The sequence below is a fragment of the Panthera tigris genome, chromosome A2, assembly GCF_018350195.1.
Source record: "Panthera tigris isolate Pti1 chromosome A2, P.tigris_Pti1_mat1.1, whole genome shotgun sequence".
Lineage (NCBI taxonomy): Eukaryota > Metazoa > Chordata > Mammalia > Carnivora > Felidae > Panthera > Panthera tigris.
Genome location: NC_056661.1, coordinates 46,201,661 through 46,745,087, shown reverse-complemented (window position 1 = coordinate 46,745,087; position 543,427 = coordinate 46,201,661). Strand labels below are relative to the sequence as shown.

At 42.1% G+C, this 543,427-nt stretch overlaps 2 protein-coding genes and 1 pseudogene across 3 annotated transcripts; all 3 read right to left on the bottom strand.

Annotated features, from left to right (window-relative positions):
- Positions 1–39,183: 39,183 nt before the first annotated feature.
- Positions 39,184–42,286, bottom strand: LOC102965561 (annotated as a pseudogene).
- Positions 42,287–104,901: 62,615 nt separating this feature from the next.
- On the bottom strand, positions 104,902–110,784 carry BHLHE40 (basic helix-loop-helix family member e40). The gene is made up of 5 exons (XM_007076614.2): positions 110,412–110,784; positions 110,175–110,244; positions 109,809–109,916; positions 108,654–108,777; positions 104,902–107,369 (listed from the first exon to the last, which is right to left on the bottom strand). The coding sequence occupies exons 1-5, from the start codon at positions 110,489–110,491 to the stop codon at positions 106,513–106,515; spliced, it is 1,239 nt and encodes a 412-aa protein (XP_007076676.1). The 5' UTR covers positions 110,492–110,784; the 3' UTR covers positions 104,902–106,512.
- A 99,511-nt stretch (positions 110,785–210,295) lies between these two features.
- Positions 210,296–536,467, bottom strand: ITPR1 (inositol 1,4,5-trisphosphate receptor type 1). 2 transcript variants are annotated; one of them, XM_007076615.3, is made up of 59 exons: positions 536,279–536,467; positions 535,417–535,487; positions 513,830–513,937; positions 508,883–508,953; positions 418,041–418,156; positions 408,484–408,570; positions 406,078–406,236; positions 404,094–404,192; positions 402,988–403,071; positions 402,733–402,879; positions 398,574–398,669; positions 397,042–397,086; positions 392,986–393,140; positions 385,101–385,200; positions 383,519–383,679; positions 382,877–383,018; positions 380,790–380,948; positions 378,503–378,675; positions 377,179–377,298; positions 375,470–375,664; positions 372,633–372,884; positions 371,593–371,734; positions 370,352–370,505; positions 369,165–369,352; positions 365,900–366,038; positions 365,172–365,226; positions 362,891–363,056; positions 362,631–362,801; positions 362,066–362,131; positions 360,545–360,682; positions 356,991–357,116; positions 354,443–354,643; positions 352,125–352,376; positions 350,634–350,759; positions 348,280–348,408; positions 343,898–344,018; positions 341,259–341,443; positions 337,070–337,218; positions 335,966–336,077; positions 315,944–316,076; positions 313,778–313,968; positions 283,987–284,167; positions 281,792–282,045; positions 275,681–275,881; positions 274,031–274,141; positions 271,789–271,884; positions 269,160–269,282; positions 267,977–268,081; positions 264,935–265,127; positions 258,315–258,437; positions 252,294–252,469; positions 247,972–248,136; positions 243,114–243,309; positions 241,673–241,765; positions 240,330–240,469; positions 239,602–239,767; positions 236,544–236,704; positions 218,581–218,742; positions 210,296–211,626 (listed from the first exon to the last, which is right to left on the bottom strand). In XM_007076615.3, exons 3-59 carry the CDS (start codon positions 513,919–513,921, stop codon positions 211,540–211,542), a joined length of 8,130 nt encoding a protein of 2,709 aa, XP_007076677.1. In that variant the 5' UTR covers positions 513,922–513,937; positions 535,417–535,487; positions 536,279–536,467; the 3' UTR covers positions 210,296–211,539. The 2 variants fall into 2 exon arrangements, with proteins under 2 accessions (XP_007076677.1, XP_015390542.1); XM_015535056.2 differs by lacking the exon at positions 397,042–397,086.
- Between the last annotated feature and the right edge of the window lie 6,960 nt (positions 536,468–543,427).

The window sequence follows — 543,427 nt, the reverse complement described above, 5'->3', positions numbered from 1 at the left end:
ATAGGCAAGTCCAGGGAAAGAAGAAGAGGCATGCTTTTTGGGGAGAAAAGGGGTAAATTGGGAAGGCTGTTATGAACTAAAAGTCCATTGGTGTAAACTGGGAGTTCACAGTATGGTAGCTTCACACTGGCAGAGCTGTTGCCCAGGGAGATGAGGAAAGTTTCTCATGCTCTGGCTGGAATAGTAGAGTAGCCTCCATATGTAAGGTCAAGTCCATGTAAGGTCAAGCCCATCTCTCCCTGTTGGGTCTGCAATTGACTATGCGTGGTAGTGTATGAGAGCTCCCCCTGCCCAAATCTCAGGACTTCATGTGAATGGCTTTCGTTTTCTTTTTTTTCAAGGTTTATTTTTGAGAGAATGTAAAGGTTGGGGGGGTGGGATTTTGAAGGGAACAGAGGATCCAAAGCAGGCTCTGCGCTGACAGCAGGGAGCCCAATATGGGGCCCAAACTAACGAGCCTCAAGATCAGGACCTGAGCCGAAGTTGGACGCTTGACCGACTGAACCACACAGGTGCCCCATTAATGACTTCCCATTACCAATTTTCACAGGTCAAATAAGTTCATAGTATCTCTGTTGCAAAATCTGTCAGCAAGAAAATTAGCTTGAGATGATGGCTGACTTTGTCTAATAACTCATGAAGTTTTTGTGAGTAGTCTAAACAATTATTGGAAGGGAATGATTTAGATAGATGTAAGTGGGATAAGAGTTTTTAGGTGCGATAATTAAGTTTATGGTATATGTCTTTAAAAATAGCTTCCAAAAATCTTTTTGTGTAGGATGTCCCAATCGGATGGAGGGCTAGCAAATGTGAGGCATCCTAACTGTTTGGGAGCCAGTGGTGGGGGCAGTTAAAGAATTCACCCAAGGCAGAAAAAAGGAGAAGTTTATAGAATACACCGCAAGGGAGCCATGGACAGGACAGCAAAGGAGAGACTGTCTGCCACAAGGCGGTGGTTAAAGGCCGCAGTTATAGGGTGGAGTGAGGAAGTATGGGAACATATGGGATTTTCCCTTTTTTGGTAATCTTAGAAACTGTGACTTGCTGTAATTGGTCAGTTAGAGCCTGTGGCTCTTTCGAGGTGGGTCTCGTAATGAGCCTGTTGGTATCCAGCTGGGTGGTCACTGTGGGCTTACTCTGGTATTCACTGCTAAAGCCTATTGCCTAAAAGTGGCCTTTACAACCAACGAAATGGGAAAAGATATTTGCAAATGACATATTGGACAAAGGGCTAGTATCCAAAATCTATAAAGAGCTCACCAAGCTCCACACCCGAAAAACAAATAATCCAGTGAAGAAATGGGCAGAAAACATGAATAGACGCTTCTCTAAAGAAGACATCCAGATGGCCAACAGGCACATGAAAAGATGCTCAATGTCACTCCTCATCAGGGAAATACAAACCAAAACCACACTCAGATACCACCTCACGCCAGTCAGAATGGCCAAAATGAACAAATCAGGAGACTATAGATGCTGGAGAGGATGTGGAGAAACGGGAACTCTCTTGCACTGTTGGTGGAAAATAGTGTGGAGGTTCCTCAAAAAATTAAAAATAGACCTACCCTATGACCCAGCAGTAGCACTGCTAGGAATTTACCCAAGGGATACAGGAGTACTGATGCATAGGGGCACTTGTACCCCAATGTTTATAGCAGCACTCTCAACAATAGCCAAATTATGGAAAGAGCCTAAATGTCCATCCGCTGATGAATGGATAAAGAAATTGTGGTTTATATACACAATGGAGTACTACGTGGCAATGAGAAAGAATGAAATATGGCCTTTTGTAGCAACGTGGATGGAACTGGAGAGTGTTATGCTAAGTGAAATAAGTTATAGAGAGAAAGACAGATACCATATGTTTTCACTCTTATGTGGATCCTGAGAAACTTAACAGAAGACCATGGGGGAGGTGAAGGGGAAAAAAAGTTAGAGTGGGAAGGAGGTAAACCATAAGAGACTCTTAAAAACTGAGAACAAACTGAGGGTTGATGGGGAGTGGGAGGGAAGGGAGGCTGGGCGATGGGTATTGAGGAGAGCACCTGTTGGAATGAGCACTGGGTGTTGTATGGAAACCAATTTGACAATAAATTTCATATTTAAAAAATAAAAAAATAAAAAATAAATAAAATAAAATCATGAATGGATGTTTAAAAAAATAAGTAAATAAAAGTGGCCTTTAGATCTTGGTAACTTGAAACCTTTGAGTTTTGCTAAGTTGAATGATGTCAATTCATTGACTATCTAAATCATTTCCAAATAGAACATGAATTACTAAGCATAGATTTGCCTACTTTTGTCTTGTTACAGAGAAACTAAAGATAAATTTGACTCTGTTAGGAAACATGTTTTGTGCCATGTGAAAAGATTCTATGACAAAGAAGCATACGCTTTGAGAAATTATAAAATGTATCCCCTAATTTGTCAATCTAAAGAATATTGGTGTAAGAGTTCACAATAGCTTGCTTCTTAGTTTTCACAAGAAAGTAAGGTTTCTAAGGGTTAAGAGTTCTAATTAAGGTACATAATTAAAGCTATCAGAAATAATAAAGGAAGAAAGGCACCTGGGTGTCTCAGTCAATTAAAGGTCTGACTCTTGGTTTCACTGGGGTCATGATCTCATGGTTTGTGAGTCTGATCTCCATGTTGGTCTCCGCACTGACAGCATGGAGCCTCCTTGGAGTGCTCCCTCTCTCCCCCCTACCCCATCTCTCTCTCTGCCCCTCCCCCACTCTCATTTTTTCCTCTCTCTCTCTCAAAAAAAAAAAAAGGAAACTGTATGCAAGGGAGGTAGGATGTGTTTTGGGGTAAGAAAAGATATGAAATATGATGATGCATTTTGGCTACAGGGAGAGTAAGTTAATTTGCTATCCAGGTCATAATTGCTTTTTTGGCGGTTTTGATTATTAGCTGGTATTATGATTTCTTAGGTAAAAGTATGCATTTTGGAATCAAACAGGTATGTGTTTGCATCCTATTTCTCTCACTTCTGACTTTTGGCAAATTACTTCACCTCCCTGAGCCTAAAATGGCAACTATAATATCTACCCCTCAGGGTTGTCATGAGAGTCAAATGCACTGATATACTAAAATCTCTTAGCACAGTACTCTGCTCATAGAAAGTGCTCATTAAATGCCAATATTTTTACTTCTCACATCCAAGATTCCAATGCCTAATGTGGACATTCCCTTCTGGGTGTTGCTGTGACAGGCATGCTACCCAGAAAATGACTGATATAGTCCCCTCTTGCTAAGAGCTCATATTCTATAACAGCACGTCCTGGGAATCCTTGCTGGAATGTTCTCACAATCACTTCAGGAGCACATAGTATACTTCGGGTGGTTGCAGTGTGAAGGCCAGGGTTTCTGAACCTCAGCACTACTGGCATTTAGGACCGGATAATTCTGTGTTATGGACAGCCATCCTGTGCAGTGTAGAATCTTTCGCACCATCCCTGGCCTCCATCCACTAGGTGTCAGTAGGACACCCTGGCCCCCAGTTACGACAACCAAAAGGGTCTCCAGACATTGCCAGATATCTCTGGGTGGCAAAAATTGCCTCCAGTTGAAAACCACTGGATTCAACAATAGTTTTGTTTTGTTTTGCTATTTCTCACTGTCTTGTCCTTTAAACCCACTCTAGGGCAATAGCATATACCAAGGTGGGAGTGGTCCCCGACCTCCCGTGCAGAAGGAGAGTTTTATCACTGACTTTGTTCGAGATTGCCAGCACGGGGGTAATAAAAAGCAGATAAACTGTTATTGGTTTATTATTGTGTTTACCTTCTCTACACACAATGTACCCCTTTAACCAGTGTCCCCTTGGTATGCCATTCTTCCCCTGCCCCTGTCACTCTTATGTAACAAAAACATCCTGCTGTCCCCTTAAATCACTGCACATACTCCAATATGCCAAGTCTTAAGAACCCGAAAAACAATTTATTTCAGTCTGAGCCAGTGCACACTAGACCTCTGGAAAGGGGCACAGGGCAAGATTGGCTACTTCTCTTTCCTGGTGTATTTGCTTCCTAGGGCTGCCATAAATGAAGGACCACAGACTGAGTGGCTTAAACTGCAGAAACGTATAATTTCACAGCCTCGAGGCTAGAAGTCTGAGACCTAGGTGTCAGCAGGCTGGTTCCTTCCGTGGACTGTGACAGAGACTCTGTTCCAGGCCTCTCCCCTAGCTTCCGGGGATTTGCTAGCCGTCTTTGGTGTTGTGTGGCTTGTAGAGGCATCACCCCATTCCTGTCTTCATCTTCACATGCCTTCATTCTCCTTGTGTATGTGTCTATCTCTGTGTCCAAATTCTTCCTTTTTATAAGGACCCCACCCTAATGACTGCATTTTCACTTGATTACTTCCTCAAATTTCTTATTTTCGAATATGGTTACATTCTGAGGCATTGGAGATTAAAGCGTTAACATATCACTTTGCCGGGAAGACAAAATTCAATCCATAACACCTGCTTAAGTGGCTACCCCTATTCTTCCATCAGTATGATGAACATGTAATTTATCTTCCAAAACGAGACCCTTTTGAAAGTGAAAGGGTGCTGTTGATAATTATACCAAGAGTTCAGATGTAAATCAGAACTGTCCTGGTCAAACTGTGCTACATTGTCTCTCAACCCATGAAGTATCAGACCTAGTGGAGGTGGAGAGTGGGGTATGTGAGCCAGAAAGTTCTGACTCGACCATCATTGCCATGATAGATGCTGGCACTTTCTGGGTGTGGCAGATGTTTCACGCTGACTCTTACTCTCATGGAGCACTGGCAATATCTCACCAATTCGCTGGATTGGGGCCAACCCATCTCTATTCCAGCAGGTGGCTTGAGGATTCCTTCCTTTGGGATCGGAGTAGCCAGGAGTCTATTTTCTGCCGAGGTCTCCTCATACCATGAGGAAGCATCCACGGATGAAACCTTAGCGCCACTCCAGTTCTCTCCATAGATAATCCACATCTGGTCCCCTGGAAACACTCACCATACTTGGCCTCACAAACCATGGGCACAAAACTGCCCCTAGTGTCCTCAGTCAGAACAGCTAGCCAACTCCTGTGCCACATGTCTTAGATTACAGAGGCAGGAGTCCACTTTATTGCCCAGCTTCTCCAAGGGGTTCATTGAAAGCCCCTTTCCCTAGCTTTAAGGTGAGGAGTAGTACCCCCACAAACTCCTTCACTGCAGGTGAGGGTGAAGGAAGGGCTATCCTCACATCAGCTTTCTCCAAACACTCTTTTCCTTTAATCTGACCCCCCCTCCCCCGCCCTGGGCCCCTTTACTACCCTCTTTGGGGTGAAAGGCTCAGCATCTCAAAGCCATCCCTTTTACAAGTCCTCCAAGGCGATCTCACCCATCACGTTGACATGCGACATTTAAAATTTTGGCACTTCAGGGGCACTTGGGTGGCCCAGTCAGTTAAGGGTCTCACTTCCGCTCAGGTCATGATCTCCCAGTTAGTGTGTTCCAGCCCCATGTCCGGCTCTATACTGACAGCTCAGAGCTTGAGCCCGCTTCAGCTTCTGTGTCTCCCTCTCTCTCTCTCCACCCCTCCCCCACCTCTCAAAAATCAAAATAAACGTTAAAAAAAAATTTAAATTTTGGCACTTCAACCAAAGGCAGAACAAAATGGTTTCATCATAACCATCTTTTACCCGTGACTTGGCGCAGGTATTGTCTTAGTCAACCTGGCATTCCCAGCGCTAGCTCCAGGTCTGACTGACATCTGGTAGGGAGGTCTGTAAGTGTTTCCCAATGAATGAAGTAACCGCCAGATTACATTCATCTCAACATTGTGATCTCCCTCCGTTAACAGTATTTCAGTTGGTTTTATTAAACCCCTAAATCAACCTTTGATAATGAAATAAAGAGACAGGGGTAGAAAAGCGAGATGTACGTGAACTTCTGCCTAGCTTGGGAAAGGACGCCTCTCATTTCCGCAGGTTGGCTTGCGCAGGCCTTGAGCGGGACGGAAGGGATGCGCCCCCCGCTGCGAGGCTTCCCACGGTCCCGCGCCGGCGCCACAGCCTTTTAGCTCCAGCTGGCGGCTGCAGGGCGCACTGCAGGGGCTCCTCCTGGCAGCAAGAAGCAGAAGCAATGTTCTGACGCGCAGCGGGATCGTCTGGGAGGCTGGGAAAGGTTTTCATCCTCTGCCAAGCCAAGTTCAAAGGCGGCCTGCAAGCTTTCAGGATAGACACGTCGGTCCAAAATACCCCAGGCGTTGACCAGGCCTAGGCAGGTGGTCTGCTCTGCCGATGTTCTGGGGGAGGACTGAATCAGGGCATCCAAAGAAAACTTTGTTAATAACATCGGGTTCTGCACACTGCTCTGGGGCCGAAAATATGCTATGGAACAGAAGCACTTAAATAGACATTTAAGATTTATTTTAAAAGTCCATTATTATTTTACTAGTTGCTTGTAGGGGGAGATAAAGGCAGTGGGAAAAAAAATTTTGGCATGAGAGGTATTTTTTATAAAAATAATTTACATAATACATATCAGAAGTAATGTCTGATTGGTATAAAATACTTCCAACAACTCAGATGTATGTGAGTAGGAAATACAATCACCATCCCTTCCCTCATCACCCCTCAGCTTCGCTTCCTAGAGGTAATTGCTCTTGACAGTTGGGTTACTTTTCTTTAGTGATAGTAGTATCAGTGATAATAATCATAATAGCAAAAATGGACCAAGGACTCATTTCTGCGCCAGGCACTGTGCTAGATGCTTCACCTAGACTGAATCGTCATATCCTTTCCATGTCGTGAATACTTTTAGTACTCCTGCTTATAGATGTAAAAACCAAGGCTTAAAGAGAAGGGAGGTAACTGAGATTGCTCAGCTTTCTGCATATTTTCCACATGTGTTTACGAACATCTATTATGCGAGTACATATGTATGGGCTAATGTATGCTTTCTGTTATATAACATTCTTTTATGGAACTTGCCTTTTTTGCACTGAACCTATTATGCACTTTTATATCAGGATTTATGACTCTGCCTCCTTCCACTGAGCAAGACAATCTCTCTAAACCTCAATTTCCCTGTTATTATCAGCACAAAAGTTAACCCATGTATGTGAAATAGTTGGCTGGCACATAATAGGTCCTCAAGAAATTACAACTATTAATATAATGATTAGTGTTACTAGTTAATGTTCAAGTGGACCACCATTAAAGGAGGTGTTTTTTGTTTGTTTTAATTTAATGTGATCATCCTAATGCAACTAAAATCTACCGAATTTAAATGACCTGCCGGTTGTTTCTGGGTGTTTTGCCTGGACGGTTTGGTTGCCTGGAGGGTTCAGAAAGAAAACGGAAAAAAAATAAACAGTTGGGAATGAATGTTTAAGGGACTGTTTAATGAGGCTCAGAGAAGCAAGCGAAAAATGCAAAACAAACAAAATCTCAGGAAAAAAAAAACTCCGACATCAGGAGATCAAGCCTGGAGGCTCTCCCCTCACCCAAATCCCTCTGGCTACTTGAGATCAGCTCCTGGGTCTGGGTGAGGTCTGCTTAGGACCTATCACCAGGTGAGCCTTTAATGGAAGCCTCTCTCACAGAGCTCAGTTACCAAGAATAATGTGGACACATTCTCTTTTTGTCCTATCTTTAGTGTGCTATTCTTTCATGAAATAGTAAATTACAGTTGGCCTCAAGCAGGGGTTGCAAATTAAAACCACTGATTTTTAAGTTCCAAAGGAGGTTACCATTGTCATAAGGGGTAGGGAGGGATTCTGGATGCTGCTGCTTCCAGGTAGAAAATAGATTTGATATCTCCTGCTAATTTCTTCTTGCTTCTGCTGAAACAAAACAACAAATTAAAAATCCTCTGAAATTGTAGTTTCACTCAACAAACATGTATAGAGCACCTGCTATGTTCCAGGCATTATTATAGGCAATGAGATATCAGGGAACAAAACAGAAAAAAAGAAAACCCCCCTGGAGTGTCCATTCTAGTGGTCTGAATCTCCAACGGGCCAAGAAAACCACAGTTCCTGATCTGTTTTCAGTAACACAACAACCCATCTATGGCATACATAGTAATTTAATTCTTTATGCTTATTTAACCAATACAAGTTGCCTCATGATCTCCAGGTTAGTAGTGATTTTATGCCTTTGAATTGGGACCAGCTCACAGCCTTACATGTCAAGATTAAAAGGAAGTCTGGGGGTTCCTGGGTGGCTCAGTGGTTGAGTGTCCCACTTTCGATTTCGACTTAGGTCATGATCCTAGAGTCTTTGGGCATGGAGCCTGCTTAAGATTCTTTCACTCCCTCTGCCTCCCTCCCCTGCTCGCTTGAGCTTTCTCTCTTCCTAAAAATAAATTAAAAAGGGAGTCTGGTATCTGTCTCTTGTGGTGTTGTCTCTACCGTGGCATGTCAGGATTCCATAAGGGACCTCAGAGTTGAAGAAGGAGGTCTGCTATAATTCCAATGGGAAGCATCCTGAATTCTCAGTTCAGAGTTTACCCGGGCTGCTAATGTTCCAAACTACCATTTGATATTATTGTCAGAAACAAGTCACCTGCCACAGATGTGACCTAAAATATTAAACCGTCTGTGTAACATGGGCACCAACCAATCAGAAGAGAGGCCAGCTATAGTGCCCATGCAGGGTGCTGGAACCTTCACCATGCCTAGCATTCGCCTTTGATTACTAGATCATGGACACCAGGGGGAGGGAACCTGGTGAGAAGGTCAGGTAAAGGGAACACTTGAGGGGAAGGGGGATTAAGGCAACAGCTACTGAACAACCATTACAAAAGCATTTCTTTGTGTTGACTCCTCATATAGCCATACCTGTACATATAGTTAAATGGCTTGCTTGTCTGTCAAGTGGGTCTGCTTACTATGGGAGTGGATTCTTACCTGCCAATTTCATGCCCTACAATGGGTCCTTTGAAGAAAGGTGGACCATGACTGTTCTTTTCCTTTGATGCCAACCTTGGCCTAAGGAGCCCTTTACTACACTACAATATTTGAACCCAGTTCTTACAAACATCCTCCCATGAGGTAATCCCTCCTCAAAAGGGCTGCCCCATGTAGGCTTAGCAGGAATTTGCTGATTTCACTCTCCTTTCTAGGCAATATCATTGGCCCCACCACAAAAAACCCTTGACACATAGACTGTGCATGTGCCCTACACACATGCACACACACACACACACACACACACACAGGCTACATGTATTACAAGGGTTCTCAAACTTCAGTGCACATAAGGAGCAGCTGAGGAAACTTCAAATGCAGATATCAAGGGATTTCCTGTCTACACCCCTAGAGTTTCTAATTAATTAGGCATTGAGTGGGACAGATTTTTGTATTTTATTTTATTTTTCTTTTAATTTTTTTTAACATTTATTTATTTTTGAGAGATGGAGAGACAGAGCACAAGTGGGGGAGGGGCAGAGAGAGAATGAGACACAGAATCCAAATCAGGCTCCAGGCTCTGAGCCGATGCAGGGCTCGAACTCACAAACCATGAGATCATGACCCGAACCAAAGTCGGTTGCCCAACCGACTGAGCCACCCAGGCGCCCCAGAGTTTTGTATTTTATTTTTTATTTTTTTAATTTTTTTTAACGTTTATTTATTTTTGAGACAGAGAGAGACAGAGCATGAACGGGGGAGGGGCAGAGAGAGAGGGAGACACAGAATCGGAAGCAGGCTCCAGGCTCCAAGCTGTCAGCACAGAGCCCAACGTGGGGCTCGAACTCACGGACCGCGAGATCGTGACCTGAGCTGAAGTCGGACGCTCAACCAACTGAGCCAACCAGGCGCCCCAGCAGAGTTTTGTATTTTAAACAAAATGTCCTCTCAATAGGTAGATGTTGATGCAGATGATAAGACAGAAACAAACACCAGTTGGTCATTAGCAAGCACTTTAGCTCCATTCATAAATCACTTTGTGTTTTGCAAAGCAATGACAGATGTGTTGCCCTTTCCATAGCCCTAATACTGAACAGAGAAGTAAATTATAAACTCTGACTTGGGTTAGGTCTCATTCTATTAGTCTTTTTCCTTTAAGTCATCTGTGGCAAACATGCCCAGGGATTTATTATGAGATTGGAAGTTACTGCCAGGATACAGTGGAACTAGAAGTAGCATGGTACATTTCCCCAGCCGTGTAATCTCTCTACCTCATGCTCCTTTGATCGATAGTCATGGAGAGACTTGAGGCACAGGAGATAGCCTGATTCAAGTACCCATCCTTATGTTTATGCATTTAGGACATATATTTCCTACAAAAGAGGTTATAATTGGTCAGCTCCCTACCACACAAAGTGGAATGCCTCTTCTGAACAGTTTCATGCCCCACACAGCCTCAGAGGGTCGAAGTGCTTATGTTCAGATGATTTGGGCACCATCTCTGATCTGATGGGACATGGCTTGAGATGTGAGTTGATTTTTCAAGTTATGCGACAGCTCTTGGAAGAAGGCCTCTCATGGGGATATTCTCTTCAGAAAGAGCTAAGAACCAGGCAGTCTTTTGAAGATTCATGGAGACCTCCTGACTTCTCCAAGTGTTCTTCCATTGACTGGGGCATGTGGTATATACATGCAATGGAATGGTATTCAGCTTTTATTTTATTTTTTTCAATTCATGTATTTATCTAAGTAATGTCTATACCCAACATGGGTCTCTAACTCGTGACTCTGAGATTGAGTTGCATGTTCTTCCAGGTGCCCCCTGTTCAACCCTTAAAGAGAAGGGAACACTACCCATATGTGACAACATGGATAAAACTGGAGGACATGATACTAAGTGAAATAACCAGTCACAGATGGACAAGCACTACATGATTTCACTTATATGAGGTATCTAAAACAAGTCAAAATCAGAAAATCAGACATTGGAATAGTGGTTACCAGGGGATGGGGGATGGGGAAATGGGGACTTATTTATCAATAGTCATTAAGTTTCAGTTAAGTAAGATGCATAAACTCTAGAGATCTATCGTACAACATTGTACTGGTGTCAACAAGACACCAGTTGACTTAAAATTTGCTAAGAGGAAAGGAGATTTTTCACACCTAAACCTTGCTTTTCATCACATTGATTGTTTACTTCTCTCACTTCTCCTCCAGGAACTTCAAAATTCATTACTTGTGATTTACAAAAAAAGTGTCTTCATTAAATTATTTCATTCCCCTTCTTCCACTCAGATTTTTTCTTCAATTTTGAAAACATGTGTGTGTGTGTGTGTGTGTGTGTGTGTGTGTGTGTTACTTTTTTAAGTCATCTGGTCAAATGAGCACAGGATTTGGTCTTCCAACACCTATTGAAATGACAAAAAAGACAAAAAACGTGAGTTGGGTTTGTTTTTTTTTTTAAATACCACTGAAAATAAAACTATGAAGGAAAACAAAATAAGGGAGCCAGGAGCAGAGCTAAAATTTGGGGAAATTCTAAAAGGTAGAATTTGGTGGATGGAGAAAAGAGTGGAGGGAAAGTATTTGAATAAAGAACAATCCTTCCCAAGGAGAAAGAAGCTTGAGAGTGAACGTCTTTAGGAGAGGGCAGTTTGGATGCCATGGCTACAATCAAGAGCCGTGTTCTGGTTATCTATTGGTTGTTACAAACTATCAAAAACTTAAAACAATGACTATTTATTTGGCTTGCAAATCAGCAGTTTAGGCAGCATTCAGCAGGGACAGTTTACGTCTGCTCCTCTCAGCCCTGGAGTAATTCAATTTTTTAAAAATGTTTATTTATTTTGAGAGAGACAGAGAGAGAGCAAGAGGGAGCACGAGTGGAGGAGCGGCAGAGAGAAAGAGTGAGAATCTGAAGCAGGCTCCAGGCTCTGAGCTGTCAGCACAGAGCCTGAAGCAGGGCTAGAACTCATAAACTGTGAGATCATGACCTGAGCCAAAGTTGGCTTTTCAACCATCTGAGCCACCCAGGCGCTCCAGCAAAGGAGTAACTCAATGGGGGAGCTCCATCCCCAAGGTCTTCCTGGGCATCTCTATCTCCATGTGGTTTCTCTAGATGGTCCCTCCAGTGTGGTGGCTTCAGGACAGCTAGGCTTATTACATGGCAGCTGAGGGCTCCAAAGGGGCATGTTCTGAGAGACAGCCAGGCAGAAACTGTATTGCTCTTATGACTTACCTTTGTGAATTCACTTCTACTATAGACAGATCTTCCCCAACTCAAGGAGAGGTAACATAGATCCCACCTCTTGATGAAACCATGTCAACATCATGTTATAAGAAGAGTATTTTTGAAATATCCAAACTTCCATCTTTGAAAAATCTAAATTAGCCATCTTTGAAATATCCAACCTGCCACAAAGAGTCTTAAGACTAACTGGACCAGGTAATTAAGGAAAACCAAAAACAATGAAGAGAAGGATCAAGATGAATAAAAAACTGACCTGAGAAAAAAGAAAAAAATATCTAGGGAACACAGAATCAATTTTTTAATAAGAGCTAACTGGTGTCATCAAAATTATTTGTGAATATTTTATACCTATAAAATAATTTAGGTTGATATGAGAAAGAAATCATCAGAATAAAAGAATCTGATCAAAATAGTCAAAATTAAATATTGAATGGACTGACTGAATACTAGAACAGATGAGGTGAGGAGTGAGACATTAACCAAAAGATAAGCTTTGACAACATGAAGAAAAATGAACCTCGAATGCTTTCTTACACCATACACAAAAATAAACTCAAAACGGATGTAAGACCTAAAGGTAAGACAGGAAGCCATCAAAATCCTAGAGGAGAAAGCAGGCAAAAACCTCTTTGACCTTGGCCTCAGCAACTTCTTATTCAACACGTCTCCAGAGGCAAGGGAAACAAAAGCAAAAATGAACTATTGGGATCTCATCAGAATAAAAAGCTTTTGCACAGCAAAGGAAACAGTCAGCAAAATTAAAAGGCACCCACAGGAATGGGAGGAGATATTTATAAGTGCCATATCAGATAAAGGGTTAGTATCCAAAATCGATAAAGAACTTATCAAACTCAACAAACAATCCAGTGAAGAAATGGGCAAAAGACATGAATAGACACTTTTCCAAAGAAGACATCCAGATGGCTAACAGACACATGAAAAATGCTCAACATCACTCATCATCAGGGAAATACAAAGCAAAACCACAATGAGATACCACCCCACACCTGTCAGAATGGCTTACATTAACAACTCAGGCAACAACAGATGTTGGCAAGGATGCATTGAAAGAGGAACTCTTTTGCACTGCTGGTGGAAATGCAAACTGGTGCAGCCACTCTGGAAAACAGTGTGGAGGTTCCTCAAATGGTTAAAAATAGAACTACCCTACAACCCAGCCATTGCACTACTAGCCATATATCCAGGGGATACAGGTTTGCTGTTTGGAAGGAACACATGCACCCCAATGTTGATAGCAACGCTCTCGACAATAACCAAAGTATAGAAAGACCCCAAATGTCCATCGACAGAAATAAGTCAGTCAGAGAAAGACAAATCTACCGAATCACTGGAATCTACTCCTGAAATCGTTATTGCACTCTAAGTTAACTAATTTGGATGTAATTAAAAAAGAAAACAAGAGTATTCTAAAACTTCAAAAAAAAAAAAAGATAAGCTTTGAATAAATCTCCTATGATGTAGAGCAAAAACAAAGAGGTGAAAAATACCTTTTTAAAGTTAAAGCTGGTATTTACCCAAAAGAATTAAAAACTTATATCCACACAAAAACTTGCATATAGATGTTTACAGAAGTTTTCTTTATGATTGCCCAAATTTTTAAGCAACCAAAGTGTCCTTCAGTAGGTAAATGGGTAAGTAAACTGTGGTACATCCAACAATGGAATATTTTTCAGCACTCAAAACAAATGAGCTATCAAGCCATTAGAAGATATGGAGGAAACTTGAATGCATATTACTAAGTGAAAAAATCCAATCTGAAAAGGCTACTCATTGTATGATTCCAATACTATGACATTGTGGAAAAGGCAAAACTACAGAGATAATAAAAAGACCAGTGGTTGCAATGAGTTCGGGGGTAGGAGGAGGTATAAATTGGCAGAGCACAGGGGATTTTTAGGGTAATGAAAATAGTCTGCATGATATTATAATGGTAGATACATGCTCTTGTATGTTTGTCCAGACCCACAGAATGTACAACACAAGGAATGAACCCTAAGGTAGACTGTCAGTCATTATGGTATGTCAATGTAGGTTCATCCTTGGTTAAAAAAAAAAAAAGAAAAATCAGTCACATTCTGGTGAGTGATGTTGATGATGTGGGATGCTGTACAAAAAGAGGGGGGAAAATGTAACATACAAGAAAAGTCCACTGGGTCCCAACTTCTGTGTAGCAGGACTATCAGAAACAGATAACAGAGACAACAGAGAGGAGGACTTAATTTCCCCAAATAGAAAAAATATCCTTCATCCTCAAGATGAAGAAAGGTGTGGCCCTTTGGGAGTCCAAAAGATCTCTGAGTACTAAATTGGAAGAATTAAAACAGGTTCATGAATAGAAAGATACCACTGAATTTTCAGAATTCTAAGGATAAAATAAAAAGTTACTCAAGAAACATCCATACTCTTTGTATCACAAAGGCTAAATAGGTTACCTACAAAACAAAGAACCACACTGGCGCTAAACTTCTGTTCAGCAAAAATGGATTCCAGAAGTCAGTGAAGTAATGTTTTCTAATTATGAATGAAAAAGTTTTTGGCCCTAGTTTTTGACCCTAGACAGCCAACATAAATCGAACAACAGGAAGATACATTCATATACACTAAGGTGCATGTAGTCCCAGTTTCAAAAGTAAGATTCAAGGGGGGCCTGGGTGGCTCAGTCAGTTAAGCCTCCGACTCTTGATTTCAGCTCAGGTCATGATCTAGCAGTTCCTGAGTTCGAGCCCCATGTGGGGCTTGCACTGACAGTGCAGAGCACAGTGCAGAGCCTGCTCGGGATTCTCTCTCTCTCCCCCTCTCTCTCTGCCTCTCCCCCGCTTGTGCTCTCTCTCTTCAACACAAATAAACTTTAAAAACAATCTGTCTTAAATAAATAAATAAACGTAAAATTCTAAAAGAAATATTCAACTACAAGAAGATACTGTTATACACACGCCAGAATGGCCAACACGAAAAAGACTAAAACTCTCAAGTGTTGGTGAAGATGTGGATCAGCTGGAACTCTCATACATTGCTGATGACAGTGCAAAATGATACAGCCACAACAGAAAAACTGTGTGGCATCTTTTTCTAAAGTCCAACATGTACTTACTCTATAACCTAGCAAATAGCACTCCTAGGCACATACACAAGAGAAATAAAAGCATATGTGCACAGAAAGATTTGTACACAAAGGTTTATAGTAGCTTTATCCATAAGAGTCAAAATCTAGGAAAAAATTTTTTAAAAAATAAACTCAACAGAAGAATGGAAAAACATGAAACTCACTTGTAGAAAAAAATAAAGTACCAATCCTCACAACAATATGGATAAATCTTTAATACATTATGTTGAGCAAAAGAAGCCGGACAGTAGAGAAAACAGGTCTGGCTCCATTTAAAAGGAGTTCTAGAAGGGCGCCTGAGTGGCTCAGTCTGTTGAGTGTCTGACTTCGGCTCAGGTCATGATCTCACAGCTCGTGGGTTCGAGCCCCGCTTTGGGCTCTGTGCTGACAGCTTGGAGCCTGGAGCTGCTTCGGATTCCGTGCCTTTCTTTCTCTGCCCCAACCCACTCGCATTCTGTCTCTGTCTCTCTCAAGAATAAATAAACATTTAAAAAATATTTAAAAAATAAATAAAAGGAGTTCTAGAACAGGCAAAAATAAACAGTGGTGAACAAAGTCAGACCAGTGGTATTAGGAGGGGGAGGGGCACATTTGACTAGAAAGGAGCAAAAGGGAGCTTTCTAGAGCTATAAGAACATTGTATATCTTGATCTTGATGGTGTATACATATTTAAAAAGGCTAATTAGCGGTACACTTAAGATTTTTACATTTTCCTATATGTAAACTATACCTCCATGAAGTACTGTTAAAAGAAAAAAAATCAGGAGATAAAATTCATTAGTTTTTCTTTCAATGTTTATTTATTTTTGAGATAGAGAGACAGAGTGTGAGTGGGGAGGGGCAGAGAGAGAGGGAGAAACAGAATTTGAAGCAGGATCCAAGCTGTCAGTACAGAGCCTGACATGGACCTAGGAGCCTAGGTGGCTCAGTTGGTTAAACATCCGACTTCGGCTCAGGTCACGATCTCATGGTTCGTGGGTTTGAACCCTGTGTCGGGCTCTGTGCTGACAGCTCAGAGCCTGGAACCCGCTTCAGATTCTGTGTCTGCCCCTCTCCTGCTCGCACTCTGTCTCTTTCTCTCAAAATAAATAAGGCATTAAAAATTCTAAAAAAAATAATTGGCTGTAAAAAAGGGGATTGAAGGGAGAGCCAAGTTTGACACTTGAAGGTGATTCTCAGGAATGCTTGGTGCTGTCAGCTGTGATGGAGAATAAAGGACCAGGAGCAAGGCTCTGAGAGCTGGGGTTCTCTGTCAGTAACACAGGATGGCAGGATAGGCTCTGTTGCAAGTAATGCCTTACCACCAATATCTACCAAAGTTGTAAATGGCATGTTTTAATATCTTTAAGCCAGTAGTTATGACTTTTCTACCATGAGGGCATTAAAAAAATTTTTTTAATGTTCATTTATTTTTGGAGAGATAGAGAGACAGAGTATAAACAGGGGAGGGACAGAGAGAGTAGGAGACCCAGAAGCCGAAGCAGACTCCAGGCTCTGACCTGTCAGCACAGAGCCCAAGGCAGGGCTTGAACCCACAAGTCATGAGATCAAGACCTGAATTGAAATCGGACACTTAACTGACTGAGCCACCCAGGCGCCCCTACTGTGAGGGCATTTTAAATACTTACATTCCAATGTATAATCTCTGATGGGGAATCAAGGAGTGAAGTTCAGACAGCAAAATAGGAATGTGAATCACCTATAGTTTATCTATGCCAGAATGACCTGTCAAGGAGATTAAAGTATTCACATGCTTACAGGACACCTTTATGGTTACTATGCAATAAAATAAACCAAAATACAGAACAACAAAGTAAGTGACAATAAGACATTCAAGCAAAATGAGAAAGAAATTCAGGAAGAAGCTAGGGTAAGATGAAAAGAAGCAGTGGTAGTTAAGTATGTCTCAGAAGAAGAGGAATCTAAAAAGTACTGAAGGGAGATAGCCCTGAGCACTGAGGCTCAAGACATCTCCTGCCAAGTGGCTGAAGGTTAAGGGCACAGTACTACATTTTCTTCTCTATGGATCCAATCAGGCTAATTAGTTCTGTGATAAATAGTGATTACTTATGGTAATATTATAATAGTTTTCTTCAGTTTACAATTTTAGGTGAGTACTAGGGGCCCTTGGGTGGCTCAGTCAATTAAGTGTCTAACTTCGGTTCAGGTCATGATCTCGCAGTGTGTGGGTTCAAGCCCGCATGGGGCTCTGTGCTGACAGCTCAGAGCCTGGAACCTGCTTTGGATTCTGTGTTTCCCTCTCTGTCTGACCCTCCCCTGCTCACGCACTCACTTTATCAAAAATAAATAAACATAAAAATATTTTTAATTTTAGGTAAATAATAAAAGAACTATAATCCTGCCAGTAAAAAAATAAAAATAAAGAAAATTGGAAAAAACAGTGGAGGTAAGAACTGGGCGAAAATGCTAATGTGCTAATTTCCACTTCTTTCCCTGGGGAGCATCGAGAGAAAACTGTCTAAATTCCAAAAATAAATCAAGATAGGATTACATTATTTTAGGTCATAAATATCACCACTGTAAGAATTAAGAATAATACTTAAGGGGGAAGGAAGAGTGTTGGATACACAGGTGATAGAGAAGCCCCACTGAGTTCTTTGTAACTCACAGTGTGAAGGCAACGGAATCCAACGACAGTTGATGAAACAGGATATAAATATACTATTTGAAAGAAATATTAACTACTTACAAGTGGTTAAAAATGGTCGTCTTTAGGAGTGAGTGATGGATTCAGGATGGGAACGTCAGTTGGAAACGTTAACTTTTTAGTCCCTTTTCGGCGGCTAAAATCAGGAACATCATGGGGCAGACATTTACCTTTATTTTTTGTTTGTTTAGAGTGGCTGATGGGAAATGCAAAGCCTTCCTGCACCTGACCCCCCAGGCTTCCCCTGGGTGTCTTCCAGGCCTGCCCTCTCCCTTTGCTTTAGCTTTCATGAGCCTTGTCAGGATTCAAAGCACCAAGTTTCTCATGTGACTGTCCTGAGATCACATATGAGAACTACCACTTGGAGGGCTTAAAAGGGGTTACAGTCAAATCTGAATGCTGGTTGACGGCCTACATTAATACTCCTGACATTTCTTGTCAGAGATGCCAGTTAGGGAGTAGAAGGAGGCCAGCTTACATCACTATCATTGTAAAAATTTACTTAAGGGGCTCCTGGGTGGCTCAGTTGGTTGAACGTCCGACTCTTGGTTTCCACTCTGGTCATGATCTCACAGTTCTTGAGTTTGAGCCCTGTGTCGGGCTCAGCACTGATGGCGCTGAGCCGGCTTGGGATCCTCTATCTCCTTCTCTCTCTGCCCACCCCTCCCTCACTGCTCTCTCTCCCAAAAATAAATAAATGTTTTTATTTTCACTTTTGTTAATGTTTATGTATTTTTGAGAGAGATAGTGGGGGAAGGGCAGAGAGGGAGGGAGATAGAGGATCCCAGGCAGGCTTCGTGCTAACAGCAGAGAACCTGATGTGGGGCTCGGACCTGCAAACCGTGACATCATGACCTGAACCGAAGTTGGACACTTAACGGACTGAACCACCTGTGTGCCCCCGAAATAAATAAACATTTTTAAAAAGAGAGAGGGGGCACCTGGGTGGCTTGGTTGGTTAAGCATCTGACTTCGGCTCAGGTCATGATCTCACGGTCCATGAGTTCGAGCCCCGCGTCGGGCTCTGTGCTGACAGCTCAGAGCCTGGAGCCTGTTTCAGATTCTGGGTCTCCCTCTCTCTCTGCTCCTCCCCTGTTCATGCTCTGTCTCTCTCTGTCTCAAAAATAAATAAACGTTAAAAAAAATTAAAAAAAAAGAGAGAGAAAAAGTTATTTTAAAAATTTACAGCTAAGGTGGGGCACCTGGGTGGTTCAGTCCGTTAAGCGTCCAACTTTGGCTCAGGTCATGATCTCAAAGTTTATGTGTTGAAGCCCCGAGTTAGGATCTGTGTGGACAGCTCAGAGCCTAGAGCCTGCTTCAAATTCTGAGTCTCCCTCTCTCTCTGCCCCCTCCTGCTCACACTCTGTCTCTGTCTCTCTCAAAAATGAGTAAACATTAAAAAAGATTTTTAAAAAATTTACAGCTAAGAGAAAGTTACTAGTAACAAAGGCATTCATGTTAGCAAGGAACTTCCACGTCTTCCCTCTCCCATTTGCTCCCTCTCCCCTCCCCAAACACACAGAGCCTTCCTCCTTCCATAAAGGAGCTTCCTCTCAAGCAAGGTTCTCAACCCTGAAGGGTAAAGAGGTGCACTTGGACATACATGGGCATAATGTTGGTTATTAAATAACCTACAATTCAAGGATATTAAAGCTCTTACAATTTATAGGACAGTTCAACCAAGAACTGACCTGCCCAACATATCAGTGGCAACCATTAAGAAACACCTCACTAGGGTGACACCCCTGCCTCTGTCCCTCTCCTTCCCAGTCTCAGGGAAGGAGTAACTTCTTTAACTGATGGCTTTGGGAGGAGGACAGAGCAGGGTCGCTCTGGTCTGATGGGATCTAGTCTCCTGGGGATCTGCCAGCCTGAAGAGGGGCTGAATTGGGGCCTGCTTCTCACTGGGTAGTAGGCTGCCCAGGAGGCTCTGGTGGAGTGAGAAGCTCTGGAATCCGTTCATATCACTGTCTGGGTGGGAAAAGCTGCTAATTCCAGCAGAATGTTAGCAAGCCCTTCGGAACGCGGTTCTGAAGTCATGGTCTGCAGTTACCTTTATCAGTAATAAAATTGACTTTTTAAATCTCCATTTATCCATCTCTTGTGTCTTATTTCCTAATAGTTTTGAACTGGGAAGGGAATCAAGAAATGCTGTTTATTGGCTTCAAGATTAAAAAACAAAAGTTTGAGAGACTTATGAGAAAATACTGAGGGATGTAAATGTCAATATTCTTTGGATTCTTCAGTTATTTTGAATTTAGAAATGTCTATCACTTGGCATGATTTCTGCTACTCAGGTGGATGTCAGAATGCTGAAATAGTATTTTTATTTTTAAAATTACACCCAGCCTAACTCTAAAACAGACTTGAGGCTGCTTGTTAAAAAAATACACACAATTGCATAAGATTTGATTTCATGTTTATTTTTTTATTTTTTATTTTTTTGTTTTTTTGTTTTTTTATTTTTTTAATGTTTCTTTATTTTTGAGAGAGAGAGAGTGAGTGAGTGAGCATGAGCGGGAGAGGGCAGAGAGACAGGGAGACCCAGAATCGGATGCAGGCTCCAGGCTCCGAGCTGTCAGCACAGAGCCCGATGCGGGGCTCGAACCCACGAACTGTGAGATCATGACCTGAGCCGAAGTCGGTCGCTCAACCACCTGAGCCACCCAGGCGCCCTGATTTTATGTTTAAAAATATAAGAATGGGCATTAAGGAATCTACTCCTGAAACCATTGTTGCACTATATGCTCACTAACTTGGATGTAAATTTAAAAATAAACTAATTAAAAATAAATAAATAAATAAAAATATAAGAATATAGGGAAAAATCAGAGTCCAATAACAAGCTGAAGCTATGAAGCACATGCTCTCCAGTGTTGTGTGATTATTCAAGGTAGACAGGAAATACAGCACTAAACTTTCAGGTAGCCAGAACAAAAAGGAGTGTATGACTCTTTTCTTTTTTTTTTTTTTTTAGTTTTTTAAGTTTATTTATTTATTTTTGAGAGAGACAGAGACAGGGAATTAGGGAAGGGCAGAGAGAGAGGAAGAGAGAGAATCCCAGCATGCTCCACACTTTCAGTGCAGAGCCAGATGCAGGGCTCAAACTCACAAACTATGAGATCATGACCTGAACCAAAAGCAAGAGCCGGACACTCAACCGACTGAGCCACCCATGTGCACGGTATACAATTATTTTCAAGACTGATTTTGCCCAGTGAATATAATATTAAATTTATTTTAGCTGACACACACACTATGTACATACACACACACACACACACACACACACACACACAGTGACTTTCAGAAAAGAGTCAGAATTACTGGCACTGACTGCAAGAACTTTCTTCAGAAGTCCTCATAAAAGGGGTACCGGCTGATGTAATGGAGATATCTCCAACAAGATCTCTGAAGAAAATATAACCGTAAATTGCTTTCAGCTTTTCTTATGGTTTCCTTCAATGCAAGGCATGAACATTATGCCAAACCATAATTTAATAAATGGGCTCTTTCAGGGATGAAGACAACTCAAGAAAACTGCTCTCTGATGGTCTGGCTTGATGCCCAAATTTACAAGAGATAGACTGTTTCATCATTTATAAATATTTTTGAATAGCAGCTATTATCTCCTGTATGTGATAAAAGTTCAAATTCTATACTACCATTATGCCATCATCCTTGCAAGGACATAAATCGTTCCAAATCTTGGACTTTGTTTTTTATTAAAAAGCATTTGAAAACCTAAATGTTTTTTGCTTAGGATTACACTGCTTGGATTTTTTTTTTCAACACTAACAATGTACTCCCTCTGTTATCTTTTTCTTGGTTGTCTATACTCTCTGATCTTCAAAGTATAAATTCATCACACAATGTTTGGTATGGAAGAATGTTCACTGAGGTGAGATGACAAGCCATTATAACTTCCTATTTATATGTAGGGAAAAAAAGAAAGGAAAGAAGGAGGAAAGGGAAGGAGGGAGGGAAAGAAGATAAGGAGGGAGAAAGGATCAATCAATCAAGCTTAACCTCACACAATATTCAAATGACTCTCTGGAAACATGGTATGAGAGGCACTCTTTGGGGTTCATCTGCTCTATTGGACACCTCCTATGTGCTACTTCAAAATCCCCTGGCCCCCCCAAGATGTAAGGGGTGAGTTCCATCGCTCTGTGGAACTAATATCATGGCTTGCCCTGTGGATATCTTTCTTCTTGTTCTTTGGGTACCTCCTCTCCACAGTCCAGAAAAGTGTGGGTGTTTTTGGCCACAAAGCCACTCTTGACCAGGGCAGGACAAGAGCCAATGGCTAAGTGAGTCTCTTTTGTCCCACAGGCACACAGCTCTGAAATGAACTCCATAAGACTTCCCACAAGGTCGAGGTGAGATGAAGTACCCACTTCCCTTAACCAGCACAGTGGGAGGGGCAACTTGGTAAGAGATTCTTGTACTGGTTTTCCCTCCTTTTCACTTCCCAATATTGCCTCGCTGTTCCCTGGGACCATATTCCCAAATGCACTAGCTGAAGCAAGACTTTGTACCAGGCTCTCCATCTGGGGGTAACCAGCAAGACATCTGCTTCTAGAGTATTTTACTGTGTTCTCATTTATATGGATTTATAGATTTTGTCCTTCAATCTTCCACATAATGAATAAATACCTTTAAAAGATTCCTGTGGCAAAGGTACTGACTGAAGACAAACCAAGAATGCAAACACAAGACAACAAGAAAATAGCAAAGCTGAGTCCTCCTTACTGTATGAATTCCCTATCAGACCCAGAGGAGAAAAAATCAATTTTAGCCTTAATAATAAATACAAATAAATAATTTGAAATATGCTTATCTTTGTTTCATTATTTTAAAACTCCAGGGAACAGCATGGAAGTTTTTTTGTGACTTGAGTCCATGAAATACAGTCAGATCAACACAAAACCATCCTGCACACCTAGAAAACTAATTTGAGGATTAACACAACAATCTGCACAGCCTGAACCACAGAACTCAGCAGGCATGTGACAGAGAGGTGAACTGGGGGAGAAGCTGCAGAGGGCAGGGAGCTGTTTTTGCTTGTGGAGAGAGGATGGAGATGGGGAGGAGAGTATAAGGAAAGCACCCCCCCCCAAAAGCAGCTGGAGAGAAAATGGAAAAGTGGAAACAGCCACAGGGACTGAACTAAAAAGGGAGAAAGTAGAAAGAAGAGGGTTTAAATTCCATGAAGACTGTAAACAGGGGGAACACAGAGTCTGAAACTCTGCAGCTTGATACCTGGTGGTGCTCTGGTGGGAAGGGTGAATCTCCAGGAGCAGACTGAAGTCTGGGGGACTCTTCAGGCCACACAGGGAGAGGAGGTTCCCCTGCTGGGGGGACTCCCCCACAGGCAAAGGTGGCAGCAGACCCTGAAGAACAACCACATTTGCTGGTGCTTGAACAAGGTTGTTAAGGGTGAAGCCTGGTGCCAGATGTGTGTTGTGATTTGACATAGTCCCTGAAAAGCTGCTGCTACACTATCTTAGGAATTTTCTGGGGCAGCTGGCACCGAGCCGTAGTCTCTGGGCAATGGCAGCAACATGGTCCCACAAATGTTCCTGGGTGCGGCTGGCAGCTGGCCATTGTTTGGTGAGACCCTCCCGCAGAGAGGCAGAACAGGTCAAAGCCGAGGTCCCTCAGAAATAAGGGGTTGGGAAACACAGCCGCATCTGAGATAAAACTCAGGAGGGAGGTGCTGCCTGGCAATCTGACCGCTTGGTCGTGGACAGTGTAAAAGTGGGAAGTGGACAGAAGCTGAAGACAAAGGACAGGTGCACAACTGCTGATCAGGGAAAACAGACTTAGGATACTAGAGAATGGGTAGCTGGGTGACGTCATTTTCACAGCTCCCACTCATGCCATGCATTCCTACAAGCGCCACAACAATCCACCCCAGTAAGCTAAGCAGCGCCATCTAGTGGAGAATGGAACTGTTGCACTAAGCCCTGCCCAACTGGGCTGACCTCGCTCTTCAGGATCACAAGTCTCTCTGCCTGCTTAGTTTACGGACTATAAAGTGCTTCATAGGTTGACTTCCAGGGGAAAACAATGTAATTTCAATCATATTTCAGTCTGTTCTCTGGTCCATCTATTCAATTTTCTTTTTTCTTTCTTTTTCATTTCTTTTATTTTTCTTGAACACAGAAAGAGAAAAAAATAATTTTTATTTTCAATTTTTACTAAAAATATTTTTAATTTTTTTCTACTATATTTTTTACTTTTTTGTAAATTTTTCAAATTCTATTTTACTTTCATCATTTCATTTTATTCTATTTCATTATATTCATTTTTTCAAATTTTCAAACGTTTTCCTTTTTTTCCCTTTCTTTTCCCCTTTGTTCTCTAATCTATTAAGTCCCTTTCAACCCCCAGACCAAAACACACCTAGTATCTAGCATCATTTATTTGATTTGTGTGTGTGTGTGTGTGTGTGTTGTTTTTAATTTTTTAATTTTAATTTTTTAAATTTAATTTCTTTTTACCTCATCAATTCCTTTTCTTCCTTCAAAATGAGGAAACAAAGGAATTCACCCAGAAAGAAAGAACAGGAAGAAATCTTTGGTGCTAGAATGCTCTAAATATCTTGATTTGAGTCATTATACATACTTCCTATTTGTGTAGCAAGGTTATACCTCAATGAAAAGTTTTACAAGATAAATTAGATATGCTCCTGCCCTCAAGAATATTATACTCTAGCTGGAAAAGTAAGGCATGCGAAAATGAACCACAATAGAAGGCAAGATATCTTAAAAGTGGTGGATCTAGGGAACATTATGGCTAAGAGTTAGGGGTGTAGGACTCCACATCAGCAGGTCTTGGATTTGAAACCAGCTCCTCATTTGCCAATTTTGTGAGCTTGGGTCTGTCACTTCATTTCTGTGAGTTCATTTGTGTGAACTCATTAGAGTTTCCTTCTCTATGAAGTGTGAGTCATGGTACCCGCCTGCCAGGTTCACAGTGAGGATATGACAAGATCCCTTACACAAAGCACTTAGCACAGGGCCTGGTACACAGAAAGTCCAGCAAGTTTCAGCTCACATTGTAATTATTCTTAAAAATTATCACAATATGCTAAGTATAAATTCTCATAGCCACATTAGCCCACAAGCCACATGTGAACCTTTCTTTATTTGTCCACACTTCCACTTAGCCTCCACCCAGCCCTTGTTCTGCTCCCTGGCCAAAACCCCCAAATCTCGGTTCTAGGTTTTCTCAGTGATTTCGGCTATAAGCCTAGTCACTTCATCTTTTCTATTTCCCAGATGGGGAGGGGCTTTAGGGTGTGTCACTGCACCAGGGCCATGGCTGGTCCATGCTGACATCCAATGTGATCTCACTTATTCCATCAGAATCCTGTCCTCAAGGGCCTGTCAATGGCACCCCTCCACACTGTCCCTGACCCCCCAGCCCTTAGACTTCAGCCATCTGTCTACTGGATGCATTATCACCACAGTGGAAGATGTGGCCATGGTTTAGCTTGGCAGGAGCTAAATGCTGTCATCACTTAATGCAGACAATAGATGTGGTGAACCTATTGTAATGCATATAATTATTGCACCATTATGTTGTACCCCTGAAACTAACGCAATATTATATGTAACTCTATTTCAATTGAAAAATAAAATAAACAATAGACATTTTAAATAATGGAAAATGCTAGGTCCCACAAAGCTAACCAAACTCCCACCACCATGGGACACTTCTAAATTGCTGTTCTACGACTTTTTTTTTTGCCACTAATCTCTCTCTGGTTACCCAGTGTTTCCATCCTCCAAAACCAGCTATCAAGAGACTTACGAATCTAGGGAAAAAAAAAATCACAAACTGGATTAGCACATCACTAAAGTACTTCATTTTTCATATAAACAGAATCAAAAGAATGAGTGGGCAAGGCAGACATGGGGAGGTAAGGAGAGAGGATGATGATGATAATGGTGATAAAAGATGTATTTGTTATATGCTAGCTACTGTGCTAAGAACTTTCTTTTTTTAAAAAAAATGGGATTTTTTTTTTACTTTTGGTATTGCCTCATATAATTTCTATATTTTTTTCCTTTAATGGGAAATCACAGCAGATTACAGGAGAAAATATTCTAGTTCTAGTTCTCTTAGCACAATCAGCCGTGGTGCTATTCAGTCCAAAGCAGGATTTCCCCCTTGCTCAGGAAGTTCTCATACGTTAATTAGCTCATTGAATTCTTCCTAATACCAAATGACTAAGTACTATAATCATCTCCACTTTAAAGATGAGAGCAGAGAAGATTTTACATGAGAAAGAAATGCACTGCTCCTGGTTAAGCCTCCATTCTTTTGGGTATCTCACATCCAAACCTAATACTGAGACAGTCATTAGCTGTCTTGTTTTTACTACCTAGGCCTGTGTCCTTCTTTATCTCTGTTCTCATGATGCCATTATCATGATGTTCTCATGATACTCACTGTATACCTAACAGGTATACAGCAGTCATGGAAAGAGCACGCTCAACTGGAATTTTTTTTTAATTAATAGATTTTACTTTTTGAAGCAGTTTTAGGCTCACAGAAAAATGGAGTGGAAAGAAGAGGGAGTTCCCTTATATCCCCTGCCCTCGCAGACCCACAGCCTCTCCCATTATCATTATCCTAACACCAGAGTGGTGTCTTAGTTACAATTGATGAAACTGCATTGACACACCATTATCACCCAAAGTCCATAGTTCACATCAGGGCCCACTCTTAGTATTGTACATTCTATGGGTTTGGACAAATGTATGATGATATTCCTATAATTAAAAAGAAGTCTCCATTTTCTATGGAAAAACCATAAAGCCAGACATCGGAGTTACTAATTTTAATAGCCACTTATCATTTTTATAGGGTGCTCAATAACAGAATTTTCTATTCCATATTCCAGAGAAGCCTGTTTCAGGTGATATTAATAGGTGCCTGCAATAAAAGGGGATTTTTTAAAGCTTTTATATTTATATTTATATTACTTGTAAAAAAAATCTCTACCTATCGATCTATCAAGTTTGGGAAACAATTCATACGCTCTCCTCACAGATGTTCTACTCACCTGCCTACCACAGTCTCGGTAGAATATTAAAGATAATAAGAAATCATGCAAGAGAGTAACGGGCCTAACTGGGCTTAGCAACTCTTTTGGAGACACCCCTGTTGAACACATCTCTCTCTGTACAGACCTAGTCGATTGAATCCTGCCCGATACCAGGTTGGCTTGGTTCTTCTCAGTGAGTGTAGCGCCCTTACTTTACAGACGAGGATGGTGGCTGCTTAAATTGCCCAGCTGGCTGGCAGCCCCTGTTAGGATCCTAAGTCAGGCCTCCTGACAACTTTTACAGAAATCCTTGTGATAAAACTGGCTGAGTTTTCAGTCAGTTCAGGTCACAAGGTAACTTTGTGGATTGGGGTGAAGCATTCAGTCTCCAGTGAGAACCAGTAGCAAACACAGCCTTTTATAAGGAGAATAGTTATTGTCAGAGGATGATACAGCTTATTGTCTGGATCCTAAGATTCTCTGCTGTGAATCACCTATGGGGGCCTGTGAACAGTTCCAAATATCTCTCTGCAGTAGACATTTCAAGCACCATCCCATCAGCTGTCTCATCATGTTATATGGTCTTCTTATGTTCTAGGCCCTGCATAAGACTGACAGATTTGGGGGTTACACAGCAGTGAATGGGTTAGGCATAAGGATTTGGAGCCTGGCAATAGGCCACAACCAACATGCTTGCTAAAGGCAAAGGAAATATGGAATGGGTAGAAGAAAGCAGTTATAAATATCACCTATGACCATGTGATCAGTTGCAAAAACCAAGGGTGTGATAGTTATGAGCCTTCTACCTTATTTCGACATGAATATAGTTGTTAATATACCGACCAATTTTCCCTTCTTCCATTGCTCTATCATCTAACATAAGATGTATTAATAGTCGTAAACCTTATTTTCAGTATTTAAGCTACTGGGCAGACACTTGGCATGTTTTTGAGTAAGAGAGACAAATTGTACTGTTTCCAACCACAGCATTTCCCATTGGTTAGGTTTTCAGCTATCAAAGAAGTACTGAATGTGAAATGGGAACAAAATTCAAAGGAGTCTAATTCAGCTAGTACTCATATAACTTAGAAATAATATTGCCAAAAAAAAAAAAAAAAGAATATTGCCTTGGGGTGCCTGGGTGGCTCAGTCGGTTGAGCATCTTGATTTCGTCTCAGGTCATGATCTCAAGATTCAGCTCCACACCAGGCTCTGTGCTGACAGCGCAGTCTCCTTGGATTTCTCTCACTCCCTCTCTCTCTGCCCCTCCCCTGCTCACTCACAGGAGCATATGCCCCTTCTCGCTCTCTCAAAATAAATAAATAAATTTTTAAAAAAGAAATAATACTGTCTTTGTCCACGCGACATAATTCTGCATCCTTTGAAAACCAAATGTACAACAAGGTTCAAGGAAATCGGTGTCTTTGCATTGGAGAATAAATAATGAAATGCCACTTGGGGGAACTCGTGTTCTCAGCCTTCTTAGAACTTACAAGCAGAAGAGACTTTTCGTTGATACCAAGAGATGGGTTGTGGTGGGGGGACGTTCTATGCAGAAATGGTTTTCAGTGCCAGGTGACTCATTTTTAAACAACTCTACATTTGGCAGATGGTGATAATGCCAGCACTTAACGACAGAACTGAGTAAATCAGGACGGCATGTTTCCACACTTCTCAGTTGCTTATTTCTAAACATTATGTAAAAACCATGTCTTTGAGTACCTCTCTCCAGTGAGTCACAGAGCCCAAGCAAGGCTGCTGCTTCCGGAGTCCATGTTGCCCTCCTGTTGAAATGCTGTAATGGACCACACTGACTGGAACAGGGGGAAAGGTCCAGATGCTTGCTGCAGATGCTGAAAACATCAGGCCATGGAGTATATTTACCACAAAGATTTTCTGTCTTGATCATTTCTCACATGAATACTGTCATATTAACAAGACCTTCAAGTCTTCATCACATTTTCAGGTATTACAGACAAATTGAATTATAAATCCATAGAACCTATGGGATAGAAGGAGCTTATAGTCACTGAGGCTGGGACAGAAGGTAACTAACTTTTTACCAAACGTTTTATGCTCCCTCTTCCATGGGGCAGAGTTGATGCTAAGAAATGGCTTAGCATCCCAGGGAGGCAATGCATTTCCCACACCCTTTCATTTGTGAAAGGCCATGTGCCTAGTATTGGCCAATAGAATGTGAGCAAAAAGTGATGTGTGTCACTTCTGGGCAAGGCAGGTAAGAAGAGGGTGTGCCATTTCTTCTCTTTCCCCTCCCTTCTGGAGGCAGAGGCCTCCATGTCTCTAAGAAGTGACAGAGCCATGAGATGAGATAAGCCTGGGTCCCTGAATCACCTCATGGAGGGAAGCCACCAGGAACGCTTTTTATCAGATTGCTATATGAGCAACGAAGACATTTTTACTGTATTAAACCACTGAAATTGGGGGGGGGGCGGGATTTGGTCATTCTAGTAGCTAACCTAACACAGAGGCCAACTTCCATCTCTGTGTTTAATTCTCTTTATAACTCATAGGAAGATGAGTGGGAATACCCACAAGGAGCGTGTATAACGTCAAGATGATGGACATTAGTGTCAGGTAGACTAGGTCCTGAATTCCATTTTTAAGGCTAAACTATGTGCTCTTGGAAAGCTCAATGAACTTTTCAGGGCCTTGGTTTCCTAATCTGTAAAATAGGCATAGTAACAGTACTTATGTCATAATGTTGCTGAAAGAAATAAACTTGTTCATTCTTGTAAGACACTAAGCATTCAAAAAATGAAGGCTTTTGCTCTTATTGGCATCATCCTGTGAGTGACCATCCTACTTACGATGGTGGTAATTTTAAAGAGACCAATTTGCAAGTTTTTGTTGTAATCAGTCACTTTCTAGAGGGCCAGAGGAGCTTAGGGACACAAGTGGCTTCCCTAACTAGATACCAGAACCTTAGAAAACTGGTTGGGGTAGTAGAATTGGAACATAAGGTCCTAGCAGACTCAGGCACCAGGAACCCAGAGAATAAACATCAAAGTTCTTAACAATGCCCATGGTCCTTTAGTGCAGAGGAGATGGGAGCCGCTGTTTCCAAGATGTACAGGTGAGGTTGTCTGGGGTGTGAGGACATGCGTTGAGGGGCTCTCAGCACAGGGCTGTTCTCTGGCTGGGCCTCAGGAAATGGGATCCTCTACTAAGGCCTCTCAGGAAACCCCAGAGATGTTCTCGGTGACACTGAAAAGAGGAAGCACCAATACTGGGAGAAAGCTTGTGAGGAAAGCAGCAAAGGACAGGGCTAGTCAGAAGTCCACATTCCCTGAAACAATCAATAGTTTCCTGCCTTCAGTTCCTTTATCTGCTCCTTCAGCTCTGCTTTGATCCCTGGGGCCCTCTCTCTTTGTCCTTTTAGCACAAGTCTAGAGCACAGACTCTCTGCTGACCCCCCTGTCACCCATGGCCTCAGGGCACTCCTCATTTGGCATCAAGAGTCTGAAGGAAAACTTCCCTTCCCTTGTTTTGCCTAGATGCCAGGGTTGGAAGAGCAAAAGCAGATGTTTGACCCAAAACTGCTACAAAGATGAGAACAGCCTGGTTCCTGTCTCCCTTGGGAGTGATAATGGGAAGAGTGATAATTCAGATCCTGTCTCTGTCTGATTCCAAGATCCCTCGGGCCAAGCTGGCCTTCATGAACCTGGAACCACCCACTGCTTCAGACCCACTTCCTGAAGACAAAGGAGGGAATAAAAGAAAAAAAGAGAAACATAAGCTCCTGTTCAGCACCTTAGGCAAGTGACACTGCTGGCCCAGGCTAACTTCTCTATCTGGCTTTCTTTTTCTCCTGTTTTTGTATAGCTGTTGTAATTTACAAGTTCGTATTGAATTTGAACAGAGTAACCCTGGTGGGGCTGGGAGACAGTGGGGGAAGGGTCTCCAGAATGTGAGGGACAACCAAAAAAATTTCAAAACAATGTATTTTCCAGATTCCTGTCTTTATAACAAAATGAAGAATTGACCCTCAAAAGAAGGCAGGCAGGAAGGAAGGAAGGAAGGAAGGAAAAGAGAAGGAGCTCTTCAGAGTAAATAGTAATTTATCTTGTGCTTACCTTGCATTCTGGTTTTCAGCACCTGCAAGACTGATAACCTCGAAGAAAATGAAGCTATGAAATTAGCAGGTAAGTGACCCTTCCCCGCCAAAACACACACCTGAGGCAGCCCATTCCAGCTCTGGACCATTCTATTAAAAATTTTCCTTTACACTGAGACAAAATCTATGTGCTGGTATTTTCCACCCCTGGTCTTCTCCCCTGTCTTGGATCCACACAGAACAAGTCTAAACTTGCCTTCACATGTGAAAGTCCAGAGTGAAGGCCTGTCCATGCAATGATAGAGGGAAAGAGTGGCCTTTGTGGAGGGTTAGTTCTCCGGGGACAGGTGTCTCCTTTGGAGCAGTAACAGGCAACTTTATCCACATCTTTATTTGAGAAATACTAAAGGACTCTCAACCCCAAGTCTTCCTTCCAAACTCCAGTATTGGCCTCTTTTAGCATTACCTTATTCTTCCTCAGTGTCCCCTTATGTGTATCATAAGCTAGAGGGAACTGGACTCAAGATAGTTAGGTTTGGAGATGAAGGCATGAGAGGTGACTCAGTTTGTGTCGGAATGCAGCTAGAGAGCCCCCCAAATACCAGAGATGCTTATATCCAATCAACACAAAGCACAGCTGCTCCATCATCACGAGGGCACTCAGCTAGGACAGGAACAGGAAGCCAGGAACACCTCCTCCTACTCATCATGTTCTGACATTTATTTCTCAGCCCAGCTTTCCCTGTCCCACTCACCTCTGTCTACTGTCTTCTTTTCTAGAATGCGCCTTCCAAAAACTGCTGCAGATGCTAAGGGAGATAAGAGATTTGAGACAAAAGAGAGGATATTTATTTATTCAGGACCTAAATGCCTTAAAGTCTACTCATTGTTAATCCTCCTTAGTAGAACTTATTCTCTGATTTCGTCATTGTTTTACTCATATCTTCCCCAAATGACAAATATTGTTTACTGATTTGTCACCACCCATCCTTTCCTTTCTCAGGGTAAAAGCTTTCTGAGTTTCCTCTGATGGGCCACCCTTCTCAGTCCATATGGTTCTTTGAAGACTGACCACACACAACTTACCATCCCCGGGGTGAACTGAAGACGATGGCCTGACCAACCAGAGTCATGGTGATTGGCTTCAGGGTGGAAACATAGTGGGAGTCAGCCCAAGGAGAGTGTGCACTGGGGCTTTTGCTGGAACTAGTAGCAAAAACGTGCTGAATTTGCTAAGTTAATTGAACATAAACCTGGAGCAGCTGGTGGTCATTCTGGGGAAAGCTGAGCATGAAGAAAACACTGAGGGGAGAAGGAACAAGAAATGAAGAAACACAGGTATTGGCTTGTGGCTGCTTGAGTTGCATATCTCTCTGGCATCCAAAAGAATTCTGAGGAATACTTGACCCCAGCAAGTCTCAAATTTTTGGGTCTCAAGACCCCTTTGCACTTCTGAAATTTATTAATGACCCCAAAGAGCTTATACTTATGTGAATTATTTGTATTGATATTTATCAGCCTGGGAATGAAAATTGGAAAATTTTAAAAATTGCTACTTCATAAAACTAATAACAAACCCATGACATGTTAATAGAAATAATGTTTTATGAAAAATAACTATGTTTTTCAAAACAATATCTTTAGTGAGGAGTATGGCTCCGTTTTACATTTTTTCGATTCCCTTACCATGTCTGGCTTATTAGGATATACCTGAATTCTCATACATGCTTCTACATTAATGTATTGCCATATGTTGTTTTGGTTAAATTGCTTAAAGAAGACCCAGCTCACAGAGATATGTATCATTGGAAAAGAGAGGGATATTTTAATAAACTTTTCAGGGAGTTGTGAATACTCTTTTTTGCTATCACTCCAAAACTTGACAAGGGGTACTTTCTTAAAGATTAGTTAACAATGTGGAATCTGAAACTACAAAATGAACTTTTTTTATTTTTTTTTTTAAGTAGGCTCTATGTCCAGCATGGAACCCAACGTGGGGCTTGAGCTCACAACCCTGAGATCAAGACCTGAGCTGAGATCAAGGTTCTGACACTTAACCAACTGAGCCACCCAAGTGGCCTGGACTTCTCATATTCTGTACACTCATGAGAGAATGGGAGTGACAGAAGGAAAAATAATATCTTAGAATAAGAGGAAAATAGTTTTGATTTTGTGGCCCTTCTGAAGGAGTTTCAGGGACCTCCAGGGGTCCCAGGACCATACTTTGAGAACTGCTGCTCCAGCCTAATCCTTACCAACTCTGACTCTATATGCATTTTTCTAACATAAACTTCTAAAGAAACAGGACTGATTTGGCTCATTCAGCCGCCATTCAGTAAGATCCATGGTAGTTACTCAACAAATACTACTGGGTACTCCCTGTGCTCCAAGCATCATGCTAAGAACTTAGAATACAGAGGTGAGCAAAACAGAACTGGAGCCTACTCTCACATTGCTGACAGCCTGGTGCAGCACGCAGACATTAATCAAACAATAGAAGTTTACTATAACCATATTGTAAAGTTGGTTACCACAACATAACCATATTGTCAGGTGACAATACTGGCATCAGTGTCATGAAGGAAGCTACAAAGAGCATCAAGTCAGAGAGTTGCAAGGGATTGGTTCTTTAGTGAAGTGACTTTCAGGAGAGAAAAGGACAAGTAGTCACTTGCTGACAGGGGTTGGGGGTGATGGTGTAGGAATGTGGCTTGCTTCAGAGAAGAAATAGTATGTGAAGTGTCTTAGGGAGGGAGAAGCTTCAGGAAGCCAGCATGACTGGAAAGGGAAGGTGGAGAAGAGCACATTGCGAGAAGAGTCTGGAGAGGCAGACAGACGCCATCTGTGAGAGCACTTGCAAAACACCATCTTCTCAGGCCACTGGCCGACCTATAAAGGACTGCCTTTCAGTCAGGCGCTTGTCACTGGTCCAGTCACCAGGAACTACAGATGCAGGGTGGTAGCCCATGCCTAAGGGACCACTCAAAGGGGACTGTCCAAGTGGGGTCACGGTCTCCTCCAAAAACGGATTCCATGTCTCATTGCTTCACGGTTGCCTGATGCACACCCTTCCTCCAATTTGGAAGCCTTGAAGATCTTCTATATTTGCTGGTTCATCCATGTTTGATGTTCAGTAGGGACACTATCACAGGTGGGGCTGTCAATGGGGCAGATTCTGAGATAGAGATTAGCAGCAAGATGTTAATCAGGTAGTGCTCTTGGAAAGGAAACCACAGAAGTAGGAGTGGACAGAGGGAGAACTGACAGGCAAGGCAGACTCAACAAAGGTCTCAGCCAATCTCATGGGCTCTGAAGTCCTTCTGAATTGTCTCGAGTTACAGCAACTCCCAAGGGAGGCATGACCTAGGAAGTAAGCATGACAAGGCAAGGCTGTTTTCCTTAGTTAATGCGATCTCCAGTGTGGGCTGACGACAGAAGGCTGTCTTTGAGCATCATTGCCAGCTCCTGAGGGAGTAATCCTTCTTCCCTGAAGGAAGATCGGTGCATCAGAGCCTGCCACAATCATGAATCCACTCAACAAGAATCATGATGGTGTTTATAAGGACAGTGGTGGCCAAGAGGTCATAGGGACTGAGTTCTAGGCTGGCTTTCCATAAATCAATCTCACATAAAAACTTGTAGCTGATGGACTGGATCCACTCTGTTTTGTATCCCCACTTTATCTCACGTCTTTTCTCTCTCACGAACCCGCTCCATCCATACAGGCCTTCATTCTAGTCTCTCAATGCTCCAAGCTCAGGGCTACTTTGGGGCTTTTGCACTGTTGATAGGGATTATCTTATTTGCACATTACACTAGAATACATGACCCAGGAGTGTAGGGACCTTGTTCTTTGTGACCTCAGAGCCTGGAACACAGTAGGCATCAAAGTATTTGCTGAGAAGACCAACAAGGGGCACAAAGCAAAGTGGGCATATTGGGCTGATAGAGTTGCCATAACCAAGTATCACAGAGCAGGTGGCTTCAACAACAGATGTGTATCCTCTCACAGTTCTGCAGGCTAGAAGTCTGAAACCAGTGTCAGGAGGGTGAGTTTCTTCTGAGGACTGTTTCCTTGGTTTGCAAATGGCTGTCTTCTTCCTCTGCCTTCACATGGTTCTCTGTGCAGATGCGTGTCCAAATTTCCTCATCTTAGAAGGACACCAGTTATGCTAGATAAGGGTCCACTCAATTGATCTCATTTTGCCTTAATTACCTCCTTAAAGACCCCATTTCCAAACACAGTCACATGCTGAGGTGCTGGGGGATTAGGATTCAATATACAAATTTGGGAGGAGGGGAGTATGTCACAGTGCAGTCCATAACAGTGGGGGACACAAAAAGGCTATGTTATGGATTTTCTCTCTTAGAAGCATAGCTATATTCCAAACAAGAGGTGACAAAACACTAGCCAGCATTTTTTGAGTCCTTACGACATACCAGGTACTGTACAGGTACTTTACAGGCATTCTCTTATTTCCCCTCACAAACACCTGTTGAAGTGGGTAGTATTACATCCAGTTTACTGACAAGAAGACAGGGGCTCAGAGATCTTAAGTACTTGCTCAAGGTCACAGAGTGGGCCAGAGGAGAAGCTGGAACTTGAATGTAGATCTCCTGACCCTAAGCCTACACAATTTACCATTTCTAGAGAATACTTGTTGTTTATCCTCACAGCCTCCTAACCGCAAGATTTAAATTGCTAACATCCTGCATCAACAGAGCTATAATCAGTTTAATTACATGGTATTTTGTGATGTTCTCTCTAAGTCACCTGTAGCCCTCCCCAAGGAGAAGGGAATCATCCGGGAAAAAAACCAGAAGCCCAGATGTTGCCCACAGTCAGGGTAGAGGAGCATCAACAAACATCTTCTTTGCTCCCAGCATTGTCAAGGCTAATGCTTTGGTTCTCTCCCTGAAACTTAAACCAAAATCAGAACTTACTTCATTCTCTGTTTCATTAGCTTGGAATAGGCCCAAGATAAGGTTAAAAATCAAAGAGTCTGAGAAAACTGCAACCAATTACCCTGAAAAATATGCTAAGCCTGAACAGATTTATTCAACGTTGCTTAGTGGGTGGCTTCACAGCATGGAGGCCAAGATTTATCATCTGCTTGGCTTTGCCTTTGATTATTCATTGACTGGGATGGCTTTCTTACCATAAGCTGATACAGTCTCCCGTCTCAGAAAAAGGGGGGGAAATACATAACACCACACTGGCTGATTCATTTCAAACAGAATGTTTTTTAAGAGAGACAGACCTGTGGTACTAATGAATATTCCCTGTTTTTCCTTTTGAATTCACAGCAGGAGATAAATGAAAATTTTAGCAATGGGTGGAGGGGTGCTGGTAGAATGTTCTACTGATTCCATTGGGTGTATATCCAAACAAACATTATAACTGCATGTCATAAGCCACACACTGTGCTAGATATTGTCCCAAATGATCTCCTTTTGCTTTTGCATAAAACCTCACAGGTAGCTGTTGTCATCCTCATTGTATAGATGAGGAAACTGAGTCTTTAGAACTGCATTGTCCAGGTGTGCCTCGGTGGCTCAGTAGGTTAAGCGTCCAACTTTGGCTCAGGTCATGATCTCGCAGTTCACGGGTTTGAGCCCCCCATCCGGTTCAGTGCTGATAGCTCAGAGCCTGGATCCGGCTTTGGATTCTGTGTGTATGTGTCTCTCTCTCTGCCCTTCCCCTGCTTGTGCTCTGTCTCTCTCTTTCTCTCAAAAATAAATAAATATTAAAAAAAAAACTGCATTGTCCAATATGGTAGTCACTAGCCACGGATGGCTATTGAAGTTTTAAAAGTCAGTTCTTTATTTACAACAGCCACATTTTAAGTGCTCAACAGCATATGTGGCTAGTGGCTACCACATGGCATGGCACAGATATAGAACATTTTCATCATCACAGAAAGTTTTACTGGACACACTCCTCTAGGATCTACAGGCAAAGAGACTTGATATTTGCTTAAGCAAAGACAAGATTCCAATCTAGTCCTCTCTGCTCCAAGTCCAGGTTCTTCCCACTATTGCAACACACCCATGCCATCTGTGATCTTCCTTCGCAGTAGGGGAACGATCAGCGACCCAGGGGCAGCAACACTGACCCCGATTTCTTTGGTAATCCCATGAACTAAAAAATTTTTTCTGCCCTAAAGGGTGTGTTGGGAAATGCTAAGAAATGGCCAGCAGATGGTGTGTGTGTCCCATGTCTCATAACGTGCACCATCTCAAGGCCCTGCTAAAAAAGGTGTTTGCAAAAGCCAAAAACTTGTTTGTTTGGATAAAGGACTTGAATAGATATTTCACCAAAGACAGATATATAAATTGCCAATAAGCTTATGAAAAAAATATTCAATGTCATTAACCTTTGGGGAAATGCAAATCAAAATCACAATGAGATACCACTTCATAGTCATTAGAATGGCTATAGAAAAAAGGAAGATGGAAGGGAGGAGAGGAGAGTGGAGAGAAGAGGAGAGGAGAGGAGAGGAGAGGAGAGGAGAGGAGGAGAGGGGAGGGGAGGGGTGGGAAGGGGGGAGGAGAGGAAAGGAGAGGAAAGGAAAGGAAAGGAGGAAGGAAAAAAAGAAAAAGAGGAAGGAAGGGAAGGAAATACTTCTGCTTGTTAGCAGAAAGTAACAAGTGTTGGTGAGGAAGTGAAGAAATTGGAATCCTTGCACATTGTTCAAAGAAATGTAAAATAACACAGCCGCTGTGGAAAACAGTGTGGCAGTTCCTCCAGAAATTAAACAGGAATTGCCATAAGATACAGCAATTCCAGGGGCGCCTGGGTGGCTCAGTCGGTTAAGCGTCCGACTTCGGCTCAGGTCATGATCTCACGGTCCATGAGTTTGAGCCCTGCATCGGGCTCTGTGCTGACAGCTCAGAGCCTGGAGCCTGCTTCAGATTCTGTGTCTCCCTCTCTCTCTGACCCTCCCCCGTTCATGCTCTGTCTCTCTCTGTCTCAAAAATAAACATTAAAAAAAAATTAAAAAAAAAAAAAGATACAGCAATTCCAGGTGTAGGGATGTACCCAAAGGAATTGGAAGCAGGGAGTTGGAGAGCTAACTGCACACCAATGTCCATAGCCATATTACTCACAATAGCCAAAAGGTGGAAACAACCCAAATGTCAATCGATGGATGAACAGATAAACAAAATGTGATACATCCATACAGTGAAATATTTTTTGGCCTTTAAAAGGGATCGAAGTCTGATACATGCTATATGTGGATAAATCTTGAAAACATGCTAAGTGAAATAAACCCGGAAAAATAGGATTAATATTACATGACTGGACTTACAGGAGGTACCCAGAGCAGTCAAATTAATAGAAAACAGAATGTCAGTTATCAGGTACTATAGGGAAAGGATAGAGAAGAGTTAATGTTTAATGGGTACAACAGTTTCAATTTGGGAAGATGAAAAAGTCTTGTAGATGAATAGTAGTGTTGGTTATGCAACCGTGTGAATGGACTTAATGCCACTGAGTTGTATACCTAGAAACGGTTAAAATAGTAAATTTTATGTTATGCGTATCTTTCACAATACAATTTTTTAAAAATTACAACAAGTTGGGGGTGCCTGGGTGGCTCAGTCAGGTAAGTGGCCGACGTCAGCTCAGTTATGGTCTCACAGTTCGTGGTTTCGAGCCCCACGTCGGGCTCGGTGCTGACAGCTGAGAGCCTGGAGCCTGCTGTGGATTCTGTGTCTCCTTCTCTCTCTGCCCCTCCCCCTCGCATGCTCTCTGTCCATCTCTGAAAAATAAACATTTAAAAAATACTTATAAAAAATAAAACAAGGATAGGGCACCTGCGTGGCTCAGTTGGTTAAGTGTCTGACTCTTGGTTTCAGCTCAGGTCATGATCTCACGGGTTCCTGAGACATGGTCTCCATCCTCTCAGTGGGGAGCTTGCTTGGGATTCTCTCTCTGCCCCTCCCCACTCTCTCAAAATAGGTAAATAAACTTTAAAAAATAATAAAATAAATAATAAATAGGATAAATAAGTAGTAAATAGGATAAAAATCTTTCTTCTTGCAGTTTTCTAGTTGGGGTTTGGTTGCTAGGTAGGGAGAATCCTGCACAGTACAGAAAAAAAGGGAAGGGCCACAACCTCAGTGCCATGCCTGGCTTTTCCCACGTTACGCACAAAGAAAGATGATCCAGACATTAGTCTAGCATCCTTACATCATGTCTTTGATGGCCAAGTGCAACTTCACTTGCAAAGATACCTTCTTTTCCCAAGATGTGGGCCTTCCAGGAGCTCAGAAAATATGTGGGACAACAGATGTCCATTGCCCATCTCCAGAAATGCTGCTGTGAAGTGAGACACGGCCTTTAAGAATTATTCTGTCTATCCCCTCCCATGATTAATAGGCATGAGAGTTAACTGCTCCCCACTCAGGCCTACCTGTTTGTGATATCTCCCTCTCCATTCCCTTCGCCAAGATCCAGTCCAAAATTCATGTGTTCTGGGGTGTTGCCACAAAGCTGGTGATGCAGCTCCTGTGAGGTGTAGTGTAGGACATGGGGGGAATGGGTGGCCAGAGAGGTTCCACCTAGGGTCCCACTTTCTATCACAAAAAACAGAGGGCTGTCTCTCAGAAAGTTGTTCTTGTCCATCCTCCTTGTCTGAGTTCTTGAAAGTTTCCACATAGCAAAGCACCTGCAAAGGATTTTGATCACTGTGGTCCTAGACTTGTAGGAACCAAGTGGTTCCCCAGCTCATATCTGTCTCCACAGATCCCAGAGCGAGGCCACAGGAAGTGGGGGAGCTTACTTTCCAGAATCACCATGGTGACCAGACCTGAGCCCTCCAAAGCTTGTCCCACTCATGGGCCACCTGTCAGTGTGTCATCCTTCATGGTGATGAACAGGTGGAGCATAAGCAGTGTGGCGATGATGGCAAAGGCAAAGTAGTCCATGCCAAACACAAAGGGCAAGCTCACTTCATAGTTGGAAGGCCCATCAATGATGGTGAGGAAAAGTTGAAAAGTGCTGAAGAGTGCCATGGGATAGTCGTGGAATTGCCCCCAGACTTGTTAGGTCCTCTGTCTGGAAAATGACATAGAATGCGGAGGCAAATCCCAGAAAAAACTAAGCCATCAGCTGACAGAAAGGCATTAGGTCTTCAAAAATCATCAGCCAGGGGCACCTGGCTGGCTCAGTCTGTAGAGCATGTGACTCTTGATCTCCAGGTTATGAGTTTGACCCCCACACTGAGTTAGAGATTACTTAAAAAAAAATAAAGGGTTGCCTGAGTGGCTCAGTCGGTTGAGTATCCAACTCTTGATTTCGACTCAGGTCATGATCTCACAGTTGGTGGGATTTGAGCTCCCTGTTGGGCTCTGCACTGAAAGTGCAGAGCCTGCTTGGGATTCTCTCTCTGTCTCTCTCTACCCCTCCCTTGTGCACTCTCTCTCTCTTTCTCTTTAGAAATAAGTAAATGAACATTTAAAAAAAGAAAAATGATATGCTTGAGAAGAATGTTTGAGTCACTTCCGTTGTTTTTAATTAAATAAATAATATAAATGAATGAATGAATGAATAAATAAATAAATAAATAAATAAATAAATAAAATGAGTGGGTGGCTCAGTCAGTTAAGCATCCAACTTTGGCTCCGATCATGGTCTTACAGTTCATGAGTTCGAGCCCTGTTTCAGGCTTTCTGCTGTCAGCATGGAGCCTGCTTCAGATCCTCTGTCCCCTTCTTTCTCTGCACCTACCCCACTCATGCTCTCTCTCTCTCTCTCTGTCAAAAATAAACGAACATTAAAAAAAATAAAAACAAAAACAAAAATCATCTTCTGGATCATGATATTGAAAGCACAGAGGATTCCAGATGAAATGCTCAAGTGAAGTACGTAACACCACACAAGCCCAGCATCAGGGTGACGGACATGGGTGCCACCACCTCCCCATCCATGTGGGACAGCTGCATCCCCATGTTCACTGGTACTATGTAGGCATCAGTGACGATAAGGACATGGAATGGCCCCCAGAGGACAGTCTGTCTAAAATAGCAATAGGCACCAACCCTGAAGACACTCAGGGTCTCTGGGAGCAGGTTGATGACAACCTTGGTATTGGTCACCAACTCCCCCATGAGCCAGATTTTGTCCTGGTGAGTCACATAGGCCTCCTGGAGTGGTCTCTGTTGGAAAATGGTGTTATCTCAGGAATCTGTGCAGTTGCCAATTCAGAACTTGAGGGGGCAGTAGACATAGCAGATCATATAGAGCAGGTACAAGGCACCCAGAACATAAAACAACCACTGACCATATTTCTTCCACTTGAAGCTCGCTAGTTGCTTCACTGGGGTCCGTTCTAGGATCTGGTGAGTCACCTGCTTCTTGGGGGAGACCATGAGCTCTAGAAAGGATGTGTCCTCTCCCCAGGAGTTGGTCTCTGTGAGATCATAGAGAGTGGAGGTCAGCGGTTCATATGTCCACTGGATACGCTTCTACTTCTACATCAGGTGCTACAACATCACAATGTGGCCCTCCACTCTTGCTGGCTTGAAGGGGGTGAGACCTCCGTGAGTGGGCATGGGGTCCAAGGACTGCAGGAGGTCCCAGCTCCCATCATAGGACAGGACCAGGTTATGTATCTGGCAGGCAAAGATTTTGTTGGGCTGGAGGATGAGAATGTGCAAGATGATGTTTCCCAGGGAGTCCTGGGCCTGGATGCTGGCTCCGGGCTCGATGAGCAACCTCACAAAAGACAGAGGATACTCCCAAAGTAGATGAGGTTTGCAGGGGCCCTGGTGGAAAGCTGTGCCTGTAGCTCTTACAGAGATGCCAGTCCCATGGGCAGGCAAGGCTCACACCAAGTTCATGTTCTGGTTCACAATGGTTATGTGCAGAGCTGTCCAACCTACAGATGGCTCACACATGGGGAGCTCTGTGACCGTCTCTGGGCAGTCTCTGCCAGCACCGTGGCATTGTCGCAGAGGGCTGCTATAGGCAGCACCATCTCCCCCAGGCCTCCTCTTCATCCAAAGTCACAGGTTTATTCCAGTGAAAGTTTCTTCGGGAAACACAGGTGATTTTCCTTGGCTGCCTGAAGCAGTGGAGACTCTTGAACACTCTTTTGTTGCAGCATACAGGCTTTGTCCAGATGCTGATCCCAGCCCTGCTCCCTGACCAGCCAGGAGGCCAGAAGTCTGGGGTTGGATCCAGAACTGCCTTCTGCCTTTGGCAGAAGGGGCCCCCATGCCTTCTCCTTTCAGGCACTGGCAGGTTACGAAAGTTCGGTACAAGTAACGGGTCTAGGACTCAGCAGCAGCTGAGGAGGAGGCAGGGTCTGGGGTTGGGACTGAGCGTGAGTATATCTTTCACGTGACTTGTGTATGCAGCTTGTAGTTTGTGGCTGTGGGGTGTGTGTGTGTGTTTGTGTGTGTGTACGTGTGTGTGTGTGACCAAACACTTGTTTTGTTGCAAAACATAGCCAAGAGATACCATTGGCATTGTGCACTCTTTATCTTACTCTCTCTCCCCTCCCTGCTCTCTTTATGTTCTTCTTATCACTCAGAAACTGCAGTAAAGATGTTTACAAACTGGAAAATACAGCCAGCCACCTTCCAATGTCAGTTCCCTTGGCTTTAAATATATCCATTTGTGGACAGACCCATCCCTGAAACTGTATTTATCTATCTGTCTGCTTGATATCACACTTGAACACCAAAGAGGCATTTCAAAATGAATGTGACCAAAACAGGATTCTCACTTCCCTGACCCCTCTGCCTCCCAAACATGTTCTTTGCCCGTCTTCCCTATTTCTATAAATAACACCATCATTCACATAGTTATTGAGGCCCAAACCCTAGGCATTGGTCCTTTAGTGATCCCTTTCTCTCTCTCTCTCTCTCTCTCTCTCTCTCTCTCTCTCTCTCTCTCTCTCTTTCTTTTTCACACACACACACACACACACGTGCATGAGCACATGCGCACCACATCACTTCATCTGCAAAGCCTAGTGGTTCTACCTCAGAAAGGAATCTCAAACCTACTTACTTCTCCCCATTTCCACAGCACCTCCCTCATCTAAGCTGTCGTCTTCTTTGGCCTGGGTAGCCGCAATGGCTTTTAAGTGGTCTCTGTGCTTTGACCTTTGTCCTTCTCTAAAACCAAATCGGAACAAGTCACTCTGTTTAGAATAAAACCGACTCCTACAGTTCTTGTAGGCCTACAAGACCCTACAAGGTCTGGCCCCTGCTTGCTTGTACAATCTCACCTCCTAGGACTCTCCTGGTTGGTCACTTATCTGTTGTTCCTCATGTGGCACCTCAAGCACCCTAAGCCCATTCCTACCTCAGGACCTTTGCATGATCTCTGGTCTTGATTCAGGGGTCCTCACCACAGAGAGACCTTCCCTGGTGACTCTATCTAAAGTGATCTTCTTGTTCCAGTCTTTAAACCATCACACTATTTCTATCCTCCAGAACATGCACCCCAGGGGTGCCTGGGTGGCTCAGTCAGTTGGGGGTCCAACTCTTGATCTTGGCTCGGGTCTTGATATCAGGCTTGTGATTTCAAGCCCTGCAGTGGATGTGAAGCTTACTTAAGAGAAGAAGAAGAAGAAGAAGAAGAAGATCATGCACCCCAATTTTAAATGATACAGATGCTGTTTCCTTACTTGTTCCTTGGCTTGGTGTTGGTCTCCCACACTAGACTCTAAGCTCTTCTTCCCCACTGGAATTTGAACTCAAATCAAACCAACTCCAAAGTTCCAGTGCATTTCAAAAGAGAAGGAAAAATGCATCCATAAGAACTCATCTATATGAAAGCATATTATTTTCCTTTAAAATTGCCCTCATGTCTTCCTATCGTCAAAACCCCTTTGGCACTCTTGCTCTAGATTTTTTTTCAGAGCCAAGCTACTCAAACACTTGATCACAACATGGTTCTAAATGGGCTGTGATACAGTTCGTGGGTTTGAGCCCCACATCGGGCTCCACCCTGGCAGCCTGCTTGGGATTCTCTCTCTCTGCCTCTCTCTCTGCCCCTCCCCTGTTTGCTCTGGGTCTCTCTCTCAAAATAAATAAACTTAAGAATTTTTTAAATGGGCTGTGATACAAGAAGCGGAAAAGAACACATTTTAGAACAGTGTCAATTTAATCCTTTTTTTATTAAAAAATTTTAAAGTTTATTTATTTTGAGAGAAAAAGAGAGAGCACACGAACTAGTGGGAGAGGGGCAAAGAGAGAGGGAAAGATAATCCCAAGTAGGCTCCTTGCAATCAGCACAGACATGGGGCTCGCAGTCACGAACCATGAGATCACAACTTGAGCTGAAATCAAGAGTCGGATCCTTAACCTACGGAGCCACCCAGATGCCCTTAATCTCTTTCCTCTGAATTGAAGGCATTCATAAAAATATTTCTGACTCTCCATGAACATACCCACTTCACACACGCATACACCTTCCATGGATGTATTTTAAGTCTGGAAGGAGAATCACTCAATTGTTAACAGTGTTCGCTATAAGGAGAGGGGAACTTTCAAAACACACTATTACTCCTCTAACAGTTGCTTCAGGGAAGAGAGATTCCCAAACCGAGTGAGAGGGAGGAGCAAGGCTAATTTTCAACTGGAATGTACCAGTGTGGGCACTGGTCACAGCCAGCCTTCACTTTTATTGGACTGTGCTCGTGCCACACCATCTTTTCTTTTTTTTTTTTAATATAATTTATTGGCAAGTTAGCTAACATACAGTGCACACAGTGTGCTCTTGGCTTCGGGGAAAGGGAAAGCTTCTTGCACTGTTGGTGGGAATGCAAACTGGTGCAGCCACTCTGGAAAACAATGTGGAAGTTCCTCAAAAAATTAAAAATAGAACTACCCTATGACTAACAATAGCACTAATTTATCCAAAGGATACATGCCATCTTTTAAATGTTTTCACTGATATCCAGAGGAGGTTTTGCTTTGTTGTACAACACACTTATATATAATTTAAATTCAGTACTATGCACATGCATTGATTCAATCCTCTTACCTCAAGCTCACATCACGTACTTGACAAAATTCAGCTCAACCCAATACTGAGCATCTATTGGGAGCCATAAGTGCTGTGGAGAGGCAAAGATGGATAAAACACAATCTCTGCCCCAAGCCTCACGGTCCGTGACCGAAAATATCATCACCCGGTTTGATCACTGACCTTGACCTCAAAAATTTAGTCTGACAACCTGTTGGCTCTTTTCAAAAAACAAAACCTTTTTCAACAAGCAAAACCCTAGAAAATTCTCAAGGAGGGGAGGAAAAAGAAAATCCTGCCTTGCCTCTGAAAATAATTCCAAGAGAAGAATACCCAAAGTCTTTGGAGAAAACGTAGCCAATAAAATAAGTCCTTAGTTCCCAAAAAGGTTTGAACAGGACTATCATTTATCTGGTGTATAAATTCTGGCACCAAAAACATGCATACACACACACACACACACACAACTCAGCCAAACAAACAAAAAACCCTCATTCCATTTCCTGAAAACTGGAGTTTTTAGTTCTATCACAACTCCTTTTTATTAAAACAAATGTTTCTGGGGGATGCCTGGATGGCTCAGTTGATTAAACATCTGGCTTCTGCTTTCAGCTCAGGTAGTGAGATCAAGCCCCAAATTGGGGCTTAAGATTCTTTCTCTGTCCCTATGCCCTTTCCCCCCACTAGAACACTTTCTCTCTCTCTCTCTCTCTCTCTCTCTCTCTTTCAAATAAAAAATTTAAAAAAATATTTCTGTAACATTGCCTTTGCTATCCTGAACTGAAATTCTACCCACAAAACATTTCTAAAAATCAGTATATTGCTCTAAATGTCATATAAGGAAGAAATAAAAGATATGATTTAAAGTACAATGTGCATTTCAATATAAGAGTGCTCAGATGATTCAAGAAGACAGTGACAAGTCCAATGTTTGCACCTACTTTTAATGAATACGTGTGCATTTCAGAAGAGTGAGACAATACTCAACAGAGAGTTGGCCATTTTGCTTTATATGTGCTATTTCCAAATAAGGGCTGAATAGACATACATAAAATTTCCACAAATGAGACAGCTATTAGTAAGGACTGATGCAGTTGTGTGGCTCTAGTGATTCAGGTCCCGAGGGTGGTACTGCCGTTAATGACGTCATTCTCCAAAATGGCGGACAACTCTTAGTAAAGTGATAGAAGGTTGCTTTCATGTATACAGTAGTAGCATTCCTCAGAATGCTTGGTGACTATTAAAACCATACTGGGGCCACCTGGGTGGCTTATCCGGTTGAGCCTCCAACTTTGGCCAGGTCATGATCTCAGGGTTTGTGAGTTTGAGTCCTACGTTGGGCTCTGTGCTGAGAGCTCAGAGCCTGGAGCTTACTTTGTTTGTTTGTTTGTTTGTTTGTTTTTAAATTTTTTAATGTTTATTTATTTTTGACAGAGAGAGAGAGAGACAGAGCATGAGTGGGGGAGGGGCAGAGAGAGAGGGAGACAGAATCTGAAACAGGCTCCAGGCTCCCAGCTGTCAGCACAGGGCCCTATGCGGGGCTGGAACTCACAGACTGCGACGTCATGACCTGAGCCGAAGTCGGAGGCTCAACCGACTGAGCCACCCAAGCGCCCCGGAGCTTACTTTGGATTCTGTGTCTCCCTCTCTCTCTCTGGCCTTCCCCACTTATACTCTGTCTGTCTCTATCTCTCAAAAATAAATAAACATTTTAGAAACTTTAAAAAATAAAGCAAATTTTAAAAATACTGGTATTTGTGTTTATATGGAAAAAATAGGGAGGATCTATGTTAACATAATGAAAAATAAGTTCTCACCTGTGTATATGTCCAGTGGAACGTTTCAAATCCTGAAGGGACACACTTCCACTCTTTGTGCCACAGGCCTGTCTCTCACTGGCTCCCAAAGCCAGTGGGACATGGGACCCCTCCATCTTCACCCCCACACCCCTACAACCCTTATGTAAACCAAAAGCACCTTCACAAGGAAACATTCCCTGAGGATGGTGCCACCCCTTTGAGAAGGACTTCCTTGAAGTCACAGCTCTTAGGAGAACCTCTGGTCTTTCAGTCATTTTGGGGGTTTTACTGCAATGCAGGATGCTATCACCCAGCTGGGAATCCAAGAGGTAGCAGCAGAAGAAATGATATTAGCTCCAGAAAAGAAAAAACCTGCCCTTTTGGGTGATGGTCTAAACCTCAGGCAGTTGGTGAAACTCCAGCTCCAAAGAGCACACAATACTGGGGAAACACATCGTGACAGGAAGAAACTAGGCCAACAGATGACAGGGACAGGCTCTGCAAGACATGATAGGGCATGTAAGAACAGGAAAGTGAGCTCGCTGTAGCCACAGAGAAACTTGGGGCTGTAGAGCAGGATTCCACCCACAGGACAAGGCCCCCGTTGTTGAAGAATCACATTGTGTAAGGACTTCTTTAGAAATTCAGAGACAGAGTGGTAAGAATAGAGGGTATTTGCTAAGAATGTGAGCTTTAGGGGACACCTGGGTGGCTCAGCCAGTTAAGCGTCTGACTCTTGATTCTGGCTCAGGTCCTGATCTCATGGTTTGTGGGTTCGAGCCCTGCGTTGGGCTCTGCACTGGCGACATGGAGCCTGCTTGGGATTCTCTTTTTCCCTCTTTCTCTGCCCCTCTCCCACTAGCACAGGTGTGCTTTCTGTCTCTCAGAAAAAAGAAAAATGTGTGTCTTAAGATTAGGCACACTCAAATGCCAGCCCCTCCACTGATAAGTGTGACCTTGGGGCGGTTATATGATCTCCCTTTGATTCAGTTTCCTCATCTATGAAATGGGCACTAATGATAGCCCTATCGCATGGGGTTGTTTGGGGGTGAGAGGAGATCATAGGTAAGGTGCTTAGCATGCTGCCTGGGGGGCCTGTGAGCTGCTCAAGAGTGAGATTATCTAGTTCTGTTCCCTTTTATCCCTGGGAGTACTTGGCGCTAAGCAGGCACAGATCAACCCTATTTGCATGAACTGACCGGGAAATCCCTGTAAAAGGTACCATTCTCATTATCAAGAATGATATAGAGAAAAGGAACCAGATACTGGAGCCCGGGTAGGAAGTGGGTACTTGGTTTGTACTGGGATGCAAGATCGCAGGCAGTATCCGTCACAAGAAGAGGAAATCACCCTTGTAACTGAACCAAGGCTCCTGAAACTACTGGTCTCAGTGCCTGGGGGCTGTTGAGATCCTCCGAAAAAGCCATGCAGGCCCACGATGGGGGCACTGAACAGCCGCTGGGCACCACGGTGCACAGGGAGGAGGCCTCCACCAGACCCAGGGGAGCACTCTGCTGGCCCGCAGACCTGTGGCCCCATAACAGGAAGGGCGGACCTGTCTTCTCCCCTCTAGGAACTGGACATAGCAAAACTCACCGGGAGTCACGCACAGCAAGAGGAAAGTAGGCCAGCCCTGGCTCCTTCCCCCTTACCGGCTCCATATCACGTCACTCTTCCCTTTGTGTTCTGAGCTCCAGTCGCACTGGCCATTTCCTTGTTTCTCGAAAATGCTAAGCTTCCCCACCCACATCCCCACCACCCACTCTTTGCCTGGCTGATTTCTGCTCGCCCTTCAGGTCTCAGTTCAAACATCACTTCCTCAGACAGGCTGTCCCTGAACCCCCAGAATAGGTGTGGGGCCCTCCCACCTAGTCTCATCCTTATCAGTTTCTAGCCTTTTGTGTCTTCACATCTCATGCAATTGCAATTATTGTTGGTATAGGAATCTGCTCCGTGTTCATCTCTCCCACTAGGGTGGACACTCCTGAGGGCAGACATGACATCGAGTCTGTTAACCCATGTCCTTTGATATGTAGCCCAGTGCCTGGTACAGGGTTAGCCTTCAGTAGATGTCAGTTGGAGAAGAAATTGGATGGGAAGGGGGAACGAACTGCAAAACTCAGAGTGGGGTTACTGGGTTTGTCCTAAAAGATAATCAGATCAGAGACTAACTCAACTCTTAAGAAAACCAGGCCACCGACATTCCTGATTGAATATTCATTTTGCAGCAATTTCTCACCCTATTTCAAGACCTAGCTCCCAGTGAAGATTTATGTCATCCTCTCCTCTCAGACGCAAATGGCTGTGGGAGCAAATACTTTGATTTATTTCCCTCTCCTCCCTGCTGTCCAGCAAGATGCCATGAGCAATGTCAGGTGTCCCATCCCTTTGATCTTGCTGGTGAGAAAATGCATTCGCTACAAAGTCCCAGGCAGAAACGAAGGCTGAAAAACAGATTCCTCTCTAGCTAGGTGCATCCTCCACTATCCCACCACCACACAAACAAACCCCCGCCAAGCATTTTAAAATCTGCCAAGTGAGACACCTGGGCACCATTTTCTGGCTCATGGGCAAGAAATCACAGTTTATTTCTAGAGATTTCTTCATTGCTTTTTTTTTTTTTCCTCCTGCATCATCACTTTGGGAAGTTCAGGTCCTTTTAGGTGCTTACAGGGTGCAGGCAGAGAACAGTTGGCCCTAAAAGTCCAGCTCTTGTTAAAGGCACAGAAATGGCAATTTCCCAGCATTTGGCTTCTGATATCTAATTATCATCTCCAATCACTGAACTCTCCTGTTTAATCCTCCCAACAGCTCTGTGGAACAGGTACTATTATTGTATCCATTTTACAGATGACAAAAACTGAGGCAAGTTGAGGTAACTTCCTAGACCCACATGACCAGCCAGAGGTGACAGTACCTGTCAAACCCAGGTCTCTGCCTCTGCGGCCTGGTCTCTTAAGTGCCACACTTTGTTGCAAGAATAATTGCTACTTCTAGAGTACTTTGATGGTCAAATTGGTTAATTAATGGAATAGCAGTAGCAACAATACCAATGAGAATAATCATAGCTAAGTGTTCAATGACTGTTACCTGCTATTGTTATTGTTGTTATGTTATGATCCCTGATTTTAAAATATCATCTTAAAGTGAGGGAGAGGCCATCCCTCTGAAGACACTTCTCTACTCTTTGGCCTCTGCCTGGGGTCTGGTCACAGAGGCAGGTGTGTGTGTGTGTGTGTGTGTGTGTGTGTGTGTGTGTGACTGAGCCATCTGACTGTTGAGGTGGCCGTGACCCAATTGTTCAGTTCCCCCTGGGTCAAGGGGGCACCATCACATGGGCCCCAGAAACACCCAAGTGGGATTTGAGATGCACCCATGAAGGTGACAAACCCCAGCTTCTATTACCAGTTCCTAGAACTAGGCTGTTTCCCCACGTACCGTCCTGTTATGATTCATATGCAGTGAGAGCTGAATGACAAGTTCAAGTCTTTCTTTTTTTAAATATGCTGACCTGAAGAGACCTGGAAAAATGGATGGGGCATTTTTCATAGCAGAAGACTCCTTTAGAAAACCTGGAGTGATTTCAAAGAGAAATAATTTATATACATACATATCTCAAAACCAGTGTATAATGGCAAACATAATCCTTTCTTTCATGATTTTTAAAATATGGCAATTCTCTATTGTAAAGAAGATGGCTATCTAGGCGGAAGCTCAGTCAGGAATGGGAATGCTAGGATCAGCGGCTCACGCACAGGGGAGGCAATTCATGAATGCAGGGAGCTCTGGGTGTGGGACCATTCAGACCTGGCTTCAAATCTTGGCTCCACTACTTAATAAGTAGTTATTAATAATAAGTAGCTCTAAAACTTGAGGCAAGTTTTTTGTAATTTCTCTAAACTAAATAGGATAGTCATATCCATATCTACCTGGTAGACTTCTCATGGGAGAGTTAAAAAAAAAATCCAGTCCTTCAAGTGAACAGAGGAAGTATGATTTAGCAGTGAAGGCCCTTAAGTCTGCAACCAGACCTGAGATAAAATCCAAGTTCAACCACCTCATTGTGACCTTGGATGGGTGGCTCAGGCTTAGCTTCCTTGAGCTTCATCCATGGGAAAGCCACCTCCCTCCAAGAGTTGGAGTGAGAATTATGTGTGATGTAGTGCTTAACTCAGTGCTGGTACTTTAGGAGGGTCTCCAAAAAAGGTAGGGCCACCTATTAGGCATGGGCAGGTCCAGACCCTGGGCTTGTTTATGATCTGGCCAGAGGCTTGAAGTGAACTGCCCAGGCAGGATTGGGCTGCAGTTGAGGGCAGGCTGCGAGATCCAACATGGAAGAGGGCAGGCTTCGAGGTCCAACATGGAAGAAGGAATAGCATGTTGGTGGGCACTTGTCTGCTCTACCCTGCGACCCTCCTAAGACCTGCTTCTCCATTTCTCCACACCACGAATTGGATTCTCATGTTTGGACGCTTAGGATATTTATCAGTGTGTCTATCAGCAAAGGCTGAGGGAAGGGCTGAATTCTAAATTGATGCCAATATTCCTTATGGAGATGAGGTTAAAAAATCTGGTGGCCTGAGAGTCCTAAGACATTTTGCTTTGACCCTAGAATAATGGAGAGTTGCTTCAAAGACAATTTGGCGTCATTCCTTGTCTAGGTAAATTTAGCCCTGGATATAGTTGCAGATTAGTACACCTGCTCTTTTTTCCTTGTCACAAAGTGGGCGCTCTTCCTAGTTTTCACAAAGGGATCTTCGGTTGACGTCAGAAAGGGATTCAGCAATTAGCCAATTGGATCATGGAAATCCTATTTGTACCAGGGCTGATTGATGTTGAACCTCTTCTTCTTTTGCCTTCCCCAAAGGACTTAAAAAAAAAATAATTCTCACATTCCACTCTGTAACTGTACTTGATGGATAAACAGGCAGTGTAGTAAAGTAATACTTGGGAGTCTGATGTATATCTAATGCCACATTTCTTATCTGTGAAACAAGACAGGAAAACCTACCTCATAAGTTTAATGTGAAGATTCAGAACAGTTATCCCTTTCACCTCCTCCCACTGACCTCTCCCTTCCTGGAGCCTGGGCCACCAGGCACTGTTAGTTTTCTACTCAGCTATGATTCCATACTCCTATCTCAGAAACAAGATCCCAATTTGGTTCACTCTCCTTTAAGTGGCCATGTTATTTATTTGGGGGGACAGGAAGAACTGGTCCCTTCGGCAGTCCTAGGGAGTGAATCTTGCTTCGTTTAAGCCAGTCCTGGCAATCTTGATCTCCTGTCCAGCAGGTAGTTTAGACAAGAGTGCAGGATACAGTTCGGCCAATGAAACGGGAAAGTCTGCCCAGGAGCCTCCGGAAAGGTTTTTGTTGTTTTAAAAGAGGGATACAGGGGTGCTTGGGTGGCTCAGTCGGTTGAGCATCCGACTTTGGCTCCGGTCATGATCTCGCGGTCCTTGGGTTCGAGCCCCGCTCCGGGCTCTGTGCTGACAGCTCAGAGCCTGGAGCCTGTTTCAAACTCTGTGTCTCCCTCTTTCTCTGACCCTCCCCTGTTCATGTTCTCTCTCTGTCTCAAAAATAAATAAATGTTAAAAAAATTTTTTTAAATAAAAAAATAAAAGAGGGTTACAAGACAGGTATGTTTCCCTTTCTATCTCTGAATGTTGTCATCTGTCTGAATGAAGGCAGCCATCTTCAGACCATGAGGAGAGCCATCCTACAACGTTCAGGCAAAAAACTGAGAATGGCAGGGCAGAAAACAAAATTCATTTACTTTTTTGATCAGTGAATGAATTAAGCCAGAAACTCCCTGATATTTGGGCTCCTTGCTATATAAAACAATAAATATCTTCATTGTTTTACCCATTTGTGAACCGTTACTAATGGTCAAAGGTGTCCTCCATGGTGGTTATCAGGAGGACTGTTTGCAATTATTTGCATTCTCTGTCTCTAGGCACATGATACCTTTGACAAAAGGTATAAATATTTGGCTTGCTTTGGTCAATGAAACATGAGTGGAAGTGCTGTGTGTCACTTCTAGTTGAAGGCTAGTATGTGCCATATGATTTTCCACACTCTCTTGACATGCTTGGGCCATCAACGAAATATAGATGAAGCCTCTACCAATCCGAGTTCCCCAGTGACTGATAAGCAAAGACTCCTGCAGCCAGCATTACACATGTAGCATGAGCAAGAAAGAGACTTGATTGTGTTAAGCCAATGAGGTTTGGAGGGTGCTTGTTGCTGAAACACAGTCTAGATTTTCCTGACTGCTACAAACTGATACATTCAAATAAAAGAATCTGGCAGGGAAGGTGATAGGAGGTAAAGAGATCCACCAACAGAAGGTTAATCTTTGTGCTTTGAAAAGTCTGATTCGTTTCTAGATAATTCATTCTAAGACCAGACTATTATACAAAATTCTTATCCCCTGGCCATGTTGCCTTTAAGAATCGGGCTCCATCCCTCAGGAATACTAGACAGAGAAGCCACACTAGGGAGTAAATGAAAGAAAAGGCTAGACCCTGGGTGGAAGCATGGGACCATGACACTGAATGATGCAGGGAGCTTGGGTAATGGAGATAAGAAGAAGAAAGGTTTGGGGAGGTCCTATTGGGCTCCTAGAGTGTTGAGACCCAAGGTTTACTCAAGTGGTTGGACATGGATTGACTAGAGGAGAGAAATTACCCCTAAATTCCTCTGTCCTCGCTTAGAATTAGCCACTCAAACCTAAAGCAAACTCTTCTAGTTACAATGTATGAAGTTTGGCTAAGAGTAAGTCGATCACTAATAAATGATGTATTAGTTTGCTAGGGCTGCTATAACAAAATGTTACAGACTGAGCAGCTTAAATAACACAATTTTTATTTTCTCAGAGTCCTAGAAGAAGTTCAAGATCAATGAAGGGAGACGTTCAAGATCAATGTGCCAGCAGGAGTGGTTTCTTCTGAGGCCTCTCTTTTTGGCTTGTGGTCGGCCACCTTCTCTCTGTGGGTGACATGGTCTCCCCTCTGTGTTTACCTGTGTCCAGTCTCCTCTTCTTATAAGGACATCAGTCATTTTGGATTACAGCCCACTCATATGACCTCATTTTATCTTAATCAGTTCTTGAATGGTTCTATCTCCAAACACAGTCACGTCCTGAGTTACTAGGGATTGGACTTCACCATATGAATCCAAGGCTGGGAGGAGGGACACAATTCAGTGCATAAGAGACCATAACATCTTTCCTTTTCACAATAAGAGTAATAGTGCAAAGATCATATACGTAAGGTGCCTGGCACTCAGTCATTCCAGTGAAAGGTAATTATTAATACTGTTGGGTTGTTTGACTCTCTACAGGGCTGTGTGCCTTCTGGTTGCTCTAAGGGAGAATCTGTATTCTTGCTTACAGAGGCCATCCACATTCCTTGGTTCATGACACCTTTCCTTATGTATTTATTTATTTATTTATTTATTTAGAGAGACAGCATGTGCACATGAGTGGGGCAGGGGCAGAGAGAGGGAGAGAGAGAGAGAGAGAGAGAGAATCTTAAGCAGGCTCCACTCTCAGCACAGAGCCTGACACATAGCTTCATCCCACGATCCTGGGATCATGACCTGAGCCGAAATCAATAATCAGATGCTCATTTGGCTGAGCCACCCAGGCATCCCACCTTGCCATCCAGCAAATGCATTTCCCCGACCTATACCTCTGTCATGACATCTCTTTCTCTGACCCTGTCTCCCCTGTGTCTGTCTTTCACATATAAGGACGCTCGCAACTACAGTGAGATAACCCAGAGTAAACTCCCATGTCTGTGCCAACTGACTAGCAACCTTAATTCCATCTGCAACCTTAAAACCTCTTTGCCATGTAACTTAACATATTCCAGGTTCTAAGGAGGGGATGTGGATATGGCTGGGGCTCTTTGTTTTGCCTACTGTATTACCTCTCAGAATTGTGAAGGCCAAATGAAATCATATATGCAAAGTGTTTAAGACTGTGTTTGGCACAATGAATAATCAATAAACAATGTTCTTTGCTTCTTAAGATTTCATTCCATGCAAAAAAAATAATAATTCATTCCATGCAATTATTCATTGAAGGTCAATATAATTTGGGAAAATATGTACTGGTGCAAATGAGTTACTTTAAAATTCAGGCAGAATTTGTTTTGGTGTAGTTATGTCCAGGATCATAGCATCTTCAAGCAAAAAAAAAAAAAAAAAAAAAAAAAAAAGATGCAATAAATCATCAGAGTCAACTCTCTAATTTTACTAAAGAGCCCACTGAAGGGCTGAAGGTGCCTATAAGTGGCAGAATAAGGACTAAAAGCTAAATTTTTGGTATGACACAATAGTTTAATGTGTAATCAGGAGGCTATATATTTTTTTTAATTTAAGTTTATTTTATTTGAGAGAAAGAGAGAGAGAGAAGGAGCAGGGGAGAGGAAGAGAGAGGGCAAGAGAAAATCCCAAGCAGGCTCCACACTGTCAGCACAGAGCCCGATGCGGGTCTTGAACTCATGAACCATGAGATCATGACCTGAACTGAAACCAAGAGTCAGACACTTAACCAGACACCACAGGAGGCAATATTTTAACAGTTATTTTTACTACCATTCCTCTTCCTAATCCAGGAACACTATAACCTGGATAGTGGGCCAGATCTGTCAGCAAAATCATAATTTCTTGCATTTAAATAGCATTATTCTCCTAGTGAAGTTAAAAAACCTTACACCATGGCACTTCCTCTAGAAATAAGAGGCCTGGTTAATCATGGATAGTGACCTTATTTTTTTGCCCTGATCAGTGGTATTTCCTTTGGGTTCTACTCTCCAACTCATTCCATGATAAACCACTCAGTCCATTGTCTCCAACCTCCTCTTCTGGGTGGCCAAATGACCCAGGCTTGGCGAGGCAGAGGCCTCCCTGGGATTTTTACAAGAGCCATTGGAGATCTCTGTCTTTCGGAGCGCCACCTTGGGGCCACCAGCAGCCATCTGATTTATTACATAAAGAAAGAAGCATAATGAAATTGTCTGAAAGCCAAACACCCAAAGACGCGTTTTCATAAGGTTCATAAAAATAAACCTTTTTATTTTTTTGCTTAAACCAGTTTCACCTGAATATCTGCAACTTGTGTTTGAAAGAGTCCTCATTTTTTACATTTTTAATTGAAGTATAGTTGACATAAGATGTTATATTAGTTTCAGGTGTACAACTTAGTGATTTGACAATTGCATATACTACAAAATGCTCACCACAAGAAGTGTATTTATCATCTGTCATCATACAAATTACTACAGTGTTATTGACTATATTCCCTATGCTGTACTTTTCATACCTGTGACTTATTTATCTTATAACTAGAAGTTTGTTTTTTTTTTTTTGCTTTTTTGTTTTTTTGGTTTTTTTTTTTTTTTGGGACAGAGAGAGACAGAGCATGAACGGGGGAGGGGCAGAGAGAGAGGGAGACACAGAATCAGAAACAGGCTCCAGGCTCCGAGCCATCAGCCCAGAGCCTGACTCGGGGCTCGAACTCACGGACCGCGACATCGTGACCTGGCTGAAGTCGGACGCTTAACCGACTGCACCACCCAGGCGCCCCTAGAAGTTTGTATTTCTTAATCTCGTTACCCTATTTTGCCTATACCCCCCCTCACTAACACAACTGTTATCAATGTAAAGCCTTTTTTTAAAATGTAATCTCTAATGGAAAATGACTTATAAATTGGAAAGTTTCAGTTCTTAGTAAGTGACTTATGAAACAATACCAAAAGGATTTAGAGAACCATTCATTTTTAAAACTTTAAGTGTGGCAATCCTTGGAAAATTAAAGAAATCTATTTTTGGGGCATCTGGATAGTTCAGCTGGGTGAGCATCTGATTTCAGCTCAAGTCCTGATCTTATGGTTCATGAGTTCGAGCCCCGCATAGGGCTCGCTGCTGACAGTGTGGAGCCCGCTTGGGATCCTCTGTCCCCTTCTCTCTCTGCCCCTCCCCCACTCATGCTCTCTCAAAAATAAATAAACATTAAAACAAAGAAAGAAATATGTTAATTAACTTGGATTTAGATTTTTTTAAAGTGGAAAAAAAAATAAGTTACAAGGCACAAAAAGGAAAGACAGAAAGAGAGAAAGAAAGAAAGAAAGAAAGAAAGAAAGAAAGAAGAAAGAAAGAAAGAAAGAAATTTTGATGTGACTAAAGTCTCCTAAATTGTATAAGCTAGGAATATGAGTGTACATTCAGTTATTCTAAAAATACTTACTGTGTACTTACTATATGCCAGGTACCACTAAGAGCAGGAAAACAATCAAGGTTCATTTTCCTTCTTTTTACATAAGTAATTTATGTTTATAGTGGCAATTTGGAAAATACAGGCACGAAGAAAGTAAACTAAAATTATGTAAAATTCAATCATCCAGAAGTTATTACTACTATTTTAATGTACACTGACCCAGACTTTTTTCTCCACACAGGTAATAATAACTATTATTTACCGAGTGCCTCATCCATGCTAAGCATTAGGCTCAATGCCTTATGTGGATCATTATTTCCTTGATTCCCACAATAATTCAATGGAGCAGTGACTTTCATTATCCCGACTTTATAGTTTGGTAAACCGAGACACCACAAAGTTAAGGCACTTGTACAGGATCACATGGCTAGTAAACAGTAGTGTGGAGTTGAATGAAATAGTCTTACTATTTTAATACAAAAAAAAATACCATCATACTTTTTCATATCTTGCTTTCTTTGCTCAAAAGCATATCTTAAAGATGTTTCCACGCAATAAATCTACCACTGCATTTTGAAACACTGAACTTCAAATCACTCAACCAAATGCTAATGTGGACTGCAGGCTCATTCTAACTTTCCCACAACTGTGGTGCTCATAGTCCAGGAGAGGCCTGGTGATTTCCATGAGCCTCATTTGCCAACCAGAAATACACAGGACTTCGTAATCTGCCACTCACCTCTCCCTACACTGTGAGATCTATCTTCTAACCACCCTGAACTGCTGGCCTTCTCCTGATAAGGCGTGACCTTTCACATGGCTGCATCTTTAACCAAAGTGCTTCTGTTCTTCTTCTGCCAGCTATTCCCAATCCTTAAATGTCACCCATCCCATTTGCTGATCCCTGGCCTGGTGCTTTATCACCTGGGCCAGCCACTTGGGACACCAACATTATAAATAGACAAGGGCCACACTGCTACTGTGTCTAGCACAGTATACTACCATTATTCTCAGATGTGTTTCTAAAGTGCAAGGCATTTCTTGTTCATCTTGGAAACCCCAAGCCCTACCAGTGTACTTGGCACTTAGGTCAACAATTATTATAACTGAATTATTAATAATAGCAACCGCAACAGTGGTGATAGCTGCTTTCTATTGGGCTTTTACTCTTTTCTAGGCACTGTGGCTAGTTGCCTCATGTGTGCTGTTTTAGTTAACACATGCCTATCTAAAGTAGTATTCTTATAGTCTCCTTTTCTGGATAGGGAAACTGAATCTCTCAGAAGGCAATTAACTCATCAAGATTACTATAAATAAAAGAACTAGGATTTGAGTACGGTCCAAGCACAAAGCCCATACCCTTAATTATCATACGCGAAGTCTCCTGCATCACTATGACTTATATCCATCCATTCTTCGAACAAATATTTACTGAGCACCTGCTATATGCTGGCCCTGGATGTAGAGCAAGATACACACAGTCCTTGCCTTCCAGAAACTGATGATCTAATGAATCAAATGAAATTTGAGTAAGCATCAGAATCACCTGGAGTGCACATTGAAAGTGCAGATTGCCTAGCTTTGGAGATTCTGATTCAAGCTATCTGGGAAAGAGCTCAGGAATCTATATTTACATTAGGTCCCAGGCAGAGCTGACATTCAGCCAGTAGACTGGCATGGCCCCGCTGGTTGTTAAAATATTGACATTATTTCCAAACCAGTTGCTAAACATACATGGCTCCTGAGTGTAGGTGACCAACTGTCCTCGGTTTGCCTGGGAATGTTCCAGTTTCAGCAATGAACACCCTGGGGAAAACAGGACACTTGTTTATCACATCTGAGTGTCTCCTGCCACTCTAGTTAACCCTGATTTTTCCCAGATCTGCCATGGCTGAGAGACTACAGGGTTAAAGCCTGGCATAGTATGGGTCCCTCTGATCGTAAAGGCTGTCAGTTCTGATTAGTGGAGGTCCTTGCCTTTTCTGCTGTTACATAGTTTGAATATCACCTCTGGCCCAAGTGATTCTGTTGCAGGCGGCCCACAGACCACTCTTTGAGAAATACTACTCCAGTTGCCTGATGCCAGAGTAGGCATTGAGAAGATTTTTGAAAATGTAATGCTAGAAACCTTTGTAAGATGTTTCATATGGGCCGGGAACCATAAGAACTCTACACAAATTAGCTCATCCAATCCTCACTACGATGCTAAGGAGATACTGTTACCATCCCCATTTTATAGATGCAGTAACTGAGGCCCAAAGAGGTTCAGCAATGTGCACAAGATCACATAGCTACGGAGGGGCAAAGCCAGGATGGAATACGGCCTGGCTCCAGAGTCTGACCAGCAAGCAAGCCAAACCAAGTGCTCACACATGGCAGACCTAGGCTCTTTGTTACAGCCAAAGCCCCAGAAGACCCTGTCCCTCTGCAGCACACCTGGAGCCACCATCTTGCTCTGAGCCTCCAGTGTCCAGATTGGAGCCAAGGACACACGGTGCAAAGGCTCCGGGGCCCAAAAGGCAGCACTGCGTTCTTCCTTCTGATAATTGCTCCTGGAGAAGCTGTTTTCAGTCCTCCCAGAGGCTCTCCTCACATGGCAGCAAACCCCGGGTATCAACCATATTTAGGAGCGAGGGATTGAAACATATGTCAGAGCCAGAGAGAGGAACCAAGTGACAGCCTTCTTCTGGGAAGGAGTGTGAGTTTTTTACAGGCAGGGCTGCTTTTTCAGTGAACTTCTCCTCTTCATTTTCGAGTCCACCTGTTACCAGACCAGATGGCCCCCGCTAGCCTTTTCTTTTACAGGCTTCAAATAAAACGCAACACCCTCTGAGATTTAACCGAATTCCACCCACTGACGCTAGCTCCCTCTTTACCCAGGTGCTCTTAAAGTCAGAAAATTTGACACGTACACAAGCTGACATTCACGATGGGGTAGAGGAGGCCCAGGTGGGTGCTCAGACTTTCAGGGAGCCCTTCGATAACTGCTTCCTGGGCTCTCACTGTGCACCGAGCACCGTGCTAGGTTTGCGGGTACAGATGAGGGAGGCGGCAACCCCCTCTGCCCCTCCTGGAGTTTGCAGGCCAGTGGCCACCAAAATAGCATCATTCACTTTTGTTGAGAGAGGTGCTCTGAAGACATGAGTGTGACCTGAGGGTGTTGGCCAGAGCAGGGCGATCTATTGGTGATCAGGAGGAGCCTTCACCTAAAAGGTGATGCATAAAAGCTGCTGCAACCAGAAGGAAAAAAAGTAGGCGCTGGCTCAGAATGGGGGAAGGGAAAAGATATTCCGAATACAAGGGTCTGTGTTCGCAAGAAGGCCCAAAACCTGTAACAGACCGTCCGAGTCATGAGGGGACAGGGGCACAGATCCGCTGCGGAGGAAGGCAGACGTGCCGGGACTCGCTGGCTTAGTGAAACATGTGGCCGTTGTCCCGAGGGTACAGCAGCATTCCAAACAGCGGAATGACACGGGGAGAGCTGCATTTTTAAAAGACTTCCTTTTGACCTACAGCTAATCAGCAGCGGAGGCAGAGCTGGGCCCTGAATTCAAGTCTCTCCTCTCCCTGTGCGGTATTCTTTCTCACCAGCCCAGATGGATTTGTGTTCGAGGAACCTTGTTCCATTTATGTCCAAACACGTTACCAACGTCTGCATCTTCTGCATCGTCAGAGCGAAGGAGAGCTCAAAATGCAGGCCCACACAGATGGCCTGAGCTACACCCCGGCTCTCTTACTTCGAGCTGTGTGGTCTTGAGCAAGTTAATGAACACTTTGGGCCTCAGTTTCTCATCTGGAAAATGAAAATAAAAATCCAGTTCAAATCACTGTTATGTAAATTGAAAATGGTAATGCATATAATGTGTTTGACCTAAAATCCATACTCAGTAAATAGGAACTCTTCTAATTGGAACTCCTGGGCTCCTGGGTGGTTCAGTTGGTTAAGCATCTGACTCTTGATTTCAGATCAGGTCATGATCTCACAGTTCGTGAGTTTGAGCCCCCCACATTGGGCTTTGCACTAACAATATGGATCCTGCTGGGATTCTCTCTCTCCTCTGTCTCTGCTCCTCCCCCACTAGCACACGCACTTTCTCTCTCTCTCTCTCTCTCTCTCTCTCTCTCTTTCCCTCCCTCTCAAAATAAATAAACTAATTTTAAAAAACTGGAACTCCCTTCTCTGAAGGGAGCCAACAATTTTTCCTGAAGTTTTCTACACATGTTTTCTTAAGGTCTTCCAAGATGAAAGTCACCACTGCGTTTTGTTTTCCCAGCGAGCCTTCTTTAGTCCGGTAAGGCTCATTGCTGCTCTGGTTGCAGGGAGTAATCCAGGCCTGGCCAATCATAGTGCTTCATCCCCATTATGGACTGGGTTATTGATTCAAAGAGGATCAGTGATAATCATGGCCTGGCCAGGGTCCGTATACAGATGCCGTGAGCACAAAGTTCTCTTTCTCACAGTTGAGGCTTCTGGCAACCATGTTAACCAGAGGCCAACACACAGAGAGAAATTAGAAAAGCGGATCCGAGAGTCAGATGAACAGAGAGGGAGTTTGGGCAGCACTGAGTTGCTGGGTCTAGCCCCTGAGGTCATGGTTGTCACAGCTGTGTATGTGCATGGTTTTTTTTTTTTTTTTTTTTTTTTTTTTATCAGTTCTGTGAACTACCTCAACCACCCTGCAAGTTTCTCAAGTCACCGAATCCCCATCTTGCTTTAAACCAAATTGAGAGGAGTTTTGACACTTTCAACCAAAAGAGTTCTGACAAACTGTCTATCAGTCAGGGTCACAGGCAATTCTGAATCATCGACTTAAAGTCCCAATGTTCAAAAAGACCTCAAAAGGTCATCCAGGACAGAGGCTTCAAAAAAAAACAAAACAACACACAACTCTGGTTTTCAGCAGCAAAATCTTCTTGTCAATCTTTAGGAACCCAAAAATATAAAACAAATAAAAGAGGAAGTACTTTGTAGCTGCGAGAGGGTGCAGGGTACCCTTAGCCCTGTCTATCATCTCCTGATTCTGTCCACCTCGCCTGTATCCATCTGAAAGCTAATCAACTGGCCCAACTTGCGACATCAGGGATCACCTTGACCGCATCTTTGACACCTGGTACTCAAGCCTCAACTGAACACGTCCACAGCAGGCAGCTGAGGAAGCCTCAAGGCAATCCATTTCCTTTTGCAGACTTCTCTGATAGCAACATGGTTCCTCATCTGCCTCCTGGTGATACTCACCCATGGCCCTGAGTCCTCTGGGGTGAAAGAGGGCTAATTAAACACACCTTTCCTATGGCAGTTCTTCCTGAAGACAATTTTTATGTCCCACTTAGTTCCTGTCTTATGCATCCTTGGTTCCTTCTGACTATTCCTTGTGGGACCTCATGTCCAGCTGGTGAGATGCCTAAAATAGGCAGACTGCTGTACAAGGTGTGATTTAAGGAGGGACAGAGAGACAGAAGGTTTAGAGAAAGTGTTTATTGAAACACAGACACACACACACACACACACACACACAAAGTTTATGGCACCCCCATTACTTCTCCTGTGTGGCATTCTCCCTGTGTTGGGCACTGTGCACAGGGCTGTGCACACCTCCTCTTTCTCCTTCAACCCTCACAACACATCCATGAATTTAGGGATTATTTTAATGTTAAAAGACAAGGCCTAGAGGAATTAAAGTACCTGGCTCAAGTTCAAGAGCTAATATTTGGTAGGACTGGGATTTGAATTCAGGTCTCACCTGACTCCAAAGCTGGGGGTTTTAGGAGTATTTTTCTTTTTCTTTTTTTTTCTTTTTTTTTTTAAGTTGATTTATTTTTGACAGAGACAGAGTGCGAGCATGAGCTGGGGACATGCAGAGAGAGAGGGAGACACAGAATCCGAAGTAGGCCCCAAGCTCCAAGCTGTCAGCACAGACCTGACGCGGGGCTCGAACTCACAAACTGCAAGATCATGACCTGGGCCGAAGTCAGACGCTTAACTGACTTAGCCACCCAGGTGCCCCAGGAGTATTTCTATTAGAAGACATGGCTCTCTATGCTATTAACCATCCAGTCCTGGAAGATGAAAAAATGGAGCACTGAAAGGATAGCATAGTGCAGATAAATTTTGCAGGCTTTATATCACTGTGGTTGGGACACAAGGCAGACACCTCCCTTGCAGGTAAACCTTGGAGAAAATTCTCTTTTTTAATTTATGGGTTTTTTTAATGTGTATTTTTGAGACAGAGAGACAGAGACAGAGTACCAGCAGAGGAAGGGCACAGAGAGAGGGAGACACAGAATCTGAAGGAGGCTCCAGGCTCTGAGCTGTCAGCACAGAGCCTGATGCGGGCCTCGAACCCACGAACCATGAGATCATGACCTGAACCGAAGTCGGACACTTAAACGACTGAGCCAACCAGGTGCACCTAAATTATGTTTTTAACTGAAATGTAACTGACATACAATAGCCTATTCGTTTTGGGTGTGCATCATAATGATTTGATATTTTTATTCATAATGAAATGATCCCCATGGTAAGTCTAGTTACCACCTATCACCATACAAAGTTATTTCTAAATTATTGACTATATTCCCCATGCTGCACGTTACATCCCGTGACTTATTTATTTTTATAACTAGAAGTTTGTATCTCCTAATCCCCTTCACCTATTTTAACACTCTCCCAAACCCCCTCTCTGGTAACCAACAGTTTGTTTTCTGTATCTATGAGTCTGTTTCTGTTTTGTTTGGGCATTCATTTTGTCGTTTAGATTCCACACGTGAATGAAATCATATAGTACTTGTCTTTTGGAGACACTTGTATTTAAACATAAGATAGTCATTGCATGTTAGAGATGATTTAATCTGTTATTTGAGCAAGTCATCAAAGAAGGTGTGGGGTTCTGGGGTTGGAATGACAAGGCGTGACTGTCTACGTGACCAAACTGATCCCAGTTAACCCAGCTTCCCTTTTTTCTTGCCCATAGAGAATCTTTAAGGTCTTTCCTACCACGAACCCCACTTTAGTACCACCATGCTCAAGGAAGAGAATCTGGGGAGCAGAGAACTGGCTTTCTCCACTTTGGAGCCCCTGGTTTCACCAGTAAGGAACTCGGTCTCTGCTTCCTGCTTCCTGGCTTCAGGGTCGCATCAGCCTTCCCTGGTTGTGTCTGGTGCTCTTTTAAAACACATCTTGGGGGGCGTCTGGGTGGCTCAGTTGGTTAAGTGTCTGACTTCGGCTCAGGTCATGATCTCACAGTCCGTGAGTTTGAGCCCCGCATCGGGCTCTGTGCTGACAGCTCAGAGCCTGGAGCCCGTTTCAGATTCTGTGTCTCCCTCTCTCTCTGCCCCTCCCCTGTTCATGCTCTGTTTCTCTCTGTCTCAAAAAGAAATAAACGTTAAAAAAATTTAAATAAATAAATAAATAAATAAAACACATCTTGGGGCGCCTGACTGGCTCAGTTGGTAGAGCACGTGACTCTTGATCTTGGAGTCGTGAATTCAAGCCCCACACTGGGTGTAGAGATTACTTAAGGAAGCTTAAAAAAAATGAAACTCAAAAATTTAAAAACCAAAAAGCCCCCCAAAATTAAAAAAAAAATTGAAGTGCCAGGTGTGAACCCTAAGAGTAATAGTAGCAATACTACTCTTAATGACTTTTCTTGAGCAATTGCTGGGCCCAGGCACACACATCCTCTCCTTGAACACTCACAACGTGCTTACCAAGCAGATACTGCTATGATCCCCTTTTGACAGACATGGTCATTGAGGTCTGGGGAAGGGTAGGTAATACAGTGAGGTTTCTCACCCCAGGTTGTCCATTTGTTAATGGCATGGCTGATATTCGAATTCTGATTTTGATCTAAAGACAGCTATCTCTCGATAGTACGTGGGGAAGAAAAGGTTTCAAAACAGTATAGAACTTTATTCAGCAATGAAAGGAACAGAGCATGTTACATGCCACAGCAGGGATGAATGTCACGATAATTATGCTGGGTAAAGGAAGCTAGATGAAAATGTACACACTTTATGATTAAATTGACTTGACACATTCAATTGATAGAATTCTAGAAAACAGACTGATAGAGAGTAACAGAAAGCAAATCAGCAGTCGCCAGTGGCTGGAAGGGACAGGAGGGAGACGGGATCCATTCTCTTGACTCTCTGGGTTGTGGTGGTTTTCCAGCTATATAGAAATGTCAAAACTATGGGGCGCCTGGCTGGCTCAGTTGGTGGCGCACACGACTCTTGATATCAGGTAGGGAGCTCGAGTCCCACATTGGGTGTAGAGATAACTTTAAAATAAAATCTTAAAAAAACAGAAAGAAATGTCAAATCCATCAATGTGTACAGTTTAAATGCATGTAGTTTATTGTATGGCAATTATATCTTGATAACGCTTTAAAAACTCAATTAGGCATGATACTGGTTTGACTTTTTAAAAATTTTTTTAACATTTATTCATTTTTGGGAGACAGAGAGAGAAAGCATGAGTGGGGAAGGGGTAGAGGGAGGGAGACACAGAATCCGAAGCAGGCTCCAGGCTCTGAGATGTCAGCACAGGGCCCAATGTGGGGCTTGAACTCACAAATTGTGAGATCATGACCTGAGCCGAAGTCAGACGCTCACCCGACTGAACCACCCAGGCGCCCCAGATTCTGGTTTGATTTTTAAGGGGAAAATGAAAACATATACAATGCATATGTATATAGATATGTTAATATATGACTTCACATGACTCACAAGGCCCTGTGTCATCTGGTCCCTGACCCTCTCCCCAGCATCATTTCTCACCACCCACCTTCCTGCCCTCCATCTCCCAAGCATTCTCTCACCTCCTGGCTTTCTCACTTGTTTTTATGCCCTCTGCCTGGGACACTGTCTCAACTCCTTGCCTTTCCTTGGTTAACTCCTTTTGACTTTTTAGGCCTCAGCTAAGATGGCCTCACCTCCCTCAGACCAAATCACTTCCTTTTTGCACCTGGTGTTATAATGGTTTAAGCCTTTTCTCTGAAGTTACCCTGCAAGTTCTGTGAAGGCAAGAGACTGTCTTTGGTTTGTGGAGGTATTCTTAATAAGTAGCACCAAGCCTGGCACACAGTAGGTATTCGCCAGATATGTGCTTGAATGAATGACCAAAACGGTACTTTAAAATCTTAGTGAATAAGAACCATTTCTATATACTAACCTAACAGTTTGTCAAAGCACATGTGATTGATATTCTCCAATCCGCAGGCCAGCATAATGTTAGCAGTGATTATCAAAATAACATGCTCACAGAGCAGTTAAGAATATAACATTAAGAGTCATTCAGGCCTAGTTCTACCAGTTGCCAGCTAAGTAACCTTGGGCAAGTTAGTTTATCTCTCTGAACCTCTGTTTATTTCCACACATAACAGGGATAGAGATATTCTGCCATTGTTATGAAGTTTCAAGCAGATAATGCATGGGAACCGCTTAGTGAAACCTGCACACAGTCGGTGCTCAGTTACTATTGCACCAGCATTGCTGCTCAGACCAGCTGAATACCATCTGTCAACAAATGCCTCACACTCATTCTGACTCTCTTCTTTTACGGAGCATTTCTTGTATGCTACCTCAGCTGCCCCTACGGGAACCTTGCAAGGAGGTGACACAGTTGTTATTATTACCCATTTTGTTATTTTTTAAAAATGTTTATTCACTTTTGAGAGACAGAGAGTGCGAGCAGGGGTGGGGCAGAGAGAGAGGGAGACACAGAATCCAAGGCAGGCTCCAGGCTCCGAGCTGTCGGCACAGAGCCCGACACAGGGCTCAAACTCACAGACCGGCAGATCATGACCTGAGCTGAAGTCAGACGCTTAACTGACTGAGCCATCCAGGCACCCCATTTACAATCCATTTGAAAGGGAAGCTAAGGGACACCTGTGTGGCTCAGTCACTTGAGCATCCAACTCTTTAGGCTCAGGTCATGATCCCAGGGTCTTGGGACTGTGCCCTGTGTCGGGCTGGAGATTCTCTCTCTCTCTCTCTCTCTCTCTCTCTCTCTCTCTCTCCTTCCCCTCTCCCCTTCTCATGCTCTCTTTCTCTCTCTCTCAAAAAAAAAAAAAAATTAAAAGCAAAATAATGGGAAGCTGAGGCCCAGAATCGATAAATAGCTTTACCAAAATTATAGATAAGGCAAACAGAGGCACCAAGGGCCAATCCTGTAACAGTTTAGCATCCTACAGAGGCTAGCTGCTGGGGTCTTGTCTGCTCCTTGGACATAAAAGTGACTGAAGGCCCCTATCTACCTCCCTCCTGAGGCAAGCTCAAGTTTGTCTGCAAGTTCCTGGGACTCTGTGTTCTCTCAGCCACCAGGCTGAATCCTGTTCCTACCATTTTATCTCAGTTGCATCTCACCTCAGGCAGCTGATAACTTCTGTCTGCTCAGCTCCAACGGCAGGTGGAGCATCGCCTCCCTTCCTCAGTCCTTATGCTAAACTCTTCCCAAACTCCCTCACCTAACATCCCTACCCCCCGGCCTGTACACCATTTCTCCCCCTTGCTCCCTTACACTTGCGGCTTCTCCGTTCCCCAAGACTGCCCTCCCTCTGGGCTCTTCCTTTCCCACAAAAACACCGAAATATCCCCATTTGATTAGGCAAGACACTTCACGTTCACACACACACACACACACACCCTCCTCAGATATCATCTACCTTGAAGCTCAGGGCTCAGCCAAAAAAAAAAAAAAAAAAAAAAAAAAAAAAAAAAAGGCCCACCTAAGCTGGCTCCCACCTCATTTATCTCAGAGTTTGGAAGATTTGCCTTGTTTGGCTGAACACAAAAGCCTGTTCAGTGGTGTATCCAACTTAATTTTTTTCCTGTTATTAAAAAAATGGATACATTTCACATAAAACCCTGGTTTCAGGCTTTTTTTTTTTCAAAAAAATGGGAAGCTACGACAACACGGGGGGCCCCCACTCCAACATGGCAGCAATAAGCTGAAGTGGAGTGATGGCTGCCCCCCTGGCCAGGAAAGACCTCCACACTTCACCAGAATCCACCTGGCTCCTGGGTTTGTGTGAATCAAAAGTCTGGCCTCTGGAAGCATTTGAGTTGTAATCCCTTCTCTGGTGATATAACCCAACTGGCAGAGGTTTTACGTCAGTCTTCTTCCTTCCCTTCTGTAAGTGGAAAGACCCAGTATAGAGATATTCATTTTTCCACTGATGTAAATTATACTACCACCCCAAATTAGATAGCAGAAACAGTTACATGCAGTTTGGTTTTAAATATATTTTCCACCCCAATGCAAAAATGTTATACAGCATATTTAGAATCTTTCCCCCTCTCACAGTAAAGGTTTTTTTCATGACAACTAAAATTCCCATTATTCAACTGTCTACCATGTGCTTTCAGATTTGGGGATGATTCTAGCTGATTCCAGAATTGTAACTGAAGAAGCATCATTTCTATCTTGTCAGTAGTCTGCAACAATGCAGCCCCTAGCATGTTTGATTCAATGCACATTAACTGAATTGTTCTTCACTGTTCAAAGCTCAATGCATGTTTTCCAAAGCAGCTCCCATCCCTCTTAGACCTGACTCTGATTTTGCTACCTCTCCCAATTTACAAGTTAGCTGACCCTCAATTTCTTCCAACCGGCCTTAGCCTGCAGCAGAGATAAGCTGGTCCTGTGTAAACTTTCTCTCTCACTGCTGACATCGACTATCCATCTGATTTGTTTTCACCTGAGGAGTGCCCCACAAACACGCTCTGAAAGGGCAGAACAAACCCTAAAGCAGCAGTTCTCAAAGTGCAGATCCCTGGGCCAGCCGCATAGGCAGCACTTGGGAACTTGCTGGAAACTCAGACTCTCGGCTCCACCCCAGAACTACTGAATACAGATCTGAATTTTAACAAAATCCCCAGTTGATTCTTAAATAAATAAATTTCTTTAGTGAAGAAGACAGTGAAGTAAATAAAAGAGAGGGTGATACCACAGCGGCTAGGGAGAGGCCGCTTTACAGCTTTACATACAGCAGCTGTTCTCAAACTTTTTTGGTCTCAGGAGCCATTTACACTCTTAAAGATTGTTGAGGACCCTAATGAACTTTCTCTTTTTTTTAAGTTTATTTTGAGAGAGAGAGCGCGCACCGTGGGAGGCACGGGGGGGGGGGGGAGAGACAGAGAGAGAGAGAGAGAGAGAGAGAGAGAGAGAGAGAATCCCAAGCAGCTTCCACACTGCCATAGTGTAGAGCCTTGAATTCACAAACCGGGAGATCACCACCCCAGCTGAAATCAAGAGTCAGCTGCTTTAATCGACTGAGCCACCCAGGCGCCCCCACCCTGATGAGCTTTTTAAACGTAAGCTATATATCTGTGGGTACTTGCCATTTTAGAAATTAAAATACTTTTTAAAAGTATTGTTGATGCGTTGAAAAATAGTAAACATTACATATTAACATATATTTTATGAAAGTAGCTCTATCTTCTAAAACCAATAGAATTAATGAGAAGAGGGGCAGTGTTTTTACGTCTTTGCAAATCTCTTTGGATGTCTCCCTTAATAGAAGACAGCTGGGTCCTCCTATCTGCTCTCTTGCAGCATCACGTGTCGTGTGGTCTTTGAAACACTCTACTGCACCCTTGGGAGAGAAACAGTGAAAATGGCAAATATTGTCCGAATATTGTTATGAAAACAGTTTTGGCTTTGCATAACCCTGAAAGGGTAGAAGTCCCCAGACCACTGGAATCGGTGACGTGAGGCGGTGATGGAGAAAGGCCTCACAGCTCAGCGGCATATAAAGCAAGTTCTCAGTGATGGGTCCTTTGTGGGAAGACTTTTCATTTTAAACAACAGAGGCTGTGCGGCAAGGGTGTCAATGTGACTGCGGGTCCCACCTTGGTCCTGGAGTGGCTGCGGGACGATGGATAGTTCCCTTGCCCTCTCTGAGCCTCAGTTTCCCGGTCTGTTTTACGAGGAGCGCGATCTCTAAAATTCCAGCCCCGTCGCAGCTCCCCACCCCCACCCCAAGTGTGTGGGAGGTCCCAGCGGGAACTGTGGAGTAACTGCGTCGTTTGCCCAGCAGAGGGCGATGGAGACCAGCCCTGGCTGGACACCTTACACTCCACCGGCCCTTCGCCGCCTCCCCGCCCAGACATAAGATCGCCTCGTGATCAGGGCGGTTTCCTTGGCACCAGTTGGCAGCGGCTATCTCAGGCAACCTGGGCCATCTCCGGGTAGCGGCTGGGAGCCTGAGAGCCCTTCACATTGACCCACACGTGGTCAGGTTGGGATGCTCTGATTCCCCCAGGAGGTCTGGGAAGAGCCGAAGGGAAGAAGTGGTGGAGGCAGACACATTGACACATTTTTTTTCCCCTTCTGGGCCTTTCGGTGAGGAACCACCCAGGAGCTGTTGACTCCTCACTGGGAAAACCGGGCGCGGTGGCCGGAAGGGAACAAGACGGAGCGCTGTGCCAGCTCTCCCAGGGGGCTGCGTGCCTGCAGGCGCGGGGCTGTGCTTGCATCAGCACTGCCAGGGCTGGGGCAGTGGCCGCCAGCGACGTCAGCCGCCTTCCCAGAAGAATTCCACTGCCTGCGGCCAGAGGCCCGGGCGGTGTGGGGGCGGGGGCTTTTGGTTTCGGAGGATGACACCACTTGCTAGCTGCGTCTCCACTGTTGTCATGGAGACGACGGCATCCCGACAGCCTTGGTGAGGCCATCCTGCCTGTGACCCGGACCTACTCAGGAAACCACGAGTTCTACGGGCGCTGACCCAATGAGATGGTCCTGCCGGTCCTGGTTCTTCCCTGGGGACGCCCTGCTGGACATCCTTCCTTATTATACAGCATTATCCAGACTCGAAGCACTCTTAGAAACAACCCCCACCCCCAGAAAATCGAAGCCCAAAGAAGAGCAGAAGAGCCCTAACACAGGATGTGCCTGGCAAAACAGACTTTTCAATCCTCTCAATTCGTGTGTGTGTGTGTGTGTGTGTGTTATCTTTATTTCTATGAAGCAGTTTCTTACGATTCTCTCAAAACATCAACTAAAATGGTGGATATGACCCTTGGTCTCCAGAATTGATGCATTTTACTGCCCTGAGACTATGCATTTAGTCTTCAATTATGTGTTAAAAACGATTGAGAAGATCAGAGCAAAAATAATCCTAAAGAAGGAATAAGAAATAGATGATAATTATTTAAATGCAGCTGGGGCGCCTGGGTGGCTCAGTCTGTTAAGCATCTGACTTGAGCTCAGGTCATGATCTCGGACTCTGTGCTGACAGCTCAGAGCCTGGATCCTGCTTCAGATTCTGTATCTCCCTCTCTCTTTCTGCCCCTTCCCTTCTCACAGTCTGTCTATCTCAAAAATAAACACACATGAAAAAAAAATTTTAATAATAATAATTTAAATGCAGCTAACATTGAATGCCCACTATAGGTCAGGCACTGTGCTAAACCCTGTACAGTCATTACCACATTTGGTATTCACCACCTCTCTGAGGTGGGTTTTATTGTTTTGATCCACACTTTGCAGAAAAAGGAACTGAGGCACAAGGTAAAGTAACTTGTACATGTCCTACAGCTAGTAGTTTAATATTTAGTAATTAATAGAATCATACCCTGATCTGTAGTAGGCATTCAACACAATTGCACTCTGCTTTGGAAAGATTGGAAGGAGGGTAGTGAACACAAACATCCCAAGAAAACCTCATTCATTCGTACTGTTTCCATCTAAGATTTCTTACAATTTGAAAGCAGGCTAGGGGAGGGTTCCTATTTTCTCCATGGGAAAAAAAGTTGCTAAGCAAGTATTATAAACCAAGTGAGGATATTTTCATAGGACACTTTGGAGTTTAGAAAGCCCTTTGCTACCAAAGATTTAACTTCATCTTCACAACACTCCTGAGGAGTAGTAAGAACTGGTCATCTGAGCCCCATTTACAGGGAATTTTTGCTTTTCACAGAAAACCTTTTAACCACTAAATATAAAAGTGGTCTTCAGGGACACAAGCCTAGACCACACATAATAGCCAAAAAGTAGAAACAACCCAAATGTCCATCAACTGATGAATGAATAAATAAAATATGGTATATACATCTAATGGAATATTATTCAGCCTTAAAAGTAAATAAATATTCTGACACATGTCACAACATGGAAGAACCTTGAAGACATTATGGTCGGTGAAATAAACCAGTCACAAAAGGGAAAATTTTGTAGGATTTCACTTTTATGAGGTACCTAGAATAGACAGTTTTACAGAGACAGAAAGTAAAATAGAGGTTATCAGGGGCTGGAGCGGGGGAGGGATGGGAATTGTTTAATGGCCATACAGTTTCCGTTTGGGAGAGCGAAAAAGTATAGAAATTGATGGTGGTGATAGTTGCACAACACTGTAAATGTACTAGATGCCACACAATCGTCTACTTAAAGATGGTCAAAATGATAAATTTTGTTATGTATATTTTGCCACAGTGAAAAAAAAAATAAAGAAAACCAAGCACGTCAGTGCTCTCCATTCTTATTCTACTTTGTCTTTTAAAGGGGGATTCTCATGTGTTTATTCAAGCAGGAGCAGCTCTAACCTAAGACCCACTTCTTGACTTTGCAGGGTTGTGCCTCCGCTTGAAAGTAAGAAAACGTCACACCTTTAAAAATAGCTCACAATCGTGTGTTTTCACTAAATACAGGAGACTGGTATTCCCCTCAGGTATTCCAAATGAGCAAGATCTGGTAGGGCAGGGGGAGGATTGGGGTGAGTCACTGGTTTGGCAGGTGAGGTCATCATGGGGTGACCGTCTGCATGCAGCAGGCTCCCCACCTCCCACACCTCCCATCTTCCCCCCTCAGGGGTGGCTAAGTCAACAGCCAGCTTAGCTGGGAGTCTGGCTGCTCTGGTGTGAAGTTCAGTGGGAAACATTCCTCCTTATGACTCCGTGACTCAACACCCCAACATATGGGTTCACGAAGGCTCTGGTAACCAAAGCCAACTCCGAGGTCGAGACTCTGGACTGCCAAGTCATGGTCTATAAGCAGAAGAGGGGAGACATACATCCTTGGGAAGGGAGAGGAGAGAGCTTGCTTGTTGGAATGCTAAATATCTAAGAAATGATGGAACTGTTCTACTTATCTTGATTATCCCGATTAAGACAACTTAAGAGAGTGGCACACGGAAGTGGACAGTAAATATTTGCTGAATGATTCTTACTTTGGAGGAGTTCAACCACTAGAACAATTCTAAAGTACTAGTAAAACATATATAGTGTTAGGTGTTTATCAACTCTTGTTTTCTCAAAGAGGCACCAGAATTAGAGCTTGATATGTTTTTGTGGAATTGACACAGGTTTCACGTGGACACCGATGGTACCAATACAAAGAACCATGATGTTTATTATGTAGGTGACTAGGTTATAAATAAGTGGTAATGTGAGGGGACTTTCTTGGACATGTTTGTACACTCATCTAGCAACCATTAGCAAAGATACCATGCGTGTAAGATGAAAGAGAGTGAGAAAGAGAAAGTTTTTGATTTATTTGTTTTGTCTTTTTCCTCTTTGGTCTCTAAAATGTTGAGTCAATCTGGTATGGTTTAAGGTACACGAGCCTTAGTGTAAGGCAAGCCTTGTATTAGGCAGGGGCTCTAGGTAGCAAGGGGCATAGAATGGATTCAAATTAGCTGGGGGGGGGGGGGGACCAAATGATGGCTTCAGGCACAGCTATATCTAGGTGCCCAAATGATAGTGTTAAGGATCTGTTGTTCTACGTCTCTCAACTCTGCCTTCATAAGCATACATGATGGCCAAAAATCTTCCCAGTAGCTCTGGGCTTACATTCTGTAGGCCTAAGAAGCCTCATTAAAAAGAAATCTTCCTTCCCAACAAAATTATCTCACAGACTAAGAACCTCACACACTGAGAAAGAGGTAGATGCTGTTTCCATAATAAAAGGTAGTGGTTGCTGGGCAGGCAAAAATAATAGGTGTCTACTCCCTGGGCATAAATGTATATGTGTGGGAGAGAGGGTTTATCGTTTAGGTGTCACTTGCCTAGTTTGTGGGTGAGTCAATCTGGGGGGGGGGGGAGGGGGCGGTGAAAGTTTTGTGCCCTGGACTCAGCAGCCCCAGGTCAAAACTCTGGCTTTCCACTAGCTCTGTGGCCTCCAGCAATTCACTTAAAAGAGATTGTAGCTAATAACTACCGTGTTTTGAACATGAGATAGTTGCTAAGCATTAGGTGCATTATCTCATTTACTTGACAGTTCTGCAAAGTATTATTATTGTTGCATTTTATAGATGAGGAAGCTGAGGTCCAGAAGGATTAAGTGACCCACCCAAGGTCACAAAGCTAGTAGGGGTCGTTCCAGCTCAAGTCACTCTGACTCAAAGTACGTTCTCTGGGTCTCACTCTCCTTGCCTGCAAAACAGGCATGAGATGGAGGAGAAGAAGGAGGTAGAGAAAGATGAAGAAGAAAAGGAGGAATAACAGTAAAATGCCCATAAGAAATTAAGTATGCAATAAATCTAGTTCTCTTCATCTGTTTCTTCCACTCTCTTCTTCCCTTGCTTCCTGTCTGTTTTTTTTCTTCTCTTTTCTTTCTTTCTTTCTTTCTTTCTTCTTTCTTTCTTTTTCTTTCTTTTCTTTCTTTCATACTGTCCTGACTTCTCCTTCCTTCCTCCCTCCTTCCCTCCCATCCTTCCCCCTTTCCTTCCTTCTCCCCCCACCTCCCCCCACTTCTTTTTTCCTTTTTCTAACCTCTTTTCAGAGTCCTAGCCTGGTTTAGGGTGCTATTTATGAATCACAATGGAGGCAGGACAAATACTGGGGCTTTATTCATTACTGCACACATCCTCACAAATATGGCACCTCTAGAGGAACCCACAGCCATGAACCCCAGTGCAGCACTGTGGTTTGCACAAGATCGAGTTCTAGTTCTGGGAACTAGAACCAAGGCGAATGGCATTCCTTCAAAGCCCACCTCATGCCTCCATACTGGCGGATCTTTGCTTGAAACCTCTGCTAATTTGTTTAATTTGAACTACTCTGGCCGAGGTCAGGCACTGGCAGGAACACCCTCTCTCACTGGTTTTGGCTTCAGCCCTTGCCTGACCTCTTGAGCCCGCCTGGAGGCCCCGTGAAAGGGAAAGGAAGTGAGGGCCAAGTGAAGACCGCCTTGGGGCTTTGAGATAAGCACCTTTCATTTGGACGTGTTGTAACTAGAAATCAAGAAGAGTTGACATTCAGCAGAGAGAGCTGGACTGTACCCGGATGCTGGGCTGCTGGGGGTGGGCGCTGGGTCTCCCAGGCAGAGGCAGGGGTGACACCTAGGATGAGGCCTTTCTGAGGAAAGCCAGGTGGTAGGGGAGGGGAGAGGACTTGGAAAACAATAACCCTCTAGCTCCTTAATAACCATTTTATAGAGTTCAGGCCCTGGGGACAGGAAGTCCACAGAGGTGGGGCAGAGGTAAGGGCTTTGTCTCCCCACAACATCCCCCAAAACTCCATCACTCCCAGACTCCCCCACAAAAGCTCATGGAATGTGTGTGAGTGTGCGAGCCATTCTGCACATGCCCACAAGCCCACACCCAAGACCCTCGGGTCATTCGGGTTCCCCACTTGGGTGCGCCCTGCCCTTGGGTTCACCCTCTCCCCTCTTGGGGTGCCACACTAGCAGCAGAAATTGCCTCCTACTCACCCCTCTCCAGCCTAGGGGGAAAGGCTCTTGTGAAGTGGAGTGAGGGTTGAGGAAAGGGGGTCCAGGGCAGCTCACACTTAGGACAGCTCAACCCTGACACAGAGCACTTGTAATCCCCATTTCTGTAGATGAGGAAACTGAGACCCAGGGGTTAGCTAATAGGAACACGCAGTGTCTGCTAGCTGATTTCTTTTAATTCATAGATTTCCATCACCCTCAAGATGCCGGGCACCTGGCACCGTGATTTCCTCACTAGCACTTCTCACGTTTTAATGTGCACATACATTACCTGGGGAGCTCATTAAAATGCAGATTCTGATTCAGCAGGTCGGGGAGGGGCCTGAGATCCTGCATTTCTGACCGGACAGAGGACACCACTGCTGCTCTGGGACCACACTCTGAGTAGCAAGCCTCTGTTTTCAGCTGCCTTTGTCATGAGCCTGGAGAGGAGTACATTTAAGCTCGGCATTCAAGTAGCAGCCAGCGATGGGAGGGCTAGTGCTGTGCTATATGAATTGAGATGTGCTGTGAGTATAAAATATACACCAGATTTTGAAGATTTAGTGAGGATAAAGTGATGTAAAATGTCTCTTCAAAAACTTTTTTTGTATTGGGGCGCCTGGGTGGCTCAGTCGGTTAAGTGTCTGACTCTTGATTTTGGCTCAGGTCATGATCTCCGGTTCACAAGTTCCAGCCCCACATTGGGCTCTGCGCTGAGAGTGCAAGACCTGCTTGAGATTCTCTCTCTCTCCCTCTCTCCCTGTTCCTCCCCTGCTTATGCTCTCTCTCAAAAAAAAAAAAAAAAAAAAAAAAAAAAATATATATATATATATATATATATATATAAACTTAAAAAACTTTTTGTGTTATTACATGTTACAATGATAGTATTTTAGATATACTGGGTAAATAGAATATATTCTAAAACTTATTCCACCTGTATCTTTTTTTCTTTTTTAACGTGGGTACTAGAAAATTTTAAATTGTGCACATGGCTTGCATCATATTTTCACTGAATAACTCTGGTCTAACGCAGTGGTTCTCAACCAGGCAGGAGCGATTTTGCGCCCCCCAGGGAATATTTGGTGATGTCTGGGACATTTTCGGTTGTCATAAATAAGGGTGTTGTTGCTGGCATCTAATGGGCAGGGGCCACAGATGCAAAGCATCCTACGATGCATAGGACAGGCCTTCACAACCAAGAATTCTCCAGCCTAAAATGTCAATCCTGCCAATGTTGCAAGATTCTGGTCTAGAATCATCTGTACTGTCTCTGAAATTATTTATTTTATTACTTGTCCATTCATGGCTTTTGTCACCTCTGCTAGCATGAGTCCCATGAGATCAGGGACGTCGCCTGCCCATGGATCCTAGAAAAGTGCCTGCTGTGAGGCACACCCATTCTGTAATATACACGGAGACTCCAACCAGGAGTCTACACCTGAGTAATATACACCTGAGCCAACCAGGTGGTTTCAATTCATCCATGCAAATTAGCAGGGCTCAGCAGCCATGGGCATCGGGCATCCTCCGAGTACAGTGAGATGGCTCCACCCTGAAATCAAGCTAGGACAAGACAGACTCTGAACGTCTTGGCTGGATTGCCCTCCCAACTGCATATTAATCAATCTATCAGCAGCAGGCATTAACCCAGGGAGCAGAGATAGGAATTGTCTCTGAAAGGCTGTCGGTCTTTGCCTGCCTGCCCAGCCACACCCTGGCAGGCCTTTCACAGATCAGACTGCATCGGTTTCCAGGGACTTTGGGTTTCAAAGGGCTGGCTCCAGCCCATCTGATCTACCGCCTTTCCTTAGCTGCTGTGCCTGAGGAAGCCCAGACCCAGGATTTCTAAGGAAGAGTCATCTCTCAGACTCTCCCTTCACAAGAGGCCGGTGGGTGGGGAGGGTGAGGCCAGAAGAACAACTTGGGTCCACCCAGGGCGTGCAAGGGAACAGAACCAGGGCAGATTAATTTCTCTTGTTCAGATAACTCTTTAATCTTTGGTGTAAAGTATTGAAAGCCAGGGTTCTGGGCCTTCTCCTTTCCTACTCATCACTCCCCAAGGTGGGGCCCTGTCCTGGTGGGAGTCCAGAGCCCAGGTCTGGCCCCAGAGGTGGCCTGTATGACCTTGGTAAGTGAGGAAGATGCTCGAGGTCTCAGAGTTCTCTTCTGTAAGATGGAGGGAGGGGAGTGGGGGCATGAGTTGTGCTGATCTTTACATTTTCTAGCATTTTGGGGCACCTGGGTGGCTCAGTCGGTTGAGTGTCTGACTTCGGCTCAGGTCATGATCTTACCGTTCATGGGTTCGAGCCCCACATAGGCCTTGCTGCTGTCAACACACAGTCTGCTGGGGATACTTGTCCCCCTCTCTCTGCCCCTCCCCCATTCTCTCTCTCTGTCTCTCTCTTAAAAATAAATAAACATTTAAAATAAAAAAAAAAAATAAAACAGAGGAGCCTGGGTGGCTCAGTCGGTTAAGTGTCTGACTTCGGCTCAGGTCACACTCTCACAGTTCATGGGTTCGAGCCCTGCATCCAGCTCTGTACTGACCGCTCAGAGCCTGGAGCCTGCTTTGGATTCTGTGTCTCCCTCTCTCTGCTCCTCCCCCACTCACAGTCTCTCTCTCTCTCTCTCTCTCTCTCTCTCAAAAATAAATAAACAGTAAAAAAAATAAATAAGATACAAAAAATAAAACAAATCTTCTAGCATTTTGCTTTAGTCTTCAAGGAGGAGTCCGGGCTCCTTAGCAGAACCAAGTTTTACTCCTGTCAGCCTCCTGTGTCCCAGCCTGCATCCATGTCTTGCCTCATGTTATAGATGCGTCCCCAGCTCCAGCTGCAATGGTGCACCTTCAGTTTCATTAGCGTGTCTTGCTCCCTCTTGCCTTCCAGGCTTTGCACCTGTTATTCGGCTTGCTCTTCTGCGGAGTCTTCTCTCGAGTAGGGCTTGAAAGGATGTGCTGTGGGTCACATAGCATGCGTTGACTGTGTGCCCTTCAGCGAGTTCCTTTCTCTGTGTCTCGGTCTCTTCTGGGAAAGGAGAATAAGCTACCTGATTTATAGGGTTGTTGCGCTGGTTAAGTGAGGCGACTCTTGTGGAGTTGTTAGCAACAGTGCCAAACACCTCGAAAGCAACAGGGGGAAAAACTCCAGTCATCGTTACTATCATTTCTGGAAACTGTTCCCACTCATGTCTCAGGAATCAGCTCAGTGGTCACCTCTTGGAGGAAGCATTCCCTGATTCCTACCTGCCAGCTGAGGGAGCTGCCCCTGCTCTGGGTTCTGACTCACCCCGGACTCACCTCAGTCACCACCCTTATCGCCTGTGTGCTAACTGCCTGTTTACTCGTCTTGCTCCCTCAATGGACTGTCACTTCCTTTAGTAGAGGTTGGAAATGGACTACCTGCCAGCCGAAACCACAGGTGTGCTTTAACCAGACTACATGGGAATTTGGAAACATTTTTTATTTATTTATTTTTGAGAGAGAGAGAAAGACCACAAGTCGGGGAGGGGCAGAGAGAGAGAGAGAGAGAGAGAGACGGGGAGACACAGATTCCTAGGGAGGCTCCAGGCTCTGAGCTGTCAGTGCAGAGCCTGACTCAGGGCTCGAACTCATGAACCCCTAGATCATAACCTGAGGTGATGTCAGACGCTTAACCCACTGAGCCACCCAGGCGTCTCTGGAAACATTTTAATGGAATGCTGAACTTTGAAAATAGGGTGATTCTTTTAAAAATAAGATCTATTTTAAAAATCTGCAGGGCACCTGGGTGGCTCAGTCGGTTAAGCATCTGACTTCAGCCCGGGTCATGATCTAGCTCTCCATGAGGTCCAGCCCCATGTCAGTCTCTGTGCTGACAGCTTGGAGCCTGGAGCCTACTTCCGATTCTGTGACTCTCTCTCTGTCCCTACCCTGCTCATGCTCTGTCTCTCAAAAATAAATAAACATTAAACTAAATAAATAAAAATTTAAAATTAAAAAAAAATATAAGGTCTGCTACAAAAAAAAAAAAAAAAAACACCAGGATGATTTTACATAAAAACCCAGATTTCCGGCTTTGCTTGGAAAATTAGAAACTGCACTAACCCAAGCCACCATCATCACCTGCACCTACAGGAATGTCACCTTCAGCGGGCTTGCACTGTTGTTTGCTGCAGGCCCAACCCAGCCCAATTAGCTCACACCCTCTGCCCCAGAAATCCAGTAAGATAAGCCTGTCCTCTTAATCTGGGCATTTCTGAGAGTAAAAGGGGGATTTTATTCATAACCACAAATCAACGGGACAGGTCAGGAAAAACTGGACCACATACTACCACCACCCCCAACTACAGGCCAGGGGCCTGGGGTGTCTTTGGGTCCCACACCACATACTTCCTGCCACATAAATGCTCAGTAAATGGTAATAACAACCACTGGTGTTCCTGACCATTTGTTACATGTGTTAACGCATGGCGGTTCTCCCCAGCACCTTGTGAGGTAGGAACTATTGTCTGCATTTTGCAGTTGAGGAAACTGAGGCATGATAAATTAGTCATCTCTCTCAACTGCACAATTAGGAAGTGGGGAACCAAGGCAGTCTGGGGTCTAGAAGCATACTATGTGTTGGCCAAATCAAGAAACAACTCTCAAAGTTCCTCTCAGCTATAAAAATCTGTGGTTCTTTCTGGTTGTTGGTTTTTTGGGTTGTTTTTTTTTTTTTTTTTTCCTGTTATTCTCTCCTCTGCCCACCCCCTCCCAAGGCTCTCTCTCCTTTTCTCCTGTCCTTTCCCTGACTTGTATATTCCCTTGGCTCTCGCAGTTTCTCCCTCTGTGTCTTTTCTCAGTCTTGTTTGGCCTCCGTCACCATGTCTCCTGTGTTTGCTCCTGAGCATAGTTTCTGTCTGTATTTCTCACGCTCCTTCTCTCTTTGGACTCTCTCGCCGTCTCTCTTACCATGTCCCTGCTCTCCTTTTTTCTCTTCTCCTCCTCCTCTTCCTCTCCCTCTTGCTCTCATGCATTCTTACCAACCATGACTAAACAAACACTTTTGTGGTAGTGGAATATGTTTTCAGTAACTCCCCGTTGGTCTTGGCTTTTGCAGGAATCCGACAAGCCAGGCTCTGTGCCTTCTCCACGCTTTGTGGAGAACTGTGGACAGAGCTACAGGAGCCTGCAGCTGGGAGACCCAGACTTCAGGGGACGTGCCAGTCACTACCCACCCACCCCCCACACCCCCCGCCGCCCCCATCACTTCCAGCCTGTGCCTCTGTCCCCGTAGGAATAGTGGCTGAGATCTTCACGCCTTTCAGCAGACAGTCTGCAGAAAGGGAAGCTGGTCTGGGCTCAGGTCTTCCTTTCCAACGGACTGACAGGTAAGTAGGATTAATGCCGTGCCTTTCTGTCTGGCGAGAGCAAGACAACCAGAGTACCTTTGCCACAAAAACAATCCCTCCAATGAATGTGATCAATGCACATGAAACAAATGTCTTTTGAAGGGAGAAGACAGTCTTGGAAAATTATCTTGAAGGCAAGAAAAAAAGGCAACTTTTCTTTCCTTTTCTTTTCTTTTCTTTTTTTTACAAACAAGCAAGGAGAAAAGGTATGGGGTGGGAGAAAGTGGTTCTCCTCGCCAGCAGCCAGCAAGAAGAATGAAGGGGAAGGCACTGCAGAGGGGAAAGAGGGGAAGGGAAATTAAACAGGAGTCAGTGGGCGGCAGTCAGAGGAGGAGAGGTTGAGAGAGGGGGAAGAAAGGGGCAGGGGTGACAGATTTTTAAAAATTCAAGGTGACCCTTCAGCAGCGTCAGGCTGAGGCAGCCGCCTGGTTGGCTCTGCTCGAATGAACACGCATTTGCTGCGGAAGGAAGGAGGAGGAGACGCCAGAGAAAGACCACACAGATGTAGATGCCCAGGCTGGAATCCCAGACTGGGCTCCGCCCTCTTTTCACCTTGGTTTCCAAATGGGTGTTCTGGCGTGCTGGAGGGGAAGTGTTCAGACAGAGCTCGGTTGGTGGCGGTGAGTCAAGGCCCCACCCAGCCCGCTGCCGGCCCCAGGGGGCCTCTCGCCTGCAGGTTGGCAGCTGCTGGATGTTATCAGGACAGAGCCAGGCAGCAGGGGCATGGCAGGCCATTCGAGTTCACTCCCAATGATCTGTGGCCACAGGGTCTAGCTCCAGAGCTCTGTCGTGTGGGTGGCTCCATCCATTCTGGCAAGTAATGGTGAGCTGGCTGCTGAGCCTTTGTGATTTCAATGTGAGCAGTGCAAGGCAAACAGCCTTGTGGAGTGGCATCAGCCTAGCTGCAAAGATCTGTCGCCCAACAGTTTATTACTCACCCACCTCTTCAACGGTAAGCCCCGAGAGGGCAGGAACACTGTTGTGGACCCCACTTCAAAAGGGCACTTGACATGCCGGCTGGTATACAGTAGGAGCTCAAAACTGAATGCATGAATCAGGGTGCGTTCAAATCTCCCTCTGCTCCCCTTCCTACTGGTTGTGGGTGACTCTGTTCAGTCCCTTAACCTCCCCAGCTGCCACTTCCCTCGCCAGTACATTGGGATAGGACTGGTCAAAGTGTAGACTATATGTCTCACTGCCCCTCCTCAACTTAGTGAAGTCAGGCAGTGGGGGGCGGGGAGGCACGCCATCTATCACTGTGGCTCGTATATGGCAGGCATGCAAACAGAGGAGATACTTTACAGTGTGGAAAATCTGCAGCTTCTGTTGCTGGTAGTTCCAGGTATGTCATACAGATGTTACTTTTCAGGAAGACGGTGTGGCGATGTGGTTAAGAGCTCATGCTCTGGAGGCCCATGACTTGGGTTCAAGTCCTGTCTGCACTGCTCACTCCCTGTGTGATTCTGGGCAAGCATGTATGTACAATAGAGTTGCCGTGCGTCCTAAATGAGATAAATCCCATGCGGTCCCTGGCATGTAGTAGGTGCTCAATTTGTGTTAGTCATTATCACTGGTTTCCACTACCAAAACCTGTGAGGTGGACGACCAGACCGTCCCCAGGGTGCAAAAGAGGAAACCCTAGCTGGCCAGGTGGAGAGGCGTGCCTGCCGGCCAAACCAGAACTAGACGTCTCCTGCCCCCAAGGCCCACCACAGCTGCCAGAAATAAGGTGGCGTATCACAGTGCCTGCCTCCACCCCTCACCCTGGTGGAGAAGTGAAACACAAACCCGCCAGTGTCAGAAAGAAGAGAAGGAACCAACTGAGGTGAAGAGAGTAGAGCGGCCCCCAAATCCTGTCAAAAGGACAGTCCAGGACAAGGTCAAGCCCAGGGCGGCGAGAGGGTGGAGGCAGGGGGAGGATAGTGTGACAAGAAGAGGTCTGGTGGCTGAGTCGGCCAGGGGCAAGGGGTGCAAAGCTGATCCTGAGAATGCGGAAGGAAGCCCTTTTATCAGCATTAACAAGAACAGAGAGGGAAGTTGTTTGCATCTGGCCAGATACCTCGGCTCTGACCTCCTGTCTCTAAGAAAAGGGTCCCTGCAACTTTGTTTTCAAGTCTCTTGGGAGAAAACACATGGCCCGGATTCTTAGAAGCTGCCCTCACCCTCACTCTCAGTGGCTTTTTGACCAGCTCCGAGGAATGGGCCTTCTGCCTGCTGTATCTTCAGCCTCTGATGAGAGTTGACATTTCTGAGGCTTTCAGCCTATCTATTTTACAGGTGAAAACTGAGGCTGGAACCTGGCCTCTCTGGCCCTCGTGACCAGAGAAGACCTTAGTGGCTTCACCTGCCGGGCCTCAGTTTTCCCATCTGCAAAGTGGAGGTGTGTAGGCTACATTTTCCTTTCAGCCCTTCCTCTTCCTCTCTCTCCAGAGCAAAGGATATGGAATTTGAAGGCAAAAGTCACCCTGATCAAATGGTATATGGATTACTCAATAACACAGCACTGAGGTCAGCCTCTGGAAGCAATTGAAGATGGCCCCGGGGATCTGAGATTCCAAACCCCACAGGCAAGCAGAAGTGTTCCCTCCCACACTGGGCCACCTCCCTTCCTGAGCAATTCTGCCCCGATTCTGTGGGTAAAAGCAGCTGTGCTTTCTGCAGAGTTCCGACAGAGGCCAAGCACATTGTAGGTCTTATACCAGGGAGGATGCTCCATCTATACGGAGCGCCCACTGAGTGAGAGGCCAGAGTCACCGTGTCTTTCCTCCTCGCAACAACCCTAGGTGAGACACACATGCTTACTATGCACATTTGGTATCCATGGAAGCTGAGGCCCACAGAGGCACCTTGCCCGGGGTCATACACAGGTGACAAAGCAGAGACGAAACCCAACCTGATTCTTTCTGACGGAGCCAGTCCGTTGAAATCAACACCAGGTGATTAGAAGAAGATGTGTAATTTTCTTTCTTTCTTTTTTTTTTTAAATATAAAGCATTTCCCTCATATAATGAAGACGGATTACTCGCATTTTAAAAGGGAGCAACCAGGGGCACCTGGGTGGCTCAGTCGGTTAAGTGGCCAACTTCAGCTCAGGTCATGATCTCACTGCTCCTGAGTTTGAGCCCCGCGTCAGGCTCTGTGCTGACAGCTCGGAGCCCAGAGCCACTTTGGATTCTGTGTGTCCCTCTTCCTCTTTACCCCTCCCCTACTCATGCTCTGTCTCCCTCTGTCTCAAAAATAAATAAACATTAAAAAAGATTTTTTTAAAGGGAGCAACTAATCAAAGCATAACATGATATATTGTCTGGAATTTGATCTACACGAATCCAGTTTGGGGGGAAATAGGAATAAAGCAACATTGTGCAGGCATTGATATTTCTTGAAGCTGGGTATTGGGTGGGAGTTTGTTTACACCGTTCTTTCCCATTGTGAACATGTTTGAGGACGTCCCTGATCATTTAAAAACGTAATTTACACTTAACATGTAAAAAGTAATTAATTCAGGATAAAGGAACTAGCCCTGGAAAGGCCCTGTCCCCTAGGGGTGGGGGTAGGGCATGGCCCCGCCCCACAGCTGAAAGCACTTTAAGGGTGCCTTGAGAAGGTATTCATTATGGCCTCCTGGTTCTGCTCTGCCCGGACCACAAGGGCCCTCTCTGCATCCAAGAGAATAATCTTCCCCAAACTGCCAGCCAAGTGCAGATGCATGTTAGGGTTCCTGAAGCCGCACTGCGGTCTTGTGAGGGAGTTTGGAACCATATGTGGCTCATGTTCACTCAGGCAGGAGATTTGGGGAGTCTCTTGTAAATGTGCCAACAAAGGCACAGAGGCTGTGCACGTCCCGGGACAGTCTGGAACTTGGGCAAGACAAGATCACCGACTTCCAAATGATGGCCAAGTGTCTGGGAGTGGCCCCTCTCCACAGGCCCCGAAGGTCTAGTGCATTCTGCAACCTTCACTCGGTGTGCTCTCGGGGCTTGTCCTTCCGGACTCCCCAGAAACAAGGATACCTCCTGTTTACAACCGTCCTTGTCTGCAACTGTTCCCTCCTCACACAAGTGGAATTCACTTCTCTGTTGGCCTTCATTATGTTAAGGTATTTATTCAATAATTCTTTACTGAACACCAACTATATGCACTGGGGTTATAGCACATAGCAAGCAGGTAGGTAGGTAGATGATAGATGGCATAGATAACATAGGTACCTATCTCCAAGAGCTTCTGATTTTCTAAGAGAGAAAGGCAATAATTAACTATTAATACAATTAATCATTGGATTAGAATTCTGACAAGTGCTTTAGAGAAGTGCAGGGGCTGTGGGGCATCATAAGGAAAAATAATATCTAATGGGGTGGGGGCGTGCAGAGGATTCAAAGAAGGCTTCTTGGAGAGAGTAGCGTCTAAACTGGAGATCTGAGGCATTCGCTGGCCCAACAGGGAAAAGGGGTTATTCCTGACGGAGGAAACAGCATGTGCAAAGGCCAGAAGCATGGCTTGTTGAAGGAAGTAAAGGAACGCAGTATGGACTATGTAGTCCTTTTATTTTTTTTTAAGTTCATTTATTTATTTTGAGATAGAGAAAGAGAGAGAGAGGACACGTGCGCTCACGCTAGTGGGGGAGGGGCAGAGACAGACTCCCAAGCAGGCTCCAGGGGCTGCCACTGCCCAGCTCACTTGACTCGGGGCTCATACTCACTAACCATGAGATCCTGTGACCTGAGCTGAGATGAAGAGACAGAAGCTTAATCGGCTGAGCCACCGAGGCCCCCTGTCTTAAGGAGTACAAGGGAGGAGAAGATGCTTGAGAAGGAGCTGGTGGCAGAGAGCAAAAGAGCTTGAAAGTCAAGTTAAGGATGATGAGGTTCTCATGAGGTTGTGTGTGTATGCAAACATTGTTCTTTTAAACCTAAAGTGATTACTGTGGTTGAAGGGGGCTGAATGGCTCAGAGCAGGGCAAATGTGGATGCTGCAGGGCCTGGGCTAGCTCATGTGGCACATTTGTGAGAGTTAGGAGAAAGCACCCTTCAAGGAAGACACAGCCCTCTAGACTCATGCTTGGGAAATGGAGCCTAGCCTGAATTTCAGCATCTTTTAGCTCTGAGCCTATACACTTGTGCAGTGAACAACCTGTACAACTGTACACAATAGACATGCATTCTGGGAAGTAGAGAAATCAGAATGCTGTAGAACATTTGTTGTCACATCTGCTTCCTCCACTTTCAGTACCTTGAATTCTGAGTTCTTGAGCTCCATATTCATCTTTGTAACCCCAGTGTACATAGGACATGCTCCAAATGTTTGCTGAATGGATCCTTCTTTGGTCACCTTTTTTTTCCTTTAGACTTTCTGTTCTCTTGTTCTTTTCTACTTAATTCATAATGGCTTCTTTTTAATGCACACCTGCTAGGTGTTAGGAAGCACTGTGTTAGACACTTTGCCTTTTTAGTCTTCCAAATATCTTATCCACTGTCCATTTGATAGTGACTAGGGCCATGGTCACTTCTTGGTGACCCACTTCTTAGGTGGGCAGGGAGCAGGTCATACTGTGTGTGAATCTTTCAAGTCCTCAGGGCATGGAGAGGGGGTGGGGGACAGCATACCTCCTGGTAAAGATTCTTGTGGTTGAGTCTCTAAACTTTGAACTCTGGAACGTCAGAGCTGAAATGGACCATTTGGGACTTCATTTTACAGATGGGTCACTGAGGCCCAGAGAAAGGCTGGAAATTGCTCCGAGTCACTAAGTCAGAGGCAGAGCAGGACTCAAAACCAGGTCCCTTGACAGGTTTGGATGAAGTAGACAGATATCAGGAGTGGAGATTAGAAGAGACAGACCAATGGGGGAAACAGCTCTCTCCAGATGGTATCTGGCTATGATAGTTATCAGGCTGCCAGGGTTAGGGCAGGACACCGGAGAGTCCTTGGAGACTATCTAAAGGGGAAGAGAAGGTAGAGAAAACAGGACTTCCTGAAGGAACGGGTGGGTCTCTAAACTGGAATCCATCTGGATCCACCCGGCCGTGAAGTTTCCAGACACAAAGTACAATTTCTTGTTTTGGTCCTGGTCAACCTAGAGACCCTTGACCACCAGCCTGCACAGTCTTCACCGACAGCGAGCCACTGACCGCCTGCTCTTCGGGTAGAGGGGGAAGGCAGAGAGGAGACCCGGTTCCCTGTTCCCAGGGCCTCCCGCCGCAGGCGCTCTCGGTGGGGGCCCGCACCCCGGTTCTCTGTTGGTGCCGGCTCAGGGGTTTTCCTGGTTCTGAGTCTGCATCACAGCTCCTCTTATGTCACATTGCCTCGGGTCCCACCAGCATTGCCCTGAGCTGGAAAATCCCTCAGAGCCCGAGCAGCCCGTGACCATAAAGGCAGGAAGCTGTGACACGGAGGCACGCAGGGTGTGAGGTTTATTCTTGGTGTGTGGTTGGAAAGGGCGGGGCTGAGCAGGGGTGGAGTGGGATGGGATAGTCAGGAGAGAGCAGAGGAATCCAAAAAGAAGGAACCCCAGAGAATTTCAGGCTAGTTTTCCTTCCCAGAGCATCCCCTTTGCTTCTGGCTCCCAGGACTGTCTCCCTACCTTGAGACTCCACAGCAACACCTCTTGGGGGACATCTCGGGATCTAGGGTCCAACTTCTCAATTCAGGGAGCCTGATCTATGGGGCTGGGGAGTAGTAGCAATGGTAGTAATGCAAGTAACAGTTGTCATTAATCACATACGTTCTAGATGCCAGTACAGTGCCTGACACACAGGTAGCCCTCAATAAATGCAGCCTTGTTTTAATCCACATATCTACTTAAGAAGTAGGTATCAATCCCATTTTTCAGATGGGATAGCTGAGGCTCAAAGTGCATAAATTTCCCATTTCCCAAATGTCACACAGCTATTCATTTGTCCATGCAATCAGCCATACTTACTGATCCCACCCATGCAGTGGCTATAGTCCTAGATGAGAGGAATAGAGCCCTGAGAGCAGTTCCTGTCACCAAGTTTATTCGTGTATGTTCTAGAGACGGGTGAATAAATAAGCAAGTCAACAAGGACAGTAATTGCAGATTGGGATAGGAGGCAAGCTAGGTGAGGAAACAGAGAGTATGAATGTGATGGTGTTTTAGAAAAAAGGTTAAGGGAAGGCTTTTTTTCAGAGGTGCGGTACGAACTATGGTTGGGTGGGTGAGGACCCTGGGAAAGGTTGTTCTCAGCAGGACTAACTGTGAGAGCAAAGGTCCTGGGGTGGGAAAGAACCCAGTGGGTTTCCAGGATGTCCAAGGAGGGACTGAGGTGTGAAGGGAGAAGCATGGAGTGGGGGGTGGGCAGCAGGGCCTGGGTCACAACATCTTATAGACCACGGGAAAGGGATCGGTTTGTCAGGGACTGTCAGTATCAGAGGCTGGATTTTAATCCATAATTTTAGGCCTCCATGGCCAGCACAGGCTCTGCCCCTTTGGCCCAGGCCTCGGTCCTCATTCCCCTAGGTCACCTCCACTCGCAGAGGGTCATAGGGTGGACACAGACATGCCCATTGCCCAGCGCAGGAGCCTCCCAGGTCTGCTGGTTCCCCACTGAACAACAGGAACAAACTCGAATTATCAGACAATCAGACCTAAGGAAGTTGTTCCAACCCAAGACTCTCCCTGCAGACTTCTGGGTCTCCTCTCTGCCTCCACTTACCAGTCCGTCACAGTGGTGTCAAGATTGGCCTGACCTGGGTTCAGATCCTACCCTCATTACCAGTGGGACAGCGGACAAGTGGTTTAATTGCCTCTCTGAGCCCCCCTTCCCTCACCTGTGAAGTGGGCTAATACCTGTCTGCTCTCACAGGAATGTGGGTGAACAGACAAGATAGGAGTAGCGTCAGAAAACATGGAGAGCCTGCTCTGGGTCAAGCATGTGCTCGTTGCTTTACGGGCATTAACTCACTTTATCCTTGTATCAACAACGTGGGATCGGTATTGTTAGCAGATCCAGCTTCGTGGGCATGTGGCCCATGCAGTCACGCAGGGCCACCCTGCACGTCAAAGGGCCCCTCATTTGGTTTCATGTTGCCATGCCATGCCATGAAATTCTTAATTTTTCAACAAGGGTCCCACATTGTCATTTTTACTCTGAACCCTACAAGTTATGCAGCTGGCCCTGATTATTTTATATTCATCCATAAATTCAAGAGCTATTTATTAAGCCAGGCATGGTTTAAGGCCCTGAGGAGACAGGAGTGAACAAACAGAATTTCTCACCCTCACGGAGCTTACTTTGTGTCATTTGCCAGAGAGAACCCATGTTCAGAGAAGGTTAGTACCTGCTTAAGGTCACACAGGGAGCAAGGGGGTGCCCAGGTTCCAACTCAGAGCATAAACCGCAATAGCGTCCGTCCCCACCCCTGCCTGGCCTGCCCCAGCATAAGGCTGGAAAGTGTTTAACAGGGTGCCTGGTAAAGAAATAGGGAATACTGTTGTTCTAAGAGCTTTAAATGTACTAACGCATTTAGTCACAACCCCAGTTTACAGACAAGGAAATGGAGTCTTAGAATAATTTAAATAATTTGCCCAGAGTCGCTGGTAATACACAGGGCTGAGATTAGGAACCCAAGTAGACTGGCCTAGAGCCATGCTCCTAGCCTCTCCAGCATATTGTCTTTTGAAGTAATCATTCAGAAAATGATGCGTTTTATAATTATTTTATCATCACCATTTTCATTTTTGTCTCTGGGGCCCCGTGCACACATGACCCAAATCACTTTGTGCAGAATGAAAGGTTGACACATGAATGAGCAGATTCATTCAACATGTGTGGCACCCTGCCACAGCACCCCAACCATTGGTCCTTCACTCCCAGCCTTTCTGTCTTGCCTTGAGCCAGTGATGAAATCTCTCAGTGCTCAGGATGTAGAAAACAGGGTCGTGCCTTCCAGTAAACAGGCCAGGGCTTGAAGGGAGGGGGTGCTGTGGGGAGGAGTTCACAGCGATGTTTATCACTGAGTAAAAGCCTTCCTTTTCCTCCCTTTGGGATGACGTGATGATGGGGCTCCTGTAGCAGAGGTTCCCTCCCCTAGAGGCTGTCACTGCTCAGAGGGTCTCATCTCCCATGCTTGGGCTGATTGAAGGACTGTATCAGGCAGACAGGCTGTAAGCACTGGGTGGTTTCTAGAGCTCTGGAAGAGACTACTGCCCAGACTTCACATCATGCTCACTGATGCCGGACATCCCCTGTTATTCATTCATTATTCAGCAAGTAGTTATTGCATGCCTACTATGTGTCAAACACTTTTCTACAAACTGGGAAATAAAACAGACAAAAAAAAAAAAACAAAACAAAACAACAAAACCCTTGCCCTCAGGGAGCTTATATTCTTGTCAAAGATATTTCCACTGGAAATTCTTTTGAATGGATGGCAGACATTGGGAAATTTACCTTGTTGGTTGCTGGATATTTTTTCACTCATAAATATAATTGAGTTTTGTCTAGGACATAGATGAGGCTTTTTTTTTTTAATTGTTTCAGGTGGGAGAGTAGATCTGGGGAGAAAGGCTATAGGCCTGGGAGGAGGAAGACTGGAAAGCCCATTAGTTATTATTAGTTATTAGTTATTCATGTGAACGAACTTATAAGATCCTTTCTGAGGCGTTGTGGTAACAGGATGGGAAGCCCTCGTACACACTAGAGTAGAAGCTAGGACTCAGAAGAAAAATCCAAAATTGCTCTTGTAACCATTATTTCATTTGAACTCATCACAATCTTGCAAATCGGCCAACAAGTCAAGAGCTTCTATTTCCATTTTATAGATGAGGGAGATGAGGCTTGATTGGAGAGCTCAGATGACTGGCTAGTTAAGACTCAGGGCTACTCATGTCTCCCCTAGAGTTCCTTCCAACAAACCTTGGGTCAGGGGTCACCGTCCAGTGAGGGAGAACAAAGGGCATCGATGATCCCCAGCACTTGTGCTGACTTGGTTATTTCACACACCGCTGGCTTTGCTCCTTCTACTTCAGGTTTTTCTGAGAAAACAGCCTTGGGGCAGAAGCCAGTACAGCTCAGGTCCCCTGAGCAGCAGCCACACGGTTAGGAAGAATGTTGATTCCTTGAGGGCAGGGACCACAGCAGGGGAGACGGTGGGGGTGGGGAGCAGTACCTAGAACACAGCCTGACCCCTAGTAGGTTTTTAAGGAATATTCATTGAACAACAAGACACAAAGGAATGGATTTGGGAGTTAAATAGACAGTAATAAACACCTGCCTCAGTGACTTCATCTGTAAAATGGAAACAGAGATTCCTTGCCTTTTAATGCTATTTTTAAATTTTGTTGATGTGCTTTATGCTCCATGAGGGCAGGGTTTTTTTTTTTTTTTTCTGTTTTATTTAACTACTGGTATATCTCCAGTATCTTAAACAGTACCTGTCACATAGTAGGTCCTTAAGAAATACGTTTTGGGTGAATGGACAAGAGTGAAACATCTAGGTTTCAGTGAATGTGCCTAAACAGGATCCAGCATAGCACTACGCTTAAGAGCAGGGAATTTGAGGTCAGACCTGAGTTTGACTCCCGGCTCTACCACTTATTAGCTATATAACCTCAAAAAAAGATCTCTGAACCTCAATTTCGCGAGGATATATAGTGAGGAGAGTCATCTTGTCTGCATAAGGTGTCCTGAGGCTTAAGTGAGGTTCTATGTATAAAGTGCTTAGCTTAGTACCAGGAATACAAAAAAAAAAAAAAAAAAAAATGTTCCTAAATTATTAAAGTTTTCGTATGTCTAAGAGTGAGGGTGCATTTTTTTAAGGGCCATTTTTCTCCAAAAGGACTTTTATCCCCGAGACTACCCCCCAAAGACCCCAGAGGTTGTTCTCCTGAGTCATGAGGCTGCATGGAAAATCTCCTGTTGGCAACTTAGGAACGCCTTGACCCTACGAGGCAGCACCCCGTCATGCCTTGCACCAGCTTGCTCCTGATGCAGCTGGATTCACTGTGGGGGCGCTGGCCTCTGCTCAGTGCTCTGGTCTTCAGCAGCCTTTTGAAACTGGGATGTGCCTTCTCTTGTCTTGTTGGCCTGGCCTCAAAGCTAACAAGCAGCCTGTTCTTGCACCAGGGTGAAGTGGGTGCTCGAGAGATCACCAGTGGAGATAGTGAGTGAAATCTAGTCCCCCAGCAAAGGCAGCCAGCAGATAAAGTGACCGCTGCAGGCTCTACCGTTCCCTCTGGGGCCCGTCCATGCTCATCAATGGATCTAGTCTAATTCATAGGCCAGAGTTTTGGACTTCCTGGACTCAGCCTCTTGAGCCCATGGGCATCATAAATATTTGTCAATTTTTGCCTTCGAAACTTTGGTCATTATCAAGGAAGATTGCATGGCTTTGAAAAGAAGCCAAGGAGGCTGACCTTGCTGTAGACTGCAAGGCAGGGGAGGACTCCCAAAGGTGATTAGACAAGCCTCTGACACCAGAGGGTGAGGACTCAGAAGATAAGGTAGGAAGGGTGCTGGTCACAGAGAAAGCTCTCGACTCATGAAAGCAATTATTATGTTGATTTAAGAAGGAGATTCCAGACCTAAGTGTCCATATTTCCTTTTGACATTCAAAAGATGACCCAGGTTTGAGGCTCATTCATACCTCACTTCTTTGGAGATCTTTCCGGTGCTTAGTCTCAGGCTTCACTACTTCTCTGTGACTTTACTCCCCATCTGCTCCTCACCACTGCAAGCTCCCTTAAACACATGTGTATGTGTGCATCTGCAGCTCGCTGGTGTGCTTTCATTCATTCATTCAAAAATATGCAGTAGGGTCTAATGGTTAGGAGCACACCTGGGAGCCAGGGGGCTAGAGGTCACTCAGACACTTGCTAGCCTACCCGCTTACAAGTAATGGGTGACCTACCCACTTACTCTCTCTGCCTCAGCCCTCTCTCACCTTCAGAATGGGCATAAGAGTACCAACTTCATAAGGTTGGGTGATAGTCAGCTAAATGATTACCCACAAAGCATTAGAAAAGGGCCCGGCATAGAGTAAGCACTCAGTATACATACTGTTCTTAATCTCTAACAGCCAAGGCAAAAAGGAGAAATGAGGGGTGATGAACCTGGGGGTAAGTCATGTAAGCACAGGAAAAGCAGAAGTGCAGCCAGACCTTGGGACAGCTGAAGGGTTTTCCCATGCTGTCTCTTTCTGTCTCTCCCATCTTGTCTCTGCCTGTCAGCTTCATTCGGTCACAGCAGCCCCCTCTATATGGCAGGAAACATGGCCTCCAAAGCATCCTACTTCCTTAGAGAGAAACTAAATTTTCTACCCTAGATTCAATAATACCCCGCCCCATGCCCAGCCAAAAAAAAAAAAAAAAAAAAAAAAAAAATTCCCAGGGAAATATTCTGATTGGGCCAGTTTGGGTCATGTGTTTATTCCCCCCATACCCCTCCAATAATCAGCTTTGAGGGGAGGGAGGGAGATGGAGTTGCACAGCACTGACACAGCCACCAGGGGGCCTTTAGCCAGGTATCAGGAACCCCCTGTGAGGGAAGCCCCCACTTGAGCCCTTGAGAATATCTGATACTGTCTTCTAACCACTCCTAGCACTTTTATTGTGTACTGGCCGGAATGAATGCCATTTCCCCAAGTAAACTAGAAGTCCCATAAGAAGAAAAATGATGTTGGACACTATTTTCATTCCTTCTGTCTTCCCTCTCACCCTGCCTGTCACACACAGGATGGCAACGTGAAGCACACTGCTAGTCACATGGTCATGGAATGTCCCAGATAAGGAAAGAGGTTGAAGAACTAAGGCACAGAGACAGCAATTTGCCCAATGTCACACAGCTCAAACTAGACTCCAGTTCACTTGCCCTGTGATTTCTGATAGCTTTCCCTCTCTTCTAAGGTTAAGGCTGCAGTCCTCATCCTCACAAGGAAACTTCCACCTAGCCCAGGCACTTCCTGTCTCCCCAGGCTTATCTCATACATTCTGTACATCCCCAAGGTGGTCATTATTTGTATTATTTTTATAGTTGCCCCAGGCGCCCATACTGATCCACTTTCCTCTCATTAGAGATAAAGGGATTTGCGCCTCTGCATCCCAGCCAGAGTGGCTTTCTTTCTGAAATTTGCCTCACTCCCCTCACCTTCAGGGCTTTTGCACTTGCAGCTTCCTCTGCATGGAACACTATATTGGTTTGCTGGGGCTGCTGCAACACAGGACCACAGATCGGGTGACTTAAACAGCAGAAATTTATGTGCTCAAGTTGCGGAGGCTAGAAATCCAGAATTAAGGTCTTGGCAGGGTTGATTCCTCCTGAAGGCTTCGGGGGAGATCCTGTTCCAGGTCTCTCCGCCAGCCTCTGGTGAATTTCTGGCCATCTTTGGCATTCCTTGGCTGATAGATGCATCACTCGGTCAGAGTGCCTTCATCCTCACATGGCCTTCTCCCTGTATCATGTCTGTCTCTGTGTCCAAACTGCCCCTTTTCACTAGGACACCAGTCGTACTGGAGGAAGGCCCACCCAAACAACCTCAGATTAACTTGCTTACCTCTGTAATCACCCCATTTCCAAAGAAGGTCACATTCCGAGGTATTGGTGTGGGGACACAATTCAATCCAAAACAAGCACGCTGCTTACACTCTTCCCCACTCCAACCAGACAGCTCCTCCTTATCTATTCCATCTCAGGCAAGCCTTCTCTGGCACCAGGCCCTGCCGCCTTCTCTTGCGTACTCTTCCTTCATATTTGTCATGGATTGTTGGTATCTGCTAATGTAATTATCTGGCAAGCACCCGTGTCCCCCCTCAGACTCTCCACTTCCCAGATATAGGGACATGACTGCTGTGTGCCCTGCTACAGCCCCAAAGCCCAGAACTTGGGCTCCCAATAAAGGGTATCAGTAAATATCTCTGGCCTGAATGAATGATAGATTGAGAGAGGGGAGTCTTTGCTAGTCACAAAAATGAAAAGGAGGTGGAAGCCAGAGCCTCAGACACGGAGAGGCTAGTGTTGCCTCCAGAGAGAAAGAATTTATTCTATGAGCCACCAAGGGCCAAAACCCTGCCCACACGCACCCTTCCCACCTTTGAGGAGCAGTCATCGCCTCTCCTCTCCCAACAGGTACACTGCATAGCTGTGCAGGGAAGGCTTCGAGAACCTCAGGGAAGCTGGAGGTGAGTCAGAAGGGACTGTAAAGTGAACAGCTCTGAAACCTAACCCCTGGCCTGGAGCTGGGAGGGAGGCAGGTTCATGGAAGGTAACAGTGTTTGCTTTAAGATCCAAGGGGCCCTAGGCAGCAGCATCGTTCAGGAAAGCATTCTAGCTGGCAAGGGGCCAAGTGAGCCCCAAGCTCCAGGTACCTGGGCTCGCTGTGCCACCATGGCCTGCGAAAGGTGGCAGGATGGACTCCGCAGGGTACACCCCTTCCCCAGTGAGCCTTCCACAGGGTCACCTGTGTTGGAGATGCAGCTATAACCTTTGTGGCCTCCACTTTCTCTTGTGTAAGTGAGGGACAGTGTCATCAGTGGAAGCAACTCAGCCTATCCCCAGCAGGAGAATTCCAGCCCTCAGGCTTCCCAGGACCCCCCTGGGAGCATGCCATAGGCAATAGGATCCCAAAGGGAAAAAAATGAAGCCCTCCCAAAACCCAGCCCAGGACCAGGGCCAAGCTGGAAAAAGTGACTTCCCAGCCAGTCACCACGTTTTACCCCAGTGAAAGGCTGACTCATTGCAACAGGCCTGGGCTGGCTCTGACTCGAGCCGGTGGCTTGGAACATGCCTGGACAGTGAGCGCCTTGTCTGAGAGGCTGGTCCATGAGAAGCCACGGGTCAGGGGAGCCCAGGCCACTGCCCTGGGAAACACCCGAATGAGGCCTCAGGAGCCCCCAGGGAAGCGGTGGTCGGGGGGGACACCTCATCACACCCACAAACTCTCAGAGGCTGGCATAACACATGCTGGATAAGGTTCGGAGAGGCTCTAAGACCCCAGGGCGAGTTAAGCCCTAATGTCCTGAGGCATAAATGTCATGGTGCTCTCTCCCCACAGGAAATTCAAACAGAAAACAACACTAAACAAAATAAATGTAGAAAAACTTGACAAGGTCTTGATTTTTTTCATGAGATTGTCTCAGTAGTTTCCTCTGAAATATCAAAAACATTATTTTTCAGTACTGGGGGCAGTGGGAGAGAGCTGGGGCTGCTTCCTCAGGGCCCTTCAGTGCACCTGTGTAGTGGTTAACTCAGCACCATGCCCAGAGTGCGGCCTATCTCTGATGGATGCCCCAGACCATCTTCTCTCTTCAGGACATCGTCCATGTTGTCATCCAGGGCTCTTTGGCAAGGACTTTTGAGTCATGTGTTGGCTTAAATCCTGGCTGTGCCATCTGTTTGCCATGTGACCTTGGGTAAGTCACTTGATCTCACTGAGTCTCAGTTTCTGTACATGTAAAAATGGAAATTACACAAGGTAATGCACACGTCGTGCCGAGTATAGTACTTAGCACAGCGTCTGGTATATATACTAGATCTCTTCCAGCTTCTCCCTTTATCCCCTACAACGCTTCTTTCCGGCAAGAACGTCATCAGTCATTTACACTTTAGTACAAATAAGCTCCTATAAGTGTCATTCATTGTTTTCATTCACTTACCCAACAAATGCTTGTGCACCTTCCTTGCACCTGATTTGAGCTGGGTGCTACTACTCTGTGTACACAACTGTTTCTGTAAGATCACCAATATGCCCATTTGGTAGTGGAGGAAACTGAGGTTCGGGAAGGTGAGAGAATGTTCCCAAAGTCACACAGCAGAGTCTAAGTTCACTTGTTCATTCAGGAAACAATGACTGAAATTTCTTTCAGGATCGGTACTAGGGACACAGCAGTGAATGAGTTGGACCCCTATCTTAAGACTCTCGTGGGCTACTCTGTGTATCTTACCTTTTGTCATCGCTCTCATTGTTCAAGTCCTTTTAAAAGCTTGTGCATGTGGGAAGGGAGAGCCTTCCCCTTCTGACCAAATGACTGTTGGATGGAGTTGCCTTCTTCCTGGTGTGCAGGACTGGCCCTGCCCAAGGCTGAGCTGACAAACCAAAAGAGCCTGCTGACTTTTCTTTCCATATCTTTCTGGGGCTCTGCTGAGTGTAGATTTCCAAGACTACCTAGGAAGAATTCCATTCTTGTCCTTTTTTTGCACTTCATGATATATATCACAGACACAATACATGTTCGTTATTAAAAAAAAAAAAAAGAAAATACAGAAAAGCAAAATTTCTCAAAGTAACAATAACTCTAAGTGCTGCTAAGATGGTTAAAATTTTACTATATTGTCTGCCAGACCTTCCTCTTATGCAATTATAACACAATTAATAATGATAATAATGATGATGATAACACTAATTTTCACTAACCCTGAGCAGAACTTCCTTTGTGCCAGATACAGTTCTAAGCATCTTAGACATTTTGGCTAATTTAATCCTTACAGCAACTCAGCAGATTATTGCTGCCTTCATTTTTATGGGTACAGAAATTGAGGCAGAGAAAGAGAAAATTTTAAAGTATGGATGTTATTCTTTATTTTAAAAATAGGATCATTCTGAAGACAGTTTTGTGACCTACTTTTTCCCTTCACAATAAACATATTTTCCCAACATACTTTTTCATGGCTATTTAGTATTTCAGCATTTACACAAACCATAAATTACTCAGTTACTCAACCAGTCTTCTCTAGGTCATTTTTTGATTTTTTTTTTTTTTTACTATGACACAGAAATGTCCATCCTTGCAGCTAAGTATATGAACACCTAATTAATAACTTCCTTAGAATAACTCCTAGAGGTAGAATCACTTGGGCTGAAGATGTACATGTTCCAAGGCCTCTGACATCTTTTGCGAACTACCTCCCAGACAGGCAACTCTCCTGAGTTGCTAAAGGAATATTAACTATCACCGCTCATGGAAGACAGCTTTGCTAATACCCATCATAATGACAGCCGCTCATGCTACCAATCCAGCAATCCCGCTTCTGGGAGTTTACCCCATAAGTATTGTTGTACACATTCAAAATGATACATGTATAAAATTACTCCTTGCAGCCCTGTTGGTAATAGTAAAAGATAAGAAATAACCCAAATGTCCATAATAAGGAACTGGTCAATAAATGATAGTATAACTATGCAATGATATCCTGTGAAGTTGTGAAAAAGAATTAAAAGCCTTTCTATGTATTCATGGGGATAGCTGCCAAGATATAGTAAATTAAAAATAAGTGCAAAATGGTGTCGATAGCATGTTATTTTTTAAGTTTATTTATTTATGTTTGAGACAGGGAGAACACAGGCATGAGTGGGGGAGGAGCAAAGAGAGAGGGGTGGAGAGAGCATCCCAAGCAGGCACGGAGGCTGATGCAGGGCTTGAACTCACAAACCATGAGATCATGACCTGATCAAGAGCCAGACGCTTAACCAACTGAGCCACTTAGGCTCGCCAGCATGTTATTTTTGTATGAAGAAATGATAGCCTGCGTTCATATTTGCACCTATAAACATAAATAAGCACTAAGATAAGTTAAAACAGTGTCTAACTGCTTACTTGTAAGTGGCTTTGGTGAGACCAGGGGGACCGGATAAAAGAAGATGAATCAGGACAGGAGAGAAATTTTTTTCACTGATCACTTTTTATGTTTTTAGATTTTGAAACCATTCTGTGCTTATACTCAGACAATTAGTCTTTAAAAATTGCCTTCCAGGAGATGTCAAGTGAAGTGTGTGCATTTTTGATAACTGTGTGTTTCTGGTGACTGTACAGTTTGAAATACTGCTTTCTTTTTTATCAAGTTTTATAAAAAAAATAAAATAAATGGAAATTGTCTTCCAGTATTATTAAATTATTTTAGGTATGATAATGCTATTGTAGTAATTTTTTAAAGAATGCTTACCTTTTAGAGATATATATTAAAATATTTATAAATGAAGTTATTTAATGTCCAGATTTGCTTCTAAATAATATATAAGCAGGGGAAGCAGATCAGTACATATATTACAGATGAAATTGATGGGGCATGAATTGATGATTGTTAAAGCCAAGTGATTGATACAAAGAGGGTTCATTATGCTCTTCTATGTATTTAAAAAAAAATTAATGTTTATTTATTTATTTTTGAGACACAGAGAGACAGAGAGCATGAATGGGGGAGGGTCAGAGAGAGAAGGAGACACAGAATCCCAAGCAGACTCTAGGCTCTGAGCTGTCAGCACAGAGCCTGACATGGGGCTTGAACTCACGGACTGTGAGATCATGACCTGAGCCGAAGTCGGACGCTTAACCGACAAAGCCATCCAGGCGCCCCACTTCTGTGTATTTTTTTTAAAAATAATTTATTGAGAGGCTCCTGGGTGGCTCAGTCAGTTAAGCGACCAACTTTTGGTTTCGCCTCAGGTCATGATCTCACAACTCGTGGGTTCGAGCCCTACATTTAGCTCTGCATTGACAATGCAGAGCCTGCTTGGGATTTTCTGTCTCCCTCTGTCTCTGCCCCTCCCTCCCTCTCTCTCTCTCTATCAAAAATAAACAAATAAACATTGAAAAATAATTTATCAAGGTGAGATTCACAAAAAAATTAACCATTTTGAAGTGGACAATTCGGTGGCACTTAGCATGTTCATAAATTTGTGCAACTACCCCATCTATCTAGTTCCAAAATATCTCCATCACTTCCAACTAAAACCACTGTACCCATTAAGTATTTTTTCCCCATTTCTTCCTCCCCCAAGCCCCTGGAAGCCACCAGTCTTTGTTCTGTCACTGTGGATTTATCTAGTCTCAATATTTTATGTAAATGGAATCACACAAGGTATGACTCTTTGTCTGGCTTCTTTTACTGAGTGTAATGTTTTTGAGGCTCATCCACATTTTAAGATATATCAGTACTTCGTTCCTTTTTAGTCTAATAATACATAGAGACCACATTTTGTTTATCCATTCATCCACTGGTGAACATTTGGGCTGTTTCCACCTTTTGGCTATTGTGAGTAGTGCTGTTATGTGTGTGCATGTACATGTACTTTGTTGGAGTACCTGTTTTCAATTCTTTTGGGGACCTACCTAGGTGTGGACTTGCAGGGTTATATGGTAATTCTATATTTAACTTTTTGAGGAAGCACTAATGTGTTTCCCAAAGCAGCCGAAACATTCTACATTCCTGATAGCAGCGTATGAAGGTTCCAATTTCTCCACATCCTCGACAACACTTGTTATTTTCCGTTTTGTTTTTTCTTCATTACAACCATCCTAGTGGGTGTGAAGTGATATCTCACTGTGGTTTTGATTTGCATTTCCCTGATGACTAATGATGTTGAGCATCTTTTCATGTGCTTCTTGGCCATTTGTATATCTTCTTTAGAGAAATGTCTATTCAAGTCCTCTGCCTATTTTTAAATTGGGTCATTTTCCTTTTTGTTGTTGCTGTCTACTTTTATATATGTTTTAAATGCTCCATAGTAAAAAAAAAAAAAAAAAAAGATATAAAAGTATTAGATATTTTATTTAAAACTTTAAAAAATGTTTTTGTTTTTTTTTTCTGGAAAGAGAGTACTTTTCCCTCTTTCCCGCCCCCACATGTGAATTCCCCAGAGACCCTTGCATAATCCCTATCTCCATATACCATTCGTAATGTGATTTTAAAAAACTATTTGTTCTTCAAACAAACAAATAAATAAGCATAAGTTTCTTCCCTTTTGCCTTTTCAAGGATGAATGGGGGATGGGAGAGCAGGGCTGGGGCTTAGGAGTAACAGAGGCTGGCTGTCCCTGTCACTTTGGCCTCAGCCTGGGGCTGACCGCCCGCCCCCCCCCCCCCCCCCCCCCCCCCCCCCCGCCCTAGAAGCCTAGTAATTCATTCCCTGATGTCCCACCTCAATGTCTTTGCTAAGATTCCTCCGGGAAGGGAGGGTCCCATCTATAGCAGGAGAAACCTTCTGGGCCCAAATCCAGCCACATCACAAGACTGGATGGCCCAGCCGCGAGACAAGCATGTCAGTGGCTTCCATAGCCAATGGGAGAGGCTTCGCCCAGCTCATGTTCCCCTGTGGTAGTCGGGCCAAACAGATGGCTTGGGATAAACAGGGGGGTGGTGCTGGGCTGGGGGGGGGGGTGGAGGTGGCTTTGAGTGGCCTTAGCCTCCCTCTGGATCCTAGAGAAAGAGGCAGGGGACATGAAGGCCATGCCTGAGGAATGGGCTATCGTTTGGTGTCTTCCAAACATGCGTGTGATGTTTTTAGCAGTGGAACTCTTGTTCGGACCAATCATTAAAATATATAAGTCAGAGAAGAAGGAAAGAGGGAGCAGCTCCAGCTGAAGAGGCAGTGAGAAGCCCAGAGCCTTCTCTCCCTCCATGCCACGTGGCACCTCTGGGAATTCTGGGTCTCAGGAGAACACTCCGATCCCGTTAACACATAGTCTTTATATGAAAGCACTTGGGAACTCAACACATTCTGTCTCTTTGAACCTTGCAGTGGGCTCCAGAGCCCTGAGGAGAAACTAATAGCAAGGCAAACTCCAACCAGAGATACTGGCTCTATTCCCCAAAGTGCGGTGGCCTCTTGCTTACCCCTCACCAGCCGAGCACTGGGGAAATGGTCAAGGGCTGGAGAGACGCGCCAGGGTTTGGGTGGGCTGAAGGAAGCTGAGAGGGACAGTGGGTGCAGTGGCCTGGTCTCCAAGCCTGCTCAGGTCCCCTTCTAGGGAGAGAGGGTGGAACTCAGTCTCTGCCTCCCTCTCTCCCTCCTTCCCTCTGGCAGAGCTACCTTGGGCCCCAGGCATCTCTGCCCTACCTCTCCTAACCTTAAGAGAGATGTGAGCACACCCCTATTCCCACCACAGAAAATAGGACATAGAATTTCCTTAAACCCAGATCCTGATTCTCAGCACAATCAATCTATAGGATGCCCCTAAATGTCCCCCAATTCCTGTGGGTTTCGTTCTTTAGAGAATGGGCCCTTTTTATTTTTGTACTGCAGGATGGTATGTGGGGGCATTTGTAAGGAAACAAAGAGTTGGGCAAGTAACTTTACTCTCCCCGTTTGTTACGTCTTCTGCCCACGGGGGATCAGCGTACCTACTCCACGGGGCAGTTCTGAGGGTTACATGAGTTCATGCATATCCAAGCCCAGCAGTAGCTCAGTTTAGAAGCAGTTCCATACCAGAGAAAGGGCATGGTACTTGCTGTCTCTTCCATGAAGTGTCACCTCAGATAAGGCATTTCCTCTCTCTGAGCTTCAGTTTTCTCATCTGTAAAATGGGCATATTAATATCTACCCTTCATAGTTACCAGAGGAAATAGAGATAGTTCACACAAAGTGCTTAATATCGTGCTTGGCACAGGGAAAGTACTCAAAATATGGTAAGAACAATTGTAATTATCACTACTTTTACTTTTATTATTATTACTATCATTTCACTAGAAGGGCAATGTGGGTTAAGCACATAGACACGGGAGTCAAACTGCCTGGGTTTAAATTCCACTTCACCTCTGGAGCTGTGCTACCTTATGCAAGTTACTTAACCTCTCTGTGCCTATATTTTTAAAAACCACATAAGTGGAATAATACTCATACCTATCTCATGGAGTTGCTGCAAGAATTCAGTGATTGTATGTGGGGCGCTTTGAAGAGTGCCTGGCAAATTATAAATTCTACAAATGTGTTTGCTGTTAACAGTAGTTCTGTTATTATTATTATTATTATCAACAACCAAACTCTGAAAGTCTTCACCTTGGATCCGATTGACAGCCACAATGCAACATTAATGGTTTGGCAACTCGGAAGCTGTGTAACTTCGGGCAAATTACCTCCCCTCTCTGAGCCTGCTTTTATTTGTCTCCAAAATGCGAGTTGTAATACCACCTATAATGGTGCTTCTAGGTTGTTAGGCTTCATTAACGAGCGATGACCCGTGGGAAGCTCCTAGCTTGTAGTTAATTAGGCCCTTGTCCCAATGCCCTGACTAAATCCAGCTCCCCACCCCACCCCTGAGGGAAAGCGCTTGGATTCCTTCCTTCTGGGTGCGAAGGGGGGAGGGGGGGCTGCCCGGCACCCGCTGCCAGGCCCTATTCTGGGGGCCGAGCGATCCCGTGGCCGTGCCAAGCTTCCCCGGGGATCAGGTTTCTGCTGACGCGGTGCCAGGCACGTCTGCTTCCAGGAACCGGCAGCCGCATTTAGCCGCGGGCCGCACATGAAAGGGCTGCAGTCGGAAACGTGACGTTGTGTCAACAGGCGAGGCAGGTCAGCGCTGGGTGAGACCATCCCGGCAGGCCCGGAGGGTCACGCCCTGTCTGAAGGCGGCCAGATCCCAGGCCTGGGCTCCCCTGCCTCTCGCCACCTCTCTCCGGCTGCCTCGGAGCCCAGCACTTCACCCCCTCACACTCACACCCCTTTTAAACAGAGGCCCTCTTTGTACCCAATGGGCAAAGAACTGGGGTGGAAGCCTCTCCTCGCATCTCCCTCTGAGCTACTTGGAACCTGCTGCAACTGGGCTAGAAGGCAAGGCAAGGGCAAAGGGGGCAGAGAGACAGCTGCTACTTTTAGGGGTGTGCGATAGGGCAGGCTCGTGGGGGGGCGGATTCTGGGCTGAGGATGTGTCTGAAGCCTCAAACCCTTTCTTAGTTGAGGTTGCTCCAACCACTTCCTTCAGTCCCCACAGCTACTCCTTGAGTTATGGCCCCGGAAAGAGAGGCATGCAAAACGAGCTTGGCCCTGGTGTCAACCCCATGTTCCATCTCCAGAATAAACTTGACTTGTTTGGGTTTTTACCAAAGAAGTCTAGCCAGAAAAGCCTAGCAATTCATGGAGGCATTTCAGGGGTTTAGCAGGTAGGAGAGCTGGAGGCCCAGGCCCTAAAGAGCTAGGAGAAAGTGGGATTTCCAGAATTTGCCATCCGTCTTGCTGTAGAACATGTGAGAAGGGCTCAGGATCCTTATTTTACCTAATCAAGAATAGGCATGGAAGGGAGATGATGGGCCACCAGCTCATCTCTGGACGCCTTGTGCAGGGCTCCTTCCGTGACACCATGCTGCCTGGGGAGGACTGTGTTTTTTACAGCCTGCATTCTGCATCTCACACAGCCAGGCAACTCTCACTCTTGCCTGCTGGCTCATCAGATGGCAGGGAAGCAAAGTCCTGCCGGGCAGGTGGTGCCTTGACCTGGCTGAGAACTCCCTGGGGGCACGTTCCCCACTTAGGCTCCAGACACCCAGAGGGTTCTAGAAGACTCCTGTGCTTGGGGATCTGAAGCATGGCAAACCAGGCACTGGCCGTCAGGACATCCCTTAGAGGGAGAAGGGGGAGAAGCAAAAATACTCGACCGGGTCATTTCCCACTTCTTTTCCCGTGGAATTTTTTTTTTTTTTCTCATAAGAGTGCTTGACTAAGGAACACCGATATTCATTCACGCACAAACACACCCAATGAGAGGAAGTCCAGGAAGGATGTAGAACATAATTATGGAATGTTGCCTTCAGCAGCAATAAGGCAGGATATGGCAAATCCATTAGACATTGCTAGACTCAAAAAAGTTAGACTGGCTTGGCAGAGGTACTATCCCCAGCACCAATTATTATTGCATAATAATCCATTAAATCTTTTCTCCATGTGCCTCCCCCTCCAGCAAGCTCCCCAGACCCTAAGGCCCAACCATCCCACATTTTGATTTTCTGTCAAGTTCTTAAGGACCGTGTCAAAAACAGGCTGGGGTGGGGGACAATGTACTTTTCTTTTTGCTTAACTCTGAAAGGAGGCACAGGGTGACTATGAACCTCTAACAAGGGTTAGTTAAAAAAAACAAATTAAGTATTTACCTACAAAATTGACCAAGTTTATTCTGTCTGATTGAATATGAGGCACATTAAAAGCTGAATGAAATGATGCCAAGATTAAGTAGTTGTTGCCTACAGCCAAAAGGGGAGGGCAGGAGACAGCCATATCACACGACTGAGCTATTTTTAAAGATGCAAAAGACCATCTTTCTCTTCCACAGGAAAAGGATTATTTTATTAAGTATTTTAAAACAACTACTTAACATTGACTCATAGATAAAAATATTTACAATTTCACACCTTCAGGAAGGTTCCAAAATATAAACACTGTACCTCTCCCTAGAGAAAAAAATTATTCTTCTCTTCAAAAACAGGGATACATTCATTTTTCTCACTTTGTAGATCAAGTAATTATACAAATAAACATCTGAAACATTTTCCTTTCAATATATTTATATAATATATATTTATAACAGTTTTACAAATAAAGGCAATGACTTTATACCAAAATAAAAACAGGAAAAGAAAAAGTTAAAACACGATCGGCGATCAAGCATAGTGCATTTTGAAAAGCTGGTGCAGGGCTAGCTGGACAAGTCAGAAAACAAGTACTCTGGACCAAAAATAAAACTTCTTTGAAGGAGACAGAATCCTTTTTAGCAATAAGGACGCTCCCTATGCCGTCGGTGAGGGGAATTAGCCTGCAGAAAGGATCTTGCTGTGCCGAGAGCTGGTTAGGCCTTTAAGCTAAGCTTGGTGAAAAGCAGTTTTAAGGATAGAACTGAAACCCGAATCTAGCTCTGCTTGTTGAAGGTAGCAGTTTGTTACTTGGCTTTATGCATTTTGGGGGTACTGGAACTTAGGCACCTGCGTCTCTCAGACCCTGCTTTGGTTCTCCAGACAGCGAGATTGTTTTCTAGGTGAGACCTAGAAACAGGTGCCAGAGGCCCCAGGGACTCCTCCCTCATTCCCTGGCAGCTCAGCTTTATCAGGGGGCCCTTTTCAGTTCCTTATTAAGCTAATCACTGCGAAAGCCTGAGTAGGGAACTACATTCTCTTTATTCATCAGAGGCAGGGGTGGGGGGCAGACCTGTAGAAATCTCCCCAAACCACTACCGTGCTATGCCAGTGTCTGCTACCTCACCGCTTAGCAGAAAGCTCAGTGTGGCTGCCCTCTCCCCATTTGGTGAGTCACGGCAACAATAAAAGGGAGAAGGGTGGGGTCATAAGAGCTGGCTGGGAACTGCGCTCTGGAAAGCCCTCTTTTGAAAGTACCTTTTTCTCAAAGCCACAGACCCGGCTCCCAAAATGAAGACTGACTCATAGACCAAGAGTCTGAAGCTTTTGAATATCCAACTGATTTGTATGTTATCGGAGGGGGCTATTTTCTGGGTGGGGGAAAGTCCAGAGGTCTGCTACAATCCCCCCTATATCTCCTGATGTCAGGCAATCCTTCATATCTTCCCTATGCCAAAAGGAGCTTTAATGTTCTATACCAACCCACCAATGCACACGCGTGCATGTGCACACACATGTACCCCAAATCTTCTCTCCATGCCTCAGATTATCTCAGCATACACACTAGAACAATCTTGCTGCAGTCACACTTTGTGGGGGGGGGGTGAAGTAGGGAGGAAAGAGAGCAGAGTGGCAGGGTCCCTTAGTCTTTGGTTTCTAAGTTTAAAGGGGGGATCTGCTTCAAAGCCTGGAGCAGGGCAGAAGAGTCGATGGCTGGATGGGCTGGCAAGGGAGAAGGGAGTCTCTGGGGCATGAGCAAGGGGGCTGAGATCTTGTCTGGGTTCATGAAGCTGGTGAGGGCTGCAGCAGAGGCGTTGAGGCCTGGGTACAACACTGGGACGGAGGTGGGATACCAGCACTTCTCCAGCATGGGTAAGTAGGCGGTTGCGGATGGCGGGATCAGATAGAAGGGCAGACAGAAGGGAGGTTGGTGTGGGTGCGGGCCCAGGAACGGGGAGCTGATCAGGTCACTGCCAGTGAAATGGCCTTCATCATCTGACAGCTGCATTCTGCTCTTTTTCGTTGGTGGTTCTTCAGATTCTTGCTTAATAACACCGATCCTTTCTCCCATGGTGAACCTACGTCCGTGATCACTTTTGAAGTACGGCTGCTCACCACGTAAGTCACTCTTCTCGGACTCTCCTCCGTAGCCACTGTCTGTGTCCGTGTCACTGCCACTCTGCTCCCCACTCGAGTGAGCAAAAGTCCGCTGGATGACCGGCACACAGTTTTTCCCAGGGCCTTCGGAGCCTTTGGCTAGGGAGCTGGGTTTCTCCTTGAAGTCCATGGCTTTGGGGGCTGGGTCCGACGGCTTCCTGGAGGTACCACCCTGTAGCAGCTCTGAGACCACACGGTGAAGGTGGGTGACAAGCTGTGAAGACTTCAGGTCCCGAGTGTTCTCATGCTTGGCCAGGTACTGAAGCACCTCCCGGGCACACGTCTGGAAACCTGAGCAGAACATCTCTTGACCTGCTTCCACATTTCTCCCCGACAGCTCACCTGGATCAACACAGATCCAAAGGAAGACATTTCAGAAGGCCCTGTGGTTCAGCCGCATCCCATACCTCAAAGACTGAGAGCTTTCCTTTTTTTTTTAACAGCACCTGCTGATTTGTGTCCCTAACTCCAAAAGTAATCTCAGAAAAAATGTGGATTACACCGAGAAGTATAAATACAACAAAAATAACCCATTATCCTGCCACCCAGAGGTAAACTATGAGTTGTGATGGCTACATAATATCCCATCATAGAAACAGAACATAATTTATAGAGATGGACTATTTTCCCTCTTTTTCAATTTAGAGCTTGTTCCCGCATCCTCCTATGTTTATAACAAGAGTCATTTTACAGAACATCAACCCTACCATATTGCACAGAGACCAGTCAAAAAATGAGATGAAGAATAAAGGAACAATGTCCCCTAAGTAAGCTTATTTTCAATTATAAAAGTTACAGCCATGCTGGGATCTTTACATTTCAAAGCTATTTCAAAGCCTTTTCCATGTATTCTATCCCCAACCCCCAAGAAATTAGGTATGTTCATCTTCCTATTTTCCATGAGGGAACTGGCAGAAAAAAAGCACTTGCTAGGTTTTGGGGATTCTCATCGTACTAGTCTTGGAAAGATGGGGGAGAAGAATGGAACGAGGCAGTGGGTAGAAGAACTTCTCCCCAGTCTGTTCAGTATTATTTGGAACGGGTGAAACTAGAAGGTTACAAGGTGCCTGTGATTCTCTGGAAGTCAGTAGAAACTAATGATGAAACTTCAGTGGTTTCATTAGATTGTGCAATGCACCGAGATACCTAGTGGCTATTCAGGGAACCACATGAAATGCAGGAAAAACTCCTGCTGTCATCCTGCCAGGATCATACCACACACGGAGTGATAAGGAAGTACAGAAACAGGAAAACACTGGGGTATACCCATGATTTATTCTCCAGTGAAAGAGGACGAAGAAGACCGACTGTAAAACACCCACGATACAAATTAGAGGTGCCTTGGCATTTTAAACAGGAGGGGGAAAATGTCCCAGAACCCAGAAACCCTTAAACCAAAATGCCACAGAAATATTTTATCATTTGACTAATACCTATTCATGCCAGGTGGCACACAGCAACATTCCAAATGAAAAGTCTGACCTTTTAGGAGAGATAAAATGACATCTCCCCCAACGAATGTGCATAAGCAATTTGTTGTAGGAATGTTTTTTATACCAGATGTTGAGCCCACAGGCTATTTGCGCTACAACTCTTAGGTGATGGTAACCAGACTCGGGCACTCACCAGCTTGTAAACCGCTCTGCAGGGCAATGATTTTCTGCTGCTGCTGATCAATTAGGTTTGTTAGTGCTTTCACATGCTTCAACGTAAGTTCAAGAACCACTGCTTTTTCCAAGTGACCCAAAGTCTGGAATAAAAAGAGCCTTAGTCAGCAGTGAGCTTTGAGAAGTCCCACCTCTGGGACACTTATTAGCAATGGGAAACATCTCTAAAGGGAAAAAGAAAAAAAAAAAAGAAAGAGAAAGAAAGAAGGAAAGAAAGAAAGGAAGGAAGGAAGGAAGAAAGGAGGGAAGAAAGAAGGAAAGAAAGGAAGAAAGAAAGGAAGAAAGAAAGAAACAGCCTTTCCTGGTTGACTACATTTAGTTTTAAGTTTGGAGATGATGTTTTTAAAAAGTGTGTGTGTATACGTCAATACATATGCACACACTTCTGATTAAAGAATAAAAAAGAAGTGTCATTTATCTTTGGAGGCATTTTGGAAGAGGCAGCTACATCAGCTCTGACAGATAAATTTCTCCAGCAGCCACTGCTGACCTTAACTCAGGGGAATCCGGAGATAACATTTCTCTGCCGTGGTGTCAACCTGAGGAGGGACTTCTACCGTGTCTGGCAGCCAAGAGGCTTCCCCTAGCTTCTTTCCTGACACCCTTTCATAACTTGCAGCTCATCCAGCCTTTTACTTCCTCCTTAAACACATTTTTTTCCCCTTTCCCCAACCAAAGGCTGCCAAGCCGTTGGCTACTGACAAGAAAGGACAGGACATAGAAATCACGCACCAAAAACAAGTCCTCTTTATTTTTAAAAAGGAAAAGGTGGCGAGAAGGGGTAAATAAAATCTGTGTGTTGCTTGGTTTTACCCAAGTTAGCAAAACTAAAAAACCCTGAAAATCACCAGAAAGGAAAGGCTTAGACTCTTGAAAACGAAGGCTAGTTGGTACTGGAGCCAACTTGGAGAAGCCCAAGTGGTTCTCACTTCATTTGCTGAGGACGCCAGAAAATTCCAGGGCTGGGGAAGGGTACCCCCAAACAGAGCCACCCGCCAGCTCCGAGCCGGCCATCTGCTCTGCAGTTCCCTGAGGGGCCTGCAGGCGGCGAGTGACCCCCGCCCGCCCTCTGGGCAGAAGAGCTGCCTTGGAGAGGGGCCAGCTTCTCACTTACTGTAAGTTTGAGATGTTCGGGTAGGAGATCCTTCAGCTGGGCGATGCACTCGTTAATCCGGTCACGTCTCTTTTTCTCGATGAGCCGGTGCGGCAGTTTGTAGGTCTCCTGCGAGGCGCACGGGGAGGCGGTGGGCGCCAGACGAAGCGGGTAGTGAAGCCCCTCTCCTCCCTCACCCGGCAGCGGGATAAGAGTTGGGGCAGCGAAGTCACACCCAGAACCACTTTCTGTCCCTTCTTCTCCAAGCATTTAATAGAACCACCGATCCCACACCGTGCATACCCCCGCCAAGCTCAAAGTGAGAAAACTTTTCTTGGAAACTGCGCGCGCCAGGGGCTGGGGTCCCGAGAGGTGCGGTGTTCTTACCTTGCTGTCCTCGCTCCGCTTTATTCCCCTCTTCGATTTGAACACTTGGTACATGTGGGCAAAATCCATCCTGCAGGGAGAGGGGCCAGGTAGGGTCGTGACTTTGCGTGCGCACAGGCTGCAGGAACCCTGGCGGGTAAGAGCCCCCGGATGCGCCCGAAGCTGCTCCGAGTTGAGAACGGCGCAGAATGTAGGGTTGGAGCCGAGGCTTGAAGGCGCCAGGGAGTGCCAACTTACCCAGGTAGGTCTCCGGGCTCCAGTCCTGGAGCTTTGGGCAGGCAGGCAGGGGGCGGTTGCGCGCTGGGGATCCGCTCCATGGCGCGGCGAGCCGGGGCCACTGTGCACTCCTGTCTGCAGTAGCGGAACGTCGGGGTGAGGACTGTCCTGCAAGGGGCTTCCGGGAGGTCTCTCCGCAAGGGTTCCTCTGAGTCTGAGCTCTGAAATCCGCTGGGCTGCGGGGCGCTGCGGCTTTGAGGTGCTGCTTCAGTTGGGGGCGTGCATGGTATGGTGTCCCCGCGGCCTCTGGCTCCGGCTCTGCGCACAGACTGGCGGTGTGTGCTCCCTGCGCCGTCTGCGCGGTGCGAGCCAAGTGAATGAGAAGTGGGGCGGGCGGGGAGGCGGGAGGGAGCGCGGAGGGGGGGGGCGGTTAGGGCGGAGGGGGGTGGGGGGGCGAGCTGAGGAGTAATGGAGAGGCTGCGGGCTGGGTTAAATGGGAGCGAGTGGGTGGGTTGGAGCTACGTGTTCTACCCTGTGACTCCAGGCACGTCTGGCCGCTGCCAGGGAGGGAAGGAGCGACCTGCCCGCCCTCCCCCGGCTTCATCACATGAGTCTCACGTGTTGGACAACGCTCCCGCGGCTGCGAGGGAGCCCCCACCCCCAGTCCCGGCCCCCAGGTGTCTGCGGCTGCGGCTGCCTTTCCCCGAAGAGGGGGTGGCAGCGCGGTCCGGGTCCTGCCCAGCCGGGTGGGGGGCGCGGAAGCTGGAAGGGGCCGGGGAGTCGCTGGGGCCGGGGGGGGGGGGGTTAGTAACGTGGGCGAACCTGCCCCAGGGAAATGAAGTAAGTTCCCGTCTCCTGGGAGGGAACGGGGGAGGACGGATCCGCCCGCGTCTGACTCAAGCCGGGAGAGGAATATCCCCTCGCTCGCTCCAGCCCAACCCTCTTCCTCCTCCCCCGCCCGGCCGGCTCCGAGGAACCGGCGCGCAGCTGAGGGAGGCGCCCGGCCCCCCTGCCTTCCCCAGAGGCTGGTGTTTCTTTCCGTCCCGGCTTCCCCGCCCCCACCCCTCAGCCGGGCGTCCAGGAATTGCCCGCCGTGGGGAGGGGCCTAGGGGCGGGGCGGATGTCACCCCATGGGAAGCGGGCCGCCAGCCAAGCGCAGGGGCAGCCGAGGCCGCCGCCGAGCACGCTGCGCGCACCTGACCGCCGAGCGTGTGCGCCACGGGCCCCTCGCTCCCCCGGAGCTTCGCTCCTGGGTGCAGCCGGCGGGCACCCTCTTGCGCGTACCCCCTGGGTGTCCCAGTGCCCATCTCCATCCGACTTCGACAAGTCCAACACTTAAAGATACCGGGCGCCGTGCCCTGCGTTCCCTCCCTCCCCTGCCCTCCCTAGAGCAGAGGCTCCCGGGTCGCCTCCCCTCCGGCTGCAACGTTACACAACTGCGGCGGCGACGCCTGCCCCGCAGCAGCACGGGGCGTGACGCTTCACGTGGCCGGGGCTCGGCCTCAGGGCAGTCGACTGCGAGCCCCTCTGCGCCGGCCATGGGCCGGAGACCCCGGTGACCGGGACGCGGTGTGCCCGCCAGGGTGGGCCATCCCTCCGCCTGCCAGGAGCTTGGGCGGCGCTGTTGGCGGTCTGCACCCAGAGCGGGAGGGAAGAGAGAGACTAGGACAAACTATCTGTCCATCACATTGAAATCCTAGCATTCATTCAGTGGATACACATTTGCTGAGCCCCCTACTCTGTGCCAGGCGTTGTGCCCGTTGCTAGAGATACTGTTGGGAGTCCAATAGAGTCCACCCTTGAATTTACAGGAGCCTCTGGAAAGAGGATAAATTGGGCAATGAGGGGAAGGCAGCCCTGGGAAAATTATAGAGGTGCCAGTGGCAGAGAAAAAAAGAGAAGTTTGTTTTGTTTTCAAATTTTATTTAATACGGACCAAGATGCCTTGGAAGAGGAGGAGGGGGAAGAAGCTAACCCATTGCCCTCAGCTTGGCGCAGAAAGGCCTCCCGCAAGGGGCCCCAGACCTCTGCAATGTGCGCGGGCGGGGGCCCCCACCTACCTCCGCCGGCAAAGTCCGGTCTCTGTGACCTTCTAACTCAGCCTGGAGCAGGGAAAACAGCTGAAACTCCAAGCCCGCGGTGTGAGCCGCGCTGATGCAGTCAGAGGAGGGAGCCAGTGGAAATTCATGACTAAAATAAGGCCTGGCTGGGGATTTCACTGACCTCTGTGCTGCCCTGCCCTGCAAGTTCGGGGAGTTGAGAGATGACTGTAAGCCGTTCCCACCGCGCCTCGGGTCAGTCACCCCGCTGCTGAGTGGCCTGGCTGTGGGAAGGATTGAAAAAAAAAACGGGGTCGCCGCTGGGACTGGGTGAAGTTTAGCCTGGGGCGCAGTTTGGGGGTGTCAGTCTTAATTGGCAGTGTCCTTGACAACCTAGAGAACTGGGATTCACACTTTGACCAAACTGGGAGTGGATTTCCTCCAGGTCGCTCTGGAGAGCTCCCACTTCCTGTTTATGTTTCACAAGCGTCGAACTCATTAGCAAGTGTGAGAAATGCCTCCTTTTCTAGCTGCTAACTGGCTTGTGACCTCTTTTGGGGGCTCAGGGATCCTTCCTTCGCAGAATGTACTTTTGCTGGTTTCTGTTATCGGCCATCTTTAGGGAGGGAATGAAGGCACTCAACTTCCTGCCAGGAGGTGGGCAGCAGAGAAGGAGAAGGAGGGGACTGGCCTGCCCTGGGTTTGTGCTTTCAATCTAGGGCGACCTGCTTCATTGTGACTTTAATACGGGTGAAGAATTGTCATGACTGCATCAAAACCACAGTTCCATCAGGAAAGAAGCACTAGGGGAGGAAGGAACACTTGTCCCTGAGCTGTCATATACGCCTCGCACCCCGTGCCAGTCGTGAACTCAAACATTTGAGCTTCCAAGCCTCAGTGTCATTCTTAGATGCTTTGATGTTATCAATACTTTTTGTCCTTACCCGTTCTACAGTTGGAAATAACAAAATGTATGCATTTCCTGCTTTTTGTACCAAATGTATTCTCAAGCTTCAAGAAATATCTCAAGAAAAAAAGAAGGAAAGGGAGAGAGAGAGGTGGGGGGGAGGAGGGGAGGAGGAGAGATGGGGAGGAAGAGAAGTAGGGAGGAGGAGAAGTGGGGAGGAAGAAAGGTGGGGCGGAGGGAGGGAAGGAAGGAAGGAAGGAAGGAAGGAAGGAAGGAAGGAAGGAAGGAAGGAAGGAAGGAAAGGATCTCCACCCTACCAAAGTTTTTCTTCTCTCAATAGCTTGTGATTATTTTTTCATTAATAAACAAAATAATTCCTTCCCAGCCTGTGTCTTTACACCTTGGAAAATCTTAAACTTTCATTCTGTCAGCTTTTGTAGATACTTGTTTAATGCTGTTTTAGTTTTTAGACTGTCTGTAAAAACTTTTGTCTATGTTAATTCATTTACTCACCACCACCTTATAAGGCAGCTATTAGCTCATTCTTACATTAACACAGCTTTATTGAGAACCACTATATGGTAGGCATTGAATTATGTCCTAGGAATACGTGTGTCCTCTTAAGGAAATTGAGGCTCAGGGAGGTTAAATAACCTGCCCCAGGGGGTTAGATCTGGAATTAGACCCTAGGTTTGTTTGGCTTCAAAGCCTGTACTCTTAATCACTACATTCTTGGCTGCTTGGTAGGGTTGTATGTGTTGTGTACTGTTCAACTCTAGGGGGAGCCATTCACATCACAGTCTGTGTGAGAGCACCCTCTAGAGTTGTGCATTATAACATTGAGCAGCTGCACTGGGTAATGGTGACATTTTGTAGCTCTCCCCTCTGTTTTGTCTCTTTTACATGTAGAGAAAACATAATTTTGTACAGAGAAGGACAAGAGTCTCCTTTTATTTTCCTACTGAGACTCAGCATTTTGAAGGTCTGATGCTGTGTGTTGGGAAGAGTCTGTACTGTTACCAGGTTCCTTCCTGTGTAAGAAGTTAGAGCTCATAGCCTTCTGCATTTACCCACACCTTTTTTGCTCAGATATCATCACTTTTTGCCTATTTATGAATCCTCAAATTTTTAAAATCACATTTCACATATCACACTTTTGTACATCATGATCCAATAAACACACAAAAACACACACACTTTAAGTACAATTTAAGCATAAGGCAGCCAAGTCCAGGGCGGGGCTATAGCAATTAGTCACCACTACCCTCTCTCTCTTACTCCTGAGTAACCATTGCTAACTTAAAGAAAAACTTAAACCATTTAAGAAGAAGCCAGCTCAGTGTATTTCAGACATAAATTTTACAAAACAAAATTCCCTTGATATATGAATTCTGGTATTTGCTAGTCTACTCAATTTTATTTAAAAAGTATTCTGGTCTTTACTTAACAAATTGATTTTACAACTCACCAGCAAATCCTAACCTACAGTTTGAACCTACAGTTTGAAAACATGCTCTTTCCACTAGTGATGTATTGTAATTTTAGCTGGTTCCCATCAGAAAGAAGTCAATAGCATTTGTATATCTGAAGATCTTTCAAATCACTTGTAAAAATGTTACATAAGGCTGCTGGCCCTCGTTGAATTCAATGTTATAAATGTCTCCATTCAGGATATCTTGCCTTATGCTCAAATGTAGGAGTAAAAATATTCAGAGTTTCATCAATGCATATAATGTTATATGTTGATGAAATGTAGTTCCTTCGTTCAGTGAAGGAAGTTTTCTTCTATTGCTAGAGCTCTGTGAGAGTTTATCATGAAAGGATGTTGAATTTGTCAAATGCTTTTTCTGCATCCAATGAGAAATTCGTATGGTTTTTCTCTTTCATTTTGTTAATATCATGAATTATGATACTTTTGAAGTTGTTAAGCCAACCTTGAATTCCTGAAGAAGTCTATCCTGATCAGTGTATTATCCTTATTTTTATTTCCAGATTTGCTTTGCTTTGCTTTGCTAATATTTGCTAGGGATTTTTGTGTCTATGATTGTGAAGGATATACATCCGTAGTTTTTCTTTTCTCATAATCTTTGTCAGGTTTTAGTATCAGAGTAATGCTACCCTCATAAAATAAGTTGGGAAATATTCCTTCTCTTTTTTGTAAGACCTGATGTAGGATTGGTACTACTTCTTTCTTACATACCAGGAGAAGATTCCTGGGCCTGGAATTTTCTTTGGGGGAAGGTTTTTACTATGTATACATTTTCTATAATAACGTGTCAGATATATACTTTTTGTTTTTTCTCAGTTGGTAATTTTTGTTTTTTAAGGAATTTGTCTATTTCATTGGAATTTGTCAATATGTTGGTATAAAGTTTTATCCTTTTAACGTCTATATGATCTATAGTGATAAACACTTTTTACTCTTAAAATTTTTTTTTTGTTAATTTGTGTTTCCTTTTTTTTCTTGATCATCTTGCTAAGAGTTATATCAGTTGTATGAATCTTTACAAACATCCAAATTTTTATTTTGTTGATTTTCTCTATTGTTTGTTCATTTTATATTTGATTAATTTTCTTTCTTATTTTTCTTATTCTCTTTCTTCTAGCTATTTTGGATTTCATTTCCTCCAATTTTTCTAGTTTCTTGTGATGTAAGGTAATATCACTGATTTTAAACCTTTCTTCTTAATAAGTATTTAAAGCTAAAATTTTTCCTCTAAGCACTGCTTTCACAGAACCCCACAATAGTGGGATTTGTGTTTTACTTATCATTCAGGTGAAAATATGTTCTAATAGTTATTACCAGTCTTCTTTGACTCATAGGTTATTTAGAAGGGTATGTTTAATTCCCAAATATTTGTGAATTTTTCAGATAACTTTTTTCTTTCTCTTTTGAAGTAATTACAGAATCATGGGAAGTTACAATAATAATACAGAGAAGTTGTGTGCATCCTGCACTCATCCTGCTTGGCACCATTTTACTGTCTATAATACAATGTTAAAACAAGGAAATTAGCATGGGCACAATCTACCGACAGTTTTCAGATTTCACCCATTTTACATGCACTCACTTGTGTGTGTGTGTGTGTGTGTGTGTGTGTGTGTGCGTGTTTCTAGTTCTATGAAATTTGTATCACATGCATAGATTAATGTAACTACTGCCACCATCAAGATGCAAAACTATCCTATTACTACAAAGTCCCCTCATGCTATCCCTTTGTAGTCATACTCATTCCTTTCTCCTCCCATATCTCTAATGTTTGACAACCATTAATCTGTTCTCCATCTCTATAATATTCTCATTCTAAGAATGATACATAAATGGAATCATATAGTATTTAACCTCTGGGGTAAAATTTTTTTTCCGTTCAGCATAATCTCTTGAGATCCATCCAAGTGGTTATGTGTATCAGTAATAAGTTTTGATGAGTGGTATTTCATGATACGGCATGGATTGTTTACCCATTCACCCACGGAAGGACAGTTGACTTGTTCCCATTTTTTGTTATTATAAAACTGTGAATATTTTCTTTTTTATTTTATTTAATGTATTTTTAAAATTTACATCCAAGTTAGTTAGCATATTGTGCAACAATGATTTCAGGAGTGGATTCCTTAATGCCCCTTACCCATTTAGCCCATACAGCCCCTCCAGTAACCCTCTGTTTGTTCTCCATATTTGAGTCTCTTATGTTTTGTCCCCTTCCCTGTTTTTATATTATTTTTGCTTCCCTTCCCTTATGTTCATCTGTTTTGTATCTTAAAGTCCTCATATGAGTGAAGTCACATGATATTTGTCTCTCTCTGACTAATTTAGCTTAGCGTAATACCCTCTAGTTCCATCTATGTAGTTGCACATGGCAAGATTTCATTCTTTTTGATTACCAAGTAATACTCCATTGTATATATATACCATATCTTCTTTATCCACTCAGCCATCGATGGACATTTGGGCTCCTTCCATACTTTGGCTATTGTCGATAGTGCTGCTATAAACATTGGGGTGCACGTGCCCCTTCAAAACAGCACACCTGTATCCTTTGGATAAACATGTAGTAGTGCAATTGCTGGGTCATTGGGTAGTTCTATTTTTCATTTTTTGAGGAACCTCCAAACCGTTTTCCAGAGTGGCTGCACCAGCTTGCATTCCCACCAACAATGCAAAAGAGATCCTCTTTCTCTGCATCCTCGCCAACATCTGTTGTTGCCTGAGTTGTTAATGTTAGCCATTCTGACAGGTGTGAGGTGGTATCTCATTGTGGTTTTGACTTGTGTTTCCCTGATGATGAGTGATGTTGAGCATCTTTTCATGTGCCTGTTGGCCATCTGGATGTCTTCTTTGGAGAAGTGTCTATTCATGTCTTTTGCCCATTTCTTCACTGGATTGTTTGTATTTTGGGTGTTGAGTTTGATAAGTTCTTTATAGATTTTGGATACTAACCCTTTATCTGATATGTCATTTGCAAATATCTTCTCCCATTCCTTTGGTTCCCTTTTAGTTTTGCTGATTGTTTCCTTCGCTGTGCAGAAGCTTTTTATTTTGATGAGGTCCCCATAGTTCATTTTTGCTTTTGTTTCCCTTGCCTCTGGAGACGTGTTGAGTAAGAAGTTGCTGCGGCTGAGCTCAGAGAGGTTTTTGCCTGCTTTCTCCTCGAGGATTTTGATGGCTTCCTGTCTTACATTTAGGTCTTTCATCCATTTTGAGTTTATTTTTGTGTATGGTGTAAGAAAGTGGTCCAGGTTCATTTTTCTGCATGCCGCTGTCCAGTTTTCCCAGCACCACTTGCTGAAGAGACTGTCTTTATTCCATTGAATATTCTTTCCTGCTTTGTCAAAGATTAGTTGGCCATACGTTTGTGCTCCATTTCTGGGTTCTCTAGTCTGTTCAACTGATCTGAGTGTCTGTTTTAGTGCCAGTACCATACTGGCTTGATGATAACAGTTTTGTAATACAACTTGAAGTCCATCTACTGTGAATAATTTTCTACACATGTTTATGTGGACATAAGTTTTCTTCTCTGAGATGAATGCCCAGGAGTATAATTCCTGGGTCATATAGTAATTTATGTTTAGTTTGTAAAGAAACTGACCAACTATTTACTGGAGAGGCTATACCATTTTACCTTCACAATTGCAAGGAATGAAAGATCTAGTTTTTCTTTATCCCTACTAACATTTGCTGTTGTCACTAGTTTTAATTTTAGCTTGTCCAAATAGGTGTGTAATGCCAGATATCTTTTTTATGTTGGTTTCTACTTTATTACTATTGGGTCAGAAAACATACTCTATTAGATTTTAATTCTTTGACATTTATGAAGATGTCTTTCATTACCCAGCATATAATCTATCTTGATGAATGTTCCCTGTGGGTTTGAAAGAATGTGTATTCTGTAATTGGGTGCAATATTTTGTCAAGTCGGTATTTTATTGAGTTGGTTGACAGTGCTATTCAAGTATACCTCTCTACTGATTTTTTTTTCTCTCTGTGTCCTAAAATTACTGAGACAAGAGTATTAAAATCTCTTCAACTATGAGTGAAGATTTGTCCATTTCTGTCTTTTTTTTCTTTATACGTTTTGGAACTCTGTTATTAGTTGCAAATATGTTTAGGATTGATATGTCTTCTCAATGATTTTATTCTTATCGTTAAAATTTTTCCTCTTTTCTTCCAGTATTATTCTTATTCTGAAGTCCAGTATTATTCTTTTATCCTTGTCTGATATTAATATAATTACATAAGCTTTTTTTGTTGTTTTTTTTAAGTAGGATCCACACCCAACATGGGGCTTGAATTCATGACCCATGATCATAAGTGGCGTGCTATACAGACTAAGCCAGACAGGTGCCCCCACACTGGCTTTTTTATACTTAGTGATTGAATGATATATGTTTCTCTACCCTTATGCTTGCAATCTGTGTCTTTATAATTGAATTATATATTATTAAGCCACATGTTGCTTTTATATCAGTCTGACAATCTTTGCCTTTTTATTGCAGTATTTAATATATTCATATTAGAGGTAATCATTAATACAGTTGGGTTTAAATCTCCCATCTTGATGTTTATTTTCTATGTGCCCTATTTATTCTTTGCTTCTGTTTCTACTTTTCTACCTCCTTTGGGTTTATTGCATTTTTGAAACATTCCATTTTATCTCCTGTTTTTAAGTATACTTCTTTGTGGTATATTCTACTGGCTGTTCCTGAGCAGTGGTTCTTAAACTGTACATACTTTAGAAAACAGCTGGAGGTCTTATTAAAATATAGATTTCTGGGCCATGCCCCCAGAGTTTCTTACTCAGTGGGTCTGTGATAGAGCTCAAAATTTGCATGTCTGAAAACATAAGAGACTCTTAAATATAGTGAACTAACAGAGGGTTGCTGGAGGGGCTGTGGGAGGGAGGATGGGCTAAACGGGTAAAGGGCATTAAGGAATCTACGTCTGAAATCATTGTTGCACCATATGCTAACTAACTTGGATGTGAATTAAAAAAAAATTTTGCATGTCTGCTAAGTTCTCAGATGCCAATGACGATGTGTATCTGGGGACCATACTTTGGTAATTTCTGCTGTAGAGATTATACTCTATCTTTAAGTTATCACAATCTATGTTCAAATAACATGCTGACAAATACTATTATACAACTTTATAGATGTATAAGAATCTTACCATATAATTCTATTTATTCCTCCTCTTAACCTTCGTGCTCCTGTTATTTACATTTTACTTCTGCATAAATTATAAACCTCATAATATATTGGGGTTTTTTTCTTGAAACACTCAATAGTATTTTAAAATATCATGCATGCAGATAAATAGATATAGATGCACATATATTACTTTAAAAAGGTCTCAGGACACCTGGGTACCTCAGCCAGTTAAGTGTCTGACTTTGGCTCAGGTTATGATCTCGTGGTTTGTGAGTTCGAGCCCCATGGCGGGCTCTGTACTGACAGCTCAGAGCCTGGAGCCTCCTTCAGATTCTGTGTCTCCCTCTCTCTCTGTCCCTCCCCCACTCACACTCTGTCTCTCTCTCTCTCTCAAGAAAAACTTTTTTTTTTAAAGGTCTTTAACATTTGTTAAAGTGCATTTCTTAGCACTTTAAGGATATTCTATTGTCTTCTGGCCTCCACTAATTCCAGTGAAAAGTCACCTGTTATTCATACCATCAATTATACCTTTTATCCCCTTTCAGATTTACTGCTTACCATTGCTTTTCACCGTTTTTGCTATGATTTGTTTAGGTGTGGTTTTCCCTGTATTTATTCTGTTTGGGGTGTGCTGTTTCCTGGTTCTGTAAGTTGGTATTTTTCACCAGTTTTGATAAGTCTTAGCTAACAAAACCTCAGTGGTTTCTTCTGTCTTGTTGTCTCTCTTATTTCTGGGACACCATTTACACATTGGGTTGTTTGAAACAACAACCCCTTTTATATCAGTCTGACAATCTTTGCCTTTTTATTGCAGTGTTTAATATATTTATATATGAGGTAATCAATACAGTTGAGTTTAAATCTTCCATCTTGGTATTTTTTCTACGTATCCTATATATTCTTTGTTTCTGTTTCTACTTTTCTACCTCCTTTTGAATTTATTGAGCTTATTGTCCAATGCTCAGGTTCCTCTGCTATTGACTCTGTTACTAAGCGCAACTTCTAAGCTATTTCTGGATCTGCTTCTATTGCTTCTTTTATATATTAACCACAAGACACATTTTGTTGGTTTTCTGTAGGTCTTAGATTTTGTTTTCTTTTTAAATTTTTTTTAACATTCATTCATTCATTTTTGAGAGTGAGAGAGCATGAGCAGGGGAGAGGCAGAGAGAGTGGGAAACACAGAATCTGAAGCAGGCTCCAGGCTCTGAGTTGTCAGCACAGAGCCCGATGTGGGTCTTGAACTCATGGACCGCCAGATCATGACCTGAGCTGAAGTCCGATGCTTAGCCGACTGAGCCACCCAGGCACCCTGATAGGTCTTAGATTTTTATTGTGTGCTTCGTATTTTGTAGGAAAGCAAAGTAGAACAGAAAGTAAGTATTTACCTCCAGAAAGAGTAAGCCCCTTCTGTGAAAGGCTGAGTCAGTCTGATCTGTAATTGAGCTGGGCCAGGGCTCTGTCATAGCTTTAGTTAGATTCATTTCCCTGCTGCTTTCAAATGTTTTCAGAGTGAGATTAGGACTTCCCCTTCCGCGAAGTCTGAGATCTGAGCTCTGGTGAGAATTTTGAGATCTTACCTGTACTTCAAAACCAAGCTAACAGGTATGAGAACTGAGGGAAATCTCTCCCTGCTCTACTACCTGGATGATAACTTTCTGATTTCTCTTTGCCTTTTGCCCCCTTGTTTCTGCCCCTCTGGAGATCTCCTCCAGCCCTTTTGTGCCTCTCAGTTGTTTGCAGATCCCTGGACTTTGTGAAAGCCAAAAATTCCTCAAGGAGTGAACCAGGCCTTTTATGGCTCTGCTGTCTGCCTGAGGCCTGGGAACACCGCTGCAAGGAGGGAAGGATGGAAAAAGGACCTGTGGAGAGGGTTTGGGCAGCTCCCTAGGAGCTCAGCCAAGAGTTTGGCTTTGTACATGGAGTGGTGGCAACTGCAGAGAATATTCAAGGGGTTACAAATGAGCACCTGAATTCCCCTGCCCCCGTTTTCCTTCCAATAGCCAGGTAGATTTGTTTTCACCAAAAGAGACTTACCAATTGGAATTTTGTAGTTACGATATTAGCTATTGGTCCTATGTTTTTTACAGAACTAATTAATACCTCAGTAGAAGAGAAAATAAAATTTCCTTCAGTTTCTGAATTTAGTAATGCAGTACTAATCTCAAACAAAGATGATTACAGTCCAGATTGCCTTGTTAGGAAGAAAGCATGGAGAAATCTGGAAAATAATGATAAACCAGCTGAAGATACAGATTCAATTTAATAAAACTTTACCACTCAAAAAGATGTAGAGGGAAATAATCTAAAGTTTTGGTGACATCTAGTTAGAGAGAATTTAAGGGATTGCAGTATTTATTTAATCAAAAACATTTACTGAGAGTTTTCTATGTACCAGACACTATGTGAATAAAATTTTTATGACTTTACTCTCATGGTGCTTGTGGATGGCAATTTTATTACTTTAAAGCATGTAAGTAACTTGAACTAGGCTAACTAATTATTGCATGCTATTCCCTTGGGGCAACTGTTTAATGAGTAGACAAGAACTATTGAAAAATTACCATGATTTTTGCATACAAACAAGGGCATTTTAACTGGAAATTAATTTGTTCTCTTAAGTGCTTAAATCATATTTCTTCAGATATTATCCACCCGATTCCTTTTCTTGAGCAGTGCCCTTACCCTCTTCAATGGCAAAGATAAAGTTGAAGCTGACCTCTAGCCAGTTAGCACAGTGTTTTCAAAGAGTAAGGACTTATAAATGGTGAATGATAAAAAAGATTAAGAGGTCCAAGGGGCACCTGGGTGGTTCAGTCGGTTAAGCTGCCGACTTCGGTTCAGGTCATGATCTTTTGGTTCATGAGTTTGAGCCCCCAGTCGGGCTCTGTGCTGACAGCTCAGAGCCTGGAGCCTGCTTCGGATTCTGTGTTTCCCTCTCTCTCTGCCCCTCCCCCACTCACACTCTGTCTCAAAAATAAATAAACATTAAAAAACTTTTTTAAAAAAGAGGTCCAAGAAAGCAGAATGATATTTTTAGTAGTTAGAACCAGTGCTTTGGTGGAAGAAGACCAATGAGGATGAGAGCCTTGTGGGAGTTACTTAAAACCTCAATTTACTCTTCTGTAAGATGAGGTAACAATGGTAGCTATCTCATGGGGTCCTTGTGAGGATCAAATTAAATATGTTTAAAAGACTCTCACCGTGCTTGGCACATACTAATGACTCAATGTTTGTCAATACTATTTATTTTTATTAGTAGAATGCCAAGAATTGCTTACATATCTGAGCAGAATTTTCTCTGCGAAAGGTATTGACATTGACCTCAGATTCTAAGACTGGAAGGGTTTCGTATGCAAATTGCCCATTGCTTTTGGAACCAGCAGCAAGGTAACAATTTGGGAATCCTAAGCTTTTTGCCCAATAAAACATTGACCTTGTTGTGTTGCCCTTCCCCAGCATGGTGAAGTTTCCAGAGTAACCTAGTAAGTTTTAGTTGTTGTTGTTAATAAACAAAGCAAACCTTAAATTTTAGCTTTTAAGTATATAAAAAAATCAGTAGGGGTGCCTGGGTCATTTGGTTGGTTGACTCTTGATTTGGGCTCAGGTCACAATCCCACAACTGTAAGTTGAGTTCCTGGATTAGCGTGGAGCCTGCTTAAGATTCTCTCTCTCTCTCTCTCTCTCTCTCTCTTGCTTTGCTCCTCCCTGTGCATTCTCTCTTTCTCTCTCTCTTAAAAACAGAAATAAAAAATAAATAGATGATTCTGAGGAATATAAATTAATGTTTATAAGAATTGTGACTGAACAGAAAACAAAATGATTAGACCTATGTGAAAGTATTTTCCCTTAGAATCTAAGCAAAGTCATGGAAATTTTTAGAATTAACCTACATAAATTCATTCCACAAAGAGTCAGGCAGTTCCATGGAAGTGTTCAGAGCTCTGTGGTTTTGTCTACAGGGTGCTGAAACTTTTGAACAATTCAAACAATTGGCCAGTATTTTTTAAAAATAAAATAAAATAAAAGCTGTTTTACAGATGGGCCCAGTAAGTTAAGACATCTGATCCAATGGCCAGCTGTGCCTGGGTGGACTTTGCCTAGATGTATCTTTTTAAATAGTTTAGCAATAATAGGGATTTGTGATAAGAGTAGCAAAGAAAAATAGACAAGTTGTATTTAATAAAGCTCCTAATAAATACAGTATGAAACTCTGCCAACCCACACTTTATTTAAAAAAATCGTCCAGGACTATTCATATTACAAAATGTGGTTAACTCTTGATTATGTATAAGAGATTATATACCGGTTCATTCAACACAGATTTATTGAATGCTGAATTCATCTGCTTGGGCTGACATAATAAAATACTATAGACTGGGTAGCTCCAACAACAGAAATTTATTGTCTCATTGTTCTGGAGGCTGGAAGTGTGAGATCAAGGTGCCAGCATGGTCGGATTCTTGTGAAGACTCTCCTCCTGGCTTGCAGACAGCTGCCTTCTCACCATGTCTGTGCGTGGCAGAGAGAGAGGGAGAGAGCAAGCTCTCTGGTGTCTCCTCTTATAAGGGCACTAGTCCCATCACGAGGGCCCCACCCTTATGACCTTACTTAATATTACTTACCTTCCAAAGGCCCCAACTCCAGATATTATTACACTGGGGCTTAGGGCTTCAACATACAAATTTTGGGGGAACACAGTTTAGTCCCTAGCAAGTGCTTTCCTGTGGTTGGTACTGGAAATACAAATATTATCTCTTTCCTCCTGGAGGAGGGGAAATAGACAATAAGTGAATAAACAAGTACAGTCAATTGATTTCTGAACATGATGACTGCCATGAAGGAAATGAAGGGGGTCTCCAGAGGGAAAATAATGGAGCAAGAGATGAGGAGGCCACTGGCACTTCTGATGATGAAACATTTAAGCTGAGACGAAGCAATAAGAGGGAGCCAAACACAAGAGACCAGCCAGGAGAAGGGTATTCCATAGAAGGGACCATGAGGGCCAAAGCCCTGAGGTGGCAGGGGCTTGCCATGCTCTAGGAGTAGACACAAGGCTTTTGTGATTTAAGGGTCATGAGTGACACAAGAGGAGATTGTAGTGGTAGCGAAGGGCTGGATTATCTGATTATCTCCATTTTTTCTTTTAATTAATTAATTAATTAATCTTTAAATTTACAATAATGATTTCAGGAGTAGAATCCAGTAATTCATCCCCTACGTATAACACCCAGTGCTCATCCCAACAAGTGTCCTCCTTAATGCCCATCACCCATTTAGTCCATCCCCCCACCCAATATCCCTCCAGCAACCCTCAGTTTGTTCTGTGTATTTAGAAGTCTCTTATGGTTTGCCTTCCTCTCTGTTTTTATCTTGTTTTTCCCTCCTTTCCCTTATGTTCATCTGTTTTGTTTCTTAAATTCCACATATGAGTGAAATCATAGGATATTTGTCTTTCTCTGACTGACTAATTTCGCTTAGCATAATACACTCTAGTTCTATTCACATAGTTGCAAATGGCAAGATTTCATTCTTTTTTATTGCCGAGTAATACTCCATTATATATATATACCACATCTTCTTTATCCATTCATTCATTGATGGACATTTGGGCTCTTTCCGTACTTTGGCCATTGTGGATAGTGCTGCTATAAACATGGGGATGCATGTACCCCTTTGAAACAGCACACCTGTGTCCTTTGGATAAACATGTAGTAGTACAATTGCTGGGTCATAGGGTAGTTTTATTTTTAATTTTTTGAAGAACCTCCATACTGTTGTCCAGAGTGGCTGCCCCAGATTGTATTCCCACCAGCAGTGCAAAAGGGTTCCTGTTTCTCTGTATCCTCGCCAACATCTGTTGTTGCCTGAATTGTTAATTTTAGCCATTCTGACAGGTGTGAGTTGGTATCCCATTGTGGTTTTGACTTGTGTTTCCCTGATGATGAGTGATGTTGAGAATCTTTTCATGTGCCTGTTGGCCATCTGGATGTCTTCTTTGGAAAAGTGTCTATTCATGTCTTTTGCCTGTTTCTTCATTGGATGATTTGTTTTCTGGGTGTTGGGTTTGATAAATCTCAATAGATTTTGGATACTAACCCTTTATCTAATATGTCATTTGCAAATATCTTCTCCCATTCTGTTGGTTGCCTTTTAGTTTTGCTGATTGTTTCCTTCACCGTGCAGAAGCTTTTTTATCTTGATGAGGTCCCAATAGTTCATTTTTTGTCCAGTTTTGCTAATAATAATACCGAGGCATTTATTGGTACCTTGTTATGAGCTAAACTCAATCACCTACAATACTGTAGAATGTCTGTTAATAATTCAGCTTCCTCAATTCACTTTGCCTACACTGATAACTTTTGACCCTAAGATGCTTAACCACCTATTTAGAAAGACTTAAGTGGTGCCTGGGTGGCTCAGTTGGCCAACTCTTGACCTCAGCTCAGGCCATGATATCACGGTTCATGGGTTGGAGCCCCATGTCATTGGGCTCTGCGCTGACAGCTTGAAGCTTGCCTGGGACTCTTTCTTTCACTCTGCCCCTCTTTCTCTCAAAATGAATAAACTTTTTTAAAAAGAGTATTTAAAAAGAAAGACTCAAGATGTATAGTGTCATCACCAGCATGAGACAAGTCAAGCCCAGTCAGTTACCTGAGGCAGGTTGTCAGTCACCACACTGAGACCAGCTGGGGATAAGCAGCCATGCACAGTGGTGTGACCAATTAAACACTGACTTTGTTGGACTGGAGACTGTCCTGAGCTTAGGTGCAGTGTGACTCGCTAGAACTGAGTCAGCAAAGTAGCCCATATAGAATTAACGCCCACATGGTTTGCCTGCCTCTGTAATCAAGCTCACCCTAACCCTAACTCAACAGGTGTATTTCCCTCCTCATTTGGTACAAGACATCTTTTATCTTGGCACAAGAGCCCAAGGATCTTTGTTTACAGCCCTGATGTTATGCCAATGACATTCTTGAGAGGTAGAAACTATTTGCTTCCTTGGGCTTTTGAGAAGTTCAATAATTTTCCCTAACTGACATCACCAAGTGTTCAGGAGTAGAATTCAAGTTCCTTCTCATCCAGAAAGGTACTTTCTTCTTTTTTACTGTCTATTTATTTATTTTGATAGAGAGTGTAAGTGAGCACACAAGCAGGGGAGGGGCAGAGAGAGAGAGGGAGAGAGAGAATCCCAAACAGGTTCCACGCTGTCATCACAGAGCCCAACTCAGGGCTTGAGCTCATGGAACCATGAGATCATGACCTAAGCAGAAATCAAGAGTTGGACTCTTAATCGACTGAGCCACTGAGATGCCCCAAAAGGTAGTTTCTGTCTGCTTTCATGTGGTGTGGTGAAAGGGTTCGTGAAAAGTATGCGATGATAAAATGCAAAAGCAGCGTATAAAATTGGCTGCTTTTGACCTCCAGTGTCTGCCGTCTGGAGGGTAAGGTTTAGTGACTTTTCTGGGCTGGGTACATTGCATGGATCCTCATCAATTCAACTGCTTGATTATAGAAAGTACTGAATGTATTTACTAACATCTAAGTACTAACTGAGATGTTTAGTCATTGAGGGAAAGTGTGTATTGTTACTTAAGGGTCTGATCTAATAATGCAAATACTGAAAAGAGAAGGAATATTTGAAAATTCATGAGGGGCAGGACAAATGGATCATGTCATGTAACAATGCAGGTGTAGTCCCCATTTACACCAATGAGTGAGATGAAATCCGGAGAAACACAACAATTCTTTCAGCTTTATAGACCTGGAGTGTGGAACTTCTGATGCCAACTCTCAGGAACCAGTTATTGCCCCAGGAGTGTAGAGACATTTAGTGAATGCAGTAACCTTTTTATTTAAAAAAATTTTTTTAATGTTTATTTTTTTGGGAGACAGAGAGATACAGAGTGCAAGTGGGGGGTGGGGGCAGAGAAAGAGGGAGACACAGAATCCAGAGCAGGCTCCAGGCTCTGAGCTGGCAGCACAGAGCTCGACGCAGGGCTTGAACTCATGAACCATGAGATCATGACCGGAGCTGAAGTCAGATATTTAACTGACTGAGCCACCCAGGCGCCCCAACAGTAACCATTTTAATTCTGCAAATATGCCCTTTGTGCTTTATAATTCTTTCATGAACTGGACTATAATGTAGAACTATTAAATACCATTTGCTTGTATTAGAGTCTAATTAGATTAATAAACAACCAAATGAAGCTTTGTTTATTACCTTATATTTCAGTGTGCCATCTGAATGGGTATGGTTACCTTACGATGTGGTATTTAAAAGCCATGTACTTTGCTACATTTATTTGGATTGAGTTTACCACAAAGTGTTTTTACTTAAAAAAAAAAAAAAAACAAAAAAACACAGCCCAAGATTTAAGATGACACTGAACTCAGGAGTATATATTTCTTATTTTTTTAAACTTTATTTATTTATTTTGTGAGAGAGAAAGCACGAGCAGGGGAGGGGCAGAGAGAGAGTGAGAGAGAGAGAATCCCAAGCAGGCTCCATGGTGTCAACACAGAGCCCAGCTCCGGGCTGGAACTCATGAACTGTGAGATCATGACCTGAGCCAAATTCAGACGCTTAATGGACTGAGCCACCCTAGTGCCCCTGTACACACTTTCTTGAACAAATGATTTGTGCTTAGGCTTTTGCCCCACCCAGCCTTAGTCATTAGCTTTAAGATCAAACAGGACTTTACATTGGGAGGGATATCAATGAGGAAACCGTACAAGTGGAAAATAGCAAAGATTTCAGCAGAAAATCTGGCTCAGAAGAGAAACTCTGAAAAGAAGTGGGGGACCTCTCTCTGATTCTCACCTGTTAATCCTGTAATTCTTTCCCTGGCTTCTCTTCTATTCGTACATTCACTCACTCATTCACTCAATTTATTGAGTGCCAGACATTGTCCTTTGGGAATTGTCATTAAGGAATCTTTTATTGACTTCCTCTTAGTCTGTGTTGTTTTCAAGAATGAAAGAAACAGCAACCAGTGACTTCTGGTATGTTGAGTCCCATTTAAACTTCCTTTCCCTGAATTAGCTCAAAGGGGCAGCCTGGCTCTTTCAGAACACCAATCCATCTTCAATGCCCTTGGCCAGATATCCACAGAAGACTCTGGCTCTGGGACAGGGCCAAGAAAAGACGAGGACTCTAACGCTGAGCCAGATTCTCTACAAAATGTGTAAAAGAAGATCCGGAAATGTTTATTGCCACCTTCAAAATGATGACCCCTGACTAAATGTTGCCATTGAGGAACGGCCACAGAAAGTTTCCCAAACTGTGTTCATGGGAGATTTGTTTCAGTGGTGGTGGCAGGTGTTTCTTCTGGTCTGGGGCTGGGGTGTAGCAAGGGAGGTACCTAGGACAGAAAACCGAAGGGGACACTCACTCTTGCTCAAGTGCTTTTGTGCAAGTGGGCGCTTTCTTAAATGCTGTGTCCTACGTGCCTCCCTTGCCTAACCCTATTTCCGGCCTTGCAAGTAATTCTTTTTTTTTATTCCCCCCATTTCTTCCCCAAAGAATCCACTGGCCAATAAATTTAGAAAATATGGCTCGCCATATACAGTCTGTTCTTCAATTCTCCATCTGCATTTTCTGGTTTATACTCAGTGCACAGCTGTCTCTTACGGGCCCTGAGAACTCCTGCAGTAAAGAAATCCTATAAGCCTAGTTAACCCTGCATTTCCCCAATGTATTTGTGGAATTATTTTTGCTTTTTAAAAGGAATACTTATTAACATCTCATGGGACCTTTTGGAAGTTGGCTAAGAGCTACCTCAGAATGGTTGCATATGGAACATACTCTATTTTGAAAACTTTTCTTTGTTGAGTAATAGCTATTTTCTATTCTGGTTTTGGGTTCATTTGCAGGTTGCACTAATTCCTCCAGCATCCGAATAAGGGAAGGGTTAGAATGTTTATTCATCCCTCCCAGTTCCCAGATTATCAATTCATTTATTCAACCAACATCAGTTAGACACCTACTATCATCTAGGAATCCAAAGGTGAGTGAAATAGAGTTCTTTATCCCTGAGGGACTAAGGAGGAGTGGAATAAGTCCAAATACAGTTTGATAATTGCTATAAAAGAGCAAAAGACAAATAAGAAAAGTGGCTCACGAAAATATCCTTTTATGATTACACCACCCGACTAAATTGGCTGCTTCCTAGAGAAGAGCTATTTACAATATTTTTCGATCTTATAACACCCAGCAGGGACTATGCACATAAGAGATAATAAATATTTGTCAAGTGACAGTTGAGAAAAAAAATCTTACAATTTAATTGATGTACACTTGGTTGTAGTATCTATTAGGGATCCTTGGAAGAGGATCCCTTGCAAGAGGGATCACATTGAAAAGAAAAAAACGAAAAGTGTGTACTGACCCCTCTAAGTTTCTGTTTCCCTCTCCATAAAATAAGGATAAAGGCACTAATTTCATGGGGTTCTTGAGAGGACAAAATGAGAAGGTACAAAAAGCAGCTGTGTTCCCTGGCATGTCAATAAGCTACAGTTATATTATGACTACAATACAGTGTGCTTTTTATCCACAAAGTTGCTAAAAATGGCCCACTCTGATTTGACAGAGGTCACGTAGAGCTTTATACAGTTTCATCCATGGTCTCTCCTTGTTGAGAACACCGTTTTGAAAGGCTGGGGTAAACACATGTATCCCTGGGTAAGACTGCACACACTCAGACACACACACACACAGACACCATACCACACCCACTACCAACGCCGCACACGTACAATACACCACACACACACTTGCACAACCGAATACATAACACACACATACCCCACACCCCAGTACACACACCACACCACACATACAGCGCTGCCCCCAAATGCATACCACACACACACCACACCACACAAACAACACACACACTACAACTCACCCAACACACACATACCACACATCCAGTCATACAACATGATACATAATACACACACACCCTCCCTCCACACTCCACAATACATACACCAAACCACATACAGGGCTCTACCCCCCAAAACAGACCACACACACATTTACACAACACAATATACAATACATATACAACACACTGCTTCCACAATATATACAAAACATGCACAACCCTACCCCTAAATACACACCAGAAACACACACTGCACACACACACCTGCGTGCATATACGTACCATCCCTCCCCCCAAAGGCACTAACAGTAGCTCCCTAAATAATCTGATTTCCCCAGTCTTCAATGTAAACTTGCTGTGAAAGAGTCAGGTTGGTCGTTCCTCTGAAGGCTGTTTTGAGACACAAAGCAGGCAGGGTAACTACAAGAGGAAAGCCGTGAGCACCCATCAGCAAGACCAAGTGACACATTACTTCTGGTTAGCTTTAAATTCCTCGGCCGGCTCTCTGTAGTGTTCTCTTTGGACACCTCACTGATTTCTGCTGGATCATATAATTAGCTGAATTGACTATCATCCCCACTAGTCTACATGCTCCCTGAGAAACAGCTTTGAGCCACATTCACCATGATATCGCTGGCTACTTACCCTTGTAGTGTTTTCTAAATTGGAACAGGCATTCCAATTGCACGAGTGAGTTGAAAAAAAAGTACCGATTTTCTCCCAAATCTCAAGGAAAGGGACACAGTGAGCTCTGTTTACAAGCCTTTTTGGGAGATTTTAGGCAGCCAGTGTGGTGTTTAGGATGCATGGCCCCAGAGTGCTGTGCTCCAGGTCTTACTCATGGTTAGCTTTCATGCAAAAAAAAAAAAAAAAAAAAAAGAATAATGTATGAGAATGCAAGGACTTGACAAATAAGAAGGCGTTTTGCCGGGTGCGTAGATGGCTCAGTCTGTTAAGCATCTGATCTGTTATTTTGACTCAGGTCATGATCTCACAGTTTGTGAGATAGAGCCCCATGTTGGGCTCTGTGCTGATGGTGCAGAGCCTGCTTGGGATTCTCTCTCTCCTCTCTCTGTCCCTCCTCTTTGCTCTCTCTCAAAATAAATAAACATTAAAAAAAAAAAAAGAAGGCATTTTGAAGAGGTGTGTGTGTGTGTGTGTGTGTGTGTGTGCGTGTGTGTGCATATGTGCCACATGATTTACAAAATAGAGATTGGTCTGTAGTACAAGATGTTGCCTGTGTCCAGGACCAGGTGACCCAGAAGCCAGAAGATCACCAGGAGGAAACTGGTACCACAGGGTGGCAGTAACTTGAAGAAGCCTGAAGCAAAGTGGATCCCTCCCATTTTGCCTGAGGCTCACCCCGCAAAACAGCATAGCTACCAACTGCAATAGGCTTCATTCTTTAGGTTGCTGGTTACAGGCAGCCCCAGGTTTACATCATCCTGTCCAAAGGATCCTAGAGGAGAGTAAGAGATTTTCTCTCCAAGAATCTACAAGTAAAATATTGGGAAAGGAGCCTGATTGGTCCAGCTAAGGTCACTTACCTTTCCCTGGCCTAATCACTGTGGCCTCAAGGCTGGAGTGTATTGCTGGCCAATCCAACTTTGGCCAGGGGACAGGGTCCTGCGATTAGCAACCCTGACGGAAGCACCTGGAGGGGAGGCAGCAGTTCCTTGAAGGAATGGTGGCCACTCCCAGAAGAGCTCAAAGGGATGGCTGTGGGGATGAAATACATGTCTGCTCCCAGCCATGACTCTGATCTGCTCTAACCTCAAGCGGTCAGCTAGCTCCAAAAGGATGCAGTCCATCCCCCAGGTAAAGCTTCTTAACCCTCTCTGTTGAAGAGACTTTCACCTTCAAGTAACCTTGAAGATGGTGTGTTTTTATTTCCTTGCATCTAGAGTCAGAGCTCAAAGCAGGCATGGTCAGTCTAAACATTTTTGGAAGTCTACTGTTTCAAAGAAAATATCTTGAACTGTATTATCCCCGTTTTTTTAAATTTTTTTTTAACATTTATTTATTTTTGAGACAGAGAGAGACAGAGCATGAATGGGGGAGGGGCAGAGAGAGAGGGAGACACAGAATCCGAAACAGGCTCCAGGCTCTGAGCTGTCAGCACAGAGCCTGACGCGGGGCTCAAACTCACGGACCGCGAGATCATGACCTGAGCCGAAGTCGGCCGCTTAACCGACTGAGCCACCCAGGCGCCCCTGTATTATCCCCATTTGATGCCAAAAATTATGGTTTCCCCCTCAAATTTTTATTTTGAAAAATCTTGAACCTACAGAATACTTGAAAAAACAGTATAATCAACATCCGTTTTCCTTCAGATTTAACAACTGTTAACATTTTGTCACACCCATTTGATTTCTCTCTTTTCTCATGTGTATGTAGAAATATAGAGACCTACACAAAAATAAAAATATTTCCTTTCTTTTTTCTTAACCAGTTAAGAGATGGTTGCAGGTCAGTTACCCCTGAACACTTATATCTACAAAGAAGACATTCTCCCACATAATCTCTAGCTACTTGATATGTTCAAGAAATTGAACATGGTTGTACTATTATTACCTAACATATAGTCTATATTCAAATTCCCCCCAAGTGTCTCAGTAATGTCCTATAAAGTAATTTCCCCCAGCTCTGGGATCCAATCAAGCATGACACATTGCATTTTGTTGTCTTATTTTTTTAGTCTCCTTTTTTGTCTTTCATGTCATTGATATTTTTGGATCCCAAGCTCCAGTGGCAAATGTTCCTTAATTTGGAACTCTGAGTCTTTCCTTATGATGAGATTCAACATTTTTGGATGGAATACTATGTACTTCTCAGTGTATTCCCTCAGGGGCACATGATATCAGTGTGTGCAATTATTGGCCATGTTCACTTTGATCACTTGGTTAATCTAGTACCTGCTAAGTCTATCATTATAACAATACAGTTTCCTTGTATAATTAATAAGTGATTCACATACGATCATGTGAATACCTTGTTTTCCAACAACCTTCCACCTTATGGTGATTTTTTGTCTGAGTCCCTTATTACTATGGTGATTGTAAAATGGTTATTTTTCTATTTCTGCTATTTCTCCCACATTTATTAGTTGGTATTATTCTGTTAAAAAGAAACTTTCTCTTTACTCAATATTAATTTTTATTTTTATTAGCAAGATGGACTAGTGGATTTTTAAAATTTAATGTGTTACAATCTATTTCTATTTTTATTCATTCTGCTGCTCATAGTGTCTGAAATTTGGCCAGCGAAAGTACCTTCATGGTGGCTCCTCTGTCCTTTGGAGATACCATATCAGCTTTTGAAAGTGTCTTTAGTGTCTGGCAGAAGATGTTCCAGAATGACATTGTATTTTCTCTGCTTATCCTGGAATCGGTCATTTCTCCAAGGATCCCTGATTCTTTTTTTGGTGTTTAGAAATCAAGGTATAGGTGGTGGGTGTACCCATTACTATTGGAATGACACTGCTTCCACATTCAGTAAAATAGAACCTGGGAATACATGTATGTATATACATGCACATACACACATATACTCCCACATATCTATAGCTATTTCTATGTCTGTCTACATATATTAAAAACTGAGATCATACTGTTAGCCTCAGTTCCAAGCAAACACTACAGGATTCATTCTATTCTTCTCCCTTTCCATGTTTTACAACTCTGTTCTTGAACAGTGAAATAGATATATAGATATTTATATAGAAGATAACATTTAATCTTGCAAACACTGTGCTATATCCATAGAATGGAATTCTACTTGGTAAAATAGAGGAATGCGCTAATGCTCAATGTGGATTAATGGATGAATCTAAAAAATTATGTTGACCAAAAGAATCAGACACACAAAAATCAGACATGTATATTGGGTACATTGTATATTCCATTTATACAAAGTCCAAGAACAAGCAAAGCTCATCTATGGTGATAGAAATCAGAAAAAGTGGTTGTGTCTGGAGATAGTGGGAGAATTGACTTGAAAGAAACACAGGGGAACTTTCGAGGGTGATGGAAATGCTCTAGATCTTGTTCTGAGTGGTGGTTGCACAGGTGTATTCAATTGTCAAAATTCATTGAACTGAACACTTAAGATGTGTACAGTTTAATGTATCTAAATTATCTTGATAAAAAGACAAGTATAAAAATATGAAAAATAGCTCTTAAATGAAATGTCACTCTTAATAAGAAAATGCAAATTAAAACAGCACTGAAATACCACGTTCACTTATTCAAATGGCAAAAATAGAAACTTGACAATACACGCTGTTGGTGAGACCATGGGTAAAATGGGCAATAATATCTAAAAATTTCTGGGGCACCTGGGTGGCTCAGTCGGTTGAGCTACTGACTTTGGCTCAGGGCATGATCTCATAGTTCATGGGTTCGAGCCCCGCATCGGGCTCTGTGCGGGCAACTCGGAGCCTGGAGCCTGCTTCAGATTCTGTGTCTCCCTCTCCCTCTCCTCCTCCCTTGTTCATGCTCTCTCTCTCTCTCTCAAAAACAAATAAATATTAAAAAAATTTTTAATATCTAAAAATTCCTAATACCTAAAAGTGTCTAAAAATATTTTTAAATAGCTGTATTTGCCCTTTGCTCCATCTCACTTCTGGGAATTTATCCTGACTATATAGTCTGCTGCTAAGTTTCCATATAGACTTGAGTCTGTTTCTGGATTTCCTATTCTTTTGTGCTGGTCTGTCTATTTATGTTATAATATTATACAGTTTTAATTATAGAGGTTCATAGTAAGTTTTAATGTCCACCAGGGCTAGTCCTCCCTCCTTGCCTTTCTTTTTCAGTTTTTCTAGCTATTCTTGTGTGCTTTATATTTAAAATATGGTGAAGTTTAAAAGCAACTTGTCTAGCTCTAGAAGCAAAAGTTTAATGGTATTTATTTTTATTTCTCATTTTCTTTAAATCCAAGTTAGTTAACATACAGTTTAATAATGGTTTCAGGAATAGAATTTAGTGATTCATCACTTACATGTAACACCCAGTGTTCATTCCAACAAGGGCCTTCTGTAATGCCCATCACCCATTTAGCCCATCCCCCCACCCAACACCCCTCCAGCAACCCTCAGTTTGTTCTCTGTATTTAAGAGTCTCTTATGGTTTGCCTCCCTCTCTGTTTTTATCTTATTTTTCCTTCCCTTCCCTTATGTTCATCTGTTTTGTTTCTTAATTTCCACATATGAATGAAATCATGTGATATTTGCCTTTCTTTGACTGAATTTCACTTAACATAATACATTCTGGTCCCAACCACATTGTTGCAAATGGCAAGATTTCATTCTTTTTGATCACTGAGTAATATTCCATTGTATATATATACCACATCTCTTTTATCCATTCCTCAGTGGATGGACTTTTGGGCTCTTTCTATACTTTGGCCCTTGTTGATAATGCTACTATAAACATTGAGGTGCATGTGCCCCTTTGAATCAGCATTTTTGTATCCTTTGGATAAATACTTAGTAGTGCAATTGCTGGTTATAGGGTATTTCTATTTTTAATTTTTTGAAGAATCTCCATATTGTTGTCCAGAGTGGCTGCACCAGTTTTCATTCCCACCAGCAGTGCAAAAGTGTTCCCCTTTCTATGCATCCTCATTTACATCTGTTGTTTCCTGGGTGATTAATTTTAGCCATTCTGACAGGCACAAAGTGGTATCTTATTGTGATTTTGATTTGTATTTCCCTGATGATGAGCTATGTTGAGCATTTTTTCATGTGTCATTAGCCATCTGGATGTCTTCTTTGGAAAAGTGTCTGTTCATGTCTTTTGCCCATTTCATCACTGGATTATTTGTTTTTTGAGTGAGTTTGATAAGTTTTTTTTTTAAATAGATTTTGGATACTAACCCTTCATTTGATATGACATTTCCAAATATCTTCTTCCATTCCAGCGGTTGCCATTTAATTTTGATTGTTTCCTTCTCTGTGCAGAAACTTTTTATCTAGATGAAGTCCCAATAGTTCATTTTTGGTTTTGTTTCACTTGTTTCTGGACACATGTCTAGTAAGAAGTTGCTGTGGCCAAGGTCACAGAGGTTGTTGCCTGTTTTCTCCTCTAGGATTTCAATGGTTTCCTGTCTTACATTTAGTTCTTTCATCCATTGTGAGTTTATTTTTGTGTATGGTGTAAGACAGTGGTCCAGGTTCATTCTTCTGCATGTTGCTGTCTAGTTTTCCCAGCACCATTTGCTGAAGAGACTGTCTTTTCTCCATTAGATATTCTATCCTGCTTTGTTGAATAGTAGTTGGCCATACATTTGTGGGTCCATGTCTGGGTTCTCTATTCTGTTCCATTGGTCTATGTGTCTTTTTTTTGTGCCAGTACCATACTGTCTTGATGATTACAGCTTTGTAATACAACTTGAAGTCCATAATTGTTATGCTTCCACTTTGGTTTTCTTTTTCAACATTACTTTGGCTATTCGGGGCTTAATGGCATTTCTATTGGATTGCATTAAATTTATAATTTAGGGATAAGTGACATCTTTATAATGGGGCATACTTTCCAAAAACAAGGGATGTCTTTCCATAAAGTTTACTTTTACATCTTTCAGGAGTGTTTTAAAGATTTCCTCATAGAACTGTTACACATTTCTTGTTAATACCTAAGTATTTTAGCTTTGTTGTTGTTGCTGTTGTCATTGAGGCTTTTGTTTTCAAAATCTCTTCTAATTGGTTATTATTTGTCGATATGAAGCTATTGATTTCTGTGGGTTAGTTTTATATCCTGCTATATCATTGAATTATTTTATTATTTAAGTTTTATTATTGAATCTCTGGAGTTTTGCATATCTACTATCATATCATCTACATAGATCATTTTACTTCCACTTTTCTAATTCTTATGTCTCAAATTGCTTCCACCTGTCTAATTTCATTGGCTGATACTTCCAATATTGTGTTAAATAGTAGTAGAGATAGTTGGCATCCTTACCATACTTTAGTGGTAACATCTCTAATGTTTTCCAATTAAATAAAAAGCTGGCTTTTGGGCTTAGGTATGCTTTATTATATTAAGGAAATATCTATCTTCTTATTTTATTGAGTATTGGAATGAATATTGAATTTTATCAAAAGCCTTTGTGGCATTTAGGGAAACAATCATATAACTTTTCTTCTTTAAAAAAATGTTTAATGTTTATTTATTTTTGAAAGAGAGAGAGAGAGACAGCATGAGCAGGGGAGGGGCACAGAGAAGAGGGAGACACAGAATTCGAAGAAGGCTCCAGGTTCCAAGCTGTCAGCACAGAGCCCGATGCAGGGCTCAAACTCACAAGCTATGAGATCATGACCTGAGCCGAAGTCAAACGCTTAACGGACTGAGCCACCCAGACACCCCTAACTTTTCTTCTTATACTAATATGGTGAATTATGTTAAAGGATTTCCTAAACCAAACCATTTTTGCATTCCTAAAATAAATTCCGCTTGATCATGATATATTTTTAAATGAGGTGTTTTGTGGGTTTTTTATGCATCAATATTCATAAGTGAGTCTGATCTTTAGGTTTTTGGTGTGCGCTATATTTATTAGGTTTAAGTATAAATGCTAATCTTTATAAAAAATTTAGAAGTTTCTATTTTCTATGCTCTGGAATAATTCATATAGCATTGGGATTATTCAAATTTGAAAGTTTGATGGAAATCCCCTGTGAAATCATCTGAGTGTGGTGATTTTTTATGGGGTAGTTCTTTGAAATAGTCCTTAATACTCCTATGAAAATTTGTCTGCTTAAACATTTTCTCTCTACTAAGGTCAGTTTTGTAAAACTGTATTTCTAGGAAGTTATCCATTTCATCTAAGTTTTCAATTTTATTTGTGAAGGATTGTGAGTATGGTCTCATGATTTAAAAAATTTCCTCCCTTTTAAAACTTTTCACTTTTCTTTTTAATTTATTTATGCCTTTTTGTCTTCTTGATTAGGTTAGCTAGTGTTTTCCTCCACTTCCAAGGAAGTATTTTTTTTATTTATTAATTTGTTATACTATTTTTCTGGGGTTTTTACCCTGTTAATTAATATGTATTACTTCTTTCCTTGCACTTTCTTTTGGTTGACTTAGTTTCGGTTTTCTAGCTGTTATCAGTTGGCATTTCATTCGCTTGTTTTCTGTCTTTTATTATTATTTACATAAGTATGTAAGGCTATGAATTTTCCTCTGATCGCTGCTCTAATGTATCCTATAGTTTCTCATATGTAATACTTTCATTATTGTCATTTTTTAGAAATCCTGCTTTTGTGGTTTTTACTTCCACTTTCACGTAAGTGTTGTTTAATGGAGTGTTTTAATTTTCACCTCTAAAGGTCTTTAAAATATTTTGTAGTTTTATTGTATTGAGGTCACAATAATGTTTTAAATTACTTACTAGTTAAGACATTTTTCTCTGGAAATATTAAATTAAAATTAATATGAAGAAGATGTGCTAATTCATCTGGTGACATCTTGTAGCCCCTGGCATATGAGCACATATTTAGTATTTTTTCGTCATACTTTTTAACGGATAGAACCTTCTCATAATGTTCTAATATTACTTTCTTATCAATAAAACTATTTGATTAAAATAGTCTGGATAGGGCACCTGGGTGTCTCAGTCGGTTAAGCAACTCACTTCGGCTCAGGTCATGATCCCACGGTTTGTGGGTTCGAGCCCCACATCAGGCTCTGTGCTGACAGCTCAAAGCCTAAAGCCTGCTTCAGATTCTGTGTCTCCTGCTCCTGCTCTCTCTCTCTCTCAAAAACAAATAAAAAAATTAAAATAGTCTGGATAAATCAAGCCATATTGTCAACCTAAAATATGTATGTGTGTGTGTGTGTGTGTGTGTGTGTATATATGGTATGTGATATAATATAGTATATATATTGTATGTATTTTTTCTTATGGCTCAATATTTTTATGAGCACTAAATTCCTACCTTTTTTTTCAGTCCACTGAAAATATTTGCTGTCTGCAGTCTTTGTTTTCTGTAGGGTCAAGGTCATGTAAGGGGCTACAGTTCTACATTAAGGACAAAGTGATGGTCGTATATACCACAATCTAGCACAACGCCCAACCATTAGTGTGTTCAATAAAAATTTTAAAAATCGATGAACAAATGAATGAATATACTACATAGATTATAATTTACTTACTTTCACAAAATAATATCACTCTGATAGATCATCAAGTAGTTAAGTATGAATGCTTTGATCTTACTGCTAATAACCCCTTTCCTATCACGCTTATAATCTAGGTTTAATGGGTTGGGGTGCCTTATAACTTAAGTACAGTGTGTTGAAAAGAGCATTTTCAAGGGTGAGTACAAGAAGACTAGAGTTTTCTCAGGCTAATGAGAAGGAAGTAATTTCTCAGCCTGTCTTAAAATAACAACTCATACACTCTTTCAATTGATGATACAAAAAAACAACTCTTGAAAGGATCAGTGTTGGAGAGAAAAGATGGCTTCACAAGTCACTGAATCTTTTCCCCAGGTAAGGGTCTCTAGACAGAATATGGAAGGAAACATAGTTTTATTTTATTTTATTTTATTTTATTTTATTTTATTTTATTTTAATTTAATTTTATTTTGTTTTATTTTGTTTTATTTTATTTCATTTCACTTTATCTTATTTTACTTTATTTTATTTTGGAAGTATTTTATTTATTTCATTTCTTTTTCTTTTTTTTTTTTTTAAGTAGGCTCCATGACCAACATGAGGCTTGAACTCATGACCCTGAGATTAAGAGTCATGCTCTACTGACTGAGCCAGGCACCCCTGGAATATAGTTTTAATAAGCAAAAACCTCAGAATTATGTGGCAGTGTGTTGCATTTGATAGCCTCCAGTTAACCATGCCTTCTGATATTTATACCCTTGAATAGCTCCCTTCCTTGAATCTGAGCAGGCCCTGGGACTCACTTTAGCTGACAGAATATGGTGGAAGTGATGCTATGCAAGCTCCAGGCCTAAACTTTAGAAGGCCTGACAACTTCCACTTCACTTTTGGAACCAGACACCGTGTTGTCAACAGCCCAAGCCACATGAAGAAGAAACATAGAGGAGTACCAAGGGACTCCAGGAGCGAGCCATCTTGGATATACCACCATAGTTGAGCCTCAAAATCCTGAGTGGGCAAATTATGGCTTTCAGTCAAATGTGGCCTACCACCTGATTTTGTAAATAAAGTTTTATTGGAACATAGCCATGCCCGTTCATTTATATATCATCTGTGGCTGCTTTCTCCTTACAGTGGCAGCATCAAGAGTCACGATAGAGCCCTTACAACTTGCAAAACCTGAAATATTTTCTGTTTGACCCTTGGGAGGGAAGTTTGCTGACCCCTATCCCAGATGGTTGCAGCCCCAGCTGACATCATGTGAAGCAGAATGCCCACCTGAACCAAATCAACCTGCAGAATGCTGAGTGCTAGCCAAATGGTTTGCTGTCTGAAATCATTAAGTTTTGGGATGGTTTGTTATACAGCAACAACCGAAAAAAATGATAAAATCTGATATCTATATTTTATGAGCTTGATGATTTCATGGCTTAGCTTTTTACTTTCCTTTTTGCTTAACTTTTAGTATGTTCTATTGAAATTTTTCTAATTTGTCTCAGTCACGTGTCACTGAAACCTCTCTCACAAAGGTCAACACACTCCTTGTTACTAAATCCATTGGATGTTCTTCAGTCGTCATGTTGTTTGACTCTTGGTCAGCATTTGACACTGTTGGCTATTTCTTTCATCTTGAAACACTTCCCCTTTTATTTGTTTAAATCATAACCTCCTACCTTTCTTTTGTCTTCTATGAAGTTCTTTATCAATTTCTTTTTAGGGGAGCTGATCCTCTATCTACTACTTAATGTTATAGTTCCTCAGGATTCCTTCCCTTCTTAGACTTCATTCAGCATTTAACTAATAGATATTGAGCCTACTAAACACTAGGCACTGTTCTAAGTTCGTGGGATCTGTCAGTGAACAAAATAAACAAAAACTCCCTGCCCTGGGAGAAAATTTTAAATGTGTGCATAATAAAATACATTATTACAAAAGCTTGAATTTAATATATGCTTTAGAAAAGAAAAGAAAATGGGATTAGAGAGTATGGGGTGGGGAGGGAGGATTTAAAGAAAGGTGGTCAGAATAGAGATCTGAATCATCTAACTCAGAAAGCATCTCTTTGAGATGATGACATTTGAACAAAGCCTTTGAAAAAAAGTGGTAAAGAAACAGGCATGTGGATATATAGAGAAAGAACATTCCAGGCAGAGGGAGCAACAGTGCAAAGACAGTCAGGCAAGGAATGTGCCTGCAGTGTATGAGAACAGGTCAGATGCCCCTGTGGTGGCAATGAGCAAACAGTAGGAGATGAAGTCTGAGAGAGAATTGTCTCCAGATCCTGTAGGGCCTTGTAAGCCACTGTCAAGACCTTGTCTCTTCTCAGTGAGATGGGATGTCACTGGGGCGTTTTGAGGAGATGAATCAAGTTATCAAGGAGACCACTCTAGCTGCTCACTTGAGAGGGGAATGGGACTGGCAGTAATGGCAGCAGAGCCTCCGAGAGGGCAGACCAACAGGGTGCAAGCAGAAACCAAGAGGAGTGCTAGTGTCTTCTCACTCGACACGCTTTTCCTGGACCATCCAAGGTACTGGTGCTGCCATATTTCTAATTATCATTCATGTGCTGCTACTCCCAGGTCTATTTTTCCAGCCCAAATCTCTCTCATGAGTTTCAGACTCACATATGCAAAGACCTGCTGGCCATCTCCTCTCCCTGTATTCTGTAGGCACCTCAGACTCTATTGTTTCCTCTAAAGCCTTTGTCCCCATCTTGTTTCCTCTGCATCACCACTAAAGCCATGCAGCCACACCTTCTTGTTAAAGGCATTCTTTTTAAGAGGCCACTGCTAACACATATGTTAGTGAACAATCTTTGCTGGCCTATAAATGCTTTGGGTTCCATTAACACGTCATTATGGTTTAGTTTATCAGATTTTTCTGCCTATAATGGTGGCATGAAGGATAAGACATAGGATAGATAGGTTTTAATTGGGACAGATGATGGAATGCTCTCTTAGGAGACAGTTCAGGGCAAGGCGCCATATTGGGAGAGGGTACTAAATGCCCTGAAGACAGGATGGAACTGCAAAGGGAATTCTCTATATTTTACAATTTTGCCCAACAGAGGCACTGTCATTGTGTATTATGAAGACACATAATTCTGAAATTGTCACTTTTGTTACAAATAGTACATTTGTCACATAGCAAGAGTTGGGCTCTGTATATATCACAGACTTTTAATTTGTGAATTCAATTTTCTACCATCTCTCACAGGAATTTTTTTTGTCCACTCCCCATTATAATTTTAGAATTTAGCATTCATTCTTTTGACTTTTAGCAAAGAAACCAGTTTTGTTCTGGAAAATATTTTGTCAGAGGGTGTGTGATGCCTTTTTGCATGATCTTGTTTTTTTTTTTTTTTAATTTGTAAAGGAGCTTAAGAAATATCTTAATCTTTTCTCTTATAATTTTTTTTTGAATAACTGATACAAGGGAAGTAAGTCTTCCTAGGTTATATTTTTCCCATATTATACTTATGTGTGGGAAAGAGTCTTGTAAAAATCATTAATGTGAAACTAACTAGGCCAATGAGAGCTATTATTTTTTATTAGAAAATCAGCTGCAAAATGAATGTTTAAAGGCAAGCTTAGCATAGTTAAAAATGTAATTAAGTCTCATTTCTTGACACTTGAAAGCTCTGTCTTATTTATTCATCATATTCAACAATATTTATCAAAGACTTGCTCTGTCCCAGGCAGCATGCTTTTGCTAGGGATAGAGTATAAACAAAACAGAGAAGGAGCTTGCTACCATGGAGCTTAATTCTAGTGGGGAAGGCAGACAATAAAACAGTAAAAATAATTACTATTTGTAATAAGTGCTAGGAAGGAAATAAACAGAGTGGTGTTGGAGGAGAGAGAGAGAGAGGTGAGAGAGAGAGGTAGACCCCCCAGACAGACATGGGGAGGCTGCCTGAAGAAGGGCCTCTCTGAGATAAATGAATTTGAGTCCAGTACTGAAGGGTGAAATTGAGGCTGCCAAGAGAGCTAGGAAAGCCTCCCTGACAGAGGGCCCAACAGGAACAAAGGCCTAGAGGCCAGAAAGTCTTCGTGTTCAAGAAACAGAAAGGAGGCCACCATGGCCACAGTGAAGTGACCAAGAATGACAGAGGCACAGGACAGGCAGCAAAGAGGGGTGGGAGCCAGATTGTGCACGATATGTATGCCTTGGTAAGGAATTTGGGTTTTATTCTGAGTGTGATGGCCAGACCATGAAGAGCTTCTGCAAAGGAATGTGGTGACCAGATGCTGTTTTTCTCTTTCTAAAAAAAAAAAAAAATTGTGGCAAAACATACATCACATAAATTGTACTATTTTAGCCATTTTAAGTGGACAATGCAGTGGCATTAATGTATTCATAATGTTGTACAACCATCACCACTACTCATTTCCAGAACTTTTTCATTATCCCAAATGGAAATTTCTGTACCCATTAAAAGTTACTGTGGGCTACCTCAGTTCAGAATCATTTTTTGTTCTTTTAACTTTTCTATACCCATTATGATTTTTTTTAGGCTCTCCCTAGGTAGAGACTGTGATGGCAACTCAACAAATTCTGTCGCTAAATCTTGTCCTCAGACCTGTAGTCCAGACTGGAGCCCAGGGGAGTGCAAGCTGATGCTTCTGGTTGGGGGTGCGTGGGAAGTAGCAGCTGGATTTTAGACCAGTTCCAAGTGAATAATCTTCCTCGTGTCAAAAATCAGCCACACCACTGTGGAAAATAGTTAGGCAGTTTTTCAAAACATTAAAACATAAAACGATCATATGACCAGCAATTCCACTCCTAGGTACCTACCCAAGAGAAATGAGAACCTGTGTTCCCACAAAGACTTGCACATGGATGTTCATAGAAACTTTATTCATAATAGTCCCAAATGGAAACAACCTAAGTGTCCATTAACCATTGAAGGGAGGGACATAATGTGGCATATCCATGCAATGGACTACTTTATAGCATCCAAAAGGAACAAGCCTCCAACACGTGTTCCATCATAGAAGCTCAGAGACATGATGAGTGAAAGAAGCTGTACACAAGAAAGCACATATTGTATTTGGATGAAATATATAGAAAAGGCAAATTTATAAAGACAGGTGCTAAATGAGAACGTGTGGTTAGAACAGGGAAGGGAAATCAATAGTAAATGGGCATGAGAGATGGATCTGTCTTGGGTCAGTAAGATGAAACTATACTTAACACGGATTTATGATTATGGTTGTATCACTTGGTAAAGTTACTAAATATCATTGATACACTTGATATGGGTGAATTTTATGTATATAGTCTGATACTTAATGCTCTTTGGAAGATAAAAGATGCTCTGCTGGACCAATGTTGAGACCTTTTTTTTTTAATTTTTTAAATGTTTTATTTTATTTTTTAAGAGACAGAGAGGGACAGAGAGAGAGGGAGATACAGAATCCAAAGCAGGCTCCAGGCTCTGAGCTGTCAGCACAGAGCCAGATGCAGGGCTCAAACCCAGGAATGGGAGATCATGACCTGAGCTGAAGCTGGATGCTCAACCGACTGAGCCACCCAGGCACCAATGTTGAAACTTTTTTATTGAGCAGAGTGGGAGGGAAAACCTGTCCTAACATTGCTGACATCTTGCTTAATCTGCAAAGATCTTATTTTGAAAGGTTCTCAATCTATTTTAAAAAAGAATTAAAGCCTCTAAGGCCATTTTTTAAAATGTTTGTTTGTTTGTTTGTTTATTTATTTATTTATTTATTTATTTATTTATTTATAGTGCATGAGAGCAAGCGCATGAATGGGGTAGGGGCAGAGAGAGGGAGAGAGAGAGAGAGAGAGTCCTAGGCAGGCTCCGCACAGTCAGCACAGAGCTCCACGTGGGTTCCATTTGTTATGAGATCATGACCTGAGCTGAAATCAAGAGTCAGCCGCCTAACTGACTGAGCCACCCATGCACCCCTCTCAGGCCATTTTTTTTAAAATGTGAATTATTTCAGTTTTACCCAATAACTGCAATTCTTATTTCTGTCAGTTTTTCCTGACCAAGATTCAGGATCTGAAATAATTTCTGTTCCCTGAACTGTTTATGTTTGCTGCCATGAAAATTGGTTATCCCAAAGATTAGTGATGAAGATTTCACTGTTGGTGATATAATGGGTTTGAGGAATTTGTTTTTTAAACTTTCAGAGAGGCATTTGTTCCTCAAAAGGCTAGAAGGTTCTGACAAATACGATGAGGTGGGTAGGGGAAGCCTTCATAAGAGAACTTGACCGATGTTTGCTAAAATCCTGTGCTTGGCTGTTATTGAAAACTATCTTCAAATTAATTTTAGTTTTATAGGGTATGGTAGGAAAAGAAGGGCTATTTTACTAAAATCTTTTTGTAAAGTATCATTTTAGAAAGAATTCAAGAACAAAGGCCTATGGTGTGATCTTGGGTAAGTCTAATTATTTCCATTTTCCCTCTTTTTCATCTATACCGTGGGGACAGAATCTACCTGAAATAAGGCAACATACAGAAGCACCCAGAACAGAGATTGCCAACAGTTGTTGCAAATACAACTCTATAGTGTTTTGTTTTGTTTTGTTTTGTTTTTATTCTCATGGAAAATACTATTGGCGGTAGTTTGTGCGGTATTGATTTATTTGGCTTTTTTTTTTTTGTTCTATTTACACAGTCATTTCTTCTCAAAAAACAAACAAACAAACAAAAAACCCCAGAATGATGGGGCACCTGGGTGACTCAATCACTTAAGCGTCTGGCTCTTGATTTTGTCTCAAATTATGATCTCACGGTTTGTGAGTTTGAGCCCGGCAGTGGGTTCTGTGCTGACTGCTTGGGGCCTGCTTAGGATTCTCTGTCTCTGTCTCTCTCTCTCCCCCTTCCCTGCTTGATCTCTCTCTCTCAAAAATACATAAACCTTTAAAAAAATAGAAACAGAATGAAAACCCTTCTATACCATGGCTTTTGAAAGAACAAAGTGATAATCATCATCTGCATCATCATCACCATCAACAATAGACATTTATTTATAAATGCAGGATGGGGTTGTGGTTATGAGTGGGAGCTGGGTCAGCCTACCTGGGTTTGAATTCCCACTCTTCCATTGCTAACTCAAGTAACCTTGAACAACTCACTTAGCTTCCCTTTGCCTGCCTTCCGTTAATAAATTTGGACTCATTAAGGTACTTTTGTCATAGGACAAATATTGGAAGATACAATGTGTAAAAAGCACAACGTGGTGTAAAAATGGAACAAAAATGATGACGATGAGGAGGTACCGATCTTTAGACTCTGTATGAGACCCTCCCCTTCAGTAGCTAGCAATCTCTGTACTTTAATTCTAAATTTTATGTGACTTTAGTGAGTTTTGAACTGATAAACTTTGGGTTTCCTTGCTCATAAATGGAAACCACTATTGTAGTTTTAATGAAAGGCAGAGAAATGTATTGTCTGACTCTTCTCTCCTTTAGGTTTGAGGAGGTATGTGTAGTTGGCAGGTCCAAGGAAGACTGGAATTAGGCATTGCTTATCTTCATGTCTTGGAACCTCCTTTTAGGAGTCTTCTCTCTCTTCCCCTTCCAGACTTTTCTCTGGATGATTAGGGTCTTCTTGTTGCCTCCTGTGGATGACTGGAAAACATGACAAAAATATTTTACAGGTACTTCCATCAAAAGGTAGAGTCTATATGTCCATACTTGGGGTCTGGGCTGTTCTAGTAACTTTCACTGACCTACAGAAGTGCCCAAAGTGATAGCATGCAAATCCAGGAGTTGCAACAGGCCTTTCAGCCTCTGCCTTTGCCTCTTTGAACACTTCCGTGTGACCACCACACCATGAAGAATCCTAGCATGAAAGACCATGAGAAGAGAGAGGCCTATACATTCCAGCTTTCCCAGCTGAGTCCTTTGGAGTCCAGCCTCTTCTGATTCACCTGCTGCCTGTGGCCACATGAGTGAGCACAGATGAGACAGATGTGACCCAAAGAATTGTTAAAATAGTAAACCATAGACCATTGATTGTCCTGAGTATATTCCTAGGAGTGTAATTGCTGGGTTGTGTGATAGCTCTGTGTTTGACTACTTGAGAAATTGTGTTTTTGTTTTGTTGTTGTTGTTGTTCTGAGAGAGAGAGAGAGAGAGAGAGAGAGAGAGAGAGAGAGAGAGGGGCCATGAATGGGGGAGGGGCAGAGAGAGAATCCCAAGCAGGCTCTGCATTGTCAGTGCAGAGCCCAATGCAGGGCTCAATCTCACAAACCGTGAGATTGTGACATGACCCAAAATCAAGAGTTGCACGCCTAACCAACTGAGCCACCCAGGCACCCCACTGAGAAATTGTTAATATGTTTTCCACAGTGGCTGCACCATGTCACGATCCCACCAGCAATGTATGAAGGTTCTAATTTCTCTGCATCCTCATCAAAATGTGTTATTTTCTGTTTTTATTTGTATTTGTTTTTATAGTCTTCCTAGTGAGTGTTTATTGCTAGTGTATGGAAATACAACTGCATTTTGTATATTGATTTGGTGTTATGCAACTTTGCTGAACTGGTTTATTAGCTCTAATGGGCTTTTTGTTGGATTTTTACGGGTTTTCAATGTATAAGTCATGTTACCTGTGAATAGAGACAGTTTTACTTCTTCCTTTCCAGTCTGATTTTCATTTCTTTTTCTTGCCTAATTGTACTAGAACTTCCAGTACTATGTTGAATAGAAGTGGTAAGATCAGATATCCTTATCTTTCTCCTAATCTTAGGAGGAAAACTTTTTTTCACCATTAAGTATAGGGTTAGCTTTTGATGTTCCATAGACACAGCACAAGGGTTTTTATGTGTTCTTCCAGGGATGATTTAGTCATACATAAAATAATAGATATTAACATAACCGTTAGATGCAATGTGTAGACCTTGACTGGTTGCAGTTATAATATATAAATTATATATACATAATAAAAATATAAAATAAATAATAAAATATATAATATATATTTTCATAATATCGACTTTTTAAAGAGGCTAAGCTACTTGACTTTTGGAGTGTCCCAGACTCTAGATTTGTCTGATTGTTTCCTCATGGTATTGTTTACTGTGTGCTTTTATTCCCAGTATTTTCTGTAAGTGTGAAGGTTAATCCTAAAGGTTTGATTAGATCCAGGTTAAATATTTTTGGAAGAACATTCAGTAGGTGATTGTATATACTTATTGCATCCTATCAGGAGGCATGTGATGTCAAGTTCTAACTCTAGCCGTGAGATTAAGTTTGATCACTTAAGTGGTGTCCAATGGAACTGTCCTTTGAAAAAGTACATTTTCCCCTTTCAGGCTCTGAAATAACCACTCCTTTAACCATGAGAGAATATTGAAGACTTGGATTTGGGGGTGCGGGGGTAGGAAACCATTTGCTTTTTTTCTTCCTCATATATCCTAATTCCAACTAGTGTTCAGACAACTTTTAGGTACAAATATAAATCAAAAACATTAAAACTTTTTTTTTTTTAATTTTTAGAGAGAAAGAGCACATGAGTGCAGAGGGAGAGAAAGAGTCCCAAGCAGGAGCCATGCTCAGCACGGAGCCTGACGTGGGGCTCAATCCCACAACCCCAGAATCATGACCTGAGCCAAAATTAAGAGTCTGACGCTCAACTGACCAGGCACCCCCACAAATAGAAATTTAGAAGCAAGCATGCAATAGATCGTGTGACATTCTATAATTTGGAGTAGTAGGTCATGGTCAGTCAGCTTCTTACTCTGGGATCAGTGGAAAGGTCATTGTGTTAGAAATAAAAATCAGGGATCAAAATTCCAGTTTCTGATCTCCCACTAACTAGCCATGTGACCTGAACTCATTTAATGTCTCTGGGTTCCAGTTTCTTCATCCATGATTCAAGGTGGTCTTTAGAATCCCCTACCTTAGAGTCTTCAGAATCATGAGTTATGATTCTGTGGTTTCACTCCATTTCAATTAGTGAAAAATATTAGATCACATTTATTAGCCACACAATGTGGGAGCTTTCATTTCTCTCCAAAATTAAAACACTTGGGAATTTCAATTAATCTCATGATTAGGAACTGCCTACTCCATTTGGATACTCAGTAAATATTCTTGTGAGCCAGGTACTAGTTTTGATGAGGAGTCTATTTTGCTTTCATCATCATGTTTTATTTTAATTTTAATGTTTCCCTTTATTCTCCATGACCTAAGAAAATTGTTGGGCAGCTGGGTTACTTTTTCTCAGTCCTGCAACTTGAATTGTGTCCATGTCCTAACCCCCAGGACCTCGGAATGTGAGTTGTCTGGAAATAAGGTCATTACAGATGTAATAAATTAAGTTAAAATAAAGTTCTTAGGGTGGGCTTTAATCATATGACTGGTATCCTCATTAAAAGAGGGAAAGTTGGACACACACAAACACACACACACGGAGAATGCCACTTGAAGGTGAAGGCATAGACTGAGGTGATATATACATAAGCCAAGGAGTGCCAGATTGCTTGCAAACCTCCAAAGTTAATAGAGAGGCCTGGAACAAATTCTCCCTGATAGCTTTCAGAAAGAACCGTCTCTACTACCACCTAGACCTTGGGTTTCTAGCCTCCAGAACTGTGAGACAATACCTATCTGTTGTCTAAACCACTCAGTTTTTGGTACTGCCTATGGAAGCCCTAGCAAACTAATACACTTGCTATCTCTGATCTGGTAAGGAATCCCTTGAGGAAATGTAATACTAGCCTATGTGGAAAGTAAAGAATTCACAGGCTTTCTCTTATGTAGATGTCAGAAGCCTGACCCCAGGTTGAAAATGTCTCTTTTTTTCCTTCTTCAAATTCTATCTCAGGCCAGACATGTCTTCTGAACTGTTTGTGGTGACTTTACTGTTATTGTGTCTCTGCTACGTTTTGTGCATATGTACACAGGAGTGTGTATGTGCTTGCAGGCACATATATATGTGAACGCTAACCTTGTCCTTTCAACAGATTTTGACTTTTGATACCAAGGACACAAAGAGAGACTAGAACAGAATTTAAATATCTTAGTTGTTTTACCATACATATGGTCACATCTACAATACAAAAAAATTATAACCAGACTTTTGACTGAAAATTTCAATAATCGCTTACACTTCCTGCATGGATATATAGAAAGATTTCAGCCATAGAGAGGCACAGGGAGCCCAGCTAAGTAAAAAAGACCTCTGAAGAATACAGATGATCTAGACATTTTCATTCATTTCTAAGCTTTGCCATAATCTTAGAATGTAGGGCTCTCAATACATGTTATATTTCAGTAAGTAGTTTGAAAAGCACACAGACGCAAAAATACTTTGGTTCAGATGAGTGGCTTCAGAAAATTATATGGATCTAGTGTTTTTTTGTTTTTTGTTTTTTTGGGTTTTTTTGAGCGTTTCTTGCTTCATCTATTCTAACAGTGTAATTCAGTATGCTCTGAAAGAATTTCCTCCCTTGTGCCCTGATGATCGCTATGGTCCCTTTCATTTACAAAATGCTACCAGTCTAACATAAATAATGGCATAAGTAGTTGGTGTTAACATGGATTTTTCAAATATGACTTTTCAAGGTTGACATTCTCACTCACATAAGCCCTCATTGGTGATGTGTAACAACAAAATCATCTTGCAAATTTAACAAACAAGTCTAGGTTTTGTTATCAAAATTTTAACTGTCCGTGTCTTTGATTATGTGCTGTGGAAATAAGAGAGAACTTAACCAGAGAGCTGATGGATATGAATAAAAAAGGGACAATAATAGGATTTTTATACTTTTTCATAAGGAGAAGGTCACAAAGATCTGCATTATCTGCAGTTAATGCCCTGTGTCAATGTAAGCGAAATGTAATCGTCTGCCTGAAAAGAAGAACTCGAAAAACTTAAGGTTTTTAAAGGAATTCTGTTTTATAGAAGGTAAAGTGACTTGTGATGAATGGAGAGTTTGTGTGGAATCCCTGATCTGGTCATTAATTCCTTGAGGAAACATAATAGCCCTTAGGGAAAGTAGAAACAAAACAAAACAAAACAGCCTTTCTCTTGCATAGTTGTCAGAACCCTGATCAGGTTGAAAAAGTCTGTTTTTCCTTTTCTTTGCAAATTTTATTTCAGAATAAACACATTTTTCTGAGCTGTTCATGGGGTACTTTGCTGCTGTTGTGTCTCCAATAGGTTCTGTGCCCATGTACATGTGCACATGTGAACCTGTCTAGATGCCACAGGGCCACAACAAAACTGTAACATCTGTGATTGAGGTTAGAATGGTTTTCTCAGGGGCATCTGGATGGCTCGGTTGGTTAAGCATTGGACTCTTGGTTTCGGCTCAGGTCATGATCTCGCAGGTTCCTGAGTTCAAGCCCCACGTAGGGCTCTGTGGTGACAGTGAGGAGCCTGCTACAAATTCTCTTTCTCCCTCTCTCTCTGCCCCTCCCCTGATCATTCTCAAAAATAAAGAAATAAACTTAAAAAAAAAAATCTTCAGGGTTACCTGGGTGGCTCAGTTGGTTGAGCTTCCGACATCGGCTTGGGTCCCGATGTCACAGTTTGTGAGTTTGAGCCCGGCATTGGGCTCGCTGCTTTCAGCACAGAGCCCGCTTCAGATCTTCTGTTCCCCTCTCTCTCTCTGTCTCTCCCCCGCTCACACTCTCACACTCAAAAATAAATAAAACATTAAAAAAAATTTTTTTTAAATCTTCAAAAAAAAAAAAAAAAAAAAGAATGGTTTTCTCAGGCACACAGTAGAACGTCATTAACCAGACGTTATACACAACACTCAACTTCTCCGGTGGTATAAAAAGAACAGAGACTTCAGGTTTTCCTCTTAAGATTCATGGTGTTACAAAGACAAACGAAAACCAAAATGAACTCCTACAAGCCCAAAGGACTTTGACATAACTTTGACACCATCAGCCTAAAATACTCCCTAGTCTCGTGGAAGTTCTAATAAACTCTGGAGGAGGCATTCATCCAGGGTAAAAATTTATTCCATAAAAATTGTCTTTTCTTTAGGGATGCTTCTGGAAATACCAACACTTATCTCACGAATGGCTCCAAAAATGACTCCATAGTCCATAATTTATCTTTACAAGCATGTATCCTAAGAGTCTGGCTCCAGCAGTGTGGGGTTCAAAACCCAAAGAGGTACAAGCAGGACTGTGACTTGTAACACAAACGTGATAATAACTGGTGATCAAATGTAATCTGACCCAAGATTTTCTAATGATGATACAGGGTTACAATTTGGGGGCTTCAGCAAGGTTGTAGATAACACATTTTTAAATACCGATGTTTTTATGATCTCATTTCATATCTGTCAGTTCAGGTTTTCAGGACATCCATCAGTGTATATGGAACATTGTGCCACTGGTTTGACTTTTCCAGGATCCAAATGCTTGTTTTCAAACCTGTGCTGAGTTGGGTTCCTGAATTATGCTAGTGCATTTCTGAAAGTTCACATATCTGGCAAACAGATTATTTTTCTATTTACGAATTCACTTCTTTTGTTTTTTTCTAGGCAGTGTGGGCTACCAAACACAAATTTGGTGAGACTTTAAGAAATGTGGGAGGATTAATTATTTAATATGGTGAACTATTCCTGTTTTCTTCACAGTAACAATCTGTCTTCAGACACCCCAGGACATGCCCTGTATTCGGACTCTTTCTCCCCCAAACTCATCAGTGTTAGCAGATATTTAAGGACTCAACAAGACAATTATGGATAAAGTACTAACTAGTACTCACAAGACCTAACTAAGGCTCATATACATTTAAGCAGCTCATAATAAGAGAGGGCAGAGATGGGAATGCTTCATCTACTCAACCAAGGATGTGCTATCTACACTGGTCTTTAAGGGTCAGGTGATGCTTACAGTGTGTAAATGCATGCACCATTCTGAACCTGGTGTGAATTATCCAAATGATTTCCCCCTTTCTTCCTTCTAAACCTCAGTTTAGAAGTTCTGCTGGGAAGGCTTTCTCCACCAGCCCAATACAGGGCGTGGGTCAGGGCTACCATGTTGCCCAACTAGAAGGGTACCATTCACATTGTGTTTTCAGTGGATGGTGCCCCTGGAGTTAATGCAATGAGGCAGACCTCCCCACATGTCCCTCTTGTGTGCTATCAGAGCACCCTGGGCTTACCTCTTACTCTGACTTTACCCAGCTGGATTGCAACTGCCTGTTTCCTTGTCCATCTCCCCTCCTTAAGAGCAGGGACTGTCTTCCTTTTATAGGGCTGAACTTGACAGAGTATGCACTTTGTACAGGTTTATAAAGGACTAACGTGAGTTGTTGAATTGGGAGACTCTGGATCCTGCACTCCCCGACATCGAGCCCTGATCAGCCAGTAGGAGTGGTCTTGTTTTATTCTTTTAATTTTTATATATTAAAATTTTTTTTCATGTTTATTTATTTTTGAGAGAGAGACAGACAGAGTGTGAGCAGGGGAGGAGCAGAGAGAAAGGGAGACACAGAATCCAAAGCAGGCTCCAGCTCCAAGCTGTCAGCACAGAACCTGACCCGGGGCTTGAACTCAAAGACTGTGAGATCCTAACCTGAGTTGAAGTTGGACACCCAACCAACTGAGCCACCCAAGTGCCCCTGTGGTCTTGTTTTAGCAAAAGGTGCTACTCAATCCTTATGGCGGCTTCCTGTTCCCTGTCAGTTATGAGCATTACCTCCTGCCAGGCCCAGTGCCCTGTGGACCTTCTGAGAGAATGGGGCTGCCTGAGGGGCTGGAATGGGAGACAGGAGTTAAAGAAACCCAGGTGCTCCCTGCTTGGTTGGCAACAGGGTTTTAAACAGAAGCACTTCCACCCCCTCCTACAACCCCTTCTCTTTTCTAAGGTGGACCTGTCAATCCTAAATTCCGTTTTTGTAATGGCAGAGGATTATATAACCAGTGAAGACTGTTTTTTTTTATTTATTTAATATTTTATGAGTATATAAGTATAGATGGAAGTATCAAAATCATTGACATCAAAAAAGTTGGTTCAGCTTTGTGGAAAACAAATCCTTCTGCTGTAGTACATTTTTCCATTAAAAAAGAAAAAAAGAAAAACTGATTTTCAGAGTCCTGCCAACAACACTCTAAATGTAAGTGCTAGATTTGCAAATAGGCTTATATTCAAATTTAGAGAATATGCATATTCAGAGACTTATTATTCAGGAAATATTTGGTTATCTTCAGACTAAGTAAAACTTTTGGCTAAAAATAAAAGGGGTAACATATAAATAGTGGGGAAAGTTAGGGAGCATGCCATCACAAGAATAAAACAGAGAGAAAGAGGTAAGGAGAACTGCGTGTTGTTTGACTTGTCTTTACCACTACCTGAAATTCAATTAAATTTAACAAATATTAACTGGGTGCCTAGCATGCAGAGGGTGGGAAAATGCAGTCTTGACTCCCATGTTCTTCGAGTTGAGTAGGCAGGATATAATGGAACAATGAGACTGATTCATCCTCTCCTGCACCATTATGAAGAGCAGGTGTAATTCAGCGTTTGGACTTCATTTCCAGAGGTGGCCTCTGATTGGTTTAAGCCTATTATGGTAGCCCCACCCCCTAATCAATGATTGGTTCAGGCACTCAGCAGGCCACAGTGGTTGGTTTAGGAATGACTGTGTGACCCAGTTAAAGCCAATGAAACACCAAAGAGAGTTTTTTTCCTCAGGGTTTCAGGGAATGTTTCCTCTCCTACGACAGAGAATAGATAGTAGTCTTCCAAGAGCCCTTGTTGTATATGAATAAATGGCCCAGAATCATCGCAGCCTCTGGCCATTTGTCTGAGGATAGAAGTTGTGAGCAAAGATAGGTAGCATCAAGAAAATCAGAGAGAAATGGATGGAGAACTTTGATCAAGCCTTGCCTGAAGCTGTACTACCTACTTATTTTAGTTATGAGTCAACAGGTCTTTTTTATTGTTTAAGACAGTTGGAGTTGTCTTTTTTTTTCATACTAACTGATACAAGTGATAAGCACACTGATATTTGTAACACTGATCAAAATATATGATAAATAATGTTCAGGTTATACGAAAAGAACAAAGCAGATTCCATCAGAGATGGGATCTTGATGCTAGTAATTATAGAGTTCAATAAGAAATTTATTATCAACTAGAAATTAAACTAGGCTTATGATGATGAATTACCAGCCTACAGAACAAATAGCAAACATTAAATAAGAGAAACCTAAGTTAGAAATGAATCATAGAATTTGAGAGTTGGAAGAGATCTTAAAGCTTAGATAGGAAAGCCCCTAGGTTTCCTGTACAGAAATAGGCCCCTAGAGGTTAAGTAACTTGCCCAAAGTCACAAAACTGAATTGAGCAAGATTGAGGACCTAGTTTTCTTGAATTCCAAATGGGGTTCTTTCTGCCACAGTTTCCTCTCTAAAGATAGGAAATGAAATAGGAAAATGGTATTTTAAAATGTCAGCATTGGAAGAGGAGAGAGGAAAATTCTGCATTTTTATTTAACGGGAATTTAGGAAGCTTATAATAGAAATTTTGGATATTTTGTTTTTAAATCAGACCGTGGCCTTTAGTAAAAGGTTGAGCATATGCTACCATGTGGAACCACCTGGGGTGGCACTGTTGCTAAGCGTCCCACCTAAAGTAAGGCAGTGCTGGTTCAACTCATTCTCGACCCAAACCCTGACTCCCCTTCCCCCCCTAGAGCTGTCAGTCAGCTGGCTCTCACCAGAGTTAGACTACACATTATTTTACAAGATCGAAAGTCAGTCTATCAGGGGTCACGAGCAATAGTGTGTCCAGCCTGGTGCTGCCCCAGTATAAGTAGTAAGGGATGTTTCTCTCTCTTCCTCCACATATTGAGCAAGGTAGGAGATTCCGATAGAACTGTATTACGCTAAAACTGCAACAAAGCAGATCTCGATTTAGAACTGTGTTCTGGTCTCAGGTGTTCCATTTTAATTGCTCTAAGATCTTAGACATGTTTAATCTCTGGGCCTCCATTTCCTCATCTGTTAAATAACAACTGTGCTGCCCACCTTTCGGGGTTGCTATGAAGATCAAAAGAGCTAATGATTGTGAAAGCAGAGGGTGAATTCTACAACCCTGTTATCATGATCTGCTTCATATCCCCTCGGTTTAAAGATCAGGGGGCCAAGAGCAGCTGAGTGATTTCCTGAGGACTGTTAGTGACAGGTAGAGGTACCCCTTCCTGAGAACAGTGAGAGCCGACCTCCAGCACAGAGATTCATAATTACCTACAAAACAGCCACAAGATTTGCTAGATTTACTCAGCAACTACCTAACGAAGCTACATATGAGCACTGGATTATACCCTCTCTCTTAGAATGATGCCCCAAGTATAATTAAACATTATATACAATGTCAAGAGAGATTGGTAAGAACAGTCTAGCTGAAAGAAGCCCGTTTTAAAAACAGTTTCAGGCACTATTTTGCTTTTTAGCTAAAGAAAGGAAAAATGCTCAAAGAATGAGTAGGAAGTCTGATGAAGGAAATGAAAATGATTTCTTGTGGACTTGCATTAATATTACAGTCATCCAACAAATCATTCTCTTCTTCAAGGAAGAAGAATTTCTTCTTCAGGGAAGAATTTCCTAAATTCTCCTTCCACCCGAGTTGGTGAGCCCTCACACTTGAGGCATTTACCTATAACTTAGCTAGAGTCTCCAGAGTTAACAATTTAAACAAGTGACGTCTTGGCTTAGCCAAAAGGACTCTAAGATCTTAGGGTCTATCATATTAACATTCTTTCTATGCTCTGTCTTATGTATTTGTCTGTTTGCTGCTTTCCACAGCCGGATCTGAAGCAGTTGTTACAAATGTCTCCTCTGTCCAAGAATAAGATAAGTGGAGCGAGTATGGAGAAAGAAAAAAAAATGTGGGTAAGGAAATGTGATGAACTGCCAAGACATAGATACCCAATAGCCCACCTCAGTTGCCGGAAGTGGGGGAAAAAAAGAAAAGGAATGAAACCAACCAACCAACCAACCAACCAACAAAAAACAAAACAAAACAAAAAAAACCCAAAAAGCAAATTCTAGGCTTTCTAGAAGCCAAGAGCAAAGACAATCTTTGCTACCTGGTGATTGCCATGTGGCTCACACTCAGCGGCCTGTGTGGGGATGGTGGGCAGGGGCCGAAGGCAAGCTTGGCTTATAGCCGATGCAGTGCACTCCCGTGGCATCATACTAGTGAAAGCATTAAAGTTCACCCTGAACTCTGAATATTCACTTTTAAAACATCCATCTGCCATCCACCCACTGAACCCAGTGGAGTGGCTGCTTCACTTCTCCAGTGAGTACCCTATTTACAGATTCTCCTACCTCCAGCAAAGTGGGCACTATCCAAATTCAAAGGCTGTATTTGCTCCCAGGGAAGCCACTTGGAGAGTCTGCTAATTCACTGCCCTAGGCAACTGCTTGTTTCATCTCTGTTCTTTTCCCAGACGGAGTCTTTGTTCCAACTTATTTGTATGAGTTAATGCTTCTTGATATCCAGAGGCCTATTCCAGAGCTCACTCATTAGTCAAATCTGTTTTTTCACTCATCAATTATATTCTTTTGTAAACTCGCTAATCCAAAGGAAAGTGAGTTAGGTAATTTGGAAAAACAAACAAACAAACAAGTGTTTAAATCTTGGTATTATAATGTTTTCATGAAAAGTGCTTCTCTAAATTAGGGTCAGGGTGCATATGTGAATAATGCAAGTGGATGTGGAATTTTAGGAACAGGTCTTTATTCCTGGGTCCCATCTCCCTAGAGTTTCTCTCCTCTGATGTTCCTTTTTAACAACCATACTGTATATAAATAACTTTATTCCTTGTTGAAAAAATAGAAGTGTGAAATGATAGGACAATGGATGTGTATGGGAGGTAGGATTGAGACATTTGAAGTAGGCAAAGGATGGGCAATACGAACTGGGCAGCTTGATTTAGCTGTGTCTATAATCATTTTTTAGTGACAATTTTTTTTATCACCATCTGCCTTGCTAATCGCGGTTTAAGAACTAGGACCTTAATTCAACCTCTACAGATTGTTTTAAAGTATTTGGTCTATCTAACCACTGATGAGAAATTACCAGAACCTTTCAGAGAAAATTTTTAATTCATTTACACAGACTTGAATGTTTAAATTACATGAACATATCATCACTTTTATTTTAGTCAGTTTTCTTCTCTTGTTTTGATCTGCCGTTTGACTTTTTGCCTTGCCAACCCAGATTCAACTGTCTTCAAAGATGTCTTTAGCTATCATTTAAAAAATCAGCTCTCTTTTCTTTGGATAATTTTGCAACCTGGAGAATTCAAACAACATTGTCTAGTTGTGTTGTTGACTCATGTGCAATCTTCAAAAAAATACATCATTTTTGTGTGGCTGATTAGGTTTTGTAGCAAGGTTCTCATAAACATATGCTCTTTGGAGAGTAGCAATAATTCCGTCTGTTTTTCTTTCCTGTTCTTTGTAATATACAAGGTGGAGGATGTACAGGGTATGGAAATTTCTCAAACTCTCCATACCTTAAAAATGCATTTTAGGTTGAAAAGATTTTTGTTATTTGTGTTGAACGGTACAGTTTAGGAAAAGGAACCATAAATCTATAAAACGTATCTATTGGAATGTTTTCTATGGATTCTAGTGGGTTTTTTTTTTCTTGGCCATCTGTTGCTACAAACTAACAAATGAGAAATAGCAATTATTATGAAAGCAGAAAAACCAAAGAGTGGTTCTCTCCAGTTTTGGAATAGGTTATACTGCTTTGTATTCATCTTTATCTGAAGATGTCAAATATCAGTGGAAACCTCAATGCCTCTATGGGGCAGAAATTTTGTGTTATTTTCTAGAGAAGGATAATGATAGACTGAGAGGTTAATTAAGTCCTGAGGTCATATCGCCATAACACAAAATAAGATTTTAAAGTTCAAATTCGAGGAGCAGAAGTAGGATTGGCTATGAAACCACATCAACAGAGATCCCAGATTTTTGACACCAAGGCTATGTTTATTTGACATAAAGATAGGCAGGTCGACTGGCTAAAATTTTTCTCCATCTCTCCAGTCTTCCCTCCACCTAATCAAATAAAACATAAGCTCCTCTTGCTCTCTCCAAAGTTTTATCTGTAAAACAGGAATTGTAATACTAATACTTACCTCCTAGAGTTGTTTTCAGGAAGAAAAGAGAAAATGGAAATATCTTATTACAGACACTAGCACTTAGTAGGTACCAATGAACGTTAACTGCTATTATCGTTGTGATCAGATCATAAAGAAAATAAATGGAGGACTTCAAAACTCCTGACGGGGGGAACGTTAAAAGAATGCTTGCCTAGTTTACAAAAGAGAAAGTTTTCTATTGTTTCTTCCAAAAGATTGGCAGGGATAAAATATGCTTCTGTATCCTGTCATGCGTTATTATCTATCTAGCATCTATGTATTATTATCTATAATTTTCTGTTTTCATCTTTTATCTATTATCTATCATTACCTATGATCCTGTCTATTTTGTAAGAATAAATTTTTATCCTGTAACTCTTCATTTACCCACGACCAACTGACGAGTCAAAAACAGTATCGTTGGGATAACAAAGGAGAAATACAGAGGAGGTAGCCAGCAGCCACTTATGAAATTGCCAATATTTGATAATTTTTGACTTAAATAAGTGGCAATTTCCTAAGACTCAACCTAATAGACTCTGAATACAGTCACATCCAGGCTAAGAGTTAAAAACCAAAGAGACTATTTTCTACTGTTTCTTCTCACCTACTTCTAAAGGATATGGAACAAACAGCAGAAAACCAACAAATGAATAGGAAATAGTAATTCACCAGGATAGTACAAACTGTAGAGGATACCCAATGTCTGCTTATTGTATTTTCCATCTTCAAAAGCCATTTTAAATATAGCGAATGTTATTTTCTAAATGTAAAATATAAGCAAATATCAAATGATATATATTTTTTAATTATGGCTATTTCTACCATGAAAACCCACTATCTTTTAATGAGACAAAGATATTTTAAAAATTGACCATAGATCAGCTTCACTTTTAGAGGACAAGCCTATTTTTAATAAAATTCTCTATTGTTTTAGCCCATGTATTTTTATTATGTGTTAAATAGCTCTAATTTTGAAGAGTATTATTATAAGATAATTTTGGACCTTTCTTCTTGCTGTTTTCAGCTTCCTTAATTGGTTGCCTAGCTAACAGAAACATTAGCTAGAAACACCTAGCTATTTGAAATATTATGGCTTCGCTGTCAAAAGGGAGAAGTCAACCGGCTTCTTAAGCGTGTCTTCGAAGCTGGGACTATCACACTTCAGCAGACCCTTCTTTCATACAGGCTGAGCAACCATCCATTATAGTGTGTATGCCCTCTCCCAGGACGGACTAACTCCAGCACACCAATAAAATCATGACATGCCCTCCAACACACAGTTACATTTCGCTGAAGTTCAAGGGTTTTCAGATGTGAAATCTTTACGAGAATTTCCTATGTCAAAGTTTCACGACTCACACACTCTGGCAAATTACCAGGACACTATTCTCAGTTGGATCTCCTCAGGAGAACAGGCTGAAGTATTAACACAAGGGTTTTTGAAAGGCTCCCTATGGCACCTTTGCTGAAAAGATATTAAACCAAATAGCTGCTGATATGGAAACCGGCTGTTTGAACTGTAACTTGGTTAGATATGTTAATAGGGGAAGACTATGATGTCTGACGAACGTGACGCAGGAAATGACTAAACAATTAATGCTTATTACTTTGCAGTTTTCACGGGGCCGGGGAGGTGGTGAGGGTGGTATCGTGTGGGCACTGAACTGTAACCCAGGTCAGTGAGACTTGAAAGGGACCATTTCTTTGTTCTTTCTAGAGTTTCAGGCATTATAAATATTAACTTGTCCAAGATCCTACTTCAGAGCAATCATTGACAGGACAAATGAAACATTTTGCAACACCTTAAAAAAAACAATCCTATCAGTGTTACAGAGCTCGTTTTATTATCCTGCTTCCTAAGAAAGCCAGGAGGCCTCAATAGCTCTGGCAGAATTTCTGTAAAGGTGATGGAATTTGGCCCTTTAATGACGCAAAAAGATGTACGCATGGATTTTGCAAGTTCATGCTTCCACATAGATAAATGCTGGATTTAATCCAGGTTTTAACTGTTTGGACTTTTAAAATAACATAAATATAGATACCGTAGTATGGAATTTCACTTAAAAGTACAAAGAGTTCAGCATATAGAAATGTACTGGGGCTCTGTGCACCATTGATCTTTCACAATATTAGAAAACTGGAAGAAAGGGTTTTCCCTTACAATTACTGTCATTTTCTCACCAGTAGAAAAATGATCATTTATGCAAAATGTTTATAAATACAAAATAAGCAATTTCCAACATGATTAAGACCATTGATGATAATGCAAGAAATAATTACTAAGCCAGGGTCAGGCAAATTATGGTCTGCCAACTCACCTGGGAGCTAAGGATGTTTGTTTTTATGTTTTTATGTTTTTATTTTATTTATTTCAAAAAAGTTTTTTTAATGTTTATTTATTTTTTGAGACAGAGAGAGACAGAGCGAGCAGGGTAGGGGCACAGAGAAAGGGAGACACAGAGTCTGAAATAGGCTCCAGGCTCTGAGCTGTCAGCACAGAGCCCCATGCGGGGCTTGAACTCACGAACCACGAGATCATGACCTGAGCCTAAGTCGGACGCTTAACCGACTGAGCCACCCAAGTGTCCCTGTTTTTATGTTTTTAAAGGGTGTAACAAAGCAAAGAAGAATCAACAGTGACTATTCATAGTCGGCAGAGTCCAAAATGTTTCCTAATCTGTCTTTTACAGATTTTTACCTGTAGTAATAACCAGTTCCAAACTCTATGAGGTGAACTGCGCTTTCCATCTCAGATCATGTGTAAAGATGAATAAAACCTTCTGTGCCTGTAAGTAGTTTATAATCTACACGTCCAGGGCATAAGGCTAGTAAGTAAGCTAGACCTTGAAAGAAGATGATGTCAGATAAGGGCTTCAAAGGAACAGGCCCCAGGGTTGGTGGGAAAATAGGGAGTGGCCTCTTAGGAGGGTGATTCTTAAAATGAACCTTGAAGACAGTAGAAGATTTTGAAGGATACCGGTGGGGGGATGAAGAGGGGATCGGAGAGACCAGAATGCAGGGGTGTTTCTGTAACCAGTGGGTGATCCACTCTCAGAAGCACTTAGGTGGCTGAAGGTGGCCTACCAGAATGGAAAGTGAAGGTAAGTGTTGTGTAACAGAGGCTGTGATAAGGAGTTTGTGTGGAATGGAGAAATTCATTCTCTTAGAGACCCAAAGGACAATTCATATTTTTACTTTGGTTTCTGCTATTACTGTACTCTGTTAGGGTCACAGGGAACTGTTTTTTGATAATCAGTGAAAAGGAAGGAGATAGTCCCTCTTAGGCCTGGTGCATCTAGTAAATGAATGGCTTTTGTCTGTAGGCCATGAATAATAACATTAGTATATGCAGTTACCAAGTCGCCATTAACAAAGCAAGCAGAGTTTCAGTCTACTCATCAGAATTCTTGAAAGCCTGTTTTCAAGGCAGTTCAAATAGAGGCGAGGCAGCCCAGGTTGGTGAGGCCACCAGGAACACGGAACATGGAGTTCTGAGTTTGCCCTTGACTCAGTGCGTGACCTTCGGCAAACCACTCAACTTCTCACTATCTCAGCTTCCTTGGCAATAAAATGGGGATAACAGATCTTAGCCACCTCATAGGAGTGTGACAAAGAGTAATAAATGTCTGCAAAAAGCTTTCAAGATAAGTGCTCCTGAAAACTGGGGGAGGGAGTTGGGGAGAAGTTCTCTTTCAAGAGTTTAGGTGAAAAAATGAGATTCTTCAAAATTAAAAGAGGACACAGTTTGCAGCTTCTGAGCCAAGAGCTTTGCAAAATAGAAGGGATTACCTATGAATTGTACAGAACCCACAGACTGCTGAAGGTACATGTAAACTACCAGTAGAATTCTGTGACTGTATTTTCTAAATTAAAATCAGGAGACAAATTATTTTGGTGGGAGAGAATATTGAAAATCGGACAATACCGCCCTAGACAGGGCGGCTACATATGGCTGCTATATCTGTACTCCAAAGCTTAGAATGTTCCACTCAGTTCTCCTGCGTATTATTCCGTTACAAAGTTGCAGAGGGAAAAACATCCCTTTCTCCACTTCTTTTTCTCTTCAGACTTTTTTTTTTTAAGTTTATTTATTTATTATTAAGAGAGAGAGCACAAGCTGGGGAGGGGCAGAGAGAGGGGGCGACTCAGAATCCAAAGCAGACTGCAGGCTCTGAGCTGTCAGCCCTGAGCCCAACACAGGGCTCAAAAGGGGCTCGAACTCACGGACCGTGAGATCATGACCTGAGCTGAAGTCGGACGCTTAAGCGACTGAGCCACCTAGGCACCCGTCTCTTCAGACTTTCACAATCTGTCCTAGAGAGGGACAGTGGCAGTAGCATCTACCCTGCTGGAAAGGCTGCCTCATAGCTAACGGTCTGTCATTGGCCCTTAGAGGGCAAGGGAGATACTAAATTTCCTAAAGAAAGCTGAAGAAGCAGCCCTGAGATATGCAGCTTCTGGAGCAGACCACTGGGGATACCAGACATGCTCTGCACTGCTCTGGAAATTTTGGGTGGTGACATATTTCTTAGTATTCTTGCCTTCCCCTATCCCCACCCCTTCTTCCCTCTCCCTCCCTTCCTCTTTCTTGCTCTCTCTCTCTCTTCCTTTCTTAAGGGAATCTTTTACTTTATAGTTGGCTAAACTGGAGAGACAAGCCAAAATAGTTCAATTTGCAATTTGCTGTCTTGTTGGGAGGACAATAGCTCAAAACCACGAAGCCCTGAGTTTGACCCTAGCACTCTGTGGCTACTGTTGACTCATCCTGATAATTATCAGATTGAATCTTCTCTACTGGTTTGATAATAACAGCGAGTGGAAAAAGAACTTCAATCAAATGTTCATGCCTAATAATCGGTCTCCTGATTGCCTGTGTAGACTCTTGGTTCTCTTAATTTTCCTGGTATGTATAAGAATCTTGATTGCTATTGATGCAATCCTTGGGTGCTGCTAGGTGAAAATCTTAGGTCCACTGTTTTCGGGCCCTTGGAGAATGCTGCCTGAATAAAGAAGGGAGCAAAAAACACAGAAGTACCATCTGGAGGTGGCTGGAATAGGAGAACGTGCCCTCTGATGAAATCTTGATTTTATGTGGCTTTTCTTTATAATAGGACGGCTAAATAGGAAGTTTAGCTGGAATGTGACTGCCATGATTCTACCTTTCTTATTTTTTGGAGCTCTCATCCACTGATGCTCCCTGCCACTTATAACTTTCATCACTTTTTCCTCAAGGGAAAGAAAACGTACCTCTCTGACTCAGCAGCATGCCAAGGCCATTTGAGCCTTCCAAACGTTCCAAAGGAACATTGATTTGAATTCACCTGCTTAAACAATTAGTCTCTAAGATGGCAGCTTGCTGGGGCGCCTGGGTGGCTCAGTTGGTTAAGCGGCCGACTTCGGCTTAGGTCACGATCTCACAGTTCGTGATTTCGAGCCCCGCGTCGGGCTCTGTGCTGACAGCTCAGAGCCTGGAGCCTGTTTCAGATTCTGTGTCTCCCTCTCTCTGACCCTTCCCCGTTCATGCTCTGTCTCTCTCTGTCTCAAAAATAAATAAACGTGAAAAAAAAAATTAAAAAAAAAAAAAAAGATGGCAGCTTGCAACTTCCTTAAAGTAATGGTGTGGGTTTGGAGGGGAAGTAAGCTTGTCGGTAATTGTTTTAATTTTTCAGCTCATATTTATTCGTCTGGTTGCATGTGGTCTTTCAAGCCTGATACTCTGCTGAATTACTCTCTTTTTAAAAGTAAAATGGGAAGAAGACCAAATTTCTGTTCAGTGGAACTAATGCATTTTCTGACACTGAATCACTTGCACATCCATAGTAAAAATTACATATGGATGACCCACCATTCCACTCAACAATGTGTAATTTATATACACTTATATGTATATAACCTCTGAGTGATATATAAGTGTGTATATGTGCACCAAAGAATTACATTATTCACAGCAGCACTGGTCTTACTAGTCAAAAATTAGAGATGACCCAAATGTCTATCAACTGTAGAGTGGGTAAATAAACTGTGGCATCCTTATAAAGGGGAATGTTACATAGCAGGGAGAAAGAATGAGCTCCTTATATACACAACATAGAAGAATTTCAAAGAAAATGCTGAGCAAAAGAAGTCAGACACAAAAGAACACATACTAATGAATCCGTTTACATGAAGTCCAGAAACAGTTAAAATTAGTCTACGTTTTGTATTCTGATGGAAATCTGAATGGTGGGGTTCTTTGGGGTAGGGGATATAGTTCCTTAAGGGAAGTCCTGTAGTCTGGCGATGGTTACACAGCACTGAGCAGTACAATAGTGATTTGTAAACTTTTATGTATTTATGGTATACTATAATAATGATTTAATTAGAAATATGCAGAGTCATTATTATCAGTTTTGGTTTCATGTTATTTCACTTTTCATCAGAATGAAATTCACATTCATCAGAATGTTGTGCAAATGTTCTTAAGCTGAAAAAAACAGGAGACCCAACTTAAAATGGTTTAAACCAAGGGTTGGCAAACATTTCCTGTAAAGGAAAAAATAGTAAAGACTGTAGGTTTTGGGGGCCATGTGGCTTCTTGTGAGTACTCAGCTCTGTGTTGTAGCAGGAAAGCAGCTATAGACAATAGGTAAAGGTGAATGGCTGTGTTCTAACAAAACTCAAGTGAATGTGGGAACCGTCTTAGAATTCTGCCTTCTACGAAACAACTCTAATCTGAAACATTAAATCAGGGAATAGCACAGTAGAAAATTGCACATTTGGAAGAATTAGGCTTTATTTGGCATTCTCCTTGCTTGGAAGATTTATATTTAAAATCCAAAACAAAGCACTGAGCAGTACAATAGTGATTTGTAAACTTTTATCACAAAAGTTTACAAAAACAAAGGTAACATGAAAGTCCCATAAGATCTTTAGCTATCCACTGTAGCAAGACTGTCAAAATACCAAATTAAATACCAAAGAAAATACTCAACTGTTTACATTAAAAACAATCAAAGTGACAAGGGCTTTTTAAAAACTTTAATTATTATTTATCTATTTCTAGACTCAATAATGCCCTCACAGCGTTCACATTTCCAAAGATAAAGGGATGTGCAGAGAAAAATCTCTTTCCTAGTTGTTTCTTTTCTGGAGATAACTGATGACTGCAGCTTCTGGTTTACTTTTTACTTTGCAATAGGCCATGGAAATCGTTTCACATCAGTTCATGAAGAGCTTTCTCATCCTTTTTAACAGCTGCATAATGTTCCATCGTAGAGATGTAACCCAGTTTAACAAATTTCCTGTTGGTAAACATTTAAATTGTTGCTAATCTTTTAGATTAGATCGTTCCTAATCTTTCTTTTAGAAAGTTCCGAATCTTTTGCTACTTCAGAAAACTGTGTATTAAATAACTTAGTACCCACATTATTTAACACATGTTTGAGCACACATATAGGATAAATCATTGAAGTGAGATTGCTGCATTAAAATATAGGTAAGCTTATGATTGTGATGTCTAGTGCCAAATTGCCATAATAGTATTGTACCAATTTAAACTTTCAGCAGTAAAATTGGAGTGCTTGTTTACCATGCTTGTTTCAACAGTGAATTTTACTTGAGTTTACCCAATCTGACATGTGAAAATGATATCTTGTTATGAGTGACCTGGAACTTCCTTCTATTTATTTCTTTTTCTGCAGACTGTCTTTTTTTATTGAAATGTTGATCTTTTTTCTTATTAGTTTGTAGGAATCCTTTATCTGTTATATGAATTGCAATTTTTTTTGTTTATTTTTTTGTCTTTCAATTTTGCCAATGTTTTGTTGTCATTGTTTTGCCATATAGAAGTGTTAGGTTTCGTGTATATTTCAATTTTTTAAATGGATTCTGGCTTTTATTCTATACTTCAAAGGGCTTACCCTATTCCAAGAGTACATAAAAAGTTACCTAACAATTTATTCTGCCATACTCAGAATTTTCTCTCCCCTTCTTTATTTCTAAAAATGTTAATCCATTTGGAATTTATCATGGTGAAAGATGCAAGGTCTGAATCCAACTTTAATATTTTCCCCTCAGAGAGCTATTCAATTGCTTGAACACCATGTATTGAATGATATCATTTTATCATATACTAAATTTCTTTTGTATTTAAGTGCATTTCTGTTCCATCGAGCTACTGTCTATGCATGTAGCATGCCTTTTCAATTATTACAGCTTTACATTTTAGTACTTAATGCAGCTAGGTTAACCCTTGTTTTTTTGGGGGGGGGTGGATTTTCCTGCATACTTTGGCATGTTTATTTCTTCATATTAATGTTATTGTAAGTGTATATCATTTCCTAAAAACTTTTTAACATCGATATATATGTTTACATTTAGAGATAATTTAGGGAGAATTGACATCTTTATAAAGTCTTTTAAAATTTTTTTTTAATGTTTATTTTTGGGAAAGAGAGGGTGGGAGAGAGAGAGAGACAGAATGTGAGCAGGGGAGGAGCAGAGAGAGAGGGAGACACAGAATCCACGAAGCAGGTTCCAGGCTCTGAGCTGTCAGCACAGAGCCTGATGCAGGGATCGAACTCATGAACCGTAAGATCATGACCTGAGCCAAAGTCAGATGTTTAACTAACTGAGCCACCCAGGCGCTCCTATAAAGTCTTTTTTATATAAAAACATAAATATTCTCTGATTTGTTTAAGTGTTCTTTTTGACCCTCGGTAACTTGAAAAGTCTTCCTCGTACAGCTCTTCACTTCTCAGGTTTTTTCCTGGGAATTTAACCTTTTTGTTGCTAATGCAAATGGAGTCCTTTCTTCACTTTTATTTTCTGATTGTTGTTTCAAGGACTTTTAAAAACCAAAGAAAAAATGTATATTTAGCTAAATACATGGAATATTCTAAATCATGGTAAGTAACCATAGCCCTTGTAATTTAATTCTGTTCAAAATAGTGGAAAGGGGGAAAAAAAAACCCATTCCCAAATTCATACAAGTAGAAAGATATTAAGAATAAATTAAAATCTTTTTAAAGTTGTTTCTTAATTCACGTTTTAATCTTAAAATAGAATACATATAATTTTCTCGTTCTCACACATCACTCACTGTTCATCTTCTGCCTGGTAGGGTACACATGTTTTTACTCAGTGCTTCTCAAGGTGCTGTGCTAATTGCCTACCTCTCCCCAGGGAAAGGCTGGCAGCTCAGCTATTCTCTTCTTTCTCACCTAGATCTTAAGGGACAAATGCTGCTGGGGACTGGAGTTTACAGCTCATGCAAAGGAGCTGGCTGATGCCTCCCCCCTGCTGTCACCTGCCAGCTCCCCTCAACAATAGCCTGGGAAAGCAGTCTGTCTCCAGGAAATCCCAGCTCTACCGAGAACAGAGAACATTTCCAAGGTCAGCTGGAAAGAAGAAGGAAGTTCTCAGAGGACTTCCAGATTTGTAACCTGGGAAGATACGGGATGGACGACTAAGTTGTTCTGGGAGGGCAGCCTGGAGCTGGGAAGACACTGGGCTGTGTAGCCGTAGGGTAGTTTTTCCTTTAGTGAGTGGCCACTAAAGGTTCTCATCTTTTTTATCTTGGTTCTCAGCCTTAGAACTGAGTTAGTAGGCTCTCTGACTTTGGAAGAACCACTGATTGGGCTAGGAAAGGAGAGAGTAGGGTGCCTTCTCACCTCTCCTTTCAAGCAGGGAAAAGACTGGAAGCCATAACCTTCTCTTCCTGGCAACCAAATAGCCTTTTTACAGGCAAAACTCTACTGATCCCATTGCTTGGTTTAAATGGTAGTCTCTGTATTTCTTAGAAGGCAGTCAAGAGGTCTTTTGCATAATAATAGTAATAATAAGAAGAAAAGCTACTGTATTTGGAGTGCCATGCTCTGTCTCTGTCCCTAACGTGGATTCCCTTATTTTAATCCTCACAATGGCCCTACAAGTCAAATATTACTATATTTCTGATTCACAGATGAGGAAAGTTAGGTTGAGGGACGTTACATAACATTGCAGAAGACAGAGTTGGAATTTGAAATCAAGTGTCTGGTTTTAATGATCATGCTTTTTACTATCATACTTCAGTCTTCTGAAAATGAATGGCAAATCTCAATTTTTGAAATAAGGATGAACGAAGAGGTTAACATTTTTCTATATATTAAGTATTTCTTACTATAATTTTACACATTAATATATCCATTCTAAAAATGTAGGTTTTACTTAATACTGACAGAGCTCATGTCTGTGAGGGATGTTGTAAAGCCCATTCACAAGCATACAATATTTTTTGCTTTTAATGATAGATATACTCAGATAGACATTGAAGTATAAGTAACAGATCAGCCAGCATGTTTATTCTACAATGTTCCAAAGACTATTCTACTTGTGACTATAATTCTGTACTCATGGTTTGTAACATTCTTCCAGAGATGTCAGATGTGTGTGTATGCCTGTGTGTGTGAGTGTGTGTGTGTGTTTATGAATAATGTGATTTCCTTGTGGGTGTGAATTTCATCCTCTCTGTGATTCCTGTGCCCTAACCATATTGCTAGGCAACACAAAGCAACACACATCCCACATTCTCCTAATTCCGTTTAATGTTTCAGCAATGGACCTTTGCTTTTATATGCAACCAGAATCACACCAGTGTGTTTAGGGTTTGGATTTTTAAATACTCAGGTGTTCACTCTGATCAAACCAAATGACCATAACTATCAGAAACTGGCAGAAAAAAGGAAGAGCTGGCATAAGGCAAATACACATATTTGTTTTAAGAGTTCAGTGATAATTCATTAGTAAAATTGAATGTGATTCTTGCAGGTGGTATCAAGGAGAGAGAGAGAGAATGCCGGCTTCCTGCCAAAGTGTACCTAGGACTTGCAGGGGGATGGAACATGGAATACTCTTTCTGATATTGGTGATGTTGCACGTATATAATTTGCTAGATGAAAATGAGGTGCCCATCTCCTTTGTCAACAGAGAGACCAATATTTTCAGGTCACCTTCCAGCTTAGCAGAATACAGTGAATGTACTCGTCATTATAATTCCTTATCACAAGCTAAAGTCCCTTACAGTCCTCCTGCCCTCTGTTCCTAGAGAAAGGCCAGAGGGAGGCTTCAGTAGGCATGACGAATACTGGAACTAGGCCCACCATGGACAAACATGGATCTTCATCACTACAAAAAAGGTCCCTTGATGTTTGTTCCCCCATCCCTTCAAGCCAAACCTCAGAGAACCACAGGAAGAACTTTCAAGTCTTTATGCTGCTGATTAGCAGTACTTAAGAGGTAGCACTGCACAAGTCAGAAAGTCCTATGTTGGCACTCTGAAACTGACACTTTACCTGTAAAAGCAAACATCATATTATAACACCTAAGTTGCAGACTTAGAAGAAAGGACAACAAAATTTTTGCCAGTTGAGTGATGACAATTACATGGAAATGAGACCACTGGGAGGAACAACACATATGGGAAAGTATGATTGTATTAGTTACCTAAAGCTGTGTAACAATTTCCCCCAAAACTTAAAACAATAAGAAACGTTTATTAGTTCACACAGTTTCAGTGGGTTTAGAGCTGAAGAGTGCCTTAGCCTGTTGATTTCGTCTCATGATCTCTTACGAGTTCACAGTTAAGAGGAGAGCCCATGCTGCAGTCATTTGAAGGTTTGACTGGGGCTGGAAAATCCACTTTCAAGATGGTTTATTCGTATAATTGGTAAGTCAGTGCTGGCTGTTGGCAAGAGGATTCACTTGCTCACCATTTGGCTTCTTATGTGTCCTCAAAACATAGTATCTAGCTTCTCCAGAGTGGAAAATCCAAGAGAGAACCACACAGAAGCCACAGTGCTTCTATAAAGTAGCGTTGGAAGTCATCAGCTCCACAATATCCTATTGGTTATATAGGTCATCCCTGTTCAATGCAGCAGTGGACCACATAAGGGTGTAAACGATAGGAAGTGAGGATCATTGGGGGCTATCCTGAAGGCTGGCTACCATAATGATAGAGTTGTTTCTGAGAGGAGATTCATGGATTTGTTGAGTGTTTGATCACACTGGATCAGTGGTCTCAATACAAGCTGCAAGCAGTGCCTGTATCAGAATCACCTGAGGCACTTTAAATATTGGTCTCCCTGGCCTTTTCCCCAAATAGCCTGATTCAATCAGTGATGCTGCCCAGACTTGACAATTACTGGATTACGTGGTCTCCAAGGTCAAGTCCAACCTTAACCCTGTTCCCTAAAGTCTCTAGATCATAGGTGTTACTTAGGGAGTTCGTTTAAAATGCAGATTTCCAGGTCCTACCTCCAGTTTCCTGAATCAGAACCTCTAGGGAGGTCCCTAAAAATCTGTATTTATGCTTAAATTTTAAAAATTTTGACCAAGTCATTCAACATGATTGGAAATTCTATTTTTTTAAAGGTTTATTTATTTTTGAGAGGGAGACAGGGTGCAAGCAGGGAAGGGGCAGAGAGAGAGGGAGACACGGAATCCGAAGCAGGCTCCCGGCTCTGAGCTGTCAGCACAGAACCTGATGCAGGGCTCGAACCCATGGGTTGTGAGATCATGAGCAGTGCTGAAGTCTTATCTTAACTGACTGAGCCACCCAGGCACCCATCGAAATTCTAAAAAGCATAAAAGAATGTCATTAAAAAGTGTCTTTCCCAACTTTGTTCTCCCCAAATCCCAATTCACCTTTCTAGAGAAAGTGATCAGTATTGCTGTGTGTGTGTGTGTGTGTGTGTGTGTGTATTCTCTCAGTAAATGAATATATAAAACATATATAACATATATATGTGTATGTATGTGTGTGTGTATATATACATATATAAATCTGTATTTAAAAATTTTTTTATATTTTACTTATTTTTGAGAGAGAGAGACAGAGTACTAGCAGAGGAGGGGCAGAGGGAGAGGGAGACACAGAATCTGAAGCAGGCTGCAGGCTCCAGGCTATGAGCTGTCAACACAGAGCCCAACACAGGGCTTGAACTCGTGAACCACGAGATCATGACCTGAGCTGAAGTTGGAAGCTTAACTAACTGAGTCCCACCCAGGTGCCCCTAAATGTGTATATTTTTAATTTTTTTAAAGACAAATCAAAAATCAAAAGCATATATGGTGAAAAGCAAGTCCATTCCTGGTCCTAATCACGAGCTCTCCCCTTCAAATTCAAACAGTTTTACCAGTTTCTTGTATGTTTCTTTCTTTTTCAGAGCCAGGTCTCTGTCATTTTAATAAGTGACTTCTAATCTGGTGTGTTTGGGACACCCTAAGTCCATCGTAATAAGTTGAAGTAGCTAGAAAACTTCATTTGGCTATTCATGAGTTGTATAAAATGCATTTAGTTGGATTCTATCATGGATATTATACTTAGATTCATTCATTTAACCATCATTTACAAAGGCCTATGATGTGCGTGGCCCAGTCAGTGGTGAACAGTGAACCCAGCTCACAGAAGCTCACGGTCTAATAGAAGAAACAGCGGCTTTCAGCCCAAGTGCTGTCAGAAAGTTGTGCACAGGGTGCCACAGCAGTTCACTGGCACTGGAGGTGAGTGAAGGCTCTGGAAGAAAGGGGTTTGCCTAGTGGGGCAAGAAGGATGATAAGGTGGTGCTAATTGGGCAAATGAGGAAGTAATCCTTCCTGGCAAAGAGAAAGGAAAAATGCAAGGGGTACCAAGTTTTGATCTAGCACACTGTTCTCAGGCAACCTTAAAGTGTTTTGGCGTTTATGTGCAGGAGAGGCTCAAGGTGACAGAAGGGAGGTAAACTGAGGTCAAAATAAGAGGGCAGGACATATGATGGCTCTGAAAGTCAGGTGTTAAATTTGGGTATGATATAATCAGTGCAAAAAATGGATTTTGGGGGTGACTGGCTGGCTCAGTCAGTAGACCATGTGAGTCTTGATCACAGGGTTGGGAGTTCAAGCCCCACACTGGACATAGAGCTTACTTTAAAAAAATATACTAAAAAAATTGATTTAGATGCAAAAAAAATGTATTGGAAAGGGTAAGAGTGGGAGGTAGGCAGATGATTTAGGAGGTTGTTGTCAGAGAAGATAGGTATGGCCTGATTTAGATGGCCGTTGTAGGGATGGAAAAAATGAGAAACATTTTGAAGTTATTTGAAAGGTAGATTTAGCGGGACTTGGTGATTGATAGGGGATGGAACTGGGTCACTCCCAAATTTCTAGCATGTGCAGTTAGGTGTTTTGCCCTCTTCTGAGGGGAACACAGGTGGGAAAGCCCTTTGGGAGAAGACATTTGGGAGAATGAAGGATGAGTTTGCCATTTTGAGTTTGAGGAAGAGAGAGCAAACAGCTAAATGAAAATATAGTGTCCGACTGACAAATAAGCATTGGTTGGTGGTGGTCAGTGGCAGGACAAGCATCTCCTACTTTGTCTTTAAGCCTTGCACTTCACCTCTACCTCTGCTTTTGTCCTGCCTCCCACCCTCTCCCATCCCTTCTAAAAGCAGGCTGGTAGTACGGATGGTAGACGGATGGTCCTGCGTCATAAGCTACTGCCTTCACAAAATTCAGTGGCCGGCCAACAGTGTATTCGTTCAGTCGATCATAAATGATTACCTGATGGCTCCATGTTTACCAGAATGGTGTACAAAGCGGACTCTAAATCTTTTTTAGTTTTTAGATTACTGTGGGTACTGATGCTACCTCTTCAGTATTGCACTGGCCACCGATTGCACTGTGGATTTTTCTGAAACAAGGTAAGCCTGCAGCCATAGCTTTCTTTGCCTTTTGGAGTTATTAATTCTCATTGCCAGAATTAGTAGAGCTTACTAATTAGGGTTGAAAATGCTCACCTTTGTTTTGCGCTGTGAACAACCAGCCAGATGCATTTTAAGTTGAGAGGGTGACTAAGAAAATAAGATCTTTGCTATTGTACAGAGAAATCTGAAGAATTTTATCCATTCTTCAGTTCTTGCTAAATGGCTCATTGTATGCTATCTGTATGGTATGGGTCTAGGACAGATTTCTCTCTGAACTTCACAGCATGGGTGGAAGAGAGTAATTTGGCCTTTCCTTTTTCCTGGCAGTCGGTGCCAGTCCATTTATATGGTATGTTCACAGGAGAGCTGACAAGTGTTGAGAGGTTTTATTTGATATGCATTTTTTTTTAAGTAGAAAAAATCCATAAAAATAGGTACTTTTAAGCTAGTTTTCCTAGTTAGTCTTAAGGTCATAACCCATTCTGTTTCACTAAAAAATTCCACCTCAAACCGACCAACTCCCTATGTTAAATTCTTTGGGCTGTGTTTAATATTTATGATGAAACCATGTACTACAGGGACAGTTTTTAATGATATAAATGCAAAATCACATTATTTTTCTGTGTAACTTGTAAAAGCCATTCCTTCTAAAATGGGGCTGCTTATGCTAATTTGTTATAGTTAGTGAGTTGCAGGCAGCTCTGTGAATTTACTTTTCTTGGCAGTTCTAGAATATCCTGCCATAACACATACTGAAAAACTGTTTGACGGATTATGAAAATCTGGATGTACTAAAGGTACATCTTGTGCAAACCATAAGATAAATACATGATTACATCTTTAAAAATCTGTTATCTCATCAGGTTAAGGAAATTGTCATTATAACAACCCAAAGAAAATTAAACTGTTTTGAGTAGAAGATATACTTTCCATTTGTAATGTCTGTAAATATTTTTAATATCCAATGCTGGTTCAATTTTGCTGGTCTTTCTGAATATACTGCCTGCTGGAGGTAAAGTGTATTCCATCTAGAACCCACCTTACAGATGGGGAGCACATCATTGCTCTAGTTGATATTCTTAGTAAAGTGTAAGAAATACTAGTTGTTAGGATTATTGGTGTAAAATATATTTTGAAATCTTATCGTTACTCTTAATGAGGCCAACCAAGTCCTATTACTTCAAAGACATTGAATTACCAGGCCTGTCAATATTAGATTTGCCACTGATATGTGTTTTTCATTAATAATAAACAAAAAAAGTATATAATTTGGTTCGATTATGTATTAGCTTCATGTAACCAGCTTCTTTGAAAGAGTCTCTAACCTCTAGCACCTTGCATTTCTAACAGATGAAAAGGTGTTGGGAGAAAAAAACAAAGGCAATTCGTTTGTTCATTTGTTAAAAAAAAAAATAAAAAAAATATATATATAGAGAGAAGCTGTTATGTAAAAGGCATTCTGTTACACTTTCTTAGGGCCTGAGGAATATACCTTGATGAATAGGACAGATTTGGTTCATATCTTTGCATTCTATCAGGGAGACAATCATGAAATGACCAATTATACAATTAATTCTTTAGCAATTATGGGAAGTATTTTAGAAGATACCTATAGGGTGGGTTGAGGGCAGATAACTAGAGTGGGGAGGAGGAGCAAGCTTGTTTTAAGGGAGTTTTTAAAGTTGAAGTTGCATTTGGAATGAATTAGAATAAAATCTTCATCATGTCAATTAAAAAAAGAAGAAGAGTTCTAATATTTAAAGGTAAAAAACCGAACCATCTCTAAGAGAAATATGGTGTGGTTTGATAAGAATCTTAATACAGACAGGAAAATATTCTTGTGTGTGCTCAAGACAGCATCTTAACACTTGAAGGAATGATTTTTAACCTTACGATAAGAGTAAGATATTATATTCTACTTTAGAAGGAGGAAAAATGGGTAAGAAATGCAGATGGCCAATTAACTTCTGAGTCAAACTTTATTGCTTATGCACGTGGTAAAATATGTAAAACTTAACATAAAAAACTTTAACATGTTTATATGTTTATAAATGCTTCCAATTGATTAAAATCCTTCAGTAACAAGGTTAGTCTCCTTGATTAGTGAATGTTCTTACATATTTCGAAGCAAAATGGAATGATTTTTATCTGAAGCTGAAGCATAAGAACAGAGTTGTACAATGAGAGCCTAAACTGACTAAGAAAAGTCAGGGATGAGATTAATTTTTGCGATTAGGTAAAAATATTAATTTACCTTTAATTTTTGAATAGGTAATATATACATTATTTTTGAAATGCCAGAAATCCAGAAATTAAAGTCCCTTTCTCTCCTTCCTGTTTCCTACCTACCCTGTTCCCAACCACTCTAGACCACATATAGAAACAACCAAACACTTGAAATTATTATTACTTATGCATAAATACAGGTTACTTAGTACATACTAGCAAATCTCAAATTTAATCTCTTTTAACCCATCCACTATGGATAAGCATTTCGGGTTGTTTCCAATAAGCAGCTCTATAATGAACAACTTTGTGTGTGGTCATTTCACAAGTATCTTCACGGAGGGAGAATTGCTAGTCAAGGAATATAATCATTAATAATTTCAGTAGTTACTGCCAGAATGGCCTAGGGCTTGTACCAGTTTTCACTTCAGCAGCAATATACAAGAATGTATATTTTCTACTTGGTGTTATCCATCTTTCAGATTTTTTTTGTGAATGATTGGAGAAAATGGCATCTCATTTTCTCATTGTTTATCTCTTTTTCAGATTTTCAGTTGGGCTGTTAATTGTTTTTTTTTTTTTTTTCCTCCCTCATTTTGAAGAAGCTCTTTTATATTAGGAATGTAAGCTCTTTAGTAATATGAGCTATAAGTATTTTCATCTCACCTTATCATTTGTATTTTGATTTGCCTGTGGTGGCTTTTGCTGCAGCAGTTTTTTGTTTGTTTGTTTGTTTGTTTGTTTGTTTTGTAGTTGAATTCATCAATATTTTCTTTTATGGCTTTTGGGTTTGGCTTATAGCTAGGAAGGACAACTATCTTCAGGATTACTAAGAGAATAACTTACTTTTCTGCCAGGGCTTGAGTACTTTGTCATTGTTTGTCTTCAAATCTTTTATCCATTTCAAATTTGTCCTGGTGTAAGATATGAGTTTTCCTCCTAAAATGGTACCCAGTTATCTCAATATCCAGTACTGAATTGCTCATAGTTCCATACTCCCTTGTGATGTCATTTGTATCCCATATGTATTCGGATCAATTTCTACACTTTTATTTTTTAACATATAGATTTTTACACATTTCAACTCAAAAATATTCCCATGCTGTTTCTGTGTTTAGGCTCCTTTTAGGTAACTGGAGTATTTAATTCGTTATTTGAAGAAAAAATTTTTTTAATGTTTATTTATTTTTGAGAGAGAGAGAGACAGAGCATGAGCAGGGGAGGGGCAGAGAGAGAGGGGGACACAGAATCCGAAGCAGGGTCCAGGCTCTGAGCTGTCAGAATAGAGCCCGATGCGGGGCTTGAACCCACGGACCGCGAGATCACAACCTGAGTTGAAGTTGGATGCTTAACCGACCGAGCCACCCAGATGCCCTTTAATTTGTTATTTTAAATATGGTTTTTCCTATTAATAAACTTTGCATTTGTTGCTTCCCTTGAGCAACATCTTTAGAAAGTTACACAAAGTGAAAAAAATGTATGCACGATTATGTGAAAATATTATTCACAGCAGAGCAAATTCTACAAAGCCTGAAATCTTGTGAAAAAGAAAAACCTATTTCAAGGGAAATCCCCTCAATCCCAGGGAACCTCCATATACTCAGACCAGAAGTGTTTTTTGGTTATACATAATACATTTTAAAGAGAAAGATGGATCAGTTGGGCATTACATCTACCTCAGAATCCCTTGGTGAGGTTACTTAAAGATTTAACCCTAAATCACATTTATTGCAGGCTGGTTTTGTCGCTTTTAAAATATATTTTTAATTTGGAAACCACAGCGGGCTGGTTACATAATACATGAAATTGCAGGATTTTAGTGACAATATCAGGCTTGCAGGTTTTAGATAATCACAAGCAAAGTCATGTTGCTTCCTTCATGGAAAAGGAAGAGAAGCAGAGATATGTCTGTCTGATTATTTATTCTCTGTGGGGTGTACACAGATTATTTCTGGTGCAATTTAATCTGGAAGATTATATAGCTGAGAATAAGAGATCAAATAGATATCCTCCAGACATCAGAGTCAGTTGTAAACACGAGGCACACAGGCTGTGTCTGACACTGGACAACTCATTCAAGTTCTATTCCTGACTTTCCTTCATCAAATAAGGTCTGCTTGAAAAGCCTGAAGTTAGCATTCAGATAGACAGGGAAGTGCTGAAACCAGCTGACTTTCTGTAAATGAAATCAATAGAATGGTGACTTGGAATACTTTTTTTTCTTGGTTATTTTGCTAGGTTGTCACCATGAATGGCCCAAACCTAAGTCAGCTCTGTGACTCCTCCTGGGGTGGAGACGTCAACACTAGCCTTTTACGGTGTTTATTGAATAATTTTCAGAGCATACGGTGAATTTAATATAGACTTGGCTATTTATAAGAATACAATGACTACTTGACAATTTGGGAAGGATTCTGTAGTATGCTAGAAAAAAGAGAAGGCAGTTCCATTACTATCAGACATGGAGTGGAACTTAGTTTTAGCTGGATCCTACATACAAAATGGCAATTAAAAACATCAAAGGTATTTTTAAGTGTGTATCAGAATATCTTTCTTCTTCTGATTATTGATCCTGAAATTAAAACGAACACATCAAAAATGCAGGTCTAATCTCCTCATCAGAAACATAATACAATTACTTGAGAATCATTAACTATACACTGAATAGGTTTCTCTTAATGTTTATTTATTTATTTTGAGAGAGGGGAGTTCGCATACATGAGCAGGGGAGGGGCAGAGAGAGAGGGAGAAAGAGAAAATCCCAAGCAGGCTCCACACTGTCAGCCCAGAGTCCAACGCAGGCCTCTATTTCACCAACCATGAGATCATGACCTGAACCGAAATCAAGAGTCAGATGTTTAAGACTGAGCCACCCAGGTGCCCATAAAATGAATAGTTCTGTCTGTAAATAACAACACATAAAACATAAATACATAAAGTCAAAATTAATTTTAAAGTTGCTCAGCTCTATATTTTCCATGATCAAAAGGGAGAAAAAGTGAGCATTACTGAGAAAATGTCCGAAATCTCTTTTTAAAGACATTTTATTAAATATGAGCACCAAACTATTTTCTTGTATGAAATGATTGACCAATGTGTGATTTTTTCCCCCCAAAGATAAGGAAATAGGCAAATCAAAATTAGGATTAAGAGACTGGATGATTTAAATGCTATGTTTAATTAAATGTTCTTCATGCTCTAAAAATAGTGCTTTGTTGGGCCTGCCTGTACAATAGTGAAACCACCTACAGGTGTTAACCTGTAATAAGTAAGTATACAGTAACTATACAGTTGATAAGAAGTGAATTGATAGTTCCTATTGATGAGTAAAGAAAATACTGGAATAAGAGGGAAGAAGAGAGGAGCTGTCAAGTTGCTAGTAAGAGGCAAAGAATGGATGAAACAGTAGCTTATGGTGATTATTTTGTGGTAAAGCAATGAAGGCCAGGATTACAGGTTATATTTATTTTTATAACCTTCAGTGCCTTGTATGGCTTTCACTGTTTGCTGATTTTGTTGCCTGAGCAGCTTGAATCTCCCTGTTTGATTTCTTTTTAGTGGTTCTTCATTTAAACTTCAAATTTCTGGCATGCCTAGGTGGCTCAGTCAGTTAAGCGTCTAACTTTGGCTCAGGCCAGCATCTTGTGGTATGTAAGTTCCAGCCCCGTGTCCAGCTCTGTGCTAACAGCTCGGAGCCTGGAGCTGGCTTCAGATTCTGTGTCTCCCTCTCTCTCTGCCCCTCCCCCCAATCGTGCTCTGTCTTTCTCTCTCTCAAAAATCAATAAACATTAAACTTCAAATTCCTTTCTGATTAGTGTGTATAATAGAAAACAATTACATTTAAAATTTAAAACTCCCTCTCCTGATATTTTAGACATCCTAAGGCTTGTGGTTTTTTAATTAATGTGATTTATTAAGCACGTTCTATGCCTAAGGGGGTAAGAATTGGTCCCTACTCTGGAAGCAAATGATTTTGTCTGAGGGACATAGTTGATGCCTTCTTCCATGTAATAGTTAAGTCTATATTAAGAGTTTAAGATGATTCCAGTCACAGAATTTCAGAAATAGGAAGGCTACATGGATGATCATTTCAGGAAAGTGTCCCTGTTTCATGAAGGGATTCCTTAGGAATCCAAGAATTGGATTGTTTGTGTTTAGGAAAGAATGAAGGGTAGGACTTAAGGGATTCGAGAACTTTGTACATAAACTTGAAAAAATTGCTTACATGGGGCATTGTCACTGGGGGCACTTTGAAGGTATAGGGTATGGGAACAATACTCCCCCTGAATCATTTCTTTTCCTAGAATTTTTTCCCGAGTTTGTAGCTGAAGATGCCTTAGAGGGAGTAGAGGTGATACCAGAGAATGGATAGAATTAGATTTGAAGAAGAAAGTGGTGGTTTCAGGAGGTTCACTTCAGCTTCCGAATCTGGGAAAAGATAACCTGTCCAGGGAAGTATGAAAATGCTCTCTCTCAGGAAGCTGGCATTGGAAGGAATTTCAGTAGAACTCAGGGAAAGACAAAAAGCACCTGTGTTTTTGATAGGAATTGGAGATAGAAGCAGATAATTTGACATCATTATGGGGCTGCTTTTGTCTCTGCTTACATTCTCAGCAGGCTCCCTGGAAGGCTTTCCAGCCGACTGGGATCTTCTGGTTTTCTGTCTTAGACATCTTCCTTCCAGCAATTAATTAAAACACAGGAGCACAATTCCTGATCTGTTCATCTCTAGCAATAACCTCTTCCTTTGAAAGAGAACCCCTCACATTCAGAGTCCTGTCTCTGCTTTCTGCTCAGCTTCTATCCCAGAATGTCCCTCTGAAGTCCAAGGTACAACTCTGAATTCTAGGAATTCTCTGACCTTTGCTCTGGTTCCAGAATGAACATTTGCCTGATTCAATACTCAGGTCATTCTTTACAAATAAGTACATTCTAAACCAGCCTATGCAAACTACTATAATACTACTGGACTTTTTCTTACAGGTCTGAATTTTCTAGAAATGAATGTTTCTTCAACAATGTTAGCAAATCTACAGTCTCAAGGTGTCTGCCAAATCTTACCTCTGTTAAGTATTTTGTTGCTTAGTGAACTATTCTTTTGATTCTTTTAATCTATTTACAGCCGAAAGCTATGATAATTTGCTATGGTCCGTATGTCACCCTGACCCTCATTTAACAAATATGAGTGTTCTAATTATGTGTGTGGCACTAAAATGCTTTGTTCTTGCTCTGAGTAAAGCACTATAATGACCCTCCTTGTTTTTTGGGAAACGGGGGTTGCTGCTTATCCAACATGTTTCTGTGTTTGACTTACCATCATAATTTTTCTTCTTTTTGTTTAGAGTTTTCTGTATTTGGGGGAGTTTCTATACTGATTGTGTATATATATTTAAAATTAAATATAAAATTAAAAAATCATCTGAAACCTAAATAGAAACGTCATGCCCCCCAGACCAACAAAAATGGCACACACATACGTATGTAAACACACACACACGCACACACACAAACTGTAACTTTTAAATAAAGGTTCACAGCGAGGGAGTTTTTTTTTTTTAATTTTTTTTTAACGTTTATTTATTTTTGAGACAGAGAGAGACAAAGCATGAATGGGGGAGGGGCAGAGAGAGAGGGAGACACAGAATCCGAAGCAGGCTCCAGGCTCTGAGCCATCAGCCCAGAGCCCGACACGGGGCTCGAACTCACGGACCGCGAGATCGTGACCTGAGCTGAAGTCGGACGCTTAACCGACTAAGCCACCCAGGCGCCCCGAGGGAGTTTTAATAATAGTGATATTTGATGTTGGCCTATCATTTTACTATTCAATAGTTGTTTTCATTTCCTTATATTGGAGGTGGAATAGCTTAGTAGTTAGAGGTCAGTTCACATCTTGCCTTTGCCACATACCAGGTATGACCTGGGCAAGGCACTGAATTTTTCTAAGCCTCAGTTTGATCTCTGTACCTGTCTCGTAAAGTTATTGTGAGGATTTGGTGGAGCAAAGCATATAATGTGCCAAGAGGGTAGAGATCATAGGAAATGTTCACTTCATGTTACTTATTGTCTGACCTTTCTGTTCCCCCCACAACACTCTTGTGGACAAGTAGGCCCGGTGGGATGACCTTCATTTTACCAAGAAGAAAAAGTGTGCTCAGAGACATTAGGTGAAATGACAAGCAATTCTTCAGTTTTTAAACAGTTTAAATTGCACTATCAATGCCAGGACTGGAAAGGGCCATCAAGTGAGTTTACTGGGACCTTTCTCTAGGGTGGAGTAAACAGACAGGAAACCTGAAACTCCTGTTGAACTACTCTTGTGGGTTTCAGAGAACCCCTAAAGATCTGATACCATCAGACATTCTACATAGTCACAGAGCCAATGGCCTAAAGTTCAATTTGAGCTGAACATTTTAACAAGGCAGGTTCAAATCATTCTTCACTTTTTTTTTTTGGGGGGGGGGGTTATGCAAAGAAAGGATATTAATTTGTAACTTCCTCACTTTTATGTGAAAATTACTTGTCTTAGGATTTCTGCGAGTGCATAGTTGCTTTAAAAACTCAGCTTCGTTGGTTAACGTGGCTTTACAAAAGGGACACACACAGAGGCTTGGAACCTCAGGGTGCTGGCTGGCCCTTACCTTACTTGGCCAGGTGTGTTGATCCAGCAGCTTTATATGAGACAGGGCTCCTCTTTTTAAGCTACTTGAAAAGTAATTCATCTCATCAACTTGTGGCAAAGATGCCCTCTGTGGTTTCTTTGCAGCATTTTTATTTGTTTCACTAGATTAAAGTTACCTCCTCACAGCATACTTTTGCCATTCTTTGGCCTGTAACCCAATTTTATTTTTTTCTAACAAATACTTTCTGACACAAATTCATGCCTTTGAAAATGACCTCAAATATTAAAACATTTTAGCTAGGAACAAACTCCCCCCTCACTCAGTTGTTGTGCTGCTTGCAAAAATAATCTTGGACTGCTCAGCTTTAAGGGAGATAAACTATGTAAGTGAAAAATTCCCAATAAATAGTTAAAGGGTGACAATCGCATTATTAAAGATTTTGTTGTTGTTCAGTGACGGATTCTGTGAGTTATACACTGAATTTATAGGCATGAAATGTTAGAAGTCAGTGGACCAGCAAAATCTTTGAAATCACATTGTTGAGGAGACCATTTAAAATGCAAACATTTGATATATACCGAAGTTTTTGGCAATGTAGCTATTTGGTAAACTTGAAAATGGCATCTCCAAAGATAGTCTGCAAAGCCGATGTTAAAAAATTCATAATGGGTGCCTGGGTGGCTAGTTGGTTAAGCGTCTGACTTCAGCTCAGGTCGTGATCTCATTTGTGAGTTCGAGCCCCGCACCTGCTCTCAGCACAGAGCCTGCTTCAGATCTTCTGTCACCCTCTCTCTCTGACTACCCCCCCTCTTAAAAATAAATAAATATTTATAAAAAAAAGAATTATAAAAAGTTCATAAAATCCTATCTTCAGGTTATGATGAAAACATAGTTTAGGAAAATAACCTGAAAAAACTAGGTTAAGAGATCAGACCTCAGATAGACAGGTATTTAACATCGGTACAATAATCTGCAGAGTATACGGATATTCTTACTGGATATTTATTTTTACTCATAACAGTTTCAAAACAATTACAAAATGCCATAGAAGTATAACAGCTCTTCTCTGATTGGTACATGTCCTGTGGCATGTTTTTGCAGTAACAGAAAAGTTAGTTTTCTGCTCACACATAGCCTTCACTTTGGCTAAGTGCTAGGCACCATATGTATACCAAAATTACAGTGGGATACTGCACACTTTACTTCCTGTCCTGAGCATTTGAGTGTTGCTAGGCAACAGTTAAAAAGGCGCTGCATGCTTTTGGTGTGGCGTTGCCAGATTACAAACAAAATACCTGGTGAACTGGGTTGAGAAACTGGAAATCCCTCAGGAATAAAAGATACCGAATGAATGTGCTGTGTGCGTCCGCATTGGATGTGCGTGTAGAAATGTAAGTTATTCGCATTCATCCAAAACTGGTTATAGAGCCTACAAAACGAATTTTCTTTAAAATATGTGGTTGCCAGAGCCAGATTAAATTCATAATGTCTCAACCTTGCTATGAATACCCTACTTGTTTCAACTGTAAGCAGTGAATCTATTTTTTAAAAGAAGGGGCAGGTTTACAAAACAGCAGTAACAGTAGATTATTCACATTCCCCTTTCCCCAGTTGTCCTCCAAATCTCTGGGCAAAAAGGAGATATACTATGGCCCCCAAACATGTCCTCTATAAGGAAAATGAATTAACTCTCACAAGTATTGCAATTAGCAATAACATTCTTTTAAAACATCAGAGCTCCTGGAATTCGTCTTTCTATCAAGATTTTATTCCTAGCATGAAGTTCAGATGTGGAGTTTGGAAGCTGGGTCAGGCAAGATTGTGTTTTCCAAATATGGCAGCCCTAACCTAGCCTTTCCCACATGCTCTTCTAACAGTATGATGTTGGCACTCCTCCATCAAGGGGGGGGGGGTCCTATTTCCTTGAATATGGGTAGGCCAGTGACAGGGCAGAAAGGACATTATCTGACTTCCAAATCTAAGTCATGCAAAGTGATACAGCTTCTGCTGGGATCCTTTCCTTAGGACTGTGTCTTAGGATCACAGAACAGATATAAGAACACCAGCCAGCCTGAAGCAATTGAGCTGGGGAGACCACATGGGAAGCTCCATGGAGACAGTAATCTCAGAGAAGCCCAGCTGTTGTAGTCTCCAGCTGCTCAAGTTTCCTTCTCACCACCAATCTCCACATGGGAGAGAGCCAGCCTTCTAGTCAGCCCTACCTGATGCTGAGTATGCAGCATGACTGTCCTCATGGAGGTGTGCCCAAATTGCAAACTAGTGAGCAAGAGGAGAAAGGTTATCTTAAGCCACTAAGTTTTCTGGTGGTCTGTGATGCATCATGAGATAGCCAGAACATTAAGACCTGGACAAAATTTTGTGATAGTTAAATGGTAAGTATAAGTTAACATAACCATAGTAAGGTTGGTTGATCAGCAAATTAATATACTAATTTACACCCTCAGTGTCTGAGTTAATTTAAAGCAGAAAACCATCTTGTCTTGATAAGATACACAGAAGTGTTGGTTGACCACATTCCTTCATAAGACTTCTGAGACCTAACCGTGGTCTAATGTTCTGATTTCTTAATTATGATAATCAAGTGAACAGAATAAGGCAGAAGATGTAGCAGTCTTTCAGTTGTGTATTTCTCATGATTCTCTGGGTCAGGAATTGGGGTAGAGTTCAGTTGGGTAGGTCTTCTGCTCCATGTGATTTTGTGGGGGTAACTCATTCAGCTATGTTCAGCCTGTGGCTGGGTTGGGCTGGAAGGTCTAAGGAGGCTTCCCTCATGTCTGCTGCTCTTCCACATGTCCTCTCCATCCATGTGCTGAGGCTCATCACTCAGCAGTCAAGCCCAGCTTCGTTAAAGCATGGAGGCTGGCTTCCTAGAGCAGGAGGCAGGAGCTGCCAGACCTTTTAGGGCCTGAACTGGGAAGACCCAGAATGTTACTTGCACTGCATCCTATTGGTTAAATGAAGTCACAAACCAAGTCAAGGGGTGGGAAGAGACCACTTGTTGATGGATGCCATGTCTTGCACATCCATGGGTGAAGTGGGAGGAAACTGATGGTTATTTGGGGGATAAATGGGAAGACTAATTGTCTCTAAAGAGAGAGAGTGGTTCCCATCCTAGTTCTGCTATTCTAACTAGCTATGTGGTGTTGGCCAAGTCACCTATTAATATGCTTAACCAGTTTGCACACATGCCAGGTGAGAGGAATGAGCCATGAACTCCAAAAGTCCTTCTCATCAGGGCAGAGGCTACATTAAGCCTGAAAGGTGGGGGTGGAAGGGGATGTAAACAGAAACACAATTAATGAATTCTTCAATTGTTCTCTCCTGGGCTATTGTTAACCTGTGTTTAACCTTTAGCTGTGGTCTGGCTAACTAGTGACATCTCCCTAATCAATCATCATATGATCTCCGCTCTTGAGAGATCAAATGTTCCTGTTACAATCTACCCTCCCCTTTCTCTGCCTTCTCCTCGTCAGCCTCATGGGATGGGAAATCAAAATGCTGTTCCTTTTCACAGCTGTTATTATCTTTTACAGGGAGCAGGAGGCACTAGGGCTTCAAAGGGAGTTGGGGTAGGGATGCTGGAACAAAGATTTGACAAAATAATTTAGCCAACTTTATAAACATTGTGTTGACCAGTATGAACCCTGAAGCAAACTGAAAGATTTTTGTGTTTCTAAAAGTCTTCAACCAGGAGCTTTATAATTTTGAAATATACAGCTTCTTCAGCAAGTATTCTAGAAAAACCTTCATTTTAGGAGGATTATAGGTTGCCACAGGGACACTCCTGAACTAGATCTGGGATCATTATTTGGTGAGATGTAGTACGTATAGGATCTATGGTAGGTGTACAAGGAGCTCCTTAAGGAGCTCATCATTCAGTAAGTTATCTAGTACCTTCCAACCTAAGTTGTGGACCTAAGTTTGACGTGGCATTGGAGCCCTTACAGGCTGTATCGCTCCAGGAATTTCAGCAACAGCATCCAGATTTAGGCAGAGACCTGTGTACCTTACTCCTTCACTATAGCCATTGACTTTCAATTTGGGGGTAGGGTGGACACATTAAAACAATGTGTACTGAGGTCTAGTGGATCCCAGATTATCTTTCCAGTACTAAACTATCAAACCCTCCTTGTGTCCTTCCAACTTTATTTCCAGAACTGTCAGGACTCCTCAAATGAGGAGATGGTAATGTTTTTGATCACAATGTATGCATCTTCATGCCCAAGAATATGGCTTCTCATTACTATAAGAACATAGAATAATCTGCTAGATCTGCCACTCTATTTTTTTGTCTTCATTCTTTCTCTAAGCTCTAGTTATCTCCTCTCACCAGCATCGCCTTATCTTCCTTTCCTTGACACACATCTCCATCTCTCACACACCCTATTTCCAGGGATTCCATTCTGCCAAAATTTCAACTCAGGCTATACAATCCAAATGCAGTAAAGATATTCTTCCAAACATTATGAAGAAAGATGTGATTAAAAGCATTCACTAAAGGGGTGCCTGGATGGCTCATTTGGTTAAGTGTCTGACTCTTGATTTCAGCTCAGGTCTTGATCTCATGGTCATGGAATTGAGACCTGCAATGGGCTCTATGCTGACAGTCGGACCCTGCTTGGGATTCTCTCTCTCCTCTCCCCACCAACTGCCTGGATCACACACACACACTGTTTCTCAAAATAAATAAATGAACTTAAAAAAAAAAAAAGTCATTCGGTAAACAATGAGTTCTAAAATCTCAGGAGAAGAGGGTGGCAAAGAGGAACCAGAACATTAAGATCTCAAATCTGTGAAGGTTTTTTTATTTGTTCAAATCTCATTGTTCCTTAATCCTTCTCCCATTCTTACAACTGTCTGAAAAAATCTTCAGTAAAACTACCCACCCTAAGAGAAGATAGAAAGAAAAGCAGGAGGAGGAGCCATTCTGTATTAACAAGAAAATGACATTTGGAGGTAGAGGAGCAGATCTGGGGTCTTTGCACCCAGGTAACAACCTAAAAAAACTGTCCACGGGAACTCATAATCAAGCACAACTATATGTTGCTAGATGTGACAAATGGGGGACATATGTTCGGCTAAGTCCTATGTCAGCAGTGTCCCATTTTGCCAGAGGCCATCATGACAGCTTCGAAGCAGTGTTAAAACCAACAAAAATACTTCGTGTTCCTAAGGGGTAGGTGGCTTGGTTGAGGGACCTGTGGCTTAAGAATATACACAACTGACAGGTACGTATGTCGGGTTTTGAACACAGCAACATGGTCTAGATACAGTCTTATCTTTTCTTCATAAAACCATGCACGAGAAAGCTGCACGAGAATACCTGGAATTGCGTTAATGATAGAAGTCTGAGTGTCACTGAAGTTCTAAGGGGGCCCTGAACTAGCCTACAGAGAACGCCACTGGCCAGGTGGGTGCCTTCGAATGAGATGATCTTTATGAGCCTGCTATTCCTACTGGAAGATCAGAGACCTGGCCCACGGCGGTGCTCAATAGATGATCATTACTGGTCCACGTGTAACTACTCTAGACAGAGTTAGTGAGGGTTCAAGTAATTTAGCCATAAAATGGGAAAGCCTGGAGTTCTTTCTGACTTCCCCCAAAAGGGCGGTGTGTGCAGCCCACGACACCTACTTCCTTCCTTTTCCAGGGAACTGGCCCTTTCCCCACAAAGCACTGCCCCCACATCGCGTCTTCCCCCGCTTTCCACTAGAGCTTGTGGCCACAGTTACCTCAACCAAGTTTCAAACCCCGCCTCCCCCACCTCTACCAGCCGCGCGCGCGCGCACACACACACACACACAGCACGCAAAGAAGCGGTGCACACGCCACAGCAGGGAGGAACAAGGGCCAGCTGGGGGTCCAGCTCTCCCTCGAGGGGGTGCGGCAGCAAGGGGGCGTGGCGAACGCGAGGCCCGTTTTGCAATTGGTGGCAGCAGGGCCGCGTGGAGCCCCACGTGACCAGTGGGCTCGAGGGCCCACGGGCCTACGGGCTATGGGCCCGGGCGCGCAGGCGTGCTCAGCTGGGCTGGGACGTGGGCGGAGGTGGTAAAGGGGTAAAGGCGGAGGAGGGAGTGTCTATGAACAGGCAACACATGCCTGGCGTGGTGCCTTGCAGCTGGCGGCGGGTGGGGCCGCCGGGCGGGCCGCTGCTTTCCCCTGTCCGCGGAGGCTGCGGACGGGAAACGATCCGGGTGGGGAGCACCCCTGCCCAGACCCCTTCCTCTGAAAGTCTGCGGGATCCAGGGGCCGGGTAAGCCAGGTAGAAGCTCGGGACCGTGTTATACACGGACGTTGAGAATCGCAAAGATCAACCCTCTAGGCTTCTCTCTGCCCATTACGGACTCTGTGATCTCTGGCAAGTCAGTTAGCCCGGGCCTCAGTTTCCCCACTTTTCCAGGGGGCTTGCGACCTGACAGTGGCCATGAAGAACAGAAAGTTCACGTCACAATCACTCCTTGCCTAGTGAGTATTTAGAGCACCTAAGTCATGCCCTTGCCCTCAGGGAAACAGGTGCCTAGTTAAGGCACTGAAGACCAAAGTTTCATGGTGGTTTAGTGCCAGGGCTTTGGAGTGGGCCCCCTGGTGGGTCTTCAGCACTGCCTGTGTGAGCTTGGGCCTCAGTTTCCGTATCAGGGCACAAAACGTGCTTCAAAGACCATGAAAAGATAATGTGGGGCGGTTACTTTGTCCTGGGCACTTAGTAGTCTCCTAACACTAGTTAGAGGCTGAGGCAGCGCAAACGGCTTGTAAGTGCAGTTGCTCATTTCAAAGCCGTTGGAATGTCTGGGAATACATCACAGTGTGGGAGATGGGGGTGCACGCCCGCAGAACAGAGGTTGATTTTTGTTCTCTAGGCTAGCCAGAGTGAAGGAATGCAGTTATTAATTTATTAAGCACATTCCTATCTCTCCCTGCCTTAGAAAAAGGCTTCTGAGCCTTTCCGAATCTCTAGTTGGTAGTGTTTTAGAACTAATAAAGGAGACATTTAACTGATTTTTCTGAATTCACTCTTACATTTAGACCAGTTCTGATGATCAAGAAGGAAAATGATTCATTTGCATTTCGGGCAGTTAATAGTGTATTGTAACAATTTGGGATGAAACTGTCAGTACTTAACAGGAAAGCTGGCAAAAACAGATAGTCTTCAACTGTTACCGTGGCTCAATGTTGAAAGCTTAAAAGATATTCGTGTTCTGTACTGTGTTTACCTCTTTCTTTTGGTCTCAATAATACCCTGCCTCCCATATCTCTAGGTGGTCCTTAAAAGCTGTTATTTATTACTTTTTTGTAGGCATGCATTTTGACCTTAATCTCACCTTTTCTTACCAGTAACTACTTTCAAGATCCTGTTGCTACAAGAGTTCAGGGAAAATCCATTTGTAATATTATTTGGAGAAGGGTGACCACACCCTGACTTCAGCAGAGTGTTGAGTAAATCAAGCTACTGTTCTTTCTGGAAAAAACCTGCAGCTGAAACTGGGATTAGGGATAAAGAAACGCAGCTGGATTTTGCCTCTTGGGTGCCAGTGATAGTTTCTGTTTATGATCTGTTTATCATACAACATGCTTTGCCAGAATATGACCAGTTTTTTGTAAGCCTACCATGACTACACATAGTATGTGATGGCTTGTGTCTGAAGTATGTATAAATAGCTGATTGATCTTGACCTGTTGAGTGAATGGGAGATGTTTGCGTAAAAGCAGTAGCTTGTCTCCACATAGGTCTTTGTTGAAAAAAGTAGCCATTGATTGATGATATCTAATTGAAAGCATATGAGAGATTCCAGGATTTGACTTTTTCGTTATTTGCAATTATTCATTTTAATATTGTAAACAGTTGTAGAGTGGGCGTGTTTATGTTCCAGTTTCCTGAAATTGGCTTTAAAGAATTAGTTGTCCTTGGTCTTGCTCACTATTTCAGTTCAGCATACAGTATAGTATGCTGAATAACTGCAACAATCGTAATAAACATTTGTTGAGCATGTAGTATTTATATTGACAGTTTATATGCTTTATTTATTTATTTATTTACTTATTTATTAAGTACCCTCCAGGCCCAGAGTGGGGCTTGAACTCACGACCCTGAGATCAAGACTTAAGCTGAGACCAAGAATGGGAAGCTTAACTGACTGAACCAACTAGGTGCCCCTATATATATAGTTTATATCCATTACCTCACCATATTGGACACTTGGGAATCAAACAGTGTTTATTATATGTTCCTCCACCTCAGAAATTGTATCACCTGTTTTCTCTGTTTTTGTTTGTTTGCACTTTTTTTTTAATCTTTATTTTTGAGAGAGAGAGAGAGAGAGAGAGAGAGTGAGAGCAGGGGAGCAACAGAAAGAGAGGGAGACAGAATCCAAAGCAAGCTCCAAGCCCTGAGCTGTCAGCACAGAGCCTGATGCAAGACACGAATCCATGAACTGTGAGATCATGACCTGAGCCGGAGTTGGACACTTAACCGGCTGAGCCACCCAGGCGCCCCATGTTTGGTTGTTTTTTTAAAGAAAAAAGAATCTTCCTGAAAAGTTAGGCTTTTCAATTGTGATAGAAATCCTGGATGTTTATATTGTTTCTTTGAGAAATACTTGTCTTTAACATTTTATTTTTTTCTTTGTCTCAAATGAAATAACTAAATCTTTCAATGTTAGTGTGGGTCTTAGCCAAAACTGATTATTTTTTTACTTTAATAAAGGGATCAAGAATTTAATTTAACGCATAGCAGGTCCTTAAGAATTTACTAATAAGGTTGATATTGGCTTATAAAAGTTTTCAGACAAGAGTTTTTACTTCAGAAAAGGAAAGGTAAATTTGTTTATCCTCTGTTTCATTAAAATAAAAACAATAAATTTGAAAATGCAGGAAATTAGTTATAGAGAGCACTGACAGATGAAAATAAGGCATTAGACTTTGGGCACCATGGATTGGTTTATGAAACCTACATGTATATTTGTACATAACGATAGACGTGTTTGTATATATAGCTTTGTTGGATTTACAGAATGCTTTTACTGTGTCTCCTTTCATAATTCTCCTATATCACTTTGATAAAGATAATTGCTTAACTCATGTAAGAAATGAAAAAATTTCAGGGGTGCCTGGGTGGCTCAGTCGGTTGAGCCTCCGACTTCAGCTCAGGTCATGATCTCACGGTTTACGGGTTTGAGCCCCACGTTGGGCTCTGTGCTGACAGCTTGGAGCCTGGAGCCTACTTGGGATTCTGTGTCTCCCTCTCTCTCTGCCCCTCCCCCCTCATGCTCTGTCTCTCTCTCCTTCAAAAATAAACATTAAAAAAAGAAAAAATTTCAGAGAAGATGAAGGGAATTGCCCAATGTTTTTTGAATCCAAGTTAAATATAAAGACATGGATAGGTTAAAAGTAAAAGAGAAAAGATATACTACTCAAAACTCTAATGAAAAGAAAGATGAAGTGGCTGTATTAGTACCAAAGTAGACATCAGATCAAGAAATACTATCGGGAAAGATAAAGAGCATTGCATAATGAGTAAAGGGTCAATTCCTCAAGAATATATAACAATGAAAATGTGAATACCCTGGGGCTCCTGGGTGGCTCAGTCAGTTGAGCATCTGACTTCAGCTCAGGTCACAGTCCATGAGTTCGAGCTGCATGTTGGGCTCTGTGCTGACAGCTCAGAGCCTGGAGCCTGCTTTGGATTCTATGTCTCCTTTCTCTGCACCTCCCCTGCTCACACTGTGTCTCTCTCTCAAAAATACATAAAATTAAAGAAAAAATTAAAAAAATAAAAATAAATGTGAATACACTTAACACAAGTGAAAGAACCTAAAGGTGAAATAGACAAATACAGTTTCAGTTGGAGATGTCAACAGTCCTACTTCATTAATCCATAGAACTAGTACGTAGAAGATGAATAGGGATGTAGAAAACCTAAGCAGCTCTACCAACCAACTTGGTTGAATTGACTTTGAAAGGATACTACATCCAACAACAGCAGAATACACATTCTTTTCAAGTGCATATGGAAAATTCACAATGTTAGATATTCTGGGCCATAAAATGAACCTCAAAAAATTTAAAGAAATATGATTTCTCTGGTCCTACATGAATTAAATGAGAAATCAATAACAGTATCCCAATAATCTCCAAATATTTGTGGAGATTAAACGACGCACTTCTAAGTAACCCATGAGTCAAAGACAAAGGCATAATGGAAATTAAAAATTATTTTGAATGGCAATGAAAATGTAACACGTCAAAATGTATAGGACTAAGCTGAAGCAGTGCTTAGAGGGAAATGCATGGCATTAAAATACATTAGAAAACAAAAAATACTTCAAATCAATGCTCTCAGCCTGTACCTTAAGAAACTAAAAAACAGAAGAGCAAATTAAGCCCCAAAGAAGAAGAAACTAGGAAATAATGAAAATAAGAGCATAAATAAAGTTTGAAATAAAAATAGAGAAAATTTGAAACAAAAATAAAGTCACTAAAACCAAAAGCTGGTATTTTAAAGATAAAATTGACAAACCTTTAGCTAGACTTGTCAGGAGAAAACAGAAGATACAAATGTTAATATTACAAATGAAAAAGAGAATATTACTGTATGTTCTACAGAAATTTAATATTCCCTATTAAGATGCTAATAGGGAATATTATGAACAATTTCTGTCAGTAAACTTGATAACTTAGGTGAAATGGACAAATTCCTTGAAAGACTACTGAAGCTTACTTAAGAACTAATAAAGAATCTGAAAACCTTTCCTGCAAGATAAACTTCACTTGGGCAGTTTTACAAGTGTTTAAGGAAGAAATAATACTAATTCTGTATAAACTCTTCTAGAAATAGTAAAGGAGAGAACACTTCCCACTTAATTTTATGAGGCCAGAATTAACAACTCAGGCCCATTAGGATAGCTACTATCAAAAATGAACAAATCAATAAAAATAAGCGTTGATGAAGGGGCGCCTGGGTGGCTCAGTCGGTTAAGCGTCCGACTTCGGCTCAGGTCATGATCTCACGGTCCGTGAGTTTGAGCCCCGCGTCGGGCTCTGGGCTGATGGCTCAGAGCCTGGAGCCTGTTTCGGATTCTGTGTCTCCCTCTCTCTCTGACCCTCCCCCATTCATGCTCTGTCTCTCTCGGTCTCAAAAATAAATAAACATTAAAAAAAATTTTTTAAAAAAAAATAAAGAATAAGCGTTGATGAGGATGTGGAGAACTAGAAACCCTTGTGCCCGGTTGATGGGAATATAAAATGATAGCTGCTATGGAAAATGGTATGGTGGTTACTCAAAAAATTAAAAATGGAATTACCATATGACCCAGCAGTTTCAGTTCTGGGTTTATACCCAAAATAATTGAAACTAGGATCTTAAATATTTGTACACCTACATTCACAGCAGCATTATTCGCAGTAGCTAAAATGTGGAAACACTCCAGTGTCCATCAATGAATAAATGCATAGGCAAACTGTGGTACATACGAAAGTGGAATTTTTAAAAAATATTTTTTAAATGTTTATTTTTGAGAGAGACAGAGTGTGAGCAGGGGAGGGGCAGAGAGAGAAGGAGACCCAGAATCCAAAGCAGGCTCCAGGCTCTGAGCTGTCAGCACAGAGCCCGATGTGGGGCTCAAACCCACAAACCATGAGATCATGACCTGAGCTGAAGTCGGATGCTTAACCAACTGAGCCACCCAGGCACCCCCATACAGTGGAATATTATTTAGCCTTAAGAAGGCAGGAAATTCTCATGTATGCTACAACGTGGATAAACCTTTAGACATTATGCTAAATGAGGTAAGCTAGTCACAAAATGACAAATACTATATGAGTCTAATTTACATGAGATAGAGGAGTCAAAATCAGAGACACAAAGCAGAATGGTGGTTTGCAGGGGTCTGGGGAAGGCAGAATGGGGATTTATTGTTTATGGGTACAAAGTTTGGTTTTGCAAGATGAAAAGAGGTGTGGAGATAGATGGTGGTGATGATTGCACACATTAGGAATTTCTGTAATACTACTGAACTTTCTTAAAAATAGTTATGATGGGGGCACCTGGTTGGCTCAGTGGGTTAAATGTCTGGCTCTGGATTTCAACTTAGGTCATGATATCATGGTCGTGAGATAGAGCCTGGTGTCAGGCTCTGTGCTGGGTATGGAGCCTGCTTAAGAGTCTCTCTCTCCTGAGGCGTCTGGGTGACTCAGTTAAGCATCTGACTTTGGCTCAGGTCATGATCTCGTGGTTTGTGAGTTTGAGCCCCACATCGAGCTCTGTGCTGACAGTTCGGAGCCTGGAGCCTGCTTTGGATTCTGTGTTTCCCTCTCTCTCTGCCTGTACCCCACTTGCGCTTCATCTCTTTTTCTCTCTCAAGAATAAGTAAACGTTAAAAAAAAAAAAAAAAAAAAGTCTCCCTCTGTCCCTCCCCTGCTCACTCTCTCTCAAAATTTTTTTTTAAATGGTCACCATGGTAAATTTCATGTTATATATATTCTATCACAAAAATGATTGAAAGATCCACTGTATAAAAAGAATAATAAATACATCATGACCAAGTGGGGTTTATCACAGGATGCAAAGTTGGTTGACTATTTGTAAATCGGTCAATGCAATTTACCTTATCAACAGACTAAATAAGAAAAACCATATGATGATCATCTCAGTAGATGCAGAAATAGCATTTAACATCTATCATTCATTCATCACAAAACTCTCAGAAAAGTAGGAATAAAAGTAAACTTCCTCTACTTGATAAAGGGCATGTATGAAACATCTGTAGTAAGGATGTTGGCTCTCACCACTCCTATAGGAAATAGGTATATGGATTGGAAAGGGAGAAATAAAATGCCTTTGTTGGTAGATAGCATGGTTGTCTATGAAGAAAATTCCAAAGAATTTACAAAAAAGGTAGTGTATCTAGTAGGAAGTTTAGCCAGGTTACAAGATACAAGGTCAATATATGAAAATTAATCCTACTTTTCTGACAGAATATTTTGAACTTTAAAACTTTTAAGTGCTTTTTATAATAACATCTAAACAGTTAAAATCGTGATAAATGTAACAAAATATCTGCAAGATTTGTATGCTGAAAACTACAAAACTGATGACAAATCAAAGGAGACCTAAATTAGTGGAGCATTGGACTGTGTTCATGGATTGGAAGAATGAATATTGTCAAAATGTCATTTCTTACCGAATTGTTAAGACTGAATAGGTTCATTGAAATTATAATCACAATCTTAGTATTTTTTTTGTGGAAATTGGGCTCTTCTAAAAATTTACTTATTTTCAAATGAAATGTAGCTGACATAGAATATTCTATTAGTTTCAGGTGTACAACATGATTCAACATTTATATACATTAAGAAATGCTTAAGTATAGTTATATCTGTCCTTATACAAAGTTATTACAATATTGACTATATTCCCTATGCCATACTTCAGATCTCTGTTACTTATTTTATAACTGGCACTTTGTACATCTTAATTGCCCTCACCTATTTCACTCATCCCTCTGCTCCTCCCCTCCACTTTGGCAACCACCAGTTGGTTCTCTGTATTTGTGACTCTGTTTCTGTTTTGTTTGTTCATTTGTTTTTTAGATTTCACATACAAGTGAAAACATATGCTATTTGTCTTTCTCTAATTTATTTCACTTAGCATAATACCCTCTGGGTCCATCCATGTTTCTGCAAATGGCAAGATTTCATTTCTTTTTATGGCTGAGTAATGTTTCACATACATACATACATACAACATTTTCTTTATCCGTTCATCTGTGGGTGGACCTTTGGGTTGCTTCCATATCTTGGCTATTGTAAATACTGATTCAGGAAATGTAGGGGTGTATATATATTTTCAAATTAGTGTTTTCATTTTTTTCTGGTAAACCAGAAGTGGAATTATTGGATCATATGGTATTTGTATTTTTAATTTTTTGAGGAAACTTCATACTGTTTTTCATGGTAGCTGCACCAGTTTATATTCTCATGAATTGTATATGAAGGTTCGCTTTTCTCCACATCCTCACCAACACTTGTTATTTCTTTTTGATACTAGCCATTCTGACAGGTTTGAGGTAATACCTTGTTCTGATTTTGGTTTGCATTTCCCTGATGATTACTGATGTTGAGCATCTTTCCATGTGTCTCTTGGCCCTCTGTATGTCTTCTTTGCAAAAATGTCTATTCAGATCTTCTGCACATTTTTTAAATCAGCTTGGGTTTTTTTGTTTGTTTTGCACTGAGTTGTATAAGTTCTTTATATATTTTGGATATTAGCCTTTTCCAGATTTGTCATTTTCGAATATTTTCTCCCATTCACTAAGTTGCCTTTTCATTTTGTTGATGGTTTTCTTCACTGTACACAAAAGTTTTAGTTTGATGTAGTCCCAATAGTTCATTTTTGCTTTTGTTTCCTTGCCTCAGACAGATGCAAAAACATTGGTAAGAGCAGTGTCCAGGAGTGTACCGCCTATGTGTTTTCTTAGAAGTTTTATGGTTTCAAGTCTTATATTTAGGTCTTTAATCCATTTTCAGTTTATTTTTGTATTTAGTGTAAGAAAATGGTCCAGTTGCATTCTTTTCTGTGTAGTGGTACAGTTTTCTCAACACTATTCATTGAAGTGTTGTATATTCTTTTCCCCATTGTATATTCTTGCCTCCTTTGTCATAGATTAATTGACCACATAAGCATGGGTTTATTTCTGGACTCTGTATTCTGTTCCATTGATCTATTGGGTCTGTTTTTATGCCAATACCATACTGTTTTGACTGCTGTGGCTTTGTAGTATAGTTTGAAATCTGGCTGTGTGGTACCTCCATCTTTCTCCTTCTTTCTCACAATTATTTTGGCTCTTTGGAGTCTTTTGTAGTTCCATGCAGATTTTAGGATTATTTGTTCTAGTTTTGTGAAAAATCTATTGGTATTTTGGTGGGGATTGTGTTGAATCTGTAGATTGCTTTGGGTAGTATTGACATTTAAAAAATATTCTTCCAACCATGAGCATGGTATACCTTTCCTTTCATTTGTGTCTTACTCAATTTCTTTTATCAGTATCTTAGACTTTTCAGAGTACCGATCTTTCACCTCCTTGGTTAAATTTATTCCTAGTATTTCATTTCTCTTTGATATAAATGGAATTGTTCTCTTTTGCTAGTTTGGTATTAGTATATAGAAACACAACAGATTTCTGTGCATTAATTTGTATCCTCCAACTTTACTAACTTCATTTATTCTAAAAGTTTTTGGTGGAGTCTTTAGGGTTTTCTGTATGTAGTATATCATCTGCAAATAGTGATAATTTTAATTTTTTATTACCAATTTGGATATCTTTTATTCATTTAATTGTCTGATGCTGTGGCTACAACTTCTAGTACAGTGTTGAATAAAAGTAGTGAAAGTGAACGTCCTTGTTTTGTTCCTGTTCTTAGAAGAAAGCTTTCAGATTTTCACCATTGAGTATGATGTTAGCTTGGCTTTATCATGTATGCTGTTTATTATGTTGAGGTATGTTCCCTCCAAACCCACTTGGCTGAGAGTTTTTATCATGAAACTTAAAATTTTGTCAGATACTTTTTCTGCATCTATTGAGGTGATCATAGGTTTTTTAATCCTTATTAATCTCTTATATCACATTAATTAATTTGCAGATCTTGAACCATCCTTGCATTCCTGGCATAAATCTTACTTGATTTGGTGGTTAATGATCCTTTTAATGTATTGTTTAACTCATTTGCTAATATTTTGTTGAGTTTTGCATCTATGGTTCATCAGGGATATTTCTTTTTGGTAGTGTCTTTGGTTTTGGTAACAGAGTAATGCTGGCCTTGGAGAATGAATTTAGAAGTATTCTTTTTAATTATTTGGAATAGTTTGAGAAGGATAGGTATTAACTCTTTTTTAAATTGTAGAATTTACCTGTGAAACCATCTGTTCCTAGACTTGAATTTTTTGATTATTTATTTAATTTAATGACTTTTTACTAATTTTATTTTCAGATTTTCTATTGCTTGCTGATTTAGTCTTGGAAGATTGTATGTTTATATGGATTTATCCATTTTGTTTTTCTAGGTTGTCCAGTTTGTTGGCATATCATTTTTTGTAGTAGCCTTTTAAAATCCTTTATATTTCTGTGGTCCAACAGACTACTTGCAATATTTATATAGAGAGACAAAGAACTTACTACAACCAAAATAATTTTGAAAAAGAAAAAGCAAAATTGGAAGACTCATGCTACCTGATTTCAAGACTTACTATAGAGTTACAGTAATTAAGACCGTGTGACTTTTTTTAAACCTATGCTAAAAAATACACGTTATATGAGATCTACCTTCTGTAATTTTGTTTTGTTTCTTTTTAAGGTCTATTTATTTATTTTGAGGGGAAGAGGGGCAGAGAGGGAGAGAGAATCCCATGTGGACTCCACACTGATGATGCGGGGTTTGAACTCACAAACTGTGAGATCATGACCTGAGCTGAAATCAAGAGTCGGTTGCTTAACCAACTGAGCCATCCAGGTGCCCCTACTCTCAATAAATGTTTAACTGTACAACACAGTATTGTTAACTGTAGGCACAGTGTTATATAGCAGATCTCTAGAACTTTTCAATCTTCCATGACTGGAGGATTAATTATACTCATTGAATAGCAACTCCTTATTTCCACCTCTCCTCAGACCTTGGCAACCACTGTTGTATTTTGTGCTTTGATGACTTCAACCAGTTTAGATACCTCATATAAGTGGAATCTTGCAATGTTTGTCTATGACTAGCTTATTTCACTTAGCTTAATGTCTTCAAGTTCCATCCGTTTTCTGGCATATGACAGGATTTCCTTCCTTTTATGGCTGAATAATATTTCACTGTTTGTATATACTACATTTTCTTTATACTCTGTTTTCTTTATCCATTCATCTTTGAACATTTAGGTTGTTTCCCTCCCTTGGCTATTGTCAACAATGCTGTAGTAAACCTGGGAGTGCAGATATCTTTTTGAGAACATGTTTCAAATTTTTTTGGATTAATACCTAGAAGTGAGGTTGGTGGATCAAAAGGTAGTTTTATTTAAAATTATTTTGAGTAGCATTCATAGTGTTCTTCATAGTGGCTGCACCATTCTAAATTTCCACCAGCAGTACACAGTGGTTCCAGTTTGCCTACACGTGTTAGTTTTCTTGATAGTGCCTATCCTAATAGGTGTGAGGTGTTATCTCATTGTGGTTTTGATTTGCATCTCCCTGATGTTTAATGATGTTGAGCATCTTTTCATATATTTACTGACCATTTGTATATATTATTTGGAAAAGTCTCTATTCAAATCTCTTGCCCATTTTTAATCAAATTATTTGTGTTTTTGTGCTTTTGAGTTCTAGGAGTGCCTTACATATTTTGGATATTAATCCCTTATAAATTTGCAAAAGGTTTTTTCCCTTTGGATAGATTGCTTTTTCACTCTATTGATTTTTTTTTTTTGTACAGGAGCTTTTTAGTTTGATACAGCCTCAGTTTGTCTGTTTTTGCATCTATTGCTTATACTTTTGGTGTCACATTCAAGAAATCATTGATAAGACCGATGTCATGAAGCTTTTCCCGGGGTTTTTTTTCCTACAGTTTTTCAGTTTCGGGTCTTACATTTAAGTTTTTAATCCATTTGAGTTTATATTTATATCTGGTGTAAGATAAGGGTTCCGTTTCATTCCCTTGCATGTGGATGTCCAGTTTTCCCAACACCATTTGATGAAGAGACTGTCCTTTCACCATTGTGTATTCTTGGTGCCCTTGTTGAAGATCCATTGGCCATATATGAAGACAAGGTGATATTGGTGAAAGGATAGACACACAGGTCAATGGAACAGAGTCCAGAAAAAGACACAAACGTGGCCAAATGTGCCAAGGTAACTCATTGGAGTAAAAGATGGTCTTTTCACAAAATGGTGCTAGAAGAATTGGATGTCCATATTTTAAAAAAATGAACCTTGATCTATACTTTAAACACAGACAAAAATTAACTCAAAATGTATCATAGACCAAAATGTAAAATCAAAACTGTAACACTTCTAGAACTTCCTGTCCATATGGTAGCTACATGTGGCTATTTAAATTTAAATAATTAAAACTAAATACAATTTTAAAATTCAGCTCTTAGTTCTAGCCACATGTCAAGTCCTCAGTAGCTATGTGTGGTTAGCTATAGCTAGTGTATTGGTTAGCTTGGAGTATAGCACATTTTCATCATCACAGAAAGCTTTATTGTCTACTGCTGTTCTGGAAGAAAACAAAGGAGAAAAATCTTTGGGATCTTAGACAAAGACTTCTTAGGACACAAAAAACATGAACCACAAAAGAAAAAGATGATAAGTTCTATCAAAATTAAAAAACTTTGGATCATTGAAAAGCTGTGCTAAGAAAATAAAAAGATAAGCCATAGACCAGGAGAAAAAGTATTTGCCAAACATATATTTGATAAAGAATTGGCAACCAGAATATAAAAAATGAAACTTTAAAAATTCAGTAATAGTAAAAGAAATAAAAAGGTAAGCAAAAAATTTGTACAGACACCAAAGAAGAGATGAGGATGGCATATTTTTAAAATTTTAAAAATCTTATCCGGGTATGTATTAGCTTGTTTCCCTCCCCCATCAACAAGGAGTATTGGCTGGGAAGTTTATGGTCCAGTTTTGTTTTCTTTAAATTTAACTGGGTCTTTCTTACTTTTAAAGGGTTAGTTAATCCTCACAGTTAAACTGAGGAAAATAAGATTGTGTGTATGTGTGTGTGTGTGTGTGTGTGTGTGTGTGTGTGTGTGTCTGAAAAAGCAAACACATCTTTTTTATAGTTGCTTTTGGTTGTCCAAGAGTATCAATAGTGAAGTTAAAAGCAAGCAACATAACCATCTTAGGCGATCATACATAGCATTATCAGCTTTTATGATCGGGTTAATGAGCTGACTTTTTAGCCTATTTGGACCATAAGAAAATGTGTTCTTCCTAATTGTATTCAAATCAGTTAAGCTTGAAAACAGATGGGAGATTTGCTGTTCTACTCTTAAACCTAAGTGCTTGCCTAGATTCTGCTGAGGCATATATGGTAGGCAGAATAATGGCCGCCTTAAAGACGTCCACAACCTAATGCCCGAGCCCTATGAATATGTTATGTTCCATGGCAAAGGGTTTTTGCAGATGTGATTATGTTGAGGGATTTGACATGGGAAAACACAACTGGCCGTTTCAGGTTTGGAGACGGGAGCCGGCCACAGTGAAACTGGGGCTGCCTCTAGAAGCGACAAAGGCAAACAAGTAGATTCTCCCCTAAGGCCTCTGGAAGCAATCTGCTGAGCCATTTTAGACTTAGCCAGCCAGAAGTATAATTGTGTTGTTTAAGTCATTAAACTTTTGGTAATTTGTTATGGCAGCAATAGAAAACAAATGCGGTATAACTATAGGACTGTCCATTTGCAAGTTCTAGAACACAATTTTTTGTAAGCAGGAGCACACCTTTTTTTTTTTCTTTTAAGTCTTGTAGCCAGGCCTACAGGGCTCTCCAGTGAGCATATTTTTTTTTTTTACTCTTATGCTCCTACTCAACTCTGTCAAATGGTACTCAGTTCCCAAAGTGTGCACATTGCGTGTGCCAAAAAGGATAAAGGTCTTGTGATGCAGCCCACGCATGAGCAGTGCTTCTCAGACTACGGACTGTGGACAGCCTGCATCAGAATTACCTGGGGAGCAAATGAAAAATGCAAATTGTTGGGGCACCTGGGTGGCTCAGTCAATTGAGTGTCTGACTTCAGCTCGGGTCATGATCTGACGGTTTGTGGGTTTGAGTCCAGCATTAGTCTCAGTGCTGACAGCTCAGAAGCTGCTTCAGATTCTGTGTCTCCCCCTCTTTCTGCCCCTCCCCCAGTCATGCTCTGTCTCTCTCAAAAATAAACATTTAAAAAAATGCAAATTCTTGGACCTGGCCCTTTTACCCCTCAACCCCACCCCCCAATAGTTTTTAGAAAATTTTTGGTCAAGTTTACTGAGGTATAATTTACATATAGTAAAACTTACCCCTTTTAATAGTTCTATGAATTTTGAAAAGCTTATGTAGTCATGTAACTACTAACACATCGAAGATCTTTCTGTCACCCAATATATTTCCCTAGTGTCCCTTTGTAATAAATCTTCTTGTCATACCTCCTGTCTATGGCAACTGCTGATCCTGATTTCTGCCCCTGTCATTTTACCATTTCCAGAATGTCCTATACCTGGAATGACACATGAATGTAGCCTTTTGAATCTGACTTCATTTATTTAACGTAATGCTTTTGAGATTCATCCATGTTGTATATATGTTCATATGTAAATGAACCATAATTCTTTGTTACCTAAAATGGCCATAACTTCCTTCTGTTACCTAAATTGTGTTCTGTCTCTTCTGGGATAATCTGAGAACTGCTACAGTCCTCCACGGATTGTGGAGGGAGGGTGTCTTTTAGGGTTGTTAGAGGAGGGGGTATGGTGGAGAGAGAAGTGTGGGAGCACACGTGAGTCTGAATTTACACCTTCATGGAAAGAACACAATCACATTAACCTGTTACAAAAATTGAAAGAAGGGAAAGATGGGGTTACTTGATTTAGAGAGAGCCGTAGAAGATGGTTTAGAGGTGTGGAGCAGGACTGTTGGAGCCAAAGAGTTAAAATAAATGGTTAGTTGTAGGATTCAATGGTCAATTAGCAGTAGAAGGAGTAGTGCCTGATTGTTCTAAATAGAACACCCTTTGGGCCACTGCTAGATGTTCCTTCTTTTTTGAAAGACTCCTAGGCTCCAAAACCATCAAGCAGATTAAGTGAAGATTTGCAAAGAGTATTTCTCCCCCATCAATGTATTGAGCCCCTGTGTTAGGTGCCTGTGATTCAGAAATGAACTAGTGCAGCCCTGACCCTTAAGAACTTTTACTTCCCTTTGTGTCTTTTAGGATTTTTATCTGGTATGTGGAGCTCTTCCCCCAAACAGGTGGGCAAGGAAGAAGTGGAGGCCCCAGCATCTTCTCCGCAGGTCTGCACCTGGTGCAGTGAAGCAGGGGCATAGAGAAGAGTGTGTCTGTGATCTGCCATGGATTCCCAGGCAGATGTTTTGGTTTACCTTTCTGAATTGGTTTTTTTCTTCTATAAGATAGGGGTGTACAGGAAAGACAAAAACGCTATTTTTTAATTTTAATTTTAAAAAAATACAATTTATTGTCACATTGGCTAACATACAGTGTGTAAAGCGTGCTCTTAGTTTTGGGGGTAGATTCCTGTGGTTCATCACTTACATACAATACCTAGTGCTCATCCCAACAAAAAAAATGCTATTTTAAAAAGCTGGTTGCTTTTTGAGTTGGAATCTAAGGACAATAGAATTAGAGTCTTTTTCTTTCTTGGGGTGTTTTTTTTTTTTTCGGTTTCGTCAAGGTAAAGGGCTAATTGAGATAGGAGTGGTTAGGACCTGGGGACTAAAATTGCTCTGCATAAAGAAATAAGAACTTTTTGTTTTTAATTGAGGCTGGAGGGAAATTTTTTTATTTTGCTTTTGTTTGGGCAGGAGTGGTGAGAGAGTGGGCCCTAGCAGTAGGGTAGACCTGAGAAGTTGCTCCTCCAGTGGCGAGAAGGAAGGGGGCGTGAGCTTTGATGTCTGATTGTCTATTTTAAGTAGTTTCCTATTCGCCTTTAGAATCTTTCTCTGGTAAAGATGTGCTCGCATGACACCCAGATGTTCATGTGTTTTGGAGGCTGAATAGAGAGGGCTGCATCAGCAGTAGGGGTGAAGTGAAATAGAAGGGAGATGATGAGAATTAGGTTGCAGTTGGGGTTTAGGATCAAAAGTAACAAGGAATCATTGGGCACTTTTTAGCACCCTCCCTACGATCCTTGAAATCATTAAGGAGAGGGCTGGGTCCCAACAGTTATGTGAGAGCTGGTCTAAAATAGGCATTTGAATGTTAAATGAAAGATAGTATACTTTGGGAGCATGCAGATGTCAGGGAGAATAATCTGACCAGGGTTGGAAGGTGTAAATGTGGATGTAGGTGAAGGCACTTCATAAACTAGGGAAACACATGATCTTACACAAGATAAAACCTCTTTCCATGAAGAATATTTTGAAGTCAGATTTGAATTCAACACTGATCATGAATATAAGAATAATTATCTGGAAGTCATGAGCTATGATAGTTTTCTTTCTGTGTGAAGTTAGTTCAGACTGATAGTTAAAACACAATTTGGATGTTAGAGATACAATTTGAAAAAATGGCTCCATATGACCCAGTGTTTCATGTTAAGATATGAGATTTAGGATCCCATGGTATATCAGGCCCATTTAGTGGGAACAGAAAGCAGCTTTGGTCATTTAATATTTAGCTGAGACTATGGATAGGTATGAGAAAAAGGAAGTGATGATGTTGCAAAGCAATGGGAAAGAGCATGTATAGGATATATATACTAGACACTCAACATATATTGTCTTTAATGCTCATTCTTGTCCAAAGAAGTGGTGATACGTGCATTCTTTAGATGGGGGTGGGGGAAAGGTGACATTTACACTGATGGAAGGATTTGCTCCAAGTTATAGCGCTGAAGTGGCAGAACTCCTGCAGACTGTCACCAAGGTCAAGGTCCTTGTTATGTTCATCTCACCATGCTGCCATGTGGGCTCTGGATACATTAGTGCTTAGCCTCCAAGCCTTGTGTGCTTCCAGACTCATTGTCCCCGTTTCACACCACATCTCCATTGTTTTTCTTCCTGAGAATTTTTAAAGAAGGCTTCTGACAAGACTTGATGAGATGCTACAGCTGACAAGCATGTGAAAAAGGATGAAATAACTTGAGGTCTGGAGTGAACAGTTACATTCCTGGATTGTTGAAAGGCCCATTCTTTACATGGGATCAGCCATCTTTGGTGAGGTAATGACATAAGTGCTGGCAAACTCTTTCCATTAGTGGTTCTTGCATACAGTATGCACTTCTTATGTTGGGGGCTCTTTTTTTTGTTGTTGTTGTTGTTCAGAATTCACCTTAGGGGTTTTCTCAAACTCTGCATTCTTATTCTGTAGTGGTTTTTAGCTTTCTTTTTTCTTTCCAGGCTGGGTGGATGATGCAGTTTCACTTCTAGGTGTTAGGATTCTCTTTCACACTGGTTTGTCATGACCTTAAAGTATTTTAAGTTTCTCCTTTGTAAGTTTTTCTTCCTTGTCTTTTTTTTTTTTTTTTTAATGTAGTGCCCCAGTAAGCTAGAGATTTGTTTTACGAAATGGGTTTAAAATACCAGCGCCTGGAGAATTTATATTCCATAAGCATTGTTGGAGTTGACAAATGTCAAAACTCACCAGGAATCTGCCTTTGTATTTTATTTTGGCAGGTTTTGGGGTTCAGACTAGAAGGCTAGTTAGGGTTCTGAATTGCCTTTAGGTTGCAGGAATTGCTAATGTGATATATAATACCAAAGAAGGAAGAATGTTATCATAATGGTCTTGATTTATAGTTGCCATCATAGCTCTCCCCAGTAGGTAACTGATGAGGCCTAATAGTCGTTTTGAGCTGCAACCACCCACAAAAACCACACACATGGCATTTTACTCAAAACTCTACTTTAACCACTACTTTGTGATGCAAAACTGGTGGAATTTTGGGTACTTTCTGTAAAATTGAAATCTTGATGGGGGTTTTCCAACATTCTAGTTGATTGTTAGCAAATTATCAGTATACTGAACAAGAGCAAAGAAGGGTTTGCTAATAAACACCTGCTTCTGTGGTAAGATAGGATGCCAGTCTATATCTGAATATTTTCACTTGGAGGAAGCTACCTTCATTGAGAGAACAGATTCTCCTTTTGAAAAATGCAGTTGAGTAAGAGGTATTTACATGAGACCTATAGTTGTAAAAGAGAGATTTTAGAAGCTTCTTGTCTTTGCCACAGTTTACAGTGTTGACACAGTATTCATATTCAATACTTTCTAACTTGTAGATCCCCTTGTAAAAAAGATTTGAAAAGAAAAGCCAATCAATTTGCATTGTAGGACAAAATGCAATTCTCCCTAAGAACTCTCTGTGGAGGGAGAACTGTTAGGGGAACTGATCTCTGATGAGATACTGCGGCCCCATTCTGGAAGACAGGTAGCAAGTGGGAAGAGCACTTTGTGTGTTTGCCTAAGTCAGGAGATCTTTGTTTATTCTGGAGCTGAGTCCTTAGGCTAATTACTTTACCTAAGTCTCCATTTCTTTTTCTTTTTCTTTTTTTTGAAAATAATCTCTGTACCCAACATGGGGCTTGAACTCATGACCCTGAGATTGAGTCGCATGCTCTACTGCTTGAGCCAGCCAGGCACCCCTCTAAGTTTCAGTTTCCTGTCTTTATAATTAAAGTATCACTCTTGCTGTGTGCTTTGGTGGATACAGCATATTGTCTCAGGAGTCCTTTGTTACATCCTGTGTTATATAAAGATGACTTTTATTGCCATAAAATTTACATCTTCTATCAAGCACATATTTTTTAGAATCTGTAAAAACATTATTTTAGCAAAACCCAACTCTACTTTTAGAAGCACGTAGTTCTGCCCCTTTTGTATGTAGTAGTTTTGAAGGAGTAAATTTCCATCAGTGCAGCCCAGAAGCCAGCCTTAAAATAACTGTCAGAAACTTTCAGGCTATTTCTCATTAATACATTGTCATGCTCAGGAGGACAGAGAAATCTAAAATTGAGTTTTTAACAGGTTAATTCCTTAGTTTACTGTGAAGATCTTGATGATTTCCCACCAGCACATAAGTAAAGCTTTGTTTAGTTTGCCTCACTGCATAGACTGTGTTGCTGGTTAGCTTCCAGAAATAAAGCATGCTTGTTTTATAATTTATGTTAGGAAATATTTAAACAGGATGAAAGAACAGTTTTTATAAGACCCAACTCAAGGAATCCATTTTCAGAAAGTACAACCAAATAAAAAAAACTGGCTGAGTGAAGAACAATGAATAAGGATCATGAACTTGGAAACAAACCAATTAAGTTGAATGAAATTTGTAAAGAATGAAATAAAAGAAGTTGCATTTTGTATGTGTGTGGGGTGACTAGAACAGAGTTCTAAGAAAAATTTTATGGGATGGAATATCATTTAAAGCTTTAGGATCCAGCAAAGAGTAGAATCTTCATTTGTAGGGGGTGGGGGGAAAGAAGGTTTATCACCACGGTTTTATATACAGAAGCAGCAAAGGTCAAGATACTGTAAATGTTAGAAAAGTGTAATGGAATTTCTCAGACCCTTTGACTTAACAAATGGTTTAGTTAAGAAAATTGGCAAAATCTTGAAATTTGGATTGGGGCTATAGCAGACTTTTACATTGAAGGCCAAAAAGACTTTCTTGTGTATTAGCGCTGTATTACCACATTTGTTACTCAGCCTGATAACACCAGACAACTTTGAAGGTGACTTGGACCTCCATCATTGAAATGGAAGTGTTGAAAAAGCAACATCTGGAGAAAGGTGAAATCACAATTACACATCAAAGGCCATATAAGTTTTAACTTCAGATTTTATGTTTCAATTATACTAGCTTTGTGTTCACGCCCAAACTCCAAGGGTAGGATCTACCACATAGAGGGTGGAGTGGCATTCCAATTCCATTTATTTTCTGCTGAAGCTGGCACATTGAATGAAGATTTATATCTTAAGTGACAGGATTCAGACGAAACACGACAAACCTGTAAAATCTGCAACGTGGACGTGTCAATGCAGAACCTTCCGATGAACTGGATAGGACCAGGAAGACAAACCACACACACTGTCACGTTGTGCTAGGCAGCATGACAGATCAAAGAGAATCCCAAGGAAGAGCAAGTCCTTGCTGGCTGCAGTGCATGTAGTAGGGGGTTCAGCACAGACTGCTGTTTGGTTTACGGATTCAAGTGTGCATCTATCTTGGGCCTGCCTTTTTATGGAAAAATTTTGTGGAGATACACTGCACTGACTGGAAAATTATTCACTTGTTTTTTAATCAAATTTATCGAGTGGAAGCATTGGTCATGAAACTAGTCATTTCACTGGACTTTAATCCTGACCTAGTTGCCGACATTGGGTGGTAATTATTCTTATTTACCAAAGCATAGAGAGAATCTGTGTTAAAAGAGCAACCCAGGCAGGCACTGCCTTGAGGAGGGAACAAGTTTTACCACCTTAGGAGAGATGAATTAGTTTTGTGAAACATCTCTGCCTGTTTTGCTGAAGGACTCCAACCACTGGACATGAATGGAAGCGTGCGGCAACTTTGTACTGCAGACAGCAAGTTAAAGCCCCCCCCCCCCCCCCCATGCCCAGGAAAGCTCAGGAGTCAGGGGCCTCAGCAGAGCACACTCCTGACTTTACCACTGTGTGCCATGGTGCTCCTGACAGCCTGGTTGGCCGTCACTCATCTAGAAGAATGAATGAACCTCATATTAAGTGCTCCTTGCTGTTGGTTCAAGTAGATCTCCTCAGAGTTCTCACTAATCAGGTAAGCATCTTCTGAATTAATCTGGTGACCAAACCAGTTGTACTTTAAATTGGTCCCAAAGAAAATATGTAATTGGAATAGCTGTTAAGACACAAAGAAATGCCAAAATGAAAGCCACCAGTCTGCCACTGTATTCTGCATCATTAAATATTTATTTTTATATATGCATTTACAAACTTGACTCATTTCAGAACTCTGCTTTCAGTACATTTTTAAACTTTTTTTTTTTGCAGAGAGATTCTCTTGTAAAATGAGATCCATGTACAAAACTAGGCGACAGATATAAAAGTTTCCTTTCATACTTTTCACCCATCAAGGAAAGAAATCATGTGACAAGGAAATAAAACCAAAACGTGGCTCTTTCACGAGAATAACATGTCAGTGTTCAACTAGGAGTTCTAATGGGATAGATGATATTTCCTCTTTATATGGATGTATATACTTTAATACTTCTTAGCTACTATAGCATGTTGGTTCAGATGAAGAAGAAAATCTACTGTTTGGACTAGATAATCTAGACACCATCAATTATTCATTTCTTTATAATGTGACACCAAAATTCACCTGGGAGATGACATTGATTGGCCAGCAGTGTGCATTTTTTCCAAACGTTGCATCAAAAGTTCCTTTTAAAAAACTCATTAACTTCACAAGCTAAAGTCTGAGTTTCTAATTTAGCTCTCTTATTTAAAGAAATAGTTTAAATGATCAGTTCAGAAGCTTAAAATTATCTTTGAAACTAAAGTTGCTTTTCTCAAAATGAATGCTGACTTGGAGCACTGTCACTATGAGACAGAGGCACTAATGCCACGAGCAACGAGAAACAGTATCACCACAGGATAATTACATGGTACAAAATGCCCAGGGGCCTGAAACTCACTATTAATATGATTTTGGCAGCAGCATCTTTTGATATTTAACCATTTATTACATAGTATTAACACACCAGCTTCAAAGATGTGCACTCCCTTTAGGACACTCAGGAGTTACAAATTTATTGTGATTGCATAATTCGTATTGCACAGTTTTATAAAAAACATAAATACTGGCTATTCTAGTTTTAAATACAAAATACATGTCATATAGTTTAAATCTATAATCTGGTTCAAGTGCAAATCAGGTGCTTTCTTTAGTCCTTCCAAAAAAGGCATTTTTAATATTTTTGGCACAAATGAAATTTCATCATGCCAACAATTCTAATTACAATACATATATCCAAACCTTTAGAGTAGCAATCATATACATACAGTATAAAACTGATTATTTACAAATGTACTAAGCATTACTGTAATCTTTGTGGGTGAATCAGAACTAATTAGCCATACCCACACTAATGATCATTAAAAAAGGTAAATAAGATTCCTTAATTTCATTTGCTTATGCTGGTTGCTGTGGGTTGACATTCATATGAGGAGGATGTCCTAGAAGACCAATTCTTTGTTTCTGCTTCCTTTGTTCTGTCATCTGGAAAGTTAAAAAGTTTCATCATTAGACCCAGACACTTCCTGTACGTCAGATCATATACTGAACCATAGATTTACCTCTGTGGTTATGGTTTATACTGAAACCCACTTTCTACAAATAGTGTACCGTCACTAAATCAAACACACAGAACTTCAAAAGGGACATCTTCCTAGGCAGAATGGGGAATTCTGTGACCTAGTCATGCAATGTGGCATTCAGAACTGTTGCTATTTGTTCATAAGGAAACAAAAAACGGTAAAAGCACAGGATTCTTGATTGTTTATCAAATCCGTTTCCAAATGATTGAAAGGTTCATTGGAAATTGGTGGCTTTGTATGGTGGTGTCAGCACACCAAACTATCAAGAGAAGCAGTGTGTTGAGAATTCTAGGTTTGGCAGGATTAGATCCATGAGTTTCAAGGGTTCCTGATTCCATTACTCAATGATGCCAGAGTAAACCTGGTTTGAGAGAAAAAAATTATACAGTTCACTTTGGAAAATGAATGTCCTCACATCTCACTGAGATTCAGAGTGACTAAATGCCATAAACAGTGCTCTGGCACTCATTGGGGTCTACTCTTTGCCACCCACAGACCCAGGACTGCTTAAGGTCATGAACGACCTTTCCTAACACGGGTCAAATGAAAAAGTGCTTTCAAAACGCCAAACAAGAGGTTGTTACTATTCATTTGGCTGCTGAACTAAATCACGTCTCATATTGATGGGCAGCTAGCTCTGTTCCAGGTAGTTTAGGGCACATTTAGTTCTCTGCATTAACATTTTTCTTAACCCGGCGCGTCCTGGCTCTGGATTTGATACTGGGCATTTACAAGGAGTATTTGCAAAAAGTAGCTTTTTATAAAGAATTGAACTAGGATATTCCAGCTAGCCTCTAAAGTTTCTCTAGATGAATGACAAATCTTTTAAGTGTTATATATTCCACTACACAGATTCAGCTGAGGAAAGAGAACCTGATTTTGACACATGGGATAAATTCACAATTAGATTACAATATAATCAGTAATGCAATAATCTTACTGTCTGATACTTCACAGTATGATCCCTTAGATCCTCCCCCTCTCCCCCAAGGGAAGGGAAGGGGACGGACACACACACACACACACACACACACACACCCACACACACTTTGACTCTCCTACTCCTTCCCCTTGGCAGTTAACCCAGAGAGGGAATCCAATGTTAACAATCTCAAGCATTCTAATGGATTTAGGAATCTTGGTGGCCTCAAGCCCTATTGATGGCTACTTTATTTAAATATTTGCTTAAAGTTACTGAGGCCTTTCAACCGTGAAAGTTGGCTATTACAACTTTTTCTGTAATTTTTCTATAAATTACTTGCATTTGAGATGTTTGCATATGTGTTCATACCTGTGGGTTAAATCAGCTTTTCTTTTCAATCTGTTGGTTATTCAGTCATGCTCTTAAATATAAAAGCCTCTACAACTGTATTTCCTGTAACAGACGAGTCTTAAGCTGATGGGCACACCACCCTTCCCACTTCTGTCTACAACTATCACTTGACACCTCATTGCTGGTCCTATTCTAACTTTCTAGGTTTGCCTTCCTAAGATAATGACCACATGGCCCACCCTCCCTCTTAAACCTTAAAACTCCCTACTGGTTGTAGGTTAGTGGCCAAATTATTTACTCAGGCAGTCCTATTCCTGGTAATTTCAAGTACCTAGTATATACCTATCTAATTTTGTTTTCTGTTTCCGTAGAATACTGGTTCTTTAACTTTGGCAGGAGCCAGAATCACACAGAAGGTTTGTTAAGACACAGATCAAAGGGCCCACAAACAGAGTTTCTGATTCAGTAGGCCTAGGGTAGGACCCATGAATCTGCACTTCTCACAAGTAACAAGTGACGGTTATGTTGTTGGTCTGGGACCACACTGATGCTTCAGAAGAACTTTCCACTGGTTATCTCGGAAAGTGGCCAAAGATCACTTTAGGTGTATTTTCATATTCTTGAACATCCCCAAAAATTATTTTGGGTCCATATATCATCATTTTTCTCAAAGAAGGTTAAGATCCTAGAAAAGATTCTCTACAGTTGAGTACACAGTAGGCACACAAATTTATCTGAATTCTGTTTTGATCAACCATGGCCTTTTAAACAGAATATCTTTTAAGTGACTAATAAATGAGAAGAGGGCAACTGCTAAAGGATTTAGCCCTTGTGACAGTGGGCATAATCCAATGACGATAAAGAAACAAAACAAAGGTGTCAATCTGGCCTGTAAAAAACCAAGCTCAACACTGCTAGCCAGTTAAGTTTCCCTGGCCCATTAGTGCATATTCTCACATAACTTTTGGCTTTATGAGCTCAGTTCTACCTACCTACCTACATAATTCACACATAAACTGTTCGTGTGTGTGTATAATAATCTTTAAAGCATATTATCTGTTGTTGTTCCCTTTATCAAAGCAAATGGAAGTAATGACCAAAGTGAAACATTCATATTCTTGGAGTATCCTCTCTGGATATTTGAAGCAAAACTGACTCAATAAAAATATCCATCAGATTCTGACCTAAGGTAACCATATACACAAGGTGAATACTGAAAAATCTATTTGGGATAGCGTGAAAGATCTCATTGTGATAGATATGTTTAAAATTCTGAAGATTCCCATTTAGCGGAGGATAAACATTTGAAAGAGCCGCCTTCTTCATATCTATATGAATATAAAAACTAGCTTGAATTTTAGCATTCCTTCTTTTGACTCAGTCTAAACAAGAGGCAAAGAATATTGCAGTTTTACAAATCAGATGCAGCCAAACATCGGAAAGATCTTTCCTGAAAACACTAACTGGCCTCAACAACAGAAGGCTGGCAAGGGACTGACTGCTCACCAACAGCACGTGGATGCCACGATCTGGTTTCTAACACATCTCCTGAGTCCGAAAAACTGCTTTCCTGTCTTGGACCTGTCAAGGTCTCGGATACTCAGAGTCTAAATAGCCAGGAAACTCTAAAATCAGCCATGCTTCTAACAATGAGCCTAAAACACCGAGTAAAAAACAAAAAAAAACCGCAACGCAAGTCTCAGATGCATCTTGTTTCCCACTCTACACTGTTAGGTGTAGGAAGAGAACAGGTTGTATGCATCTTTCTAACCCCAGAACCTAGGGCGCCACCTCGCAATTCTATTTCCTAAATGGTGTTTCAAAGAATGGACTGAATTAATCAGAACACAGTGCCATTCCTGGAGCATGCCATGCGCCTTCATGCCTTTGCTCATGCTGCTTCCTTTCCCAGGAGGACCCCGACTACGTTCCTCTGTTAGCACAAAAGTCACCTACTGGTAAGACAGGAGAATCTGGAGGCTCAAGTCCTTCCTTACTCTGAGCCTCAGACAGGACTCAATGGCACTTCTCTGTGCTCCCTCAAGCTGTATTCATGTCTTGGGTGGGTCATTCCACTTTTTACGCGGTATCATTCTGTCCAGTCTATTTCTTTGTCTGTCTTGCTAGATTATAGGACCCCCTAGAGGGCAGTTGCTTTCGTGGTTCCAGAACAGTGTAAGGAACAGAGGCACTGAGTAAACTTTAATATTCCGTTTTCTAACTGTAGGCAGTTATACTCCTCTTTTGTTATTTTCCCTTCCTTAAGCAATCAATATTCACCAGATAACCCTCTGGCATGAAAAGTGCCAAACACGGTAACATGCTAATGTGATCTGAGTTTTCAAGCACTTTTTGTATTCCTAATAACAACAAATAAGGGTCATTGTCCCATACGAAGCCAGTCACATTTTCAACAAAGTGAAGCCTTCTCTCGATACTTGCTCTTTTGCATTATGAAGAAAACATGCCAAAAAAAAAAAAAAAGTAGCTTCTTACATCAGTTCTCCTCCTTGGAATAAAAATGTAAGAGAATCACATTTAGTATTCAGAACCTCTTGGGAGGGAAGCTTCAAAATGAGACGCATCATTAAAGTAATACTTAGAATAGCAATTCTAATCAACCGCTCTTGGCAAGAGTAGGATAAGTGACACGGCCAACCAGGTTTTCACTTCTATCCTTCACAAGAACTTTTTCTCCTCAAATTGGTATTTTAAGAAAAAAATCACCAAAGAGGTCAACAGCAGTATAGATTAAAACCAAAGACATTCACATTTAAACTATCATTGCTCCATTATGCCGCTTTTTGGACCAGAAGATCAAAAAAAATATCTCAGTGATGAAGCAATTTTTGTGTTTTCCAGCACTTTTACCAGTGAATGGTATTCTTTCATAGCCATTTTGAAAAGTTATCTATCACAGAGTTTCTTGCTCATTAATCATTCGTTGGACTTTATTTTTTAATTCAAAAAAATTGCTTCCCTCAGAGGGCAGGAATTCTTACAATTGCCATTTAAGAACCAACCACTCTCTAACATCTCTGCATGATTTTTTTTATGCAGAACAATTTAAAAAATCTTTGATTGCTATTTCACCAAATTTAATAAAATTCAAAATTTCTAAGTTGATTCTTAAATGGCTTAAAGGTTTGTTAGAAGTTACATAATCAAAAGAAAATGCTGACTAACTCCTTTTGAAAGAAACACATTTCCCCAATAAAAGTAGCTGTGCTGAATTTTTCCTGGGCACCTTTTTAAAACCTAAGCAGATCAATGCTCGTAAAGGCACTGGAGAATACATTACTGGTTTCCTCATACCTCTTTTTAGGTTATAATGTCTTCCAAGAAAAAACAGTTTATATTCATTCACAGGGGAAGGGCTCTCTGAGGGGTGGGTCCAACTGCCAACTTTAAAACAGAAAATATAAAAAGGGCCAAAACCAAGCAGTTTAAACCATACTGGCTTTAATGTTGCTTAATGAACCCGAGTCCATATGCAATCAAGTTCCACATATCTTGTTTAAGCTAAAATGTAGGTTTAATAGAAACAATTCTACCTCGGCTTTTAAACATGCCAAGTTTCTGCTATGCACAGCTGTGTGAAATGGCAACGCCAAGAAGTTTAAGTGTGTGATGCAGTTTCTGAAACTTTAAAGGCTTTTTTTTTTTTTTTTTTTTTTTTTTTAAGAGTAAGAATCTAAACAACCTGAAAGGCAGACAGGGTACAGTGACAAAACAAATGAAAACAAAAATATATGTGGCATACAAAAATCAAACCCAGACGGGAGGATCAGGAGTTCCAGCCTTGGCAGTGTCCTAGAGAGCCAGAGAGGCCTCCTACGAGCCTCCTGTGTGCCTCACTACCCTCCTGCGTACAAGGAGGGGAGAGGTGACAGGACAGCCATGGTCCTGGGTGCCCTCCTTCACCTCCGACACCTCCTGCTAATTCCTCGGCCCACCCCACACCTGTGATAGGAGCTCGACAGTTCCTTTATTTAAGTCTGTATTAGATCGATTTCTCTAAGGTTTTTATTTACAACAATTGATTTAACTAAGGTTCTCACAGCCACAGGTCTCGCAAAAGGGGGACAGGAACTAGAGCAAGCACTGCTGGATGTGTTAACAAGTTCGCCTCACTCTTGAGGGGGGCAAACAGGAGCAGGGGGAGCACGTTTGCTACAGCCAGTGTGGTTCTCTACAGTATTTGTCAAGTGTGTCACAGGATGGGGAGAAAGCTTGTGACATAGGAAGCAAGGGAATCGAGTTAGATCTTCCTGGTTTTACTCCTCTAGGTTATTCATTTTAGGTGGCTACCACGCTCAGCGCTAGAGACAGCTTTCACAACCAAGCCATTCTGTGGCCATTTGTCTTTTTTATTCACATCTTAACACAGGCCAAAGAAAAGAACTTTGAGGACAAATGGTGTCTGGGGGCATAGTTCGGAATAATTTAGTTGGAAAAGAAATACATTTCCAAGTAGAATTGTTAAAAGTTCTCTGCAAACCAAGTCCAAGAAGAGTTTATTTCAGACGGGGTGTTCACTGGTTGTATGCCTAAGGGTTGAAAATCACCTGTGGGTAGATCTTGCAACTTGGCTCCAGGGAAGCCTTGCCTGATCACTACTGCTGTGCAAAATTTATCATCTTGTCCGTGGAGTTGATTAAAAAGCTTTAAAAAACCTTACAGGATGCTGACCTGTTCCCACGTCTGTACTGGATTATCCCAGTCAGCTTCAGCACAGCACCTGCTCACCACCCAGGTGCAAGTCCCTGACCCACAGCTGCAGCCCATCAGTGGATAACCACTGGGTAACAGTGTGAGTGTTCATTTTAAGGGGGTCAGAAGGAGGAACAAAGTACACAGGCTTTGGAACAAATCTCCCCCTCCTCCCACTTCCTTAAAGGGACCAGTGTTTACCTTATGGATGGATGGGGAGCAGGATGGAGTAGTGCTTCTGTAGACTATTAAGCTCTGTAGGGAGCAGGGATGGGTCCATATTGTCTGTGGTTTTATCCTTAGCACCTGGCATAATGCCTGCACTGTGGTAGTCACTCAATAAGGACTTGGCCAAAAAAGGAACCAGAAGGAGCTCTACCACGACTATGGTTTATCCCAGCATGCTGAATCTAAATATCTTGGGTGAAGAGTTGATAGATTTGAAGACTAGAAAGCAAAACTAGAAACAGCTTTTAGTCTGTCAGTAAGTGAAGTAAAAAGAGTATGGCTTTGCAGGTTATGTTTTCTGTACAGCACTTCCCTGAAGTCGTTTGCATTTTCCCATTTTCTGGTTTTGTTTTTCACGTTAAAACCTTGCACTAGCAGCACTGGAAACAGTGTCAGGGGCTCATCCTGAGAAAGGGCAGTGACGGGGTGTGGAAAGGAAATGGGGAGACCAGGTGAGTTTCTTCTCCGTGGCCCGGATCCCTCTTCTACATCCACATGGTGGAAACGTCAGCACTTTAACCTGAGCACTACTGACGACTTCGCCTCGTCAAATCTGGTGTGTCTGGTAGTGAGTGGGGGTAGTGAGTGTCTGGCACACACGTGCATGTGTGTTTGCGGGCAGATGGGGTTTCTTTTCTTTACCTGATCCTTTAATTCTGACAGCTGGCCGGAAAGGTTAGTGACAAGCTTCATGGTGGACTCCAGCTTCTCCTGCAGGTTCCTCAGCTCATTCTGTTCCCCTTCAGAGTCACTGCTGACCAGGGACATGGCTCTCATCCTGGGGAACCAGTCAAGGTTTCTTTCCTAGAATCCACATTAAAAAAAAGTCATTTCCAAGAGTACAGACGAGAAAGGCGATGCTACCATGCCGTCTTGTCTCTGGGCTGTCTTTCATTAGGCTCTCTGTTCCAGGACTAATGTGCTGTGCATGTTACAACACCATTCAGTTAATACCTTTTTAATTGATTATCATTGAATCCTCAGTTCTTAGCAGTCCCTTTAGAACTAAATGCAGGGGAGAAGGTAGGTTTCCGAACAGCTTCCCCAATCTGTAAATAGGAGTGTAGCCACTGCGTGACCTGGCTAACGAGTGGTGGGTTTTAAAACTGTGGTAAAATATATAGAACATAAAAATTTCCATTTAAGTCACTTCTATCTGTACAGTTCAATGGCATTAAGTGCATTCACAGTGTTGTGTAACCGTCGTCACCCTCTACACTTCGGGAATTTCATCTTCCCCATGTGAATCTCCAGCCCCATTAAACACTCTTTCACCCCTGCCAACCACCATTCTGTTTGCCGTCTCTATGAATGTGACTGCTCTAGATACCTCACACTGTGCCGTGTATTTTTAAAAGCATTATACTTGGAAAATGATTTGCAAACACTCCGAAAGTGGAATGAATTTTGAGATCCCAAGTGTTCTGGCATTTACCGGATATGCGTATGTGCACATTTGCTTGGTAGGGAATTGTCAGGAGGCCGAAAATGGGGAAGGGGCTTCTTGTTCACTTCCCCTGTGAGCTTACGGAAATTACTCTTCTATTCTTGTTTCCTTTTCCTCCCAGCTTGACGTCATTGACAGGTGCCATTAGTTGGTATAAGAAAGGCCCATTCAGTCTCCTCTCCTGTCCATCTCCATCCTTTCTTTTGACATCTACAGCTTACACCTGAAAACAGTTTTTCTCACTGCTGGTTAACAAGTGGGCCAAGACTCCTCCTCCCACCTCTCTTCCTTCTGCCCACATAGGCCTTTCTCCTAAAAAGTATGCATCATAGATAAGTTCTGTACAGAGAGGCAGGAATGAATAGTAAAAGCTTAATCAGCACAAGATAAGGGTTGAGAAAATTGACTCAGTTCCATAACTATCTGGTGTCATTTCTGACTGAGACCATTTTGTACTTATCAAGATAAATTGTAATTGACATTCTAACACAAACCTTGCCATCCCCTCACCCCCTACCAACACACACACACACACACACACACACACACACACACACACACACACACACACAATTTGTTATTGCTGCTTTGTATACACCAGAGGTCAGCAGAATTTTTCTGTATAGTATTTTCTGATAGTAAATATCTTTGGCTCTGTGGACCATATGGTCTCTGTCACAGTTACTCTGCTGTTGTAGCCCGAAAACAGCCACAGGCAATACATAAATGAATGAGTATAGCTGTATTCCAATAAAACTTTATTTGCGAGTGTTGGTGGCAGCAGACTGGGTTTGGCCCATAGGCTGGAGTTTGCCAACCTCTGGCATATACAGAAGGCATCAGCGTACTTAGACAAAATTCCACGAGACATGTCTAAGTATCAAACAGCAACCAAGACAACTTAGCAATATTGAAGTCAAGTAAGAACGAGTTGAAAAATATTACAAAGAAGGCATACCACACTGGTAACATGGCATCACATGTCTTTGAAAATGTTTGCTTAAACATCTGGGGAGTCTGGTAAGTAGGAACTCACTAGCCCTTCAGCATCATGAGTGCAGGAACTACCTTAGTATAGTGACCAAAACATCGTAGACACTTGATAAATACTTGTGGAAGGGAGGAACGATAGACCCTCTCTGTTGCCTACATGGGCCCTCATAGCAAATGCTTTAATGGTGAGCCTCAGTGGCTGAGAAAGATTGCTGAGGAGAAAATGATCTCTACCTTACTGTACCAAACACCCTGTGATCAGCACGTCACTCACATGCAACAACATCAACCTGTGTTCATCTTCATCAGTCTCCCCCCACAGTGTTATGGGCAAAAAGACCATTCCATAAAATATTCCAAAGATGACCAGCCTAAAAATCTGAGCTGTTTCTATGTCTATAATCAGTTTTCTGTGTGTGTCTAGAGCAAAGATGAGGAGAACAGATACGTGAAAACATTTAAGCTTGGCATTGCCACTGAAAGGCAGCTAAGGTAACCTGTCACTGATTATATTCACTGCTCTGGTGTCTTTCAGACACGGCACACCTTCCTACTGAAGAAACATCCCATGTTCAGTGTCCAACTCTACATGAGGAATGAACCTAAGTGTTCAGAAAAGGGCACACATAGGACGCAGTGGCTGGTGCTTACTTACTGCCACTAGGGTGAACGAGCCTGTGGAGGGAGGAGAAGGTGTGGGCTGGGTTGATGAAACTGTGAGCCCAAATCACTAATGCAGTAAGATCACACACGTACAAGGCCAGCCCAGCTATGAGACGCCCCACGGACCCACAGTGACTGCTATAAATTTTCACACACTGATCTCCTCCCAGGAGAACAAGCTGAAGAGGAAAGATCCAACGTTCTGCTTACACTGTCAGACTCAGAGGTGCATATTGGACACACCGTCCATTGGGACATGACAGAATGTCATGCCAAGAAGGAGTTCAGAGATCACTAACACCATTGCTGTGTCTATAATGCAGCAAGCTGAGCCCTGAAAGAGAAAGTAACTTGTCCTTGGGAGCAAGGGACTTAACAAATTCCCTGTATTTCAAAGGGGACCCTGAAAATTATCTGGTGTTGATGAACTGTATACTGCTAATATTTAGTGTATTTTGAGGTGAAGTATTTGCTAGTTCTTTGGATTAAAATAAAAAGTTAAAGCATTATTTTAGTTCTCTGGAAGGACATGTTTTAAAAACAACATATTCAACCTATATTGAGTGGTCACTTATGTGCATGGTGCTGAGGGTAGAGCAGTGAGCCACATATACATGGTCACCGCCTCGTGGACCTCGTTAAAGTGGAAATGGCTTTCATACCTGAGTATGAGATAGGCTTTCTGCCATCACAGCACTTGCTATTTAATGAGCGTGGACATACACATTACAAAAGAAGAATGGGATAAAGCAGGCTATGCTCTGTCGAATGAGTGGCAGAGAGTAGGGCCAAAGTCAGAACTGACCAGCAGTGATGATGATTGGTTGGAATTCTCTTGGGCGAAGGCATGGACCTGAAGGGTCAGTGCTTGGCTAAACTAAATGCAAACATGAGGGCATTCTCAACAAAGTGGAGCTGGCCCAGGGAGGAAACCAGTTTGGATGGAAGTGGGGGCAGCTCAGACTGCAGAATACGTGATCGAGGTGTAGGACAGACCAATGCACGTAACAGGAGTAACTCGGGGCACGGAAAGAGGGCCTGGGTCAGGGGGCGGCCAAGGGAAGGAGAAGCAAAGAGGTGACCTGGAGCCCCTGTGAGCCCGCCTGCCCAGATGCGGGGAGAGGGACACGCACACACTACTTTAGCAGGTGGCAGAACTCACCTGTAGCTACTTCACTACTGACCTGCAAATTAATGTTCAACTGTGTAAACTGGTTAGAGTGTGCATCACAAGTCTGACTTGCAAATTTTTCCTATGTTCATTTGCTTAGCAAGCCCCCCACAGAATAGACAACACACATTTCCAACACACATTAATGAAGTCTTCCAAAGAATACAGAAAATCGATGCAAGAGTCTGCACACAGATTAAAGTTTAAGCAACAGTTTCTTGCTGTATTCCAACAGCAAGTGACCAAATGACTACAGATTAAAAGAAATTTTCCATTGTAGGTTCCCACCGTCTTTGGCAGATTTGATTCCTGGACTCCCACAGAAGGATTTCAGAGAAGTCTTTGAACAAATTGCAAGAGGCACAAACTTCACCTAACAACTGTTTACTGAACATGTGTCACTTCTGTGCCTGGCATAGGGCTGAGTGCTGAGGGTCTGAAGCAAGACAGGTCCCTGCCCCCAAGGTGCTGTAGTGCACAGCCTGCAGTCACGGGGCAGGTCTTAGGGCATGGTTCTTCACTTGTGAGGGACTCCAGAGCTGTGGGTGCCTAATGAGAACCTGCTGATCAAGTGAACGGGGCCGACCAGTATCAGGATGGCTGCTACTGGCATCTGTGCAACTTGTCTCCATGGTGAAGAAGATGATGGACTCAGATCCTCTTTGTTTTTGCTCTATTTGTGCTTCTGTACACGAGATACCGGTAACCCTGGAGCATGAAGGCCTTTCCCAAGGAGTACATAAAGCCACAGACAGAAAAGAATGCATCTTTCTTAGAGTGTCCGTATCATTCAATGATGAATTATGGAAAAGACTTTTATATTGAACTCAAAATTTGCCCTGCGACATAACATGAAATTAAATCAAAATTTCAAAATAAAATCTAAGATTTTAAAGAAGTGTCATATTTGCTGCCTAAGGCCACTTTGGGCCATGTGCCCTGATCCCAGGGATAAACCTTCATTCTGCATCTCAGGAGAATCCTTCATTGTAGAGCTAGGACAAGGATTTCCTGGTCTAGATAGTGACTGGTTACCTACCACCTTACAGGCTCTCCCTCGATGCCTTCCTCCAACTCTACTATCTAACAATCAAGTCTAACGTGGGGGAATCCCACTAAAATCCTAAACCAGAGGAAACAAGGTCGACTGCAGAAATTCAGGTACTCCGGATGGCATGTATTATTAGCTTTTCTGCACTGACGTACGTAAATCCCCAATTCTGAGGTTCTAGGTATTGCCAGGAATTTAATTAAAACATTACCCTGAGCTGTTAAGTCAAATCTCAAATTACCAAGGAGTACCTAGTGGCTAAAATTAGCAATTCTAGCCAAACTATTCTCTCAACTTCCATTTGCTTGGGTGCCCTGCACAGGAGGATATGCTGGGACGCAGGGTAAGGTTGCTCTCGGACACGCTCCCCCTCTGTAGACGATCTGAATCTCTGATGGAAAATGTTGAGGCTACCCCAATAACTAGTGGAGGGGCCAAGAGCACACCTGAATCCAGTTACTTTGTATTGAGCTCACACCTTCATACAAAATGCCACGCTTGCTTGCATGCTACAGGACTTCAGTGAAGCCTGTCACGCAGGGCTCTCCAGCTAGTCAGAGTCTGAAGGTCTCAAAATGTTTGCAGAATGCTACCTTTATCTGTAGTAAAGATCAGAAATATGTCTCAGTGTCCTGGCTTCTGCGCTTTTAAAGAAAATCATCTTCAACTGCAGCATTTTGTTTATACATGAATTCAGTGTGTGTGTGTGTGTGTGTGTGTGTGTGTGTGTGTGTGTGTGTGTGTATGTGTGTGCGTGCGCGCGCATGCACACGCAGGAAGGTGGGGCTGGGGGAGGCTGTTGGTTCACTGAGAGTCTGTCAGCATCATCTGTCACTCTGGGTCTGAAACATCCCTCCGTGCTTCCCTCGCTTTCCTTGCTGCTGGCATCTCACATACCAATGTCATTAGGCACTGTCTGCCCCGGTCCTTCTACAATCCAGCCCGTGCAGTTCCCGTCACAGCAAGTGCTTCCTCTGTCAGAGCAGACAAACTGACTGAAGCCACAGCCGGAAGCACGCTGACCACAAGTGCTAAAGTTCTGGTTAGTTCTTTTCTAGGTAAAGTTGGAAAAGTCCCTGCAAAGGCAAACATTGAAGTTTTAGACACGGGGGCGGTACTGACCTCTTGAAATGTCCTTGACTGGAAAGAGGGAGGGTGTGTGTGAGTGAGAGACACAGAGACAGAGAGGAGGAGGAGAGGAAGTTGGATTGTATGATGCAAATGCTAATCATTCTGAGAAGAGTTTTTTTTTTTTCCTTCTTCCCAGGTTCAACTGAAGAGGCTGTTCTAAGAAAGACTACTGAGGTAATCAGTCACCTTCCTCAGAGAAAGTCTGCTCAGGTAGTCTTGTTTAGTTTACCACGTAAACAATGGAACATTTACTGTTGAATCCTTTATTCTTTTATAGCCTGACGGGAGACTTGACATTTTTTGGTGGGGGCATGATGGAGAAAGAGACCTGGGGCTTCTCTTTCCTTCATAGTCCCCTCTGAGGAGATCAAAGAAGGTAAACACTGTCCTTTCGATCAGACGGCAAGTGTGTTTCTACTTAGCTTACCAAGCAGGAGGACACACCAGGGTTTCCCAGAATGCCTAGGGACACCGGGGATGAGAGCGCAGAGGAGGCAGGGGAGGACTGAAGATCATCCTTTAACTTTCCAAAAGCAGGAATATAGGACACTTAATAAACCTTAAATCACTTGCCCCTTTTGTAGGGAGGGGTGATTATTTTTTACTGAACAGGACTAAAATAATCTGTAGAGCTCACTTTTTTAAAATCACAGCAAAAAATAGAACCCCAAATCTGTTGCTTTCGGTGAACAACGGTGATAATGATCTCTATGCTCAATGACTCTAAAAGCTATTTATAGCAATGATTATACATTCAGAAAAAACTAAACTAAAAAATGGATCCCAGGTATGGACATGGTAAAAAGATCACGGGGTTGGGGAGAGGGAGGGATGAATAAACAGGGGGAGCACAGAGGGTTTTTAGAGCAGTGAAGCTATTCTGTTTGCTGCTGTAATGGTGGATACATGGCATTATACATGTGTCAAAACCTATAGAAAGTACAACACCAAGGGTGAATCCTAATGTAAATTCTTGTCTGTAGCTAATAATAATGTGTCATCTTGGTTCATCAATGGAAACAAACATACCACAGTAATGCAACATGTTAATAACAGGGGAAACTGGGTGGGAGTGAGGCAGGGAGGGGGGAGTGTACAGGAACTCTGTGTTTTCTGCTCTGTTTGTATGTAAACCTAAAAGTGCTATAAAAAATAAAGTCTATTAAAAACAATAGATCCCACACCTGGAATTTGTTGGCCAGTCCCAAATTCAAGGATCCACACTTCCCTCTGTTCCCAAAGTACAGTGAACTCAAACCACTTACAGTATCCCTGCATTTCACAGGTGTGTTTCTACAACAGCCTGTGACATGAGTTTGTCATCAGGAAGAGTTATAGCCTGAATCAAGAGCTCAGGACTTGAAGTCACAGTGCCGCAGTGTGTTATAGACAGTGCACCAGTGAATGGGTTGGTTAACCAACCTGGGTCTCCGTTTCTGTGTTTTGAGAAAGAGATCATGGGCTACCCCCACAGAGTTACCGTGTAAGGATCAAATGGGTGTGACAAAGTGTCCCATAAGCTGGAAAGCATTATGCAAAAGTATTCTAAATCGGTGTCATCAGCCTAAGGTCTCAAAGCTAGTGTGGAGTCAACCCTGCAATCCACATTTTGACTCCAGGTGTAGTGACTCCCTGTCAGGTTCCTTCCTTTCTACGGCATTCCATTTTAGAGATACAGAATTTCTCTTTTGGCAACACAGCCATGTGAAGGTTACCCACACGACTCCCAACTTTAGGTGTCAGAGTGGTTCTGTTCTTGAGCTCTGAATGACATTACCAAAGCAGGCCACATTATATAATCTTCAGCTGGGCTGGAGTGACCACTTACCCTTCCCAGACTCGGTTAATAGTTGTTCTTGGATGATACAGTGTAACAAAGACAGGTCCTCGCCAGCATAGAGAACCGCACCCATTTCTGATGAAATCCCTAAGAAAAGCCAGCTGCAGAATCACTGGTTTAAGTCATTGTAGACCCTCAGGTGAAGCGATTTCTGGGCCCCCACTGAGACTCTGAGAAAGCAATGCTTGCCACTCCAAGTGAGGAAGCCAGGGGCCACACAGAAGAGAAAGGTGGGGCTGGCAGACGGTGTCAGACAAGGCATGGCTGATCCACTGGAGGTTCCTAATAGAGAACACTTAGGGTAACCTGCCCCCGGTCAAGCTGGTTCATGACCCTTTGCCCCGGCAGCTTCCCCAGCATTTTCAGTTAGCTATGAAATCTAGCAGAACATTCCCAGAGGTTATGTATGGGATTTTAGCGATTTTTATTGTTTTTTTCCTGTATTCTTTTCTGGATTCCATGACTTTCTCCATAAGTCTACTTAAACAGCTTTCCAAATTTCTTTGCTGTTGTTTCAGGAAAAAATACTTGGGATTTTTGAATATACATACACATACATATACACTCATAAACCTCACTATTGTAAGGTTGTTGTATTTAAGCTGCTTTGTATACAACAATGTTCCATCGAACAGTGTTAGTCATCCTATAGGTCTACATGTTGTCAAACTCTTGCCTGAAATGGTTTTCCTTAAGGTCAGCCCTGCCTAGATAGACTCCCAGAAAAGAGAAAAATGTCATCTCCCTCACCATTGATACGACTCCAGTGAGAGCTGAGGGGCAAGTCACTGGCACTGTTACTGACATGGGAGTGGCTTGGAGGAAATGTGCCACAGAGCTCCAGCTCTTAAGAGTGAAAGAGATCACCAGCTGTGTGCAGGCTCTCTAAATTCCTCAGTCCTTTCCAAATCCCTCATTTTACTGACCTGACCCAGGCACCCTGACCCCAAAGATTTACCGGCTTGTTCACACAGGCGTCCTCTCTCCCTCCTGACACCCTCATCCCTGCTCTAGACAGAGACCCTCTTTAGTAGTTCACGGACTCCTACCACTGCTTTGCAAGTTGCTTCGCTGAATTACAATGCTAAAGACGGCCTAAGAGACCCTGATTCAACTTTCTCACTTTATATGGGGGTCACACCAAGGCCCTGAGAAGAAGTGGGTGTGTGAAAGGAGAAACTGAGAACTTTGTCCACTTGTGTAATGTGCACATACATAGGACCGTACCTAAATACTAATAACTCCTCATTCTCACATTGCTTAGTGACTTGTTAGCCGGCTTCATTATAAAGGGATATCTTAAAGAATCCTAAACGTATGTACAGCTGACGCTTGAACATCCCAGGGATTTAAGGGTGCTGACGCCCACAGGTGAAAATCTGCATATGATTTCTGACTCACCCAAAACTTAACAATTAGCCTACTGTTGCCCAGAAGCCTTACCAATAAACAGTCTATATTATTTTCTGTGTTATATGCATTACATACTGTAATTTCGTGGTCAGGTAAGCTGTATCAGGTACAGTCAGTCTTTAGATTCAGGGGAAAACTACACTCTAAGTGCAGTGAGGGCGTCTGAGACTGCAGGGGGCAAGGAAGGCAGCTCAGTGGGCGCTGTACTGGGGGAAAGAGCAGGAGGCAGCTCCAGTATGTGGAGGGGAGGAAAATACGTTTTTGCACTTCTCATGTCTGCTGAGTTGGGGGAAATATGTGAGCAAATATGTATATACAAATACAAGCGTGTACAGACACATCAATTCCTACATACATCCCTGGACTAGCTCACAATGGGGAAACTGTCACCAGTGGTGGAGGCAGTCCTCAGCTGAATGATCCAACAGTTGCTACATACCTCTCTCAGATTCTGCACAGGCTCTAAGTGAGCATAGATAATCCTTTCCGATTATGGCTCTGTTCCACTCATTCTTACCAATGGTGCCTTGCACACCCTCTATGAAGGTCAGAGTGTGGAAAATTCAGAGAGAGCTGGGAGGTCAGTGCAGACCAAGGGTCCCAATGCCAAGTGCTTCGTAAGAAGAAGCAAGCACCCGTGAAGTGCACAGCAGGGCAAGGGGTGACTTGTTAGCCTCTAGACTAGAGGGCAGAGCGTGTGATAAGCCTGGGCGGGGAATCATAGCTCAGCAACTGCTCTGTGCAGCCGCCACGGACAGAAACCCAAGCTCAAGTGCAGAGGGTGGGGCGCGAGCATGTCTGGCTGGTTGGGAGGCGAGTCCGGTGCTGCTGACACGCTGTTTCCAGCCACCGAACGGCAAATGCCAAATCCCTCTCCACTTCTCCCTTGCTCTAATATTCTCGAGCTCTGCCATGGTGTCAGCTAACTTCAGAAAGCATTCTGGGAATTGTACTGGAGCACAGCACGGGCTGTATCCACACCCACGGCAAAGGGCTTTCGGAGCCTGAGGGACATTTAATCAAGGCTTGTGGCCCCCCAGGTTAGACAGGGAAGCTGATGATGCAGCACTACCAGCACTGAAATGTCTGTCCCTGGAACTGATGAAGGCACTCTCTTCCTCTCAGCAACCTCACTGGAATCCCAGAATAAAAGTCAGAATCCGGGGCGCCTGGGTGGCTCAGTCGGTTAAGTGTCCAACTTCGGCTCAGGTCATGATCTCGCGGTCCGTGAGTTCGAGCCCCGCGTCGGGCTCTGTGCTAACCACTCAGAGCCTGGAGCCTGTTTCCGATTCTGTGTCTAGTCTCTCTCTGACCCTCCCCCGTTCAGGCTCTGTCTCTGTCTCAAAAATAAATAAACGTTAAAAAAAAAAAATTAAAAAAAAAAAAGTCGGAATCCACTACTGCACATCTGCACGAAAGCACAGGGTTTCCATGTCACTCAATCACCAGCCAGGACATGCCCGCCTGGCACGCGATGAGGCAGGTGGTTGTGGGGAGGTGGGTGCACAGCCTGCTGACCTCTTCTGGCACTGTACTCTCAGTCCTGGCTACTAGGGACTCCCCATTTCTCATTGCCTTGAGCTGAGACCCTTCGGGTTGACGTTTACGTTCACTTTTCTGCTCACAAGACCACTACCAGCATTCCCTCCCTACAGACGGACTTGCTCTTATCTGATTATGAAACACAAGTAATTCCTGGTTTCCATTTCTGTCCCGAGTTATTTCCTTTCGTCCCTTCATGGAGCTCCTCGGGCAGAAAGCTGCTGCCCTCACTTCGCCAAGTGCCCGCCTGCAGATTTTCTAGCACCAAGGCTCTCTCTTGGGTCAAGAAAGGTGCAAGACTTGGGTCATTTCCCCTCTTAAAAGAAGTCGGTGACATGTAGGTAATTCAGTTCCTATTCTGATCTTTTGCCCTTGTTAACACACTGCTTTCTGACGTGCTTGCTTCCTGTGTCTTCTTAGCTAATACAGATCAACATGATCTGCTAAGGCCAGATGCCCTATGGCTTTGAATCTTCTTACAGTATTTCCTCATCGATGTTTAGTAGTGCTTTATTTGCTAAGAGAATTTCTTTGCTTGGAAAATTTAACTGGAGGTATTTTCTAGCAAAAACATCTCCCTCTTACATGTTTTTTTAAGAGTATATTTCTTTATTTTGAGAGAGAAGGACAGACAGAGCATGTGATCGTGGGAACGAGTGGGGAAGGGGCAGAGGGAGAGAAAGAATCCCAAGCAGGCTCTGTGCGGTCAGCGTGTTGTTCCACACGGATCTTGATCTCATGAATCATGACATATGACCTGAGACTAAATCAAGGGTCGGATGCTTAACTGAGCCACCTCTTACATAGTTTTTTGATGCAAATTGAAAAGGGCTTTCAGCAAAGCATTTTCCAGGAATGGAGGCTCCTGGACTCTCTCCTCCTATGTGAAAGAAGGCACTATTTTCTAACAGCATTTCACCAGCTGCCATGACACTACTTTTGATTTAGAAGATTGTTTCTTTGCTTTTATATCCCCATACAACTAGTTTCTGAAGAGGTCAAGTGAATTAATACAAGCTGGAACAAATTGAGAAATCTCTAGTGGAATAGTATGTGAGAGCATGTGTGGGGAAGGGAGGGAGGAAGACAGAGAGAGAGGAAGAGGGAGGGAGGGAGGGACGGAGAGCGTGGTCTGTTCTCACTATGAGAAAAAGTCAGCACCAGGCTTAAAGGATGATGGATCAGACATTCTAATTATCAGGGAGTTCTAACCATTCAGATGAGTCACTTGGGTGTGGAAGCCCGTCTGTCTATGGTTCTGGTGAATTTTCCCTCCCCTTTACCTTAGACACCTCTCCCCCCTCAAATAATGGCCACGAAAGGAATGAGCATTCCCTGTTCCAGGCTCAGGTGAGGGTAAGGAGGTTGATCAGATTTTACCGAGTTAGAATTAACACGTAATTTCAGATACACCCTTCGCAAGAGTTGGCTCTGCCTTTCCTGAACTCCCGTCATTCCTATAACCCCCTGTAGTATTCGACTCAAGGGGGTTCCCTAACTAGCTGTGCTGGCGGCAGCTCAGGGAATTAACACTCATCTACTGCACAGAGCTTCTATCTCGTTGATTTATGCGTTAGCCACTCAGCATCATCCAGGGGGTCAGTCTTCCTCACCCTTCTCCCTAGCCCCATTGGGGCCTTTGCTGGGCCTTGCCTCTTTTGAAGGTGGCTAATTCAGCACCACCCGGATGGAAGGAGGCCCTTGGGGGATGAGCCAGTCCAAGGCAGGAAAACCAGATTCAGCCTGACCAACAGCTGCAGGTTCTTGACACTGAGGGCTGCGTGTCAACGCAGACGGAAACCACACTGTATATGCACAGGTCAGGACAGCCCCAGGGTGGGTTCTGTCAGCACCAGCCCTTCCTAGCAGGGTGACCCTGCAGAAGCTTCTCAACCTTTCTGGGCCCCAGTTTCCCATCTGTAAATGGTAATGGTGCTATCTACAATGCTGTTATGGGGAGTAATTGGGATCATGTGTGCAAAGCATTTATTTCAGTACGTAATGATTAAACATGGCCTGTTATCAGAGTTATTATCCAGTCTGTCTTGTTACGGCAGAGCACAGCAGAGTCCACTCCTCTGGAAGCAGCCTTTCTTAGGATACTCAGGCTGTGGTAGGAGAGGGTTCTCCCCAGCTGGCCCGGTGGTCAGTTAACATGCCATATGGGAGAAGAGAAGGGTCAGGAGCAGCTCCAGGTAGCAGGGGATGTTGAAATCAGACCCACAGCATTCTCTCTTATCACCCTGCAATTCACTCAAAAACACAACTCTGAAAGTAGAACTTATTTCTGAAGGTAGAATTCCAAGTACAGAGGGGAAATCTAGATTTCATTAATAAAATCTGTACTTGTATAGTTTAAGTTATAGTTTGGTCTTTACCAATCTTCCTTCTTAATATTCCTGGAGTTTCTAACTTTCAGGAATAACTTATTCTGCTTAAAAAAGTAAGCACTGGCTTTTCTCCTGAGGTTGACTGTCACAGAAAATTGGGCTGCTGAATCTTTGCTGGGAATCATCTATGTGATCTTTTATGTACGACATGCCCAATGTGCAGTATTTAAATTCCTTCAGGCAAAGATACAACTAATTTATCACTTATCCAGGTTAAATATATTTGATTGTGTCATTATCTATGGACTAACAAATTCTCATTTCAGTCAGCAGTGGATACAAATCAAAGAATGTTGAATTACTGAAAAAGAGCGTGTGCTACAGGAGCACCTGAGTGGCTCGGTGGGTTAAGCGTCTGACTTTGGCTGAGGTCATGATCCCATAGGTTCATGAGCTTGAGCCCTACGTCGGACTCTGTGCTGACAGCTCAGAGCCTGGAGCCTGCTTTGGAGACTGTGTCTCCCTCTTTCTCTGCCCTTCCCTGGCTAGTGCTCTCTCTCTTTCAAAAATAACTAAACCTTAAAAAAAAAAAATTTTTAAAGTGTGCGACATAAATTACTGTGAAAATTTGAATGCAGTTCAGGGCTAATAAAACTGCTTATCATAAAAGGCTATCACTAAAACTCCACATGGTAGCACAAAAATCAAGTTCCTATGGGGAGAGGAAGGAAACTCAGGGTTTTTTCTCTTGCTTTGAACTGCCAGGGCTGAGTGAGGTCATTCCGTAGTCACATTTCTCTGAAAGTACAGCTCTGTCTGGGGCCTGAGTCAACGAATCTGAGATTGCATCTCCAGAAGGAGTGACACTGGGCGATCCGTAAAGAGTCACAGGGGAGGCCTCACTTCCCCTCTGAGGCGCTGGTTACAGCCCACCTCCCATCACGTGTGTGGAGTCGAGGGACGAATCCACCAGGGAGCCAAGTCCAGTCGTGACAGAACCCAACATACCGAACTCAGGGGCCACTCCCCAAGTTACCTGAACCCCTGGTCCTGGGCTGTGAATGTGAGTGGAGGACACCTCTAGACACACAGATTGTGTGTTTAGTCACAAGTATGGAGGCCAGTTCGATGGAGAACGAATGCTACTGTCAACTTTGTCCTATCTCAACATTTAACAGCACTTAAGATGTTAAATTTAAGAGCCATGAAGAAGCCGGAATTTTCCATGGGAGGAACTTCTTGGAGTCAGGATGCCCATTCTGACTTTTCTAAGCAACAGTGTGCCAACAGCCAAGACATCTTACACAGTTGTGGAAGTGTAGGACGCGATGCTTGCGTCAGCTCTCTGTCAGCACTGCACTCTGTTTCCCTGCTGACTGCTCTGTCCGTCCATCTGGCCCTTCTGTCATCCACCCCCGGGTTCCCCACATTCATCTCATTCCCACCACCCAGTGGACCTGTGAGGTGGTGTTAACCCCACTTACAGACAGTAACTCAGCTGGTCAGGGAAGTCCCCTGACTTCCTGGAGCGACATGGCTAGGAAGGAGCAGAGTCAAAACTCACATCTTGGATTCTCTGCCTCCAAATTCAATGCTTAGGGAGGAAGGACTTCATGGGAGGTGTCAGCCTGGCCTTGGCTCTGCCAGGGATAGCCTCATCTCTACTGAAAGGAGAGAGGGCAAGGAGAGAGAAGAGAATATACAATCTTCTCTTCTGTTTAGATGAGAGTTAATTTGTGGGTGAACATGTGGGTGCTGAGTACTCTACCGTGATCTTCACACGCTCCTTCTTCCCCTCCCGAGATGGCAAGAAACACACGGTTTCCTTGTTTTTTGAGATGAAAACCTATTCGCCCTCCCTGACACCCCTGTCGGCAGGGAGCTGTTTTCAGGGCAGCTGTGAAGCTCCTCCCCCTCTGCACTGACCACCGGGGGCCTCTTCTGCTCCAGGCTTTTGGGTTGTCTATAGGCAGCTGGTACTTCACAGTTCTTAATGAGTCTCTGGGATCTTAATTCATGAGCTGAGGGAGAGCTAAAGACCCCCGGCCTCCAGCCAGTGGGCAAGAGGTGGTTTTCCTGAGAAACCCAGGTTCCAGAAGAGCCGGTCTCACTGAGATCTTTTGGGACATGAGGTAAGTGAAAGAGTACGTGAGCGGCCAGCTGACTCTTTCTTCCATCTCTGACATGGTTAGCTGCCCTTCTCTCTCCTTGATCCCAGAGTAATAGAGGTGGCTTCTCAGAGAGATCACCTGGCTTTTCCTCCCCAGGTGGAGGGCAGGATGCCTGCCTCCTCAGGGGGAATGTTCAGAGGACCTCCTCTCCTGGCTGTGGCTGCCCCGCAGGGTATGACTGAATGGGTCCACCATGTGGGCATGCCCCTCGCAGCTCTGAGTTCCCACGGACTTCCAGCCGAACACCCCCAGTACCCAACCTCCCGTGGCCAGTGTTCTCCGGGGAGTCCCTAGCAGGGATGCGTGCAACCTTAACACTAGGCACCATTGAAAATGGTGTCGGCAAAAGGCACTGCCTTTCAGCCAGGGGATCTAACGCTTTCCTGAGCCCTCGCTAAGGGCACGAAACGTCTGGTTCCTCAGCAACTCTGACATTTCAGAGTTAACAATCTTTTGATGCTACATATTTTTAGGTCTTTTGACAAGAAGTTCTTGTACAATTTAAGAATGATGTGGATGAGGAAAGCACACTGAATGCTGGATTTTTTTCAAAGCATGGCCAAGCAGTGGGCCCTGAGCAGGCTGGGCGGTGACTTCCGGCACTTAATCCTCACCAGGTGATGGCTCACAAGGCCCCTTTACATGATTGAGACAGAAACCTAAAAGCGCAACAGAATCTTCTCTGACTGTAAAGTAAGGGGATTAACAGAAAACTTTAAAACTGGACCCTAAAGACTTAAAGATAGGACACAAACACTTCTGAGAGAAGCACACAAAGTGAGGGAGAAAAAGAATGCGGGAAAGGGTAAAAACTAGAGGTCCTCTCCTCTCTGCATTACAGGACTTAATGCAAATGAAGCGACTTATGTGTGTGTGCAGACCAGTCTCTGTCAGCATCATGCTGACAGAATGTCTTCGTTTGGCAACATCAACAACTGCAGGAAAAGAAAGGCACTGAGAACTTTTTCAGTTGATGTGTCCTGACCCTGGAGACCTAACGGGAAATCTGCACTGGCGACCATCAGAATTCCTAATCTTAAAAACCAGTCCCGTCCCAGGCCAGCCCAGTGCTGCTGGCTTCCTCCTCGTCTACTGTCTAGCGTGGCTGTGGTCCCGTCCCCGATCCCTCGTTCCCTCCTTCTGGGCAAGCTACCTAACCCTGAGCGTGGCTTTCATCTGTAAGAGAGAACATCTATTGACCGCATTCTGGAACTCGCATCTTTTTCTCATTCTCTATGTTTTTTTTTTCCCCCTCCCCCACCTCTGCTAATTGGTGACTCTCTCTCTTTCAAAACCCCTTAAAAGTCATCTCCTCTATCAAGCCTCATCGATTTCTCTTGGAGAGAACCTCCAAGTTCTCTCGGATTGGTTCCCCACTTAAGGTAATTTTAATTACAAACACAGTAAAATATGTGAAAGAGCTTTACAAGACAGAAAATGCTAAATGCTTACAGAGTATGAGGAATACCTGTCCTTAGCACCCACATCACCAGTTTAGATCATTTCTCAAATCAGCATCTGTTTTGTCTCTTCAGTTAGGTTCTCACTACTCCAAGCATGACCCGCCAACCAGCAGCGTGGGCACCCCCCGGTAGCTTGCTGGAGCTGCCCCACCTCAAGTCCTGACAGTGCCTGCTGAATCACAATCAAAACTCCAAGCCTGTCTCAGATGATTTGTATGTACACTGAGTTTCAGAAGCATGGCATTAGACTTTAAGGACCGCAAAGGTACAGACGGCACAGTATCCCCAGAAAGCCTTCCAGAACCCAGAGTCCTTTGAGCTGGTGTCAAATGGGGGTTTTCAAGACTATTACCATGTGACTGCTGACCTGCCGGCAAGAAAAGAACGAACCTGGCTGCATCTACTGCATACAATGATATTTATACGAACACACATCACCTGAGATTTCTTTAGATAAAAAGCTTTGAAATCACATCTGCATAAAAAACACAGAAGGGTTCATTTAGGATAACTCATTATCAGGCTGAGTGCTTAAGTCCTTGGCAACTGGAAGGAGAGTCAACGAACTGTGTAGTCTTTCTTACGAGCTAACGGCTCCCTCTCCCCCAAGTGAGCTAGTGCAAATCACAAAGGCTCCCCAGACTTCACAGATCATGCCTCCTCACTTTACCGAGTCCCCTGAACGCTTTAACGAAGTTCAGAAACCACACGTATGAAAGAACAGCTGGCCTGGGACTCTTATGGCACACGTTTCGTGCCTCCACAAAGCCCTGACTGAGAAGAGTGCTCTAGAAACTGCAGCAGCTCCCCCTCCTCCCAGGACATGGCGGTCACGCTCCCCAACAGCAACAAGATTAATTTGGGATTCCAGTTCCTCTGTCATATGATCCCTTTATGATGATTAGCGAAGCATCTCCCAGAAAGGGTAGGCCGAGGCCACACAAACAAACCAAGCTGAATTACATAGACTGATCATTTTTAAAAGCTATCTCTTAGGGACAGGTCTTAATTTAAGGAGAAAACAGAAAAGCAGCCATAATGAAGAAAAGAGGCTGAGTACACAGAGATGGGAAATCAGGCTACAGAGTTAGATCTAGGTGAAAACTCCAGTCCCAGTTAGGTGGCTGCGCATGAACCTTTTAGAGCCTCACCGTTTCCTCCTTTGAAGTGTAGATGATACCACCTGCCCGGTGCTTCTGAAGTTCACTTGAGAGGACGCACAAAGTTCTAGAGTTTAATACCTGAACTATGATAAGAGCCCATTAAGCGTGAGATGTTATTTTCCTGCCGTATGACCTGCCCGCTGGCTCCCAGCACCAGGCCGTGAGCCGCGAGGACAGACCTGCTGTCTGGCCCCAGCGCGAGCTGCCTCCAGGAGCTTCCTGCTCACCTTGATCATTTCTGCCACATAACTCTCGGGCCCGGTGTACTCTGTAGAGTCCTTCACTTTCACCAGCACAATGAAGCACAGATAGTGCCACATGTTGTGTTCTTCCTTGATGTGCTCTTCAAAGGTGACAGTCTTGTTGTCAAACTTGTCTCTTTCCAAGCCTAAGGAGAGACAGAAAGCCCCCGGCCCCAAGTGAGCAGCCATGGTCTAGAAAAATCTGTGAGAGAACTGTCCAGAGAGGAGGCTGTGGTTCCAGCTCCCATCTTGGTGAAGAGTTGGATTCTGTTGGCCTTCTACATGCATTCCCTTTTACATCACAGCAGGAAGACACAGGATGTGAGAGAGATGGGCTTCAGTCTGAGTCCCACCTCTGCCCCTTACCAGTCACTGTTTAGTCTCCACATGCCTCAGCTGCTCTATCAGGGAACGGGGGACTGCCGTCTGCGTTCTAGGAGTGCTCAGGCTTAAATAAGCACAGGTGTGACCTGCTCATGCATAGCAGGCAACCGGTGAATGTGAGGTCCCTTCTCCCAAGGAGATGCCAAAATGTACACATGTTAAAAGGATTTTGAAGAGACGGAATGAGGACAAAAAGAACTTTAGGCACATTTTGAACTCTAGCTGGTAAGTTTGTTTTGCAGAGGTCTGGGTGAGCAATTGTGAGACTAGTTTCTGTATATTCTTGGATCGATCAAAGAACTATGTGGTATATCATGGGAGCCAGATTTCTCACTGTCAAAGAAGAGAGCACAAATATGGAAAGGGAGAGAGATAAACACCGTAATGTTGAATTGGAATTAGAGCTATGGGTATGAACTCATCCTTTTTCATATGCATATAAAATAGATACAGAAGTGTGTCGATACATATGTACGTGTATACAAACACCCAGGTGTATGCATATACATGTGTACTCCTCATCTGCACCCTAATAACCCTTCTGGGGTCTGGCAGTGGCACTCCAGCAGGAATGAGCACACCTAGATCCTAGATCTTCTAGATTTTAGCTTCCAAATACCATCCTCTGCTAAAAAGAACCAGGACTCTTTGGAGAAATGGGTGATACTACGGCTGGGTCAGGGAAGTACAAGTTAAGCTTGAAATGAACAGGTCATGGAACTAAAAATGTAAGGAAAGTACATAAAAAATTATGGTGCCATGGTAAAACAGAAACCACACTGAAGGGCCTCTCGCTGGACAAATATGGGGAAATCTGATTATTAAAGCAAATAATGATATTGAAGGATTATAATCCATTGGAATAAATATAGGAATCCATGTTGTTACAAATCTAAAAGTACTTACACATATATAGTATACATACATAATGAGAAGAGAGAGTTTTTATTTAAAAGAACAAGCCAGTTAACAAAGGCAAAAATAGTAAAATGAGAAAATCATCATTGGAGAGCCATCCTAATAAAAGACTCAGGCAGAAATAATTAGTGGACATTAAAGCTACTGGATTAATGTTTAATTTGAGGGATAGTGGGGTATTTACATGATCTCAAAGTATCTCCCCACAAAATGTTTCTTAATTACAAAGAGATAAAAACCTAACTTACTGGAGAAACCTGGCAATTATCACCTTAACCTAGTGATCAGAGTTCATGTCACTGGTTATGAGTGGGCATCTCATGCCTCCTGAAATGATGCACTGAGGAGAAAAAAAACAGATTTCTTTGATGTTCCTATAAAAAAATGCATACCCCACTTCTATTGTGAGGAAACATCAGAGAAACCAAAACCAAGGGACATTCTACACAATAAATGACCAAACTCTTAAAAAATGTCAATGGAGGCTAATGAGCCGTGACAAGTGAATGCAATGACGTGACCTGGGCTTTCATTTGCTGTACAGGACATTTCTGGGATAAAGGGTGAAATCTGAATAGGGTCTGGAGATTGAGTGATAACATGGTATTTTTGTTAATTTCCTAATTTTGATAACTATGCTGCGTGTGTGTGTGCGTGTGTCTGTGTGTATATATACAGCTATTTAGGAAATATATATTGAAATATTTAGGGATAAAGGTACATCATGCCAGCCAATCTCTGACTTTTCGGAAAAACTGTATGAGTAAAGCAGATTAGGTAAATTATTACTATTTGGGGAGTCTGGTTAACGAGTATATAGAAATTCTTTGTACTGCTCTAATCACTTTTCTGTAACTCTGGAATTATTTCAAAACAAAAGGCTTTAAGTGGTTTTCAGGGGGCAAAAAGCAAAGATTTAAGTTTTGAAATGGAAAATGCTCATTTTGTGAGCATCTGTACCAATAGGAAATTTATATATTCAGTAACTATATTATGAATAATCCTGAAATGACTACTCAGCTCCCAGATCCCTACATGATTAGTTTACATTTACATATACTTTTCTGCAGTTACAGTGACAATGGTTTCTTGGGTATCCCCTGTACCTCTCTTCTGTCACAGTTTACTACTCATCATCGAGCGCCTACAATGTGCAGGTTCTGTGCTAGCTGTGTTACATAAACTGACTCTCGTAGCCCCACAATAATGCAGAGAAGTACATACTATTGCATCCATTTCACAGATGAGCAGTTCAAGTTCAGAGAACTGAAGGGACTATACCATGATTACACGACTACTAAGCTGCAGTAACTTAATCAGAACCCAGGTCTGACTCCTGACACCTTCACCATACACTCTAAGAGGAATATTCTTTCACTTAATGCCTGATACCATCTGCAGTGAAGACATCCACAGGCTGGAACTGGACGAAGATCTCCATTCTGGTTACTTAGGACGGGACCAGGAGATGCTCGGCAGCCCAACAAACACAAGACCATAAGCCATGTTCATTTCCGATCCTGTGCGATCACATCCCTGCCACCCCACACTTCATTCCTTAAAACAAATTGGCACAGGCAACCTCTACAGGGAATCGACGAGCACTGCAAACACTGCCTGGCAGAACAGAGGCAGAACCGAAGTCCACCCGACGCCAAGGCCAGAGATGCTAGAGCAGGAGGGCAGCGCCTCTCCCACAGAAAGCCCGCGCTTCCCTGCTGAGGCTGGCTGCCACACTCACCACAGATAAAGCACGTGGTCTTTAAGATCTCCTCTTTCTTCTGCTTTTCACTCCTCAGGTCAGCAAAGGTGTCAATGATGACCCCGAAAATCAGATTAAGGACGATGATGATGACCATGAAGAAGAACAAGAGGTCATAGATTACTCTGGCAGCAAAGAGGGGCTCCTGGAAAAGAGGCGTCGCCATCAGCAACGTGACCCACTGTCCTCTGGCCCACAGAGCTCAGGGCAGAAGGAGGAGGACTTGAAGCGCCAGACATTCAGGGCTCACCCTCACCCTATTGGTCTGCTCTGTCACAAGTTAAATTGGGCATCAAACTTGAAAAGCCACAACTGTGTCCCTTTTCAAGCCCTTTGCCCAGACTGTCGGTTCTGCAAGTGTTGTGTAGCATGTGCACAAGAACAGCTTCCTGGGATCTAAGGTGTCTGGGAGATGTGCTCAGGCAGGCCAGACCCAGCCCTGCACGAGCATTTCAGTACGTGGAGTGGGCGGGGCTTTCCACAAAGAGGGTTTCCCTGCACCCTGATACTAAGGCCATGGATGGAGGGGAGAGAAGCCTCAACTGGCCAGTCCTGCACGTCTCCTCATCACTACTCCAGCTCTGCCTCTGTCTTCGGTTTCCATGCAAGCTCTCTGCGTGCTGCTCCCCACCCCCACCCAGCTCTGCCTTCCCTTCGGGATCCAGCCACCTCCCCCCACCTCTGCCTTCCCGTCAGGATCCAGCTACCTCTTTGGATGGTTTCCTGAGCACGTCTCCTACTCCGCCCCCGCTCCTCAGCCCGTGACTCAGCACCGTGACAATGCACATCAGAAGTGTCTCACACGTGTGCTCCTTGTCTTGCTCTGTCTCTTCTGTGAGGACCAGCTCTATGAATGTGGTAAGAAACAACAGATTTACAGCATGTGGGAAAAGACATACCATGATTTTGACACTGTCTTTCCTGAATGCCATCTTGCCAGCTGACAGACACACGGGAACAAGAAAGAGTAAAACTAAGGAATCAGGTATCAAATACTTTCTTTCAAAAATCTGAGGTTACCTGGGGGCAATTCTGTTTTCATCACCAACCCCTGCTAGTTTCTCAAGCCAAGTCACAAGTGCCCTTCCCTATATTAAATCTATAATATTCCCTATCCTTCTCAGATTTTAAACTCCAGTCCCAGCTCAGAACAGGTGTTTGACCTTAGATAAGTTGCTTAATACTCTGAGTCAGGAGCATCTTGTCTCTCAGCTGAGGGTAATCCCATAGGACCCAAGCTCCTCACTGGCTAGACCCAGCAACGTTTTACAGCAGGTCCTCTAGATAAATCACTTTATATTGGACGCTGTCCATTCATTCTTCATCATTTTTGGAAAAGGAACCATGTCTTGCTGCCTATCTTGTTCTTTTCTCCAGTTGCAGTGATAATGGTCTTGCTAAAAACACAGATCACTCCTGGCTTTCAACAACTTCCATTCATCCTTTGGATGTAGTTTAACCTTCTTAGCCTAACATGTAAGATCCTTCATGATCTGGCCTACTGATGACCCATCTGGCTTCATTTCTTACTACTAACTCTTCCTCATGATCATTGTATCCCTCAACATGGTATATTCTACCTCAAAGTCTTTGGACACCTTATTGCCTTTAACTGGAACACTCACTCCTCCTCCTCTGTCCAAGATTTTACCATTTTAGTTTAGCTATCACCTCCTTGGGGATACTCTTACTCCAGTATTAGGCTGGGTGCCTCTCTTCTGTATTCTGTCCTTGTTCCTAGCATTAGCATACTCTCCAGTCATCAGCAAGGTGCCTGCCTGGCTGCCTACCCCACTACACTGGTGTATCTTAGAGTATAGCACAGTCCCTGGCAACTAGAGGGCACCCAGGAAATAGTGGCTGAATCAATCAAGCAGCTATTAGACCTTCTTCCCTTTCATCCCCCTCCTCTCTCCCAGTCTTTCCTCTTTGCTACTGGCCTTACTTCTCAAGAGTAAATCTGCTTCCATCTGCTTCCAATGTCATGTGCACATCTAAGCTTCAAGAGGGGCCTGTCACTAACACGGGGCTTAAGGCTACACGTTCCTACCTTCTTTGGGTGCAGGAGAGGAACAGTTCTCCCCAGTCTCCACCCTACACACGTCAGAATACAGGAACTCGCTTGCCAAACTCTCTCCGGCTTCTGGGAGAGAGAGGAAATTTTATGATGAACAATCTGGCAGCATATGGTTAAAATGTTTGAAGTCCCCAATTCACGGCTGATTAAACAATTCTTTACATAAATAACACCCTACATTCCTGCATATAAATTCAAGGCAGAGATGCAATTTACACTTTCATTTGGTGATCTGGATGGGAAAGAAGCCAGAAATGTCAATTCCTGTAGGCTTACTAGAAATATCGCACTTAAATAGCACCTCTCCAACTTTAAAGACACACAGCTGAAACTCTTCGACAAATACTACTGAGCGTACAGACTCCAGCAAGATTTACACCAAGTCTGCACGGAAAGCATCAGCAGGCATGAGCGGAAATCCAAGGTCCAGACCAGTTTAGTTCAGAACCCTAAGATGGTTGGCAGGAAATTTCAGTCAGTGTCAACTTGGAAGCTGGAATTACATGCCAAGAATGCAGCATTTAGAAAAAGGCTGCCTGGCGCAGCCAGTGATAATAATTCTACTTTGTTCCTTGGACTCAGGGCCTCTGGTTACCTGATAAAAAACCAGTAACATTTCACTTATAACGGTGTTAAAATATTGTGATTGACACAAAGGAAGACTTGGGTATCACTCACTCAAGTATATAATCATTTTATTTCATTCTCAAAACTGTTCTTGCTCTATATAAAAATAATACACACTGTCAAACTTGTACATAGTAAACAAGCCCCAGAGACAGCCACTGCTGGGAGGGGGGGGGGTGTATATTCTTCCATATTTTAAAGGACATATGTGAGCTTTTAATTTTTAAAAATATATATGTGGATCCTATTATAGTTATTATTCTGCAGTTTCCCATATATTTGTGGGTGCTTTTCATTGAAGGATTATAAAGATGTGTCCTAACTGCAGGGCAAGCCACCCCAGAGGACTGCAGTCTAATAAAACACTTGATGTTTAGACTGCTTCCAGTTTCCCAATGGAGTCAGCATCCTTCATACACATCATTCCTGCATGCACAGGCAGAAGGCTTTTCCTTTAAGGATCAATTCCTAGAAGTAGATTTACCAAGCCAGAGGGATGCACCCTCCTACCTTTCAACATATATGGTCAAACTGTTTTTGAATAAGTCCTATTAGTTTAAAATATGACTTTAGGCAATAAAGTAAGTGTAGGCTCTGGACACTCCCACTCAGCATTCGATATATCCTACCACCCTTTGAATAAAGTGACGACTAAGCCCTCTATTCAGAATTCATGCTCTCAGTGCTGGGAGATACCTACACTGCTAAAGTCATCATTCTCTTTTAGTTCACTTACAATTAAATATTTTTTTAACATTAAAAAAAAGATGAGAAGACTCAAACTCACCTGGAAGAGCTGTTTCATTGGGCAACCTGTCTACTTCCAAGATAAAATCATCTTTGAAGAAAAGATAGCCCACTATTGAGAACAGGTAAACCAGGATCAAAGCCAGAACTGCTGTCAAGATGATGGACCGGCCATTGCGAGTGACACTTTTAATGACATTAAGCAGAGTCTCTTCTCTGTATACCAAATCAAAAAGCTTTAAAAACAAAGAAGACAATGCAATGGTTTTAGGAAACCTCTATATTAGATGTATGTATGTATGTATGTAGATTACATATCTCATAATGACAACTTGATTTATAGAGAATTTACCCTTTTAACAACTCAGAAGCATTCTACTGTTTTCTTAACACTTCATACTTGCCTGTCTTAATGAAAACTGAGATAAGGGAAATAAGCATAGGAAAGGAAGGAGGGAACCAGTTGGAATTTCAAGAGTTACTCAGACAGTTTAGAGGTGCTTGTAGAGGGAACAAATACAGAGTGGTACCAGTGAGTTTCAGCAAGCAAGGGAGAGGAAAGTGATGAGTGTGCATTCACGGAGTAGTTACTGAGCTTCTGCTAAGGGCCAGCCACTCTGGAAGCGGGAGTGGGCAAGCCCTGGTCCTTGTCCTCCCAGAGCCTCAAGGGGAAGGCCACACCCAACCGGGCAGTGCAGGCAGTGGGCACTGTGGAGTTAAGAGGTGCAAATCTTAGTTCAACCACAGGACATCACAACAGCAGGCTAGGTTCTTTCTCCTTCCCTCTGAGCCTCTGTTTCCTCATGTGCAGATGGGAGGACAGAGAGTTGTAGTGAACAAGAGCTACGTGATGTATATACTGTGTATGGTACATCCCGTATGGCCAGCCGTACGTGCTGAGTGCATCACGGTAAATGGTAATTATAATTTCCTGTTGAAGGGACTCGGCCAAGGTCCCAAAGCTCATGGCAGGATCACTGGTGGTGGTAATACAAGAGGAAGTCTAAACCTTTCCCATTTCTCTAGTGGCAGGGCGAGGCAGAGACCCCCTGAAGTACACTGTGGGTTCACAGTCTAGGCTTGCCCTCTGCTAAGAGACTTGCTCTGTGCAAGAAGTTGGCCTGTAGGTACTTCTAGGTATGGGGGGACTGATGGGTTGTTTTTTTCAGATATTTGGCTGGAGAAAGAATAAAGAGACATGGAGGAGAACTCTGTGGGCTAATTCTTGGACCTGGGGGCTAGTTTTAATCTGGCTTCTGTGCTGACATCGACTGCATTTTCTGAAGGTTCTGCCTCCCCTTGGCTTTTGGGAATGACTGCACAGCCAAGTGAGTCAGGGGACAAGGGTTTCAATCCTCACTCTGCTTTTAATTTGCAGCAAGATGTTGGCGGAGCTCTGTAACCTCTCTGGACCTCAGTTTCCTCATCTGTAAAATCAGCGGAATGAAATAGCTGATCTCTGAGTCCCTTCCAATTTATAGCTTTACATCTGAGTTCATTTTCTGGTCAATTAGCCCTTCTGCCTCCATAACGCCAATCTGTGTCCTGAGACCTGCGTGAAGGACACTGGGTAAAGGAGCATAGTCAAAAGGAAGGAAGCAAGGAAGAGGTGTTTCATCAACTGAAGAGTACAAAAGGCAAATGTTGCTATTAACGTTGGTTAAATATTTTCCAACAAGCCGCTATGAAGCAGCAAGTGAGAGCAACTTCAGACAATCAACAAATGACACTTGTTTTGGGGGGGCGGTAAGAACTCTAAGATTATATAGCCACCAAGTTCTTGAAACGACAAGTGATTTTTTTTTTCTCACTCGACTATAACTTCTGGCTTTGAAACAATGGATATGCGTTACTTTATACAGAAAAAACTGTCTTCTAATCAGTGAATTACCCGTTTAATGAAGAAAACTTTGAAAACAGAGAAAAGCACACAGAAAACCAAAAATCACCAATAACTCCACCATCTATAGACATCAACTCAAGTTCTCTCCTTCTGCCTCTATTAGAAAAAATGTAATATATATATAATATACCGTAATAGTGGCATACAGTCAGGCTCTTTCACCAAGCAATCACAAACATTTTCACGTCAAAAATAATCACCTAGAATGTCAGTATATGGAAAAACCACAGTTTACTTAACGAAAGTATTTACTTTTTTTTAAAAAACAGTCAAGATGTTTTAAATTGCATGTCATTAAAAATAATGCTGTGATGCACATTCTGTACTTGCCTCTATACATACTTGTCCAGTTATTTCTTTTTGGAGAACTTCCAGAAAGGAAATTGTTGGGCCAAATGTTGTAACAGACTATGTCGCCCCATTGTGTTCCCAAAAGGCTGTACTGCATAGTCCATGCTGTCAGAGGCCGGTGCCTGCTGTTGCACACCCACATGAGACCCGAGCATGCTCATGCCTCTGAACCTTTCCATACATCAGAGGCATAGCTCAGGATCTCATTGCTGTTTTAACTAGCAGGTATTTGTTTAGCATTGAGGATGAACAATCTTCCAGGTTTACTGACCATATGGATTTCTTCTTCTGTTACCTGTCCATCTACAAACTTCACACAATTTCATCTCAGGGTGTTAATATTTTCTACGGATTTGCCTGGATGCAAGCTTGAGACAAGGTTCAGCCAGTCTGGGGGTCCCACCCTCCCACTGTGCCTTTCTGGCCTGCTGGTGTGGTACTTTCACAGCCCTGGGACATGTGGGTTTTCCCTGCTGAAGGTCTCTTTCCAGTTCCTCTCTGTCATCAACTCACCTTACTTGTGGAATAACTTGAATGGTTTCAGTATTCTGTCTGTGATTCTCAATAAACATGTTAAATACCACTTTTGACACCAAAAGTAACAAGTCACCTGAGGTCACAGACAAGTCAAGGCCCAGAAGCACATATGAGAGGCATCTAGCCACAATCGAGTTTGATGCTAGTACATTTTCTACAAGGGAACTGAGCTCAGGTGTCCTGAGGCTCAGGGTTACTCTGTGACAGATCAGAGATGTGACAGCACGAATGCAGACTGCACTGGGAGATAAGAGATGCATGCAGCAGGGACTTCTTCACGAGCTCCAGTGAAAGGCAGTTCAGGGCTGTGCTTCAGAAGTGACTGGGCAATCAACAGAGCTAAGTTGCTATCTGGTCTGTGGCACTTCCTGGGTGACTTTGGTAAGTCACTTAACCTTGCCAACCCTCGGTTTCACCATCTGTAATTTGGAGATACCATCTACCTCCGCAGTCGCTATGAGAGACTGTATGAAAACAGCACACAGCACATGTTCAGTAAATGGCTATTATAACAATGACTTTCTGGACTGTAAGGCCTGTGAGGGAAGATAGGATATCGGTTTGGCTTACCACGACATCCCCGCACGTAGCACTGGCTGGCATTGCAAATGACCAAAAGGAGAGGACTTGAATGTATGGAGAAGTAAATGAAGCCAGTGAGACATAAAGTGTAGAATCGCCTGTCTCTTGGGAGAGATCCCTCAGTTGGGACGAGAGAGACCTGTACGTGAACTCGGCCTCCCTGCCCAGGAGGACTTGGGTGTTCCTGACTCAAATACCAGATGTTCATCCAGGGACATCGCTGCAGGAGACCAACAGGCTCAGAACTATACACAGGGCTCTCGAGATTTCTGATACACAGTGTCCAAAATAGGCCCCATAATGGCCATCACAAGTACATCCAGAGACCTCTTTGCCTAAAACCTCAAAGTCTAGCCAGACCTATTTTAAAATGAGGTAAAAGAATCCATTTCCCTCAGCCTGCCAACATATACCACTAATGGAATGAGCTAATCCTGATGACCTGAATGGTGAATTCTTTATGGTGTTTTGGATGGCAGAGGAAGTAAGCGATGACAAAGACAGTAATAATAGCTAGAATTGCTAAGCATTTCTCGTGTGGTAGTGCTATTCTAAGGCCCTGACGTGCACAGTTGCACATAATCCCTGTGACGGCCCTGTGAGGGGGACGGCTTGTTTTCATTTTGTGGATGGGGAAACTGAGGCACAGAGCAATTAAATAGCCAGTCCAGAGACCACACGGAGGACACCTCCCAGATTTTTCCTTGTTCTGCTGTTTGCAAATTAAGTCCCTCACTTTGAGTCAACATTTAGGCTTTGATCATTTTTTAACCGCACTCACAGTTTAATACTTCCAGTCGCTTTATGGATGGATTTGCTGGCAAAGAGGTCAATTTTATGCTCCCTGTCACTTGATGTAGGTATAGGCAAAGGTTTCTTATCTATAACTCTACAGGTATAGATTCCCTCTAATGACAGGAGATTGAGTAGATATTTGGTCTATAATTTAAAAACCTACTCAGGAGGAAGGAAGGTGATCGAACCAATTCATTTTACGGACTATCAAGACATTATTCCCTTGGCTCAGATTGGAACAAAATCACTTCCAATGAAAAGGTCTCCTGGACCAATAAATCTACTGAGCTCAATGTTATGAATCTAGGGACTTAGAAAATAGCTCCTACTCTTATTCTGTCACTACACGTCCTCCCTGGGAAGTGGACCCCATGAGAATTATCAGAAGATGACGGTTTCAACGACATTCTCCTCGGTAAGTGCTGGCTGAGTCCAAGAAAGAAAGACAAAGACGCAATGGAGGGAACATCCCTGATCCATACTGTAGGCACTGTCTATCACTGACAAGTAAAAGGTCCAACGTGCACCATGATCCCACACCTCCCTCTCTCCTGCTAGCTACCCTGCTCCCTGAGGAGCTTTCCTCTCCAGATCCCCAAAATGAGGCATGTGACCTCCTGTGAGACCAGACATACCAATCACGACTAAAAGGAGGGGTCTGTGATGAGACACAGGTCACAGGGCACTCCTGGTGTTCAACATGTAAGATCCTTCCACACCAGGAACTCACCAGCAAACTGTAGAAGAACTCGTGGACGAAGAGCCCCATGGCACAGATCAGCAGATACAACAAATGGTAAAGGAACTCAACATCCAGAACCATGGCTCGGTAGCCTCTGGTGAACGTTCCACAGTTGCCCACAAAGCTCATCAGAAAGATGATTTTATTGCAGACCTGAGAATAATGACAGGAACAGCCACATAAGAATGGATCATGCCGAACTTCAGACTTTGTGACAGCTGAGGGCCATTTTCACTCAAGGTATTTTAGCAACTATACCCGAGCAAAGCTTCCTTTTGCACCCAATTGCCCACCAAACACGCCAAGAACCATTTTGCAGATCTAAGTCATATCACTACTTTGCTTTTCAGGCATATTTCAAATTATGTGGTAGTCAAATAACTTCAGGAGCAACAGTAATCAAGTGGCATTTGTATATGACAAAAACAAAATTAACACATACTGAAATTATGATTTTCGAAATGAGATATGAATCATTTCTAACATTCTTATATGACTTAGTCAAACACAGAAGTGACCTCAATCTATGAACCCTGTGATCAGCATAAATATTAGCATTTTCTGAATTTGTTACATTCTAGGCATTATAAGGGTTGCAGTGTAATGAGAAGCAGTTGGTTTTTGTCTTTTATTACTCCTAATTCATAGGGGAAATAAGAATTTTCTTGAGGAAAAAAACAGTAAAGGAGACTTCAGGATGAATTGTATACCTCTGCCCCCTCTTCTGGGAATAACTTATAATTTTTCTTTGGGGATCTGTCCCTTTCCATCTATCAGTCCTTGAAATCTGGGCAGGGCTCCATCCCAGTTGATTGGAGTATACTACTTCCCGGGCAATGTGGATTGGTTCAAGGACAGTCACATGACCAAATGGAACCAATGATACCCAATGAAACCTTTTGCAGCAAAAGACAACTTTGTTCTTTCCTTCCGACCTTGAACCTGACAGAAAGTAAGCTTTGAAGCTGCTGGCATCCATCTTGCCATACCACTGAGCCTCAGGGTACAATCAATGCAGACCCAAAAGATGCAACTGGATGCTGAGGCTACTGCCTGGGCAACGGTATTCAGCTGCACCTAAAGCTAGGATCTTCCTTTCTCAGTCACATGAAACTATGCATTTTCTCCTTTGCTTAGACTGGCATGGATTAGGTTTCCCGACATTTGTAACTGGAGGTCGATCTACTCTATTATAGTCCCACCTTGAATAGAAACCCCAAGCCTAGAACGCTGTCTCTAGCAACATGTTGACAGAAAAACTCGAACCAAGAGAAGGCTGAAGAGAAAGCTTTTCAGATATATGCGGTAAAACCATCTTCTGCTGCCCTAGCTACCTTGGCTGTAGGTACTAGGGAAATTCTGCCAGTTAATCTGGTGGGTCAGTGTAAGTGAGCTTCTCAGCAATCAGATAAGAGCGAAAGCCCACACACAAAGAGAAAGTCAGGCTTTCTCAGACAGGATAAAGATTCAGTCTACCAGTTTTGTTTTTTTCTAGTATTCTAGCTGTCTGTAGTACAGGATCTTTCATAGGGTGAGGGAGTATCACTGTCTCTGGATGATCTGTGTTGATGAGGTTTGGGGAGGGCGGGGTGGGGGGTGGGGGACGGCCATGCTCTGGTTTACATTCCAGGACCTCAAACCTGCCAGGGCTCTGAACAGCTCAGCAGAGCAATTCACTTCACTTGAATCCACTCAAGCCCCTTAACAACTTCTGCCCTGGTTGCCTCTATTGCTTCAGCAGCAAATAAGGGTTCTCAGTCTTGGTCCAAGACCAGTGTCCCCACCTCCTACGGACCCTGCTTAAGGAGTCTGACATCTGGCTTCCGGCCCCACCTCCCCACTGTAGCAGCTCTGCCCCAGTCTCCAGGACTCTGCCAGGGCGCATGCAGCAGTCTGTCTGCCCTTAGCACCTAATCCCAGCGCCTGCAACATGACAGGGCTCAGCAGCCCCCCTTTCCCAGTGCCCCCCCCCGTGTCCCCCTTCCCGCCCCCCGTGCCTGGCTGTCAGGACACCACCTCGTCCAGCCCCTGCAGGCCAGCATACCTTCTCTGCCCAAAGCCACCCTTTCGTCTCCTACATACTCCACGTGATCACTTCCCTTTTTTGGTTCACTCTGAACAGTTACTTATGCTAGTTATTTCAGCTCTCCCCACTCAGCTAATGTGACTAGAAATGGCAATTAATTGTCTAATTTAAGTCTTTCCCCCAACTGATGTATGTAACAGAAGAGAGAACCACGCAATGATTAAAGCCCAGAAACACAAAACAACCAGACGGCCGATACAGGACAACCACCTCTGAACTGCTGAGTTTTCCCCTTTTTCTTTACTTGTTTATTCTGTATTTCCTTCTTAAGTGGCTTCCTCTTCCCTTCTGCAGCACTGATGAGTCTTTGTCACTCTGCTCATACATTTCCAAATGCCACAGTTAACATCAATGACTTGCTTTGTCACCTCAAGCCTAGTAAGTCGACAGTTTAAGTGCGTTTTCACCCTGAAAACTAGGTCTCCGCATGACTTCCTTTTTGTCCGTTGCCTCGTTCTTTTTCCAGTCATGTGGGATTGAAGACGTGGAGCTGGAATCGCCTCCCTCATCTCCCCGTCAAGACGGTCACACCTTCTCGGCCTGGAGAAGAGGCCCCAGCGCAAGGTGCCCCCATGGCTTTCTGGTGTAAGGCTTGGCCTCTACACCCACCGCACATTACTGTTTCCTTTACAGCTGTGGCATCAGTCCCTTCCTTCCTGCTTCCACACTATGACCAAGACTCGGGCTTGTCACGCCTACTCACAAGCTCTGCTGGGGGGTCCTAAGTGGTCCACCTGCCTCCAGTCCCTCCCACTTGAATCCACATCACATGCCACTACTTGAGGGCATTTTTCCAAGAATACTTCTTTGTATATACCATGTCTTTGCTCAGAAAAACTTGAGTCATTTCCCACTACTGGGAATAGTTTCCCAACCTATATTCTACCACACTAATTCCACGTGATACTTAAAATGTGGGCCAGTAAGTTTAGGAAACACAGATACACTGTTTCCCTTTCTTAGAGATTCATAACCCTTATCATGCATGTTAAAGTGTCTCAGAAATCCTACAGTAAAAACCCTTTCATTTTGTTTAATGCAGCCTCTCCCTCACTGATTGGATCATGGAACCCCCTTCTCACCTAAGATTTATCAACTTGAAACATGCTCTGGAAGCGCTGACCTGGAGGATGAGGCCCAAGGGCATTCTCCTCAAATGCAGCACCCTGATGACCTGTACCGGGATCAGGTCCCACGCAGCCCTCCCTGAACCACACGGAGGGGAGCTCTACTGCTGGCCACCTCTTCAGAGTGTCCTGGGCCTTCCCTACTTCTTGGGCCTGTGGGGCGTCCCGGAAAATGCTCTTCTCTACCCCTGCTTTCTGGCCCATCCTTTCCATTCTACAACAGAGCTGCAACCCTGCCTCATCCCCTGGGGCTCACTGGCTTGAAGTGGTCCCTGCTCCCCTAATGTCCTTGCTGCCTCTGCCATATGAACACACCCATTTGGGGACACTTACTGATGCAACGAATTACTACATTAGTCTTATTTTGTTACATCACTTCCATTTTTGTACAGTGACCTTAGCTTCCTTATATGACCAGGGCAGAAACCTCTGGAAAGCAGTTTCAATCCCCCCACTGCCTCACATATCCAAACTTTCTACTTCTGTTCACCAGGAAACCCCTCCGATTTAGGGTCCTGTGTCAGCTGTCTCCACTTGCTAAGAAGTCCCCCTGCAGGGTCAGTTGGCACTTATCCTTCAACTACAGTGAAGGAGCACTTTCAAACCTCACCACTGACTTCGAAATAACGGATCCTCTCCTCACCTGTATATGTGCTCCATTTCTGTTTCAGCGATTCCTCCTGCCTCTTCTCTTGGTTCTGTGTGGCCCTCACAGAACTGGGTGTGCTGTATTAATATCCGATCATTTGACGTATTATACTGGCTAAAATCTCCCGTCCCAGCAAAGCTTTGAGCTGACTGGGAGAACTAATTTACATCTCAACTGCTCTCCCTCTTCCTCCCTTACTTATGAGAGGGATTTTCCCTAAAAAGGAGACTATCAATGCCCAGATAACAGATTAAGAGGTTCGCTGGACCGTGAGAAGGTTAAGAGGGAGATGTCCACCCACACTGCTCTTGCTTCTGCTATTTTAACAGTTGACCCCAACAGTCTTTTTCTGCCCTGAAAACACAGGGCAAGATTCCGGGAACCAGAACGGAAGGTGTTCCTGTTTGCATGTCAACAAGCAAGTGGCTATGAAGGTATTCCTACTTACGTTGAAAGCTCCCAGAAGAAACAACGTGGGTTGTAACCCAACCGAAAATATCAACCGGAGAATTGTGGAGGCAATTAAGGCCCGGATGCCATGGGGCTTGGGGAGGGCAATGACAATGGCCAGAGAGATGAGCATGGCTGTCCACAGCAGTCCTGACCAGTGTGGCTCCAGTGTTCCTGGAAAGACAAGGTGGGGCTCTCAGAGATCAGCATTTCACTGAGTAAGAGGCAACAGACCAAAATGGGTATAATGACACTTTCTTCAATTAACAAATGGGCCTCATTGTCCAAATTCTCACCTCCAATTCTGTGCCCCTCGACATAACCCATCACACCCATGTCTTCTCATTGGCAAGCCTTGGCCTATGTTCGTTCTACCTGGGGAATTCTTCTCCCCTTCCTATTCATCTTAGGTCTTCACCATCAACTCATCCCCACCTCCTTCCTCTTCAGAAAACTATGCCAGGTGCCCCTCCCTCTCTGTGTTCTCATTCCCCACCCTGGTCATCCGTATATAACACTATTTTTCTGGGTGTCAGTTTACCTTTCTCTACCCTCCACCCCTACCCTAAATGCCCCCCAGCCAGGTTCCAAATTCCCTGAGGGAAGCACTGGGCACCCAGTAGGAACTAATCAGATGAATTTGTTCCATCAATAAAATCCATACATGTATCACATTTCACTCTTCAGGAAGATGAACTGGAAGCCTAAACTTCTAATTTCTATTAAAAGTATGCAAAGGAAATTGCAGGTCTCCTGCCTGAATCAGATTTCTTCAAGGGAAGGAGGAAGGCAACTTCCGTATCATTAACATCATCCTACAATTAGATTATCCTTGTAGTCAAAGAGCTTATACCAGTTTTTGTCATCTCTTGCTATTTCAAGTTCTATTTAGAGTGTCCCACGAGACGGCTTAGTTATATAACATGAGCCAACACGGCTAAAAATATAGTTCTGTAAAACACTCATTAAAAAAAATAAAACCCTATTTCAAATGCTGTCACATTTTGAGTCTCCTTCAGATGTAAACAAGCAGCACTACATGATCAAGGCCACTTATATAAAGGAGTTTCGCTTCTCCAGAACTGCTGGGATTGAAGCCCCACCCAGGAAAGAGACTCGCTTGTGAGTTACAGCTCCTCCACGAGCCTGCTGGCTGCCCTAGTTCACTCCGTCCATGTCCGCCGAGACACTTTTTCTCTAGAAACTGTTCCCCCCACTCCCAACCACTTCCCTCTTCCCTTTTGATATCCTTCAAAAGGAAAACCTGATTAGAAATGGGCACAGAGAGGCAGAAGCTTCTGGGAAATTCAGGAAGGCATGGATATTGAGGCATATGTCACTTCCTGTGCATTTAACAATGGTTAGGTATCACAGGAAGCTGTTGACACTGATCCTCATTTATTTGGTCCTCCCATCCAGCTGAACAATTGTCTTCACTGTACTCTGGAGGAAACAGAGTCTTGGTTACATGTCTTGCCCAAGGTGACAGAGCACATGGCTGGAATGTGTAAGCCTCTGAAGTTGATGGTTCTTAATGGCCAATTAAAAAAACAACAACAATGCATAAAACCAACCAATTTTAAGCTCATAATGTGATGAGTTCTGGCAGTTTATATAGTCATAGACCACAGGTAACTGCCAACACAATCAAGATGTAAGCATTTTTCCAACCCTACAGGGTTTCCTTGTGTTCTTTGCAGTTGCCCCATCTCTACCCTGACACAACCACTGACCTCCCTTCCATCACTAGGGCCTTGCATTCTCCACAATTTCATAAAAATGGAAACATAATCGTATTAGTAGGTACGCTTTTAATTCTTTCACTTAACAAATTTCTGAGATTCAGTCAGGTTATTTTGTATGTAAGTATTTTGTTCTTTCTGTCGGCGTAATATTCCATAATATGGATATACCACAATTTACTTATCCACTCAACAATTAATGGGTATTTGTTGTCTCCAGTTTGTGTTCTTATAAATAACGTTACTGGGAACATTCAAGTACACATCTTGAAATTGGCGTTAAGTTTTTATGTGGATCATAAGAATATGTTTAACTTTCTAAGACACAACCATACTGTTTTCCAGAGTGAATGCACTATTGCGTAGTACACGGGGTTCCACTTGCTCTAAGTCGGCACCAATACTTGGTGGAATCAGTGTTTCTATGTATGTATATATATAAATATGTATCTGTTTTTTCAGTATTTTCAATTGTAGCCATTCTAGTAGGTTTCTAGTGGTATGTCATTGTAGTTTTCATTCACATGTCTCTGATAACTACTGATATTGAGTATCTTTTAAAAAAATTTTTTTTAGCATTTATTTATTTTTGAAAGACACAGCATGAGCAAGGGAGGGGCAGAGAGAGAGGGAGACACAGAATGTGAAGCAGGCTCCAGGCTCTGAGTTGTCAGCACAGAGCCCGACGTGGGGCCTGAACCCATGAACAGTGAGATCGTGACCTAAGATGAAGTCGTATGCTCAACCGATTAAGCCACCCAGGCATGCTCCCCACTCTTTTAAAAAAGTTTTTTAAACATGTGATGTTGAATATCTTTTTATGTGCTATTGCCCATTCTTCTGTGAAATATCTGATCAAATCTTTTGCCCACTGTTTTAACTGAGTAGTCTTTTTATTACTGAATTGTAAGAGTTCTTTATGTATTCTGGATATTAGCCTTTGGTCAGATATATATTTTGTATATATTTTCTCCCAGTCCATGTACTCTAAGTGTCTCAGTCATTTTCTCTAAGTGTCTAATCACCATCTGGAGCACCTGGGTGGCTCAGTTGGTTAAGTGTCTGACCTTGACTCAGATCATGATCTTGTGGTGAGTTCTGAGCCCTGTGTCAGGCTCTGTGCAGACAACTCAGAGCCTGGAGCCTGCTTAGGATTCTGCATCTCCCCCTCTCTCTGCCCCTCTCCTGTTTGCACTCTTTCTCTCTCTCAGAAATAAACATTAAAAAGATTTTTTTTTTTAATTAAAAAAAATCACCATCTTAAACTGCCTAAAGATCTCAGCATAATAAATGGGACCAGTACAGTGGATGTACCTAAATCCTGAAGGGGCCAAAATAAAAACCTGTTGTCTCCCGACTATAAAAGCAGTGTTAAAAAATGCTAGATTTTAAAAAACCAATTATAGAAAGACATCTTTAAGACAATTGGAGAAACATGAATATGGACAGGCTATTACATGATTTACTGTTAGTTCTGTTAGATATGATAATGTTATGGTAATTATACATATTTTGAAATATTCTTAGAAGTTAGAGATGCACACTGAAATATTTATGGGCAAAACAACAAGATGTCTAGACTTCTTTAAAATCTTTCAAAATACAGTTGGAGAATAGATGAAATAAGATTGACAAAATGTTGGTAGTTGTTAAAGCTGGGTTAACAGATACATGGCAGTGAATTAACTGTTATTATTTGTGTATATATTTGAAACTTTCAAAAATGAAAAAGTTTAAAAGGCAGTAATACATTTGCTTCGATCATAGTAGCATGCTCACAAGTTCAGTAAACAATGTGAATCTGCCCAGGTTTCATGCTTTCCAAAGGCTGTGTGACTCATCAGTTCTAAAATAAAGGGGGAAAAGGATACTTTTGAAAAGGAGCTTTTAAGGCCACCAGTATTCTTGGCAGCCAGAGGCCTAATAAGCCACAGAGCCATATCAGCACTCATAAAAAAAAAAAGGGGGGGGGGGGGACATTCAACTGGGACATTTTGGAAATCCCGGTTTTAGGGTTCAACATGAACAAATACTGATCTCAAAGAAATACTTTCAGGTAACCAACCAGATCTTATTTCAAGGCAGGCCTAACACACCCCTCCTCTTGAAAATGGTTAATAGTGAACACAGAAGATGCCCCCAACATGTCTTACAAAAGAGAAAAATAAATCTGAGAGTGAATTGATGTGTTGGAAGTGAGCTCAGTCACTTTATAATGGAAAAGGCTTCCTGAGGTCGGATCAATCTCCTTCTTTCCTGGGAGATCTAATTATGCTTTCCATTTAATCCATCCACATGAAGTTTCTAAAGCCCACACTGCCGAAACAGAAAGTCTCAACTACTACGGATCAACCAGATCACCACTGTAGAATTGGAGGGACTTTTAACAATCATCTCCTCACTGGGTCTTGAACTTGTATGGGCGAGAAACAGGATGCCCCTGAAATCCTGACTGGGTCAACCACTATTTTTCCCTGAACCACACGGCAATTCCCCAATTCACACCAAGGTTTCCCAACTACTGGGTCAATTTAAGTACCTTTTAATAGAGAGGATAAGGATGACTAACGGAAGCTGCCTGCCCAGAGTCACGTGGTGAATGAGTGGCAGAGTCAGGCCTGGATGGTGACTCTGGACTTTGTAGATCAAGTATTCCACTGGATGAGGCTTACCACGGAAGGGGAGGGGAGCTGTCAACTGCCTCCCTTCAGACAAGGTCCTCAACGTTTCCACAAATGACCAATGAAGAAAATTGTCAAGGTGTATAATAAAAGCTAATTTTAAGTGTTGTGAAAGAAATGGGGAATAAAGGAAAACACATCCAAGGTAATGGTTGAAGAATCAGTGATGATAAGCATGACAACTTTCCTGAAATGGAAAGAGGGAAAGGCTCTTCTGTCACTCTATTTCACACTCTTATCTCTGCTGACCGGCAGCCTGGCTGAGTACATGTCCCCTCCGAGAAAACCTCGCAGCCCTGTGGATGTGCAGAATCTTTTCACACAGGGGTGTTTATGATCCCTGACATGGCACTTAAAAGGAAAATACCCCCAGACTTGTGTTTAGGTAGTGCTTTTGGGGGGGAAAAATCATTCAAACAAGGATTTCAAGGTAACTGAAGGCCTAGCAGAAAAGCTAACTCCTCAAATGGGTATGTTGGATACCTAAGCATCAGAGAACAAGTTACCACTTTCAAAATGGACCTTAAATAGACTGTAAGTATAGACATGCTGTCTCATCATGTATACCCATCTGCATTATTAGGCTCAAGAGCTAAGCCTGGAACTGCTCTACTGTTTTGGTGTCTTACTTTTGGGCTCCATTCCCTGTATTTCACAAAAGGTGGCTACTGGTCAGTTGTTACATATGTACATGAGACAATCTGCCAGGTAGGTCTGATGAAAAATGTAGCTGAGAAAGAGATCTCTCAAGAGGCTGTACAGCGTGTCAGAAAAGGGGCTATGGATGTATAACAGGAGAGGGGCTTCTGCTGGGCCCCAGAACCCCGCAAATGTAAATAACTCTAGAACACTGTCAAGCAAATGGAGGAGCCACAAAGAGAAAAATAAATGGCCCTCTTGACTTGTTTGCCTGTTCTCAGAGAAATAGGTAGAATGCACATGGCAGGGGACTGGAAAGAGAGAGGGGCTGGGGAGGATATCCATAAAGATCATGGACATGTTCTACTGCGAGAATGATGGCATAGAGCTCTTAATAGCCTAACCATCCAAGGAGGTGCAGTCTTTAGTCATTCAAGTCCCGTCTCATCAAGCCCCCTGCCAAAAAAAAAAAAAAAAAAAGAAAAAGAAAAAAAAATTCCAGACATGCCTTACAAATTCTTTAGTTTGAAATTAATTCTCTAAATATGGGATGGGGAAAATCATCTACAGGACTGAACATCAAAATGTCTATGTTCTAGGGTTAGCCTTGCCACTAGCTAGCTGTGCAGCTTTGGCTAAATCTCTCAAATTCTCTGAGACGAGAGTTTCCCAATATCTAAAACAAGGAGGCTGACTGAGACTATTTCTTACAGGTTTCAGAGTGTACAACTTCTTCTCTGTCTTTCCTGCTAGATAAATGTGGACACAAAATTTATATTGTTTTAAGTGAGATTTAAAACTAAATCTGTGGTAAAAGCTGCAATCCCATCTTGTCTGAAAATGGGTAACTGAGATCCCGTAATACTGCACCAATAGTTCCAGGGATCATATTTAAGATGCAAGTCATAACCTTCCTGCTACTTCTAGTAGTTTCTTTGAAATAGAAAATATGGGTACCTCCTCGGACTCCTTTAAATGGGTAGAAAAACGCCACAAGCAGGTTCATCAGGACAGCCAGGTTAAATGAAATGCTGCTCCAGAAAGACATGTTGCGGGCACACCAATACAGAACGGGCTGGGCTGTGAAAACAAAGACCAGACCATGTAAGGTTCGATTCAGAATGCTAGGAATCCCACTTGGCCCTTCCTCCCGCTCTGCCCCACAAGCCCACTTTTGTTTCTAGTTTTTACCACAACAGTAAGAAAAATGATCATTTGTTTTGAGGTTGACTCACAGGCTCACAACGACATCAGATTGGTTTATTTCTGTTTGGAGTACTTATTGGAACAGAAGATGTATTTGGGGTCAAGGAAGCAAAGAAAAGGAGGAAAGTTGGAACATCTAAAAACCCTGCATGCCCCAGTCAACACCACCAGTTATGAAATCTGGGGGTTGTCCAGAGTTCATGCACTGAATCCTCAATCAACCACTGAATCTGGGACCAGAGGAGATGCTCAGACAGACCCAAGAACTTAATCAGCCTTTTAGAAGTGTGGGGCTCCAGTTGGAGGGACACAGAGCATCCAGAATTGGCTGAGCTGGGCTCCAGACTAGGGTGGCTTCCATTTCCATACTCCTGTCTTGCTCAAAATCCTCCACTAACTTACAGATCCTTTGCCTGACATTGAGCCATCTGCCCTTTTCCTCAAGTCTGATGATCATGCCAGGGGCAGGGAGCTGCTGACTGGGGAAGTGAGCAGCAGAGCTCCCATTCTCAAAGGCTACCATGGAGAGAGGATGTGGTACCAAAGCCATCACTAATAGGCGAGAGACACTTTCCATACTGCTGCCATCTTATATAGGCAATATCACACTGGCTGGGCACGCTCAGTGTTAGAACAACAGGCCTCTGGCCACATTGTGTGTGGTGGTGCTTCCTTTTTCACTGAATTCTTTTCCAGTGGTGCCTTATACTTCGGATGATGCTCAAATATAGATATGGTAGGAATAATTTCAGTCTCCATGCCAGAAGCAGAGTTTCTAATAGGTAGACTCATTCAACATTATCTCCCTCCAAACAAGTATGGAGTATGGGAGAATGGGTCTCTATGGTGTGTTTCTCTTTCCCAATGAAGTCATCACTTAACTTTAGGACAGCAGCCAATGACATATTCAATGGCCCTATAATGATGCCTAGAGCAGCAGCCAAGTCTTTGAAAGCTTCTCTCCAAAATAAAGTTATGCCACAATTAAACAGAGCCCTGGGTAATTTAATAATTGCTCAATTTATGTTTGTACTTGGGAAACAGGAAATATTTCCAAAGTCTAGAGTTTTAGGGTTACAAGCACCATCTATTTTAAAAATCTCTCCTTTTACAAATGAGGGAAACTGAGGCCCAGCAGGGGGTGGAAGTTATGGAGGAGATATCATCACCCAGGTCAGTGATCCTTTGGGGCTAGTGACAAGGACAAAGGTAAGTGGCTCATTTCAACATTCAGAAGAGGAGCTGACCAGAATTCAGTCAACCTCCAGTAACACTTAACTTCTTTTTTTAAAAGCAAAGTGGTGAAACAAATTTAAGGTGACAAATCATCTGCCCTGGAAACAATAGCTACTAGTGTTTCTTCTGGGAATGAAGCCCATTTCTGATCTGGATATATAGACTCCAGAAGAGCTGGGTGGCAAGAATGGCAAAGGGTTGGTAATGGTTGAAACTGAGCCGTGGGTACGTGGGAATTTATAATGTCCTCTCCACGTTTGCGTATTTGTAAAAAGCTCTTACGGAGTAAAAGAAAAATAGGAAATGGCAAAGCTCAGTAATGGTCTATGTAAGCCAAAATTCTCTTCAGGGGGGCTCTCAATATCAAATATAAGAGCAGCCACTGTAGGATGCTTTAATTTAATTGTAATAAATGACCCTCAACTATGGCATGCAGCTCACAAATAAATCATGTATTTATAAAGCTAACACACTTGAACTGTAGTATCATTCTGAATATGATGAATATTTAGTCCTTCAAATCAACTGAGTATCTATCCAGGTTCAAAAAGATACTTAGAGACCAACCTTGACATGCACTGTCTTCTATTTACACATGAAACTGTGATCCCATTTAACTTTCCAGACTCTTTTTTCTCCTGCTTCTCTTCCCCAGATAGGCTACCTTTACATCCCAGTCTAGTGATGCTCCCTGAATGCATGTGGCACCTTGAGCCTCTGTGCAGTGTCCCTGTGCTATTTCAAAAATATGTCCCCAAAGTCTTTGATCCTCTCCTCTTCAAGGGGTGCAGCTTACCCCCTTTCCCTTGAGTGTGGGCTGGACTTAGTCACCACTTCTAAGACAGTACAGAAGTGATGGGCGTGTTTCCTGAGACTAGGTCATAAAAAGCACTGCAGCTTCCTCCTTTACCTCTCCTCAGTCATGTGCTCTGAGGAAACCAACCACCATTTTGTGTGGAACTCAAGCAGACCTACAGAGGGGCCCAGGTGTACAAGAAATGAGGCCTCCTACCAATGGCCACGAGAGTGAGCAGAGAAATGGGTCCTCCAGGTCCATCAAACCTTCAGATGAGGAGGGCCTGGCTGCCATCTTGACCACAACCTCATGAAAAACCCTGAGTCAGAACAACCCAGCTGAGCCACTCCCAAACTCTGGACACTGAGAAACTGTGAGGAAATAGATATTTATTGTTTTAAGCCACTAAGTGTTTTTGTTTTTTTCATTTTTTAATGTTTATTTAGTTTTAAGAGAGAGACAGAGTGCAAGCAGGGGGAGGGGCAGAGTGACGGAGACTCAGAATCTGAAGCAGGCTCCAGGCTCTGAGCTGTCGGCACAGAGCCCGATGTGGGGCTTGAACACAAACCAGGAGATCATGACCTGAGCCGAGGTTGGATGCTTCCCCGACTGCGCCACCCAGGCACCCCTAAGCCACTAAGTTTTGAGGTAAGTTGTCATACAGCAATATAATGCAACTAATGTACCTTGTGTGATGGGAAAATAGCAGCCCTCCCCCGCCAAGGATGTCCACATCCTCATTTTCGGAATCAATAAATATGTTACCTTTCATGGGAAAATGGACTTCACAGATGTAATACAGTTAAGGATCTGGAGATGGGGAAATTATCCTGAATTATCCAGTGGGCCCAACACAATCACAAACATGCTTACAAGCAAAGGAAGAGTGTGGGAGTGTCAGAGACAGGGTCCTGCAGTGTGAGCAGGGCTCTCCTGGCCACAGCTGGCTTTGCAGATGGAGGAAGAGGCCAAGAGCCAAACAATGCAAAAGCAGCCCCTAGAAGCTGGAAAAAGCTAGAGCCTCTAGAAGGCAGATAGTCCTGACAACACTTGATTTTTAGCCTGAGGAGAACCTTTGTAGGGTTCTGGCCTCCGGAAATGTAAGATAGTAAATGTATGTTATGGTAAGCCTCCAGGTTTGTGGTAATTTGTTACAGTAGCAATTGGAAATGAATACAACTTCCCTCTCCCCAAACTCTCAGGCTTGTGTTTATCCAAGTGCTATCTATCCTCCCAGATGCTGTTCAGATCCCGCCTTTTCTCAGAAGGCTGCCTTTCCCATACTTTCATGGCGTGTCACTGCTTAATTACAGTCCTGCTCATCATCAGGCGGCTCAATTATAGCCACTTAAAAATATGCCTGCGTTGCCTGCGCCCATCACACGGTACGTCCACACAGGAAGGAATCACAGCTTAAACACCGATGAACCCCCGCTGCTGTACTCCGTAGCATGTTTTCTACTTAGGACGGGTAAAAGTTGGCTGAGTGGATATACCTACTACCTCACAGTAAAAACACAGGATGCCACGATCCCATTTAGGCAGGTCAGTCTAAATTACTGAACCCCAGGGCATCGTGTGGTAACCCTCTTCCCCAGCCTTTGTGTCTGGGCTGTGCTCGAGGACCTGGACTCCAGAATTCCCCAGCTCTATTTGGATGGGTGTGAGAACCATGAGGGAAAACCCCACGCAGGAATACGTCAGCATATGTAACCGGGCCTCTGTTTCCTCTTTCATGATCTTCTCATTCTCTGAGCCCAGAGTTTTACTTCACTGGGGCTGGGAACTTCAGGAGAAGGTGTCAGAGAGGCACGGGTGAGAAAGGATGTGAACACATTGAATGGGCTGTGCGTGTGTGTGCGTGTGTGTGCGTGTGTGCGCGTGCGTGCATGTTCTGTGAGAGGAGCAGCGAAGAGGGCTTCAGGAGACCATAGGAATTGAGTATCATAAGATTTGCAGAAGAAATTACCAAGCAACAGCAGCCTGGGACAGACTTGACTTTACATCTGAGCCCTAGCTCCAGATGTACCAAAGCACAGGTGGTTCTGTGACACTTTCAGGAAAGGGGAAAGCAGCTTCATGAATAAAGCAGAAATTTTCTTCCTACAGATTTATTAGAAGAGAAACAGGCTACTAAGAGAGAACAGTGTTTTTCATTTTAATTGCACTTCTAACGAGGGCATTTCTCCCCTCCCTAAATACGCATATCATGTTTCATCCAGTTACTGTTTTCAATTTCTCTCTTACCAGCAGATAGCTTTGAAGCCAATTAAAATCTTTCAGTTGACAACTATAGCTGTGTTTAAGCTATACCGAAACAAAGGCAGACTAAGCAAGAGGAGACATTAGCTACAATGCAACACACATCGAAGGATGATGACGTGAGCACTCCACAATCAATGAGTCAATCAATCTTCATTCCCCACTTTGTAGGTGGGGGTCTGGGAGCAGTGAAGTCATCTGCTCAGGGCCACACAGCCAGTGGGGACCAGAAGCGGAATGGAAGTGAGATTCCCCCACCTCTTGGGGCTGAGGTCTTCCTCCTGTGCCTGCGTGAAGACAACCGTCTCATAAAGAGCGATCACAAGGTATCTATCCTCACAAGAAAAGGTGAAAACCCTTCTGTCGGTTCCCAAGCCTCCTGGAGAGCCTAGCATGTATTTCTATGTTTTCATAGGCTCCCAGAATTGTGGGAATGAATATACCTGACCAGTCTTAGTAGACCCATACACTGATCAGAGCAAAGTCACAGTTTTAGTAACTACAGTGGAGGTCTGGATACGGGGATTCAGGATTATCCCTTGATGCAGGAATCGCAGACCACCCCAGTGAGGCTAAGAGCTGAAAACACAAGAGTGCAAAGTGGATAGGGTCTATGCCTACCTTACTTTGCTATTTTTTTTCTGTGTTCACCTAAGCGTTGTGTTGTGCGGGTGTTCAAGGCTACTCATGGCGCTTGAGCTGGAGGAGCCTGGATGAAGGACACACTGATATCGGTTAGAAGTGCACTCTCAATCTTCTGAAGTCCCTACCAAGGAGAACATGCAAGCTGGTCTTCTAAAGGCCTCCTGGCCTCTTCGTCAGACACCAAGCATGGGACTGGGTAAGGAATGGGTGTGGCCAGGAAACATTTTCTTTACTTTTTCTTTCCTTCCTTCCTTTTTTAAAGATTTTGTGTATCTCTACACTCAATGTGGGGCTTGAACTCACGACCCTAAAATAAAGAATCGTATGCTCTACTGACCGAGCCAGCCAGATGCACCCCAGAAAACATTTTCTAAGTTCGAAAGTGCTGGAAGATGAGGTAGCCTTAGAGATGAGTGAGAATGTTGTGGGGTGGGGGTGTGATGAGAACAGGTCTTCTGGCTGACGTGTGTGCACAACCCTCTTGGCCACTGGCCAAACCTAGGGGTGCAGGGAGGTAGGGAGAAGACTGGTGAAGTGAAAGAAGCATGCAGTGAAGGCTGGTCCGTTCTGGCTCAAGCTGGTGGGAGGCAGGAAGAGGACAGAAGCTCCCAGAAACTGACCTCCAATTCCGCTTCCACTCCTGCAGCCCCGCCCCGCACAAAGAGCCCAAAAGATCACAACTGTAGCTGGAATCCAGGGTTTCAAATAAAAAAACCTGGCTCCTGACTAACAGACAGAAATAAAGCACAGTCCTTTCTAAGTTGGTCACAACAGTTGGTGCGGAGTGTACTGTCAGTACTGAAGGATCCCATTAAAATCCTAATGAAAACCAGGAGCTGAGAAGCCCTCTGGGACAGCCCTATAAAAGTGTTTTAGATGAGTTATTTCAGCCCGACTGGCCAGGCATCGCAGTGGGACTAGGTGGTGAGCAACGATGCGTCTTATGTGGCAAATGATTCCACTGCCTATAAAATGATTACAGTAGAGTCTAAAACCTGAGCTACACCTGTAAAAGGGAGAGACCAGTGTCTTCAGAGCAGGTGAGCTAGTAAATGAGCAGTCAAGCTGGCTGAATTTCCTGCTCAAGTGCACCATCCTGCGAGCTCAAAGCCTTGCTTTTTCTCCCTTCCTTTTATTTTCTACATCAAGATACCAAAAAACGACATTCTGAAAGTCTTCCATAGAGCTCTCCAATCAAATAAAATCAAATGGTGCATGAAGGAAGACTTTTCTGGGGAGGTGCCTCCCCAAGGCCAGAGCCCATTGATCAGCTACAAAGGTATCTAGGTCTGCCCGGCGCTCAGAGGTAGAAGTACTGTAAATTATTCTAGCTCTGGTCCGACTGGAGGCACACCCACCACCATCAAGCTGAGGTCTCTGAAACCCCAGGAGGGCATCGCTCTGACGTGTTGTGGATGCAGTGCTGACCCACCTCTCAGTTTCTTTTGCCAGTTCATTTCATTGAAGAGGTCCTCGGACCGCAGGAAGAAGTCATTGATCTTGCTGCCTTGTTCATCCCTCTCTGTAGTATAGTATATTCGTAGTTTTGACTCCTTGGTTAGGAATTCACATATGCTGGGCACAGGGAACACAATCTGTTCCATGGTTCGGTCTAATCTGACAATCTAGGGTGGAAAAATAGACGAGCTTTAATGGTCATTTTCAAAAACCTTTCACTGAGGATCTCTGCAATCGGTCATGGGCTCAGTATTCAAGACTGAATATAATACGAACCTGTTCTGGAGGCCTTCTCAGACTGGGCTGTGTCTCTCAGATTTATATAAAAAATAGTTTGGGCAAGTCTCCAAGAAGAGTTTTTGTTTGTTTTGTTTTGTTTTTTAAGCTGAGACCCATTGCTTTTACTGTGATTAACTTTTGTCTCAATTTAAACTGTGTTTTGTGCATAAAACCAAATGAGGCTCTAGACTAGGGCTGTCCAATAGAACTTTCTGTAATGATGGAATGGTTCTATATCTAAGCATCTGCCCCTTGCAAAAGGGGGCCACTAGTCACACGTGGCCATTGAGCACTGGCATATGTGGCTAGTGCAACTGACAAACTGAGTATTTAATTTTAATTAAACAGCCACACATGACTAATGATTACTATATTGGACAGTACAGCACCAGACTGTGGTGCAAACCTCTCCTAAACTTCTCTGATGGCAAAATTAGGTGTTTTCTTTTTTCTCCTAAATAGGAACTTTAAAAAAGAGAATTTTGGTTTATCCAGTTGCATTGGCCTCCTATGATGTCACAGCATCTAAGATGTACAGGGCATGAACTAGTACGGCCATTTAACACTGGCACAGCGTTCACTGTTCTTTGAACCAGCTATGTCGAGCCCTGGAGTAGACACCTTACAGGTTTTCTCTGTGCCCTTCCTAGACTGGCTCAATCTCCAGAGGAGGTAGTCTGGTCAGGATTGTGCAGATTCTAGGACACTGTATTTAGTCACCATCCTGGGGAGTTGGCATTTCAAAAGGGGTACAGGTTGTGGTACAATAGGAGCATGACCTCTCTTTATTCTTTCACCCCAGAGGCTAGAGAAGTCAGGTGAGGGCCAATGCCCTCTACAAGAAGATCTGGTTCTCACTTTTCCAACACGTTTGCTCCCTGACACAGCAAGGGAAGTGACTCAGGTCCAGTTGTAGTGGAAAACTCTCTCAGACGTGAGACAGGTTCCCACAGCCCTACCTCTATAAATTCTGGGAGGCACGATCTTTAGACCAGTGGTTCCCCAATCTAGCTGCAGATCAGGTTACAGGAAACTTCACTGTCATAATGATTCTGGTTCTTCAGTCAACCTCATTTAAATGGAATTGTGGTTTGAGGATTGGTGACTGGAACCTGCCCACAGGTGATGCTCCTATTTGGATAGGCTCAGGGACTGAGTCTGTACTGGAGTCTGCCTGTTGTGCAGTCAAGTGGCCTCTGGATCTTCCTAAGCTGAACGACTATGATGTGAGAAGTGCTTTTGTTGTCAAGAGGGAAAGGACGATGACACTGGAGGCCCCCTGACAAGAACTAAGTCCCAGACTCCAGACACACTCAGGCTAACTCCCATGATCAAAGCACTCTATGAGGAAGCCCCAGGGAGTAATGGGGAATTTTCCAGCTTTTCATAGGTAACTTCTTCAGGAAACTGGAAGAAATGGGTGGCTAGCCAAGGGTAGGATTTGAGAGTGAGGGACACCATGCCTGACCATTTTCTCCTCATCATTTCATATCTGTCCACACCTCCTTTTCAGGAGACTTACAACCGGGAGTCAGGAGAACACACTTCAATCCCTCCCCAGCTCTAACAGGCCTGGGTGACCTTGTTCATGCCTATGAACCTCATCAAGCTTCAGTCTTCTCTCCAGTGAACCAAGGAGGTCTGACATCCTACACTGCAAACACCTGAAGCCTGTCTTTTAAGGGCTCCAGAGGACAGAGCAGGGCTGCCATCAAGCTTCTCACTGTTAACAATAAATTAAGAGTATTTGCCCACATGCACTGCCATGGTCAACTCATCAGTAAAATGACACATTTTATTAGAACAGCCCAGACACCTGATACATTTGGTAAGAATATATTCTTAAAAAGTCTCCATCCTGAACATTTCATATGGCCCAAAGGAGTCTGTTAGCCCTTCAAAATCGCTGTTCCAGCAATGATCCTCAATCTGTGCACTTCTTTGTTAGCCAAACAAGGCACACCATGCCTCACTGCCTAGAGCCTGGAGACACAAGTCTGGGTTCAACGCAGGTAACAAAATGCACCCACAGGCTCTGGGGTCGGCCAGACCTGGATTACAATTGCAGTTCTGCCACTGCTAGCTGGGCAAATGACACGACCTCTCTGAGTCTTATTTCAGAGTTTCCCTCTCTGCAAAATGCCCCATTGAGTTCACAGAGGATCAGTAAGGTATGGGGGGAGTGTGTGTGTGTGTGTGTGTGTGTGTGTGTGTGTGTGTGTGTGTAATGCAGATCTGACTGTAGCATTCCTCTGTGTAAAACTCTCCCTCAGTTCTGCATGGCTCTGCCAGTAAATCCAGACTTCTCAAAAGGATGGTGGACAGGATTCTGCGGGCCCAGAGCCACTGGTCTTTCCTTTTGGACCTTGTGTTGGTCACTGGTTTCCAGCTCCCCGTCTTCCCCTAGTGTCTCCCTCCTCAGAGCCTCCACTTGTCGTTATTCCCCAGGTGTGAGAAGCTCTTCCCTCCAGGCTCTGCCTGCTTCAATCCAATTTTTCCTAAGGTCTGTGCTTAAATGCCTTTCTTCAGAAAAGGCCTCTGTGACCAGCACAGTCCATAGCAGGTCCCTCTGCTGGACTTTCTTACAATACTTTCTACTTGTCCTCATGGCCTTGTCAGAATGCATAACCAACACGTTGCTGTTCAGACGAATGACTGTGTGCCAGCCCCAGCACAGGGCAGAGCCCACTGCAGGCCCTTAACACAGGCCCGAGCCCTGAGTTCCCTCTGTTTTTACCTCTATCTGGGCTGTGTGCTTGGCATAAAACTCCAGAGCTTCATCCCCATCCACTTGGCCACCAGGTTTCAGCATGGTCTGGAGTTCTTTGTTATGCCGAGCCAACTAGAACACAAGTTCAGAAAACGGGGGGAGTCATTGTCACTTTGCGACAGGCACACGTGCGCCCCTTTCCATTGTGGGGCACAAAGAATGCATCATACACAGTGGTAAGCTGAAGGGCAAAGATGGCGGGAGGCTTGCTACGTCCTGTCAAGGTATGCTCTGCACAGCAGCTATTTTGGGAGCGTGGCACAACAGCATGGAGAAAGCTCATGCCAACATGAGGTCCCACTTTCCCCCAATTTCTTCAGCCACATGGGAGATGGGGTTTTCTGTACAGCCACACAGGTCTCCACTCAGAAAGTTCTGAAACCCACCGAGTGGCAAAACATGGGTAGAAGAGATGTGGGACAGGAGATGGTTTTCTTTTCTTCTGCCAGCACGCTGTAGCAGGGCACACCATCCCACCCAATACTGTTACTGCTTTATTCCTAAGTCCTCTAGCCCAGCGAGGTGAAAGGGACAGGAAGCACAAGCCTGCAGCAGAGTTACAAGCTGCCCACACACATCAGCGAGCTCAAGGCATATCAGCCTCCAGAAAAAGAAAGTATCTTCAAAAGCCCAGACACTTGGGAAGAGAGTTATGAAACAGGGCATTCTGGTGCCAGGGTAGGAAGAATTACTACTCCCCACCCCCCACCCCCCAAAAGCAAACACAAAGAACTCATAATGACAGGTTAGTTCCCAAAGATTTTTAAACGTGATAGGAGGCAAGGCAGCTGAAGTTTATTTCTTAGATTGTTAAGATAGACTCATCAATATTTATGAAAAGCCTAAGACTCCTTTCAACTGTCTCCAAACACAGTCATAAACTATGTAAGTGTCAAGGCTCAGTGCGAAGGCTTTTAAGAAACGTGGGGATTTCCAAGGACACGACCCTCCCATGGGAAAATGGAAGAGCCCTAGAACACGGGACATTGGGTCAGGCTGCCACAAGTACCTGTGAACCACATCACCATGAATACAAACAGCCCCAGGTTAAACCCTTAGGGGAGAACCAAGTTTAAGCGCACATTCTGCTGGGAATTCTGGCAGTGAAGGCAAACCGTGCCTGACGCGGGGACCCAGGGACAGGTCATACCTGATGAGCTAATATGTAGATGTTGTGCCCCACGTTCCTGGGGGAGGCAGCTCCGTCCTCACCATTTTCTCCATCCTCAAATTCCACTTCACCTTGCATGTAGGCTTTCTTGATCACTTCCACCTGCAAGAGTGGTCAAACAAAGGAAGCTCCTGTTTCAAGGAAGACCCACACAGGACTGCCATCTTAGAGTCTGCACTCTTGGGGCAGACAGTGCTCATCAGGCTCAGCATTTGCTTCCTACCAGGTTTGGACACAGCCTCAGAATCCTTCTTAACACGGTCACGGGCAGTCTCTACCAATCAACCTCCGCGGACATAAGAAATTAAACCCAGGTGCTATAACTAGACCAAGAGGTATTATGTCTCCTTAGAAGGGGACAATGGTTATAGAAGTTCCCTGAAACAATAAAATATGATACAAATGTAGACAAGAAGCCAGACTTTTCCTATCTCCACATTCCCTCCCACCATCTTTCTCCAACCTCCGACCTTTGCCATTTCAAGGGACAACTAGTAGGAAATCCACTAACCTTTAGCAAGAGCTAGCCAAACTGTTATCTCCAATTCCACATTTTCCCATCTACGTTTCTCTGTCCCTATTCCATGTAAAAATAACACCATTAACAAATAACATCTACTCAGGCCTTTCTACGTGCCAAGCACACTGTGTTTAGTATTTCAACATTCTTTTGGGGAATTTAATACTCATCCTCATTTTATGAAATATCAACAATTCCCAGTTATTATGGATGAGGAAACAGACTCAGGGCAGTAAAGAGGCACTCCTGAAATCATATGGCTAGTGAGCTGAGACTTGATCTCAAATGTGCTACCAGAGGACCCATGCATGTCACTGGTTTCACGCTCAGAACACATTCCCTAGTACATTTTTGTACTTGTCTACTGCTCCCACCTACCTCAGTGCCCTACCCAGTGCCCAGGGGCTGGGTCTCCTCGTTTCTCAATCCCTCCCTGGTGCCCAGAAAAACGCCATGGACAAGGTAGGGCCTGGCCAATGTTTATCAAATGAACAAATCATTCAAGATTTAATCAAAGAATAAAAACAAAATGCCTTCAACCCCTAAGTTGAACTGAAAATTAATCATTTTCTTTAATGATTCAGAAGGCATTTCAGCTTCCTGCATTGCCACAGCGCTATTACCCCGAATTATTTCTCATTATCCAAGACCAAGCATGCAGAGGGCCATACATTTCTGTACTGACACCGGGTCAGGCCCTGAAAAATAAATTTGGAGAAAAGATCCTTGAGATTCCCGCTCTCTGAGCTCGATTTCCTGTTAGTTCTAATACCAAATTGAATAGACAACATGTTGCATGGAACGAGTGCCAGAATTCACACGGATGCATACACATACGTGCAGAAGTATCCTGGACATTAGTTTCTCTTCTATGTGAATTCTTACAACCCGGCTGTTCCAGCAAGCCCTTAACTTCCTGTGAGCTGTGAATGACGTTCCCCAACCACAAGGGGGCATCCCAGGAGTCTGTGGCATGCGTGACCCTGGGGGCTGACATTAATCCCATCAAGACAGGGGGGTGTTGTTGGCCTATGAGAGTTGGAATGGGGTCTCTGAGAAGTTATTCTGTCCTACTCACGAGGGACACCTGGAGCTCCCCCCAAGCCTGTTACATAAGTTGTTATGTAAACTCAGGGAGGACATCCATCTCAGGCTGAGAACTCACTCCTGACCTCAGAGATCAAAGAGCTGGGCTCACTGTTAACTTTATTTCAAGGAATACATAAAGGGACTTTAGCCTGGCCCCCAGCGCACACAGGTCACCAGGCGAGAGAAAAGTTTTAGTGCCCTCATTTAGTTCTGTCGGTTACAGTTTATTTGTGTGGGAAGAAGTCCAAATAGAGTTCTCTCCTCAGCCCATCTCATGGTCTCTGAGAGCTGCCTGTCTCACAGGTTGTAGCACTAACCCCTGCCCTGGAAGTCACAGCCCATCGTGAATATCACCCTGCAAAAATAAGCAAGATTGGTTTTTCCTATATATATTATAAAAAAAAAAAAAAAAAAAAAAAGCCCTCAGAACATCAGCTCCCAACAAACATTCTTCTGTTGCCCAAACTATTGGCAGCCAGAAGAGATGGGGATTCTCTAGCTCTGGACACAGACAAGGTACAGAGAGCAGCAGTGAAGAACGAAGGAGGGGGAAGGAGCTACAGGTCACGGAGGGCACTGGGCTAAGGGCCTGATGCGAACTGTCTCATCTTCAACAACCCTCAGGCCTGCATGACATCATCATCTTCCTTTAAGGGATGAGGAAACTGGTGCAGAGCGGTCAGGAGCCTGCCCAAGGTGAGCCACCAGAAAGGGAGAGCCAGGCCCCCAGACTGCTCGCTGTACCATCTTGCAGGAGGGACAACGGGCAAGGGCGGCTGCCGCTGGCAGCTATACAGCAGGGAGAGGGCAGATGCCACTTATTCAAAGTAGTACTTCACTTTTCCAGCCGAGTCGTAGACCTGAATCCAATGTTGTCTTTATACTTCTGATCTGTGGCATCTTTAAGAAAGCTCAAGGAAGCAGGTTCCTTTTCTGCCACAGATGCTGTTCTGACTCTCTGCATGGAGTCATGGCTGGGAGACCAGCCATCCAACTCACCAGTTCTTTTGGCCTCATGTTGTAAAGTATCCGCTCTGCATTCTCGCTGTCGTGCCTGCTCTCCATGATGGCCAGCAGCAACTTGGAAGCATTGTTCTAATTGGACAAAGAAAGAGAGGAGGAAATGGAGAGGAGCAGCATGGGGGTGCTGGCCTGAATGTGTGTGCCACATCGGTGCAAGCCCTGCATCCTGGCTAAACGGACGTTTTATCCCATGGAAGACCTGTGGGTCTAGGACAGCAAAAACCACCTGTATGCAACAGAGAACATGCTACTACAGACCCCAAAACCATGTCCGTGGACTGTGATTTGGGTCAAAGAGGAACATAGTTGTTTGGGCATACTTTCTCCCTAATGCTACCTGATATAAGTCTTGGTGGAAATTGGAAATTTTTTTTAATGTTCATTTATTTTTGACAGGGGGGGGTGAGAGAGAGAGAGAGAGAGCGAGCGAGAGCGAGAGAGCGCACGTGCGCGCAAGTGGGGGGAGGGGCAGAGAGAGGGGAGGGGAAAGAGGAATAGAAGCGGGCTCTATGCTGACAACAGTAAGTCTGATGTGGGGCTCAAACTCATGACTCAAGCCGAAGTCAGATGCTCAACTGACTGAGCCACCCGGGTGCCCCAAAACTGGAAATTTAAGGGTCTTGTGGGTGTGTGTTGGCACTCTCATGGTGATTGTGGTTGGAAAGAATCTGCTATATAGACCCACGATGCCTTCAGGGCAGGTGTGGTTATAAACCTTGTTATTCAGCCTTGCAGGGCAGAGGAGGCAGGCAATTAAGGTAATTCCTCCCTTTTTAAAAATAATGCTATCAGCTCTCATAACCCCCAATATTATAACTGGAGCACAGCCGACAGCAATTAACAAAAGTGACCCAAAGGAACCGTATATATGCCAAACCCTAATTTCCCATTAGATCAGAGTTTTCACGTGCCCACATCCTGCACTTCTTGGCTTGACCTCATTTTAGGGACTGAGCCTAGGATAACCTGTATGGTTCTTTGTGTACAGGACTGGAAAGTTCTTGGTATGTTGTGTTAAGAGAGGGCAGTATTTTTTTCCTCCCTAAGTACAGGTCACAGCAATTCAATCAGGATGCTGTGCTACCAACTGATGGCTTTTCAGAGCACACACATTTCTATCATAATCCACAGACTACGAGATTAGCTGGAAAAGTCACTGAAACGCTGATCAGTAGCGTATGAAATTCTGGTCATTTCAGGCTCTCATTATATACATTCTGATAAATGGGAGCCCGGCACATGAGCGTGAATAATGTTCAAGTCAATTCTACAACACAATTTGTCAGAGGAAGTAAAAATAGCTCACATACAAAAAATCCATTTAAATCATACACCCAAATCAATGATCCGTTTGGACTCTCAGCTCTAAACAGTGTAGGAAAAATAAAAATAACTGTGCAATTCCTGTGGACTTCTGTGTTAACATCCTCCCTAATGACCTCTCTTTCCTATGACACTGTTTATGCAATCAATACAGATCAGCTTTAGAGCTAAACCCTGCAGTTCTAGGCTCTTCTGTGGTGATGACAAAAAGTTCCCTGTTGCATATGGGTGTAAGATAGAGGACGGATCTCAACATGACCCAACACGGGAACAGTTAAAATGGAAACGTGCTCAGGGAGGCCAACACATTTTGAAATACACTTTAGACACCAAGACAGGTTGCAAGTTTAATCTTTGGACTCTTAAAGAATCTTTGGAAGCTCTGGGTACAAATGAGGGTTTTATTTTGTTTTTTGAGGAGGATGCTTAAGAAAGCAACATCAGAAGTAGTATCCTGTCTTTTTTTTTTTTTTTAATTAAAAAAGCTTTAATATTTTATTTTTGAGAGACAGAGAGAGACAGAGCATCAGTGGGGAAAGGAAAATGAGAGAGAGAGGGAGACACAAAATCTGAAGTAGGCTCCAGGCTCTGAGCTGTTAGCACAAAGCCTGACACAGGGCTCGAATCCATGAGCCATGAGATCATGGCCTGAGCCAAAGTCAGACACTTAACCAACTAAGCCATGCAGGTGCCCCAGGAGTATCCTGTCTTAAGACTCTTATTTGGAGGGCCAGACTGAAGTTCTGCGTTTCAGTCAGAACTTACAACATGGACCATTCACTTATCTAAGAGAACTGTATTTAGTTTCCTAACACTGACCATATCACGTGCTGAGGAAAAACACAAAGTAACTATTTTCACATGCTCCTGTCTTTTGCTTTCAATTCCTACTTGCCTTCAGTTCCAATACAAGGTCCATCCTCTTCTTTCCCAAAGGATTGATGTCATTAAGGATCAGGGCTGTGATGATGTCAATGCCATTGGATTCATGGGTGGCTATGCAGTTCTGAGAAAACACGCACGCACACAAACACACACATACACAGATCTTTACACAAATGCTGGTCATAAATCAGATGTCAAAAGCCAACAGGCTCAACTGCTATTTCAACACAATGCGTGCCACTCCTAGTAATGTCTCTAGGGGAGAGCTGCAAATTTTCCGTGAGAAAGTGGTAAAAATAAAAGACAGATGAAAATCGCTAGTTTCAGAATTAACAGTAAACAGCAGGAAAGTCCCCATGCACTGTAACTGATAAATTAGTCGTGTCTAATCCAAATAGTGCAATACAGTTGGCTTTTGTTCTTAAGGGAAAATACAGTGTGTGACTGATTCTGAGTTCTGAGCCCTGTTTTCCCCTTTAAAGGTGTGTTCCATTCTCTCTACATCACTCGGCTTTCGTATTGCATACTTTTGCTTAAGACTTAAGCCTGGAAAGCAAGTTTCCTGTTTAATTCACACAATACCAAGATTAATCATCTTCCTCCAGGTAAGGTCCCCATTTGCAACAGAATCCACTCTAGTATGTTCCTTTTGACAGACCCATGTTTGGCAGAAAAGCAAACTTGAGGTTATAAGGAAATTCACTTAGATGTTAGATAAAGCCTTTTCCTTCAAGCCTGCTATAATTTTTTTTTGTTCCTTTTCATTTTAACTTTGACTATACCACCTGTCTCACCAGTGAACCAGGCGATGAAAGTGGATCCAACAACAAGCGAGCCTGGTACTTATAGCAAACTATGACCAGGTGTGTTTGAAAAACAAAAGGTTGTCCCTTTTGTAAAGCATTTTTCTCCCCTGAGTGAAGTCCCTGGACTTGCTCCCCATGTAATATAGCGTATCACACCTTCCCTGTCTACTGGATTTAGGACTGGCAATTTCCGGGTCCATCTATCCCCCAGGACAGAGCTCGGTTGAGTAAAAAATCATAATCATCCTAGTATCAATGCAAAAACTCACAAAGTTGGCAATATGTCATGGATAAAAGCAACAGTTTTACTCTAGGAACCATTGGGTTCCCCTCCAAAAATCTACTTCTTGAGAGGCCAAAATCAAGACTAATGGGTCATTCATTCTTTTCTCTGAATGTGGTGTTTAAATTTCAACCAAACATTTTCTCATACTGTTTTCAAGCTGTCTTGTGTGTAGCAAGGTTTCTCTCTCTAGGTAGGTTTCAATCTTTTTCCATTAAGTAGCTTTCCTAGTGTTCAAAATAGAGCCCAGTTCTTGTGTGTCTTAATTTAACACCAACTTCATTATTTATCTCTAGTCAGTTAAGTTTGGACATTCAAACCAAGCCAAGCCACACCATGCCAAGCATGGAGACCAAGGATAAGTCTTCCAATGCCTGTGGTTAGGTCAAATCTTGAAGCATAATAAAGCACCAAAGCTCCTTCTTGACTGCTGGAAAAAAGATCTCTAGTTGTTGCGACCTCCTAGTCCACTAGGCAAATGCTGTGTGACTTCTGAACTAGTTCCTGTCAATAACATTTCCAAAATGATGAACTTTGTTTTTTCCCCACTCCCAAATAAAAATGGAGGTACCTGGTTCTCATGGCACGGTCCTTGACAGTATTCAGTCAGACTTTCCAGGGTTTGGTTGATAAGGGCTACGTTCTTTTCGTTTATATAGAGCCCGAGAAGACCAAGACCTCCAGTAGTGCTTCCGCAAATACAGTCCAGGAACTGTAGTGTCTCACACACCAAATTGTAGTTGGTCTTGTTATTTTGACAACGAAGGAAGTTCTACAATTGGGCAGTCCCCAGCATCGGGGCAGCAAAGTAGGAGAGAAGAGGGAAAAGGTGATACATAGTGACATTTTGCTAGTATCTAATTGGTTGATGTCCAGAATTGATCAGCAGTTATGAAGAGAGATGCAGCACCGGAGAAAAGAGCCCCCAAGATGGTCAACTGTGGACTTGATCTATGGCAATGGCCACCAAACACGGGAGCTTGTTCTCCAAGGTGCTTTTCTACATGATGCTGGGGGAGGAAGGGTCCTCTTCGACAGCCCACTTCAGATGCCTAAAGCCTTTCGGAGTTCTCCTTTCTCTCTTTCCCACTCCAGCCCATGCTCCTCCCAGCAGGTATTAGGTTCAGAGGCATTTGACATTTCAAGGGGCAATGGTTATGTTTAAAAGATGATGGTGTAGTCTGGATGCTGAATGCCTACAGCTTAGTACTAGGGACGGCTCATCACAAAATAAGGTGTCATAAGCTGACCTAAGCCCACTGCCATGGCAGGAACCTAGGTTGTCATTTTTGGCTATTTCCATTAATTCTTAAAGGAAGGGGCAGGAATGAGTAAATGTTTGTGCGCTTGTGCCCAAATATATGTTCTCCAGCTAAACAGATCATGTTAACAAGAGATGTAAGAGCAGGTACTTCCTCCATAAAATCAAGTAAACCACATTCAACCACCTCACAAAGCAGAGTCTATTTTGATGAAGAGGAGATTTTTGCCAGTGACTCTTCTTAAAAAGAAGCAAAAATTAACTGCAAATATTCTTTTAAGCAAAATTATAAAAGTTACGTTTACCATAGATGACTGGTACTATATAAAAAGATATAAACAAAAGATAAAATAAACGTCAAAGATACCTTTGATGTGGTAATTCCACTTCTATAAAATAATGAATTCTATTCACAAACTATGTATTGGAAGTTCACTATAGCAGTGTTTATAATAGTCAAGAACTGGAAACAACCTAAACGCCCATCAAATGGGGAGTAGTTAAATAAATTATAGCATATCAACATCATTTACTATTACAATTTAGAAACACCAAGTGAGGTCAATACCTGCCAAAATGGAAAGATCTCTAGGACATACTGTTAAAAGTTAAAAAAACTAGAAGGTAAATAGCAAATTAATATGTATATACTGCTCCCATCCAAAAATATAGAAGGATGACTGGAAAGATACAACCAACCAGTTGGTTTGTTGTCCAAACCAACGATAGTTCTGAGTAGAGAGGTAGGGATGGGGAGAGGGACAATTCTTTTTAACTAAATACTTACTTATATCTAAACTTTTATAGAAAGACCCTATTCAAGTATTCCTTGTAAAATTAAAATATACAGATTAAAAGCTGGTAACAAAGTTTAATGCTTGACCCATCAAACTAACCGTTTCCCCCTAGCCCTCGCATAACTTTAGTCCTTTATGCTCGTCTGTCTAATTAGTCTAAAAACTGAACAATCTTCCAGGTCTGGGAGGGTGGTGGAGCAAAGGACAGATGATTTGGAACCATGTGGGCTTTCATAAGGGGATTGTTTTTCTAAGGGCCATGGAAAGCCACAGTAGGGTCCCACAGCCATTCCTCGATCCAGCTGCCCAGGGAAGGTGCTACTTGTTGGAGGGCCTAGCTGAGCCCCTTATCATGCAGAGAGGAATAGAGACGTATTCAGGAAGAGAACAGGAAACAGCCTGGCTGTCCAAGGCTGAAATTTATAGCATGGCTCTCCAGGCCATCTGCCTCTTAAACTCGTGTTTAAGAGTATTCCTCATTCTCTTTCCTCTGGGGCTTTAGCCACTTATTCTCTCTGCCTGCCACCCTGATGACTCCTCTTCCTTCAGGATGGGGTCTCAAGTCACTTGTTTCAGGCAGCCCGTCTGAGTCTCTATCCTGACTCCAACAAGATCAGAAATGGCACACACCTCTCTTGCCCCTCCTTACACTTTGTGATGTGCTTATAGAGATGTCTGTCAGCTCTGCCCAGGACCATGCTGACGGCACGGGGTGCCTGGCAGCAGGCACAGGGACCAGAACGTGCCAGGTGTTTCATCAACACTGGCTAAAATAATCTGAATTAAATTGAACGGATGGAGGAAAGGAGACCTAGGAAGTCTTCAAGGCTGTTATGTTTCAACTCCCCATGAAGATAGCTGCCTGCCCTTTCTTGAAAGCCTCTCCCATAGCTCATGGTTTTTGCAGGGTGTTGAGCCACAATCTCTCCTTCCTAGTTCAGATCCATTTCCTTTTGTCCTCTACAAAAATAGATGGGTGTCACTCACTAGGAGGCTCACAGGGACTGTTTCCATGTTCAGGGAATAGATCTCACCCTTAGTGCACAGTACCCTGCCTTGTTTAGGCTGGAGAAGACCTGTTCTTTCTGTGGGTCTTCCTTGGAGGGCAAGGGGCCAAGTCGATATGTGTGAATTAAGGAATGAAAGACTTCAAATCTGTTCTCACACAGCTGTCAGTGGCCAGAGACCTGCATTCCTTAACCCAGGTGAAAAGCAAAGCCAACCTTTCAGGGGAAGGTTCAAAAGCACAGGCAAAATGGCTCAAGAATAGTCCTTCCCATCAAGTTTCTTACTACTGTGAATGAAGCTTGCTTAAGGCAGCCACTGCCTGTTTGGCAAAGCCAAATGCAGTGGCCTTATCTCTACTGAGCATTTACCAACAGGAAAGTTAAGGTTATAAATATGACAAGCAATGCTGGGCAAATTCAAAAGGCTGGATTCCTTCTCCTCAGGGTTTTTCTCCACTTGTTTATACCAGGGAGGCAATCATTCTGTCCTCATGAGAATGTCTTCTCCTCCCTTTGGTACACAAGAAAACCGTGACCCAGAGATCCACCATCTGGTCTGGAACACAGCCAACAGGGTGGTGTTCAGAGTAGCTAAATCCCGCTCAAAACCGTAATTTTGAGAACAAGATTTCTACAAATGTAATTTTATCAACATCTCTAGATGATTCTAACCTTCATCCTTGTGAACCACTGGTTTAAGATCATTGGTTTTCCAACTGGGCCCTAGAGGACTCTGGGGGAAACCCAGAATGCCCTGCCTCTCAGGGCTCTGGTAGGTAAGGGAGAAAAGGAAAGTTCTTGTCATCTGTAGTTTCTACTCTGAACAGAGAAGTTTGGCTTTCATCTGCTTTACTTACTACATTTCTGCATAAGATCTTAAACAGAGGATTCTGTGGCCAAAACCAAAAAGTGTAACACCACTGACTTGGATAATCTTTATGATACTTTCAAAGATTAAGCTGCTAAGACTTTTTTTTTAAGTTGCTAAGACTAAAAAAAAAGAAAAAAATACACACACACACACACACACAAATATACTATATACTCCCCTTTCAGTCAATACTACTGTTTTCCATAGAGCAATGTGTTGGAGAATCAAGTGTATGAACGGACTCATTAACAGGTCCTTCTGCCCATGGGGTTCTTAGGGCCTTAGGTCAAAGCAGAGTTTCGTGACGAGCTAAGGTGAAAAATAGAAACTGTGATGACTTCCAGATGAGAAAAGGTGAACTCCAGCAATGAAAGCCTTACTCTGCTTCCACAGCGGGATGTGCATGTGCTGGTGAAGACGTGAAATCAAGAGGTGGGCAGGGGGCCGTGAGAACAGGTGTGCGAAACCAGAACCATCAGGACGGCCTCTCCAACATCTGTGGAGGGATGTTACTCAAGGTAGTCTTGTGTTAGTTCAGGACTCAGCAGATATGAGCTCCTCTGAGAAGCCTTCCTAGACCCAGCAAAGGGGGCTGGTTTGCCTGCTCTGAACCCACAAAACCCTTAAGATGACACCACGACAGCACTCAGCATGCTGCACAGCAATCTTGGGTTTCCCCGGGTGGCTCCTGCCCTAGACTCTCAGGTCTGTGAGGGAAAGGGTGAGGTCTCTATTGCCACCAATGCCAGGCACAGAGCAGGTATTCACCGAGATGATGAAATAAACATACATGCACAGGCACAGTCTCAACCCACTTCCCTCCGGAGCCTGAGGTTGGTGGAGACCAGTGACAGCAGTACAGGGGAACAGTACAGGGTTCTGACCACTCAGCTCAGCCTAGAAATAGCCCCAGCAGCAGGGAGGTCCCCCCCATCCACAAAGATGCCACAAATGACTTTGCTTTCCTGCTGGTAGGACAGCCTGGCTTTCCCTGGTGTCATTCACACTCCCATGGCCAGTCTCCCTTGTGACTAATGGTGTACGTATGGAAGGTGGAAAGGACAGAGCTGGCCTGCAGACACAAGAACACCAGCCAATGAGACAATAACCAATCCCTGCATCTTTGAGTCATGAGTACTTTGTTCAACCCGACTGAGCTACACAGTTCCCAGGCCAGTGGATCTAGGGCCAACACGGTCCAAGTCCAAAGTAGGAATATTTGAGCAACAGGCAAGGAAAAAAAAACAGCCAGGATCCCACACTCAGACACAGAGAGGGATCAAGCAGGGAAGGTCAATGGAGGAAGTGAATGAACAGCAAAATGGAAGACAATGGAGGTTAGGGAAAACTCTTTCAGTTTTAAATATGGGCCAAATCTGGCCAATTGATGATGACCTTGGATACACCTCCCTTTTCAAAGCTCAGGCTCTTCAGACCAATGTGATTAAAAATAAAAACCAGTGTAGAAGTAATTAATACTGCAGACTTCACCCAGTTACGTTTCATTATTCTGCCTTACCATGTAACAATGTAATTTCTTACTCAACTTCTCCAGGCAGAGACTCTGTGGCAAGTTTTAAGTATGAGGGATTTATGGCCCTGACCCTGAATGGTCTGGCTACAGGTGACATATGAAGGCCATCAAATCATCTGATAAAGTCAGCAATACAAATATTTTAAGACAGCACCTTTAATTTGCCACGTGTGGACTAGAATTTTCTTTTCATACCATCATTATTCAAAGAACTAAAGTATCACTGCCAACTTGTTTATTTTAGGAGAAAATATTCTATCTTAGCAGAGTTGTTCAGACACACTTTTCTTGTTAATCCTCAATCCCTTTTAGGCACAGAAGGGTGTTTTTCCCAAAAGCCAACAGCAAAACCAGGCAATGGCCAAGGACCTGGTACTCTAGCATGCTTCTCCTAAACAGTGAGGGGCTCCACAGATCTATTCCCATTCAGTAAAAAGAAACTTATCTCTGGAATCCACCCTTAGCCGTTCCATATAGGCTTCGCTGGTGGGCAAACTTTGCAAAGGAGAAAATATGCTGTCTTAACGTAGTTCTTGAACACATGAGCATTACCATCTCCCAGATGGTCTGGGTTCAAGTCCCAGCTCTGCACTCCCTAACTATGTTCCCTGAACCTCAGTTCCCTCATCTGTAAAACAAGTACAAGGGGATCAGCAACACTTAGTATCCAACATACCCTAAGTGCCTGATAAACATTGGCCATTGTTTTCTTTCCAACAATAAAAAAGTGAACAGAAGATTTCTGGAATAATCAGTTCAACACATATATTTAAACACCGATTTGTATAAACCCTGGTAGGCCACTTCATTCAACCAACCATTGCTTAAATGAATTGAAACTTTCTATGTGTCAGATTTTCTAAGTCTTGTATATTTAATCATCCATCCATCCATCCATCCATCCATCCATCCATCCATCCATCCAAGTTTTACCTGTGCCAAACAGGGGCATGCTACCACATGCAAGCACACAGAGGTACATACCCACATTTAAATATGTACGAAGTAGGCACCTGTACTGGTGAACAAGAGATTTGGTTCCTGTCCCTGAGGAGATGGTGTGGAAGACAGAGAGACAAACACCTCAGTTGCCCATATGTCAGAACCATTCTGGGTCCTCAACTCAAGGATGCTGGTGGCAGGGAGAGGAGCTGAGACGTCTGAGGCTGCCGGCAGCTCTGAGGAGCTGCAACTCCCAGGGCCCAGCCTCACCTGCAGGTCTCGGTTGTGGTTTTCACACAGGAGCTGCAGGAACCGGAGAATGGGCTGCATGATGGTGATGACTGCACTCATCTCCAGGTCATCCTTGGTCTTGTCTGCCGTAGCCTGGGCACCTTCCCCAGACGGGTAGTGATCGTCGGGGTCAGCCTCCCTCCTGAAGGTGGTGAAGGCTTTCCTCGTGGCAGCAGAGGCCTCCAGGAGCTGATCTCGGACCTCTTCTGTTATTTGTGTCGAGGGCTCTTTGGCTGGAATGCAAATGTGAGATGATCAATGCTGCTCACGCCTCAGGAGTACTATTCACTGCATGAAAGAAGAGGTTCAAATATCTAAGTTCTGGTATTCATATAAATCTTCAAGGCTGGCAAAATACTCCATGAAGTCACTTCTCTTAGTCCTTAGGATTAAAACTGAGTCAAGCCATGCCAACTTGCTCACGGCTCTGACATTTCATCTATGCTTGCTCTGTGTTTTAGAGGAAAAGCCTTAGCATCAGCTTTGTCAACCTCACAAACCTATATGGCTCTGGGCCTCAGTGTCCTCATCTGTAAAACAGGGAGAACATCAGTAAATTCTACCCGGAGAAGCTTCTGAGAGAGTCAACATATCAATGATTCCAACTGTAATTACTGCTATTGTAATGACAATTGACTGAGCCCTTTATTAAGTGCGGAGACACTGTGGTTAAGCACCTGATGTATATTATCTCATCTAATCCTCAGAGTAACCCTGTGAGGTAAATAGGCATTAGCTTTAAGAAGGTGACACACTGCACCCAGACTGCCTGGGTTTGAACGCTGGCTCTGCTGCCTACTTGCTACATAGCCTTAACAAGGACAAGTTAATCTCTGTGCCTCAGTTTCCTCATCAGTAAAATGGGGATAACAATCCTATCTATTTTACAGGGTTAACTTCAGTTATAAGCGAACTAAAGGATGTAATAAAGGACTTTGAACAGTACCTGGTTCATAGGAAGCACTTAGCAAATATTAGCCTTTCTTCTTTTCTTAATTCTGATTCTAGACCAGTGGTTATAAACTGAGGCTGATTTTCCCCCATCCCCACCCAGGGGACAATTAGCAAAATCTGGAGACACTTTCAGTTGGCAGTGGGAGCAGGCTAATGGCATCTACTGGGTAGAGTATGCTGTTTAACATATGCTGTTAAACATCCTACAGTGCACAAGACAGCCCCCTCCAGCAACGAATTCTCCAAATGCCAAATGCACTGTGGCTCAGAAACCCAGTTCTAAACATAAAAAAAAAAAAAAAAAAGAGAGACTCAGAGTGGCTAAGTCACCTGCTCACGGCCATTTTACTCCAACCCTGGTGCATCTAAGTATTATTTCTCTTTAAGTGACATCATGCATACAACTTTAGAAACTTTCAAATATTTTTTAACATAAGGGAGAATTAGCTGACAAAGGATAGACACCCAGTTTTTTTTTAATTTTTTTTTAACGTTTATTTATTTTTGAGACAGAGAGAGACAGAGAGTGAACAGGGGAGGGGCAGAGAGAGAGGGAGACAGAGAATCCGAAACAGGCTCCAGGCTCTGAGCTGTCAGCATAGAGCCCGACGCGGGGCTCGAACTCACAGACCGCGAGATCATGACCTGAGCCGAAGTCGGACACTTAACCGACAGAGCCACCCAGGCGCCCCTAGACACCCAGTTTTAAAGTGTGTATCTTCGGGGCCCCTGGGTGGCTCAGTCGGTTAAGCGTCCGACTTCGGCTCAGGTCATGATCTCATGGTCCGTGGGTTCGAGCCCCGAGTTGGGCTCTGTGCTGACGGCTCGGAGCCTGGAACCTACTTTGGATTCTGTCTCCCTCTCTCTCTGCTCCTCCCCCGTTCATGCTCTCTCTCTGTCTCAAAAATAAATAAACATTAAAAAAAAAATAAAGTGTATATCTTCATTAACATTTTGTAACATTAAATTAAAAATTACAGAGAAAATTACAAATGGATTTCCTGCCAAAAAAACCCTGTCACCAAGAAGAAGGTATGTTAATTTTTTTTTTCTTTTTATACAAGAAGAAACACCAAGGCACAGCAATTCAGCTCAGGTTATTCAGGAAGAATTAGATCATAACCAGAATGGTGTGCTTCTTTCTGAAAGCCTGAGACAGAATAAAGTTTGGAGTCTAGAAGTCCAGCTGGTGAGAGGGCCATGCGCAGGAGAGCACTTACCTTTTTTCCGTGATGGGGCATCCCTGTCTATCTCATCATCTTTCTTTTTATTCCCCAAGTCACTGGTGTTCACAGTCACTGTTGCCTTGATTTCCTGCTGGGCCACCTTCATTCGGTCATAGAAGACCTTGAAGAATTTTTCCGACTTCTTATCTTCTGTTAACCGGCAGAAAAAGGAGTGCTGCCAAAGAAAACCCACGGATTTTCAACACTGTGACAGATCAGTGATTGAATCCCACTCAGGACACCAAAACCTCATGGAGACCAGAGCCAGCCAACAAAACCTCACAAACAGTTTATAGTTCAGACCAAAGTTAAACACGGTTCTATGCACTATCATTCTCTGGATTGTATGGCCTGAGGTTTTCTAAACAGGGACCTTAAAGCAACCTGCCATGGATGTCTTTGATGGAGCAGTCATATAGGCTTGGGAAGCATGCTAAGGGGTGTTGGGGAGATTCCAGCCTACTAAGAACAAGCCCCTGCAAAACAACGCCATTAACAAAGGAAACAATGTATTTTTTTGGTAATTACTGTAGGTCCAGTCATGTGTTTAAGGACTTCCAAGAGTCCCTCCACTCTGCACAGCCTTGTGAATATACACAGATGAGTAAGATGTGCTACCTTCCCCTATAGGGCTCCATACCAGGTTAACAAGTCCCTAAGTAAGACAAAAATGTGAACATAAGAAGGGTTCTAGGAGCTACACAGACAGTTACATCACAGAAGCTCAGAGCTGGCAAGGAGGACAGTGGGCCAGAGCGATCTCAAAATCTTTGTAGAAAAGGTGATTTTCAAATCTTGTCTAGAAGGACAGGTAAAGAGTGGTTAGATGAAGAAGCTCAAAGTTAACAGGTAGCTTGCCTCTTGGATGCACATTTGTTTTTGGACCCACTGCAAGCAATCATATACACTGTTGATATAAAAACACAATATGGTGTCTCAACTTCATTTATGAGTGTTCGTTTTTCACCCCTTTGCAAACACCACGCTGTTGTGAATTATTTACATAAAAATACAATACGGTCATTTCCAGAGGAATAAAACAAAGCTCCAAACAATATATTTGCTTCTCTCAGTTGGATCTTTCTGCCAATTTCATATCCTCCCCCATTTGGAAAGATGGCATTTCCCTACAGAAGGTAGACCTAGGCTTGCAATCCTAGAAAAAAGTAAAATCTTACCAGCCTTTGCAACCCCTTAACTCCTCAATCTCTCACCCCCTCCCAACACAAACCTGCTGCCAGATTCAGCAGGCCCCGGGAAAGCCACCACATTTCCATCTGCCAGAAGGCAACTGCAGTCACCATGACCCTTCTTCTAGCCACTAGCCCATATGCTGTATTGACAAATGTCAGTCTCCTTTGCCTACAAAGCACTTCCTGATTGTGCTTTTTCCTCTCCCTCCACTGTTCTTTACTTCTGGTTGTTTCCAACATACAGCACAAGATCCATCCTTCCCACTTGTGCTTCCTGGTTCTATCTTTTCCCCTCCAACTACTCTCAAGGCCGGTACAAGTCACTGCCTGCTTACTGCTTGGTTGTACTGTGTGTCACTGAGTCCACTAAGACTCCCACACTCTCTGAATCAAGCTCAAATCTTTAGTGTCCTCAATTGCCCTTTACCACCTTGTATTTTCTTACAGGTTTCTTACTACTTCATCCATCGTTCCACTCATTTACCCCTTCATCCATGCACCTACGCATCCATCTATCTGTTCATCCATCCAGTATTTACTGTGCACCTGTCATGAGTTGGACACTACGCCCATCGCAGAAGATAACAACAGTGAACAAAAAGGGGCCTGGACCCTGCTGCCTTCCCATGAAATTGGCAGCCTGGTAAGGACAGACATAGTAATTCAATAATCGCCCTAATGATGTTTTACTAAAGTAGCCATTTATCCTTATGACCCTGACCCAAGAGAATGGGTTAATGGGCTAATACTGTGGCAGATGCTCAGTGCCACCGCCTTGCTCTTCCTTGCTTTGCATGGCTCTTCCCGTGGCTGGGTCCCCTCATTGTTTGTATCCCCAGTAACATCACCTCCTCAGTGAAGCCATCTCTGATAATCCTCCCTGAAGCAGCAACCCAGGCAACTGCTTATTCTCCCATGCTTTGTTTTATTTTCTACTTAGCAACTGGTATCTGTTGTATTTGTGCTTTACCTACTTACTGCATGTGTTAAGCAGAATGTAAGTTCCAAGAGGGTAGGTGCCTCACCTCTATGGTTCACAGCTGTCTCCAGAGCACCCAGAGGAGGCCCAGCACATAGAAGGAGCTTCCTAATTATCTGACGAAAGAATAAATACAACCCAATACTTTATGGCTCCTTTTAACTATAGCCTCCCAATCAGATCCTGCTTATATTCAGTGGCTGTGCCAGATGTGAATCCTCAACAGAGACTAATTCTAGAAAACTTAATCAAGATATGAAAAATCAAGTTCTAATCGTTCACTCCTTTGAGAGCTGATACATCCACCAACAAAAGAAGTGTGGGGATGAAGCACACAACCTACAGCCACCTACCTAACTGGGGTGACTACAGTTTCCACCAAAATGAACCAATACAGCGTCTCACCCACATGGGGTCATGGGGTGACAGCACCAGAAGGTGGCTGCTCAGGGCAATTAACTTGAGTTGCTACCCCATTAATCTTCTCGCTGTATGGAGGCAACTGAACAAAGCATCCTTTGGACAATCTGGTCACTCAGAAAAAACAAATGCACTTTAAGTAGGTGAGCAAAAAGATAAATAACTAAAGCCTTCCATCTGTCATATTTAACAGGGCAACACAGCACAGACTGACGGCCAGCTACAAACCGCACTGCTTAACGTCTAGCTGGTTAACCCAACAGATGTCAACTGATAGCGTCAGGGTAAGAAAGCCTCTTATGAAATGGGAGAAGGGCAAGTGACTGAGGATTACACACTTCTATATATGTTTTGCAATGGCCAGTATATTTATTTTACATTATTTATATCAGTCCTTAGTCTCTCAAGGATCTGAAGCAGCTTTATAAACAGAATGTGGTCAACAAAATAATAAAGTAGACACGAGGGTACAGAGGCATCAAGAAGCACAGACAACTGGAATGAAACAAGGGTGGTGCCTGGAAGATGGAAGAAATGATTCAGGGCAGTCCTAAGTCTCTGAGGTACCCGCCTATCAAGCTAAAATGGGAGGCATACTCCACCAGGGTTATCATTAAGTATCAAAAAGAAAGATGCTGCCACTGCCTCAAAGGAAGGAAAGCATTCTTTAATGACAGGGTTAGAGGGCAGGCTTTCCAGTCAGACCGCCTGGGTTCAAGTGCCGGGTCCCTCACTCACTAGCTCTGTGCAAGTTACTCACCTCTCTGGACCCACATGGAAGGGCTGCTCCCGTGTACACCAAGCGCTCACCACAGGGCCCAATGAGCGTCAGTTTTTTTGTACCGCCATCACATCAGTAGGACGTGGAAGCCCCATGGTGAAGGCATCCCCCTCAGTGGCTACGGCAGGATAGCAAAGCGTGAGCATTCTGTCTCCGGAGTCAGAGACACTTGGGTTTCAGCACTACCTCATGAGCTTGTGTCACCTTAGAAAGTGACAACATCTCTGAAACCTAAATTTTCTCATCTGAAAAATGGGCATGGTAACAGTACCTCACAGTGGTTATGAAGCTCTAATGAGATAATCACAGTAAAACGCACAAGGGCCAGTATTTCCTGACTGCTTATGAGGTGCCAGGAACTCAGAGTAAAACTTGCGTGTGGTGTCTCACCAAAAATCCTACAGAGGCAGTTATTTCTCCTTGGAGATCAGGGGACCCTAAAAGATAATGGGCATCAAGTATTTAGCACACCCCCAAGATGCCCACACCGTGACAAACGTAACCTCGCCAAGACGCTGGTGAGACCCAAGAGCTGTCGCTTCAGGTCTCCTGCCTGAGAATCTAAATAAAGATACTCTGGAAGGAAGAAGCTTGGTCTCCAAAAGGGAAGCAGTACTATCTTGTGTAAGAGGAGAAGTGAAAAGTGACAGCAGTGCAGAAGAACTAAGATACCTCCCCCACAGAGGCAGGATGTGCCACGAGAGAAACGGGGGGCTGAGGAACAGGGGCCCTCAGCCAGAGGCTCGTGGAGACAGTTACTGCCCCTCCCTGCTGGACTTGGCGAGCCCAGAGCCCTGCACACAGTTCAAAGGCCTGTTTGTTCAACCTCTTACTGTGATGCTCTGTTTGGAGGGCTTGGGAGGAAAAGGGGACACCCCCCTCTCAGGACTGTTTCCCCAGATGCAGGTTGGACCTCAGAACGGAGGCAGCGGGGTGCTCGTCCTCCCAGACCTCAGGCTCTCAAAACAGGGCCTTTCCACACGCCACGTATCCACTCCTCCGTGAACCTACGAATCACCCCTTTCTCCATCTAAGAACCAGCAGGCAGGTAGAGACTGTTTTGCTTTTGCAAAGGTTTTGCTGCACCCCACCTGGCAGATTTGAGGTAATCATTTGGTGGATGCCCCTGGAAAGTGTGAGTGGGGAGACTAAAGGGAAACAAGAAAACTTCTGGACTGAAAGAAATATCCTAATTAGGCTGGCGGTAGACAGAAAGGTGTGGTAGGAATAACAGCAGCAACAAGACAATACCTGGGACCTGTGAACAGGTCACCTTACAGGGCAAAGGGAAACAAAGTTGCAGACGGGATGGAGGTTGCTCATCAGCTGACCTTAAAATAGGGATATTATCCTAGATTGTTCAGGGAGGCAATCTAATCATAAGGGTCCTTAGAAGAGGAAGAGGAAGTCAGATGCCATATGAGAAGGACTCCATTCAGCACTGCTGGCTGCAAGGATGGAGAAAGGGGCCATGACCCAAGGAATCCAGGTGGCCTCTACTAGAAAAGGAAAGGAAACGGAGTCTCCAGGGGAGAATCCAGAAAAAAACGCAGTCTTGCCAACACGTGGATTTCAGCCCACTTAAGACTCATGTCAAACTCGTGAGATAAAAAATCTGGTTGTTTTAAATCACTAAGTTTGTAGTAATTTGTTACAGCAGCCGTAGGAAACGAGTAGAGCTATAAACATTTGTCAAATCTGATCAAACCATACACTTACCATCTATGCACATTAGAGTCTATAAATTATGTCACAACGAAAAGGGAGAGATGGTAAAAAGATGGGCTTTGTTCCCAGAAAGCTCGAGTACTAGGTAAAGTTGTCCAGAGAAGGGGCTACCCTCCGAGGCCATCCCCACCGCAGACGGATCTGTGATGCTGCCCTAAGTGCTGCCCTTTCATTACCCTCCATGTGTCTCCACAACACACGGGACCTCAAAGCCCCTTCCATGCAAGCTGTCTTGTCAGCATGTTAGGAGACTGCCAAGACAGATAACCATCATTTATAAATCCGTCACATTATATATCAAAGAGTTGGGTTAGGAGAGGTCAGGGTCTTCCCGCTCCCCCGTCCTGGGCCCTTTCTACCATCCTTCCTTTTTAAGGAACACAAGGAAGCCCGGCCCCAGTGGTTGGACAGGGAACTCAGAGGAAATGAAGGCTGCTTTGGAGGGCAGACCCACAGAACCAACTCCAACCTCACAGACAAAGGGTCTGCTTGGAGTAGCTTTAAGGAAGTCGGGGGTTGGAGCAGATGAGCAAGTGACCAGAGGCAGTAGCCACCTCCATGGCAGCTCTGGAGGGCAGTGGTGGCCACGGGGGGTGGGGGGTGGGGGCGCTAGGCGTGGCTATTGTAAGCCAAGCTGAAAGACAAGAACCACAGAAAAATACCTATCACAAAATGTTAAAGCAGGAAGCACTCTATTCCGGCAGTTTCCATTTCCAAAGCTGTTCCCAGCAGAGAAATCCCATTCCCCCCCCCTCCCTCCGCAAACACCATCTTAGGGAAAGATGCCATGTTGAAGGGAGATACACGCAGAACTGTTCAGTTTGAAGCAGGGTGGGAAGAACCGTCTCTCTGCCACTGGAACTCCTCCTTAAAACGGCAGGCCCAGGAAGTCTGTTTACAAACCACCACTTCAGTCTGGCCCCCCACATTTTACAGAGGAGGAGACTGAGGCCTAGAGGGGCAAAGGGACAGGCCAAGGACACAGAATCCTTGGCTCCTGACCATCCATGCCAGTCACTTTATGACCACGCTAGGCTGTGGCTGGGTGACACGATGGCCTGAGTGCACACTCCTGCCCTCAGATAACTGTCAGGTGGCCACAGGTGGCCCTCATTGGGCTACTTAAGCTGTAGAGGTTCTAAGGAACTGAGGTCTTAGTTTTAAATAATAATGAAAACATCGTTTTAGGTCGCTCGAAAATAGTAAGATATTGCCTTGGCAGCCACCCACTATGGCCACTTAAATCCTTGCAAAGAAATGGAACATGGTTTATGACAAGCCCACCCAGCTATTGAAATAAGAGGCACCCTGAAGTCAGAGACTTGCAGACAGTGGCAGCTATTCTAGGAACAGGCAGGCAGTGTGCAGGAGGGGGTGGGCGGACACTTTTCTTCAGGTGCAAGAGGTCACAGTCTCAATGACACTGCAGGCAGGGGGTCCCGGAGCAGAATGGGAGACAGAGGCCTTCCCTATGCTCTGGACACACACCAGGGAAGGTACGAGAATGAGCACCTTATTGAAAAGCCATCTTCCTCAGAGTTCGGAGACTTGAGGGGCAAAGACAGACTTTGTACCCCAGGACACAGAGCCAGCCAGCCTGCACCTATTGGAACATAAGGCCTTTGAGAAGGAAGCAGCCTTTATAGGTGACTTAACTCAAAGAATGGGGAATGGCAGGAAGCAGAGGCAGACGTCATCCCAGATGGAGTCTGTCAGGAGCAGGGAGAATCCGGGGGCAGCGGTAAACAGCACCAATGGGACAGCTTCAAAACTTTGATCCTGCCCCAAAGGAAAGCATTTCCATGTTGAGGTTGGCCCACCTTCTAGAAGCCCTTGTACTAGGCCTGGAGGGAATCCAGAGAATGAGCTTTTCCATTTCACTGTCTAGTACGACATGACTTGACCACCAAAGCCCATGAGGTTCCCTCTAGATGGTCAATCTTCTGTAAAATGAATTAAACTGAGTCCCACAATTTGAAGAATGTGACTGCTGAACAGATTCCTCCACATAGTCAGATTTCTCTCTTCTCACTCTACCTCTGAAACAAAAGGATCTCAGACTTGGCCTTGGGAGTCTTGGGGACTTGAGGAGACATCTCCAACCAGACCTTCCCAGTTTGAACAGATCCTCTCCGGGTGTCACAGTAACAGCAATGGCTACCTGTGGAGTTCTCTTCCTGTACCTGCGGTTAACTGAAAGTTTACCACTTCCTGGGGACCTCCTTTCTATAAACTATGCCATAGTGAATGGTAATTGAACAGTTCCTATTTTTTAAGCACTAGGTATTTTATACTTATTATCTCATTTAATCCTTACAACTATCCCATGAAGTACGTATATGTACTGTTATTAATCCCACTTTACAGATCAGGAATCTGAGGCTCAAAGAGGTTAAATAACTTGCCAAGTCACACAGCTAGGAAATGGTAGTGGTGCCCCAGGACTTAGTCCCCATTTGTCTGTTGCATCAGCCCATGCTCTAGACCACTCCGCTTTGTTAAATACCTCTCACCTGAGCAAGTCTATCAAACTCTAAACACTTTCTTTTTATAATCCAGCCCCCACCCCACCCACCCCCAGTCTCCCAGCTGCACAAACACAGACTATTCTCACAGTAAAGAATAGCTATGGTAGATATACATGTGAATGTCCCAACTTTCCTCTGAGGCTTGATGCACTTGTTAAGATGGGCTCCCAAATAAGGTCCCTCTGCTAGTTGGAAGATTTGCCAGGGCTGTGGGTTATATGTGAACAAAACCATGGCCACACAATGACAGCTATAGGTCTTGAGTCTTTTTCTTAGAAACCAAGGACAACAATCAAAACCCAAGACCATGAACCCTGAACTAGGTGATAAAGCACACGTGATTAGGCATAGCTGCTTGGAGAACTGCAGGTCTGGAAACTTAAATTTTAGCCTTCTCTCCCCACTAACCAGCTGCCTGACCTGGGCAATTTACTTAACTGCATTTATGCCCTCAGTTCCTTATCTGAACAAGGAGACTCTTACCACCTGCCTTGTCTGCATCACGTGTAAGCTAGGGGCCCATCAAGGTTGCAGCTAGGAAACATTATGTGTGAAGAACACTTTGATTACCATGGGATCCTATTCAAACCCAAGGTGCTGCTGTTATCTTTCAATTCCCCTTTCAAAGGAAGGGTATTAGAACATAAAACAGGTGGATCAACCTATGCGCTGGGTGGTACAAGATGAGCAAAGTCTAGTGTGCAAAAATCATCCAAGGATAAACAATTCTAGCTGATACTGGCAGGTCAAGATGGTCTCTAAATGGACAGCAAAAATACAGTAAATAACAATTCTCAGTAACTGTCACAATAAAGGAAGTTAAAAAAAATTCCAGCTGGTATTTTGTTAGTTACAGAAACCATTCAGATTCCTTTGTACATAAAAATAAACAATTTTCCTTCCATTTCTCAAAGTTTAATGTAACCCAAGGCACAATACAAGCTTGGTGTCAAATGCTCCTCTTAGTCCCTAATCTTTCAACACAAACAATTTTTCCTTTATTTACTTACTTATTTACTTATTTTATTTTATTTTATTTTATTTTATTTTATTTTATTTTATTTTATTTTTTTACCATTCTTGATTTGGGGAAAAGTCTGATGAATGAAAAGGGTCTAGTAATTAATAAAGCGGTCAAGAATCAAATACTCCCCTGGTATAAATGATCACTCTAAGAAGGAAATTTCTTGCAAGGTTTGAGATGGGTTTTAACCGGTAAACATCAGGAACTTTCAGCTCACCAAGCTGTGTGAGGATGTCTCCAGCTTTAATGAGTTTAGAAATAATACACATTCAAGGCATAAAATAAAGAAGTGATGAAGCAAACCAACTCTGGGTTAGAAAGATATCCACATTTCAAGTTCATTTTTCTGAGAGAAAGTTCTCCCTCATCTAAACCATATAGCTGTCTTTTGAGGACTTACACAAATGCCCTATTTCAATTACTCTGCCAGCTAGGGCTGGATGGAGGCCACCTTCTGGTACAAGGCAGACTTCTAATGCCTGAGAGAAGAGGTGGGGGACAAGGAGATCCTCACTCGAATTAGTCTGGTCACTGAGCTCCGAGTAAGGGTCTGAACTTCCAGGTCAAGGCCAAAGCAGTGGCTCTTCATGATGCTTCTTAAGCTGAATTAATTTTGGGTTTAGCAAGCAGAGAAGTCCAACCTGCTCTATAAAAACCACTTTTCTCCTGGGATGGAAAGCTTAACAACTCTCCTTTTTTTTGTCGCCCAGTGCCCACAGGAATCAGCACCTGTGAAGAAAGTCTGCCCTGTTTGGTAAGGGGGCTGGTCCCCCCTCAGTGTGGATCAAAACACTTAACAGTTTCTCAAATATTCATCAACAAACAACTAACAAAGTGTACTCCCGCCCCCAATATTTAAAGGTGCTTTCTTACAAAGTCCCTGTGTGTATAGGTAAACTGTAAGTAAACATCTCTAGCAATATTTAACAGAAATATCAAACAGTTTTCAGAAAGGCAGGTCAGGCATCCTTCTAGAGGACCTTGGACCTTTGACCAAGGGAAAAGACATTAAGGAGACTCCACATTTTCTCTGGGTTCAATTCTCAAAACCCACCATCTTTTGTGTGTGTGTGTGATGGCACTGTCTCTTCTAGCCAAAGATGGAAGAGAAAAACATAAAGTCTCCAGAGGAAAAGATGACCAATGGAATGTGAAATAGTTCCAACCCCCAAACTTGCCTGACGTCACAGTGGACTGTAGTAGGTACCTCCTCAGGAATCTTCTTCAAGGGCAAGAAGGCATCATGGTTGCTCTTCACGTCAACATGAGGCTTATAATAAGGAAAGGTGGGTGTGTATAGCAAACAAGACTTTGATTAGACTTGAAGGACTTTTGTTAAAGCACTCAGGGAGGTTTGAGAATCTGTTCCACGGACGTCTACTCAACTAAAGAAGACGATGAGAACAATCTCAAGTGCATGCCTGGGGCTGCAGGAGGGGCTCATCAGCCTTCAGGAGTGCCCTCCATGCCTGGTTCTAGGACTCAATGAAAAGTAACTTCTGGCAGTTAGGGTGCTCACAGGTCCCATTTTGGCTGCCCAAAGACTTGCCATGGCATCTGTAACACGAGTGCACAGGAGCCTTCTCGGCAAGCCTCCAACCTGCGCCATCAGGCCTGAGAAGACATGTGTTGGAAAACTCTTAACACCCCAAATTTCAACTATGCATCCACACTAGAGGGCACAGGGGGCCAAGGCTGAGTCTGTCTGTTCCCTCCCACTTCACTCAGGGTGACATCTGTGCTACTGAGAAAGAGGACTAACACACGAATTGGATGGTAAGAACTTTGGTCTTTGCTCTTCTTTCCATTCCGTGTGCTGAGGGCCATTAATCAACATTGACCGACTTTTCCTGCCCTAAAACCTACAAGGTTCCCCAGGGCATCCAACTTGAGCTCTGTATCCTTCACACACCCATTTCCCGTGTTTGCACAGAGAGCAGCAGGGTCTCCAAGGAAGGGCTCTGTATCCCTCACACTTAGCAAGGTCCAAGTGGATGGGCAGGGATGGCTGAGGAGATGGGTAGGTTGGGACAGGTCATTTGTTAGCATGCAGCCTCAGTTCCCTCACGTGTAATGGGGGAAGGAAGAGAAGTACCACCCTGCTGAGAGGCCTGCCGGATGGAGTAAAGGAGGCACCATGGATGAGAGCCTGGCAGAGGCCTGGTACGTGGTGGAGTTTTATACTGGCCACTTTCTCTTCTCTGCTCTCAACAAATCTATGACAAATCCACTCGACCATAAAATCCAAAGAAAAATAAATCCACTCCGGCCTGCCAGGGGCAAGGACACTGCTGGCAAAGAGCAAAACATCAACCAGAGTGAGGGCCTTCCTGATGGAGATTCCAGTCACCCTGAGTCCTCTGCCCAGCTCAACCAACTCTCAGGTGACAGCTCCCCTGTGGACCCCAAAGAAGAAGCTCCAGGACTTGCATCTCCCAACCCCACAGGCCCATTTCACTAGGTACTAGCCCACCATGTAGCTTCCTTGTGGCTGCAGAGAACATACTTGGGATTTGACAGTAAAATATACAGATGGCCAAGAGGATGGAGACGGCGGGATGAAATTACACAGCACTCATCTGTGTAAGTGCTGCGTAATATATTATGGCTTTGGCTTCAGTAACATGTATCCAAGCAAATGATGGCCACAGCCAACTTGGTGCCCTTTAGAAGCACTGACTAGGGGTTGGCAGGGGCCACAGAGATTACTTAATCCAGCCTCCCACCTGACGACAGGCATATTACAGGGGTCCAGCCATCATTAGATGCCCTGCTTCCCCCACCCCTCCCCGATGCTATGCTTCAACCACCTTGACCTCCTTCAGCTCTGGCAATACACCAAGCCCACACCAACCTGTCTGTCTGAACACCCTTGCCCTCTGCTCTTTACATGGCTGGTTCTCATCTGTTAGGTTTGGGCTTAAAGGGCACCTCCTTGGAGAAGCCTTTCCTGACCATCCTAAGTGGGTTCTCCTTGACATTCTACACCCTGGTTGCTTCCTTCCTCATGCTTCTCCCAGTGTGTTAATTATTTAGCTGGTTTACTAGCCATGTCTCCCACTAGACTGTAAGCTCCTAAAGGGCAAGGACTGACTACATCAAGGCCAACTCATACAATGCCTGGCACCCACTAGGTGCTCAGTGAGTATCTGCTCCCTTGAGGAATGCACAATTCTGAAGGAGATTTATTTCCAAAAACCTTAAAGTGAATCAAGCTTTGCATGACAGCAGCTAAAGTTTAACTCAATTACCCAAAGATCCCTGTCTGCGAAAGCCCAAAGTCCTGCCAAATGGAGAAAATGAAGCATTCCAAAGACCAGGTGAAGGTGGCTGATGTGGCCTTCTAGCCTCTCACAGGCTTATCAGGTTTGTACACATGCCTCTGTGATAGGCTCAGGCTACCTGAGATCCTTAATCCATCTAGTTAACTGTTAACTACTCTGGCCCCACTGACACCTGCATTAGTAACTATGGAGCGGGAAGGACAATCAATTGTGAGCCTTCCACCGACTCCCCGACATAACTACAGGCTCTTGGGCTGAACAGTTTGTGGGATTGTGTTGCAAGGAGGCTAATAAAAACATATTTCTCAAACACCGTATGGTGAGGGCAACTGAAATGCATCCTCCTCAAATGCAATCTAATTTTTTTTTTTTTTTTTTTTTTTTTTTTTTTACATCCTGAATGCAGAGGGAAGCAAACAGCTTGAAGATGTTAGATGGTTTATAGAACTACCCCTTCAGTGTCTGGGCCATCTTGATGGAAGCAAGTTTAAAACCCAGGCATAAGAAAGTGGTAGAAACATCAAGAGAGCCTTTGCCATTTTCAAAAAGGAACCTGGGGGGCCCTTAGGAAACATAAGTGGGCAGAGATTTATCAGTGAAAAGAAGGGTCGTGGCAGAAGTCCCCAAGCCAGCTGTGGAGGTCTGTTAGGTTCTGAGGCCTAGGTTCCTTACTTCTGCACCAGGTGCCTTTCCTCTCGCCAGGGCAGGATTCACACTGTTGGCAGTTTCTAACAAGAAAACTATTTTCAACCATGAAGTTAACTCTGCTGGAAGAGCTCCAAAGGGAAAGTCCCTCCAGTTACTCCAAGGAAAAAAAAATTACCTTCTTGGTCTGGAATCTGGGGATATTTTATGCAGATGTCTCTAACAGAAGTTAATAAAGGGAAGTCAGCTTGCCTTTGATTATTCAAACAGGCTACTGCTATTAAGAGTTGCACAACTCTTGGGCAAGGCAGGGGTGGGTTCTGGCCTTTTTTTTTTTTTTTAAGCCTGTCCTCATGGCAACTACTTATTCTTTTCTAAGAATATTTCATTCTAACTTCCCTACTCACATCTTTCCAATACCTCTCTTCTGGCGGGAATGTGGCCAGTAACACGAGGCCAGCTCAGAAGGCTCTGTGGTGGGCACTCCTGGGGCCTGCCACATAGGGGTTCTGAGAATGACAGTTCCATGTCCCTGCTGAGAACTGGATGGAGGAGCCACTATTCTTTTCTTTCTTTTCTTTTCTTTTTTTTTTTTTGGGTGCAGGCTGAATAATTTCAACCTGCAAGGTAACAGAAGTTGCCCAAGCTCTAGGAATTATCACTGTGGGACAAACGCGTTCTCTTATTTTCATGTGGTTCTATTTTATAATGTGCTAGGTGACACAGGAGACATCCACCCGCCTAGGGCAAGAGCACACAGGAGGATGGAGGGAAAAACAAACAGCCCTTCTCCTCTGGGGCATAGCAACTGTTCATACAACTGACAATGGAATCCACCTGGTTTGGGGGCAATCCAACAGGGAAGAGTAAATTTCTATTGGGTGAGATTAAAGATGTCTGGGATAGGTCCCTATTATGGAGGGGCTGGGTAATAAAAAAAAAAAAAAGAAAACCATGAGAAAACAGGGGAGGGTGAAAACAATATACCTTAGCGGAAACTCTTCTGATGTCCTGGAGCTACACAATGCAGAGCTCTTGGTGGGGGGTGGAGGTCGGGGGGGAAGGAAAAATATTCTGTTTCCGGAGACAGCTCCAAGAATCATGAGTAGGTGTGAGAAACAAGGAAGCTTATAGATTACAAAAAAAAAGAAGAAAGAAAAAAAAAAAAAGAAAGAAAGAAAGAAAAGGGGGGAAAGGAAGGAGTCAAGGAAGAGGGGGGTGAGATCTCTGGGAGACAGGAGAATTAAAGAACACCATGGCAACAAGTCCGTCCACCTACCCTGGCCGCCCACCCACAGCCAGATTCTTTGCTGACGCACTTGAGAACAAGCTGGTTCCTACCAGCTCAGGAAGGTGAGCAAACCCAGAGAGCTCATTAAATCCCTTCTCAGCGACTCTTGTCTGCCTGCAGATAGTGAGCAAGGAGGATATAAATAGAAGTTATATAACATCTCTTTGTTGATTCCTGTGCTTACCAAAAAAATGCAGCATGACCTTGTTTTTTCTGAAGCATTTTCCTCGGCCTACTGGTTGAGGACTTTAATCAAGTTAGGATCATCTTAAAGTTTAAATAGCAGGACATAGATTTCCAAGTTAAGGGTACTCAGGACAATCAGCCGAGTTCAGAACCCTCAGGGTCAAGTCCTCCTCAGGTATACAAAAATATCCAATAGCTATTAAAAAACTTTTTTAAAGAATTGTGTGCTTCTCCTTAGAACGTTTCCTGATGATGCTAGGGGTAATATTACTTCCCAAGAGCAAGGAACCATTAATAAATTGGCTTCTTTGGTTTTCCAAAGGAGGTCAGAGCACTTAAAAAATACAAATATATAAATGTTTAAAGCTAACTGATGGCTTCTAAATGCCTCCAGGCATAATCAGCACACCTTTCCTCTCTTAAAAGGCAAGACATTAAGGGTCCAGTGGATGTCCTCAGAGACACCTTCAAAAGTAAGCACTGAAGGAAACACAAATGTGCCCTGAAATCCAGCCCAACCTGGCCAGTCCTCCAGTGTCTGCTGGGACTTCTGAACAGACTCCTGCTTTGGCGCCTTTGCAGAGAGGTATTTAATAGGAGTGTGTGCTTACAGGATGCGCTGCAGAGCTCAGTTACTCTGATACCTCGTCTAACCTGTTGATGCCACATAACTCTTAGAAACTGTTGCCATGGGAACTTGTCCCTCTCTGGCATTCTCGTCAAGAAATGTTACAGGTGCTAGAGAATTCAATGCCTTTAGTCTCAGTAAGCTTTGTCTGAGTCTTGCAAGGTGTGGCTTCAACCAAGAGGACTTTCAAACCCATGATGGAGGGTTTTGAATACAAATGTCTTCAAAGGACAGGGGTTCACTGCACAGGGCATGGAAGGGAGGCATGTCTGTGCTGGGATAGCCTGAGAGTACATATAGGCCCCACTAAGCATTTAAATTCTATATACAGTGTTTTCAACGCATCATATCAGCTAAACAAAGATCGTGTAGGGCTCTAAGTAGCTCAGATGGTGACCCCAGCAAGAGATGCAGTGGCTGTCATCTCTGAAATGGGATTTCCTTTCTCATCAGAACTGGTGGGTGGGCAACAACACAATAATGCATAAATTCAAGCAAGGCAAGAGTCTACATCCCCGGTCGGATCTCTAGTCCAGGGACGGTCACCTGAAATGCTTCAGCCCATCTCTCAACTGAGTTGCTTTAAGCCTCCTGCCTTCTCTTCTTATAAATTCCTGCCAGAAAAACAGGATCTACCTTCTACAATATGAACAGTGCAGATCTGGTAGGAACCAACACATCTCCATGTCCCGACGCAGCAATGTTGCCAGGTAACAAATGTAGAAATATACTCAGAAAACTGTATGTGACAATATACAACCTCCGCGCTGCAGCTGATAACCGAGGGAGTGTTAAAACACCATGTTCTCTTAACACTTGGGCTTTTGGTGTGAAAATAAAATTAAACGGGATACTTCCTCTTGTAAATATAAGACAGGCATACAACTCACACATGCATCCACTAATTGGAAATAGTAGAGGGGCTTGCAACAGCCATCTGCAATGCACCCTGTCTTTCACTTCCCATTCTCCCCGCCAACATGAATTCCAGAAAACTCAAAACTGAGCAAGAGCCCTTCTTATATCAGGGAGAAGTTCACCTCTGACCACAAAAAGATACTCAATAAAGACACCAGTGGAAACTAAAGGAAGGCTCTTACATTATTATAAAATTCCTCATGTTTCCATCGTGTGGGTTTGTAAGACAACTTTTATAGTTTGTGGCCTAACCAAGCAGTGATTCCTTGCTTCTTAGATCAAAAAACCAGTACTTCCTGGCCCTAGCCCCAACGAGAACAAGACAGACACTGCGCTCTACTGTGTGTAGCCCATGAGTGGAAACAGGCTAAGCCCCTGACATTGGACTTATGTATCTCAAAGACTTTCTAGCATGGTAGAGAGTTGGGAGATTTTGGAGAGGCAGACCTGGGTTCAAATCTCAGCTGTGCTAATAGGGTGACTTTGAATAAGAGCTCTGGCTCTTTTGAGACTCATTTTCCTCACATGTAACTAGAGCTACTGGACCTAGCCCAGGGGAACTACATAACAGTACCACGTATAGCTCCTGCCCTCTTCCTTTATCTTTGCCCCCAAGTGAATACTGTCCAACCGATCAACGACTCAAATATGAAGAGAATCCAGTGCAATGAGCCTCTTTGTGCAAAATGGGTAAAACGGGAGATCTAACAAGCCTCTCATTATGCCAGAGTACATGTGCTTCTTTATATACAAGTAAAAAACAAAACTTGTTAATAATGTAACCTAACCTTTCATATAAGCCCTAATTAAATGAGCTGCCACTCTCTCCACAGAGAGGAAGTTATGCAATAGAGTTTCCTTGTCATTAACTTTCATAGACCTGGGAACGTGGAATTTGATAGAGGTGAAGCAGCATGTATAACACTTACAGTTTTTATTTAGCAAACAAGACACTAAGCCTAAAAGAAAGACTTTCACGGTTTCCTTCTCTGTCATTCACAAGCCAATATTATAACCAAAGCAAAGACACCAGCCACACGAGCTGTCTTCTCATGTGCTTCTCACAGCACCCTCCAGAGTCCATCCACCAAACGAGCAACCAAGAGTGAAGCCAAATTCTAATTTGCCTGATAGGAGGCAAGGTCCTCAAAAGGGGTCCAGAGCCCCTTTTCTTGGTCTCCAGGGAGGGGAATGTGGACCATGTCTGTGCCAGGGAAATTAATGGAGGCTTCTCATACACCATGGAAGCACCAACACAGAGGGGAGACAACTCAGGCTGTGGCAAGAAATAAACCCAGACACAACTACCAGCTACCTCAGTGGCCCTGAACAACTACCATGACCTCCTGGATCCTTTATTTCCCCTTTAGAAAAAGGGTTCATGGCAGTACCTACCCACACAGGATCACCAAAGAGAGTAACTGAGATCAAGCAGAGAAGGCATGTAGCATACCTCCTGGAACATGCACACTCATATTCTGGTACTCGTTACCATTACTACTATCTCTAGTTATTAAGAACAAGAAAACAGAGACCCTTAGTGTTTCTGGCATCATAAGGATGTTTCTCCAAAGTGACACTATATATTTCCCTTAGACTCAGATAAACCTAATTCCCTTTCACCCCTAAATTTAGATGGTGCCCCTTTATAACTGTTACAACCAGTAACAACAAATTTTCACATCCTTATGTTTATATTCAAAAAACAATAATAAGGCTAACATACCATGATGGCCACATAAGGGTCAGAACTTCTGTTCATTCAGTGGATATTTACTGAGCACCCACCATGGTCCAGGTGCTGAGGAGTAAGACAGAGGTTTGATCCTGGAAGAAATTACATTCTTGGGTGGGTGAGTGGAGAGAAAAACGTACTACTGACAAGTAACCATAAGCAATTACTGCGTGTTAAGCACCATGGTAAGCTGAGTGTCTTCCACATATTACCTCATTTGGATCTCAGAAGAAGCCTCAAGAGTAGGATTCTCTATAATGACATTATGTACAAATGAGGTTCCCTTCATCTAACACATATGAGGTGTTTTCTGTTTGTTTTTTTAATTTTTTTAATGTTTATTTTTGAGACAGAGAAAGACAGAGCACGAACGGGGGAGGGGCAGAGAGAGAGGGAGACAAAGAATCTGAAGCAGGCTCCAGGCTCTGAACTGTCAGCACAGAGCCCGACGCGGGGCTCGAACTCACAGACCGTGAGATCATGACCTGAGCCGAAGTCGGATGCTTAACCGACTGAGCCACCCAAGCGCCCCACACACAGGTCGTTTTCTATGGAACTTGGGGGTCAACACAAACTTGCTTTCTGTTCTCTCGGGTCTTACAATGAACTTTCACTTCAAGTGTGGTGATCGCTATAATGAATGAACAGCCTATCGGTGGAGACCACTACTTCTGCCTCCAGGGGATCAAGAGAAAGTTTCCAAAGCAGGAGACCTTTCAGACAGGGTTTGCTAAGTATTCCAGGCAAAGGGAAACAGGACACATCCTACATGGAGCAGAGGCATCTGAGTACACAGAAGGGACTGGCAAATGAACAGATGTAGCTCCAAGACAATGAGCGTGGGGGAGTGGGTGCAGAAACCCAGGCAGGGCCAGATCATGCAGCATACCACTGGATTCCATCATCTGCAGAAGGCTGTTAAGATAGGAAATAAGGTGGTCAGGCTTCTGTTTGGGGGACATCATTGACAGCAGCATGCAAGAGGTAAATGCCCACAGGCAGAGAGGGCTCTAAGAAGCTATCCCAGTTATCCAGGGGAGACACAATCAGGATCACAACTCGGAGAGCTGCATGGTGGTCAGCAGTAGGAATTCTAAAGCCAGAGTGACTTCCAAGCCCCACCTCCTTCCACCTCAGCTAAGCCAATTTGGGCATGTCATTTAACCTGAAGGTGCCAACTGTCTGGCTCATTACAAGTCCTAACTGAATGCTGACCACTAAACTACTGGGAGGTGGAGTGGGCACAGAATAAGTAAGAGAGGAGTGACATCCAGGTATGTCCCCTGGTCAACAGGAGGGGTGCTGGTGAGCCCCTTGACCAGGGCATGGAATACAAGAGAGCAAATGGGACAGAGGAGGGGAGGTGACAGGTGCACTTGAGGTCACTCTAACCTACAGTTAACACAGGTGGAGATGCTCAACGGGGATTCAAACAGAAACGTAGAAATCAGCAAAGAGGTGGAGCCAGGAACTACACCTTTGCGAGCTGTTGGCATAAATGGTAGCCGGAAGCCACGGGAGATGATGAGATCACCCAGTGAGTTTGGAGAAAAAGAAGACAAACAGGCTCCAACACTTCAGATATTTTAAGATTAACTGTATATGCCCCAAGGCCAGGAGGAAAACTTTGTAGGAGGCAACGAAATAGCACAGCACTGAGCCCTAAGGAAGCGACTAACTTAAAGTGTGGTGGTCTAAGGTAGGTTGGTCAGAGAGGGCCTACAGATGAAAATCCTGCAGTCCCAGGTATATGGACTCTTAAACTGCTTTAATCTGCCTTCCAAATCTGTTGAAAGGGGTTAATTAAGGGTAATGGGATATATCTGAGCAGAGATGGTGAAGGAAAGGGAAGATCCCTTCTAGGGAAAAAAAAAAAAGTCTTCTAAAACATACTCCCACTGTCCCTATACACCCCTCACACACAAAAAAAAGGAAGAAAAGTAGACACCCCTCTTTCCCTGAATTCTTTATTAAGTGAATAAGTGGCCAAAGTATCTTGGAATTTAGGATATTGGTCATCTGGTGAATAGAATAAAGAGGGAAAGACATGGTTCTTCCCCTTTGCCAGGTTAATATTTACACAGTCAAGATTCAATAAGCACACGGATTGGCCAAAATTTCAGTAAAGGGACAAATGCTAAATATTCTAGGCTTTATACGAACTCTGTTGCAACTATTCCACTCTGCCCTCACAACATGAAAGCAGCCAGAGTTAACACTAAAGAAGTAAGCATGGCTGTGTTCCAATAAAACTTTATTTACAAAAGTAGGTGACAGACTGAATTGGACCTACTGGCCAGTTTGCCAAGCCCCGGACTAACACATCACAAGCCAACAGAGGAGAATCTGGGGTCAGCTTGAAAGTTCATAAGATGCATTCATTCCCTCCTTAGAAGTCATTAAGGAAAGTTACCAAGAGCACAGACCTTTTGCTAGACCTGAAGGAAGAGAAAGAAAGGAGGAAAATCTGGACTTGTGGATTTAAAAGGATGAAATGAAATGATGGTTCAACATACAACCTCTTTCAAGTCTTCTCTTTTTTTTTTTTTCCTGTTCTTTAGTCAAATGTTGGAGACTATGGAAAACCCAATGGTTTCTTTGAAGACCCTCCTTAGAAACCAATTCCTGCTTCTAGGTTTCGCACAAAGGAAAGAGCTTAACGTTCTGCTTCCAAAGATCTTCCCTCAATGCCCAATGAATGTAATCCTCTACTGGAACAGTAGAAGAGCAGATACATGTACCTGTCCACTTCTGCTTAAACTGATGGCTTGGCTATTCAGGAAAAAGGAAAAATAACACTGGGTCTCCATTTCCTCTAAAAACATGAGCCAGGGTGCATACTTTCCCCTCAAAGCACCTCAACAGGAATGTATTTCTTTCTTTTTTAAAATTTTTTTTTTTTTTTTTTTTTTTTCAGGGAGACATAGCACAAGTAGGGGAGGGGCAGGCTCCAGGCTCTGAGCTGCTAGCAGAGAGCCCAACATGGGGCTCAGACTCACAAACTGTGAGATCATGACCTGAGCCAAAGTCAGACACGTAACCCAGTAAGCCACCGAGGCTTACTGTGCTTCTTTATACCCAAGTGAGGAGGAACGACATATGGATGTGCTGATAATCCCCGCAGTCACTTCTTGTCCTGGACTGCAAAACCAAGCCAATATGCCCATGCCTTCTCTAGTGTCCACTAACGTCTGGAGAACTGCCATGACCAGCTGTGTGGGGTGTCACCTTTTTGGAGAGTCATTCACGTCTTATGTTCTCAAGAATGGTAACTACCTTCAAGTGTTGACTTTCCACCTCAAAACCTGAATTTAGACCAAAAATCTTGAAAGACCTTTCAGTGACACATCAGTTTCGTGGGAATGGAGAAAAAGGGTAAGACGGTAAGGTACATATGTCAAAGAAGTTATCTGCACCACAAAAAAAAAGGGGGGGGGAGCAAAGTAAGCACCTAGGTCAGGGAGCACTTGAAACCACAGAGTGACTGGACTTCCCTTCACTTCCCGCTTCACGCAGAATGTCTGTCAGGAAAGGTAACCAGTACCCAAGACATGGAAGTGCCCTGACCTTATGGACCTCTACCATCATTTCAAATATATAGTCAGAGGGACTCAGGTGAACTGAGTATGAAAACAAGGTAAAACAGCACCCCCCAACCCCCGGCCCAATGGACCATAAATCGCTACACAGAAGCAAAAGCTCAGGAGTCAGCTTTTTGACAAGAAACCTAGTTTAAAAAATGAACTCCACTTTTTAAAATAATAAATGTTTATTAATAAAAAAAATCAGCATATTTTGAGATCCTTCTATGACCCTGGCAACTGTCAGAGGCACTTGGTGTGAACTACCCTGTCGCAGGAGCCCTGTGAGGTGGTCACTCTCACCATCCTGATCTCTAGCTGGCAACCACACTGACAGAGGTCAACAATTTTGCCCCATGTCCTGAAGAGGGACGTGGCAGAAGCAAGGCTCAAACCCCGGACCATCCTCATTCCACAAAACCAGTCCCCACAGCAGCAGCTCACAGGTGCGCACTGTCTATAGGGACACGCGCTTTACCCCCAATGCTACTCCATCTTATCCTCGCAACAGCTCCATAAGGAAGGGACTTAGTTTTTCTAACTCTTACTTTACAGATGAGAAAGCTGAGTTTCAAAGCGTCCTGAGAAAGTCCAAGGTCACCCCATTGGCCAAGGGCAGGGCTGGGGTTCCAACACAGGTGTTTCCACTGTGGAGGCCAAACTCCTTCCCACGTCAGAGGCTCCCCTTCTAGGCAGTGTCCCCAGAGTCTGCAACCCATTACCACCAGCTCTCAAAGGAGGGGCAGCTGTTCAGACCCTTCACAGCTTCAGCTGAAAGGCAGAGAGTCCAGGGAAGCCTGCGGGGGACAGGCCACCTGCCTCCCTCCTATTTCAAGGCCAATGGCTCCCAACTCCGCCACACTAGGGCGGGGGTTGGGGAGCCATCTTCTGATTGTGGCAGGCCACACTCATTTCCCACATGGATAAAACCTGAGGTCAGAAAACACCACTCAGAAGTGACTCATTTCTGACTTCCCTGCCAAAAACAACACCCTTTTACGTAACTTGCTCACACACCAATCTCCTCCTCCTTCTAAGGGTGAGAGCCCTGTCAAACCAAGGCTGCTTGTCCTCGCAAACTGGCCTTCTGTTTCCAGCAAAGGCAAATCAATTTGCCCTTTCTGCCCTCATCTCCCTGCTAACTGGGGTCAGAGGTAGCCAGATCAACATGATCCTCCAATGTGCCCTTCTGGTAACTCCTTCTGGAAGGGGTGGGAGATTTCATATATAATATTGGCTCTTGGGCTGATTTCTTAAGCCAACCACAAAAAATAAGTGTGTGGTGAAGGAAAGGCCCCCAAGGACTAGGGATCTCTCTCAGATGAGTTTGCAAGCCAGTTTCCCGAAGGAGCACTTCTCACATTTTCCATCTCCAGCTGCGTACGTGCAAAAAAGAAAGCCCTTTTCGGGTGTGTCTGTAGGCTAGACTTGGCATAGGAATAGCTGTGGGCAGCCATTTGATACATAAAATTCACTGTGCTTCTGCAACCAGAAGCAATTAGTCCAAAAATTTTTTTTTGTTATGTCTGTCTCCTTAACTTGCTATGAGGTCCTCTATGGTCATGTCAGCACATGTATCTCCCAACATCTGTATTTGCTTTCAAAAAACCCCAAAAAGGGGCGCCTGGGTGGCTCAGTCACTTAAGTGTCTGACTTCAGCTCAGGTCATGATCTCATGGCTTGTGAGTTTGAGCCCCATGTCAGTGATCTCATGGCTTGTGAGTTCGAGCCCCATGTCAGGCTCTGTGCTGACCACTCAGAGCCTGGAGCCTCCTTCAGATTCTGTGTCTCCCTCTCTCTCTGCTCCACCCTTGCTTGCTCTCTCTCTCTAAAATAAATAAGAAATTCTAAAAATTAAAAAAAAAAAAAAAAAAAAAAAGACAGGGGTGCCTAGGTGGCTCAGGTGGTTAAGAGTTCGACTTTGGCTCAGGTCATGATCTCACGGTTCGTGGGTTCGACCCCTGTGTCTGTCTGTGCTGACAGCTCAGGGCCTGGAGCCTGCTTTGGATTCTGTGTCTCCATCTCTCTGCCCCTCCCCGGCTCACACTCTGTCTCTCTCTCCCTCTCAAAAATAAACATTAAAAAAATAATAAAATTAAAAAAAAATTTAAAAACCCACAACACGAGATATGTTCAAAGATATACTTTACTCCTCCTCTTCTCCAGGTGAGGACAGCTTCTGCCCTCCCGCAGGGAAGAGGAAGCAGAGGGAACTTCCCCCAGGGTGCTGGTGGGAACGTCGCAGGAGGAAGGAACACAGAAATTGGCAAGGACTTGAAGGACGGATATGCAAGTGCCGTAAGGCTTGCTGAGCCCTGAGTGTGCCAAAAATTAATTCATAAGCAAATGCTTATTTTATAGTTTCCCACTTGCTACAAAACACCAAGCAGAAAGATTCCTTTTGAGAGCTGGTAGGAAGGGGGTGAAGCCGGAGTGGGGAGGTAACGTAGGGGTTGCTCAAAGAGAAGCTCGATTCCATGGTTTGACAATGTGTCATCCTACCTTGCAGAGCTGAAGGGCAGTGGTAGCATCTCCTTGTTCCTGTAAGCACAGGGTTCACCATAAAGTCTGAGCTGCTCTCAGGTCAGAGGAATTTGGAGATTAATATCTACCCCTCAGATAAGCCAGGGCACAGACAGAAGATGCTCAAAGACTTGAGGACACTGTCCCTAAGAGTCCATTATGCCAGGATGGGAAATATCCTAAATGTGTGTTCCTGTCATTTCAGGGCTTTAGGTGATGATGTGACAGATAACAAGGTTTCAGAATAAAGGAGCAAACTCTCTCTGTGAGGGTTCCTAGCAAGCACTACATGTCTTTATTTTTGGATTCCCATAATTGATTCCTCCAAGGTCTGGGCAATGAAATTCACAACTTTTGGAGAGCTAAGGGCCCCACCAACTTCATCCTAAGGACTGGGATGAATATTCACAGAACACCCAGAAAGGCAATGACATGAGTCGTCGCTTCTGCAAAGACAGGACTGAATTTTCAGGGAGAACAAAGCTCCTCTGTGGTAGACAATGGTGCCTTTTTTTTTTTTTTTTTTAACTTTAGCGCCCAACTCAGGGGTTTGACTGACCCATGATAGGTGCTCAATCGTTTATAATGCGGGGGGGGGGGGGGGCATGGAGCCAGTCTCCAAAGTTGCCCACCTCCACACAGTTCCCTCCTAATATGCACATGCCCTCATCTCAACAACAGGTGGGGCTTTTCTCACCCCCCCTCTGAAATTGGGCTGACCTTATGACAAAGCCTTATGACTGGTTTTGACCAAAAGAATGCGGCAGAAGTGACATTCGAGGAATCCCCCTCAGCCCAGGACTTACAAGGATTTGTAGCTTCCACTTTCCACTTCTTGAAACTCCACTTAGACCCCAGTCAAGATGCTCTAAGAACTCCAAACCACATGGAAAGGCCACAGGGAGGAGAACCAAAGCAATCCAAGTGACAGTCCCCAGTGAGCTCCCAGATGAGAGCCAGAACCAAGTGGCCACCGTGGCTGACTACCCAATCAAGCCCACGCCAAAATCACATGGTATAGAAGAACCACTCAGCTGAGCCCAAGCCTACAGAAGTGTGACAGCTGTCAGAACGGTCACTGCTTCAAGGCATTAAATTTTGAGAGGGCCGCTAAAGTGACAGAACTAAAACAGGGGGGTGGAGGAGACAAGAGGCACATGGCATTTAGTCTAGTTCTGTAGCTCTGAGTAAGTCAGAACCCTCACTGAACTCCTCAGACTCCAATGAGATCGCCTGAGTGGAAGGACTTTATACACAGTAAGTGCCCAAACCCAGGGAGAATGGATGCCAGTTCCACTGTCTTCACTACTGAGCTCTGCAGCCAAGAACCCACCCCTGGCCCACCTACAGCTCTGTTCCTGAAGGTGGCAAGGAGTTAAGTGGTAAGAAGGAGCAAGTCGACTTTCTCTATAAAGCACCTACTATTCTTCCTCGGACCTTTACCATCATCCTACAGAATGAAGGCATCATAGGGAATGAGGAGTTCAGAGAACCCAGCTGCCCTGGTTTAAATCTTGGCTCTGCTACTTACTTATTGTAGGATTTGGGGCAAGTTCCTTAACGTTTTTTCATTTTACTTTCCTCATGTGTTAAAAGGGGTAATTACGGCATCTACCACCTATAGAGAGAGTGAGGATTAGATGAGAGGATACACTGAAAACACTGAAGCATAGTTCCTGGCTCATAGTAAGCACTTAACTGGCTATTATCATCATCATTATGGCTTTTACTTTTGTTAATTTTTAAAATGATCATACAGTAAAACTAACTGCTTTGGTATACAGTTCTACAAACTTTCACACATGTATAGATTCACATGGCCACTACCAAAAGCAGGACACACAATAGTGTTATCACACAAAAAAGCCCTTGTGCTGTTTCTTTAGAGTAAAATTCTCCCCTCACCCCTAGTCCTGGCAAATACTGATCTGTTCTTCATCACTACAGTCCTGTCCTTTCGAGAATGTCATAGAATTAGAACCACATAGTATGCCTCCTTTTGAGATTGGCTCCTTTCTCTCAGCATAATGCCTTTAAGATGCATCCAAGTTATTGCATGGATCAATAGTTTGTTCCTTTTTATTGCTGAGTAGTATTCCATTGTATGGATCACCTGGAGTTTGTCCAATCATATTTTTCATAATTATTTTCACAAGCCAAAGTAAACTTCAGAAATGGAATCGGCCAAACATCACTGATAGATTCTAAGAATTCCTGGAAAAACATTTAATAATTGCTTACAAGTTCTGATTCAAGGTGATAAGGAACCCAGGGGTCTGCACTTAGGCCTCACACTTGATAGACACAGGCACAGAAATGCAGTAATAACTTCCTTAATCCCACACAGATCCGGACTGGAAGGTAGTACTTATTCTCCTTCTTCTCCATGTGAAACATGTTCTAAATCCTGGAAAGAGGTGCTTATAAGCATAAGGGTCCTTCTGCAGCCCTCTTTCTGAATAGGCAACACCCAGTTCCGGAACCCTTTAGCCCTCTATGCTTCCCTTTGACTGCCCTTTCTACCACCAGTCACTGAGAAACATTACTCCATGGAAGCCCACCTGACCTCAGACCAATTTCCCTTCCTGACACCACAACTGGACAATACGAACAGGAGTAACGGGCATGGAGTTGCAGTGGGACCTTAGGCCACCTTCAATGGATTACAGCATTTCAGCAATCATTAATGGTCGCAGCGACAGTGTTAACCCAACTCAGACTAACTTCCCACAGCTACTCATTTACTACTTCAACCAGCTTCTCTAAAGCAGGATGAAATTTTCAATCACTCCCCCTGGGGCTTCAAGGTTCTTAACCAGCTCCAGACACAACCTGAGTTCCACATCATTCTCTCCAGAGAAAGAAAGCTCAGGGCCAAGGGAGAGCTCACAACTCAACTCTAGGCTAGAATCAATTTTCCTGGAACCACGGGTCTCTATTGAAGCCATGGGCCAGATTCTCCCCTCCACCCTCTGAGGTCACAGAATGGGGAGGATAAGGGAGAAAGAAAGCGTGAGCATGTGTGCCCTTGGTGCTATGCCCTCCCATCCCGGCTCACCCCCTCATGAGCACACTGGCTCCCTTAAGAGAAAACATCTCCACTCCCTGCAAGGCTGAACTATTGGAACTCTATTGTGGCAGTTCATCTGGAGCCTGAGCTTATGAGTAATAAATGTGTGAAAACATGAAACTAATATTCATAATTACTTTACAAGATAAAGAACTTGAAGGAAAAACAGCTTCTGTGTGCCTTGCCATCATCATGAGGGGTACACTGTGAAAAACACGGCATCCTGCCAGAACTGCAGACTCCATCTCGCCAGCCAGCCTTAGCACCGGCGGCCCTCAGCCCCCACGAGCCCTTTCCAAGTTTCATTATTCCTTAATTAACGGTGCCTTCATGCTTCTCCTCATCCAGACGCTTTTAAGCCTCAAAGAGCCAAATGAGACCTCTGATCTTCTCATCTTCCACATCTGTTTAGGTTCCATTTTGGCCAGCATTTACCAACTATCAGTGAGTCTAGGGTCCAGTCTCAAGCAGGGAGTGTTGGAGAGTCTGCATTCGTGATATCCCGTCCCTGAGCCTGTTGCCCCACTAGGTTCAGTACCTCTTCTTCTCCCCATTTTTTTTCTACTGAAGTATAACTTATGTACAATAAAGCACACCAATTTTCATTGTATGGGCCACTGAATTTGAAACAGGTATGTACCCGTGTATTCACCCCCTAGGTGGAGACGTTAATTATCTCTAGCACCCCAAAAAGTGCCTATCCTAGAAAATACCCTCTCTCCCACATTATGACCAATTTTATCATAGAATTATTTTCAGTTTAAGTTCTTGTTAGCTTTCTCCTACGTTATTGCTAGTTAACTTACTTATTTGAACTGCCACCTTCTGGATCCTGTTCTCATGTCACCTGTCCAACACTGCCAGATCTGTAGTCCTAAATGGCAGCACCAAGGTCCTTGACAGGCTCCCCTATACTGCATACAAACTCTAACACCCACTGCCAGTCCCCGTTCACCACCCTACGCCAGCTCTGCTCAGTGTGACGGACCCAATCCCTGTTCTCCAGCACCCCTCCAGCTCCTGCACCCTGGGCCTCCTCTTCCCTCCCAAGCAGCACAAAAGAGCTGGCCCATGACCCAGTTCCACGTCATTTCCACCCTTCAGACCCACAGCCATCCTTCAAAGCCAATCTCATCAAAAAAAACCGTTCACTGGGGCACCTGGGTGGCTCAGTCGGTTGAGCGTCCGACTTCAGCTCAGGTCACGATCTCGCGCTCCGTGAGTTCGAGCCCCGCATCGGGCTCTGGGCTGATGGCTCGGAGCCTGGAGCCTGCTTCCGATTCTGTGTCTCCCTCTCTCTCTGCCCCTCCCCCGTTCATGCTCTGTCTCTGTCTCAAAAATAAATAAACGTTAAAAAAAAAATATTTAAAAAAAAAAAAAAACCGTTCACTGACTCCTCACACAGATGTCGTTACTTCTTCCTTGGAGGGTCCGTATTATCATTCTTACCTTAGATGGCATTACCATTATCCTTGAGAAAAATACATGTGTTTGCATTCTTGTATTCTTGCTAGATTTTTCAGTTTCTCTAGGACTAAGCTTCTAGGATTCTAGGATTTCTCTAATTCGTAAAGCTTTAAAAGAAAACTGCAATTTCCAAAACCTGGAAGCAATAACCTAGGGTTTCCAACTTTTTCTTTAGCCAGAGGGGGAAAAAACCTGTCACCCACTATCAAAATCTTTCCATTAAAGCAAAGACTTTGGAGCTAAAAGAAAAATTGGAGAGGATATAATATCAGAAATAAAATAGTAAGATGGTCCTTCAAATTGAATTTACTTGGTTTGTGAAAATCTCCTCCCAAGCTCTCCATTTTTTATACTTGGCTGTGCCTGGAGAACCTTCTCATAGACCAACTGGCTCCAGTGTCTACAAACCACTGCCTTATAGTTCCTACTAAAGCACTGTGTACACACAAAGCACTCAATACATGTTTAGTTCAACTGATCTAGTCAATGCAAATCAGGTGGTTGAAAAACAAGGAGTGTTTGACACTGCTTCCATTCCAACAGGGCAATAAGTGGGCCCTATTCTCAGGAGTATGACCACAGGATCCATCCACGCTCACAGTCAGACTCACATGTGACAAAATCAGCAATCCCAACTTGTCACAACTCCGGTGCAAGTGATGACTCAGGCAAGCACTGGACTTTGCCCCTGGCACAAATCTCCAGTTAGGGAAGTGCCTAATAATGAACTTCAGAATTGTGTGTTGGGGCAAGCAGGGAATGGAGGGTGAGAAGACAGGACCACCACAGTTCGCTGCACAGCGTGTTCAAGCAGCAGGGCATCTGGGAGAATGAGCAGGGGCTGAAATTCAACCTGGCCCAGGCAAACCTCCCCACAGCAAGGCATGTCCTTGGCTGGTTTGCACAAAGAACCAAGACTCCATTGATCAAGACTCTGAATTTAAGTTCAAGCCCAAGAATTTAATGTCAAATATACACATAAGGGTAAATTTTATGGCGTATTGGTATATCTCAATAAAGCTGTTAATCAAAATGTGTATACACACACACAGTGAGCAAACCCTTATTCAAGAGCCAACAAAGAAGGAAGACTGCATGATGAATGGGATAAAATATTTAAAGAAATAATTTTAATTGTCATTTCTACATGAAAATTTTAAATATATTGTTAAATTTATTAAAATTGACTTATTAAGGACTTCTGTCAAGAATTCTATCAAGTTTTTATTGTTTTAAAATATATATCCAGCTAACAAAAAATCATCTACACCTCTTTGACTAACCTCACCTGACTTTTCCCAGTTAGTACAAATTGGTGTTATTAGTTCAAATGGCTGTATTGAGCTTTTCACTTCAAAGGTAGGGAAATTTATAGCCATTATCTACAGATATAAAAATTAAATCCAAATAGCACACACAGTCTAAACTCTTTTTTAGTCATCCTCTGATGGGATCCTCTATGATCTTGGATAAAAAAAGTAAATACACTTCATTCAATCATTCATTGAACAAACATTTATGGGCATCCTACCATGCCCCAGATCTTGGACCAATTTTCTTCATACATCCTTAGCAGTTTATCATTTTGAAATGTGACTCGTGTTTTGAAACCAAGTCTAAACTATGACTGAATGACCAAGGAAGATACTGGTAGAATTCGTTTTTCAGAAGAACAGAATTTTGTACTCTAAGAACGAGGGTTCCATTGTAGAAGATCTTGGCATCACCTAGGTGCCTGGCTCCCAGAACAGATTCTCTTCCTGCTCAGTGGGGATGCCACACAGAAACCAAGCTGCCTTCTTACCTGTATAGTGGTGTTGCCTCCTTCCAGAAGGGCAATGGCCAGGAGAATGCTTTCATGAAACACTCGGTCACTGGATGCGTTCATTATGAGGTCAATGACCAGATTAGAGGCACCCTCCTTGTCGAGGTGGCACTGAACCTCAGCCAGGCTCATCTCACCCCTGCTTGTGGAGCTGGACCCAGAGCCTCCCGCTAGGAAGATGGAATATTGTTCTTATTAACCACAATTAGAGCAGCAAACGTGTATTGCATACTTACTATAGACCAACACTTAATGCACTAAACATTGTAACAGTATTATCTCCTTCAACCTTCTTAAAAAAAACCCACAAGGAAGGTACTAATTATTAGCACAGAGGTGAAGTCACTTGTCTTCAAGGGGGACACCCAGCTTGTGAGTAGCAGAGATGGTAACTGAATGTAGGCAGGTAAGATGAAGAAGGATATATTTCCAGCAAGAGACCCAAAGCCATCCAGTCAAGACTCTCCCTAGCATTAAAACACAGTGACTTAGTGCAGAATTATCAAGAACTAGTTTGAGTTCAAGAGATAAATCAAACTTATACATGTCTTAGAACACTCCTAAGAAAACAAAGACTATAACATTCACTTTAGCCCTGTTTCTAACAAACCCGCCCTAGCTAACCCCAGACTCATTCTTTCCCGTAATTTACCTGTTCATTCATTCAATCAATAGTTACTCCATGCTTGGCAAGGAGCCAAGAGCTGGGGATAGGAGAGTGGAGGAAACAAATGAAATTCCCATCCATACTGAGCTTGAGATGACATGAATAAACTTAACAATACATGGCCTGTGTCATTTAGTGGAATGGATTCCAACTGTGCTTAGAAAATGCCTATTTACGAACTTGACTGGCACTATTATTGGCAATAACTGAAACATTAATGTACATGGGGACACTGATTAATTTCAGAAAAAAGAAAATCAGCCATCAGTCCTTCCCTGCAGACCTCAATTCAAAGGCCACCTCCTTTACACTGCTTGTCTTGACTATCTGGATCCATTACATCCATAGTGCAGAGTACAAATTGGGTTGCTGATCTTCTCTTTTACAGCTTTTTAAAGCAGAATTGGTCTCTGGTGCATTTCTAAACACCCAAACACCCTCATAATGCCTCCCCAGGCCTCATATTTGTGGAGTGACCCCACTACAGAAAATAAAGTGAAATCGTTTTGAGATGTTATGTGAGGAACTTCTGCTTGAGAATCCCTGGGAACTTTCAGATGAAATGAGAAGGTCCTGTTCCTGAAATGGTCTGAAAAGTGTGTCGTCACCGAAGCTGCTCAACCCCATGAAGCGAGCAGATATGTTTCAAGTTTTTATCTGGAGAGAAACTCAAGGTTCTTTCCCAGAAATTGCTAGGATAACTTTATTAATCACCAAATATTTTGGTGCTACTTACAGAATCTGTAGTCCGTAACAGTCTTCCTTAGAGATAGGTAATCAGACAAGTCACATTTGTGCTTCAAGCAATGAGCTCCCACCCCAACCTGTAATTGTGCTTACCATGTTTTGTAACATCTTTAAGGATTTACTTTTATGCAATTCTGGACTTTTTTTTTTTTTTTTTGTAGTGGGGAGAAAAACTCTCTTAAGAGTTTGGGAGGCTTACAGCATAGGCATTAGAATTAGCTCTATCAAGGTTCAAATTATAGGCCAGTCACTAAGAAGCTTCCAATTTCTCTGTTAAAAAGGGACAGCAACACTACCCACCATAGAATGGAGAACTCGGAGGAGCAAACAAGAATGTAGAACACTTAGGAGAGCCCTGGCACTCATTTATAACATAAATGTGAGCTTTTGCCATCCTTGCTGCTAACGTCATTGTTATTTAATGGGAAGAATGATTCCTAATGACCACAAGAAAACAGGCAGTGAAATCAAGTTCCTTGAGTCATTCAAAAATCACCAAGAGGGTTGCTGTACTGGAAAGAGGGGCAAGAGTCTTAGCCAATATCTAATTGCAGGGAAATATTTTTAGCTATCACTTTGATGGTAGACCAAAGGCAAAATGAATTGCTAGAAAACACACTGGCAACCCAAATTCATCTGTCAGAGTTTCAACCTGTTAAGTAGAAACATGTAGCTCTTACGTGGCACACTCAATTCACACGTGCAGCTAATTAGCACACAACACAGCCTACCTCCTCCCCCAGGCTTGCTGGGTCCTCCTGGTGACAGCGGGCCATTGCCAAAGCTGGTGAGGCTTTCTCTTCTTCCTGAAGGTCTGATGTTTCCATAGTAACGGTTGACCAAAATTTGCCTGAGCGCCTCACCCTTAATTCAAACAGGATAATGAAATCAGGTTCTGAATTCAATGCATAACTAAGCTACTAATATTCAAAAAACACAGAGGTACTCAGTTATAATTGGCTCAGTTTCACTCAGTGAAAAAATAAATTATTAATAAAAGCATTTGGAAACTGTAAAGTTAACTTCTTCAATATTTTCTCAGGAAACCACATCATTAAAAAAAAAGCAGCAATCTAGAATACTAAATATCTCAAGTACTCTCTCTCACAGTGATAAATACAGAACATTAATTTTGAAAGGTAACTAACAATAACAAAAACAAAAAAATCCCTTGGAGTAAGCCAATAAAATTCAGACAAAAAGAGACTTTTACAGGTCACCTTTCACATAGCAATATAAAAATGTTACTCCAGGCACAGGGTTATTCATAAGATTGTAAGAGAATACTAAGACATAAAAGTAATACTGCATAATGATATGATAAGCTGAACATAAGCCTTTCTAATAGAAACAGTCAATGGGTCAAGTGGTGAAGAAAAATGCTATGGAAAATAAGTGGCAGATATCAGACACATCATTCAAAAAATAAGCACCATAGATGAAACGACATTTGACATTTGCTTTGAAATAAGGGAAGGGAATAGGTAGGGATATAAATGAGACAAAAGCAGCAAGGAGTTGATGGTTGTTGAAGCCGAGTTATGCATGTGGCTTCTTAAAAGTTTTCTGATTCTTCTCGTATGTATTTGAACATTTCTGCAATAAAATGTTTTAAAAATATAACCATCAAAAGAATCTTGGACAGAAGACATAACATCTCTTTCACACAACTCCAACCAAAAAAATAAATAAATAAAACTGTGATTTGTTCTCTAACACTGCGGGGACATTGGCAAAGCGGCACAGAGCAGCAGGATTTTATTCTCAGCTCTATTCCACTTTCAGTTATGCTAAGTGACTCCCAGGACACCTCCCAGTCTGGAAGCTTCTGAAAGTCAGAGGCTGTATGGTTCTCCCCCACACTCTTTCCCAGGGACAAAGTAGTAAGGCCTGGAGTTCCTCTGGCACATCATCAGGAGGGGTAAGTGAGAAGTCTAGCAGAGAGAAGGCGTGCTGAAATATAGCAGGTGTCTAAAATAGAGGCTCAAGAGTTCTTCTGAAGAGACCTGCAACGGTAACATGAGCCAGTAGAATTTAAAGTGATTTGTTAATTAGCTCCAAGAATAGGTCTGGAGACTTCAAGTAGGGTGTCTGCAAAATAAGATGGGATGGAGCAGACAGGAGACCAGGAAGGTCCCTGAGAGTAGCAGAGAGGCTGGGGGCCAGAGGGAGATGGGACCAGGGAACCAAGGAGAAAGGAAGAAAACTCCTTAATTCAGCGCCAAAATCACATAAGGTCTTAGGGCTACACTGCCAAATTTTTCTTCTCAATTCATGCGGTTGGTCAAAGACCCCAGGGACAAACTGGGATGGGATAAACAGGAGAGGAGGGGGTGGGCAGTACTGATTCTTAATTCAAAGCTCAGGAAATGGAAAAATCTCTATTTTCTTCTATACATTCCACCCACAAATGTCTCTCATTGTAGTTCAGCAAAGAATGGTGCTTCTATTAGCTCATAAAACTTGTTTCCCACCTTGAACAACTGTAAATACAAAATTCCAAGAGTTGCTTCCGATGGGGAAGTTATTTCTGAGATTTTCACGTACTTTTTAAATGGACTGCATTTGGTACAGTAGTCTTTAGTGGCTTAGAAAACCACATTTTTGTTATAAAGGTTTAGCTCTGCTGGTGTTTATGTCTCCAGGACCAGTACAAACACATCGATACTCTCCAAAGCAGTCACTGAGAGCATGGTGATTTGAAAGGATGACTTCATTTTTTTTTTTTTATGAAGAAAATTGAATAAGACACAAAAAAATGGAAAAACATTCCATGCTCCTGGACTGGAAGAATAAATATTGTTAAAATGTCAATACTACTGAAAGGCTGACTTCATAAGAGAAATACAAATTTCAAAGGATAGTTCAAAAAAGCCTACTCAAAAAGAAAAAGAAAAGAAAAGGTTACCTCCACATTGAAGGTAACAGGAGACTGAATATGATTTCTTTTTTTTCAACATAATGATGTATCTATTTGATTTTCTTTCAGTAACATACAGACTGAATTTCCACAATAGGGAATGGTTGACAGTAAACCACCCCAAGTCTCTAACTGGATCCCTTTGGGCAGCACAGGGACTGGGAGGTTGACAACAGAGTTGAGACCTAAGAGCTGCAATCACAGAAGACAGCCAATATAGCCTTCCTGGCAAAAGCATCTGGAGGATCGTAGGGTGGAATGGTCAAGTCACAAGCAGGGCGATTGTGACCAACTGACAAACACGCATCTTTAAGCAACTGTCAACCCCAGCCTTTGCACTATAATCCCACTTAAGGAAGGAGAGACTCAGATTTTCCATTTCTGAGTTCGAGGGGAATTAGCAAGACTATGGTCAGTTTGTAATCAAGCAAGCGGGAGGTGAAGAAAGGAGCACATGCCATCTGGGAACACGTGGACTCCAGGAACAGGAACTTCACATTTATGCAGCTTGGACGCCAACTGAAGTTACAGAGGGATCTCACATTACCATTTTGTCTCTCTTTCCACAGAAAAACCCTGGCAGTTACCATAGCAACTGATGCATCAAATGGTACATTTTTCCCCCATAAGAGAATATCATGAAATGTGCTAATTATGGAAAAACACACACACGTACATTCTACCCTATGAACTTCTATTTTTTTTCCCTTTTAATTATAAGGTTTTTGGCACATATTCACCTCACCTTCTCTACACACACACACACACACACACACACACACACACACAAAAGTTTAAGCTGCAAGGGAAAAAAAACCCACAGAGCATGTGGGATTTGCCTTTTTTCTTTTCTTTTTTAACAAGTTGAGATTTATTCCTTTTTCTGAAAGAATAAAGATTGATAATTTTAGGTAAAAAGGAAAAAAGAAAATGGACAACATTATAAAAAGTTATGCAAATCCCTAGTGTAAAAACTTAGGTTGAAGAAAAATTCTGTTTTCTGAGCCAGTGGTTTAATTTAGGAAAAATTAAAATCAGCAGAGAAAAGCCTTCCTAATCATCGTGATATAAATTACTCAAGAGCACAAAACTGTTCAGGGTACTAGGCTCAGAAACCTGACTGCAAAAAAGGAAAAACAACAACAACAACAACAACAAAACCCCCAAACTCCCCAAATAACCTTACTTCTTCAGTTTTAATATTTGGCCATGCAGCCCTTTTTAAAAAATAAGAGTAATTTTTTTCCCAGCAGTTTATACCTGTAGTACACAAACAAGTATCAGATGTTTGTCTTGGTAAGTAACTCCACACACACATTATTACCTAAGACTGAGTAAAGGCAAAGGCCAAGAGTTTCTTTTGCAGGAAGTGTGATTTTAAAACCGTAAAAATGGTAGACCAGTGATGTAGAGTAATGAAACCAAGCTCCTGCCTTGCCGTTTGCTCACACAAGTTTCATTTCTCTCAGACCAGTGGCTAAGGACAGGTGGAAATATAGCCAAGTGCTGAACAAGGCACTAAGGAGTTACCATTGCCACTTACACAGGAGAGGAAAAAGTAACCTTTTGGCTTCCCAGGTTCCAGGCACTTAAAAATCACGTGCTGCAGGAAAGATCACCCTCTCACATGAGTGGTGGGCCTTTCACATCTTAGTCAGCATTAAGGTAGTGCCTCGATTTTAACATACCTGCTTTTTGTTACTAGTGTATACCGAATCACTGAAGTGTTTCAAGCTGGAAGGTAACTACAGCAGTTAGCAACCCTTGTCATAGAGCAGTCATTGTGCTAAGTGCTTCACGTGCACACCCCAGCAGAACAGTCCTAAGGGGGCAGAGCCTATTAATGGCCCCATTTTACAGCAGAAGAAACTGAGGCCCAAATCACACTGCTAGGACTTGGCAAAGGGAGACCTAAACTTGTTTTTAATTCTAAAGCTGACATGCTTGCGCAGCATTCAACAGTGTGCCCCCTGGGAACCCAGGGTGTGAGGGACAGCTATAACGGCCTTACCAGCTACTTCTAAGGCCCATGGTAATTCTTATAGGACAGGCAAGGACAGAAAACACAGGAATGCAAGGGGCCCTCGCTCAATGAACTGCAAGAGATCCAGGATGCTGGAGAGGAAGGGTTGAATGCCAACTCTCTGGGAGCTATTCTTTGGTCATAGCCTGAGAAATTAGAATCGCAGAAGAGTGGAAAGAATTTGGGACAAAGTGGGACCGGGCAGGGGCTGGAGCGTGTGAGCAGAGCAAAGGTGCACCAGGCTGTCCCCTGATCTCAGGCCTAAGCCCTATGGACACTGAAGACCACAATTCCAAGGCAATCTTTGCAATAACTGCTTGTGTTCCAACTCCATGACTTTGAGTAAAGTACTTTATCTGCCTGTGTCTCAGTTTCCTAACGCGTGAAATGGGGATGAAGGCCGTGTCACTGGGTTAAGGTCAGCATTAATAGAAACTGATGAGTTAACGTATGTACAAGGCTTAGCACAGTCACTGGTATATGATAAATACTCAGAAGCCCAGGATATCTGCTTATCTTCCAAACATGAATAACATGAATTGGTCAGCATGCTAATGATGTATACAGGCCTTGTAGAAAATGGTTTGGCAATGCATAATCAGCACCTTAAGAAAGTGTCTATCCTTTAGCCTAAGAGTGCCCCTTCTAGGAATCTATCCAAAGTTGTACACATTTCATTTCTTCATCAAAGGGATAAAATGACAGACTACTTGCTTATTTGTGGAACTTTAGACAGCTATTAACGTTCAAAGACTTTCAAAGAAAATGACCGTATATAATATTGAATGACAAAAGGTACACAAGTTGTACACTTAGACTAATCCCAAGGACAGTGAAAATGCTCAAGGGCACACATTCACATCTGTGTAAAAAATGAGCAGAATAAATATATCGTTAGCTGTTTTTATAGCTGAGTAGTACAATTACCAAGTTTTTCACTATACTTTATTATAAATTACCCATAGTGATCATCAATGACTTACAAAAAAATATTTATGACTTCACCTAACTAGAAAGCCACTACAGAAAAATAAAAGAGGTCACAAAAAGCTTATTAGCTTGCTGGTCATTATTTGAGACTGGTCCTATAGGTAGGTAAGAGGGAGACTCTCCAGTTACCCTCACTGATACAAATGGCTGTGACTGGTCCTGAGCCAGTTAGCGCTTTAAGAATATCAACACCAACAAAAGCTGTCTTTAAATTATAGTGTATGGCTGAGGGAGGTGTTATGGTCATTAGCTCCCAACATCCAAGACTACGTACCCTTTTATGGTCTTCCAGTTGCCTCAGGGGGGGACTCGGTTCAAGTTCCTGCTAAGCATGCAGAAATTCCATTTTAAGTACAACACTAGGCAGACATGACCATCTTCAGTATCAGTCACAAATGAAACACACCAAGAGCTCAGATTGAGCAAAGAGTTACACAAAAGGATTATAGGCCCTTAAAAAAATTTTCCCAGACACATATTAATGCTCGATTACTTTGAATGCTGAACAATTGTCCTGTCCCCAACCCTGATGCACTGTTTAAAGTGAGCAGACTTATGACTTTTTTGCCATATGTTATATTATGTACTTTTACATAACAGGGCAGGTCCTCACAATTCATACATGCATTAACTGCATGGCACATGCATAAGAACATCAATGCACACACTTCTGAACAGACACATACACGGCACCTTGGCTCTCCCCGACCCACCAGTACACAGCATTCTAATCCAAGCTGCTAACAGTGACGTGCTCTGATCAGCGTATTAGAGACTGATCATTACAGAGCATCCACATTGCAACTCAGCTACCTGGTAATCGGTTTCATTTTTAAGATCTTCATTACACTTTTTTTTTTAAATATAGTGCGCTTCATTCATGCTTTACCCTACTGTGGTTTTAGAATAGTTTCTGAAAGTAAATTTTCATAGTTAGAAATATGCCGCCCCAGAAAGCATCTCTAAGACTTTAGATGCCTTAATTAATTCTAGTTCCTCATTTAACAAGGTTAGCAAGAAGAAGGGAAAGAGTGCAATGTGAAACTGACTATATTAGCAGCTTTCACCAAAACTATACATTAATATCCAGAACTTCAAATGTGCATCATCTCTGCACAGGACCCAGAATTTATTTTGTGTAACAAAAGAAAGGTCTTGACATTCCAGAGTCTCTCAAAAGAACATTTCAAGAGGGAGACAGTTTTGTGTGAAAGCCTTCACAGAGCCCTATCTCCTCACCTGGAGGGACACTTTGGTTTACCTCCAGCAACTCAGAACATTCTTTCTACAGAGAGAGCCACCTCAGTTACAGAAACCATCAGTTCCCAGCCCAGCTAGAAGACTTCCCTCCTGTATCTACCACCAGGACAGAAATTCCCCCACAACAACTCAGACACTCAACCAGGACAACTGAGAAGCACCCATATTTGCTGTCATTGCAAATATAGGTAAGCAACACACACCTCTGTGGAGTTCTCAGAATCCGGAGCTTGTGGTAGCTAGTTGGGAGTAAAACAAATCATGTTAGTTATGGCATTTGAATCTCGTGGGGTACAAAGAAGTCCAGAGACCAACACTCAAGGACAAAACACAGAAGGCAAGATCAAAGATGAGGTGACCTGGCTATACCACATCTTCAGCAACCGAGGCAGGGAGATAGATAATTTCTCTCTTAAATTGGATTAAATGTGGTCATGCTGGAAGAACAATTGGCCCGAGATAGGGAAATTTATTTGAAATAAGCAAAGAAACGAAAGACTACTAATGACCAAGGAGCAAATCTGTATTTAAAAAAAAAAAAGGATGCCAAACAAAGAACCGCTGCACACCTGTGTTTTGATCATCAAGAGAGGAAAAGCTATTCCAGGGCTATCCGCAAAGGTGCAGGGAGGGAGGAACAGGTGGGTAATGACAACAGAGGTCTCGGGGGCAGTCTCCTTCCCAGGGGTCCAAAGGTTGCCAAAGACAGCACCACCAATCTGTCCTCCACAGGGCACGCGCTCCAAGCAGGGAACTGATGTCAGATGTAACTGCCAGACCCCACCCAGACCTCCCTGGACCAAAGTCACGCACAGGGCACGGCTGGCTGGTTCAAGGTGCAGTTTGGGACTATGGAATGAGGCCAAGGCTCCTGCTGCAAGGGAGTGACCTTGGCCTGCCTTAGCAGTGCTCCAGTGACATAGCACACCTGTACTGAGGCTCGGTTGTGGCTGTTTGGTGGTGAGCCAGGGGATGTGTTGAAAGCACAGAAGGACTATACCTGTGAAGTCTGGTGGTGTCTCAATCCAGCTCAATGCTACCCACCCCCTTGGTTTGATCCCCCAGATGGAAACGATGTTTTTGATGTGAGAATGTTATTATACAACATCATGATGTATCTTGTTTTCTATTTCCAACAGGTAAAATGAAGAAAAAAAATATAGGAGATCTCTTTAAGTACAGAGATTAAAGCAATTCTCCAGGGACAGTGCGGACATATAGAGAGGGCTGCTCACTCAATAATGGACAGAAGAATTTTGAGACATGAGCACAACTCCCCTAACCTCAGGGGAAGGAAAAAATGTATCTCCAGAGCACTGAGCTTCCTGTTGGGGTGGGGATACACAGAGTGGCAGGACAGAAGGAAGGAAGTATGGCCAGGTCAGTTATAGGTCTTTTCAAGACATAAATAATATCACAACCCAAGAAAACACTTTATTGTTTTATTTGGTATGCTTTAGGCTAAAGAATTAACATTGTGTAAACATTTTTGCTATCTCAGTGCGAAAGGGACACAGAAGAAAAAGGAGAATTAAGGTAATGGCCCATACATTTTAGAGCAGTTGGAGGTATCAATGGAAAAACATGTCATCTCTGGCTACATTCTCACTAACATATCCTTTTATAGTGATCCTGTATGATTAGAACAAAAGAATTCTAGGCATGGGTTTACTGGAGGAACTCCCCAGAGCTACCGTCTTGCTCATTTTCCCAATCCAAACAAAAGTTAAAGGAAATGAAGAAGAGAGAACCTGGAAGTGGTGGGGTTTGGTTCAGTTTTGTCAATTTTCCTGTCTGACATCTCTGTGTCTGAAGAAGCATCGTGAGTACATTTAGTATGCTCATAGGGAGTATATGGCTATTTCTTAATCACTCAGGCATCAGTGGCCTCTGATAGGCTTTATGATTGTACAGTCAGTCCACTGCTTCCTTAGACCACTGTCATGCTTGTTTTGCAATTAATTTCCAAGATAAAAATGACATTAAAATTATCTTTTCTCCTTGAACATTTCATGAAGCCTTTTGAGACAACAAAGGATGTTGTGCAGCCTTGGGAATCATTATGTAAACAGAAGGACACCTTTTTAATGCTATCCGTTCATGAAACAGAATAGAAACACCCAACGTGCTCCACAGGGTCATGTGTCCAGAAGCTCATCCAGGCACCGGCTTTATGTGAACCTGAGCCAGTCACTGAACCTCTCTGGGCCTCCATGTCCTGACCTGCAGTCGAGGAGACTGTAGCACATATTCTTTAGGGTTTCCTCCAGTTAAAACATTAATCGTTGGTGTATTTTTAGTAAACTTCATTTCGTAACATTTAAGAGCCAGTCCCCTAAATAAGACAACTTGCTAGGACATAAAATGAGTTCAGGCATGGCAAAGGCCAAACTATACGTGGCATATAATTTGGTAAAAACAACAACAACAACAAAACTCCAACGGCCTTTGCCAGCACTCCCTCCTATGAGGATTTCAGTTCTATTTCCTTGAGGATGAGGTTACTTCACGGCAATTACTTGAAATTTTGAAAAATAGAAGCATATTCCTAATAAGCTACATTGTTCAAATAAGATAACAGCTACATAAATACCAAAAGCAATTGATAATGTTTAGTAAATGCATGAGGTTATTTTTCTCAGCACATTTTCATTATAAAATTAATTTTTTTTACATGAAGCATCATCCTCAATGTTAAGGAAGGATGCTGAGAGAGAGAAAACGGTCATGTCTGAATTCGGACAAGTCAGGTCTTTCCCACCCTATTCCCAGGATCAGTCACTATCTTCAGGTGCTGACATCTTCAATCAAGGCAAAGCCTCCCGAACCAGCAGATGATGCACAACAGTCTGATGCTGTGTGGTTTTCAACTTGGAAACCCACTACTGCGCCCTACTGCCTATTCTTATTTCTCTCATCTTAAGTCTTCCCGTTGCTTTTAGACAAGGTCAGCAAAATTTAAACGAATTTAAACTAAAATAGATTTTAAATGATTGGCTTTGAAAGACAAATTCAAAATCAATCTCAAGTCACTGAATCCCAAGTGTCCTTGGATGAGGCCATAAATCAAGGCATCACAACTATGGTCCTTGAGTGGTAACTACCTATGTGCTTCTAAGACACTGGCATGCTCACTTTCAATGTGCGACGTACCTAGCACTTTATAAAAGGATGAAGTTCTACTATAAATGAAGGAAATCATACCTTCTCATCTTAAAAAAAAACAAAAAAAAAAAACAGCTCTTAGTCTTCCTAGACTATACACCTATTTCCGGTGTATGTACAAGACTATCCGTTCACATACATACATACATTTCATGTATGCCTCCAACAGACTAGCAGAGACCACAGCCTTGTAAAAAAAAACAAAACAAAACCTTTTGTTTTCCGCTGCCATCAACATAAATCATCCTATTAACCTTAGGTTTCTAGAATTTTCCTTTGAAAGATGAAGTCTTTTTCCATGGACCATCCCTAGTAGAAACTGAATACAGTTTAAGAAATATAAGCGTATTATGATCCTCATTATCAGCACACCAAAGGGAATGTATGAACTCCAGTACCCCTGAATCAGCCTCTGGTTCCTCTTCACCCACTCAAAACCTCAAAGGGGGAAACCAACCAAGCAGCCAACAGTGAACAGGCTTGCAAATATGTTTGCAGGAACCTGTCCTTCATGAGCCTATGCAAACCCACCTTAAGAGACCAGAAAGCTTTAAAGAAAATTGAGCTGACATAGGTTACCTAAGCATTTTACCAGAACAATTTAAAACCATCACACTTGCTAACACAATGCCCTTTATTAATGGTATTTGTTTTTAGAAACAAAGAAGTAAAAATCATTTAGTCCCAATGACAGTTTCACCTTTACTTTACAGAACACGTTCATCGGAACTCAAATAAATTCATTTTTAAAAAACACATCTGATTTAATTATACAATTCCAGTCATTGTGGAATAATCTCACGATATTAAAAAAAAAAAACTACCAAAAAAAAAAAAACCACTAAAAAACCTCAAATCATCCAGAGATTTCTGCAACAGCTTCTGTATGCTCTGAATTGAGCTTGCTTGTTCTATGGTTGCTAGTGTCTAACAGTAAACAGCCCCAGTGCATTTATTGGCAATTGCTGCTGAAGGTCACACATCAGCAGTGAGCCTAAATTCCAGGAAAAAAAGAAGCTCTTATGTAACTGCCGCCTGAATGTTGGCAGGTGCCCAACCCAGCAGTTCACAGCAATGTAAAAAAGTAGGACACCTCCACCCTGGGTTGGACGTCATGAGAACGCCCCCTGAAGGTGAAATTTAATAATTCTTGTGTTTCTCTTCTCTTCTCCCCCACCCCCCCCCACCCTAAGTGAATCTTACAAAATTCTCCGTTGGTGGCATCCTTTGCTTGCAGAAGCAGCTCAAAGTGGGGTAAGCTGAGGGCTGACGTTAGCAGGCTGCAGCCACCCTGAACAAGTGGGCATGCCACTCTAGCTCTTCTGTTGTGATGCAGGAAGCCCAAGCTGGCACAGGTGGCTCTGCAGATTCCATGGGTCCAAGTGACAGTGATTACATGGGGATCACATCTTGAATACGAAGAAACGCAGCACGTTCCACTGAGCTATAGCACATACTTATCTAAAAACACTGTTTCCTTTCATAGACACATACGCGAAAATGAGGTGGATTACTGTTCCGCCCACGCCTCCACCTCAAGTTGGAGTATTTGATCGCAATCATGTGGTCAGTTAGCACAGCACTTTACACTTTAGAAAGGTGACTTACACGATCACCTGCTGGTGCTACCCACTTGTTGCTACCTGACCTAAGCTCTTACAAGACCTCCCTGCTCAGGTAGACGTTCCCAAACTCTATGTTCTCATGAGTCCGTGTACTTCTTCATGCTAGCAATTCTCATAGTTGACAGTTGTCACTGAACATTAATTTTAACCACTGCCTGTCTCCCCCACAGGACTGTGTACTTCAGAAGGGCAGACGCTGTGCTTATGTGAGGGCATCACCATATTCATATCCCCTTGCACTGTGCCTGGAATGTAACAGGCACTCAAATGTTACTCATATAACTCAGTGTTGTTGGCATCATTAGTGTCCATTGAAAGCCAAGAATGGGTAGACAGGAGAACTTTCTGAGGGTGATGGAAATCTCTACTACCTTGAAGTGTGTGTATACATATATAACAATTCATCACACTATAAACTTTGAGTGAGCTGAAGGAACCCAAGTATGGTGTTTCCTTTTCTCCTTCACCCAATCTATACCCTTCAACCAACACCCCAAGGAAAAGGTAAAATCAGGGGGATGAAGACTGTGCCTGTTTATTTGCCAGAAAGAAAGAAAGAAAGTAAAAAAGAAAGAAAAGAAAGAAAGAAAAGGGAAAGAAAGAAAAAAGAAAAGGAATGAGAAAAGAAAAGGAAGGAAGAAACCTTCTCTTTTCTTAGTTTCAAATGAAATTTTGTTCCACAAGACAGCTGGGAAGGCCCCATACCATGCCCTTTCCTTGCAGGGACTCCATGACTCTGACCTCATTTCACCCTGTTTTCTCAGAGCACTGACAGAGACACAGAGGCGCTGTGTTGGGGTTGTTTTGTTTTTTGTTTTTTCTTTTTTGTTTTTACGAGTCGTTCATAGCACATCTCCTTCTTTGAGATGCCCAAGTGGCCTCTATCATCAAAGGGCAGTGGCCCTTCCCCAGTCAGGGTATCATGAGATTACCACATATGCCTTACACTATTCCGGGGGCGATTCCCCACCATGTTTAGAATGGAACAGTGGTTTCCAAGTTAGGTGTGATGCCTTGTCTGTATCCTGGGCCAGCATGAACTCTCTCATTAAGCTTCTGTAGAACTCCAGCTGTGTGCTGCAGGCTTCCACCAGCACACACTGACAAAAGGCCGGGTAGAGTAGAAGCTGCAGGAGCAGTGGTGGTTTCCAGAACAGCCATTGATGATAAAGGCCAATCAGACATCTCTGCTTAGAGGACCAGATCCAACAGCCTGAGGGACTGGGGACAGAGTGTTGGTGTCCCAGGGCTCTGACGGTTGCCAGGGGTAACAACGAAGAGGGGATCCACAGTTGCTTCCTCAGGGAATTTTCAAAGAATCCAAGCGGCTGCCAGAACATTCTTCTTTTATAAACAGACAGTATTCTATTTCCTAGAGTATAATTATAAACACACCTGCTCCAACTGTGGAATCTTTCCATAAGCAAGCAATAAACTCCCAGCCAGGATACCCAAGTCCTATCTTGAGCAAGCAAACACATCAAATGATTACTATGGTGCAAAACAGTATATTAATAACATTGCAGACTCCGGTGAAGGAAGATCTTCTTTTCTGACTTCATTTGTACTTAAGCAAGTAGAAATACAACTTCAGTATTTAAGAGTAAGAGTTCAAATCAGTGAGGCATTTATAATACCAGGTAGAAAGACGAGTAACAAAAGGTGCTGACATGCTAAGTCGGCATTAGGTATTTTTCAGGGACACACCAGGAAGAGAATAAACCAGACAGGAAATGGCAAAAATATCTATGGGTAAAGTTATTAATTAACCCACCACACAGCCTTTTGTTTTTCTCCCCTTCTATTCATCCTAGAGGGTATGGCCTCCTCCTGGGTTCATGTGGGATTAATATAAGGAAAAGTCTCTGCTTACAGAGTTTACTGTGGCAGAGCAGCAAATACACCAGGTGAGGGGCTGAGGCAGCAGTGTGCTAGCCTCCATTTAGCCTATCTGGCTGTGTGAGCTAAGTCCAGTCACTTAACCTCTCTGAGCTCCATTCCTGCAGGAACACAGTGAAATTCATCATTACTTGCTTTAAGTCTATAATTCAAACTCTCCCTACATACATCTGAAACATCTCTTAATATTTTTGAAACGATGGTAGTGGATATTAGAATAGACAACATATTCTATCTGGTAGCTCTATCCTACCCAAAAATAAGGAGTTAATTAGCCTGTCAAAAGAAATAATAGGTATCTAAAAAAGTAGGCCAGGTAAGTGATTTTTAAAAGTCTAATAAAATTATTTTCCAGGGCGCTCAATTTGCCAAGTAATTAAACTCCTTCATTTATATACTTTAATTCCCCAAATTAATACATCTAGTACCATTTACCAAATGTTTATTGCAACCTAAATATACTGCAGGAAATGCTGAAAATATTCACCAAACAAAAAATATTTCAGAGATCCCCAAATCCCAAACAAAATGACTACTCATTGGTCTCCAGGATAATTCTGGGTAAGTAAAACTAATTTGATACTTAAGTATAGAAACCATCAGATGACAATTATATTTCTTGACCTTTAGGTATTTTTCCAAGATGTAAAGCCGTGGTAATAATACATTCCTAATCCCATTTCAAGTCTGTAGCTGGAAAGTCTCAATGTGTATTTTGGAATTCACAATGCACTTTGGCAAACATTTTTAGGACCCCCTCACACTCAATACCTTCCAACACGGGGACCAAGAAAATAGTGTTGTTTTTTTTCTCCTTTTACTACTTTCAAACTATATGAATGCAGTTATTTCTTTTTGTATTGGTGCTTTATGTGCAGATAGAAAAGCTCTTTATGAATATCAACACTGAGTTTAGGAATAGGTTAATAACCAGCATCAACCACAAATTCGGTTGAGATTCTAAACAGTGAATGACGGAAATCTTATCACAGTTTAGAAAATCTTTATCTAGACTCAGATGGGATCTCCAAGGACAAATGGCAAACAAACTCATGGGAAATGCTAACACAGACACAAAGGACTCAACTCACGCCCAGAAGGCACACTGCACAAAAGTCAGATACTAGACACTGCAAAGACTAAGGAACAGACCACAGTGTTCACTGGAAGGATGTCATGGAAACATCACCATGGGACATTTAAAAAAAAAAATGAAATTAGGACCTCAGCATTATCCAATTCATCAATGGAAATTAGCTGGAAAAGAAAAAAAGGGGGAGAAAAAGAAGGAAACGTTAGGAAACAAGAGCAAGCGAAGCATTAGAAACTTCGTCAGCGTGTTCTTAGCGCTGAGTTCCCCACGGTGGAGCACTGTTACATGGTGACCCTCCGAAGGGGTGCAGGCACCGGGGGCACTAACGACCACAGCTCACAGTGACATCTGCTCTCAACCCCTCTGCTCAGGAACAGACGGGCAGGATGCTGCCCCACCGTGTTCACATGCCAGGGAGCAAACCTGGCAGGTCACTTAACTAAGAGTTCAGAGGCGCACCTTCCCTCTCCCCTGCACAGGTGAAAACTTGCACTGAGCTGGGAGCAAGGGCAAACTGCCCAATCAAGAACCACAATCTTTCAGAAGAGGATGGGAAAGAGGAGAGCCAAAGACTACAGGTGACCAACTCAGCTAAGGAGAAAATTCATTCTTTCCATTCATTTTACCATTCAGGGGGGATCTGAGGCCTAAACTGCATTTGGGCTAAATCAGAACCAGATTCAATTTCAGCAAATATGAAATGACGTAGGGGCAGGCCAGCCGACATATCCTAAGACTAGAAGCCCCATATCCTGGTTACTATTATTAAAAAAGAAATGTTTTCCCCCAAAGATGATTAGAGCCAACGCAAGTGATATTAGTTAATAAGTAAGTGACTTATTAGCATCAGGTTCAAGAAAAAGAAAACAACTAGAGCATTAATCACAATTGTGCTTAAGGGGGGAGATGACCCTCGAGTTATTTATATTATGGTTCACTAATAATACATTTGCAAATTTAAGTTCCTATTAGAAATCCTGAAATACTTTATTCACCTAGACAAAAGAAGCATTAGTAAATTAACAGGTTTTGCCAATTAATATGAAATGAAAACCCTGACATTACTTGAGGTCAAAAACTCTCTGGTAGTAAAAGAGCTACTACTATCAGAAGACAAAAATTTTTTTAAATGTTTATTTATTGATTTTGAGAGAGTGAGGACAGTGAGGAGAGAGGGAGAGACGGAGGGAGGGAAGAGAGAATCCCAAGCAGGTTCCGTGTTGTCAGCACAGAGACCAACTTGGTGCTCAATCTCACAAACTGAGATCATGACCTGAGTCAAAATCAAGAGTCGGACGTTTAACCCTTTGAGCCACACAGGCACCTCAAGAAAACAGATTTTAAATAAATTCTGAGATACCCTTTCAAATTAATTCTTGGCCTCTGAATTTCTTTTCAAGCTCTTTGAACCTACAGTAGACTACAGAGGAGCCAGTATGTAACATACAACATATGTTCTAGGGGCATATGGGTCTAGGGGGCTTTTAGATGTTCTTTGAGTTAAAGAGAGATTCAGATTAAATTTTAGAGATGTTTAGCCGTGGGAAGTTTTTTGTTGTTTTTTAAAATAAAGACATTGTTTAATTTGTGGATTAAAAGCAGAATTCAGTAGGCATTGCATACAAAGAGTGGTGGTAAAGTCTTGATATGATTTTAAAGTTTATTAATTTTGAATACACAGGATAGCAAGTCATTGTAGGCACCATACAAAAACATACTCCAACATTATTTTGGTTATCATTTTTGATATGTATTTTATATTTACCACTCTATGAGACAAATACTCATTGCTGGTCCTTAGCATTTTAGAGACATAATAAAGATGATTTTTTTTTTTATTCCTAAATGATCATGATTAAATCTTTTGACAATCTTCTAGCAGTCCTGAGCTTAGCATCATACGTGATAATTCTTGGACAGGCACTTCTCAGTGAGCTGACCAAGACAAGAGGACTGACCACTGACTACTCACCGATTGGATGCTTTCTTTTGGGACCTAAGCCAAACCACAGGTTTTGGATGACTCTGAGACAATCATAATTTGTAAAGCAAGATGGCATCAAGTGGAGACTGTTTTCAATAGGTGAGAAGTCAGAACTGAGCTGAAGATTAGATATTTAAGTCCTGCTACGTGCAGCAAAGTCAGGGTCACTGCCTCAGGTCACTTACATAATGATGTAACATAATTGAAACTTAAACTTGTGGGAGAACTTCAAATGGTGTCAATCACAAATGATACAGTGGAGAAGAGCGGGGACTCTGAAGTCACGGTGTTTGCCTCAGTTTGAATTCCTGGTTCCCCATTAGCTGTGTGACCCTAGGCAAGTTTCTGAAACTTTCTGAGCCTAAGTTTTCTCCCCCAAGAATAGTTAATAACAATAATGATATTCCTGAGGCTGATCTGACAAATGGTAAGAGATGCTTAGTATAGTGGCTGGCACATAAGAAGTCAAAGAATGTTATTTTTATTTAAGACATACTTTAGGACACTAATGGGTACATATGGCATTAAAAAAATTTAAGTTGGTGTTACAGTGATTCTGTTATGTTTTAGCATATCCAGTAATATATGGGTGGCAGTACTCAATGGCTTTCTTTTCAGACAAGTAGATCCATATAAGCACACCAATGTTTCAACGTTTTTTAACAGAATAATCATGATCTCATCTTTCATTTTTATCTATGACCTTGATAATCCTAAATGTTGAATGAAAATGTAGAGATGAGGGCACCTTGGTGGCTTAGTCAGTTAAGCGTCCGACTTCGGCTCAGGTCATGATCTCATGGTTCATGGGTTCAAGCCCCACGTGGGACTCTGTGCTGATGGCTCAGAGCCTGAAGCCTGTTTCAGATTCTGTTGCCTCCCTCTTTCTCTGCCCCTCCCCTACTCGTGCTCAGTCTCTGTCTCAACAATAAACATTTAAAAAATGTTTTTGAAAAATAAAAAAGAAAATGTAGAGATGAATAAAGGCATCTATTTCTCATGATCTTTAAGGATTATGGCTTAGAAGAAAACTTGGCCCACAAACATGGTGGAAACCAGGTTGGGGGTGGGAGGAAAGGACAGGGATTCAAGACCCTGGCTTTCAGTCTTGATCCTGTCACACATTAGCCATGTGACCTTGGGAGGTCACTTCAGCTCTCTGCTATGGCCTCCTTGTGTGTGGACGGAGGGCTGGACAAAGCAATGCCAGATCAGACTATGGCCATGAAGACTCAGGACAAGGCAGAGAGGCAGAACAATTCTGCACATCCCAGAAGGGTAGTAGTCATGGGACAAATTCCACTTAAGAGACAACTAATAGGAAAACTGGGCCAGGAAGACGGAAATGACTTCACACTTGCCCTTGTGCCCTGAGCATCCAGTCCAAAGAACACCTCATTTATTTTATCAACTAAAGCCAACTGGTTTGCCTGAGAAAGGTTAGTTCTTTGGCTCTGGGTTCCTTCCACCCTTGAAAGAGCTGGCCTGCCCCTACGTCATGCATCTTTACTCAAATAGGGACAGCCAGCAAAACATCAAAACCATTTTCAACAGCCTTAATAAAATAGGACAAATTTAATACTCACTATTGGATCAGAAGAAACAGAAATAGTTTAACGTCCTCCCCCCACTCTTTTTAGTTCCATTAATGTGAAGGGTTAAGAAGCATTTTCCCACAAAGCATAGGGCCAGAAGCATTCTAAGTATGTACTATAGGCATTGAAACTGTTGACTACCATGGGTTTCTGGAATGTCTTCCTTGGTTGCATGGCATTTCCCACATTTGCCTGCAGTATTTTCACTTTCATAAAGGGGGATGACAGCCCCCAACCAGACTGGAAAGACATGCCATCTTTCCTTTAAGCCTCTCTGCCTGGGTGTGGCTAATTTCTTCACCAGCTGAAAAAAGAATGTGAGCCAGGGTTTAAGAAGCTCTTCTCAACTATTTACTTTTTCCTAACAACCTCCACCTACTGCCCTCTTAAATCCCCAGGCTTTAACATTTTCCATGAGCTTTATAACAGACAATTTTACAACATCTCAGATCCAGTATCTCCCGTGGTCTGTAATGATGTTCTCCCAGTTAGCACCAACAGGCAGGGAAAGCCAGTGGGGAAGCATACCTTCCACACAGCCCAAAGACCCTGACGTACTTGGCTGCCAAGCAACAGATTCGACTCCTAGATTTTCTACTTTCTATGGTATAAAAAAGAAAACTTCAGAGAAACGGAAATATAATCACAACTTGTAACATTTGTGGGAGTAGAGACACCAAGTTTACTATAAAAATCTCAGTCACAGAGATGAACAGATACTCTAAAGGAGAGAAAACTGGTCTCAACCTTTGAAAATCAAGTTTTATGCCCCCAAAGCTACAAATATATTCATAACTGGTTATGGCCCTTTTGGTGGATTCTATCTTATTATGAAGAGTGAATTTCTGTAACTGGAATTATATTTTTAAAAATTTCTTAAAGCTCACTCAAAGAAAAATAAAGATCTTGTGAAAAAAAATGCCGTTTGTTTGTCTGGTATTCTCTGCTGTTAGCTCCTTCCTATTCTTCTTTTTCTTTTTTTAGTGCAAGACCTACGTAGGTGCCTATACAGGTGTATGTATGAACAGGACATCTCATCATTTCTCATCTGTACAATGTTTCTTTATGTCTATCATTTGTATCTATAAACTCTTTTCTAGCAGGTTTCCACCATCAAATTCCTGAGTTATAGATACTTATTTCCTAATTAGTCAACATTCATTCACCTTTTAATTTATGTATTTTTAAAACTTAGAGTGACATTTAAAAGCCAAGTAATCTGGAGACAGCGAAGAAATATATACTGCTAAAGGGCTTGTGTACTTTGCTGTTTTATGTTTCTTATCCAAAGATTTTCATATGTGAAATTGCTCTAATATTTACGTTCGATATTGCTTAGGTTAGAAATCAGGATCCCTGCAGGCCTCTATACTTGGAATAATACAGTTGTAACTATCCACTTTCAAAAAGAAGGCTGTGATTTAATTATTAAGGCTTCTTCACAGAGATTAATCAATGAGTTACTGGGTTTTTTGACAAATCAATGACATCAGTCGATTTACCAATTCAGAAAAAGCTGCTTAAGTGGCTTGGAGATAATTAGTGACCTATTACCTTCAAATGAAAACTGGTGAGATTTTAAACTGAGGCCCAGATTTTTTTTAGTAGGGGGGCAAAGGGTGGGGGACAATGAGATTGTTGTTTTTTCCCCACGTATTGGACCAAAATTGAAACTGTGAGGGTCTCTACACATCCTTACTCACTGCCGATGCCAAGAAGTATCCTGTCGCAGGGACTGCCCATTTCCCAATCTCAGCTAGAAATGGTGTGTTTGCCTGCCTTAATTCCAGTTAGAACTGGAGGGAGTTTCTTAGTACACTGCAGGGATTGTGCAACATCTCCCCAGAAAGAAGTAAACCCACAGGTATGCTTAGCTGGATCCAAAACTCAGGAATGCATGCTGGGATACACAAGAGGTGTCTGCATTCCCGCTGGGAATGTAGATGAAAAGTCTTATTACTATTTCCCTGACATTAGATTCATTATGTAGCAAGCAGTCTATACAACAGCTAAGTATATGTGCCTTTTAAAAGAGAAGGAATATGATGTAGCTACTCTTAGTGACAAGATAATTAGCTTTAAAAAAGAAAGAAGTTAACCCCTCAGTCAATGCCTGAACTACGGTGTATTTCTAACCCACAACCCCATGTCAACTTCATTAGAAATACCCTGTTTTAACAAGAAAATAACATTCAGTACCTTTTCTCCATAGCCTCTATCTTTGGTCATCATTTCTCTGAGAGTCTGCAGGACCTTAATGCAGAGTTTCTCTTCATTCTCCTCTAGCAGCTGTTTAGTATGCTTTATTAACCTGAACGTGGTAGGAGGAAAACCATGCATTAGGTCCCTGAAAGCATATTTAAATAAGTAAGTAAGTAAGTAAATAAATAAATAAATAAATAAACTTCACAAGAAACTTATTGTAACTAGGCAGTAAACGAACAAATATTTACCAAGGACTCCCAGGTTAAACATGCTTGGCCATTCACTGTTGTGAGAACAGCCAGTTAGTGTCTCAACAGCATCTCAATGGCGACACCTGCTGGTCAGTAACCGCAAAAGGGCTCAGAGGGCAGGAGTCTACCACACGTGATAGAAAGATTATAGGAAGAGAAGAAACAGGACAGAAGTCCACTCAAACTTGTTAGTTTATACACTAACAAGTTAGTTTATACACTTTATCCACTGAGGAGTGCCCATAGCACTGTTAAAATATAAAGTATAAAAAAACCTCATGAAGATGATCGTGAAGGAGAAAAAACACCGTTCCTTTACCCATAGTCTTGTCCCTTGAGCATCCCAGAAAAGTACGAAACTCAGAGGCACAGCCGACTCTCAAGTTAAACAACCAACTAAACTTAGTGGTAAAAATCAGATGAAGATTTTTGGTCATGGAACCTGTTGTTTAGGTAATGCACCAATGCAAAACCTAAGCAACTACAAAGGTGTTAGTTGCTTAACTAACTCCTTTGTGGGGTCCTGGGAGATCTGAGCTTTTTGAGGGCAGCAGGCTCACGACTTTTCTGCATCTGTACTGCAGCCCATGGTGGGCGCTCTGTCAGTTCTTGTGGAGTGGAAGAAAAATGATGGGGTATGCAGGGAAAAGGAGAAACTCACCAAAACAAGTGTCGGGAAGAACAACCAAACCTACAAACTTACTTTGGAAAGGTCAGCACAGGACTCTAACACATGACCTTGTATGCATCAAAGTGAAAAGGCGAGCGTCTGCTTCTTCACGAGCAAGTGCTTCATCTGGTCAGCAGTGATCTGCCCCGGACCACCCCAGAGCACGAGGCTGCTTACTTGCAAATGAAGCCACCGCTTTCGCACTTTCTTCTGGCATCTGTGTTCTCTGGGAAAAGTAGCTCAGGTCGGTGGAGCACATCCACGAGCACAGATAACTCTGCCTGGACCAGGGGCCTCAGACGGTCCTCCAGGGCGGAGACAATGTCCTGGAACAGATGGACAGCTTTGGTGAGCAGCTCAGGCCAGGCTGACTACAGGAGAGTGAGAACATTCATATCTGACCTCAAAAATGACCACAAGCCAGGCTAGGTTAGAGTGCCTTTAGTAACGTCTGGTATTTATCTCAAATTATTAAACGCTGCCCCAGAGGTATCCGAAGCATTAACCCCTGATGCAGAAAACAAGGGAAGAATAGCCCCACCAGCCCTTCTTTTTAGATGATCTTTAAGCTACTCAAGGGATCATTCCACATATTTTAAAATATAATGCACAAAAGTACATTCAACCACATGGAAAAATGTCTACAATGAGTGTAAAAAAATGGTTAAACAATAGGATGGACTATATGATCTGATTTTGTATAGAAAATATCAACATCAAAGGATATATACCAAATATCATCAAAACATCACTCCTAGTTTTCTCTGGGTGGTGGGATTGCAGGTGATTCTGATTTTCTCCCACATATGAGTACTTGTAAGTATTGTCAAATTATTTCCAATGAGCATGAATTATTCATATAATAAAAAGTCATACAAAAATGAGAACACAAATGAATGAACATGCTGTATCAACATGCTAAATACATGTACCCTGATAGCATGATGGTCTTCAAATGCAAAACACATAGCTGTAGGAGAGGAAAACAGAGAGAAGTTGAAAGAGCAGCAAAACCAACACAACAAACACCATATAAAGGCAAATGGCAGAAAACAGATGAGAAGTTATCTTCAAAAGATGCTAAAGTCATCTGGATGGCTCGGTAACTCAGAACTTAACTAGAAGCTGGCTAAGGCAGGTGCTTAACACATCATGTTGGACAGTATTAGGAGGGCCTACTTAACCGAAGAGATTTGCATGGGAAAGGGCACTTGAAATGCATTCAACTCAACTGGAGATGTAAATTTCATAGGCAACGGTCATAAAGAATTGATTTATCTTTTACCCAAAAACTAAAACAGGTTTATATTATTTATTTTATATTTGACAAAATTTGTAATCACTCAATAATATTTAGGATGCAGACAGAATGCATGAATCAAATTACTTCTTGGGGGAGGCAATTTCTCCAGAAAAATTAAGAGTATACTGCAACACTCCTTAATTCATATGGACATTCACAGCATAGACAAAAAGTGGGTCGTTTTTGCAAAACTCTCCTAGCTTCTCCAACAGTTTGAAAGCTTCCCAAAGTTCTCTTCTTCAGTAGTCACTGGTCCTAACTCTGGCAAATCTTTGTCTATAGCATTTTCAGGGGATTCAAGTAGCTTCTCAACATTCTATTCATAAAATCCTGCATCTTTTGCAAGGTTTGAACTTTACATTGCAATTGATTTGCATTGTATTGTCAAATGTTTAACAGTGAGCAATCGAGAAGAGACCAACAGACAAGGATGGCAAAGCAATGGGCAGGGAAAGATGCAGGTGTTAAGTGAGGGGGATGTCTCAATGGGGATTAATTGTATAAGCAGTCCACAGGTGAATGTTCTTACATTATAACTTTGGCTGTCCTAGGCAATCTTGTAACTACCAGGGATTCATTAGATAAATCATTAGATAATGAGGACCCTTTCAGCCACTAGCCAAGCATTACATGGGCATACAGATTTTATTTTACTTCTCAAGAATATGTATAATAAATTCAAGAAGAGCACAAAAAAACTGGTTTGGCCGTAGATAATTTATTTAGTTTGAACAGACAAAAAAGTACTATGCACTCAAACAATTCTGAATCTATAATACCCTTCCCCTTTAAAAACATAGTGGAGTCAGGAAACACTCTATTTGGAACCAAATTATCTTTAAGAACTGGGTCTGTCACGGTGCGGCTAAAATTGTTTCCTTGACCTAAGAAATGCTTCCTTTTCCCCCAGCTTCATGGGCTCCAGCCACACTAACCTTCCTTTGGTCTCTGAGTGCACCACACTTTTGTCCCGTATAATGTTCTTTTCACATGCTGTTTCCCTCCCTCCTATTTCTTCCTTCAAGCAAGTCACACATTCCTCTGATCTCAGTTCAAATGTCACTCCTCCAGCAATGCCTTCCTGGATCACCATTCCAGCTGTGGACACGATTAGGTTCCTTATCATCCTTCTGTAGCACTACTCACTTCTCTGCAACATGGTCTCTCCTGCCATTTTACTTTCACCTGTATGATTAGCTGACTCACGTACCTCCCTTCCAAAACTTGAGAATCTATCTAGGCAAAGATCATTTGTGAATCTAGGCAAAGATCATTTGTGGTTTTGCTCACCATTGTATCCCAGTGCCTAGCATGAGTGGGGCTGATGAATGAATCTTTAGGCGGGCTACATAAACCTCACAGAGATTCATGTTTTATCTAATCATCATTATTACAGTCATCACAGAAGTGACAGTAACAGTAATAATCATAATAGCACTGCCATTGATCAAGCGTTCACTACGTGCCAGGCTCTGTTCTATGTGGTTTATGTGTACGCAATTTTCCAAAGATGGCCACTGCAATATATCTTATCTTACATGTTCTTCTTACACCGTGTCACTGACATTCTTCCCATCAAATGCTGGTCTATATCCCCTTCCCTTGAACCTCAAATAGACACTTGTGACTGCCTTGACCAACAGAAATTGACAGACGTGATGCTATGTGATTCCTGAAACCATGTCATAAAGGTAATACAGCCTTCATTTGTCCCTCTCTCGAGATGCTGATCTTGGAATCCAGCCGCCATGTTGTGAGAAAGGTCAGACCACATGGGGAGACTACAGGTGGGTATTTCAGTTGACAACTCCAGCTGGGGTCCCAACATCTACTGCCAAACATGTGCAAGAGTTCAAGATGAGTCCAACCACAGCTGCCATCTGACCATTACTGCATTCAAAACCCTGAGCAACAGACAACTTATTGAGCCCAGTCAACCTCTAAACAGACTAAGAGAATGAAAAAATTGGTGTTATTCATTAGGCAGGCACAGATAACCGGAACATGTAATCAATGCTCGCGATCCTCACATTAACCCTGAGGTAGGTGTTATTATTATGCTATTTTACAAATGAGGAAACTGAGGCATAGAGAAATGAGGTAACCTTCCCAAAGATACACTATTTATAAGCAGTTGAGTCAGGATTTGACCCGAGGCACTGGCCTGAGTTCATGCTTTTAACCATTCCAGCAGGCTCATTTGAAATGGCTGAGACTCTCCAACTATAGCCCATGCACTACCTGTGAGAGAATCACTTGAGTAAAGATGTTAATGTTATGATGGAAGTTTAAGTGTTTCACATGCACCAAATATTCACTACTCTCCACTTAACAAACGGATAGATCTCTTCATACGTGCAAGAAAGAAGTAAAATACAGATACAATTTAGTAATGGTTTTATCTTCTTTTGACTCATTCTGAGAGAAAACTCTTCTCTTGGACATTATAATACTTGTTTACCTGCTGATTCCAGAGGCTAAATATCCAAGAGTGATTAAAAAAAAAAAAAAAAATGGAGCACTTATGCCCTTATTCTAAGCATCCTTTTGTAATACTTAATTATTCCTTCCTAAAAAGAGCAGTCCCCATTCTTCATGAAGAAATCTGTCAATACAGGGCCACCTGGGTGGCTCAGTTGGTTAAGCGTCTGACTCTTGGATTCAGGTCAGGTCATGATCTCTTGGTTCCGTGGGTTCAAACCCACATCAGGCTCTGTGCTAACAGTGCAGAGCCTGCTTGGGATTCTTTCTCTCCTCTGTCTCTGCCCCTATCCCACTTGTGTTCTCTCAAATAAACTTAAAAAAAAAAAAAAAAAAAAAAAAAAAGGCAAAGAAAGAAATCTGTCGAAAACCTTTAAAGACCATGACTTTGCCAGAAGACTTTCTCTTCCCAAGCAGCTTTGCATTCTTGGTCCTACACACATTACTGTGCTTGACTAGCCATTCACATGCTGACATCTCTTTCTGGCCCGTTTTGGATTTTCGCTGGCTCATGGAAGCGCTGCTTTGGGGGAACCACCTCAGGCCAGGTTCAGGTTCACTCCTCTCTGGGCCTGACATTACCTGCAATCTCTCAATGATATTCCGGTAGTCTCTGGAAGCCGCCAGAACAGAGTCTCTGCGAGCCGCATTGCGGGCGGTCAGTCGCCAGTTCATGGCAGTTTTCTGCACAATGTTGTGAGACTTCAGAAAGAGGTTGTTGACTTGGCTGTCCAGGTCCACAGGAATAGCGATGGCCCGGCTCTTGGCTACACAGAAGAAACAGGACTCATGAGCCTCCAACTTGCATGGGAGACGCCTTAAAGACAGACTTAACTCCCCCCATCAACTCTTAGGCAGATTCATCCATGCCTGTAATAGGTCACTTGCATGCTTGCAACACTGAGGAACTCAAATGAACTTTGACATTGTTAGGTCAGGGCTTCTCAATATGAATTCGGGGGGGGGGGGCAGTAGCTCTGAAGTATGTTGAAATGTTTTAGGTCAAAGTTTAGGCAGGCAGGTCAAAGTTAGACCTCAATGGGTTTCCTCAATGAATGGCATCTTAAGGTCTCTCATGTTGTTCACATATTTTAAGAATTATCACAACAGGGAATTCATTTTTCCAAGAAACTATTTTTCCAAAAATTCTCTCTCAGTCGTGTTCTATACAACAATCTACAAAATGCCAATTTAAGCCAAACATAAAACAAAAGATAACATTTATAATAACATAAGCTATCCTTTCTATTTAGGCTGTTCTCTTTTCCTCTTAAAAAAACCTCCAGTCTAATCATGAGACAGATGACAGTCAAGTCCACAAGGGGGGATATTCTACAGAACACCTGACCAGCACTCTTCAAGATTATTAATGTCGTTAAAAAAAACAAGGAAAGTCTGAGAAACTGTCGCAGACCAGAAGGGACTGGGGAGGCATCACAACTAAATGCAACATGGTAGCCTAGATTGAAACCTGGAACAGATAAAGGACATTAATGGAAAAAGTGGTACCAAATCTGGAGTGTAGTTCATAGCTATGGGCCAACATCAGTTTCATAGTTTGGACAAATATACCCAGGTGATGTAAGATGTTGACAGTGGGGGAAACTGGGTGAGAGGTACATGGGGAACTGTGTGTGTTATCTTGGCAACTTCCTATAAATCTAAAATTATTCCAAAATAAAAACTTTAAACTTTTTAAAAAGGAACATAACTAACAATCCTTTTTTTCAATATGGAAAATCCAACAACCTCCAAAAAACAAGACAACTATTTCATGTCTTCAATGCTTCATAAGACCAGAAGCAAAGAAGGTGTTATATTACCTACATCTAATTCTAAAAACAACTCCAGCACCCTGGAAGAAGAAATCTGAGAAGCAAAGGTTTAAGTCCCAGTAAAAACAAAAGAAAACAAAACACAATGTGGGGCAAGAAAACATCGGCCAATTAACAAATTTCGAACAGTTTAATACAGCAAGAAATATGGGGGGGAATATGACTAATATCAAAAAGCAGGATGCACAGCATACACTCAGCTAGAAACTATGTGCCTTAGATACCCCTTTAGAAGATGAACAATGAAAACAGTGAATTTTGGGTGTGATTTCAGTCAGGAGAAGGTATTCCGCAAGGGACAGAAGTCTGAGTTCCTGGGCTGAGTGTGCTGTGCTGCTTTCATGCCCTGCCATTTTGCAGACATCAACTCCCTTTGTCTTTTCACATCACTGCCAAGACTATTGAAGCATTTCATCTCCCTAATGAGTGCTGAGCTAGCCAACTCAGCAACCTGCCCAAATTTCAACAAAGAGCTTCATGATGCACAATCCTATGTGGGTAGAGAACAGGGTTTTGGGGATACAGTCTCAGAGCCCTGGATCTAAGATATCACATCATGAACCTATAATGTACACTCTTTCAAAAGCTTCATCTCTTATTGTGAGATAGTACCGCATAAACAGTAAAAAGACACCATTACCTACCATATGAGAATCACGGAAATCAGGATGGGATGACTGAAATCAGGCAAGAAACCCTAATCAACACAATTTATGTTTGGTGGACAGCTACTTGATAATCCAAGAACCCGACTTGCCTCTGTGCTGCCTGTCTGCAGGAATGTAAAGAGATACCTTTTCTTAAATTTATGCAGGAAGAGAGCCCCTTGCTTCCCATTTATGAAGGGGAGTAGGGCTGAGTAACAGAGTCTGATAAAGTCAGGGTGAAGGGAGCAGTCATTTTCAGAGCTACCAGAGAGGTGACAATTGATAGGCAATAGGGAGCAGTGTACCTTTTCTGAGAAAGGGTGTCCCCCTGGGATTGGATGTGCACTTAGCAAGAAAAAAAGTTCCCATGTGGTTGAATACACTTACTGGAGTAAACAAATTAGTTTCTTGAGAGAGACTTCCCAGGGCCTTGAGTAAATGTGTGTGCACTGGGACCTGCCAAGAGATGCCTAACATTTAACCATGCACCTGTATTTTTCAAAGCCTCTCGCTCTTTGGGACTTACTGGCTCTTCGCTTTGGGAGATGCCAGCTTGGTAGATGAAAGAAGGCAAGGGTTAGCTATCAAGAAGACCTCCATTCCTATTCTACCTCTGCCAACTTCCTGTGTGTGCAACTCCAGAAGAGCTATAACAAGTGCTCAATAAAACTAAGTGGCCTTTACTGCTGTGAGGTAATTCATTGTCATCATGTTACTCCCAACTGCACTGATAGCTTACCTACATCAGAGAGCACCCGAATACAGCTCTCCACAGAGGCTTTTTGGCTCGGCATTAACCAGTTGCAGTGGTAAACCCTGAACACACCTTGTAGCAGTTGCACAAAGACAGGCTGGCGAGTCTGCAAGGAAGAGAGGCCAAGAGACAGGCAATATGACTTTTCTGTAGATCACTGACACACAGATCAGAAACAGACATTGTAATGAACTGTGAATTAATGGTAACGGACCCTTTGCAAGAGTGGGAAGGCGTGACTAGTTATGAGCAGGATTCCAGCAGGTGCCTCGTCAAAGGAGGAAAAAAATCTGAAGCATTTTAAGACCACGTACAAACTTGACACCATTCAAGTCTGACCATAAGAATCAACAGTGGAATCAATGTCTGAAAACTTGTATTCCTGTCCAGTTACCAACTGGCTATTTGACTTGAGGCAAATGAGCTTACATCTGAGCTTTAACTTCATCCAATACATAAAATGAGTGGATTGAGGCAGAATAACCCAAAGGTCTTTCCAGACATTGTATACTATATGTAGAACCTCTGTTTTTGATTAGCAAAAACAAACTATTAAGTGAATCTCACCAAGAATGCATACTTATTTCTAGCACTGTCTTCCATGATATAAACAGAGTAGAATTCTGATATTATACTTTATAAATATTCATTTACTAGAGATGAGTCCTGGGAAGTTAACTACATGATAGGATTTATTCTATGACAGCATAAATTTTGCTCTTTTTAAAATAAAAGAACTCAAACATTTACTTTATCAGTTTGATGGTGATTTCTGAATGCATTTCAAAGTTATAATTTTGGTCTCTATCCATAGCTACCTGGATCCAGGTAGCTTTGGACTTTAGTTTGTAGGAAGAGGAGTTGCACAGCCCCTCCAAAAAACAGCAGGAGCTAATATAGCAAAGAAAAAAAGTAGTGAAACACTGTAGAGAAGTTTCTGAGATGGAAGGAAAAAAAACCAAACATGGTGCTAAGGAGAAAATCAAGTCTATTACATGACAACACAACAGGTTAATAAGATTTCAGAACCTCTTCTATGAACAATGTTTGGATAACTTATACTTATTAAGTGTCACATATCAGGTGAAAGCTCATTGGGGGCCTCAACTAACAATCCTATAGCACATGAACTGCCTTAATGCCACAAATAAGAAATGGAGGCCCATAAAAGTTAAAAGAAAGTACCCAAAAGAACTAACAAGTGGTGCCAGAGCAGTCAGTCAACCTCAGGGCTCTCTGATGCTGACAATTTGTGCTCTTTCCACGAAGTTCACCTGCAAAGCAGAATCTTATTGCTTTCTTCAGGAAGTACTTTCTGTTCTACACCTCCCAGCTACCCTGGACAGTAAACTGCATTACTAAGAGAGGACAAGATCATAAAGAGCCTGAGAAATTGGCTGCAAAACCCTGATATTTAGCTCCTGAGCACAACGTTCCCAATGAGAGAAGCCATTTATGGAGAACACTTCCCACACGCCAAGTGCTGAGTGCTTTCTACATATCTCATGGAACCCTTACCATATGACCATAGGAAGTAAGCAGTGGTATTATCACCCACCCCACTGGGAATATGTGTTAGAGTTGGGATGGGAACCCAACACCCAAACTCAAAGAAAGAAGTATCCTTTGACTCAATTCAATTTAATCAGTATTTATTGGGTATTTGCTCTGTTCCTGTCTCACCTCTGGATAAACAAAAGAGGAATACGTTAGCCAGTGTAGCTGCTTTCTAATGACCCACTCCAATGGGCAATCTGGTGCCATCAAGTCACTCAAACTCTCAGACTAAAAAACACGGCTGCCCATCACCCTCTTCGTAAAATCCTCCCTTCTCTTATCCTGAAGCCCTGCTTGTTCCTGAATCCCACGCTGCCTGCGTGATCAAGTGAAGACCTTCCTCTGGCCTCTTTTAGATGCTATCTTTAATTACTCGTGCTCTGACCAGTCTGTTCTAGTAAAATGCTTCATTTTCCTGGCCATGACTTCAACTACCAACTGTTTATATCCGGATTCTACTACTCCACTCTCCTGAGTCTCATGGACTCATTTACTTACTCAGTGAATCAGCACCTACCAGGTCCCAAGCACAAAAAGCTACAAGGGACAGAGCAGTATCAGAAGTAACTATGCACATAAGGCATAGCTATGTCCTTCTTACTGTAGCTTATGGTGTAGCAGAGAAAGTATAGGATCATATTTACTAAGCAGCTACTCTGTGCCAGGCATTATGCTAGATGTTTCACAAATATTTTCTCTCTTGCTCACGATAGCCTACAGGATTGACATTACAGCCCTGTTACAAATATAAGAAAAGAGGTTCTGTGACCAAGCCAAGTTCACAGAGCTGATAAGGCAAAGAGTGTGAATTTGAAACCAGCTTTATCCTGCTCTGAAGCCTCCAAAATTCTATCCTTCCTCCCTAGATCCCATAGTCCCAGCTGCCTCCTGGACATTCCACTGGCAATAAGTAAATAAATAATAAAATAAATGTGACACGGCCAAACCCAAGCTCACCATTTTCCTTCCTCATATGCTTGGGTTGAAAGAAAAGAAGGAAAAAACTAAACAAACAAGGAAGGCAGCCAGGAAGGAGGTAAAAATCTAGCTGGGAAATGACGCATATACTGTTCAGCATATAAACAAAACAAGATAGGCCATGAGAACTCCAAAAATAGTATTCCTTGGAAAATACATGCTCTAGAAAGCCATAAAAACAAAACAAAACAAAAAAAAAAAACAAAAACTAAAATCCACTTTGGATTTTGTATTCTAAGTATATATGGACAACCTGAGTCTTGCTGGGACTTACAACATTTATACTGAAGATTCATGTCTCTGACCATTCTGGCTTATTAGGTGGTCCAAAAATTGGTTTCAGAGTAAGGCAATAAGAAGAGAGAGGAGTGACCAAAATGGGAAACCAAAACTCATATTCCTGTTTAATAGTTTTCTAATTAATTTGATTGACTTACTTTGACATTTTGGTTTTGCAATACTATTTCATGATCCATAGGAGAATGGGCATTGCTGTAAGGATTGTCACTTTAAACTGCAAAAGCAGCAAGTCCAATCTTAGCAACCATGGCAGCTTTCCTGGCTGGCTCTCAGCATAATAGCACTTGGTAAAGAACACATTCTGGCCTCTGGTAACTCATGCGCTTGGGATCCAACCAGTTTCTGCTCCCCAATTACTTAAGAATATATACAGACATTTGAAAGATAGCATTCAAACTTTGCAATACTTTAGCTTAACTGCTAGCTTTTATAGTTATTTCTAACCAAACAGAAGGTTACCAATAGTTCCCAGCAAATGTAACTCACTAAAAACTCCACAAGTTTCAGAATCAGAGAAAAGTAGGTTGAAATCATGGTTATGCCACTTAATGGCTGTGACCATGACTCAGCATGGTAATTAAACTTTCTGAGCCTCAGTTTATGGAGCTACAAAGATGGCAATATCATCTACCTCATAGACTATACTGAGCTTATATGAACTCTCTGCATGTTAATGAAATAGAGCAGGATGTGATAAATATACTAATGAGTATGATACTACCATGAATCACCTTTCCCTTGGAGAATTTACCTACATTAGGATTATCTGTCTATAATCCAGTAACTCTGGGCCATCCATCAACCCCAGGACAGCCTCTACCTCTTTCTATGACAAGGATGGTTACTATTTCTCTTCTGATCACTGGAGACCAAGGCCAACTTTCATCTTGTAGGCTGTACCAACGCACCTGCTGTAAGACTCCCACAGCAGTTGACCCAGACCTAAGTTATAAAAAGAGGAGTGATTTTTCCAAGTCGAAGAATGAAATTCTCTTTCAGATCCATGGATTCAAAACTTTGAAACTGTACAGTGAGAACCAGCACACAGGGCTGCTGCACTGCACACCCCAGGAGCACTGTGCACAAAGGAGTTCACATGCCCATGTTGCTGTACAATACACCAGCCCTGCTGCCATGGCTTAAAGACTTCTCACTCTTGCCATGCAGCACTTGGGATGAGCTTAAGGCACACACTTCAGGAGTTAAAATGGAGGTTTCCAAACATGTTTTTAAAAAGCCTTAATAACATGCTAGCACCTATTTGAAAGCTGCTTCTCCTAAAATTGGAAGGGAGGAATCAACAAGATTGAAGGGGGGAAGAACAGGCATTGTAAGGAAAAAAGACCAACAATCAATAGAACCATCTGGTGAAGAAAAACATCCTCAGGTGCTTATTTATCCAAGGGTATCCTGAGAAAGCAAAGGATCTTGTATCCATGAAGGCTCGTGTACAGCTGCTCACTGCCATATCAGCACCAACAGCAATTGCTGAAGCTCTGTCGGGAAAGCCCTGCACCGCTTGTGTTTCTTACCTGCAGGGTAGTACTCTGGTCTGAGAAGGGAGAACTGAAGAAGGTAGTAACGATACTCATGACGATTTCAGTAACGTACTTTTCCAAAATTGAGTCTGCATGCTTCCTGTCACTTGTGTTGTTACAGGCCTGCAAGGCAAGTGGATGCTTTAGACATCACACCAAACCTGTAGATCAGCTGTAGAATTAAGAAATCTGTAACCACTCCTGCTAATCCAACAAACGAAAATAAAGGCTTGAAATAACACCAATAAATCATGCAGCCAGAGAAACTAATCAACTTGTGTATCCCAGTATAGACTCATAAAACAAAATTGATAAGGGACCAGGGTGCGTGACTGGCTCAGTCAGTTAAGCAGTTGACTTCAGCTTAGGTCATGCATGGTCTCATGGTTTGTGGGTTTGAATCCCTTGTCAGCTCTGTGCTGAAAGCTCAGAGCTTGGAGCCTGCTTCAGATTCTGTGTCTCCCTCTCTCTCTTCCCCTCCCCCACTCACGCTCTCTCAAAAAAATAAACATTAAAAAAAAATTTTTTTAAGTCGGTATGGGACCTACAGGGCTATTGCTTCCAAATTCCTAGCCATGTGTGGCAAATCTAACACCTTAAAAGGCAACAAGAGGCATAGTAACTACAGTTGTCTGTATTTTCCCCTAAAAGTGAACTGTGCTCCTTGTTAAGCCATTCATCTGTTCTACGCTATGTTTCCTAACATATATGATCAAGAGAATCAAATATATCAGGTCCACTGTGTGTAATATTCTCCAATGCTACAACACTCTTCTATTCAATAAAAACGCTACCGTAGCATAACATATAAAGTTGTCAAATTGCTACGATGTACAGTAAAGCTAATATAACATTGTGTGTCAACTATACTTCAATTAAAAAAAAGTTACTGATATGCAGTACTGCTGAAAATAGTGGAGTTTGAGTCAAAATCATTGATTCCATAGGTCTTGAGGTGAGAGACTTCAGGTTTTACTGGCATTATACTTAATTTTGCTATTTAAAATAAGATTAGGCATTTAGAGGAAAAGATATAGAAAATACACTTTTAAAAATCAAGTTTTATTACCAAATTCATTAGTGCTGTAATTTCAGATGTAATGTTGCTTACAATAAAAATTTATGAAGGGCAAAAAAAATCATGTTTTATTAACTAATTGCCATATTGTCAGCTTAATACTGAGCAGTTTTGACACATTCAGAGAATGAAATTAGTAACTGATTTTACATTTCTGAATAATGTAATGTAGAGGTCAGCACAGTTACGTGCTGGTGGCTGCTTTTATAAATAAAGTTTTATTCGAACACAGCCATGCCCACCTATTTACCTATTGTCATGGCTGTTTTCAAACTACCAGGGCAGACTTGAGTAGTTGTGTCAGAGACCAGATGGACCACAAACCTGAACATATTAATATCTGGTCCTTTACAGAAAACTTTGTTCAGCCCTGATTAAAAAACAAACAAACAAAAAAAACCCACAAAAAACAGAGCAGGCCTTCCATTCCAATCTCCAAAACCAGATTTATGGGATTAAAAGACTAGGAGGAATTTGAGATTAAAAAAAATAGATATGTATACATTTGTCTGTGATACCAACATGTGAGTATTATTAAACACAGACCTTGATTAGAAAGAAAACAAGTTCTTGCAGGGTGTTTTACACTGTAATTTGTACCATCAAGCAGGAAGTATCACAGTGTAAGACTCTCCAAAGCACCTTTCTTATTAACATGAAGATTCCGAAATTCATCTTATAATCATTCTTTCAAGAACTTGGTTACCATCCCCTATCCCCCAAACCCACCACCACAAAACTCATCGTGAATCCATGGTGTGCCTTGTTAGGCAGTGGTCTTGCAGCTTTAGAAACAGTATTAAGCTCAGAGCAAAACCAAATCCAGAATATGAAGCCCATCCAACTGCTAGGTCAGAAAAGCAGATCCAAAGGGAAGTGCTTTGCAGAATCCTTGACACCAGACTGAAGGAGATAAATGCTCAAGCTCAGGAAGGTGTCCTTTAAGGAGAGATATCGTCAAGGAAAAGAAAACTTTCAAATGTGATTTTAGTATGTCTCAGATTATTATTCACAAATCAGTCCATAAAGGATGAAATGAAAAGCAATAACCCACCTTTCTGACATGTGATGAATAAAATCTATTCTCAGCAAGAGGTAAAAGGCATAAAGAAATGAGGCGTGTGCGAGTGTAGAGCCATATCTGCCTCCCCGTGTCACATGAGCAAGCTGAAATGACGTGAATATTTTCCTCATGCCTGCATAAGGATGTCCAGACACACGCACATACACAAACATTTCCGCTCTGCCCCTCAGTTCCAGAAAGCCTTACCCTGCAGATGTCTACAAGGAAATTCTCAAACAACTTCCACATGTGATTGCTGGTATAAATCTCCTTCATTTCCACCTCAGTATCCACGTAGCAATGATTAAGGAAGTTAATGTAGGCAATTTTAACCTGAAGACAGAAATAGATGTTTCTGAAAAACCAATTCCGTATAAATAGAAAAAGAGAAATGCAAATTAAAACTGTATCAAAACACCATTTCCATCTGTCAAATAAATAAGTCCAAAAGTCTGATAAAATGCTGTGTGGACAAGGCTGTGAGAAAAATGTGATCTTGTTTTTTTTCTCCTTTATTATAGTCATCAGTTATTAATTATCTCATTTTATTAGCATAAGCCGGTTAAACAGACATGCAAGGCAATTATAGTACATCCATATGATAAAATTTTTATGTAACTGTAAAAAAAAAAAGAATGTGGAATCTCTTTATGGACAGATATGAAAAAGAACAACAGTGTATACAGAATGTCATCTTTTGTGGTTAGGAAAAAAAACGGGGGAGGGAATGAAGAATATTTATTTACATTTGTTCATATACAGAACTCTAGAAGGATGTACAAGACCATAATAATTTTCTCTGGGGTGGGAAGGGACAGATTAGGAGATATGCCATAGTTTACTCCTTTATAGTCTCTGCTATTCGAACTTTTCATAATGTATTAACTTTTCAAAAATTCATCTAAAAACATCTATTTGATATATACTACATATACTATAAATAAAAGTATATTCAGTTTAAGATTAAGTTACCAGCATATATTTTAAACAAAGACAAAATACACACTGTATCTGCTATAAATATATGTGTATTTAGTTTAAGATATAAATTAATAGCATGTATTTTAAACATACAAAGGCAAAATATAAACTGTATGATTCACTGTTTTTGCTGTCATTATTGTTACTAGCCAACACTTATCAACAACGAAACAGAAAACTTGAAAGGAATCACTTCCAAAACCTAACAGGTATGTATGTATGTATGTATGTATTTATTTATTTATTTATTTTTAACAGGTATTTATTATGGGTGGTAGAATTATAGATTATTTTAATTTTCCTATTGGTTACCTGTAGTTTCTAAATGTTTTAAAATTGTCATTCATTCATTTTTGCAATACACATTTTCATTAAAGAATCTACTTGCAGAATAGGTCTTACGTGCACACGAACCATATCTCAAACCACTCCATCTCATTTTTCAGACATTCATTCCAAGCAAATACTCTTCACTCAACAGGCTGAATGATTAGTTTTCAAGAGCGGAAGCACAGAAGCAGATTCCCACTCTTCTCGAGGAGACATCAAGAAGGACTAAAATCCCCCCAATGTTCTTCATACACTAAACTGGCATTTGAGAAAATGTTGTTTCCTCACTACAAAATGAGTTGCAGATTTTATCGTACTGTGAGGCCGCATCGGAGCTGGCTGCAAGTCCACATGCCACATGCAGAGACATGAGAAGAGCTTGCTCACCTCGGGGATGCAATCCTCATGGGTCACTACACGGACAATGTCATCCAGTGGGAGCAGAGAGTTGCACTTTATCTCTGTATAGACGTTCTTGCCCTCAGTGCATACGGCCAAGAGCTCAACCAGGTGGATGTGGTACATGAGAGGGCTGTTCTCATCCATCCGGTCCCGCTCTGACCTCATCATCTGGATTAGGGTCTGGAAAGAGGCTCTGTCATTGTAGAACACGAGGACATCCTCTCCCGAATTAACCAGCTGCAGAAAGAATGGGGCTTGCTTATAGTATGAGCTTGCAGAGGTGGGGACATTTAAAAAATGAGGGAAAAGGGAAAAAGAGATGTTCTGTCAGCATTTGCTTTCTAAAACCAGTCTCACCTGTTTTACCAAACTCGTCTAAACTTCATTTATATTAATGATCAAGAAAATCTTCAGCAGCAGCATTTCGATCGACAGATACAGGTATAGGACAGTGGTCCTAAAGCCACTGGGGGAAGACAAGGTCTGCATACCAACATTCATGTATCAAGTGGAAATGCAGACTGTAAGCTTGCACTTTTAATTCCAAACCTAATAATTAGGCTATGATTTTTCTACTTAAAAATATTTACAGGGGCGCTTGGGTGACTCGGTTGGTTGAGTGTCCACCTGACTCTTAGTTTTGGCTCAGGACATGATCTCTTGGTTTGTGACATCGATCCCAGTGTCAGGCTCTGTGCTGATGGTACAGATTCTCTCTCTCCCCTTCTGCCACCCACCCCCAAATAAACATTTCAAAAAATGTTTCCATCTTTTTATGCCTGAAAAGCAGTATCCCTCTTACAACTCTCTCATGCAGTGCCTTCTCTCTTCACAAATTATCCAGTTCTCATTAAGATACACCTAACTTTTGGGGCGCCTGGGTGGCTCAGTCGGTTAAGCGTCCGACTTCGGCTCAGGTCACGATCTCACGGTCCGTGAGTATGAGCCCCGCGTCCAGCTCTGGGCTGATGGCTCAGAGCCTGGAGCCTGGCTCCAATTCTGTGTCTCCCTCTCTCTCTGCCCCTCCCCTGTTCATGCTCTGTCTCTCTCTGTCTCAAAAATAAATAAACGTTAAAAAAAAAAAATACACCTAACTTTCAACACTCATCAAAAAATCAAGGCTTTCCTACTTATAACTTGCCCCCAGGACTGAATGTGGCTTCTCATAAATCTACTTAAGAATAAATCAATTTCAGCACTGCATGAAATACAGAAGATCCAAAAAGGGCTGGTACAGAAGCCAAAATAAATATAGTCAGTATTATTTACACAATAACATCTAACCTTCATAGGCTCTAAGTAAGTGCCAAGTATTGTGATAAATACTTCACATGGATCACCTAACTTCATTGTGCCTCAGATTTGTCCGTAAAACTGAGAACAAAGAAGATAATGAACTCATGGTGTTGTCATGCAGATTAAATAAATGATTATATGTAAATTGCTTAGAGCCCTGACTAGGGTATGGCAGGCTTCCAAGAAATGTTAGCTATTTTTGTCATCATTATTTCAATGAGTTCACATATCAGTTCCTCAGGTGAATACGGCTACACCTTCTTTCACAAAAATGCACGCTGAGGGTTGGGGAAGTTGACACGTCACAAGCCGGTAAAGCAGTACAGCCTTCATTCATATCCTAGGTAAGTCAGTTCTTTTAATTATGCAACACTACCTTCCACTGGTATCGTATGTTCTTTATTAGATGACATTTTAAATCCAAATGGTAGGTGGATTTACTTAAGTTTTCATTTTTTTAAACAGGCAAAAGATGAAATGGAATGTATCTGAAAGTGGTGGCAGAGGGCTTTTTTGGTCAGACAGCATTCATGGGGCATTGACTTCCCACAGAGAACCAAGCAGGACTTTGTCCCAATCCCACGGTCTAGCTTCTTCTCAAGAATCATCAAGTAACAATTTTTCTAGCTAATGAAGTGAATAATTAAAGACAACTTATTCACAGGAACACAGGCTGTTCTGGCTCACTGGTTTCTATCCACATTTAATCTCTATTCATCGTATTTTTGGTTTGCTACTCCTGGTTTTATTTTCCCCCTCTCAAAAAAATCTGATCCCAAACTCCTCAAAATAAACAGATTCACTACTATGGAAAACCTGATGAGACTCTTGCCTACGTGTGTTTCTGATTTATGCTCACAAACACACTCTCTCACACAAACAAACCACAATTATGTTTTGTCCCTTCATGTGGGTCCAGGAGAGGGTGCTAGTTCATACAGAGAGTAGTAATTTAAAAATTTGTATGGAACACCAAAGGCAGGGATATAGAAATAAGCAGTTGTTACCTCAGCCATAACCATGTCTTGGCACTTTTTAATGAATTTCCCTTCCGCCTTGACAATCGTCTGCAAGAACTTGATGTACTGGACGTTCCGACCGTGAGTCTCGATGCAGTGAACAAAGTGTTGGACGACCCTCTCATTGATCTCACTGCAGAGCTGGAAGTTGTTCATGAAGATGTGCTGCATGGTTACCGCCTCCAGGATCTGACAGAAGAGTCAGAGCAGGAGCACAGGGACATCAGAGAACAAAGTGACAAAGAGTCTACCAAAACACACAAAGAAGCCTTCAAACCATTGAAGAGATGGCTCTCCCTTCTCACTTCTGTACGGCCTTCTTTTTTCATAAACCTTTTCAATCATGTGTAATAAACATATAGAAAGGGAAACAACTAGTATTCACCTCAATGAACTATGGTGGGAACCCCAGCACCCAGATCAAGAAACAAAATGTCTTACCACCCAATTTAACTCCTATTTTGATTTCTGCAACCACAGATTAGTTTTGCCTGTTTTTGAGCCTCCTGTACTGTCTTCCGCCTGCTTTCTTTTGTTTAATAGTACATTTGCAATGCTGTCAACATGTTGTTGCATGTATCAGTACATAGAATATACTGCTATGTATATTCCATGACATGAATCAACCACAGTGTGCTGATCTCTTCTATTGCTGATGGGCATTAGGGGTGTATCCAGTTTAACGGCAGGTTTTAATGGCACTACTCTTCGCACAATAGGGCTGCTCTGGGCATTCTCGAACATGTCTTCTGGTAAATTTTAATGTGTGTGCCTTTCTGTTGGCTTTATATCCAAGAGTGGAATTGCTGGGTTGCAGAATATAAATGTTTGGCTTTAAAAGTACTTCTCAACAGGGGCACCTGGATGGCTCAGTTGGTTAAGTGTCGGACTTTGGCTCAGGTCATGATCTCACCGTTAATGAGTTTGAGCCCCACAACGGGTTCTTTGCTGACAGATAGCTCAGAGCCTAGAGCCTGCTTTGGATTCTGTGTCTCCCTCTCTGCCCCTCCCCCACTCACTTTGGTGTCTCTCAAAAGTGAATGAACAGTAAAAAAAAATTTTTTTTAAAAAGTACTTCTCAACAGCTTTCAAAAGATATTAACAATTTCCATTCTACACCACAGCTTTTCCATATCCTTGCTGATTTACAGTGTTGTTGGTCTCTGAATTTAGTCATACTTTGTTTTGCCTATCTTAATTTATACTTCTCGGATGATCACCTTGTCCCAGTGACAGGCACCTGGGTATGTTCTACTACAGATTATTTCATTTTAAAGTTTTTTTTATCCATTTAAAAAATGGGTTGCCTTTTTCCTTGTTGACTTTTCTTCAGTTTATTATAAATTCTGGACATGAGCTCTTAATTGAACATATATGCAAAGCAAACGTCTTCCCCCACTCTCTGGCTTGCCTCTGGATGATCTTAATGAGCTCACCCGGTGAACGGAAGTCTTTATTTTATGTTTTCCGTTATAATTAATTCTATTTTTATACTGGGTAAGAAAACTCTGGGCGCATCTGGCTGGCTCAGTTCAAGGAGTGTATGAACCGATCTCAGGGTTGTGAGTTCGAGCCCCAGGTAAGGTGTAGAGATTACTTAAAACTTAAATTAAAAAAAAAAAACTTTGCTTTCCACAAGGTCATCAAAATATTTTCATGTTCTCTTCTAGAAGGCTTATTTTCTGTGGTTTTTACCCCGAGTTATTGAGGGATAAGTTTTATGTTTGGTATGAAGTAGGGGGCTTTCAGCTTTGTATCTTTTGTCTTTTCTCTTCCTAACATCACAATTCTAGTAGTCCTGTCCTCCAAAGCTCCAGCAGTACTAACAAATATGTCAGTGTGCATGTATTACAAGGAGGTCCTTTGTAGAATTACACAAAGCCAAAAATTAGAGCTGGCCTAAATGTCTATTAATATGCCAATGGGCTTTAAAAAGTTACAGACATACTATGGAATGCCACATAGCCATCAAAAATTCTCATCAAAAATCAGAAAAATTTATCTCTGACTTGCAAAGATAGCCACAATGTATAAAGAGAAAAAAGCTACAAGTAGAGTATGGCACCATTTATTTCTAAAAAAAATGCACTCCACGTATTTCAAAAACATATTTGACACACTAAAATATAACAATTATGTTTTATATGAATATATTGTGTATTTATATGTATCTAACGTATTATTATGTATTGTATTATGTACACAGAAAACTTTATGCAAGACCTCAGGAGGATGTGGTTGGTGAGTGAGAATTAGCAACTCACCAGCACTAAAATTTGATGTAATGAAGAACGTTAAGAAAAAATAAAAATATACCTTACCCTGTCCTACCACCTCCTCCTCCTTTCCCCTTTCTCCCCCCAAAATAAGGGGAATATTTATGTTCTCCTGAGAGATGGTCCCAACGTTCCCCTTGGAATGAATGTTGCTTTGTAACAAGTCCCCGTGGTCACAACAGCAAAAGAACCAGCTGTTGTTCCTTAGTGCTTCGCACCCTCCTCCCCTCACAGATTTCCAGATAGGCCTCAAGTCTTACCCCTGGGTTGAGAAACAGGTTTATGTGTTTGTGTAGCAATGCTTGATTCTGCTGGTTGCCAGCACAGAAATTCTGCAGAAATTCATGAGCCAGCCTCATTATCTCCTGCATCTTGGTATCTTCAGCCTGTGTGGAAGGAGGGAGATGAAAAATCAGTTGAAAACGGGCGATGCAGTAGACAACAGAAGGTCAGAGGAGACAGCACTTATCTCTAGGCCAAGAGATCACGTTCTATGATACGCTCACCACCTGCTAAGTGGGTTCCAGCCAAGGTGCTTGCCGAGAGACTGTTGTGTAAAGACACTGGGGTGCCGCGTCGCTGACGGTGAAAAGACACCAGTAACTTATTCAATTCTCCTATATTCTCTTCCACTAGCCTTGGGTAGATATAAAAAGAATTGATTCGGGAAAAATGCAATACAGAGTGGAAGCTGAGAGGAAGCCTCTGGGATTTCATTTCTAGCAATGCCTGAAACTTCTGAACACCCCACTTCTGAGAACAGAAGGATAGCGGAGCCGTGGCCGACCGCATCGCTAGCGATGAGGTCACACCGCCCAGGTCTCGGGCTCACTCTCTTTAATCCACCTCACAAATGTATGCGTTCATTTTTGGCAGGGATCACGTGACAAAGGGGGACTCTCTTTGGATTGTAAATGTGGGCAAATATACCTGCCACAATCCTTTCCTTGTCATCTCTGTCTTAGCATCTAACCTAAGAGTTAATTTTCCCATCTGCAAAATGGGGATAATACCTGCCCCAAGGCATTTCAACAGCTGATCATGCGATTCTCATTTCCTATAGTAAAAGCATATACTGTACTCAGTATTTTTAGAGAGCGTTAGATGCCCCAAGATAAGACAAATGCATAAAACCTATCACCATTTTGCCCAATTCTAAACAAGCAAAAGTTTAAATATAGTAAAAATGAAAGAATTCCAAAAATGGAATCGTCCCTCCTACTCACTTAGCCCACAACAATCTCCCTACGTCTTCTCACATACACCACCTCATTTCAAATGCCAGACTGCACAGCAGTTAGCAACGTAGACCCTGAAACCAGACTGCTCAGCTCTTACCCAGATCTACCACTCACTAGCTGTGTGACGTTGGGTAAGTTACTTAACCCTTCAGGGCTTCTGTCTCCTCATCTATAAAATGGAGATATGAAAAATGCACACTTCATACAGTTGCTGTGAAGATTAAATGAGAAAATCCAAGTCAAGGGCTTAGATAATAATTATTCAGTAAAGGTAAGCTACTGGTTCTGGTCTAGACCAAGGGTCAGACAGATACTTTGTGGCTTTGTGGATCAAAAAGCAAAAGAAAGGATGTTAGGCAGGTACTACTAAAGATGTAAGATTTAAGAATGCGTTCTTAACTACTATGCTGTATGACAACAGATGGCAGACTGGATTTGGTTCAGGTCTGCAGGTTGCCCACCCTGGTCTAGATAATAACCCTGGAAGAAAGGACGCATCTGTCAGAACAACAGACAGAAGGAATCTGAGCTACCAGCCTTGACAATCAAAAACAGAAGAGTTTAAAAGGACATTAATAGCAAATCCCATACAACATACTGGATATTACATTTGTCTCCTACTAACAGGGAAAGTGGCAAATCCTCCAGCTCTAAGAAATCAGAGGCCTTGGGACAGAGAGACCCTGCTGGTTGTCAGCAGTAATCTCCAACAGTTCTGCACTCTTTCACTTCTTCGGCTCAAAGGAGTATCTTCGGGGGTTCATTGAAACCAAAGGCTTCATCAGGTGAAACAAATTTTTACAAGACAGGTAAACTCTAAAGATACCACCTAACAAGAGAGTATCTGCTGGTAGGAATTCTTCCACTGTTCTCCCACAATGGACTATCCGTACCCATCCCAAATCAAACCAGTCTCACACACACACACACACACACAATGGTCTACCCCAATTCCAGCTGAATCGCGTTACCTGTTACTTTCACACTACTCTATGAAGAGCTGTCTTTCTTTAAGGAAACTGGTGAAATTGTCAGGCAAAGATACGGCCAGCAAACTACCTTCTCACATTCTGTATATGTAGCAAGGTTATTCAGCTTGCTGGTTCTAGTTACATGTCAGCCAAGTTTGGATGACAAGCACACTTAGATTGAAGTTATATTCAAGTCAGTTAAGTTCCTGACCTATCAGAGGGATTAAGCTTACACTTTATCTGTGGCCGCAGAAAGGCTTGACCAGGCTGAATCACATGGGCCCCATGATTGTGGCAGCGGCCTTTGCAGAGAAATTCCTGGAGCATAGGGCAGCAGGCCCAAGTGAGGTACGTGGAAGATAAGGTACAGCAAGCAGGGCCTGGGCCTCACGGGTGAGCAGATCTGGCTCTGCCATGTGTTGCTGGGCCGTACAGGCAAGGTACTGAACCTCTGGCCAGTCTTCTTATCTAAAATGGGGCTACTAATAGTAAGGGCACCTGGGTGACTCAGTCAGTTAAACGTACGACTTCAGCTCAGCTCATGATCTCACGGTTTGTGGGTTTGAGCCCCGCGTTGGGCTCGGTACTGAAAGCCCAGAGCCTGGAGCCTACTTTGGATTCTGTGTCTCCCTTTCTCTCTGCCTCTCCCTTGCTTGTGCTCTCTCACTCGATCTCAAAAGTAAATAATTGTTAAATAACATAAAATAACATGGAATAACATAAAATAACATAAAATAATAAAATGGGGCTACTGATAGTACGACCCATCTCAAGCGCTGTCTTAAGGATGAAATGAACTGGAGAATGAATATGACTCAGTGCAGTGCCCGGCACCCTCCAAGCACTAGCAGTGAGCCCTCTTTAGCCAACTCTTCACCACCAAGTCTCTCTGGAAGTCACTGGTGAACTCAAGAGACTAAATCCATTCCCTGGGACTCTCGAGTTCCCCAAGCCTCGGTCTCCTCATCTTTCAAGTGGGAACAACATGATAACTGTGCTGGATTTTAGAAGTGAATAGAGGCTTTTGAAAGTGCCCTGTCAGGCTGCATGGCACAGAGCACTGTTACCCTACTTCCCTAAATCCTATCATGGTCAATGACAAATGCTGGCATGAAAAAATGGGACAGAGAGTGTAACTTCTAACAACAGAAAAGAGGACTTGGAGCCAAGTATCCTGAAAGATCCAAATAATTTAACCAGAAATCAGCACACTACTGAGGACCTCACAAGTGGGCAGGCCCTATGTCTCCACATGCATCCAGTCACTTGCAGGGCTTACGTTGCCCAAAAGGCATTTGCAGATGACCCAGGACACAGCACATGCCCATGTGCATATATAGGTCCGTCCATCCCACCTTTGCATCCAGTGCCGCGTGGGAGCAAGTGGAGAAGCCACGGATTCTGGAGGCAGGTTACGGGTGGCTGTATTTCATGACACCCTGTCTGTTTAGCTCAAGTTGCCTACAAGTGCCTTATGTTCGCCATCGCCACGTCAGCTCCATGTGGCCACCAACACTATCCCAACGTGGAGGGTTTCGGAAAACGCGGGGACCCGCCCCGGCCCTGGGAACAGCTGCCGCCGCCAGAGGGGAACTCACTCACCTTCTCGTAGGGGATCTGCAGCAGCTCCAGCACCACTGCGTGCGCGCCCATGTTCCGGAGCAGGCGCTGCTGCTGCTTCTTGCTCTTCCTCACGGTGGCGCTCTCCTGCACGCAGAGTTTGCTGAGCCGAATCAGAATCTGTCAGAAAGAGAGACTCCAAGTGTGTACCCACGATCAGCATCCCAGTTCTGAGATCCAATGCACAGCGCGGCGGCCAACAGTCAGCGAAGGTGTGCCGTGTGCATAAAATCGGCTGACAGTAAATCTGAACTGTTCCCACCCACCCTCCAAAGAGCTTGCCATGTGAGGTGATGGACGTGTTAAGTAACCTGATTGTGATCATCACTTCACAGAGTGTCTATCAAGTTATTGCGTGTCACACTTCAGCAAGATGACAGTTTCTTTTGTCAATTTTATCTCCATAAAGCCTGAAAAAATTATTTCAAAAAAAAAATGAAAGAAATCAACTTCAGAAAACTGGGAAGCATAACTGAGAAAAAACTGTAAGCTCTGGTCATGGGCAGGGAGGCAGAAGTGATCACGACATATTAAACACAGGAGATTCCTCCCATATGTAGTATCCCTTAATCACATCAAACCGAATCTACACATGGTTAAAAACAGGCCCTTCCAGAGTATGAAGTAGGTTATGTCTTCAACCAAAAGTGGGATAGTATCAGAAAGATCTCCAGGGGTGCCTGGGTGGGTCAGTTGGTTAAGTGTCCAAATCTTGACTTTGGCTCAGGTCATGATCTTACAGTTTGTGAGATCAAACCCTGCATGAGGCTCCACACTGACCGTGCAGAGCCCACTTGCGATTCTCTCTCTCCCTCTGTCTCTGCCCCCTTCCGCTTGCATGTGTGCACACTTTCTCTCTCTAAAAATAAAGAAACTTTAAAAGGGATGAAGGGAGAAAAGGAGGGAGGGAGGAAGGAAGGAAGGAAGGAAGGAAGGAAGGAAGGATGGATGAAGGGAGAAAAGGAGGAAGGAAGGAAGGAAGGAAGGAAGGAAGGAAGGAAGGAAGGAAGGAAGGAAGGAAGATTGACCTCCTAAAATGGTGAGACTCATATCATTGCCAAGGACTTGGGAAGAGTTTACTGTGGGGTTAAAAAAAAAAAAACATACAAAGCTCCCAACCTTCCAACTGTGAACCACCCTATGCAAAGATATCTAAAGAACTAGAGCCCTCACTGGTGGACACTAAGTGCCAGTCATTGATATAAAGGCTTGACAATTCTATGAAATTAGTCCTTTGGTCAATTATAAACTTTCAGAATCACGGGTGCTGGCTGCACCTCTAAAAGGTGAGAAAATTGAGGGCACACAAATAATAAGCAGCAGAGGATGATTCGAACCCAGATATGACCCTAAAATCAATGCACTTAACCTCTGAGAGCTTTTTCTTTCCTGTTAAACTTCACATGAAGAAAAAAGATGAAGTGTTTGCATCTTCAAGTCGACTCTCACTATCTTTCCTTAGAGAATTAATACACAAGGAAAAAGGGCACTAGGACCACTCACCTCTTTGACCACCCTGTAATTGTAGCTGCTGGTGCTCTCATGCTTCTGTGACTTGTTATTCCCCTCCTAGGGACCAAAACAAACGTAAGTGTGGTTCGTCCAGCCCCTGGACTGTAAGGTATGTGTGTTCATACAGTCATTGGAGTTTAGGAAACAATGGGAGTTTTTGCAGCTTTCCTATAGTCACGGTGGGTTTAAGCCCGAGTCACGTGTTCATCCCCCTTGCGACTGACAGGATTTCCCTGATGTGAGAGAGGATGGCGGACCAGCCTACTGAGAACAGGTTCTTCCCCGGGTGGGTCTGGAAGGGAAATATGGGGCTAATCCACTCAACAGCCAAGTATTTTCCCTGTGGTCCAAAGTTACACAGGCGAGGTAGCTACCCTTCCATCCTGCAGCTTATTGCCTAGGAGAATGGCTGTTACTTTGGCTACTCAACATGCAGGTCTCTTGAGAATAAAGCTCATCCCATAATATACACTTTTATGTGAAACCAGAGTAGGATATTCACTTGTTTGAGGAGACTATCCACCTCCTCCGGCAGCATGACCTGGGTCTCACCCACCTCTGTTTTCTTATGTTCGATTTCACCAGAGACACCATCCATGGCCTCATCAGGGCCCTGCCCTTTGTACACCCAAAGCTCCGACTTTTCCACGATGGATCTCAGCTGGTCCAAGTCTTGTTTGATCTGTTTGTAGTTGTCCACATCTTGGCTGGTAACAAGCAGCTGAACCTGAGCAAATGCAACATGCCCATGTCACCATGGCCTCTTGGGCAGCTGACGACGACGATACCCCCCCCACACACACACACACACACTACCTGTTTGAAGGCCTGCAGGACCTCCTGCCTCTGACTGAAGTGCCGAAAGAGGAGCTGCAGGGCCCCTGACACCAGGGGTGGGTAGTCGTGCATTGTCAAATGCAGCAAGACTCGGAGGAAGGTTCTGCCACCATGGTCGTCCAAGTCCAGTGGTGTGTTCTCCTCACTACAGGAGTGCACAGAAGGGGAAAGGACAGATGAGCCACAAGCACCCTTCTCTCACGCACTTGGACCCAGACACACGTTAACCAGAGTTCTAACCCCGTGGTCAACCCTGGGTGACTTGAGTTTTAGTAAGTTCCTGTAATAACACAATCTTGTTTTAACTTCAACTGGACTGCGAGCAGACTATGAGGAGGTCACAACTGTCAAATTCTAAGCCAAAGTCCCTACCTTCCCCCAGTGACAGGAATTGACTTTTTATCCATATTTCCGACTCTGTGAGTGTTCTTCTGCAGGGTCTCATCTATGGTTTGAGAATGGCACACCGTTGTGTTTCTTGTAATGAGAATATTTTTTATTTAAGAGGCTGTAACTCAGCACCTACCAAAACACCTGTGGTAAAGCACCAGCTTCTTTTACTTTTACTTTACAGCTAACTGATGTCTTAGTCTATACCAGGCCCACTGATCAGGCACTTGGAGGCTGTGGCAGGGTCTAGCTGCCATAGAAGTACCCAAAATGATTACTCCCATGATCTGGACTTACCATGTCACAAACTGGTAGCAAGCAGTCTGAAGACCGCACTTTGAAGAGTGTTCTTCAAACTGGGATTAATAAGCAAATTGTCAGGGATTATCTCAGTATCTGTGATAACTGCGTGTTATTTCCGTAAAGAAAGAATTAATGACCATGTACTGGATCAAATGGCATTCTACTGCAGAACTGAGCACTGCCACTCAATTATTACATCAGTGCCTATATTGTGTTCACCATCTAAGGAACCTTCATGTGTGCAGGCTAGCAGGAAAAGCAGAGAGTATCTCCCAGGAAAATACTCTATTTGTGCTACATCCTTCAAAAGAGAAGTGAAGACAGTGTCACTGCTGTGTCAATACCAGGAAAGGTGAGATACAAGACAGCACAAAGGAGTGTCATCATACTGAACTCAACACACTCTGTTTCTGAAAAACAAGATCTTTCATCACAGTAAGTAATATGACTAACTCAAAATTCAAAGGCTTTACATTAAGTGCTGGGGTAGAACGTTAACAATGGTGGCCCCCAACAAAATAGACCCTTATGTAGGCTCCTCCCACATTGACAGTGGGCTCAGCCATGTGACTTGCTTTGACCAATAGGACATCAGCAACATGCTACAAGCAGAGGCTTAATTAGTGTTGTACACTGTTGGCCTATCCTGTTGGGAACTTTGCTCTTAGAACCAGTCACCACGCTGTGAAGAAGCCTAAGACGGTCATGCGGAGAGAGAGAGGAAGGGAGGGAGAAAGAGATGTCCCAGCCTTAGAGAGCCAGAAATGTGAGTAAAGCACCTTGGATGTACTAGCCCCAGTCACCAGCCCACCACAGTTTTACAATACACTGAACAGTGACCAGCAGACGAAATAGCCAGCTTAGCTCCAGTCAAGCCATTGAATTGTGAGAAGCAATAAAAGGCTTATTTTTTTTAATCCATTAAATTGCTGGAGTAGTTTATTATACAGCAATAGATAACTGAATCAAGGGTATATGTTAAAAGAACTAGGTGCATAAGGTATTTATATAAGCTTACAGCTATTCAAATCTGATAGGTATTTAGATCTCCTAATAATGTTTTAAATCAACAATGAGTAACCCACTCTTTTAAAAAAGGAAATCATACATTAATTCAATGTTAGGGACAGGTATATTTTTGTTGCTGTTGTTGTTGCATGGGCTCTAAAGAGCCAACGGATAAAAATGTCGGTCCATCAGCAGCAGAAGGACATGATCTTGTTAACCTCACTCTGTTTTCAATCTCCTTTTTTCCTTCAACCCTATTTTTCACCATTAAAGAAATCCTAGCATATGTGTATTTGGGGAAACCTACTTACATTCTTTCTATCCTAGGCAGGAAACACACACACACACACACACACACACACACACACACACACACACACCCAGAGCCTAGTATCATTCTGACCTGAGCACTAAAAGTTACAAAGATAGCCGTAAAATAACCTAAACCCAAAGACTAAGCATTTCCTAGAAGAATGAAGGAAAGAGCCTTTCAAAGCTATATGAAAGAAGCTTCCCAACCAGAACCACCCACAAAACTGAACACTGAAAATATACTTTCCTTCCTCCAAAGATGCCTTCTGCTTGCTCTTCAATATGTTCAAAGTCAAGAGTACCTGAAAATTTAGAGAACACAGCTTCAGGTGTAGAAAGGTCTAGAAAAACAGGATGTTGGTGAACTTTCCCAAAAATAGACTTGCCCTTGCCCATAGGTTAACCTCAAGTCTTCCAGAATCTTATATTGCAAACCTGTGAAGCCACATCAACTCAGATCACACTGTCCAGCGGCTCCGGTGTGCGATGTTCCACATTTCTGCCAATTTCCTACCCACTCGTGATCCCCTTAGTAGAGCAGAGTGATGACCTTGTGCCAAGGAAGCTCAGGCCTTGATAGGTGGGATTATGTCTACTACCCCTTATTCTTCACCACTATTTCCTGGGCAGGGGAAAACTTCCATCATGAGTAAAAGCTGCTGGTGGACGATATTTTCTTAGAGGGTTATGTTTTGTTTTTTTGGCATTTCTGTAACCACAACACTAGAACCCTAAGTGGTCCTATGATTAAGACACTCCAAGATGGAAGGAAAGAAAACCTAACCCAAAAGAGATCCGAACTCTTTTAATTATTCCTCTGCCCAAAAAGGGTAACTCCCAGGATTTTGTTCTAAATTACAGTAATATTCAAAATATTCATATTTTACCTTTTGTAGTGTGTACTGTTTGAATCCCCAGCTTTTATTAGTCCCACATCCCATTCTATGGCTGAAATCCCATTCTGAAATCACTAACCTGGTACGTTACTTGGCCCCTCTTGGCTGCTGCCTCCGGAGGATGTTTCTGAAGTCTGGGAATTGCTTTCATCAAATTCTCGCTTAAATATACACAGGAGGCAGGAGATCCTATAATCCAACCTCACATTCAAAATAAACTAAAGATTCAAGTGGAAATGGAAACAGATTGGTTACATTAGCATACCACCTGTAACACTGTGCCAACCCACCGCACTCTGGCTGGGTCTGGTATCTGCTGCATCAATTACCTTAAGCATTAAGGGAACCAAATATTTGGCTTAGACTTCAACAGTTACTTCAACAACAGACTGCCGTGGGGTCTATCAAATCTGTCTGCAGCACCTCTGCATCTAAACTTCAGCATCCCGATAATTAATTTAATAATCAGAACAATTAATCACTCACTACTTACTCCATCCTCTATAAAACATTATTTTTTGCAACTATTAAATCCCAACTCTGGTCTATGAGAACGGTGATGTTGGCCACTTTGCTTTTAAAAAATTAAGAGAGAAAAATGTTTTTACTACTAGAAATTAGCTTGGTTTTGTCTTTTTCATTTCTGATGGTTTCCTTTGATTTATATACTAACTCTTGGGTTCCTTCTTCATTCTCTCTGCCTCTCCCCTGCTTGCACTCTGTCTCTCTCGCTCTCAAAAAATAAGTATTGAAAAAAAAAAAAGAAAAGAATAGAAAATCAAAGTTCAAGACCCTGGTGATCTTACTCAATCCCAGGACAGACACTTCTCCCAGACTATACTACCTAGGCTTGCCTTCCAAGGTCTTGGGTCGTGGTTTCCTACTTACTACTGGATACCCCATTTGGTTTCTTTCCAGAGTCTGCAACTCAGTATTGTATAAAACTAACAATGTCAGTCCTGCCTGGGTTCTCTCATCCTGAATCAACCTCAGTCAATCTAACCCTCCCTCTCTGATACACACATCTCATCAGTGACGATGTCCTGTTGGCTCCACCTCTATCAAGTCTCCTGGATCTTTCCTATCATTTATCCTTGCTCACATCTTCATGATCTCCTGCCTTGCCATACCAGATCCAGCTCCCAAAGGGGCCTATTCTTAGGTCAGTCCCCTACATAAAAACTCTCAAAGGCTCACCACTGAATAAAATCCTGGCACTTTAGGCACCCGGAGTGCTTAGGCACCCAGAGTGCTCTAGAACCTGGTCTGCTCCTCCTTTCCAATCTTATTTCTGACAAGCTCCATACACTCTATGTCCTTGCCCAAGGAGAGTTGTTACTGGTCCATGTGATGTCATGCTCTGGTCTGACATGCTCCAAGTTCAAGGGGACTTGAGAAGGTCCCCTTGTTTCTATACTATAAATCCTTTTCAGGGTTAAAAGGAGAGTTAAGATCCTACCTCTTCTGTAAAAACCTTCTCTGGTGCTTACCAAATGAGATCCCATGACCCACCCTTGTGTCCCAAGAGAACATTTTCCTCACAGTTTTATTTGCATGAAGACACAGCTTCATCACATCTTATTTTCCTCTTAGACTATATAATCTCTGGTGGATACAGTCCCTGCCCAAATCATCTGTGCACTCCTGCCAGTGCCCGGCAAAGCACCTTGCATATGGGAGAGGGTCAGTAAGCATTTGATGAAACAATGAATCCACCAACCAACTGCTGTCTGTTCTCAGATGGCTACAGTGAGAGGACCTCAAGGTATCATCAAGTTTTACAACACATCACTTCTTTTTTTTTTTTTTTTTTTTTTTTTCCTTGAGAAAGACAGGGTGTGAGCAGGGATGGGGCAGAAAGTAGAGGGATACATAATCCATGGCCTAAGAAGTCCTCCACAACTTTTGTTCAGGCATAAGTTCAATGAGGTTTCTTCCTAAGTCATTCTCTACAGCCTTAAATATTTGAGGACTCTAATAGATGTTTTCAAACTACTGATACAATGTGATTCAGACTCAAGAGACAAATTAAGTCTACAAACATTTATAATCATCTACTACATGTTCTGGGGTTGGGATTAGGCAGCATGGGAGAAAGAAGTGGTAATAGTCTTCTATTCACTAAGGAACAAATAATTCTGTTGATGAATAAAAATGATGTATGAACAGAAAGAGGAAAACACAGAATGTCATGAGATCAGGAGGGTTTTCATAGCTAAGATCAAACCCTATCTTCAGGAGACTGGCTCCCGGACCTCATTTTGCCCATGTAGGGAGTTTACTCCTACAATTATCCTCTCTCTCCTGTGTCAACAACTTGTCCCTCTCTACCTGACCATTCCATTCAGGATACAAACTTGCTATAATCTCCCAACTTAAAACTTATTACAACAAAAACTTCCTGTCACCAACAATCACCCTTCAGTCACTTCCCCACTTCTCTATACATCTTTATACCAAATCTCCTCAAAGAGTTTTGTACTTACTCTCCCTGATTCATCTTCTTCCATTCCCTCTTGAACCCAACCTATTCCAAAATTTGCCAAGTGTACTCCCACCTCAGGGTCTTCTCACTGTTATTCCCTCTGCCTCAGAGAATTTTCCTAGATACTCACATATTAGGTTCCTCACTTCATTCAGGTCTCTGATCATGTTCCCTTACTAGAGAGGCCCTGTCTGACAACCCCATTGAAAGAAATATCCCTGGCCCCACCTTCGGGTGGCCTCCAAACCATCCTGACCCTCTTATATTTTAGCATCCTTACCACTTACCACTATCTGACATAGCATACCTGTTGTTTAATATGCCTATGACTCTTACCAATATGTAGGCTCTTTAGAAACAGGAAATTAATATATGCTGTTCAGCCCCGGATCGCAAATGCTTAAAAGTACTTGGCACAGAATCAATTTCAATAAATACTGAATGAATGAAAGAATTAATGAATGAATGAAAAAGGGAGGGAGGCAGTTAACTGAACCTTAAGCTGAGTTGTGAGCAATAAATAAGCAAGAAATCTGTCTTTATGGAGAAGAATACCTATGTGAGTTCTAAGCAAAGGGAGCATCTTGGGTGCAGACCTAGAGGCCAATGGTGATGGAAAGCTAAGGTAACTAGAGGAAGTTGTGTCATGGCTGGCAGGAAAAGGGCACACTGGGGAGGGGTATGAGATGACAAAAGGATGAAGACAGCTGGTTCATAAATGGCACTTAACAATGAGCTAAGAATTTGCCTCCACTCTCTTCCCAGAAAGTCTAGGGCTTTATAAAAGGAGGGACACAATCCAAAATGGTAGCCCTATGAAGTACATTCTGTCCCCACCACCTCTGGCTGAGACGGTTACCTGGAGTATTTCAATGATCTTCAACTTGGTGTCCATGACCATGATATCCTCCTTCTCTGGCTCTGTCTGCTTCACGTTGCCTTCAGGGGCAGCAGCCATAGGAGTCATGGGTAAAAAGCCTCCTCCGCGGAGCACCACCTGGGTCATCAGCTCTCCAACCCCATGGATGGACCGCATTACATTACTTCCTAGGAAGGGCCAGGACAGACCCCAGTCATGACAACACTCCGGGAGAGTACTCTGAGGCACCTGACAAGGAGCACGACTCTAAACATATTTAACAAATCTGTCCCAACACGTTCTCAGGATCCAAGGAACTGGAAAGGGTTAATACCCATCAAAAATACGGGGAAAAAAGAGTAGTGGAAAACAGATGGGCTTTGAAATCCATAAAGGAGCACTCTGGTATATTAATTCGCCTGCCAAATTTTACTGGTCACCTAGCACATGCTTGTTGCTACCCACAAAATTAGGGGCACAGGAGCTAACGAGGCACAAATTGAGTGCTGCTACAAACACTGATCTCAAGTACGCAGGATTACCTCTGAGGCTCAGTTTCTTCATGTATAAAATGAGACTAAAGGAGCTCAGAGGATGAAATGGTGAAATATATGTGAAATGATTGAGCACAGGATCTAACACAGTATTTTTCTGTTCTAGCTATAGAGACAAGGTCAACAATTATCCGTATGTGAGTACATAGTAGGTACCTAAAGCAGAAGAAAAAATAAACATATAAAAGCGGAGTTATCTATTCACAGACTGGAAATACAATACTCGATACAAGCCAGGATTTTATTTCATCATATACTAATATCATCATTGAATGCCTCATGATACATTGAAGACAAGGATAGGACATGTGTTCTTAAGAGATAAGCATTCAATTTGTTAGGTAACTTTCAAATGGTTTTGCAAAATTTCCTAAGGAGAAATACAGATAGACTCATATACGAAGGAAACAGAGCAAAATGTGAATAATCAAGGACCCATATGTATTGGTATCGGCTGTGCTATTCTTTCAGCTTTTTTGTTCAAAAACGTCCACAATAAAAAGTCAAGAAGAAAAGGACAGGACATCACAGGGAAACATGACAAGAGTAGTAACAGAAGAGGCTGGGAGGGCATGTCCCGGGTGTACAGGTGCCAGCAAATATCACTTCTCCACTTTGCCATGACATTCTTACCTTTATTCTCTTCTCCTTTCGCCATCTTACTAATGGGAAAGATGGTCGTCACATGCACACAGTCCAGTATGGCCAGGAGAATTTTGGTCAATCGTAGGAGGTCAGAGAAGTTGTAGAAACCAAAGTAGATGAGATTCCTAGCTAAATTTACAACCTATTATATTAAAACGAGAGTGAGTGAGAGAGAGATGGTATTAGGTCAACTGCATCCTTTAGTTCCGTTTTATGCTAATTTATAAATGTCTGATTCTGACCCTTCTTATGGTAAGAGGAGACATATATTTTGCTTGCATTTCTGATCAAATTCCACTTTGTTTCCTAAGGAGAAAAAATAAGAAACAAAAACCTGCAAAGCTACTGATCTGTTTTAATAACTAGTTGATAAAAAACTGACATAATCATCTGTGGAGTGTGGATGGAACTGGAGGATACTATGCTAAGTGAAATTAGTCAGAGAAAGACAAAAATCATATGACTTCACTCATATGAGGACTTTAAGAGACAAAACAGATGAACATCGGGGAAGGGAAATAAAAATAATATAAAAACAGGGAGGGGGACAAAACAGAAGAGACTCATAAATATGGAGAACAAACTAAGGGTTACGGGAGAGGTTTTGGGAGGGAGAGGATGGGATAAATGGGTAAGGGGCACTAAAGAATCTACTCCTGAAATCATTGTTGCACTATATGCTAATTTGGATGTAAATTTTTTTAAAAAATTTAAAAATTAAAAATAAATAAATAAATAAATAAATAAATAAATAAAAAAGATACTGCAGGGCAAGCCACGTTGCAGCCCAACAGGACACAGAAAACAATATTGCAATCCTTGGAAATAGACTCCTCAAAAGGAAAACTGGTCTCAAAAAGAAACATTTTAAGTCAAAGGTAATAAGGATTTGTGTCCCTCAAATGATTAATCTATGATGGATCCCAAGCATAGTCTGTTTCTTTCCTGTTGTTTTTAAGATCACGTACAGAGTATACGTAATGTTCTATCATTTTATGTGATTCAATTAACCCTGGATATTTATTCTACCAGCATAACTACCAGTAAGTCAAGCGACTGGTATTCGTTCTATTTTCTTGTGGAACAAAATTGAGCTCAATTCCCTTTTATTACAAAACCGGAGTATCATCACAGAAATCACCACATGCTAAAATATTTTCTATTTATCCCAGAGAAAAATGACCAATGAAAAGCAGGTAAAACATATAGATTATTTCATCATGAATTACCTCAAATGTAAGTTTATTTTTCTCCTTATCAGAGAAAGGAAACCTCTGACAAACCACATCTCTTAAATACTCCTCCACAAATTCCATGGTCTGAGCAAACCTCTCCTTAATTTCATCTTTGGAAGCTCCGCTACTATCATAGCTAAAAGGAAAAGAGAAAGAAAAGGAAATCAGGGGCGCCTGGGTGGCTCAGTGGGTTAAGAGCCTGACTTCAGCTCAGGTCACGATCTCATGGTTCATGGGCTCAAGTCCTGCATTGGGCTCTGTGCTGACAGCTCCAGAGCCTGGATGGAACCTGCTTTGGATTCTGTGCCTCCCTCTCTCTGCCCCTCCCCCGTTTGCACTCTGTCTCTCTCACTCTCCAAAATAAATAAATATTGGGGAAAAAAACACAAAGAAAATGAAATAAAAGTTCAAGATCCTGGGGCCCCTGGGTGGCTCGGTTAAGCGTCTGACTTCGGTTGAGATCATGATCTTGCGGTTCGTGAGTTGGAGCCCTCTATCAGGCTCTGTGCTGACAGCTCAGAGCCTGGAGTCTGCTTCAGATTCTGTGTCTCCCTCTCTCTCTTCCCTTCCCTTGCTCACACTCTCTCTGTCAAAAATAAACATTTAAAAAAATTTAACAAAAAAAAAGTTCAATATCTTCCCTGTTGAGCCTTCCCCAGCTGCTCAGCCACAAAGCCAACATCCCCTCCCCAAAATCCCCTCTCCTACCCTCTGTCCTTAATTTATTTCTCCTCCTTAGCAAGTATCACTAAGACATACAATCATTTATCTTGTTTATATCTTTTCTCCCCATCTAGTGTACAGATAGTGTTTTGGTTTGTTCACTGATACATTAGTTAAGGCTGACACAGAGACAAATATTTGTTGAATTACAAAAAAAAAGACAAGACAAAAAATAGAAGTATGCCATCTTTTGCATTCTTGAAAAAAAAATACACTTCAACTTTCATCTATGCTTTAACTAGACTGAACTTGACCATAAGTGGTCTACAGTGACACAAAACATTAATGAGGTTTTAAAGCAGCAGGCTCACTCATCAATGGCGATCTCCGAGGGAATCTCAGACCAGAGGCGGGCATATTTCACGGGAGTGACTTGTTCCTGGGGATCTCGGTCCACGTGCATATGAAGCATGAGGCGGCAGAAGGATGCCCTCAGGTCATAGGGCAGGTTCTCATCAGACATGCAGCGGAGAATGAGATCTACATCCAGCTGGCCTGATATTTCATTGATGGCCAGGTACTGGCGGTCTAGACACATCCTAGCAAAAAGGTTCAACTGATACCTGAAGAAAAGAAAAGTTATGTGAAGAAATCAGAAATCATTGAGCATAGGGGCGCCTTGGTGGCACTGTCAGTTAAACGTCCAACTTTGGCTCAGGTCCATCATCTCACAGCCTGTGAGTTCAAGCCGCATGTTAGGCTCTGTAGTGACAGCTCAGAGTCTGTAGCCTGCTTCGGATTCTGTGTCTCCCTCTCTCTCTGCCCCTCCCCTGCTCACACTCTGTCTCTCTTTCTCAAAATATGTAATAAAACATTTAAAACAAGAGAAATTATTGAGGATGAATGGCAACACACAGCAAGACCATTTGAATATCCCCAACTTTCACAGGAGTGACATTTGGCCACCTGATCTTATACATCGACACCCTTAAATTGCCTGTGTACCAAGCAAATGAAGAAACTGTTCAGGCTTTACCACCAGTCATACAAGTCCACCCTGCTGAGTTGGAGTAATTATGTGACTACTTGATTCCATTTTGTCCTTGTTTGTTTTATGAAAAAAAGGGGGGGAAATGTTATATTTAAAATGGTTGCCTATTTCCTCAGCTGTTTTTTTATACAGTACATTAAAGACCATGTAGAAAATGTTAAACATCATCTCCCATACTGAATCTCATAGAAATTTTATCATCCTCTTTGGATCTTATCTCATATCAGCCTACTCTTTGACTTCTACATGAAAAACATGTTGTGCAAAGTAGGGGACTCCTCAAACTGTTTTGTTTTCTTCCTCATCCAACTACATGTGATCTTTGTCACCTTCTGAACTGGACCATAGAAGTACCCTTTCCCATTCACCCTCAGGAGAAGATACATCAGACATTAAAAGAAAAAACAACTTGTAATGTGAAATCAAAAAGCTATAAGCTTCCAATGTGGCCAATACTGACTTCTGAATCCAAAATCCTATTTATTATTGATAACCATGAGTTGAAAATGTTCTCAATCTCACTAGATTTCAGTGGATACAGATTAAAATATGATTCTATTTCATGCTTATAAAATTACCAAAGAGTAAAAAGCATCATAATATTCACAGGTAGCAAACACCAGGAGAAACAAAATTCTCACAACTGGTGTGAGTGTGCACCACAATACCCAATCTAGGATCGCTCAGTAAAACTTGCCAATTCAACAATTCCACTCCTAATAGGAAAGACAAACTCTCACTCATACGCATACCTTTTGAATAAGGAGGTCCCCTGACATGAAAAACTAAATTGTGGCATATGATGGAATATCCAAGAGCAATGAAAACATGGCATAATAAAAGGGAATGCCATCCAGAAGTCGAAATTAGAGAAACACATCTACCACCATTAACATGAGCACATTTCAGAAACAATACAGGATAAATGAGACAAGTACAGTACCATTTACATACAGACCTAAGAACTGGCAAAATGCTATATATTTTTGATGAATACATACAAATGTAGTAAAACAGAAACACAGAGGATGTAGGAGGGTATACACTACATGCATGAATGGGAGGGAAGAGAACACAGGAGCTATCAAAGGGCACTGTAGCTGCAAAGTTTTACTTGTTAAAAAATGCCCTAAGCACTTTTCCATCTTTGCTTCTCTATTCTTTGAAAAGTTTTCCTTGGCTCTCTTGCCCCTTCATTTCCTTTCCACTGCCTTCCCTTGAGGTGGCAGGGCCAGCAGATCTTAAAGCTGGGACCTGGGAGACCCTAGGGCCAGATGAGGTAACCGGCAAAGGTGGAGAGTGAGCAAACAAGGATGCACACCAGGTAAAAGGCAGGTTTCTCTCAAGAGTAAGTTATCAATACGGAAAGGTGAAGGCTATAACAACACTATGGTGTGAGAAAGGAACTGGAAGTACAGATGGGGCTGGGACTCATGGTTTTATTCTGTATTTGTACAGGGGCACCTGGGTGGCTCAGTCGGTTAACCATCCGACTCTTAACTTAGGCTCAGGTCGTGATCTCATGGTTTGTGAGTTCAAACCCCACGTGAAACTCTGTGCTGATGGTGCAGAGCCTGCTTGGGATTCTCTCTCCCCTCCCTCTTTCTCTGCCCCTCCCCAACTTGTACTTGCTCCCACGCTCAAAAAAAATATTTGTACAGATATAGAAAGACATATATGTTATGTGTGTGTATAAACATACACACATGTATGAATACACGTATTCATGTTCTAGCTCTGTCTGCAAAATTCTATGAGGTTGGCACTACTGTCTATTTTGCAGATAAAGGAGCTGGGGCATGAAGAGGTATATGACTTGGCCAAAGGCAAAAAAACCTAGTAAGTAGAAAGGTCAGGATTTGAACACAAGCAATGTGACCACATGATATGCGCCTGTATGCTATTATTCTGTTAAGGACAAATAGTAATGAGGGGCCGATGCAAGCACTCACTGTTTCCCTACTTGGCCACATCCAGGAATCAATTTACTACCTAAGTACCAATGAAACCTTACACGCCCAAATCCTAAAATCTACATCTTTTTGCTAGATAGGTGACAACATGTGATTATGTGGAGCAATCAATAAGCAAGCAGTAAATTCCTCATCAATTCCCTCCAGGGCAGCCTGAACTGAGCCCAGCGGGACTCCCCATCACCTGTAGTAGCTGAGAACATCGCGGTCCTCCTTCTGCCCTTCTTTGGCATCTTGGGCCAGTTCCCGGACACTTTTGCTGCGAATCTCCTTGCTGCTGTCCCTCCAAAAGAGCCACACCTCTTCCTCGTCTTCTCCTGCTTCCAGAGCATTCTCTCCAGTAGAAACACCCTCAAATTCAAAACGAGAAAGAACCAGCCTGGAAAATAAGAGGAGGAGTAGTGAAAACTCCTTATGTTAGCAATACTTGCTAATCTAAGATCAACTCTAGCAATATATTGAAATCTAGCTTCACTTTCAGCATAGGGGTGCCTGGGTGGCTTAGCTGGTGAGGCGGCCGACTTTGGGTCAGGTCATGATCTCGCAGTTTGTGGGTTTGAGCCCCACATTGGGCTGTGTGCTGACAGCTCAGAGCCTGCAGCCTGCTTCGATTCTGTGTCTCCCTGTCTCTTTCTGCCCCTCCTCCACTCAGGCTCTGTCTCTCAAAATTAAAAAAAAAAATAAAAAAAAACATAAAAAACTTTTAGCATAAAAACACATAGATAACCTTTTTTTTTTTTGTCCCTCAATGGCAAAATCACAAAGAGCCAAACTCTTCATATACTTTATTCCAGTGGTGCTCAAGCAGGTGATTTTGTCTGCCCTGCACCCTCCCCAGGAGACACTGGGCAATGTCTGCAAACATTTTAACATTTTTGTTTGTCCCAACTGAGTGGGAGGGGTACAATGAGCATCTAGTGGGTAGAAGCCAAGGATGCTGCTAAACACACAGATAGTCCATCATGATTAACAGTTATTCAGGCCCAAATGCCAAAATGCTGAGAGGTTGCATTAGCCCAAACCCAAAATTAAGTTATGAGAAGCAAAAAAAACCAAAAAAACAACTAAACAAAAAAAGCAACAAACAAACAAACCCGACTAGAGCTCAGGGCATAATTCAGTTTTGGGTTTTGTTTTGGTTTCTAAACACTGGCCCTATTACTAGTACTGTACTTATCAGGAAAACTGTTCCCCTGATAAAAAATCAATCACTACTATTACCAAAATTTTTATGTACCACTAAACACATTTTCAACAGTGATAATTAAAAAGCTCTTTCCTACAGTGACCTAACATCACCATTGAATTATCTCCTTTAACTTTTAAAACTGGTGATCCTACCCAAAGAACTTTAAACTCTTAACATTAAATCAAGTATGTGCAAAATGCTCTCTGGTGAATTCACATTATTTTTAAGCCAATGTGCAAGGGGCGCATGGGTGGGTCAGATGGCTAAGTATCTGCTGATTTCAGCTCAGGTCATGATTTCACAATTTTGTGAGTTCAAGTCCCACATCAGGCTCTGTGCTGACAGTGTGGAGCCTTCTTGGGATTCTCCCTCTCTCACTCTGCCCCTCCCCTGCTTGCCTTTCTCAAAATAAAACTTAAAAAAATGTATTAAAAAAATAAATATATTCAAAAATAAATAAATAAACCAGTGTGCAAAGTGATACTATATACAGAGGAGGCCACTCTAAAGGTAAACTGAATTCCCCTATCAAAGACCTTTGCATAAGCAAGATCCCATGCCAGCTCATCTGACTTCAGACCAAGTCTAAAGAAATCAAAGTGTTAAGTTCTATTATCCTAGAGTGCAGACATCCACTAGACCACACATTCTCCATCTAAACCCCTTCCTCGTCTGTATCTTCAACCCCAATAGCCCCCACTCACTTGGTCTCAATCAGGATGTCGGCATTGGTTGGATTCAGCACAGCTTTACATATCAGTTCCTGGGTCACCGGGATCGATTTGTTCATGGAAACACAGAGGTCAGAGAGGTAATCTAAGAATCTATGGAGAAAGAGAAAGCAAACGAAATGTTTTCTGCAGCCACAGTAGAGGTTTGGCTCTCGGAGCCAGACTCCTCCTCAAGCAGACAGACCCAACGTATCTTCAACACAAGAAACTAGAGACATTTTAGGTTTTGGTGCCAGTGTCTACAGCACCAGCAGAAACCCAGCTGCGCGAAGAGAAGAAATCAAGAAAGGAGAAAAAGAAAAAAGATGGCAAGGGCCAGGGCAGATGAACAGATGATGAGATTAAAATGAAACAAACAAGACAAGGAAGACATTTGCATAAGGAAGAAATGGTGGAGATGGAGAAGGACCAGAGAGGTGAGGAAAGGCTCTGAGGCCTGAGGGCCCAAGTTGGAATCCCTGTTCTCATTAGTGATATTCTGATATGCAGTGTTACATGGGAATATGTCTTAACCTCACTTTTCTCATCTTCAGGAGAGGGTAACGTAAAACCTTGTAGGACTGTCCTGAGGATTAAATGCAATAATACATGTCAAGTGCTTATTTAGTTGACTCCCTGAACATGAGAATGCTCCACGGAACATTCTTCATCTTTATGGGGTGGGAGGAGTCACTTTATAACAACACTATCAGCTCTCATTGTGTCTCAGTGTGACCATTCACCATACCTATATTATAAACTACTTTCCACTGCTTCTGAAATGCTGTAGATCTTAATGAGGAGAAGAAAAGAGGAAAGGGGGGAGATCTATGTGAATGAGAAATGACAGAACTGTAATGTAAAATAGAAACACTCAAGTGACAACTAAGTTTGCAAAAGACTCTTACTGATGACACTTGGGGGAGGTGTTCTAAGTGATAATTAGGGGGTGCTAAACTGTGAATAAATGGCCATCACTGTGATTTCCTGTGCATCTACCAAGTGCCAGGCACTTCACGTGTATTTATTCTCATTCAATTTTCATAAACACCCATTTAGCATAGAAGAAAATTAAAGCTCAAGCGGAAAGAGAAAGTCACCCAGCTGGCCAAGTGCAGAACTAGGATTCCACTACGGGTCTATCCCAGTACCGTGTTCTTTCCACTACTCACCCAAGAGCCTCTCCAGACCAGCCTAACCGAAATCTGTCACTGGCAGCCCTCCAAAGGAAACCTCGCCAAAAGCACCCTGACTAGCTCAATGCCTGCATCTTCAAGGCACAGACACCTTCGGTGGATCAGACCCACTTCCACCTCACCTGGGCTCCCTGTTCTTTCGCACCAGACTGACAAACGTGTCGATCTCAGCAGCGGTGATGTGTTTTTCCAGGAGTTTTCGGTTATTGTGAAGCAGGGCGGTGATGGTGTCTTCGGCCAACACATCATAGCCAATCTGCTTCTGCATAAAGCCAAACTGCTTGGCTATGTACTCCTTTTAAGGATGAAAAGGGAGGTCAAGCGGGGAGAACAGAAGATTTTAAGGTTTACCCCAAACTAAGCAAAGCAGCAACCTTCCCTGGCGAGAAGGACTGTTCATAAGGGAAATCCTAGTGAGCTACCTTTCTACAACTTTCTCATCTAGGTCAACAGCTGCAAACTCCCTCACACCCTTGGTTTTACTAAACCCGCCACACAAATGTAATTAAGCAAATTACCCTGTATGTACAGATGGGCATTTTATCAAGTGCACAGTATAAATATTAATGCGGTGACTTATTTTTCTAAAAGGTCAAAAGCTGTTTTTCAGCTGTGATTTTATTGCTAATTCAAGAGGACTTAACTGTGCCTTATTGCTCTGTGCTGCTGAATAAACATACTTAAGCCTACCTAGATATTTAGAACAGTACCACCCTATTTTGTTTTCTTTATCTGGGGTGAAAATACATTTGCATAGTCAATGGGGAGCAGAATCAAGTGAGGAATACCTAAGCCAGTCAATCATATTCACAGAACGCATAAAAACATCGCTGGCTTCTCTCTTTGGGGAGCAGACATGACATTCCATAAAAAAATATATGAGAAGTCAGGGAAATCTCTTGTTGGTATTTGTTTCTATTCAGAGACGTTTCCTGCCTAAGACAGACTCAAAGTTCAAACAGCACTTGAAACTTGTTTAATGTTTCAAAATTAATTCCCAAATCCTAAAAACTACTCAGGGTGTTTACAGTGGACACTGGCCACTTTTCAGCCCATACTCAGTAAGGATGCATGTTTGGTAATTAATCAGCCTTCAGGGACAGACTGCTGCTGGGTGGCAGACAATCCATAACAACAAGCAAAGACATTCAATGTAGCAGCAACAGGTGGGACTGGTTTGGCCTTTTCATGTACAAGCAAAATGTGCTAGTACACTCTAGAGGCTCTGATGTATCCTCATTGGAAGATGGCAGAGAGGAACAGAACAAAAATCTCTTTGGCACTATTTGAGTATGGTTTTAAAGCACTAGCAGAATTAAAGTAACCAGAGCACCCAAAGGCAACCTGTCCAGGCTAATGAACAAAGCATCATAGGTATATGATACCTTCTATTTAGATAATAGCAAAGGCTAAGTCAAAAGCTTATACTTGCTAACAAGGTTATATCTAATACTTGAGAGCACTGGTGAAGTTTAACACTTTCTTCATGACAGAACAGAACAATTTTCATTACAGAGAGAAGTTTAAATTTAAAGGCCAGATGTGGTAGCAGTGCAAAGTTTACAAACAAAAGCCTTTTGTAACACAATGCAGAGAGGAGGAGTCAAGGTTATGATAAGCATCATCTGTGCACCTACACTAATTCAATGCAGTACAAGACTTCTCAGCCTCAGCACTACTGACTTTCTGGGTTGGGTAACTGTTCGTTGTTGGGGGATGTCTTGTGCATTACTGGATATTCAATAGCATCCGTGGCTTCTACCCACCAGATGCCCCCTCGCCCCGTCCCGCCCAAGTTGTGACACTCAAAAAGGTCTCCAGATATTGCCAAGTATTTCCTGGGGGACAAAATTACTCCCAGCCGAGAACTACTAAGTGTGGCAACACAGTTTCCAGGTTTCCTTACAATGGCAAGTTGATGGGAGACCCCAGAGAGGTTAGAACGTTTATCTCATGAGGACACTATATACAGTGTCATGACACAGGTAAGAACTTAGAATACCATAAAACATGAGCCACAACCAAGATAAAGTTACCAGCACAGATGGAAGATATGGAAGGGAGCAAGAAGATTCCACTCTTGCTTTAATATGAACACATGCAATCATTTCCCTGATTTTTAAGATAACGTGCCATAAAAAATACTAGAAATGTACTAACAGTATAAAAAAAAAATCTCACTGAAAGGTGGCTGCAGAAGGGGACTTCTTGGGTATCCTTCTTAAGGACTCTAGAATGTATCTTCTTCTCAGGCTTGCAAAAAATCTATTTCCTTTCTGCACACAAACCTAATGAACTATTCTCTAGCCATTAAGTAATTACAGATTTAACACTTAGAACTCATGAGGCAAGTAAATGAACTTCAGGGACAAAACTGCCCATCACTTCCCATCAATCCTAAATCCCAACCTGGTTTTTCCTGTAGTCTTGCTGAGAGTGTCTCAGGACCCTGTAGCAGAGCCGACAGATATGTCTGAAAGGAGCATGCCGCTGGTCCCCAAGCTCCTCGAGCCGCAGCATTGGGCCATCGCCACAGTCTGTGAACGGGGCTTGTAACAATTTGAAGATCTGGTTGTGAGAAGGAAGAATAAACACCATCACCATTTAGTGTGTTAATGGCTAGTCCTCTGTCGCAAACTAATAGAACCTCCTGGGAGGCAGCACTACACAGGCCACTCTCTCTACATCAATGTCAGTAACCTGAAAATTGTACACCCACTCATCACAGTCCACCTGGACCTAACTGGTCCTCAAACACTTCCCAGTACAGTATGTAGGGCTGTGGTTAAGAGTGCGGACTCTGCAATCAGCAGATTCTAGGCTGAAATCATTCACCTGCATTATTCCCTAGTGGTATAGAACACAGTCAAGGTAACCTTTGGTTTTCTCAGGAGTAAAATGGAAAGAACACTACCCAGCTCACAAGGGAGTGCTAAGGATAAAAGATTAAAAACTGTCAGTTGCATAAATATAGTGCTCAGCAAAGGCTTCTGCCACGGAATCTGATCATTTTGGCCCCTCAAGGAATTGTTATTGTGGAAATGAGCATTGGCATTGAGCCAATCTAATCTGGGAGGTCATCACCTGAAACAGCTGGACATAATTTCTTCTTGGACTAGAAAACCATGCTGAAACATGATGAAGTGTTAATAAATTTTGTCTTTCATCAACCAACAGGAAAAAGTGTTCTCAAATCCCAAGTTCCTATGGAGAACTGTAGGAGTAGTAACTAATATATTTTTCTTTGGGTTTTAGTGGCCAGGAATTTCTATGCCAAGCGTACACCCCCCATCTCTGACAGCTTTAGAGAACTATATAGTATGCATTTCTGTGCACTTCACCTACCCTTGTCACTTACCTCCCTACAATTTATCTTTACACCAGCTTACTTAAATTTATACCAGATAATAGCATCTATATATGTCCTGTAAGCCATTACTCATTCTTTGTGGTAAGATCTTGTTTTGATTTATGGAGGTCCCTGTAAGAGCTTATACAGGCCTGAGTTTACCAAATCCTCCAAATTTTCCAGTCCTATGAAATAACATTAAGAACACATGGCACTTATTATTTTTGATGAAAATGCAGTTGTCAACTGAACTCTTCTTGGAGTTCCTAACAGGTGAATTGTTACATGCTGACTCAACAAGTGTGTTGTCAATTTAACTGAGCTATGAAAGCCTGCGTGGCTCAGTTGGTTAAGTATCCAGCTTCGGCTTAGGTCATGATCTCGCATTTAGTGACTTCGAGCCCTGCATCGGGCTCTGTGCCATCAGCTCAGAGCCTGGAGACTGCTTCAGATTCTGTCTCCCTCCCTCCCTCCCTCCCTCTCTCTCTCTTTCTCTCTCTCTCTCTCTCTCTCTCTCTCAAAAGCAAACATTAAAAAAAAAATTTAACTGAGCTATGAAGCCATGAAAAGACACAGAGGAACCTTAGATGCATATTATTGAGAGAAAGGCTACATAGTGTATGATTTCAACCACATGACATTCTGGAAAAGGCAAAACGACGGAGGCAATAAAAGGATCAGTGGGTGCCAGGGGTTGAGGGCAGGGAGGGATGAACAGGCAGAGTACAGAAAGTTTTTAGGTCAGTGACAATACTCTGTATGAATCTATCATGATGGGTATGTTATTATACATTTGCCTAAATCCAGAGAATGCATACCACCAAGAGTGAACCCCAATGTCAACTCTAGATTTGGGGAAATTATGATGTGTCAATGTACGTTCAGCAATTGTAACAAATGTATCACTACAGCGGAGGATATTAATGATAGGTGAGGCTATGCATATGTAGAAGCATGAGGTATATGTGAACTCTGTGCTTTCCATGCATTACTGTTATGAACTTAGAACTGCTCTATAAAATCAAGTCTGTTTTCTTCAAAAGTCAGCTGATCAAGCCTTCCAGGTGGGAACCAGTCATGTCCCTCTGTAAGAGCAGTGATCCCACTGATTTCTTACAGAGATCCCAATATGTTGCATCTCACAGACCTGCTTGAGAATATTCTGTTCTCTCATCAGCTTCTGCCGTTCTCTGTTAGGCTTGGAGAAGACCACTTCAAGCACATCTTGACCAGAGTTAGTGCCACCAGTGACAAAGTAAACCAAGTCTTCCAGCAGCTTGGTTACAGACCTTGAGAGCAAAGAAGCTATTAGAGATGGGAAATGTTCGACGTGTAACAGGTTGAAAACTTTACCTTGAAAGACCCAGGCCTAATGAGGCACTTAAACGCAAACAAGTCCTTTCTTCCCAATTTCCTCAAAAGTGAGGACCAATGACCAAAAAGAGTAAAATACACACAACACATTATTGTCCACAAAAGGATAAACACCTTTACAAAATATGAGCCTTCAAATTTTACGTCAGAGTAACCGTGGCCCCCATCATTTATTAGAAAGTTCTAGAGGCCAAACTAGAGACTGAGGAAAAAGGTCTTTACAATTTTAGAGACTTTCAAAGAAGTGAGTGTGGTTCTTGAAAATCACAAGTTAAAGCCACATATAAATGTTAAGGCCTGACCCTCTCACACAAAGCTGTTCAGAGTTGGCATTTTCTCTTTCTGCAAACAACAGATTTAAGAGCTCCACAGTGGGTGAGGTTGAATATGTCTGGTTCTTACGTGAAGCCCTTACCTTCTTTCATTCTGAGTGATGGTGCCTTTCTCCAGCTTCCCAGCTATAGAGCCCAGCACCTTGCTGGCGTCATTGGCAAAATCCAGGTCCCGAACCTCAGCAGGAGAAACCGGAACTATAGCAAATGCTTCCTTATCCTCCTTCACAGGGGAGGTGCCAATCTGAAAAGCAAAATGGTCTTTATGGGATTGTCTCTTGGACTGAGACAGTAAAACATTAATCAAAATACTATTTATGTGACACTGGGCAATCCAAGTAGCTGGAGCTATCTCGCAGTTAGAATCAACTAGACACAGAAAAACATATGAAACGAAGTACCTCAAATCATTAACAGTTGTTACCTCTAGAGATTGTTACTGTGGGGAAAGAAGGAGGCAGAAAGGGGTCTCTGATATCATTTTACACCTTCATTTGTGAAAAGAAGTATGTTAAGACTGTTACAATTGTAAAACATGTTTATAAACACATAGGGAGGTGTGCCTGAGTGGCTCAGTGGGTTAAGCATGTGAATCTTGATTTCAGCTCAGATCAAGATCTCTTGGTTCCTGAGAATGAGCCTCACATTTGGGGCCTGTTTGGGATTCTCTCTCTCCCCCCGCCCTCCTGCCTCTCTGAGCCTCCCCGACTTGTGCGTGTGCATGCACACACGTGCTCTCTTTCAAAATAAAACATTTAAAAATAAATAAATAGGCGGGAGACTACGTGGCTCAGTTGGTTAACCATCCAACTTCAGGTTATGATCTCACATTTCATGAGTTTGAGTCTGGGTCGGGTTCTGTGCAGACAGCTCAGAGCCTGGAGCTTGCTTCGGATTCTGTGTTTCCCTCTCTCTCTGCCCTTCCTCTGCTTACGCTCTCTCTCAAAAATAAACAAACACTAATTTTTTTAATAAATAAAAATAAGTAAGCAAACACATAGGGAAAAAACAAATGAGCAAAATAATTATTGACTCAGAGTATCATATGGGCAGACACTGTACCAATCTTTTAACTTTTCTATATACTTGAAAATGTTCATAAAAATAGAAAAAAAAATTCCAGTAACCTCCCCCATCACTAAAAAAACAAACTAAGAGTATCATTTGACTTTTTCAAAACAAAATCCCTATGTGTGTGTTTTTATGTTTTATGACCCTAGAGAAGGTAGGGAAGGAGAGGTGGGCTTCAGGGAGAGAAATTAAAGGGGCTAAGAGAACTTCCAAAAAAATAAAAGTGTTTATTTAAAGACAGAGAGAAAGAAATAATAAAGATTGGGGAAAACCAACTAGGTATGTGATGTGCCTCAAGGCACAAGCAAACACTCCCCCAGCCAAAATCATCCTTCAAACAGACATGAAATCCAGACAATTGCTCAACCTTTAGGGCAAAAGCCATGGAATAAAAGGTTCTGGTTATTTAAAAAAGCCTAGGCTTGCTTTAGCCAAGTCCCTTGGAGAGAATTCTTTCACTGCATTCAAGTCTGTCCATGACTACCTCTGGCCAAAGCAACAAAATGCAGCTCCCTCCTCCCCAATGTGTCCTCAAAGGAGCCCTTTCATTAGGGAGCACAAGACCAAAGGAGGCAGCCAAGTTCCAGAACTTACTTTCAGCATTACAGGTTTTTCTTCTTCCTTGTCGATTGGGATATTTGTGCTATGAACCCAGGTATTAGTGCAAAGGTGTCTGAGTCGGACATAGGAGTTTCTGGGGGGAAAAATAAAAGGATTTGGGTGACAGGAATTTTTAGGTTCTCTAAAGCCACTGGACTAGAATATATTCTATTAAAATAAAACGGGATACCAAAATGGTTTCCTGCTACATACACTAGACAATATAAACCGAGGCACAAATGAATGCACACCAAAATATGTTTTAATGTATTTACAATAAAAAATCATTCATAATGATTCTAACATTGTGATATGCTGTATTTCTAAATGTAAGATCACTCCTGTGAATGAATATCCCAGAACGGAGCATGAGACAGAGTAACAAAAACTACTGAGTATATATTAATGCATATCATGAGAAATGATAGAGCAATGCATGAAATTTTCCTATGGATCCATGAAGCAAAAAATAAAATTACCAGGATAAAATGTGAGTCAATATTTAATAATCTTGTGGTAAGGAAGGCCTTTGAAGCACATAGCAACATACAAGGTTCACCAATTTTAAAAGTAAAAGAGGGATACATCTTAGAATATTGTTTACATTTTTCATCTTCCATAAAGCAAAAAAAAAAAAAAACAAAAAAACATCATGAACAAAGCTGAAAGAAAAAGGACAACTTGGGAAAATAAAAGAATAACACAAAGCATAAAAAGGTAATTAATCTGCATATATAAAGAGATCTTTAAATCAGTAAGAAAAAAATGGGAAAAGTGGAAAGGAAAATAAGACAATGACATCAGCCAGTAACTTAATAAAGCAATATAAACTGCCAATAAACTTGCAAGTATACATTTAATTTCCTTAATATACAATTTACACAAATAAAAACTACGCATCTTTTTACTGAATGTCTTCCAAAGATCTTAAGAGACCGACATAACCCAGTATTTACAAGAGTTTAGGGAAATGACCTCTCCCCGCACTCACGGTGACAGTGTCAACAAATTAAACTCTAGAAGGGAGTCTGGCACTTTGTAAAGCAAGTAAAATGTACCTATCTTTTCAACTAGCAATCTCATTTTTAGATGGTTCGCCTAAGAGATGACAACCCAAGTACAAACTGGGGCATAAGTATGTTCAACAAGGCATTATATACGGTAGTAAAAAACTAAACAATCCAATGTCTCAATAACGGACTAACTAATTATTGTACATGCAGTGGAATACTAAAAAGTTATTTAAAAAAGATTACAATCGATATTTACGTGGAAATATGTACAGAACATATCATTCAATGAAAAATTGTTAAAAATAGCTTATAATTTTTATTAATGGCTAATTATACAGAGGTATTCTGCATGCCCAGAGACTTGTCTAAAACTACATAAACCCTAATGTTAACAGTGTTTATATCTGAATGGTTAAATTTTACATAATCGTTATTTGCTTCTTTGCTCTCCACGATGTTAACACATTTTTGTGGCTTTACAATGGACATGGATAATTTTACAACATTTTCCAATTTTGCTTAAGGAAGTAGTTGAAATAGTGGCATCATTTTTGCATCAGGAATCCACCCCATCAGTGAGACAAGACCAATGAACACCAAACAATAGTAAGTAACATGAAATGCAAATGAAAAAGCATTAAGTTGGGAGACAGTCAAGGTACGCACTGAAGGACTTTTAGAGGAGGAGATCAATGAGGCTACACAAAGTCATGGACATTTTCTGATACAGAAAACTTGAATTGGAACTTTAAACACTGTTGGGGCTCGGGCAGACAAGGGACCAAAGAAGATATTTGCATTAAGAGGAATTTAGAGCAATGGTAGAGACATGGAAAAGAGGTGGGGGCAAGGGACATCAAACCAGACATCTATCTTTAGTACACACTCTCTGCCTTCCGCTTTTGTTCATTATACCTGTCCTGAATATTCCAAGTAAGGGCAACCATAGTGATATTTAACTAGAATGAATACACATCAAGCAACATGAAGAAGAAACCTGACAGAGATGTGCCAATTCTTTTTTGTCTGAGTGACATGGACTAATTCTCTGAATTTCAAAATATAACCAAAGCCTGGAGCTTAGCTTTTAATTGGATGATTACCTTCTGTAAAGTTCTATGTCAAATTATATTTGAGACACAAAAGGGTGTTCTATCAATTCATCCCAAGTCTCATTCCCAATCCTTAACTCAAAAGCCATAGTATCAGGACAATTACAAAAGCAGTCACAAAGTTAGATGCTCTCCCAGTGTTCATCTAAGGCGTCTATTTTACATATACTGGAATTTTATTATCTTATTCAGTATACCCAGGATTTGCCATTATCCTTTTCACTTCGGCTTGGAAAGATTCTTCTAACCATTGACTATCACAAAAATTCCTTTGCTGATAACATTTCAGAGACATTCATTTATCTACTTTCAGTCTTCCTCATCTTCAAACAAGCAATATTTAGCACAACTTTAAGATGCAGGGAAATGAGTGTACTACTCCTAAAGTTTTTTGATTCCTCCACAGGACAAATGAATGGGAAGCCCATTCAATTCTGGCTCTCACATTGTTGGTCAGGGGCAAGAATGAATAAAAATTTTTAAAGTTAAGACCAAGCTCAAGACTGTAACTGGTAATCAATACTAGTAGACCATGCCGGACACTTCTCCCATGGTGAATGCAAGGCTTCCATTGTTTAAGAGTTTAGAATCCATCTACCCATGGACAACTATCCACAAAGACAGTTTTCCAATTTGGCTATGTTACCTAAAAGCTTAGACCTCCCCTTCCTACAGCATCATGCAAATTTCCAACCCACTGGGGAATATGGCCAACATGCTCACTCCTCTTGCCAAGGAAATGCATGAAGCACCTTGTGATGGAACAATGTGGTATTTTACATCACAGGGTTCTGTTTTTTGCTATCCCTTGCAAACTAAAACATTTAACATGTAAGATAAACGTCATTCCCTTGTCTTCTGGGAACCTGAACAAATGCATTAGATAACTTCCTGAAGAGAGGACACAACATATGGAAATTTACTTAAACCAAAATGGAAATGGGTTTTACAAACCTGTACCTATCTAGTTAACAAGTCAATGAGAAAGGAAGCTTTTAAAAGGCAATCTACCCTACCCAAATCACATTTAAAAAGGATCTCAGAGTGGATCAAAGACCTAAGAGTAAAAACCAAAAACCATAAAAGTCTTAAAAGAAAACATGAGCATAAATGTTTGTGACCTTGGAATGTGCAATGGTTTAAGAAACTGAAAGCATAAGCAATCAACGAAAAAACAGATAGGAATTGGACAAAATTAAAAACTTTTGTACTTCAAGAGATACCATCTAGAAAGTGAAAAGACAACCTAGAGAATGGTCGAAAATTCTAGCAAATCACTTACCTGGTAAGGGATCTGTCTTGAGAAAAAAAAGAACACTTAAAACTCAATAATAAAAAGACAACTCAATTTTTGAAATGGGCAAAAAATAATGGGCAAAGGATGTGAAGAGATACTTCTCCTAAGATGATACACAAGTAGCCAATACGCACATGAAACGATGATGAACCTCACAGACAGAAAAATCAAAACCACAATGAGAGGGGTGCCTGGTGGCTCAGTTGGTTAGGCATCCAACTTTGGCTCAGGTCATGATCTTGCAGTTCGTGACTTCAAGCCCCACATCAGGCTCTGTGCTATCAGCACAGAGGCCCAGAGCCTGCTTCAGATTCTGTGACTCCCTCTCTTCTCTGTCCTTCCCCCGCTCCAAGCTCTCTCTCTCAAAATTAAACATTAAAAAAATTAAAAAAAAAAAAGAAACACAACGAGATACCACCTCACACTTACCAAGATAACTCAAACAAACAAACAAAAAGAGTAACAAGTATTGGAAAGAATGTAGAAAAAGTGGAACCCTCAGACACAGGTGGTAGGAATGTAAAATGCTGGATCCATGTTGAAAAACCATCTGGCAGCTCCTCAAAATGTTACATAGAGTTACTGCATGACATAGCATTCCAGTCCTAGGTATATACCCAAGAGAATGAAAACTTATGTCCCCCCAGAATGTGTACAAGAATGTTCAAAGTGGCATAATAGCCAAAAAGGGCAACAACACAAATGGGCATCAAGTAATAAGTGGGTAAATACAGGGCACCTGGCTGGCTCAGTCAGAAAAGCACACAACTCTTCATCTTGAGGTCGTGAGGCTGAGCCCCTTTGAGCATAAAGAGTACTTAAAACATAAATAAATAAATGAAAGAGTAAATTTTAAATATATATATAAAAAAAAGGATTAGGTATTAGCCCTTTTTTTTTTTCTTCTTTAAGGAGGTTTCACACCCAGCATGGAGCCCAAAGTGGGGCTTGAAGTCACAACTGTAAGATCAAGACCTGAGATGTGATCAAGAATCAGACACCCAACTAACTGAGCCAATTAGGCACTCCCAACCCTTTTTTTAAAAAAGAAAATAAGGGGGCGCCTGGGTAGCTCAGTCAGTTAAGCAACCGACTTCGGCTCAGGTCATGATCTCACGGTTTGTGAGTTTGGGCCCCGCGTCGGGCTCTGTGCTGCCAGCTCAGAGTCTGGAGCCTGTTTCAGATTCTGTGTCTCTCTCTCTCTCTCTGACCCTCCCCCACTCATGCTCTGTCTCTGTCAGAAATAAATAAACATTAAAAAAAATTTTTTTTTTAAATAATAAAATAAAAAATAAATAAAAAAGAAAACAAGGGCACCCAGGTGGCTCAGTCAGTTAAGCATCCGACTCTGGACTTCAGCTCAGGTCACAGTTTCCAGATTCGTGGTGCAAGCCGCCCATTGGGCTCTGAGCTGACAGTTCTACCTCTCTCTCTGCCCCTCCCTGCTCTCTCTCAAAATAGATAAATGAACATTTAAAAATAAAATAAAATAAAAAAATAAGTAGATGGGGCACCTGGGTAGCTCATTCAGTTTAAGTGTCTGACTTCGGCTCAGGTCATGATCTCAATGGTTTGTGGGCTTAAGCCCTGCAACGGACTCTCTACTGACAGCTTGGAGCCTGCTTCACAGTCTGTGTCTTCCTCCCTCTCTGCAATGCCCCCCCACTGTTCATGCTCTCTCTCTCTCAAAAATACACAAACATTAAAAAAAAATTTATAATTAAAAAAAATAAGTGGATAAATACAACGTGTTATAACCATATAATGAAATATTATTCAACAATAAAATAAAATGAAGGGCTAAAATATGCTTTAACATGAATGAACCTTAAAAATACTAAGTGAAATACACCAGTCACAAAAGAGCGCATGATACATGATTCCATTTAGATGAAATGTCCAGATCAGGCAGATCAATAAAGACATGAAGCAGGTAAGTCTAAGGTTGGATGTGGAGAACAGGGAAATAACAGTAACTGAGAAAGGGTGTGGTGTTCTTTTTTGGGAAGAATGATCTAAAACTGTGATGATAGTTGTCCAGCATTGTTCATAAAAACTACTGAATTGAGCACTGTAGGTGAATTGTATGGTATATGAATTGTATCTCAACAAGTCTGTTACTGTAAAAAAACAAAAACAAAACAAAACAAAAAAACTGGGGACAACTCATTCAGTTCAGCGTCTGACTTTGGCTCAGGTCATGATGTCGTGGTTTGTGGGTTCCAGAGCCACATCGAGCCTGCTTCAGATCCTCTGTCCCCCACCGCCCCACCCCCATCCAGCTCCTCTCCCACTCACGTATGCTCACGTGCTCTTTCCCTCTCAAAAAAAAAAAAAAACATTAAAAAAGTATGTTAAAAAAAAAATCAGTGTACATCAGCTCAATCAGGGCTTCCAAACCTGGAGAATGCAAAGCTGTGCACATACTTGGGATTTCCTGGAGGAACATCTGTAGCTTTCCCCCAGATTCTCAAGGAATTAACAACCCAGCAGAGTTGAAGAACCAATTGACAATTTTACTGGGTGGCAAGGAAAGGCCTCCTTGCAATGTCAAGTACTCTTCCACATGGACACTGTCCTCCATTCATCACTCTGACAGCACAAGAGAAGGTACTCCTCTAGTGCTGAGAGCACCCGCACTGCAGAGACCAGTCTCACTGACATGGGGCATTGCTCTGGGCCAAAGCAGGTGTGGAGAGGAAGAAATGAAGGAAACCAAATGTCAGCAGATCTGCAGATGTCACACCTTGCTCGAATACTTATGCTGCCAACAGGCATTCGACTGCTCCATCCACCCAGGCGACTCGTGCTTTGGCCGCTGATACCAACTCAGCACATGCTGGTAGGTTTTTTTTAAAGACAGGCTTACAAACAGGGACTGGAGTCTACTAACTTCTGGGACATTCTGGGCAGGATCTTTGGGTCTCTCTAATGTTTGACTTGGATCTAAACGTAATTTTAAAAAGTGCATACACGGTCAAATGTCCTTTATGGAAAATGATCAGTAGTTAATTTGCATTAATAGGTTATTGAGTCTGGGTTCAGTCCGTGGAATGAAGCTTCTCCTGCTGTCTCTGTTTGAAAAGTAACTGGAGATTGCAAGGGAGCTGTTAAATCTTACTATTTGTAACCAGGTATGTATATGAATCAGAATTTTGTTAATAGGGTGTCAAACCCCCAAAATACAGAAATGAATCAGACACCATGGCTCATAAAACAATGTAACTGCTTTCCATAATCCCCTATTTCACATTTTTCTCCTTATGAAAAAAAAAAAAAACCCCGATTTTTTTTAACCTAACAAATGTTATAAACTTTTATTTCTAAAACATTTGTATTCATTAAATACTTGTCTGTATGTCAAAAATAATGTGTAAAACCTACAAATGCCAACAAGAGTGCTACTAACCACTGCTGTATTCAAGAGTCAGAACTGCCCACACAACCCTGTCTGTCTTAAGCATTTAAGATTTCGAGCTCTGCAAAGGAACTGGCTGACATGTGAGAAGTTGCTCGAACTCTCTGAGCTTCAGTTTCTTTTTCTATAGGAAGGGAAAGATAACCTTTTGTACAGATGAAATGATGTAACACAAAGTATTTTGCATTCAACATAGCATGCAGTCAGCACTCAATAAATGTAAGCCATTACTAACAATACTGTTGCTGGTTTTGGGGTTAAGCATGACCTTTCATCCCATTTAGAAGCCAGTTAATCCCTCCACCAAAAGGCATTGTTATGTAACAAAACTAAGAGTCAAATTTAATAAAAGTACAAAGAACACTGGTCTGACATCTCAATATATTACTATATTCAGTGAACTGCAAATGTTCCTTTTTCCAGAATTTCTTTATAATTGTTTCTTCAGTTAACTAGGAGATCTCTCAAGTGTGGGAATGTGGAAGAGAGTAGAGGAAACTAGAATTATGGAGCTACTTGAGGGGCGCCCGGGTGGCTCAGTTAAGCATATGACTTCGGCTCAGGTCATAATCTCACATTTTGCTAGTTCAAGCCCTGTTGTCAGGGGCTTCCTGCTGCTCAGAGCCTGGAGGCTGCTTCAGATTCTGTGCCTTCCTCTCTCTCTGCCCCTCCCCTGCTCGCTCGCTCTCTCTCTCTCTCTCTCTCTCTCTCTCTCTCACACACACACACACACACACACATACTCTCTCTCTTTCTCAAAATTAAGTAAAACATTAAAAAAATATATATCAAGCTATTTGAGCTTATGGTTTTGACTTGTTTACCTCAATAAAGCACTTCTTGTCCAACTACAGAGAACTTACTAATTGATGAGCCATTAAAAAAAAAAAAAAAATCAGACACCATTCCAATAGGCAACCAGAACAAATCTTTTACAAGAGCTTCGAGAAAGGAAATGGTGATTTGGAACCCAAGAAGCCCAGCCAGGCCACAGATATCAGCTCTGACTTACTTGGGATAAGTCATTTTAGAACCCTACCTTGGGACAAGGCTATCACCTCCACGGAGGGTGGTGGGGTCCAGCTCAAAAATGGAGGAGATGTCATTGCCCTCAGGCACAGAGACCAAGGAGTACACCATCTTTTCTTGGGCATTTCGCAACCTGCTTCGAGAGGCATCCTGATCAGGATCCACCTGAGGAGGAAAAGTCATCAAGTCATGGATTCTGTACGCCAGACCCTTCACTCACTACAATCACTGCACAGTCCACAGGAACAGGGAAGAAACAATAGTGAACATCAGCAGTTGGCAGGAAAAGAATGAGAGTTTCAGAGCAGTCATAAAAGATGATAATCGGCCACCCACGCCAAGAATACTGACACTCTACCTTCTTGTGTTGCAATAAAAATGTTTAAACAATGCAGGGTTACAATAACAGATGTCGATGGAAAGAGTGCTATAGGTGACGAAGAAGTCCATATAGCTACATCGGTCTGCAGTAGTTGGAAGAGAAAAGAAGCACTTTGAGAAAACTCATCCTGTGGATTTGGTTATGGGACACTGTGTTAATCTACAGTTCAATTGTCTAGCAATAATATGATACAGCTACTTCCCAGGAGGAAAAGGAAAATCAAGTAAGCCTGAACCCAGGTGTTCGTAAACAGAGATCCCAGTGTGGCCAAGAAAAATATCTGAGAAGTCAGACTAGCCCTGAAAAAAACATTTGAAATTAATCACGGAGTACTGCCAATGACAATTCAGGGGAAAAGAGGCCTCTGTTGCGATGTAAGGGATTTGGCGGAGATTGAAGAAAATCTCTGACAGTCAAGACTAATGAACAATGAGGAAAGCTTTCCTGAGAAACTGTTAAGAACATATTCTAGGCTCCAGAGCCCGTCTGCCTGAGCAGATCTAAGCACCAAGTTCAGACTACCGCGCCTTTTCATATGCTTTGCGAGGTCTCTCCCAGAGCTGAGACTCTATGTGGGATTATTTTTAATTTTTAACAGCCTTGCAAGACAACAATATCCACCTGCAACTACCAGGAAAAACACATTTTCTTTGTCACTAACTTGCTTTGCTTGAGCTGAGGCACTGACTCCTTTCCAAACGGGAAATGGATAAAAGAAAATTAAATCCAACAGGCAAAGGAGAGAGCTTGAGAGAATTTAATTCTAGGGACTAACATCTAAGATGGAGGGCAACAGTGTGCTCTAGGAGTTTATCTGCAGCCCCAACTTTTGTATGGGTAAAGGAAGAAGGGAGTGGGGGGGTGGAGAGGAAGAGAGAGGAGGGATGAAGGGATAGAGAAACAAAGAAAATACAAATGGTTCTTTTAATACTCAAAGGCTCTGTCTCCTCCTTGCTATACACTCCTCCAATATCTTACAGCGCTACCTTAACAAACCCACAACTTGTTGATCTATCTACACTCAAGTAGGAACCAACTAGAGAGTACCAAACGTCTCAGTTCAAGAAAAAAGAACTCTGAATAGAATTTGTCCTCTTCTAACTACTTTTACCTGCAAAGTCTTCCACATCACTTTCAAAATAAACCCTGACCCGATTCTGGTCTGAGATAAATAGCTCAGCGTCTGAGCTCAGTTCAGCTTCAGACCTGCCGGCAGACTGAAGAAAAATTGAAATTGCATGAAATGACTCTATCTGGACCTGTGACTGAGCAACAGCGTCTTCATGTTCTTTGTGTTCAGTCAGCGTTTGCCACCTAGTGGGAGGAAAGGCACATGTACAAAAGGCTGTCAGACAAGAGCTAGTGTGCATGGGGCTCACTGGTGCTGATGAATTGAGAAGGACAAGCCCAAGAAGCCAAGTAGGATTCCAGGTGAAGATTCCCACGAGCACTGGGTGCCAAACCCAGGGAAGTAGGTGACCCAGAACAGAATCAAGGTTCTTCCCCCCAACTTTTTACAACTCCAGCTTTTCTGCCCAAGTTTCCTAGCCAACAAGAGGGGGAGGGTTGCAAAAAAACTCCTTCCTGCCTCCTTGCAGGGGCAGGAGCTGTGCTGATGGCCTTGGGTGTACAGGATGAGCCCCCCCAACCCCTCCTCCCCATGAAGACTAACCACCCATGCACCATTCCAGAGCAGCCAGGACAATGCAGTCCAGACCTGCACCCAAGCCTGCTGGCACATTCCACCACCACAGCATGTAAAAGCATGAGAAAGATAAAGAGATGACTGAACTCTCAGAGACCTGAACCAGGTGATGAGTTAGGACCACTCTCTGGTTCTTTACTGGTCCAACAAAGATCATAAAATCTCCCCTAACTCCTTCACGCAGCTGCTGTGCAGCCCAGATGAACTTGTGGACATAAAGGCACTAAAAATGTTACTGATCTGATGCAACTTACATAAATGCTGCTTACTGAGAGCTTACTACGGGCCACGTCTTATGCACACATTACTTCGTCCTTACAACAAGCATATCCACCACTCTTACAGGTAAGGAAATGGAGGCCTGAGGAGGAGCAAGGAGCTTGTTTAGTCACACAGCTCATACGTGATGGGTCTCCCATTTAAACCCAGGTCTGCCTCTCTTCCCTGCCCTGCTTTTGATCATTATGTTCCTCCTCTTGCACTACAAATGCCAGACCTCCCCTCGCACATCAGCAGTCCAGGAGAGCAGCCCCATTACTCACAGAGCTCAAGGTTCAATTGCACATCGGCTCTCAGGCACAGAAGCCACAGCTCTCCTTCAAAGTAATCTCAGAGGGGAGACTTGCTCTGTGTGACAACTCCGATGGCAGCACTAATACCCATAGATTCAAGTCACGCAAAGCCAATTTTTTCTCTCAAAGTAAAGAAGGTGCAGGGATGAGAGCTGCCTTATGAAAAATAATACTGCTTCCAGCCCAAGCCTCCCAAGACAAGCCACATGAACACCGTGCACAGATGGTGGGCAAAGATTTTCCTGCACATTGGCAGAAAGTTGGACCAGGTCAGTGCTGTCTACCTTCCAGTTAGTTGCAAGGGCAGCTTTTACAATGAGCTCTACAGATTAAAGGAAGGAGCAGGATGCCCCTGAGCTCCCTCAAGAACTGGGAAAGACCAAGTACAGGAATTAATGATGTGATGCCCTTAGAACTCCTCTTCTTTCCTTCCAAAGCTAACACTGTATTCAAACATAACTACAAGGTTCACCCTTCCCACAGAATTCGTACTTTCCAAAGACAATTGCATTCTGTATTATCTCCACCCCAAACCCCTTTATTAACGTATCCACTTGAAAACCTTTCAATTCTTTCAAAACTTTACCCCCCAAAAACAAGTAACCTCAATACCTCCTACCATATCCCACCAGAGATGACCACATGAACACACCATCTCAAACACAGTAGCAAATGTTTGCTTTGTTGTTGTTTTTTTTCACCCTAGACCAGAATGAAGCACTCCACAAGAGAAGTGTTCTATTGATATCCATCATTTTCATGTAACACAACCACTGCCCTCTTTAACCCGTAATTGTAGACAACTCAACCCCCAAGGGCCTCCAAGTCAGCATGAATTGGCAATATGGCCTCCAAAGAGAGATCCTGTTGGCATTAAATTTCAAACCACATTATAAAATCTATTTCTGAATTTGCATAAAGGACAGATGGTTAGACAACTGAGCATCTAAGCAGATGACAGGAGCACCATGCCTCATGTGTTACCTCCATCACCTAAATGATACTATCCACTTCACAAACTCATTCCTTGAAAAAATCTGAGACAGTCATAGTTTGAGGTCAACAGCAATAGAACATTCATTTGTAGAAGACCGACTTCTAAGGAGCCGTCCCTGTCTCTAACCTAGGGGCATTCCCAAAGATACCATCAGCTTCTCCAACTTAAAGGCGGAGATCGCTTGACTAAGCACACAGAAAGAGCATCATCACTGGAAGTCTTGGACCAATGGAACACAAGGAGTAATGACTGCCTTCAAGGGAAGCATAGAACAAGACCCTCTTTTAAGGCTTCCTAATGGCTCCCCTTCCCCAGCACTCAGTGACAAGTGGCAGTTTCTTAAACAGGGTTCCAGATCACTTGGCCTCACCCTACCAGATGGAGACAAGAAGGCTCTTGCTCATACTTACTGAGGGCTGAAACTCCAGGCATTCTTCCTCAAAGTCAGGGTCTACCTGATGAAAAAGAATCATTAGGAAATTAAAACATCCATTGATTTCTCCAGGACTCGGCCCCACTTGCAGGAGACTTCAAGGCCCGCGAACATCTCTGAACAGCTAAAATCTTGTCCCTTCCCTCTGTTTATGAAACCAGCATGCCACAACCACACACGTCACATAAGTACAACACACATGGAACGATCTACCAGTTACCAATAGACGGCTCTCAAGTGTCGACAGAAGAACACAATGAATTCACTAGCAAAGCAACAGTTAAATGCCTGAAGTAAATAAAAGATCAGTATCCAGTCACTGATAGTCCTGCTTCGTTTTAGTTAGAAATAAAAAAAAAAACTAGAAATAGTTTTAGTTCGTGGCCTCCAGCAAGAGTTACACTCGCTTCAGAACATAACAAATAATGCAACCATCAAGGAGCTTTGGCAAACCATGTAATCAACATTTCCTCGCAGCTGGTTAGCTGGATCCAAAATTCCGTATGGCACCATTTTAAATTTCAACTAAAGTGTTGATCTTTGGTTCTTAAATATTTCAAAATCATCAGTTCCTCAAGTATCAGGCATCCCAGGGGATTCAGGACATTTAGATTCAGCCTTCCTCGGGGTCAGGTGCGGAAGCAATACTGATACCCAGGCATCACACTGAGAATCTCTGAGCCATCCCACCGTGAAACCAGACAACAGGAGGTATCTTTTGATGTACATCTAGAATCTGTTATGAGTAGGTATCGTACATCTTCCAGCAGATCAGAGTAAAACTCAGCATCTGTCACACAGTATGATGGCTCCTTAACACAAAAATTAAAAAGTAAATTCCTCCTGTCCTTCAGCTTTGAGTTTTGCCTTTCCCCAAAAGCCTTTTACAGACATTTAAGCTAAAGTTAATTTCCTTGATTTTTGGCATTCCTGCAAGTAAAAGATAAGACCCTACCTATTTCACTAATGCCTGAAAACCACAATACTTTATAAAGTTGTCTAATTCTTTATGTGTCTTAATGCTTCCGGCTTTACAAAGCATGTTTCCCTACAGCTGAGTCTTGGACATTCATGTTAGGAGCAGGGTTGGTAGATAAGATGTGGGGAGAGCAGAATGCAAGAGCAAAAATTTCTATAATCCTAAAATCCAGATTAGCATTCTTTTCTTTAAAAACAAATCTACTCTCTTAACTTTCAAATATAAAGTACAGTATTAGTAACTACCATCATCATGCTGTACAATACATTCTCACGATAGCAGTATTTTCTAACTTACTTTCTCCCCCACATCTTGATCAACATCCCTGTGAAGTACTAAAATGTGTTTATCATCTTTACCTTTTCTTGTCTACAAGCAGGAAAATGAGGCAGGAGGAAACAGAAAAGCAGAAGGAAAAACAAGGTGACTGAGCATTACCCCAAGTGTCTAACTACCCAATGGCCACAGGTAAATGAAGAAAAAGCAATGTATCGGCCTTGAAAGAGAGAGACACGGAGGCAGCTACTTACCTCTGCTGCTAAGTAATGCCCAGTAGCAAGATGCTTGAAACGGAAGAGGCTATTCCAGTACCCAGCTCCACCCCGACATGGGTCATGTTGGACTACCTGCAAGGGGAGGAATGATTAACAGGAGTAGAAGAAATGTCAACCCATGCTAAGATAACACGGACACTTCACACATAGATCACAGTTCAGGAGTCATATCTATTAGCCGAAAATCTTCTAAGAAAGCCACTGCAATGATCATATGTAATGTCAGAGCTCAAACATATGGAAATGTTATGCTTCTCCTAAGAAGATAGTCTCCAAGTCAATACAAAATGCCTACAGTAAAAAGTTGAAGGGAAGGGGTGCCTGGGTGGCTCAGTCGGTTGAGCGTTCGACTTCGGCTCAGATCATGATCTCATAGCTCGTGAGTTTGAGCCCCGCATCGGGCCCTGTGTTGACAGCTGAGAGCCTGGAGCCTGCTTTGGATTCTGTGTCTCCTTCTCTCTCTGCCCCTAACCCACTCGCATTCTGTCTCTGTCTCTCTCAAAAATAAACATAAAAAAAAATTTTTTTTTTAAAGTTGAAGGGTTTTCAGGTTATTAGGTTTAATGATAATGAAGTAGAAGATTCTACAATTCATCCATAAAAGACATGACAAATGAAAAGAAATTTCAGAGAAACTGTAAAAGCATACTTATGCTGGTATTCATGTGCTGCAATACATAGATAGACCTATGCTCTGAAACTTGGAAGCTCAGAGAGCCAGGGGTCAATTTACCCTAAAAATCCATGTAACTTCAGCGTCTGGTCATGACAGAGTAACTGGCAATGGCAGCTGATGTCATGAACAATTAGTCACTGCACAAAATATATAAACTTGCCATAGACACCTAGAATACCTAGAAAACTGAATAAAACATAGGAAACAACTGTGTTCAGATGATGGACAACAGGTAGTATATAACTGTGATCCCTGAGTAAAGGGAAACAAAGTCATCTCCATGATTTGTCCAGCTTTCTGCTTTAAGGTCCTCTCTGGATGATACCACTGAGAGGGCGAATCCAAGCAGAAGACACTGGTCTGAGTCGAGGAGGCAAATCAGAATTTAGGGAGACTGAAGTGTCTGGCATGTGTGGGGGCAGAACACAAAGCTTCCCACAGAAGCTCCAGACACCTACGCAGGGGCCTCCACCAGTCTTTGGTTGATTACAAAGTTGCAGATGTGTAAGGTGAAACCAGAAGGCCAAATGAAAAATAACAAGGAAGCTGTGAGCTCCACGTTCTCAGAGCTCATTCTCAGAGCTGGGATGTGTTCTGAGAGACTCCATGGAACACCTGGGGCATTCAGTAAAAATGTCAAAAGGGTGACACCTTAGTATCAGGGCCAATCCAGGCCTTAAAAAAGGACTGTAACATTCTTGACTTAACAAAGCTTTAAAATAAGCCTCCGAAGCATCGAACTCATTCACAAGTAACTGTACTGTCTGACAAAACAAAACTCAAAACTCTTTTTTCTTTTTTAAAGGAAAGATTTTTTTTTTAAATGTTTGTTTATTTTTGAGAGACAGAGTCTGTCGCAGAGAGAAAGGGAGACACAGAATCTGAAGGAGGCTCCAGGCTCCCAGCTGTCAGCAGCACAGAGCCTGATGTGGGGGGCTCAACTTCACAGACCGTAAGATCACGACCTGAGCCAAAGTCAGATGTCCAACTGACTGAGCCACTCAGGCGCCCCAAAACTCCTTAAAAGAAGGCAACAGAATGCAAACACTCCACATAGAGTGCACTGTCTCTCTCCCTCTCAGTGTTGTTTTTTTTTTGTTTTTTGTTTTTTTTTTTTTGGCACTAGTATCCAAATCACACATGAAAAGTCATTCAGACTCTTTTCAGTATATAAAACTCTGTGCGGAGTACAATGGTGGCATCAGAGATCAATGACCAAGGTCTGGCTCACAAGGAGTTTATAACCTAGCAAGATTGATAGTGTCTCTATGTAAACCCTAACCCTAAAGAACTACCAACAAGTGCTAGGTGTATAAAGAGAAGGAGGCAAAGCGGAAAATATGGAAGAGGAAGGAAATGACAACTTCACATAGATTCCTTTCATAATAAAAATAGCGCAAATTTTTCTATAAAACAGGCAAGATAAACCTGAGTATTACAACATCCACAGTAAAGGGGAGGTTAAGACAATTCTTTAAATGGGCAAAATATGAGAACAAAAACTTCAGTGAAAAAGATGCATTGATGAAAAATAAACACATGAAAAAATGCTCAATATCATCTGTCATCAGGGAAATGCAGATTAAAAGCATTAAGACGGGCGCGTGGGTGGCTCAGTTAGTTTAGCGTCTCTTAATTTTGGCTCAGGTCATGATCTCACTGTTTGTGAGACTGAGCGCCACATCAGGTTCCGCACTGAGCATGAGCCTGCTTGGGATTCTCTCTCTCCTCTGTCTGCTCCTCCCCAACTCTCTAATAAACATGTGAAAAGAAAGCACCACAAAATTTCACCACACACCTATTAAAATGGCTACCATGAAAAAGACTGACGTGCCAAGTGTTGGTGATGATGTGGAAGAACTGGGACTTTCATACTCCGCTGGTAGGAATATAAAACGGTACGAGCACTCTGGAAAGCAGTTTGGTAGTTTCTTTTAAACATATATCCACCATATAATCCAGCTATTCCATTACTAAATATTTAGCCAAGAGAAATGAAAGCTCATGACCATAAAGAGACTTGTACACATTTAAAACGCCCACAGAAGCTTTAGTTGTAAAGCCAAAAGTTGGACCAACTCAAATGTTCATGAACAGATGAATACATTGTGGGATACCTTACAGTGAAACACGACTCACCAACAGAAAGGAATGAACTATTGATACATGTAACAACATGAATCTCAAAATAATTACGCGGAGTGCAAAAACAAGACCAAAAAAGGTTATATACTGTCTGACTCCATTTATACGAAGTTCAAGAACAGACAACACCCAACCATGGAGATGGAAATCAAATTACTGGTTACTTTTCTAGGAAAAAAGACAAGACAGTTCTGAAAAGGAGGTTCAAGGGAGACTTCTAGGTGCTACTAGTCTTCTAGTTCCTGACTTGGGTGTTGGTTACATGACTGTATGTGTACGTAAAAATTCATCAAGTTGTGTCTTTTTGACCTGGGCACTTTATGTCTGCTGTATCCCAATAAAAACATACAATAGTTGAAGGAAGGAAAAAGAGAGGAGGCAAGCTAAGACAAAAGCATGTACCCCAACAGCTGCAGTTAAGCAGAGAGGAGGACTTTGGGGGAGGGGCCATGTCCCTGCCGAACAGGTCCTAGTCACCTCTGTCACCAAGCACTCATGCCACTGACTCTTGGGTTCGACCTCATCTCTCTCCACCTCCTCTCAATAAATGACACGCCGTGAGCAGAATCATCTATCTCCTCAAGCGGCACACTGACTACATTACTCCCCTTCTCAAAACTACTCTCCAAGCTCCTCCCCTGCTTATGACTTAAATCCCAGCTCCTCACAGCCTGGGTATGAGCCCTGCAACCTCTGGTCTCTAAAACCAGTTTGTTTCATTCCCTGCCTATCCTTTCCACCCCACCAAAATGGGATGTTAAGCCTGATCTCCAGACCGTCTCACATTCCCAATTCCGCACCACTGTCTGATACGAAGTGACCTTCACTCTGTGTATCTCTGCCTCTGGAAATACACATCGCTCTCTAAGTACCAGCTCAAATGTTACCTTCTTCACCCAACCTGAACTCCTCCCTCCCTCATCTTGATCTCCAGAGCACGGGGAACGTGCCTCTACCCACTTCACCATCCAGTGATCTGGGTATCTTTCTACCCTATCAATGACAGGAGACACCTCTGTATCATGCTGAGTAGGCACTCAATAACATATTGTTGTGACAGACAAATGAGCAAGGGAAATTCGACAAAGAAGGAAAAGATGATACGATGCCTAAGAGAAACAAAGGTCCAGTTCCAGTTGCCAGCTTGCTTCCAAAGTAGACATCATTTTCCTCCAGCAGCACATCCAGCTTCCTTCAGATATGGTATGAAACACTTGTTTATCTGTCATCCTGACCCATTTTTGGAAAGAGGTGGGCTTACGTACCCTACAGGCCCACGAGTCCTCGCTCTCCCTCTCTGGCCCCACCTCTTACCTCCACCTCCCACAGGGCCTTCGAACTCGTGGCAGATGTAGCTGACTGCCGGCCGGTAGTTCTCAAGAAGACGTGCTGCTTCTTCCTGTGCTCATCACAGGTGAGGAACTTCTCCTGCTCCGCATGGAACAGCCTTACCACGTCACCCTGAAAGTCAACGCATGGAGGAATTAAGGGAAACCAATTCTAAAAGAGAATTTAGCTGCTGCCCCATATAGAGCCGAGTGCTGGCGGCCCAGAAAGTATCCAACTCACCCCCTTCAGTATGTCGTCTTTGTTATCGCTCCATTTCATGAAAAGGACAATTTTCCAGCTAGTATTGCAGTTGACAGAATTTACCTGGAAAACAGATGACAGTTATTATTTTGTTTTTAATGTCCCTCACAACAACTGTGTCTTCCAGCCCAAAAGCCCTAACGTTAAGATCACAGGAACTGCAAATTCAACTGGCCTGTCAGATGGGTTTGGTAATTGATGGTGCCTTTGTGCCAACCACCATGTATGCCCAAAATGACTCCAGGAACCTCGCTCCCTGACCTTCTTCTCCAAGTCTCTTGTTCTGTAGCCGAAAAGTAAAAGCTCAATAAAAACAAGTACTAATAAAAGCTATAAAGGTAAGAAGCATCCAGGGAATACATTCTGAAATGTGAATGATCATCACCAAAAGCAGCAGCCACTGCCGGAACACTAATTATGTGCCAGGCATAGGGCTACCATCATGCCCATTTCAGAGATGGGAAAACTAACGCACAGGGAGATAAGAGAGATGCACACTAACCTACAGACATGGAGCTAGGGAATGGCAGATAGGGGATTTCAATCCACATCTACTGGACTCCAGAGCTGATGTTTCCAACCATTAGACCAAGTACTTCTGTCACAATCAAGTCACTGTCCTTTTGTCTTATAATTACCAATTTGAGACCAAGGAGAGGTCCTGCCAAAAGCAACCTAACACTCTTGCAAGGTTGCTGATGGCCTGTAGCAAACCCACCTTAGTCATCAGCCAAAGGCAGGCTCTTAAGGGAGACCAATTGGAAAAAGGTGCCCCTCTGGCCAGAAAAATTTTGTACCAGGGCACTCTTCTGGCTGAACAAATTAGACAACAATCCCCCAGTGATATGAGGCTTAGTACACTGAGCCTCAGGGTAGTTACCAGCCCTCACCCACCACCCACTGCCTAGGCTTGCACAACCCCATGTGACAACACTGATTCTGGGCTTTGATTGCTCACCTGAAGAAGAGGTATGCTGCCCCAAGTCAGTCATGAGGTCACTTTCAGCACGCACATGTTTTGGCCCCAGGAAGGACTGCTCTTACAGCATATGCCTACCCACAAGCCATAATGGAGTTTCCCTTACCTCATTGCAGCCTGGGTTATCCACCAGTTGATGGCTGCTGGCATGTAGGGGCTGGCCAGCATTGACGGGGTTCAGTACAACCTTGTCGCCTATGACCACCTGGCAAGGAAGAGACCAATAGAGCTTTTCACCAAACAGGTCAGAAGTGGTGGAGGGCAGGTGAGCATTCTTAGTCTTCCCTTTAAATGTGGCACATCCTAAGCCAGCAGAGCTGAAGCCTTCGTAGTGCGGGCCAGGCACAGAAGTCCGATAGCACCTGTCCAATCCCTGGAGAAATGCTACAACCAGCATGAGAGGCCACTTCCGGCTGTCAATATCCCCTTTTCCCTATGTTAACAGATACATATAAATAAGCCCTAACTAAATATTTGGAGTAGAAGCAGAATACTGTCTGAAGGAAGTCTATCTCTGAAACAATAAAGCTGTAATTTTATAGATCTAAAGCAATGACTTTGATACTTTTTTGGGGGCAAAGTCACAGTAAGAAATACTTCTCCATTATATTCCAGTCATAGCTATTTATGTGCACATATGTGGGTGTATGTGTACATATATAGATATACACATTTATATTTACCTGAAACAGAAGTTCCCTCCCTAAAACAATACTTACCTCATTATGTTTAGGACAGCCTGATACTATCTATTCTATTCCACTTACTAAAATGAGAGTCATAAGCCACTAAACTGATCTCGTGGCCCACGAATGGATCAACACTTGTTGTCTGTAAAACACTGTCCTAAAAAGGATAACCAACTGCTCAAGTTCATCTTATCCTCTCAATGAAGGCACAGCTAAACAGGTATGTTTGAAGGATAAGAAAGCTAAGGACTTGCTGAAATTCAGGACAAAGCACATTTGTCTTTTATTACGAGGGTAGAAGGTAGGAGAACAGAAACGATGGTTTCCAAGAGGTAAAACTCATTTATTATCAGTTTGATACATTTGGGGAGTATATACAATTAAGTTTTCCCTAACTCCAACTATATATAAGTACCTCAAAAAAAAGCCAAAACTTTTGGTGAACACTAAGCTTTACTAGATTAGTTCTTCTATTCTCAGCTGAGGATCAATATTTACTATAACTGGGAAGGAATAGAGTGCTTCTGTATGCTTCTGGTATGACGTATATAACGTAATACACCCACCAATATATAAACTAACACACATGCTGTCCAAAGCTTGTAAGCTTAAACGGCAGTACTGAAAATAGCAAAATCCAGTTTTAGGTTAAGGCTAAATGAGCATTTTGAAGAGATTTCAAGCTGTTTAAGGGCACATTTCATTCTGGTAAAAAAAAAAATTACTATTTTGGAATCTTTAACAAGGTCAGAAATGCAGCCTGATGGCATTTAAACACACTCACTGTCAACTCTATGCCCACATAATGACGTGCTAATGTAGCTGACAAATAGCAGAACTGTTCTAAGTCACATGAAGAAGTATTTCAGTGGCTTTATATCCTAATGATCTGTTAGGAGAGGAGCCAGCTCAGGACCAACTGCAGTCACTGAAATGGGATGGAGAGCCTACAGGCTTATCGACAAAGAAACAAGACAATCCTAAAATCCATTCTCTTTCCCTGCTGTATCTCCTTATTTTCTCTCCTCCTTCTTTACTAACTTTATTTCCAAAATAGAGAGGCATTTCTATTCCACTACGGATCTAAAATGACAGGAACACTGCCCAGGACATTAATATATGAAAGCTGTTTTCGTGAAGTTACTGAAGTAATGGGCTATTCATACAATTTTTTTTTTTTTTCCTCAGAAACTCCGTAGGAAAAACATAGCTACTGTATTTAGGTCACACTTCTCTCCAAATTTCCCTGTTTTCCCAAACACTGGTTTCCATAGTGATTCCCCTCTCTTCATACAGGATAAGTCTCTGGTTCCAAGTACAAATTCTCCTAGTTGACTTTTATATACAATTATGGTTTGAGGCATGGCACGGGCACTCCCCAGGCTGGGACTTCACACTTACACTGTCTCCGATGGATCGCAGTTTGTAGAATGGCTGAATATAAAACCAGGACCCTTCATTTCCAGCTTCGTCCAAAGTCACTCTCATGGCATTCTTCTCCAGGAGCGCTGGAAGCCTCTTATTCACAGTTAGGTATTTATTACTTTTCAAATGCAGGAGCTGAAAACCCACAGAGAGAATAGAGTGAGTGCAAGCATATCTGAATCTCTAGGATTTCTCTCTCAGTCAGATAAATATGTATCAAACATTCCTTCCACCCCTGAGCTAACTGTGAAGTTACAGAGCCATAAAACTGCCTGAGGCAGAGAGTAATTAGAAAACAACAAAGAGCAAAAGGAGAACAAGTTGAGGGAAGAAGAAATATTTTGTTTTTTCCCCTCAACATGGCCCTGGACAAGATGGATGTTGCTCAGGTCAAGCGCACCATCAGCAAGGTAAACCACTCTGCCATCTGTTAACATCTAATTCCATGTAAAGGAGCTGAGGAACTGCTATCTGAATATCCCTGACCCTAATATGGAGCTAAGGAAAGGCACCTCTGAGCACAAGAAATAGTTTAAGTGAATACCCTGTAAGGGGTAGTCATTTCATGTGAAAGAACATGGCTGCTACAAATTTCCACTTTGAATTGCTAAGCACTTAATTCTTTAGAATTAAGGGTTACAATTAAGGGTTCCCAATTAATGGGAAACAACTTGTCTCAGAGTAGGTCTACATCAAGAAGCGTTGATTAATGCTTCCCGACTTAACAGGCTGTAAGAGAAAAGGAAGAGTGAATAAAAGACTGCCAAATCCTGAAAAAATATTAAGACTGGCAGGGAACTTCATTGCCAACTGCCAATATCTCTTTTTCCTATGTCAATACATACAGTGTCTAGAATACGCCTAGATAGTCTACATTCTTCTACCAGCATTGTTGGGGTGAAGGAGTAACTTGTCTGATTTGTGAGCCCCTGACATCCCCCCGGCCATGATACACAGGGGAAGGTGATACCCTCTTGACATCTTCATTGTTACCCTGGTGAGTGGCCCCTGCTCCTCCACACACCTGTCCAGGTGCTGAACTCACTTGGTTTATAAACTGACATTATCTAGAGATGGATCCCAAGATCCAGGCTTTGAATAAGGCATAATAAATAACATCAGCTAAAATGTATTCAAAGCTTACTTTGTGACAGGTACCTCTCAGTTATTCTTGGAAACAAATACCATTATTATTCCCATTTTGCTGGTAAGCAAACTGAGACATTCCATTTCTTGCTATAAATCTCACAAAATCTGAATTGGAATGCACTTAAGGGCTTACATTCTGAGCTCCTGTCCCCATCTGTCATCTTTAGTTCAAGCCATATTCTCTCATCTTACCACATAATGGAATTCTTCACTCTGACTGTGAAGGCATTGGCCTGGCCCAGCGATAAAGCAGATACTGAACTCTGGGACCACCTGGACCCCTGTGTCCTTTCTCAGCCGGATAGAATTTGAAAGGGAGGCAGAGCGGGACTGGCAGGATTTGAAAGCCACTTTACTATTCCGGAAGACCAAATAATAATAACCCATTTAAACATAAAAGTTTGCTGTTACCCATGTGGCAATTCTAGTTTTCCCATACTCCAGTTTATCACTGCTTTCTAATAGAAATAACAATGGGAAAGAATACCTTTGTAACCAGAAGGTTTAAATGTTAAGTAAAATCTTTCAGAGAGGGAAATAACGAAGCAAGATAACCAAATGGGTCAGGTCCTCAAAAGTTAGTAACTATTACCCTTTGTCAAAACTAGCTGGCAACTAGATAAACAGAAAAACGCTACATTTGGCCCTGGATATCTTCACACACTATTTTCTGCAAGGACAGACCCAGAAAGATTTTCTTAGCAAAGCCCTCAGTAGCTCTTTCCTAGATTGTGTTTTATCCCCACACCAACTCTAAAGGCACAAGGGATAAACAAGTAAGCCTTACAAACCTGTGAGACAAGACTTGAGACCTATTCACCAAATATTCTACATGAAGGCCCAGAATTGCTCTTATTACCCCTATGACCAGCTCTTGAACCAACAGATAAAAGGTACAGGGAATCCAATTTTCACCAATAGGAAGAACTTTCAAGGAAGGCATGTGAAACAGAAGTGCAGTGGCCAGGCTGGTTTCCAGGTGGGGAAATACCCACTTAAAATATCTGCATAGAACTTAAATCACCAACTACAGGGCAGAGTAGTGGGTTCCCGCACTGACAGAAGGCCAACTCAAAAGCAAGCCCAAGAGACCAATCCATATAAGAACACTAGACCTTTTGCAATAGTCTGTCTCCGTGGAGTTGGAACCTTGTCCAAACCCGATCTCACGTGCTTGTTTTTTCAGTTTTGTTCTCTGTAATGCTCCAGAGGAGAAGAGCGGCCATGACCTACCTGGATCACGTTGCCATACTGGATTACGGTCCCAAGCAATTTCCTGTTTTCTGTCTCATTCTGCTTCTTTTCCAAGTCTGCAGCATGCTACACACGGAGAAAGGAGACTGGTCACAAACAGGAAACAATGGCTTATATTTCTCCTCAATGATGCAAAACCAATGTTGCCGGTTTTATACGAGAACCACAAATATAAGCAAATACTGTACATAAATATGCCCTGAGGCTATGCAAAATGACCAAGGGGTTCAAGAGGTCAACCCCCTATGCCCTTGTTTTGTTGGCCTTTTTTGCTTTTTTAAAATGTATTTTTTTTCTTTCAGGAATTCATTGACATCTGCTTAGGTTAAGACTATGTCAAAAGCTTATATATTTTTGAAAAAAATAGGGTAGGGGTGGGAGAGAATTTGCATAGCCTTTTTATGATTTGTAAAAATCCTCTTTTAAGGTTTTGCAGAAAAATAAAACTAAATTTAAATGCTGGTTTTGGGTGATTTCTGGATCTGTGTCCTGGAATGCATTATTTAATATTCATGATCCTCAATTTCTACTTTCATAAAATGAGGATAAAAAGAGCACCTACACCTCAGAGGAATCACGTACCATTATGTCTGGTCATTACAGCATTTATGGAGTTATTATTGTTAGACGTTATTATAATTTAATTTTCATAGTAGCTTCCTGAGAGATTATCCCCATTTAAAAACTTTTTTTAATGTTTTATTTATTTTTGAGAGAGCGCAAGCAGGGAGGGGCAGAGAGAGAGGGACAGAGGATCTGAAGTGGGCTCTGGGATGACAGCAGCAACCCTGATGTGGGGCTTAAACACACCAAACACGAGATCATGACCTGAGCCCAAGTCAGATGCTCAACTGAGCCACACAGGCGCCCTATCATTATCCCCAATTAAAGAAGAGAAAACAGGCTCCAAGATTAAAGGGTTTATTCAACACTACACAGCTGGATAATGGGTACAAAAGGGATTTGTTATACTATTTACTTCTGTGTACACTTGAAATTTGGGACGCCTGGGTGGCTCAGTTGGTTAAGCTTCTTATAACACTTGGTTTCAGCTCAGGTCATGATTTCATGGTTTCCGGAGTTTGGGCCCTGTGCTGGGCTCTGTACTGGCAGCGCAGAACCTGCTTGGGATTTTCTGTCTCCCTCTCTCTCTGTCCCTCCTCCACTCATGCTGTCTCTGTCTCTTTCAAAATAAATAAACAAAATTTTTAAAAAATAAATATAAAATAAAAATCACACATCTATATTGCAGTGTAAGTGCACACAGAAGCGCACATACACACAATGGAGTATCCCTCAGCCATTACAAAGAATGAGATCCCGCCATTTGTGGCAACATGGGTGAACCTAGAGGGTGTTATGCTAAGTGAAATGAGTCAAAGACAAATATCATGTGATTTCACTTATATGTGGAATCTAAAAAAACAAATGACCAAACAACAAAAAAAGCACAAAGAGACCCATCAATAAGGGCAACAAAGTGGTAGTAGCCAGAAGGGAGAGGGTGAGGGGTAGACAAAGTGAACGAAGAGGACTGGGAAGTAGAGGCCTCCAGTTACGGAATGAGTAAGTCATGGGGATGAAGGGCACAGCTCAGGGAATATAATCATCGATATTGTAATAGTATAGTAAGGGGACAGATGGTAGCTACACTTACAGTGGGCATAACATACGGACTTGTCAAATCACGATGTTGTACACCTGAAGTAATGTAACATTGCATGCTAATTACCCTTCAATTTAAAACAATTATACAATAATGTTGGATATTTTTAAAAATCACAAAGCTACTAAGTAGCAGAGGTAATTCTCAAACCCACATTTGGATTAACTACAAATCTGTAGTTATAAACGGGACTGGGAGACATTACCAGTCCAAATACGGCATACTAGAGAACCAGGTAAAGCTGAAGAGAGGGTTCCTGAATAGTCTGCCAGGGCCATCAACATGAATATTTTTTTCTTCATTTATTTTTACAACGGAGAAAGCACTGTTATCATATTATAACCATGTTGAAGGCGAACTAGTTTTGCCCTAGGCAACAAAGAAACTGTTGATAGCAGCCTTTTCCCCCAAACCTAGACTCGGTCAAACAGAAGTACATTAAGAAGGAACGAATTCAGTATCTGATGGGTAATAAAACCCTGGTGACCAGTTGTAGATTTCAGAACACTTTCCATTGTTCTCTTCCTGAAGTTTCCCCTTCCTTGAGGCCAGATGCTACCAGATGCCAATGAGTTAAAGGGCCTCTTTCCCAAGGAACAGTCTGCATTTTCATAGGACCCTTCCAGGCTTGGGCTTGGTCCCACACATATTAGCTTTATCATGTTGGCCAGGTTACTTCATCTCACCAAGCCTTCTTGTTCAATATTCTTATTCACAAAATGGGGACAAAAGCAAGTCTTTCTGGGCAGATGTGAAGATTAGAGAAAATAAACTCAATAAACTCTAACCATTATTATTATACATAAGTTTCTAAAATTAAGAAATGTTCTAACAATGAGAATTTCAACTGGTGAAGTAAGTTGGCTGGGTGAAGGATCTCTCCGTTTCCTTCAAATTCAGCATCTGTTCCACCTCTACCTTGAATGTAAGTATTTTTAGCAAAGTATGTCTTTTCACAAAAATAAGCTGCAGAAAGCAATTGTAAACCAAAAAGAAACCCGTGTTGCAGGAGAATGATCTGCCTGTATCAGTGTAAATCACTTTAAGTTTCTCACATCTGTCTCAACCCCGTACAACAATGGTCCATTCAGAGGCTTCCTACCCTCCCTCTCTCTCCTAGAATTAGTTACCAGCTTGCCCTTCTCAGTTACACAATGATAAAATCCACTGGGTTCAAGACACATCCAGAAATAATACCCGTGTGGATGACATGGTAATCCTAGGCATCCAAACTGTTTCAGCACCATTCTCAGCTCTCCCTTCCCCTGCATCCACATCCTCCCTTCATTTCCTCCCACCTTCTCTTCTGGTTAGTTTCATGCCTGTGCGGCACCCTTCCAGAGATCTCTACAGTATCCACAGGTTCAGCAGGTAGTTTCCCAAACACAATATTGCACTGAATCCACTTGGAAGGAAGGTTTATACTTTTTAGAGAGACATTTGTTCTTTCTGCTAAGTAGTTGTCTCAACTAACATGGACAAGAAATTCAAGAAAAAAATGTCAAAGCGGGAAAAATCAATACCTTCAGTAAAATAAAATTTAACATTTTCCGACATAGTTTTTGTCTACTCAAAACCCCACAGTAAGTTTTCATCTTTAGTAAATCACAAAAACGTGTTTCTTGGATTTAAAATGATGTAAAGATTACTGTTTAGGAGAGAAAATTCTCATGGGCATTCCTCTTACTTTTAATTTCCAGTGGCCTCAGTTTAAGTAGCACCAATCTAAAATATTAAGTTCCTACCTATGCCTAGATGGAGTACAAAAGTGGTAACTCAGTGTTTGCTGGCACATCTAAAAAGAAGCATCAAGTTAGTCATGAAGAAGGCATTTTTCCATATGAAAAACCAATTAAATACCACCAGTTTCACAGATTCAAGGGCATTTGTCTAAAAATATATAAAAAGTAAAATTAAAAAATTATATTGGAAAATAAATACCTAAGAACCTCACTTAAAATACCCAAAGTCAATAAATAAATAAATAAATAAATAAATAAATACCCAAAGTCACATCTCCAATTCTGTTTAAAAGATTTAATGATAACCAAGCCTAGGTAAGTATTAAATGAACCAATGCATTAACCTTATGGACCATTCAAAAAATTTACTTTTTCTATAAGCACTCTTTAAGGAGAAAAGTGTCCAATTTATATTACTTTTGGTTAAATACGTAAAATACCAAATGTATTCATTTGAGTTCACCCATCAGTCCTTAGCTAACTCCTTCCACAAAGCCAAATTAGGGTTTTAGACAAAAATAACCTTCATGATTTTTAGGTTCAACAGGTGAGGCACAGATTGCTACAAAGATAGTAAGGTACTAACTATACCTGGGCCCACTGATTAAGGTTGCTTCACCTTTGCACAGAGTGAGATTTTGTCTGTTAAACCCTTTAAGTAAATTCTAAGAAATGGCCCACACCGTAAAATGGTAAACTAATAAATGTATCTAAAGGATAACCTGGCAATGTCGCTCAGAAATTTTTTCAATGGGTTCAACTTTGATTTACCAATTCCATTTCCAGAAGTTTCTCCTTAAAAGATAACCTTGCACAGACATCAGTCCATAACAACTAGTTTTGACACTGTAAAAACTCAGAATTCTGAATACAACACACCACACAAGGATTGGCTATCTAAAATTAAAGTACTGGAGTACAATGGAGGAACCATGTAATCATTACAATGAAGGTAAAAGATTCTTACTCATTCATAACATATTAAGTGAATAAAAGCAAGTTAAAGAAGGAGAATACAGTATGTTCCCATTGATAGTTCCAAATGTATAAATACAGGAATATAATGGGGGTGGATGGGGGGACACACCAAATAAAAACCAACAATATAGTTGAGGATTAAGATTTAGGGATTACATTATTTTTTCCCCTTTTCTTACTCATGTATATTTTAGAATTATTTGTCTTTAACACTCACGTATGTTATTTCTTCAAAAACCTCTTCATTGTATCTCTGGGACAAATAGCCTGGATTTTTTAAAAAGCCATCTTAAATGTGTTCTTTTTCAATGTTTAAAACCTAATAATTTAAATACTTGTTGTTCTTTTCCCTAACACACTAGGTTGAGGACTGTTTTGTTCTGAGGAAGAAATCACACTTAATGCTACGGCCTCTATCTCCATGGTTCATCATGGATACTACCATGCTCCCTAAGCAACATCAAGGTCACCCCTATCATAGCCACCTGTTACTTTATTTCACAAACAGACAAACCATTATTCAATTACTACAGAAAGGTCACAGGAACAGTGGGGAGAGGTTATTTAAGGTCAAAAATCCCTGAACCATGTAATAAGACAAGGAAGATAAGGAATTAAGGCTTCTGAAAACAAGCAATACAAGACTCAGGCTTCTGAAGACAGTAGATGGGTCACTCTTCCGGTTCTTCCTAGCTTGCCCAAACTATGGCTTAATGTAATTGACTGTTTTTCAGAACCAAAACAATGTCAGTCAAAATGCTGTCGGCAAACAGTAGTCAAGGCCTGTAGAGCACATTATATGATGTGCAGGTAGGTAGGAGAAGCTCCTTTTGCCAAGAGACTTTTGAGAAATCATGAGCAGACGAGTTAGAATCCAGTTAGTGCTGTAGAGGGAATGAACACACAGTATCCAGCCACTAGATGTCATTCTCCTTCAGAATGCTGTTTCTATGTGGCTTATCCTAGTCAAAGGGAAGTCAAGTGGTCTAGACAACTAATTCCTTAAATGGCATTAATTTAAAATAATCTGACCTTTGATTGGGGTACTGCACAGTAGTTGACAAAAATAAAAATGAAAACTCAATGGAGACTGGCCACTAACCCCCAAAGGCAAGTGGCTACCCAAAATACAACATTTTTAATGACTGAACTAAGACATGTACATGACTTTCAGACGCTGGGTGGGGGTGGGGGTGGGGGTCGGGGTGGGGGTGGGGGTGGGGAGGTCCAAATAAGCAATAAAAGTAGGAAATGCACAAAGTCAACACCCAAGTCACATCAGGAATCCCAAATCAGGAAAAAGTATTGGTTTCCTTTTAAAAAATATATAGTAAAGAATCAACAGCATGAAACAAATAATTGTCTTTTTTTTTCAAATAAGGAGTTCAGAGTTCTTGCTCACCTTGAGGATTACGTTTTCTCAAACATAATGTGCGGGTTTTTTTCACAGTTCATTCATGGGAAGGAGCATTGCATGGAATTTTCATTGAAAGGAAACATAATACATATCACAGGTTGCAAACAGCTGACTAAAGAACCCCACTCAGCTTGAGACATTATTGTGCTGAATGCGTGCTTTAAACTATAATTAAATTAGTTGCTGACATTTTTAAAAAACTTGAGATAATAGACATAAAGCATGAATTTGTAGCTTCTCTTGAGAAAGCAGAAGATGTGGCAGCAGCTCTGAGCCCACCTTCCCACACAGCAACAGCAGGGGAGTGTATCTGCCCCCTGTGGACCCACACACACACACCCTCCACTTAGCAACCAGGCCCACCAAGTTCCCTTTATTCCGGTTGATTATGTTTCCTGCATGATCAAGAGGAATCTTAATTTACAACCCCTGCTGTAAAAAGCATAGGAGAAGGAAGGTTTTGAGATGTCCTAATAAGATCTCATTGAACAGAATGATTTTCCTTCCAGAAAAAGAAAGGTGGAACAACAGAAGATGCACTTCTTGCAAGATAACCCCACAGGCATAAGCACTAAATAGCTCACATTAGAGACCTCAAAGATTAAACAAACCCATTCAACTGGATTCCACAGTCCCAGATACAGACTTTAGGAGGACCCTGGATCATCACAGTGGTGAGGGGCAGTGGGGGGGGCACTACTGACATTGAATGGACAGGAGCTAGGAATGCTGGGTGCCCTGAAATGCATGGTAAAGTCTCATTCATCCCGTACAATGTTATGTCTGGTTGACATTCCCAAGGGTTAAAAGGTGGTCTGCAATTTCTGGGTCTAGCCCCTAACTCCACTTTACAGATCAACACAAAGTACAGTTTTATATGGTCTAATTACCACCATTAATACATTTAAGCAAAATGCAAGTCCTATTTAATAACAGGAACAGTACACTTTGCACTCTTCCTAACACTGCCAAGGGCTGCTGACCATTTTGGAAAATCACATTACGAAAAACATGCTATTTGGTGGCCAGCACTACACACCTACCTGAGTCACCATCTTTGGCTGCCTCATGCATAGAGTTTATACAAATAGGTGAGAGCATTTATTTCCTTAAATCCTCTAGAATAATCGTGCCTGAGCATTAATTTACCAAAGCACACCATTATAATATTTATTACTTTCCTGTTATTTCTTTTTTAAAAAACTGGTATCTTCAGGGGTGTCTGGGTGGCTTGGTTAAGCGTCCAACTTCGGCTCAGGTCATGATTTCATGGTCCATGGGTTCCAGCCCGGCATCAGGCTCTGTGCTGACAGCTCAGAGCCTGGAGCCTGCTTCAGATTCTTTGTCTCCCTCTTGCTCTGCCCCTCCCGTGCCACTCCCACCTCCCCTCTCTCTCGCACGCGCGCGTGCCCGCGCTCTCAAAAATACACATTAAAAAGACACTGGTATCTTCAGAGGTTGCATTATTTATGAATGTTACTTCCTGTTCATAAAATTACATAATATTTTCTCTTAAGAGGGAGCAATCAGTCTGCTGAGGTTGAGAACATCGGCCCTGAAACCACGAAAATAATGATGCAATTCCTGAAGTATTCACAACAATCTCTTTGTTTGTGATCTTTCTTCTTCTCCTACTCTCTGACTCCCACAGATGCCTCACATTGAGACTCATCATTTCCTCCTCCGGGAGGCCCTCCCTGACTACCATATCGCTACTGCTTATTCACAAAGATGGATTTGGGTGCCCCTTCTAAGTGTTTCCACAACCTCCTGGGGGCTTTTAGGTTCACCCTGTAAGAGCACTTGCCATGGTGCCTTGTCACCACCTCTTTGTTCTTGATTAGCTATTGAGCTCCCAAAGGGTTCAGATACTATCACAGTTTCATTACCATCACCTAGCACAGTGCTCATTTATTCAGCAAGTATTTCTTGAGCACCTACTACATACCAGACACTATTCTAAGCACTGGGGATACAGTGATGATCAAGCCAGCCATTGTTCCTCATCTTGTGGAGCTGTCATTCTAATGAGTAAGACAGGGAAGAGTGCTGAGAAAAATCCAAAGACAGGAAAGCAAGCAGGGCATCACTTAGATAAGGAAGTGAGGAGAGGCCTCACTGAGGTAACACTTAAAACAGAGATATGAAGGAGACAAAGGTCTTAACTTAGGAAGAGTCAGGGGAAGAATGTTCTAAGAATAAACAGAAAGCACAAAAGTAGCAAAGTTGTTGGAGCATCTGACTTGTGATTTTGGCTCAGATGATGATCTCACGGTTTTTCTGTCTGAGCCCCACATCATGCTCTGCACTGACAGTGTGGAGCCTGCTTGAGATTCTCTCTCTCCCTCTCTCCTCTCAAAATAAATACATAAACTTAAAAAAAAAATCTGTAAGAGTCTGTGGTGCTCAAAACAATAAAGTGAAATAAAGCCAGTGGAGCATAATGAGTGTAGTTCAGAAGCCTCAAAGGAGAAAGCACGGTCCAGCAGGCACAAAGTCTCGATTTCATTTTAAGTGCAACAGGAGTGACTGCCTGCGTGCTCTCACAGGGTACAACAAGCTCGCCAAGGCTGGGAACCAGGTCTTTTCAGCATACCTAGAGTACCTAACACCCACCTAACATGGTATCACTGAATAAAGACGGTCCTCCACACGTCGCTTCCCTTACCAAATGCAGCTGGTGGTGACTCTGTCATATGTTAGTCCGGGAGACCCAGTGTGAGACATGACCTGGCAAGTTCCATGGTGCTCATAGATACTCTATGTCTTCAACTGTTATCACTAAGTCTCAATAAAGACCTTTTTTTTTTTCATTCTGTTGGTAAATATTTGAGTGCCTACTACATATTGTAGGCACGAAGGATACAGCAATGAGCAAATCTGATACAAATCTGTGTCCTCAGGTAGTTTACATACTAGTGGCGGTAGCCAGCTGATAAATTAGAAAGATCATGATAAACAACACTGAGAAAAACAAAGCAGGAAAATCCTGGGATAGAAAATACATTGCAATTTTAATACCACTACATTGGATATATGTCATGTCCTTCTTCTAAACACCTCCAAGTAGTTCCACACAAATTAGCCTCACAGAAGAATTAGGTCATCTAGATACAAGACACTAAAAAAACTATGTCATCATTTTACAGATGGATAAACATGCGCAGAGAGGCTCAAAAACTTGCTTATGGTCACACAGCACATTAACAGTGGAATACACTTCTCTCTTATATGCCAAGATAATAGTCAGGATCAATACAGTGGTAATAGCTAAAATTTATTAAGCACTTACTACATTTCAGGCACTGTTCATGTACCTTTTATGTTTCATTTCATGTTTGATTTCATTTCACAAGAGTCTCCTGGTGTGGATATTACCATTCCCTTTTTATAAGCAGGGAATTGCACCAAATAGCTAATTAACGTCCCCAAGATCAGCATTTAGTGAGTGATACAGCCAGAATTTGCTTCCAGAACTTATGCTCATAACCAGTTCTGTAGCCAGTCATCTGAGAAGTGGAATGGCTAAGCAGAGAGTAACTCTCAAGATATCTCAGGCTGACTATGATATTTCTCTCCTTAGGGTCAGGCTCCCCTTTATCCCTTTCACAAAGGTCATATGAAAGCCAGTACCTAGAGCTGAGGGGTTGTAACGCTAACCCATTTCGCTCAGACACTACCCAGTGGCCACTCCAAAGACCCTCCTCATGGAGAGACCCCTCGCAATACATACGTGCAGTTTGTTGAGCAGCACTGCATCGGTTGTACTGTTGGCCCCTGGCTTGGCAGCTTTCCAGAACTGCTTCTGGGCAGAGTAGCGATTCATGGGACATAGCTTAAAGAGGCAATCTAGAAGTGAAACAAACAAAAATGTTTTTGAGGAAGTATATGCATTCAACGTATGAAAAAGCTTTGCCCTTTTATTCATACAAGGCATTACAGATTATATGTAAGTATAAATGACAAGTTACAAGATCCTTGTACGAACCTCTCCTTTGACCTTTAATCCTCACCACCACAATGGTGGTGCCAATGAGGAAACTGAGGCTTTTAGAAATTAAGTCAATTCATTTGCCATTGTCACCCAGCCAGTTAGTGGCAGAGCTAGGACTCAGTCCAGGGCTCTTAAAGCTACCCCTGCCCCCCAGTCATCTCCTTTCCTTCATGATGGACAGCTAGAAGGACAGACATCCTAGTTATATGCAACACACAAGCATTTTCATTTGTAAATACAACTCTCTTCAATCCAACCACACTTAAAAAAAAATACTACAGAAGTCTTTTTGCAGAGACTTCCTAGGGCAGTGGTCTCTTGAACACCATGTACTAGATGATTCTCGGGAGAATAGAACATCTGGGGGTTGTGCTGAGACAGTACATGCCCTTGTCTCTCAGCATCGGTGCATCACAATGTGCTCCCATTTAGGTATGCCTGGGCTCACACGACTTTGTATATTGTCCTAGGTGGTGCAACTGACCCTCACAAAATAGACTAGTGGCTTCAAAATATTTCTGCCAAGATATCCAAACATCGAAGACAATGGTAATGCAAACCCCACAAATGAAAAAATGGCACAACCATCCTCATGTTCCTCTTGTGAGCCATTATACAGAGAAAATAATGATGATCTAAAAAAACAAAAACACCTAACATCACCTAGATAATAAAAATGATAAAAAACCATTTAAAGTATTGTCTCTAGGGGCGCCTGGGTGGCGCAGTCGGTTAAGTGTCCGACTTCAGCCAGGTCACGATCTCGCGGTCCGTGAGTTCGAGCCCCGCGTCAGGCTCTGGGCTGATGGCTCGGAGCCTGGAGCCTGTTTCCGATTCTGTGTCTCCCTCTCTCTCTGCCCCTCCCCCGTTCATGCTCTGTCTCTCTCTGTCCCAAAAATAAATAAATAAATAAATAAATAAATAAATAAATAAATAAATAAAGTATTGTCTCTAATTATTAGCCTTACCCTACAGCACTTCTGTGCCTTACAGTATGATAATCATAACAGGATAATCATGATTGACAGGATACTACACTATTATTTAATCTTTTCATCAATGTCTATTTTCCTGCTTATTTTTACAATATATACAATATATTAGTATAGTGACACATACATAAAACTTTTACATATATACATACACATAGTTTAGGGGTGTATTTGCTGAATTTTTGACAGGGATATGCCACCAATAAAGTTTAGAAATAATTATTCTTAAAAAAAAAAGAAAGACTTTTGGGATGAGCACTGGGTATTGTATGGACACCAATTTGACAATAAACATATATTGAAAAAAAATAGGCAGAAGAGAGAAGAATCAGAAAAAAAAAAAAAAAAGAATTGCTCTTGAAAACTAACACTAATAGTGACACCTATTCCTGAGAAATGTACATACTGACATACTTAGGTTTTCAAATGGTTAAGTATTTATACAGTACAATCAGTAACTTTGGAATGAAAACCCAGATTTGGAAAAATTATACCCTGAAGTATTTCAGAACAAGCTTCTAAGGAAATTCAGCCTACTAACCACACACTTACTCTCGTCTGTTCACTAAAGCAGATTTTCTTAAAGGAACTTGAACAATATTGAGTTTTTGTAGTTCCCAACTAACTCTCTCACAGCAACAAAAATTCATTTGCTATCAAGTACGCAGACACTAGGACTTTGCTCTAGGTCAGACCACCATTTCTTTTAGTTGTGATCAGTGAATTTTTACCAATTACTGCACAAATACAGTGTGGAGGAAAAAATAAAACAACACTCAACCATAGAAATAAAAAGTATTTTCCATTCTGTAATCTTCATCACTAAATATTTCTATATAGTCATAAGCAGTTATAAGGTATATACATACTCATGAAGAACATAAAGTAATCATCAAAGAAATCATTAGAGCATATGAAAGATGCCATCTAGATCTTTAGAAAACAAAAGACAACACAGGTAACTTGTTAAAAATAGAGCTGCTGGCCCCACCTTTTATGAAAGCCACAGGTCACTGTTACTGTATCAATGGCCACTTAATGACATCATTGACACAGTATTCCTACCAGTTTGACATATGTGAACCCACTATTTACCCCATGAACAATTACACACAACCATGAGACTATTGGTTAGCTGGTAAGGTCCTTTCTTTGGCACAGAATAGAGGGTGGGCAAAGAGTGGACTGAGCAAGGGTGACTTCCTTGATAATCACAGGACTTAAAAAAGGCATTCAAAACATGTATGCCATTGGTATTAATATTTCACACAGGACTTACTTTATGGACCAAACAGGGTAAATAAACAGTTTTAAATTTCATCAATAATGAGAGTACAACGGACTTTTTCCTCCAACAAACTTCACCTGATAATAACTAAATGGTATGAATTGCAAACAAAAGAATTTAAGTTGATTTTAGGAACAATCAGAATGGAACCATAATGCCAATGGATTAACATGCAATGGAAAGAACTATTCTACAATGTTCAAGGGGCAGCCAAGTCAAACACCCCACATGACAAGTAAGTGGGTCACAACACAGGCTCAAAACTTCAGATGACTTTACATTCACCTAGGATAAGAGTGTAAATTTAAGCACTATCAATGCAACCAAAGCCTTGCCATGACTTCCACACCAACTATTTTCCTTGGACAAAAAAATGCATTGCAATGGATTAAGCCTATTTACAACCAATCAGCTATGTAAACATAAGAGATGCTAACAAACTAGTAAGGGAACCAAATTAGCCTTGCTGATTTTGTCCTGTCTTGCCAGTTGCTTAGCAACTGATTCAAAGAGAAAATTAAATTAAGCAATTCAAATGTGATGTTAAACTAACCTTCCAAAATTCTGCAAGTCAGCGGCTCCACATTGCCCTTTGCTATTTGGATGGCACAGCAGGACAAAATTAAAGTTCCACTGGATCTTAATACTGGGCTAAGTATAGAAATACACAAATGCAGGAAATCCAGTAGAAAAAAAATATATATATATATAAAATACATATTTGAGGGAAGTGTGTGTGTATATATATATACACACACATATATATACACACACGCATGTACACACAGAGTAGTTTGATCTCACCCCAAAGAAATGCCACAAAGAATACCTTATGTGACAACTGTTATTTTAAGCCTTTGAAGAATAAACTAAATTGAGCTTTCAAAAAATTACTCCTGAATATTCCTAAGCTTTAGCAGATGCCATGCTGGGCTAGCACAGAAGTTAGCTAAAAAGAGAGCTGGGTTAAGTGAGAAAGGGCTGAGTGGGCTGGAACCCATGGCCATGGGTGATGTTCCATGGTTTAAACAGCATCCCAGAACTTGGTGGGAGGGAGAACGTTCAACAGCCTGAAGATTCATCAACTATGAAATGAGCACTTATGGTACAGTTAAGAGAAGAGGAAGTCAAGAGGAGCCACAGGTGTGCCCCAGAGTCCCTGGGGGAGTGAAAAAGCAAAGAAGCGCACCCAGAGAGAGTCACATTAAAGACTAAGTCACATAACAAAGGCTACCAGAAGAACAGGCAAAACCCCACTGTCTCCATACCACCCTCCAGAACAAAAGGTTCCCGAGTGCAGAGATTTTTGTCTGTTCTCCAAGCACTTGTAATTCAGGGCCTAGGAATACAGAAGGAGCGCAGTGATGGTTGCTGAATTAGTGACCGGATTGTGCTGTAATCTCTACAGCTCCCCAAGTGGGGGCAGGTATGTCCTCTCAAGATACCTCCAGCTCTAAGTCCCCATGCATCTATTCACCGATTCAATTACTATTTATTAAAATGCCTACTGTGTGTTGGGTGTGGTACCAGGTGCTGAAAATAAAACACTGAACCCAACTCACACGTTTCTTAGTACAATTCTAATGATAGCAAAAAACTAAAGACACGAGTTGAACTACATCAAGTCAAAGAGTACAACAGAGGATTTATGTACTAATAAGAATTATATGCTGACACAATGTGGCTGGTATACAGCAGCAGCCTTTTACACAGGGCCGTGGGGTTGGACAACTCCAGCAGAGGGGCACCTGACAGACAGCTCAAGGGTGTGAAGGAGCCACGTTGATAAACATCTGGAGGCATAGCCTTCCAAGGGCAAAGACTAGCAAGCACAATGGCCCTTGAAAGAAATTTTGACATGGTTACGTAAAAAAATAGAAAAAAACAGCCTGAAGGGTACTGGGCAAAAGGGAGTTACAAGAGATGTGGTCAGAGAAGCAGGCAGAAGTTCCATCATGCAGGGTCATGTAGACCCTGGTGAAGCAGGGAATAGTTATTTCTAAAAGCAGTGAGAAGCTACCCCAGGACTTTAAGCAGAGAACCTGGCAAGGGGGCTTTTTTCTTGTTTTTTTGTTGGTTTTTTTTGGTGGTGGTGGTGTCAGTGCCCACCAAGAAAGGTTGAGGCGAGGGAGGGGTGGCTTTGGGGAGAAAGGTAGAAATCAGTAATTTTAGCTATGCTTAGTTTGAAGTGCCTATGAAACATCCAAGCTGAAATGTTGAGTAAGCCATCCATCAACTAGCAGGTTGGAAATACAGGAGTTATTTAAGGAGTGAGGGTGGGGTGGTGGGGGGCAGAAGAAGGATGGTAATGCTGAAGAGGAGAAAACTTGAGGATGTCAGCATTACAAATACAACATGGCTATCCATCTGCAACTAGGCAGGGCAGAAAAAAGACCCTTCCTCCCGCTTTCCCTCCCTCCAGAAGAGGGAGTCTCTCAAGAATAAATAAACATTAACAAAATTTTTTAAAAAAGAGATACATATCATCTAGAAATACAGAGGTAAATGTCAGTAGAAAATGTTAAAACATTTTAAATTGTTGCCTCTGGAAAGTGGAAGGCTTGAGGTGTCAGACATAGAATTGTTAGTTTTATTCTGCATTTTATCAGTATTTGAACTTTTTTGAGGTGAAATTCACATATCATTAATATTAGCCATTTTACTTTTACTTTTTAACTTTTTAATTTTTTATTATTTTTTAATGTTTTATTCAGTTTTGAGAGAGAGGCGGGGAGAGGGAGACAGGGAGAGGGAGTGGGACGGAGAGAGGGGGAGAGAGGGGGAGAGAGGGGGAGAGAAGGAGAGACAGAGAGACAGCCTGCAAGCAGGGGAGGGGCAGACAGAGATGGAGACACAGACTCTGAAGCAGGCTCCAGGCTCTGAGCTGAGAGCACAGAGTCCCACACAGGGCTTGAAGTCAAGAACCACAAGATCATGACCTGAGCTGAAGTTGGTTGCTTAACCGACTAAGCCACACAATTAAGGTGCCCCTTCATTTTATTTTTTAAAGATGTTGTTTTTTAAGTAATCTCTATACCCAACATGGGGCTTCAACTCACAACCCCAAGAACAAGAGTCGCATGCTCTACCAACTGAACCAGCCAGACACCCCAAAATTAACCATTTTAAAGTAAACAATTCAGTGGCGTTTAGAACATCATAATGTTGTGCAACCACCACCACTGCCTAGGTCCAAAACACTGTCATCACCCACAAAAGAAAACCCTGTATCTATGACGTTCATTCCCACCTCCAGGATTTCACTTTTTAAAGAAGGTGCACATACCATTGAAAATATTTAACTTTTTTAAACAACCTTTTTGTACTCAAAGGCATTTCAGTTTTTACTGACTTATCACTTTGCAACCGAATGACAAAAGGCAACAAGCTGGATAATGCCACAGATCAGTGGAGATGTGGAAACCTTTCTGCACTGTTGAGAGATAGGCAAACTAGTGAAACTAGGGATGAGTAAAGTTACGTAGATACATAGAACCTGTAACATATAATCTGGCAATTCTGCTACTGGGCATACATTCCAAGGACATCTCCCACAGGCCCTCCGGTCTCCCACTTGAAGGAGGAGGTCTCAGCAAAGACAGCCACGAGAAGGCACACCTGCTCTTAGCTGTACTGTCCTGGAAGGAACACAAAACCTGTATCACCAGTCATCAGTGATAACCAAACACATGACCCCACCAAGATATAAGGAGCTAAAAAATGCAGTTCAGATGAGTGCCAAGAAAGAAGGAGTTTGCTGTATACCTGACCAACCTCTGCTACTGTCTGTCCTTGAATTTGCCAAGTATCCATTTTGCTCTTTCCTACTACCATGCACCGGCTGGAGTTGTAGCTGTTAACTAGACAAAAACAGTTCCTTCTTTCATAGAATGAGCTCTTCCAACCTACTTGAAAGACCAAAAACACAATCAACAAGCTATGATTTTTTAAAAATGTCTTCATTCACCCACCATATGTACATGCAATTTTATATCGAGAGAAATCAAGGGGGAGAGTTTATGTAAGTTACAAGTATGAAAAATTTAAGTGTTGTTCATATCCTGCCTTCTTTTGAAATGGTTAAGAGGCAGAGGAGTGAAAATTTCAAAAGAACAGACAGTATGATTACCAAAGAGAAGACGGGGCATTAATTCCCCAATAATGGAGTTAAGATTTAAAAGAAGTAATCAAAGGGGACTACAAAACAATTCATATTTTAAGTATTTCACAAGGGTATGGCTTCTTCATCATTCTGTTCCCTGTTGCATTCAATAAAATATTAGGCCAATAAATAAGTGGATATTCGAGGTTTAAGAGTAGTCTAAAATGGCAGTTCACAAAAGTAAAACCTACTCATATTTCCAACAAAAGCCTTCAATGAACAAGCAATTAACTCCAATTCACAAAACAGGAAACCAGTACAACACACTGTTGTGTCTGTTGCTTGTTAATCACATTTCCCAAGTCATGACAGGAGTCCTTGGAAGTTAAGTGACATTTTCCAACTGGGACTGCAAAATAAACCTTCCATTACCTGTCTGCATAAGAATATACACATTGTTATTAAGAGACAAAGGGAAACGAGTTAATTTTTTTCCCACTCAGGCCACCAGATGCTTTTTCTGAGTAGAAAACTCAGGACAGTAATTGTTTCAGGGTACAAACTTACAAGTAGTAAGCAGGCCCTAGAGATCTAACATACTATCCTGTAGATAACAGTAGTGTGCTGCAATCATTCAATTTGCTTAGAAACTAGAACTTAATTTTTCCAATCACTAAAAAAAAAAAAAAAAAAAAAAGGATAATTACATAATGAGATGGAGGTGCTAATTATGGGTACAATGGCAATCACATTACAATATATAAATGTATCAAAATATCAAGTTGTATACCTTCAATTTACAACAGTGTTATACATCAAATATATTTCAATTAAAAAGTATATGTCAGGGACACCTGGGTGGCTTAGTTAAGCATCTGACTCTTGGTGTTGGCTCAGGTCATGATCTCATGGTTCTTAAGTTCGAGCCACGCGTCAGGCTCCGTGCTGTCAGTGCAGAGCCTGCTTGTGATTCTCTTTCGCCCTCTCTATCTGCTCCTCCCCTACTCGAGCTCTCACTTGCTCTCTCTCTCTCAAACTAAACAAACACTAAAAAAGAATTTTTTTAATTTAAAAATACATGTTAAAAAAAAAAAAAAAAAAGGAAAACCCCAGCTAATTACACTCAAGGCTTCTTCTTCTACCTTTTTCACCTTTTCTGGTTGTAGAGCCATCATTCACAAACACACTAACTAAGTGGAAACGCAGGTACACACTTCCTTTTTGATCTACTTTAGCTCAACCAATTAAATTTTTATTTACCAATTCATGAGCATTATTGAAAATAATCAATTCTAAAGGCAAGGCCTCTTCCCACTATGCAAGACAAAAGTATACACAAGCGCCCTCCAGCTACAGCCGTAACACAAGCATCTGCCTGCCTTTGGACTGTCAGATGTCCCTCCCTCTGTACCTGGACAGACAGATGCAAAGACCCAAAGCCACTTAAGGATCACTTGTGACAGCAAGGTCAGATGTCCAGGGGCAATATGCATAGTGGATGAACAAGGGGTGACAGGTTACTGTGACAGAGGTGACACCCCCCACAAAAGGTTCCTCAACAAGGACCAGGTGGTGCTCCTACAGCTCCTTTGTGCCTGAGCCTGGCTGCGTCCCTGCTGATTTTGAGCTGATATTCTTCCAGCAGTTTGCTTTTTGCCTTATCTTACTCCGTTTCTATGGTTTACCACCAAGAGTCCTAGCCGACTTCCAGAGTGAAAAACCACTTCACTTTGGTGGCAATAGAAATGAACAAAGGCTTTTACCATCACCTAAGAGAATGCCAAAAAGTAAGACACAATCAATCTGGAAACCTGGCTATCAGTCCTGGTTCCGCCACTCAGTAGCTGAGGAGTCTTGGCTAGGTTACTGAAGTTCTCTGTGTCTGCATGTCTTCCTCTGGCAAATGAGTCACCCTTAAGGGACCAAAGATCCTTGAGACCCGATGGAGTATGTGGAAGCATACATTCCAAGTCAGGTAACTCAAAAAGACCCAGATACAGAAGGACTGAGTGGATACCGCTATGCAATCTAGCTGACTGGGTTTAAACCTCAGCTTGACCATGGGAGCTGTATGATCTGGAGAAAATTACACAATCTCTATAGGTTTTTGTCTCTTGCCAATACAAGGGCAATAACCACAATGACTAACTACAAACTAACTTAAATTATTAAATTAACTACTTCATTTAAAGCACTTACTACAGATCCTGACACAGAGTAAACACTCAATAAATACTCGCCGCCATGATAGAATGGATACACCGACTGCATACCCATTGTATACCGCACAGCTAGAAGAATACACTGGATTTAACAAATTATTTTGAGTGAAAGAAGCAAAAAAAAAAAAAGAATCCAATTATACTTAATGAATCTATTTACATGAATTCAAAACCAGGCAAAACTAATCTATAGATAGAAGAGTCTGAATACTGGTTACCTTTGTTGTGTGTGCGGGGGGGCGGGGGGGGGGGAGGTGTGGTGGGTGGGTAGGGATAATTCCTGGTAAGGGGCACTTTCTAAGGTGCTAGAAATAGTTTATACCTCAATGTGGGTTGGGGTCATGTGAATGTGAGTGAGTGAGAGAGTGACTGTAAAACTTCACTGAGATGTGAATTTAAGGTTTGTGTATACATGTATGTGTATGTGTAATACCTGAATAAAAAATAAAAATAAAATAGTAGCTGTTCTTACCAAAAGGAGGATTAAACAAAATTTCCCTTTATGTGGAAGGTTAACAATAGTGTCTGATTTCCATTGCTGGGAAAACATGCTTTGTTTTGTCAGGGTTTGGGTTGGGCATTTGTTGGTTTATAATGGAGAGGAGGAAAGGCACAAGAGAGATTACATCACTGACTCCCCAAATGGCCTCAGTTATTTGCGTTACTCGCAGGACACCCTGGGCAGTGAGCATTCCCTGGCCCAAAGCCTAATACCCAGAGGGACTGTGACCAAGGGAGGCTTTGCCTTGCTGACTCCCTGTATTATCCAAATATAATACCATTAATAGGCAGCAGTTTTAAAATGTAATCTGTAACAAAATGCTAGGACATCTATTTGCTTCAAAATAATCAGGAAGAGGGGAATGGGGGGATACAGATTGGCCAACAAGATTGGCCATGAGTTCATAACTATTAAAGGTGGGTATTGGGAACATGGATGTTCATTATACTATTATTCTCTCACATTGTATATGGGCTTAAAATTTTCTATAATAAAATCATCTGTGAAATTTCTTTTTAAGTATGATTTTTTTTTAATAAAAACCACACAAGTATTCATCAAGTTCAAAACAAGATTGTTTCTAAGTAGGTAGGTAGGTAGGTAGGTAGGTAGGTAGGTAGGAAGGAAGGAAGGAAGGAAGGAAGGAAGGAAGGAAGGGTAAACCCTGTTATATATGTAACCTGGTCCAATTTCCCAATCCACCTGAAAACCAATATATTCTATAAAGGAAGAAATAGACGGAAAGATCTGTCAAATAAGAAATACAGTGAACTGAAATGTATCTCAAAATGAGAGAATGCCCAGCTCTAAATGAGATCTGTGAATAGCATGTAATACCACAGATTTTGCAAAGCCTTGCTCTAATAGAACTCTAGATCCTGGGCACCTCTCAGAGTTAAAAGGCAAATGAAACTTCACTGTGTATAGCCCTGGCTATTTAACAAACTACAGCACTTGTGAACCTCTGAGAATATGTCCTATCTTCTACAAAAGGGCATTCAAAAAGTCTGGAACATCGAGTCTGAAAGGAGTTACATAAGCTATTGGACTGGTCATCCTGGGATCCTCCTGGAAAAATACTTTTCCCATTAGAAACTCCCATTACACAAAGGAAACATAGGCAGTCTCTCTTGAAGTAATTTGATTTCTCCTTCATTCAACAAACATTTTTTAAGCGCCTGTGTACTAGAGATAAAGAGTCAGTACAATCGGGTCCTAAATGTTCTCAGGAAGGGAGAGGAGCCAACAGATAACTCCAGGGTGTATGGAGCAAAGGGGCACCTGGGTTAGGTGTAGGGAGAGATGGGAGAGTCTGTGAGAGAAGGCCCCTCAGCAGAGCTTTCAGATCTATTGCTAAAGTCAGTGGGTAGGGCAGGAAAAGGGAAAAAACAATTTAAAAAGAATGGAAAATTTGTTGCATTATACGCAGCATATTAGCCCCAGAATTAACTTACTTCTCTGTGAAGTGGGTCAGACTTCCTGTTATGGCCCACAGCTCAGAATGAGAAAGGCTAATACCACCAACCTGCTGTCCACTCTCCGCTACCTGGGAACCTCAAAGGTGTGTTGTCTTCCCTTGTTCTCCACTTGGGGTTCAAAGCAATGGCACCTAAATCAACAAACCTGTCATGGCTGGTTTGCACCCATTTCTCCACAGAGAGATAAGACAGCAAGTAAACACCAACAACCAAGAGAAGACACTAGCTCGTTTGTCTTGTTCTGGTCCTTTCTTCACTGGTCTCCACTGAGGACCTAGAAACACAACTCTGAGCCTCCCAGCCCTTCTCCCCCACGCTGGGATTTCCCAATCAGCCCCTACCATTTGTGAGCAGGGCCTCTCCTCCACATGGCTTTGACTTTTTACATATTACTCATACTGTCAATGAATAGATTCCTTCCAAAGAGGCCCTTTCACTGACTCTAAACCAGCCAAAAGGAACTAACCAAACAAATCAAGAGTCAAAGATGTCATATATTTACCCTAAATGAAAAGTTGCTTTCTGAATTTCATTACCTATGTTTCCTTTACTTGCACTCTATTTTTATCTTAGCAAACACACACAGTCTACCATCAAGCAGCCTTTGGAAGTCAAAATATTTGCCAAGAATGATTATCGAATTTTTTCTCTCCCCAAAATACCTACCTGAAAGATACACACTGTCACCCCAGATAGTGGTTTGTTATAATAGAGGTTCTCCAAGAAGCCTCCTCAAAAATGATAACCTTGTCTCAAACCAGGAGATTAAACCAGGGTTTCTCAACACTGTTACTTGTTAATAGGGTATCACCTATAATCCTTTGTTTGGCGTGGCAGGGTTGGGCGGGGGGGTGGTTCCTGGATGCTGTAGGATGCTTAGCAGCATCCCAGCATCCCCAGCCTGTGCTCTTCAGCTGTCAGTAGTACCCCATCCCCCAGTTTCTTACCAAAAAAATGTCTCCATATGTTGCCAAATGTCCTCTGATTGGGGCAAAATTATCCCCCATTAAGAACCACAGGATTAAACCATCCTTCGTAACCTTCTTGAGAATGCCCTTAAGTTACCAAAAGTGACAAGATGGACTGACAAAGACAACAGCGAGAGGTGAAAAGCATTCTAGACTCTTTTGAATTATGTCTCAAAAGCAGCTTGTTTGCTGTACTTGGAATTCTACTTGACGGTTAGAATTCTCTTTCTATAACTGACTCCCCTGCCTAAAATCCTTGAGGGCTGTGATTCTCAGCCCTGGCTAATCCTCACAGTCACATGGGGGAGCTTTCAAAATAATACAGTGCTCTGGCCCCTCCCTCACAGATTCTAATTCATTGGTCTGCAGGTGGGGCATGAGCAAGGTTTCCCACCAAAACTCCCCAGGTGATTTCCACTGAGAAGAGCTCCTTTAAGATTTCACACCGCAGTAGTATGCTCTAACATGGGTGTATTAAAATCGCCAGGGGGGTTTAGTAAAATACAGATGTCTGGGTGGAACATAGTGGCCCAGGAATCCTCATTTTTAACAAGTTGTGTAGGTGATTCTTATGTAAATGGCCCCCAACCACACTCTGAGAAACTGCAGCCTGCAGAATAAATGAATTCTAAATACAGCATTTCTCCAACTTTAATATGCAGACAAATCATCTAAGGATCTTGTTAAAATGCAGGCACTAATGCAGCAGCTCTGAGGAGGGATCTGGAATTCTGCATTTCTAACAAGCTCCTAGGTGATGGGAAGTGCTGGCCCGGGGACCACTCCACCTAGCAAGGTTCTAACAGTCTCAAGCGACTGCTAGCAACGTGCTTGCTGGAGGCCTTGTCGGTACATAGATCACAGAGCTTAGCAGCGGAAACGTCCAGATGCTTCGCATGCTCAGGCGTGGTAGAAAGAATGGCGGCCAGGAATGTGTGGCCCTTCATGTGGCCCATCTCCAGCTTCACTTCTTCACAGCACTCCCCCACCAACGTCCCACTCCGGCCATTCCAAACTACTTACAATTCTTACAAACATGTGCCATCTGTCACTCTGCTGTATCTGTACCAAGTATTTTCCTCTACCAGAAACCGTCTTCCCATATCACCATCTCAATCAGCATTGTCACCATTTTCTGTCCAGCCCACTCTTTATCTATCAAGCTTCGGGTTCACCTCCAAGTTCAGCTCCCCAGGGAACACTTCCCCGTCCTCCATCCTACCCCTCCCTACCACGGGATCCCAAACAGTATCTTCATTCCAGGACCGCCTTATGGTTTGTCGATGTAAGGGGTATGCAGACTTGTGATTTAACCAGAAAACATCTAACACTGTTTTAAAATTTGGTGGAGGGGCACCTGGGTGGCTCAGTTAGTTAAGCCTCCAATTTTGGCTCAGGTCATGATCTCACGGATCATGAGTTTGAACCCCTTATCAGGCTTGCTGCTGTCAGCTTGACAGCACAGAGCCCACTTCGGATCCTCTGTCCCCCAAGTCTCTCTGACCCTCCCCTGCTCATACATGCACATAGGCGCATGTGCACACACTCAAAAATAAACATCTTTTTAAAAAAACTCCCATAGTGGCACTTGTACCCCAATGTTTATAGCAGCACTCTCCACAATAGCCAAATTATGGAAAGAGCCGAAATGTCCATCAACTGATGAATGGATAAAGAAATTATGGTTTATATACACAATGGAATACTACATGGCAATGAGAAAGAATGAAATATGGACTTTTGTAGCAACATGGATGGAACTGGAGAGTGTTATGCTAAGTGAAGTAAGTCATACAGAGAAAGACATATACCATGTGTTTTCACTCTTATGTGGATCCTGAGAAACTTAACAGAAGACCATGGGTGGTGGGGGGAAGGGGAGGTAGAAAAAAAAAAGTTAGGGAGAGAGCCAAACCATAAGAGACTCTTAAAAACTGAGAGTAAACTGAGGGTTGATGGGGGGTGGGAGGGAGGGGAAGGTGGGTGATGGGCATTGAAGAGGGCACCTGTTGGGATGAGCACTGGGTGTTATATGGCAACCAATCTGACAATAAATTTCACATTAAAAAAATAATAAATAAAAATAAATAAATAAAAAATAAAAAAACTCCCATAGAGTAATAAAAATAAAATGTATTTGGTGGGAAAGGTCCTTTTCTCTGTCCCTGGATACAAAAACTTGGATAAGACTCTGGTAACAGCAAGACACTGACTATCCTAGGTTGCAAATACTGCCAATTCAGAAATTAAAATTATCCAGACCCATATAATGATCAAAGTTCCCAGTATTATTTCAAGCTAAGATTTCACTCCCTCGACTTCCCATCTTAGGCTCCCATCCTCCCCGCCATACTTTTATCTTGCCTACTTGGCTTCGGATCCCATCTGGGTAGAAGCAGGGCATGTGGGAAGAAGGACAGCAGGGTTCTGACTTGGCTGGAGGTATCAAGCTGCCTTCATACACCAACCCTAGATGACAGATGCTTAAAACTGACTTCTTCATTCACTGGGTACTTTTTCATAGATTTTTATTTGTAAATAATTGTAAACTTACAAAGAAGTTGAAAGAATAGTAATACATAAACTACTCTTTACCCAAAGTCACCGTTTGTTAACATTCTACCTGTTTGCTTTATCATTCATATTCTGTCTTAGACACATAGAGAATATATAACCTTTCATGTGTATGATATATACGAATGATATAGGAAATTATTTCCTGAACCATTTGAGAAGAAGTTGCATTACATTATGCCCTTTATACTTCTTTCAGTGTCCATTTTCTAAGAATAAGGATATCCTCTAACATAACAACAGCACATTATCAATTTCAGTAAAGTTAACATTGACCTTGTGCTTTTATCTAATCTACAGTCCACATCTCTACTTTGTCATGAGACCCAACAATAGCCTTCTTAGCACTTTCCCCACTCTGGTTCAAGATCCAGTTAGGATCAGGGACTACATTTACCTGTAATCTTACTATAGCTAATCTTCATGTTTTATAACCGTGACATTTAAAAACACAATCCCCCATTTTTTAAAACAGAATACTTCTCATTCGGAGTCTGAAGTATCCTCGTGGTTCAATTCCAGCTGAAATACTGCATAAAGGCTATCATACTCTTCTCAGGGCATCGCATCTCGAAGTACCCGGTGCCCATCTGCTCTGGCTGGCACTTTAACAGGCATCCTGGAGATCAGCCAGCCACCACTAGAGGTCCCTCCTCTGCAGTCCCGCTTCAGGGGGAAACCTATCCTGACAGTCACAGTCCCTCCTCAGTCACTGAAGATCCAGCATCGTGCACCCAGGTTCTCCTCTGCAGAGAGTCCCTTTCTAGCGAAGACGACCTCCATACCAGCTCCCTCACACATGGCCCATATATGCCCAATGGAAAAATTCTTTGCTTGGGCAAAAAGACACCAACATAACAGAAATGCTTTTTTGCTTTGCTATTAACACATCTAGACAGCCACTTTCCTCCCCTAGATATTTTCTAGTTGGAATCAGACACCCTCAACTCTCCCCAAGCAGAGGGGACACATACTCAGCTTTCTAAATAATCCCGTTGTAACTCAATGCCTTTATAAGTACTCGGAACCTATCCACATGAATGTGTTATCCTTTGAGCCTTGGTGCCACAGCAGAGACCTCTAACTTCTACCCTACCTACCTGATCTCCTCCTACCTCCTACCTCCTGAATTCTGCAAAGGCCTGCAAATGCAGGCCCTGGGTCTTATTCATCACTGTGTTCCAAAGGGCCTATCCAGTACATAAGCCTTCCATAACCTTTGTTCAGTGAACTATAATGTACCTCCCACTTGGAATATATCCTCAAACACATTCAAACATGGCCATCTAAACAAGAGGTCTTGCTTTATTTCCTTGCCTTTTACTTCTTTTTCACTGTTTTTTTTGGTCAAAAGTTGGTATTTCATTTTATTTTACAGGACTGTTTCATTTTCGGGTTTTGTTCCAGTAAGCTTCAAATTTTTCTATACGTACCCATTTTTTTAATTGAGATTTCATTCATACCCAACAAAATTCTCACTTTCAAAGTAAACAATTCATTAGGGGTTTTTGGAAATTTAGGGTTGGTGTAACTATCACCACTTATCCCACAACACCTGCATCATCCCAAAAAGACACCCAGGCTGATTAGCAGTCACTCCCCAATCTCTCCTCCCCTTAGCACCTAGCAACTACAACTCTACTTTCTGCCTCGATGGATCCTGGACATTTCACATAAATGGAATCACAGAATACATGGCCTATTGTGACTGGCTTCTTACATTTAGCATAGTGATTGCAAGGTTCATCCTCATTGTGATGTTCCTTTTTATGACTGAATAATATCCCATTGTGTGGAGAGACATTTCATTTATCCATTCATCAGCTGATGGACATTTAAGTGGTTTCCATTTTTTAGCTATTATGAATAATGCTGCTATGAACATGTGTGTATGAGTTTCTGTGCAGACATGTTTTCAATTCTCCTGGGGATATACTAAGAGTGAAATTGCTGGGTCATATTGTAACTATGTTCAACCTTTTGATGAACTACCCAACTGTTTTCCAAAGTGGTTGCATCATTTCATGACCCCAACAGCAGGAGGGCCCCAATTTCCCCAGTCCTCACCAACACATGCTATTCTCCACCTTTTGATTCTGGTCATCCTCATAGTTTCTCTCTGTATTTCCCTAATTATGGATGATACGGAACATCTTTTCATGTGCTTATTGGCCAACTATATACTTCCATTGAAAAAAGGTCTATTTAGAGCCTTTGTCCATTTTTAATTGGATTATTTTTTTAATTGTGGAGTTGTAAGACTACTTCATACACCCTATATCCTACCCCATGATTAGAAAAATGATGTTTACCCCTTTCCATGAACTGTCTCTTCACTTTCTTGATATTATCCTTTGAAGAAGAAAAAGTTTTATGCTTCATGAAGTCCAATTTATTTTTCTTTCTTTTATTGCCTATGCTTTTTGTGTCCTATCAGGAAACTATGGCTTGATCCAAGGTCATCAAGATTTATACCTATGTTTTCTTCTAGGATTTGTATAGTTTCAGCTCTTACATTTACATCTTTGATCTAAATATTCACTTTTGTTTATGATGTGAGGTCCCTAGGGGTCCAACTTTTACATGTGAAAATCTATTTGTCCAAGCACCACCTGTTGAATTTACTATCGTCTTGGATACATGTGGAAAACCAGTTGAGTATAAATTATGGGTTTCTTGGGGCACCTGAGTGACTCAGTCGGTTAAGCATCGACTTCAGCTCAGGTCATGATCTCACAGTTCATGGGTGCAAGCCCCACATCGGGCTCTGTGCTGACAGCTTGGAGCCTGGAGCCTGCTTCGGATTCTGTGTCTCCTTCTCTCTCTGCCCTTCCTTCACTCCTGCTCGTTCACTCTTTCTCTTTCTCTCTCTCTCTCTAAGATAAACAAACATTTAAAAATTAATTAAAAATTAATTTTAAAAATTAAAAAATTAATAAAAAATAAATTGAAAAAAATTTAAAAAAATTTTTTTACATTTATTTATTTTTGATAGAGAGAGACAGAGCACAAGTGAGGAAGGGGCAGAGAGAAAAGGAGGGACAGAATCCAAAGCAGGCTCCAGGCTCCAAGCTGTCAGCACAGAGCCCGACGTGGTGCTCCAACTCACAAACTGTGAGATCATGACCTGAGATGAAGTCGGACGCTTAAACAACTGAGCCACTCAGGCACCCGAAAAAAAAATTTAAAAATTAGGGGTTTTGTTCCCTTTCACTTTTCACAGGTAATTAATGTCCACTAAACCTTTCGACACTCAGTTGTTACCAACAGAAGGAAAGAACTTTATTTATTCAAAAAAGTTGTTCTAGAATTTCACAAGAAAGCTACAAATATAATTAAGGACATTTGAAATGTAAAATTAGCATAATTTCTCTAAAAGTTAGCCATAGCATTCAGAAACAAACAAAAAAACCCACCACTTATAACACACTCTAGCATATGAGAATGTGAAGGGATACACTTGTGTCATAAAAACCCAGCTTTTCAATTATAGAAAGAGGAAAGAAAGTTTTCAAAATGGGTCTTGTTGACATAAAAGTAGGAGACGATTTGCCAGGACATTTCTCTTTACTATCAATATTTTTTAAACTATGCATATGACACCATATTTGGTCAAGTTAGCTTTGACCAGGTTCTCTTCCAGGAATAACTGCAACTTATAACACTGGATTTCTCTGAAAACCACAAAATTATGATGTGGTTTCATGAACTGTACCATCCAACCAAGAAATTAAGTGGAACTCATATTTTTATTTCTCTATTCCTGCATTATGAAGGCTATCAATATTCTGTAGAACCCATTTTTAGGGAGCAAACCAGTCTTCTATAGAGGGAAAGCCACAGAAATTAGCTTGTATGACACAATCTTGACCTTTTTCCAAGGAATGTGTCTACCACCATTAACTTCAAATTCCCAGAATACCACCCTTCACACCATAATCTCCACATTTTTATTTCCAAACAGCCCACAGACTATCCTTTTACATAGAAGACACGTAAACATTCACATGTATTTCACAAATGCCAGGAAAGTGTTCTCAATTTAGAAGCTAAAAATTAAAGCTTTTTAAACTCTTCACAAAACAAACAAAGAAACACACAACAGGAAGGTATGGAGAGATGGCATTCTTTCTGAGCTCCAAGCTGGGGACCTTCAAACAGCCCATCTGCACACTCCCTAGTAAAGCCATATACAATATGACCCATGGATGGCATCTCCTTAGAATCAAAGAATAATTTAAGACCTTAGAAATCCTCAACTATAATTCTAACCATGGGAAGAATTTGAGGGAGCATGATGAGTGGGCAGAAACCAGGCCCATAATGTCCAAAAATCTGCCTTGAGTGGATAAACATACTGAGGTATGCAAGGGACCATGCTCAGGAGTAAAAAAAAAAAAAAAGACTACTGACAGACTCAACTATATGAATGAATCTTAACATAAGTATACTGCATGAAAGAGGTCAAACAACAGAGAGTATATACTGTATGGCTCCATTTAAACATAAAATTCTAGGAAATGCAAACTAATCCTTAGTCATCAAGCAGATCAGGCTACTTGGGCAGGGAGGGGGGTGGATGGCAGTGATTGTAGGGAAGGGGGAATAGGGATTACCAAGGGGTAGGATGAAACTTTTGGGGGTAGTAACTATATTCATTATCATAACTGTGGTGATAGTTTTACGAGAATACACATGTATCAAAACTTACCAAACTGTACATTTTCAAAATATGAAATATACTGTATGTCAATGACACCTCAACAAAGATATTAAAACCCCCACAAAATTACATCACCACTTTGCAACTTTAGGCACTGACATGCCAACCTGACACTCTCTAGTCCAAGACTGATTCGATGCAGAGTAAATCTGACTCGTGCTAGAGCTAGGAAAGTAAAGCCAAGACCCCTAAGGAATCCAACTGAAAACCTGCCACCACTGTCTAGATGGGTGAGGACTTTATTCAATTAATTTTGTTCAACAATTTTCACTTTTAGAATTAACTACTTCTCTTATCTCCAGTTTTCATTAATCCAGCACAACATCACAAACCCAACTGCCTGCAGGAGCCAATCAAGAATTAGAAGGTGAGGCCATAGGAAATCAAGGAACAGGAGCAAACCATTGAGTGTTTCCCCTGGTGAAAAGGAGAAAGATGCTACTCAATTTCTAATAAATGCTGCCATCTGGGAATGCTAATCCAATGTGGCTAGATCTGAATTTTACAGAAAAGCCAAAATTTGGTGTTTTCATGTAAAATCTGAAATTTTTAAGGGTGAAGCCAGTAACTCAATTTTTCAAATACTGTGTAAGTTAAACAAAAAACAAGTTTGAGCAGGAGCCAGCCTATGAGTTGCAGATCTGCAACTACAGGCAGAGCTATGAACACAGGCTCTGGGTTCTAGGACCAACTTTATCCCTTCTTGCTCTGGGAGGTTAGGTAACAGACTCAGCCTCTCTAAGATACCATATCCTCACCAGCCAAATAGGCTAACAAAAGAGGTCCACATCTGAGGGTTGCAGATAAAAATGAGATGTTTTACACATGGAAAACCTACAGTAAACATTATCGGTAGTATTCTCCAAATTAGAGCATGCCTCACTTTTAACAGGTTTCTCCAAATATACATTTTTCTTTTGTGTTGACACTGCAGATGGCTCGTGGCTGCCAGTGCTCATACAAGTACCGGATAGCAGCAAGGGCGCTGCAACAAGCAAGAGGAAGGGGACAAAACAAGGCTCGTCACACTCAAACACAGAGCAAACTCTAATGTCGCAAGTAAGACACAAGGAAAATTGTCTTGGGAAGGAGTTTGAGTGATGGGAGTAGAATGTGCCAGTGTTATGTGGCACCACAACATGATGGCCAGGAAAAAAAAAAATTAGTAATGATCCAGTGCAATGATTAGACCACACCTAGAACATGCCCTTTAGTTATGAAAGCCACACTAGGAGACATGAGCAAACTGCATCCCAGCCAGACAGAGGAACCAGGACACTTCACAATGTTCTCAGAGGAAAGGGAGGCTCAGGGAAGTTAGGTAAGTTACATGAGATCACACCTTGACTGGGTTACTCCCAATCAACAGACTGTTAGTACACTTCTGGAAAAGTTCATTTAGACAAAGCTAAAACAGTTTCTTTACCCTAAGACTTGATGGAGCCTTCAATGTAACTCCCACATTTTATGACCATCTTAATGGTAGATGCATTAATTGTGTTTCCTCAAAGTTTTCTGCTTTCATTTTTCAATTCTCTGGTCAAACTAAGGTTTCCTGAAACACACCCAGGAGAGTAAAGGGAAGACCTCCTCACTGCTGTCAATAATCATGCCACAGTTAGAGATTTGAATGCTACATGACACATCCAGAAAAAGAGCACGAGTGGTCACAGAAAGGAAGACCTGCTTCCTTGCAACCAGAAGGGATGAGAAGAACAGGGAGGAGGACTTAAGCTCAGCACGACTCGCTATCCAGAGCTGTGCAAGGCCATGGAGACCCTGGATAGGTGCCCAAGGCCCATGCCCAGTCACACTCCCCTCCCTAATAGGTAGATTCAAGGGAACTCAGAGAACTGCACAGCAGGGGAGCTCCAGGATGGTTTATCAACCCAGCTCTCTGACTCTGACAGTCTTCTAAGAGTCTTAGACTCTCAATGCAAGAGTCTCTGTAGTTGTTTGCAAATCCAAGTGCCAGGATTAACACAAGAGAGGAGACAACTATGACTCTGTGTACTTTAGAGACCAACCAGACAGCTAGGAATGGCCTGCCAAGTTAGGAGGGGTGGTGTGGGAGGAGTAGCAGCTAAACAGGACCACACAACACACCAGATCAGAATCTCCAGGCAAAAGTTAACTGGAACTTTACTTTGAACCAAACCAAGTCACGGACCGTTATCTGAACGCATGTGCTCTGTCTCACTTCTACAACTTCGCTGTGCTTCTCCGTGTGACCTTTTGTGCCCTACTGCCTTCACAGGGCAACTCAATGCACCAGCCACAAGTCACCTCTCCAACCTGGAAATCCCTCATCACTTCTGTGCTTGCTCTCTTACAAAAGTGTTCGGGGACGGCCCTGGATTGCTCTCTCATTTGTGTACCGCACTGTAGACAGCAGCTCCGTTGGGGCTCAGGGGACATCATCATCACCTGTGCAGACCCCCAGCTCCACAAAACCTTCCTCTGTAAACACAGACACATGCAGTGAATGAATAGCAATAGCAGCTTCACTCAAAACGCTTGTTACCTCAACCAAGAGTTGCCAGCTGGTGGGCTTAAGGCCAAACCCAGCGCATAGACAATGTTCTTTCTGGCCTGCTCAATGTTTTGAACAGACTGATACTAATTGCCGCTATTTAAAAGGCAATTTCACATTAAAATCCAGCTCTCCAGTTTTTCATTAAATGACAAACAAAAACAGAATTGGCAATACTGACTCTTATTCGTGCATGGCAGCAAAGAGCCTGGAGACGAGTAAGAGGACCCCTTCAGACAGAACAGATACTTATTCCCTCATCTACCCAGTTGTCTCTGAGCTAAATTACTTATTACTCTACTGTCCTAACCCATGTTTACTGAGTATGAGTAAGCCTCTAACCACTGCTGACATATCAATACACTGGGAATATCAGCCCCTGAGAGATCACACCCTTTTATTGACCCAGAGAAAAAAATAAAGTTTTATTTTTAATGTTTATTTATTTTTGAGAGAGAGAGACAGAGCATGAGCAGGGTAGGGGCAGAGAGAGAGGGAGACACAGAATTCGAAGCAGGCTCCAGGTTCTGAGCTGTCAGCACAGAGCCCGACGTGGGGCTCGTACCCACAAACTGTGAGATCATGACCTGAGCTGAAGTCGGACACTTAACTGACTGAGCCACCCAGGTGCCCCTAAAGTCAACTTGTTTTAATGTGAATTACAAACATATTCCTATTCCGCCATAGGGTGACTTTTGTCTTTTCCTGTGTAATAAGCATGGAGTAGTTGCTGCAATGAAACACTAACAAGGTAAATAAATGAAGGGGATTATGACAAGAGTGAGCAGCTAGTGAGGAGTTCTGATCATAAGAAGTGGCCTAAGATTTTAGGGAGGAGAGAGATTTCCATGTACGAGAATGAAAAGGATTCTAGCAAAAAGGTAGTCACCAAACTGGGAAGGTAACACTTCACACCTTTATCACAATAACAACCTGGTTGTTGAGAGCTAAAAACCCGACTGTGACCACTTACTAAACCCTGCAGACCATAAATAACCCCCACGTTCCACCTGTGCCTCCTGTAAACAAGGGAGCAGCAGAGCACCAACACCACTTTACACAACATAACAGACTTCTTCCACTTAGCTACGAAGTCTAAGATTTGGAACTAAAGATGATAAAATACAGGGCAGGCATAAACATTATTAAAAATACTTTACAAGCAGGAAAGAAAACTCACAGAGTTTATCTGTTTAGGACCTTAGTTTTCAACCATAAAGGCAGACAGACCCCTTACAACATCCTAAAGCATTTTTTCTCAATTCTTGGCTCATAGGGAGTTTTACTGTTAGAGGCTTACCTGAAATACACAAACCAATTTAAGCTTAGTGAGTTTAAAAATATATATATATACATACATATATATATGTGTATATATATATATACATATATATATGTTTTTGATATGAAGCTTAGTGAGCTTTCTGAAATATGGGGGCCTTTTACAACACGATTTGTCTGTAACTGGAGCTTACCACTATTTTGTAAATGCTGCTGGCATCCATAGCAAGGCCTTCATAAGCAGGGGATCTGGATTTAATTTCTGGTTTCACCTTAATCAATTGGGTGCGGGTGGTGGTGGCAGGGCGGAACGTGCTTAGCAAAACTCCAAAGAGAAAAACAAACATATGCCATAGTTCTCCATCTATGAAATGGCAGTCACACCTGGCCTTCTGATTTCGTAAGAACATTCTGCCCCAGCCATGCTATCAAAATTCTCTCAAAGGTCATCAGTGACCTAAACGCCGAAAAGTGAACTTACTTTCCAGATGGCATTCTCCCCAATCTTGGCGCTCTATGACACTCTACCATGACCCTCCCCCGAAGCAGTTACCTTCATGGCAGTTTCCAACCTCCCACTCTCTGCCTCACTTCCCTCTTGAGGCCTCCTCATTACCTCCTCTGTCTCTGCTCCTGAAAACATCCTTGAGGGGTGCCTGGGTGCCTCACTCGACCGATCCTCTGTCCCCCTCTCTCTCTGTCCCTCCACCCTCCCACCCCCACCCCCAGCCCCATGCTTGCTCAAATTCTTTTTCTTTCTTAAAAGCAAATAAACTTTGGGGCACCTGGGTGGCTCAGTCGGTTGAGCATCTGACTTCGGCTCAGGTCATGATCTCACGGTCTGTGAGTTCCAGCCCCGCGTCAGGCTCTGGGCTGATGGCTCAGAGCCTGGAGCCTGTTTCAGATTCTGTGTCTCCCTCTCTCTCTGACCCTCCCCCGTTCACGCTCTGTCTCTCTCTCTCTCAAAAATAAATAAACGTTTAAAGAAAATTTAAAAAAACACGAAACAAATAAACATTAACCTAAGAAAACATCCTTGAGCCAATGTCCCTATTCCTCATCTGTAATGGCCCAAACTATCATATCTATTACATTATACTATTACTCAGTATTATACTTAGTTTTATATACAACTTCTACCTTACTCCTTTTTGAGCTAGGTCCCATTAACATCCTCATTTTTCAGATGAAAAAACTGAGCCTTAGCAGGGGAGGGGTTTTAAAACCAGGTCTAAGTCCAGAGACCATTTCCTTAACACCATGCCCGACTTTCTCCACCTCACTCAGGCTTCAATGAGCAACACCATCTGAATGCTTAGTTTTGATTTTAACTTCCCAAGCAGACATTGTTTGCGGCTTACTCAGTACCCATTCCCCTTCATCCTAACCAAACACTTTATCATTGGTGGTGGCAATGGGCCCAGATTTATACACACACACACACACACACACACACACACACACACACACACATTTCCCAGCCTCCCAGTAAGATACCCATGGGGAAGGGCTTTTGGCCAAAGGCTTTTAAAGGAGGTTCAATAACTAGGTAGGTGCATCCTTGTGCCCCCTCCCTATTTCCACAGCCTGGAAATGTGAACATGATGGCTGGAGTAAAACCAGCCATCTTATGGTAAAGACACAACCTAAGGATAGGCACACACTAGGGATAGGAGAGCAGAAGGGACAAGAGGCCCAGCTCTCATTAACCATGCAGGTGCCACACGAGACCCAGGACACCTGTATCTGGACTTCATTTATCTCAGGTAAAGACCTATCTTGGGCTGGGTCTCCCAGAAGGGGAAAGTGGGGACAAGAATTCAGGCACCAATGATTTATTAAGGAAGTGCTCCCAGGATAAACCTACAGGGAGGTGAAGAAAGCAGAATAGAGAAGAGAGAAGCCCATCAGGGTAGACTTTATGGCAGGATTTCTAGAAGACCATCCTATGAAGAACCCTGAAGTATAAATGATGCCTCTTATTATCCCGACCTGAGGCTGGGTTCCCATTCTTCTATATCAGTCAGTCCCTGGTTAGGGTGAAGAATGACACTTTTAGCTCTCCATGTTTTAAAGTATCTTCCAGATCCCAAGGACAATCTTCTGATGATGAGGCAGGAGCTCAGGCTGTAGGATGCAAATGCTCACAAAACCCAGTAGGAACACATGGAAGTGTTAGGGGATCAGCAGAGCAAGGACACCAGCCACTACTATTGTCTGTTTGGTTTAAGTCCCTATGATTTCTCTTTCTGTCTGGTAACAGCCAGACCGAATCCTGAGCGATGCAGCTTCTTGGCTGAAGACATGTACACTTGCATCTCTAACTCCAATGGCTCTCCAGAACTCCAGACCAGAATTTAATTGTCTGTTGTGTGTCTCCACATTTCCACATTTGTTCATACCTCACTGGCTTCTTCAAAGATATGAGCAGCTGACACCTGTCCCATGGCCAGGGCAACATGACCTGAACCAGTGTCAAATCATTCTGTGTCCCTGTCCCCACCCTAAATCCTTCCTTTCTTCAAACATCTGTCTTGCTTAATGGCATCACTAACCTCCTCATAAATCAGGAAAGAACGCTTAAATTATTTTAATTTATCTTTCTCCTACACATCTTCCAAAGCCAGTATACAGGCTCTAGTGAATCTACCTTCCACGTATGGCCACTCCACCTTTTGTGCTGCCTCTGCCTTGGTTTTTGGTCCCACTGTCTCCCATAGGAACCCTCCCCAAAATCTCTTTGGTTCCTATCTTCCACCTCTCCACTAGAGGTGGTTTTCTTAAACACTTGTTGACCATATCCTTCCCTAGGCAGACATCTTTAAAGCCTCTCATTACCAAAATAAAGGCCTGACCTCCTCAAACCAGGACCCAAGTTCAAGGGGCTCCACTCCACATTTCCAGTTTCCACCATATCCTGCACATCTTTAACAACACGTCTTCAACTTTCTTCTGTTCTGGGCTCTCCTGGTGTAGGACATGCGTCTGTTTAGTATTTATTTTCTCATATCTTGTAATAGAATTGTAATACAATAAAGTTGCCTTTTTCTCCTATAGTGTTCTACATGACTGGAGGCAAACATCTTATTCACTTTGGTATTCCCCAAAGCAACCAACATCAGAACTCTGCACACAGTTATTCAGTTTTTATTGCTGCATCGACCTCAAGGCTGTAAGGGGGAAAAAAATCCATCACCAGCCCACTTGCTGTTGTCTTCACTTCTTTGTAAACTTGGCCCTTAGATAAAATATAACATGCAACCCAGACTTTGCCACTGGCAGTGGTCACTTATAGTCTCACATTCCTTTTCTGAAGATAGGAGAGTGGCCTGAATGCCATCATCAAGTTTTAGAGCTAAAAGTCCCCTTACCTAGGCCTCCCACTTACAAATAATTTTAACAGTTACACGGAGAGGGGGAATGATGTGTCTAAGTTCAGAAAACATACAAATAAATACTAACCATGGAAGCTATGAGGAAAGCATCAATGAGTTATTGTTAGATGTAGCACCGAGTGACAGAGCAAGTCTCCTGACTGAGCAAGTTTGCATCTTAGCACAGAGCATGTCCTGAACTATCAGAACATGGGTTACTTTCCAACGATTACACCAGAGATGCCAATTGCTTGTTCCCAGCACGACCAACCCCTGGCTCTCCCAATACTACTCAGGATTTTCCCCAAAGAACCAGCCTCCTCCCAGAGTCCCGTATTTGGCTGGAGTTCACTCAACCCTCCTGCTCCAAAGGTGGGATTGTGACAGAGCCCTGTTTGAAAAAGGGATCATGTCCCCTGGCCACAGTACTAAGAAGAGTCCGGTGGGATTTACTCAGCTGGAGAAACTGGGAGGGAACATCTCCCCTCTCCTGGCATGGCTCAAGAGCATGCAAATCCAGACCTGCACACCAAAGTCTGGACACAACCAGGGGAGGCCTGAGAAGGAGGCCCAGCCACAGAGAAGCAGAGATGAAAACAAGGAGAAGATGGCAGAGTATAGCCAATGAAGACACAATGATAGCATTTCAGCCTCTACATGCCAGTCAGCTACATGAGCCAATAAATTCCTCTATCAGCTAGGTTTTCAGTTTGTACCCTAAAGAATCATGATAAATATAAAGGTCATGAAAATAACAAGAACTGCTTTGATTAAATAGCCAGATATGGATCTCACAGATGAAAGACTATATACACTTTATAAGTTATGAGCAAAATTTGATGCCAACAGTTAACGTACAATGATTATCACCTAAGTGTTGAAACTACAAAATAAGGTGCCTGAGACCAACAGGGATTAAACACATAACCTAAAACAGGCCAGTCAACCAACATTGGGTACAAAGACTGACTCTTGCATCATAACCATGGTGGCTCGATCACCTTCCTGGCATTCTGAGGTAGAGCGAGCAGGTACTAGTGATACAAGACTGATGCTGTCCCCTGCCCTCACTCACTGTGTTCTTTTTTTGGTTGAAGAATCCCTTAGAACCTTGGCTCTGAATTAACCTACTGAAGGAGGGATCAAGGCTATCAGATCAAAAGCAGGAAGATCAACCCTCAAAGCATATAAAATAAAAGAAGTTCTAAAACCGAACTGCAATGACTTTTCAATTTGCATCCTTAAAAAGTCTGATTATGTAATTGCAGTTATGTCAGAGCTGTTAAACTGACACTGTTCCAAATGAGGACTTAAAAAGAAATTGACTAAGATAAAGCAAGCTATCATTTAAGTACATCAACGCCAAATCAAAGCCAAAATAACCTCTGACATTTAACACTCCGATATCAGTCCTAAATGCTATAGGTTTCTGTTACTCAGTTTTAAGCTTCTCTTGAGAAAGAAAAAGAAAATGCCCAGGTTAAATGAAAAAGTCTTCCAAACGCTACCAAAAAAAAAAAAAAAAAAAGGCAAAACCAGCTCAAGGTGAAGATCTGGTGATCTGAAGACACTCAACTGAAGTAGGTAGGCTATCCTGCTATTCAGACAAAGAATACTGTCCAGAATCAAAACATATACGCAGGATCAGAGTTACAGTTTACTGGGGATGAAGCAATTCTTCCTGCCTCGTGGTCTTGAAACAGCATGGGCAGACTCCTTGGTAAAAGTCCAGAAAAACCATGACACTGTCATGTACTTATTCTACTGACTCCCATTCATTCATAAATGCTAATTCAGCATCTCCTGAGGGCCAGGATCATAGCCCAGCTACGAAGCATACAACGGTGAGCAAGACAAATATGGTAGCTGTCCTCACATAGCTTCAGTTTTAGAGGGGGAGATAAAAGAGTCAACAGGCAACAATGCAAAATATAGTACTGGGAGTAACAACCGCTAAGGAGAAGAATAAAGCAAGGCAGACAAACAAAACGGATAAAGCTGTGAGAGATGCGGTCATCTACGCAAGCACATGCAGGAAGTGAGGGTGGGAACTCTGCACTAATACAGAAGAGAATTCCAGGCAGCACAAAGGCTCTGGGGGATAAATTAGCTCCCCATGTGCAAGTCGCACTAGAGCAGCCAATGTGGTTTGAGCTGAGTGAGCCAGGAGAGCCACACTAGGTAAATTCTGAGCAATAAGCAGGGGTCAGTTCGCATCAATCAGTAGCTCTCAATTCTGGTTGCACACGCAGATACTCTGATCCATTCTGTGATGCATTCCAGGTACTGTTTTTTTGTATGTTTTTCAGTTCCTCCAGGTGATCTTCATGTGCAGCCAGCCAAGGTTGAGAACCTGGCTTGATACAGTGCCCTGGAGGATTTTATTCTAAGTGACATGGGAAGCCCTGTAAGCAGCTCCGGGCACAGTGCAGAGGACTGCTGGGGACATGGCTGGAAAAAAAAAAAAGAGCTACTGGACAACCACAGTAACCATTCCAGACTAGTGCCACTCCAAGTTCAAGTGCAGACAAATCACCTGGGATCTCCTTCCATGCAGAGTTCGATTCAATAGGCCATCAGAAGAGCTGAGATTTCCATTTCTAAAAAGCCCCCAGTTACAGAAAGGCTCTTGGCTCTACAGGTCAGCTTAAATAGTAAGGATCCAGACCAGTGTTTTTGAAACTGCAGCTCATGACTGAAATTGGGTCAAAGAAATCACTTTAGTGGGTCTCAACTAATACTTTTTTCCCCACAAAATAAAAAAAAAAAAAGTGAAATATCAGGGTATGCTATAAGCAATAAAGGTAAATACTGTTTTGTGAACCTTCTGTTTTAGTCACATAATCATATAAATATAACATCTACACATGTACCTATACACATATGAGTATGCCCGCTGGGTTGCAATATGAAATATATTTCTTGTAAGGAGGTCCAGTGCTGAGAAGCACTGGCCTTGACAACACATGATGGTGGCTACAGACTAGGAGGTGAGAAGTGGGCAGATGTGGAGCATAAGGATGGGAGAGGAAGGCCTCAGCTGACTAAGATGTGGGTCAACGATGGAGAGCTATCAGAAAATTTAAGGTTCTGACTTGGGCAACAAGAGTGACCATTCACCAAGACAGGGGAAAGCAGTGATGGATGAGGTTTGGGGCAAGGGGAACCTGCCAATTTGAGCCAGATTCAAAGTTTAAGATGCCTCTGAGGGCCATTCAAATGGAAAGTTGGATGTATGAGTGGTTAGCTCTTGGGAGACAGATGTGGGCTGGAGGAACACATTTGTTAGCACCTTGAAGGACTGGATGAGAGCATCTAGACAGTCAACACAGAGAAGAAATGAGAGCCAGGAACCAAGCCCTGGACCAGACCAAGATTTACAGTGATAAAGAGGAAGAGACATTGAGGGAGACCCTGGTTCTGGAGAACCAGCAGAGTAAAGTCTCTGCAAAGCCAAGTGAAAAAAAAGATGTCGTCAGTGCTTTCAATAACAGGTTTAAACCCACAGTAAGGCTAAAATACACTCTCAATAATAGGATTAAGAAGGAGTAAATGCAGAGAAAACAACATCTGGAGTTACAGAGCAATCTGATAATAGCGGTCAACTAGGAATGGAACAAAAGGAGACAAGCCTTTGCACCAATAATTCATTGTTTTATGAGAAGACTGCATTTCTTCCATAATGAAAAAAAATTTTTTAAAGCTCATAAATGATTCTGACAGACAGCCCAAGTCTAAGTGTCACTAGATGGGGATGCTCAAGGGGACACAGTCCAGGATCAAATATCAGACTGAATGAAATGTCTTTGAGGGCTTTGAGATGTGGTATGACTGATTTCATACCAGGAAAAAAAAAAAAATACAACCTTAACAGAGCATGCTTGGCAGCTGAAATATGTGCTAAGAGAGAATCTCCCTACACAGCTTCTATTTCGGATTCCAGTAGGCTATTTAGCAGAGTCAGATGAGAAGTGTTAAAAAACGTCTGCAGCTAGAAACTGTCTTCAAGAAGACCCTAGGCAGCTTGATTTGCAGCTCTCAGTGACAAAGATTAGATACTAAGCTAGTAATTAAGAATGCCTGCCTTTTTAACAAGTCCTTTCCAAATCAAGACTGTTTCTCTTTCAATACCCTTCCATTATGCCCCTTTTTCTCACTTTAGCCCAGAAGCAAGTACTTACAGTAAGTTGTGGGAAGCCACAAAATCCAGCCACTGAGAGATACTAGTCATTAAAGTGATTTGGAAAGTAAAGAAAGTACAGTCAAGATTCACAGTCTAGGTGCTAGCTACTTGAAACAAAGACTGTGAATCAGTAGCTTCAGCATCTCCGAGTGCTCATTAGAAATGCAGGATCTTGGCCACATAGACAGCAATCAGCAGACTGATGCAGAATCTCCGTTTTAACAAGATCACTGTGTTGTTTCACCAGTAAAGTTTCAGAAATTCTATCTTAAAGCCTGGCTAGTTGGTCATGAAAATCTCCACTGAAACATTTAAAAGAAAAAAAAAAAAAGTATTTCCATGCCCTCTCTCAACTGAAGGAATGAAGCCCGGGAATCTTAACTTCTTTATTCTCTCAGGTGATTCTGAGGCACAAAGTTCATAAGCTAATGCTTTGGAGGACCCAAAGTTCTGAGAGCTACCTGGATGTAAATGAACCTGAAACAGAGAAAAACCCTAATAAGGGAACAAGGGACATGAAGTTTAAAAGACACCATGGCAATAAAGCAGGGCAAAGGGGTGACCTTATTGAAGTAACAGCAATCACAACAAATAACTTATGTGCATTTAATCTAGGTTGGAGTTCTTGCACCACGGGGTCCAGATACTAGTTCAACCAAAAAGCACTCGAGGCTCTGGGTGGCCAGATAGTGACTTAAACTGTGTTAGGAGGCAGTAGAGTAAAGCAGTTGGCAAGAAGTACATTTTTAGCTGTGTTGCTTTGGGCGTGTTAATTCCCTAAGCTTCGGTTTCCTCGACCATCAGGCAAAGATAAAACCAGCACCAGCTTCCGAGTGTTGCTGTGCAGAAGAAATGGCAAACTGTGGGTAAAGCTTTCAGTACAGACCAGGTACACTGTAAGTGTTTGATTATTATAAGCGTGACAAAGAATTATGTGCCTCAGGACAGATAACAAGAAATAAACAGAATTGAGGAAGTAACTCCAGCCAAGAGACATTAATCTCTAGTGCAGAAGGACCACAGATAGTTAAATCAAAATATTCCTATTTATCATATATAGACAGATAATTGGTTGGATTTATCCACTTAATCCAGCATTAGGCAAACATTCATAACACAGCATCTTTGCAGACTTGCTTGTTATTTCCTAAAGATGAAAACAGAAATACCCAAACCTGACAGGACTGAACTGAGCAGCCGGGTGTCAAAACAGCTGCCTGGTCACAGAATGGCACAGAGTTAGTACCCCAGGGGGGAGGGGTGTCCCCAACTGGCTTGGATAGGTGGGTGATACATTCTGACAGTGTTAAGGTGAGTTTAATTCTGGTATTAAACACCCTGAGGCTGCCCTTCTGTTTTTCTCCCTCTGGTCTTCCATTCCAGTAAATTTCTAGATGTCACACATAGGCCTCTTTAGCCTTTGGGATGCCCCATGGTGATAGCATCCCCTAACTCCACATATACACCAAACACGAAGTACAAAGGAAGAAAAAAGAACAGCAAGTCTTTCTGTGACAGGCAGAGCTAGAAGAGAGAAGTGCAGCAAAGATTAAAAAAAACGCTCCACCAACAGGTTCTTGAAAATGAAAGTGAGTTTGGGAGCTTTGCTGCTTCTCCCACCAAGTGGCAGGCAGCCTCTGCATTCTGGGAGGTGAAAACATTTCCTTCAGCCCCCTCCTTCCAAACCCTTAATAAATCCAACTTCCTTCAACTTAAACAAACAAAAAAACCAAAAACAAAAACAAAACCCAAGAAACAAAAAATGACTGTCCTTTTGGCAATGAGTTGAGGATTAGCTTACATCAACCTCACTTCCTCTCCTCCCCCTCTTCTGCATACTTCTGTTTCACCAGAAAGAATATAACTATCTTTCTGAGGACTAGGGGTCTACAAACTTCCTTTTTAGGGTAAAACACAAAACAAATCTAAGCTCCAAGAAATAAGCCACACCTTCTCATCTATCTAAAACTTATGCCAATTATTTTTAAAAACAATACCACTTAGAGACAAAGGAAGGGTATGTTGTCAGAATTCTAGATTTCACTTGGTTAAGGGAAGGTGTGGGGAGCTGAAGGGATTCTAAGAATATGATTTCCTATATCATGTAGTATGTTAAGAATAAGTTTTCCTATAAATAATATCAAAAGAGGTACTTAGAGAATAATAAACCCTGATCTCTACTAAAACCTGGGATGTAGAGCTCTCATGCGAAAAAAAGTATCTATTCCCTAAAATGACAGGAAAAAGCTCCAAAAGAGGCAGAGAGAAATCAAAACCGGAAGTTGTAACTGGGGAATGGCAATCTAGATAGCAAGATATTGGCAAAGCAATAAGGACATGCTCCTTCCAGGCAAAGCAAAAAAAGCTGGCCTCTTTCATGAGTCCTAGCTTCAAGGGGAAGCTTACACTGCATTATATATATTCTATGTAAACATCTCATTAGTGAGGGATAGATCACCATCAGCCCTGTATACACTGAGAATTCTTAAGGATACTCCAACCCTGGAATTGTCCCCGTTAAAAACAGACGCTACAGAGCTGCAAGCAAGCTCTGGTTTCTAGCTCAGAACTAGATGAAAGTGGGAAATAGTCCTTGAAGCAGCCCTTTCCAAGAACAACGAAGCCCACAGCTTTACCAAATAAGGCAAGTGAAAGCGAAAAGCCAAGGAAGAGCAGGCTCCAGCTCTATCTTTCCTAAAACTAGCCAGCTGGATGACAGAAATGTGAGTATCCTGATTCTACTAGCGAGGATTGCAAATGGAATGAAAAATGCAAAGGAACTACAAAAGAAAGAATACTTTGCCAAGGAGAGGCCTGCGATGTACTGCTTCCAACCCCTGAAACTATCAGGAAGTTTCAAACCCACTGAGCTTCCAAACATTCTCTTGTGAAACACGTTAACTCAAACTGAAACAAGTCGATACCATGATTCCAACCCTTTTTTTCCCTCAATGTCATGTATGTAGTTTAATATCATAAGGTTGCGATATAACATAGTTATGCGCTATTACAGATGAGCTTACCTAATGAATTTTCACTTTTTAAAATGAAATTATTTATGAGACTACTTGTGTTTAAACATCTATTTAAGAGCTTTTTGGTTTGGGGTTTTTTTTTTTTTTTTTTTTGCTTCCAAAGCAGCTCCAAATCCAATTTCCTGTTTTAGCAAATCTCTCATAGGAAAAATGGCCTAATTATTTAAAACATCTTTCTACCCTCAAAAAAAGTCTTCCCTCTTTTTTCCCCTAAAAGACTCATGTAAAAGCCACATGCTCAAGATTAATTTAAATAAATATTGGAAAGAAAGATTGCTAAAAAAATGGAAAGAGAGAGAAAAAAATTCTCCGTAGGTGCAGGATTTACACCTTGCCACTGTCTTCGGCAGGTTTTCAGACATGTCACCAGCCCACAGAGTATGGACATCTTACAGAAGAGAAGACAGCTTCACTTAAGCACACACATCACTGTGAGAAGAGGGCACATCCCATAAACTTTTCCAGAAAGTCTAGTATTGCTTTTACTTTCCTTGAGACATTGAGGTTCCTGAAAGCTCATCATCTCACAGAAAAATCAAACAAAGGGTAAGAAATTTTCATAGACATGATGGGATGCATTCACAGAGTTAAGAGGCTCGGAAAAAACGCACTGCCCAGTCAAATGCTAATCCCTTCAAATCCAATGTGTGTCCTCTCTGTCCATTGCCTTTTGATGCAACATGGCCAATCACTTACACCTTGGATCTTTTTTTTCCCTTGAAGTTTGGACATAAGAACACAAAGTAAAATTGTATCGAGAGGTTGACATGACTACATGCATCTCTCAATGAACATCTGCTGGCTGCTGGGGCAAGGACCTGGTCACTACCCATTCTTCCTAGCACACTGAGAAGCGGGTCAGCGGGGCTCATCTTGGACATACTCAGACTAGGAGAAGAGCATTTTCCTACAGATGCAGCAGGAACACAGTCTTTAGGCATTAAAACAACCAGCTGTTCCTTTGGCACACTCTAACGTTTCTGGACCTGCAAGCCTGTTTATTTGCTAGGGAGAGAGGGAAATTGCCTACTTGATAAAAATCAGAGGCGTCTAACCTAGAAGCTCAGAGCTGCATTTCTGATGTCACGTTGACAACATTGGCAAATACACTATTTGGTAGGAGGACTCAGGCTAGTACGTAAGTACAAGGGTATTCAAGTGTCATGCTAGCGTAGCTTATAAAACAACGTCAACATTAGGAAACATGGCTAAGATTTTAAAAGGCCTACCAACTCTGTCTTTTGGTTACTCTAACCTGTGGTCTGTTTGTTTCCATTTCTCTCTTTTTAAGCCCTATTAAAAAAAATAAAAACAACTAAGTCTTCAAAACCCAAATAGGCCATTTCCTTTAGGCAATTAAAAAAAAAAGTCTGTCTAAGTTATTTTAAGTTTCTTTAACAGTTTGAGTGGGCAAGAAGACATTTCAAGTCCACAGGGAAAACCATAGAGCCCTTCAACACCAGAAAAGCCTTGGAATGACCTAACAAAACCAGTTCTAGGGCACAATTTCTGGCCTATACTATTTAGTCATTAACCAGGGCAGAAAACAACACGGTTCCCCCTACAGTCCTTTTCTGTATCACAAATGGTTTCTGAGCATTTTGGTTATTTTTAGCACTTTATACAGTGGAGTCTGCACAAAGCAAAAATAGATGTTTACTTCATATGAAACTTGTAATAGAGTGGGCGTTGCTGGTTGTCCTAGACTCATTTAATACCGAAGAGGGATGGTTCCCAAGATAGACTACCACTACCAGGCTAAATTTTCCTAAAAGAGGTTTATATAGAATATGGCAAGCAACTGAAAGTTATGTAAAAGTAACCAACATACACAACACTGGTCTGGGAACAACAAAGAAGCCTTTCCTGGGAGTTGTGAGCCCTCCAAAAAGGAGATATACTTGGGACATGAGCCCATAGCATCACGGTAGATGGGTTTCATCCACACAAGCAACTCTCTTGCTCAAGCATCTCTTGGGCCTCCCAGTAACACAAGAGTGTATCATTTGACATTCTTCCTCTACCCTAATGCTGTTTCAGCAAAAACACTCTCCAAGATGACTGGGCTATCAGGTCAGTTCTGGGTCACTTCTTTGGAGAATTACTTTGAAATTTTACCAGTACTTGAAACAGGTTCATATCCTAGGGTCAATACAGCTAAGTCCTAAGGGCCATAAAGTCCAGAGGTACAGAGTTTAATTAACTACTCTGCCACCTAACACACTGTTTGGTGTTTATAGAAACAATAAATATTTGTGGGGACAAGGTTCCTACCTTCATGCCTCTTCCCTGATGTTTCCCTTGGTAGGGGAATCTACCCAAGGATGACATACCTAGCCTCTCATCAGTCCCCCTCAATCCCTCCTCCCGGTGGGAAGAAGTACCATTCCATGATTGGAGGGCTTGGAAAAGGCTAGGCATGCTCAGTTCAGCCCCTGTGGCTTGCCCACAGAGTTTGTTCTGATCAGCTCAGCCATGGAAACTCTCCCTGCAAGGGGTTGGGGATAAGGACACTTGTGGGGGAGTATTAGCAAGCATGTGGGATAGCAGAGCTTCCCTTCATGTGCTTTATCAGTGAGCTATAAAACACAGGAGCAAAAAGCTCTCCACTGTGTTCATCTATAACTTCCCTGTAACACTTGTTCTTCCTGCCAGGGATATAAGGAGATTGAAGAACTATGCTGATTTGAATAATTGACAAGGTAGTTTCTATAAAGCAAAATAAGGAGAATCTGTGGGATTCTCTTCTTCTGTCTCCTGAATGCTTAGTGAGTTAAGATTCTCCATCAAGGGGTCCCTTGAACAAATCACATGGTTTACAAAGAAGTCTTTAACATTCAAAATGCAATTATATCTAACTAGCTGATCTAGATGAAACATAACTATAATCTGAGACTAGGATATGCTTTTTGAAAAAAAAAAAAAAAGCAATAAAAGAAAACAGTTACCCATAAAGTCTATGTCCAACTTCTTTTCATACAGGACCAAAAAAAATCCACTACATCATCTGAGAATGCCACTTTTCAATTCTCTATCATTAAAACAAAAACTCTAGTTTAGTGTCATCGTTTAATATAGATTTTCCTATAAAAAGGAACCAAATCAGGATAGACTTTTTGTCTATCAAGGGAAACCACCAAAGATGTATGCATTGAGTGGATGAGTGACCATCATTTCCTCTAAGCACATCTAAGCCAGCAACCAACCATCTCACAACCATTTATCCTGAAAAGAATAAATTTCAATGAAAATAGCACTTGGTCAAGTTACATGATCTACATGATGCTCCCTCTAATTTATTATTCTAAGCCATATATATATATTTATATTTATATTATATATATGATTTACATACAAAAACTATGTCAAACAAGTATTTAGAAATATATATTGGGGTGCCTGGGCGGCTCAGTTGGCTAAGTGACTCTTGATTTTGGCTCAGATCAGGATCCCAGGGTTGTGGGATCAAGCTCTAGGTTGGGCTCCGTGCTGAATGTGGAGCCTGCTTAAAATTCTTTCTCTCACACTCTACCCCCTCCCCTGCTCACTCTCTCTAAAATAAAAATATAAATATGTATACTTATATTAATGAGGCATGATCATTATTATATAACTAGTAATTATAGAGCTCAACAAATTCTCAACTGTATTATTATTAAAAGCTTCTCATAAGAGACTCTTAAAAACTAAGAACTGAGGGTTGATGGGGGGTGGGAGGGAGGGGAGGGTGGGTGATGGGTATTGAGGAGGGCAGCTTTTGGGATGAGCACTGGGCGTTGTATGGAAACCAATTTGACAATAAATTTCATATATTGAAAGAAAAAAAAAGCTTCTAATGTTCTATGTAGTATGTAACTACTTTACAGTACCATGTCATTTCCTCATCAGAGCCAACGTATCTCTTAGAACAAGAAACCAAGGTTGGGAGAGGTTAAGTATTCTTCCCAACATGCCACAGCTAATGAGCTTTCAGGATGGAAATCAAACCCAGGCCACGTGATCCCAAGCCCACCACAGGAAGTCAAATGCCCAAATGGAGTTTCTTACTGTTCACGTCTTGACAGCTGTAGTTAACTCACACAACTAGGTAGGTAGAATCAAATAAAACACTTTGGTAGGTCGAAATTGGAAGTATCACACAGGTCAAATTTTTGTTCTAGTAAGAACTGTAGAATGCTCAAAATTACAATATAAAAAACAAAAGATGCCTTGATCCCTTGAGTCCTACCCTCCTGAGGATACCACAAAGATCACTGCTATGACTTCTATCTCTACACAGACCAGCAATAAAAACTCTGTGTACACAGACAAAAATGTGAAGGGAGTTAAAAAAAAATCTACAATTAAAACAATTTTTTTTGAGATTTGGTCATTTATAATAATTTTGTTGTTCCTTGGAAACTAAATACTTCATTATAGCTATCAGAAGAGCCCTCCACGGTCAAGTCTCCTGCACAAATGTCAACTGAACAATTACTCAATATAAACAGAGGCACTTAGGGGACAGGCACGTCAGCAAAAGAAACACACACACTGAGAAATTCTACCATACAATACAGGATTACTGGGCTGAGAAGTACCAAGATCAATTTTCACCCTACAAACACAGCCAGTTCCACAATTTTAAGTGGCAAAGGATCCTGGAGCAACTTGATGAACACCCTTGTTGTCAGCCATGGAAATTTCTAATTTGAACATGGGTGCTAATACACAATAGAAGGAAATTCACTAATAAGGCCAAACAGTTTCTCTCTCCTGTGATATGTTATAGTCTCTGATAGTATCATTGAAAAAATGGAAAAATCACTCTTTAAAAAAAATGGCAGAGAAAAATCTATTTTCTATAGAATCTTATGTAATTAAGTTTCTAACCTCACATCAAACAACTTAAAAAAAAGAAACATTCCTACACAAAAGCTCAATTTATTCACCTACGACCTTTAAAAAGCCCAATAATGTTAAGCATTATAGCAATCTGAAAGTAATATTTTTTCTACTTCTGCTTGCTATAAACAAACTATGAGCCCGAAGTAAAACAGCTATTATTTCAAGACACATAATGGAATATGCAGTTTCACTAACAATTGGTTGTTGGATCAGCTTCAGGTAGTATCATTATCCTCCAAGATTTTCTGTGCCAGGATATGCTATCTTATGCACTAAGATGGGGACATGGGAGACAAGAAACCAATATGGCTTCTACCCAAGCGTTCTGAAGTTAGAACAGCCCGATACGACATCCCCAGTGTCCTTCCCATTTCCTTTGTAACACTGGTCACATTTGCCATTACAGCCTTTCCTGCTCTCATGTGATAGCTGGTGAATTCATGAAATCTTTCATCCAAAATGAACTCACAATTTTTTCTGAGATAGAAAGGGCTTAGAGAGGAGAGGACTTGCAAACATGACCCAAAGCAATCTACACATTCAATCCCTATTAAAATGCTAGAACCAACAATCCTAGAATTTGTATGGAACCACAAAAGACCCCAAATAGCCAAAACAATCTTGAAAAAGAAAAGCAAAGCTGGAAGCATCACAATTAAGGACTTCAAGTTATATTACAAAGCTGTAGTAATCAAAACAGTACAGTACCGGCACAAAAACAGATGAATGGAACAGAATAGAAAATTCAGAAACAAACCTGCGGGAGATGCAGGAGAGAAGCATCAAAGGAAAAGACTTCAAAAGGGAAAGGCTGGAGAAGGTGCAAGGACTTAGGACATGTTTACACACCTGAACGCGGCTGCGGCTTGTAAGGAACGCCTAGAGCCATTAACATTGTCCAGAGCCAGATCCTCCTTCACACTTGACCCTTCCTAGTATTATAGAAACCAATTAACTCGAAATTCAACCTTAAAAAGCTAAACCATTAAACTGATTAACACACTTGCTTAGCTGACTTTACACACTTAGTCTTTAGCAATTATCCTAATAAAAAGAAGCTTCATTCTGGAGTTGGGGTCTCATTCCAACTCAAGTATGAGGACCTTCACTTAACTGCACTTTTCGGACTCATCTTTTGCAACTCTGGTCATACTCCCTCCAACACAAACCCACAATTACATGGTCAATTAATCTTCCACAAAGGAGGAAAGAGTATCCAACAGGAAAAAGACAGTCTCTTCAACAAATGGTGTTGGGAAAACTGAACAGCAACATGCAAAAGAATGAATATGGACCACTTTCTTACACCATACACAAAAATAAATTCCAAATTCTAAATGTGAGACCTAAAACCATAAAACTCTTGAAAAGAACACAGGCAGTAACTTCTCTGACATCAGCTGTAGTAACTTTTTCTATATATGTCTCCTGAGGCAAGGGAAACAAAAACAAAAACAAACTATTGAAACTGTATCAAAATAAAAAACTTCTGCAGTCAAGGAAACAATCAACAAAACTGAAAGACTACCTATAGAATGGGAAAAGATATTTCCAAATGACATATCTGATAAAAGATAAGTATCCAAAATATATACAAAATTTTAACTCAAAACACCCATAAAACAAGTCAATTAAAAAATGTACAGAAGACATGAAGAGACATTTCTCCAAAGACCTACATATGGCCAATGGACACATGAAAAGATACTCATCATCCCTTTCATCAGGGAAATGCAAATCAAAACTACAATGAGTCATCACCTCACACCTACAATGAGACATCATTTAGTCAGAATGGCTAAAATCAACAACACAAGAAACAACAGGTGTTGGCAAGGATGTGGAGAAAAATAAACACTTGTGCACTGTTGGTGGGAATGCAAACTGGTGCAGCCACTGTGGAAAATAGTATGAAGTCTCCTCATAAGTGAAAAATAAAACTAGCAATTGCACTACTGGGTATTTACTCAATGAATACAAGAACACGAATTCAAAGGGATACAGGCACCCCTATGTTTATAGCAGCATTATCTACAATAGACAAGACCTGGAAGCAGCCCAAGTATCCAGTGACTGACAAATGGATAAAGATGATACAGTACACACACACACACACACACACACACACACACACACACACACACACAGAATATTACTCAGCCATCAAAAAGAATGAAACCTTGACATTTGCAATGACGTGTATGGAGCTAGAGAGTACAATCCTAAGCAAAATAAATCAGCCAGAGAAATACAAATACCATATGATTTCACTCATATGTGGAACTTAATAAAAAAACCAAATGAGCAAAGGAGGAAAAAAAGGGAGACAGAAAGAGACAAAGCAAGCAAAAGACTCTTAATTACAGAGAACTGATGGTTACCAGATGGGAGGGAAGTGAGAGAATGGGTGAAATAGGTGATGGGGATTAAGGAGGGCATTCTCGTCGAAAGCACAGAGTGATGTATGGAAATGTTGAATTTCTATACTCTACATCTGAAATTAATTTAACAGTATGTTAACTATGGGAATTAAAATAAATATTTTAGGGGCGCCTGGGAGGCTCAGTCAGTTGAGTGTCTGACTTTGGCTCAGGTCATGATCTCACAGTTTGTGGGTTAGAGCCCCGCATCAGGCTCTGTGCTGACCTCTTGCTCAGAGCCTGGAGCCTGCTTCAGGTTCTGTGTTTCCTTCTCTCTCTGCCCCTCCCCCCGCTCACGCTTTGTCTCCCTCTGTTTCTCAAAAATCAATAAATGTAAAAAAAAATTTTTTTTTAATATTTTAAATAAATTATTTGTAGAAAGGAAAAAAAAACAATCACTAGGGGTCAGGGTAATGCACAGTTTCCTAGTAAAACAACCCGGCTGTATTTAAGTACCCATGGGAAAAAGAACTAGCAGTAGGAGAATTTCCTGTACTTGTTCTACAGCTGACATGTTCATTAGACTATAAACTCCTTAAGGGCAAGGACTCCATCAATTTTTTTTTTCCCCATAGAATCTCAGAGCCTAGCCCAGGACTAAGTACATCATAATGGCTTAGTAAGTGATGAACAAACCAGTAAGTGAAATGATTACCTATTGGAGAGCTCAGACTTGGAGCCAAAGCTCGGCTAGGACTCACGAGTTACTTCCCTGACTCTGGAACTCCAAGTCTGCTCTCTCACATGACAGGTTAGATCAAGAAGCTCCTCTCTGAGACTAGTTCCAGCTCTAATATGTAAAGACACAAACTCATCTAAAATGACATTTTCATTTAAATATTAACCTCATTTTTAAGCCACCTTCAAATAAAAATATTAAATATAGACCATAGCGTTTGAAGAATACAGGTTCAATTGCTGTTATCTGTTCCAACATCAGACCTTCCAGTACAAGAGACTGCTGCCTCATTTGCTCCTTCTAGACTTTTTTTTTTTTTTTTAATGTTTCTATCTTGGGAACTAGCCTGCCTCCTTACTGAATGTCATCGTTTTTTACTTCCAAGCATTTGCCTTCCACCAATCCTCTCTCTCTCTATCATCATTTCCAACCATCACCTCTCACAACATAGTCTGTGAACCACCCACACCTGCATAATGCTAGGCTTCCCCTAGACCCACAGAATCTGGGGACAAGACCTAGGAATCTACATTTTCAACTTTTTACTGAGGTATTTCTTAGGTGCCTGCAAGTCTGGAACCCACTGTTCAGAGATCAATTTGGGTCTTAATGACTCTACATGTCCAACCATTCCTTACCCATCAGTTCCTTCTATGAGCTCAGTGCATTTATTTTAGACAAAATAGCTTTTTACTACCTTGTGATGCTAGCTAATTACTGCCTATTACAATTTTGTTCAATCATTATGATAAAAAGAAAAAGCTAAACCTTTTGTGTCTCGTTAGAACCTTTCACAGCAACATTTTTTTTTTAAACAGTGATGTCAATTTTGTTTGAAAAGAATTACTACCCCAGCACTCCTAACACACACCACACCAATACCAGTCTCCTCCAAAACAGGATCAAGGCCAGCCATCAATAATAACAAATATTTCACATTAACAAAACACTTCAATGGACAACCTCAAGTCATGTTTTCAATTCTATTCATTCACCCATCTAGATATCCATGACAAAACAGAAGTAGGTCTGGGGAGACAAGCTCCCTGAGGGCAATGATATTTTTAATGAATATTTGCTTTTTTAAAAAGGATATTTTATCTTCCAAGCGTGCTAATCACAGAACTAGAATCTAACCTACTTATCCTGGTTTCCTCTATATAAATCCTGATCATGTACAGAGGAAACCAGGAAAAGGTGATAAATTCCACTTAAATTGTCTCTTCAATGTTTCTCCGCCCTCCCCTTAAAAGATGAGCTCAATCCCTTTTATTTGTGCTCCTATAATACTCGTTCTCTAATCCCAGCACTAATCTGAGTATGTAATTTATCTGAACATATCTCCACAAGGAGGAGATTTTCTTGCAGGTAGCAATTATGGTTGATTCGTTTTCTTTGGAGAGCTTTTTTACCGAAGGGTAACATACGTACACAAAAGTATCCAAACCGTAAGTAAAGAACCTGAATTTTCACAAAGTGAACACCCTGGTGTCAACAGCACCCAAATGGAGCAACCAAAAACTATGCTGCAATCATCTTTTAATCTCGTGAAATTGATAGACCTTGATTAATATCCAAAGACCCCAGGAGTCCACAAGACCATTTTTAAAGATCCTTGTTTCTAACAGACTAGTAAAAGTGAAAAAGCCTTCGCTAGGCCATGAGGAGGCGTGAGCAGACAAAGACAATGTTCCAATCCTATGACATTATCACAGTGACTGACGTGTCAGAAGTTCACTCTTGCACAGCATGGAAGACCATTTAAGGTAGCAGCGTTCTGCTCAGCAAGTGCGCGCAGATCCTTCAGAATTAACTGAATGTTTCCATCAGAATAACTTCATCACAAACCCAGCTGGAGGGAAACAAAGCTAATACACGAAATTCGACTCCCAGAGCCCCTTAAGTATAGATAGCAGGTAGCAGAGTGCCAGGAATGTCCCAAACGAAATGGGAAGAAAAGCCCATTGTTTTGGATATTTTGGTATCTTTTATAAGACAGGTAAGGGAAGATCCCATTACTTAATTCACAGACTTGTCAAGCTATCAACCCCCTGCAGGAGGAATTTCTGGCTCTGCTTTTTGCTTTAAAACCCATTTCCAGCATTCACTGTGCCAATGAAGCATTGCCTTCACATTACGAAAGGAAATGCGCTTGCCGGGTAGAAAGAACAGCCAAAACTCATTTAGGAAGGGTAACCTAGGGCCAAGAGGACAGAGGCAAACAACTCCCATCAATCTTTGGATTATTTTTTTCAATACGAGATTGGATGAGGCATCTCTATTTTCCCAGAGATCTCGTAACAACAGCCCACAAGTGAGTAAGAGCTGGAGAAACCAGATGGAGCAGGAAGATACACCATAGCCATTTTCCTTGGAAGTTAACCTACCTAAGACACCATGTGTGCACAAGGTATCTATGTCACCATGGCCAAAGCTGTTTTAGATTCAAGAGTACAAATTATTCTTTTATTCGTTCATTCAACAAATATTGGTAGAGCATCTCTGAAGTGCTTCAGGATGGTCTTCCAGACGCTGAGATAGAATTCATGGGGCTTACATTCTCTTGGAAAAGAAAGACAAAAATAAAGTCACAAGCAAACATGCTATGATGTCGAAGAATGGTAAGAAGTTTGACAGCTCAAAGAAGTTCGACAGTGAATGACCTTTTGGATAAGATAATTTGGGAAGGCCTTTCTAAACAGGTCACAATTGAGCAGACACCAAATTAAGGGAAGAAGTCAATCAAGGTGTCTATGAAAACAGCAGCCCAGATTGAGGGTACATCAAGTACAAAGGCCCTGAGGCAGGAACGATCTTAGTGTGTTTAAGACACAGATGGACATCAGTGTGTCTAAAGCCAATATGTAAAGGGATGAGAATTTTTCAGACACTAAAACCAAGGGAGAGACTTTGGATTTTTAGCCTCAGTGTGATGGGAGCCATTAGAAGGAATTGAGCAGAGTGATAAGGTCTGGCTTATGTTTTTAAATTAGAGTTCTGGTTACTCTGTGGAGAACAGACTGAAGGAGGCAAGTGCAGTGGTCAGGACAAGAGCCAATGTTGATTAGGAAAAGGGTGACAGTGATGAACAAGCCGAGAAGCAGATGGGGGACATGTTTTAAACATAAACCAAGAGGATTTGCTGATGGATTCCACGGGCAACGTAATCTAAATTGAGAGAAAAGTTACCAAGACTCTAAATCTTGGATATGAGGAAATTAGAATCCCTGCGTACTGTTGATAGGATTGTAAAACTGTGCAACAGCTACGGAAAACAGTATGGAGTTCTTCAAAAAATTAATAACACAACTACCATGTGATCCAAACAATTATTTAGCCCTAAAAAAGTAAGGAATTCCTGCCACATGCTACAACAGGAATCAACTTAGAGGGTATTATGCTAAGTGAAATAAACCAGTCACAAAAAGACAAATACTGTATGGCTCCACTTATATGAAATATCTCAAGCAGTAAAATTCAGAGGAACAGCAGAATGCTGGTTACCAAAGGCTGAGGCGAGGGGGAAAAGAGGAGTCGTAGTTTAATGGGTATAGAGTGTCAGACGTGCAAAATAAAGAAGTTCTGGGAGGTCTGTTTCATAACAATGTGAATATACTTAACATTACTGACTTGTACACTTAAAAAAAAGGTTAAGATGGTAAATGTTATGTTAAGTGTTTTTACCACAATAAAAAAATGAAACCTACATTTTAAAATTTTTTTTATTTATTTTTGAGAGAGACAGAGACAGAGCATGAGCGGGCAAGGGGAAGAGAGAGAGCGACACTCAGAATCCAAAGCAGGCTCCAAGCTCTCAGATGTCAGCAGAGTCCAACACAGGGCTTAAACTCGAGATCATGACCTGAGCTGAAGTTAAACGCTTAACTGACTGAGCCACCCAGGCACCTGAAACTCACATTTAAGGCACATTTAAGCATTTACTGTGTTTAAGATATTCATAAAGGAAAATGAAACTTAGCAAGAATTTTATGATTTTATTTCATCTATATTCATGTTAGGCTTGCAAATTTGTTTTCTTTTATAATATGTGCACTATATTAGAGCTGTAGTACAGGTTTGTAATTTAAAAATAAATCTAAAACAAATAATAAGTAAAAATAAATACATAACCAAATGTTTAAAAAGATTCCAAAGCTTAAACAAATGGGACATTGGAACTGCCAATAACTGAAAAAAGACTGGGAAGTGCAGGATTATAAAGAGGAAATCAAGTCGTCCGTGTGGGATAGAAGCGTGAGATTCCTAAGAGATACAGCCAAGTGGAAATGTGGAATAAGATGTAGAATATGTGAGTCTGGAGTTCAAGGGAGAACTCTAAGCTGGAGACAGAAATTTATGAGTCACTAGCATCATGACAGAATTTAAAGTGATGGCACTGGCCCAAGTGAAGAGAGTAAAAAGAAAGATGAAGTCTGAGAACTCAGCCCTAGGAGCCTCAAAGAGCAGACCTGAGAATAACCCATCCGTGAGCTAGGATTTGGGTACCTGAATTTGAGACTGACAGAATTCACACAGAGAGATATGGTGGATGCTTGAGCTCAAAGTCCACACAAAGTTGGGAATGAGGGGGCCATGCAGGGTCACAGGCAAGGGAGAAGAAAAAGGGGCACCTGGGTTGCTCAGCCGGTTGAACACCTCACTTCGGCTCAGGTCATAATCTCACGGTTTGTGAGTTCAAGCCCCACATCCGGCGCTCTGTCAGTGCAGAGCCCCCTTTGGATCCTCTGACCCCCCCCCTTCTCAGGCCCTCTCACAAATAAACAAACCTTTAAAAAAAGAAGAAATAGGAGGAGCACCGAGAGAAGCCACATGGACTCTTTCAGATAAAAGAGAATGGTCTCCAAGTCTAACATCTAGCAGTCCCCATGAGACCTGCCTATTCTTGGTTTTCTACTTTTACATGTGAGTGAGCTTGCCTGTTGTGTTTACAGTAACCCTGAAGCCAACCTGAATGAGTTTCTATTCCTTATCACTAAATAATACTAATGAAATCCTAAAGAGAGGAGAAAATACACACAGTGGATACGAAGTGCAATAAAGTGTTCTTGGTAAAACCTCTAAATCCTACGTGGTGGGTTGTAATATTTGGCCCTAGTTCTCCCCCCATGGAGAACTATTTGGGCTCCCCCCATACCCATGTCCTTTGCCATGTAATTTGCACTGCCAATATACGCTGATCGGGTGGCCTGTTCTGCATCTTGACTTTGGCCTCAGCCCAGAGTGACATGCTTTGGTCAGGAGACATGATGCAAGCAATCATCAGCTCGTGCTCTGAGGCTTGGTCTGTGGAGCCACTGCGGTGAATGCAGGACAATGAGAGACACATGGAGCAAAGCCAAGTCACCTCAACCCATTGGACAGCCAGCCAATCCCCAGACACGTGGGTACGCTCACCCATGATCCATCAACAGAACTTCAGTGATCCCAGACACGAGCAATAAACCCTCATTGTTGTGTGCCCCCCAATGTTTTGTAATTGCCATGTAGCTAAGATTAACTGATACATCATGTATCAAAACATGGAGTGGATTTCATCAATTTATTTCCCACTTGGTTATCACCACTGCTAAGTGAGGACAAACCTGGCCCCCCAAAATGGTCCAATATAAACAAAAAGTAATTGATAGAGCAAAAAAGAGAGTTTCAAAAATATCTAGATGATACAGTTATCCATAACTACTGTAGAAGTAACTACAATTGTAAGGCTTATTATTAAATAAATAAGCAAATAGACTTCCATATTGTCTTATTTGCTTGGTTGTCTATCAGGCATTCAGAGTCTTCTATTCACAATTTGCTATACATGTGGTTTAAAAAAAAAAAAAAAAAAAAAAAAAACAAACCTGAAAAAGCAGTCTCTTTTTAAGAACCAGTCTTTTATTCTTTCAGCATAAAAACCTCATTCATCTTCAATGAGTGGTTATACAGTCGAAAGCATTACTTAGAGAATGATTTTACATGAACTCAAGTTAGCATAGCTCTTATAAATGCTATTTATAGATTATAAAAAATTGTGAACATAGAGCTGGATATTTTATGAGAAGCGCAAAAGTTCTCAGTGAACTGAAATAAATATTTCAACAGTCTAGTTTTTGTTTAGCAATCAACATCTCAGCGTATTATCTTATTTGGAAATAATCTAGGCATTCAAAGAATATCCAATATCTAGTGTAACAGCATAAGCTTTGATCCCATTTACATTAAATTACTTGCTTTTAACAATTATACTTGGATTATAAATTAAACAGCCATCATCTTATTTCTCTCATTGGCAAATTTTGTAATACATACATAGCAAGAGCTTTTATGATTAGTAAACACATGTAGACAAAGGTGTTGATCTGCACTATGTAATGCTGATAACTCTGAACACATGCTTGTTTTTATTAAACAAACTAAAAACCAGGGTTTATTAATCAAAGATTATCTGAGATTATGTGAACCCAAGAAACCTTTAGTTCCTATTATATTTCTGAGAATATTTGGAATACTTAATTCATATAAGTGCTTCATTTTCTTTAAACCAAATTAAATAGAGTTGTTTTACAAATTAATTTTGTCAATACCATCTAGAGGTAGAAAATATGACATATCTGTGACATATACATAGACATATATAACATACAGAAAAACAGAAGCAGAAACCTTAGTTTCATTTTAAAATTCATGCCATCAATCAAGGGCAAAACACAAAATAGTAGAAAACAAATAATATTTTTGGCAGATGAACTAAGTTAAGGTCACCTGCTCAGGTAGCTGAAGTCTTTTACTAAGTCTTTTATTTGCCCACTGTGAGGATCCTTTTAGAGCTGTTTTTTTTTTCTTTTTTTTTGACTGAAGTATGGTTGGCACACAATGTCACATTAGTTTCAGGTGTACAACATAGTGATTCTGCTAGTCTATACATTACCCAGTGCTCACCACAAGTGTGGCTACCATTTGTCCCATACAACCCTATTACAATACCATGGACTGTATTCCCTACTCTGTACCTTTCATCCCCATGACTTATTCTGTAACTACAAGTCTGTATCTTCCACTCCCCTTCACCCATTTTGCCCATCCCCCTCCTCTGCTTTCCGGCAACCATCAGTTTGTTCTCTGTATTTACGTGTCTGTTCTGCTTTTTTGTTTCTTTGTTCATTTGTTTTGTTTTTTAGATTCTACATATAAAAGAAAACATACGGTATTTGTCTTTCTCTGTCAATAGTCTATACTTTTAATTTGATACTATCGTGAGGCTTAAGGGTTTAAGAATTTTGAAAGAAGACAACAACCTTATATTTGCCTCTGACCAAGCTTGAAATCTGGTCATTTTCTCCCAGCAACTATACTTGTATTATACAATGAAACAGTGAGCCTCAAAGCTGGAGTGTGAAACTATGTAAGGCTCCAAATTGAAGGGTAGCTCAATTGTAGAGTTGGGAGGAAAGAGTCAATGAATAGCAATATAATCCTCAACTGTTATACTTGGTACTCCTGAAGTCAAGAATATCAGTAAATACCAGTCCTTGGTGAGCCAACAGTTTAAAAATATTAAATTCCCAAAGGAAGTCCTTTCCTTGAACCTGAATATAATTGTCTTCAGATCCTTAATAGTGATTCAAAAAAAAAAAAAACTTAATTAAATATGCATGAATGCATTCAACAGCTGGTCTTCAAAAACCACAGTTATTCTCGAGTTCAATGTGAACAAAGTTTAAGGTTAAAATGGTTTCCAAAACTATGCAACTCCCACAACAAGCTCAAAGACCTATTCCTTAAATATCAAAATATTCATGCACCCTTTTCAAGACCTCTACAAAACAGGTGTGTTACCTATGCTGGTAAAAACATGGAATCACTGGTTCCTAGTTTTCAGATCGGGGTTCTGGGATCTCTCATAATACACAAAAAGAAAGCAAAGCATTTCAAAAAGGTGCCAGAGATGTGGCTTAAGTTCCTTTATCTCGTGGTTCCCACAAACTAAGTTTTGTTCTTTGACACTCAAATTCATTTTTCCATAAAAAGCATGGTCACAAAAATGACTTCATTTATAGGAACCTAAAATATGATTTGCTTTAAAATTTGTAAAAGTATTGCTATACATGCGGCACCTGGGTGGCTCAGCCGGTTAAGGGTCTGACTCGATTTTGACTCAGGTCGTGATCTCACAGTTGCACGTGTTTGAGCCCAGGTCAAGCTCTGTGGCAGCCCAGAGCCTGCTTGAGATTATCCCCCTCTCTCTACCCCTCCCCCGCTTGTGTGCGCTCTCTCTCTCGCTCACTGGAAATAAACTTAAAAAAAAAAAAAAGCACAGCTATATTATATTGTCAGAACAGTTTATATATATGCATACAATATATATGTACTGTTATAATGCTAGAAATTAATGTTTTAAAAATTAAATTTTAATTTAAATGGGTGGAAGCAAACATATCTTCTACACTATCACCAGAATTAACTTTTTAAAAAAAAAGTCATTTTTAATGATTTTTAAGCCAGTTTCTGGCTTAAAAACTTTCTTGGAATCTGTGGATTCTACCAGATAAAATGCACATGCCCTGAAAAGAGCATAAAAATGCGTCCCATATACTTGCCCTCATGAGCATTTCTAGCCTCATCAGGAACCACTCCTGCTCTCCACATCAGCTACACAACTCCGCCCATCCTTAACTCAAGCTCTAGCTTTTCCTATCTCCTTGATTTTGGAGGCTCTGTTCCATGTGCTTAAATGCCTTTTTCTACCTGGTCAGTGTCAATCCATGGTTCAAGACCTACCTCAACTTGAAGCCATCCCCACAACACGCTAAGGACAAGCTCCCACCTGAGCACATACATTCTCTATACCCCACCAGCCACACCTGACATTATCATTAGTTCTTCACACCATCTGGAGGCTATCTGCCTCCCATAGGTGAAATCACCTCCAGGGCAGGGATACTGTCTTCACCCAGCTTCCTATACCCTACTGCCTGGCAGGTAATAGGTGTGTAGCAAAGTTCTGTGGGAGTGATTGGGAAGGAAAGAGAAGTGAAATTAAAATAGAAACAGATGTAAGCATACAAGTGTCCTGAAGGACAGTAAGTTTCCTAGCAGGTGAGTATGACTTATTTTTACTATGCCTCAGTTCACATCCTGATTTTTTGTCTTCTGTATTTCTCTAAAACATCACTAGCACCAGGAAGTTCTATCATAAAACTCTACAGTAACAACCATAACCTTCATGGCCTAACTTTGTAATGAGAATACTTTTGGGGGGGAAGGGGACCTGGGTGGCTCAGTCAGTTGAGTGTCTGACTCTTGACATCAGCTCATGTCATGATGCCAGGGTTGTGAGATCAAGACCCATGTCCGGCTCCACACTGAGAATGAAGCCTACTTAGGATTCTCTCTCCCTCTCTCTGCCCCCTCCCCTCTGCTCATGTGTGCTCTCTATAAAAAAATATTTATTTATAAATAAAAAAGTATTTTTTTAACCTGCTCCTCTCCTCAGTTCCTGCATTCAGGCTCCCCCACCCCATCTCCTGCTATGACTCTGGCATAGACTCCTAGTGACCACGTCTGTTAAATCCAATGAATGGCTCTCTTGCCTCAACCTGTTTCATTAGGGGTGTTGGGGGTGTTAACTATCCCATCACTGAACCTCTTGTCCCACTTGGCATCCAGAACAGTATCCTTTCCCACATGTTCTGCTATTCTCCCCCAACTGTCTTTGCCCCTGTGTTTTCTCCCTTCCCTTTACTTCTCCTCCAAACACTGGTGTTCCCTGAATTACTAGCTTTCACTCTTTTGCCTTTCTTTTTTTCTATGCCATCTCTTCCATTCCCACACTTCTAACCTGCCATCTACTTGTCAGTGACTTCTAAACATCAATCTACCTTCAGCCACATCTCACTCCTAGACCCTTTTTTCCAGCTACCCATTGAATACTGAACACACCCTATACTGCAATCAGCATCATATCAACCTTTCCCTCATACACCCCCTATCATGGTTAGCTGCACCACCATGCCAGCAAGCTCCCACAGCAGAAACATGGGGAATGTTCCCAGAGCCTCCCTCTCCATCAGCATCCATATCCCACCGGATGCCAAGGGCCGTCACTGTACTTCCTGGATTTCTCTTCCGATCACCCCCACAACCTGGGCTCCTTGCCATCTCTCACCCATACTGTAGAATACCTGGTCTTTGGTTTTCTGAAGAATTCCCTCTCCACACATCTTACACACAGTGCTAACAGAGCTGTACCCAAAATGCAAGGGTACCAGACTCACTCCTTTGCTAGAGACCGTCAATGGCACTCCTGCCTAAAGGTCAAATCCCAGTTGCTTCACTGCCCACAGGACTCCCCCTGACCCTGGTGTCTGTTCATCCAGCCTCACCTTCCCTACAGCATGACAACCCCCTGCTCCTTCTGGCCATGGTAAACCTCTTACACAGTCTTCCCAATACTGTTTCTATCTCCATTCTTTCACATGTGAAGTTATTTCTTTCTGGAATTCTTCTTCCTATCATGTGTGCCTAGAAAATGCCTCCTCATCCTTTAAAAACTAGCTCAGGGGCGCCTGGGGGGCTCAGTCGGTTAAGCGTCCAACTCTTGGTTTCAGCTCAGGTCATGATCTCACGGTTCGTGGGTTCGAGCCCCATGCTGGGCTCTGTGCTGACAGTGTGGAGCCTGCTTGGGATTCTGTCTCCCTCTCTCTCTGCCTCTCCCCTGCTCTCTCTCTCTCTCTCTCTCTCAAAAATAAATAAATAAACATTAAAAAACAATTTAAAAAAATAAAAATAAAAAAAAACAAAAACTAGCTCAAGTGTCACCTCCTCTGTGAAGCCCTCCAAGACTAACCCCTGTCCCCAAGCCTATTCTATATGGTTGACTATTGCTTTCTTTTGTCCTCTAATTTTAGTTTGTTCTTGGGGTCTAGCACCTTCTGTACTATATTGGAATCCCTTCCTGGCATGTCCCCTCTCCCACTTCACTCTAAGTTCTATGAAAAAAAGGAATGTATCTTCTTGAGCTTTATTGTTTCACCTCTGACTTGGAGCATTCAACAAGGACTTGATCTAACAGCAATCAGATCTTTTCTTCTTCTCATTAGTGCTGTAAGAATGAATAAAAGCAAGAACTAAAGAAAAATAGAGAGTGATTATCCAATGTTAGCCAGGTAAGAACTGAAAGGGATAAAGAGGAAAGTTCACTTCCTCTTCCATTACTACCAGTTGAAACATTACAGGTTACACCCCAAAAGCTTAACATACATTAACACATTTAATTCTGAAAACATTGTGATCAAATAGGTATTACTAATATACCCATTTCACTGATGGAGAAACTGAGGCAAAGAGAGACTAACTTTCCCAAGGTCATATAGGTTCTAAGTGGCACGACCAGAATTCACACTCAGGCCATCTTAACCTACCCAGCAGCACCAGTCAAGACACACACCCAGGAGAGAGAGCTAAAGAAGGATTGCCTAAATGAGGAATGGAGGAAGCAGAGGCAAGGAAGAGAACCACATAAACATTCAACTCTCCTGAGGAGAAATGAAGACAAAGCAAACTGGTCTTGACTGCCCTTGGTGCCAGGAGATTATCTAGTAGTGGCCAAGACCCATGACTGGTTGGTTATTGTCCAGAGCCATACGGGTTAGACAGGTAGCGTAACAAAGGAAGGCAAGCAGGGAGGCATCTGTATTGCATTCAGGAACCCTACATTTGCAGGGTAGGAATGTTTGTGTCTATCTCTAAAGCCAAATAGTGCTAGCCACTTCTTTCCACCCCAACTCTGACTTGGCTCTGAACTTGGCTCACCTTGCCTCACTCCTGGCTGAAATTAGTCACCTACTCTTTACCTTGCCTATTCATTCACAGCTCAGGTTCTAGGAGCTAAGTCCAACAGAAGCTTGCTCACAGGTGAGACTTGAAGTAAAGGTCTATGTACGCTCGGAAAACAATTCCTGCATAATAAAATACTGTGGAGACATATTGCTCTTTTAAAAAAGCAACTGTTAAACTCATGAGTTGAGGGTACTGTATAGAAGATCTACCCAAGAGGAGAAGGCAAGAATACAGTCTTTTAAAAATCCAAGATTCAATCTCCAACTTGGCTCCCAATTTGGCTTATGCATTCTTACAAGTCATAACTTTTTACATTTATTTGTCCTGTGAATTTATCTTCTCCCCCATCTCCAAAGCACTTTTATGAAGTTCATTTGAGGATGTGTCACAGCACACTGTTTAGGGATTTGGCTACCAAGAAGAGCAGTGGACAAGACTGAGCCAACACCACGCCGCTCAGATTCATTAAGAGTGACACATCTGAACTTCCTGGCTCAAGTCTCAGGACAAAATGGTAACAAATGTAGAAGACAAGGAAACAACTACAACCTAATGTTCTGAAACCTCGATATCCCTTCTGGCATTCATGCACTCAGCTGAACATCAGAATCACTTTCCAAACTACAGTGACATTCATCTCCGAATTTATGGGGTTGCACTCAATTTAATTCCCTCGAAGTTAGATTTAAAACATGTTTCAGTATCAACCACACTTCTATTTAGCAGTGAGTCAACTGTTCAATAGTTTGCAGGATCCATTCTAGGGTAAAAGAGAACTGGTCACCAATTCAGATCGTCCCCTCAGGGAGATAATCAACAAAGCCCGCTCCCCGCCAGGACGTATGTGCTCTCCTGCAAACTAAGGGGAAGATTTTGACCCCAAGCAGGAAGGAAAAAAACTGTTTATTTCTTGGCACCACGAGACCAAATTTAATTTTACTTAGTGTCCATGAGCTTTTCGTGTTCAAAGTGCTTCACAAATATTAACTAATTAATCTTCACAGTACTGCTGCACAAAGATGTAAGATCTTACAAGGATAAAGACCAAGGGAGGCGCCGAATGCAAGGGTATATACAGTTCAGAAGGTAAGAAACTCCTTTTGCCTAGAGGTGCTGTTAGTGTGGCAAAGGCAGGCCCCTCGTACCCCACCAAGTCTAGCAGTTTAAAATCCATTTGAAGAGTAGCATTGAAACTAGACCTGACGAGGTAACAAGGCCAAGGGTTTGTTATAGAATAGAAAGCCTCAGGGTCCTCAACTGCAAGGGAGGCTGATTCCAAAACCATCCTGAAAGGGTGCTTCTAAGGATTCAACAGGGTAACACCTGTCAAGATCTTTGCACAGAGAAACGAGTGCCTAGTAAGAAGAGCTCAATAAACCCTGGGCCATGGCTTCCATGTATCTAAGCTGAAAAATGGGTTAACAGCTTCACACATTTTCAGGCAGTGTCCATTTTTCCATTTGTGAGAGACAATGAATTTAGCCAAATTATATACAATGAGTTGAACTGTGTTCTGACTAAATTCAGATGCTGAAGTCCTAACCCCCTGTAGCTCTGAATATGATGTTATTTGGAAAGAGGGTGACTGCACATGTAATTAGTTAAGATGAAGTCACAATGGAACAGGGTGAGCCCTAATCCAATATGCTACTGCCTTATAAAAAGGGTATCTGGACACACACACCTGTAGAATGTCCTGTGAGGACACAGACAAAGATCAGGGTGATGCAGCAGAAGCAGAAAGCGGCCAAAGATGGCCAGCAAGCCACCGAAAGCCAGGAGAGAGACGCGGCGGATATATTTCTTGTTTGCCACTGTCAGAATGCTGCCAACACCTTAATTTAGTTGAGAAAATAAATTTCTGTTGTTTAAGCCACCGAACTTGTGGTGCTTTGTTACAGCAGCTGTCGCAAACTAATACAACCTCTAAATATAAAGTCAATTTTGTTTAATCAACAACCAAGAACCTACCAAATACCAAGCACAAGTATACTGGTCTGTGGATTTACAAGTTCTCCTAGCATCCTGAATGAACAAATCCAGTACGGTCCCACCCCCTTGCCAAGAAAAGAGTAGGCAAAAGAGGAAAGGGGGAACTGGAAATCTACACAACCTGAAGGACTGGGGACAAGTGGCCCTACAACCAGTTAAGAAATCAAACTCTTGTCACCTCAACTTTATATGGCTTATCAAAACCTGATTTACATAATACTTCTCGGTATCCATATGAAGAGGTCAAATCACTTCTTATATGGTCTTAACCACTCCATATAGTGAGGATGAGTTAGGACACAATGATGGGCTCCCTGGTGCCCTCTTTTCTTCCTATTCCTCCAACACTCCATGCACCCACATGATAGCATTTACCCTTGATATTCCAGGGGCCTACCACACCATGCCCCACAGGCTCACATGGCTCGTTCCTTATAGACTTTTAAGTATCAACTCCTATGTTACCTTCTCTGGAAGATTCCCTCAGCACCAAATTTAGTGCTGGCCACACCATTTTGTCCCAATCACACTGCATATCACCATCTGATATTATATTCTTCACAGCATTCATCACTCTGACACACCTTATTTATTACTGTTTACTTGTCTGGTGTCTGTCTTACCCTATCAGAATGGAAACTCTATGACAGTAAACACTTCTCTTGTCTCATTCAGTACTATGATTTTGAAGCTTAGCATGATGCATAGTGCACTGCAGGCATGTAAGTTTTTTTTTTAATGAATAAATGAATGAGTACTGCCTTCAAAGGTGAACTATGTTCAGCTAGTTGCAAAGTTCTGCAGTTTATTCAAAGGGAAGGGAGAACAACCATGAGTTTGTGCAATTGTAAGATTCTGGAAAGTCTCAACATACAGAGTTGGCAAATCTCAAACCTCAGATATTGGTAATGCATATTTAAATGATCGCTACTATAAACAATTTCCTCAGTGTAATATAAACATGTCAGATATCCTTTCCTAAGTAATCAGCTTAAACAATTAGTCTGCTTCACCCACTCATGCAACTTAACATTTCCATCTAACAATTTTTTTCTTATAAAAGATAGAAATTAACAATTTTTTTTAGAGTATCAAGGTATTTTGTTAAAAAGTATCTCAATTCTCAGTTTTACATGTTTGGAAAGTTAACAAGCATTAAAATCAAAGTGAATAGATGTCAATGACCCAGGAGATACACACTAAATTCAACTTGCCTAAAAAATTCCTTTAAGAAAAACAGCTACCCTAAGAGTCATGAGCTCTGAATCCTGAATGTGACCTTTAAAGGAAAACAAACAGCTATCTGTTTATATTTTAAAATAGTGATTGGCAGGTCTATTACTCATGTTCTTTTGTCCCACATTAAAAAACAAAAAACAAAACAAAAAAAAAACCCCTTTAAGTCATGTAGGGCAACCATGAATACAACAAGCCAACACTGGGGAAGGGGGAGAGAGGAACGTAGGAAAATGTAATGCTGTACCACAATCCATTTCAGATTCAAAAATTGGACATAAAATTAACTAAAACACATTCTTTCTTATTCTTTTTTTTTTTTTCTTTTGGTCAGTTTATCACAAGGCACCAAAATGCATCAGTAAGCCTGAAACTAGAAATGTGCTTTAATGAGTTTTGGTTAATACACAAATTCTAAACAACTATGTCTTAGCAAAGTTCAAAAGGTTAAACAAACTAACTAAACAAGATTTCTGGAGCCATCATTAACGACTCGGTCACATTATTGTTATGGTCCCTGGAACTCACTGTATGTTATTCACAGAATAAAGGTACACAGTGGAAAATTCCACCTTGTCCTTCTCAATCAGAGAAGTTGTTGCATCTGTTAAGACAGAATTTCGTTCACTTTATTTACCAACTCCAGGAACAATTTACTAGGCAGACCAGATCACCTTCTTTCATCTAAGACCACATATCCCAAACTACCTGACACTTACTAACACCTATTAAACACGAGTAATCAGCAAATTACAATCAACAAGGTCAGCTGCTGGAAATACATCAGGCGGAATTAACTACAAGATTCTCCACCTCATTCTACATCTATCTCCCGCAAATTCAATACAGGATCTACAGTCAGATCAGCCTGCAAAGTGCCATCTTGAACTGGTCTCCAGATTGCTCTAGACTCCTGCATCACAACCATTTATGTGTTAGCAAGTTGAAAAGGCTAAAAAAAAAAAAAAAAAAAAAGTGGGTCAAACCAAGTGAGAAGTTCTGTGTCGTCATTAACTGCTCAGTCACATTATCATAATCTACTGTCACCTGTACTTGCTCTTCCTTGAGACCTTGAGGACACATTACAGCAGAGGTTCAATTACTGCATCTACTACCCACACCTAAAGTTAATCTGTTCTTCCAGAACCTTTTGAGATTTTTTTCAATACTCTAATGTGACTAACATTTTTTTCTTTCTCCTTGAGAGAAAAACCCAAAGCCAGTTCTCTCTCCTCCCACAGAAAGCTTAACATGATAGTCACCCTTACATTTCCTGATTATTCATAGGATTTGAAAAAAAAATGAAAAGAAATAGTCAGAAACTTGACATGAACACTAAACACCAAGAAATCCATCAACAAAATATAATGACACTGACAAAGCATCTTACTACATCAAGGAGTCCTTTCACTGATGAAATAGAAGAAAAAACAACCTACAACTTGCTTCCACTTTTTCTTATTTGTCCTTCTGTCCATCATCCATCCGTCCACATATATGCCAATCACAGGGTTTCCAGGTGACAGTTACTTTTCTATTTATGTATGTGCCAGGTGCTGTTCCAAGGTCCTTAAAATTACAAAGTCATTTAAAACTCATAACAACCTATGAGACAGGACTATTATCCTCATTTAAAAATTTTTTTATGTTTATTTATTTATTTATTCATTTATTTGAAAGACACATACACAGATCACAAGTTGGGGAGAGACAGAGAGAGAGAGAGGGAGATAGAATCCAAAGCAGGTTGCAGGCTCTGAGCTGTCAGCACAGAGCCCGACTCCGGGCTCAAACCCACAAACTGTGAGATCATGACCCGGGCAGAAGTCAGCCTCTTAACCGACTGAGCCACCCAGGCGCCCCACTGTTATCCTCATTTTAAAGATGGAGAAACTGGGGTGCCTGGGTGGTTCAGTCAGTTAAGCATCTGAATTCACCTCAGGTCATGATCTCACAATTCATGAGTTCGAGCCCTGCGTTGGGCTCTGTGCTGACAGCTCAGAGCCTGGAGCCAGTTTCAGATTCTGTGTCTCCTTCTCTCTCTGGCCCTCCCCTGATCTCTCTCTCTCAATAATAAACATTAAAAAAACTTTTTAAAAAAATATAAAAGATGGAGAAACTGAGACACAGAAAGATTAAGTAATTCACCCAAGGCCACAAAGCTATCAAGCGTCATAGCCAGGACTAAAACCAGGTAGTCTGACTCCATAGTTCATAGTTGGAACCAGAATATGATGCTGCCTATTAGGAGGGATAGCTAGCAAGTCAAAACTGGAAAGCCCAATGTTGTTTAGAAAGGAGGGCTCAGGGTCCAGCATCAAAAAGACCTTGCTCATATAGAGGTTGAGTCCCTTACTGGCTCGGTGACCTTCCAGCAAGTTACATAATCTCCTCGGGTCTCAAGATTCTTGTCCTACACACTGAGGATTCACTCATAAGGAAGGGTAAAGATTAAATAATATACTTAAAGCACTTAGTGGCCAGCACCTAATAAGGAATTCATTAACTGTTACCTTAAAAAATAATTACAATTCCATATGGCAAAATGCCTCATCAGGGATGTTCAAAAATCCTTGAGGAAAACAATTATTTTTATTCACCTTCATATGCTAAGAAACCTGGCCAAAGAGTTGATAAATAAACACTGCTACATTGGAGATGTTTGAACTCAGGCACTAAAAAGGAATTTTTTTTATTACAATATACTTAAGGAGAACATAAAACTTTTAAAAATAAAGTTACCTGCACTTTTGTTTTTAACCCTTTAAAGGTTTTAATCAAATTACTACGAGCATGTATTTTTAATATCAAATATTGTTCAGTAAGTCAATGGCAGGGTAAAAAGGAAAAAGGAACTATTCTAGATTAAAGGGACTTAAAAGAGCCTAAAGACACATAATGTTCATATATAGGCATGATTGGGAACCTCATTTGAACATACTAATCTTTTCACATCATCAGAGAAAAATCAAAATGGTAATGATAGGAATTGTTAGTTTTAAGAGGTGTGATAATGGCACTGTCATTATCCAAGATGTCTTTTTATTTTGAGATTCTGTGTTTAAATTATTATGATCATGTAACTACTGTCCAAAGCACATGAAATAATATGAATAAATTTCCATTTTAGTTCAGTTTCAGTGTTTCCTGCAGTCTAATGATTTTTTTCTTGCACTACTTGCCTTTAGAATATCCTCAACTTTCTTCAAATTTTTCATCCTATCAGGCACTATACTGGATGACTTTATTTCCAATTAGGATTTTTTGGGGGGCACCTGGGTAGCTCAGTCAGTTAAACCTCCAACTCTTAATTTTGGCTCAGGTCACGATCACGTGGTTCATCAGTTCAAGCCCAATACCAGGCTCTGCGCTCTCAGAGTGCAAGGAGAGTGCAGAGCCTGCTTGGGATTCTCTCTCTCCCTATCTGCCCCTCCCCCACTCACATGGTCTGTCTCTCACTCTCTTTCAAAATAAATGAACTTAAAAAAATATTTTTCTCCTCCTAGGTTTTACTCATCCTCCATCTGTCAGCTGACAGAAGAAATTCCCAGATTATCTCTTCTAAAGCATATTTCCCCAGTTTTTAAACTCAATTGTGAAGTTGACTAGTTTGGAGACTGTCTAAACACTGTTATAAACTTACTCAGAGTGGACAGGCAATGTTCTTACAGGAAAGCAGTGGGAGGCTGTATGGAGCAGCTTATGTGGTTGTAATAATGCTTACTTTTAAAACTCAGTAAGGGTGCCTGGGTGGCTCAGTCGGTTAAGCATCCACCTTCGGCTCAGGTCATGATCTCAGGGTTCATGAGTTTGAGCGCCACATCGGGTTCTGTGCTGACAGCTCAGAGCCTGGAGCCTGCTTCAGATTCTGTGTCTCCCTCTCCCTCTGCCCCTCCCCTGCTCACGCTCTCTGTCTCTCAATAATAAATAAACGTGAAAAAAAAAATTTTTTAACTCAGGGGTTTGCCCATAAATTTATGAACTTCAGTGAATTTACAATGAATGCTGAAATAATTAATTATAGAAGGGGGATATGCATCCACATGAAACCTCTGATTCACATTTATATTTAGACTAAGTGCAAACACCCCTATTCTTAGCTGGGCTTCAGAGTCATATCCCTACACTTTAACTTTGATCAAGGGGGAAAATACGAAATCTTCAGAAATAATCTGAAAGAAAAATCTCAAAAATAAATTACTTTGTAAGCTGACTTCCAAATACTCTTAAAGAGATACTATTCTTAAGTTAGAAAGCCACAGGTAACTATTTAGAAGTCCAAAGTCTTAGCCAAAATATTTCATCAAATGGAAACCCAACTGAACCTAGTCAAAAGGAAATTACACCGTATTAAGAGTTGAGGCTCTGGAACTAAAGAAACCTGGGTTCAAGTCACCACCTGTCATTCATTAAATGTGTAATCTCTACTGGTAGAAATGTAAACTGGCAGCCACTATGGAAAACAGTATGGAGATTCCTCAAAAAATTAAAAATACAACTACCATCTAACCCAGCAATCCCACTTCTGAGTACGTTTCCAAAGGAAACGAAATCAATATCTTTAAACAGTATCTCCCACGTTCATTGCAACGTTATTCACAATAGCCAAGATATGGAAACAACCTAAGTGTTCATCAGAGATGAATGGATAAAGATGATACAGCATGTACATACAACAGGATATTATTCATTCTTGAGAAAAAAAGACACTGTCATTTGCAACAACCTGGATGGACCTTGAAGGCATTATGTTAAATGAAGTAAGTCAGACAAGGACAAATACTGCATGCTATCACTTTTATGTGGAATCCAAAAAAGCCAAACTCCTAGAAACAGACCAGAATAGTGGTTATTATGGGATGGGGGATGGAAGAAAAGGACAGATGTTGGTTCGAGAGTACAAACTTTCAATTATAAGATGAAGGAGTTCTGGGGACCTAATGTACAACATGGTCATTATAGTTAACAATATTATATACTGGAAAGTTGCTAAGAGAGTAAACCTTAAATGTTCTCACCACATACACGCACATATAGTAACCATGTGGTGCAGCTGTTAAAACTTATGGTGGTAATCATTTTGTAATACAAAAATGTATCAAATCAACACATGGTACCCCTTAAACTTACACAATGTTACATGTCAATTATATTTCAATAAAGATTAAAAAAACTAAATAAATGAATGAATGATCTGGGGTCATAAAAACCCTCCCACACTGTAATTTCCTTAGAAGTAAGAGATTCCATCTGGCCAAGTGAGGACCAAATGTGGGAAAGCATATGAAGCACTTAGCACCATGTGAAATAAAGGCCAGTCACTGACATCATTATCAACACTCAGAAGCCATCTTGCGTCTGAATGGTTGGCCATTACACCACAAAAAAGGGTCTTTAAGAATTCCCTTTCTATGCTACCCATCATATAGAAATGTTTGCATGTGTGGATGCAGAGCTATGTAAGATATACTCATTGATGAAAGGCAGCTCAGTGCAGTGGTTAAGAACACGGGCTCTCAAGCTGGACCACGGGGTTCAAATCCTGACTCCAAACCATGTGGCATTAAGTATTTAACCTTTCTGTCTCACTTTCTTCATTTGTAAGGCAGATAAGCCTCAGTAGGCAGTTACAAGCAACACATTACATACTATGTGCACAGCACCTGGCACAAAGTAGTGACTGTACGAGTCCTTGATAAATTGTGGTATTGTTCACGACAGTAAAAAGCAGCAACTTAGGCTTATCATTCAGAGAAACGTTAAAGAAATGCTGTGCAAAAAGCAAGTTGTAGAAGGATAATTACAAGGTCAAGAAAAATCAGAAAATATTATTTTCATATTCTTCTATAAGGCTTCAAATAAATGGAAAACATTCTAAAAAAATACATACCCAAGTGCTAAAAACCATCAGTTATCGCTGAAGATGTAGGTTCTGGTCCTCTGTAACACCTAGCTATACAACTCTGGCTAAGTCACCTAACTTAGGAAACACCCACGGAGAGTTTCCTCATCCGAAAAGATGGGGAAGTTAGAGATGGCTGCTGCATTCAGTAATCCCTCCAATCAATTCCAATCCTCCAAATACCCTGATTTAGATTACAGGATTCTGGTGCTTTCTATAAATAAAAAACACCACATTCTACAATGCTTCATGCTGCTCAGTATTTATTAGAAACGCTATGGAACAGGGTGCATTGTTTCAAAAGCACAGCCGGTGCCAGATGGAAAACATTCCGTGTGGGTACAGTTCCATCCCCAGATCATGCTCTCAGTAACAAAATCTTTCCTTGCTCCCAGCCCCCACACTCATGCCATGTGTTCTTAGAGAAGAGAGTTGCTTTATCAATTAATATATGAGCAACAATTCCTTTATTGCCTTTTTTTTGCTTTTTCTCTGGATTGTCATCAGAAATATATTTATACCATCAATCACAAACATATGTAACCCAGTTTGTCTACCCACAAGCAGGAAGACAAGAAATTGCTCTTTCAAAATCAGGGTTATCTTCCCATCATCTTCCCAATGGACACTGAGAGTCACACCTTCTGTCACTAACACCCATTATGACTCTTGGTCACGAGTGCGTGAACCAGCAACTCGGTTCTCAATCTCCTTTACGGTCCATCCTCATCCAGGTCCACTCATCGTGTTGTTGCTGAGGCCTGTCACTTCACCCGCATGCCTTCCTGACTGGCCTCCTGCCCCCCCTACAACCTGCGTCCAGCCCAACCTACCACTGAGCTCACCACCACTGGTCCCCAGCCCCTATGTCACCACCTAGCACAAAGCAAGCATCAAATTATTAATTCAATAGGAATGCTCAGTCAGAAGAGCAAGGGACTCTTGATCTCGGAGTCATGAGTGTGAGCCCCATGTTGGGTGTAGAGATTAATAAATAAACTTAAAATTCAAAATATTAACTCAATATATTCATGCCATCAGGAAAGTTAACTATTACGACTTATCTTCCTAAAGGAAAATAATGATCCTATCTGTGAATGGGCAAAAATTCATTTTCTCACACCCTATAAGTGCATATAATGTGCTCATTTCTGATGTTATAAAGAATGATACATCCCTCCCACCTGCAAAAAAAAAAAAAAAAAAAAAAATGCTAGGCTCACAGATTTCAGTGACAGGTAATACTTATCACCAACTCTTCTACTCAGTGATAGATATGATCTGAATGTTTGTGTCCCCCACCCTCCAAAATTTTATGTTCCAACCTAATCCCTAATGTGATAGTATTAGAAAGTGGGGCTTTTAGAAGTTGATTATGTTATGAGGGCGGAGGCCCCATAAACGGATTAGTGCCCTTATGAAAGAGATTTGAGGGAGCTAGCCCCTTCTACCACATGAGGACACAGCTAAAAGGCACTTATAAACCAGAAAGTGAGCTCTCGCCAGGTACCAAGACTGCCGACACCTTGATCATGGACTTCCTAGTCTCCACAACTGTGAGAAATTAATTTCTTTTGTAACCCAGTTTGTGGTGCTGTTATTACAGTAGCCTGAAGACAATGACTTTGTGATTTCGGTCGAGTTACTTAAGCTCTGTGGGTGTCAGTTCCCATGTCTGTAAGATGTGGTATCATCACTATCACTGATGACTACTATCATCATCAGTCCACCCCATGGACTGATTCAACTGCTAAATGAGGTCATGTATGTAACTTTTTCAGCACTGCAAGAGTAATACATGTTCTTTCTTCAACATTAACAGTATGAACAAAACCCCAATGTCTTATGTAGTCAATCAGTGGTTTCAAATTCCTACAAATAGGATTACTTCTGCGATCTTGACACTTAGAAAGTCTGTTTCAACATAAAACCTCCAGAATGTATTTAGAAACTATGTTCATTGGAGTCAACTAAATTATGTAGAAAACATTAAAAGTAGAATTGGCTGAGAGGAGAAACCATGTCTTAGAGAGTAAAGAAAATGAACAGGAGAAAAAGAACAAGATCGGGTCAATTGCAAGTATAGCTCTTTGACTTGCCAACAATTTAACTTTAAACTGTCCTCTCCCATTTTCAAATTCCTCATTGTTTTTAACAGAATAAGCTTTAAGAAACTGTTCAGAGCACTGCACATGGAATATAATCTTTGTCTCTACCCCAATATTGCACAAATTTGGGAAATATTTACTGAATGGGTAAATAAATCACTAAGGCCAGGGGCTAGCTCTGCTACGACCTTGTTTTACAATCAAGGACCAATGTCAACCCTGAAAAATCTGCTCAACCCTTTATAATTAAGACATGGAATAAACTCTCTAGATAAGAAGCATAGGCATTTCTTGGCAATGATGAGAAATTAGAAGTATCTACCCTCATAAAAGCTCTGTATGCCAAAGCTATCAGAAGACAGTGTTTTTCTATGGAAACATTTCTGAATCATTCCATGATTTCATATCTCTCAATCTCAGCACGAAGAGCAAGAGGTAAGTAAGAGAGTTCATCCCCTAAATCCAATGATGCTGAGGCAATTCTAACACACTCTCCCCATTCTCATTACATTTTCCTTCTAGACTCCAGCTGGGCTCTCTCGTGCGTGTTCCCGCCCATCCCCCCCCCCCCCCCCAGTCTGTTACATGCACATTAAGACTAGAATAAAACCAACAAAACTCATGTTGTACAAGAGGTACTTCCCTGTATCCCAATCTTTGGCCTCCAAACCTCCGCTGTGACAAGCCACAGCTGGCATCCTCTTTTCCCAGTCACCCCCCTTCTTACATACAGACATGTGAACATTTCAGCTGTCTGCTCCATGCAGGGGAGAAAACAGCTCCACGTAAGATGTAAACACAAAGCCAGACACCATTATTCTATCCTTAGTCCTCCCTTCCTCCAGCCATTTTGGTTCCTCATGGAATCATCTTCAAGAGATCAGTGTTTCCTATTTATTCCTTCAAGCCATGGTCAGGAATGCGTGTCACTAGTATCATGGATGAAATCTAACTTAAAGATAATTGCTTTAATTATGCACTCAGGGGTTTGTTTGTTTTTTTAACAGTTTAGGAGCATTTATAATATGCCAGGCACAAGGAAAACCAAAATTTACAATCATTTATTACACAGCAGGCAGTAAATGGTTTCTATGAAACAGCCAATAAAATCATCACCAGAGGGGCACCTCGGTGGCTCAGTTGGCTGGGCACAGGACTTTTGATTTCAGCTCAGGTCATGATCTTGCAGTTCATGAGTTCAAGCCCCGCATTGGGCTCTGCACTGACAGTATGAAGCCTGCTTGGGATTCTCTCTCTTCCTCTTTCTGCCGCTCCCCTGCTCATGTTCTCTCTCTCACTCAAAATAAATAAATAAAACTTAAAAAAAATTAAAACCATCACCACAACACTGTCAGGTAGATGCCACCTTGCCAGTAGGTGGGTGAGATGGGTTCTGTGCATTCTGACAGCAGCCAAGTCTCTGCCCTTTTGCTGTCCTGAGTGATGGGAGCACCTACACCAATAGCGTTCCTACCATATGGAGGTGGCTTGCTGTGGCCCTTTGGAGTAGAATCTAAACAGCACATGTACTCAAAATCTCCAATCTGGCCCTCATCAGAGTTATAGGGAATTTTTAATAGCAAGAAGCCAACACCACCAAGAATGGCTTTCTTTCTGGTACATGCCAAGTTGTTAGCAGATTCAATGACAGGTGAATGTTACACCCTTCTGAAAGAGATGGAAAGCACAGGAAATGCTGCAGACACTGATTTCATCAGCAAAAAAATAAAATAAAAATAAAAGTAAAGCCCTCCAAAGAAAACAGGGGTAATGAAGAGTTGTCTCAAGAAGATAACCGTGTTTTGTTTTCTCAGGGGTGAGGGAATAACCCCACCCTTGAGTTAGTAGAAATATCCAGGTTCCTCATTTATTCCTCTTTCCTACCTTGAAGGGCTCACAAGGTGTAGAGGATTTATTAGACCAGCATAAACCCCACAGAAAACAAACATGGACAAAAGGAAAAAAGCAACAGTTTCCACGGACACCCTGCTACTTCTCAGCCCTCCAGGTTACAGTTATGATGGGGGGTGGGGGGCAGGGGTGAAGCCAAAGGCTACTGATGAAAACACAACATCAGGGATGGGAGAATCCATTTGCTGGTTTATGCCTCTGAAGAGTTCCCACTGCCCACAATGGGGTACAGCAGCTGCACTTTTCAGATGGAATCGGCATCAAACACACACGGGGCAAACGACCTGTTCACAGATTCCAAAATGTTCCGTGTTAAAAAAAAAAATTCAAACTTCAAGACATATTTATAAGAAATGAACAAACACTTTAATATTTCATTCATGGTGAAAGTTGTCTGGATTTTAGAAGCCTGGAAGTCCTTTTTAAAATTTTTTTTTTGCATGAAAAAAATAATTTCAAGTCCTTCTGCTTTAAATAGGTCTATGGATTCTTTCAGTTTCTGTGACTTCCATTTTAAGTATTTTTGTGACAACATGGGAAGGAGGATTACTAAATAGCTCTGTCAGTCCATTTGCCAACTATGAAGAAGCAAAACCTCACATCTATTTGAACTATTATAGAGTAAATTAGAATTTGGAAGGTGCTGTGCTCTCCTGAAGTGATTCCTTAGTAACATGGTAACACCCATCAGCGTTCTGTTCAATTAAGTCATTTTTTGCTGAGAAGACAGAGTTAACAACCCAGATTTTCTTAACAAGGTTTACAGATTAGGTGAGAATTACAACAGTTTTACTCCCAAGTGTAAAATGCAAACACTTACTTGAAACTTGTTTTTCTGACAGAGAATGTGGGGTTCTACATTATTTTAGATTAAAAGACCACTTAGCCCTTAGACCCAAAATGTGGCCTCAAAATACAACCCAGGACTTGAATGAGACATTCCTTGCTCCTTCTTCACACAATAAAATGTCCTTCATGCCACCTTGAAATAACTGACGTGACCAGGGGAAAGGGTCACTGACACAGCGCTCATCAACAGGACAAAGGGTTCATTCATCACTACCTGTACATTTTGTTAGAAGGCATGCGGGCTTCAGGAAAGGTGCTGAAATTTCCTTTCTGCATGAGGTAAATTGAACAGCTGCTAAATTTGATGAGCTGAACTGAACTTAAGTGCCATCCGAAAAATGTGAAATAAACGACTGAGTATTTGCTGTGAAGTGAAGAATAACCTGCTCTCTCACACATGCATACCCCTTTTTTTACTTTACAAGTTATTGGGTAATGTGGCTAAAAACATCATGGAAAAGGAAGTCCAAATGTGTAAACAACTCAAACTTGGTGTCCAAGGGCAGCACAAACAAAAGCGAAAAACAGAAGATGAATGCTGAGACATAATTCTCAATTTTTATTAGCCAAATTCAATACCATTGGTTTTAATTCAACAGCAATTTAATATTGGCAGTGTCTTTCCACTGAAGTCAGATTAAGGTCTTATTAACTTTGCTCAGTACTAAAAACAAACCTGAGAGAGCTGGGGACAGACTGTATTTAGAGGAATTTTTTTAAATATTTATTTTTGAGAGAGAGAGAGAGAGAGAGAGAGAGCGAGCACGAGCATGAGCAGGGGAGGGGCAGAGAGCAAGGAAGACACAGAATCTGAAACAGGTTCCAGGCTGTGAGCTGTCAGCACAGAGCCTGATGCAGGGCTCGAACTCAGGAACCATGAGATCATGACCTGAGCCAAAGTCAGATGCTTAACAGACTGAGCCACCCAGGTGCCCCCTGGGGTGCGCCCAGGAATTTTTTAAGTGATGGTTTCTAGTAACCTCTCTGCCATTCCTTACCCAATCATCCTCCATAATCCTGGCCAATCGGAGTTAAGTGAGAGTTTCTTACTAACTCCACATGAGAAGTAAGGAGGTAGGATGGCTTTGTCATAGGCAGGTAGCCAGACTGAGCCAATCTCATAGCTGTGTTTCTAAGTGGGTACAGAAGAAAATGCAAACTTAATAGAGTAAAATAAAATGATCTAAAAATGGTATGTAAGGCCTTCTTGCCAAGAAATGGGCTGGCATCCTGTTTCATACCCCACCTATAACACCACCACTCTGCCTTTTGGGTAGGAGGGAGGAAGAGGATTCTGATGCATTTAAGGCTCAACCCCTTGGATTTGAGTAAGTGACTTATTACCCCAAAGGTAACTGGATAGGAAGGGGATTGGGAATTAACTCTTACCATGTGCCTAGGAGATGCATAACAGGCCGTCTTTTTTTGATAGACTTATTATTTTACAGCTTAAGTAAGCTTCAAAGACATTAGCACATTGTAAATGGCAAAGTTAATATTTCAACACAAGTAGTATTATAAAGTCCTTGTTACTGCCACCATGCCAAAGTCCTTTGAAGACATTCTGAAGAGGAGTACAGTTACAAGAGACAAATCCATGTTACCTAACGGGAAATGGAGGCAGGGAATCTAGAAGCAGTCACAAGGGATGGCTGAAGATCAGTCTTTCCATTGTTTATTTTAAAGCTTTTCCTTATGGCTAAGTTCAGACACCATTAGAAATTCTTAGCCATAAGATTTTAATAAATGCATATATAGTGTTTATTTATGTAAGTGTGAATGACAAATTCAAGGGATTTTTATGGGTCTCTTATAAATGAGAAGAACAAAATGTTAGACCTAATCTTTCATAAAACAGATTAAAATTAATCAGACACAGGAGCGCCTGGGTGATTCAGTCGGTTTGAGCATGCGACTCTTGATTTCAGCTCAGGTTATAATCTCATGGTTTGTGGGTTCAACTCCCAGCATGAGGCTCTGCACTGACAGTGTGAAGCCTGCTTGGGGTTCTCTCTCTCCCTCTCTCTGCCTCTCCCCAGCCTGTGTGCACTCTCTCTCAAAAATAAATAAACTTCAAAAAAATCAGATACAGAGGAGGTCTGAGCGATAGAAGAGATTGTAAATACAACTGTAATATAAACTCTGCCTACCTCAGGCCTTGAATGGTACAGATATTCAATAAAAGTTTCATTGTGTTTCATTATCCAATTCAACATACTCCTGTCACAGGGGAAGAAGCAAGGACCCAGATACGGAAGAGCGTTTGGAGGTCACATTGCTAGTCAAGGACAAAGCAAGGGCTGGGACTCAGATCCTTCAGTTCTTAAACCTTAAATGCTTTCTGGAAGCTCTAAGTCATTCTGTCCCCTTGTCCTACCATCCATGTACACACTTCTTCACCTGGGGAGGGTCTTCCAATATTTACTACAGAATACAGTATACCATAATCCAAAAGGGAAAAAAGTCACAACTCTCATAATGCTTAGGATTTTTTTAAAGCATTACCCCACCTCTTCTGCCTTTAAATTATTTGCCCACTCTTACGACAGACAGATACACAACCTTTTTAAGTAGATGAAGTTTAAGAAGAGACAACAAAAAGTGTAATACAGCTTTTAGATTCTGTGGCCTGTAGGCAGAGCACATATTTCCTACTGAGTGGTCAGAACACCATGAGAGTGAGCTTAGGCCAATGTAAGAGCTCCAAAGCAAGAAATTCTGTAGAGAAGAAAAGGTTCAGGGGTTACTTCTTAGCTTCAAGCCTTGCTCTTCCATTTGCTAGAATGTCAAGTTTGGGCAAGTTTCATAACTTATATGGTCATCTTCCCTCAATGAGAAAATGGTTATAACCCACCAGCTTCACAAAGTTAAGATGAAGACCAAATGGTATAAAGGTAAATGAAAGGTTTGAGCATATACACACTCTAATGCACCAGCGATCCTAATGTCTTGTTATGGTGCCTTGAGGATACACATTCTGCTCTTTCACTCTATCCTTCCAAAACAAAAACAAAAAACAAACGAAAAAAGGATAATTCTCTTCCAACTCAGTCAAAACTCAAAAAAAATTCAGTTTTAAAAAAGCGAAACAATTTACCTCATTATCATAACGATAACGTTCAGCATTAGCTACATGCCTACAATGCACTTAGCATTGCTCTAAGATAATTTCTTCTATCCTTTAGTCTCCTAAACCCTATAATAAAGTTGTTGATACCATTTTAGTCATGAGCAAATCAACACAGAAAAAAAATTAAATACTTTGCCCAAGATCACACACCAGTCAGGATGTGAACCCAATAAAAATGCTTCCAGAGCCAAATTCTTCACTATAACATGTACAGCCTCCATACACAAACACTAGAAGTAAGAATGGAAAGGTTTCCCTGCCACTTTCTAGGAAAAATACTTCCTTCTTAAGAGAAAAAAATACTGAATTTAAAATAGATCATCTAACTTATTTTTGGTTTTTCTCACAAGCTTAATCTTTTTGAGGATAAGTTATTAACCAAACTGTTTTGGATGCCGCAAGTGAGCTTTTGTTTCTCAAGAAGTGGTTCCAATCAAAGCAAACCTAAGGGCAAGCTCACAGAATGACCCTTCGACATCACTATCACATACAAGAGATGACAGATAAAGATAAAATCTAAGACTATCCACTTCCGTGTGTGAGCTGGCAGTGTCTTTCCAAAATGACTGAATGGACAGCCCCCAGGCTTGGTCAATGGATATCCAGTCACGTGTGTGAAATGCCTCTCTTCACCTAGCCCTGCTTATCCAGCCAAACTAAGGAATTACAAACCAAAAGCTTGGGGCATACTTCTCATATGCAGGCCAATAACATAAAACAAGCGGCTATGACTCATTTAATTATGTGTTTCACCAATCGTCATACTATTAATGGTGGACACCAGCATCTGGTCAACACATATAGTTGCTTTCATCCAGTTGAGATGCCTTTTTCCCTTATTGTCAGTCAAAATCATTCCTAACAGACTCAGATGTTATTCCTTTCCCCCTGATCATCACCACAGGAGACAACTGGATTGTATATCCAATACCTGTTCTTTTAGAACCAATCCTAGCACAGATGGTTTTCTTAGAGGCTTCCCAGTTAACACATACAACCCTAACTCCCTGCTCTGGCTTGATCCAGACGAAGAAATCTGACCCAAGCTCAACCAGTCCTCTTCTTAAGACTTCTGAGTATTAAAACAACAGGATCAGTCTCTCTCCAATTATTAAAGCTACAAAATTATAAAATTTAGGAGTTACTGGCAGCCATGTTTTCCATCACACAAAAAATGATAGTTTGGGAGCACCAGGATGGCTTAGTAAGTTGAGCATCCGACCTCGGCTCAGGTCGTGATCTCACCGTTTATGTGTTCGAGCCCCGGGTCGGGCTCTATGCTAACAGCTCAGAGCCTGGAGCCTGCTTCAGATTCTGTGTCTCCCTGTCTTTCTCTCTGCTCCTCGCCCACTCACACTGTCTCTCTCTCAAAAATAAATAAACATTAAAAAAAAAAAAAAAAAAACAGGGGATGCCTGGGTGGCTCAGTCAGTTAAGTGTCCAACTTTGGCTCAGGTCATTATCTCACAGTTCGTAGGTTCAAGGCCTGTGTCAGGCTCTGTGCTTACAGCTCAGAGCCCGGAGCCTCCTTTGGATTCTCTATGTCCCTCGCTCTCTGCCCCTCCCCCGCTCATGCTCTGTCTCTCTGTCTCTCAAAAATAAATAAACATTAAAAATTTTTTTTAATTAAAAAGAAAAGAAAATGACAGTTTGCAGTGAGACAAAAAGTAGCAGGTGTGTATTTCCATTTTTTACAGTATGACAGACTAGATATCCTGAATGAGATCCTCAATTAAAACACAAAAAACACTGGATGAAGTATTAAAACACAAGTGTGAACCATGTACTGAAGTAGTTAGCTAGTAGGGAATCCAGAGAGGCAATAATTAAGTGAAAACAAGACCGCCAATAGTTATGTCAGTCCTAAAGCCAGCATTCACCCTGTGATTTTGTTGGATAAAGCTTTGAGCCTACTCAAGGTCTTCTAGGAAACGCTCGCATAAAGCTTGAATCCCTAAGGAGTTACACCTTCAACACAGTGGTGAATGAAAACCAACCAACCTTGAAAGATGGGAGGGTAGGGTAACCTATCTTGAATTTGGCACTAGCTACAGAAGAAAAAAACTCTAATAATTCATAACCACAAGTGGGCCCCCATACTGGTTTGTCACCCACATTCAATGCTATGTGGGAAATCCTTAAACTTTAAGCAGAAAACAAAATTCCACAAAACTTCCAGCAGAAAATTTGATTTCAAGTTCCTGAGTTGTAGCACCTCAGACAATTGACAAAAAGAAATGACTTTTCACTGGAGGAATACAGCTTTAACACAGGCCTCAAAGAATTCCCAGATGACATTCCAAGAAACACAAGCTGATAATCAAAATTACAAAACACTCAGGGAAATAAGACACCATTTTTAGAACAAGTCACTATAGAAAATAGAGTAACATCTGCAGAGATTTTACCTACTGGCATTTTTAGAGATTATTTTTAAACTATAGTTTTTATGTAACAGGAAACAAAATAGAGACTTCAAAATATGGAAGCATGAGAATGAACAAACATTTTTAGAACACACAAATAGAACTTTTAAAAATGAAAAATATAACTGAAATTAAACTCTCAAAGAAGAAATTAAAACAGAATAAAGAATGAAAGATTAGAAGAAATCACCCAGAGTGCAGCATAAAGAGCAAAGATGGAAAAGATAATGAGGTTAAGGAACACAGAGCCTACCACAAGTTCCAGAAGGTAACCAACCAGGGAAAGGAGTATTCCAATAAAGCCTCAAAATTTTCCATGACTGTTAGCCAAAAAAGCAACCTCAAGTTTAGGAATCTAACAAATATTAAAATACATGACAACAAATCACTACCTGGACTCCCACCATTAAAACTGAAGAAAATCAAAGGCCAACAGAAGGCCCTAAAGTCAACCACAGAGATCAAGAATCAGTCTCTGTCAACTAATTTTTTTTTAATGCTTATTTTTGACAGACAGAGAGAGAGAAAGAGCATGAAGTGGGAGGGGCAGAGAGAGAATCCCAAGCAGGCTCCATGCTGTCAGCTCAGAGCCAGACGCAGGGCTTGACCTTATGAACCATGAGATCATGACCTGAGCTGAAATCAAGAGTTGGCCACTTAACCAGCTGAGCCACCCAGGTGCCCCTGTCAATAATTTCTTTTAACAGCAAAAATGAAACTCTTAAAAAAACAAAAAAAACAAACAAACAAAAAACTGAGATGTTGAGAGAAAGTACCTATCCACCTAAATTCTATACCAAGCAAAACTATCACTTGAGAATAAAAGTGATATTTTCACACAAACAAGTGAGTATTTTCAAATAAAGAGAATTTACCACTAACAGACATTCTAAGTTATCTAAGATGTTCTTCAGGCAGAAAGATAACTATCCCAGATAAAAAGTCTGGTAAATGTAACTAATATATAAGTCAATTTCAGAAATGACAATGTAGGGGCTACTGGGTGGCTCAGTCAGTTAACTGTCCAACTCATGATTTTGGCTCTCGTCATGATCTCACTGCTTGGAGATCGAGACCCACATCAGGCTCAGAGCTAACAGCACAGAGCCCGCATGGGATTCCCTCTCTCCCTCTTTCTCTGCCCCATGCCCATTCATGCTCGCTCACTCGCAAAATGCATAAATTTAAAAAAACTATACAAAAAAATGGCAATGTAAAACAAAATCATATCTAATATGCAAGTTTAAAGAAAATACTAACATTACAAACAGCATATACTAACAGAGAGTGAAAAGGCCTTACAATGTTCTAGGGTCCTCATAGTGTAGCAGAAAAAGAATGATAGTTATTAATATTAGGCTTAATTAAACATACACATTAAACTATCAGAGTAAGTACTATAATGAACATATAAAGTATAACCCTCCAGCTAGGAAAAGGAAAAAAGTGGAATGGAGAACAACAAAAGGCTTCCATGAAACATAAGGAAGGCAAAAAAAGGGAAAAAATAGAAAAAAATTTTGAGGTAAAAAAGAAAAACACAAACTAAGACTGTAAATCCAATGCCATCAGTAATTACAACAAATGTATATGAACTGGAGATTCTAATTAACAAAAATGGTCAGAATAGTTTTAAAAATCTGTTTGTGAGAGATCTCTAACACATAATGACAATTCAAAAGTTAATGTAAAGAAAAAACTACACCAAATAAATACTAACAAACAAACCAATTCAGGTGTGCATATGCTAGTAAACAGAAGAGACTCCAAGGCATAAAACAGAAAAAAATGTTCCCTACATAATTACAGAATGTTTAGTTCACCAGTAAGTTAACAATTTTACAGGTGTTAGTTATTTTAGTGACCTAACTTCGGTAAGCTAAAAACAAAAAACAAACAAAAAACTCACCAACTAGAAGGCAAGATTGCAAATCCACTTTCATGGCGGGAAATTTTTAAGTGTTTTAAAATTTTTTACATACAGTAAAGTTCACTTTTTTCTTTGGTATACAGTTCTATGAGTTTTAACACATACATATACTATATAATCACCATCATAATGAGGATGTAGAATAGTTTCATAACCCCCAAAAATTAACAGTGGGAAATTTTAACAAATGTCTTTAAACAATTGATAGATCAAACAAAAAACCAAATGGATTCATATAGAAGATTTACTACACCCCAGAAATGGAAAATTCATATTCTCTGAAACACAGTGGAACATGTATAAAAATTGGTCACATGCTAAACCCATAAAGCAAGCCTCTCCAGCCATAAAAAACTGATCTGATACAGTTATTGTCTGACCAACATAGAACTTGTAAAACATTTTTTTAAATAAGAACTAGAATGTACACTTACACTCCATGTAAGTGGAAATATAAAACACTTCTAAATAACGCATACATATAAGAAATGATGGCAAATATAATATTCAGAACTCAATAGAGTAAAAAATACCTATCAATATATGTAGGACGCAACCAGAGTGCATGGACACAACCATGTTTAAAAGCAACTTAAAGCTTTAGATGTTTACATTACAATTTGAGAAGGGCTCAAGACTCAAAGTTGATTTTCCAGCTTAAGAGAGTAGTAAAGCAAGAGCAAAATAAACCCAAAGAAGATAGGAGCAAGAAAATAATAACGGGCAGTAATTAAGGAACTTCAAAACCAACTTACAATGAAATCAATACAGCCAAATTTTGTTATCTGAAGACTAGTAAGACAGCAAAACATGTGTCAATACTTACGCAGAAAAAAAGAACACAGAAATGAACAATATTGGGAATATTATCATAGTAATGTTGCCATTGATGCTGTAACACATTACCAAAAACTTGGTGGCTTAAAGCAACACAAATCGTTTCTCTTAATGTCGTGACATCTGAAATCAAAGTGTCACCAGGGCTGTATTTTTTCTGGAGTCTTCGGAGGGAAAATCCATTTCCTTGCCTTTTCCAACTTCCTGCACTGCTCGGCACAGAGCCACATCACTCCAACCTGCTGCTTCCATCCCCATGTGTCCCACTACTAACTCCAATCCTCCTGCTTCCCTCCTTTAAGGACCCTTGTGATTACATCAGCCACACCTGGAAATCCAGGAAAATCCTCCCAAGATCCTTAATTTAATCACATCTGTGAAGCCCCTTTTACCAATTAAGGTAATGTACACAGGTTGTAGGGATTACAAAGTGGACATGCGGGTGAAAAGGGGGCATTCTTAAGCCTACCACAGGGACCAAACCAGACACGTAAGGAATTAACAACATAATAGGAGGATATTACAGATTAGAAAACTTAAATAACATTGGGTAAATTTCTAGACACGTACAACTTACAAAACTGAGCCAAGAATAAGTAACACTTTAAAGAAACTGTATCAGTAGTTAATCTTGCCATAATGAAAACGTAAGGCCAGCGGGCACCTTGGTGGCTGAGTCATTTGGGCCTCCTGACTTCAGCTCAGGCCATGATTTCACCGTTCGTGGGTTCAAGCCCCATGTTGGGCTCTGTGCTGACAGCTCAGAGCCTGGAGCCTAAATGGGATTCTGTGTCTCCCTCTCTCTCTGCCCTCCCCTGCTCTCTCTCTCTCTCTTTAGAATAAACATTAAAAAAAATTTTTAATAAAAAAAAAGAAAAAGAAAAAGAAAACATATGGCCAAGACTGCTTTACTTACCAAGCACTATAGGAACAGGTAATTCCAACACTACAGAAACTCTCCCAGAGAACAGAAAAATAGCAAACACTTGACAACTAGTTTAAAGAGGGTAGCATAACCCTGACACCCAAACTAGATGAGAACAGGACAAGAACAAATTAGAAGATGTGCAGAGAGGAAATGACCACAGACAGACACAGGCTGCTGAAGGGACTCAGTGCCCAAAATGGATCTATCCTAGGCCCTTGCTGCATCCCTGCCCTTCATACAATTCAGTTGTTCAGTCAGGACTGTTTTAGCCAGTAAAAGTCCCCTTTTTGTTAAAGCTAGTTCAAGCTGGCTATCACCTGGAATACAGTCCTGACTAGTTCACTCTGTCACCAACCAGCCTGCCACATCCAAACTCTTTAATGATATTTGCTAAGTATCATCAACTCAATTATCCATACTAATGCAAGGGCCTGAGGACAAATGGGTAGTGAAAGCCAGGTCAACCAGAAGTACTTTAAAATGCATGCTGTTGCTTTTCCAGCAAGCTCTCTAACTGCATTTTTTTCCCCTAAGCTATTATTAAGATGAATTCAAATTATTTGGGCACAGTGAACTGACGGAATAGACAAAAACAATGAATATCAGGGCAATAAAAACATGTGTAGGATTCAACATTTTCCAAGGATAATCCTCAAAGTAGTTCTCAGTCATCTCTCCTCATAGGACTGCTAATTCCTTAAGGGCAGGGACCATTTGTATTTGTTCAGGTAGATGACCTTATAAATAGTCAAGAAGCTTGCACAATCCAATGACCTCTGGGACTGTGTTTCTAAGAGTCTTGCCAAGGACATATTTTCCATCGTAATAGTTAAGATGCCAGTACAGAAACACGCAAAATGGTGAAAAAAGTCAAGTGGAGAAACTCTGTATTCCCTTAAGTAATGCCCCACACTTCAAATTCTCTTAACTAATTAATTCCTTTAAGGTAAAAGAAAAAAAAATCATGAAATAAAAATGAAATTGAGAGAGAACATTTATCAAGATGTAATTGACAAGGAGAAAGATGAAAGTTCCAGAAGAGCCTTAGCAATGTTCTCAATCAATAAAACACCTGGCAAACAAATTAACTCCATTGTACCTTCACAGCATCCACAGCAGGTGATGAAAAATTAGACAAGAAGGTCAACTAGAGACTTGAATACAAGTCCTGAAACCACAAAACCTGAAACCTACTTCACTCAATAACTAGTACCACAACTTTCTGAGTAAGCACAATATTGGTAATATTTTCAGCCATGACCAAAATGATGAGCTATTACAGGGATTCTTAATAGGTGGGTGACAAGGGAGGTCAAATTTTACATAATCTAAATGCAGATCATTGCTTGGGGCTAAGTTAGGGCTCAACAATTTGATGGACTGTAGGGCTGCAGGAAGAATACAATTATACTCAGAACTCGGGATAAGGGGCCAATAGGGAGGCACTGTTTCCTTATCCACACATTAAGTGTTCAAAGGAACAAGAATCTAGACTCTCCATGCTCAAAAAGATCCAGATTCCAGACAGGAAATAACTTTCGAAATGCCTCTCCTTCTCAACAAGCACAAACTACAAGATCACCCACAAGTATCCTTGTTAGGGTCCCAGCCAACATCACTTTCCCCTCTTGCCTTGTTAGTCTGTACCCTGTAGGGGACAACTGGAAATAATGTTGAATGTTGTTTTGCTGTCTCAACAAGCATTATATATTCATCCCCAAGAGATCTGAAAATAAAGTCAAAGCTAACATTAAAAAAAAGAAAGAAAAAAAAGTTCTTCTAGCTAATAAGAGAGCAGTAAAGCACGATTATGGGTTTCCTCCCTCCCCCTGTCCAGATCAAGGGACTGCATTCCCTCGGGCTTTTATATTCTTGTATAATATTTAATTAAATACTCTGTTCCTACTGGTTTATGTACTAGAGAACACTAATTTTAGAAAACCGATTAGCTAGTTCTTTCTAACTGTATGTTATTGTAGCTAAGGTCAAATTTTTCACTGAAACTATGGCAACAAAACTCCAGTATTCTGTGTCGACAAAACTGAGGCAAAGTTCTCCAGAGACAGGCCTCCACTAGATGGCTAGACCTAGGCTGGATTATTCTATTTCTTACTTCTACCTGAAATGCTATGTTCCTGGGAATGGTTGGGGGGAGGGGGGAGGACCTCAGTCACAGAAATTTGCTAGCATAAGTCCAAGTGAGCTTATATAGAAGTGTCATCACTGATAACATTTTTAGACACATGTAATTTTAGCAGCACAAAACATCAAGACATTTCAGAAGCACCCAAATTGGAACTCAAATGTACCCGGAAAAATACCAGATGAAAAAAGGAACTTTTAAAATTTAAAAAAAGAGGAATAATTGCCCAATTTATTTTCTCAATTATTACAACTGCTCAAATTGGAGTTTTTCCTGCACTGATCTCCAGCTATTGCTTTGTAAAGGAAAAAAACACTGACTCTTTGAAGGGACAAATTCTTCTCCCCACACCTATGGCCACTTTCTACTTATTTCCCCAAACCAGTGCCCACGGACACAAGCACAGTTTTTGCCTTCTATAGGAGTCATGCTGGCCTCTCGCCTTAGAGGTTCCTCTGCCTTGGCTGACAGGACCAAGGAAGCAGCCAGTGGTTCATCCCTTCTCCTCAGAATTAAACTGTCCTCAAAGACAGGGAGAATGTCACTCTGCAGGCTAACTGGCAAGAACCCCTCCAAACTTACAACACATGGGGGTGGGGGTAGAGGACTTTCAGGAAAACAGCAGATTGGCAATATCTTCCTCCTGTCTGTCAAGAGTGGCTGGAATGCCTGCTGCTTGGGTTAAGATAAACACAACTTCCTCTCCCAGCTAGCCTTGTAATTTTATACATAAGGCAGGATTACCATCTGGAGCAAATGCGCCATCAGTAACCGAAGCTCTGGTCAAGGCTTGTGCAAGTAGGAAAAAAAGGCCTCATGGCTTCCCTTCAAAAGGTCACAAGCTCTAGAGCTCCCTCTTGATTATGAGGCAAAGTCAATAAAAATCTAAGAAATTCAGAAAGGTCAAAGTGTGGTTGTAGATACCTTTGTATAATCCACATACTCAAATTTTAAAACAAACATATCATGGTTAAACAAGGCAAGGGGCTAGGTGTGATCTTCATAAAAAATGTCCTGAGAGCTGCTAATTGCAGATTTAGTCATGACAGCTACTTGACAACCACTTCCAGAGTGCTTAGGTTGGGCTCAGCATGTTGCTAACTGTGCTATATGCACACACCACATCAGCCTAAAATAATTCAATCAGTTCCATACTATTATTAACCATAGTAACCAGCTGGAGAAGTAAGGTTTAGAGAGATTAAGTCATTGCCCATGGTCACTCAGCTAATTAAGAGGTAGAGTAGGAACTTGACCCCACCTCTGACTCCAGAGCCAGCCCTCCTAACCACTACCTTCCATGGCCTCCCCACCATACCTCACAGTCATTAAAATCAGATTCTGCAGGAGTGTAACTCAGAAAGATTTTTGGTTTTTGTATTCATTCACCTTTTCCAATATTCAATAATTTCATCTTTCCACTACTTTGCAATGTTATCTGCTGGTTGGACTGAACACATTGGATCCCTGAGAGTTCCTCACTTGGAGAGTGTATCTGTCCTCTCCCCAGCTGTTTGCTGACCTAACGCCCCCAACCACAAGGCTTCCACAGGAAGCAAAACAGAAAAAACAGCTGGGTCCTTTGGTGGGAAAACAGACACTTATGGTCAAATGGGATCATCTACCTAACCTCTGTCCCCAAAATGAAATTCCCTCTTCAAAATCCCTGACAAATGGTTAGTCCCCTTTGAATGAGAGGAAACTCAATCATTTGAAGCAGGCCTCTTCCTTGAGCAATTGTTTGGCACTTATAATCAGAAGCAAGTTCCTTAAATCCGAAACTCTGACTCTGGTCATTTTTATCTGCTGGCCCTAATTCTCTATTATTGTTCTGAGCTCAGGACATCCGTCTTCCATATGACAGCCCTAAATTAAGGGAAGATTGACAACTGGTCCTTAGAGCCTTGCAAGAGAATGGCAGCCACTCAGAAATGGTACAATCTCAGGCCTCACCCCAGACCTACACAATCAGAATCTGCATTTTTAACAAGATCCCCTGGTGGATTCTATACACATTCAAGTTTCAGAAGCAGTGCCTTAGAGGGCTCTTTTCATTTATTCTACAAATATCTAAGAGCCTACTATAGGCCAGGACCTGTGCAAAACCTTAGGGGAGACAGGCCTCATTTCTAACCTCAGTTAAGATAGAGTTGGGTAGGAGTGAAGTCATAAACCAGCAATAACAGCAAAGAGTTTTATAGCATGTAATAGAGGCCAGCTGCTCCTTTAAGTACTTAACATGGACTGGCTCCTTTGATCCTCCCCAATACACTAGGAGACACATAAAATCATAGCCCCATTTTCAAGATGAGGAAACAGAGGTACTGAGAGGGTACGTAATGGGTCCAAGGGGACATGATCAGCAAAACGCAGAGGTGAGAGTCAAACCCAAGAAGTCTGCCTTCAGAGTCTTTGAAAAGGAGGAGCAGCTTTAGTGCACACAAGAAGCCAGTGAAGATACTTCAGAGGGAATGTATGAGGTCTGAAGGACAGGTGGGCATTAGGGGGACTGGGGAACCCAACAGGAAGGACACAGATGGGGAGATCATTTCAGCGAGAAGAAAAAGGGCATGCAAAGGCCCAGAGGGTAGAGCAAGCACAGTGACTGCCAGGAAGAAATAAATCAGTTTGGCGGGAGCACAGGACGTGGCGTGGGACTGCAGATGAGGCTGAGAGGTAAGCAGAGTGACTCATGCAGGGCCCTGTGAACCCTGGAAGTACGTTGTATATCCTAAGCACAACTAGGGAACAACCCAGGGCTCCACGCAGCCAATGACACCATCAGATTTGCACAGATTCCTCTGGCTGCAGGCAACACTGCATCAGAGTGGGGGGCCCCCACATTCAAAACAGGCAAAGAGGGAAACGCAGCAACAAGCAAGGAGGTCATTGTAGGAGCTTAGGTGAGAAATTCTTAAGCTGGTCTAAAATGTCTTAAGTTTCCTCCACTACTCATTGGGCAACATGAATGCAATCATTTTGCGACCCTTCCTCCTAGTTACTCCTCCTTGAGATTTATTCCCACTGAGCAATATGCCTCTTAAATGTGGAACCCAGGACTTGATAAGAGGCCCTAAATGTTTCCTGAGCAGCACAGATCTATTCACTGGAGTGGTTCAGTGGAGACTTTCTAGCCCTCCAGACGTGGGTTCAAATCCTGAGTCTAGCTTGATTACAGATCCTTTCTGGGCTTGGGGTGCCCAACTGTAAAATGGGGATAAATACCACCTACCACACCACAGGGGTGTTTCAACAGTCAAGAAGAAAAGTAGGCCATGAGCCTACCAAGAGGCCAGGCACAAAAGAGGAAGATCTTTAACCACATCTTTTTCTTGATCATGAATTTAGTGAAGGCAAGGAATCTCAAAACCATAGGCATCAGAGAGAGAAAAGAGATCAAACACTGGGGGTCAAAGAGGAAGTACGCTCAGAAGGTAAGGCCAGTCCACTACTCCAGAAGACAAGTCAACTATAAAAAAAAATCTTTTCAGAAGACCAGACTCAGGTAATGTGGAGAGAGGTGATAAAACAGTATAAGGCATCCCTGTAAAAAAAAAAAAAAAATCACTTGTTGACCTAAAATGTCACTAGCAGAAACACTGGTAGCAATGGGAAAAGTGAAAACCTTTTCAGGAAAAAACATGAATTCTTTCCCAACAAGCTTTGAACTAAGGACCGACATTACACCAGGCACTGGGCCAGAAGTGCAGGGTAAGATGTGGTCCCTCCAGGTGCTCCAAAATCTAGCTATGGAAACAAAAATAGAAAACAGCTGTGATAAATATTATAGTCCAGGTTGTTAAGCAGGCAGGTAGCTAGTACCTCTAGTATGTAGACATTTGTTCCTGTCAGCTCATCTCAGAAGGACTTATTTTGGGGTAATAGAGGAGGAACCTGAGCAAGAAACCAGCAATTTAGTGAAGGAATATTTGAAGACTGGTCCCCTTCTAAATTTTTTTTCCTTACATTTTATTTATTTTTGAGAGAGAGAGAGAGAGAGAGCGCACGAGAGAGCGGACACCTTGGGGGGGGGGGGGCAGAGAGAGGGAGACACAGAATCTGAAGCAGGCTCCAGGTTCTGAGCTGTCAGCACAGAGCCCGATGTGGGGCCCGAACCCAGGAACTGTGAGATCATGACCTAAGCCCAAGTCGGACACTTAACTGACTGAGCCACCCAGGTGCCCCAAAGACTGGTTCCCTTCTAAGAGCAGTTTACGGTAGGTATTAGGGGGGTTTCTGATATCAGATTGTCTGGGTTCAAAGCCTGGGTATGCGAACTTCTACCTAGCTAATCCTGGACCAGACATTCAACACATTGTGCTTCAGCTCCCTCACCTGTAGAAGGTTACCTATAGCTGCCTTATGACGTTATTACGAGGGTCAAACAGATTAATGCATATAAAGGTAGGTATATAAATTAAACAGGTTGAGCTACTTAATGTACATATGCACTATACAAGCTATTCACTCTTATTTACAGAAAAGACAATACCATTAAATATAGAAGGTAATGGGGAAAAAAATGCTTCTTAAATCTATGGCCCAAACACAGCAGCCTAAAAGATAGTGTGTGTGGAAACCCAGACTGTGTCCCAATACCAATTTTGATACAGAATTTTTCTTTGACCCCAGGAGTTTTCCTAAATCTAATTTCCATATCTGTCAAAAAAAAGAAAGAAAAAAGAAAGAAAGAAAGAAAGAAAAATGAGTTATCTTAAGCTCAAGTGATTCACCACATATCTTCATCAATGCTCTGAAGACAGGATAATAAAAGCCTTTCCCTTAAGAAAAAGTCTTTCATCAACCACTATGTTGTACTTTCAGGAAAACCATGTAACAGCGTGACAATATGACCCCATTACACTTGCTTGCTGTCCCAATCAATTTTGCCCTCAATGGAGGAAGCCACAACAGCAATATTGAGACTGAATTACATGACAAGGTCAACATTCCCATTGCAATGCAAGTGTTTTCTGCATTGGAGCTGAAAGCTGTTCTCCATTAGTAAATCAATTATTACGTGTAAACGAATATAAAAACAGGGGTCTGAGGTCTAATTTCCATGCGTCACTCAGATAGTCACAAAGGAAGCAATCCAGGGCATCAGAGTAAGCACAAGCTCTCTTGTGCCCATGTGCAGGATGCCCCAGAGCCTTCAGACAAGCAGCTCAAAGCTTTGAGCAAGTAGGCAGAAATCCAGTGAGGGACACATGCAGCAGTGTGTGGGACTCCAGCATAATCAAGCAGCAGGCATCATCCCAGTGAATGTGTGACACACTGTGAGCATTCTATGTTGCCTGGGGAATGGATTTAAATTACAGTGTTGTTCCCTTTGAATGGAGTCTGTTGGTGCAAGATTGAGATAAGCTGGTAAATCTGAAATGAAGATTATAAAAAACCTACTAATCTTTTTATTAAATTTGAATTGATTTTGTGAACACAAAAGCGACTTTCCTATAAAGCAGCTGCACGCAGGCGCATGCACACCCAAAACCTTCAAAATGCCTCAAAGCATATATACCTGACAAGCACCTCAAGTAGACGGGTTTTTCTGCCTTATTTTACAAGACAGGCAGAAACTAAGTCCTTTACCCCCACTGTGAGAGGCCCATCCTGGATTAGAATCAAAAGAACAAACAAATTTTAAGTTAGGCCTTCCCCTTTGCATGTGGGTATTTAAAACTAAGATATGGGTTCATTCCTTCAATGCTTTTCCAAAAGAAAAAAAAAAAATGTTGCCTAGCAACAATTAAGGCAACGTGCAGCAAAGGAGGGTGGTTTGAAAGAAAGCTAAGCCAGTGAGTTTGTTATGGTCACCCTAGTCCAGAGACCTTTGTGACCCAAGACCGGGCTGTGTCCCCATCTGGCCTTAGAGTAAGGCCTGGCTGTTTCCATCCTTTTGTCGTATCTTATCAAAGGATATCTGCAATCCCAAAGAAATAAAAACCTACTTCTGGACAGCACCAGACTCCTGAACATCAATGCTCTCTTGTGAAATGTTAACTGGCTTGTTTCTGGCACCAATCACAAAGTTCCGAGCTGAAAGAGATCTTGGAAGTCACTTCGCCTACATTCCACTTAACAGATAGGAAAACTGAGGCCTGCAGAGAGGGAATGACTGCCTCAAGTTACCATAGCAGTTGGCAGCAGATACTGGTCTGGAAACTGGCTCTGAGATAAGATGATGCTCTTTACTTCAGTCTTAGTTTTCCCACAAGGGCTAAGAACCACTGCCTACCTCCACCTAAACACAGGCAAACAATGATCAGGTAAGTGGGTCACTGCTACTTAAATACTTATAACCCGACCATGAAAAATGCCATTCTTATCTGAAGCCCCTTTCAAAACCACTGGGGGGTGGCGTGTGATATGAAACCACTTTCTCTCCATCAAGACATCCTAAGTCCACAACTCCCCTAACAGGTGGGCTGGCACAGTGCAAGCACACTGGGACTGTGGAAAACAACAGTAAATGTGACAAGGCCACAAGCCTGACCTTCAAATTCATGGCCAAGCTTTAGGTCCAAGACTGGCTTGTCATAGCCAAGCAACATAGACTTCTTCCCAGTATGATCCGGAGACTGTGATTCCAGGCTTTCACTGCTAAGCAGGACACTTGCTGAGCAATCTAGAGCTGTCAGTCAACTTGGAGATGCCCAGGAATCAGGTTATACCCGCTCAGACCAGACCTTCGCTCTCAATACAGACAGAACTCACATCAAGCTGTAGGTAATATTTTGCATATCCCACATATGCATATATACAATATACCTGAAGATAACTTGTCCTGGATGTAGTTAAAAACACATTAAGTCAAGGGGCACCTGGGTGATTCAGTTGGTTAAGCGTCAAACTTCGGCTCAGGTCATGATCTCACGGTTTGTCAGTTCAAGCCCCTCATCGGGCTCTGTGCTGACAGCTCAGAGCCTGGAGCCTGCTTCAGATTTTGTGTCTCCCTCTCTCTCTGCCCCTCCCCTGCTTGCATTTTGTCTGTCTGTCTCTCTCTCTCTCGAAAATAAATAAACATTAAAAAAAAAAAAAAAAAGATTGGCCTCTTGAACTGAATGGAGAAGATCAAGTTTTGAGGGTAAGAACTTTACCATTACCCCATTCTGAAAAAGCAGATTACACAATAAATAGCGTGTTCAATACTAATGCCTATCTTATTTCCGGAAAACCCCAGACCTTGTTGCTCCTCCAATACCCCTGGAGGTTACATTTAAAACAGCAAAGATTGTAGGATCAAAATAAGAATGGTAGTTAATTTCCTTCTTTTCTTTAGAGAAGATGCTGTTATATTTAGTAGGGGGAAGGGGTGGGTGGGGGTGGAAGAGGAAAACATCATCTCAAGAAAGGAATTCTCTAACCACAAAGTTTCTATTGCCGGTTTCAATCTAATGTTTGTCTTCCTTCTTTCAAGATCACAGGCAAAGCCAACACAAACCAGCAAGAAAAGAGATTCTGTCTTACTTGCCATGGACACTTCCACTTTAAAATGGTACTATATTAAATAAAGGGCTAAAGTAACTGAATTATTCTACTTCTCAGCTCTTCTCATCACCTAGAGGACAGGGGATATTGTCCAAAATTCTTTTGGATAATCAAAGAAGCTTGTGAAATTTTCGTGAAACAGATGTGCACCCAATCCTTTCTTCCTACTGATGAAGTTCCGGGCAGGAGATATATTCAAGGGAATCACCACAAAAGCAATATACTTGGTAATGTACTTTTACCTATCAGGAAGAAGCAAGTGTATCAAGATTTTAATTCTTTTCCATCTACTATGAAAAATAACAGCTATCAGTCACTGAGCAGGTCTTAGGTATCAACCAAGTACTCTGATTGGTTCTTTACCCTTATTATCATCGATCCTATTACCTTTAAAGGGAAGGAATTCTCTTCCCCCATATTATAGGTGAGGAAACAAGCTTAGAAAAATTAATCTATCAAGGTCACTTAGCTTGCATACAGGAACCCTGGGACTCAAACCTAAGCCATTGGGGCCCTGTGCAAACCCCTACTCACAAAAGCATTTAAACACAAAAAGACAAACAATAATTATTTTCATATCATTAAAGGATTCATATATAGGATGCCCTTCTGCCAACATTTATGAGCACTAACCTCTGTAAGAAGTACCAGGAATGAAAAGATAGGAGTAAATAAAGCTTACTCTGTCCTTAACTCAAGGGCAGGCTCTGTCGCTGCTAAATTTGAAACACACACTTAATCTTCACGGTAACCGTTTGAGGTACCGACTCATATAATCTCCCATTTTACAGATGAGAAAACCAAGCTTCACAGAAAACCAAGCTTAAACATTTTGTCCAGGGTCACACAGCTAAGAAATTAGAATGTGGATGTGAACCCAGAAAGCCTGATCCTAGGGCCTATGCTATTAATCACTAGAGTGGCAGACTTTAAGAGGAGCCCACAAAATTAAAAACCCCAAGTCAGAAGCCACAGGGAGCATTACATAAATAGGCCTTTGGTTTCCATTTACTTAAGAACAGGTTATGATGGTTCTCAATATAGGAAATAACTTGGCAAGGAAACAATGGAAGCAACAACAAATCCGAATGACTAAATGTAGCTCTGCTGATTGCTCAGATAAAGACTCCATCATCCCATCCGGCTGCTTGCCAGCATCTCACTTTTCCATATGTGTTTGTTCAACTCCACGGTGTAATGGCACGGCAAGGAAATGGACTAGAAATGCCTCCAAATTGCCCAAATGCCCTATGCACGATTTCTAAACATCAAAATGGCTTCAACTTCAAAAAGCACTTGTATTTGGAAAGGCAATAATCCCTTCCAAAAGAGAAATCTGTTTCTTCATTTTAGGGGAAAAAAAAAAATCTTTTTTCAAAGAATGCTACACCAGAATTGAAGGGCTGCTTTGGAAAGTGTTTAAATCCTCGCCCAGATTCCAAGGTGGAGGAGATCTTCCTGGCACTCTGCCTGGGCCCCTCACCTTCGTGCAGGGGCCCTCCAGTGCAGCAAGAGGAATTCAGGCAGTCCTGACCCACATTTGAAAAGCCTGCAGCAAAGCTTGTTTTGAACCGGATTTTCCCACAAGTGCAAAGCACCTCACAACCTAGAAACCTTTATTTTTAATTTATGAGGAAAAGGAGTCAACTTATCAAGTTGCTGTCATGTGACTACCTGTAGAACCAGGCCAGGCCATAAACAAAGTTCGGTTCTTTCCAAGAGGCCTCTATCAGATTGTCATTTTTATCTCCAAACAGCCCCTTCAAATCGGCCACCAGATACACATCTAAGCACAAGCACTTTTACCCTAGTGCCAGGAAAACAAATATGTCTTCTGACTTCCTGTGGGTATGGTCCTATTTAACATTCTAAACCTATATTCAAATAGCCACTGGTTAAATTTGTACAGGGCATTAACATCTTTCTCAAGGTTCCTTTCCCAGCTATCACGGCCTGCGTGCAGAGTGGGATAGAGCTAACACTAGCAATGAGCTCCCTGCATTTGGCTCCAACTGCAAAGCCACACTTCAACCAGCTCACCCTTAAGTAATAAAGCCAGTGGTTTATAGCCTAGGCTACATTAGCAGTGGTTCTTGACCTTGGCTACACAGGAGAATCACCCAGGAAGCTTTTAAAATAATAATAATAATAATAATAATGCCAAATTAAATGAGAATCCCTGAGTGTGGGACTCAAACATTATTACTTTTCAAAGTCCCACAACTGACTGTGCAGCCAAAGTTGAGAACTACAACTCCTACTCCATCCATCCCCAGGTATGTGACCCCAGACAAGATACTTAACGTCAACCATAGAGGGCTTCAGTCCTCTCACAGGGCGGACAGACCAATCCAGGAGCTAAAAATTTAGCAGAGCCCTTAGCACAGCACTTGGCACTGAGTCCACTGAGCTTGACCCTGTTAAAAGATAAACTGAGGCATATTTTATTATTCAGTGTAGAGAATTATTCCTATAAGTAACTGGCTTATGACTATTAGATCATATCTTTCATTTTTGCTACATTCAGGATTCTGTTCTGAAAAAGTCATGGATGAAGGGTTGAAAATAAAAGGCCACTGAGGCCAGAGCTGCCTCAGGATCCTGTCACAGGGGCATATACCAACAATTTTTTTTCAATAGTCTTCCCTCCTGCCCCCCAACCTCCCAGGTGAAAACATTCTCCTGATAGTCTCATGCCAACTGGAGGCAGCTCAACACTAAATATCTCTAAATCCTTCTCTCCATCTGAACGTCTGCCTTCTATTTTATTCTAAGTCCTTTAGCTTTTATCCAAACAGTTGCTATATCACTACAGTTTCTACATCTACCAACAATAAGAACTCATAACTCAAATGATGCAACCTGAAAATGGCAAGGTCTGAGCCCTTTGGGATCAAGGCCAAGAGTCAAATAGTGACCCAATGGGTTCTCAACCCCAGGTCAGTATTTTTTTAATGTTTATTTATTTTTGAGAGAGACAGACAGACAGACCAACAGAGCACAAGCAGGAGAGGAGGAGAGAGAGAGAGGGACACACAGAATCCAAGCAGGCTCCAAGCTGAGCTGTCAGCACAGAGTCTGATGTGGGGCTAGAACTCAAAAGCCTTCGGATCATGACCTGTACTGAAGTTAGACACTCAAGCGACTGACCCATCCAGGAGCCCCAACCCCAGTTCATCATTTAAAAAAAAAAAAAAAAAAAAAAAAACACTTGTGGGGGCACCTGGATGGTTCATTCGGTTAAGCACCTGACTCTTGATCTCAGCTCATCATCTCACAGTTCATGAGTTCGAGCCCTGCATCAGACTCTGCACTGACAGTGGAGCCTACTTGGTAGTCAGTCTCTCTATCTCTGTCTCTTCCCCTCCCCCGCTCGTGCTCGCGCTCTCTCTCTCTCTCTCTCTCAGACACACACACACACACACACACACACACACACACACACACACACGCTCTCATGCGTGCACGCGTGTGCTCTCTCTCTCAAAATAAATGTAAAGAAATCACTTGGGAAGGTTAAAAAAATGCCCGTGCCCAGGCCACAACCTTCCAAGATTCATTTGATTGGTCTGGAGCAGGGCCCTAAGTATCCGTTTAATTGTATATCTCTCCCAGATATTTCTATGCAGCTAGAGTTGAGAACTACAAACCACAAAAACAAGAAAGAAAAACAAAATGTTTATCATCTTAACATACCAATTATATTTTAAACACCTTCTGGAATAAAAGTAAACTACCTTGGGAGGAAAATAACAAATGTAAGAGGCTTAAAAAGCCAGGGGGTACCTGGGTGGCTCAATCAGTTAAGTGTCTAATTTAGGCTCAGGTCATGATCTCGTGGTTTATGACTTCAAGTCCCACATTGGGTTCTATGCTGACAGCTCAGAGCCTGGAGCCTACTTCGGATTCTTTGTCTCAGTCTCTCTCTGCCCTTCCCCTGCTCGCACTCTCTCTCTCAAAAATAAACATTCAAAAACAGAAAGAAAAGAAAAGAAAAGAAAAGAAAAGAAAAGAAAAGAAAAGAAAAGAAAAGAAAAGAAAAGAAAAGAAAAGAAAAGAAAAGAAAAAAAAAGAAAAGAAAAGCCAGGAGTGGTGGGGAGCTTCTGGTAGTAAGGCTGTCATGTGGAGGTCTTTTACTTCAAAAAATAAGTGCAATAATCAAGAACTCCTCACTCCAGGTTGAAGCATCTAGAAATACCAGAGCCCCTAAGGCAGAGCGAGATCTGCTTCAATGACACATGTTCCTTGTGACCAGATCGATAAATCTTGTTCAGGGACATACTTGCACAAATGTAAACGTTTAAGCTAAATTTACACTGACCAACATGCATTCAATATACACATGAAGGCTCTAATAAAAGCCATTCCAATCTTGACGTTCAACTTATTTATGCATTTTCAAAAGGTCACAAAGCTTGGACTTGAAATCATACTTTTAAAAAAAATGTAAGCAAATTAACCTACAACTGCTTATTAAACTCACATCTGCATAAGCAATCGTACACACACACACACACACACACACACACACACACACACACACACACACACAGCAACACACTTGATGAATTTTCAATTAAAGCAGGGTACCCATTCCAGGAAGGTCATCAACTTACCTCTGAATTTCTTGGGTGGATTATTAAGGTCCCCAGCTTCTGGCTGTACAACACAACGATCGTCAACCAGGCTGTGAAGACAAAGATAAACATTCTATGAGGCCAAGTCTAAGAAAATAAAACCTAAGCACTATGCAGAAATTGTACATCCAGGGCTGCTCCTGTGCAAAACTTATATGGCCATGTTCTCCTGCCAGGGAGCTGTTTACACGAGAGGTTTGCCATGCAGGGAGCTAAACCTAATCCACAATCCCAGGTTGTGCTTCTGCAATGCATACATGAACCTCCTATTTTCTATGGCTCTTTTCCCTTAACCACGTCCATGATGGATTTGAGCACAACATGCAGTAATGCTGAAGTCGGGAGGGATAGCAAGGGGTGAGTGCATTCAACTCATGGTGGATGAGGGGCCCATTTGGTGCCAGGCACAGTGCTGGGCTCTGAGGTGTGAGGACAAATATGAACCAGGCCCTGCTCTTAGGGAGCTCAAGGCTAGCACAGGAGCCACAAAGGCAAACTAATGAAGAGAATCCAATCTAAGGGCTCTAAGAGAAAGGACAACAAAATTCAGTCAGGAACTAACTGTGCCTGAGGCCATCTGAGAAGCTGCTAGCAGACAGTCATATGGAACTACTGGAAATTGAAATAGAGGTGGGGAACAGTACAAAAAGTTATAAATAACCAGCCCGCAATTATATACAGACCCTGTATTTAGAAATCCAGACTGACCAATCGAACTTACACGATTCTTTTAGAAGAACCTATTTAAAATACTGTGTGTTTTGAACAGATGAGCAAATTGAGAGTGAGAAGTTTAAATGACTTATCCAAGTTCCTAACACTAGTATTGGTCATTTCCAAGTGACTACAGAACTTGCTCCCAGCTAATATACTATGGATTTCCAGGGTTTCTTCCATTTGTCTGTGCTGCTCTTTTTCCCAAAAGCAAGGTACCATTAGCCAGCCTTTACTCTTACCACTGCTTCCTCCAAAATTCCACTTCCCCTCCTGGACCGTTTTTCAAGACTGACTCAGAGCCCTCATCTTCTCCATGAAGGTCTCCCTGCCAAGCCTGTCCTGGACCAGGCATTCCCTGACTCTCCTCCTGTCTTCCCTACCTCACTGGACTGAAGCACAAATGGTGCAGGAGGCTATGAGCTCCCTGGGGGCAGAGAAATGTGTGCGATCCAAAAGATGCCCAAGCCTAGTACATCTTCCTGCCCAGGCAAGGCGCTCGGTGCATCAAAGTGGGTGAATCAAAGTGACTGGAGTAGCCCACCAGCAGCTTGCCTCAACTCTAAGACGCAAGACCTTTCTCCATCAAGAAGAGTAACAGTGTGGTCAATGGCTTGAGCTTTTATGCAAAAATCGAGCAGAATGTGCACATTTCCAACTCCCACCTGGAGCCCCTAAGAATGTAAATACAGTAATGCCACCAGAACTGATATAATGTGTGAACTGGGGGAGTGTCTTGGAATTTAATGTACAGCTGGGTTAAATACTCATCAAGTTCTCAAACAAGGACAAGGGGTAGGAGAAAGGGCCCCAGGCTAAGCCAGAAGACAAATGAATTGAAGATGGCACTTTGCCATCTACTAGCAGCTGGACTGTGACTATATTACTTGATTCCTCCCGGTCTCAGTTCCTTTATCTGTAAAACTCAAAGAGTTGGGCTCAAGGATTCTCAAATAGGGATATGTTCATCAGACTTTCCATTTGTTTATAAAATATATTGATACCAGGCCCCTACCATACCCAGGCCTACTAAAGCTGTGTTCCAGGATGGGACCCAAGAACTTCTAATTTTAACAAGTTCCTCAGGTGATTCTGCAGTACACCTCTACACAGCATGTGCACACACCCCGACTCTCCAAGGTCCGATTCAAGTTCTAAAGCTCAGTGAGTCAAGACAGCCAGGTGGGAGATAACTGCCATCTATACAAATGGAATGTGACTGGGGAGTTAGAATGCCAAGTTCTACAAGAACTGGTGGTCATTCACTGTCATTCACAACTAGTACCCCATAAATGTTAACAAATATTAAAAGGAAGAAGAAGGCCAAACTTTATTTTCCAAGTCCATTTTGAACCAAGGAAAAACTCATCTAAGGTAAGTAGTAGAGACCAAAATTCAAAATGGGCCATCTTCACATTAGAGAAAAAGAAAGGAGGGACACCTGGGTGGCTCAGTCAGTTAAGTGTCTGACCTCCACTCACATCATGATCTCACAGTTCATGGGTTCCAGCCCCGCGTCGGGCTCTGTGATGACAGCTCAGAGCCTAGAGCCTACTTCAGATTCTGTGTCTTCTTCTCTCTCTGCCCCTTCCCCACCTGTGCTCTGTCTCTGTCTCAAAAATGAATACTAAAAAAAAAAATTTTTTAAGAAAAAGTGAGAAGGAACCTTATAATTAATTTGTTTATAATACTTGAGGGAAACTCTTATAAAGCAAAGAACTCGTACCTCATAAAAATTCTAAGAAAGGACGCTCTCGAAGAAGAGGACAAAGGGAAAGGCAGCACTAAGATTTCAGGGGCTGCCACAAGTGGGCTCAGCTATCAACTGGAAGTAAGCCTGGGTGACTGGAAGGGCAATGGCACCATTAAAAGAAATCAGGACCATAGAGAGATGAGGCATAAGGTGGGGTTGGGGTTTAATAAGGCATCCACAGGAGTAAGAGCTGTGGGCAGACAGCGAGGAGGGTAATGAGCCGATTCTGCCTGACAACACGGATTGTCAGGAAAGGTAGGGAATGCAAAGTCTACCCCTCTCAAGGCAACTGCTACGAGCACTGGTCCTGGAGTCAAGGTTGTTCACAGCTGTGAAACCTTGGGCGGATGACTTCACCTCTCAGAAGCTCAGAGGTTTTTGCCTCCATAAAGAGGAATAATAATAATGCTCACTCTAAAGAGGTGTTTGGGGATTAAAGGCAAGATGTATATACAGTACGGAGCACAGTGCTATAAACATCCATAGGACTCCTGTAAGGGGTTACTCCTATTTATTACCATCGCTGGGAAATAAGCAGAGGATCCAAGATTCAAACATGAGGAACAGAAAAAGGAAGGACTCAGCCAAGAAGAGAAAACGGGCAATTGGAGACGCACAAACAGGAAGGCCTCTTAGCCAAAAGCCACGGAACAGAAGTTGTGAAGGGTGGGTCTCTGGTGTAGAGAGGTTAAGAAAAGTAAGAACTGACAAACACTTAGTGAATCTGGTGATCAAGATGACTTTTGAAAACAAACATTTTCTACAACAAGGTCCAACTGAGCTAACTAAGATTCTACATCCGAAGTAACTTGTTCCTTGAGGCTAGAGTGACCTGAATGACAGCCTGAGAATATCCATTCTGCACAAATACCAGAGAACAAGCATGCTTTCAATAATAGCTGTTATTAAAAGAGAGGTTCTGGCTGCTATAAGAATAAGGTTCTTGGAGAAGCTGTTGGCTTTCCTTCCCCCATTTGAGATCAGCTCCTGCCAAATTCAACAATTCCACCCTGGGGCCTAACTACTTTCTACACAAAGACAATCAAGACCATTCCTTTGTCTTCTGGAGTTAACCATCTTGATTCTCCATTCTGTTTCTCTCTGCCTTTGGGGCTATTTCACTTCTCATTTCCTCTTGCAGACAATGGGAGGAGGAAAAGGGAGAAGATCATCCAATAAGGACATTATGGAATGTAGTTACACTCTTACAAGTTGGCTAAAAATTGAAGAAATCACAAAAGAACAAAAATCTCATTTACAGAACTTTGTGCAATATGTAATTTTCAAATGCGTACAGCAATTTATTTTTTTTTAATTTTTTAGCATTTATTCATCTGTGAGAGATGAGAGTGCGAGCAGGGGAGGGACAGAGAGAGTGGGAGACAAAGAATCTGAAGCAGGTTCCAGGCTCTGAGCTGTCAACACACAGCCCAATGCAGGGCTTGAACTCACAAGCTGTGAGATCATGACCTGAGCTGAAGTCAGACGCTTAACCAACCAAGCCACCCAGGTGCCCCTCAAATGCGTACATCAATTTAAAATAGGAAAGGTTAGGGGCACCTGGGTGGCTCAGTCATTTAAGCGTCTGACTTTGCTCAGGTCATGATTTTGCACTTGGGGAGTTCAGGCCCCTGTGCTGTAGGCAGAGCCCAGAGCCTGTTTCAGATCCTGTGTCTCCCCCTCTCTCTGCCCCTAGCCTATTCATGCTCTCTCTTTCAAAAATAAACAAACATTTAAAAATTTAAAAAGAAAATAAATAAATAAGTAAACTAGGAAAAGGTTCTACTTCAAAGAAAAGAGATAAGCATCCAAGAAGTGCTAGTCTTCGCTTAAATGACATTTGAAAATACAACTGTGTGGTGCCTGGATGGCTTTGGTTAAGGATCCGACTTTGGCTCAGGTCATGATCTCACAGTTCATGAGTCTGAGCCCTCTTGGGCTCCCCTCTTGGGCTCTATGCTGACAGCTTCGAGCCTGGAGTCTGCTTTGGATTCTGTCCCTCTCTCTCTCTCTCTCTCTCTGCCCCTCCCTGTTTGTGCGTGCGCACTCTCTCTCACAAATAAATAAATAAACTTTAAAAAACAAAGAAAATAAGAGTTTTTATGAAAGCTAAAAAGCATTTCTTTCAGGTCTGTATAAAATAGTATTAAAATTTTATCCCATACACTTCACACTTTTCCCCTTATGATTCCCCCTTGTATGTGAATAGGAAATTATAGTAAATTCTGAATTGTAAGAGTCCTAATTAATCAGATTTTGCTCTTCCAGAACTGACAAGAAAACAGTACTTTTGTGTAAGAGGTAAACTTGGCTAACCTGAGATTTGGTATTATGATTCCAAATGCTCCTAGAAAAGCCAAGTCAAATAGTAACATTCTTATCTTAGAAAAATCAGTTTTTAAGCTGGCATTATGAGGTCTTAAACAAAACCTGCAACACAAGAAATCAGGCACTCTTACCCCAAGGTGCTAATAAATCCATTTGTCGATCCTTCCGCGTACAAAGAACAAATGTCTCCAATATGTAGGAAACTAGACATCTTGTCAGACATGTCTTTCTCGAAAAGCCTAGACAAAGTAAAATATGCAACGTTATTAGAAGGAAAGAAATGCTCAGAGGGGGGAAAAGAGTCACTGAGAGTTGGCTTGGCTCAACTTTCCGAAGCGCCCTACTTAAAAGTCAAATTTAAACGAGAGTGTGACAGGCAGGCAATTAAACGAGCCAAGCAAGGACATATGCAACAACATTTTTTTCCATATATCATTTATTTCAAGATATTCCAACCACAATAACGCTGGTTTCTAACAAAACCACACCCAAATCCAACTCTACAAATTGAGGACCCTCGATAATGAATAGTGAATATAAAGACTGCATGGAAGTCAGCCAATAACTCTGCAGTGATTAAGGAGTTGGAAAGTCTGACTTATGAAACATTAACATATTCAATCTGCCTCAGGCAATGTGAAGTCAGAAGGAAACACCTGGTATAAAACTTGGGTCTGGCTGTGCCTGCGCTGAGGTACCAAAGCAACAAAATTAATAAAAGGAAACCTAGTAACAAATACCACAAACCTCTAGTGGCCTTTTAAAAATTCAACAACTGTACCCACTTCATCCAAATGCTATTTCAATTTCTTTCCTTCTTACCCTTCTTACCCTTCACCCAAACACTTGGGGAGAAAGGATCTTAGCACCTGGTCCAAACCCTGCAGGTAAGAATAAGATGGCTCAGGTCAGGTAACAACCCTGGTCAGGAATACATAACGGCTAGTTAGGGGCAGTCCTAGAAAAGACTCTTAAGTTCCAGGAAATCTCTCCACAGCCCAGAAGTCATTACACACACACACACCACATACACACACACCAACAAAAATATTGACATGACTCATAGGCACAGCTTTCATGAGGGCCATAAATATTGAGGAGTGGGAGCCAATTATAAAAATTTTGACATTTAAAAAACAAGCTCAGTTATGTAGGAAAACAGTGCGCTGGTGTGGACCCCAGCTAACACCCCATGGCTTCCTCAGGCATCTGGTGTGTAGATGCATGGAGTAAACCGAGTCTTTCCAGAATCTCTCCTCCAAACCCAGAGCCTCTTAAGCATCTTCTCCAACGTCTTTACTCCAGCTCCCCAGCTAGAAATCATTCACCTGCAAAGCCACAAGACTTGTAATGGCGTGGAAAAGTATTCTCTTCTGGAATTGCCTTCTGGGCACCAAGTTTTCTTTTGGTTAAAATCATGGAGCAATGATCATCAGGAAACCTAGGGAAGCATTTCTCCTACTTAGCAGGAGTGCCAGGTGCTAAAAATGAACTGTTAAATAACCTCAGTTCACTGCTTGAGAATCTACAAGGAAAAACTAATCCCTCCAAACAACCCAGATATAGCAAGAGAAGGAACATTTCACTGAACATGAACTTATGCATTGAGAAAGACAGCAAGTGAGAACACATTCTCCAAAAAAACAGCCAACATCTGTAAACCTTGTGGAAAGACACACAAGTCATGTGTAGAGGGACAATTTGCCAGCCAAGACCCACTCTCCAGAATCAAGTCTGTTATTTCTTCCTAACTGGTTATTTTATACCTAAAAGGCAAACCAGTGTTTTAAACAACACCCGAAAAAGCTGCACAAGTGGAAAACACTAAGGACTTTAATATTTCCCTTATGTGCTTATATTTAAAAGCCTCATCATAAGGGGTCAGCAAGTCAACATACGTCTGGGACTGATTATTGGAAATCAAGTTCTGTTTGAATTTTGAGCCAGACCAAATTTGTGTCTTCACACTCTGGCCTCCCAGAAGGACACAGGAGAAGCCTGGATACAGGAGAGCAGGGATGTGCTCAGTCAAGGAGGCCTTGTCTAGTGGGCCTAACTCTGTCCTTTTGGGCTTGCCCTTCAAATTGGCCCCCGTGGAGATCAGGCCAGTAAATAGCAGTGTGACCCCTGTTTTCTCAACTTTCCTCACCTCCTGGTTACCTTACTGAAAGATTCCAGGTCCCTAATGGAAAGAAGCAGACATAATTCAGTGTTCTGGAATGATGTACTCAGTATCGCCTGCAGTTGATAATTGAAATAGATGTCTGAACACAGTGTTTCTCTAGCACAGTTCTGCAGTGCTACCATTGCAAATAATAATGACTAACATTTATCAAGCATCATCAGGCTCACGGTGGTGCTTAAGGGCTTTACACATGTTCTCTTACTGAATCCTCACGACCACCACATGAAGTGGATACAACTATTATTCTCATTTTATTGTTGGAGAAACCAAGATCCAGAGATGTGAAGATGCCCCAGGCCAGGGTTTTAAGTCACATCAGAGTCTTAAGCAGAGCTTCTCATCAACAATGACCCCTGGAACATGGACGAAAACATCAGCCATCCTTATTAAGATTATGAAGACCTGAATTTCTGTGTTCTGTACAATTATGTTTCCTAGTTCTTCTACCTCGGTGTTCCCTAATTTTTCTACCATGGCCACACAACACTTTGGTAAGTCAGAAAAAAGGAAATTAACCTTCTTCCCAACCATGTTTGTTAAGCAGACAACTAAGTCAACTTTAGCCATATTTTACAGTTTTCCCAGAAAACAATGATCAGTATGTCCACCATAGTTAATGATCCTCAACTGGGAAATCTGCCAGGGGTCCCCAATTTAAAGAAACAACCAAAAACGGGAAGTGGAAGGCGCTACAGAGTCTTCCCTAAGGGCCTCAAGACGTAGGTCCCCTCAAAAAGGACTGGTCTGGCTGGAAAGCTTTGGAGGTCTCCCCTCATCTATCATTAGTTAAGTGTAAGAAGAGGAGAAGGATAAGGGAGAGAGGGAGGAAAGGTCCTGGGGCCATCATCAGCCCTACCCGAGAAGGAAAAACAAAGGCCAGGAAAGTCAACAGAACAGGCCTCTGGAGCCTGGAGGGAAAGTCAGCCAGTGAGTGATGGGCGTGGGAGCAATCTTTTGGAAGACTTCCTGTTGTTTATAACAGGGTGGGAGAACCTGTCTCTTTATCTGATCCTGGACCATCTGTGCCAGCCAACTTCTCACAGCAGTACCCAGTGCTCCCGGCCGGGGACCCCCTAATACAAAAACAGCCAGCGCCAACCTTGATCCGCAAGACCCTGATAGGTGAAACACTCTAACGACACCCAGGGCTCTTTGCTAATCAACTTTGAGTCAGTCCACGATATATTCGAAAAGGCTCGGATGGTCAGGTGCAGAGCTCCAATCTTCTTTCTGGGTGCAAGCTATTATTATTATCTCAACACTGCCATCCAGCCCACTTAAACCTGTTTTTGTTTCATCTGTAAAATGAGGATAACACTTAACTGCAAGGGATTATGGTAAGGGACAGATGAAATAGTGCCTGAAAAGTACCTGATACAGAGACTGGTAGACTTTCACTCAATGCTGGCTATTTATTATTTTTTAGTCAGATGAAGTCGAACTGAAAGATTCTAGGACTTCAAAATGTAAACTCAGCAAAGCAAAGGATCCCCGTATAAAAAATCAGGTGGGTATCCTAACAAATGCACTCCTGGATGATCTGTGACAATATATTTCACTTTAGGGAAAATAATTATCCTCCCTAATTCACCTATTAAAAATAACCTGAACTCTATGGAATTATGCTCAGTTCCCAATCACAAAGCATTGTGGTCTTTCCAAATAAACAGAATCATGGCATAAAGGTTGGAGGGAACCTATAAAGTGTGTAATTCCATCTCTTGCCCAATAATGGAATCCCCCTACCATGACTCCTAAGGATGACCTTGCTTCTGCTTAAACACCTGGCAATGTTTCACGGTTCAGATGGTTTGGGCAAGGGTTCAAATGCTTCCAGAAATGGTTCCAGGTTCAAAAAGCCCAGTTAGGAAATATTCCTGTGTCCCCTGCACAAAAAAATCTCCTAGAAAATCTGCTACTGGTCTATTCCCCAATGCTCAGAAACCTCTCAAAATGTGAACGCCCTCTGATCTCCTTAGGACTTTGCTTCTGGTTGCAGAGCATCATCATCCTGGGTGATTCCAGACATGGCCTGGTCTCCAGAGCAGTCCTCACCCAAGGGCAGACAGGAGCTGAGGCTCCAGAGTCAGATTGCCAGGCACCTCCAGCTCTGCCACCACGTCATTCTAGGACTTCAGGCCAGCTCTCTCATCTTCCTAAACCTCACTTTCCTCATCCATAAAATGGGGATAATATGAGTAGCTCCCTCAACTAGGTTCAGTAAGATCACGTGCATCAACAAGTCAGCAAAACACCTGCAGGAAATAAGTGCAATGTATCAGGCAACTACTGTGCCCCCCCACCCCGCCACCTCCCAGCACTGCTCTGACAGGCTGATGCACCTCTTAAAATAGGATTCTCCCAGGGTGGCTGGACCAGGGCACAGAAAGGGGGCTCACTGCCTCTGTGAGACGCTCAGGAGCCTTACACTGCCCACTGGCTCAGCTTCAGTTCTTTGTCCACTGAAACCTGAGCAATGTATAAGGAAAAGGTACATTTGATTCCACTCAAAAGAAAGGTGGGAATAAAAACACACAAATTCAGAGATCTCCTAGGAACAGAAACCAGAGGTCGTAGTCCTCCACATCTGTGGTCTCACAATCTTGTTCTTTGCCTTTTCTACACCCACCCTGGGTCATCCCACCCCACCCCCGCTGGCTCCAGGGGCTTCTAGGATTCCTCAATCTGTACCTCAAGGCCAACAACTACTGGGATTCAGCTCCTGGATACTGACAGTACCTGAATATACCAGAAAGAACTCAACTATCTCCCCAATCTGTTTCTCCTCCTCCCCACCCACTTCATCTACCTCCACAACGCCTGGTAGCACCTCTAGTCTTCCCTCGCCTTATCCCTGCCACAAGGCCTTTGCCCATGCTCTTCACTCAGGCCTAGAATACATTCATCCTTATCCCACGCCCTGTCCTAGTTTAAGCCAACATCGGTTTGAGGGATGTTTTGCATACTACTTTATTCCTCTCACCAATCCCTAGCACATGGTAGGTGCTGAGTAAATATTTAGCAAGTAATGAAGTAGGAGCATCTAATCTTACTGATTTTAAGTTTTAGTCTCTCTCTTGAATCCTCCAATTCTTTGTAACTCTTTTACTCCCGCCCAAACCTCAGCCAGGATCATTGACAAATGGGCTCCATAAAGACTCTCTGGGAATCCTTCTTTGCCCCTCAATCTATTCTACACAAGCCAGCAAAATCTTTTTTTTTTTTTTCCAGCATGATCTTTTAGAAACGTAAATCAGACCATGTCATTCCTGTGCTTAAAACATTCCAAAGAGATTTGGGACTCCTCATGATCTGGTCCTTGCCTACCTTCGCCTCTTCGTCTCGCTGTACTGCCCACCCACCTTTTACCCTCTGGCCATGATGAACATTCTCCCGGATCCCCCAACATGCCCTGTGCCTTTGGACACGCTGTAACTGCTGCCTGACATTCTTCTCTACTCGGTACTTTAATTACCCTATCTGGGCACTACCACTGTCCTAAAATTGCTTATTTACTGGTTTGCTTATTTACTTGTCTTCACCTCTACACTATCAAGCTCATGAGGACAAGAGAGCTGAGTTCTTCCTTCCCTTGTACAGCGCCTGGGACATGACAAGCACATCTGGGTCCAATGTAATCATGTCATCTTATCTGTTACCTAAAAGAATTTAAACTATTTTTAGGTGATTGTTTTCCTAAAACTAAAGAAAATCAAGTTGACACTGTTGGAGCAAGGGTAGAGAATAGAGGTCTGTTAGACCTTTTCAACAGATTTCTAGGACATTTGGGAGCCAGAAACAAAATTTTAACTTCTGTCTCTGGCAGAAAGTACCCCTCCCCCAGTGACCATCCCCTCTGTGTCCAAAAAGTCTAGAAACAGAACACTTCAGTCTGAATTCCATCTTCTTGTGCTTAGACAACTGACATAAGTTTCCTGAATTTCAGCTCTCTCAACCAATTAAAAGAAGAGAGGAGCAGTGCCTGGGTGGCTCAGTCAGTTCAGCATCCAACTCTTGAATTCGGCTCAGGTCAAGATCTCACAGTTCCATGGGTTCGAGTTCTAGTTCAGTCTCTGCACTGACGGTGTGGAGCCTGCTTGGGATTCTGTCTCCCCGCTTCTCTCTCTCTGCCCCTCCCCCATGCATGCATGTGCACTCTCTCTCAAAAATAAACAGACATTTAAAAAAAAAAAAAAAGAGGAGGAGGGACTCTTCCTATCTCAGGGTCACCAAGAGAGGTAAAACAAATAATCCACACAAAGTGCTCAGCCCAATATATGGCCTTTAGTAAACACCCATTTTTGTATTTTCGAATGAGACTGAAATGGAAAAGTTCACTTTTCTTCCTCCAAAGCCTTCACTCACTTCTGTCTATAACTTATTCTTCTACTTGATATATGCTTCTTACTTTGCCAGCACTGTTGGAAACACATCCGAATAAACATGTCTCAGAAATGTTTCAATCTCTGTAAGCCTAGGAGGTGGGCAGTACTTGCACAGGTCATCCAAGGTACTGTTGCTTTTCAGCCCCCAAACTCACCAAACCCAAGACAGTCAGACCTCAACTCCATTCCCACTTCTAACATCAAATCAGGCCCCTGTGGGAGGCAAGGAGGAGATGAGGTGGAAACATCTTCAAAGGAATAATTCAATATTTAGAACCTCTTTCACTTCGGTGTGAAGACAGGCTAAATCATAGCCTCACTGAAAAAGAAGTATATTCGTTTCATTTTAAGCATTAAGATAGGTTTTGAGTTTCCTTTTTTTTCCTTTTTGCTAAAAGCTTTGACTATGCCAGAAAACTCACTTATTATAATTTTTCCCATCTATTTCTCCCGCACACACTTAACTAATTGCATTATATTCTTTTTTCTAAAAAAAAAAAAAAAAAAAAAACTCAATTTTCGCCTACACACAATTCAGAATTTAGAAGTTAGCAACTCCTGAAATGAGACTAAATTAGAATACTTTCATTAACCAAGAAGTTACCTAAGGTATCACTTAATCCTAGACAGGCAAAGGAGGAAGTCAGAAGCTTTATTTATACCAGGTAATGGACCCCAAAGCCAGGGACCAAAATATTTTGACCTGAAGATTTTTATGGACACACAGAAGCAAGAAGCCTCCTTTATTTAAGTAAGATGAAGCCACTTGGGCCTTGGGGCTAAACAGTAATTGGGAAGGAGAAAAGCCCCACAGAGTCTGCCCTTAAATTAGGTCCTTCCAAGCACATTGGTGTCAGAAACTAAGGACCTCCCTGCCACACCAGCCCTCCAGGGCACCAATCATCTCCTGAGGTCCAAGTTCCCTGTGTGTTTTACCAGCCAATTACCTGAACTTTCACAATCTTATATACATTACCCGAGAAGTTCAAAATACCCCCCAGAGGCCTGGACTGTAATCATTTGCCTTTCTTAAATGGCTGGCTAGCAGGGATTATCTCTTCTATTTTTAACAGCCTCCACCTTGGTATCTTTAAGACCAGTTGTGACAATATCTGAGACCAATAAAGCACTAAGCCAATCTAATTTCTATTATAGAACACAACTTCATCTGAGTCCAAAAGCTACAAGGAGAACCAAGTAAGGGTTTAGAGTAACAGCTATAAAGAGAGTTATATTTGAAGCTACTATTCTCAGACATGGAGAAGAACCCACGCTTTATTATTTTTTAATGACCCATCCCACTGCAGAACTTCTAGAATGCTTGCTATAATCTTGCTCATCTGAAAAAGATGAACCTAAAACAAGTACCACTAGCTTCCAAGTTTTCAGGGTCCTTTGCAATTCAGCACTTTAGCTGGGAAGGGGTTTTTTTGTTTTGTTTTCTTGTGTTTGTTTTGCAAACACAGCTTCAATGTATCCCCATGCATGTATTTCTAAACAAAAAGCTCTGATTCAATATCCAGACTTAGGAACAATCAATTGCATCCTGCTACCTAAGCCTTCAGGTTCTCAGTCTCTGAGTTGTTCCATGGCACCACCCACGTTTCAAATTACCTGGCTACTCTATAAGCTAGTGGCTCTCCATGACGCCCATGGACCCCTGGGAGTTCAACCCAAGACCCTTTCAGAGGCTCTTCAAAGTCCTAACTATTTTCATAATAACACCAACGCACCATTTGCCTTTTACTCCATCTCTCACACCATGGTTGAGTTTTCCAGAGGCTGCAGGACATGAGATGTCAGAAGAGACTGGAGGTGGAAATACATCAGATACAGGACTCCAGCTATCTTCTATTAAGCCAGATATTCATCAATTTGCAAAAAAGTAAAACAATGCCACTCTCTTGCAAAAATTTTTTTGGAAAATATAGCTATTGTTCATTAAAAATATGTTACTGTGTTAACATACGATTGGCTTATTTTTCATGTTGTCTCAGTGTTAATTGTCTTGGTGTTAATTTCTAATGAGGTAAGTACAGATGGTTCTAACTCACATAAACCTAAGTTCTTTGGGGTCCTCAGAAATTTCTAAGCATGTCAAGAGTTCCTGAGACCCAAAATTTTGAAAAATGCTACTATAAATTTTAAGTTCTGGTTTGACACTGCCTATGTGCTCACGACTCATACTGCATAAACATGAAAAACTGGACAGGACTAAAATGCAAAACATACAACATCCAAGACTTTAGAGAAAACCCCCTGATTTGAAACCACCTTTTTATTCAACAAATTTATCGAATACCTACCATGCACTATCCCTACTCCAGGTGTGTGGGACATAGGTAAAAAGAAGACAGTCCAGGTCCTGGTTCTCATGATAGTTTTACAGGCACAACCAATCAGATAGTGTTAAGTACTAGGCAGAGAATTAAAACTGTGTGACATTTTACTTTTGGCTGGTCAGAGAGAGCAAGTTGAGACATTTAAGCTAAGACCTGAAAGTCAAGACAGAGGCAATCATGCAAAAAAATCAGGTGGAAGAGCATTTTAGGCATAGCAAATAGCCAGTACAAAGGCACTGTGCGCAGAAAAGAAGTTGGCAAGTTCAAGAAAAAGACAGCCAGCCACAACGTCTGGACCATTAACGGGGAAAGAAAGAAAGTGCGGGGTAAGGTCAGAGAAGAAGAAGCCCGGGCCAGTGGCATTCCCCAAGCCAGGGTAAAAAGTCTGCCTTTAGGGGCGCCTGGATGGCTCGGTCGGTTAAGCGTCCGAGTTCGGCTCAGGTCGTGATCTCACGGTCTGTGAGTTTGAGCCCCGCGTCAGGCTCTGTGCTGACCGCTCAGGGCCTGGAGCCTGTTTCAGATTCTGTGTCTCCCTCTCTCTGACCCTCCACCATTCATGCTCTGTCTCTCTCTGTCTCAAAAATAAATAAACGTTAAAAAAAAAAAAAAAAAAAAAAGTCTGCCTTTATTGCTAAGTGTGACAGGAAGTTTATAATCTTGACCAAGTTACTTACTCTTTCTGGAACTCAGTTCCCTCATCTGCAGAATGAGGATCATGAGAGCTTGCCTCATAAAGCTGTTTTGAGGTTCAAATGTGTAAAAGAAAATAATGGGCTTGCTTAGCACAAAGAAAGTAAAAGATGGGAAACATTCCTGTTTACTGGGATTATTCCTGTCTGCCAATTTGCTGTATTTTCAACTCTCATAAACTACTCTTACTAAACTTTTTAGGGCTTACAATCCGTTGAGGATTAATCCTATCAACCAGCAAGTCCACATGATGAGTGGTATAGACAAAGGACACACTGTGTGATGCATTTATCTGAATTTGTCAATGCCAACTCCAGCAGAAGGTTCTTCCCACTCTTCCTAGTAAAACTCAAACCCCCAAAGTACAGCCAGGTGAAGAATGAATGACAGCATCCCACCTCCATAGCCCCCTCTGGGTCTACCCTTCAGTCACTAAGCTTTGCCACTTGGCCCCAAAGCACAGGGTACTCGGAAAAGCCATTCTTCTGCTAAAAAAGGTAGCCAATGGAAATCCATCAGCCTTCTCTGCTCTTTCTTGGCACATTCACATCATCTCCACCTCCTAAAAAAGAGAAGGCCTCTGCCAAAGACTTAGTGCTGGTTTTATTGCTGCTTGCTTTAAAAATGATTGCTTAAAATGAATAAAACCAAAAGGCTTCCTTTCAAGCTAGGCAGCAAAGAGAAGGCTCATGCACAAAGACTTAAAAGCTCCTGGAGATTCAGCAGGCCTCAGGCAGCTGGTCTCCAGGAACACAGATAAGACCTGGGGGCCACAGCTGCCATCAACACAAAAGAGCAGCACTTCACTTTCAGGTCAAGCAGCCCCCCATGGGCCAAGCCAGGCAAACCACAAGGCCTTTCAGAGGGAAAGCAAGAGTGTGCACAGAAAAAGGAAGAGTTGCCGGCATTTGATCAATCTCGTGGCTGGAGGCCAAGGACACTCCTTCCAGAGGAGCACAGGCCTCCTTAAGATGCCCTAACCCAGGTACATATATGGTAATATGGCTGTAAATACAGGGAAGAGAAAACCTACCACACTCACAGTGGACTTTTCCAAGACAAGGAAAGAGGCGCTCTTTTACACCGTCTCTTCTGTAACTGGGCACTCTCACAGTTAATTTTGGAACTTCCTTTGAGCAAAGACTTGACGATATCATCTTTCTTGTGAAACGAGGAGCAGAAACACGGTATTTCTGAGGTGGACACCGGCCGGCAGCTCCCCCCACCCCACCATACACATGTTTGTGCAGCCCCCTGCTTGCCTTCTGGTCCTATTAGTGGCTAATCAGATTGTCCTCAGAAATGCAGTGTCCCATCAGGAGACCACTTATTCTACTGCAAAAAGCACTTCTCTCGGAGGATAGAAAATTGCATTCTGCTTTCGTTTTCAGACAGTCCCAAAGGAAGTCACCAACTCAGAAGTTTCAACTTTAAGCAGGGCCCTCTATGACAATCTCAGAAAGAGCAGTTGTAAATCAGCAGTTCAGAGCAATTCTCTAATTTAAATGTTGCTCATTAGACACACAAGAGATAAACACATGCACACAAAGATAAACCTATGTGCCTTTTCACAAACATGCCCACTAAATAGCCTATTCTTGAAAAAGGTACATTATCTACATGGCTATTTTTCAGCAAAGATGTCAATTCTGACACGTGCTCTCAAGTTTCCTATTCTCCCAGGCCAATATAAGAAAAGCCAATCAAAAGCTCAAAGTTGGCAGTCAGAAAATTTTCTATTTGGTGGGTAGAGATCATCTAGCTGAAATTCCTCATTTTACAGGCGGAAAAAGCAAACAACAATAAATCTGAGTGACTTCTTGTAGGTCACACAGCCGTGTACTAGCCAAAGCTAATAGACCATAGGGGCACCAGGGTGCCTCAGTTGGTTAAGCATCCGACTTAGGCTCAGGTCATCATCTCAAGGGTTTGTGAGTTGGAGCCCCACATCAGGCTCTGTGTTGACAGCTCAGAGCCCAGAGCCTGCTTCAGATTCTGTCTCCCTCTCTCTGCCCATCCCGTGCTCGCACGCTGTCTCTCTCTCTCAAAAATAAACATACATTAAAAAACAACAACAAAGCAAATAGATCACAGGACTCCAGAAACCAAAGCCAGTACCTAGGGGAAGTGGGGGAAGAGTGGTATTTATTTTATTAAAAAGTTAAAGTCATCCCCAGCCTGAAGAGACACCCCTCTGCTCACAACCTGAACCACCAAAATAATAATAATAATAAACAAAAAACAAAAACCAACAAATCGGATTTGATGAACATCCTCAGAGAGAGAGCAGTGTCTCAATTAGTCTGGGAAAAATCAGTCTAGGACAGTTTCTCAACCTCAGGGCTACTGAGGGCTACATTTTAGTGCAGATAATTCCTTGTTGTGGAGGACATATCATGTGTATTGCAGGATGTTTAGTGACATCTCTGACCTCTACCTGCTAAATGCCAGTAGCACCCACTTTCCCTCAGCTGTGACAAAAAAAGTCTCCAGACATTGCCACAAGTCCCCACAGGGCAAAATCACCCCGCTGGTTGAGAACCATTCCTCTAGGGACACAGGCTTTGTTGTTGTTTTTTTTTTCTTTTTTTAATCTCTGAGACTTTTTGCAAACATTTGACTTGGCAGCAATGGCCCAAAGCAGGTATTTTTATACCTATTCTACAGAGGAGGAAACAGAAGCACAGATGTTACATGTTTAGCCCCTACTCAAGAGGCAGTCAGTACCCAAACCTGCGGAGCCCCCATCCTGTGGTTCAGCAGGGAGATACCATTAAAGCCTCAGAGCAACTGTGCTTCCCTCCCTGATTATTACCTTCACTCCCTTTTATTAACACTCAACAGTTTCCCAAGCCCAATGCCCACCCAAGAACTGTTCTGAGAAACATCTCAAAAGCTATCAAAAGGAACCACTTAATACATTTCTGCACAGTCCTCACTTCGCTCTCCACAGCAAAAGAGGCTTTTCAAAGCAAACCACCAATTTCAGAAATATTTAATCAGGAGAAGCTTACAAATGATTAGATTCTTCTCACAAGCAGCCTACATTCTTCTAAGGGAGATATAACATGGAGATACATAACTTCTTTCAACAAATCTCTTGTGGGCACTATTTCTCAGGTGCATTTGTAGGTTAAAAATCAAAAAGGCCCGTGAGGAAAATAGATTTAAAGTGCCATGGAGTTTCAAATAACAAAGATTTTCAAATTATCAGGAAAGGCTTCCCAGAAGAGGAAGCATTTGGGTAGTATTTGGCAAGGTGGATATAGACAGGGCAGGGATGGGGACATAGTCACAGGCACAGATGCACCAAAGCAAATAAATGAATGTCCTTAAGTCTAGGTACTGTATCAGCTTTTTCTATTCTGAAATATGTGCATGGAGGGGCACCTGGGTGGCCAGTTTAAACACCCCAACTCTTCAGCTCAGGTCATGATCTTGCAGTTCATGAGTTCGAGCCCCATATCAGGCTCTGTGCTGGCAGTGTGGAGCCCACTTAGGATTCTCCATCTCTTTCTTTCTCTCTCTCTCTCTCTCTGCCCATTCACATCTCATGCTCACTCTCAAAATAAATAAATGTTAAAAAAAGAAAGAAAGAAAAGAAAAGAAAAGAAAAGAAAAGAAAAGAAAAGAAAAGAAAAGAAAAGAAAAGAAAAGAAAAGAAAGAAATATGTGCACGGTTAAGTCTTGAAACTATTTTTACAAAACAAAGTCACTTCTCAAATAAAGTTCCTAGTGAAACACAGACAAACAGCAAAGAACTTGTAGGTCAGTGATGTTTCTTCTTACGCTCATCTATATCTGATAAGCAACCATACAAGCAGCCCAGAAGTTCTGCTAATTCGCTGGGTCACACAACATTATAAAACCTAAGTTGCTCGAAGTGTCTGAAAACAGCATGTTAAATGCATCCTTGTTCCTACCTGTGACCTCCCAACCCTAAGTAGGTTTCACACGTATCATTTCTATCTGAAACTGCTGCCAATAAGAGAGTCCCCCAAGTGTAAGAACTAATGCTTCCAGTTTTGTCAGAGAGAGTCCTGCCAGACCTTCATGCTCACCTTCAGTGGTGACTTAGCCTACCTTCCACTTGACTGAGAATGAAAAGGCCACTAAGGACAAGTACAAAGGTCAGTTCCAACAGGTGAGAACAAGCCAGGAAAAAATAACCATAAAAATAAGACAACACTGAAAAAACACTGGGGGTTAAGTATAGAGGTTCTCACACTTTCCAGTGTGCATGAATCCCCTGGGGATTGTGCTAAAATGCAGGTTCTGATTCACTGGGTCTGGGGTGGGGCCTGAGAGTCTACACTTCTAACAAGCTCACTGTTGAAGGCAATGATGCTGGTCTGGTGACCACAAATGGAGGAATAAAGATGTAGAGCAATGTTTTTCAAACTTTTGACTGAAACCCACAGTAAGAAATACATTGAAGTTACAACCCACTGTTCACTCTGTATGAGAGACAGAGAGAATGTGGGGGGGGGGTGTCCTTCTAAGTATCCATACAATACACTTTGACGTTTTTCTAATTTACTCGACTTCATTAAAAAAAAAAAATATATATACACACACACACACACACACACACACACACACACACACACATATACACACATACACTGATGGAGGGGCACCTGGGTGGCTCAGTTGGTTAAGCATCTGACTCTTGATTTCGGCTAAGGTCATGATCTCATAGGTCCTGAGTTCGAGCCCCAGGTCATGCTCTGTGCTGACAGCATAGAGCCTGCTTAAGATTCTCTGTCTCCCTCTCTCTGCACTTTCCTCGCTTGTGTTCTCTCTCTCCTTCTAAGTAAATAAAGTTAAAAAAAAAAAAAACTGCTAAAGGAGGCCCACTAAACTGATTTCAGGATCTCATAGTAGGTTGCCATACATTATGAAGAACATGGATACAGAACAAGAGTAACATTCCTACCAATCTGGGGAGTACTATTGTTACCTGAGAACCAGTACACTAAGGTTAAAACTGATACCAAAGTGCAAAGTTAGGAGTACCTTCAGAATCCTTTTTAAAAAGGCAAAGATGTGTTAACTATGCTTTGGAAATACCTTCATTGAAAATATTCAGGTTTTAAGTTTTCTTCAATCTGCTTTCTTTTCTGACCTGTATAAGGAAAATAAGAATACCTATCTGGCCCTGGGCAGAGGTCTCTGAATACCATTTCCCACTCAAAAGAACTATGGCTCCTTGGAGAAAAGACTGATTCCAGGCCTGGGGCAAGAAATATAGAATATGGGCCTGGAACATTCTCTCATATTGAAAGCAAGAAAGCTATCAAAGACTACTACAGTTGTGTTTTTGAACCAACTTCAAAAGCCTCTCTCTTGCTGAGCAAAAATGAGCACTCTGATCAAGAAGGATAGCTACACAAAAAGAGATATAAATTATGCTTAAATTCACAAGTTCACAAAGATAGTAACCAAAATACATACCCACTGGTCATCTTGGTACAAGGGTTTCTCAATAGTTGCACTGCTGTTAACTGTGAAAGGGAGAATTCTGGGCTGCACATGGCTATGCAATGTATTGTAGGCTGTTTATCAGCACCCTGGCCTCTAGGCCAGCAGCACCCTCTTCCTAGCTGTGACCACCAAAAATGTCCCCAGGGTCACCATGTTGAGAACCATTGCCATGTTTAATGTAAGGAAACGACTTGTTATTTTTGAAAACTAGTAAAATACAGAGAACAAAAAAACTTAGTGGAGGAAAATTTCTTTTTATAAAATAGTTCAGCTAATGAATGAAGAATGAAAAACAGGAATTTGACAAGTCCTAACGAACTAATGGATTAAGGCAATGAACATCAATGGTTCCTAATATCATAAGGCATATCCAGACATATCATATACTTCCCTGAATGAAGTTCAAAAAAATATAAGTAGCAAACAACAATAACCCTGATTCTGATCAAGCCTCTACATTTAAGCACCAGATAGGATAATACACAGGGAACACAGGTACATGTTTAACTATACCACTCTGACACAGTCAGCAAAATCTTAACTATGGGAAAATAAATCACCCCATTTCCTCAATAATAACCATAAAATGCATGGAGAAGAAGAGGTGTAGAGAAAACATAGATTAAAAGACACATCAACCACTTGTAATCTATTGACCTTATTTGGATCCTGATTCAAACAAACGGTTAAATATACATATATATTATTGTGTGTATATATTGTAAGCATGTGTGTATATATGCACCTGTGTAATATATGTTGTATGTATGTACATAAACATAAAAGGAGAACAGACTCCATTAAAAATATGTCTTTTTTTTTCTCCCTGTGATGGATTACAGTATTATGTTGTTGTTTTTTTGTTTTTGTTTTTAAATCCCTATGCTAGAGCTACATACTAAAATACAGATAGAGCCTGGGTGATTCAGTCAGTTAAGCACCCGACTCTTGGCTTTGGCTCAGGTCATGATCTAACGGTTTGTGAGATCGAGCCCGCACTGGGCTCTGCGCTGACAGTACAGGGCCTGTTTGGGATTGTCTCTCTCTGCTCCTTCCCTGTTTGTGCTCACGCACGCACTCGCTCTCTTGCTCTCTCTCAAAATAAATAAATAAACATAAATAAAATAAAATACAGATGAACTGGTATCAGGGACTTGTTCCCAACTCACCCAAGATGCGTGTATCAGAATGCAGGTGAAAACAGAACGGTCATGAATTGGTAACTGTGCAGATAGGTGATAAGTAAACAGGGGTTCATGATACTAAGATCTCACTGTTCTATGTGTTTCCAATTATCTACAGTGAAGGTTACTCTGAAGAATAAGAGATTCTGTATTGAAATAAATCATTACTAAGATTTATCCCTGTAATGACCCAGCTAACTTTGGAATAGTGCTTTACCTTCCATTTAGTTTTCTTAAAAACCAGTATAAACTGAGAGAGAAAACCTGGATTCTATGACGGTGATGAAATCTGAATGATGTTCTCCCCTAGTGATTCCATACCTGTCACCACCCAAATGCAATCACATCAAAGGTACAGATACCTTCATAAAAATGAAGACACGGGTGTCTACTGATTAACAAGAATAGCTGTTCAGGATAGAGTGAAACCAGCAAGGAACAAAACTTGAGGTACGGCATGAGTCCTTTTTAATGATATTATACACATAATTTTTACATATGTATACATGCAGGAGTCTGGAACCCTCATCTTGAACGGTGGGATTAGGGGTGCCTGGCTTGTTTTTGTTAATTGAATATGTGCATCTTATGCAGTAAGTATCACCAGGTATGTATGTTATAAATTTGTACACATGAAGGGATCCCCTTCACTTATCAGAGAGAATTACTTATTTGGAAGTTCATATTCCCCAAGGATGATGCTAGACAGCAGAACGTAAATTCTCCTTGTGTAATTCCTTAAAATGAGACCTGACAGACTGGAGGGTGGTAGCAAAGTACACAAGGTTTCTGTTGAAAAAAACCACAGAATATCATGAGATTCTTAAAATTCTTATCCAAACCAACTGCAGGTTCATCTATTTATCCAAGAAGATTCCCTTCCAACTATAGGGGATTATAATCCCAAGTAAGTCATGTGACTAACAAGACATCTAGGTTTTACCCCACCCCCAATCAAGTTCCAAACTGGTAAGTGATCTTGCCAGCCTCACCAGTCTCTTCAGAAAGTACAACGTAGCTCAGGGATGCTGAGAACCACATGTAGAGTTCTGAGAAAGTTAAGAAATCCTCAGGGAAGTAAACCATTGCTTACCTGCAAAACCTTGGTGCCTGCAGGATCTGACCTGGAATCCCTCTCCCATCTGAAGCCCTAGCACTCTCCCTCAGCTGCAACCAACTTAGCCTCCTTCCTTTCCCTAACCTGTCGAACCTTTTCCCAACTTAGGGCCTTTGCACTTTCTGCTCTAGCTCTTTGGAATGTCCTTTCCCCTCAGATACCTACTGGCTAACCTCCCTTCCTTCAGATCTCTGCTCAAATGCACCATATTAAAGAGCACTTTCCGGGGTGCCTGGGTGGCTCACTCAGTTAAGTGTGTGGCTCTTGATTTCAGTTCAGGTCATGATCTTTCAGTTCATGAGTTCGAGCCCCACATTGGGCTCTGCGCTCACAGCGCAGGGCCTGCTTAGGATTCTCTCCCTCCCTCCTTCTCTCTTCCCCTCCCCTGCTCATGCTCTCTCTCAAAATAAACATCAAAAAATTAAAAATAGGGGCACCTGAGTGGCTCAGACAGTTAAGTGCCTGACTTCAGCTCAGGTCACGATCTCATGGTTCTTGAGTTTGGGGCTTCCCATCAGGCCCTCTGCTGTCAGCGAGGAGCCCACTTCAGATCCTCTGAACACCCCCCCTACCACCACCATGTTCTTTCTCCCTCTCTCTCTGAAAAATAAACATTTAAGTAAATAAATAAATAAAATTTAAAAAAAGAGCCCTTCCCTGATTCCCAATCCCCACTTAATACCTCCTTATCCCCTTTACACTGTTGTTATTGTTGTCAATTTTTATCGTGGTAAAATACACATACACAACATAAAATTTACTATTTTAATCATTTTTAAGTGTGCAATTCAATGGCATTAAGTTCATTCACACAGTTGTGCAACCAACACTGCCATCCACATCCAGAATTTTTTCATCTTCCCAAATGAAGCTCTGTACCCATTGAACAAACTCCCCATTCCCCAGCCCCTGGCAAGCACCACTCTACCTGTCCCTATGTGTATGGTTTATTTCACCTAGCATAATGTTTTCAACCTTCACCCATCCTGTAGCATATATAACAATTTCATTCCTTATTAAGGCTGAATAATATTCCATTATATGGACATGCCACTTTTGGTTTGTCCATTCATTTATCAGTGGACATGTGGGTTGTTTCTACCTTTCGGTTACTATGAATAATTCTATGAATATGAATGTACACATATCGGTTGAGTCTCTGCTTTCAATTCTTTTGGTTATGTACCCAGGAGTGGAATTGTTGGATCATTTGGTAATTCTGTTTAATTTTTTAAGGAACCACCATACTGTCTTCTGCAGTGCCTACACTATTTTACATTCCCACCAACAGTGCACAAAAGTTCCAAATGCTCCAGAACCTCACCAACATCTGTTATTTTCTGTTCCCCTTTAGTTGGCTTTCTTTTTCTCCATAGCACTCACTACCTGTTTGCTTATTTATAATGCCTATTTCCCCCTAACTAGGATCTAAGCCTCTTGGGCACAGGACTTTCAGTGTTGTATCCCCAGCACCTAGAACTCCTAGATCTCAGCACACAGCAGGTGCTCTAGAAATTTGTTGAATGTAGGAGTAAACACTTGGATCATATCAACGTTAGCAGGTATTAGAAATTCACAGATTTATCACACCAAATGTCGTTAACTATGTCCAGCTGAGGGAAGACCCTAGCCATAGTTCAATAGAATTAGCTCCACAGGTGATGGTTTTAGTGGTGTTTTCAGCTCATCCTCATTAGCAATTACCTCAGAACCACAGACACTACGAAAATTGGTAGGAATCATAAAAATTATGTTGCTGTCACTGACTTCAAGCCTTAACTGATTTCATTACAAGAGCAGTGCAAAAGCTTAAAAACACAAAAGTAAACCAAAAAAATTGCATGCACTTACAGTTAATAAAGAGCTTGCAAACCCAATGTGTTTTATTTTAAAAGATCAAACCAGCACTAAACAAGATGGGACAATGGCCTTGTATAGACTCCTTAATTAGATATATCCAAGGACAGCTTGACCTAGGAACCTAACTTTAAGCCTACTTTTATTTTTCTGTCGTCTTTTTTTTTTTTTTTCGGTTGTTCATATTTGGTGTTTGTTGTTTCGTTTTTGTTTTTTAAGAGCTGCTTGTAAAGAAATCAGAATTTCCACAAGATTATAAATGAGCTAAAAAGCCATGCGACTCTTTTTGTCTAGAAGTCAGCGAGTTGTATACCACTGGATTAGAGGTTTCATTCCTTTCTCTATCTCTCCCTCTAATACCCTGGTCCTGCTCACTTGAAAATATTTTGAGGAAAAAGGCAAGAGATTTATCTGGTGGGTTCATCTGTCTCTTTTCCTCTAAGCAACCTTTCCATCTCTCATTCCTCAAGAAAGGATGCCATTTCCCTCCAAAAAGCACCACTTTGTTAAATGGATAATATTGTCAACCCCAAACAACTTCATGGACTTAAAGAGGCGGCCAGGAGTAATTCATATAGAGCATGAAGAACTTTCTCTGCCTGCTACAAGGAAATCTTGATAGTATATTATGCTCTGAATTATTTAAAGAACAGACTGTACTTTCAACACACACACTCATGCACACACAAGAAAGAAATGAAAAAGTGTTCTACACAACTGTCCACAAACCAAACTGAAGAGTATATGAAAACATACCGATACTTCACAGTTTAGACTCACCGCAATTTAAACTACTGAATTATTCAGACTGAGAAATTCTGATTCTTTTAACCTGCACAGATGCCTTGATGTAGATGATCAAGATGAATTTCAGTTATGAGATGAACCTAATGCTGAACAGTGTTCCTCGTGGTTTGATTTCTTTTACTCTCCCCATTCAGCTTTCAGCACACAGCTCTCTAAAACACAGTCAGGGTAACATCTAACACCTCCTCAAATAGCCACACTCTTATCCCTACATCTACAGCTACATCGTTTCCTTCTTAAATCAATGTATTACTATTTATTCGTCACTGCTAGGACACAAGAGTTATTTCATCAACAGAAATAAGTACCATTTTTCCAGCTTTTCCCTCACCTCTCCCACCCAACTTAAATGCATTTGTCGGACACAGTGCAGTCCCAAAACCTGGAGTTCTATCTTGTCTCTACTGTGTACTAGCTACTGGGCAAGTGTTTTCACTCTCTACACCTTCACTTCTTCACCTGTTCCTGACTTAGAGTTTCTGTGATATATGGCTCTAGATCTGGCTTACAAGTACTTAATGTGTCCGTGCTATTTTTAGCAACAAGTTGGAGAAGAGTCTGTGAATCAGTTTCTCCTTGTCGAGAGCTTGCTCAAAAGAGAGGAACTTAACCCATTCCCTGGCCTTTTGAGTGCCCAGGTAGCCATGAAGGTCTACGCAACTCCAAGAAGGAACTACAGCCCACACATCCCAATGTTTCCCACTCCACCAGCCCTCCTAAGGATCTTATCAACAGGAAACAAAAGCACTATACTACTATAATGAAGTGTCTGCCTTTTATTTTCTAATTTCAAAAACCCAAAGATTGTAGCCCAGGGAACAGCTAAATATTTAGAAGGTTAAAAAAGTTGCTGAGACCCAGACCTCCACCCATTTACCCTGTTCCTGACCATTTTGGAAGAAAAAACTTGTGATGGCCAAATCTGCAGCAATGGGTTGTACATGCAGCTGTTAAAACCTCCCTTTCTTAAAGAGCAGTATGACCATGGGGAGGAGGGGGGAGGAGCTGCTGGTCTTCACAGAAAAATGCTGCCTTCAACTCATATCCCACAATAAGCACCTAAACAAGAGGGACTCATCAGATTCCTTGACATTCAGGTGGCTTCAAGTTAAGGACTGGATACTACTCTTTCATGCTTCAAGAACAAACTTCCCTTTTTAAAGTACTAATTCTTTCAAACTGCCAGCAACCACTTTCATTTCTTGCAATCCAACCTACTCTGATTAAACACATGTTACAGTAAGAAAAAAGTGACTATTTTTGAAAGACAGAGGCAGTTAATTTTTGCTTACATATCTTGGCAGATGAAATGTACTGCTTCCTTCAGAATTTAAATCATCAGCACGCTGCCAGGCAAGTTCAATTCTCAGCCACCAATGGGCATTCCTTTTATTGCTCCATTTAATGGCTTTTCCCCCCTCCTCTCATAAACTTTTAGGCTGCTTTAAGTCTGAGCCTTGGCCAAAAGTGCTAGGCAGAACTGCCCCCTGTATCTCAAATGCTCTCTAAAGCTGTCACCAAAGGCAGTGACAAATTTTGGACACTAAGCCATGGAGTTTCCATTTCTTTCCTACTCCTATCCCCATGGCTCTTTAGAAGAGGGCAGAAAATACACTTCGAACAAAAATTCATTATTGACTACAGCACTCAGGCTTCACACTCACCTGACCGAGGTCAGGCACTCTGTTGCCCAAACACGCCAGCTGTGCGAATCCTGCTCCTCTGTAGTCAGCTCCTAAGTATTAAGAAAGAAACTGAGTGTAAGACCACGAAGGCCGGCCCCCAACAGAAATGCTTCGAATTGCAAGCTTCCATCTTCTTTAGCCTCCTTCCTGGAGAGACCCACCTCTTCCCCAAACAAGACACGAAGATTCTAGGTAACTCCGCTTACTTATTTCCAGTATGTAACTGACAAGTGAGACTAGGCACGCAAAAACTTCGAACGTGCTGGGGAAGCTGGAACTGAAGGAAGTGTTTGGCAGATCCCAAAGCACTTGTTTCCCAGAGCCTAGGCCAAGTATCCGAAGCCCGCATCCTCATTGGGCGTGAGCTTCGTCCACATTTCATCCCTCAGCGCTCCCCGGTTTTCTTCCGTTTTTTTTTTAAACCCTCCCCACTGAGGCCCCCACATGCATTTTTCTCCCAACCAAACAGGTCGAGGGAGGGCTACATTTTTTAAAAGATTATTTCTTTGATTGGACTCACATATGACACCCCCCCCAACACCCGCCACCCCCACCCCCCCCCAAAAAAAACTATTTCCTGCAGCTGCTGCAACAGTTTCCAATTTGGGGGAATGCCATTCCGGTCCAGAATGGGTAGCCCTCGAGGCCAGTCACTCGAATAGAGATTTTTTTTTTCAGCCTAAAATGAACACCCCAAAAATGCCCTCAGTAAAAGAACCCCCAAACGTATGCAAGTGCATGCAAATCCACCAAGAACTGCAAGAGCGGGGCAAAAACTTCTGCGCCCGGGGTGGGGGACAGTACCAACTCCCCGCGCCCTCTGCCCGGCCCCAGCCGCTACCTTGGTGCCCGGGAGCCACGCCGGGCTGGGGGAGCAGGGCGAGGAGAGGTGTTAGCAGCCGCTGGGTAATCCCATGTCCGCGAACAGGGAGTTCGTTCCGTTAGGATGGAAACGGAACACCCACACCTCCTCTCGGCGTGCGCTTTCTCTCTCTCCACCCTCTGCCTCCTCCTCCTCCACCACCACCTCCTCCTCCTCTCCTCCCACCCCAGCGAGCTTGAGGAAACGCTTCAGCAGCACATCCACATGGTTACTGCACATCGAAGCGCCTCCTGGCAGCTTATATAGGCCGGGAAGCTCCCTGGGCAATGTAGTCCGAGTCCGAGGTCGTGGCGGCGCCTGGGGCTGCGGGGAAGGACTACGAGTCCCAGAATCCCTTGGGCTCCGGGCTGGGCTCTGAATAGAAGCGCGCGGGGACTGGGAGGGGCGTCCTGCGGGGCGTCCGGGCTTCGAATCCTCCTCTTACCAGAGAGCTGGCGGGGTCTGGAGCCCGAGACCCAAAGCAACCCCTGGGGGGCGCCCCCAACCCTTGGGGACGCTCCTCCTCTGGCTGCCCCCTTTCCTTTGAATCCAGGTTTCTCTGGGTGAGGGGGGTGCGGGTAGGAGCTCGGATTTCTGCTTTGGGAAGTTTTTACAAGCTGTTACGCACCCTCCCCACCCCCCCGTGCCTTGAGTCCCTGAGCCAAGAATTTCAGAAATCCAGGGCACAAAAAAGCCAGTATTTGCGGTCAAGGATTAAAGGCGCGAGGTTGTCTTTATTTAATCTGCTCCATCCTGCTCGGGTTTGCATAGAAAACGAACTCTGGCAGGGATGATCTACGCAGGAGGGGACATAGGCAAGTAGCTGGAGAGACCCCGAGCCGCGTGTGTTCTTCCTCGCCCCACAGGAGATGAAGAAACGCTAGCCTCTCCGGTGCACAAAAATAAAGGAGCCGAGTTGTGACTCGCCGGCGCGGAGATTGGGAGGCAGAAAGTAAATACAAACCGCGACCTAAGTCCTGACCCTTGCTTCAAGCAGCCCCTCTGCTCCCCGGAGCTGTAAATGCTTAAGTAAATAAACCGCAAGCCAGAAAAATTAGGGCTTCGGAGACAGCTGCTGGCACGATGTTGCGCGTTCAGGCGGGGCGCCCTCCGGCAGCCCCCGATAACGGCGGCTGGGATGAGATGGGTTGCTGCCCCCTGCTACAATGTGCCTGGGCTCTTGGGCTGCATGCTGTTTGGCTTTTGGAAGGAGGGCAAGGGCTAAGCAAAGAGGCAAAGTCAGTCGGCTGCTCTCCCTTCCTGAGATGATAGGCATTCCTTACACAAACGTTTCCTGAATGTCTACTGGGTGCCAGGCACTGTGCCAGGCTCTGGGGCATAGTGGTAAGCCTAAACACACCACAGCATCCCAGATAAGCACTGCCTGCCGTCCCACATGGTGGCTATAACAACAATAGTAATAATAATAGTTTGAGAGGCAGATTTTACCGAACCCAGACTACATGCACTTTTCATGCATCATGCTATTGAGTTTTAACAACCATGGGCATATTATCTCTATTTGATAGATGGAGGCCTAAAGGCTCAGAGAAATCAGGTAATTTCCCAAGATGCCACCATATATTAAGTAGTGCAGCCTGGATTCCAATTCCAGACTTAGTTCTTGTACTAAGTCCTTGTCTTTGGGGAAATCCATCACCACTGCCTTAAATGGCCTCCTTCCCCATTTTAGGAGCAGCCTCTGAGCCTTTGGGCAAGTTATGTTCATCTCTTTGCCTCAGTTTTGCCATCTTGGAGAAAGTCATTAGAACTTTGCCAACTTTGTATCAGGATTGCTTGACAGAATTAACGGTCTTATGAAACTTGAGGAACAAATTAGGGGAGAACCAGGGCTAACAATTATTATTCATAAAATAATGCCAAAACTAATAATTATTACTGACATTTATCGAGTACATGGCATGTGCCAGGCATTATTCTAAGCTCTTTGTGTACATTTTCTCATCAAATCCTATTAAAAATTGTTTTTTTATTTATGGGCAAACTGAGGCACAGAGAATTTAAGCAAAGTCCTCCAAATCACATAGGTGATGGGCTGTCTGACTCCAGAACCCTAGACATTAACTGCTATCCTCCACAGCCTCCCCAATGAAAACATATGCATTCAAGGCATCTGCTCATATAAGCATTTAATACCAGCCCAGGAATGGGCAATGCTCAGAGCAGACAAAGTTTATGTTCATTGTATTTACTCTTGCCTCTCCTCCCTTTCAGCAGTAGCCCTTTGTTACTGGGCACTAGAGCGTCATGTTTAATGCCTGAAGCTAGCACTCCACATCATCAAGAAATACCCGCATCTTGTCACAACAAAAAGGTCCACACCTTTCCCATCTGTCCCCTTTCTTCTTTTCCCCTATGAAAACAATTGTTCTGTTTCTAAAGGGTTTTTGGCTCTACTTTTTCAAACAAATTCAATGAATCACTCATTAGTATTAAAACTGGTAAATGCTAAAGGGTAATTATTTCAGGTGCTTCTAACAGAAACAATGGAATTTTTTTAAGCTTATTTACCTATTTTGAGAGAGACAGAGACAGCACAAATGGGGGAGGAGCAAGAGAGAGAGAGAGAGAGAGAGAGAGAGAGAGAGAGAGAGAATCCCAAGCAGGCTTCACACTGCCGGTGCAGAGCCTGACACAGGGCTTGCACTCACGAAACTGCAAGATCATGTCCAGAGCCGAAATCAAGAGTTGGACGCTCAACTGACTGAGCCACCCAGTCACTCCAGAAACGGTGGAATTTTAATGTGGGTTTTCTAAAGAAAATGTGGTCTTGTTTGAGAGCCAGTTACATGGACACTTGACCCTTAACTGCTTTATCCAGTCTTCCCTCCTAGACCACAACTTTCACTGAAGACAGGGATCCTATTTTGTTTGTACTTGTATTCCCTCCTCCCCTACCCAGCAGGCCTAGTTCTCTGCACATTTTAGTAGATATGTACAAAAAAAAAGTTTGTAAGCAAAAGGATTGTAATAGAATGTGTGTCAGGCATATGGTAGAATAGATGAACATATTTTTTGAGCACACAAACCATGGAACCCACTCCTACCATACACTGTTTCTTCCACCTGTCTGTGTGTATGGTCCTATTCAAAAGTTTGCAACTGTCATCAGGTTCTCGAAGCTACTGGGTCACTAGAAAGTAGTTTTGATTAATATGCTATGATGCTAATAGGTTCTCTACAATGCTGTATGATGGATGATGAAATATGTCATAATAAAGGGGCAACTGCTCAATTCATTCTTTATTATGAATAGAAGGAAGGAGGCTTCTTTGTCTTAACAGTTTTTTTTTTTTCTGGAAGAATTTTCCAGAACTGTGCTTCCAAATCCAGTAGCCACTAGCCATTTAGACACTTAAGATATGGCTAGTTCTAACAGAGATGTGAAGTAGATATAAAATACAGGTCAAATTTCAAAGACTTAGTACAAAAAAAAAAAACAAAAACAAAATACCTCAATAGTTTTTATATTGATCACATACCAAAATGTTAACATTTTGGTTGGATTGGGTTAAATAAAATAGGTAATTAAATTTAATTCTGACTTCTTTTTACTTCCTTAATGTGCTACTATGATATTAAAATTTTCATGTGTGGCTAATATTATATACTATTTGACAGTGCTTGTTCAGAAAACCAAGAATCGAATTGTCAAGACCCAGTTCAAGATGACAACCAGCCCTGAAATTGCCATTTATGACTTTGCCCTTGAAATGCCCATGCAGGGAAGTAGGAGGGCTTTGCAGAATCAGGATAGTATCATAGACTGAGCAGAAGCCTGAAGAACATCCAAAACTAGCACACCAGCCTACCCCCAGGGAAACCCTACAAATAGAAACAGGTTTCATGAGCAGTGTATAGCTAAAAACCACAACTGAGTGAATCTTCCTAGAAGCCCGCCTTCAAATGCCACCCTGATTAACACAGTAAAATGCACTGGAGAAAGCAAGGATCAGAAAAAGTGGGTTTGACATTCAGCTGCACCCTTAATATCCATGTAACCGTGGCCAGTCACCTAACCTTGCGGAGAATCCGTTTTTTGGTAGTGAAGCCAGTAGTCTTTGCCCAGCCAGCTTCACTGTATCAAATGTGTCACTAGACATGAAAAGGCTTTGTAAGCTCACCCAAGCCATACCAAATTAAGAGGATGTTATCAACAAGCTTGGAGAAAATGTTGATGTGTCACAATATAATACTCAACTCCACAGCAAACTTTTGATTATTGGGGCAATGCTAGTCCAGCTTTTCTCCCATGCAAAAGATTTTAATTGCCCATAAGTGCCCCCAATAAGCCTTAAGTACTTTAATTATCTCTTCTCCAAATCATTATTAAATGGCAAGACAGAATGACCCTGAAGTCAGAGAATTCAATCTATTTTTTGGCACCGAAGTATTACTTATATGTGCAATCAAACATGAGAACTATCAGTGAAGAGAAAAAGCTACTAGTCAGTCCTCCAACTAGTCTATCTCAGTCATTGTTAACTTTTGTGGTGAAGGGATGGTGCTTTCTTTGAGAATCTTATAAAAGTCATGGACATTTGCTCCAGCATGACACAGATTCTCACAATTTTAGCACCAGTTCTTAGAATTTCTGGTACCAATGGCCACCCCCCACCGCCAAACTCATTCATAGATGCCCCTGGCAACCTGACTATCTTTCAGCTCCATCTTTGTGTGATATTGTCTCTCCAAGCAGATAAACTTTTTGAAGACAGAGATCAAGTCCTATATTTGTGTACCCTTTGCAGCATCTAGCTAAGCTCTGTATACAGAATAGGTGCACAGCATTTACTGGCTTAATCCATTTTTGGAACCATAAGAGTAGCCAGAAGAAATCACCCACAGGCACATAGCAGCCCTAGATGAGACAGAAAAGTGTAGGAGGCGCCTGGGTGGCTCAGTCAATTTAACATCTGACTTTGGCTCAGGTCATGAGTTTGTGAGTTCAAGCCCCACATGGGGCTCTCTGCTGTCAGTGCAGAGCCTGCTTTGGATCCTCTGTCCCCCTCTCTCTGCACCTACCCCCCTTTCTCAAAATAAATAAACATTAAAAAAATTTTAAAAAGAAAAGTGCAGCTGGTGTTTGGACACGAGCAGGAGAGAGAACAATTTGGCATGGAGCTAGGAAAATGAGACATTTTTCCCAGGCCCAGGCATCCTGTGAGGCTAAAAGAAGGCATGAACAGGGAGACGTCCTGTATTTGTTGTCCTGTCTGGAGTTTAGAAGAGACTGCTGGTCCGTAAACTTGCAAAAGGAAGGGAACATTGGCAAATTGTCAATGATTTAAGGTCTGGGAGGCAGCATAATGGCTACAGAAGAATGCAGAAGTTGAGGAGTTACTACCACTTTATTGCATTTAGAATTGACAGCTATAGCATCTCTGATAATTGCTGCCAACATTGTCTCCCACTGTGTAAGCAAATAAAGAGGGCTATTACTGTCTACCACATTATCTTCCTGAGACACATGCAGAACCAGGAGTTTATTATCAACTCAGATCATTTCCCCCCATCTCCTGCTTCCCATCTGCAAGGCTATCATCCTGAATCGCTCTAGTAGCCAAGTTAGATCTGGGGAAGAAATTTGGGTAAAGGCCTTCATATCTTATCCTAGTGTTTGAACTAAAGGAAATATGTTTATCAAACGAAAAACAAAAAAACTCTTCTCTACGGGGGAATTCATCCAATACATGTAGAAGAAAAATATAAAATTAGAAAATCCCCATTTTGCAACTTACAGTGCAATAATTTACTTAGATATCAGTAGATGCCAAATCTCCTGAGCAAAAGGTAATGGAGACAAAGATATTCATATAGCCCTAAAAAATCACCCCCATGGGCTACCCACTAATTATGAGGTGGAAAATGGAACTTTATAATGAAGAAATATGGCAACCACCACACCCAAGTGATCAAATTTATCGTCAATAATACTGGCACAACCAGACACTATTTGCCTCCTGGTATGACTCGATAACAAATATACAACACCACATAGAAACGTTTCTGCCAAAGATGTCTGAGGATACAATCAGACCCAGAACATGGAGCATTCCAGAAGACCTGAACTCTTCAAATAAATCAGTGTCATGAAAACAAAAAATAGATTTAAAAGACAAACACATAGCATTACCGGTTAAATAAAACATATGACCCATGATTGGTTCCTGGATTGAAAGAAACAAAAAATAAATCTATAGAAGACGTTTATCAGCAACTAAAAAATTTGAATCTAGACTATGTATTAAAGGAAAGTATGGAATGATTAATTACGGGGGTGTGATAATAATACTGTGGTTATATAGCAGAATGTCTTTGTCCTTAGGAGATGTAACCTAAAGTATTTATTTATTTATTTATTTATTTACTTATTTAAAGTTTATTTCTTTATTTTGAGAGAGAGAGAGAGAGAGAGAGAGAGAGAGAATCCCAAGCAGGCTCAGTGCTGTCAGTGCAGAGCCTGATGCAGGGCTGGATCTCACAAACCGTGAGATCATGACCTGAGCCGAGATCAAGAGTCAGGTGCTCAACAGACAGCCACCCAGGCACCCCTGTGTCCTAAAGTATCTAGAAATGGGATCTCATGGTGTCTAAAGCCCACTCTCAAAAAAACATGTATCTTCTGAATCTGAAAACAATCATATGTTTATGTATTTAGACTTGTCAAGATTATTCAAAAAAACTAAAATCTTGACACATTTATAAATATTTCTATGACTGTTTTTGTGATCATTTCACAGTTATGCTGGAAAATTATTTTATCTTTAAAGACTATAGTTAACAGCAATAAATTATTTTAAAATCTACATTTAATTTTTTAGATAAATTACAAAACAAGCTAGTAGTTATAGCTAGGCAAGTTTTCTGTCAACAGTCTCTCAAGTTGTGAGTAATTCCACTTGTTGCAACATATCCTTCCTAGCGTCTAAGTCAACCAGAAAAGCAAAGGGAATTAAGTATGAGAAAGGGAAGTGGAAAACTTGAATTTTTACAGGCTTCAATTTTGCCTTCTCCTGGGAGAGTTATTTGATGATCGGTAGACCTACTCACTAAAGCAGGCACACTGCATTCAGTTACTAATCGGATCTCAAAGTTCTATCTTTA

What these genes read in the sequence shown, in the direction of transcription:
- BHLHE40 (XM_007076614.2), bottom strand. Translation starts at nt 110,491, where the DNA reads ATGGAGCGGATCCCCAGCGCGCAACCGCCCCCTGCCTGCCTGCCCAAA. An exon ending in GAGCCCGGAGACCTACCTGG is followed by an intron (nt 110,245 to 110,411) that starts GTAAGTTGGCAC and finishes CTCTCCCTGCAG; the next exon opens with GATGGATTTTGCCCACATGT. An exon ending in AGCGGAGCGAGGACAGCAAG is followed by an intron (nt 109,917 to 110,174) that starts GTAAGAACACCG and finishes TGCGCCTCGCAG; the next exon opens with GAGACCTACAAACTGCCGCA.
- ITPR1 (XM_007076615.3), bottom strand. Translation starts at nt 513,921, where the DNA reads ATGTCTGACAAGATGTCTAGTTTCCTACATATTGGAGACATTTGTTCT. An exon ending in AACAGAATATTCTCAAGCAG is followed by an intron (nt 380,949 to 382,876) that starts GTCTGTGAGATG and finishes TCTCACAACCAG; the next exon opens with ATCTTCAAATTGTTACAAGC. An exon ending in ACCTTGTATTGGAACTGAAG is followed by an intron (nt 271,885 to 274,030) that starts GCAAGTAGGAAT and finishes TTGTCCAATTAG; the next exon opens with AACAATGCTTCCAAGTTGCT.